Genomic DNA, 535,049 nt, shown 5'->3' on the forward strand with positions numbered 1-535,049 from the left:
CAGGCTTTCCACGTCCTTTTCTGCTGAGCAAAAGCCTCCAAAAGAATCAGAGTTTGCACATTTTCAGAATGTTTCTTTGACTTGGCCAGTTGGATCCAAGACAGGCTCCCACCAGGATGCAGGGCTGGGGGAAGGCTTCATTTCCAAGCCACCTCCAAGAGGAATGATGAGCAGAAGGACCTTCTCTCCCCCCTGCCAGCAGCAATTTGGCTGCTAAAGGCTGTGCAGTGTCAAAAAAAAAAAAAAAAAAAAAAAGTCAGGGAGCAGCTGATGGAAGGGAATTTAACATGAAGTTCCAGACAGCTTCTAGGAAAAGAGATGCAATTTTGGATGGGGAAAGTTGGTTTCAGGTTTAAAAGTTCCTTATCCTGTGCTTAGAGCCTTGAATGCTCAAAGCTATTTTAAATATCTCCCTCTGGCATGGGGGGATTTCTGCTGTGATTCCTCACGTGGATCCAGCCACATTCATTTCCAAATGATGCCCCTATAAAACCCTCATTAAAACCCTTTGGACTCACTTTTTAAGCTTTAGGACCCAGCTCAGCTTTAAACCAGGGGCGAGTTTTAGGCATAGGCAGATCTCACACCACGTCCTGAAAGCCTTTCCTTATGTGCTTGTGGAAGGGGAAAAAGTCCTCCAGAAGGGTCAGTTTTGTTTTCTGGCAGGGAAATACGAGGCTGAAGGTCTGGGGATGCAAAAGGGCAGCACGTGAAAGTCTCAGAGGAGACTCTGCTTCGGAATTTTGGGGGGTGGACAGGGAAGGAGAGGCTGCAGCTTCCCCTGAGAGAGGGAACAGAGGAAAGGGGATGAACAATCCTTAAACACAGCATGGAACATCACCCTCCTCCAGAACACAGGGCAGTTTCACCCTCTCTGCAGGTAAAGTCCCTTTTCCTCCTCCCAGGCTCTCAGGTGAGAAGTACTTGCTGGAAAAACACTTGCCTGAGCCCTCCTGGTCATCCAGACATGGCTCTTTTTTGGGATCACAGGATAACTCCTTCCCACCTGATAGAGAATCACAGAATCCCAGGATGGTTTGGGTTGGAAAGGACCTTAAAGATCATCCAGTTCCACCCCCTGCCATGGGCAGGGACACCTTCCAGTAGCCCAGGTTGCTCCAACCTGGCCTTGGACACTTCCAGGGATCCAGGGGCAGCCACAGCTTCTCTGGGCAGCCTGTGCCAGGGCCTCACCACCCCCCCCAGGGAAGAATTCCTTCCCCCTATCCTATCTATCCCTGCCCTCTGGCAGTGGGAAGCCATTCCCCCTTGTCCTGTCCCTCCATCCCTTGTCCCTAGTCCCTCTCCAGCTCTCCTGGAGCCCCTTTAGGCTCTGGAAGGGGCTCTCAGCTCTCCCTGGAGCCTTCTCAGAGCTGTCAGAGCATTTTGGATGCTGTCTGTCTGTCTGTCTGTCTGCGCGTGGCAGCAAAGCTGGTGGGAGGTAAATCCCCACTGCCCTGCCCTGTGGGATCTGACCAGCCCTGGGAAGGGGAAGGAAGTGTGGAGAGGGACACAGGGACACCCCATTGTTCTGCCCCTTCAATCCTGGGGAATGCAGGACAGACGGGAGGGAGAGCTGGGCTTTCCTGTGTTTGTGCTGGGAATATTTTCACTGGGGTCCTTTTTCCTAATTCCTTCTCCAAGGTCTTTGTGCCTAATAAGTGTAGGGAGGGTGTTGATTGTAAGTGTCCCCTTAGGCATAATTATTGTGCCATAATGGCATTTACAGGGACAACTCACGGAGCTATTTTCTCTTACATCCTCTGGATTTCAACCTCTCTCTCACCTTTTTTTTCCTCCCCAGTCTGCCCCAACAAGCCTCTGCAAGGTCTCCACCCCTGCAGCAGGAGCAGGGTGAGTTTGTGAGCCCTGCAGAGCCCTTTGAGGGGGAATCTGTGGATGTTTGGTGTTACCCAGCAACTAGAAACGAAGATACTGTTTGTCCACCACGTCAGGAAACACGTTGGCTGTTTGCACAATCCCTGTGTTTGCCTTGCCTGTGGTGGTTTAACCAGCAGCCCCACAAGCCTTTCAGGAGATAAGGTGGATGGGGGTAAACAGGAGGAAAATCCCTGCCATGGATTGTTGGGGCAGGTAAATCAGGTCCCAGCCAACCCTCAGCCTTCCCCGATCGCCGCGCTAAAGTCTTTCAGAAAATGGGATGGTTCAAACAGTCATAAAAATAATCAATGGATAAATAAATAAATAAATAGATAAATAAATAAAAGGGCTCATTTTGTCCTGGCACAGTCTGGAAGAGAGAACTGCAAATAAAACACTTTGTGATGTGTCATCAGTCCAAAATCAGCCCTGAGCACATCAACACCCTTAGATCGAGGGACTGGAAGTCATGACAAAGTCAACTGAGGAGACAAACATGCATTTATTTTTCTTTTTTTAACTTTTAGGAGAAATTATTTGGGCAAAGTGATAAAGAGAAGTAGAAGTCCCCACTTGATGTCTTTGTTGCAAACGAGGTGCTCCTTGGTGTGTAACTCCAGGCTGGGTCACATCCATAAAAGCAGAATGTGACCTGAGGTGTTTTGTCAGCTCTGTCACACGAGGTATCTCCTCCTCTCCTTTCCTACAGAGGGACAGAGACTGGGTGTCAAGAGATGAGAAGGTCTGGAGGAGGCAGGAGGAGTCTTTGTGGTGCTGGTGATCCACTGGCAGGGTGAGGAATGTCTGTCTCCATCGAGGTTTCTCAGGATGAAGAGCCCCCCGTGCCCTCCTTTCCCTCTGAAGGATGTTGTTTCCATCTGAAGGACATTTGTCTTATGCAAACAGCTTCTGGAGTGGCCCCACAGCCCTTCAAAGGGCTTGGCTGGACAAATATGGTCTGATCAGTCTGTGCAGAACCCTCTGGATGGAGGTGAGGTGGGAAGTGGTGCAGGACCTGGTGCATTCCCACCCACAGCTGAGCTGCTGCCAAGTCCCATTCCTGCACCCCAAGCTTGTGACCTTTCATTTGCTGGCATTTCCCCCCCCATTCCATACAACACTGGAAGTCATGAAGCCATCCAGAACCTCCAGCTCTCAGCAGGAAGCTCAGGATAAATACAAGTCTGTGGAGAAAAAAAATAGGTGTAGTAAAAACATCCCATTTCGCCTCCCACCTCAACCCACATTACCAAAGGTCCTCAAGTTCTGGAGACATTCAGTTAGTGGAGCAGTAGAATAAAAATCTGGCTGTAAATCTGGGGTAGTGGCTCCCTCCCAGCCCAGCTGAGGGACAGGGAGCTGTCCCCCCATCCAGCTGTGCTCTGCAGCTGGCCTGGCTCCTGGAACATGTGCACTGTGGCCAGTTGGGAGCAGAAACACATCTGGGGCCCTCCTGAGGGCTGGAGGGTCAGGAGATGCAGCCAGACCACTCCAAGCTGTTTATATACCCCATCTTATATGAAAAGAGATGAATTCAGATCACATTGCAGCTCTTCACTCCTGGAAGGGACCATCTCAGCACCACCAAGAATCCTTCTCCTCCCTCTTTGAAAGCCATGAAAGCAGCACCCTCCTCACTTTGTGATGATTCCTGAAGGAAGGTAGTTTAAGGGAGGAAAATCCAGTCCTGAATATGTAATTTGTAGCAAATGAGATCATTTCAGGCCTGCAGCTCCTCTCTCAAAACATGCATTTAGCTGTAGGTGGGAATGTCTCTCCACCCACTGCCAGGCTGTGGTTACACAGCACAGGGGGGAAATGACCTCAAGCTGTGCCAGGGGAGGGTCAGGTTGGATATCAGGAAAAATCACTTCACTGAAAGAGTGGTTAAGCATTGGAACAGGCTGGAAGTGTTCCAGAAAATGAGCAGCTGTGGCACTTCCCAACACGGTTCAATGAGGATGGTGGGATCTGGGAGAATGTTGGACTTGATGATCTTGGGGGTCTTTTCCAACCTTAGTGATTCCATTATTCTAAATGTTTTGGGAGAACTCCAGGACATGTAGCTAAAGCCATTCCTGAAATAATGAGTCACAATTACTGTGTCTGACAGCATTTTCAAGATCCTAGAGAAGATCCACTTAACAAACAAACAAGGATGAAACAGCAAGGAAAGAAATATATTTTTAAACATGATGCAAGATTTCCCTGCTCCTGGGAGAAGGATCTTTACCAAAAATGCTTCTGATACCACCTGACCAGAAGAGTTGGAGAGGATGAGTCTGAAAGGCAAACCTTCCTTGCACCAAAATCAGTTTTGCTGGAGGAGCTCCCATCCCATCCCATCCTGGAAAGCAAATCTCAGCATTCTGCCATGCAAACAGGGCTGCTTTGTTCCCTTCTGCTCCCTGCCCACCCTTTTCCCTTAACTCAAACATTAATCAGAGGCTTTTGGATGAGGCCTTTGTTCTGTGCCTGCACCTCACCAGGCACGGGAAGCTCTGAGCTCAGGGATCACATTCCTGGTGCCAGCAGGGGATGAGCTGTGTTGACAAAGCCCAGCATCGATCCAGCTCCCTCCAGGATGACTTTCACCTGCTCCAGCCACCTTCAGGTGGCTCTGGGGGTGATGTTTGTGTCTAAACACAGCCAGGCCACACACAGTCACACCTTTCCCAGGGCTTCCCTGCTCCAGGGAATACTGAACACCTCCGGTGATCTCTCTCTGTTTCTCCAGGCCGAGGGGAACCTGCCACATTCCTCTCAGAGATTCTTTGCAGGCAGCTGAAATAAAATCCCTTGCAAGCAGCTCTGCCCCAGCCCTGAGCTGGATCCCTGAACAAAGCCTCTCTTATTCAGGAGGCAAAGGGGAACATCAGTTTTCTGATCATCTCCATCCTGGAGTTTGCAGTTCAAAACCTCACTGTCTGAAAATTGTTGCATGAATCCCTTTTCCCCCTCTTTCTAATAAAGCAGCAGCACATTTTCTTCCTGTGACAATATAATTTCCTTCTACACAAGGCTGTTCCAGTGGATTATATTCATTTCATCTGTAAATTGCTTTTTGCTGGGTGAAATAACAGCATCTGCAGTCAGTTGGCCAAGCATCAGTAACCAGGCACAGACTAAAGTCAGAGTGGCATTTTGGGGCATATTTGGCTCCTGAGGGATTGGAAAGAGGAGTCCTCCTTGCAGAACACCACCTGTGCTGCCCAGAATTTGGGGGAGCACCTTCCAGTGCCATCGATTCCCAGGTTCATGGAATATGCTGAGTTGGGAGGCACCCACAAGGATCAGCGAGTCCAGCTCTGAAGTGGATGAGTCAAAGGGCAGAGCTGCCTGTGCTGCCCATCCTGCCCTGGAGCAGCTCAGGATCTGCCTGGCCCAGGAGAGCAAGGACTGTCCCCACCCTGTGGGCAGAGCAGGGCTGGGCAGAGCAGCACCAGAGCATCCCACATTCCTGGGATGGGAGCACAGGCTGCACCCCTGGCTGCAGGGACAGGCCAGTGGCTGGGGATGGGTTTTGCTGGCCTCAGAGATGGAAGGAATTTTGCCTTCATCCCCTGGGCTGCAAAATCCACACTGGGATGCTTCATGGCAGCCCCAGTGGGAAGGAGGCAGCAGCACCCACTCCAAGCAGCTCATCTGGAGATGCCATGGCTGGTAAGGCCCCCCCAAAAATCCCTCCTTAAACCAGGATTGGGAAAGCCCCTCAAGTGTTCGTTTGGGCCCATTTCAGCTCAGCTCAGCACCTCATTCCTGGGCAGAGGGTGGATCCCAGGGCAGGAATGTGCTGCCATCCCAGAGGCTCTCGCAGCTCAGGCACCAGAGAACCTGTTGGTCCCGTCTCACTTCCAGCTTCCTGCTCAGCCAGCTAAGAGCTGATCCCAGGGGGAGGCATCTCAGCCAGCAGCCTCCTCACCTGCTGGAATCATGGGGAGAGCAGAGAATCGTTCAGCCTTTCCTCCTGGGACCACACCTGCCCTGGCTCCTGCTGGTTTCATCCTGAGTCTCCTCTCCTCTTCCTGGCCTCGGAGGCTTTTCCCTGCTCTGAATCTCTCTGAGGTTTCTGCTGCTGTAAACACACCTCTCCATCCTCTTGTTGCCTAAAAGTGGTTGCATTTTCCTGCCAGACACCCCAAACCCCACATGGGGTCAGCAGCCACTCCAGAAATCATCACATCCTCCTACACCATGGTCCATATCCCCTCATTTCCAGGAGATGGGGAGCAAGGGAATCTCCACTCCTGGGGGCAGATTTCCCCTCCTGGTTTGCAGGACAGGTTGGAGAGGCCATGAGATATTTGCTTTGACCATGAGGTAACGTCTGGGGTGGAAAGGTTACAACAAAGATGCTTCCAGGATTTCTGTTCCCGGGAGCAGCAGCCACCCCAAGCTGTGCTTGGCCCCGGAGCTGGAACAGGGAATGCAAATATTATCTTATATAGGGTCAGGAGCTGCTGGGCTTTTAAATGCTGAGCCCATCCAGAGAAAAAAGCCTCCTTGAATAGCTGGGATTCCTTCCACCAGCACAGGGATGAGAGGAATAATATTTGGGGGAGGAACACGCCCCAGTAAGAGTCTGTGTGCTGGGTGGGAAGCAGGGAGCAGCCGGATCTCCCGGCCACAGATGGTTCCCATCAAGATGATTTTTTCCTTGTTAGTCCCAAAACAAGCTTGAGATGTATTTTTATTTCATTGTTAAGGAGAATGAAATTGAAGAAGAAAAGGAACTCTGACATGACCCCCTGTTTTCTGGCCTCATTCCCTGCTTGGCCCCTGCTCTGAGCAAGCACAGAAAATTGAGTTCATGTTAAAGGCTGAGACCAGAAAATCCTGGGGTGGTTCTTCCAGCTCTTCTTGACCTGGAAATGTATCCCATTGGAGCTGTAAGTGGAGGTGAAGATGTAAAGGCAGGATGTGTGTTTGAAGCATCCTCTGGTGTGCTCTGGGCTGCTCATCGAGGGATAGATGATACTCCAGTGTCTGGGGGGTGTCACCAAGGGTGTCCATCACAGAGGACCTGCCTGTGCTGCCACTGCCACCTTTCAAGCCTGCTTTGAGCAGCAGGGATGAACTCCTGAGCTAATCCAGGCCTGAAGCCCCCACGTGTGCTCAGCAGCACCTTGAGCTGAAAAAACCCACCCCAAAATGGTGATACAAACTGCATCAGTGGGAGGACTGGGAATGAATTGTACTCAAAAGACATCCCAAAAGCCCTGCTTTGTGGGATTGCCAGTCATTCCTGCATGGCCTCCCTGACACCTTGGATGCTGTGGTTCCCCAGACTTGCTGTGATGGAGCTACCAAGAGACAGCCCTTGGCACATCCCAGGACAGCTTTCCAAGGAGAGCCAGGGCTTAGGGATGTGACATCTCTCCAGAATGATCAGCTTGGGGCCATCAGCTGGAGGCAAGGCCAGGAAACCCCATGATTAAGGTGTCTTTGCACCCCCAAGGAGCTCTTTTACCCCAGTGGGACCGGCCCCGACACATCTCAGGGAGATCTTCCCCATCCCGGGTTCCCCCATGGCCAGGGCTGTATCTGGTTCACGTCCATCCCACTGGAATGGTCTGGAATGTGTCCATCACCCTTCTCCTCCTCCTCCAGGACCCACTCCAGGTTTCCCTGTGTTTAACCATCCTTTCAGCAGCATCCCTGTACCATTTTTCCTCCACTGGGGGTTTAGCAACTCTTTGTTTTAGAAATCCTCAGACTATTTTAGAGTGGGGGATGCTCTGGGCACGTATGGTGGCCCTGCTAGAAGCCCCACGAGGTGGTGACCTGTCCTTGACAGCTCCGTGGGTCTCCTTAGGAGGAATTTTCTTTCAGATGGATCTCCCTGGGACATTTACACCCCCTGCATGAGGCTGGGCATCCCCCCCCTCCTCTCTGGCAACTCCCTGGAGTGACTCAGGACGTGCAAACACTGACTCATCACAATCTCCCACAAGGGCTGAACTTCCCACATGCTCCAAGACGGGGTGGTGGGAGGAGGGAAACGCTCCATTTCACCTCCCCTGAGCCTCCAGGACACGTCAGAGGGGATTGCAGACACATCAGCAGGGTGGGGAAGCCAGGGCAGGCTGGGACAGCACAAGGATCTTCTCCCGGAGAGGGATGTCCAGAGATAAGGGGATCTGGTCTGGGAGGTGCTGCCCAGCACAGGAATGGATTGGGAGCTGCCCTTCTGGCTGAGGAGCAGGGCCAGGGACAAGCTTGGAAAGAAGGATTTGCAGAGGTGAGGGAGAGGATGGGTAAAGCCAGGGTGGGTTCCTTGTTTGGGGTTTGCAAAGGGGGGCAACACAGGGAAAAGTCAGGGAGCTTGGCTGCCCCAATCCTGGATGGCAGCACAGACATCAGGACAGGATTATTCCACACAACCATCAAAAGAAGTGGTTTGTGCAGCAAACAGCACCTCTGCAAAGGCTGCCAAGCTCTGTGAGCACCCACTGGAAATCCTGCCGGAAAATCATGGAGGAACCGGAATTCCCTCCCCAGGGGTGAGGGGACTGCTCTGCTGGAGAGCTGGGATTTAAAGGGTCATCCACACATGTAACTGGTCATCCTAAAAAAGATCTTCCCTCGTGCCACTGCACATTGTCAGCTGTTCCCTTCCAGACCACAAAGAGGCTTTGGGAAGCACTCCAGGTGCTCCACCCAGAAGATCCCATGGCTCAGGTGTCTTTGCATCCCCAAGGAGTTCTTTTTCCCCAGTGGGACCGACCCTGATACATCTCAGGGAGATGTTCCCCATCCCGGGTTTCCCCATGGCCAGGGCTGTACCTGGTTCATGTCCATCCCACTGGGATGGTCTGGAAGTCCTGGGGTCAGGGAGCAGCTGCAGAGATGTGTCCATCACCCTCCTCCTCCTCCAGGACCCACTCCAGGTTTCCCTGTGTTTAACCATCCTTTCAGCAGCATCCCTGCACCATTTTTCTTCCACTAGGGGTTTAGTAACTTTTTGTTTTAGAAATCCTCAGACTGTTTTAGAGTGAGGGATGCTCTGGGCATGTGGTACAACTGAGTCAAACCCTGTGGCCATGGAGGTTTGATGCCTTGTGGACTCTCTAGTGTCTCATAAAGGATTTGTTCTCACATTCCCAATGACTCTCAGTGGGTTATTTAAAACTTCCCCCTTCCTGCCCAGTGCCACCAGTGCCTTCCCAAAGCCACTGCCCACCAAGAGTGCCTCAAATTGCCTCCAAAAACGAGCTGGGTGGGACAGAGAAGCAGAAAGTGAGGCCTCCTGAGCCTTGTCCTCCCTTCAGAGCAGAAGGGATGTGCAGTGCAGAGCCCAGGCCCAGTGCTGCCCATTAAAGATTACACTCCATCCAGAGCAGGAGGATTGTAGGGGTCAATCCCATTTAAGCCTTTCTATTTAAAGGAATAAACTACCCAGGGAAAAGCAGCCTAAGATTAGAAACTCGCAGGATTTCCTCAAATTCCAGCCCTCAGCCAGGGGTTCAGCCCGGGGTGGGTGGTTTGTGATCCTCCCAGAGCACGAATGCTGCACCCCAGCAAAGTTCAGCCTGGGTTGTGCTGTGCAGCTCCAGCACAGGACCAAAAGAGCTGGCTCAGAGCTGGCTGTCTGGGAGAAGAGACCAACCCCCAGCTGGCAGCACCCTCCTGTCAGGTAGAAATGATTTGTTCAGTGAGGAAAACAAAGGATGAGACATCGCTGTCTGTAAATATGGAGGGAGTGTGGAGAGGGAAGGGGGAGGAAACAACACTGGAGAGAGAAAAATATGATCTTGATACAACTTTAGGCTTGGGTGATGTCTCTGAGCTTCAGAAGGTCCCGTTGATGGCAGCCAGGATCTCCTCTGCCTCCCAGAGTGGGGCCCTGAGGAATGCTCAGGAGCTCAAGGAGGAGCCCAGCAGTGTCTGGGGGAGGATCTGTGCCCTGGTGCCACTGAGAGCTGCACTCACTTCTCCAAATTCCTGTTGAGCCCTAAATGAAGGAGAGAGAGAGAGACTTCTTTTGATGTCCAGCCCTTCCACTCTGGGATGGGGCAGCTCTCCCCAGGATTTGAGACTCCCCTCCTCTCCCAGACACAGATTTGGCAGCTGGAAGGGAGTGGGGACCTCGGGGGCCTCTCAGACACAGCTGCTGCCAGCTGGGCCAGGGACACCTCTGCTCCTGGGCTGGCCCTTCCCCTGGCACTCCTCCCTGCTGCCTCCTGAGGGGTGGCTGAAAGTCTCCAGGTGGAGAGAGGGGCTGGAGCTCTCCCACAGAGGGGATGGGGTGAGATGGAAATTCCTGCCAGGAATGAGTCACACTCCACGTGCTCCCTGTGCCTGGAAAAAGCAGGCAGTGGCCACTGCTCCCATCCTGCTGTGGTGCTGGGGGAGAAGGGCTCACCCATTCCTTTGGGATCACATTTTTTTCCGCCTTGCTTTTTGGGATTCTGGGATTGGTTTTGCCCCAGCATCGCACCAAAGTGCCCGCTGGTGTTTGCACTGTGGGACTGGGGGAAGGGAAGAGGGAAAGGGTGTCTTTGGGGGAGCCAGGCTGGGGTAGGAGTGACTCCAAGTGGGCACCCACGGGGAGCCTCAGCCCCTCCAGCCCCTGGTTCAGGGGTAGGACTGTCCATGGGAGCAGGCTGGGGGTGGGATATGCTGTGCGAAGCACTTCCAGCCTCCAGACATTTCTAACCTAAGCACAGAATTCATGGATGGTTTGGGTTGGAAGGCATCTTAAAGCCCATCCAGTGCCACCCCCTGCCATGGGCAGGGACACCTTCCACTAGCCCAGGTTGCTCCAACCTGGCCCTGGACACTTCCAGGGATCCAGGGGCAGCCACAGCTTCTCTGGGCAACCTGTGCCAGGGCCTCCCCACCCTCCCAGGGGAGAATTTCATCCCAATATCTCATCCAAATCCACCCTCTTTTGGTTTATAGCCACCACCCCTTGTCCTGTCACTGCTCACCCTGGCAGGGAGTGCAGCAGTTGGGACACTGGTGTGGCAGAGATGTGCCCACCCCTCCCAGGGTGCTTTTCCCACACCAGTCATTCCAAACACACCAGTTCACCCTTTTTTTTCCCCCACACGATGAACATCAGTGGAAAATGATTCCTTGGCTGAGTGTGCTGGGCTGGATCAGCTGCCTGGGGTGGCCTCAGCAAATCTCGTGGTCCCACAGCTCCAAATGTGCAGTGCCTGCCTCAGCCTTTCCATTTAGAGGACAGAGGGGGGACTGAGAGGCTGGAAATAAACTGTTGGAAAGCAAAAGGCCACGGGGTTTAAAGGTAGAACAGGGGAAACAGGCTGGGGGAGCAGCGGGTGGGTAGCAGGGATGGATCCTGGCATGGAATGGAGCTGATGGACCATCATTAACTGATTAGTGTTCTGTGCAGAGCTCAGGGAAGGGCTCTGCTGTCCACTGAGCTCTGGGCACCACAGAAGAGCACTGGGGTTCCTTCATTAAGGCAAAACCCCAGCGGGATCAGGACCTGCCTTCCAGGTTTGGGATCAGTGTTGGAGCGCTCGCTGGAAGTGTGGAACCACCTCCCTGCCCCTGCCTGGCCCATCCCTCCAGCCCCTCATCTCTGCACGCCGTGGCACAGGAGCCGAAATCCGGCTCTGGAATCAATCCCAGCTGTCTCCCAGCCAGGGAGCAGCTCTGCCTTTCCCTGGGCCAGCTGCCATGCCATGAGAGAGCAGAGCCTCCCTCCACGGCCAGAGCCGGAGCTGCTGCTCCCCAGGAAGGCAGCCTGGGGACGAGCTGTGCCAGGGAATAACATATGCCTGCGATTCCCCCTCCATTCAGCACATCCCCGCAGGAGGCAGCGTGACCTCGAGGAGGGCAGCGGGAGGCAGCTGGAGATGTGTGCACAGGCACTCAGAGGGCTGCTAAATCACCCCAGACAGGCTGGAAGGATCCTGACAGGCTCTAATTGCCCTGTCCTGGATATATATGGGATAAAAGTGCTTGTTCCAGGGCTGTTAGAGCAGGTCTGAGTGACTCTGCTGGGATTTTCCTGACTGCCAGCCATTGCAGAGTCAGGAGAGGAAAGGATCTGAGCAGGGACTGCTCCTGAGCTTTCATCCCGAGCATGAATGTTCCCTGTCAGATCTGTGGGGGATTTTCGGGTCCATCAGTGGGGTTTGCTGGCATTTGCAGCAGCACTGCTGGGGCTGTCAGCTCCAATCACCCAGGGCACAGCTCAGGGCACAGCTCAGGGCACAGCTCAGGGCTGGCTGGCACTGGGAAATGTTTGGTCTCCATCCAGTTCAGATTGAGTTAATTAAAGAAAATAAAACACTTCCCCACAAGCCAAAGCCCCCCTCCTGGGTGCTGCTGGATGTGAGGCTGCACTTCTGGCTCAGTGGGACACCGTGAGGGTGTCACTGCAAACCCCTCTGATGGCTCCAGCCTTTTGTTTTCCCAGTTGCCAGTGCCCTGTAGGAAGCCAGCCAGCTCTTCCCATCCCTGCTAAAGGCATTGTTTGTTCCTTGGGTTGGGCTGTGCATCCTGGCACACCTGGATGTGCCCCAGAAGCAGAGCTGGCACGTCGTGGCACCTCATGGCACAGTGATGAACAGCTACAGCAAGGGAGGGCATCACATCCCCCTCCTCAGCACAGCCACTGATTTGGAGGCACACAAGGACACCCAGAAGACGCCTGGACCTTGAGTTTTCCACCCAAAAGGATCAACAATCCAGAAGAGGGGAAAATTGTTGCACAGCAGATACTCCCAACACCCTCATCCTGACACCTGGGCTGACCCTGCACATCCCCTGAGCCCCCTGGGACACAGGACATGGGTGGTTCTGTCCCCAGGGACTGGCACAAAGCCTCTGGGGGTTTGATAATGGTCCAGCACCCGGGAAATAAATGAAGTTCCCCTTCAAGGCCAGGTTGGACGGGGCTTGGAGCAACCTGGGCTAGTGGAAGGTGTCCCTGCCTGTGGCAGGGAGTGGGATTGGATGGGGTTTAAGGTCCCTTCCCAGCCAAACCAGCCTGTGACTTTATGGTTCCCTGATTTTCTGTGGCAGAGCTGCTCTCAGTCCCTCCTGTCCCTCTAGTCCTTATGCCAGGATTCTCCTGTGGATCCATTCCCTGCATGGGAAAGAGGCAACAGGTTCAGACAGTCCCCGTGGCAGTTGGGATTTGGGCAGCCTGGGGAACCCTCTTCAGGAGAAAAGGATCCTGCAGGTGCCTCCAAGAGAAGGAGAAGGACTCCCCCTCCCTGCTCCCTGGCGGAATAGCATCCTTTAAACGGGAACCGGGAGAGGCGAAGGATATCCCGGCACCCATCCAGCGCTGTCACAATCTGGGGTCCTCATCACCAGGGAGGGTCGCTGGGGGGGTTAGGGGGAGCCGGTGCTGCAGAGGGGACATGGTGGGGCTGGGGGGGCCCTGTGAGGCTCTGCCCAGTGGGGGCACGGGCAGCAGTGCCAGGGCTTGGGGGGACTCTGTGCATGGGGGGAGCCCTGCCCTGGAATGGGAGCAGGGTCTAAATTAATCCTGCCCTGGGCTAATTTGACCCGTGTGCTCCCACCTCTCCGGAGCTGCTGGATCTCACCCAGCCCGTGCTATTTTTAAATCCATCTCTTCCCGCTGCCTCCCTCTTACTCCGGCGCAGCCCTTTCCACGCCGACACTTTCAGCCCGGGGATGCTCCCAGACATCCTCGTTCTCCCAAGGGTCTCAGCACTGGGGGGCAGAGGGAGCTCACGGACAGCAGCGCCGGGCTCGGACTGGGCTCTGGGGGTTTCTGGCACTTTTTGGAGCCTGGGAAACTTGGCCACAGCCACACACAGCCGGGAGTGTATTCCCAGGGCAGGATTCAGGGCGTGGGATTGGAGCTGGGGCAGGAGAGAGGGGCCCTGGTGGCTGTCAGGGCTGGGGGAGCTTTTTCCCCCTGATCTTTCCCCCCTCCAAGGACACTGATCCTGCTGCCCTGAGGGTGCCAGCAAGGCACACAATTCTCGATTTATCTGGAGCACATGGTGCCAGGATACCCAGAGTTTCTCCTGGATTTATCTTCCCTGACTCCACATCGGCCCTGTGGTGCCCAAATGGTTCCTGCAGGGCTTTTGGGGTGTCTCCCCATCCTGCTGCCAGTGACCCACCTGCCCTTTCAGAGTCCCTTCCCTGCAAGCCCCAGGGCACAACCTGCCCTCAGGAACAAACTTCCTGCCCTCAGGAACAAACTTCCTGCCCTCAAGAAAGCTCCAGACAGCAGCAAATTCCTGGATTTGCGGTGAAACAGTGACAGAGCCCATTGTGGATTCATTCTGCATCCCACATTTGCCTCCAGCACATCCAGTTATTCTGTTAGATGGGACTGGGGAGAAAAATCACAGTTAAATAGTTAATTCCTCAAGACTTGGCATCGCCACAGAGGCTGAAGGTATTTCTGAACTTGGGGTGTGTTTGGAAAATGAAGACAAAAATGGGGGGAACCCAACTAAGTAGTTTGTTCTGACGCCTTTAATTTGTTTCCATTTTCTTTGTCTGAAAATTATATTTGGGGCTACATTAATGTTTCACTTAACGGTGAAACAATAAAAGAATAAGAAACAAAATATTTTCTTCCAATTGAACGTTGTGGATTTCTCTCTTGGATACAAAATTTCCCCCTCCTGACCTGATTTGTCCCAAATGAAAAATGAATTTGATCTCCTGGAGGGACCCTTGGGACAAAAACTCCAAAAGCTGTGCCTTTAAGGTCAGAGAGGGTTTGTGCCTCTTCTCCACCATCAACAGAGCACTGTCTCCATCAGGGAATTCCTCCCACCACGGGCACCTAAGAAACACCTGATGCTTCATTTTGAAAGCCACGGGAGTTGTGGAAGGTCATCCCATGGCAGAGGAAAACCCCATTCCAGCCTGGAGGTGGATTAGCAGCTGGACATCAAGCCTAGAAAGAGGGTCTATATGTGCTCTAACATGACACATGATCCCATGGGCTCCTCCCTGGCCCAAAGAAGAAATCAGGCTGGTTTCCACAATGTCCAAATTCCAGTTTCCCCGTGATTCTGTGTGTCCAGAATCCAGCTCTGCCATTAGAAACTGCAGGCAACAATAACCACAGGTCGATATTCCATATCCAACAGATAACTGAGGTGCTGTGGCCTTGGAAGTTTAGGATTGGAGTGTTCCCCTCTCACTAAACCCTCGATTTGTGTCCTGAACTTGATTTGTGTCCTGAGACCTTGATTTGTGTCCTGTGTCCTCTCTGCTGCTTCTCCACATTCAGGCAGCAAAGGAGCTTGAAATAATTCCCAGCTGGATGGGGCTGAGCCAGATCCATGCAGGACAGGAGGAGGGCAGCTTTGATTCACACTGTGTCCTTCTATCCACGGCATCCCCTGGGTACCAAACCAGGAGTGATCCCAGGGGAATCCAGGTCCTGACGTCAGAGCTGACAGAGTCCAGAGAGCAAATGATTTCCCAGACTGAATCCAGGCTGGTTGTGCAGGGCTGGGAAACCTCCAGCATCCCCCTGAAGGGAATCAGGAGGGAAACAACATTCCCATTCATCCAACCCTCCTGCCCCACCTCTCCTCCACCGCTCAACCACCTCTACACGGAACAAGAGACCTTCTGTGCAAGCCCAAATTCCCCACCCGGGCCTCCTGCAGCGCTGGGAGCAGCCTCAGACCCGGGGGCTGTGCAGGAGATGTTTGATGATGTTTGATGTGCCAAGTGCTGGGCCAGGAGCAGGGGTTGGACAGGATTTTTTAAATATAAACTCCAGCAGCTTTGCCTTTTCACCCTTCAAATGCCCCAGAGACTGACCCTGTTTTCCTGGATGAGAAAGTCTGATTTTCTAAGCTGCTTTGAGCTGGTGCAGGATTTCTGCTTTCCGGGATCATCCATGGCTGAGGGAGGCAGGGATGCCCAGAGCCAGCACAGAGGAGGGTTTGTGCCTCTTCTCCACCATCTCCAGCAGGGAATTCCTCCCACCATGGGCACCTAATGCTTCATTTTGAAAGGCATCCCAAAGGTGCTGCCTTTGGGATATACACAGATAGGCAGCTCCTGCTGCGGGAAGCAAACAACTCCTTCCTGAGAGCAACATTTGGGAATCCACGTTGGAGAAGGGGCGTCCTCGTGGTCCCACCGGTGCAGAAACACAAAGCAAGAGCCTGTCCCCTGGTTTAGGTCAGACTGAGCAGGAGCAGGGAGAGAAGACAAGGATGCCCAGGGCTGCTCTGGGGCTGGGAGGGCCAGGTAGCAGCCTGGCTGGGAGATCCATCTCTGCTGGATGGGATTTGAGCTGGGATAATCCCAGGGGCTCTGCTCCACTTAGGACCGGCTGCACGGAGCAGCTCCACATCCAGGGGCCCTCGGCACATGGTCCAGGGAGGGAGGAGCTGCCTCTGGGACTCCCTGGAAAGTCCTCAGCATCCTTTTGGAGAAGGAAAGCCCCACAGGGCAGTGGGGCAGGATCCTGGCTCTGACTGTGCCCCAAACTTGCTTTCTATGCCTCGGTTTCCCCAACTCCTAAACCAGGACAATCAGTCTTGGCCTAATCCAGAAAATCCTTGGACATGTGCAGCTGCAGATGTGATGTGATGAGTCAGATCCTCCCCTCTGTGACTCAGCTGGTAGATGTTGAGCCCTCCCTCTCCTCTGGAGTAGCTGTGGAGCTTCCCCTGCTCCAGGATCCATATTTTGTGTTCTTGCTGCCACAGAAATCTCCTGAGTGCCGGAATATTCCCACAACTGAACACTCCTGGGAGTTTCTAGATCCATTTGGGAAGAGCAGGAAAAACCTTTCCAGAATAAACACTTTTGTTACAATACAGGGTCACCACAGCATTTTCCTTGGCATATTGTAAATATTTATATGTATTTATGTCTATTTAACACATATGCATGTTTTTAATATATTTACGTGTATTCCTAAAATATGATTATATTTTATAAGTATCCATAAATGCTTGCAACAGCTTGATGTATTTGCTGTGCTTTCAGTGCAGAAAGCAGGAGCTGTGGCTCCTTCTGAAAGGGGAAATAGAGAAAAGTTCACAACATTCCTCCCTGCAAGTTATAGAAGGAAAACTGATGACTTAAGAGTGGCTTTTGCCTCTAAAATTAACATAATTCTCCCTGACACACGAACATGGCTCTGCAACAGCAGCAGCACAACCCCTGGAGCTGGGGCAGGACAGAGACCTGACCCTGGAAAAGCCTTGAATGTGTGGATACAACCCTTTGGCAGCTGGAATTCCATGGCAGTGGCTCCTCCTGGGGCTCCCACGAGCGGCTGTTCCTCTGCAAGAGTGACCAGGGTTGCATCATGTGGGCTGCTTGAATATTCCAGAAATCCTGCCACCTCTCTCCTGCCAGATTTTCGCTGGGAATCTCCACAGTAGCCAGGAAAGACACACTGCAATTTTCTGCTGGCTATTTAACTATGATTTTCTTCCTATTTTAAGCAGGCAGGAGTATCCAGGCTAAGCAGCTTGGATGTGTGGGGACACAGGGAAGATGTCCCTTTTTCATAAGGGTCCTGCGTGGAGAACCAGGATTCTGGGATATGGGAAGCTTCAGACAGAGGGAAACACCTGGTTAAGTGCATTAAAAATCAAATGTGACACACTGAGAAACCACATGAGAAGTGGCATTAAAGTTGCACAAAGCACTAAAAAGCCTGGAAAGGCCAAATTAAGTTAATCTGGGTAACTTTAACTTGAGCTTAGTTTGTGACACAGAGAGACCCTGTGGTCCCCTGGAAACCTGGGAAGGATGAAGCCCCTTCTCCTGCTTGGTTTTAAACTAAAAGAGGAGAGATTTAGACGAGATAGTGGGAAGAAATTATTTCCTCAGAGGATGGGGAGGCCCTGGCCCAGGTTGCCCAGAGAAGCTGTGGCTGCCCCATCCCTGGAAGTGTCCAAGGCCAGGTTGGAGCAACCTGGGCTAGTGGAAGGTGTCCCTGCCCATGGCAGGGGGTGAGACCTGGATGGTTTCAAGGTCCCTCCCATTCCGGGATTCTGGGACTCCTGTTATATCTCTGCCGCCTCTGGAAGAGCAGAGAAGACGCAGAGGCTGCCGGGCCCCTTCCCGAGCATCCCTTCTCTTCCAGCTCCCCGGCACGTGGGCGAGCAGAACCCTTTGTTCCCGCTGGCCCCCTGCCCGGAGCAGGGGTGGGGTGGCCGAGCCCAGCGTGTCTTTCCTGGGATTCATCCCTCCCCTCCTCCTTTCCTGCCTCAAAACTGCCGCATCAACCCCCCTGAGAGCCCCAGCCTTGTCCTGCCCTCAGCCCCCCCATCCCAGCGGCACCACCGGGGGGAGTTTTGGGGCCGGGCTCGGTGGCAGCTTCATTTCCAACGCCCAGGCGGCTCGGGGGGGGCAGCGGGAGGATTTGGGGGCTGCCCGACTCGTGTTACCATGCGGCACAGGCTGAGCCCAGCCCTGCCCGCCCCCGAGCAGCGCTGCGCTGGAAGGAGAGGATTGGCTGGCTGAGGGTCCCTCTCCAAGCCACGGGCGGGTTTAGGGGCGTTTCTTTGCCCTAAACTGGCTCCAGAAGAAGCGGTTTCCTTTTCCATCCCGGTTCCCTCAGAGGATGCTGCGGGGGGAGCACGTGGGGGAGGCAGAGCTCCGACCCTTTGAGTTCCCACATGCTCCTGGGAAACAGGCAGCCGGGAAGAGACGAGGAAGAGCTTTAGGATCGCGGGGGATGCAAACTCGGCTGTTCAGGAGACACCAGAGATTCCCCATCCCAGCTCCACTCCGGGCGTGTCTGAGCAGATCCGCCGCCCCGTTCCCGGGCTTCTCTGCTTCTGTTCTGTGATAAAGGATCAAAACCTGCAATTAGCACATTCCTGGTTCGAGGCTCTGTGCAGCGAGGAGGCTGAAGCTGCAGCCTCCCAAATCCCTGCTGCTCTCCCAGCCTGCCCTGGAGATGGCCCCGGAGTCCGTGGGGCTGACGTGGCTGAGGAACAAACCACTTGCTTTTCCTTTTGGGTAGATCCAGACAAGTCCCAGCACCAGGAGGTAGAAGGGAGGGAGGGGAGTGATTATCACCACTCCAAGGCAGGAAAAGATTGGAAAAGACCTCTGAGGTCATGGAGTCCAACTATAACCTGACACTCCAGCCAGCCTGGAAAGGGTCTCCTGGAGTCCTGACTCCTCTTGGATTGCCATGATCCCAAAAATTAGTGTAGAAAGAGCCTTGTGTGTCATCCCAGCTCCCTGCCCAGGGATGGCAAACTCCTGCCACATCCCTAGGGACTCCATCTCCTCTCCCCATATCCTGGCTCCCAGGAAAGTCTGGGATACAAGGGCTTGCAATCTGACCTGCTCTCACCCTGCTGGACCTGAGGCTGCACAGATGCCATTTTTTCCATCCTAAAGCACCAGAGGAATTCCCCCCCCCCTCCCCTTGCCTCGATATGTTGGCTGGAAACCCTGTGGATTCTGAACTTTTCTCTGGGAGTATTAAACAGGGATTACAACCTGGGATCAAGGGAGTCTCTCTCCTCTGTTCCCTGTGGGAAAGCTGCAGCTGTGCCCCTCCAGTCTGTCCTTCCTTGGTGCATCATGGCACACCTGAGTGATGCCAGGGATGGGCACTTTGCCCCCCTCCCTGGAAATCAGACCTTTTTGCTCTTCCTTTTTCTCCTCTACCACTTCTGTAAGCTGCTCAGTGCTTTTCAGAGGATCCACACGCTGAATTTGCACCTTTAGTGTGGATAAACCCAGGCTGTGACCTCCCAGAAAGCCAGGGGCTGGCATTCCCAGGGGCTGGCATTCCCAGGGGCTGGCATCCTCAGGGGCTGGCATCCCCAGGGGCTGGCATTCCCAGGGGCTGGCATGCCAGGCTGGCACACAGGAGTTTGGCTCAGCACTGCCGCAGAGCAGACAGATCCAGGGGGCACAGGCTTTCAGCTCCACTGCCACCCTTTGTATGCTCAGACAAAGCTGGGCCTTCCCAGCTCCAGCCAAAGCAGGGCCTGGGCTGCAAAACACGGAGGGGGGAAAGGGCTGGGATTGCAGCCTTGCCAGCAAAGCCACTGCTCCGTGATTCCTCCAGACCTGAGGGCCACAGCAGGATGGTGCAGAGGGGAAATTAAAGTGCCAGCCCTGGGCTTGTGCCTGAGCTGAGCCAAGAAGCAGAATCCCCCCAGATCCTTGGAGTGTGGAAATCTGGAGAAGCAGGTCTGGATGGGGAACCCCTCACCCAGCACGGGCTTGGTTTGCCTGGAGGGGAGGACACAGTGTTGGAATGCTGCTGGGAACTCCCCTGAGGCTGGAATCAGCCTCCTGCTGCCATCCCTGGCTTCCATGGCTCCTCCCATGGATCTGGGATGGTAAGAGTGCAAGGGAGGGGATTCTGCCCCTCTGCTCTGCCCTCCTGAGACCCCACCTCGACTGCATCCAGCTCTGGGGTCCTCAGCACAGGAAAGATGTGGAGCTGTTGGAGTGAGTCCAGAGGAGGCCACGGAGATGGGATATTGGGATGAAATTCCTCCCTGGGAGGGTGGAAAGGCCCTGGCACAGGTTGCCCAGAGAAGCTGTGGCTGCCCCATCCCTGGAAGTGTCCAAGGCCAGGTTGGACGGGGCTTGGAGCAACCTGGGCTAGTGGAAGGTGTCCCTGCCCATGGCAGGGGTGGCACTGGATGAGCTTTAAGGTCCCTTCCAACCCAAACCATTCCATGACTCTGTGACCTCAGGCTGGATCCCCTACAGCTGCTTCCAGGCTCCATCCAGCCCCATTTGCTCTGCTCTGGGGAGAGATCTGGCTGAGGAGCACAAGTTCTTCAGCAATTCCAGAGGAATCGGCGCCAGCTCTGCTCCTGGGGCTGCCCTGGGAACCTCCAAGGGTTGAACTGATTCCAGAAGGTTTGAGCTGACCCCGGGAGGGTTTATTTAAGGCTGGGTCACCTCCCCTGCCTGTTCCTGCCCACGAGGTGAGGAAGGTGCCCAGCAGCTGCAGGGCAATATTCCCATCATTGTGTCTCATCCTGAGACAACTCTGTCACCGGGACGGGGGACAGGAAGATTTGGGAATTCTTATCAGGGATTCTGCCAGGCTTGTTGCATCCTCTGCAGCCAGACCAGATGTGTTCCAGGGGGAGGCTGCAAGGAGGAGCAGCATCACCTTTGTGCCCACCGTGATCTGTGCAGGTCTCAGGGGTTTCAGTGCTCCAGGACCTAATCCTGCCACATGCTGTGCTCCCTCCAGGAGATGTTCCACACCGGGATGGCTCCTCAGCTGCTCCTCTGTGCTGGCTCTGGGCATCCCTGCCTTCCCTCAGCCACGGATGATCCTGGAAAGCAGAAATCCTGGGCCAGCTCAAAGCAGCTTAGAAAATCAGACTTCCTCATCCAGGAAAACAGGGTTGGTCTCTGGGGCATTTGAAGGGTGAAAAGGCAAAGCTGCTGGAGTTTATATTTGAAAAGTCCTGTCCAAAGAACACTCAGGGGAAAAAAAAAAAAAGAAAATGCTCTTTTAATAAATAATCAAGTGAATTAGTAAAACACTGCCTTAACTAAGACAAGCCAAACAACCAGGGCAGCACCAATCTGGGTGGGTCGTTTATCCCAGAGCTGGGCGTGAGACTCCCACGATCAGCTGGATTTCACATCACCCCCATCCCAACTGGGGTTGCTGCAACAACGGGATATGTAAATCTCCCTCTGTTTTTTGGGAGGGGAGTGTAGGATCAGACCCCTGTCGCAAAACCTTTGGGTGCTTTATCTAAAAGAGCAGTAAAAGTTATTTAAAATTAGTAGATCCACGCCACCCTAAAGCCCGGGGCTCCCCGGGGAGCAAAACCACGCTCGAAATAACTCCAGACAAAAGGAATCCGAGCCTTGCCCTGCGCAGAACTCGGAGGGAGGAGTTGGGCTGCACTTGGATTCGTGTCTTGGCAGCCGGGGCCGCTCGTTAGAGGAGCAGCGAAGATGGAAAACGGCACCTCCCAGCTCGGCTCCCCCTTCCCAGCCCTCTCCCCATCCCACCCCGGCTCCTACGTGGCACTGTGGGGGCTGGGAGCGCCTGCACAGCCCCATCCCGCTTGGAAAGCCCTGGATAGCGGCAGGAATCTCCCCCGGATCCGCCCGGTTCCCAGAGCTTTTGCCTCGGGGAAAAAAAAAAAAAAGGCTCGCTGTCAAAACGAAGCTGACATTTTGGTAGAATTGACTCGTTTTCTGCACGTTCACATCCTAAAGCAGATTTTTTTGGGGGGTTTTTTTGTGGCTCTTCCAGAGTTGTGTTGTCTGGGCAGTCAGAGACAGCAGGGATAGGTTGAAATATGCACTTAAAAATCAGGCAAAAAATTGAAATACACGCTTAAAAATCAGGCGGAAATGTGAAACACACACTCAGAAACCAGGTAAAAAGTGGAAATCTCTTTCTGCCGGGCTGCCAGTCCCCAGACACAAGGAATGATTTTTAATTCTGCTCCGAATTCCTGTGACTGAGGCAAAGCCATTTCAAAGGCCTGAAGCACAGAGTGTCAGTGGGGTTTGGCGCTGGGAGGCACTGAGAGAGGTGAAGATTAAAAGTTTCAGGGCTTATTTTAAATTTCACTAGGAAGAAAAAAAAAAATGGGAAGTAATTACGCGGAAGGGTTTGAAGGTGGAGCAATGCAGAGCTTGGCAGAGAAAACCAGCTGACAGTGGGAGTTTAAAGGAGCTTTTCTCATTTCTCAGCTGGCTGGTACAGATCAGGAATATTTCACCTCTGGTTTGATATCAGCAAATTGATTTTTTATTTATTTTTTTTTTTACTATGGCAACGTGGTAATAAAGCCAAAATTGTGCTATTAAAACCCATTGGGGTTATTTATGAACACACAAAGCAAAGCAAGACGTTTCAAATGTACATTAGTGAACAAAAATGTGCTGTTTAAGGTATTTCAATGCTCCTTTTGCCACTGGATCCCTTCCTGAAGGGAGCTGATCTCTAACCATCATTGATGTGAGGACAGCAAGACCCTTTGGACTTACTGGCATTAAAGGCAGTTTAATATAGACCTGTTTAAATGCAAAATGCCCAGGGAAGATGTAGCTGGAAATGTGCTCTGTTCAGGTATTTTCCCCCCCACACAAATCACTGAAAAAAAAGATTAAAAAAATATTAAACCAATCCCCCAAAACTGGGAGCCTTCAGGCATCTGCAGTGATGTTCAGCACCCAAAAACAACCCCCTGAGACCCTCTGGCACTATTCCCCTGTAACAGGTTTTGTGCGGGTGACACCTCGTGGATCAGCTCCCGGGAATGGGTGGATGGGACAATATTTTTCCCAGCCAGAAGGAAAAACCCAGGGAGCAGAACAAGCCTCCTGAGATCTGCCCCAGTTTTATCAAAGCCTCATTGCAAACCCCGGGAGAGAAATCATCCCAGAAACACCCGTTTTGTTTTGCTGTTGGGAGTTCTGGGGAGCTGGTCTGGGGGAGACTTTTGTCCAGGAGGGCTCAAAGATCTCCCTTTGTCTGAGGTGTGGAATATTTATTCCTGTGGCATCACCTGGCTGGTTCAGACAGAAGAAAAATGTCAGTTTTTGATGCCACCTTCTAGAATCAGTGGTCTGTGAAGAGGAGTGGAATGAGGTGAGTATCCCACACTAAGGGGCTTGCAGGACAACAACAGGAATATTCAAAGCCAGAAGACAAAATCAGATGCTGTTTTTCTACTAAAGCAACAACTTGTCTTTAGAGGGAAGAGGGAAAACTTGCAGGGCCAAAAACAGGGGCAAAAATGAAATTACAGGGGGCTTAGAAGGAAGGGGAGACATAAACATGTTAATGGAACCATCAGTGAGGTGCTGAATGACTGGGGGGTACCTGGAATACCCCTGTATCCCAGCCTGCCATGAAAACAATCCCATGCTGCTTTAAAACCTGGATGCGAGTTGTATTTAATTCTTGTGACTCAGCGCAGAAACCTCTCCAGGGCACATATTTTGCTGCAAGAACTCTCAGCCACCTGGCACGGGGTGGCAGGAGCATTTAACTCCTTCCACAGGCCTTTGGGGCTGGCAATGTTGGCCTTTCTAAACTGCATTCACTTTGCCAGGCGTGAGGATTTTGCCACTGGGTTGCACCGTGATGAAGGGCAGAGCCCAGGAGAGCAGGGGGAAATTTGGGAATGTGGAAGGGGGGATTTGTAAGGAGTTCACAGCTCCATCAGGCCCAGCTGCTGGGGAAAAGGATGAGTGAGTGCAGGTGGGGAGAGGGATGGAAAAGCAGCCTCTGAGGGATACAGGGATAGGCGGGAGCTCTCCAGGTGCCTCTCCTTTGGCCCTCAGGTCCCTGGGGAGTGAATGCAGGTTGTCTCCACAGAATAATTGAGTCCCAGAATGGTTTGGGCTGGGAGGGGCCTTAATGACTATCCCGTCCCACCCCCTGCCGTGGGCAGGGACACCTTCCACTGGCCCAGGTTGCTCCAGCCTGGCCTTGGACACTTCCAGGGATGGGGCAGCCACAGCTTCTCTGGGCAACCTGTGCCAGGGCCTCCTAACCCTCACAGCCAGGAATTCCTTCCCAATATCCCATCTATCCTTGCCCTCTGGCAGTGGGAAGCCATTCCCTGTGTCCTGTCCCTCCAGCCCTTGTCCCAAGTCCCTCTCCAGCTCTCTTGGAGCCCCTTTAGGCCATGGAAGGGGCTCTCAGCTCTCCCTGGAGCCTCTTCTCTCTCGGGTGTCACCAATGAGAGGGACGTTTCAGAAGGCAGGATGTGGCTTGAGCCAGGGACAGATGTTAAACGTTCAGTGCCTGTCACTGCTCTGCTTGTGGCTGAAGCTCTTTGCATCACCCCTGACTTCGTGGGTGATGACATCCCCCAAAAAAACTATTCAATATACCACCACCTTCAGTGCCAGCAACGATGCAGCTGCAGGAGATGCCAGGGGGAGGGAAATAAGAGGGACCAGAGCCCCGTAAAAACGCAAAAGCACCGTTTTGGCAGGGAATAGCTTCCCAAATCCCTGCTGCGGGGCCTGGACGGGGACGGGCAGGGGCAGAGCAGGGCCGGCGCATCCCCCCCATCCCTGCGGACCCCCCTTCGGCGGCCGCGGGGCCGGCGCTCCCTCGCCATTGGCGGCGGATCGGGAGAGCCGGGACAGATCCTCCCCTTCCTCTCCCTCCCGAGCTTTTTTTGAGAGGGTTTAACCAACTTTCCAGAAGTTTCTCCCCGGCCCCTTATATACCCCCTCCGCCGGCCCGGGAGGTGCACAGGGGAGCCGAGCGAAACCGCGTCCCGACCCCAAAGGTAAGCGGGGGGGACCGGGGGACCCCGGGCTGGCAGGCGGGGATTGCAGCAGGGTGGGGGGGGATTTTTGGGGTCCTGCATCCTCCTGGTTGGCCCCATCGGGGAAAAAAATCGGGAGGAGGGGGGTATTGCATAGGAAAAGGGGGTGCATGGGAGAACGGGGTGCATGGGGGGTAGAGGTTGCACTGGGATGAAGGGGGGATAGTGGAGGGTACAGACTACCCCGTGAGCTGGCTCGGGCTTTTTGAGAGATATAAAATATGTTATAAATTCCCCCCCCCCCCCCCATCATCACCTCCAGTTTGCCAGAGGTGCTTCCAGCGGAGCTGCACCCCTGGTTTGTGCAGCCGGGAGAAACTTTCAGGGCGTGGCAAAAGGGAAGAGGGGGCTAAAGGGAAGCTTTAGTTCGGTGGGATGGTGCTGGAGGAGCGTCCAGCCCCTGCTCCTGCTCAGCCTGGGAGCCTGCGGGACCCTGGGCACCGGCCCAGCCTGGGAAGGAGCGCTCTGCCTGCAGCCTCTGCGCGGGACGGACTAAGCCTGGCCTTGGCCGAGTGTCACATCCCTGCGGTGACACGGGAACGGCCTTTCTTTGTGTGCCTTTGTCCTGCTCGCGGGGCAAACGGGGCGGGCGCCTCTGGCCGTTCATCCCGGGCGCTGGCACCTCCCAGTCCTGCGGGACGGCGGGTGCCCACGGCGGTCCCTGGAATGCCACGGGAGGTCTCTGCGATGCCACGCTGGCACTGGGCGTCCCCCCGGGGCTGGGCTGGGCGAGCAGGAGAGAGGATGTCGCTGGCTGTGCATTCCCCAGATTCCCTCGGTTTTCACCCTGGGTTGTGAATTCCCCAATAATCTCCAAGAATGGGCAAAGTTTCTCTTGTCTTGGCACCGCGGGGCCGCGTCACTGGGCACAGCCCAGAGCTCGGAGCCAAATTTGTCGCCCGTCTCTGAAGTAACGAAGCTTTTTTTTAAGCTGAGGATGAGCCGCCCTTTGCTCACAAGAGAACTACTCCATGTATCTGTTTTCTTTCAGAATGAAAAAGGCAAACGTTGACCTCACTATGAAAGAGTTTCAAGGTATCTTTAGAAATCAAAAAGGGAAATAAAAAGCCGAAGGTTTTAGATGTGCCTGCGCTTTCAAAGCGTGTCAGGGGCAGTTTGGAGCCTGTTGCACGAGTCTTTGCTCTGTAGGTGGCTGGGATGGCTGTTCCCTGTAAGGGAGGGCTTGCTCCCAAGGGGATTTTAGGCTAGGAACCGCCTCCCTCTCCGAGGCCGCGTAATTCCCACTCTGGCAGAGGGTCCCCGGTGCAGCTGCGCACTCTGTGCCCAGGACTGTGCTGCGTGTTTCCTTCCATGTGGAATCCCAGCGGGCCCCTCGCTTCCTGCTCTGGAGCCTTTAACCCTGGAGCTGCTCCTCTGCAGCCCTTCCCTGTGTCCCCACACCAGGAGCTGGTCGGGAGCAGGGTGGGAGGAGAGGAACACCAAGAAAAGAAACTTCGCCGTAACCTTGGGCACGGCACAGCCTGTCCTCGCCCAAAAGCTGAAGGTGGTGGAATTTAAGCCCCGAGGAGCTGCCATCAGGAAGGTTTGCTGAAGCAGCAGGAGGGAGGGAAGGTATGGGGACACGTTATAGCCCTGCAGGCAGGTGGGATGAGCTCCAAAGAGCTTTCAGGCATTTAGGGCTGGGCAGGCTGCAGATTTAGCAAAGCGGGTGGCTCGGAGCCCTTGCTCATCCCCTACATTGGGATGAGATGCTTCTACTCGAGGCGTGAACTCTGGTGTGGAAAATGAGGGTCCACCACCTCCCTCTGCCCTGGGACCTCCCTGGCAGGGCTGTACAGGCAAAACTAAAACCACCAGAGCTGAGCAGGCAATGTTGGATCTTCTCAAAGGACCCCTCTGACTTGGCCTGGTGGAAGCTCATGTGCTCCATCTAGTGCCAAGGAAGCTGAGGACTTGGGGACCAGCTGGTCCAAGAGAGGACAGTCCCTGTTGCTGGTTGTAATACCCCTGGATCAAGGGGCAGCTCTGCTGTGTGGCCCCTGAGCAGCAGAAACATCCTGCTTCCAGCTTTCCCTGACCAGGGCAGAGGTTTCCGTGGGCAGGGACACCTCCCACTGTCCCAGGTTGCTCCAGCTTGGCCTTGGACACTTCCAAGGATGGGGCAGCCACAGCTTCTCTGGGCAACCTGTGCCAGGGCCTCCCCACCCTCCCAGCCAGGAATTCCTTCCCAACATCCCATCTAAACCTGCCTTCTTCCAGTTTAAAGCCATTCCCCCTTGTCCTGTTGGAATCACCTCAGAAATACCTGTTGTTTCCATTTCCTGGCCCCTCTTTCAATCCTTTACAGTGCATGAATAGTAATACAGTCAAAGTCCTTGGTAAGGAAGCTCCCATTCCAAATGCACAGGCTCGGAATAGCTGGTCTCCCGTGGATTCATCGTCGCACAGAGGAAATCCCACTGTGGACTTGGGATTGCTGCAGCCCAAGGGGAGCCTTGGCGCTGTGCCCGTCGCTGGACCCAGGGAGTGGGTTTCTCTGGGATCTCTGAGTGCTCCAGGCAGGGTTGGGATGGTGCTGACGGTGAGTTGTTCTTGCCAGGCAGGCGCTGGGAGCAGCTGGAGCCATGTGGATGGTCCTGGCGCTGGCCCTGTGCGGCCTGGCCGCGGCCGTGCCCTCGGAGGACAGGAAGCTGAGCGACAAGGCCACCACGCTGGCCGAGCGCAGCACCACGCTGGCCTTCAACCTCTACCACGCCATGGCCAAGGACAAGGACATGGAGAACATCCTGCTGTCCCCCGTGGTCGTGGCCTCCTCCCTGGGCCTCGTGTCCCTCGGGGGCAAGGCGGGCACGGCGTCGCAGGCCAAGGCGGTGCTGAGCGCGGACAAGCTGAACGACGAGTACGTGCACAGCGGGCTGTCCGAGCTCCTCAACGACGTCAGCAACAGCACCGCCCGCAACGTCACCTGGAAGATCGGGAGCCGCCTCTACGGCCCCGCCTCCATCAACTTCGCCGACGACTTCGTGAAGAACAGCAAGAAGCACTACAACTACGAGCACTCCAAGATCAACTTCCGCGACAAGAGGAGCGCCCTGAAGTCCATCAACGAGTGGGCGGCGCAGACCACGGATGGGAAACTGCCCGAGGTCACCAAGGACGTGGAGAAGACGGACGGGGCCCTCATTGTCAACGCCATGTTCTTCAAGCGTAAGTTCTGCCTTCGGGTCTTGGTATGAGTGGCCCAAAACCCACCCTGAGCCAACAAAGAACCACAGAAGAAGGGTTTGGGTTGGAAGGGGCCTTAAAGATCATCCAGCAGCCCAAAGGGAAGGTGGGCAAATCCTGGATGCGCTGGAGGCTCTTTGTCAGAGCATGAAATTACCCCCCATTCCCTTTTCTTACTGGATTTCTCTCTCTCCTGCAGCTCACTGGGATGAGAAGTTCCATCATAAGATGGTGGACAACCGTGGGTTCATGGTGACCCGTTCCTACACCGTGGGAGTGCCCATGATGCACCGCACAGGTGAGTGCAAACTTGCCCCACACCAAAACCCACCAGAGTTACACTCGTTGCTGCTCCGTTGCCCAGTTCTCCAACTGCTTCCAAGATTTTCTGGCCCCATGGGAATAAGTCAGAACAAAGCAGGATGTGTTTGTTCTGCAGATTCCATCTCCCTGTGAGCAGAGAATCCGTGTTTACTATTGGCTGTGGGGAACAAATCTTGGCTCATCGCGCCAGTGAGAGTCACAGCCAACTCTTAATAATGCTGGGCCAGTTCCCAAAATGGTCCAGACTCACTTCCCTTGCTGGTCAGGGAAAGGCCAGGGTGAACTCACAAGGTTTATGTAGCTTCGCCTCTGCTCCACATCTCACCATTTCCTCCTCCTGGTTTCCAGGTCTCTACAATTACTATGATGATGAGACAGAGAAGCTCCAGGTGGTGGAGATGCCCCTTGCTCACAAGCTCTCCAGCATGATCTTCATCATGCCAAACCACGTGGAGCCTCTGGAGAGGGTTGAGAAACTGCTGAACAAGGAGCAGCTGAAGACCTGGGCTGGCAAGATGAAGAAGAGATCAGTGGCCATCTCGCTGCCAAAAGTTGTCCTGGAAGTCAGCCATGACCTTCAGGTAAGGGGGGTCCTTAAGGAGAGCAGTTCTTTGGGATAGTGGGGAAGACAGCGGGACGGGTTGTCTGTGCCTGATCCTCCTCCCAGCAGCCGTGGCTGGGAAGGGCTGTGCTGCGTCACCTCCAGGAGGGTCGCTCAGCCCTCTTCTCCTCCTAGAAACACTTGGGTGGCCTGGGCCTGACAGAAGCCATTGACAAGACCAAGGCTGACCTGTCCAAGATCTCTGGCAAGAAGGACCTTTACCTGTCCAACGTGTTCCACGCGGCCGCCCTGGAGTGGGACACAGACGGGAACCCCTACGACGCCGACATCTACGGGCGCGAGGAGATGAGGAACCCCAAGCTGTTCTACGCCGACCACCCCTTCATCTTCATGATCAAGGACACTAAAACCAACTCCATCCTCTTCATCGGCCGGCTCGTGAGGCCCAAGGGTGACAAGATGCGGGATGAGTTGTAGCTGGTTGGTGGTTTTGGTGGGTTTTTTGTTTTCTCCCAGAGCTTTGGTTTGTGTGTGTTTTTAGTGGGCGATTTCGAACAAGGGGCAACACTCTTTTGTATCCTTCTCGAACCATGGGTGCTATTCAGACCAGGGTGCGTTGTGATGAGGAACCAGCAGACACTTTACCTCACCCCCCCAAATCCTTGCTGCACAAACCCACCTCCGGAGAGGATCAGGGGAGCCTGGCACAAGAGGGTCACCGGCAGTGGAAGGGAACTGGCATCCTCAGGGAGATGTCCAGGTTGAAGCCCAGCTCCTCCCTGCACTAGTTATGCCTCCTGCTGCGACCACCTTCCCTCCCAAACACTTCTGTGTCCCTGCCACTTGCTTTTCTCCTGCTTGGATGCCCCGTGGCACCGCTCCAGAGCTGCTCTGGTTGCTTTGGTGTTGTTTCTTGCTTCTCTCCTCTCTCCTCAGTGGTTTGCAGCAGAGCACCGAGGGCCAGCTGTGCAGTCCAGCCCCTCCAGGGCCCTGGGAGCAGAGCAGGGCTGGGACAGCTGGAGAAGGGAGGTTTCATGGAGTTGTGTCCCTCTGTCCTGCCTAACCCAGGCTGGGGGAGTGCTGGATGCTGCACCCACAGCGGGTCATCCTTAGGTAGGACACCAAAGCCAGCTTGGATCAACACTTCCTGGATAGGCCCCAGGGCAGGTTGGACTCCTAGAAAATAAACCTGAGGTCCCTTCAACACTCCACCTCTCTGGGGATCACCCCTGGCATTGAACACCCTGTACCAGGCCCAGAACTCCACATCTCTTGGTGCTCCTGCATCAGCAGGTAGGGCTGGGAGAGTTCCCACTGTGAGGGTGATCCCAGTTCGGAGCAGGGCTGAGCCAAGGCCCTGCTGGCTGGCTTTTCCTTGTTTAAACACAAAGATTGAAAGCTGCTCTTGCCTGACTTCCCAAGGCTCCTCTGCTGCAGCTCCGTGGTGTTTTGGCTCCCTGTTTGCTGGCCTGGGTGAGGGCAGGCTCAACCCCAAACGTATTTATATTATATTTATGGCTGATAATTAGCCTAAAGTGTCACAGTCTGAGCCAGCCTAGACTTGGAGGCTATTCCTGACTTCTTTTTAAGGGATACTGTAATATCCCACCGGCATTCCAGGTAAGCCTGGCCATGACCTCACACACCTCACGTGGCAAATAAGATTATTGGAAGGAGGGAACTCAGTGCATCCCGAGGGCAGTGCCAGTTCTTTGGAAGCACCACGGACCGACCACATGGCTTTGCTTGATTTTTACTTCCCTGCTAATTTCCTTGCTGTCTTAGAAGCCCAGTACTGCATATTCCCAGCTTTCCCCACTGTGGTGGGAGGCAGGAGGCAATCCCAGGGATGCATCCAATGCCCAGGAAGCCTGGACACTTCCCGGTGAGTCAGCACTGACCCCACACGCTGCAGAAGGTTCTGGAGGATGGGGAGGGGGGGTAAGAGGGGTGGGCAAGGCAGGAACACACCGTGGGATGTTGGGAATTATTTGCATCGTGTGGGTGCAGGTGTGTGAGGGCTTTTATTGTCTGGTCTTGTGCCACACAGTGACATAAATGTGTAATTTTGCAATAAAACTTTTTCAATGAATCTCTGGCAGTTTTAAAATAAACTTGGGGAGGTTCCTTGCCATACCTGGACAAAAATTACCCTCAATGCACAGCAACAGGTGAATTCCCATGACAGGACAATCCTGAAGAAAGAACACTTCTAGCAGGTCACCTTTGCACTGCACTGGGAATTTTTTTTGCTCCTGAAACCCCAAGTATCCAACATCTTTGGATCCAACATCCACCCTGGAATAGCAATATTGAAAAGAAATTAAAAGTTTCCCTGAGCTCATCTGACCCCCAGCTCACCTTCCAAGCAACTTTAAATCCTCAGGGATTTCTGTCCTAGGGAAAACATCACCTTGACCATTATGGGATAATTTCCAGCAGACTGGGGTGTTTAAGAATTTAGAGACAATATGCAAAGCTGTGTCACTCTTTATTGCTTCAGCTCTCCCAGCTTTCACACATTTCCTGCTCCTCCAAAGTGACAAAGCTCATCTGTGACCTTTAATATTTCCAGATTTTTTTTCCAAATTCAGGTTTAAAAAAAATCAATAATTAATGTTGGTATTACTTACTACTAAATATTTCAAGCTTTCCACTGAGAGGTGTGCAAAAAAACCTGAGATGAGACTCACTCACACCCTGAGAAGGCACATCTTGTTTCTGCCACACAGCCCAGTTCCTGACACCAGCAGAATTCCAGTTCCTAAATTCCTGTCGAGAAACCTCCTGAAAATGGAAATCTGGCTGTGAAAGCAACAAAGTCTGTGGTACAAGTTTTGTTAAAGCAACAACCAGGCTCTGAATTCCTCAAAATCTAAACATACATCACCTCTTGTGATGGGTCCCTTCCCATTCCTGCCCCAGACTTCCACCAGATATTCCCATCTCATCTGCCCCAGACTTCCACCAGATATTCCCATCTCAAATTACCTGACCCTAAAACGAGCTGCATCTGTTCCTGGAAGGAATAGAGATGATCCTATAATGGGGAAGTCACATCCCAAACATCTTTCCAGTGACAGGGGCCATGGATACACAGAGGTGATAAAAGCATTAAGTAGAATATAATAATAGTTCAACTGAAGCCAGAAAGGTACAAACTACAGCAATTCCCTTGGATATTCCTAAAAAAGCTCCCCCTTCTGGAAAACTCGGGTAAGGCCCTGGAATGGAAGGGAAGAGCCCCCAGTACAGTACTCCAGTTCATGGAATGTTTGTGACTCATGACCCTCTAAACACCAATTGCTGCTCCAGCTCTGCCTAGAAATCAGCATTTTATCCCCACTTTGGATCAGGAGCTGGTGAAGTTCATCCCATAAGGAACAAGCTGGAAGAAATGCAACACAATTCCTTCCACACTAGAAGTGGGAGCAAGGTTTTCCTGGAGCGTATCTTGCACAAAAAGAAAAAGCACCTTCACAAACACTGTCTTTTGTGATTTTATTAAGAGATGTTTTCAGGACAGCCAAGCTTCTGGTTCCACATGGGACAAACCCTACAACAAAGAACAAAACAGAATGAGCTGGTGCCAAACTTCTAACTATTGTCCTACCTCAAAAATGGAACAAACAAACAGGCTCCAAGTTTCCAAATTAAATGGAATTTCTCCCTTCCTGCACTTTGGCCAGTGATCCCACTTTTCCCACTGAGACAGATCTTGCCAGTCAGATTCCTTAAACAGGATTTCAAACTGGGATTATTTCCTTACAAAACCAGCCTACACATTGTGCTTGATGGCTTCCAAGACTATCCCAAACTAGATCCCAGGGAAGGGGGGCTATTTGGGGGGTGTAACACATCCAAGGCACCAAACCCTTCTCAAACATGTATGTCCCAAGTCACTCCAACTGAGACCCAAGATTCCCAAATTTATGCTGCACAAAACTGAACAGGGCACTTGGACAGGGATATTCCCTTTCAGATTCATCATCTCCTCTCCCCTGAAGCTGCTCTGCCACATGCCTTAAACCACATCCTCTTCATCCAGGGCACTGCTCAAACCCAACCCGGCCTGTCTTCCCAGAATCCCAGCTGCCTGACAGCAGTTTCTGGTGGCAGGGCACCTTTCCCACATGGATTCTCCCTCCCCCAAGCCTGCAGGCACTTACCCTCAGGCAGTGGGCACAGGCTGAGGCATGGCTGGCTGCTCTGGTTTGCCCCCTTTCTGCTCTGAGATGGGGGTGGTGGGCAGGATCTCCTCTTTGGGTTCCACGATGCTGACGTGGTCTGGCAGAGGCTTTTTGGGGCCAATCTTTCCACTTGGGTCCCAAGGCAACATAATCTTTACTTTGATTCCCAGTACTCCTGCAGAGAGGGACAGGACAACACATTGACAGGGAGGAGCACCAAGGTCACAAAGTATCTCCTGCCAACACTGTAACACAGCCATGCTATAGCTTAGAAATCTTATTATTGGGAATTTACATCAGCAGTACTATGAGGAATTTAAACACAGGCAAGATCCAAAGTTATCCAACCCCTTGCCTTTCAGCTGTACCCCCAGCTCAGCCTCACCCTGGTTCTAAACTCTGTGCTCTTCCCGGGATAACTCAGCTCGTTTTCCCAGGCAATTCCACCGGGTTTTTTCCATCCCTTCTCAGACAAATGCCTCTAAATCATCCAATGAGCAGGACACCCTGGCCAAGGCAGCCTCAGCACAGCCCCACAGAACATGGCACTGACAGGGCTGCAGTGACACAGGGTCGTCCCTTCTGACTCGTCATCGTATCATCACCGAAGGGAAGGTGGGAAACAGCACTGGCTGAGTTCCATCCCTACACCAGGAATTCTGCAATTAAATACCCCAGAGCCAGTTAAGATGCACAAGTCATTTGTGTTTTACCATGGGGAAGAGCAAGAGGAGGCAGGTTTAGCTGGGAAGACTCGCCAGGGCACAGCTACGGGGGAGAACTGGCTGGCATTCGCCCTTTTTGTAGCATCCACTTTCTCTCTGCCCATCCCGAAGAACCAGGAAAGCCAGGATGCAAACTGCCAACAGCTCTTAATCCCAGTCTTATAAGTGTTTAATTTATAAGTTGATTTCTTACCTACCTCAGAGGCCCCAGGGCTCAAGTGAGAGTATCTGGAAAATCTACGGCCACATTCTCAGCTGGAAACATTCAAACCCCACCACCAGAGAAGTGGATGCCCTGGGATGACCACCCAAAATTCCACTGGCTGCTGAAGGCCCCTTCATTGCCCACTCCCAAAAGCAGTTTGGGAAGGAAGCCCATGGAGCTGGCAGTGGCACTCACCCTGCCGGAGGAGGACGTGACGCACGGCTGTGTCCACGTAGTAGTTCACGGGGTCTCCGCTGTGGATCATCAGGCCATCCACAAACTTCATGGACTTGGCCCTCTGCCCTCGGAGCTTCCCAGACACCACCACCTCACAGCCCTTGGCCCCGCTCTCCATGATGAAGCGCAGGACTCCGTAGCAGGCTCTGCAGGGACAGGGAACAGCCACGCCGTGAGCCCACTGCCCAGATCCACAGGGATCCGGGACCACAATTCCAAGCACTGCCCATCCCGCTTCAACTTCTGCTTGTAAAAAGCCTTCTGAAGGCACAGCTCTGCAGCCAAAGCTCTGTCAGTGCTGGGCAAGGCAGCAAAAGTCTCCACGCCATTTTAGTACTGTGAAGCCCAGCTTGAGTAAACTGTTGTGACTTTGTAAGACTGTGGGGACAGTGACACAGAAACGGCTCCATAGCTGAGGGTGGACAATCCACCCCGTCCCTTCTCAGACAAATGCCTCCAGATCATCCACTGGTGACAGGAGGCTCCTGCTGAAGGCCCTCATGCAGCGTCACAGAACGTGACCCCACAGAGGTACCTCAGGCAGAGCCACCTGCATCTGACTCGTCATCGGCTCATCACCGAAGGGAGCTGGGAGCAGGGCCACTGTCACCTGAGCCCCCGCCTCGCTCCTCCACAAAGGGATAAATGCAAGCTTTAGGGCAGGCAGACAACCTGCAGTCTCATCTACTCCAAGCCTGCAACTTTTATGCCAGAAAGAGGTAATTGCTACGAGAAGTAAGCGTGTAAGCTGCTGCACTCACCGTCGCACGGCCAGACCTCCCAGGAGCTTGTAGCGCAGGGACTCGGCCTGGGCGATGGCACACAGGCCTCTGGTGGCCACCTTCTCTGCATAGAGCTGCGGGGACAGAGAGCTCAGGGCAGGCTGCGGCTGAGGCACCACATCGCACGACCACAGCATGGCTTGGCTTGGGAGGCACCTTAAAGACCCTTTCACTCCACCCCCTGCCATGGGCAGGGACACCTTCCACTAGCCCAGGTTGCTCCAAGCCCTGTCCAACCTGGTCTGGGACACTTCTACTTGAACACGGGAGCTTCATTCTACTCCCTGCCCCATCCTCCACCCCAGGGCAGTCAGTCCCGCCACATTTCCAGGCACAAGTCTCACCCTGGGACACTCCACTCCCAGAATCCCTTGCTGTCTGTCTCCTACTCCTGGCAGGGCTGAGACACTCCATGGGAAGCCAGAGGACTATTCCAACATCCATGGTGCAGTGTTAAAGAGCTGCTGCTCCAAACAGCCCCAAAACAGAAGGGATCACTGGGTTTCCTTTGTTTAACACATCACCCAAGGAAGTCTGCTTAAGGATTAAAACCAAAGCCCTTTGATTCTGAAAAGCTGGGAGAGAGAGATGTATCAAATCCAAGATCTCAAAGAGACCAAGGTCTGACAGTCGAGAAGCAGCAGACATTCCAACGTGGTGTGTGGGGAATAACAAATTCTCTATGTTTAAGCATTTGCTGGAGACAATCAGCAACCTCTCCTGTAAAATGTGATCCAGCAACACTGGCCAAGCAGGAATACATGTGAGCACCACCCCAGAATACACATTCCCCCTCCCTCCCTCCCTGATTTGTTTTAGAGCAGCAGATTTTATGGAATGAAATCACAGCATAGTTTGGGTTGCACAGGACCTTTAAAGGACAACTAGTCCAACCCCTCCAAAATAAGCAGGGAATCATCTCAAACATCAGGAGAAATTACTTTCTATTTTTCAAAGATCCTTCTGCACAGTTTCTTTGTAAGGACAGAAGCATTATAACTTGATAAGGGTAACAGCAATGAAGAAATACACTACGGGTTTAGCCTTCTCACCTCAATATTGGGACAACACTCTCTACAAAATATTTACAGGTGCATTTACAAAGTTTTATCTGCATCCTCCTTGTTGGGAAAGCAGAGAAAAGCAGCTGAAGTGACAGCTTTAAAAATGCCCCAAGTTTTCTGAGTTAAACATTATCCTGTCCTTACAAATCCAACTGCAGCACCCCTTTCCTGCTGCTCCAACCCAGACAGTTTTACCTCAACGCTTCCCTCGGGGAATCCAAACCTCTTCTGCACCACTGCCGTCAGCTCCCGGATCCGGCGCCCCTTCTCCCCCAGGACATTCTGAGTCCTGGGAAAAAACAACGGCACAACTGAGAGAAGTGTCCCCAGGTGAGCCTGGAACCAGCCCAAGGAGTTCCAGACCATCTCAGTTCAGTGAGCGAGCTACACTGCTGGGTCACTAAACATCACTTCAAGGATCTTTTTCCTGTAGCAACATTTCCTACTTCAAGTTTCAGCCCCTGTGAGGCGGCAGCAGCAGCTCAGTTACCTGGTGGCAAGGATGATAATCTCAGTCCTGGTGGGAGTAACCCGGACTTCCACGCCGGAGTATCCATCCTCAGCCAGTTCCCTCGTCAGGAACTCGTTGAGCTCGGCTTTGAAGATCCCGTCAGCCACAAACTGAGACACAAACGGACAAAGTCAAGCTCTTTGTACCCCCAGGACCATCCTGCTGCCTGGCAGTCTCTCCCCCCACGGAGAGAACTTATTCCTGAAGTTCCCAGGGATAATGCACTCCTAGTAGGTGGCTGGTATAGGTCAGAGGTGTCCCTGCCCACGGCAGGGGTGGAATGGGATGATCTTTAAGGTCCCTCCCAAACCAAACCATCCTGGGATTCCTGGAGAACAGCATAGGATCCTCTGACAGGCAGGGTGGGTATAACCCCGGAGTGAACTATCAGTGATCTGTTATATTCCATTCGCTGCTGATTCTCGTGGCCGTTTACATCGGGCTTAGAGCCCATCTAGCCCTGGCTTAGGGCACCCACCGGAGCCTGGCAGGGCGGGAGCACCAACCCCCTCCACAGCCACCCTCCACGTTGGGACCGCAGCTCGCCGCTGCCCCGTGGCAGTGCTTCAATTCGTCCATAGATTAAGGAATTAGCGGGGCTACATCCCTTTCCCAGCCCCACAGGGACCCTCCTGACAGCCCAAAGCTCGCTCCCTCCCTCCCCAGGACAGGCCCCCCGACCCACAGAACCACCAACCCCAAACTCTCCCCACTGAAAAGGGGAAAACAAGCAGGTCCGTGGTGTCCCGGCCCCATCCCGGGCCGTGTGGAAGCGCCCCCTCACACCCCGCCGCCATGTTCCCGCCGGGGCCGCCGCGGCGCATCCGCCGCCATCCCCGCGCATCCGCCGCCATCCTGCCGAACCCGCCGCCGTGCCCCCGCCCCGCCGGCCCCGCGAGCCTCCCCCGGCGCTGCGGCAGCACCCGCGAAGGGTCGGGGCGGGCGCGGCGGCCGCGCTCACCTTGCGCTTACCTTACGCTTCTTGGAGATCTGCACCGCCATCTTGAGCCCGGCCCGGCCGAAAGGGGGGACCGATCCCGCCCCCCGGGCTATATCCGCCCTCCGCTGCACACCATTGGCCGGCCGTGGTCACGTGGGGAAGAGCGGAGGGCGATGGGAATTGTAGTCCTTGCCGCGACGCCATGTTGGGGAGGTGCGCCCGCCCTGCCAGGTTCGGCTGGGCGCGCTAAACCAGGGTTAAACGGGGTCTAAACCCGGTGCGAACGGACACGAGAGTCAGCAGTGAATAGAATAGAATAGAATAGAATAGAATAGAATAGAATACAATACAATACAATACAATACAATACAATATATACTATACTATACTATACTATAATATAATATATAATCACACATCACATAACATCACATAACATCATATATTATCACCCGGGTTTATACCCACTCTGCCCGATCGTTGCTGTCAGAGGATGCTGTGCTGTTACCCAGGAACCACAGGACGCTTTGGGTTGGGAGGGACATTAAAGCTCATCCAGTCCCACCTCTGCCATGGGCACGGACACCTTCCACTAGCCCAGGTTGCTCCAACCTACCCTTGGACACTTCCAGGGATGGGGCAGCCACGGCTTCTCTGGGCAACCTGTGCCAGGGCCTCCCTGCCCTTACAGCCAAGAATTCCTACCCAATATCCCATCTAAACTTATCTTCTTTTAGTTTAAAGTCATTCCCCCTTCTCCTGTCCCAGCAGATTTTTTTTATTGGTTTAGGGGTTTGGGGGGATTACATAAGTAATAATAATGATGATTGGAGTTGATACATGGTAGGAAGTAGGGATTTAAACTACATTTTATCACGGGTGTTACAGTTCACAGTTGGACTTGATCTTAACAGTCTTTTCCAACATGAATGATTCCATGAAAATGCCCACAATGCCAGTGGTTAAATGTGTTTGGGAAGAGGCAGCAAAGGAAGCCCTGCTCTTGCAAAGCTCCCAGGAGGGAGCCAGAAATAAAAGGCGATAAGCCAGGGAATAAGGGCCAAAATATGTTGAAATGAGCTGCTTGGCTTTCTGGAAGGCTCCTCCTGGAAAGATGTGTACCCAGGCAAACAGAATCCCAGAATCACTGAGGCTGGAAAAGCCCTCCCAGCCCATGGATCCCCCCTGTGCCCGATGCCCACCTTGTCCCCCAGCCCAGAGCACTGAGTGCCACGGCCAGGCCTTCCTTGGGCACCTCCAGGAATGGGGACTCCACCACCTCCCTGGGCAGCCCCTTCCAGTGTTTAGCAACACCTTCCATGAAGAAATTCCTCCTCATGTCCACCCTGAGCTTCCCCTGGCACAGCTGGAGGCTATGACCATGCAGGGAATACCAGTATGACCAGTACAACGCACACACCCCCCAGCACAGCCCGTGGGGATCAGTGGGGGCATCAGCCAGAGGATCTCGCTCTTCTCTTTTCCAGGGAAAAGCTTGGTTTGCCACTAGATGTCAGTGGAGACGGTTTCCAGAGCGGGAAAAGCTTCATGTTTCTCCTCTCTCTCTCTCTCTCTCCTCCCTCTTCCCCAGGGATTCATTTGTCCAGGATTTGAAGGATGGCAGAGCAGCCCACGGCCCACTTTGCAAAGACAGGGAGGACCTGTGTCCCCTCACCAAACACCTTCCTCTCACTTCCAATGCATCCAAACATCCTGCTTGTCCCTCAACCAGCTCCCTCTGCTCTCCCTGTCCTGCCCAAGCGTGGCTGTCCCACACAGAACCTCTCCCACCCTCTCCAGCGAGAAGGGACACCACAGGACCCCTGTCCCTCATCCCTGCTCCAGCTGTGCCTGCTGTCCTCTGTTCCCACTCTCTTCCCTCTCTCCTGGGCTGCCAGAACACACTGACACACTCTTCTGTCTTCCTGCTCCCCAAGGCATTATCTATGGACTCCATGTCTCAACAGACACTTCCTCTTGGCCAAAATTAGGAACTACACCTCCATCCATCTCTTCTCAGTCTTCAGGGACTAAGGCTGTGGCCAAGCTGAAGCCAGGTGGACCATGGGTGGATTTGAGGGGCAGTGATGTCCCAGGACTCAGCCTGGGCATTCCATGAGCTCCTGGCACTCTCCTCCACCCACACCCCTGGACACAGTGACACAAAGCCAGCTCGTGTCCAGGTGGCAGAGGAGGAGCTGGTCCCTTCCTAGTGCTGTGGGAACCACCATCAACACTTGATCCAGGCCTGTGTCTGCCACAGATTGGCCTGGGTGTGACACCCTGATCTCTGTCCCCTCCCTGCTTCCAGATCCAACCCCTCAGAGGGACACACGGAGCTTCGCCCTCTGGAAGGGCTGTTGGGCTGCAGGAGATGTGGCAGAGCTGCAGATGCCCAGGATTTACAGCAGGAAAAGGGCTTATGGGAAGATCCTAAAGTCAACGGGCCAGAGATGTCCCTCAACCATCCCTAATCCCTGGGGATGGAGCGGAGCACCAACAAACAACATTTCTCCACTGGACACAGTGTGTGAGTGCACATGTGGCCTTTTCCCAGCACATTCCCAAGATGAACAGGAGAAATCTGAGGAGAGCTTTCCTTTTCCCCCTTCCAGCATGCTGCACTATCCTGTTTTCCCTGGCAGCAAAGAGGCTTAGAGGAGCTTCCCTCTCTCCACCCTCACCCCTGCCACTTCCTCCCCCTTCTCTGGCCCATCCTGCTGTTTCTGGAGCCCGGCTGTCAACCAGCTCCCAGAAAGGATCCAACACAAACACAGACATATTTTGGAGGGGGTTATTTAAAGTCCTGCTCGTTTTCCTGCTCCAGCCTGTGAGCACCAAGGAAAGGGCAGCAAATTGTGGCAGGGAAAGAAGATGGGGCCAGGCAGGAATATGGCACTCAAAAGCTCACAAAGGTGTCCAGTTATCCACCTGGGGATCCCACTGTCCCAGCACTGTGCCACGTTGAGGGGACATCTGACTCCTCACCCCAGGGGAACACCAGAATAACAGATTTGGGAGAAATGTCCAGCAGCTGGGGATGTCTCTGTGCAGGGATTTGAGCCCAAGATCCTATTAACCAGGCTCTCAAATGATTTTCAAGGAAAGACCCTCCCAGCGTGCACAAACCCCACTCTGCTGCTCTCCAAGTGGGGACCACACCACTCGCAGAGCAAACAGCATCATCTCTTTTATTTTTTAGGCTGAGTTTACCCAGGAGGGGCTCAACCAGTGTATTTCTGGATCACGGGAAGACAGGGAAAGGCACAACATGAGGGACGAGCCCGGCCCTGTCATGTGTCGCCTTGTCCATGCCCTAGTAAGGACAAACTATGTGTTGTGTCAGCATTTGAGGGCCAGCATGGAGGAGCAGGGCCAGGCTCAGGCCACCAGCTCCAGCTCCAGTCACGACCCTCTGCCTGGAGGGCACAGAATGGGCACCCCTGACATCCCACCTGCCCCCAGCTGGCATTAAAACCTCCGCTGCATCCCCCACTCTGGCATCTCGGATCTCCCCTTGGAGTTCACAGCCACAGCCGGGCACAAAAGCAGGGATGCACAGGAGGGATGTTCCCCTGGGCATGGCCCTTGGCGGCAGCAGGGAACCCCCTGTGCCCCCAGGGAGGGCCCCTTACAGGTGCCAGGGGGTTAGTGACAGGTTTCCTCGCTGTGGGGGATGCCAGCTTGGAGCAGGTCTGGGAATCGGGAGCTGTCCTGCCTCCCCCCAGCTCCATTCACAGCCCAGACAGGGACATGCTTTATGGCCCTAAAGGCCATTGCACAGGCTCAATTAAGCCTGAATCCCAGGGTTTTCTCCTCAGGAACCTGGCTCCTGTTCAGAGCAGGCAGGAGGGGCTGGCAGCCCTTCACACTGATGGGGCCAGGGCAGCCAGCGGCTTTCCCAGCTGGGTTTTAGGATGCCCAGTGCTTTCTGTGGGCATGGGGAGCAACTGTCCTGCTCGGGGAAGTCTCCAACTGCCTTTGCTGCTGCTGCTTTCACAGGGAAAAATAAGGGAGGTTCTGCAGGCACCAAGGACTGGCTGGATCTGCACAGCCTTGGGGGCATCAAAAATGCCCCTGGACAAATGGGTACAGGGGGAAGCACAGGGTCTCCCCATTCCCACTGTGCCCAGCAGGGGAGCTTTTTTCCTGGGATCTGTGTGGAGCAGGAGATGGAGCTGGCGCCAAAGGAAAGGTTGGCTGCTCCAAAGGATCTGTCTGGCTATAAATCTAAGGCCTGAGGCTGAGAGATGGTCTCTAACAGGGCTTGGGACCAGCTGATCCCCACAGGATGGGCTCCCACAACCCCCTGGGGTTGGGGCAGAGGCTCCTGGACCTGTGGGCTGAGGACCAGTGTGGGGCTCACCAGATCCCAGTCACCTGCAGGCCTGAGGAATGGCAATGAGGAGCTATGGGAGACCCACGTGGTCTCTGCAAGGAGAGAACTGTCTCCAGCACCAAGAAATCCAGTGGTCACCACTGCAGGAATAACCAAACCACATAAAGGAGGAATAAAAATGCATCATTCCCCTGAAGAAGAGTAATCTGAGCACAAACAATCCAAAATGCTTGTTTCCGTCAGTTCTGCTCAGCCAGGACGAGATCCGGGGCACCGGATAGGGCACGAGACCCAACCTTGTGCCTGCAGGATGCTGATGTCACCACATGGCCTCTGAGGGCTCCCAAAACTGGGTCACCACCATGCTCAGAGGGACGGGCTGCCTGTCCCACGTGCCCAAGAGCTGAACCCTCACCCAAAGCTCCTGCTGGCACACCAGGAAACAAGATCAAGGTCAATCCTCCAAGTTAAGTCCATGTTCCACCACCTTTCTGTGCAGGGGCCAGTGCCCCAGAGAAGAAAACCACCCAAATCCCCTTCCCTACAAGCAGTAATTCCATCAGAGGCACCGCAGAGCTAATGAGCTTTCCCAGGGAGTAGCTGTGGAAAATGAAACCCGGGGCAGAGATGGACAAGAAGAGGTAGTTTGCATTAAATGAACAGTAGGTAGTCCAAGCAGAGGAGTGATGGATTGCAAGCCCCAGCTGTAATGCATTTGTAAAGTCTGACTCAGGCAGGATTTTTACAGCAAGAGCCCCAATATTACAGTTTATTGCTGCAGTTGGAGCAGCTGCTGTTGTACAAACCCCCCTCACTGAGTTACTCACCACTCTCTGGCAGCTCTGGAAAACTTCCTGAGAAGTCGTGGAGGCCAAGCCCTGTCCAGTGAGTTCCTTCCCACGTGGAGCAGCCCAAGGAAGTGGTGGGAGATGGAGTGGGAACGTGGCCTGGAGGAGCAGGAGTCAGGGCCACGTTTACAGGCCCTTTGTAAACATTTCACACTCAGGAGGATTTACTGTTTCTTGGCTTGGCAAGAACACGGGGGACTGAGTCCTGCAAACCTTCCAGCAGCAGGGGAAGGTGCCTTTCCAGGCACAGATGGCTTTCAGCTGCCCCAATCCCACCTCCTTCCCAGGAGCAGGATTGAAACTGGGGCAGCAACAGCTATTCCTAAGGAGGAATAGCTGTGCTCCAGTGAAAGGTGGAAAGGTGTGTGTGAATCTCTGGGAGGAGAATTCCTCCCTGGGAGAACACGGTTAAAGCTTGAAAATCAACATCCCTGGGCAAAGTAGAAGCTCTGCACTGGATATTCTCTGGATTTAATCCAGGGATTGCAGCACTCACTGAAGCCCCAGCCAAACTCCATTGTAATCCCAGTTACCTCCATTCCATCTGATAAATTGTTGGCAGCGGTTCAGTGGCTGCTCAACGAACGGGTCCATCACTCCAACACTTCCCTGTGGGCATCTGCCCAGTAAACAAGATTTTGCTTCGCTGCCTGGATTCACTTAAAGGCCTTTAAGCACATTAGTAAATAATTTATACTTCCTTTAAAAACAGGAAATGAAATAAGGGCGCTGGCTGTGCCATTTAGCTGGGAATTGTCGGGCTCGTTATTATTTAATGAACCGAGTGGTTGCTCACAGAGGTCGTTCCAGCAGCTCACACCCTGTCCCTGTGGCTCTGGGAGAGGGATGGAAATTGAAACCTTAATGGGCATTTCCAGAAGAGCACTTTGCCCTGGTGGTGTCACCTGAAACTCAGCAGTTTAAGCAAGTGATTCTTAATCAGTTTTTAAGGAAAAAAAACAGAGGGCAGGAGGAGGCTGCTCTGGCCCCCACACCACATTTTGTGATGATTTATGGGTGCACTGGGATAAGGCTGGGGGCAAAAGCCACTCCCTGCTCTTCCACATACTCCCTGGAATGGCAGTTCATGGTGGAACTGCTCCCATGGCACAGGAGGACGGGACAGGACAAGGGGGAATGGCTTCCCACTGCCAGAGGGAAGAGATAAATGGGATATTAGGAAGGAATTCCTGGCTGGGAGGGTGGGGAGGCCCTGGCACAGGTTGCCCAGAGAAGCTGTGGCTGCCCCATCCCTGCAGAAGAGCTTTTCCTCCACCCATCAAACGTTCCCGAGGGATCCAGAGGCCCAGACATCGCAGTGGGATCTCTGGGTGTCGGACACATCTCTGGTGGGCACACAGGGCTCTGCCCTGCCTCAGAGTTGTTCTCCACACCTCCCTGGGCACGTGGCCATCCCTACAATGGAACTGTCACCTGTTTTCCTGTGGAAAGGGGACAGGGAGGGAAGGGCACAGCCGGAGCTGCAGTGGCTCAGTGGAGGAGAGGACTTCAGAGCCTTGTCTTGTTCCCCACACCACATGCACCTGGGAACAACCAGCTCATCCCGTGCTATTCCCCAACAGGAGTCAAGCTCCCGTTATTCCCAACCCCCAGCAGCCACACCGTGTCACACAGCCCCCTGTCTCTGCTGTTCTCCACTCAAAGCCGCGAAGGGATCAGGAAGAGGAAGGGAAGCAGCGCAGGGTTATAAACACCCCTTCCAGATTCCTTCCCCCAGCCGTGCTTCTGGGAAACGCCAGCTCTGACAGGAAAATCCAGGACACCCTCTGGCATCCCACACTGGCTGGGATGTCACGAGCATGGTCACGAACCCTGCCCAGAGCCGGGCCCAGCGTGTGGCACCGGCGGGCACGGCCCCGGCAGGCGGCCCGGGGTGTCTGTGCCAACTGCTCCCGCTGTTCCCTGAATCCCACTGCTCCCACCGGCATCAGGAGCACGAACAGCAAGTTTGGAGTGCTTTAACCTGCCTCTTTGTCTCCCTCTTTTTAGGGCAGAGCAGCTGGCACAGCTCTGCAGAGCTGCTTCTCCGAGGAGCGCAGGATCCAGAAGGTTCCTCCACCCTCCTTGGTGGCAGTGAGGGAACCCTGGATCACACCATGCTGCTGCTGTAGGTGTTCCAGTCATCCCCTCCCTCACCTGCTGCAGCCTCCATGGGGAGCCCAGCTCAGCCAGCAGCTCCTCCAGCAGCTCCTCCAGCAGCTCCCAGGGCAGGGCTGTGCATCAGGACTGTGCTGCTCTCACACCTGGAATATCCTTATTTTCACACTCCCGTGGGCACGCTGACAAAGCTCTGGATAAAACCACAGCCGGGGTGTAACGAGGCCATCAAACACCACACACTGAGGCTGGTGACACCAAACACCACGCACTGAGGCTGGTGACACCAAACACCACGCACTGAGGCTGGTGACACTAAGTTGGCCACACTCAAACAATTTAACCACCAGTTTGGTCCCCGTAAACGTGGATCCCCCATGCTCAGCACTGTCCCCGTCACTGGGGCAGCACCTGCCAGAGGATAGGAGATCTGTCATGCTGCAGAGTGATGGAGATTGTTGGGTTTCTGTGGGATTTGGAGGGTGGAGGATTTTCCCTCCTCAGGGGGATGAGAGAGGAGCAGTGCCCATCCCAGCCTGGCTGCGACAGGGCGGATGAAAGCAGGACCGATGGTGGAAGATTCCAGGTGGGGAGGGAGAACACACAAGGCTGGAAAGGGACAGAAAATCAGCAGCACTTGCCATATTTCTGAGATGCTGCACTTCTCCTGGAGCTGTGGGTGACACCTCCAGAACAGCTGAAGAGCGCTGGAGGCAAGAACTGGTGAGGGACCTGCTGAGCTGCAACGCTGGGCTCGGCTCAGCTCTCAATGCCCAAACCTTCGATCCCAGAGCTGAGCTCCCAAAATTTCAGCTGGGCCACCTCCCTGTTTGGGCAAAGGGAAGCAAACTCACTTTGCTGTTGGTCCCTGAGCAGCCTGGGATAACCAGCTCCCTGCTTTCCCCTGCTCCCAGCACTTCTCCACCCCCGAGACACAGCGGGAGCACAGCAGGGATAAACCGGCTGCTGGTCCCAGCACAAGGCTATTTTCTAGCACATTAAGCAGAGTCTTCAGCTTGCAAGAGACCCATGAAGAGCGAGAAGACGCCTGACCAGACTGCAAAAGCAGAACTGCAAACTTAACACCTTTTTTTTTTGTCCCTTATCTTTTAAAAATAGCTTCAGAGAGGGGGGGGGAGCTCGGGGCAGCCTGAGCAGCGCGAGTGGTGTTTGCAGTTTCAGCAGAAATATCCCGTGGCCACCATCCATAAAGCTCTGCTTTTCACCTCAAATGAAACCTTCAAGCTGCTTCTGCTTTGCAGAGGCTAATAAAGAAATGAAAAGTCTTTACCAAGCCTGTTTTTTCTGTGGCAATAATAACACCCCTCGCATCCCAGAATTATCTCCATCTACGTCTGGCCAGGACTTCAAATCAATAAATTGTCTCCTCACCCTCGGATTAGCTCAGTCAGGTGCTTTCCAAAGCAGCAGCAGCTCCCTGCTGTGCACTGAGCAGCTCTGCCAGCTGAATTAACACGAGATCCCTCGTTATCCCACAGGAATCCCACTCCAGCATCCCTGGTAATAATTTGCACTGACCTCAACAATACTTTGTGGCAGTCTGGGAATGGGGAATGCTGAGGGTTTCCTTTCCAAGAATATTTACTGCCTGGAATTATTCTCCTCCCAGCCAGGGATGTGGGCTCACTGGATCTCAGGGAAAGGTTCTTCCCCCAGAGGGTGGTGGGGCACTGGACAGGCTCCCCAAAGCAGTGGGCACTTCCAAAGCCCCGGAGCTCCAGGAGCGTTTGGACAACGCTCTTGGGGACAGGGTGGGATTTTGGGGTGTCCTGTGCAGGGCCAGGGGTTGGACTCGATTATCCTTGTGGGATATTCTCTGATTCTGTGAAATGTGGTGTTTCTGTCTGGCTCAGGAATCTTAACCCCTCCAAAATCCCTGTTTATTAAATTTAATATTTGGGTTTGTATTTGGAATTAAATTTGCTTGGGGGAAAAAAAAAAAACAAAACAGGAAAAAAAAAAAAGCCCCAAACCCCCTCACTTGTTTCTCTGGAAAAATAAATTTTAAAAAACCCCAAATTTTTTTGGCAAAACTAGAAGCAGATACTGTGAATCCTGGATGCTGGGACCCAAAAGAGGGTTCCAGTGGTGGGGAAGCCCAAGGAGGCATCAGGGGGTTCCCTGGCTCTGTCTCCATGCCATTCATGGACTGCCAGCTCCACTTGGGCAGTCTGCAGTTGAGATATTCCTTGATCCTGGTGGGAATTATTATCTTCCCTGAAAGAGGAGTCTCCGAGGGGACTCGGGGGTTTGGGAGCCTCAGATCTGTGAGGAGACACCCCCTTCCAGCAGGGTTTGGGAGAACCCTCTCCCAGTGTCCAGGCAGTTTTGCCAAACCACCATTCCCTGAGGAAATCTGCTCCATTAGAAAAAAACATGACATTTTGGTTTCCCTTTCTGCTGCTTCCCAGGGGTTCTTTCCTGCCTCAGCCTCAGCTCTGCTGCCCCAAGATCCTTTCACTGAAGATCCTGGGAAATCCAAGCACTTCCCACTTCCCTCTCTCTTCTAAAGCTCTGCCAAAAGGAGCTTCCCTTTGCAGGGTCCTGCCCTATGGTTTGTCATCTCCCACCATCACACGTGGCCTTCAGTGACAGCCCCTCTTTGTCACTTTTGCAGCCTTTCCTCCTTTTTAAGGAGCAGCAATAATTTCTGCCATCTAATTCCCAAGAAAAATGCCAGTTCTTCTGTTTTAAAACCCAGGGAGCATGAACAGAAGCCCACACTGTGTGGTGGATCAGAGCTCACTTCCCAGAAACCAAGATGCTCTCATGAGGGAGGACGTGGGATTAATAATGGACCATCCCTTTATTTGAATCCTTATTTTAAACGACCAGCATCTCACATCTCTTCAAGCAAGTTTATTCCAGGAGTTAATCTGAGGTTGTTGCTGTTTTCCATCCACACTTGACTCCTCCATCCCTTCCCTCTGCTAAGGAAGAAGGAGGCCTCAGTCTCAGGGAAATTAATTAGTGCAGTAATTTGCCTGGGACACGGAGGTGAAGCCGAATTCGTCCCACTCTGCAGGACTCGGCTGAGTAAAAAAGACAAATAGCTGTGCTGTGGGATTTCAAAAAGCTGCTGTCAGCATTCCCAAAGCAGCCAGACCTGGAAATTCATTCGTCTTTCAATAAACAATGGGAAAAGGAGAGGCAATTAACAGTAGACAAAACTAATTACAGCAGAGCTGGAGCACGGCTCGCAGCAATGAATCTGCATTCAAGGAGAAAAATCTAACCCTAAACCACTCCACCAAAAAAAAAGGGGGGAAATATGGGAGTGGAACGAAGGCAATTGCAAAACAGAAATCCAGAAACCACTTCAGCACAGCACAGACTGGCCTAAAAGATCACCCTTCTGCTGCCAGTGCTCTGCCAACAGGACACAGGAGGATTTGTGCACTGGGGACCCGGAATGAGCTCCCAGCTCCTGGATCCAATGTTTCAATGGAACCATCTCCTCTCCAGGTGGCCCAGTTCACGTTCACCTCACTAAGGCCACAGCCACAGCCAGTTTTGAGTTGCTGGGAAATGCTCCTCCTTCAGCCCGACCTCTTCCTTCCCAGCATCTTCATTTTGCCTCTGGCCACACTGCAAATCCAGAATGCCATAAAAAATCTTCTCCAGCAGCAAAATCCCCCAGTTTGGATTGCAATTGTATATTCCCTGAGCCATTCTCAGCTGTGTTTTGGGAATCCTGGCCTGAACAGCCCCAGCACCACAATCCTTCCCAGAAAACCCTCATGAGAGGACCTGGAAGCTTCTCTACCTGTAGGAATCCACATTCCCAGTGTGGTGGATGGATTAAGCTGCTTGGACGAACTGGGAGTAGCTGGTGGAACCATGTGTGGAGCTCAGCTTGCAGACCCAAGGCTGAACAGCTTCTCCTTCCATAATAAAGCTCTACAAAGCCAAGCTTATCCCTGGCTCCTCACTGCAAAGCCAGGCTTATCACTGTCTCCTGTTCCTCACAGCCATCCCAGCCTGACCCAGGACAACACTCCAGGGATATTTGCACGGTGGCAGGATTTTGGGTGGAATGATGCAAGTGCCTTCTGTAAAGCCCATTTAATGCCTGGGAAGGGGCAGGTTCTGTGGGAGGCAAAGCCTGATCCCCAGAGCTGGATGGAGCACTGGGCCCCATTCCTGCTCCGTGGCCCCTTTGGATACCAGCTGTGAAATCCAGGAGACAGCAAAGGGGCTTTAAACAAAGCAGTGGAAGCACCACAGCTTGACATACTCCAGACAGGCCAATGGGCTGGAAAAACTCACTGCAGCGGGAAAACCTGGAACGGGAAGAGCAGGAGGAATGGGATTGGGCTGCCAATGGACTCAGCAGACCCCACGTGCCTCGTTCCCTGGTGCTGTGGGCTGGATTTGGGATTTGAAAGCCCCCACGAGCCATTCCCAACGTACAGAGCTGCCATTTGTTGTTTGTTGCTATTGGCATGTTATTTCTTCTATTTAGCATGTGTTTTATTCCAAAGTGTTTCTGGGAACAGTAACAAGGCCATGGCTCAGTGTTGCTTTTCCAGGGACCCTTAAGGAGGTTCGGACTGAAGCCTCAATCCTGGAATCCCATTTTGGAGTCTCCGTGACAACCCCGGCCTAAGGTGCAGTTCCACACAGAGGTTCTGTGTGCCATAGAATCATTTGGGCTGGAAAAGCCCTCCAAGAGTGAGTCCAAGCATTCCCCAGCACTGCCAAGGCCACCACTAACCCCTGTCCCCAAGTGCCACATCCACAGGGTTGTCAAACCCCTCCAGGGATGGGGACTGGGCAGCTTCTTCTAATGTCTGACCACCCCTTCCACGAAGAATTTTTCCCCAATATCCAACCTACACCTCACCTGGGGCAACCTGAGGATTCCCCCTGTCCTGGGGATTCTCTTCCACCATTCCCTAAGTTTTCAGCCCGGAGAAGGCTCAGCGGGGGTCTCATCAATCCTTGGGGGATTATCCAAGAGGCAGAGCTGGGCTCTTCCCAGCACTCCCCTGTGCCAGGAGCTGAGAAGATGCATTTGCACTTGAGCAGCCCCATTTCCCCCTCCCCTCCACGCTGGGGATGTTCCTCCCATGTCACACACGTGTTACTCCCGTGTCCACCTCTGGAAAACAATCCCAGGCGTTTTCCTGCCTGCTCCATTCTGGCCCCGCTCTCACTGCAGTGCTTTCATCCCTTGGATGGAACGACCTGCAATGCAGAGGCTGCACTGATCCTTCTGCCAGATCTGGAATCCTCAATCCCCCTGGGGACTGCCTGGAGTAGGAAACCACTTGGCACAGCAAGCACGTCGGCATTTCCCTGCCTGCATTTTTATTGTCTCCTTTGCTGCATCCCTGACTCCCGTCTTCTCTCCTTTTTCCCTTTCTCCAGCCTCTCCCTGTGCCCTGAACTCTCAATATCCCTGAGCTTGGAGAGAGCTGGCCAGGTGTAGGACAGAAGGGAGCAGCACATTCACTCCCATCGCTCCCAGCAATCTTTTTGCTCAACGGAGCTGCAAATGGGAAAAATACAGGGAGACAGAACTCTTCCCACAGCAGCAGCATCTCCCCTCCTTCCTGGGAGGCTCAGGGGAAGGAAAGACTGACTGAGGTGGATTTCCTGCTGCTCCTGCCCCTGCCATGCTGAGATTTGCAGGTTATTAATTTCAGGGAGCTTGCTGGAAAAGCAGGCAGGGAAAAAGTGTCGGCTGTGGAACAGTCAGGCTTGCAAGGAGCAAAAGATGCTTTATTTAGAGAAGAGGTTGGGGGTTTGCTTTTCCTTTTTAATTACTATTACCAGTGAGAGAACCATGTGCTATATGGGAAAGAGAACCCCAAAAAAACCCCAGCACAGTTTGTAGTAAAGGGACATTATGATATTTACCCCCATCCCTTCTGCCCAATCCCAGTCCCATTATCCTTTCCGAAAATCACACAATCCCAGACTGCTTTGGCTTGGAAGGGACCTTAAAATCATCCAGTGCCACCCCCTGCCATGGGCAGGGACACCTTCTACTAGCCCAGGTTGCTCCAACCTGGCCTTGGACACTTCCAGGGATCCAGGGGCAGCCACAGCTTCTCTGGGCAACCTGGGCCAGGGCCTCCCAACCCTCACAGCCAGGAATTCCTTCCCAATATCCCATCTGTATCTACATTGAAAGCCCAAATCTGGGAACCAGAGCCATGAGAGAAACCTCCAGCTCTAACAGGTTGTGCTGTCAACTTCCAGGGATAAACATTTCAGCCTAAGTTCCCCAGATTCCTCCTCTTTAACTATCCCAAGCAGAAAACAGAACCTTTGGAGCGTTTGGTTTTCCTCAGCACCTCTTTTTGCCTCTAAGTGGTCACTCTGTGCTGCCCAAACCGTGTCCAACTTCCAGGGAAACGGCAGCAATGGGAGCTGGAGCTGGGAAAACACTTCAGGGGAAAAGAGGTTTTCGGGGAAAACAGGTTAATGGCTGGAATGTTGTGATCACAGAATGCTCTGTTTTGGGACAGCACAGCTTTTGGGGAAGGGGAAGGAGAAAAAGCAGAGGCCTGTTAAAAACGGAGGGAAGGAAAAGTGGCTCTGCTGGTGGATTTGAGGAGTAACATCATTCCTTAGGATAGTGATGGTGAAAAGAAGCCCAAGCTGAGAGATGCAGGAAGAAAAGGAGAGATGCCACGAGCAAGAAGCTGAAAGGAAAGCACAGAGTGGTCAATGCAGCAAGGCAGGACAAGAATTTGTGAAGGAGCACCATGAATGCACATAAAAAGCAGGAGAAGATGGGAATTCTCAAAGGAAGAGGCTGCAGGAGCTCAGGGGAAAAAAAAAAAGAAAGCTTGTGTGAAGAGTAGAAGATTAAAGATCCAACCCCATCCTGCAGGAATGTCTGGCTGGGCTCAGTCAGGGAAAAGAGTCTTGGCTCCAAAACCAGGGAGGGAATTGGCACATGGAGCTCATGGATAAGCAATATTTGGGAAAGCAGGATGAGCCCAGAACAGAGCTGCTCACCACAGGTGGCTTCCAAGGAAGGAAAATCCCCCAGAGAAGGGATCCTAATCCACAGAGCCATCCTAAAGCTGCAGAGGCTTGGGATGCACTGGGAATACTCCCGGCACAATTAGGCAAATCGAGGCCATTAAGGGACAATCACACTGAAGGGCTGTTATCAATCACTCTCCCTGCTTTCTTTACCCAATTACCCTAATTGCATCAAGGCTATTAAGCAATTATTTTGATAACAGCAGCTTTGTTCTGGCTCTTCGTTTCTGGCACCGTTTTGTTCCTCTTAGATACCACCTTAAACCCAGGTTTAACGCTGGCTTTAAGCAGGTGCACAAGTGTTTTCCCGAGCAGAAAACTCAAATCTCGGTGTAAAAACCCAAACCACAAAAAGCCCACTTCAGAAAACAGTCGAGTTTTATCCCCAGCCCTCAGGTTCTCCCTCAATCCCACCCAAGAAAACGTCGAGTTTTATCCCCATCCTTCAGGTTGTCCCTCAGTCCCCCCCCCAAAAATCTCCACAGCACCTTGGATTTAGTTCCACTTTTTTATTATTCAACTTTTTATACATAATAAATACAAACTTTTTACAGCCAATATAAAGAAAGCAACTGATGCTTTCAGTGTACTGACACTGTACACGATGCGATGGCCGATACATGCCCTGTATGAAGAAATCATAGTTAAAAAGGAGGCATCTTTTTGCATCTTTTTACAGCTTTTCTTCCTTTTTTTTTTTTTTTTTACATTTTTTTTGTAGCTTTTTTCACTTTTGTATTTTAAATAAAATTAGCAGCTCTTACAGAAAATATTTTAAAATACAACTAAAGAGACTTTTAAATAAAACTTTCTGAATTTTTTTTTCCCAAAGTCCGGGTATGAAGGACACAGAAAAAACTGGCCAAAGGAATTAAAAATGAAGGTTTATGGCAACACTTGGTTTTCTTCTGCGTTGTGAAGATCTCAAAATATTTGCAGTTAAATCTTCTTTTTTAAAAACTTTTCTTTTTTAAACTTAAGAATAAGTTTGATAAACACATAAAAAGACCTCAAACAGATCAACAGGACAAGAGGTGCAAAAGAAAGGAAAAAATATGGAAAAAAAGACTTCATTGGACAGTCCCTGATTTCAGAACTGATCCATGAGTTGTTGTCTTCAAACAGCCCCACTCTTGGTTAAGGATCCCACTGGGAAAGGAGACTGGAAAGCACAGATGTCTCAGAGACCCAACTTGGGTTGGGATTTACAGGTATGTGCAAAGTTTATGAAAGAATCTCCTAAGATGAGTTGTTTTTTGTGGGTTTTTTTTCTTTTTTTTTTTTTTTTTTTGTAAATGCAGCCTGAAAAAATAGCCCTTGTTAGTAAACTAAAGGTAGAAAACTCACTGGCTTTGAACAAAAACCCATGAAGACACAAGAGAACCCACAGAAACAGCTCAAAACCCAACCTGGGGATGCCTCTGATCCTCCCTCTGATGGAGATTGCTGACAATAATTCAGCCAGGACCCAGAAAAAACCTGTTCTCAGCCAGTTTTTCCCTCTCCACCTCCGACCTCAGAACCCTTTTCTTTCAAAGCACAGCAAAAGCAAAGCTCCCTTTTTCAGAGATCTCCAGTGGGAAATTTGCAATTCTTCTCCTCTCTGCTTCTCTCCTGAGAGGAACTGGAGAGCAGATCTTGGGCACCAAGGTGGTGTAAAGGCATCACAGGGAGCTCCAGGCTCCCTGGCTTTGGCTGGTTGATGGGATTCACTGGGAAAACACTACAGGACCATCCAATGCAACAACTAAATGCATGTAAATACTCTTAAAATGGAACCTCTAACTCAAGCCAGGTGGTTGGATGACAAAGATATCTGCTAACGTTGGATAATTAAGCACACAGCAATAACTGGGGTAGGAATGACCCAAACACTTTAAAAAAAAAAAAAAACAACAACAACAAACCCAAATCCCCAAAAACCTGCTAAGAAAACAAAAAATAAAGCAGCTCGATTTGCAGATCTAGACAAAACCTCACTTACTTTTCTGGTTTATGCTACGGAACAAGATGTTGCTACTGATTCAGCACCTCCAGAGTAGATCCTCTGGGACTAAAAAGTCCTGTGTAAATAGGAATCCAAGGAGCAGAAGGGTCCAGCTGATGATTCCTGACGAGGGGAATGAACCCCCCCGTGGTCTTTTGCTCCTCCAGGAGCTTCTTTTCCTGTTTCTTCCTTTCTGCAGGGGGGTGAAAGAGGAGCCAGCCTCTCCTTTTGACTTATCTTCCCGTTCCCTTTTTTCATTCCGCGGGATCTGATTTAACACCTGATCAGACAATCCAATGCTACTGGAAGGATCCACAATGTTCAGCACATTCCTATGGCAACAGTAATATACTGTACTAATGCACGGGAGCAAAGGGTGCTATGACTAAGCTGCAGGAAGGAGGCTCATTCCTCAGTCTCCTTGGGAAAAAAACGGAGCATCTTCAGCCAGGAGGAAAAGCCTGCTCCAGGGCAAATCCTCTGCTGGGCTTGCTTTGTGCTAAGAGAGGCCAAAACCGATGGAAAGAAACCAAAAAACAAACAAAAAAAGGCACAAAAATCTTCACGGCCGCGGGAAGGGATCCGCCAAAATCCAACCCTCCCGGTGTCCCGCTCTATTCCAAAGTCTTCTTCATGCAAAGGTGCCTAAAAATGGGAGAGGGACCAAATGCTGGGTTTGGTCTTGATTGTAGCCCTCCTGCTCAGCCCCCCCGGTCACACCAGGGTGATCTCCACGTCCTCGATCTTCTCCGGGGGCCGGCGGTGGTGCTGGGTGGGGGGTGGAGGAGCTGCTCGCACCTGGAACGGCCAAAACCAGCCCGTGACCGCCACGGAACGGGCAAACCCCGGCAGAAAACCAGCAAATCTCAGCAGAAAACCAGCAAATCCCAGCTCTGGCACAGACTAAATGCCACCTTTGGGCTCGTCCCTCAAGCTGACGTGAACAGACAGGGAGGAGGAACCAGCTGGATTCAGCTCCAATGTCCCCAGGGAAGCCACCACAGTTGATTTTCCCCTGCCTGTTCTTCCTGCACCCATGGATAACCCAGGGCGGGAAACTGGAAAACACCTTGGAATTTATACCAAATGCTGAATCTGACGGTGCTTTTCCCTGGAATTTCTGTGGGGTGGGAGCTGCCTGAATGCTTTGTTGCCTCTAAGGGACTTACATTTCATCCATCACTGACCTCGAGACACACCCCTGAAATCTGGGGTTAGTCTCACACTCTGCCACTTCCATCCAGTTCTTTTTGCTCACCTTTAGTGCTACCAGGGTTCTCAGGATGGGATTTTGGAATACAGAGTGACTTGCTATGGAAAATAATGAACTGTGGGGCAATTCCATCCCAAACTGCCCAGTATTGGATATCCTGGATATCTTTAACAGAAATCCTTTGGATCAAGGCATGACACTGCAGTGGTATCTCAAAAAGGCAATAAATTGCAAGGAATCCATGAGGAAAATATAAATCTACAAAGGCTGGATCAGTGAGTTTTACAAGGAAATCAATGTGAAATCAATATTTAAGCCCTGAATGATGCAGTGCTGCCCCTGCCTCCTGTGTGTCCATGGCCAAGGCTAATTCACTGCAATATCCATTGGAATATTCAGAATACATTCCTGGAATATCCAAAAATGCTCTTTTTTTCTGCAACCTCATTCACTGAGAAGGCCAGGAAAAGAGAAACGTTCTGATTTGGTTCAGGACTTCGAAACCCTCCAAGTAAATCCCAGGAGAGGCATTTTGCCATGTTCTAAGTGATTAAATTCTTCCTTTTCTTCTCTGGCAAAATTACTTTTTCCTAAGCAGCAAAGACAACACAAAATACACTGATCTGATCATCAAGAATTTTGAATCCAAACCCCTCAAATCAAAGGGGTTGGAAATAAATATAACTCTAAATCCAAGTAATGCCAGGACAGTGCAGCAAACTGCTGGAAAGCAGGAATTGTACAAAACACAGGATTAAACTCCTCTGGCATTTATTCTTCACCTCTTTTTCCAGCTCTGCTGAGGGGTTTTTACATGTGGCAAGACCAGAAATCGCCTCCCAACGCCCCAAGTTTATCAAGTAACACCTATATTTTATTTTATATCATTACAGCTGGAATTTCCTCCCCAGTGAGAATTCCTGATTCCAAGCCTCGCATGGACACAGAGGTGGGACACGGGAGGGCAGGATAAGGAAGGACAGGCCTGGATGAGCCTCAAGGACATCTCTGAACACGACAGAGGGAACAGACCTTGCCTTGTGCTCCTCCAGGACACTGCTGGTTTATAGGGAATCACTGGATTTGCAGGACCCAGAGAGCCAATCCCCAGGTTCTGTCCCACCCCCCTGGATTTGGATGTTCCCACCCCAAATCCCACTCCGTAACCCCAATAAACCCCCCTCCAGGATCGGGTTTTCACTCACAGGTCGCAGTTTTCCGTAGGAAGTTTCGGCGGGAATCCGCGGCGGTTGGGAGAACCCGGGGCACTCGGATCCGAAGCTGTTTTCTGAGGGAATAAAACCAACCCCTCAGCACAAAGAGGCCCCTCAGCCTGGCTGAATTCACTTCATGAACCTCCTAAGCCCTTGGAAGGGCTGATTTTGCGACTTCACGTGGCAAAAACGCTCCTTTTTTCCCCCCCTCCACCGAAACAGGAACATCCCAAATGAAGCTCTGGCTGAAGTGGTTGTTTTTCCATCCCCCAAAATTCTTACCATTAGTCGATGGAGATCTCGGGAAGAACTGGGAGCCTCTTTTATCCGGGCTGGGATAGGGACTGGTGGGAGGTTGGTCGTACAACGGGAGCGGTGGGAGGATGTTGTTGGGCTTCGGAGTTGGAGAAACCTGTGGGGGAAAAACATCCAAGGGGCTGCAAAAAACCCTTCCCCTGGGAATTTCTTAGGCACATCCCAGTTTTCTGAGCCATCACTGTGCCAACAGCTTCCCTCCAGAGGAAACATGTGGGAAGGAAAGCCAAGATATTGAACAGTGACCCAATTTTTTAAAAATCATAGGTTGCCACCCAGCAGGAATTTCCAGCCTCTCCCAGGTAATTCCGAGGGATTTTTGAAGGTTATTGGAAATAAAAAGGTTGTGTGGCCACAGATCCACAAGAAAGTGTTGGGATTGTAGGCTTTATCCCCTCTCAGCTGCACAAATTTAATTTAAATATTCCTTTTCACAGTCTCAAAATAAAGAATAAAAACACTGGAGAAACAGGGAACATGGAAGTCCAGTTTCTACCACCACAATTCCATGTGGGAATGTGTGTGATTTTCTAATAGAAGGATTACAGAACTCTACTGAAATGGGACATTTTGGCAAAATTTCATGTATTCCAATACTTGGGAGGATCCTGCCCCTCAAAGCTAAGAGGACACAGAAGAAATTTAAGTATAAACCCAAAAAATTTGGGCTGAAAGAGCCTGGAATTCTCTTTTTGTGCCAGGCTGTGTTTGACATCTCAGGCTCTGCCAGAAATCAAGGACTGGGAATTTCCTCCTTTAGTTCCCTTCCCTTCTATCCAAATATTTCCCTTCAGTCACAAATCTGCTCTATTTCCCAAAATACATCCCTTGAGAAATATTAGACTGAGTAAGAAACTCAAATATAAGCACTCAGGGCTTGGGTTTGGTTCTTAAATTGGTCCAGACTTTTTTTCTCAAATTCCTTTTGATCTTTTTTTTTCTTAAATTCCTTCTAATTCTTGTTTTCTTAAATTGCTTAATTTTTTTCTCTTAAACTAGTTCTGTGGGTTTTTTCCTTCAATTGGTTCTGAGGGTTCTTTTTCTCAAATTGGTTCTGTTTTTTTTTCTTAAATTGGTTCTTTTTTTCTCAAATTCCTTCCGATTTTTTTAATTCTTAAATTGCTTCTAATTCTTGTTTTCTTAATTGCTGGATTTTTTTTCCTTAAAGTGATTCTGACTTTTTTTCTTACATTGCTTGATTTTTTTTTCTCTTAACTTACTTCTGATTTTTTCTCTTAAATAACTTCTGATTTTTTTGCTTTTAAATTGCCGATTTTTTTTCCTCAAATTGGTTCTGATTTTTTCCTTAAATTGTTTCTAATTCGTGTTTTCTTAAATAGCTTGATTTTTTTTCTTAAATTGGTTCTGATTTTGTCCTCTTAAGTAGCTTCTGATTTTTTTCTCTTAAGGTGCTTCTGATTTTCTTTTTCTCTAAGTTAGTTCTGGGGTTTTTTTCCTCAAATTGGTTTTGACTGTTTTTCTTAAATTGGTTCTGATTTTTTTTCTCTAAATTGGTTCTGTTTTTTTTTTCTCAAAGTGGTTTTGATTGTTTTTCTTAAATTGGTTCTGATTTTTTTTTCTTAACCTCATTCTTTTTTTCCTCAAATTGCTTCTATTTTTTTTCTTAAATTGCTTCTGATTGTTTTTCTTAAATTGGTTCTGATTTTTTTTCTCTAAATTGTTTTGGGTTTTTTCCCTCAAATTGGTTTTGACTGTTTTTCTTAAATTGATTTTGACTTTTTTTCTCTAAATTGTTTTTTTTTCTCAAAGTGGTTTTGATTGTTTTTCTTAAATTGGTTCTGATTGTTTTTTCTTAACCTGGTTCTTTTTTTCCTCAAATTGCTTCTAATTTTTTTCCTAAAATTGCTTCTATTTTTTTTCTTAAATCAGTTGATTTTTCCCATTTTTTTTCCCAAAGAACTGGCAGAGCTTTCCAACCATTCCAACTCCCCCAGCCAACAAACCCACCTGAATATCCCCAATCCAGGGGGTCTCCCCGTTTTCCGAGGCCGTCAGTTCCTCCACCAGCACTGAGGGGAACACCCCGACTCTGCCGTTGAATTCCCCTTCCCAAAATCCATCGTCATCCTGGTTTTCCTTGTTCAGGATGCGGATAATGGCTCCCTCTGGGAAGGACAGCTCGTCATCCGTCTGCCCCTCGTAGTCATAAAGTGCTTTTACAAAACAGACTGAAGGTGGAAAGGGGAAAAAAAAAACAACAAACAGTGTAATTGGAATAAGCCATGAAAAAAACAGGAATTAAACACAGATTTTTACAGCTGGAATTGAAGGTTTGGAAGTGCTTTTCCAGCCTGAAAGATTATATTGTTGCTGAGACAAATTATTCTGTGTTTCCTTAATTTTAATTCCTGTTAAGCTCAATTTGTGAGGTGAATTATGGAGATTTGACACGAGGGAATTCCTGAGCTGTGCTCACATCCAGGAGGTTGTGGCCAGGTGGGATCAGCCTTTTCTCCCAGGAAATCACTGACAGGACAAGAAGGAAGGGCCTCAAATTGCCCCAGGGGAGGTTCAGGTTGGACATTGGGGAAAATGAATTCCCTGCCCATTGGAATGGGCTGACCTGGGAAGTGTGTGGGGGGGTCACCATCCCTGGAAGTGTTCAAAACATGAGAAATGCCATATAGTTTTGTGGGAACTGTGGGATTTGGTCACAGGTTGGCCCTGATGATCTTGGAGGTCTTTTCCAGCCTTAGTGATCCTGTGATTCTATGGAATCTGAGGAACTCTCCCAGACTGGATATACAGAATATTTTCCAGAAGCAGCTTAACACAGTGTTTATTTTTCACTGGTATTTACCACTGGAGTCTCCATTGAGGCTTCCTGAGACTAAATCCACCTCCGTGGAGTTGTTGGAGGTGTGGGATCGACTGTCCAGCGCCGCCAGGGACTGGAGCATGCTCAGGAGGCTGCTGGAAGTTGGGAATTGCAGGTACTTCTCCGGGACATATCCCACCTGACCCGCCTTATTCCGTGCCTGGAAACCAACCACAGAAGAGATCCTCTGCTTGTGTACAATCCTCTGGAAAGAATCCCAGTATTTCCTCCCATTCCAAGTTTCATTTCTGATGGAATTCATGGAAACAATCCCAGGAAAGTGATACCTTTACCCAGTCTTCCATGTCTCCATCCTCAATGACCTCCAACACCTCGTGCTCCTCTATGGTCAATTCATCCGGTTGGGAAGCCTGAAGGGAGAACAGGAAGGTTGGAAAAGTGGCTTCAGGAGCAGTGGAAAGAACATTTTCACCTCGATTTTTATTTAAAAAAATGGTTTTTAAAACACTGGGAAGTTTTCTGATGGAGATACTTTAAAAAATCCAAATGAGGTGTCTCTTTATTACCACTCACAAGAGCCTTTTTCCCCTCAAGGAGAGATGGAATCCCCCTGAATCCCACCTTGTGAGCTCCCACATTTCTTAGTGGTCTGTGATACAATTTTTCTAACCAATTAAAAAACAATAATCAATCACTGACCTTATAGGAATAAACAACTTTGCAGGTGAGGGGGTAATTTCTGAGGGTGCCCGAAGGACTGGAACTGCTGTCATCAAACACGTCCATGCTGTCCTCAAACTCTTCCCCTTCCTCCTTTTCTGCATCAGCATTGATCTGTTCCAACAAATTGCATTTGTTAATGCCATTAAATTCCAGCTGAGAGGTATCAGTGAGAAAAGAAGAATCAAATCCAGTTGATTCCTATTTTTCAGTTTTTTTCCACTCGTGGAAAGTGGACAAACCCCAACGATTTAATAATATTCAATATATGATCCCTAAATAAGATCAGGAGAAGAGTCACCACAGAATCCCAGGATGGTTTGGGTTGGGAGGGACCTTAAAATCATCCAGTTCCACCTCCTGCCGTGGGCAGGGACACCTTCCACTACCCCAGGTTGCTCCAAACTGGCCTTGGACACTCCCAGAGAATTTATGCCGCTAAAAGCTTCCTGTACCTGTGACCACGAGTTATAAAATAAATCTGCAGTGGTAATATTTCAAGTTGGAAAAAAAAAACAAGCCCCAAAATCAGCACATTCTGCACAACAGATGTGCTGCAGTTTATTAAAAATAATAATAATTAAAAAATCCTTAGAGGAAAAAACCTTGCTATGAAAGTTTAAATAAAACCTGAAAAATGCTGGAAAAATACAAGTTTCTATGAATGTAATTTGGGCAAGGCTGCCATGAGCTGTGCTTTGGCCTCGTGCCTGGGCTGGGTTTTGAATAAACACTTTATCTCATGTGAAAATGATGAATTATCCTGTGAAAATAGTCCTTGGAATGAAAGGCAGCACTGTTCTGCATTTGCCATCTTCCCTTTATTTATTCCTTTTCACGGGAGGGGTGAATTTGGTCCTCCCTGGGAAAAGTGGAAAGCTGAGAAATCAACAGAAAGTTAAGCTGAGCTCAAAAAATCCCTGTGCAGCCTCCCTAAACCAGCCCTCTGCGACACCTTTGCTCTTCTAAGCCTGGACTAGAAGGGCACAAAGATTCATCATTTCTGGACTTCATGAATTTTTATTAAATTTCCTGACTAAATCCTTGCAATTCCACTAATTTCCACTCAAGTGCAGTTTGCCTCCGTTGCTCTGTCAGTGTTTTCATGGACATTGAGATAACCAAAAATTCCTTGTCCTACATGTGGGTAACGCTTGGATTTATTCCCAACCAACTATAAACTGTGGCAAATGGAAGGTTTTCCCTCCTGTCTCTGCCTTTGGCTGTGCCTGGGCTGTGTCCCAGCTGCCATCCATAGGGAACATCATGGAAATTAGTGGATCATGTCTGGAAAGGCTCGTTTGTGCCACACCTGCTCCTGGTTTTCTAACACGAGGAGGGAAAACGGGGTTTAATTTTAACTGTGTGGCTGCTCTGACTTCCTTTTCCATAAAATCATTCGGGAAGTAGGCAAGGGCAAGGAGAGGGAAAACGGGGACACAGAAAACCGAGGGGTTGGTTTGATAAAGCTCATCCTTCTGCAGGGCCTGGGATGAAAAACGGTGTCGGGAAGGAATAAATACGTGAGAAATCAAGGAATAAATAGGAGTGGAACAGGCAGCAAAGCCAGGAATAAATCTAGGTGAGGTGATGAGAAAAATGAGAAAAAAGGTATGGAAATAAATATATAAATATATATATATGTGTATATATAAAAATCCATCTTGTTTTGTTTCATATATACCCATGTCCTGCTTCGGGTCCCAGCAAACAGAGCACAAAGCCCATGGTAACATTATTCCCTCATTATTATTTGTTGGGGGGGCATGCTGTAAAAAACATGGAAAAAACCCCAATCTTCCTTCCCAGGATTCTGCATTTCATCCTTCTATCCTGATGGATATCAGGATAGATATATTCTATATATATTCAATATATATATAGATATATTCTATATATTCTATATATTTTCTATCCTGATGGGTATCAGGATAGATATATTCTATATATATATATAGATATAGAGATATTCTACATATTCTATATATATTCTATATATATATATATATATATTCTATATATTCTACATATATTCTGTCCTGATGGATATCAGGATAGAATATCCTGATGGGATATTAATTCCTTCAGCTCCTTACTGCAGTAGATGAAATAAGGGCACCGGTGCTGCTCCCTGTTTCTTAGCTCTTGAAAAGGAAATATATGGAGAGCTTTGCTGCCCAAATGATGCCATGAAAAGCAGGGGCATAATTTGGGGCATCAAACACTGCCCGCTCCTCGGGGGTGAAGTGAAAGTGCTGCAGTAATTCCTCTAATAATGACAAGCAGCGTAATTTTGGGAGCAGTTCTAAGAATTCCAGATCTGGGCTGTCCCTGTCCAGCCTGCCAAGGTCAACAGAGTGGGTTTTTTCTTTAATCCAGGAGTCCATGGAAGTGTAAAAAGGGAAAATAAGCCTCAGAGCTGAACCTCCCACACTGTGGCAGGACCAGCACGGGCTTAGATCCAACTGCTGCTATGTCCCAGAAGACAGGGAATAAGGAGTTGGGAGCAACCCAACAGGCACAACTGGAAGTTAAAGGAGATGAAGAACAAGAAAAAAAGGGAATAAAACACTGTTTAACACAGCTCTGGAACAAATCCTCATCTATGGTGGCTGGAAAGGATCTGAGGTGAAACTCACTCAGCACTTTGCACACATGCAATTCCTTTGGGATTTGGGAAGGCTGAAGCTTGGATGTGCACACTACAACCTGACTTTCTGACTGTACTAATCCCAGGAATAAAGCCTGTGGAGACAGACAGTGATCACAACCTTCCCTGCAAAGCACCATCACGAGCTGTGTGGAACCTCCGAGGAGAAAAATCCCAGAATCCCAAAGAACGGATCTGGGAAGCGTTTGCAGAAACATCCTAGCATCCTGAAGGAAGCAAAGAGTGGATTTGGGAAGTGTTGGCTGAGATTCCACTCCGTGCTCACTCACTTCTTTGAAATAAAGCTGCCACAGAGGAGAATACCTGTACATCCAAATAATCCCTTCCTTCCAAAGGTTTGCCTCCACCACCAAGGAAACATATGGAGAAACATGGGAATGAGGGAAGAGCATGGAGAAATGTGGGAATGAGGGAAGAGCATGGAAAAACATGGGAATGAGGGAAGAGCATGGAGAAGCATGGGAATGAGGGAAGAGCATGGAGAAGCATGGGAATGAGGGAAGAGCATGGAGAAACATGGGAATGAGGAAAAAGCATGGAAAAATCTGGGAATGAGGGAAAAGCATGGAGAAATGTGGTAATGAGAGAAGAGCAACAAGAAATGTGAGAATGAGGGAAAAGCATGGAGAAACACAGGAATGAGGGAAGATCATGGAGAAACATGGGAATGAGGGAAGAGCACAAAAAAACATGGGAATGAGGGAAGAGCACGCAAAAACATGTGAATGAGGGAAGAGCATGGAGATATGTGGGAATGAGGGAAGAACGCGGAGATACATGGGAATGAGCACAAGCAGCCCCAGCTTCTCTGGGCAACCTGTGCCAGGGCCTCCCCACCCTCCCAGCCAGGAATTTCTTCCCCATATCCCATCTCACCCTGTGCTTTGTCCATGTGAATCCATTCCCCCCTGTCCTGTCCCTCCATCCCTTGTCCACAGTCCCTCTCCAGCTCTCCTGGAGCCCCTTTAGGCCCTGCAAGGGGCTCTCAGCTCTCCCTGGAGCCTTCTCTTCTCCAGGTGAACCCCCCCAGCTCTCCCAGCCTGGCTCCAGCCCTCAGAGCGTCTCCGGTGCCTCTCTGGCCTCTTTCCACCCCACACGAAGTCCGGAGTTGCCGCTGGAGAAGTTCCCCACGTACCAGGTGCGCGGGGCCGTTGCTGGGGGCCGAGGGCAGGCCGGCCCAGCGCTCGCTCTCCAGCTCCTCCATCACCTGGTTCATGGCGCTCCTGAGCCACGTGTCCACCGACACCCCGATCTGCTTGAGCAGCTCCAGCCGGGCCTCGGCCTTCAGCTTCACGATCTGAGGGCACAAACACACCCGTCCTAGTTAGAACAGCTGGGACCAGCTCATCGCTGTGTGGGTGTAACCCAAAACTGGGTATTCTAGAGCCTTCCATGCCATTTCCCAGAAACTGTTATCAATGAACCATTTACACCCTCTGCACATAGAGCCTGGCTCCTCAGGCTATAAAGTGGGTGTTAAGAGGCCTCCTGTCCTCACACCCTTTGTGAAACTCCCCACCCTGAGGGAGGTACTGGGCATTCCTGCCTGAACTGGAGGATATATAATCTTGGGGTCTTGGGACTTTTTTTAACCACTCCTGGGATCCAGAGGAAGACTGCAGACCACCACTCTCAACCAGACTGAGACCACCACTCTCAACCAGACTGCACCAGCACTCTCACCAACAGATTTTCCCCTCTCCTTTTCCTTTGGACTCAGGGGGCTCAAGGAACACCACTCTGTCCATGCCCCAGGGTGCTGGGTTATACATTTGGGTTTTGTGGGTTAAAACCAATCGTTTGTCTGTATAATCGTACTTACTGTATTATTTTATTAAATTGTCATTCTCACTTATAATCTCTCTTCTGAGTTGGGTTCATTTCCCCTGCTGGTTTACCTTTAAACCAGCACAACACCCAAACACAGCCAGGGAATGGTTTTTCTAGGGATGTAAAAGCCTGGCCGGTTCCACAGGTTGGGGTTTTTAAAAGAACATCTCGGAGGTTACATTTCCGTATTCACACACTCAAGTGGATTTTTGAAGGATTTTTGAAGTGCAACAACCCAGAGTTTCTAACATTAAATTAAATTGATTACATTAATTCAAATACTCCAGTGTGCAGCCCCTGTGAGCTGGTGACTAAAACATCAATAAACCCAATGTGATACAAACACACACAAACCCACCAACTCTTTTCCATCAGCACTCGCCAGAGATCCCAGGAAACTTCTTTTGTTATGGAAACAAAGGATGTTAATAAGTCCAAAATTAAATAAATATCCCGCTCCAACAAACAGTTTCGTGGGTTTTGTCTTCAGAACAGCACAAAAATGGGGGTTTTCTGACAGCTGGGCTGACTTCAGCATCCTGGGCACAGACCCATGGCAAAGCACCACCCTGATCCAAATTATTCATCAGCCTGAACAAGAGCAATGGGAAGAGCAGTACGAAGAAATTCAGAATTTCAAAGAACTGAAGGAGAAACCCAGGAATAAATCTGAGCATATTTATGTCCAGTGCAGCTCTATCATCACCCTCCCGCTGCACTTGCTCAGCAGAGCAACAAAAATCAAGTGATTTCCCAAAATTCCTTCAGTGAGTCACTGCTGGAGGAAACAACTGACACAGCCTGGAATTTTTCCTGCATTTCCTTTCACAGCACTGGCCATTTTTAGCAAGGTTTCATGTCCTTTCTCTCCCTTCCAGTCCCTTCCACGGGGATCAGAAGCCCCTTCCTTCAGCATCACTGCCTGTCCTGACACACCAACTTGTCAGCAGCATTGGGAATCCAAGCAAAACCAGGAAAAACAGATGGATCCAGGCAAAAATTAGAGGGAAATTCCCTTTTCAGTAGTGGCTGAAGCACAGCAGACTATGAAAAAATACGTGTACAGTGAATTAAAATGTCAGTTGGTGTCACAATCTTACACAAAATCCTTACTATATAGATAAAAATTTGTGTTGAGCTGGGATGATCCTGGTATTTTCCTTGGTTTTGATCCTGGTACTTTCCTTGGTTTTCACATGTTGCTGTTACAGAATCAGAGAATCATCTCTTTCTACTGAGAAGTCAGAAAATAAATGACTCTAACTATTGCTAAGCTGAACCCCCAAACACGGCTCCATTTTCACTTTAAAACTCTTTGATTCTAAACCTGATTCAAACAGTCAAAGCACTTCTGAGACATTCTTTTTAATTCTGCTCAGAAAAAATGTGATTTTTTTAAAAATTAGGTAAGCTAGAAGAGTAAGATTTATCAAGTCAAATATATCCTCCTGCTGCCTAAAATAAACAAGATGTTCCAAGATCCTTGACTGTGCCTTTAATTCAATTAATTTTAATTTACTCAGCAAATCCAACGGAGTTCCCCCTTCTCTGTTTACACCCAGTAGTTTTAATAGTCAACAAATATTTGCTCCAAACCACAAATGTTTGGAGATTCATTCCACTGCAGACAAACCATAAAAGTTTACCAGCATTAGGTCAGGCCTGCACTTGAAAGCTATTTATGAGCTGAGATTATATTTTTACCTAAATAATTAGACCAGATTTAACAGCTTCCTACCTAGATGAAAAATCAAAATAAAAATACCAGTTATTAGTCTAAAACTTTGCTCTGCTTCTCACACAGGGACATATTTAAACCTGGCTTAGTGTGGCCTTGGCAGTGCTGGGTTGGACTCGATCCTGGAGGGCTTTTCCAACCCCAAGGGCTCTGGGATTCAGGTTTTCAGTGGCAAACTGGCACTACCCCATCCCTGAAAGTGTCCAAGGCCAGGATGGACAAGGTTTGGAACAACTTGGGATAGTGGGAGGTGTCCCTGCCCATGGAAGGGCGTGGAACTGGATGAACTTTAAGGTCTCTCCCAGTCCAAACCAGTCTGGGATTCCATGATCCCGCTTTCTGACAAACCCCAGGTCTGGATTACACTGCAAACCCACACCAGTGAACATCCTTAAAAAAAGCCTTAACCCACTCCCAAAGCCCTGCTCCCTCAAAAACATCCTCTATTTCCATTTTATCCCTTCAATCCCTGCTTTTCCCTCCCGCTGGGACTCCCCTGGCCACACGTGCTGTCCCTCCTGCCCCAGAGCCCTCCCCTGACACACACTCAGAGACCTGAAAAGATTTAAAATCACTCTTTTTCCCAGCAATTCTGAGCATTCCAGGAAGGCAGCTGAGTTTCCAAAGCCCAGGAATGCCGGAATCCAGCCCTGGCTCCCAGCTCTGGGTGCTGCCCAACGTTCACTGTTATTAAACCTCCCTGCAGGACCAACATTTCCCTCTTTCCCAGTGAAATTGCTGGCTACAATTCCCAATCCCCAATTATTATTTCATAATTAAACGCCGGGATGTCTTTACCCTGATTTCAAACCACGAGCCACCCACAAAATTTACCCTTCTGGGGGGTTCCTGCTTCTCTGAGCTGGTTTTTTGCCCTTTGCTGGTGGGAGGTTTGGAGAAGATGAAAGGGGAAAAAAAAAAACAACAACAACCCCAAAGTTTTCAAAAATATAAACACTGTTATCTGTCCCTCACATACCTTTCGTTGCTCTCCATGGAAGAAGGAATAATTTTGTTTATTTACTGTTCCAGCCTTAATTAAGCAAAGGTTTGAGACCCATGGCTTAGACAAGATGAAGATAAGCAACTGCTCTGGAAGCAAAATGAAACCCAGCGAGAAAATCCTCCAGAGCTGTTTGTTCCCTGTTCCCAGGAAAAAACCCAAGTGGTTCTTTTCCATCCCCCAAACACACGGTTTTCAAAGCCTTTTAAAAACGTGTTCGGGTCAAAAGCAAACCCAAAAATCCAGCAAAGCTGATCTAAAGTCACCCCAAATTTTGGTTTAGGATTGTTAAAACCAGTGTTAGATACATTTTCTGGAGAACAGAGTTGCTTTATTTGATCTTTTTATTTGATTTCCAGGGTGCAGAACAACCCCAGTGCCCTGCCCAGGGTTTTTTTTTTTCCTCTTGAAGAATTCAGAATTATTTATTTTACACTTCATGAGTTTGTTCAGATAATTAATTAGGATTACAAGTGGACCTAAACCATCTTCTGTGAGAAATATTTTATTCCACTGGTATATATTTATATATAATTACTTTTTATATTTATATATAGTATATTTATTCCATGTTTTTCTAGTGGCAGGAAGAACATCACAAAATCAGAGAATCTTGGGATCATTTAGTTTGGGATCATGGACTGCCACAACTAAACCCAAGTGGTTGGACACTCATCTGGCAAATTGTTTTAGCCAAGAAGGAAGAAACATGGAAAGGTTTTGGCAAAACATTCTGGGAAGACATTATTTTTATTTTTGTCCCTATTTAGGAACATTTTTAGTTGAAATTTTTAGGCCAATACCTGAAAAGCTATAAAAATGAAAGAATTCTTTTCTTGAAAAGCAATGTAGCATTTCAATTTTGGAATTATTTGCTCAGTGGCAGATAAATGTGACTACGAGTCACTTTTATTTAAAAACAATTCAAATTCCAATTTGGAATGCCATGAATTCCTCCAACCCCAAAGTGAGTCTTATTCCACACAATTCAGAGTCCACTGCTATTCAAATAGGGATGGATGAGGAGTTTAATCCACAAAATTCAACTTTCACTGCCTTGGTGGTGTTTGGGATGGAAAGCCAGCGATGCCAAAACCACCCCAACCAAAAAAAAAATAAAACATAAAAATAAATCCTATCCAACAGACTCACCCAAAATGTGGATCCTGGGGAATGAACTAATAAATGACATTTTCCAACACAACACTGAGTGGGTTTTTTAAGTGGGAGGATGGGCAGGAGGCTCGTGCAGACATTCCAGTGAGTTCATTTATATGCTAAATATCCTGCATGGAGTGAAATCAGACGAGGCAAAGAGGAAATGAAACCCTGACACAGATAAGAGTGAATTCCAAGGTTAAGAAAACAGAGGGGAAGCTGTTCCTGGAGAAGAGTCCACCTGCAGGGACTGGCAGATGGATTTTTCCCAAGCTCAGGCAAATAAAACATTAAAAATCCCTAAAAGGGGAAAGCAGTTGGTGGGGAAGGAGATGGAGAATAGTTGGGAGCAGTGTTGGATGGAAGGAGACAGAATAGATGGGAGCAGTGTTGGATTTGCAGGGTTTAGGAAGTGGAAGGAGATGGAGAATAGATGGGAGCAGTGCTGGATTTGTAAGGTTTAGGAAGTGGAAGGAGATGGAGAATAGTTGGGAACAGTGTTGGATTTGTAGGGTTTAGGAAGTGATTCCCAGGCTACTGGTAATGGGCTGAATGGAAATCATCCCAAATCTGTAAACAGAAAAAGCAATGTATACAAAATGTATGATGCAAACCCTTATTAGCACATTTCTCTGCAGTCCTGAGAATAAATACTGGTTCTGAATACAGTGAAAAATGTTGTGGATGTTCGTAACCAAAAACAGCAGGGAGATTTAAGCTGAGGTTGGACTAGAGACCCCCTCAAAGCCCAGCACCTGGATGACTGTGAAACAGATTACACTGCATTTGAACCCCAGGTTCATGGAACTGAGCTGGATTTTCAGTGGGATTCACCTTTCAAAAGAACTGAATGAAAACAAACCCAAAATCTAGAAAACAAGCCAACCAATATATTTGTAGCCCTACCTAATTCCTGATCCTTTACCAAAAGGAGTCCATTGACTCAAGCCCAACCTGCCCTTGGACACTTCCAGGGATCCAGGGGCAGCCACAGCTTCTCTGGGTAACCTGTGCCAGGGCCTCTCCACCCTTCCAGCCAGGAATTCCTTCCCAATATCCCACCTAAACCTCCTCTCTCTCAATTTAAAACCACTCTCCCTTGTCCCATTAGTGTCTGCTGAGCAAAAAGTCACTCTCCTTTCCTGAAGGTCCTTCCCAACCCACCCCATTCCGTGATTCTGTGTTCCCATTTCATTTCTTTTCCTGAAGCACACAGAATTTGCTTTTCTCCCCCTGTTTGTGAGCAGGGAGTGACACCATCCCTGCAGGTGAATGTTTCAGTGCAGAGCACACACAGCAAAGGCAGGATGAGATGGAACCACGTCTGCTGGAGATGCAGCAGGACCACAGGTAGGGTGTGATTCATAACCCAGGGCCTCAGCCAGCCCAGGAGCTCAGCCAGCAACACAACTGTCAGCACAGCCCAGCAATAAATATCCCAGATGTAAGGCAGAGGGAGAAAACAGCCCTCCAAGCACCACTAAAAATGGCCCTTTTGCCTCTGAACTAATCAAACCCAGCAAACAGCACCTTGATGAGTCTTAACCAAGCCTAATCTGGTCCAAACACTCTCCTGAGACTTGTAGATGAACAACTGATGAGACAAAACATAATGAAGTGCAAACAGGATTAATTGCTGTGGAGGCCCCAAGACCTTTCCTGAGCAAAGGGAGAGCAAATGGGAAACCTCCCACCATCCTGGAGAAAGGAAAGGAGCATTCTAGAAAGCTTCACCTTGTGTTTTCCCTATTTCCACAGCACAGATCAGTGGAGACAGGACATTTTTGTCCCCAGCAGCTGAAAAATAAAGGGATCCAGGCTGTGGAGGAATGGAAAGTTCGATTCCTTCCTTCCTGCTGCCACAAAAATCAAAGCTTAAAACACCCAAGTTCTGGTTCAGTTACCTGAGCTGGATGAGTGAGTGCAAAGGAGCTGCAAGAATGGTTGATTCTCCCAAATTATCAGTTTTTCCAAATTCAATTTCAGTATCAATTCTAAATTTTCTTCACTGATTTCCTTTCCAAATGATGCTTGAATTGTGCTGCCTTCAATCTGAACAAGTATCTTCTGCTCTCAGTGCTTGTCTTTATCCAAGCCCACAGCAGTGGTGGAGTTTCTCTAGATCTAAACTCTCCTAATTAATATCAATTTTACTGCTCTGCCAGTGCCAGAGGTATTATCAGTCATAATCTCACATTATTCCAACAGCTCCTCCAAAAACAAGCCAGCAAGACAATAAAAAAACCCTTCAACAAACCCCAAACTGTCTGTTTTTCAGAAGGAAATGTGTGCTCTGGTTCTCAGTCCCAGTCACATCTGCCCTGTACCAACTGCACAGGAACACTGCTGGAAGTCCTAATTTTCCCCAAACTTTAATCAAGGAGTTTGCTCCACTGAAACATCACAAGGAAAAATACCTCCTTATCCCAGGGAGACAAAAATCAGGGGTAACCCACTGAGGTTTTATGTTCAGGCACCTTTTAAGACAAAAAACTTGGGTTTCTGTAACATCTCTTGATCCTGATCCACTTTTACTTGATTTCTTTGCTGTGCTTCCAAATTTCACCATCACAAACTAAACCTAACACATTTACACCATGAGTTATAAGTATGCTACGGATCCTGAGTTATTCCCAGGGGTTGGATTTTAGTGGATTCAGGGTCTCCAAGGAAGAGGAAAATGAGATGAGCACATCTGTGCCCAAAAACACCCTGGGGAAAGCCCATAAATCCTCCCCAAAAGGTCCTGGCTCAGCTCATCCTGAACCTGCTCTGTCTTCTGGCACCAGAGAGATCTGTCGAGGATATAAAATTCCTCAGGGAAAAACAAGTGGAAATGTCTAGTGATGACCAACCCAGCTTTGCCAGAAGAAAGGCAGAATTTAATCCCAACGTGCCCGTGAATTTATCTTCCCCTTCAGGAATGATGAGGAAAGAAAAGGAGGAAGAGAGTGGATTTGCAAAGGAAAAAACACCAAGGAGCAGAGTAAGAAGCCAAAACAGAACAGGCAGGTTACTCCAGACATCAAAATTCCCATAAAAAGAATAAGCATTTAAAGAGAAGAATACAAAAAAAAAATACCCCAAAAGGAAGATGGGAGAACACCTCTGGGATGAAATAACACTCAGCAAGTGTTTTCCAAGCACTAATGGAACGCACAGATCCTTTAAAAACAAAATAATGACTCTTCCCAAGAGCAGCAGCAGCACCAAGTGCAGGTGGTTAAGGTTTGATTTGAGAAGGTGAGAAGGAACTGGAGAGTGTTCCAGGGGGGAATCCCCTGGGCTGTCCCAGGGTGTGTGGGTTTTACTCCCAAGGAGTAAAACACCTTCCAAAATGTGACCCAGAAAACACTTCTGGCCTTGGCTGGGGGACTTGTTTCCCCCCCCCCTTGATTTATTTCCTGAATTAGAAACATCAACCTGGAACAAAACCTGTGTAATCTCTCTTATTCCACTTTCCCAGTCCTCTTTCTCTGAGGAACAGGAAGTGTGGGAAAATTTGTCTCCTCCTTAATTCCAGTAACTGGCTGTTGACTCCTGCCACCCATCTGGAAACCTTCCAGCCCTCCTCATGATCCTGAAATCCACCTTTTGGAGGCACTGAGCTAAATCAGGGTCTCTTTGCTCTGCTTTACTCACCAGCTGCAGCTCCTTGACCTAAACATGGTGCAGCAGGACAGGGAAAGGACAATTCCCCACCCTCCCTACACCCCAAATACCCAATGGGAACTTCTCCCACAAATATCATTCCCCTCCCTGAACCTCAGCAATTCCAACTTCATCAGCTGCACTTAAACACGCAGCAATGTCTGGTTTTATAGGCTGGAAAGAATCATCAGTGCATTCCCAAAGAAAAGGTTTTAAAGCAAAGCTTAGTTTCTTCTTCTCTGGGATTTTATATGTGTAAAAATCTCTTGTCTAATCACTGGTCTTGAACTCAGGCTTAGAAGAAGTGGGCCTAACAGGGGCTGGGGCTTAAAGAAAAAGCCATTCCTAAGTGGAAGTGAAAAAAAAAGCTCCCTGAATTCACTTACTGGCTTATCTTAAAAAAATAAACAATTTTATATTATAAATAACTGTGGTGGCAATACAGAAAAGTCCCACAAAGTGGGACCTGCCATCCCAAAAACTCAGGGATAACTTCAGGACTTTAAAATATGCAGCAGAAAATCTGGATCAGAGGAGAGAAGTCAGTAAAAATCCCCCAGTCACTGAGTCCCAGACTCAGTCACTTGACATTTGCCCTGAATTCTGCTGTGAAACAGAACTGTTAAATGTAAATCAATATATAAATAAAACAGAATTTGTCAAAAATGAGGAAGGCAAGGAATGGTTTTCAACACACTGGAAAACCAGGAAAATACAGTATTTGGCTGTTATGAGCTGTAACACATCTCTGGGAGAAAATAATTCATGTTTATTTATATAAAACTTCTGCTTCTTGGCACTTTCCTTCCACCCTCTGGCACTTCAGTTCCAAACTGATTTCATTTGGACCTTTCATAATATTTTGATGGGAGAACCTTCTCCTGGGCAACTTCTAATCCTGATTTTATTTCTTGCTGCTGCTGCTGCTCTTATCTTGCATTCTTGTGCTCCCTGCCCTTGCATATTTAATCATTAACTATAACTAATCATTATATATATATATTTATATATACACACACACAGAGAATGAAGTATTTCAGAGCCTGTTGGAAACAATTTACTCAAAATAGGTTTTTAAACAACTTTTTGTTGGGTTTAGGTTTTTGGTTCAGCATATTTAAAAAGGGAGTTTAGTGTTTCTCCCACCAGGAGGAGGAATAATTTCCCCCTGTATTTTCCAACCTCTTCAACTGTAAATCACATTCCTAATTACCTCAGGTACTCTGAGGTATGAGAAGCACTTCACTGAAACAATTAGGTTTGCTCTACAGTTTTAATTAAGCAACCCACTCATCCAAAAAGCAACAGATTAGTTCCTGGTGCCTGAAATAAGAGTTTTCGAATCAATGGCCATGAAAACAGTTCACCTGCACTAACCCAGCACTGGCAGCCAAATAGGGAGCTGGTTTATCTTTTCCTGAGCGTTTCCTAAACCCCCAGCGAGCCTCATAAACCTCTTTAACGTTTTCAAAACACCTCCCAGGAAAGCAGAAAGAGATACAAGGATTATTTCTGATGTTTGCCCGTCAACATTCTGAATTGTTCTATCAAAACCCAACTACAGCAGAAGCACATCAGAAGAAAACACATCAAGACAGAGATATGACTATCACCTCTGCTGGTATTAATTCCTCCGAGCAGAGGGAAACTTGCAGACTCGAGGTTGTTTTTCCTCTTGCTTAAGATAAAGCCCCTAAATATAGAGCTCCTTGACCTTTGCACGAGAGTGGCAAACGCAGCAAGTGCAATCACTCATCATCAGGAGGTGTTTTGAACATCCCTCTTCTGCTCTGGAGCCTGTCATCGAGTTCACTCCACGCTTTGACAAGGATGAAACGATGGAAAAAAACCAGCATCTTAAAATTCCCTGATTTCTGACGCTTCAATTTACAGTCCCACCACCAAAACTAGAAGAGCTGGGACACAAATCTCTCCCAGGGAATTCCCTGCTCACCTCAGCCTTGCGGATGCTCTCTCTGGCTTCGTCTATTTTCTGCTCCAGTTCCGCTCGGCTCTGCTCGGACATCACGGGCCCGTGGCATTCCAGCTCCTCCAGGGTCTGCCAGGAACAGGGAAACACCTGGAGTCAACACCAGCAAAACGCTCCCAGGATAAATATTTATGATGGTTATTATCTACTAGGATAAATATTCCCAACAATTACTGTTCAATTACAGGCAATGGTTCATCACTGGGAAGAAAAAAGGTGATGGACAAGGGAAAACAGCACCTGAGAGCACAGAATTTCACATGGACATTCCACTTAGGGGAAGGTTTCCAGATCTTCACCAAAACATCAGACTGTGGTAGGAACCGACTCATCTATAGGTTGGTAATTCCATATTTGAAAGGGATATGTTGCTGCATATTTATGTCAGGAATGCAGAATCCCAGAGTTTGGGTTGGGAGGGACCTTAAGGATCATCCTGTTCCAACTCCCTCCCATGGGCAGGGACACCTTCCACTAGACCAAGTGTCATAACATTTTTTAGAGATGTCAGAGCATTTTGGACGTTGTTTTTCTGCAGCTGATGCTCCACTTGGGGTGGGAACTGTAGGAATGTTTGGGAAATGAGGCAGAGTATGGTGACAACACAACACACTCCTCCCTGGCTGCCTTTCGGAGGAAAAGCAAAGAACTTTTGTCCTTTTTCTCACTCTAAAACACACCTTTCAAAATATCTGATGCCCCAGTTAGGCTGCCAAACACAGCCACGGGTTCTTCTAAGCCAAATAGATAGAAATAAATTCAACAATACACGATTTTATTCCTTAAGATTAGATTTAAAGTGCACACTAGTCATGGATTTTCCTGGTGTTGAAAAGACTTGTGATCCCCAAATGAACGTGGGTAATAAATACATGAGAGAGTGGAGGTAGGAGAATCCCAGGGAGATAAGAGAACCCCTGAAAGTTTAATTTGAGCAGGAGGAGGGTGGGCACTTGCAGTAAAAAGCAGCAGCTCTGATTTCAGGTTCCCATGGGAAAAACAAAACACAACGACAAAGCCCGAGGAGCTGCAAACCAAGAAAGGCTGGGATGAAAATGGCAGGGAGGGGGGACAGGACAGAAATAATCCCTCGTGCCCCTCCTTCATGCCCCAAATCCCTGTATACAGAGTGTCCCCCACCTACCCTCTGGCTGTGGACGATGTTTTTGTGCTCCCTGGCCACCCTGGTGGCCCATTTCCGAGCCTCCTTGTTCAGACTGTGCTCCTCAGTCGTTCCAGTTTCCGATTCCAGTTGTCGACTCTGGAACAGAAAACAAGGGAATGAGTCCTGACACAGCCCCAGGGGGAAGCTCTGTGGGGAAAATGGTGTTTCCATACAGGAAAACTTTATGTTAATCAGTCTTGTTTCACATGAAACAACGAGGACACGAGCAAAACAACTGTACTGGATTTTGGGATGGGACCAGGCCGTGGAAAATGCAAATCAAAGTTCCCAGGAATTCACAAGAGTTTCAGGAGCATCAGTGTGACACTGGACACAACCACAGCTCTACTGCAATGACAGACAGCCACAGTGAATCCAACAAAAATACAGGCACAGCCATCCACCAAATCCAAGAGATAAAGAATAAATATCCAAGGATTCACCTGATTTCTGAGGTAAAAATCGTTACAGGAAGCAAAGATCACAGAATGGTTGGGGTTGGAAGGGACCTTAAAGCTCATCCAGTCCCATCCCTGCCATGGGCAGGGACACCTCCCACTAGCCCAGGTTGCTCCAACCTGGCCTTGGACACTTCCAGGGATGGGGCAGCCACAGCTTCTCTGGAAAACCTGTGCCAGGGCCTGCCCACCCTCCCAGGGAAGGATTTGTTCCTAAAGATGAAAGGTTCAGTGTGATCCCACGGGCCATTTAGGCTCGTTCTTAGTAATTCTCCCCCTGAAGAAATTCCAGCTGAAGGAAGATGAGTAGTTCTCTCCTGTCTACAGATGGAACAGAACCTGTCTGGAAGTCTGAAGATTTCTCAGTATGTAATGACTGAAATAATTCCCAATCTGTCATTTCCATAACTGCACTACCCAGTGCATTTATCACGGAATCATTTGGGTTGGAAAAGCCCTCCAAGATCATTGAGTCCAACCTTTCCCCAGCACTGCCAAGACCACCACTAACCCATGGCCCCGAGTGCCACATCCACATGGATTTTAAATCCCTCCACGGATGGGGACTCCACCACATCAAAGGAGGGGTTAAGGGGAGGTAGCACCCCCTTGTTGCTCACAGTGACCAAAAAAACCACCCCAGAGGCTTTTCCAACCCATTGGAAGATGTCTAAATATTTGATGTCAAAGCCAGAAACAACCATTCCCATGGAGTTCACCCACTGGAGTGGGACAGAACCACAAAACTCATGTTTGTGGTAGTTTTTGAAGTAGAAGAAGTTGTTGGACAAGGCGTAGGGCAGCCCAGAAGAGGAGAAGGGTTACAAGCATGTGGGTGGCTCTGGAATGAACAGGTAGGAAGGTGAAGCTGCAGGTGAAGATCTCTTCACCCATCCCCTCAATTTAATTACTAAGTTTGCTTTTACCTGCTTTTATTGAGGTGGATTTATAGAATCCCATTCCTTCATTACTGACCTCTTTAATTACCTCTGTTACGTTACTCCACCAGGTCAGAGCAAAACTTGAACAGGACAAACACATGGATTTATTCACATCCCATCCCTGAGATAACACTGGACCTCAGTTTATTCCCAGGTTATTGTACAGCTTCTCCCACAGCTTCCACCTGACTCTCAACAGCCCCAATCCTGAGCAGAATCCTATAAACCACCTCATAAAACATCTCATCAGGAATTTCCAAAGTTCCCATTCATCCTGCTCCTACTCAGCAGCTCATTTTCTTCTCCTAAGCTGGACAAGCCAGTGGAAATGCCCTGTCTGGATACCTGGTTGAGAACAGTTTCAAACCCCTCAGGACCTGGAATGCTCCCTGAATCCATGGCTGGGAGGGACTTGACTTCACCTGACCTGTACAAGAAGCTGCTGCCACTTCAGGAGGCTGTGGAGGAACCTGGAAGCAGCAGAGCATTGGGAGGTGGCTGGCATGGAAAAGCAGGGATTCAAGGATAATCTGGGAAGTCTGAACCCTCAGGGCAAGGGGGACATCAAACAAGGAATGAAAACCCAGCTGGCATTTAAATAGGTGAGAACAAAGGAGCTAAACCAGGTTTATCCTCCAGACATCAAAACCGAAGGGAAGAAGGTGGGGAACTGAAGAATCTGCTCCTGACCTGATTTACTAAATTAAGCTTGTGCTTAAGTGTTTTCAGGACTGGAACTCGGTGGTGGCAACATGGCCAGTGCCTCAATTTAACCTCTTCCAAAAAAGAGGGAAACCAAACCCACTCTCCATGGCCAAGGAATGAGGGAAGAGCCAAAAAATCCCCCAGCTAAACATAGCTGGACATTCTGCTGCTCCCTCCGGGCTTGGATTACACTGAAAACAGTGTTTAGTGCTAAAAATTCAATCAGGAACCCAAGAGAAAGCGCTGGATGGCTCCAGGCAGCTCAAAAGCTGAGAGGCAGCAATGCTGTTGCTTAAATTAACACACGAAATTTAGTCTGCAAACACGTGTCCCTCCTCCAGTTTTGTCTGGAATGTTGTTGCAGGTGCAGAAGTTGCAAACCCAGCCTGTGCTTTTATTTGTCAGTTATATCTGGACATGTGCTGTCTTAAAAGTGAAAAAAAAAAAAAACAACCTTGGTTTTTGAGCCTCAACGTTCTTTATTTTTTTTCTCGATTTTTGAGGCTGAAGCCTAAAAAAAAAACCCACATAAAAATCACTTTGACAGAGGCAAAAAGCAGGAAAAGATTTCTTGCATGCAAAGGGCCAACATAAAACAGGGATAAAAATCAGGCATTTCCTTTAAAGAGGTGAAAACAAGAGGTTTTCATGCCAAGGCTGCAAAGCAACACTTTTGGGAGGAGGGAGGAACACACATGACATTTTTCACACAATTCACAGCTAAAATAAGCAGTTTTAGCAAAATCATGAGCCAAGTTTAGGGCTTGTTTTAGTCTCTTATTGTAGACCTAATTGCATTTAATTTAGCCCAGAGTGAGCTCGGCCTGACTCACATTTTAGGTAATTTCTTTCCCTGAATGGCTGAATTTCTCCTCAGCAAAAATTCCTAATAATTTACAGATTGATAAAATTAAATAATAACTTCATTTTGAATATATATTTAGCTTCAAAAAGGTTATACTTAAAGCCAGTCTGTTCTGGTATTAAAAGATTGATAAAACGATACAATAACTTATTGTTCATATATATTTTGCTTCAAAAAGGTTAAACTTATAACCAATCTGTTCTAGTATTGAAAGATTAATAATATTAAATAAGAACTTATTTTTAAAATGGATTTAGCTTCAAAAAAGTTACATTTAAAATCAGTGTATACTGGTATAAAAAGACTGGTAAAATTAAATAATATCTTTATTTTTTAATACATTTAGCCTCAGAAAAGTTATCCTTTAACCCAGTCTGTTCTGGTATTAAAGAGATCACTCTAAACACAGAAATACAGGCCCTTTTTAAAGTATATTTATGTAATTTATACAAAATTGCCTCACAGAAGCAGCTGAGCAATTCAATATATATTTTGTGTATGACAGTGAGGGGAAATTCATCCTTTTTCTCACAATCCACCCAAGAACTGCCAAATAATGAGGGGGGGGGGGGAACTGCAAAACTTTCCCCTCATCTTCCTGAGGTGTTTTTGTGCAAATTACAGTGGGAAAAAGATTGTTTTCGTGATACAAATCAGTTGGGCCCCAGCTTTTCCTCACGCGCTCCAAGAAAACCTCGGGATCTGGAACATCCAGGGGAAATCAGGGATGAAAAACAGGAAAAAGGCCTCAAAAACAGAGCATCAGCTTTTTGGGGCCGTTCCCCTCCCGCTCCAGGGACACGTTTTATGTCATTTTTTTGGCTCATTTTCTCTCCTGGATGAAGGAAAAAGCAGCTTTTCCAAGCAGGAAACAGAGAAAAGCTGCTGAATTTCCTTTCTCTTTTGCCCTGTTCTTATCTGTGAGCGTGGGGACGGCACGTTTTCCACACCCTGCATTTCCAGGGAATTAATAAATATCCCTTTCCTTCATGGGGGATGCTGGATGATTAAACTGTCCCTGAATTGAGAATCCAGGGAAGGCCAAGTTGTGCTGGTTGTGAAAAGATTCCAAAATACTCTTCCCCGTTTTCCACTTTGCTGTTGGTAAACCCATTTTGGGGGGATTCATTTCTTGACAGGATTAAAAGTGATTAAGAAGAAGAATAAGAATTTCTTCCTAAATATTTTTAAAACAATTTCTTGAAGGGAAAAATGCTTTGGTTTAAACTTTTTTCAAAACTTCCTTCTTTTTTTGCTGTTGGTTTGTGGTTTTTTTTTTTAAACTGGAATTGATGTCCCTCAAAACAAGACACTGAAACAATCTCAATAATTTAATCACGTGAACAACTGTTCAAATTCAAGCTCCAACCAATTTTTTTAATAATGGCAAAGAGCTGATTGATGTCAAATATTTTTGGGTTTCTCTCTGTGGGCACTCAAAAGGGTACATTTCACCCACTGTTAATGGGATGCTGGAGATCAAAAATCCTGAAAATTGATGGAAAACTGTTTCATAGCTTCTTTTCTTAGGAACAGACTTTTGGAGGCTCTGTTGGGATCATTCTGAAAGGAAACTGAGCTGTGGGTGCTGCACCTGACCCAAGGGTTGCACAGAAATCTATTTTCCATCACTTTTTGGAACTGCTCTTCTCTTACAAAGCAAAAGTTTGGGATAGACCCTGAGAAACTAGAATTTACAGCAGAATTCCACATCATTTCCAACATTCTTCCTGCCTACAATACTCAAAATTTCATTCCAGTAACACTGAAATGCTCCAAACTTTGCCCTCAGTCGTGGTGGGTCAGGGATTCAGCCTGAAGAGAGCCCATAAAACTTGGAAAAGGTTAATAGTAAACATTTAATGAGATGTATTCATCACTCTGCTTTGCATTTCTTTCAGTCTTTGGTGTGAAATTTTTTATTTTGTCTTTCTTTCAGCCTTTGGTGTGAAAATTATCATGCACAACCCACAGGAACTAAAAGCCAACTGATCAACTCTGCAGATTATCTGCAAACACGTGGCAAAAGAATGCTTGATAATTGTTCTGCAATTAAATGCTGATTCAACAGAAAATTAAATAAAATCTGACCAATTTCTGACCAAGTCAAAAGCCTGAACAAGAGCCTTCAACCCCTTGTACTTATTGATTAAAAACTGGGAATGTGTAACCTGTTACCCATCCTGTCAGCTGAGCATAATTAGATGGATCAGAAAGAAGTTTAATTTAATTATTTTAGGGAAACTGGCAGCTGGAAGCTCCTAAGGCTGCAGTGCACCGAGGAAATGCAAGAATTCTCCAGCCCAGGTGGGTTGAGCAGGTACAGAAGTCACTGGATGTGAGGGACAGGGACAGTTTTAGACCTGGAGTGAAGCTCCAGCAGCACATGAGTCCCTTGTGAGCCCACACAAGTCAAGGAATCCTGTCATTTTTCATATTGAAGAGTTTAACAGGAGGGAATTACAGCCCTGTTGGACATAGGGATAACCCTCTGGAAAAGGAAGAGAATTAAATTAGCACCAGGGCTGCATTTCATCAGTGCATCCTAATAAGCTCCACTTGTCAGAGCAGCTCCCCCCTCACGGTGGAGCAGGAACCAATTACACCCAGCACTGTCTGGAGCTGTGAAATTTTAATTCATGCCCCCAAAAGCTCAGAATATCAATTACAAGTGCTGTGCAAGCTCGGGAGTGTGAGGCTGCTCCCCGTATTAAAACACCTTTAAACTGACTTTTCCTTCTCACTGCGAACGAAGCTTCCCCCCTCCTTTTCTATATCTATTTTATTAATTTAATTTATATTTATTTTATGGTTCGATAACACATATTCTGCATTCTGTTGCCACCTCCACGTGGATGTAAATTCAGCATATCCCAAGCCACATGCACATGGATAAGGACACAAAGGTACCTCTGCTATGGTCATTCTCATAGCACTGACAGGTGAGGGCTCAATCTCCACCAGCTGAACTGCATTAAAACTCTGGATGCACAGATCCCACAGGGATGAAAACACAGCAGCAAAGGTTAGAAAGGCTGGGAAAGACACTCATTGTATTAAGAACAACTTCAAAGTTTATCAGGGAATATGCAGAGTTGGAAGGGATCATCGAGTCCAACTCCTGGCCCCAAAATCACACCATGGTGCCCCGATTTTTTTATGGGAATATGGACTCTATGCAAAGGAGCTGGAAGGAAAATCAGAATCACACTTTCTTATGAGGGAAATACAAAGGAAACTGTGCCAGAGAAGTTGGTGTGACAGGAAAAATCCCTTTTATGCAGCTGCTAAGAGAGGTCTCAAATTAAATCACCTGAAGTTCAGATCACTGCTGTCCAAATCGGTTCACTAATGAATTCAAGCAAGAAAAAGCTGCACAAGGTTATATTTTTTTAAAGATCCAGACTTCTTTTAAACTGCTATTTCTTAAAATAACATTAGCAATGTTGCTGGGACATCGACAATCCACTTTAATCAAGGGGTTGTTTGGAAATGTGTTTAAATATCCCAATTCACCCAATTTTGATGTCATTGCTTTGGAAGCAACACATACACGAAGAGAATATTTTTGGAGGTTATTTTTGGAATGTAGTGTTTCACCAGTATTCTTTTTGAGTTAATAACTCCTTCTGTGTATCTCTAAGCATTCCTTGAATAATTCAGGTGTGCAGGGACACTTGACTTGGTTACAATATGAATATGATGAGAATCTCCCCAGCAGGGATAAAAAGGCGACAAAATTTAGTAAGAATTAGAGCAAAATTTAGTAATAATTAGGTTGAAAGCAGAGAAACACAGGGGTGTTAGTCACAAAAAGCCAAAAAACATCCTGCTTTTCTGTGGCTGACCCTGAGCCTGTTGGATGCTTTTATCACCAAAAATCCAGCATGAGGTTAAACCAGTCTGGGATATCGGCGAGTAATGTTCTCTCCCACATTTCTAGATAAAATATATCAAAACCAGAGGAATTCTGAAGGTTCTTACAGTGTCACTGTCACTCGGCTGGAACTGGAAAGGCTGAGGTTTGTGGAACACGGAATTCTCCTGCAGGAACAGCTGGAGGTTGTAATCCCGCACCACCTGAGGGAATAAAAACAGGCCTTTGACACTCCTCGTTTTGTCAGTTGAAAAACATCGACAGAGCAAAACCAGCCCTTCAAACAGAGCTAATTGTGCAGCAGAACTCTGAAGGAAATTCAGAACCTCATTCAGAGGACAAGCACCTAAAATACAACTTTAACCTACAAAACGAGGGAAAAAAGCCAACTCTGGAGAAGACACAACGTGGTGTCACTGCCATCAGTATTTCTCCCTCCTCTTCCTGGATAATTTCTTGTGTAATGTTCTTTCTTAGGCTGAAATGTGTTAATTTTACAGAAATTATCAGTTGTGGGAGCTGAAAAGACTATTTGGAGTAATGCACATAAAATCAGTTGCAAACTTCATCTCTCTCTATTAAATTGCTTTCAGAGGAAACTCTCCAAGCCTGTGTTTTGTAAAGCAAAACCACTTCAGCTCCTAAATTTGTTTAATGACACGTTTCAGAAACCATGACACATGTCCCTAAACAAACCTCTCATGTCACAATTTACAGAGATTCACAAAGAAACGCTCAGTGATTGCAGCAAGAAAAAATAGTAGCACTGCTTGAAAGACTCTCCCAGAGCATTCACTGCTTCAATGGGTGGAAATGAATATACGGCAGCATGAAATTATAAATATCTATTACCAAAGTGAGGGTACAAAGTGGATAATAAAGATGGTATTTATCCAGAAATAGCAGCTTTGTGTATGACCTGGGTGGACAATGGGAAATACAGCTTGTCCTCTAATGCAGCGAAGTGTTGCTGAAATACTGAGCTGTAAAAAATTAATCTTCAGTTAAAGAAAGTAAATAGTCCTCCAGGGCCAATAATACATGCAAAGAAGTACATAATTACTGCTCCAGTTTGAGCAGTTGAACACGAACACATTCAGAAGGGAGGAAGACAGACAGGGATCTGCACCAGGAATTCCCAGAAACAGAAATGCAGGAAATACTGAAGAAGGGAACATCTGCAGCTTCAGATGATGCTCAGCACTGATCATAAATATATTTTAATTTAAACAGTTATTCCATTAAACAGTCCTTTTAGAGCCATGTGAACACTGACCAGAGCACACAACTCTGTGCCATGACTAATATATGGAATTATTTTAACTTCAATTAGGAAAAAAACCCCAAAATGTAGTTACTGAGGGCGTGAAAACCTACACAGATATTTTAATGCCCTCAATTTTCACCACAGACCTCAGACTTCCAAGCAACTCAGTTCTTCAAAGAGGAAAACCCATCTTTACAACAGCAATCCTGAGGGATTTTCCCTCAAAGCCACAAGAAATGAGAACAATTGTTATCAGAAGAGGAAAATGTGCAAGCCCAGCAAATTACATGGTGCATTTTGCACAATATATTTGACAACTGATAAAAAGAAACTGAAAAGACTCCAAAGCAACACACTGTTCTTTGGGATTAAACTGCAACTTTCCCAAATAGATTTTTCTGTTGTTCAGAAATTAAATCAATGCAATGTCCTCAGACAGGGTGGGTTTTTTTTAAGTCAATATCAAAACAGACCTGAAATCAAATATATCTTATGTGAAGAAAAGGCACAGTCAGAGATGTGCATGAGGGAAATGATTTACCCTCTGACCAGAAAACTCCCAGAAACGGGATTCAAAACAGCAACTGGAATTTTGGAAAATGCTCCAAGGGAAAAATCAGATGTGCAAGAAAAAGAAATGCAAGAAGTAAGAGACTTGAATAAGACTGTTCAAGTGAAAAGGGAGTTAAATTTCATTTTCATAGAATCCCAGGATGGTTTGGGTTGGAAGGAACCTTAAAGCCCATGCAGTTCCACTCCCTGCCACGGGCAGGGACACCTTCCACTAGCCCAGGTTGCTCCAACCTGGCCTTGGACACTTCCAGGGATCCAGGGGCAGCCACAGCTTCTCTGGGCAACCTGGTCCAGGGCCTCCCCACCCTCCTAGGGAACAATTTCTTCCCAATATCCCACCTAAACTTCCCCTCTTTAATCTCAGTGTTTCCATTCCAGCAGCAGAGGTAACATTTCCAGCACATTCCCCCCGGGAATGACACGGGCCACACTAACCCAAGCACAGTAAAACCCCCAAAGCTCCAACAAATGATGCTGTAACTATGAAAAATCTGCATTTTGGACAGAAAATCTGGTTTTGAGGCCTTTCCCTCCTCAACCTGCATTCCATGAGGTGACAGCCAGTCCCTAAGCCCAGCCCAAAGAGCCATCCCTGGCTCCCTGATACCCAAGGAGGCACTTCTGGGAAGAAAAACTTGTCTCACTCTAAAGCAAATACAACTGAATTCCATCCTGAAGGACGGTTCAGATGGAACAGCCCTAAGGATTTCTCCCAAAGACCTGAAGTGTCTGTTCCAGGCAGAGCTTGGGATCTCGGGAAAACTAACCAGGAACATGTGAAGTGTCCAAAATGCCCAGCAAACATTTCAAACCCTCGCTGTGAGGACAGGCTGGGCTTTATCCCAAATGGCCAAGTGGCAAATTTATTCCACGTTTAACACTCGAGCTGCTTTTGAAACCCACGGGTGGGTTTTGGTTGAGTTTCTCCTCTGGGTTCACCTCTCCCTTTGGAGCTGGTTATTTTAACGGGAACTCGTGCTGGAAAGAAAGGAGAAGCAAAACCCAGGGAAAAGTCTCCCAGTGAACGTATTCAGAGCGAGGCCCAGGTTTTCAGGAGCAATGTAACTCCAGTTTTCCTTCTCTGCATTCCTGAACCACGAGGAGAGAAGCGAATTGGTGCTGAGGAGCCTGTTCAGACCTGCCACTGGGATTCACATTTTTCTTCCTTCTCCAGGCGCTGAAGGAAAGCAGGAACACAAATGTTGCCTCAAACATAGTGTGTGATGTTGTTACTGTGGAAAACAAGCCAGACCTGGAGGCTCCTGGCCTTGCAAAGCCTGGCTTACACAAGCTCAGCACGCACAAATATCCCAGGAAGGGATTCCTAAGCAAAGGAGCTGTCAGGATGTGGCAGTTCAGTTGGATCCAAGTCCCAGCCAGGCAGCACTCCAAGGATTATGAACACAAAGGATGTGATACAACACTGAGAAATTAATTATGAATATGCAGACATGATACAGTATAAAATATTATATTAAATATTAGACAAAAACACAGAAACTATGGATTTAGTTAAAAGATGCCAAGTCTGTATTTTCAGGGAACACATTTGAACCCTGAATGAGGCACCCCAAGGTAAATCATAGCAAGTCTTTTTACAACAGGAGATAAAATGGTATTTTGGTTATTTTTACAGCTGCTGCCAAGTAAATTCAGAGCCAATTTTTCACGCCCTCCCTTTCTGTCTATGAAGGGGTGAGATCACTTGTTTGCAGGTGAGTAAGGAATGTGTTAAATATGTTTTTACTCCACAGGTCTCTGTGTAAACGAGCTGTTTCTGTGCAGGTAAGGTAATAAATAAATAAATAAAGGAATATTATGACTCCACCAAAGCAGCTCCTCTGAGCTCAATGGCAATTATTATTATTATTTTCTTTTTAACCCAGTAGATGAATTATTTAAGCATCAAAATTATCCTGTCTGGTGTCTTTTAACTTAACATCACTCAGGAGAAACCAAAACTAATAATCCTTGGCACGATTTTGGAAGCAAATCTTAAGCCTGGCAACTTTCATAAACTGTAAGGGTTTGGGTACAAAGGATCACTGAGTTCAAACTTACCCTGCTGGAAGTCTCCAGTAAAAACTGGAATGTGTTTTGTACAGCTTGGCACGTCTCTAGTTCAGTCCTGCTGAATGCCATTAAATAATCCTTAAGGTGATCATATATATTTCCATCAAGGGCCTGTGTGAGGGAAAGAATGGAGGAAAATTGAGAAAAGCAGGAAGTGCTGGATATCTGATTTATTAATATTCATCTTTAGACTTTTCAGATGCTCAGACTGTTTTTTTTTAATACATGTACAGGTGTATTTCTCCTGAACGCAGCAGTGACAGCAAAGTTCAAACTCTGCTGTAACCAGAGGTATAAAAATCACATCACACAGAGGAGGTTACAGGTTTAATGTAAGTTTTGTGTTAAATCTGACTTTGAGGTGACTGATGTCATTTAAATATACAACTCTGCACATATTTAGAAACGTATTATATAGATTTTGCAATGGATCATACTTGGTAGATATCCACTTAAACAGTGTATTCATGGCAATGGTGAAAAGGCCATTTCAACAGATTTAACGATGTGTTTCCACAGAAAACTGCCTTTGGTTATTTAAATCCTTTTGAAAAGTCAAGGGGGGGGAAAGAGTTAAATTTTGCAAGACTTAAGGAATAATTTGTGCCCCAGCAAAATCAAGCCCACTGTTTAAAACAAGGGGAACAGACACAATAAATCAGACACAATAAATCAGACACAATAAATCAGACACAAATCCTGGAAGTGTCCAAGGCCAGGTTGGACAGGGTTTGGAGCAACCTGGGATAGTGGGAGGTGTCCCTGCCCACGGCTGGGGTGGAATGAGAGGAGCTTTAAAGTCCCTCCCAACCCAACCCAACCCATTCCATGGTTCTATGGAATCATTCAGAATTTGGGAAGAAGAGAAGAGATTTTTCCTCTGCAGAGAAGTTTCCCCCACTGCCAGCAGAAATTAAAACTCAGCCCAGCCAAACTTTGGTATCCAAAATCCTCTTTATATTATTTCCCTCATCCTCCACCACCAAGGAATTCTCAGCACAGGGGGATTGTTTCCTTACAGACACTAAACCTGCCTCAGATTTCCTCGTGCAAAAAAACCCACGGCCATCAGGAATCCAGGAGAGGCTGTCACCCAAACCAGCAGCAAACTGGGAATTCCTTTCACTCTCACACTGGAGCTGGTTCCCTCAGCCATGTCAAAGGCCGGGCTTGAGGAATCACCAGCCAGGGAAGCTCCTGGAGGCTCCCCGAAAAAAAAGAAGAGCCACCAAAAGGCTGGGAGAGAGCTATGGGATAAGAGCTCCAGGCTCTTAGGAGGGATGGTAGCTCCACTAAATACTCTGTCAACCGGAATTTTTCCAAAAATTCTTATTAGAAGACTGATGGGATAATAGCTGGGATGTTCGACTGATGAAAAACTCGGGAAATTCCCAACAGCAAATCCACAGAAAACCAAGAGCAATGCACAAACACAGGTTCAGCTTGTCTGTCCTGGGGTGGGCACAGCTTTCCTGGAATTCATCCTTTAGGAGACACATCACCAGGACAGCACCAGGATTTTAACACTCCCCGTGCTTTCATCCCTGCAGGGATGAGCCCTGGAGTTCCCACCCCATTCCAAGGACATTCATTCCCACATCAAACACAGGCAGTGCCAACAGCACTTGTGCTCACAGGGAATACAAATGATGGATAAAATTGCCAAGGCTGGGAGAATCCCAGCCTGAAACTCCCCCAGAATGGAACTGCAGACTTTGAGCTGTTCCTAAAGCTTTCCAGCTCAACCTCTGCTAAAAAATGTAAATAAATGATTGAAACTTGGCACAGCAATTCCAAGTGCTCTGTGTTTGCAGAGCAGCTGCGATTTCTGCTGTAAATCAGGATTTCAGAGCTCTTGGAAACATTCTGTGTATCCAGTCTGGGAGATTTCCTCAGATTTCACAGAATCACAGGATCATTAGGCTTGGAAAAGACTTCCAAGGTCATCAGGGCTAAGCTTTGACCAAATCCCACCGTATCCCAAAGCCAGGGCTGGTGACTCCCCCCCTCCCTGCTCAGCCCATTCCAATGCTCAACCAGCCTTTCAGGGAAGAAGTTTTCCCTCATGTCCAACCTGAGCCTCCCCTGGGGTAATTTGAGGCCATTTCCTCTCGTCCTGTCACTGCTCTCCCGGGAGAAAAGGCAGATCCCACCTGGCCACAGCCTCCTGTCAGGGACTGACCTGGATCTGAGCACAGCTCAGGAATTCTTTTGTATCAAATATTATTTTGTACCTCACAGAGCGAGATTAACGTCAACTAAAATTAAGGAAAAACCAAAAGAATTTCACTCAGCGAGAACAGAATCTTTTAGGCTGGAAAAGAACTTTCAAATCATCAATTCCAACTAGAAAACTGTGTATTTAATTCCTATTTTTTCTCAGCTCATTCTAACCACACTGGTTTGGGGATTTTTTCCTTTTCCACCTTCAGCCTGTTCTGTAAAAGCACTTTCTGATCTCTCCCCTCCCTTCATGTCAACCCCAGATGCTCTTTTTATGTTAAATTCCCCAAAGAGGGGTTCATGTCATCGAATTTAAGTCTGGACTTGGACTCTCCTGGTGCTTTTTAGAGGCAAAGGAGAGGAGCTGGTGCTTCTGGGGTGGGATTGCTGCCTTTCCAAGACAGGTGGTTAAAACAGATCAGCTGCAAGGCAGGATGCCAGGGGCCTGTTCCTCTTCACTGAACAGCTCCCCAAAAACTAGCTCAGAAAATTGCTCAGATAGAGCTGGGGGAGATGAATCCCATCCCCACACGTGGTTATTCCCAATTATCCCCTACTGAGCACCAGGAATTAATTCACCTCCAGCCTCACTTTGTGTTCTGAGGAATACAAAAAAAAATAGTAATTTGATTATTCCCCCCACTCCTCTCACAATGATCAAGCTCTGAGAAGCCAAAAAAACCCCCCAATGTGATAAGGAGACATAAAAAAAGATATATAAGGCAGGACATCAAGGAAAATTGTGACAAAACATTAAGGGAGCACCCAAACCTGTCAGTGTGTGATCCTGAGGTACAGCCCTGCTCCTTTCATTCATTAAAAGAGGTTTCAATGGGATAAAGCTCTTAAATACTGATGAGAACTGAAGTTATAAAAGTCAGTGCAGCATCACACAGGCACAAGTAAAGCCAGGCCTAAACAAGCAGCTCCCAGGCCTAAAAAACTCCTCAAGGCACAGGGAATGTGATGTCCCACCAGCCCTGGGGTTTGAGGGCTGGCTGGTTCCTCATTTCCAACCATCACGGATTTAATCCAGTCTATAAAACGGATTTAATCCATTCTGTAAAATTATCACATCAAGCTGGAGGTGGGAATATTAAAACAAAAGCTTTGACTTGCTTGTATGATCTCAATGAACGTGCCCATGGGATTTTGTCATTTCAACCTCGTTTACTTCCCAACTCTCTGACCCAAAGCACTGAACAGGTTTGGACAGGAAAAAAAAGTCTTTCCTAAAATCCCTCATCACAAAACTTGAAGGGGAAACTATGGGGGTGGAAAAAAAAAACCCAATTCCATAAAGCCAACAGCCATTATTCCTCCACAATGGCTTTTGTTCCCTCTCTGCCTCTCAGGAGAGCACTAAATCACTTCCTGAACTATCACAATCCCACTGAAAAACCTGTCTTTTTTGTCAACTTCAAAAGGAAATCAAGGGTTTCTTTTTTAAAAAAAAACAACAAAACAAATCTGGCATCAAAGCCAAGATAATACAAAGTTAAGTGGCACAGAATGACAATTTGCAAGGAGAAAAAAAAGTCAATGTTTTTTAAGAAATCATTTCTTTACAGTGGAACTGTCACATTAAAGGGGTGAAATTCCTTCCCCCCCCCCCCAAGTCCGAGTTTGAGAAGATAAGGCTGAAATTGGAGCTGAGAAGAAGCTGTTAACAAATAAAACCAAATTAAAGTGTATTTTTATACACAAAATAACAAAAAAATACAAGTGTATTTTTATACACAACCAAATTAAAGTGTGTTTTTTGTAAGAAATCCTGTATCTTAAATCCATAAAATTATATATGCAGGGGATGGGACAAGAACATTCTGATTTCAACATCCAAGTCTCACTTAGAACTTTACACAGGAGGAAAATTTCTGTCCCAGTTCAGACCATCATTTTCAGGAGGATTTTCTTCTTATTTCAAGGGATGATATTGAACATTTTTGGAAGTTGGATGTGTTGGCTTTAATCATTCTACACTTTATAAAAATTCCCTCAAAAGCAAGGATGGAAATGAAATTATTTGAGCTATTTTTAGGACATTTGGTTGCCTTTGGGATGCTGTTACTCAACTAAGATGCAAAAGAGATCCCGCATTGAATGTTTTATATTCTTAATTCCAGGTCTCTTCACTAAAACATTGACAGGTCTCAGCCACACTCCATTTCAAAATTACAATTTCAATGTCTTGGAGAAGACAGAGAATGAGTTAAACTGTGTATTTTTTTATTTTAAAAGCAACCAGCAAGACAAAATGGCAAATATTTGTCCCCCAAACAAAGCAGAGCAGAGTTGGACGAAGCCACCAAGGTGAGTTTTCCCTTTTCTCCCATTTATTTCTGAAATAATCCTGGTATTGTCTTGCACAAGAACTGTTAAAAGCAGTGTTGAATAATAATAATAATTTCTGATGAATAATTTTCCAGTTTAAACTCAGCTGTTCAAACTCATCCTCTCTGTAGCCACCAGGTACCAAACCCAGCACTAAGGTAAAAAAAAAAAACAATTAAAGCCACACTTGTGAAGCCATGTGGGTTTCACTGACTAATTAATATCAGTCTCATCTGAATCATCACTGCCCAGGAATAATTGGGTCTTTTCAAACACAGGCAGCTCTATTTTTATGTGTTTTTAAACTGGAATCCCACGTTTGTGATAAACCAACCACCAGACTGGGGCTGGAATGAGATGATCTTTAAGGTCTCTTCCAACCCAATCCATTCTGTGGATCTTTGAAATTAAGTTTGTGTTTAGAAACATCAAATTTTTTTAATCAGATGATGAAACCCAACACTTCATGTGGCTCATTTTGCCTGTGCTGAGCATCAAACCCCTGGACAAATGCTCGGGAAGCTGCCACTGCTTTTCAGGAAACCATGGAGTGATGTGGAAGGCCAGGAATTTCCTTAATGGGTGGAGGGAACACAACAAAATTAGGGCTGATCCTGCAGCCTGAAACCCAAGAGATAAGGGGAAAGAAATGAAGTGAACAAAAATCATTGTGTTTGTGGAGTGATAACTTTTCTGTGGAGTCAATGGGATTGAATCCCAGCAATGGGATATATTTTTTCCTGTGTAGGAATCAAAGCAAAACCCCCAAATTAAAAGGGAGATCTGTATCAGAGATTCCACCCTCTCTCTGTTTTATTACACCCCCTATTTTGTATTTATATTAAAATAATTGATACACATTAACATATTTATATTAAAAATTAAAATTAAATTCTTACACCGCCCTGTTTTTATTTGCATTAGAAACCCTGTTTTATCCATCCCTGATCTGTTCTGCCTTGCAAACCACCTGCAACCCATTAATTTCCATCCCTTATTTTCTGTAACACACTCCCAACTTTTCCTCACTTCACAACCCAACAATAGGAATTCCAGAACAAACACACTGAGTGAAGCTTTCGGAGTGTTTGTGTTTAAAACTCGTGCCTAAAATCCACTAAATAAACTGGGAGATCCCACAAGTCTGGGAATTTTCAGTCGAATGGTTTTGGTCAATGAGGCTCCACCAAGTGCTTTAATTTTTACATGCAGAGAAGATAAAATGAATATAAAAAGGAAAGGTTGGGGTATGGAGAATTATAGATAAATTATCAGGAATTCTGACTATTTAGGCCTCAGTTTTCATCCTTCTGGGGCTGGAGAGGTGAAGAACAGAAGCCTCTTTCTGTATTTCAGCCAACAAGAGCAACAAATCTCCTTTTATGTGACAGTATTTTAAACCTGGTCTGAAACTCCAAGGTCATGAAGCCAACAACTGGGATCAGCTGGACTTGCCAGCTCAGCAGGATCCAGGTCCGGGACACGTCACAGCGTTTCCCAAGGACTTCCCAAGGACGTGAGGACAGGAAGGAAGGGCAGGAAAACCCATCCTTTTCAGTTAGCAGTTACATTCCACAGTGATTTTCCTTTAAAAATGCTGATTCCTGGGAGGAATTTCTCCAGGGCATCCATTTCTCCCCCATACAGAAAAAAAGCTTCTTATTTTCCCTTCACAGCTCTTCCATCTCCCTACGCTTCGTCCCCGCCCAAATCCTTCCTTCTCCAGCAGCATAAAAGGAATTCAGAGCTGGATTTGTCTGGATCTAAATTCCCAACAAAGCCAAGATCAAAGCCCCAGCAGCGTCCCTGAACAACCTGCCTGGAGCAAGAGCTCCAGAAGAGTTTCTCATTCCCTGCAATCCCGGAGGAACAACTGCACAGTGTCTGCTCCCATCGGGGATTTGAAGGCTGAGGGCTCCCTCCAAACTGACGTGGAGCTGCTGCCCATCCTGCCTTTTGCAGGAATAATCCTGGTTTTTCTACCAAGCCAAATGTGGCAGGAGGGAAAGCTGCCAAGGAAAGATGAGGACAAAAACCAACTCCCTTCTCTGGAGCAAAAAGTTCGTGCTGGACTCACTCAGCCTCCCAGGGGAAAGGACCATCTAAGTTTTAGCTCCAGATTGGAAGTCAGAGGGAGAACAGCCACAGTTTGCACCCAAAGCAAAGCAGGGAGAAGCCAAGGCCATAAAATGATCCGTATCCCAGGACAATCTCACACAGCCAAAGCTGCCTGTATTGCTAAGTCTGGTTTAGGGAGAGCCAGATCCAACTTATCCTGGAAGTATCACTAGTTCTGTCTGGGAACATCTGAAACCCGGTGGGATCCATCCAAGTTTAGAGTCCTGAGCACAGGAAGGACGTGGACCTGCCACAGCAGATCCAGAGGAGGCCACGAAGGTGCCAAGAGGTTCTGAATGAAGAAGGTTTTAAGAGGCCCTACAAAAAAGATCCTCAGACTAAATATAAGTCAGACTAAAATACAAGGACCGAGCCCAATTGAACTATTTTTAGGGATTTTTGTAATCCACACACAGGAGTAACATGTTCTTAAAAGGAAACCAGCTCAGAGTGACTTCAATAATTATAGAATCACCAAACAATGCAGGAAGTTATCCCCAAGAATAAAGGGAAAAGCATCACAGGGGCGATGCCAAAGGTAGAGCAGCAGGGAAGATTAATCCAGGCTTCCCAAATTCCACCTGGGAATTCCACGTGCCAAGTGGTCCATTCTCATTTATTCCCAAGGGAATAACACTCCCAACTTATGCCCCCACTCCTTCTAAGCACCAGTGGGCGAAGACAGAGATAATCTGAGTCTGAAGTCTGGAATTAAAAATACTGTGAAAGGTTTTTTTCCCTTTTAAACAGATTCCCCCTAACCCCATCCCAAAGCCTGGCACAGAATCCCCATTCCAAGCAGTTTTCCTCACCAAGGATTGACGGGGTGGTGCCATTTCTTCCAGCAGCTGAGAGGATTTTATAAATCATTTTGTTATTTGATAGGAGACAGTGAGGGTTAAAGTTAAGCTTCTTTTCCAATTCATTCAACCCTGTGAGATTAATGTTCAAACCTTTCAAAACCCACTTAATTTCACAACATTAATGGTCAGATGTTGAAATCACACAGGAAGAGGTGTCCCAAGAATCTGGGATTTCTTGGCTACAAGGCTGCCTTTAATGCTTAGTCTTTGCTATTAAATTAAGACTTTCAGCAAAGTTAATTCATTGAAGGCCCTTTTAAACCTGAAATGGAGCTTTTAGACCCAAGTAAAGAAGGGTCTGTGCTCACTGTGAACACTGAGACACAGAATTCAGCGATTTGTACCTAAAATAGATCATAAAATATGTGTCATAATGTCACATGTTTCCAGTTGCAGCTTTTCACCCCCCCACCTGCCTCCCAAACAAAACCAGACCAGGTGCTTCCTGAGCTTGGTTCTTTCTCCTCCCGAGCTCCAGAGCAGCTCCAAGGCTCCTTTCTGGCAGAAGGAATATTTTGGGAACTGTTCTCATTGTGTTACAGCTTTGAAACGAGATGGTAAAGTTTCATTTCCTGTTCAGAATGAGCAGTTTTATGACGGCTGACAAAAGTCTCCCCAAGTCCTGAACCCTCAACGGTTTCTACATCAAATGTTTCAAAAGAAAAAAAAGTTTTAAAGTTTGCTGTTCCCTTCCTCAATTTGATTTCTCCTGGATTCCTGCTAAGCACCTCCTCCCCCATCTTAACCCTTACACCGCCTTCCCAGTGCCCTCTTCCTAACAGGGATTTGGAATGAGTTTTTTTGGCTTTCCAGTCATTTTCCTTGTTCTGCTGCCTTGCATTCAGCCTAAATCCCTGATCGCTCTCCTCCTCTGCTCTACCCTGGTGAGACCCCCCTGCAGAGCTGCCTCCAGCTCTGGGAACAGCAGCACAAAGACCTGGAGCTGCTGGAGAGAGTCCAGAGGAGGCCCCGGAGATGCTGCCAGGGCTGGAGCCCCTCTGCTCTGGAGCCAGGCTGGGAGAGCTGGGGGGCTTCCCCTGGAGGAGAGAAGACTCCAGGGAGACCTGAGAGCCCCTTGCAGGGCCTAAAGGGGCTCCAGGAGAGCTGGAGAGGGACTGGGGACAAGGGCCTGGAGGGACAGGATACAGGGAATGGCTTCCCACTGCCAGAGGGCAGGGACAGGTGGGATACTGGGAAGGAATTCCTGGCTGTGAGGGTGGGGAGGCCCTGGCACAGGTTGCCCAGAGAAGCTGTGGCTGTCCCATCCCTGGAAGTGTCCAAGGCCAGGCTGGAGCAACCTGGAATAGTGGAAGGTGTCCCTGTTCCATGGAAGTGGATAATCTTTAAGGCCCTTTCCAACCCAACCCATTCTACGATTCTGTGATTATTTATCTTTATTCCTTCCCACGTCATTCCCACTCCCTGCACCACCAACACCAGCCTCCCATTAACTTCCTCACATAAATCCATCCAGGACTTTTTCTGTGTAACCACCTATCCAGGAAATACCTTTCTTGAGCATCTGTAAAATCACACCATGTATTCTTCAGAACCAATCCTTTTCTAAAGTTATTTCTCTGAAAACACCAAAGGAACACTCCCTGCAAAGTCAGCAGCATTAGCAAGAAATACCTTATTTTACCAGGAAAAATGATCATTGTTTTAAGATAATTTAAGATAATTTAAGTTGCCCTGAGTTATAGATCAGAAGTGGCTAAGGCCAGGTTGGATTTGGAGCAACCTGGGATAGTGGAAAGTGTCCCTGCCCATGGCAGGGGGTGGGACTGGATCATCCTTAAGGCCCTTCCCACCCAAACCATTCCATGATGCTCTGACATATATACACCATGGATAGTGGTGGCAATCCCACTTATTAAGGCCAATAAACCTCCCCTGCCTGTGGTTTTGCCCCCAGAAGTTGTTTTATTTCCAGGGAAAGCCACTTGTCACCTCCCTACAAATATTTACTCGCAGCCAGCCAGAAAGCAAATGCTCCCAATTGGAATTAGCACATGTTCCATGGACTTTGAAAGAGCTCAAATAGAGCTCAGGGATCAACTGGGAATGGGACAAATGAGCATTTAAGGAAAAGCCTGAACGAGAGCCCCCAACTGTGTGTTAACGATTCCCTCATTTCCGGGGCTGCACAATCCCAGTTCAAGCAGGGCCTTAGTAAAGGAATTCATTTCCCCAAGGTCTGACGTGCAGGGAATTCCCTGGAAGGGAAAACAATGTGGGATCAGCTGTTGGGAAGCCTTCAGTGAGCATCCTGTGGAACACCGGGATCATGAGTTGGGCAAGGCCTCCCTTCACTGTTCCTCCAGTCTGGAACACTCAGATCATGAGATGGGCAAGTGTCTCCCTTCCCACCTCCTTCATTCCCAGGAATAACACAAGGAAGCCACTCGCACTCCTTAACTGACTGCAAAGGAAAGCTCCTGTGCCCATGTGATGCTGGAGATGATGCCATCCATGGGTGGCTCAGCTGGAATTACAAAATGCTTGTTCTTTCACTTACACCAGTCCCCTCCACGTTTTCAAGGGAGAATTACAGGATCTTGAAAGAACAGTCAGCACTGGATTAATAAAAGAGATTTATGGAAGCTCCAGTGACTTCCAAATTGTTTTGTCCTGGTGCCATTTTTTTGTTGAGGGACAGAATTTCCATTTAAATTTCCACTTCTGTCAAAAGGAATTCCCTGGGTGCTTCTAAATCATCCCAGAAAGCCTAAAACAAAAACGTGGACATAAATCGATTTCTAACAGTGATAATATTATTTCTGCTCGTTCTGGAGGCTACAGAAATGTTCACCCATGGAAATGGTGCTCTTTTATTTATACAGGATACAGCATTCCTGGGATAACATTCCTGAGGCTTTCACCTCATCGACTTACTTCTCACTTCAAACAGAGCCACATGTGGAAAGAGCCTCCCTCACATCCTATTAATTTCAGGGAGTAAAACAAATTATTAACTGAAAGCCACCCAAAATGTTGAGTCATTTTTATAATTACTGCCAGTTTTAGTCGAATCTTATTTGTGCAATTCATGCTGGGAGCCTGAATTTACACTTGTTTTAAATGCTCATGACAAATGTTCAGGAAAAGTGCTGGATGACTGTGCTGAAAACAGAGATATCAACTGAGCTTCACAAAAACTCCTTAACAAAGGAAAAAACAGGGCTCATCAAAACATGAAGGTTCTGGCACTGCTGGGTCATTGCAGTTACTCCAGTTAACAGCAGGAAAAAAAACCCAGAAACCAGAAATCAGGGAATTCCAAGGAGAATCTTTCTAGCAGAAAATGTTATTTTAAGGAATGACAGAATAACTGAGGTTGAAAGGGAGATACTGGTACAACCTCTGCTCAGAGTTGGGACAAATAGTTCAGGTTGCTCAAAGCTGTGTCCAGTTAAGCTCTGACCATCTCCAAGGTATCAGGGAATCCTGGAATATGCTGAGTTGGAAGGGACCCAGGAGGATCATCAATCCTCCCTGAGACACTGCCTGTGTCTGACCACCTTCATGGCAAAGCCTTGTCCTTATATCTAACCAGGGTTTCTTATATTTAACCAGGACTTCTTATATTTTATCAGGAAGGGTTTCTTATATCTAACCAGTGTTTCTTACATTTAATCAGGATTTCTTATATTTTATCAGGAAGGATTTCTTATATTTTATCAGGAAGGATTTCTTATATTTTATCAGGAAGGATTTCTTATATTTTATCAGGAAGGATTTCTTATATTTTATCAGGAAGGATTTCTTATATTTTATCAGGAAGGATCGCTTATATCTAACCAGGGTTTCTTATATTTAACAACCAGGACTTCTTATATTTTATCAGGAAGAATTTCTTATATCTAACCAGGGTTTCTTATATTTTATCAGGAAGGATTTCTTATATCTAACCAGGATTTCTTATATTTTATCAGGAAGGATTTCTTATATCTGACCAGGATTTCTGATATCTAACCAGGATTTATTATATCTAACCAGGATTTCTTATATTTAACCAGGATTTCTTATATCTAACCAAGATTTCTTATATTTTATCAGGATTTCTAATATTTTATCAGGAAGGATTTCTTATATCTGACCAGGATTTCTTATATCTAACCAGGATTTCTTATATTTAACCAGGATTTCTTATATCTAACCAGGATTTCTTATATTTTATCAGGAAGGATTTCTTATATCTGACCAGGATTTCTGATATCTAACCAGGATTTATTATATCTAACCAGGATTTCTTATATTTAATCAGGATTTCTTATATCTAACCAAGATTTCTTATATTTAATCAGGATTTCTTATATTTTATCAGGAAGGATTTCTTCTATCTGACCAGGATTTCTTCTATCTGACCAGGATTTCTTATATCTAACCAGGATTTCTTATATCTAACCAGGAAGGATTTCTTCTCTTTAACCAGGAAGTTTCAACTTCTCCACCTCCTTTTGCCACCACATCCCACAAACCCCAAAGCCTGGCTCAGCCTCCTCCAGCTTGTGAGGGTGGGCACGGCTGCCCCATCCCTGGGAGTGTCCAAGCCTCCATCAGAATCCTTAAAAACAGGCAAGGATGTGGAAAGGCCACAACTCCCCTGGAATTTTAGACCTGTGGAACCAAGAGAGCAATGGTGGAACTTGTGCCACCCACGTGTGAGCAAAGAGCTGCTGCAGGGAAATGATGTAACACTGAGTTTCTATTTCAACCTGCCCTGTCATCACTCTCGGATCAAAAACAAGAGCCAAATTATACAATTGCACTTCCTCATGTCGAGCAAGCTGGAAAGTCCAGAAAAAAGCAGCAAAGGTGACTGAGACAACACAAAAAACCCCTCATGAAACCACAAAGACAAAGCACACCAGCTCTTGACACTGTTCTTCCAAGGCAGCCCTCAAGGACCACACGAGGCAGGAGGTGAAAGAACGGGTTTAAAAAAAGCAGAATTATTATTTTACACCTGCTGCTACTGCTTTATGGAAAATTTGTCAGCAGGCAGAAAAAATTAACAGTTCCCCAGTTCTGGCACAGGTTATCCCATCCCTGGAAGTGTTCAAGGCCAGGTTGGAGCAACCTGGGCTACTGGAAGGTGTCCCTACCCACGGCAGGGTTTTGGAACTGGATGATCTTTAAGGTCCCTCCCAATCCGAACCATTCTGGGATTCCATAAAATTAAGATCACACAGGTTTGCCAACAGTTTGCTGGGGTTTCTTTTTTGTTTTTTGGGGGCTTCTTTGCGTTTTTTTTTCTGTTTTAAATTTTGTAATGATATGATTATCCCCTACAATATCATTCAGGATGGTGAAGGAGTTTTTTAGCTCCAAAGCTGACTGTGTGTTTGGCACGGAGCTCCACGAATTACTCAGCTCCACAAAGTCCTTCTCACACCCCAAGGCAGATTTTTCTTTAAGAGATTTCAACTTTGAAACACGAGCATTCAGATTATGAAAACTTATCAGAGAAACAACATAAAATACTTCATTAAAACATTTTTACACTGTGTCAAAGACCTTGGCAGAGTCCTGAGCTCCTGACTCGTGTGCACCCACCTGCCATGAGCTGTCCCTCCTGTCACCTACAAGAGGGCACAGTTTGAAACCTCAGTTTTGGTTCCTTCTTTTTTTTCCTCTCTTTACATAATCTCAGAACTATTTCAAGTGTCCAGGACACCTGGTTTGTTTGGTTGGGTTTTTTTTTCCCCACATCAATGTTGCCTCATTCTGAGTTGCTTTAGAAAGTCATTCCTTAAGGTGGTTTGTGAGGGGAACTCACAGTGGTGTAATTGGAAAAATTAAGACAGAACTGGTAAAACAGTAATTACCAATAGGATAATTGTAATTATAGGTAAAAGAGGATAGAAACAATTCTCAGTTCTGTTAAAAATGCTGGAAGTATTTTGTGTTTTCTTCCCAGGCATCCCTGTTTGACTTGAGATGGCTTTTGTGCTTACAAACACGGCAGAGCAAATCACTCTTTCTTTTCTGCACAAAAAATAAAGCAGCATATCCTAAACTCTTGAAAATCAGCAGGAGCTGTGTGTCACCAGGAATCCTGCCAGTGAAAATGGCCATTTGTGCCCGTTACAGAAAATGAAATGAGGCCACGGCGTGGGTCTGTGATTTATTTGTCCCAGGAGCAGCATTCCAGAGCCGGATCCAAGGAACAAACCTGGCAGCAGCTTCCTCTTGGGAGCAACCCAAGGTGTCCCCAGCCCAACAACACTTCTGCAAATACCTCGTGCCACCCTAAACCAACACTGTCACTGCAAAACATCCCCAGCCCTCCTTGCTTTTAATGCTTGAACCAACTTTTATTGGATTTTAGTGCTTATAAGCCACGTCTGTCCAGCCAAGGGATGTCAAACACTACCTGTCTGTGTTAATCCAGCTGGCACAGGATGCCAGAACCAACCTCTGACCTTCCAAAAGCACAAAAACCTTCGAGACAAATCACCCAAACTGCCACCTCTGACCAAGTGTCACCAAGTGCCAGCGGGCAGGGGTCAGATGGGATATTTTCACATCAATATATTGATATTTTCCGCCCCCAGAGGATGCAAAAGGAGGCTGATAATGCAGTGATTTGTTGTAATTTCAAATGCAAACGACAGACTTTTCAGCTGCCAGCTCTGATTGCACCACTTGGAAGGAGTTTTTAAAGGGCAAATTATTACAGTTGGAAAATGTCAGTGTGTGAAATGCAACTCCACAAAGTGGGAACGAGCTGATTTTACCATTTCTCTGTAACCCTCTTCATTCTGAGAGACGGGAATAACGTGCATTTAAACAATTCTGGGATGAGACTTAAAAAAAAACCACACAGTGAGCAATCAGATTTGAAGTTTTTAAGTGTGTCGTTTCCTATGACTTCAAGTGGCTGCTCTTGGCTTGACTTGGCCAAACGCCACAGGAATGTTCATCTGCTCTTCCCTAAAAATCAAGAGGGAAACCAGGATATTTAATAATTTTAGTTCATTAATCCCACCCTAAAGTGTTCTGAGGAGACACACATAGGATTAAGGGATAAAAAAAATCCCCAGCCCAAGAGGAAAACACAGGTCTTACTTTACCAAATTCCTTTATCCAAGTGAGTTTTATCCACACGAGGGTGGTTTTTTTTTTTAATTCCTTTATCCAAGTGAGTTCTTCAGAAAACAAAGGGATTAAAAAATCAAGTTGACAGCTTTGTTTTGGGGGCTTAAGTGGTACCAATACTGGACATTATTTCAGGCTCTACCTTCCCTCTCCTTGGAAAAGTCATCGTGGCTGCTGCAAACCGAGGTGGGATTTTGTCCTTTGCTTCCCAGATTTTCCCATTCCCAGCTCCCACGCCCGAATTCCCTTCCTTACCTTCATAATGTTCACTAAGTCTGTTTGATAGTAACGATCTTGGTGTGCATTGGCAGCTGCTAAAGTGAGGAGATAATCATTCCTGGCATGGATGGCCTTGGAATTACACTCGGATCGACGGGCTTTCAACTGCACCAGGAAAGGGAAATGAGAAGACAGGTAGAGGTGAGAAGTTAAACGACAAAACATGTCCATATAAATTAATTAACTGCATGTATTTGTATTAATATAATAAAAATTCGAGGGGATTAACAGCTGCACAGTTTTCTTTATACCATTTATATCACATCACATTATATATTATATTATATGTATAATATAGATATATAAAGGGATTAACAGCTGCACAGTTTTCTTTATACCATTTATATCATATCACATTATATATTATATATATAATATAGATATATAAAGGGATTAACAGCTGCACAGTTTTCTTTATACCATTTATATCACATCACATTATATATTATATTATATGTATAATATAGATATATATAAAGGGATTTCTGATGTATTTTTCCCTCATGCAACTGCAAGTATGGTCCTCAAAGAACAGTTATAACTCTAATTAGAAAAAAAATTTAATTGCAAATCCAATCCTATATTTGTGCTCTGCCCAAAATGTGCTCTTAGCTCATCTCTTATTCCACCAATTTCCCTTCCAAAATATCCATAATTCAAGATAATTTGGCGCCTTTGCCTCATAAAATCAGCAGCAAAACACAAGTTTTTCTTCTACTCACCTTCACACTTGCCTTCTGTAAGCTTATTCTTGACTGGAAAAGACTAAGTTTGGACCTGGAAGAGGAATTAAAAGAAGGAATTATTGTCTTGGACAATATTTCTTCCAAGTACAGGAAATACAGGTCGCTGCATTGTGCTGCAAAATTTTAATTGAAATAACTTTTTACACCCGAATTTTTATTTGTGTGAGTCTGAACAAAGCTTAAAGATGAAGGAAAACCTAAGAAAATATGCTGAGCTATTCACTGCACCCTCTGGAATATTTTGCACAGATTTGGGAACCAAATTTCAATCCATCCCAAAAGGGAAATTGGGTGGTGGCTGCAACTGCAGTCACTGGGGGGGTTGATGGATTTGGAGGCATTTGAACCATGAAAGGAATATTAATGCAAAATCAACAGCAATTATATTCCAGGAAGCTGGAAGAGTGTCCAGGTCCAAACGTGGATTTTTGAAAGCAGAATTGGTCTGATTTTTATATCTGAATCTACGAAGCATAAATTAGAGAAGGACTTTTTCTGCTGTTTCAAGGAGGGTGGTTTAAAAAGCAAATAAGAAAACAAAATCAAGTAAATAGGTCTGTTAATCCAAATAACACTCCAGAATGAATCCATTCCAAAATTCCCAAGCTTGGGTTTTTGGCTGGTTGGTTGGTGTTCCTTTACTTTCTTCAGGTATTACAGGGAATTTTATTGAAGTTCTTTTCATCAACCAACCCTCAGAAAGACAGAAAAAATCTCCAAATTGCATTCCCTGAGAGCAATTCTGAATAACTTCTAAAAATACAAATTTTTTAAAAAATTATAACAAGGGTGAGGCCAAATTCCAAATTGAAAACATGTGGGAGTTGCTTTCCTGGAAATAAGGAAATCAACCTCTTTAGGATGTCAAGGAACAGAAAAACCTCAAAAATTGAGCTTGAAAATAAAAGTAATGTCCTGTTTTCCCCCCTTCCAAATGGGCTGATCCCAGATTTGAGCTGTGTGGAGAGAAAATGAAACCTGGACACTTTAACATCACAAAAAGTGTCACTGGCACAGTGTCCTTTAAAAATGTGGAATTAGAGGAGTTAGTTTAACTCCATTCCTAAAGAAACCAACCCAAAGTTCTAATTCCATATCAGGGTGTGCTTAAATGGCTACAAAAATGTGTGTGTGTATATATATATATATATTTCTTATATATATGTTTATATATATTCTTTTAATATATTTTATATATATTCTTTTATATATTTTATATACATAAAATATTATTATAGACAATATACATATCATATAATATAGTATACATATATAATAGCTTATATTTTATATAATCTATTATATATTCTATCATAAATATCAATAATTATACCTAATACATTATTATATTATATTAGATATAATCTATACTATAATATATATAGTATATTGTAGGACATATAGATGATTATATATAATACTATAATAATAATGAGAAATATGTAAAAGAATACATATAAAATCTATGAAAGAATATATAAAAAAATCTATAAAAGAATATATTAAAATCTATGAAAGAATATAAAAAAATCTATAAAAGAATATATTAAAAATCCATGAAAGAACATATAAAAATCTATAAAAGAATATATAAATCTATAAAGGAATATATATAAAATCTATAAATATATATATAAAATCTATAAAAGAATATATATAAAATCTATAAAATAACATATATAAATATATAAAAGAACATATATAAATATATAAAAGAACATATATAAATATATAAAAGAACATATATAAATATACGAAAGAATATATATTTTTATATCTCTATAAAATTATTATACACAAATGATTTATACTGAATATAATAAATGATCTATAATTACAGATAAACATCTCTTTGTGAAAAGAAAACAAGCCCTATTTTTGCCTGTATTTACTCTGGAAAAAAACCTGGCAGGAAGCTCACTGAAAAGCAAATTTCAAGTGTAAAAACTAATGGAACTGGGCTTTTTAAACCTGCAATTATTTCTACATATGTTATTAGAAAAACATACTTGGCCTCAATATCAGCTTTGTCCCGCACGGCCTGAGCCATCTGTTCAGTCTCAAAATATTTCTTTTTGCCTTTAGCTAAATCTTTCACTGTCTCCTGGAGTTCAGTTTGGATCCTTGTCAGCTGCTCCACGCACTGAAAAAAAGCAGCCAGGAGAGAGAAATTCCATTTTTTTTCTGTCCAAATAACACCATCGTCCTTATTTTACTACTTTTCAGGATTAAAACAGTTTCCAAGTCAATTATTCCCCTCTTTTCAAGCTGATCAGAACATAAACCCACTTTCTTCCTTTCTTTCTGCTGCTGTTTCAAGTGTTCAAAATCAGTGATAACCCACGAATTCAAGCTCTGAAAGCTCTGGATGAGGTAATTACTTGAAATAATTGGGATACAACTGGGAAAAATCCAAAGGCAACCTGCTGGAGGTGATAAAAAAAACCCTGATTAATCTTTCCTTCTATAAAATTTCAAACATGAGAGAAAAGCTGCCACATAAAACACAATGGCAAGGATTATTAATTTTATAGTGTAATTAATTTTAGAGTATTATTACATTATTTTTATATTATTATATATATTATTTGAAGAGCTCTTTTTTTAAAAATAAGGATGTTGAGAGCTTTCCAACAAGTCAGGTTGTCCTCTTAGTGAACACCCCCCCCCAAACAGCTAATCTTCATTACACTAATTATCAATGCACGGAATTGTTAATGCATAAAATTATTAATCCATGTAATTATTAATTCATTAATCCTTTGTGTGCACAACTGAGAAATGAAGGGTAGAAAAATCTGTATATATTGTTCAGCTGACAGAGACCTAAGAGCCTGTGAGAAGGGGGTTTTGCCACATCAGTGGGTATCTGGATCCCTGAAGTCTCCTGGTGGCATCAAAAATTAAAATATCAAATAACCCCAGTTGTTAAAATCGTTTAAGAAGAGTAAAACAATCTGGCTTTTGCATCCCTGGGGAATAAAAAAAACTGTCAGGAGACTGGATGTCATTTTAGTGTAACCTCACAAGTGTTTTACTGACTCGGAACATTAATTTGGAAAAGCTTTTTTGTCTGGATGGAGATCGGGGTAATTATTAATTATTTAATTATTTATTATTATTAATTAATAATTACCAATTGTTTAGTTAATTATTAATCTGTCCATTATTTATCTGTTTGGAAATTCAAAGCAAAGGCTGAATTGTATAAAAAATAAACTGTTTGTGGAGGGAAATTAATGCCACCAAGTGGATAGTTATTCCATGTTGTAGGGAAATTGTGGAATACTTTGAACCAGACAATTGGAATAACTTGTTCTGCTGATTCAAAAGTGCAGGAAAAAAGGAACTTCTATGATTTATATAAAGGTCCCACTTTTACTGCTGACTCAGAAACACTGAACTAACAGCACCTGCAGAAGAATAAAATAAGATTATTTACCCAGTTAAGATGCTATGAAATTGCTCCAGCATTGTTTGGAAAACTTCACAGGAAAATAAAATTCCACAGGACAAGGAAACAACGTTAATAAAGTTAATAAAGTTAATTTTTCCTCAAAAAAACCCTTCCAGGGATGGGGCAGCCACAGTTCTCTGGGCAATCGAGGCCTCCCCACCCTCAGAAATGGCTTTGAAATGCAACAAGCAATTAAATGAATATTCAGCTTATTTGAACACTGTTTCCTCTGCAGGGATGAACAGTTTAATTGGAATATTTCCTTGGGATCCCCTGACAGGAGGTGGCTGTGCAATCCCCACACCTTTCAGATTGCTCAAGTCGTTCCTTCAGGTTTGAGACACATCTTTGCTTAAAATCAGAATTTATCCTGACAAAACCCACTCGGAATTGCCATGCAAACCCAATTTAATATAAGTTCCACAGCACAACGTGAGATTTGCAGAGATTTATTTGACCGACATTTAAAAATGTCTCACATTTTTAAAACCCCCGTTTTCCAAGTAGTTTTAACTCAGGATACTTAAAATTAACTCATTTTGATCCCTCTCCAACAAGCTGGATATTTATTTTTACAAGAGACTGAGAAGCACATACATTATTTTAGGATTTAAAATACTAAAAGATTTCTCATAACCATTTTTTCTCAAATAAAAATGACACCATTTCAAGGATTTCTTGAGCACAAATACCTTTTTCAGCTGCTGTTCCTTGAAGCACCGGACGCTCCTGGCTGGCTCTGAAATTAAGTTTTTATAGTTCTCACAGATATTGAGCCGGGACTGGGCCACCTGCATGGTGCCTTCCAAAAGGGATTTCCACACGGAATACATGCTCCTGGAATAATGGAACACAGACAGGGCGTGGGAAGGAAGAAAGGGAGCTCAGGGAGGAAAATACGGATTCACGGGATCTCCCGAGCTGGAAGGACCCACAAGGGTCACCAAGTCTTGGGCTGGTTTACACAACAGCAGCATTTTGCTTTAAAAACTAAATATAAGCACAATCCTTTATGCTGCTCTAGCAAATATCTTCACTTTTCACAAGAAATTTAACTGAATTTGCCCCAAAAAATAAAACGTTTCCATCCTGTTCCGCTTTCATGATTCCACTTCTTGCCAAACATTTCTGGTTGAATCTGTTGCTTCCACGGGACAGATCCTACAGAACCCAGATGTTGGTGATGTTGGTAAGATCATGATTTTGGACACCTGGCCATCAGGGCCCCAATAATCCACCACAAAAGCTCGGGAGGATGTGGAGGTGGAAGAAGGTGATGGGAGCTCCTCTGGAGTTGGCAGAAGGAAGGATTCCTGGAGCCTCCAGAGCTCCCAGATAGGGAGGGAGGGGTTTGGAGAAGATCCCTGGGCGCTGTGGGTGGACTTGGACAGGTGGGTGGGTGTTATGGGAGCGTTTCATGTACTCTTTAAACTCATAATTCAGTTTATTTCTCCTCAGACGCGCGAGCGGCGTGAGGCTGCTGAAAGGCCCAAACACAAATCTCTCAACGATTTCTCCCTGGTTGAACTTAAAACTTGTCAGAATACAAAGAAGACATTAAAATAAAGCATCTGCAAACCTCTCCCACATCTTTAGGAGGTGCTACTCCAAGGCTTTCAGCACCTGAGTCACGGCTGGTTTCCACCTCTCATGGGAACCAGAGGAAGTTTTGTAAACAACCATCTCTTGCTTTGCCTCCTCCCTCCTGTTAAATGTGATTTTTACAACCAAACTCCTAAATTTAAACCTGTTCCTGCCTTTTCCTCTGAAGAAATCCACATTTATTCCCCTAACCTTAAAGTTATTTGCTAAAATCTATATTCAGGCACAAGCACTGACACCTGAACAGCTGCACAATTACAACTTTGCTGTCCTTTCGTGCTGTTTTGTTTCTCCCATCTTCCTAAACATTCAAGTCATATAAACATTTATTTCAGCCTGATCTCAGGATTTTAATGGAAAACAAAGCAATGCTCTGCTAAAAAGGGGGAAAAAAAATCATTTTAACTCCAGACAAGCGGTGGTTTATTGTTAAGTAAAATAATGCCACAAATTGGGATATCCAACTGGTAAATTACCTATAATCACTTCGTTCATCAGCTTTTATCCCAAGCCAGTCCTTCTTTAAGTACTGACTGGCCAGCTTCTGGATGCTCTGTTAAAAGAAGGAGAAAAAAAAAAAGGTAAAAATCAGAAATAATTAAAATACCATTTTCGCTCTCGTGTCAGACAAATGAAAATGTACATCTGAGGAAGCCATCAATCCACAGCTCCAGTAAAAACAAGGGCAGGATCAGAGGCAGGAATATTGCAAGGCAAAGGGCTCGATTTGTCCCAGCTAAAAGAATCCCAATTTTTATTTTACGAGGGGTTCTCAGAAGCGATGAAATCTCCTTATCTTTGATGAGCCCCAGCTCAGATTCCCAGCTTGGAATCATCCCAGGCTGTTGCTCACAGGATCAGCCCGTTCCTCAGAGGATTCCAGGAGACAAGAGGCTGACAAATGCACTTCATCTTTAATTATTAATGTTAATTGTGCCCTTCAGTCTCTGCCTTTCACTCCGTGGGGCCTCAGAAAACCAATAACAACCTTTTTGAGTTCAAGGTCACAAAGCAGCAAAATTTAACCTGTAACCACACAGGGAGGGGAAACTGCTGGCACAGGTTCCTAATCCCATTTACTCCTTGGAATTGGGTCCCTTCAGTGGGAAAATACGATGTACATCATGGAACTCCTGGAATTCCGCAGTGGGTTTACAGACACTGAGCAGGATTCCCGACTGCTGGGTCACCACAATTCCATGGAATGCTCCAGGCTCCGGGCAGAGCGGCTGGAAAACTGGGAAAGGACAGCCTCAAGTTGTGCCAGGGGAGGTTGAGGTTTGGATATCTGGGAAAAGTCTTTCCCCAAAGAGTCCAGCTCCAGCTGCTCTGAACTGCTCTGGGGACCCAACTTTGGTGTTAAAGATGGGTTTTACCCTAACAGGTCCAATTGCTGGGAGCTCTTACTTCCCATTCCGAGTTTCCACACCTTCCCTGATTTCCACTGCTCTTTTCCCTCAGTTAAGGGTCATTTTCAAGTTCCATCTCCTCATGGAACATGAAATATCTGAACATATTGGTCACACAGTCAGCAATTTTTTTTCACGGTTAAATCTACGCCTGTCACTACAATTTCTCGTGTTTCCTTTTCTTTTTTTGGTCATTTTTCCAAAAAGATGCACAAATTGCATTAGGAAGCTGTTAAAAAAAAAAAAACAAACAGATAAAAGGAAAAATAACATTTCCTTTAACTCTAGCAGAGCAATTTGTGCTGAGGTTCAGAGCTTTATCAGATACCTCCACCTGCTGCTATTTTCATGTTTCCATCCCTTCTGCATTTGACTCCACTGCCTCAAGATGATGAACAAACATCCACAAACACCAAAAAAAGCTCATTGGCAGCTGAGGACAAGCTGTGCCAAAATTAAAGATGCAAAAAAAAAAAAGGCAGAAGAGGGATAAATAAAGCTATTTTTGCTCCTTGCTTCCATGAAGGTGCACAATGATCACGTTTAACAGGTTTGATATAAGGGGATTTAAACACAAAATTGAATTTGTGGAGAGGCAGGAACATCAGTCCGTGCAGAATGTTCCCCTGGAGTCTCCACAGAGACCTCTGAGCAGCTGAAGGGGCTCCCAAAGAGCTGGAGAGGGACTGGGGACAAGGGATGGAGGGACAGGACACAGGGAATGGCTTCCCACTGCCAGAGGGCAGGGTTGGATGGGATAGTGGGAAGGAATTCTTCCCTGGGAGGGTGGGGAGGCCCTGGAATGGATTTCCCAGAGAAGCTGTGGCTGCCCCAGCCCTGGAAGTGTCCAAGGCCAGGTTGGAACAACCTGGAATAGTGGAAGGTGTCCATGCCCATGGCAGGGGGTGGCACTGGATGAGTTTTAAGGTCCCTCCCCACACACAGTATCGCTGTGCTGAAAACCCATAAATACGCCACATTTCTGGGCATTCCAGCTGTTGGCAAACCTGCTCAGCAGATGGAGGGATGGGACATGGAATCGTGTCCATCAATCACCCAAGGAATCCACATGTCCAATGAAATTCTGCTGAACTCAGACCATGGAAAACCAGCCCAGTTTCACTCCAGTTCAAGTCTCCCAGAGCTGCAGTTCCCACTTGCTGTTCCCTATTGCCAGACCTTCCCTCCAGTCTATGGTTTGGGGTTTTCTAATAAAGTCAGTTGGACAGATACTGGGGCAGGAAACAAAAAAAAATATTTGCTGTAACCCTAACAAAAACCAATTCCTGACAGAAAAGAAACATGTCCCAGAGGAAAAGATCAGTCAGAGAAAATAGACAGCTTTTCAAAAGACATATTAATGCCTTTCAAAGCAGCCCTAAGGCTTTTATCTGTAATAATTCTGAGGTGCTGATGACAACCAGGTCCCCCCAAACCTATTATTAATTGCAGAAATCCTGACAGGCACTGGCTGATGCAACCCTGAGTTTTGGGATTATCACCCAGACAAATTCAGTGCTCCGTCTCATTTTGGTGTTTTCAATCTCTTGCATCACACTTTGATCCCTTCCCTTTCTCCCAAGCAGCTTTCTGCCATGATTTTGTTTTCTAAATGGGATTACTCTGTTTTCCAAGTCCTCTTCTGGCAGGCAAACACCTCACAAGGGTTTAATATCTCTCTCTTGACTTGATTTCTCTGGGAGGAATGAGGTTGTTCCTGATTAAACTGATGCCATGGAAGTGCAGACACCAGTTGTACCATTCAACACTTGCAAATTAAGGCTCTCCACGAGCAGCAAGGAAAAGTAATAGTTTTATTATATATAAATTCTTATTTATGTTATATATATATATATTTATATATATTATTTACACTGCTTATGTAAAACAGAGCTTTGCTTTGGTTTACTTTCACTTTTTTTGGTTTTTACTTCCCTGATGGTCTCAGCTGCTTCTCTGAAATCAGTCAGATCTGACCTGACTTCAGCAAGCTCAGGGAGCCTGACTCACTCAAACACAGACCCAAAATTCAGCAGACAACTTTATGGATCCCATGGATGTTTTTCCCTCACAAGAAGAGTAACTTGGAACAGACTTTGTGCTTTTTTGCCAACCTCTTCTCAGCATTTTGCCAGGCAGAAGGGAGCAGAAAACCCGAGTGGTGAGAGGACTCCAGCTCTGGAATACACTTTAGTCTCAGGATTAAACTCTGAGATAGTTATGATTATTTCAAGTCATCTTTTATTCACTAGAGCTGGATTGACTAAAATGTCATGATTTAATGGGAATGAGCCCTGCTCAGCAGGGGCTCCAGGCAGGGATCCCACAGGACGTGACGTGGTCCCATTTCCATGACAAGCTGTGGACAAAACACAATTATTTTGCTCAGAGGGCTTCAGGCAACAACACTGGGACTAAAGAGCTGCTGCAGCACAAATGGAAAGGCAAACAACCCACACAACAGCAGCACAGGGACTTCTCCAGCGGGTCCTGGTGCTTTCCAAAAGGATCAAAACGATTCCAGGACTGTTTATCTGCACTGCCTTTACCAGGGTTCAATGAGAGCTGAACAGGTTTCCCTGGTCCTGCAGCATCAATTGGAAAACTCCCCAGAAACATGTGGAAATCCCCTGTAAAGCTGCACTGCTAATCATGCTGCTTCTCCTTCCTGGACATGGGGTATTCCTTCCTACCACGAGATGATTCCACTTCCAGAAAATCTGGAATTTCATTCTTTCATTCACTACTTCTTCCCAAGCTGTGTCATCCCCCTTTTTTCCCCCTGATACTTAAAGCGTGACAAGAAAACAAAGTGGAAAGCTGAAAAAAATCATCTACAGCAGTTAAATATCACCTTAATTGTCCAAATTCTTTAAATGTCAAAGCCCTTCTCATTAATTTAAGTTAGAACTGTTCCTTCACCAGCAGCATCTTAATTCTCTCCAGAACAAATTGCTCCTGGAGTTTGGTATTTCGTTCTATTAGTCCTTAAAGGGGATTTAAAAAATAAAATAAATCCCCAATATCTGCTTGTTCCACTGGTGGAAACATCTGAAATATCCTACAGAAAGGAAAGGCCAAAGGAACAACAGTCCAGGAACAATCCTAACGAAAGCTTTTCCTTGGGAAAGCTCATGGAGTGTTATCCCAATGCCCAACTCTTTTTAATGTCCATAATATCACTTATTACTATATAAATATTTTTAGCAGGATGTTAGACAGCAGAGAAACATAATTTACAAGTGTTTTTAGTGCTTAATGCAAACATTTGCTGCAGCATCTGAACCAAAATGTCTCAGTTTTAATTTTAACCTGGAAAAGCAAAAAGAGAAGCCAAAAAATGACACCAAACTGGTGTTAAGTGGTTTGTCTTAACACTTTTTCATTTATTGATGCTTTTCTAGGAATTTAAACTAACCTGAAGGAGACAGAACTTAACTCTTCCTCCCTCAGCCCTCCTTTCAAAATTACAGATTTTAAATTGCTACACTAAAGACTTGCTGCCATCTGGACACATTCCAGGTTATTTTTCAGGCCTTTTGTTGAATTACTTGTTCAAAAATGTCTGTGTTGATGTTCTTACTGAACTGCTCAGGGATTATTTCGATGTATGTTTTAGGCAGCTTGAAGTTTTAGGGTTTCTCTTCTTGTGGGCACAGCGATTTTTAGCTCTACAACCTCTGAATAAAAATACATTTCCCAGCTTTCCAAGGCACCAAGGGAAGAAGTCTGAGCAAAATCACCCTGTCTTTGAGTGGGAAATGTGGAAAACTGCTGAAGATTGGTTTTAGCCTTCAAAATACAAGTAGTTCCATGTTTAAAACCACAACTCATGAGGTTCAACTAAATTAAAAGAGGGTCAATTTAGATTGAATACGTTTTTTAGGATGAAGGTGGTAAAACACTGGCACAGGTTGCCCAGAGAAGCTGTGGCTGCCCCATCCCTGGAAGTGTCCAAGGCCAGGCTGGAGCAACCTGGGCTAGTGGGAGGTGTCCCTGCCCATGGCAGGGGGTGGGACTGGATGGGTTTTAAGGTTTCTTCCAACCCAAACCATTCCATGACATTCTCTGGGAAGCCAGAAGGTACAAAACACCATTTGGAAAGATCCCTTTCCTCTAAGCTTTGAGGCACAGACCATCTAAAACTGGTATTAAAAGACTGAGGAGAACCAAGTCACGACTAAACCCCCAGTTTTCTCAATTTCCAAGTCTCATTTCGAGCCCTAATTTAAAGTCAAGCTTTTCAGCACCTTCCCCAGTGCCAAACACCACCCAAATCCCACACTGGGGAGGTGGTGGCAAACAAGAAGCTCTGCCATTCACGCTCCAAAGAGGAACTACCAGACCCTCCAGTCAGACCTGCTGGGAAACAAAGGCCACAAAGGAAACAAAATCCTTCCTCTGTCTCGAACTGTCTGCACAAACCTTCTCTGAGCAAACACTGCCAGGCAAGGAGGAGGTGGGAGACACCCACCACCTCCTCACCAGCATCTTCTCACCCATTAGGAGCAGAAAAAAAGAAGTGTAGCTTCTCAAATTCTCATTTTGCCCATAACTGTCCCCATGAGTTGAGTTTCGCTGAGTGAACCCAGCACATCCCACTTTTGTGTAGCATTAAATCCCACCTTTCCTGGAATTCACACCTTGGGGGGCTGAGGAAACCAGGGCAGAAATATCACCTTCCACAGCATCTCTTGGCTGGAGAACTGTCCAACCACTGCTGCACAGAATGGGAGGATCAAGACAGGATCTCACAGGCAAAGTGTGCACCACGGATTAAAAATCCACGTGAACTAATCCACCGGCCTTGGGGAAGAATTTGCAAGAGAAAAACCCTTCTGTGGAAGAATCTGGAAGAGAAAACCCTTGATATGGAAAAATTTGGAAGAGAAAAACCATTCTGTGAAAGAATTTGGAAGAGAAGAAACTTTTTATGGAAGGATTAAAAATCCATGTGAACTAATCCACCAGCCTTGTGGAAGAAAATTTGGAAGAGAAAAACCTGTCTGTGGAACAATTTGGAAGTGAAAAACCTTTCTGTGGAAGAATCTGGAAGAGAAAAAACCCTTGACATGGAAAAATTTGGAAGAGAAAAACCTTTCTGTGAAAGAATTTGAAAAGAAAAATCTTTCTATGGAAGGATTAAAAATCCATGTGAACTAATCCACTGGCCTTGGGGAAGAATTTGGAAGAGCAAAACCTTTCTGTGGAACAATTTGGAAGAGAAAAACCTTTATAAACCTTTCAGTGCACCAGGCAAAGACCTTCACACGAAGCACTTTCTACCCCACCACAGGAACCACTTTCTGAGACAAGACACTTGTTAAATGAAGTCACAAAAAGGTTCAAGTAGCTTTGTACCCTCCCAAATTTGATGACTCATTTGATAACCCATCAACACAGCTCTCCTGCCCTCCACAGCTTCAACCTGCTATTCTTTTCCTTCTAAAAAGGGAAATGTTTTCTTTACTCACAAAAAAAATAAATTAAAAAAAAAAAAAAAAAAAAAAGAGAGGAGAAAAAAAAGACGTATTTATAATCTAACCAAAGCCTTTTTGGAGGAGACTCGTTAAGCCACACCACTGGCTTATCCTGACTCTTAAGCCAGGTTTGTGAAGGAACCTGAAATTCAAAACTTCTGCTTTCAAACTAGTGTAGAATAGGAGTTCAAAAGGGCTTTTGAAGTGATCTAATGGTTGAGTCAATCCTGAAGTGATTTTCTGGGAAGTGAAAAGATGCTCAGTTCATGCAGATGCCCAGAAAAATTAAGAAATAGAACTGGACAAAAATGAAAACACTGGGATGCTAAAAATGCAGTAAATAGGTCAGACTGGGCCAGATTAAAATATGACATTACAAAATGTATGTATTTTCATACAGAATTACATGAAAGTGTAGAAAGATATGAGAACAATGTAAATTTAAAAGACAGGCCGGAAATGATCCGAAAATGTGATGTTAAAATGAGGTACTGCATCAGTCATCCACAAAGCCAGATTAAACCATAATAAAAACAAGTTCTTAAAAATTACAGGTCCACAGAGCCTGCAGGAAAAGGGATTTTAAGAAAACTTGAAAAACACATCTAATATCAAAATTAGGGTGTTAACTGAGGAAGCTCAATGAAGGAAAATTCCACAGGCCAATTTTACTTCCACTTGAGCACGAGGTTCTAAAACACAAATTCTGGTGAATTCTGGTGAAACACAGAACAAAAGGGAGGTTTGGATTGCATATTAGGGACAATTTCTTCATGGAAAGGGTTGTTAAACATTGGAATGGGTTGGCCAGGGAGGTGGGGGAGTCTCCATCCCTGGAGATGTCCAAGGAAGGACTGGCTGTGGCACTCAGTGCTCTGGGTTGGTGGACAAGGTGGGGATGGGGCACAGGCTGGACTCGATGATCTCTGAAGTCTTTTCCAACCTCAAAGACCCTGCGATTTCATGACTTATTTCTCTAAATTCAGAAGCAAATCGAAGCCAAGAGGCTTCACCACCAATAGCAGCAACAGCACCTCAGCCACCAAAGTGCCTCACGAAGCCGCCCAGCTCCTCCTGGATTGGGAAGGTTGGGGCAGTTTCTACAAAACTGCAGACAAATAATCCCATCCCGGCCCAAGAGATGAAGTTTCCACCCTAAAGGTCCTGTTTGCCACCCTAAAGCTCCTGTTTGCCACCCCAAAGCCCCTGTTTTCCCTCGGGAAAGCCCCTCTCACCACAGGTGAACCGTCCCTCGGGAACTCGCGGCACAGTGAATTCCACAGGCTTTGGCAAAAGGATTTCTGAGCAATCAGGAATAGCGAGGAATACGCAATTTGGGAGCTACCGATGAGTTGGGATGCAGAAATATAGACGTGGCATCTCTTTAGCTCAGGTTAGTTGAGTTTAAGGTAACAAATTAAGATTCTGTGTACACTCCGTGTAACCTCAACAGCTCTACTTTAAATCACCCTGAGCTGGTTCAAAGAGCACTGAAGTGTTAAAAGAGCTCAAAGAGGAGCAGAGAGGAAAGTCTGACTAAAACTGGGCCTGAGAAGTGACCCCTCTGTCTTGTTTCAGACACTAAAACTGTATTTAAGCCCACTAATTCAGGCCCAGAGCCTGGGACTGCTCATCCTCACTGGGGGGACTTTGCACTGACTTATATTAATAAATCATAACATGTGTAGGGGTTTTTTTTTTTTGAAATAATGCCATTCAGGAGGGTTCATTTTTTAAATATTCAGCATTTGGAAAAACACCCTTCTGAATTTGCTTTCCCAAACCAATGAGGCTGCTCCGTGTCATTCCCTGGAAGCATCCTCCAGGTCAGCATTTCCTATTCTGTGGGAACTTCTTAATTAAAGGTTCACATGATTCCAAAGCCCTGGTGCTTTATGGAGCACAAAGCTGGGTGGTTTTCCACCCTAAAACAGCTGGCAGATCACTAAGAAATTGGTTGTGCTTCACTTCCTATTCATTGATCAGTTTATAACAATGGGACTGTTCCTGCTCTGAAGTTTATCACAGTTCTAAAATTAATTCTGCATCTGGCAATTAGTTCCAGAGCTCGTGATATCTTCAGAATATGGAACTGGCAATTAAGGCAGTTTTTGGCATTAGTTGAATTGTGAGGAAAACATGAAAATCTGCCTGAAAACACGATGCCATCTTTTGAATGAACTGGGCCTGTTCTGGTATTTGGGCTGTCTGGTAAAGTTTACACGACCAAATCATTATCACTATTCAGAAATCTCTATTTATTAATTAAATAATTTTAAACATTAATATTTCTTGTCAATTCTGCTCAACACTAACCCCTAAAATCTACTTTTAGCCCTGTTGAAATCTTAACCCCTCTAACAGAACACGATGATAATAAAGCTTGTGCACAGAGAATCTGTTTCTACAGCTTTATATTTATAATTTACGTAGTCTGGGACTCATCAGCAGAGCACCTTGTCCTCTAATATCTCAGAAAACACATATTTGCATGGAAAAGAGACTCCCAAATGCTGCAGTCACACAGTGCAAATGCCACTGGTCCCCCCACCCCACGAGGAGGAATTTAACCTATTAAATGCCATTTTCCACAAGAAACTTTTCCTTGATGCCAGAGCCCATTTAGGTTTGGGGAGTATTTCACACGTTCTCACCAGAAGACAAAGAGCCCTAAAGAACTGCAATTTTCTAAAAGCCAAATGAAGCTGATTCACCTTGGCTGGACAACTGTCAGCTGAACAAACAACCTGGAAATCAGAAAGAAAAAGCAACACCAGCCAAGGAGTTTTGGCATCATGATCCAGTTATGGAAAAACAAAGGCTTAGACTTCCTAAATAAAACAGCTGGATTGATCAGCCAGATGAGAATTTGGGGTCAGTAGACACCAGAGACACTTTTCTTCTGCAGGTTTGCAACTTGCTGCAGGAAAAAGGACTGATGAACTCATCCAGCAGCGGAGAAAAAGAAGAATAAATAATTTTTAAAAAGTAAGTTTCTGGATAAGGGCAATCCCATTTAAGTGTTTTTTTGAGTAATACACATAAAAACTGGTGGGGTTGTGTCCTGCAGGGAAATATGGCAGCAACTGGTAAGCTCAAGAATTTCAGGAGAAACGTGGCCATGGAAAGGTTTTTTTCCAGTCACTTGACAGCTGATCATCAAGTTGATGTGAGCTGATAACCAGAATCACAGGCCTTTAAGAATGAAACAAAACCTCACCTTCCACCTACACAGGCAAGAGATTTTGGAAGAAATTCCCACCAAGAATAAATTCCCAGTATTGTTTCCTTCCCACAGCTCCAAACTCCAGCCTTTATTAAGCATCAGTCAGAGCAACAACCACGGACGACTCGGGACAGCTCAAATTTCTGCCATTTTTCAACAGCAACAGAAGTGTCTTTGATCTTCCTGCTGAGCTGAGCTGAAAAATGACATTCCCAAGGATCTTCAGCCCATGTTCTACTACTCCAGTTCAAGTCTCGCTGCCAAGGCAGCATCAGAGTTCAAAGCATGAGAAATCACCTGTTTGCCTGGAATTGTCAGTGTTCCTTCCCCAGTATGACAGAGCTGAGCCAAGATTTCCCAAGGCTAAATGCAAAATTGGGTTTTACCCTCCTGGGATGAATGTAAACATCAAGCTCAGCAGGCCCAGCTTGCTGCTCCTCCTGTGCTGATGGTGACAAGAAGGGACAGCAGCTTCTCCTGGCACGGCAGCAGCTGGTCTGGAGGAGCAGTGGGGTTGTGCTCATCATCCCCTGTCCCTTGGCACGGAATTATTTAGGCTGGAAAAACCTTTTAAGATCATTGAGTCCAACTGCTCCCCCAGCACTGCCAAGGCCACCACTGACCCATGTCCCCGAGTGCCACATCCACAGGGATTTTAAATCCCTCCAGGGACGGGGACTCCACCTCTGCCCTGGGCAGCTGTGCCAGGGCTGGACAACCCTTTCCACGAAAGGAGTTTTCCCCAATATCCAGCCTGACCATCCCCTGGCACAGCTGGAGGCCATTCCCTCTCCTCCTGTCCCTTGTTCCCTGGGAGCAGAGCCCGACTTCCCCCCAGCTCCCCCCTCCTGTCAGGGGCTTGCAGAGCCAGAGGGTCCCCCCTGAGCCTCCTTTTCTCCAGGCTGAGCCCCCCCAGCTCCCTCAGCTGCTCCTGCTGCTGCAGCCCCTTCCCAGCTCCGTTCCCTTCCCTGGACACGCTCCAGCCCCTCCATGTCCTTCTTGTGAGGAGCCCAAACATTTCCCAGGGCTGGAGGTGCCTCAGCAGTGCCAGCACAGGGGATGGGCACTGCCCTGGTGGAGCCATTAAAACAACTCCATTTTAGGTCCCTGAAAATCCTAAAAATCTTTGGGTATTTTTTCTCCCCAAGTAAACAATGCCCACTTTCTGTGGAGCCACAAAACTTTGCCGTGAGAAGCTCCCAGGTGAACGTTCCACATCAGAACTGCTGTAAATAATTAAACCAGGTCTCAAGGGGATCACTGATCCCAGCATTCCACAAGAAAGGTGGCCCCAAAGCTCACACCCAGCTTTTCCAAAGCAGCAGTGTTTTTTAGGGATCACTGCTTTTATAATTCCCTCGTTTTCCCCTATAAAACTTCCCACCTTCCCGAGACTTCAAATGAACCCTGAGTGGGAGCAGAATGGAATTTCACAACAACATTCCCTCATGCAAAACACATTCCTGAACATCTGCCCTCCTATATCCTATAGGAAAAACCTTTTGGGATGACATCCACATTCCTGCAGCTGCTCTTTAAAAGTATTTCCAGGGCTTTACCGTGGTTTTGTTCTGCCCTTTATAAATCAAACAGCAGCAGAGACAAAATATAAGAAAACACAGACATACAAATGATACCGAATTTTAAGTAAAATATTACTAATCTTAAAGTCTCTTTACTGCTGTTTTATGGGGTAAATTTGCTGTTTCAAGGTATTATTTTTTAAAAAGAAATCTGTGTTTTACACAGGAAGAGCTGGTAGTAATCCTGCTGAGATGGTAAAGGTTGTGTTCACGTTCAAACATCTGGAGCCAAAAAGCCCTTCCACAACCCAGGACACAGGTGCCAAAGCAGGGAAAAACAGTCTATTAGAAAGCAATTTTTCTCTGAAGTTATAAGACAAGCCAACTCTATAAACAGCTGCCAAGAACATCCGAGTGCAACTCAGTTGGACTTTGTTCATATGAAAAAAAAAAAAGAGGAAAAAATTTCCTTCCTGTTCGTTTAAGAAAGAATTTAAAAGGAACAGCTCAGAAAAAAAAAAAAAAAATCAGCAAGGTAATCTCTGCTCAGAAGAAGTGGTACAGAAAATCGAGTGGTGAAAAGCAGCCAGAGGAGAAGGAAAAGAAAAAAAGATTGTCTTTGGGTGCTTAAAATATGGATTTATTTAGGCTCAAGTTTTGCTAAGTATAGGTCCACCCACAGGAGCTATATATACACACATATATATATATATATTTATATAAAAACTCATGGATTTGGTATAATCAGACAAGCAGAAGAAGAGAGAGAAGCAAGTGCCCAGTGCTGGGGGAAAGGAACCATCTGCTCTCTGAGTCAGGGACACAACAGGGAAGGAGTTGGGTTGGCAGCTCCGGATTGGGAAGCATATGGTCCATGTCCTCCTAACTGGGCATCTTCTGCCTTTCCTCAGCTGGTGGCAGAACCTGAGAAGCCCTTGTGAAGTCTGTGTTGAGCTCTGTCCTGAGTTAAAACTAAAATTAAGCCATGGAGAGGCGCAGAGTTCCTGCCTTTGGGGGATTCCAAAGGCAGGAGAAGTGACAAAACCCTCTGTGAGCTTTTGGGATCGGTGCATTCGGGAATTTTCTCTGCTTTCTCAATGGCTCGTGGGCTAATTTTTCATCAGAGATGTGCAGTGTCCTCCTGTTTTCTTCTGATATTTAGATAGAAGGGCTTTTAAGGTTCTGCCACAAACTCAGGAAAGTGAGGAAATGCCCAGTTAAAAGCAAACAGACCACATGCTTCCCAATTCCTGAGTTTGCTTCCGGGTCAAGTCAAAAAAAACAGGAGGAAAAAACCCCACAAGACTGAAATCCTACAAACTATGATTGTTTGGATGGAATCTCTTCAGGCTCTTCTTCTTAAAAAAGCAAAGTTAATATTTTTATTTGTGTACAAACTATTAGTTACAAGACAAGCTCCTGAGCCCGAAGGTTATTCATTTATTGGTAAAATAAATCAGAGATGTCTGAAACGACCACAAATGGAAGATTTCAAAGCAGAAATAGTATTATCCAAAGAGTTCTATTAAGCAAAGTGTGAGTAAGGAGCTCTGGGAGAATTTAAGCGTGAAGGTTGGAAGCTTTTAGGAAAAAAACAATTAAATTTAACATTTTTTGTTGCAAGAGACTGTGCAATGAAGCTCCCCCAAAGGGAGGAGTCCTTGGAAAAAGAGATGAGTTTGATGGCAAAAAGGGAATAAAGAATAAAGGAGGGAAAAATGAATCCACACTGTAATTCTGGGAACTGTGCAGCTCTTCAGAACCAAATTCAAAGCAATACAAAAGCAAATCAGGGGCTAAATCTTGAATAACAGCCTGGTAATAACTGACATAAGCCAAAGAAACAGTTATTAAATGTGGTCATCAAAATGCCTCACAGTTTCTGTGTGTGTATATATATATATATATTTACACACATATAAACAGATAAATCTAAATATATATTTAGATACATATATTTACATTTTCCCATTAAATATTAGTTATTTTAAATGCTGTATTATATTAAGTATTATATTTAATGAAAAATTCCATTATGAATTGTATACATAAAATCGTAGAAGCGAATATTCTATAAGTACAATTCTATGATAAATTTAATAACAAATTGAATAAATTTAATTATATATCTCATAATAACGATAACACTAAATAAATTTAATAATAAGTATAATAATAACTTTAACAATAAAGCTAAGAATAAATAAATTTAATAAATATAAGAATAAATAAATTTAATAAGTCAAATGATAAATCTAATAATAAATAATAAAGAAGAAATAATAAATAATAAAAAGTCACCAAGTTACAAGGAAATTCAACCAAAAAGAATTGAACAATGACAAGATTTGCAAGAAAAAAATTCCTGTTTGTTTCCTGCTTCCCAAAGGCTTTTCTGTCCTGAAGCTCAGAGAGATCTGAGCAAACTCTTCTATTTAGGTAGCAAGACAAAGCATTAATTAATAGATGACAAAGTCATCTGCTCCTGGATTCCCTTCAAAGGAAAATCATTTCTAACCTCGATATTCAGAGCGAGCCCTGAAAGGTTAAACAAAACCCTCCTCAGCCCAAACGCTCCCAACCCTTAAGACAGCGAGCTATAAATTATTAAGTAGCTTGTCTAATTGCTTCATGATGGCATCCAAAGATTCCAGCCCTCCCTGCCCCCAGCCCGGGACGCAATTCCAGCTGGATGCACTTTGAGCACAGCCCATTATTCAGCCGAGTCCTCTCTACTGTTCCAGCGAGGTACCAGAGGTCAGGCTCCGAACGGGAAAACAAAGAGGGAGATTCCCAGCCCCACACAACATCCAGGCTCGCAGCTCCAGCAGCAAGCTGACAGCCGGAAAACCTAGGAAACCCCAGCCAGAAAGGATGGAGAAAGGAATGGGATTGCACAGAGTGAAGGCATAGCTGCAGAACTGCTCCTGTAAATCAGAGCCTTGGGATGGCATTTAGGGAACTCTTCCCTCAGAGAGAGAAAGTGTAAAACGGGAAATCAATTCCCAGTTATTATGGGAGAGAGAGGGGAAAAAAAGGAAAAAACCAGCACGAGATTAAAAAAACATGTGCACTTCATCAGCAAACCCAGATTTTCCTGTTCACTAATTTGTTGGTTTTTAAACACAGTTGAGGCAGAGAAAACACATCTTTGATGGCTCAGTGTTTACAAACTACTGCAGGGGTTGCAAATCAAATAAAATCACTCTTTTTTAAACTGGGTAAGTAACACCATTATCATGTTATCAAATGCAGAAACGAATCATCCGTTCCCACTCTGTGCAAATTTTAAACTGCTGAAGTAGGAAGTCTTGGCTCTAAACTTAATTTACAGATGTTCAATATTTACTCTTCCCTGCCAACCATCTCTCACTGTAATGAAATTCCTTTTCATTCCAGCAAACTGCCTGATTTTAATGTTCTCCCTCGGCAAAAGATCCACAGCAGATCTTCAGGGCTTGTTTTAAACCTGAGGGACGGATCAAGCAGTCCTTCCATGCAGTTTCCAGAGCAAATTCCACAATAATTCCAACACCTGCAGAGCTGATGCTCTGGACACGTAAGTCCACCCATAAATAGTAACATACAACGTTCATCAGGAGCATTCCCAAGGGATTGCTGACTGAGGGAAATACGGGAGCAGCTCTGGATCCATTCAGTCCATGGGATATGTACACCAGGAACGAGAGAGAAGCCAAACAAGGTAGGAAAATGAAACTCCCGTCCTTTATCAACTGCCACCAACCAGCAAATCAGGAATTCCAAGGAACTGCTGAGCACTGAGGGCTCAGAAACCAGTTAAAACAATAATGTTCTAATGTTTAACGAACCTCTTACTTTTAATTGCTCCTGGAAAGAAAAACGCAGGGAAGAATAAAACCACGTCCCTCTGATTCACAATTTACTCGGCCAAAATTTGGCCAGTTGTTTTTTAACACGGGCAAAAGATCCTGGCAGTAAAAGATCCAAGTATGAAAGTAAAATGGGTAATATGGAAACCTATCTTAGGTGTTATTTATGGCCAAAAAAAAACCCCACTCCACCCTCTGGAAGGGTTTGTTTTGCTTTCTCACAATCAAAACTCAGCCTTGGCACACGGAGACGCTCTCGGGGCAAAGGTTGACGTGCAATAAAAACGTGGCACTGGGAGTTTGTCCTTCCCACACTCTGGCTACCAAAAGCCCCAAACCTACACGAAAAAAACACATATCCTCTTTAAAAGCAGAAATTCAAGCGAGCTTTTTACTGCACCTTCAGTCCCGGGGGTACAAGGGATGAAGAATTAAAAGCGAGACTCGCAGTAGTCAATTCTGGGAATGGTGAAGCAGTTTAATAGTGGGGCTGAAGGCCTGGCAGGGGTGGTGTCCTCAGCATCCTTCCCCCCCCTCCCCGAACCCAATTGTTCCCCAAATTGTTTGCCATAGGTGAAATGGACCATTAGAAAACATTAGCCAGCACTTAATTTATCATTTATCCGAGGATGAATGCAAATCATTTGGAGGTTTGGGGATGGGTTTCCCCCCCCCTCCCCTTCCCACACCCCTAATTCATATTCATGAGGATAATTTCACAAAGGCAGTTATAAAACTACGGCAGAGGCAGCCTGAAAATATAGTTGGGCCAGCGCAGAAAGAGGAAATTCTCTCCCCCCCTGAGCCGGGGTGGGGTGTTGAAGGGGGGGGGTTTTCAAACATTTGCTGAACGATGGGGGTTTATAATATTTTAATCGAGTTATTCATGACACGAAAATAACCCTGTGGCAAAGCAGATAACGCGATACAAAAGCTAAGTTCATTTGTTCTGGACAGGTGGCCAGTCTGCAGCTCCGTGCCGGCATCCAAAGCCCGCCCACAATAGCCCTAAAGACGATTATGCAAATGCTCCCCATTCCCTGCTATTTTCCCAGGAATGGGGAGAAGGGCTCCATGTGGAAGAAGCAATTGTTTCCCACTCATGTGGAAAACAAACCCAAGAGAGAAAGAAGGGAGGGAATGTGAACGGGAGACAGCGACACATTCCCTGGCCAGGCTGGGAAGCGGCCGGGATGATCGGGAAGGTGCCGCGGTTTCCAGGCGGGAGCGCGGATATCCCGGGGGTCACACCCGCAGCTCAGAGCCCGGGAAAGGGATTCTTCGACCTGCCTTTTCCCTCGTATTCCTCCCTCCAGGGACAAAGCGGCTGAAAGACGGCAACTCTCAGCTGGGATACAGCGCTGGAAAGGGATGGGATGGGATGCTCGGACAGGAGGAGATGGATTTTGCCTAGATTTTTTTCCCAATCCTATATCTTGGCCACAGAGTAATTAAAAAAAAAAACAAACAAAAACCAACATGAAATCTAAGTCAATGGATTTGCTCCACTTCAGTCCTCCAGTGATTATTAAAGAGATTTTACTAAAAGACACAACATTAACAAAATAATAAAGGGATTTCAATCTTATTCTTAAAAACTACTGGAATGTTTCTTACACTTCAAGCACAGCTCTTCAAAACCCATCCCATTTCCACATCAAAAGCTTCTCACCTCACCCAAATATCAGTTTTCCACCTAAGTGCTCACGTAGATAATTCATCTCTCCTGCTGCTGTCCCACTGAACCCCAGGATTCAAAAAAGACTGGGAATGAACAGGCAAATGAACATGAGCCAACTGAAAAATAAAAATCTTCCTTCTTTCCCCCAAAAAAGACATGGCAATCAGAGCTAGAGGAAGCCTCAAAGTCTGTGAGGATAACTTAGAAGAGCAGTGTTAAGGATAATCTGTATTTTTTAATTTAAAGACCAAAACTTCCTCCGTTTCCCAGGTTTTCTCCCTATTCCAGCCCTAGAATCTGAACTAGTAAAGATAAAAATTTCTATCAGAAGCAGCTTTTAATTCTGTTTACTTTTCAAAGTATAGCTTTTCAGAACTTATTCATTTCTGCTTCTTTATGCTTTGCCTCAACACCACCTAAGCCTTGAGCTGGGTTTCCAAAGGCCACATGCTTTGCCTTCCCAGGTGCTGGAAGTCTGGTTCCAGTTCTGATCACCACCTCCTCTCCCCTGAGATCCTGACAACTGAAAGCCTTCGCCCTGAACTTCCATTCAAAAGAATCCCTTGGGCAGTTTCAAGCGGATTTTAATCAAATCCTCCTTCCATATTATTGGTATTTTTCCTCCTTCCACAGAATTTATAAATTCCATGTGGAGTGCAGGCTCCTGCTCACGTGTTCATCACATGTACACAGCCCTTATCACACCTCCTGTCTGGCTGGAATTACTTTGACACCCAGAATTCCTGTTCTTCCTTTTTCCTCTGCATTTCCAGCAACTCCACCGTCCTCTCTCCCTCTTTCCTGCAGAAAGCTCCTCTGGTATCAGCCTGTTGGCTTCTGGGCATTCTGTAGATCCAAATATCTTTCAACTCCCTCTTTTGTGGGTTTGCTTGTTCTCAATTATCACTCGTCTTTCAGCACCGACAGCTTGGATTCCAGAGCTCCACTTCACACTTCCCTCACCTTGGGATACAACTGATTCCCTGTTTCTCCCCACACACACTCTGAGCGTTCTCGTCCCACCCAGGCATTTCTGTATTTTCATTTTCAACACCAACTATCTGGGCCATCTCCTGAATCTCTTTTTTTCCTTCCCCCCCCCCCCCGCAAGTTCCAACCCTTTCCAGCTCAGCAGCTCATCATTCTTCACCCACCTCCACTCCTTTGTCTTGGCCTCGTAAGCCAAAACTTGATCAGCCATTCCTATAATCTCATTTTTTATGCTGTTCCACAGCTCTTCACCATTCACTTCGGACAAAATTCCACCCCCCAACTCCTTTGTTTGCTTTCCTGTATCTGGCTCTTTTCATCTGTGCTTGTTGTAGATCTTCATCCTTGACACTTTTTTGGTTGCTCTGGGCCCCGCTGGTGCCAACACTCACTGGAGGGAATTCTGTGGGAGAGGAAGCCTTGGACAGCCTCGGGAACATACCCTGATTTACTGCAAACTCCCTCTGGAGTTCCAACTCCTGTCCACTGTCAGGTGCAATTCACTGAGTCTTTGGAGGATGGGGATTATCCTACAACTAGACTTGCTCAGGAAAATAATCAGGTAAAATGGCTAAAACAATACACACATTTCCCATTTTAATTAAGGCATGCCCTGCAGGTCATGGCATTAATTTTGGCATATAAAAATACCTCTAGCAGCTTAATATATGATTGTACATAATTGGATTTTACTAAAAGTTCTGGTCTCCCGTTAAGGAGATTTTATATACTAATTATTGTTGGTCTTTTGTTCCAGGTATACAAAAAAATATGTTGACAGAAGGCCAAAAAGCATTTAGAATTTAAACAAGTGGACAGAGACAATGATGTTTCCTAAAGAGGGAACAAATCCAGGTTTAATAGAGTCCAACCCTCAGTCTTCTGACCTTTTTTCCTATCCAAAATTCCCATAACCATGACCAGAAATCACATCACATGAGTTGCTGCTTCCCTTCTTTGGCACAGAAAACCCATATGATTATTTAGCATATAATTAACATATGTTTGTCAACTCCTTGTTTCACTGCAGGCTCAATATTTTCTGTACAGCTACAGAGATGGTGCCACCACTCATTATTCAAAGGTTTCTCCTGCAAACCAAAGGTGTCCTGGTAAATAAAGATTTTTGGACTCATTACAAGGTGAGTCATGTTTGAGTTTCCAGCTGTCACAGGTAACTGAGTTATTAATTCTTAAAATATTTTTGCTCTTTGCCTGTTATTCAGAGTCGAGGAGAGAAAAAAATCTTTGCCACAAGTCCCAGGGAGAAGAGGGAAAAGAAATTCATTGTAAATAATCAGCTGCTCCTGGGAGACAGAGACACTGCACTGTGCCAAGTCAAATTAATCCCAGACACAAAGATGTGACTAAAGCTTTAAAACTGAGATCAAGCAGGAAAATTAAACAGATCACTTAGAAAAAAAATAAAACTAACTCCATTCAGGACTGTATTTTACCCACTGTGTCTAAAAATCTGAGTTTTTGCAGAGGCAAATGCTTTTCACTGCAATTCCTGGAGCCAAAAACGAGCGAGTGCTGACACAGAGCCTGCAGAATGCAGATGGGCTTTCCCAAGTCTTGTTTTAAGCAAATGCACCAAAATTCTGCTGAGAAAAGCCAATAAAATCTGGTTCTAAAAGATCTGAAACAGAATCAGAAGCGAAGTGAACTGCATTCATATTGAAATCAGCACCGAGAAATAAAAGATTTTAAAAGAACAACTTTTCTTTAGCCCAAATTTGCAGTCTGGTCTCATCTCTCCACTCCAACCTTCCTTTATCAGGTTTTTCATTTTGACTCCTTTATAGAAAACCTGTGGGTTTGAACACAGGACGTCAAGCTCGGCTCTGACGGGACTTAATTAACTTCCCCAGGGCCTGGTCATCAGAAAACATTTAGATATTGTTGCAAATTTACATAGTGCTGGACAAACACAGAAGGAAACAGATTTCCTACCTGGAAGCAACACAAATAAAGCCACCAATAGCCAGGATAACCAGAGTATGGTGTGACCTGGCAGCTGCAGGAATTCACTATCACTGAGGGCAAAATAGGCAAGAGATTGAGAGAAGTGAACTAAAAATCAGAGTTTATACACAAGGGCTCGGTGCTTCAGAGCTTCACAAACAAGGAGTTTAACAAATGGGACAGAAAAACACTTGTGTAGAAGGAAAGCACAGGAATCTGTATCAAGTATTACCCTAAATATTGAAAGGAAGTTTTTGTTCAGCTCATTTCTGTTGCTCTATAAGGGATGTCAGTACTTTGACAACTGAGAAAGGCATTCTGGCAATAATAAAGCAGCAAAAATGAGTGAAAACGTATGTGAAACGTGAAAAAATGATCCCTGAGAAAGACAAGATCTCACTCTTCACCAAATCAGAGCCTAATTTGTTTGGACAAGAGAGACAAAGATAGATTTAGATATTAAAAGCCAATACAGTGCTGGTTAAAGGCAGGGAAGATCTACCCACAGCAGGACTGAAGTCAGAACCCTGTACACTTAAATACAGCAAAAGAAGATTCACTGAAATCATTTACTCCCTCCCTGAGATATTCAACATATGGGCAAGAAAAGCCAGGGATGACCAAAACTGAATGGCCTATGGCAAAGCTTTTAGAAAAATCAAGAATTGGAAAAACAAAGACACCACCGAAATACCCACATAAACCACCTCAGCAGCATCAGATGAGCGATTTAATGAGCCCACACACAAGTAGGGATGATAAAAAAAATGATTTAAAGGAGGGGCAATTCATGGGACTAAACTGCTTCTCACCTTTCAACACCACCATAAACCCTGCAGGATTTTTCTTCATCAAAGTTTGGATCCCATTCTTTTGCTTTCTCTGAAATTTGATCACGGCTCATCCCCAGATTATGAAAAACCCAGGCACAAGGTCACCTTGGCACTGTAGCTGCTCTGTGTAGTTTCATTTTTATTAGTATTTGGGAGTTTATCTGCACATGCAAGCAAATACATCTTGCAGACACTCTGAAAGGCAGCAGTGGCAGCTCTTCATTTTGTTTGTCATTCCCGACTCCCACAGCAGTGAAATTTCTGGGCACCTTGCCATATTATATTTAATTAAAAGCCACCCTGCTTTTGATTCTTTAGTAACTTGGTTACCAGCTCCATCGACCACTTAGGCAGGGAAAGGAATTTAATATAAAACTGCTTTTCTGTTGTGTTTACAGTGGAAGTGCAGCTTGCTTTAAAAACACAGAGAAGTAAAACAGAGGAAAAGTTGAGACAGAAAATCAATGGAGCTTATTAATGCTGTGTAAATGCTATTTATTTTAGTTTATAATTTGGCAAGCCAAACTCCTTTCTTCAGGAAAGAGGTAGTTCTCCCAGAGTACCTCAGTAATTATTTAGTATTAAAATACTAAATAACAGCACCTTGATAATCTGTCAATTCCTGTGCTGAAGCCTGATTTCAAAAACAAGGAACAAGAGGATCTTTGATTTAAAGGGCATCTCCTGGAGCCCTCAAAGAGGGCTGATTAAACACATCCAGTACAAGTACACCGGTGGAAGGTGTTTCTTGGATAACAAAGGCTGGCTGGGAATGCACCAGTTCTCTTAATTTCAAGGCTGGGGTTGCTCTTTTTTTTAAATGGTAGAAAAACATTCCAGTAGCCTCCAGTCATGGTTTTAAACCCCTGACACCATATCGAAAGTGATGATTTGCCTCTCTGATAACCTGAGTGCAGCGGGATTTCTAACCCACAAAACCACCCGTAAAAGACTCAAATGCAGCAGTCAAAGCAATTTGTGATGATTTTCCCCTGAAACTGGTAATGCAGAGTGAATTTTAACAGCAAAAATCTGAGAAAAATAAAGAGAACCAACACAGGTGATACTCCAAGAAGAGCTGGTGCTGTGTTTTCAATCCTATCTCCAAATAAAGGAAATCCAGGCAATATTACATGACAGGGTTGGGGACAACACACAACCAGCAGCTCAGATGTTCTCCTGTCTTTACTGCAAAATGCTTTTTAAAAGTGCTGAACGCTTGCAATTTAAACTTTAAATACTATCAGAAAGATCATAAAACATCCAAAAATCCACAGAATGTATCAGAAAACCAGAATAACAGCAGGGCCTGTTCCTGCACCCCCCAGTGCTGAACACACGCTGATACCATCAGGCCACACTCGTGCTCACACCAGGTCTAAATTCCAGCAGTGCTTCCTCAGCATTTCCTAATCCTGCCATGAATCAGCGAACATTTCACGCTCCTGAGCCTGGATAAACTGGGAGAATAATCAGGGAGAAACTCTGTCAAACGCGACAGTAGAAAGTGGCTGAAAGAGTAAATCTGTTTATTCCTGTTACACACAACACTGGGAGGCTTGGAGCTGGTGGAATTTTACAGCTTGCTTAGTGTAGATGGTTTTCGGGGAGAAAATATCACTGTTCAGTGTAAAGTCGCTTTTGCAAAGCAGAGAGTATTTTATTTTTAGCTATAGTCTGCAACTCAAATTTAGCTACGTTTAATCTCTCAGCTTGGAAGTCGAGCCTCACTTCAGCTCCGTGGCTTATAAAAAGAACACAAATTTTAGGAACTGAAAAAGAATTCGGAAGGTCGTTCTCAACATTTCTCCCTTCCAAGCTCTTCGCCTCATTTCTTAATGCAGGAGACACATGGGGGATAAACCCAAACAGAATATGTAGATAAGTCATATGAACTTGCAGAAACATATAATAAGAGGGTTGGTTTTTTTTTTTAAGAATCAAGAGCTCAGTTTACTCACACAGAGCAAAGAATGGGCTCATCAGCCCCAAAATTCACTTGCCCCTGTCAGTTTTCACCAAATATTCTTATGTGCATATTTACAGCATGTTTTCAAAACCAAAGGCCTACAAACATATACACGGACTCCAAACTTCACTTTTCCCCCCTCAAGTTTCACCAAACACTCTTCTGTGCACATTTACAGCAGGCTTTCAAAACCAAAGGCCTAAAAACAACTACATTGACCCAAAAGTTCCCTTTTCCCCTTTCCATTTTCACTGAATACTGTTGTGTTGATTTACAGCAGGTTTTCAAGACCAGAGGTCTACAAATGAGCTCATCAATCCTGAAAAGTTCACTTTTACCCCCTCAATTTTCACCAAATATTCTGATGTGCATGTTTACGGCATGTTTTCAACACCAAGGGCCTACAAATGGGCCCATCAACCCCAAAGTTCACTTTCCCCCCTCAAGTTTCACCAGATATTGTTATGCATTTATTTACAGTACACTTGCAAAACCAAAGGCCTAAAAACAAGGACACTGACCCCAAAGTTTGCTCCCCCCCCCTCTATTTTCACCACGTATTGTTATTTGAATATTTGTAGCACGTTTTCAAAACCAAAGGTCTAAAAGCACGTACACTGACCCCAAAGTTCATTCTTCCCTGTCAATTTACACCAAATATTGTTATGTGTTTATTTACAGCATGTTTTCAAAACCAAAGGCCTAAAAACATATACACTGACCCCAAAGTTCACTTTTCCCCCCTCAACTTCCACCAAATACTCTTCTGTGCATATTTACAGCATGCTTTCAAAACCAAAGGCCTAAAAACAAGGACACTGACCCAAAAGTTCGCTTCCCCCCTCTATTTTCACCATACATTGTTATAAGAATATTTGTGGCGTGTTTTCAAAACCAAGGGCCTAAAAGTACGTACACTGACCCCAAAGTTCATTTTTCCCTCCTCAAGTTTCAACAAATATTGTTATGTATTTATTTACAGTATGTTTTCAAAACCGAAGGTCTAAAAATGGGCTCATCAACCCCTGAGTTCATTATTGCCCCCTCAAGTTTCACCAGATACTCTTATGTGAATATTTACAGCATGTTTTTTCAAAAACCAAAGGCCTAAAAATGGACTCAACAGCACCGAAGTTCACTCTTCCCCCTTCAATTTTCACCAGATATTTTTGTGTGCATATTTCAAAACCAAAGGCCTAAAAATGGGTGCATTGACCCAAAAGTTCACTTCCCCCCCCCCCTCAGTTTTCACCTAATTCAAAAATGTTAGCATCATTACACCTGGTAACAGTTGTCATTTTGTAGACTTCTCTTAAAAAGGTAGAGAAGATTTGTTGTATCCAGAAGACACTTTTATGAACATGCAGAAAAAATAATCCCACTCACAAATCTCACCCCAACCCACATTTACTTGAGGGTGTTCACAGAGATTCTTTGCTCTATTTTAAGTAACCATAAATTATCAAGAAAATAAAACCAGAAACCCAGCACCAGACAGAAAATATCTTTCAAGACACTGCTATAAATACGAGAAAACTCGTGTGATAGGAAAAATGCAAATTTTTAGCTGGCCTATTTGGACAGACAATCAAAAAGCAAACACAGATGTACTCGGCAGCCTGGACAGGAATAAATTCAGGAGCTCACAGATTTCACATCTCAAAAAAAAAATGTGACCAGCGCTTGCTATTTTTATTTTTTTTTAAATTACCTCTTTATGACTTGTGAAGGTAAAAAAAAAAGCTTTGAGCCACATTTGGACACAATCAAAGCTAAGAAAACCAGTGCTGGGATTTTTTTTTTTTTTTTTCTGAAATCTGTAGGCTTCCTCCTACTCAATTAGTTTCTGTTTGCAAGCAGTATGAAATATGCTTTTATTCTTGTTAAAAAGATGACAAACTACCTTTTAAACCGCAAAGATCAGTGTATTGAGCATACTGCTCAGGAAATGAGCAGCAGTCTCTCTCATGAGCAGTTTCTGCCCAGCAAAAAATACAGAATAATACTGAAAAGTAAGAAAGGGATAGCAGGAATAACTAGAAAATCTCAACACAATTTTGGTGACTGAAAAGAATGTTTTACATTTCTACATTAAAATGCAAATTAACATTATGAATTGTTCCTGCACTATACTTACATTGGATTTTCGGTTTATAATGTCACTAATTTACTCATCAAATCACATTTTAAAATGTTTCCTCAATAGAATAGAGGTTCATTCATTGTTAAATCTATAGAAATCTCCCAGTATAAAGCTTATTGCACGGCCTAATTTGATTTTTCATGGAAAAAACCTGAAAAATGATTATCCACTTCCTCAAGTACACTGGTGTTGCTGATACAATCAATAAACACCACTGAAATAAGATGCAACACTTTCACAGGGGGGTTTAATTTTTATTTCAGTAAACAAGTGGAGCCCATCATCCGTATGGATTAGATACAGGCCGATATATCCATATATTGCTTTACTTTCCAGAATCCAGCTGGACAACATTCTCCCTCCTCTAGAGCACGAAACTGTTCAGATATTGTTAGTTATTCCTTCCAAAACAACGTGTAAGGGAATGACCCAGCTGAGATGAGGTTTCACTGCCACCCAGACCAAAAAATATAACAATAAACCTTTGAGGCAACGGCTGTCACTTGGTGGACTACCAGAAATAACCTCCCAGCATCTAAGAGCTGATGTGAAACTGCTTTTCTGTTCGTGTTGTGCAACATTTCCTTTACATATGGGAAAATCTCTTTGATTTTAAATGAAATCTTATATATTGCTGCACATCTGCAGCTCCAGAGCCTGCAGAAGAACAAGACTTATTTCCCCAAAATGTGCGAGAAACATCCTGCCCATTTCCTCCTATATTTACTGAAGGAGTGAGCCATAGACAGAGCTGCCTGCTTCGCTGGATCACATCCTTCTTTCCTTTCTCCCTCCCTTTTTTGGGAATGTAGGCAGGACTAGCTGGTAAAAGGCCTTTATCTGTGTGAACAAGTCAACTTGTGTGTGTAGGGTCTGACACTGAATAATCATTTGTGGTAGATTCGACTTAAAATATTCTCTGTTGGGTTTTTCTTCTTCGAGCTGTCAACACATCCTGGTTTATCCAGGTCTGAGAGCAAAACTTCCAAGGTTGGAAAGAGGAAGAAGGGAGTATAGTTTCTAGAACACATCTACTGAACCTTTAAAATAATCCTCTAAGATAAACAGCTTCAGTGGCCAAGAAGCTCTGCCCAGTTTACATTATATCCATCTAATAAATTCCCAAATGTCAGGTATGAAAACTGGATCCCTGGGATCAGAATGGAAAAGGATTCCATCTAGAATGGAAAGGATGACAGGCTGCTCCTGCAAAACTACAGTCAAGTACTTTTACGATGTACACATGAATTATGTATTTTAATTTTAATTACTGAACAGTGAATAAAACGAGCTTTACCCTTTTTTTTTAAAAAACATTTAACGAGTGGAGACCTTTCCAATAGTAAAATTAAGGTAACATGATCTGAGAAATGCGAAAAGGAAGAATAACTTCTCAGAAATGTCACTACTTAAAATACAGAGTCACACAAAACCCCAACCACTGTAGTTACTGTGCAGAAGGTGCAATCACACATTTATTTTTTTTAAAAGTCCTGCAGAGGAAAGGAGTAAAAACTCTCACAAATTCCCTCTGTGTGCCCAACATTTGAAAACCAGCTGAACTGCGTGAACTGCAGAAAATGTAATCAGTTGAATTAACCAACTGAACTAAGCAAAGAATGAAATCCTACACATCTTTTTTACTGGGAGGATTATTTTTTTAAGCCATAGTTTTCTTTTTAATTACATCTCAGTAACATTCTCAGGCAAAGCAGTGATTGCTGCTTTTCCCTAATTTCAGTTGTAACAGAGAAGGTTCTTATTAGGTAAAGAAGCAGAGTTATGCTGGAATACAAAGTTTTTTTGAAGTAATGGCTCCAGAAAAAATGCAGATCTAGAGAAAGTGCAAACAGAAGGCAAAAGAAAGTTGAGACATGGATTTTGAGTTGTTTATGGCCTGCTAGAAAATCTGAGGAAGGGATGATAGGTGATGCTCATCTGCCAAATATTTGCCTTCTTACCTAAAAGCTCTGGGGAGTTAAAAATAACCCAAACAAACAGCACCCAACACACATCCAGAGCCATCTCCAGCGGCGTTTGCCAACCAAGATGTATTTCCCTCACTCCCAAGGAACTGGTACCATCCCAAAAGCTGGAAGCAAGGGCAGGAGAAAAACAAGGCATAGCCATTCCCAGGGAACTGGGAAAGCAGAGCCAAGGAGGTGGTTCAGGCAGGACCTGGGCTGTCAAACAGCCATGAGAATGAAAACACATTCTTCCCAAGGGATGTGGCTTGGGAATCAACACGCTCCAAGATTTTCCAAGCTTAAAAGGAACGAGGACCTCACCAACCTCACTGAACTCCAGTTAGCCCAGGAGGTTGGAAGAGGTGACCTCCAGGAATCTCTTCCACCCAAAGAACTCTGAGATGAATATGAGATGCATATGAGGGATGGAAAACTAGGAAATAAAAGTCTTCCTCTTGGATATCCCAGGACAAGACGTAAGAAAAGACACACATGAAAAAGGAACCTCAAAAAGATGCAGAAACGACTCCGCAGGGTATTGGTGGCTCAGAGTTATGACTCAGCTACTCCAAGTTTCCACTGGGTTTATTTTTAAAGCCTTGAGTTGTGACTTCCCTGCCCCCTTAAATCACGGGGAGAAGAAAAGCAGTTCTTGGGAAGGACAGCAGTTTGGATTCAATGTGTCAGAGAAGAGATGAAATGCTGAAATAGTCCAAAAAAATTCCCAACACACACACACAAACTACAGCAGGGATAACTCCTGGATAACTCTACAGGCTGAGAGATCCTGATTTCTCTGGAACTGAAAGGCCAAGCAAAAAGGAGCAGTTCCAAAGAAGAAAGCTTTTCATCTGAAGGCAGAACCACTTCCAAGGATCCGAATTCCAGGCAGTGGATGCTTGGGAGCGCAGTAATCGGAAAGAAAAATAAGGGCTAAAAGCAGCCTAAGAGAAAGTGGTTTGCATCAGTTCAGCAAAACATGGAGTTTCTTCATGAAGGGCTTTCTTTGTAGGAACAACATAAATCTAAGCTTAGCAACCCCTTTATAAGGAACTCGATGTTTTCACTGAAAATAGAAGCTGACAGTCCTCCTCTGTTCTAAGGGAAATATTATTTTAACCGAAAGAATTCCATAAAAAGTGGAGCAGATAGCTTGGCATTTTTAAAAGGCTGCCTTTAAAAATTCTTTTTCAATGGACTTAATATTGCAGTACAGGACATTTTCATTTTTCTTTTAACAGAGCAGCCAGTGAGACAAGACCTAAATCAGATACCTGACTTTTTTCCCCCCCTTGCTCTAAGTGCTGCCATGTGTTTCTTGGAGATGAAAAAGTACACGGAAGACTGAATGCAAAATCTCCATAAAAAGAGAAGGTCAACGATAATATTGTTGGGAATGTCGCTCATGGACCCCCAGCCTTTGTTCCACGGAAAGTATATTATATTAAATGTTAAGGGGACATTTAATATTGAGAATTCTAAAGAGCTTCTTGTTTGGGGGGAAAAAGGGGAACGTGCACCACGAGCTTGAAGTGTGACAAGTGCAGAATGGTACCAATAATCCCATTATAACACCTGATTTGTCAAACTTGTCTCTACAAGTTATTGTAAAATCCACAATAGTGTTCCCAACCGTTTATGAGATGGAGCAGATCCCTCTTTGTGGCCTTCACGGCCACTGATTTCCATGCTTTGTTGGGAAGAATGGCCTGAATAGCTACAGAGCCCTCCACTTCATTTTCTTCCCCCCCTCATGGGTATCCTGGTGCTGTGAACGGGGAATAGAATCCAAAGGTAGCACCAGGCAGGTGTTTCCTTTCTGGAGCCAGTGAGTTGTGGTGATTATGCCCCATCAGGGTTCAAAGGACAGAGCCAGGACATCAATATGCATGATCTGACGTCAGGCAGGGACCGGGAAGGGGATGGATCCTCTCCTAAAACACGGAAAAATCCATCCTGCTGAGATTTCAGGCAAACTAACAGAACAGTCCAGGTTCCAGGTGTGTCTGAAATCACAGGCATCCACACATTCCACACCAAATAGATGAGATTTTTCAGGAACAGGGCAAGGAACAAAAAATCTTGCAGTGGTTACTCATTAAACACTTCTTCGTAACTCAGGTTGAAACACAGGTTTTCCTCTCTCAGTGAATCCAAAACAATAATTGAGAGGACACCAGCAATTATCCAAAAGAAATATCCTAAACTGAGTCATAGAATCACGGAACGGTTTGAGATGGAAGGGACTTTAAAGCTTGTCCAGTTCCACCCCCTGCCATGGGCAGGGACACCTTCCCCTAGCCCAGGTTGCTCCAGCCTGGCCTGGGACATCTCCAGGGATCCAGGGGCAGCCACAGCTTCTCTGGGAAATCCAGTCCAGGGCCTCCCCACCCTCCCAGGGAAGAACTGTTTCCCAATATCCCATCTAATCCTGCCCTCTGGCAGTGGGAAGCCATTCCCTGTATCCTGTCCCTCCAGGCCCTTGTCCCAAGTCCCTGTCCAGCTCTCCTGGAGCCCCTCTAGGCACTGGAAAAAAAAAATAGGTAAAATTGAAAAATTGAAAAAAATAGGAAAAAGAAAGGAAAAATCGGGAAAAAATTCAAAAAATGGGAGAAAGAGGAAAAAAAAAAAAACAGAAAAAAGGAAAAAATAGGGAAAAAATAAAAAGAAAATTAAAAAACCTAATAGAAGTAACTACTAAGAAGCTGCCTGTTGGGTTTTCAGGGCAGACACCTCAAGGATTTTTCCTGAGGTTCCACAGAGGGAAGACCTGGACCACACCTGGACACCTTTTCCCCTCCGAGACTGTTGCCAGGCTGTGTTTGCCAAGCTGCAGCTCTTCATCCACACGGGATTTCAGAATCCACCCAGGGGACTGTTTTCCATGCTGAGGGTTCTACTTCCAGCACCATTCCCAAGTTTCCCAGCTGTTCCTATTCCAAGTGCCCCCCGTCCTGCTCTCGTGGCTAACGCAGCAATAAATCGGTGTATTTGCAAGAGTTCAGTCTGGTTTCTGTCCTATCACAGACTTATATTTGGCTAAAATTCCCCCAATTTCGCTAATCCCTAATTAGGGAAATACTAACACCTTTCCAGTCTCCACAGGATAAAGACAAATCAATTAATGAAAGAAAAATGAGCCACAGCACCAGGGAATAAGACATGGGGGGGGGGAGGGGGGGGAGGAATCTCTTATTTTAACCCTTACAATTTTAATCCACTGCAAAATTGCTAAAAAGGCCACTGAATGTGAAGTGAAACATCCTGTCAGAGTGTGGGTAAAAGAAATAATCAGCTTCTATTTTTGATTTTTAACACTTAGAAAACCAGTATATTCGGGCACTGTAGCCCATAAATGTTGGTTAGATCCATTAAATAAATTATATGTTATATGTATTTATGAAATAAGTGCTTTATAGATGAAGTGTATACACACACACGTTATCTAGACACAAAAACTGCTGTAGGAATGTTGCCATTTTATAGAAAATATCCAGGTACAGATTTCGATGGGTGGAAATAAGTGGGTTTTTCAAGGCTGGTGAGGCAAATGGGTGAAGGTGATCATGTTACATCTGTTTAAATCCACCTTTCTCCTTGTTCCCCCTCTGCTCTGACCCTCTGCCATCACTTTAATCTCATTTTCAGGCTCTTCCTGATCATTGCCATCACTGTACTTCAGTCCCAGCACCCACACAGGGAATGTGGGGGATGGAAACTCCCCTCCCTTTTCTTTTCTCCCCATTTTAAAACGTTTTAAATGTATTAAGTTTCTCACTGCCACAGCAATCAACACCGAGGCCACTCTCTCTGATCCCAGATAAGATAATTGCTTTTCCTGAGCACCCACATCTCCTCAGTGCTAATTTAACCTCCAGAAAACACAGAGAGGAGGAAAAAAATCCTAATAATTATTGCCTTTTTTAAAAAACCCAAACAGAAACTTCTACCTCATTTCAAAGGCAGCAGCTCATGGAATGGACTTTCACACCTTTTTTCCACACTGTCAATGCTTTTAGTTGAAGTTCTACAGTTAAAAACTCATTAACATGCAGGGAAATGAGGAGGTTATTTGTAAATTCCAAGGGGTTGATTGCCTGGAATCACATTTTACTCCGAAACAATGGTAATGAAACATCAAGCAAAGATGACAAGGAAGGTCATCTGTGTGTTCCCAGCACTCAACACCAAGAGGAAAAACTGGTCTCTTCAATAAAAAATATAAAATAATAATATGTACATTGCAGATGGAATTATGATCTCAAAAAAAAAAATCCCCCAACATTTTCCTTATTAACACGCTGGGTAAACCAGTTTTTTTGGTAGGTAGCAGCAAAAGCACACCTTCAATAAGCTGTTCTTTCACCCAAACAAGGATTCTCAGCCTCTGATTCCAGCTCATTAATCACGGAGAACAGCTCGTAATAACAATATAAAATTGCAATTTAAATGCTATTACCAGGCATGTTGTTAGTGGGAAAGGAGAGCTCTTGGTTGGGAGTATTAAGGTGAGCCTTTAATTGTGTATTAAATAATGCAGCACTGAAAATACAAGTGGAAGAGCCAAGCCCAACTGATCCAGAAAAGTGCAGAGCTGCAGGCCCAGGGATATGCTGGATATTCCTCCCATTTATTCCAGCCTCAAAAATCCAGGAAAGAACCCACTGGGGACAGACAATAAGCAACAGAAACTTGGGTGGCAACAGGTACAACAAGGTGAAAACCACTCTGTAAAAGGAACTCCTCGACCAAACAAGACACAGGGAAATTTAAACACAGGTCCTGTAATTCCTCCCATCCATTCACAGCACTTCCCATGTAATTAGGGGGAAGTTCTAAACACTGACCTGGTGTTTCCCTTGCCTTTGGACAGGTTCTCCTGCTCCCAACAAAAGCCCTCTGTGTTTGGGAACTTGGCACCCACGTGCAGGGCACCAAGACACAATTTTGTTGGAAAAAACAGCAAAGCTTGCAGTTCTGGGAAACTTATTTTCCCTGTCTGCCCCTTCCACTCCTTTTAACCTGCCAAAACCAAGAATATTCTAAATTCCTAAAGGCATTTGGCTAGAATCTGTGAAAAGGTTTGGCTGAGAATTTCCAGCTCCCTTTATCGCTGGTTTTAAAGGAATATCCCATTATCGACAAAAGCGACTTCCCACTTCTTTTGAGCCCAACTTGTCACCCCAAAAAAAAGGCTTCACGGGCAGTTTTATTACCACCACCTCCAGAACGGAAAAATCCTTTTAGAGGCCCTGGAAGAACCATCCCACATTGTCCTGGAGCTCCTCAGCAATCCAAGGAAGCGATCCCACAAGCCTTCATTCATCCCAGCAGCCATTCAGTGGCTCTCAAACGATGCAGCTGCATTGCTGGAAAGCTGGGGGGTGGGGGGGGTTTAAATCCAAGGAGCTGAAAGCCTCACTTGTTAAGCCTGAGCCTTCCAAAGCTGAGAACATAATTATTTTTCCAACTTATCACGACTATTCCCTAAATGCAGTGACTGTTGTGCCTCTGCATGTAAAAGACATTCCCGGTGTCTCACTGAGACGTGAATTAAAAGTGAATTTAAATTCTCTCCATCGCTACAAAGAACACCCAATACCTGCTTTGGAGCCCGGTTTCAGGAGGCAGGTATTGATCCTGTCACTGAAAAGTCCCTGTATTTCATCAAATCAAGTTCACCTGCCGATGGAATGGATATATTCCAACGTAAATTCGTGTCCAAAGAAAAACCGGAGCGCCAATAACTTACAGAACGTCGTCAGCGAGTGGATTTCATTCAGCACAAATTTACTTGGATTTACAAAGCATTTTCAGCCGAGTTTGGGGCAGAAAAATCAGCCCTAAAAACCTGCCCTAAAAACCTGCCCATGGCAGACACAGAAATCCTCTTTTCCTGCCGGAAAATCCGGCCCCCGGAACATGTTTGCTCTGTTATTTTGTGGGTGATGCAGCACTAAAAGGATTTTTAACATCCTAAAACTCCCCTTAGACCCAGCCCAGTGCCAGGCTGTGCTCCCCCATTTCCCTCCTGTCACTGCCCCAACACCAATTCCACCATCAGGCACATCTCCAGTTGTATTTATCGGATATTGAGCTCCCCCAGCTCAGATTTTATTCCACCTTTAATCTATTCGAAAATAAATTAATGTCTTTTTAATCTTCAGCTCCAAGAGCCTTTCCTGTAAATTAAACAGGCGGCTGCCCCTTATTAGATGCTTTTTAATTTTGGAACCAGAGAGGAAAAAAAAAAAAATCAATCCTGCCTCTTTTCTCCCCAACAAATCAAAATTCATTCCACTCCCTATCACGAGCAGGAGGCCAAATCTGCTTTTATTTCAGTTGAATGAGAAGCTGCTCCCACTGAGGAATGTGAATGTAAATTTATTTTGGAGCCAGTGTGCCAGAACACATTTCCTCTCCCTCTAATTGACCTGATTTTACTTTTATACTCAGGTTTCACACTGAATTCTGAGAAAACATCACCAAGAGTTGACTGACTTTGTAACAACTGGGGAAAAAAAAATGTTAAAAATGTCTTCTGGGCCCAAGAATTTTGAGTCAAACTGTCCATGGAACCCCAGAATGGGCCCAAGCCCTGCACAGACCAATCTGATTAGGAACTGCAATATTGGAGTTCCTAAGTTTCCAACTTATGGAAAAAATAAATTAAAACACTGTGGAAATTTGCTGATGAACAAATTACCCCAACAGAAAAACAACACAACCATTAAAATGCTTCCAGAACCTACCTGTGCATATTCCTTCTCGATTGCAGCTCTTTTCTGACTGAAGGCTCTGAAAGAGGGGGGAAAAAAAAAAAAAAATCCATTAATACCTAAACCAACCCACCACAAATTCAATTTCCTTCAATTATTTTCTCCAAACTACACAAGAAACTACCAAGCTTCAGGCTATGCCGTGAGCAAAAGGAAAATCTAATTATATTTAAATTAGTTACACAGTAATTCTGGTGGCACATCAATTAAATAAAAATAAAAATCCTCAGGAACATCCTCTAATAAGGAATTCTGGACAGGCTCTTTCTCCTCCATCTCACCATGAGGAATATCCACATTCTGATGGGTGTTACAGGCTCACTTTTCCCAACAGGATGTGAAACAAAAATCTAAAAGCATTGTGATTGTTTAAAATTCTTCCCAGAAGATCTGGCCACATTCCCGCTCCAAGGATTAAACTTCCCAAATCCCCCCCTGCTGTGTAGCTCAGTGGGTACCAAGGGCTGTGACTGACCCATGGAACACCTCAATATGAATAATAAATTATTAAATAATAATAAAAATTACTATTTTGTAAAGTATTCCAAGTATTCCACCTAATATTATAAAACAGTTTCTTTTAGGATCTCCTGTTCCAAAGCCCAGCTTAGGAAACACCCAGAACCCAAAATATCCTTTTAAAAGAATTTGGTTTTTGAGCAAAATGATAAAGAACTACACAAATAACTACAAGGAACAACTGAAATGGGCCATCAGTGTTGAAAAGGTGAAAGAAAACAAGCTGCTGTCTTTGGAACCTAAATCTGGGAACTCTTTCTTCTCCAGTTCCCAGGTAACTGCAATGGAAAACGTGGAATCAGAGGTAAATTTTCAGGATATTCAGTTTACACCCAACCTGGATACGGAACATTTATTTTACCTGAGGTCTTCCCCCACCTCTGAACCAAATTTCACTTAAACTGATGGCATAACAATGCTGGAAGCCTGAGATATCCCTAAAAACCTTCTCCAGGAAAAGTTTTACACCAGGGAACTAAAACAAAATCAGAATCAGATTTACTCCCAAAACTGCCTGAAATCTTGGGACTCGGATCGACCACAAGCTCCGGCACGAAGAGCATGGATTGTACAGCAGCACCTCCTTCAATCAGAAATATTTCACATTTTAAATTTTTGGTTTTTTTAAGTAGGGGGTTTGCAGAAAAAGTGGGCAAGACAGCACATAATTCAATTTACAGTATACCTAAATTTGTGTTGGATCTGTGTTGTGATGAATGAACAAAATGGTTAAGTGCAGGGAATACAAAGCTGGTTTTATCCTAGGGACAGTTTATCCAGGAATCCTTCTACAACAACTATAAATATATCACAAAAGAGGACAAAAATCACAGCCTGGAGTAGCCAAATTTCCCAGGAGAAAACTCTTTTGAGCAGGGGAAAAGAAAAGGCTGACTAATAAGTGCATCGGGGAGCAAATTCCACGTGTGTATATCTTGATTTATCGTGCAAAGCTGGGATGTTCTTTACTGTCATTCAAGATGGAATTTCAAATCTATTCATCTCATGAAACAATTTGGTTTATAAGGCAATGAAATGTTCTCTAACTGGTAAGTTTTTAAGACTGTATTTAAATCACCCAGGTCAATTTAATACAACAGGTGCTCTGAAATATTGAGGGATCTTTTTCTATTTTCCTTGTAAATCAGCATAACAATGTGAAGGAGGAGTCAGGTCAGTGGACAATGAGACTTCAAGGAGTTTTCCAACAGAGAAACAGGAGAAACTAGTGTTTGAATGTCTTGGGCTGGCCATCCTTTGTGAAAAATCAATATATTAACATTAAAATATACATTAGTCATTTATAAAACAGTGTTATATTTGTCCAGTTGTACAAATCTCAAGATGAAAGTCACACCTTGCACAGTAAAACCAGTTAAACCCAGCGACACCCCGAAAATCAGAAAGGGAATTAGGTGCTGTATGAAAATTTAACTCCATGTAGAGCTATGTAAAAATGGAAACAGACACCCCCTGGCCAGGGCTCTTGAATAAAAGAAGGGGTTAAATTTGCATCAGTGAATGTATTTCCATTTAAAGCCGAGAAATTCGACAAGGTTGGAATCACATTTGGAACAAGGTCATGATAAAGGTCCAAAAAACCAAGGGATTAACTGGCAAATTGGTCCAACTCACCCAGCACGAGCAGTTGGGGTTAATACATTTCTTTGGTTATGAACTTTCAGATCAACTGTTTGGCAAATTTTAATGCCATTTGAAAATCCTTCCCATTTCCACGACCACGAAAAGCACCAGAAAAAGTACAAATGAGTGTCTGAAACGTCCAAAAAGAAGGCTGGACTAAAGGAACACACCTTTTTCTGACCTTGACCTGAGAGCCCCCAAGCCCTGTCTAACAAAAGCACAGCTAAAACAACGTGCTCAGCTTTACAAAGCCTGGATTTCCCAGCTCAGCACAACTGGGAGCAGCAGAGTTGACCCTTTCAGTGCCTGGGAGGTGATGAAAGGAGCAGGGGAAAATTAATATTCACACACTGCACGGGGATGGTGACTCCCCAAAAGGCTTTTTAAAATCCTTTTCATAGAGGCTACTGAATCAAAACAGCATTTTCTCTTCGTTTCATAATCAAAACAGCATTTTCTCTTTGCTTTATGAACTGTCAGCAAGTGAAAGCCACGTCAGGTGATGCAGACCCAGGGAGCAGATCCATAAAGCCCTGATACAATGAGAAAAGGAATGGAAAAAAGAAAACAAAAAGGTAAAGGAATAAACCATTTTCCCTTCTTTCACTATCATGAGTTATTAAGGCAATTTCAAAATTTGGTTAAAAGTGAATTCACCCCATCAAAAATTCTTAGTAAAATACTAAAACACGTTGCTACTGGTTGGTGGATTGAGTCACATTTAAACACTCAAAGAGGTGAATCGGGGAATTTTGAAATATCCAAAAATTCCTAGCTTCCCAGAAGGCAGCTCAACGATAATTCCTGACAGTTACAACATATGCCAGTGGAAAATTATGACTTTACAACTTGTACACTTGGGGCACAAATGCTCAGAGTGAAATCATGTCCAAGCTAACACTATCCTGATTCACTGAGATGAAAGTACACACTCACTCCAGAATTTTCCATTAAAAACATGAAAACTGCTCAGGTTGAAGAAAAAATAGAAGGAAAATAAAAAGGGGAGCAACCCCACAAAGCTCCAAAGCCACCATTAGGTATCAAGGTGGAATTGCCACAGCTGGTTTGGTTCCTTTTGTCCAGTGACAAAAATCACTCCTGAAAAATCTCACTGCCACCTCTGTCCCAGGGAAGACGTGCAGGAACACGGGCTGAGTCCCCCCCAAAAATCCCAATCTACCTCTGAAACAAAACCTGCACACGGGAAGTTAAAATCCAGCCTTAAAGATCAATTCCTGCCTCCCTGAACGGGCAGACCTCAGGTGCCTTTTCCACTGATGAGATGGAATTTATTTCTTGGAAGGAAGGCAAACAGATCCCAATGCACGAGCACCAACCCTGCTGGGGAACAACACCCACTTCCAATATTCCTGTCCCCCATGGCACTGCAATTCCCAGCCTGGCTCAAGGCTGGAGTGACCCTGGGCAAGACTTGGCATTTGCCTTTTTTGACCTTCCCGAGGCTGTGCCAGCCCCTGTCACCCAAGGTCACTCTGGACACGGCCCTGCCTCCAGCACATCAACCTGCTCCCCAAATTTAACAATCCTTAACCTGCCCAGAGCTCCATCCCACCATGGCCATGGGGTGTCTGTTTCCATTTTTACATAGCTCTACATGGAGTTAAATTTTCATACAGCACCTAATTCCCTTTCTGATTTTCGGGGTGTCGCTGGGTTTAACTGGTTTTACTGTGCAAGGTGTGACTTTCATCTTGAGATTTGTACAACTGGACAAACATAACACTGTTTTATAAATCACTAACGTGTATTTTAATGTTAATATATTGATTTTTCACGATCCATGCCCTTCCTGGAGTCATGGATCCAGCATGGACCTCTGAGGGACACCCAGAGGTGTCTGAGGGACACATCCAGAGCCAGCTGGACTTTGCAGCACTGCTCCCCACCGCTTCCAACGGGGAAGTCCGGCCAATTTTCCACTCCCTTATCAGACCCCGTGTCCCTGACGGGGCCACAAAGGTGCTCCAGGACACTGTGTCAAAGGTAACACGGACAACGTGTTCTCCCTGCCCACATTCCCAGCTTTCCCAGAAGGCAATCAGGCCCAATTCACCCTTGGCTACTCCAAATCACCTTCTTGCCCCTCCAGGAAATGATTTCTTGGGGAAAAAAACCTTGAAAGAAGCTTTGAAAATGGTTTCTGGGAGGTTTTGCTCCGTAATATTTCCAAGAAGCAAGGGAAAGCCGAGCAGCCTCCTTCCAGCAGAAACAGGTATGGAATTCACCTTTCTCCAGCCATCAGGAAGCTCCCTGATCACCATGAGCTTTCAAAGATGACTGGACCATCTCACTGCCCCTCTGGAGTGTGAATGAGCTCAAACCCTGCAGTGCACCTGCAGACACGTTTGATCCCCGCTCGGCGTGGGTTTGGCTGGGATGGAGTTAATGTTCTGCACAGTGGCTGGGCTGGGATTTGTGCTGGGAACACAAAGTTCAGAGCAGAGATAACTCAGGGATGGTTTGTTATGGCTGAGCAGGGCTTGCCCAGCTCAAAGCCTTCTCTGCTCCTCACACCACAGAACCACAGGCCTGGGTTGGAAGGGACCTTAAAAGATCATTAGTTCCACGCCCTGCCATGGGCAGGGACACCTTCCACTAGCCCAGGGTGCTCCAAGTCCCCTATCCAATCTGGCCTTGGACACTTCCAGGGATGGGGCAGCCACAGATGCTCTGGAAAGCCACTTCCCACCAGTGAGTGGCTGGGAGTGCACAAGAAGTTAAGAGTGGAGACACCCAGGCCAGCTGAGCCCAGCTGACCCAGGGACATCCCAGACCACGAGGCATCATGCTCAGCAATAAGAGCTGGGGGAAGAAGGAAGGGGGAGTGTTTGGAGCGATGGCATTTGTCTTCCCAAGTCACAGAATCATAGGATCACTGAGGCTGGAAAAGCCCTCTCAGCCCACGGAGTGCCCCCTGTGCCCGATGCCCACCTTGTCCCCCAGCCCAGAGCACTGAGTGCCACGGCCAGGCCTTCCTGGGATACCTCTAGGGGTGGGGACTCCACCACCTTCTGGGCAGCCTCTTCCAAGGCCTGACCACCCTTTCCAGCAAGAAATTCCTCCTGATGTCCAACCTGACCCTCCCCTGGCACAGCTGGAGGCCGTTCCCTCTCCTCCTGTCCCTTTTCCCTGGGAGCAGAGCCCGACCCACCCTGGCTCCCCCCCTCCTGTCAGGGAGTTGCAGAGCCAGAAGGTCCCCCCTGAGCCTCCTTTTCTCCAGGCTGAGCCCCCCCAGCTCCCTCAGCTGCTCCTGCTGCTCCAGCCCCTTCCCCAGCTCTGTTCCCTTCCCTGGACACGCTCCAGCCCCTCCATGTCCTTCTCCATTACATCTGATGGATCCTGGCTTTCCTGGGAATGGCTGAGGCCCTGCCTGCCCAGGGGAAGTGAGGAATGAATTCTTTACTTTGCTTTACCTATTCAACTGTTTTTCTCTCAATCCATGAGTTCTCCCCCTCTCACCCATCCGATTCTCCTCCCCATCTCACTGAGAGGGGAATGAGGAAGTCCCAGGGCAAGGCTGAGCTGATGGACTGGGATAACCAGATACTGAATTAAAACACCCTTTGGAATTCCAGCTGCCACTACAAAATAAAAAGAGAAGCAACCCTGAAACACTTGGGAGGAGGGAGGGGGGCCAAAATGTTTCCCCCCCTTGCAGGAAAACAGGATTTCTTAAGGAATGCCAACGTTCTTGTTTGGTTTAATTCAGTACTTTTATCTGGATTCTCCTCCCACTTTCCCCAGTAAGGTGAAAAATGCAGCCCAGTGGATCAATGCACAACGGAACAAGTGCTTTGTTTTTAATTTGAGGACAGGTGTGTCACTAACAAAGGCACAACTGAATCCACAAGTACTTGAGGCAACATAAATCATCCCCGTGGCTCCGCTCAGGGCAGGGGTTGGCAATAAATGCTGAGATAAGATAACACAGCAGCAGCTCCATTCCTAATGAGGGACTCCAGGAACACCATCTAAGCAGATTAATATTCCCTCCCCGTGTCCAGCAGAGACAAAGACAACATACCTGGAGCAGTAATTAATCTACAGAAATTATTCCCCATGACAAGGCTCTCAGGCACTGCCTGTGTCAGGCTCCTCTTTGTGGTTTCCTGTTGACTGAACGTTTTCAAAGAGCTGCATAAAATTCTGAGGGTCTGAAGGGTAAATTATTTTCCAGAAAAACCCTGATTTTATACAAGTTATTTATACCCAGGCTGCAGAAAGCAGAGTAGCAGCCAGAGTGTAACAACCCAGGGTATTCAAATTTGGAATGTGATTTACAGAATCACACAATGGTTGGGGTGGGAAGGGACCTTAAGGATCATCCAGTTCCACCCCCCTGCCTGCTTCCACTAGAGCAGGTTGCCTTGGGCACTTCCAGGGATGGGGCAGCCACAGCTTCTCTGGGAAATCCATTCCAGGGCCTCCCCACCCTCCCAGGGAAGAACCTCCTCCTAAAATCTAACCTAAACCTACTCCTTTTAGTTCAAATCCCTTCCCCCTTGTCACAAAGTACCCACGGCTTCAAATTCCGAGGTTTTTGTAGGTTGGGGAGTTCACACCATTACACAAAACACTGGTTTTCCTTTTTCCAAGCCAAACTCCTCCCAACACATCAAACGCTGCCTGGGATACAGCAAGAGAACCATTCCCACCATTCCCTGCCTGGAGCATCTCAAAAATCCCCCTCAGCTTGGTGATTCCACACTATTATCTGCAGAGAACGGGGTAGTTCTCCATGTTTTTCCAGCTTTCCATAAAGTTCTGACCTGGCATCAGCAGGGAAAAAGGAAAAGCATGAGAAGGAACGACCCCTCTTTCCCTCACACCCACAGCACAGGGCAGGTCCACTTCCAAGGGACATCTACTGCAAAACAGGACAAAAGGATGGTGGGAGTGGGTTAAGTGGCCTTACAGAGGGAATTCTGGCCTCTTAAACAATGGCAATAATACCAGCATTAATGTCTGCATCATGTCTGTGATTCTCTTCCCAGGATATTTCCCTGCCCCTTGAGCCACCTGAACAGATCTGGAGCTGCAAAGCCACCAGGCTAAAGATCTGGAACTCGAATATCCCAGCCAGCACTGGCTGGTTTTGGTGATACTTCTGCAGTTTCAGGGCGTTCCTTTTATTTATAACTTATCCAAAACTCATAAGAGACCAACCCAGTTTTTATCCCAACAAATACTCTGGTTTTCCAACCTCACTTCGTGCCAACACATCCATTCGCTGTAGTTACAGTTCAGAAATAAAGTACCTTTTAACACCTGCTAAATCTCACACTCGTTTAATAAATGCACCTAAAGGAGATGACCTGGAATCCTGGTGCCTCCAATCATTTTCTGGATGGTTGGATTCCATTTAAACATCCCCAGATTTCCACCAGTGCTGACTCTCTAAGCCTTGACTTGCTCTTGCAAAAAGGCAACTGAAGAAATTCTGAAGGAGAAACTCACTTTCACTTCATTTAAGAGCAAAGTCTCCAGTGCCACAAAGCACTTTAAATTCCTTTTCAGCCACTCCAAGAAACAACAACAAAAAAAAAAGAAGTCACGTTACAGCAAATCACAGCCTTGATTTTATGATTTAAAAATAACAACCTCTCCTTTGTTCAATGGTTTGACATCACCTGAACAAAGTGATCTCTTCCTAGAAAGGTGACTGTTTTACATGCACAGTTACCTGCCAGGTTTATGCTACTCCTTTATAAACAAGCAATTCCCCAGCCTTCTTATCAAAGAGCAGAAGTTCTATGGCAGCACTATAATAATATCAGCACTATTACTATTTATTGCCTTTGCTGCTGAAGACTTTGTCCCACCCATTAAATAAACTCTACACTAAGTCACTGTGTTGGACATTTGGTAGCACTGTTCAAACACAGTTCTGCTGCCTGGATTTTGGTCTCCAGTCTAACTTGCCATCTCATATATTAAACAACCATCCATTCCCTTCAGTTTGGAGATGATGTGTGGAATTTTCCCCCCTAAGTCCTGCAGAAATATCTTCATCAAAATTCACATCACAGTATCACCTTGGCTCTTCTTTCCAACGCATCAGTTTAGATAAAGATAAAAGTCCACTTTTATTTCTTTCATATTTCCCAGAGAAGTACATGGAGGTGAGGAGGGAGAGCTGAACTCCTTGACTCAGCCAGCAAAGAGTTCCTTTATGTCCCAAATATTTGTGCTTCAGGAGTAGTGAAGATGTCCTTGCTGAGATCAGCCAAACCTCGAGCTGATCCTCCAGCAGGAAGCATCCCTGGCTTCTCATGCTGCATCCAGGAGCTTCACTGTGGGCAAAATTTCGGCTGGTTCGGCTGGTTTCCCCCCTGCAATGACTGAGGGGGGAAATAAAAATGGGGAGTACTGGACTCCTTTCCCTGTCTCCTCCACTGCCTTGGAAAATGTCCTGCTGCTCCCAAGCCCATTATCCCCCCATTTTTCTCCTCTTCATATCCCTGACCAGCTGTAGATGGAACTGATATTAGGGTTGGACTCAATGATCTTGGAGGTCTTTTCCAACCTAAACAATTCCATGATTTTATTGTATTGTCCTTCAGCAACCAAGCAAAGCTTCCGTATTCCTCCTTTACCTCCCACCTTTTTCAAACCTTGCCCAGTGTCCTTCAGCTTCTTGCTCAGCCTTGCCAAAATTCCTGAGCTCCCCACACAACGGGATGCTTTGCTCCTTAGCTTTCTGGGAGTCTTCCTTAGGAAAACTCGGCTAAAACCACCAATCCAAGCATATTCCAAGCATATTTCCACCTCCTGGCTGGTTCCCAGGAGGTTCTGCCCACCAGCTGCATGAACAAGCTCAATTCTGCTCTCTCCTGACAGGGATCCTCCAGGTCCTGGAGTCAATTTGTGGTCACAGCAGCCCAAGCCCCACTAGCCCGGACAGGATTCCCAAAAGCCAGTTGCCAGCCTTCCTCCCACGGCACGTACGGACAACGTGGAGTCCTGACACCACAAACATCTCAACACAGCACAGATGTGGCCTCAGGGCCAAGACTTTGAACAAGAACACACCAACACGAGGCTGCAAGATCCCACCAGCTGCGCAAGCACAAGCCCCAGGAGAACAAACGCCAAACCAGCCGAAATTTTGCCCACAGTGAAGCTCCTGGATGCAGCATGAGAAGCCAGGGATGCTTCCTGCTGGAGGATCAGCTCGAGGTTTGGCTGATCTCAGCAAGGACATCTTCACTACTCCTGAAGCACAAATATTTGGGACATAAAGGAACTCTTTGCTGGCTGAGTCAAGGAGTTCAGCTCTCCCTCCTCACCTCCATGTACTTCTCTGGGAAATATGAAAGAAATAAAAGTGGACTTTTTGTTTTTTAAACTTGACTTTCACATACATGCCCTGCACTGTCTCTTCTTTAGTCTCACTCTTAAAATACTCAACTCTTCCTCACAAAGTCCTGCAGAAAGGGAGGAAGTGGCAGATCAAACATCCTGTAACACACCGGAGCTCTCCTCTCCTCTATAAATTCCTCACCACGACACATCTCTATTTTCAAACAGTGTTCCCAGAGCAAACACAAGCCCAAATATCCACCCCATCCCTTTTATAGCCAAGTACACACTGATCTCGTGCTGATTCAGCTCCTCCAGGACTTTCTACCACGCTCAGGAGCCCTGCTATCTCCTTTTGCTCCCCACAGGATTTACAGGAACTCACCAACCACGTCCAGCTCAGTATCTTTGTGCTGCAATTAAAAGTTTGTTCCTCCCTCGACTAAAACTCCTGTCTCCCACAGCTCTGCTGCAATTTGTCCCTTGCAATGTTTGCTCTTTCAATTGCCACTTATGCTCTACCAAGATAAACTACACCGGAGGAAAATTCCCCTGAATGTAAAAAGAAGTGTTAGAGCTGAAAATGCTTCAACCCACGTGCAGAATTTAATGATTTAAAGCAGCACGCAGCAAATTATATGGCAAATATTGTCCTTATCAAGGAATCAAAGTTGTGCTTGATATGTCTGGGTCAAAACCAACCTCCTGCCTTTCCTGGTGGATTCACAGCAAGTGTTTTATTCCACTTTTCACATACAATTTTCAGTCTTTAAATCAGCCTCCTGCCATCCTTTCAAGCAATTTTAGGTACTACTGTTCTAACCCTACTCAAAGGAGTAAAATACTATGATTTCCACGCCCAGAGCGAGCAGAGAAACGAGATCCTGCTCTGAAACACAAAACCCGGTCTAACCTTGAATTAGTTGACTTCAGAAGTTCTCACTCACAGAACAGCTCAGGCTGGAAAAGACCTTGAAGATCACTACGCCCTGCTCTTCAAAAATTCAAATTTTACGAGTGGTCCTTCCTCAAAAGCCCTCTTCTATCTTTGTTTGCTCCTGGTAGTTTAACTGACGCACTTAAAATGTGCAACTGCCCCACGCAATGTGTTGGGAAGTCACCACTTTTAGCAGGACGTTAAGAGGTCAGTCACAACTGGGACAGGCCAGGGGTGGAATTTTAGGTGCTCCTTACAAGGTGACGGCTCCCAACACAAGCTTTTAAAACGTGCTCAGCCGAGTTTATTTGATTTTACCCAAAATATTAACACACAGGCAAAATGCTTCAGCGTGACAGGACAAACCCACAACCACACTGGAGATAGCTGGGATTTTTAGCACCACAAGCTCCCAGTTCGTGAGAATTTAAACTCCTTTTTAAGCTATCGAATATGACAAAGCAATTCTCCCCCCCCCCCCCACATTTGCTTTTGTGCTTGGATTTTATTCATCATTTTTAACATCCTAATCCAATTTATCGACGGTAAATTTCATGGCAAACCACGAAACATCTTCGCCTGAGAAGCGACCCCGTGGCGACGCAGCGAGAAAAAAAATTCCAGACAACATTCAGGAGCGAGCAATGTAGTGCCCATAAATCACATTACTGTACAGTTTGGGATTAGGATGAGTTGCCACTGGCAACAGAGCCAAAAAAAAAAAAAAAAAATCAATTCTGTCACTATATATAGAGAATTCTTGTAACCTCAAACGCAGCCAATGCTTTCAGCAATTTGTCTCAGAGAAGTATTAGCAGGGCCAGCATGTGAGCAGAGGAACATGACATCCCCACGCAAAACAAGGCTAAAACAATGGAGTTTTTCCTTCGGCGGAATTAAAACAAGAAAACAAAAAAGGGAGAGCCCAGAAAGCTGCTGGGGAGGGGGTGAACATTCATTCGTTCCCCCTTTTCGAAACACAAATACGGAGATTGGGCTTAAATATATTGCAAACGATCACTAACGAGGGGTTGTTTTAAATGGGAAGCTAAGCAAACACTAGGGAGAGAGACAATTTTGGCCAACACAAAGGTGCTTTTTCTACGGCTCCCCCAGCCCCGATTCATCACATCCAAAGCATTTCCTTTTTAGAGGAAAAACTAGGATCTGGGAATTCAGCTGGAGCGTTCAGAACACAGGGATCTGAGGAGCTCCTTTGATCCCCGTTTGCTGAACAGCAAGAAGCCAAGGCACATTTCAGCAGCCACTTCTTATTTCACATCCAGGAGCTGCCAAATGTTTTGTAGCAGCAACAGCCACCTTGGAGCTCTTCCTTTGCTCAGCTGTCACGTTTTAGGAATCTTGACAGAGCCACCCAGGTGCATTACAATGGCTTTTCTCCTTTCTACTTTTAATACAGGCACTTCATTTTAAAATGACACCCTTCACAAGGTTTCATTGTCAAATTCTGGTTTTTAATGCACCAGACAGGTAATAATAATTACTATAATGGGTTTTTTTTCCCTCAAAGCACAATCCTCTAAGAATACGGTACGTGCACTGTTATTTTTTGAGTTAGTAAAATGTAACAGCTCAGTGAAAATACGCGTCTCGATTTCTAAAATCTGTGTGTAGATACATCAGAATCACTGAGGTTGGAAAAGACCCAGATCTGAGATCAGAGTCCAACCTGTGACCCAACACCACCCCGGCAACCAGACCATGGAAGCCCAAAACAGGTTGATCTTCCCTGAGGGAAAAACACAGCTCAGGTCCTTAACTGGAAACTAAGAATCACTTTGGAAATAAAACTAAACTGGAAATTCATTAGTGAATTTTGGGGAGCAGGAGTACGATGCAGTTAGAGTGGTTTTCCTGAACGAAAAGCTCCAGGAAAACCAGAACAGGGTTGTTAATACAGGTAATCATGGAATCACAGAAAGGTTTGGATTGGAAGGGACCTTAAAGATCATTAATTCCACCCCCTGCCATGGGCAGGGACACCTTCCACCATCCCAGGTTGCTCCAACCTGGCCTTGGACACTTCCAGGGATGGGGCAGCCACAGCTTCTCTGGGCAACCTGGGCCAGGGCCTCTCCATCCTCATAGGGAAGAATTCCTTCCCAATATCCCATCTATCCCTGCCCTCTGGCAGTGGGAAGCCATTTCCTGTGTCCTGTCCCTCCAGGTCCTTGTAAATAGTCTCTCTCCATCTTTCTTGTAGCTCCTTCAGGTCCTGGAAGGCCACAATCAGGTCATCCTGGAGCCTTCTCTTCTCCAGGCTGAGCAATCCCAGCTCTCCCAGCCTTTCCCCTGCCAGTCCAGCAGCAGAGCTGGGTGCAGGGAAGGCCAAAGGCATTCCAAACATCCAGGGAGCTGTGTCAACAAAAGAGGACCCAGCCCTCTTCCAGTAGAGTATGAACTAACCTGCTAAATTTAGAAAGGAAAAAAAAAAATCCAAATTACAAGAGATAAAATTCCAGCAGAGAGACCCATTTGCTCCCTGGAGCATTTGGATGTGTGTGGACTCACTGGAAGAAAGGATTTGGTCTTGGATATTAAGTGGACAGCAGCACTCCACAAGAAGGACTTGGCATTCCAGCCAGCAGAGAACATCAAAGCACCCCCTGCTAAGGAAAACTGAGCTTTTTGGGGAAGATCAAAGCTCAACACGCTCCAAAATCTTGTCCTGGGGTGTCGAAAACACTCCCCTGAACTCCAGAACAAAGCCCACGGTCACATTCCTCCGGCAGCAAACCCTGGCTGCAGGACACACGAGGCCACGGTCACGAGGCCAGATCTCCCCAGGAAATCAGGAATAACAACATCCCCACGCCGCATTCCAAGGAAGAGAAACATACCTTCACTCCTCACGAAGATGAAAAGGAAGGGAGCAACCTCTTACAGGAGAAAAGGGAAAAATCAAAGGACATTTTTATCAGGCTTCAGCAACGCACTGAAGGATGCTCAAACTCTTTATCCAGAAACCCTATTAATTTTTAGTATTGTTTCTTCAGTACCTAATGGCCAAAATGCTACAAACCCAACAGATAAAGAGGGGGTTCAATTCTTCATTAGGGACCAACTCCAGTTACTTTTCCCCAGCTGTTGAAACACCAACTTGAGCCAGTTTTTGCATCCCGGACTCAAAATTCCGCAGAATTCCAAGCAAAGACTTGTGTGATCATGAAGATTATATGATATTATTCACCTCCTCAGCAGAAAAAGCTTCAAATGCTTAGAAAAACCAGAGTATAGGGCCTGCTTTGTTCTCCACACAATGGTAATTAACCACAATCTGCTGGCACATCAATTAATACAAATAAACGCGAACAATTTGAAAGTTTGGGGGGGATTTTTGGCCTCTCTGAACACCATGCACACCGTTCAAGCTCTGCATCTATTTAGCAAGATCAGAAGTTTTTAGGCAGATGCTGCAAAGCTGTGGATCAGGCCCCGCATGCCATCAAGGGCTTCCACACCTTTTACACAGGGGAAAAAACATCACATTCCCAAATCTGCCTCTATTTATAGTGATTGGAGAGACTCAGCAGTTCCCCCATCATCACACCCCTGAGCTTTTAATTTCTGTTTCAAACAAACAGCGTTTGTCTTCACTGAGAGCTCCCAAAGACCTGGAGAGGGACCTGGGACAAGGGATGCAGGGACAGGACAAGAGGGAATGGCTTCCTACTGGAAAAGGGGAGATTTAGATGGGATTTGGGGAAAAAATTCCTCCCCTGTGAGGGTGGCGAGGCCTTGGAATGAATTTCCCACAGGATTCCCCACTCCTGGAAGTGTTCCAGGCCAGCTTGGAGTAACCTGGGCTAGTGGAAGGTGTCCCTGCCCGTGGCAGGGGGTTGGAATGAGACAATCCTTCAGATCCCTTTCAACCCCAAACCACTCCAGGATTCTACAATTCACCCTTATATTCAAAGACATTTAAAATCACTTTGGACGTGAGAACATCTTAGAACATCATCCCCTCCAGAAAAATTGTGGCTTGTCTGGTTTTTTTGCCCCCCCCCCCCCTTCAAAAACGCACAGAGTCAGCAAAAAAAAATCCCTTATTTCTGCTCAGGATTGGATGTTATTTAAACATGCCAACATTTTCTCCACTCACACTGGCTGGCAGCTGGCAGAGAGAAGCAAAAATAACTCTCCTTAGTGGCTTTAGCGTCATAAATCTTCGAAAGTCTTCTGCATGGCTGAGCTCCCCTCCTAAAAATGAGACACCAACGCGTTTTGTCTGTCTCATTAAAGGGATGTTTGCTGCGAAAAAAAGCGCAGGAGGAGAGGGAAGTGTGTGAACAACCTTCCCAGAGCCGCTGGGGATTGGACCTCGCCGTGTTCTCACAGAGAGGAGCACTTAAAATAACTCCAAAGGCTCTCAGGAGGAACATCTCTGAACGTTATGAATGATTTTCAGAGGCTGAGAATAAAACCTACACCCAGGAAGAAAGGCTGGATTTCAACAAGTTTTTATCTTTTTTTTTTGTTTTTTTTTTAGTTCCTTTCAGTCTCTCTCCTCCTCAAGTTTTATTTGGAAATATTGCGTTTATTTCACCAATAAACACAACCCGCCACTTACAACCATTAACTCAAAACTTTCTATCTTCAAATTTTATTTGGAAATGCTGCGTTTGTTTTGCAAATAAACACAACCCAACAATTACAACCATTAATTCAACCCTTTCACTCTCTCTCCCCTCAAGTTTTAATTGGAAATATTGCCTTTATCTCACAAATAAAAACAACCCAACACTCACAAGCATCAGTTAAATACCAACCTCCCCCCAACCTAACATATTCCTACTGTGCATTTGGGAAAAATAGTGTTAAAATTTTTAAATCTACTCCATAAAACAATCAGAAAAACACAACACTGAGCTATTATAGACCAGTTCCGTTTACAGCAAATATTTGCCTGAACTAACTTGAGTTTGAGGATGTTTTGACTTTCTCAACAGCCAATTTTTAGAAGTTTAAATGCAGAACAACTTTTCTCTGGGCTTTCACTCTGCGGTAAGAGATCAAGAAGATTTCAGAAGCTTGACTTTAAGACAAAATAAAGGTTAAAAATCAGATGTGTCTTCATCAGAAAAATAAAATTAACATGGGCAATGTAAAGTAAGAGGTGGGAAAAGGTCACTGGGAGTGGGAGAGGCTGATCTCCAGGAGCAGCAGCCAAGAGAAACACAGTATATTGGACTTTTTCTGGAGAAAACCCACCAAACCAACCTCTCTTTTTACCTCTGCCTCCCCTACAAGGAGTATTTCCACGACACATGATCTGATAATCCCATTTCCCTCAGTTTTAGGAGGAGCACTGAAAACCCACAAGTTTCCAAGATGGAAAGACCAACTGCTCCCTTTGGACTCCAAAGCTGGACTTGATCTAAATGCACCAACTCCTAATGAAATTCCAACAAAGCTCCATCAGGACACTGGTGAGACGAGTCCATAACACAAATCCTGTGTGTTCCTTTAGAGAACCTTCAGGATCCATCCTGAGGGCAGGTTCAACCAGGCTTTAGGAACCCCAAAATACCCACAAATTCCAAATATAACTTAGAGCAAAATAATCAAAGCCACTTCAGACACAACTATTATCACATTCTCCAAGTCCCGCAAACAGAGGCTCTTATTTATTATTATTATTATTATTATTGTGTCTTAGAAGCACCAGCCTGGGACATTCCCTGTGTTAGAGACCATGGACAAGGGTTTATTTTCCACTCCACTCCACAGTTTGGTGTTTGTTTGGGGCACAAACACTGGCATTGCCAAAAATCCGTGTCCCCAGTGTCCCAGCAGGGATTTTGAGCCTGACAAAACCCGTTCTTGTTCTGAGCCAGCCAAAAGCACTCTGGGGAAGGTGTGGTGGTGCAATCCTGCCTCCTGTTCCTCCTCACCACACACCCTCCTCCCCCAGGCCAGGGGGGGAGAATCAGTGCCCTCAGGATGGATCATGGAACAGTCCAGGAGCCAGACTGACACGTCACCAGCTTCCCCAGCACATCCCCATGTCCAAAGCCACTTCCAGAGGGAAGGCAAGGCTGGCACGGAGGGGAGGGGAAGGAAAAACAACGTGTTCAGTGTTGGAATGGAAAGGGAGTGTCTCGAGGTCCCAGGTCACAGCAGGTCTTGCACAAAAATCTTCTAAAAAGGCTGAAAGATGCTAAGAAAAAAAAAAAAAAGCACCGTTGGCAAAGGCAGCAAAACCTGCCAGATCAACCCAAAAAAACAGAGCAAAAGGTGGATATCAGGGAAAGGTTCTTCCCAGAGCACTGGAACAGCCTCCCAGGGAGGTGGTCACCAAGCCTGAGGGAGTTCAAGAAGTGTCTGGACAAGGCTCTCAGGGACATGGTGGGATTTTGGGATGTCCTGGGCAGGAGAAGGGGTTGGACTTGATGATCCTGATGGGTCAAACCCAATTCAGCATTTTCTGAGATAACACTGTAAGAAATCAGGCCAGGATGGACTAATTGTGTCTGGAATGATAGGAATGCTCTTCCTCTTCCCAAATCCTTCAACTCCCCTCACACAGAGTTTTCCGAGTAAGAGCTGGGATTGAAAACACTTGGAGCCTCGAAAGGAAAACCTTCATCCCAAAAGGGATGGGACACAGAAGACAGAAAATCCAAGATGTAGCTTGGGGGTGAACAAGTGGAGCAAAGGAAGAGCTTTCTGTGCCTTTAAAATGATCCTGGGCCATATATCCTAAAATATATATCTACAGATATCTTAGAGATACAGGTGGACTGTCAGCTACACTTCACAATTGCCACCATAAAAACCTGCCCCCAAAGCAACTTTATAGCACTGCATGGCTGGTTTTTTAGAGCTCTGCCAAGTAACACCGTGGTGAAAAATGACAGTGAGCTCCAGGAAAAGCCATGCTGGGCTAAAATTCAGGGGGGAAGGGGGGGGAAATCCAGCCCACACGACTTTCTGCAAGCTCAAGAATTCATTCTTAAAAAGGGGGCATTGAGTCCAAACTGAAAATGCAACTTTTTGCCCTGAGAACCCAAATTCTCTTGTTACTGTCTTGGAAGGCTAAAAATACAAGTCCTTAAAAATCAGACTTCCAGAATTGTTGGAATTGCTTTAATGACCAAAAAGCTCATTCAAATGCAAATCTCAGAGCTAAAAACGGAGAGAAAAAAATTAATTTGCCTTCTGGTGGAAGCAGTGGGTTGTTGGGGTTTCTTAAAAAAACAAACAAAAAAAACCCAAAAAAAGAATCTTCTTTTAACGATTTAACTTTCATCAGTTAAAAGCTACTTGGAAATACTGGAACAAGAGATCCATTAATTTTTGTATGGCAGGGATAAAAAAAACCTCCCCAGTGCCAGGATAGGCCTGAATCATTACACTGTGGCCATGTTTATACTAAAAATCTTTTTTTTTTCCCCCTCAAAACTTGAACTTCCACACCCAGTAGGCAACAGGGTTTTTTTAAAAAGTACATTCCAAGCTTCCCTCAAATAAGTTGCAGTCAAAACATCCCCAGATTTTAATTCCATCAAGAATGTGAGCATCTCATTAAAGGGCTGCCTAATTACAGGGAACGTGCCCAGGCCACAGATTCTGTGGGATCTTTATATGGGATATTATTCAGAAGGAACAGCACCAATTTCCGTGAAAATTTCTGAAATTTCTGCCTATTTAGTGTTATATCAAAGAACTGTGTCCACGATTAATGAGCAGAGCTCAGGAAAAAAAAGACAAAGTACAACATAAACTCACAGTACTCAAAAAGCTCAAGCCAAGAGGAAAGAAATGTTATAAACTCCTAAGAAAATGGAAAGTTTTAAAGAAATAAATATACTAATCAAACAAAGGAAAAGCTCCTCAGGTGTGAGTCAAACCCAGACTAAAATAACGTATTTTTCAGTAGTTTTTCTGATTCTTGTGCTGTTTTCCACTTGCAGAGTTTAGAACCTGCAAGCCCAGAAAAATCACTCAGCTCCTACTTAGATAAAGCCCCAAACACCAAAGGCAGGAATTACATCCTCTGAATGCAGGGAATGACCTTGAAGGAAAAAGGAAGGACACGTTTCCAAGGAGAATAAAGGGGGGAAAAAAAGAGATGGACCTTCCAGAGGGATTTTAAAAAGGGGCCCTTATCAGACCCCCAGAACCAGAGGCAAACAGGCTTTGAGACGGGGTTCAGGAATATCCAAATAAATTGGAGAGACTGGGAAGAACAGGGAGAAAGGGCAGGAAAAGGAAAGCTTTCTCCTGATTTTTCAGCATCCCTTATGGCATCCTAATAAATATGGCTCCAAAGCCCTATAAATCCACGTTATTTTAGTTTCCTTCTCCAGCTGCTCATTTTCTGGGCTGGAGTGAAGCTCTTCCCCAGCACAGGATCCGTTCCATGATCTGCTGGATTAGATTTAAACGGGAATAAAAGTTCCCACTCCAGCCAGAACTCCAATAAACCTTATCAGGAACCTGCCAACACGACAGCACCGTCAAATTCCACGGCGGAGTACAAAGTATATCCGAGAGCAAAAAGCCTCCCTGGAACTCTGCTAAGTGGAGCATAACTCAGAACACAAAATGACATGTTCAAACGAGCAGCAACTGCCTGCTCAGGGATCCAGGTTCATTCACACTTTTACTTTCTTTCTTTAAACCCCCCCGGGCTGCTCGTTTGGGCTTGTTGGGGCAGCACGAGACACACGAGGAGTGCTCCGGCCTCATCCTGCCCATAAAACCACAAATCCTGCCCTGGAATTACTGATCCCGTCCCAAATCTAGTCCTGGTACACCTCAGCAGAGCAGAAGCGACAAAATCCAAGATTTGGAAGGGCTTGGATTGTTTTGGAAGGGCTTGGATTGTTCAGGAAGAGCCACGAGGTCTCCCCACTTGGCAAATAACTCACCTTACAGCTGAACATCAAATCTCAGAAACAAAGGGCTAATTAAAATTCACAGGGGCAGAACTGGGTAAAGAAAGGGGAGGGATGAAGCACCTGGGAGGAAAAAGTACAACTAATTTCTCAAGAAGTTGATAAATTGAAAAGAACTGGCTCGGAGGGCAGAGCTGTGGGGGGAAGGTAGAAAATACCCCCCAAAGAGGAGGAGGGAGGGGAATTAAACAGAGAGTGAGAGCAGCTTTACCAAAAATAAGCAGGACGAATTTACAGGGTACAATAGGCAATATAATGGACAATGGGAAGATATTTTAAATAAGAAAAAGTCAGGAAGAAGAAACCACGAGGACAGAAGAGGCAAAGGAACAGAAGGAAATCTCTGCATGTAGATTTGCATCTGTATCAGGAGCACAGGTAGGTCATGACCCTGGGATTTTGGCAATTCCTTTCATACTATGCATGGAGTTGAAAGCAAAAAGAACCACTAAAACTAAATTCAGGACCCAACAAATAAAAGGACCGTGTTGTTATTCCATCTCAGCCAGAAATCAGGACATTTTTTTACACCTTATTTCCACTTGCTTATAAGGCTGAAGCAACACAGGATCAGCACATCCAGGCAGCCAAAATTACTTCAGATTTAAATCAGGTGGAGTTTCCAGAGCTGGAAATCCCAAAGCAGCAGCTGTGCCTTCCACAGGGGCTTTAGGCTAGGCCTATGATGGTGACTCTAAACCCACGTGAAGCCGGGATGCTGCTGCCCAGCCTTGCTTCCCTCTCCTTCCTCCTCATCCCTCCTCCCTCTCATTCCAGCAGTGGCACAGGATTTACCAAAAGACTTGGAAGAAAAGGCAGGGAAGGTTTGATTTCAGGTGGCTGAGCTCCCTAATCCATTCTGCTGCAGCAGAATCAGCTGAACTTTAGTCCAGACTAAAGTCCAGGCTCTAGAACACATTAGAACAGACACTTCACCACGATTTCATTCTCTCTGGCAAAACACAAATGGGAAGCTTCAAAGAGGACATTTCAGGATACCCAAAGCTGTAAAGGCCTATCAAGTGCTTTGGAAAAGCAGGGCCTAAAATTCAAGGTAAAACAACCATCAGTTCACAAGTGTATAAAGTCTGTAGCATATAAACACCTTAGAGAAACACCAAGTTGAATTAAAAGGTGGATTATACAGAGTTCTTTACGATTCTGTGTTCAGCAGCCCAAGGGCCACTGCAGGCTCTGGCTGTGACTTATTTACTACCCTCAGTCCAATCAGGCAATCCTGAAAGCAATATAAAACACCTGAAAATTGCCAACCCCTCTGATAAATTCAGCCTTTCATAATCCAGCTGGCCCCTGGAATTCCAAACTAATTCATTCCCTGCCTAAAAGCAGCCAGTGGGGACAGAGGGAAGAAGCACCAGAAAAAAAAACCTAAAAGGTTTTCTGGTTCACAGCAACAAAACATGTATTTTTGGGGGGGGAAAACCTCTACCTCCATCACCATGGCAGAATAACAACCTTTTTTATAGTAACACCAGCACAGATGTAGCACATGAAGGGATGTGACAGCCTCAGTCAGCTGCAGCAGATAAACATGTCACGCCTAAAACCCAGCCTGAGATGCTGAAAGCCTCCTGAATCACTCATTCCACAAACTCCCCACTCACTGAGCATGAAGGAACGGAGCCCACAGAGCCAAACTGAGATGACAAACAGAAATGTGCTTTCAAGCCTATTTGCTAAACATCTCAAACACTGTTTTTATGGAGTCTTGTCAAGTCCTGAGATTTCAGCTCTAGTTGCTGCTGAGCTTCCCCAGGGAGACTCAGGAGTTTGTAAGGCTGAAATGCTGATATTTTGGGATATACCAGAGTTTTACAGCGCGTCAGAACTCCCCTAATTCCCAGCCCAGTTTCCCCCAGAACACAGTTTGAGCAATCCTAGGTCTGCTTTCCACAAGCCCAACGTGTTCCCTCTTTTTCCTGCCCTCCAGGACCTGAATCCGGCATTAAACGCTGTCTTATCGGATATATTTTAGATTTAAATATATTTTAAACGCACTAAACTGGTGGGTTTGTCTATGTAGAGCCCTCACAGAGATTAAGGATCTGCAGAGGGGCTGGAGAAAAGGTATTTCCACACAGATACCTCAACCCTGACCAAGAATCCAGCCTGGAATAAATAGTTTGCTCTTCATCCTCTCCAAAATGCTATAATTTAAACCTCCCAACTCCAACCATTTAAAGGAGTGCTCAGTTTTGCATGAAGATATCAAAGCCATTGGAATGGCTGCCAAAAATCATCCCCTAATACACCAGACAATGGGTTTATTCTGCTGGAACTCTGTGATCTTTTCCTTTTATTGCTGCTTTTTAGTTGCATAAAAACCAAACCAAAGTGCTGGAAAAAAAAACGCAATTCAGAGCTTTACATCCTAAATAAACCCTATGGTTTATAAGCATTGTATGGAGCAGTTCTGTGCCAACAAATACAGTCATTCTTTGTAACAAAGTCATATTTTAACCCAAGCCCTGGTTCAGTGTTTCCTGTTGCCACTTCAGTTTCTGGAATTCGGAGGACGAAGTTGTGCCCAAAAGCTTCCAAAGTGCTACAAAATGCCCAAAGTCTTGACAAGCAAACAGCATTCAGCTAAAATTCCCTTTTACTGGATAACAGCAGGGGGCTTTCTAGAAAAATAATCCCTTTTTTCCAGAGGCAGCGAAGATCCTGTGCGTGGTTCCAGCTTTCTGGAATGCTCTGGAATCACAGTGGCCGCCTCTCCTGAACACAGCCCGAAATTCAAGTGCCATTATTAAATCCAAAGTGATATTATTAAAGTGATATCACGACGAGGTTGACACCCAACTTCTCCCAAACATCACCCACTGACCAGCACAGGACGAGGTTCAATTAAATCAATTAAAAGGCCTCTACACCACAAACTTGTCCAGCACATGTTTTTAACCCAAAATCTCTTGTTCTCTCTGGGTTTTTTTTCGCTGATATTTGAACAAATCACTGCCACAACTGAGCTGTCACATCCAATCTCATCACAACAAATGTTTAATCTGTAAATCCACACAGCAACCAGTGCTCAACACAGGCTCCACACATTCAGTGGCCATGGCAGGGAATTCAATATATTAAATACATTAACCTGGTTTCTTTGTCCCTGCCGTTAAAACTCGCAGATTTAATTAACTGCAGCAATTAAATTACATTCGAGAAAATTAAGCCCTGTGCCATCTTTCAGCAGAACACACGCTGAAGGGTTTATAAGCTCCTGAAAACCAGCAAGTGCTACAAAACCTGGCCTAGAGCAGCAGGACCTGGCCTAGATGTTCTAAAAATAAGTTTCCATCTAAGGGGGGAAAATTCCTTGGATCAGCCCGTTCCTTATTACTCAGCATTTGTGACTTAAACAAAATTTTTTATCCAAGGAAACGAACACTGGGACCTTTCCCATAGGAAAAAGTGTTTCCACCCCTAAAAAACAAGGGGGAGAAAGCTCAAGCCATGAAATTCTGATTTATCAGGAGAGGACACTGGGAGAACAGGACAACCAACCTGGCAAAGCCAAACACTTGCATTTTATAGACAAATATAAAGCAGGAAATCTCATTTAAATAATTAACAAGCGGACGACACTATTATTGCTGAATATTTCCCAGCCTGGAAATGGATCCACTGCAAATGGAATGATTAATCCTCCATGTAATTCCAGGTACCCACTGCCACCATGTTTTAGAAGCAAACTTTTAATTTCCAAAGAAACAATCTCGTTAGGGAGAATTAATAATAAACCCCCACACGCTGATGTCGTGGAGATTTTCCCTCTTGTCCCCAACCCAGGCAGAATTTGAAATCATAAATGCAAATATCTTCTTTCTCATTAAAAAATGCAATGTCTCAAAGTGCTGTTCAAAGCTCTCTCTCCCAAGACACAAATCAGCAGTGGCTTGAAAATATCTTAATAATTTTAGCAGCCTTTTACAACCTGTAAATCAAAGTCTGAGTCTATTATAAAAAGAAATAAATTGCTGAAAAGTCCAGGGCTTTTTCTATGTTGTTTGTGACCCTTTTTTTTTTTTTTAACGTTTCCCCCATTGAAGAGAAGAAAAAATGGTTTGCATTGTGTGAGCTCCAGTTATAATTTCCAGCTGTGTCAAAACTTTAACAGCCCAAAAGCAGGAAATCCAAAGAGGAAATTCCATCGTCAGTTCCTGAATTTTGTAACTCCAACGTTCTTCCAAAAACTGGACCTTAAAGGAATTTTGGGAACGCTTTCTGGAGCCTTACCTGATGTCTTCAAGGAGCTCACATTCTGCTTGGTGCTTGGCCTGAAGTTTTGTCATCTGCTCAACCTGAATGTTTTTTAGCTCTTGCGTGACTTTCACCTACAGGAAAAAAAAAACAAACCAAACAAAAACCAAACCACAATTAAATATTTTCTGTATCCCAGTCAGATTTCAACAAGAAAACAAACAATTAACCCCAATCTCTAAGGCTTCAAAAGGTTGGCATTATTTTTTTTAATATGGGTGTAGTTTTCCTTTGGGATCCTGAAGGTAAAATTTCAATACTTTTGGGAACTCCTTGATAACTGGCAGATTGTACCAACGTCTTGGGAAAGATTTTGGAAGGGAACCTCGGAATTGCTGTTATAAAACAAGAGCTCTTGGCATTTAAACCCTCTGGTGATCCCGGGGAATCTGTGGATCAGCCTAAGAAATGATCACCACAATATCTGGAGATATCATGAATTCCTGAGCACAGAAAAGCCAAACAGTTCCTGCAATGGGGGAAGAGGGAGGAAAAATTCCATCTCTCTCTTCTTCACTAGGCAGAAAAAAAGCCCCTTAAATCCCATCAGTTCCTCTATTTTAACTCTGAAAACCACCCCCCAGCAACAAGCACAACCACAACATCACACCAAGACAGGTTTTTCACATGATACCAATAAAAGAAATCACATGTGTGCCCCTGACTTTAAGCAGAAAAAGGGTCTAATTTTAACGGGCGCTTTCAGTGGTTTTGTTTTTATCTGTGTGTGAAAAAATCCTCAAAATAAATAAACACACACAAGACACGTAATGGAAATAACCCGAAATGAAGTAACGCAGGCGAGGAACGACCCACGTGTGAAATAAATAAATAAATAACGGGAATTGAATCGGGTTTGTTTGACAAAAGCAGAGTCCACCCCTAAAACGAGACAGGAACGAGCCAAGGAGAGATTCCCACTGCAGCTGCTGCCAGGGCAGCTCGGGGCACCACAAGGATTTCTGCTCGTCCTCCATTCCCAACCTCTACTGGTAAAATTATCCAGGCCCCCCACCTGGCAAAGCCCCGCGATCTCCTCACTGGGAAACCCCAACGCCACGTCTGGAATCTCAAACGGGGCTGGGAATTACGGCCCAAAGCGCCCAACATCCCCAGCATGGACCACGCACCAATCCCAGCCCCACAGAACTCCTTCTCCAGGTGCCTGCGGAGGAGCGGCGGCTCCATCCCGAGCCCCGCTTTGCTCCAGCTCTTCCCACACACCAGAATAAACACCCCATAAATCACCCCACTCCAGCTCCAGTCTCCCGGATAACAACCTGCCCACCCAGACCAGCCACACTGGAACGGCCTTTTTTCCAAATTTCCATCCCTTCTCCCGTCTCTTCCCACACCGATGTGAGGCACCTCACGCTCCCCTGAGCTCAGGGCCACCCAAGAGCCCCCCCAGTGCCTCCGCAGGTTGTCCCCAGCACGCAGGGGAATGGGGGTGAAAACGCTGGACAATTTGGGCTATCCCTGTTCCCTTGTGCTCCTGACACACACCGGCACGGTCTGCATCCCTGCACCAACTCCGGACGTGACCTTCTTCTCCAAGACACCCAGCCCATCGCTGCTGGCACCAGCGCATCACCCAGACACAGCCGAGCCCCCAAAACCACAGCCGGTGCCACCCCACAACCAGCACAACACACCACCTTCCCCTCCGCAGTCAGCGACCCCCTCCCAGCCCCTCCCGGCTCTGCTTCCCTTGGAGAACCTCCGTGGGGATGCGGGGGGTGGCTCAGATGGGGGTCACCGACCAAGCGTTGCCCCCCTGCACCTCCACCCCGCCCAGCCCTTCCCCATCCATGCCCCGTCCTGCCTCCAGACCTCACCTTCCCGTTCCCAACCCATCCCACCCCACCACCACCCCCGGCCCTCCATCTCCAGCTTCCAACACCCACAGCCACTTCCCAACCCCGATGTCCATCTCCCAACCCCCCCCCCCAGACATTCCCCCATCACCCACCTTGCAGGTCCACCCTCCCCGAGCCCCCACACCCCCCACTGCCCCCCGCACCCCCAATTCCCTCCCAGCGCTCGGCTCTCCCTCTCCCGACCTGCCTCCAGCGCACACGGAGCCCCCCTCCCCACTCCCCACTCCCCGCCGTGCCTTCACACCGCAAACCCACCCCATCCCGCTCTTTCCCCCCCTCCCAAAAATCCCCCCCCCCGACCAGCATCAGGCGCAGCCCCCCTCCCCGGGGCGGGGGTCCCACCTTCCTCGGCGGCGGCTGCATGGTGCTGCGCTGGGTATCCACATCAATTCCCTCCCCCCGGCAGCAGGATGCGGCCCCCGCTGCAGGAGGAGGAGGAGGAGGAGCAGGAGGAGGAGGAGCAGCGGGCAGCGACCGTGTCGCTCCCGGTTCGGGGCGCGTCCCGCCGGGCGGGAGGAGCGGGAGGGAGGGGAAGGAGGGAGGGATGGAGCGGGATGGTGGCGGCGGGGATGGGGGGGATGGGGGCAGGCGAGGCCGCCTCTTCCTCCCGGGCAGCGCAGCAGCGTCGCGGCGCTGGGGAGCGCGGAACGGGAAAGGGAGGCGGCGGCGCAGGGGGGGGGAGAAGGGAGGGGAGAGACTTCGGGAAAAACGGGGGGAATAGGGAAAAAAAGCAAGGGGGAGGGGGGAAATAAACGCCGGGAGCGCCCTCGTGCGGACACGGCCGGGACTGCACCGCCCACGGAGGGACTGCACCGCCCCGGCCGGGATTCACCGCCCACGGAGGGACTGCACCACCCACGGCCCGGACTGCACCGCCCACGGAGGGACTGCACCACCCACGGAGGGACTGCACCGCCCACGGCCCGGACCGCACCGCCCCGGCCGGGATTCACCGCCCACGGCCCGGACCGCACCGCCCCGGCCGGGATTCACCGCCCACGGAGGGACTGCACCGCCCGGGGTCGCTGCCATGGGCTGGAGCGAGGCGGGGGCGGCACAGGGGGGGACATGACACGGGGGACATGACACGGGGGACATGACACGGGGGGGCCGCCAGAGGGCGCGGGGGGACGTGGGGGGGGGTAAAGGGAGAGTAAAAGGGGGATTTGGGGGTGAACGGGGGAGTTTGGGGGTGCTCGGTGGGGTGCGCAGGGGTAGGCGCAGGAGGGGGATGCGCGGGGTGTGCTCGGGGCATGGGTGTGAACGGGGGGGAACGGGGCGTGCAAGGGGGTGCGGCGGTGTGGACAGTGGGGGTGCGGGGGGCGTATAGGGGGTGTACAGGGGCTGTGGACAATGGGGGTGTAGGGGGCGTGTAGGGGATGTGCAGGGGGCATGATCGGTGCGGTGTGTAGGGGCTGCGCAGGGGTGGGAACGGGGGGTGCAGGGGTTTGCGGGGTGTGTGCACAAGGGGGTTGCAGGGGTGTGCTCAGTGGGGTGCGTAAGGGGTGCGCAGGGGCTGCAGGGGAACGGGGAACTGGGGCTGCAGGGGTGTGCATAGGGTGTGCACAATGGGGGTGCAGGGGTTGTGCAGGGGCTCTGCACAATGGGGGTGCAGGGGTTGTGCAGGGGCTCTGCACAATGGGGGTGCAAGGGGTGTGCATAGGGTGTGCACAGTGGGGTGCAGGGGGTGTGCACAATGGGGGTGCAGGGGGTGTGTGGGGATGTGCACAATGGGGGTGCAGGGGGTGTGTGGGGATGTGCAGGGGATGTGATCGGTGGGCTGTGTAAGGGGTGTGCAGGGGTGGGAACGGGGGGTGCACAATGGGGGTGCAGGGGGCGGGGACAGTGGGGGTTCAGGGGGCGTGTAAGGGGTGCGCAGGGGTGTGCACGGGAGGGGGTGCAGGGTTTTGGGCGGGTGTGCACAATGGGGGTGCAGGGGAGTGCATGGGGGGTGCAGGGACGTGCAAAGGGGTTTTCACGGGGTTCACAGGGTCCAGGGTCGTGCTCGGGGGGTGCCCAAGGTGGGCGTAGGGTGTAGGGAGTGCTCGGGAATTTGCAGAGGGGGGTGAACACTGTGCACAGCTCGTGCAAACCCTGCACCCCCCTGTGCACGCCCCCAGCCCTTCCTTTGTGCCCCCCTTGTGCACGGGAGTCTGTGCAGAGAGATTTTGGGGTGAGGGTGCACGCGGGGTACCGAGTGTGCTCCTGGGGGTGCGAGGATGCGCCCAGGAGGGTGCGGGGTGTGCGTGGGGCAGTGAAGGGGGTGCCCGGGAGGGTGTTGGGGGGTGCTCAGGGGCACAGGGCCGTGCACAGGGGGGCACAGGGAGGTGCACAGGGGAGTGCAGTGCTCCAAGGCATGAGCCCACCACGGCATCACGCCCCTGGCTTGGGGTGCGGGACACAGCTCGTGGTACCCGGGGGGGGCCATCACCTTCCCTCCAGCACTCCCGGGCTGCCCAGGCAAAGCAAGAGCTGGGCTTGAGCTCGGGTTCAATTCCGCGAGGGACTGGCACCCCCAGAGCCCGGGCACAGCGGTGCAGCGATCCCGTAGCGCTGGCGCCGTATCCTGGTGCATCCCAGGGCGCACTGGGAGCAGAGCGCCTGGACACGAGCCTTTTGCAGGAGGGCGATTTTAACCAGAGGAAAATCAAACGAAGCCCTGAGAGAGCATTCACAGCCCAGGGGGCACAACTGGTGTCACGTTTTGCTGGGTGTGAACCAAAACCCCCCCCCCGATCCGACGTGACTTTCGGCGTGTTGCCTCCCCCAGAACTGAAGTTCCCGGGCTTTGCTTCTTAGCTCCGCCGCAAGGAAATCTCTGAAATATTAAAGTGCATTTGGCTGCTTCCTTGAAGCAAATTACCAGGGCAGTTTGCAGGCAATTCCCATAATTGCATTTTCCCAAGTGCTCCAGCATTGCTGCTGCTCCTTTATTATTGATGAGCTGCTTTACTCCAGCTCCCGGAAAAATGACCCCTCGCCTTTTAAGATGCTTTAACCATCTTTTAAAAAAAACCCAAAACCTCAAATGCAACTTGAATTCTCCTTTCTCCTCCAGCTATTAGTTTACTTAGTGCTGCTAATTAGTCTAACTCGTTCCCCCCCCAGGAAACTTGGAGTGATTAGTGGGATGTGGTGCATCAGGAGACTCTGGGAAAATGTCTTGCATCTCTTGATTTGGGCTGCACAACCTGCAGAGCCCTGAAGTTGGTCTGCCAAGACCATCCCTGTGCTCAAAAAGTCCATCCAAAGCATTTCCTACAGACCTGCATGTGACTGGGAATGTGCTTTGGGAAGACAGAAGCACCGAGTGTAACCTTTAATATGTTTATTAGCTGATTTGTATAGTTAATATATTAAATTTGATATATATTTATGTATCTCGTTCTAACCCCTGCCACGGGCAGGGCCACCCTTGGCATAATCGTGGAATCATGGAATGGTTTGGGACCTTCAAGCCCCTTCTCCATTATCCTGCAGCAGTTTTCCCACCGTTTGTCTTCCATGAATAATTGTATTTTCTACCCTGACTCGCACAGTGCTGCTCGTTCAACCTGGGTCCTGGAGAATTTCCAGCTGGGATGAGAAATCATAGCTTTCCCACATCTTTATAACCCTTTATAGTCATGATTGAGGGGGGGAAAGACAGGAAATAAAGAAGAGGATCAAAAAGTCAATGGTATAAATGTCTTGAGTGCTGGTTATTTAATCCAAAGCCTTGTTTTCAGGGCATCATTTGAGTTTAAGTTGCACATGCTTTTTAATTTTTTTAAAATTTTAAAAATTATTTTATTTTATATTTTCTGTCAATTTTTATTTATCCAAAATTTATTTTTAAATTTATTATTTTATTTTACTGATGTTTTAATTATTTCACTTATTTTTGTCTTTTTATTATATTTTATTTCCTTATTTTATTTGTTAGTTTATAACTTATTTTTCACTTTATTATTATTTTATTTTATTGACATTTCTATTATTTCATTTTACTTATTTTATCGCTTTATTATATTTTATCTTCTTATTTTATTTGTTATTTAATGTATAGCTTTATTATTTTTATTGGCATTTTATTTTATTTCTGTTATATTTTATCTTCTTATTTTATTTGTTATTTAATGTATCTAGACTGTTTTTAACTTTATTATTATTTTATTTTTATTGAAATTTAAATTATTTCATTTTACTTATTTTATTTAATCTTTTTATTATATATTATCTTCTTAATTTATTCTTATTTAACTTATTCATAATTTATTTCTAACTTTATTATTACATTTTTATTGACATTTTAATTGCTTTATTTTACTTGGGTTTTTATTATATTTTATCTTCTTTTTTTTCTTATTTAACTTATACTTTATTTTTAACTTTATTATTATTATTTTATTTTTATTGACATTTTAATTATTTAATTTTATTTATTTTATTTTATCTTTTTATTCTATATTATTCTATTTGTTGTTTAACTTATAATTTATTTTAACTTTATTATTATTATTTTCACTTTATTGATATTTTAATTACTTCGTTTTATTATATTTTATCTTCTTATTTTATTTGTTATTTAACTTATAATTTATTTTTAACTTTATTTTCTTTTTATTGACATTTTAATTACTTTATTCTACTTATTTTATCTTATTTTATTTGTTATTTAACTTATAATTTATTTTTAACTTTATAATTATTTTCTTCTTATTGGCATTTTAATTACTTTATTTTACTTTTTTGTTGTTGTTTATTTCATTTAATTTCATTTTTTTTATATGAAAGGGTATAGAATACAGTCCCAGAGAGATGCACAACACCCAGGGAACCCCAGCAGGCTGGAAACCCCACAAGCTGCTGGTGACACCCCACAGCTGAAAACAGCAGCGTTTCTCTCATCCTAGAAAAAGAATTGAGCCAGAAAAGCAAAACTCGGGGAGGAACTTGAAGGAACGGAGCTCACTTGATTCCCATCCTCAGGCAAAGGGATCATGTTGGATCCAGGCTCCTCATGGGATCACTGTGCCCCTGATGGGATCGTTGTTCCTCTTTATTCTCCTCATGGGATCATTGTGCCCCTGATGGGATCATTGTTCCTCTTCATTCTCCTGATGGGATCATTGTGCCCCTGATGGGATCATTGTGCCTCTGATGGGATCATGTTTCCTCTTCATTCTCCTGATAGGATCGTTTTTCCTCTGATGGGATCACTGTTCCTCTTCATTCTCTTGATGGGATCATTGTGCCCCTGATGGGATTGTTGTTCCTCTTCACTCTACTGATAGGATCACTGTGCTCCTGATGGGATCATTGTTCCTCTTCATTCTCCTGATGGGATCACTGTGCCCCTGATGGGATCACTGTGCCTCTGGTGGGATTGTTGTTCCTCTTCATTCTCCCAATGGATCATTGTGCCTCTGATGGGATCATAGTGCCCCTGATGGGATCATGTTTCCTCTTCATTCTCCTGATGGATCATTGTGCCTCTGATGGGATCATGTTTCCTCTTCATTCTCCTGATGGATCATTGTGCCCCTAATTGGATGATTGTTCCTTTTCATTCTCCTGATGGGATGATTGTTCCTCTTCGCTCTCCTGATGGATCATTGTGCCCCTGATGGAATCAGTCGTGCCCCTGATGGGATTGTTGTGCCTCTTCATCCTTCCCCTCTGAATTTAATCCCTGCAGGGGTTTAAACCTCTTGAAGCACAAACCCACTTTGTGTCAGAGGGCTCTTGGCTGCCAGGATTCCCAGGATCCGCAGGGAGCAGACCCGGCCTGTTGGGCCCCGCTCCGGGCAGGGATGAATGCACAGGCAGCTCCTGCTCCAGAGCCTTGGCAGGGAAGCGTTTCCAGCAGCAAATCCCAGCCCTTGCTGATCCAGCAGATGCTGCCTGCTGAGCTGGCAGGAGTTTTCCTGGCAGAGGGATTTGCTCACCAATCAAAACCGTGGCGGGAAGGAGCTGCCAAAACAGCAGCTGCTGGGCTGAGGGGGCCTGGGGAGCTTCCTGAGGGAAAGGCAGCTTTTATATGAAATATAGGATCTGGAATTGGAGTAAATACGGGTGTGTAGGAGCGTCATGGAATGCCAGAATAGTTTGGGTGGGAAGGTACCTTAAGGATTATCCTGTTCCACCCCTTGCCATGGGCAGGGACACCTTCCACTATTCCAGGTTGTTCCAGCCTGGCCTTGGACACTTCCAGGGATCCAGGGGCAGCCACAGCTTCTCTGGGCAACCTGTGCCAGGGTCTCCCCAGCCTCACAGGGAAGAATTCCTTCCCAGTATGCCATCTAACCCTGCCCTCTGGCAGTGGGAAGCCATTCCCTGTGTCCTGTCCCTCCAGGCCCTTGTCCCAAGTCCCTCTCTAGTTCTCTTGTATAGTAATATATGGTTTATATTATATATGAATTTTATATGTTTTATATTATATATGAATATGTCTGAGTGTATAAGAATATATTTTATATTAAAATCAAATATATAAGTAATAAAAACTTGATAGATAGATAGACAGGCACAATATAGAATCATAGAATCACTTATATTGGAAACTGCACCTAAGATCTTATACAAATAAGAATAAAAGAATGAAAAAAATTAAAAGGAAAAAAATGAAAGTATAAAAAATAAAAAAGACAGGGCAAAATTATTCCTAATAAGTAGCCATAATGTCCTGGGGGATGGCACATCCTTTCCCTTCCCGACCACTCCAAGGAGCAGGTAAAGGGAGAAATTGAGTTTGGGATTATCTGGTGGCCATGATTTTGTTCTGAGTGTTTCTTCCAGGGCTTCAGATGCCCTGGTGGCACCAAACCGGGTGTTTCCAGCCTCCAGATGTTGTGCTTCCACATGTTTCCAGCTCCTCCAGCCCTGCTCCAATAAGATGGGGCAGGGTTTTTGCAGATGGAGTCATGGAATCACAGACTATCCTGAGCTGGAAGGCTCCCACAGGGATCAAGTCCAGCTCCTGGCCCCTGCACAGGACAGAGTCAGGAATCCCACCACGTGCCCATGTCATCCCTGCATCTGTTGTGGGGGTTCCTTGCACCCCTCACTTCCCGGGGTGCCGTGGAATCCTGGAATGGTGGGTCCTGGGCCTGCCTTGGTTGCTCAAACAGTGATGCCTGAGAGCTTTCCCAGCACAGCTGCTCTTTCCCTGAGATTTCCCTCCAATTAATTCATTGATCTGTGTTTTCTCCTCTTCATTCCTTCTCACGGAAATCCCTGCACATCCACCAGGAGGCAAATACCAGGCTGGGGATGGAGCCTCCAGGCTTTCCCCACGTGGGGGTGCCATGTGGATGGGAATCACACGTGTCCCACAGCCATGGAAAAGGGAAAAGTGACACTGAAGCAACTGGGACTGATCCTTGCTTTTTTGCCGTAAAAAAAGGAGGAAATCTACGGATTGGGAAAAGTAAGATTCATAAAGCAAGTATTCAAAAAGCAAGGAACTATGTGGATGGGGAAAAATAAAGATTCCCAGGGCGTGATGCGTTTTTCCGGATCTGGATAATTCCTCACTGTTTGCATGCCTTGGCATTCCCCAGGGAAAGAAAAATCCCTCTTTGGAGCTTGTCATGGCCTGGTGCAGATTGAGGAAACCTGGAAGCAGCTCTTCAGGAGCCCAGGGGATGGAATCAGGTTAAACTGGGGTGGAACAACCTGCCCTGCAGCCAAGAGGGCTGTGGGGGGATAGAGGTCCAACCGAGCCGGAATTGAGCCCGTCCAGCCCTGCCACGTCTTGCTTGGGCCTGTTCCACCACATTTTGGTGAAGGCTGGTCCACCCACCCAGCTTTGTTCCCCATGCTCTGCTGTCCTGGCCTCTCCCCATTCCTCACTTACAGTGTTTACCATACCTGGAGGGGTGATGCTGGGATTAATTTCCATGAGGACACGTTGAAAGTGCAAATATCTCTGAGCAGGGACGCTCGGCAGGTTCGTGGGGTTTGTTTTCCTCCAAGAATTGGCAGCTTTCCTTCTCCTTTTTCTTGCTGCACGTGACCAGAGTGAACATGAGTGTCATTGGAGTGTCATCTGCACATCTGGAGCAGGACTCGGTCTCTGCCCTCTGTCCCATCCTGGGGTGGGACCAGAACTGTTTCCCAGGCTGTCCAGGTGCTTTCAGTGCTCTCAAGAAGCTGTGACTTCTCTGCTGGTATAAATCAAGCAAGTCCCAGCTCAGCCTCCTCCTGTCACTGGTGTTATCTCCCATCCTGGGAGCTGGAGGGGAAGGGAGGAGCTCAGGGTTCTGTCCAGGGAGGGGTGGGAGTGAATCTGTGGGGCTGCCATGGTCTGGTGTAGGAGTGGGACCCACAAAACAGCCCCACGGGGTGACAGCAAACACTCAGGGGTTGGGGTTTTAATGGAGAGCTGTTCTGCACCAGCAGCACCTCAGCAGGAGGAGGCAGGAGGGCTCTTATGCTGCTGGAGTAGAGCAACCATGGGAAGAATATCCAACAAGGCTCCTGAGGTTTGGGAGTATTTTGACAGCTGCCAAAATGGGCTCGAGCTGTGGTGCCAGGGACGGGTGCAGGGCCTTCTACCAAAAGCCCCCCACATTCACCACCTCCTTGTTCCTGCAGGAGGACAAGGTGGAGGGGACACTCGCTGAACTGGACCTACAATTCCCCACAAGGTGCTGCTGTGTTTCCAGGGCAGATGTCCCAGTTTGGTTTCACCTGGCAAGAACCAGCATTGTGCTCTGGGGCTGCATTCCCAGAGCAAACAGTGGGTGGGAAAACCAGGGCACTCAGCACAAAACTGGTCCTTGCTCTGAATTAAAACATTTCTGTGAGTCCTGTGTTGGACAGGGCTTGGAAAAACCTGGTCTAGTGGAAGGTGTCCCTGCCCATGCAGGGGAGTTGGAAATGGATTATCTTTAAGGTCCCTTCCAACCCAAACCATGCTGGGATTCTGTGATAGAATAGTTTGGGTTGGAAGGGACCTTTAAAAGTCATCAATCCCAACCCTCTGCAGTGAGCAGGGACACCTTCCACTAATCCAGGTTGCTCCAAGTCCCATCCAGTCTGCCCTTGGACACTTCCAGGGGTGGGGCCACCACAGCTTCTCTGGGCAACCTGTGCCAGGGCCTCCCCACCCTCACTGTAAAAAACCTCTTCCTCCTATCTGAGCTAAATCTCCCCTCTTTTAGTTTAAAACCCTCACCCCTTTTCCTATCACAACAGACCCTGCTAAAAGCCTTGTCCCAATCTTTCTTATAGTCCCCACTTAAGTCCTGAAAGCCTTTATGAGAACTTCCCCGCATTTGGGGGTTTCCCACACCTTCCTTGGAAGTGCAAGGTGTTGTCAGACTCAAAAACTCCCCCTCTGGACACGGACCTGATCCCAAAGCAGTGTTTTCCCTGTTTTTCTGGGCACAGTCTCAGTGCCTCCAGCTCTCCTGCTGCAGGAGCAGGTCGGGATGGGACTGTCCCCTCAGTCCAAGGCGTGCATTCCTGCCATAAATTCCGTGTGTGGCGGCTGCTCTCCCCCATTTGTGGTTAATGTGTAACTGGAAACTGGCTGGGGCACATTTCTGGGAGCACAGAATTATCTGTTCCCTGCCAGGGCCATCCCTGCCTGCCCACACCGGGGGTACTTTTATCTGCTGCTGGATGGTATCGTGTGAAGGGCGGCGGATGGGGAGGGCTGGGGGTGTTGGAAAAGTGTCCTGGATCCTCCCATTTGACTCCTGCAAGGTCTCCTCAGAGTCTTCTCCTCAGCATGGAGAAGAGAAGGCTCCAGGGAGACCTCAGAGCCCCTTCCAGTGCCCAAAAAGGCTCCAAAAGAGCAGGAGAGGGACTCTGGACAAAGGGGGAATGGCTTCCCACTGCCAGAGGGCAGGGTAAGATGGGATATTGGGAAGGAATTCTTCCCTGGAAGGGTGGGGAGTACCTGGCAAAGTTTGCCCAGAGAAGCTGTGGCTGCCCCACCCCTGGAAGTGTCCAAGGCCAGGTTTGATGGGGATTGGAACCTAATTAATCATCATAAAAATCATATTCCAGTGGTGGGAGGGACTATTGATCAGGGAATGTACTGAGAGGACAAAGGGTAATGGTTTTAAATTGCCAGAGGGCAGGGTTAGGTGGGATATTGGGAAGGAATTTTTCCCTGGGAGGGTGGGGAGGCCCTGGAATGGATTTCCCAGAGAAGCTGTGGCTGCCCCATCCCTGGAAGTGTTAAAAAATGTGTAAATAAGGCACTTGGAACTTGGTTTAGAGTTGACCATGGCAGTGTTGGGTTAACAGTTGGACTTGATGATCTTACAGGTCATTTCCAACCTTATCAATTTTATGATTCCAAAGACCCTTCCAACCTGAACCATTCTGTGATTCTGTGATCCCTGCAGGGCAGCTGAGGAAAATTCCTCCTTGGACAGAGAGAGTGAATGATCACCTGAAGGGAGATTCTACAGGAACATGTCTGAGAGCAGCTTTGGGGAGCAGGGAACAGGACATAAGGCTGTTGTGTGGCTGGGAGGAGATGTGGGAAGCCCTTATCCCAGCCCAGGGAAAGGCACTGTTGCTTTCTGTAGGTGTTCAGGAAGGACACCAGGCCCCTCCAGCAATGGTTTCCAGAGCAGACAGGAGATGATCAGGAGGGCTGTGGGGAGAGCTGGTGACCCCAGAGAGGAGGGCTGGTGGAGATGTTGTTATCAGAGCACTGCTCTGCCCATGGGCTCGGCTGCACAGGGGCTGTATCAGCCCTCAGCTGCCTGGGCTGGACACACATGGCTCCTTTCCAGTGTTCCCCACTTGGCCACATCCCACTGCACCCCAGTTATCAACACCAGCCACCCCCACCACCCTGGCACTGGGGTTCCCCTGGTGCTTTCACCCCCAGTCACCCTGGCCAGCCTTCGTGTCTCTGGTTCTGCTCTCCTCCTGCAGCCAGGGCAGGCAGGAAGAGGCAGGGTCCTTCCTGGAGACAGGCCCCTTCCCACCCCGAACATTCCCAACCTTGAAGCCCAGGAGGGCTGCTGTTCAGCCAAGGGGAAATGCAGGTCTTGGGGTCTGGATGCAGCCTCCAACCATGGAATCATGGAATGGTTTGGGCTGAGAGGGACATTAAAGCCCATCCAGTCCCACCCCTGCCTTGGGCAGGGACACCTTCCACTAGCCCAGGTTGCTCCAACCTGGCCTTGGACACTTCCAGGGATGGGGCAGCCACAGCTTCTCTGGGCAACCTGTGCCAGGGCCTCCCCATCCTCACTGTCACTATCTGATCCTTTTCCTTTAATGCTTTTAATTTCCTTTAATTCTTCCCCAGGAAGTGGGTGAGGCCCCAACACCAACCATTCCATCCCGTGGCACACAAATGCAGCCTTGCTGAGGTTTTCCTTGCTGGGACAAGTTGTAGGAGGCAAGAGCATCCTCCCATCACTGTTGGTTCCTCCAGGGAAGAGCCTGTCCCTGGGTACCAGTGAAGGAAAGGAAACAGGGATGAAGCTCCAAGAAGCCTCCCTGGGGAACTGTGGCCTTTGTGGACCCGGCTCAGGAGGGAGCACTGGATGCAGACGGGAGGGGAGGACATCAAGATGGGTGAAATCTTGGAGTTCCCCACCCTCTGCCAGGGCAAGGGAGGAAGTGAAAGTGGGCATGGAGCTCCAAGTGTGGCATAACCCAAAATCAGCACTTTTTTCCCCATCCTGTGTGTAGGCCTGGCACGTTCCTGCAAGAGGATGGGGGTGGGACAGACGTGGGTAGAGCTGGGCCCTGGCACACAAAGGGAAACCAATATGAAGAAGTGGTGGGAGCAATGTGCTGATGTGTCTCCAGCTGATTTAATTCCTAGAAACTCCACAAAGAGTTGCATCTGCTTCCCAGAGATGATGCTCCTTGGTCAAACATCTTGTTCTCTAAAGCAAAGTGACCACAAAGTGCCATCCTGAGAGCAGAAGTGGTTTGTCCCTGCTGTAAATGAGCAAAGACCCAGAGATCAGCCCCACTCCTGCCAGATTTTCTCATTCTGCTCCTTCTTTTTGCCAGTGGAATGATGTTGTTTGGAGGGGGAGGCTTTGAGACATGTGGAGAGGTGAAAATCCTAAAATTTCAACCAAAGGGCCCCAGAGATTTTTATTCTCCATGCACTGAGAAAAGACATTCTGGCTGTAATTACCAATCAAAGCATTTTAATAATAATAATTTATTAATAATAAGAAGAAGAAGTAATAATAAGTAATAATAATAAGTAATAATTAATTATTAATAAGTAATCCCCTAATTTACACCCCAATGTAAAAAGAGAGATGTATTGAGTGGGCTGAGTTTTCTGTGAGCACATTTGAGGTGCTGGTTTTAGGCTGAGCAGCTGAAAGCAGCAGTAAAACCTGTGCAAACACTAATCCAGTGCTGATTTCTCATCAGTAGGAAAGGCAGAACAGCCTCACGTTGCTCTCCCAAAGATGAGTTTGTTCAGCCTCAGCAGATTAACACCAACTCCCTGGGAGCAGTAAATTGGGGCACTTGGGGACATGGTTTAGGGTGTTGGGTTAGTGGTTGGATGATCTTAGAGGGCTTTCTCACCCTTAATGATTCTATGATTCTAATAAACCTGGGTTTAGCTGTGCTGGCTGAAAGGCAGCTGGGTTTATACACCACCTGCATAAAAGCAGCCCCTCTCCACTAGGAAAAACTGGGGTTTTCCAGAGATAAATTGATTTTTCTGCTCCTGCTCAGTGAAAGGTTCTTCTTCTCCAGGAAGGGTTGACAGGGAACAGTGGCAAAACCAAAGACCAGGCCAGGGAGTGAGTTTTCACCTCTGAGTCACAGGGGAAACGAAACAGGAATTTCTGTTGGTTTTGAACTCCATGAAATGCTTAATCTGTTCACTTTGCCTGTTCACAAATGCAGATCTGCCATCTGGAAAGTCCCAGAACTCAGAGGCAAAAACATGGGCTTAGTTAAACCTTGTACTGGCCCCTCAGCTTACAGGGAGAAGATGCACATCTGGGAATGTGTGGATTAACAAAGCTCAGGAGAAGGGCTCTGGAGCCAGGCTGGGAGAGCTGGGGGGGGTCCCCTGGAGAAGAGAAGGCTCCAGGGAGAGCTGAGAGTCCCTTGCAGGGCCTAAAGGGGCTCCAGGAGAGCTGGAGAGGGACTGGGGGCAAGGGATGGAGGGACAGAACACAGGGAATGGTATCAAATGGAAAGAGAGAAGGTTTAGGTGGGATACTGGGGAGGATTCTTGGCTGGGAGGGTGGGGAGGCCCTGGCACAGGCTACCCAGAGAAGCTGTGGCTGCCCCTGGATCCCTGGAAGTGTCCAAGGCCAGGTTGGAGCAACCTGGGCTAGTGGAAGGTGTCCCTGCCCATGGAAGGGGGTGGGACTGGATGGTCTTTAATGTCCCCCCCAACCCAAACCATTCCATGATTCCATGATCTGGCCAACATTTGCAGGAGCTGAACTGTGCCATGAAGCCCAGGCTCTCCCAGGTGGGCTCATGGCATCTAAAACGTGCAACACAAGCTTTGCCATCCTTTCTCTCTGCTGCTGCCACCACGGGCACCTTTCTCTGCTGCTGTTTGCTCTCCTGCATGCCCAGACTCCCAGAAATGCCAGGCAGGGCTGGCTGTGGTGTCTGACTCACTGGCTGTGCCACGCTTGGCAGGGCCCAGCTCAGGCTGGGACACGACGGGATCCCGGCAGTGCAGGAATGCCCTGAGCAGCCCCATGCCACGAACACCCAGCTCCTGGCTCTGGGATAGCACCTGGGGGGCTATCTGGGGAGCACCTTGACTTGCTGCAGGCAGGGCTGCCCGAGGACCTGAAGAGGAGCAGGAAAATCTCCATCCTTGCAGACAGTTAAGCCTGTCCTCGACACAGCCTGAGCTCGTTGAAGGTCAGGCTTGGAGCAGAGAGCCCAGATGAGCCCCCAGCCCCAGGTATTCTGTGCTGAAGTCTGGGTTCACTTGGACAAGTTCTCCTGGCAATCAGTCCCCCACAGTGAGGCAGAGAAGCCCCCCAGGACGTGGGGGATGCGTGTTAGTGGTTCCAGGACACCACAACCCCGTGGTTGCATAAGCTGGGATGAACTTTGCAGACACAGAGCATCTCCATGCCCTGGGTGAGATGGACCTGCCAGACAAGGACGGGAAGGAAACACTGCCTGGGGGTGCAGGTTGCCCTGGCCAGGACGTGGGAGTATTTTTTTGTCCCCTGACTTTCCTTTTCCAGTTACAAAAGTCATTTCCCAGGGAAGTCTGTCCCTTGGATCTGATCAATGCTGGTCAGTCCCCTCCTCTGGTCTCACTAAGCCCTAAATGCAGCCCTTTGCCTTGCCCATGTTTTTGTCAGCCCTCTATGATTTCTCCTCATCCCACTCCTCCCCAAAGGCCCTCTCATTCCTCACTGCCATCCTGGGGACACCCAGCTGCATGGGGACCCCAAATGAGGGTGGCATTGGGTGGCACAGGGCCATGACCCTGTCCCCAGAGAGCATCTGGTCATGCAGGTGTTGCCATGTGCTGAGATGGTGCCCACAAGAGCTGAATTTGAGCTGGGAGGCCCTTGTGTCAACAGGCCTTGTGTCAACTGTCAAAACAGTTATTTTCATAACTGAACTACTTTTATTATGTTATGTTTCAGTTAATGTTTTTAAAGTGCAATTCAATTGCCAATAAAGCCTTTAAAAATCTTTATTAAAAAGAAATTATTCTTACAGAATAAAGTCCACTCTAAGTAATAAAACTGCTTTAAATTTAGTTCCAGCTCCTTGCTGAGGTGCCACCTTGTTCCAGGCACTCAGGTTGACATGATATTTGTAACTGCTACACTGCAGTCAATTTTGGGACGGGCAAATCTGGGGAAATCAGGACAGGACAACCCCAAAAGTGGGATCTCCATGAAATTCTGCATAAGGAAGAACTTTACTGTGAAGGTGATGGAGCACTGGAATAGGTTACCCAGGGAGGGTGTGCAGTCCCTCCCTGGGGATATTCCAAAGCCACCTGGACACAATCCTGAGCAACTTACCCTTGGGGATCCTGCTTGACCTAAGGGGGAATGATATAGGAAGTGTTTCCAGGCTGTTGGGACAGGGCTCAGGGACACCATCCTGGGAACCTGGGAAGAGAGCCCTTTGGATAAGGAGCTGGCAGCCCCAAGGCAGCCCCAAGTGCTGGAGAGTGCCCACAAGACCTTGGCACACACCCATGGGGAGCATGAAACTCCTCTCAAATCTAACCACAAACTCCCAATGACTTTTCCTTTCTCTTACCTGATGATGAAACACCCTGAACTCTTCAGGAAGTGAGTGAGAAAGCTTGGAGGAAAAGGGAGGGGAAGGGTTAACCCAGTTTCTGGCTGTTTATCCCACAGACACAATGTCCCCCTGCAGCTGCACTCCTGAGCCCCTCTCCTGCACGGTCCAGGGAGGGCTGGAGGACCAGGGCAAACTCAAGAGCTCTCTCAGGCTCCATCACTCTTGTAACCACCTGCATGATAGAATGGGAATGCTCAGGGAGTTTGGGAGCAGCACCAGCTTGGGGAGCACCTTGACTTGCTGGAGGCAGGGCTGCCCAAGGACCTGAAGAGGAGCAGGAAAATCTCCATCCTTGCAGACAGTTAAGCCTGTCCTCAACACAGCCTGAGCTTGCTGAAGGTCAGGCTTGGAGCAGAGAGCCCAGATGACCCCCCAGCCCCAGGTATTCTGTGCTGAAGTCTGGGCTCACATGGACAAGCTCTCCTGGCAATCAGTCCCCCACAGTGAAGCAGAGAACCCCCCCAGGACCTGCTAACAGGGGTGGAGGGATGGGGGAACAGGACTCTGAGCACCAAGGGACCCCCTGCTCCATCCATGCTCCACCTTCTGCTATCCCAGGTTGCTCCCAGCCCCATCCAACCTGGCTTTGGACACTTCCAGGGATGGGGCAGCCACAGCTTCAGGATGCCCACAAATCCCTCCCCCTGTGGGGACATTCAGAGGTTTCCCTGGACTCCAGGGCTCTGCTGAGCTGGTCAGCATGAGCAAAGAGCCTTGCCCAGAGTTGCCCATCAGCTTTTCCCACTGGTCCAAGCTGTTGCCATCACCCCATAGCCATGGAGGGACAGGGATCATGGAAGCAGGGTGGTGTGGAGGATCAGCACTGTCCCAGGGATTCCCCAGCCCACCCTGTTGGCCCTGGGGGACGCACGAAGAAGCAGAGCATTGTATCCCAAAATAGCTGCCTTGTTCCAAAGGAAAGGTTGGTGCAGTGCCAACCTATAGGGTTCCATGAGAGCAGGAGGGTTTCCTCCTGCTGCAGGAAGGTGAGTGACTCACTCCTATGGAAACTGGAGGCAATCCCTCTCCCTGGTGAGTGTCTATCTGGAGAGAAATCTCCATCCACTTCCCTTCCAAATACCTGCTCCTGAAATTATCTCTGCCTGGCCTTTCCTTATCAGATGATCTGTTTATTCTGACAATCACAAAGCCCTGAGGGCTCTGTCTGTGCCTCCAAGCACATCCCAAGGCTTTGCCATGGTTACCCCATGACTCACTGAAAGGGAGAACTTGGACAGTCCCCTGGAATCACCAGGAAGCACCTGGGAGCACTGGGCTAAGGGAAGGGTCTTCCCTCACAGGAATAGGTAGATCCCAGTGACGCTGAGACGTCTGTTGTTCCTACACGAGCCTGTGGTTCAGTTTAATAACAGTGACCAGCCCGAGGGAGATGGTGGCTTCAGGGTCCAGACCATGTCCAGGGTGTCCTTCAAGCTGCTGCTGAACCCTGATCCCTGCCCAGGCTGCACCAAGTTGGTTGGGACAAACCTTGAAAGGGAGCGAAGCCATCACCTGTTTTCCTTGGGTCCATCTCTCCCTGCAAACCCAGAGCTTTCCCCTTCACTGCAAATGGGCTGGGAAGTCTCTGCTGGTGACCAGCCGTTCACTTTTCAGCCTGGAAAAGGTCAGCTCAGCTCTCCTGATCCAAAAAGACCTGCCTGAATGGCCAAAAGGAAGATCAAGACCTGGCTTGCATGGCATGGGACCCCCTGTATTGAAAGGCCCTTTGGTCTCTAAATGCCTAAGTCAAACACATGTTCATATTAAATCAGCAAAAAATAATAATACACAGGGCAGAGACTGTGGGGAAGAATCATGGAATGGGTTGTGTTGGGAGGGACCTTAGAGATCATCCAGTTCCAACCCCAGCACACCTTCCACTAGCTCAGGTTGCTCCAAGCCTTGTCCAACCTGGCCTTGAGCACTTCCAGGGACGGGGCAGCCACAGCTTCTCTGGGCAACCTGTGCCAGGAACAGAATTAAATGGAAGGATCATCTGTGGGGTCTCCCCATGGATCCCTCTAACACAGGACACTGGTCTTGGCAAAGCTCCCCATGACTCCCCCAGTTTGAGATAGAGACTGGGGCCCAGTGCAGAGGACAAACTGCAGGTCCCACTGTCCTTCCTTGCCCCCCTCTGTGTCACAATCGACTCCCTCTCTTTCCCGGGGGATATTCCCGGGGGATAACGGGATCATCACTTCTCTTCCCCTTCCCTCTCTCCTTGCCTACACACCCTCTGCTCCTTAGGCCCAGCTTATCCTCTCACTTAGAGCTGGCCTAACCAATACCCACTTCATTAAGCACTCGATTACTCTTCACTTGTATTTAACTTGGAAACCCCTTCCTTTTATTCCAGGACTTGTTTGGGCAAAAACCACGCACGGGACCAACTGGAAGAGCTGGTCAAACAAACACTGTCGCCTCCAGAGCTTGTTTTGCAAATCTGGACTTCCCAGGGTAGCTTGGCCAAAAGCTGGAAGTAGGTTTGCAAGGAATTTTGTTTGGCCAGGAGGAATTGGCCTCCGTTTAGCTCAGAATTGCTGATATCTCACCGAGGATGTCAAACCTGCTGCTGGTGGCAAACCCACTCCCAGCCAGGGGATGTCCAGCACTGGGAGCACACACAGAGCACCAGGAGGCTTTTGCTCCATGTCAGTCCCGTCTGTGATGCCAGTCTGAGAGCCTCTGGATTAATCCCTGGAACGTGACCTTTAAATGCTGGGAGTGGTGGGAGAGATATTTTAACTGCGGTGGCAAAGGTCCAACTAAGAAACACCAGCCAGGCCCTAGATAAGAATATTGGCCTCCTGACAATGATTCCAGCTGGGAAGGAGCCTCAGGGCTGGTCTCCCTCCTGGGAGGTGGGTTATGTGGGGTGGACACGGGAAAGAAAGTGCTTCCAACCTCGCTTGCTTAAAACAAATCCACATCCATGCTGGAACACACACCGTCAGCCTGGAGAAATCCGCGGGGATTTCCCACCTTCCTTCCTTGCTCCAGCCCTGGCCAGGGAAATAGGGGTTGGTCACATGGCTCTGCACTCCTGAGGGTGGGTACCATGAGCCCAGTTCGAGTTTAATTGGTGTTTTAAATGAGAAAATGGGGGATATTGCAAAAAGAAAAAATAATCTTGATGTTAGGAGAGGTTTGAAAATGGAGCAGCTGAGTTGTATCCATCCTCTGCAGGGAGGTTTTCCTGCTCAGGGCTGTGGAATCCCTATCCCTGGAGGCATTTAAAAGCTGTGTGGATGTGGCACTTGGGGACATGGTTTAGTGGTGGTAGTTCTGGGGAACTCCATGGTCTTAAAGGTCTTTTCCTGCCTCAATGATTCCACTGTTTTTAGCAGCCCTAATGTTGGTTTGCTGCCAACAGAGTTTGTGTCCATGGGGAAGGTGCTAAAGGATGAGTTGAGTGGAAGAGGGGGCCACCAACCTTCTTCCAAAGGGCAGGAAGCAGGATGGGTCACTCAGGAGGGGTGTTTGGGCATCGTGGAGCTGTGATGGTGCCCTCACCCATCAAATCAGGGGGTGTCCAGTTCGGGGTCTAAAGAGGGACTTGGTGTGATTCTTTCACCCTATTTGGAATATGAATTTAGATGGAATCCCCAGTGGGCTCCATGCATGGGCTGGACTCATTGGGGCTGACAAAACCTCTTGTTTCCTGGGCTGAGCTGGACAAGGAGCACGTGGCACCCACAGGGAGCAGCAGCTTCCCGGGCTCCACACATCCATGTGTGCTCCCAGTGCCGTTCCCTGGGTCGGCTCAGCGGGAATCCCCCTGAGGATGCAAATGTTGTTTTGGAGCAGGAGGGGAAGGAAGTGACTTCAAAAGTGAGCACAAGGCGTTTTTTTTGGAAACAAAGGGATTCCAGGGTGGGACCTGTGCTGGTCCCCGTGGTCTCAGTGCTGGGAGCTGAGAGCAGCAATAATGACCCACAAAACTGCTGTAAAATGGTTTTTCCCCCAGCTTTGCTGGGAATTTGCTCCTGAATCCCTCTGTGGTTCCTGTCTGCCAGTCTTTCATGAGGGATAGGTAAAAAAACATCCCTTGAGCCACTTTCCAGCTGGAAGAATTCCAGTGTGGTGCCAGGCTGTGTTTGCACCTTCAGTCAAGCACTGACCCCCCCAAATTTGGGGGGCAATTGGCCCCCAGGGTCCAGCTGCCCATGCCCACTGTGTCCCACCACGCTGCTCCCAGGGCTCCATGTGTGGTGGGGCCTGTCCTGCACAGCTCTCCAGCAGCTCTGCAAAGAGAGCAATGAGCCTTTTCCAGGAGAGCCTCCCCACCCCGGCACTATTTTAGGCTCGGACCATGAGGTGGATGGGTCTCTGCTGCTGGTTTTAGGAAGGCTTGGTTTCTGGACATGTGTTTACCTGTGTCATTGAACACCAGGATCAGTGCAGAACCTCTTCCAGCAGCACCAGCCATGCTGGGGGAAAGTTCTCTCCTCCTGGACACCTTTTCCAGCACCTCCTGTTCTTGCAACTCACTCAAAGCCTCTTGAGTAAGACCTCGGCTGTTGGGTTTTTTTTTCAATCTCTGTCTTATTTACTATTCTCTAGGCAGTCCCAGAGGGAGGTGCAGAAGAGGAAATGAAATTTGGCAGAAAGCTCAGCATGTCTGCTCGAAGAAAGCCATCAGTGGGGTCAGCAGCAGCAGAGCTGCCCCTGCCAGAGCTGACCCTGAGGGGTTTTGTGGCTTTGCTGTGATCCCCCTTCCCTCCCTGCACGTCTGGGAACCCACAGCACACGTAGGCCAGGCCGATGGGTTAATTTTAACACACTGTGATGTGTTTATTTACAGTCTTCATAGAGGCAACATTGTTGGCCACAACAGGATGCTCCTGTTTCAGGGCCCAGCTGCCTTGCAGTACCTTTGCAAGCACCATCCTGAGGGAGGGGGATGCCCTTGGAGGCTGCAAACACGTCCCAAAAAAACCTGGGTTCTGTAGGACCTGGGAGGAAACGTGAGTGGCTCCTCCATCGCCCTGGTGCTCCGGAGCCCTCCGGAGGAGGGCTGGGGAGCTCAGGGGGGAGGAAACGAAAGCTGGGCTAAAAAAAACCAACCCAACTGCTGGCGGAGGAGAGAAAACACACACCCAGCTGGCCAAAGCCACAGAGCAAAGCCCTCTGTGCACTAAAGCAATGTGGACAAGTGTCACTGTTTGCAGCTGCTTCCAGACAGCACCACGAGCATCAGGTCCCCTCCAAGGGCCTCTTCCCCAAACTGCACCAGCCCCAGGCAGCAAAGGTCCCCTGTGCCCTGTTTGCACCCACCTGGGAGGTCTCCTCGAAGGGATTAGTGGGAAAAGGGTGGGAAGTGCCTCTCTTAGCTCAGCACCCACCCACCAGCATCTCTGGGGTGGCAGGAGGGGATTCATACAGAGCACCGAGGGATGGACAGAGGTACAGCATGAGGAGAAATGGCCTCAAGTTACACCAGGGTAGGCTTAGGTTGGATATTTGGAGACATTTCTTCCCTGAAAGGGTGTCCAGGCATTGGGAACAGGCTGCCCAGGGGAGTGGTGGAATCCCAGCCCCTGGAACTGTGCAAAGAACCTGCAGATGCGGCACTTGGGGGCGTGGGTTAGTGGTGCTGGGTTTACAGTCAGACTCGATCTTAGAGGGCTTTTCCAACCTTATTCCAGCCCCAGCTCCCACCTCCAACTAACCAACCCTATTTTGGAGCTCCTTGGCTGCTGGGAAGGTGCTCCCATGTCTCCAGAGCAGCCAGTGGGTACCAGCCCCACCTGACCCTGTTGGCACCATGAGCAGAGGCTTCATTCTCCAGCTGGGTTGGCTTTTGCTGCCCCTCATATATCCTTCAAAGTTGCTGATGGTCCTGAATCAGGGCGTCCTGGAGGGGAAATGCAGCCACCCTGCGAGGCAGCAAAATCAGAGCTGCTCCCACGGAATGTGCCTCCTGTTCCCATGGGATGTGCCCCCTGCATCACACAGGGCACATTTCTGCCTCCCAGTTAGGTGGCTGGGCATCTTGCCAGCCAAGAGACCACAAGAAGTGATCAAGTCACGTTGGATCAGGGCATCAGTTTTCACTGGCACAGATTTAGATGAACATTCATCCTCTCCTCTCCCACCAGCCAATGCCAGGCAGGTCTGCAGGCTCAACCCGACAAATCTGCAGACATTCCATCCTTTCTTCCACTAAGACTTTAAAAAAACAAGCAGTGAAAAGAGATTTGCTAGATCTCAGCTTGTCTCAAGCCCTTCTGGTGTCTCCCTGCGGGTTTCAGCTGCACCCATGGGTGCAGCACAGCAGGGCTCTGCCGTGGCCACCCAGCTCCTCCCATTCCTGTATCACATTCCTCCCCACTAGTCAACATGGAAATGTTTTGAAAGTGCCTTAGAAACCTGCCCTGCTGCCAAAACAGCTGAAAAATGAAGCTGTGGAGGGAACTGTGGGGCCGCTTTCCAGGTCGGCTCGCACGGGTCTCGCCGCCGTGTTCTGCTGCTGCAGCTGCACAAATCATTCCCTTCTCAATGGGATTTGAAACATCTGCCTCTTCCTTTGGCTTCTTTGAGCCGCTCTGGAGCTGGGAAATGGAGATTTGGGGGCAGGGAGGCTCTTGGTTTGGGTGCCCTGGGTAATAGGTGAGCGTCGCCTGCATGAAGGGCAGGAATCAGGAGGGTGGGTCAGGGTGGGCACCCTTCACCCTCCTCCCATGTGCCTCCTGCCCAAACGAGTGGGAAAAGGTGAGAGAAGGCAAAAGGAGGGAAAGGAAAGGCTTTTCCTTGCAGTGGGCAGTGAGGCTGGGAAGCTGCTGGGACTTCAACCAGGCTTGGAAAAGGTGTGATGGGAAGAGGACTCTCCAGGGGACCACTTTCCTGCTCCAAACAAGCTCTTAGAAAAACATCTCCTCTTGCCTGTGGAAGCATCCAGCAACCAAAGCACTCCGGAGGTCGTGGCCATAATTAATCACCCGTGGAGATGGAAAAGGCGCCTTCCTCTTGTTTTTGAGCCTTTTGGCTTCATCTTGTGGTGGAAGATCTGCGGGTGTTCAGCCCCTGGAGGACCAGGCTGGGGGAGACGGCGCCAGGCAAGGGCTGCTGAGCAGCAGCAACCCCCCCACGGGTCACAAACAAGCCTCTGGAAATCATCCACAGCTCCATCCATCACCCCTGGACATAGTCCCTCCTTTGGAGGGAGCCGGGGTGAAGGATTTGGGGGATGAAACCAAGGTGCTGTGGGCCGGTTAACCCAACCTTTGCCCAAGAAGTGCTTCCCAATCCAGGAGAGCTGGGTTTAACTGGGCACCCAGGGCACTTCACCTCACTCAAGAGCTCTGCCCAGGCATCTCCCCCTGCGCAAGCAACGAGCTCGTCCTTCCTCCTTATCAGCCCCAAATAGCTGCGACGTGATGTATTGTTTTCCCTCCTTAAACAGATTACGTCAGAAGGAGGAAACGGGCATATTTTTTTCCCCTTCTTTTCTGGCATGGATGTCCATCAGCAAGATCTGTGCAGCCACGTTTCCGTGCCAGGCCTTCATATCCTCCTCCTCAGCCGGCTGCTGCTTTCTGCTGCTGAATAATAGATGGCACTGGTGCCCTTCCCCCTCTCCATCGGGGGCTTTGTGGTCCTCTCCCGGTCATAGCCGAGGAGCCCCTCCATGGAATGAGATCCAGCTGGAGCAGGAGGATCTGGCTCCCACCCAGGGCCGCAGATGGGGAATGCAAGGGGGAACCCACGGCCATGGAAAACAATGGGGCTCGTTCTCCAGCCCCAGCCCAGCCAGGGAACCTCCAGCACCCCCCAGATTTGGAGGTTTGTCACCCAGGTGAGTGATCCCCACTGGGGAGGTAGGGTTGGACCTGGCCATCGTCCCTCGGGCAGCAGTCACCCGCAGGGAGAGGGTGGTGGCCCTCCAGAGCTTCCTGCAGCTTCTTGGGAGGCTGTGTTGTGCCAGGACACAGCAGGGACAGACTCCAGAGATGATATGGGGGGTATGACCTCCCAGCTCACACTCACAGAACCCAAACTTGATATATTTCCTAGAAATTTAGGGCAGGCTACAAAGGTGGAGGTGGGGGCCCTCCACAGCTTCCCAAAGCTTCTCGGGAAGCCTTGTCGTGACAGGGATAAATGGAGACAGATCCCAGAGCATCTCCACAGGGTGTTGGGGGGATATGGCAGACACAACCTCCCAGCTAACACCCCCAGCACCCAAACTATTTCCTAGAAATGCAGGGCCCTTGAAGGACTTCTCTTCCACAGGATGGTCCAATACCCCTTATGTTTCTGCAGATGTTTTGCATCCCAGCAGAGGGATTCGGACAGGTCTGCTCCTCCCTGAGGGAGCTGGAGCCCCGTTTGTGGCTGAGCCCAGCCCCCCGCAGTTCCCAGGAGAGCAATAATAAACAAAGCCCTTTGGAACACCCATAAATTGCTGTTCAGGAGTTTGTTTCTGCCTTTTTTCGGTATCGCCGTCCCTGGTCCCGTCCCCGGGGGGGTATTTGGGAGGCGATCATCCCTCTCCAGTGTCAGCCCTTGGAGGACTGACATTCCTGGAGGATGGGGGGTTCCTGCCTTAGCCCGTATCCCGGTCCCGTTCCCGGGGGTCAAGGGAGGAGCGGTCGGTGCCCGGTCCCGCTCCCAGCCCTGATCCCATCCATACTCCCATTCCCGGCAGCGGGAGCGGGGGGCTCCTGCTCTAGCCCTAATCCCGGTCCCATCCATGGTCCCATCCCGGCTCCTGTTCCGATCACAGCCTCTGCGGGGGGTGTCCCGTCCCTGTCCTAGCCCTAATCCCACCGTGTCCCCATCCCGGCAGGAGCACTCCTGTCCCGTCCCGGGGGTGGGGGCGGTCCCAGCACTGGTGGGGGCGGTCCTGGCCCCGGTCCTGCCCCGTTCCCAGTCCTGTTCCCGGCGCCGGGAGGGCGGTGCGGCCCCACCCCCGACCCCGTCCCGGCTCACACGCGGCACCGGCACCGGGACAAGGAGCGGGGCAAGGAGCGGACCGGGCATGGCGCTGCCTCCGCCGCCCTCCTGAGCGGGGCCATCGGCTCCGACCCCGGCACCGACCCCGGCACCGACCCCGGCACCGACCCCCAGCTCGGCATCGCCCGGTGAGCGCGGTGGCAGCGGCCGGGGGGACAGTGGGGGCACAGCGGGGGGATAATGGGACCATGGCGGGACAATGGGATGCGACAGGGAGGGACGGTGGGGGAGCGACCCCCGGGGTCGGGTGGGAGCGGGGACGTGGGTGGGGGACACACGCACAGACGGGTGGGACGCACACATGGGTGGGGGACACGCACACTCACGTACACGCATGGGTGGGACACGGACACACGGACACGCCGACACACGGACACACCGACACACAGACACACCGACACACGGACACACCGACACACGGACACACGGGCACACCGACACACGGACACACCGACACACGGACACACGGACACACCGACACACGGACACACCGACACACGGACACACCGACACACGGACACACCGACACACCGACACACCGACACACGGACACACCGACACACGGACACACCGACACACGGACACACCGACACACGGACACACTGACACACCGACACACGGACACACTGACACACCGACACACGGACACACCGACACACGGACACACCGACACACCGACACACACGCACACATGGGGTGGCACTTGCTGCGGGGTGGGTGCCACGGGTGCCAGAGAGTCCCCACGCACACAAAGTGGGGAGCGGGACACTGCACGGGCAGAGCCGACCCCCATTTCTCCTCACATTCCCACAAACTGCCTGGACTACCACTCAAACTGCCCCAAAAACCCCAAAAATGCCCCCAGGCCGGGGGCTGGGAGCAGCAGCCCGCGCCGAGCCGCTGGCAGGAGCTGCCGAGCCGTGCACTCGAGGAAGCTAGGAAGCTCCTGCTCCCTTTGCTCCTCTTGGCCTGATTCATTTGATTTTTTATGCATTAATTCACGATCATCTCTTTGCCGCTCGGTTTCTCCCCTCCCGGGGGAATTCACTGGCTGTTTATCCGGGATTTCCCGTACACACCTCTGCTCAAAGCCGTGGAGCTCGCTCCCTGCTTGCTCCAACGTGTGTTTTTCCACCTCTTTTCATGCTTGGGTCCCTCTTTAATCTCTTTAAGGGTGTTTTAATTTACACTGGAATGGGTGACGCTCTGATTTCAAACCCTTTGACTCCTTTTAGCAGCTCCTAACCCCCAAAACGCCCTTCTTTCCCCCCAGACACCCTTCTTTCTCAGAGCTGGGCACTGCCTGGCATCACTGCAGGAACAACTTTAAGGGCAAAATGTCAAATTTCTCCTTCTGTTCCAGTTTTCTTATCGGGTTCTTGCAAAACCCATTTGGCAACCCACTGCCTTCCTGTGCACGAGGTGAGGAGCAGCAAACCCTGCTCTTGTGGGGCCACTGACACTGGGGGATGGTGCCCCTGGCTCAAGGTCACTGCTGCCAAAATTGGGCTCTTTTGTACCACCAAATTCCTCTTATTTCTACTCAAGCAAAGGGAACTTCAGCCTCGACGCCTGATGGGTTAAGGAGGAGACCCCTAAATATGCCAAGCCTTGAAGCACGGCCGTGTTTTGGGGTTTAGTGGTTTCTAAAACCCCCAGAAGTATTTTGGACTGTCATGGCACTGAGTGACTTTATCCTGTCTCTGCCCAGTGCGATTTTTATCTCCGGCTCTTGACATGGAGCCAAAGCCATGAATAGTTGGCCGGCACTGGAGCGTGCTGGGGCCACACTGGGCTCCCTCCTCCCTGCTCAGCACCCCTCAGGAAACCAGGCCACAGAGCAAAGACCCTGTGGCTTCCATGGAGGAGAAAATCATCCCCCAAAGTCCACCCCATGGCGGTGCTTTGGCTTCCCGGCGACTGGTGCCGTGGTGGAGCCTGATAATTGTGTTATCCGAGGTCTCTGGTTATCTCCCAGAAGTTTGGGGTTGCCAGAGTGGTTGTGGGGTTACTGGGTGGCTCCCTTGGGCTGGTAGGTCTCCGTGGAAATGTAATTTCTCCCAGATATGGAGCTTGGAGGGGAAAACAGTCACCAAAAAGCAGAGGATTGATGCAAAGTGGTCCCACACTCGACTCCGGGTCCAGCTGTTGCTTCCTTCAGCGAGCACCAGAAAATCATGGAGGGCAAAACCAAAGCCAAATTCCTGGTATAAACACCTCCAGGAAGCCTAAAAGATGCAAGTGTCCCATTTTTCATGTGCAATAAATAAAAAGCAAGGTCTGGGGGCTCAAATAGGATCCTCCCCCTGTCCCATGGGATGCTGCAGCACCTCCTGGGGAGAAGGTGAAATAGGGATGCAGGGGTAAAGCAGGCAAGGAGCATCACCTTTGCCAAAGCAGGAAGGAAGTGTTGATGGAGGGATTAAATATTGACCTGGGTTGATGTTTGCTGCCAGCAGGATCCATCCCCAGAGACCTGCCGTGCTGGGAATCAATGGGATTGATTTCCCAGGGTGGGGACCGAGGCAGAAGGTTTTGGTACCACCTGGGAAGCAAAGGTTGGAAGGGGGATGGATTCAGAGAGGAATTCAGGGAGTTTCTTGGGGGAAAACAGAAATTCCCTGAAAAAATCATTTGTCCCAAAGCAAAACATTTTATTTGACCTATGAACAAAACCATAAAGTCGTTACATCTTTTATCCAAGCTCCCTTTCCTCTTTTGAGCTTGGCTCAAGGTACTGAAAAAACCCTCCAGGAAACCAAAACACTCCCAGAAAAATACTTTTCATGGAGAAAACTAATTCAACTCTGCTGTTTGTCAGCCTGGGGACAGGAGGGGAAACTGAGGCCCATGGCTGCTTCCTGGGGACAGCTCCATTTGTGGAGTGGAGGTGCCCTCCAAAGGTGAGGGAAAGAAGCTCGCATCCTTTGCGAGCTTAATTTGGGAGAAATGAGGGGTTCTGGCTATTTTTGGGGTGGAGGAAGGGGTAGGTCAGACCCCTTGGGGATAAAAGAGGGACATGCCTGAGGCTCCAGGCAGGGAGATGGATAAAGCCCCTGAAGCTGCTTGGGTATCCTGGAAATGGATCCTGGAGGTACCTTGCCTTGGGATCGCTGGGGAGAAGCTCTGGGAAGAGCTGGGGATGGTGGCACTGGGACAGCTGGGGATGGTGGCACTGGGACAGCTGGGGATGGTGGAACTGGGGGAGCTGTGGTGGTGGCACTGGGACAGCAGGGGATGTCTCAGCCCATGCTGGCCGGAGTCAGCACGGAGGAGGAAGGCTCTGAAGGTCAGTGTGGCAGACAGGAGCCCAGGGGAAAGGGCAGATGCCAACCAGGCAGTTTGGGCAGGCTCAGGTTTCAACCTGGTCCCGTCTCTCCTCTCCAACCCGCCGGGCTCGGGGGTGTCCAAACGCGCCGCCGGCTTGTGTTGGGTCGTGGAGGGTTTGACCACAGTCCCAGAGGAGGGAAAAACCATGCCAGGTCGTTTGCTTCCCAGGGTCCGGAGTAGCTCCTTTTTTTTTGATAAGTCCACTAAATGCCTGTAAATTAGGGCAGGGAGAACACCCCCACTCTCCTGGTGTCCCTTGGAAAGGAGGTGGTGGAGATGTGGGAAGTGGGTCTTGGTTTTGACCTCCGGTGGGAAGCGACGGGAGCTGTGGCAGGACAAAGGGCTGCATCTGTGGGGTCCTGCTGGTAAATTAATCCACGTTAATTATTTGGGAAGGTCAATTAAACCTCATCAACCCCCGCCTGTGAAAACGGATCCATCGCAGCTGTCAATTGGTCGGGCTTGGATGTCTTTAGGGACTTTGCTGCTGCTGGCAGGTTCCCCAGGAATGGATGGATGGTGACCACTGGGATGGCACTGGGAATGCTGAAAAATGGGGCAGAAATCAGGATTAAAGCCCTTTACTCTGCAATTCAGTGTCCGGCCCGTGGTCCCTTTCTGCTGGCCCGGGGTGCTGCCCGTGACCTTCTCCAGTGACAGCTCCCTCCTTCCCCATATTGACTCATCCCAATAGCCATGGGAGATACTGTTACAGGGGCATTTTGGGATGCTGACAACACATGCACATGCCTGTGGGGAGATGTACTGCAGGGCATGTGGCCTCCAGGGCACGGATCTGCCCAGGCTCCTCTTATTACCGGGTTCTTCTCCCATTCACTACCAGTTTTCTGGGAAAAAAACCCCCATGTCCCATGGGATTAAACATGCTGGAGAGAGAGGTGGTCCAGGCATTGCAACCAGGTCCTTGGAAAGGGCTGGGAGACAGGATGGAGCAGATGCAGGTGGTTGTCACCTTTGGGGAATGATGGGAGCATTCATCCTGCTTGGCATCCTCAGGGATCGCTGTTGCTTCTGCCCTCCCCTGTCCCTGCCAGGGGCTGGATGTGTCACTGGCAGAGCTGGTGTTCGTGCCATCCAGCCCGTGGGCAGTAAAGGGCAGCTGCCAGTGCCAGCCTTTGTGCCTTCACATGCCTTGGCTGCCCGTGTCCCCTCCGGGTCACCGTGGATGCAGCAGAGCTGGGATTGAGGGGGTGGATGCAGCCACAGGCCCCTCAGACACAGCAGGTTTTGTCCTGAGCATTCTGGGCAAAATGAGGGTGAAAAATGAACAAGAAAGGCTTTTGCATTTCCAGAGGGAAAAGGAGGGAGAGCACGACAGCGGGGACAAGGCTCCATTCAGCCAGAGAGACCCATTTGTGTTGCTCCTTGTCCTGGAGACGGAGATGGGCGACGTGGCACATCCCTGGCTCCTGGCACATCCCTGGCTCCGTGGTGGCAGCCAGAGGAGATTCCCCACCTTGGCTTAGGGAGGGGTTTGAAACACCTTGTATGGTTTTCTACCTCAGGAGCCTGTGGGGAGGTGGCTGGAAAGGGGGCTGAGCTTGTCCCCATCAGTCTGCAGGGATAGAGGGGGTGCAGATGGAAAGGCACAGAGAAACCCCTGCAAGGCTGCAGCCTCTGGAACCCTCCGGAACCCTGTCATCCTTCCCTGCATCTTGTGTGGCTCCTCTCGGCCACGGTGGCCTCTCTGACCCGTTTAATCTCTTGCCATGTCTGTGGGCAACCTCTCTCTGCCTGGCCACAGATTTGCAAAGCTCTGAGGGAAGGCAGGAGTTGTGGAGAAGAGCAGCTGGGAAGTGTTTTGCTGTCTGCCTGAGCGCTGTTAACCCTCTCCTTCCCCAGCCACAGCCCCTCTGCTGAGGGCTCGAGGGAAGCAGGATGGGGCCAGAGATGATCTGAGGGCAGGAAAAGCAAAACCCTGAGGCCAGGACAGAGCAAGATCAGTGCTGGCTCCTCGTGTTCATCACAGAGTGTTCCTAAAGTTAGATTTGGGGTTTTACAGATGTTGCAGATGTACAGGGTGTTAGCATGTGTGTGGTTTCCACTCACATCCCTGGGCAGTGGGGGCCTCAGCCAGTGCTCTTTGTGGTCTGCTGGGAGGGGAAAAGCAGTTAAATGGGGGGAACAGCAGCAGGGATCGTGTCTGTGCCACTTCTGGACAGGTTTGTTCCGGTCTTTGGAACAAGGACTGGAGTGTCCCCTTGTGATGGGCTGGGGGCATCACTTCACACCTCCTCCATCAGCTCAAGGTGCTTTTCAAGGAGTGAGAGATCAACCAGTTTGGCAGCTTCCAGGACACTGTCACTGCCTCCCTCCCTGCAGGATCTGACCTGGGGTAGGGGCAGGAGAGCTCTGGATCCAAACCAAGTCATGAAGTCATTACATCTTTTATCCAAGCTCTCTTTCCTGTTTTAAGCTTGGCTCAAGGTACTGAAAAAACTCTCCAGGAAACCAAAACACCCCCAGAAAAATACTTTTCATGGAGAAAACTAATTCAACTCTGCTGTTTGTCAGCGTGGGGACAGGAGGGGAAACTGTGGCCTGTGGTGTTTCCTGGGGACATCTCCATTTGTGGAGTGGAGGTGCCCTCCAAAGGTGAGGGAAAGAAGAGAAACACGGATCCTTTGCGAGCTTAATTTGGGAGAAATGAGGGGTTCTGGCTATTTTTGGGGTGGAGGAAGGGGTAGGTGCTTGTGTAGGAGAAAGGGCCTGGCCAGGCTGTCCCACAGCACAGTGGCACCAGGTCAGAGCTGAGAGGGCTGGGATTGCTCCTTTCCACCTAAAATCATAGTGAGATTTGGGTCAGGGCTTCTGTCCAACCTTTTCTCCTGGTCCCTGAGCTCCTGCCCTGGATCCATCTCCCTGTGACCCCCCGTTTCCACAGCTTCCCGTAACAGGGCACAGCGCTGGGATCGGGGCGGCCTCTCTTACAGGAAGGGAGGAAATGCATTTTCCTTTGATTCCTGAGTGATGGGCTCACTCAGGGATCGGGTGTCAGCTGGGTCCAGGGCTGTCCCCACACACAAAAGGGCCCTTGTCCCTCCTCACGCAGACACTGCCAGACTCTGTGTGTCTGCAGAGACTCTTTCAAGTCCATTTTCCTCCTCTCAGCTCAGATCATTCCCGTGCAGAAACCATCTGGGATGCTGGAGAAGTGGGTCTCAAGGCCAGCAAGCAGGACCTGGGAGCTGGTCACCATCAGCCCAACACTAACCCTGTTAAAACCACCCTCACCAATAACAGCCAACCCAGGCAAAGCCCCTGTGATGGTGAATCAACCCTTTGGCAAGGTTTGATTACAGATGTGGGGATGTTTCCTCTGCCAGAAGGAGCTGAGGACCTCTGAAATCAGGACCAGTCCCAGGGATTGCTCCTGGAAAAGCACAGCTCCACTTTCTTGCCCTCTCTGCCTGGGGTTTAGTAGGACCCAATTTTCGTGGTGCTCAGCTGAGTCACTCTTCGTGGTTGGTTAAACACATAATGGAGCATCTTTCCTGCTCTGGGATACAGGAATCCAAATTTCTGTGGGAACCTGGTTGGAAAGGTGGACTGGGACATTGAACTGAGCCCGGGATTTGTTGGTGCACCTTAGTTCCACCTCTGTGCTCCAGATGCAAAACGAGGTTAAATAAAGCTCCCTTTTATCTATTTGACCATCAATCCTCCATGGTAAGGACCACCTCAGCTGTGTCAGCACCCAACACCGTGGTCCCTGTGGGCAGGTGATGAGCTGACAGGAGGCACACAGGGCCAGTCTGGAGTCATTGTCACCTGCAGAGATGGCACTGCCAGCTGTGCTTGTGGGTCGCTTGGGGACAGCAGCAGCCAAGCATTGATGGCAACCTTGGTGGGAGGAGAAGGGAAGGGTGTAGGAACAGTAATAATGACCTCCTGGACCTCCTGGCGTGTCACAGCACTGTTGCACTGGGGTGTTCTCATCTAACCCCCCTCACCCAGGGAAGGTCCTTATGGCCTCTTTGCTTTCCCCTCCAGGGCAATGGCGAACCTCACGATCCCTCCAGACTGGACCAGAGTCACCAACAGCTCCTTGGACCCGGGTGGCACAGATGACAACCCCTACAAGTGCATATTTGATGAAGACTTCAAGTACGTCCTGCTGCCCGTCTCCTACGGCATCGTGTGCGTGGTGGGGCTCTTCCTCAACCTGCTGGCCCTCTATGCCTTCATCTTCAGGATCAAGACCTGGAACGCCTCCACCACCTACATGTTCAACCTGGCCATCTCGGACACGCTCTACGTGGTGTCGCTGCCCCTCCTGGTGTACTACTACGCCATGGGAGACAACTGGCCCTTCAGCGTGGGCCTGTGTAAGATAGTCCGCTTCCTGTTCTACACCAACCTCTACTGCAGCATCCTCTTCCTGCTCTGCATCAGCGTCCACCGCTTCCTGGGCATCTGCTACCCGCTGCGCTCGCTGCAGTGGGGGCACGTCCGGCACGCCCGGCGCGTGTCGGTGGCCGTGTGGGCGGTGACCGTGGCCTGCCAGTCGCCCGTGCTCTTCTTCGTCACCACCAGCGCCAAGGGCGACACCATCACCTGCCACGACACCTCCAGCAAGGAGCTCTTCGGCCAGTTCGTCATCTACAGCTCGGTGATGCTGGTGCTGCTCTTCTGCATCCCCTTCCTCGCCATCATCGTGTGCTACTGCCTGATGGCGCGGCGGCTGCTCCAGCCCACGCGCGGCATCTCCCGCCTCTCCCGCTCCAAGAAGAAGTCGGTCAAGATGATCATCATCGTCCTGGTGGTCTTCATCGTCTGCTTCCTCCCTTTCCACGTCACTCGGACTCTGTACTACTCCTTCCGGAGCTGGGACCTGAGCTGCCAGACCCTCAACGCCATCAACCTGGCCTACAAGGTGACCCGGCCCCTGGCCAGCACCAACAGCTGCCTGGACCCCATCCTGTACTTCTTGGCAGGGCAGCGCTTCATGAAGTTCAGGGGGAACAACGTGCTGGGGAAACCCCACAATGAGGTGGCGCTGGGCATCGTGCCCAACAGCCACCTGGGAACCACCAACGACACGGACACGTTATCCAAGGATCTGAAATCCTAGAAAGCCTGGCTCTGCTCCGGCAGCAGGAGGGTTTATCCCGGGGGTGGAGGGTACTCAGGATGCTCTGGGGCCTGAGGCTTTGGGTGTTTGCAGTGCCTGGCCGAGCACCCGCTCCAGTGTGGACCGCATTCAATGTGCTCCTCTGCTTGTTGCTGTTCCAAATGTATATTTTTTTTTCAGGAAGATGAAGCTGTGGTTCCACACACAAACCCTGGATCTCTGCCCCTTCATCCAAATCTGCCCCTCTGTTGGGGCATCTCCCCACCCGTGAGGCTGGGTGACCGAATCTGCTAAAAAAAAAATCACGCCCTGAATGCCTTAAAACATTTCTTCTAAAGCAAAAACGCTGTGTGGGAAAGGTCCCCCCGAGGAATTCCACCTGCCTGTCTCCAGATCTCCTGGCACAGAGGCAGCAGGAGTTTCTCTGTGCCTTGGCAAGGGAGGAAAGGCTTTGGGTCCATGAGGAGCTGTGGTTCTGCTAAACAGGTTCACGAAAATGTCAGGTGCAAATACCACTGGGAGCGGGAAAGGGTCTCCCAGGGCTTTGCATCCCTGAAGAAATGCTCTCCCGGCTTCAAGCCCAGGCACCTGCTGGCAGAGCTGGGAGGGGACTCCTTGTTTCTGTCCAAGGGCTGGCTTCCCATGAACAAGGGTGCTGATGGACCTTCCACCCCACTGGAGTTAACTGGCACCATCAAGCAGATCCCCCGTAGGTTTCTCCAGTGGGACCAACATCTTCCAAAAAACCCATTAGCGCTTCCCAACAGCAACATTCGTCCTTTAAAAGCTTTTAGGAACCTTTCGGACCTTCCTTCCAGCTGCTGGCTTTAATAATCATCTCCAGCTCATTAAAATTTAAGGTGGGCTCTTCATGGCTTGTTTTTAACCCCCTCACTGGTGGCTCGTGTTTCCAGCCAAGGGGCAAAGCCCAGTGTTCATCCCCTTGGTACTGCCACATCCTCATTGCTGCTCAGAGGTGACCTTTAGCAGCTTGGCATGACCCAAAATGCTGCCCAGATGCTGCTGTCTGGTCTCCCCATAATCCCAGTATTCCCAGTGCTCCGCTGGAACCGGTCAGCATATCCCTTACAGACAAGGCAGACCTTCCCTAGGAACTTTGGCAGTGCTAAAGCCTGGCTTGAGGAGCCGCCCCGGTAAGCGTGGTGCTAAGTTTAACCCAAATCCTGTCTGGATTTGGCCTTGCATCCCTCATCAGCCAGGACAGTTCAAAGGAAGAAAACCTTCACAAAACACTTCACCAGGAGGTCCACTTGGTCTTCCCCTCAGTAATTGTTGGGTCGGAGAGCCAAGAGCCCCAGTCCATGGTTTCCTTGCCATGAGGGTGCTGATTCCTCACCCCAAAAATGAAAATTGCTTCGTGGCTGCAGCACTGGACGAGTCACGTTTTGTAAAAGCTATATTTTGGGAGTAGACAAACACATTTGATGTTGGTTTAGACCAAAACCTCAGAACTCTCCTCAGCTTCTCCTATCCCCCTTTCTTGTGAAGTGGTCTGGTGGAGGCAAAGGCACGTCACGGTTCTGTGGGATTGGGGTGACTGGGACGGGTCAGGGTTAACTGGGAGGTTCCTGCGGTCCCACCTCAGAGGAGTCACAGTCCCATGGAGGGGTCTCATCCCACCCAGCACTGCCACAACCACAGGAGGCAAAGGAGGGCTCTGTGTCAGCTCTGAGAACCACCAACAAAGGTAAACGGGACATTTTTAGGGTGGTTCACCCCACACTTGAGTGTCCTTCAGGCTCCGATTGGGTTAAGACACGACTTGCACCATGGCAGCACCTTTTTCCTTGGGGCCTGTGGAGGGAGCTTGGCTTTGTGGGGAGGTCGTGGCGCGGTCGCTGGGGCGAGACAAATCGCTGGGAGAAATGAGGAGAAATGAATTCAAGGGGAGCACTGGACTGGGACAAACGTTACTCCAGGCCAGGTCTGGCCCGGGCTCCTGCTCTCACCCAAAAGCAGCGCGAGCACAGAGTTCCGTGCTCGGAATAATTCAACAAAAACCCGCTCAAAGCTCCAAAAATGGGCCCAAAGTTCCTGCAGTCCCACCTGGAGACCCCACCTTTTGATGCCCAGCTGGCATCAAACCACCCCCCCTCGGGCAACACAGCCAGTCCCGTCAGGGATGTCCTCTGTCATCCTGATCCTGATCCCTGAGTGCCACTGAGCAGTTGGAGAGGTACCAACTGGAAATCTGTGCCTAGAAACATTTTTTTGTTGTCTGTTTGTAAAAGTGCTAACTTATACTAAAAAAAAAAAGAAAAAAGGTGAGTTTTATGACAATGTGACTGTATTTTTATTTTTGTAACATGCAAACACCTCGGATTTCTGATAGTAAATGAGTTTATTTCTATGAGCACTCTCCTGATGTCTCCTCTGATGTGTGCAGAGATGTTTCACTCCACATGCTGAAAGCTCTTGTTCTCAAAGGCTCCTCACCTTCCCCTGCAGACTCCAGGAGGAGGTTTCCTGACCTCACCACAGCCCCCATGAATAAACACATTTTGTTTCCCATTGCAGTTTGTCTTGGTCCCCAGCCTGGGACAAGGCTCAGGACACACTCAACTCCACTGATGAATTTATTGCAAACTGGGATTAATCACCTTGGAATCTGCTCAGCAACGGCCTGAGCAGCTTGAACAGGAACTTCTGTGGGATATGGATGATCTCTGGAATTGTAATTTTATAGAAACCCACTGCTTTGTGCATCCCTGGAAGTGTCCAAGGCCAGGTTGGAGCAACCTGGGCTAGTGGAAGGTATCCCTGCCCGTGGCAGGGGGTGGAACGAGATGAGCTTTAAGGTCTCTCCCAATCCAAACCCCTCTGGTATTCCATGGCTCTGTGATCCTATGAATTCCTCCATTTTCATCCCAAAGCTGATTTCTCCAGCCTTCAAATCGGTTTACACTTGATGTCCCACTGCCCCTGTGGGGTGGGACAGAAGCACTTCACAGTCTCCTGCCCCGGGGGAGAAAGCTCAGCTCTGCTTTCTCTCTTCAAGAGCTTTCTAGCTGCCAAAACAAAAAAAACCTCACGAGCATAAAGACAAAGGAAACGGCCTCAAACCCCAAAATTACTAAATTAGATGTCCCAGAATGGACCTTCTGAAAACCCCCTCTTGATTTTCAGCCCGGAGATCCAGCGTGAATTCCACGGGGATGACGTGAGCAGGTTTAGCTCGTGGGATTTACGGCATCACATCCCAGTCTCTGCTGCGCTGACTCGTGTGAGTCACTCTCAGCCAAGAATGAGAATTAAGGAAGAAAAATATCCATTGTCAGGGAACAGACACCCGAGCCCAAACCACTTCTTGGGAGCATCACGCAGCACCGGGGGCAGGAAGGGAAAGTTAAGAGCACTGATGGTTCCCTGCCAAGGCAATAAATCTGCCACATGGGCTGGAGGGATGACACTCCTCCTAGACCTTCCCAGCATCCCAGAGGAGAGCTTTTCCTTCCTCATCATGCCTTTTAGGAAGCAGATCCTTAATCAGAGTGAGGCAGGCAGTGGGCCATGTGTTACTGTAAAACACTTGCTACATCCACTTCTTTTTCGAGTCCTGGCTCTACTTTAATTCTGGTTTTCCTTCTTGGAGCTTGGTTTTCCAAGGAACAAGTCTGTCTGCCCCTCTGAGTCGTTTCTGATCTGCCTGGCCAGTTTAATAGAGGGGCAAAGTCTCCACCCTGTCGAGCTCCTACGAGTTTCATGGGAAAAATACTTGTGATAGGAAGGAGAAGGAGCCAAAGGAGCCCCCACCCAAGAGCTCAAACTTGATATTAGACACCAGAGAAACCTCCCCCACTTCCCTCATGCCTGTGGTGGCTTGGGAAAGTGTCCATCAGTGCTGAGTGAGGGAAGGTGACAAATGGTGGCCCAGAGCCATCCAGGAGACCAACGTTGTGTTCAAACAGAGGGAGGAGATTCCCAAATCCCACAGACTAATATTACTGCAGAAATTCCCCAAAATGGATGGGCCAAGGCAGCAATTTCTGAGGAGGAAACCACAGCAGTGGGTGCTTGAAATAACACATCAATCACCCGTCTTTGTGAGGAGTTTATTTTTAAGGCTTTCACGGGTTCAATACCAATATTTGCAGGCTCCTTGACAAATAACTGCTCAGGAAAGCCTGGAAGTTTAAAATACCTTCTTTTCTTGTTTATTTAAAATTTCTCCTCAAATACCTGCAGGTTTAAGCCCTGTCTAAGCACCAACATCTTGGAGTGTGTTTTGGGGAGCAGCTGGACTGTCACACTGAATCCCATCTCTTGACTGGGTGGGTCTTGAAGCCCCATTTGATGGGAGAATGGGAAATTCCCCCACCAATTCCTGCTCCTCTGCTTTTGCCACTCACTGTGGAAAGGCAACATGTGACAACCCCATTTCCAGCCCCCTCCAAATCCTGGGGGAGCCCTGAGATGCCCTCAAACCACCGAGCTTGGGAAGAAAGGGATGGGGGGTTCTCAGCTGAGATCCCACCCGGAGGCTTGAGCACTGGGAGACCTTGGAAGGTAGTGGAAGGTGCATGGAAGACCCTGATCCCAGCAGTGCAAAACCCATCCTGTGCTGATTTTTAATTGGGAACCAGTTCAGCTGAAGAGGCTGAACTTGCTGCAAGAGAGTCCTCTGCTGGTGCCGAGGAGATGTGGCGGCAAGGGGTCAATCCAGAGGGAAAATGAACCCCATGGGAGTGCTAAAATTCCCTAGGAAGACCCTGGGAGCACAGCAAGGGATGGGAGAAGAGTCCCAGGAGAGCAGTGGGAGGATTGGGGTCCTTGTCCCTTCCACTACTACCCAGGCACACCCAGACACTCAAGGCAGGGTCCTGATTTTCATCCATGGGGCTTTGCAGGGAATTGGGAAATTTTCTCTTCACTCTGCACTTTCCCTTTTGTGGCCTCTCCTCCTATACCCTGTGGTTTTCATGGCAGAGGAAGAGCCTGGTCACCGTCCCCCACCCTCCCACCCGCTGCTCCAGCTCCTTCCCTTTCCCTGCAGAAAGGTTGGATGCTCATTTAACAGTGTTCCATCCTTTTTCTCAGCTGGGTTGGAAACTGGCTGGACACCGTTGGGAAAGGAGCCCAAGTGTATGGATGGAGGTGGATTCCATTCGGGAAGGATCTTGGCAGGTGCCCTTCCCAACGGGGTTTCCCACCAGGTCTGCGTTTGGAAACAGGTTTGTTGTGGAAGGATGGCCCTGGGCAGGGGCTTCCTGGTCGGGGGGTTCCTTGGGGCTGTGATGCTCTGCAGAGCTCCAGCCAGGGCAGAAAGGCTGCCAGAAGGGGAAGGTGCTCAGGGGATGCCACGTTGGGTTGGCAGAGCTTCTGGTCCTCCTCGGGCAAAGGGTTGGATGAGCTCAGCTTCGGGCCAGGAGGAAGGGACAACGCTGTGGTTTCAGGGAGCAGTTGGGCACCCCAGAGCCTCCTCCTCCAGTGCAGGAGCCACGGCCACAAGGAGAAGATGTATTTCCTGTGGTCCCGGTCTCCAGGGGTACGTGCCCCACCTGAGTGGATCTGGAAGCTTCCATGGGGGGTACAGGAGACAGGATGTAGGAAAGGGATCCATGGAGCCCTTTGATCCAACCCGTGCTCAGAACAGGCTCCCAGCTCAGATCACCTTGGACACGACTCCAGGACACACATCTCAAGGAGGTCCTTGGCTGCGTGGCCCAGAAAGGCCTTCTCCTGTCCTCTGGCCATCAGGAAAGCCCATCTGGCCAGCTGGGAGTTGCCAAGTGACACCAAGTGTCCCCAAACAGCTCCTGCAGCCCCGTGCTCAGCAAGGTGCCGCTGCTCCGATGTCTCCCCCTCCCGCATCCTCCACGGATGAGCTCACGGGGCTGGCACTCAAAATAACCCCGCGGGGGCAGCAGTGGGTGGGCAGCGCTGGCACCGCACACGTCAGCCTTCCCAAATCCATCTGCACACCGCGGCATCCCAGAAACCACGGGGCTTGGCCAGGGAAGCATCTGAAGCCCTGGAGCAGCTCCCCATCTTCTCCTCCTGTGGGATCCTGGCTGGGTGGTCTGGGCTCGGGGACCCCTCTGTGTCCAGCTCCTGGGGGGATGCTCCAGGTGTGGGAGCAACGGCAGTGCTGGGAGGATGGGATTTTCGGGATCAAGCAGCATCCCTGTGGATGATGCCTCCAGGCAGGGCTGTGGGCAGCAGTGAGTGCCCACGTCCCATGATGCCGGTTCCATCTGGTGATTAATACCCCACTGTCCTGAGCCTCATCCCGACTTTCTGAGGTCATTTCCTCGAAATCCATCATTCCATTCCCAGATGTTGCAACCCACCCCTGCATTTCAGCTCCTGGCTGGTGAGACAAGGCTCTTATCACAGCAGCACAAGGCCTGCAGGAAGAGCAACGCTTCCCAACAACCCCTTGAAGCAACAAAATCCTCCCCATCTCCAAAGTGCTCCCGTTTCTTGCCCCAGTCAGCAAAGAACTCCCGGGTTCCGGTTGCAATGGGATGTCAAGTTCGTTTTGCAGCAGCTGTTCTTCCTCCTGGTTGCCCGTAGGTGGAGGAAGAGAGCTTCACCCCTTCGGGTTCCCTCCTTCAGCCTCTGGCTTCAGGAGGTCACCCGGTGGTTTGGGGGTCTCCTCCTCCCTCCCTTGTCCCATCAGACCCTTGGTTTGGGGGGTTAATGCCTGTTCTAGGGAAGCTGTTGGCTGTGGCCTGCACAAGACCCTGTTACCCAAAGCAAACCCCCGGGACAGAGATGGTCCCTCCAGCACCACAGGGACCCCCTGGGGACACTCCGGGGCACATCCAGCCATTTGGGCATCCCAAAAAAAGAGCTGCTTTGGGGGAGTCCCAGTCCAAGCCGTGCCAGTGATGCCGCAGTGATCGACCTGGACACTCGCAGCCCAGGGCTGTGGATCCAACGATGTCCAAGGAGGAGGAGTCATTCCAGGTGAGCACCACGGGGGGGATGGGGAGAAAGATTTACCCCCAGAGAGTTGTTCTGCTGCTCAGAGACTGATCTTAGTTGAGGATGGAGGTATTTTGGAAGGGAATACAAGTGTTGGGAATGGTTGGAGAGGGCTTGGAGCAACCTGGGATAATGGGAGATGTCCCTGCCCATGGCAGGGGTGGGACTGGATGAGCTTTAAGATTCTTCCCAACCCAAACCATCCTGTGATTCCATGGTTTCTATGAATAACTGAACTCCCAGAACATGTCATAATTTTGGGAGATTTTTATTCTTTTCATACAAAATGAAACCAAAGAACTTTTATCCCAAAGTTCGGAATTATCCCCCTTCCCCCTTTTCTGATACTTTTCACTTCAAACCCATGAGTTTTTTTAACCAAAAAAACCCTCCACTCATTCATTTTATTTTTTTTTTTTTTTTATTCTTAAGCAAGAAACCCGAAACAAGGCAAGGGTTAAAATAAACTGACAGAAAGTATTCACTTTGACCTCCCTTTGACTGGAATGGTGTTTTCCTCCCAAATTTTGGGAGGAAAAATGCCTCGTGCCCTGGCCTTGCCGCTGAGGCCGGCTTTGTGGCTTTTGTCTGGTTGTGACTTAATGGGATTATTGTGAAACTGGTGGACATCTACCCTGTGGGGGAGGAGGGATCAGCTGCAGGACTGGAAGAAACCCGATTTCCTCGGAAAAGAGCGAGAGAAAGACTCGGTGGCTTCATTACCCCCCCCCAGATAAAGTGTCACAAAAGGAAGGAGGGATCCAAAAAACCCTCTTCCACTGAGAACAAATGTTTACCCTGCACGGTGCAAACTGACCCCAGGTAATCTCAGGTTTAACCATGTGGTTTAATCCCACCCAAAAGGGCCTCTTTTGTGTTTCTCTCACCCGGAGAAGTCCTGCCCACCGGGGAATTTCCTGAAGGTCCTGGTGGCAGCAGGGACACTTTTTAAAGGTGTTGTGAAACATTTTATATCTAAACATATATTTATGTGTTTTTTTCAGTGTGTTCTTCATTTTTTATATGTGTTTGCATAAGACCCAGTGTCCCATTGCTGGCAGAGGGCACTGGGGGAGGGACAAGGGTAAGGAATGAGGAATGTGACACCTGCTCAGAATCACACCGAGCTTTGGTGGCTGCAGGATTTTGTGAGGCAGAGGTGGGGTTCTAATCCCCAGAAAATTCCCTTGCTTTGGAAACTTTCCCACTTTTATAACCTCCACAGATCACTCTGCACCCTCCAGGTGGAACCCTGGGTAGGTGATGGAGGATCAGTCACAGCAGCTCCATCCAGGGGGTCTCAGATCTTAATCCAGGGACTTGGATAGGTCTTTACAACCACAAGGAGCTTGATTACTGGGTGAGATCTTTGTTTCCCTTGGGGAATTACAGCTCCAGCCCATGTCCCTGTGGAACAGCAAGACAGGGACATCTCATGGGAGGTGCTGGCACCTCCTCAGCACCAATTCAGCAACCTAGCACAACTCATTTTATCCACCACCACAAAGCTCTGCAGCTCTTCTCTGGGACCTTTGCTTCCTGGTAACTCCTTTTTACCTTTTGGGAAGTTGTTCCTCAAAACTTTCCGTAGACACTTGAGTGGGACATGACATGGACCCTTTGGACGTGGCATGGACCTTCTGCAGGAGATTTTCTTTCCTTCCAATGACGTTTTTCAACCTGCTGTTCAGCCCTGGCTGCCCTGGGCCTTTTTTTGAATCAATGCTTTGCATTTGCATCCTCAGCCCACTTCCACTCCCTCTGCAAACATTTCGTCCTGTTCAGCTGCTTAATTCTGAGGAGCTTCCTCATTTCTCTGTCATTTCCCTTTTTTTTTTTTGTTGCAGTAAAATGCTGCAGTAGAAGGAATTTTTTTCCCGCTAAAAATAATTCACAGGAACTGAACTTTCTCTGCTAAATCCAAACTAACCATGGCCAGGCAGGGTTTTGGCTTTGCCAAGTCAAACCCACCCAGATAATGCCCAGGGATGGTCAAACCTGTAAACTGGCCACACATTTTTTGTCTGCAAGGGTGGAGCACACACTCAGGGATAAATCAGGAGGGATTCCAGGAGCTGGGAGCTTTAAAGGCTGTTTCAGAGGTCGACCTGCTGTGGATCCCCACAGTAAAAAGTCCGGAGCCTCTTGGAGCAGAATGGATGGGCTAGTCATGTACCGACTGCCTCAATAAGAGAGAAGAAATGATATTATTTTCAAATATTGCTGCAGAAAATGCCTTTTTCTGGTATATCATGGTCTAGGCCAGAGTCCAGGGGATCTCACCCCCTTCAGCACCTCCCCAGGGTGAAGCTGGTGGACATAGTGGGAGCTTGGGCATCCTGGGGATCCCTCCCTGCCACCCACAAGCTGCTGGGACAACCAGGGTTAGTGGGAATCAAAGGGTGTTTCAGTCAGGAACATGTTTTCCTGGCCATTTCTGCTCTGGGTTTTGCCCAGTAGAGACAGTTTGAGGTCACCCTTAGGGACAGCAGTGTCCCCTGACCACCCTGCTCCAGGGACTGTGCCCCAGCCAGCAGCCTCAGTGACTTCCCAGCCTCAGTCCAATGAGTCTGAGAGAGATATTTGCTCTGGCCATGGGCCAGGACATTTTAACTTCCCAGCCTGAGCCCTGGAGAGTCTCTGCTCAGGCTGTCACAGCACAACCAACACTTTGTCCTGGCTCCACCACCACAGCTTGGCCCCTCAGAGCCCGGTGACAGCACCCTGAGCTCGTGCATGGATCCTACAGGAGAAGAGGAAAAGCTAAGGAAAAGCATCCTCAACTTTTAATGCTGAAAGACCTCCAAAATTCCTTGGTTTGCTGATGCATCTGCCTCCCTCAGCCAAGAAACAGCTTTTTTTTTTTTTCCCCTGGAAAGCTCAAAATCAGTAAATTTATGCCAGGGTGTAAAAGTACTGCCCTTGTGCAGCAGCACCAAAGCCCCTCTTTGTGGGACAAAACTGTTCTGGGGAACAGCAGATGCCCCTGATGTGCTGCCAACCCCCTTTTCCAGGTGGATAATTTCTTGCTTGGCTGAGCACATGCCAGGAGATGAAAATCCCGTGTGGATATCCTGATATTCCTGACCACTCTGCTTCCCATGGAGAACCGAGGTTGGGGACATCTTCTTTGTCCCCTAAATACCATTCCCTGCCTCACTCCTGTTGTCCTGTGTGGCCTGAGGGTTGGAACATAAACCAGAGGGAAAAAACATGGAAATTGCCCAGAGAACAGAGGGAAGGAGGATGGAGAGGGAACAGTTTCTGCTCTCACAGCTCCTCTCCCTGGCTATGGAGCGAGTGCCAGCTGGGAAGCCACAGGGACCACTGGGACACAAAGCCCAGGGCAGGCTGACCTGGTGGGTCACATCTCACCAACCTGTACTCCTCCTCACGGAGGTGAGAAGGGCCTGAAGGGATGTGACTGTGGTTGTGGAATGGCAGAGGCAGGAGGAAACCCTGGCTCCTGGATCCAGAACCAGGGGGAGTGCTCAAGGCCAGATTGGACAAGGCTGGGGGAACCTGGTCTGGTGGGAGGTGGTTGGAATGAGATGATCTCAAAGATCCCATCCAACCCAAAGCATTCCAAGACTCTCTGGAACACACTCCAGGGTGCTGCTCAGTGCCTGTTGCCTTAGAAAAGCCACTGTCAGGCCCCTCAAGAATCTCCTTCGAGAGCACAAGAGCTTCTAAGACATGTTCTATTATTGCATTCCCTCCATTTATCTTCTCATCACGGGGGTTTTCCAGTATTTTCTGGGCATCCTTTGTCCTCGCAGGGGCCAGAAACCTGAAACCTCAGGAACTGGCACTTCCCAGTGTCCCACCAAACCCAGCAGCTCCTCCCCACCCAGTGGATGAACACCCATTGTTAGAGACGTGGCTGAAGCATCAACTCTTCTCTCCAAGATCCTTGGGATTTCTGCTCCATGTTTCATCCCCATTTTTCGCCCTTCTCTGGCACCGTGACCCAAGTGCAAACACCCTGAAGTGCCACGAGAAACGTGGCCACGTTCATGATTGGTTCAAATAATCCAGGAAGAAGATTTGGTGTCCTGGGAAACACCAGGAAGAGGAGCTGAGTTCACTGTCCAGGATCTGCCTAAAATGCTGGTGCTGCTTGGTTACCCCCGGGATTATTTCCCAGCCTCTTTCCCCTCCCTTTCATCCTAGCCTGGAGCCAGGAGAGCTCCACAGAAGAAACCCTTCTTAGGGGAGCGTGAAAGGACAAATATTTGGCTTTGCCTGTGCTGTTTGTGCAGCATTTCCAAGGCACTGGTATTTCCCCAGTGCTCCCACTGTGGCTGCTCGTGGGAGGTCACTGTAATTCAGGGGTAGGCAGGAAAAAGCTCTGCATAATCCCAAGCCTTGTCCCCAAATATTCAGAGATCACTCGTCAATGCCCTTTGGGGCATTAAATATTTGCATTGTCCTTTGAAAACAAGGTTTGGGTGGATGGATAAATGAAGCAGGATCCTTCCTCAGGGAAAGGGAACCAGGCAAATCCTCAGGGATGCTCAGACCTGCTCAGCACAGGATGGAAAGGGCAATGTGGAAATATCGGGGAGGAATTCTTTACTGAGAGGGTGGTGAGACACTGGAACAGCTTGTCCAGGATGGATGCTCCGGCCCTGGAAGTGCTCAAGGCCAGGTTGGATAAGGCCTTGAATCTAGTGGGAGGTGTCCCCACCCATGTCAGGCTGGGACTGATCCTTAAGGTCCCTCTTCCAACCCCTTAACATTCTATGAATCCATGAAATCCAAAGAGGCGGGGAGGGAGGGAAGGACAGAGAGGGGGAAGGAGGAGAGAAATTTAGAATATAGAAATATAGAATCATAAAATCATTATGGTTGGAAAAGACCTCAAAGGTCATCGAGTCCAACCATTAATGCTGGCCCAAGCAGCAGGACCTGGGGCAGGTGACGTCCAAGGATCAAAGGAAAGGCCAAGGAAAGGGAAAAGCCCAGTGCCAGGGTGATCTCCCAAGGGAAACAACCCTTAGCTTGGTGTTGCATCCACGGAGAACTGGAGAGGGGGCCAAAGCCTGGATCCCACAGAGGGAAGGGTGGAACTGTGCTGGTCTCTCCTGCCCACGTGTGGTGTTCAAACTCAACTGATCAGCCAGGGAAATGGAGATGCACATCCAGGGAGAGGGAGATACACATCCAGGGAGATGGAGGAACACAGTCAGGGAGATGGAGAAACACAGCCAGGGAGAGGGAGATGCACAGCCAGGGAGAGGGAGATACACATCCAGGGTGAGGGAGATGCACAGCCAGGCTGGTCATGGAGACCTTCTGCACCCACTGCTCGGAGCAATGACCACTTGCACCCCTCTCCAGGTGAGGACAGGGGAGGTATTCCTGGTGCATAGATGGAATTTTGGCCAGCTGTGCTGCTGGGGTGTCCTCGTGACTCCCTCTAAGGGACCCCTTCCCTCCTGCACTGCTCTTTGCTCCAAGCACCCCAAAATTAGCAGGAGCCAGAGGTGTCTGGGTGCTCAGTGCCAATTCAGCAGGTTCCACATGTCCCTCTGACCTGCTTGGAAAACCATCCAGCCCTGCTGAAGGGACATTTTTACCCTTTCTAACCTCTTGAGAGCCCTCGATCCCAATTCCCACGAGCTCCTGAGTCCTGCCTGGCCCAAGGTGTGAGTTTATAGTTATTTTTAGCTGTGATTTTTCACCTCAGGGATGCAAAGGGCAGCAGAGCAAAGGGATCTGGTTGGAACAGACAGGATTTTGGACAGAATCCCAGAGGGGCAGGTTGTGCCCACGCCCTCAAGGCTGGCACTGTGTGTCCCTCTCCTATCTCTGGAGCAGTCCAGGGTCTCTTGGCCCTGGATGCAGCTCCATGGAGCTGAAACACTTCCACGCTTTGCAGCCAGTGGCTGTTCTTATCTCAGCCCAGCTCCTGTGTCTGTACCAGCCCTTATCTCCCCCCAAACACTCACCCTGTGCTTAGGAACTGGGAGCACTTTTAAACTGGGAGCAGTTTTAAACTGGGAGCAGTTTTAAACTGGGAGAACTTTTAAACTGGGATCATTTTTAAACTGGGGGCACACCCTGCCTGCTGCGTTTGCAGGGTGGCAGGAAGGGGCACTTTGGGGCAGTAAACGTGGGGTTGTACCGATTTTCCCTCTATTTTTTCGCCTTTCCTCTCTGCATTGGAGCTTCCATGATCGGACTGGGAGGCTGGATGCACTGGGAGGGGTGTTAAAGGTGCACTGGGAGGGATGTTAAAGGTATACTGGGAGGTTTTGCTGGAAGAGAGGAGCGAAATGTGGGGCTTGGTGACCCTGTCCCTTTACCCACAGTGGGTGGAATGTTGAGGATGCCCCTGAGGGCACCGAGCCAAGCAGCCCTGGAGGGCAAGCCCAGGCTGGAGCCTGCAGGAATGGGACTGTTTGGGCTAAGGGAGAAGCTGATTAGACCTTCTGAAGGACCTTGCTGAAGGAGTTGGGGTGAGGAGCTGGAGCAAAGGGCCTGGGTTGGACACCCTGCCACACATGGGACCTGCTGGGATCAAGCAGCCCAGTGTCCATTCCAGCTGGGATTTCTGGAGACATAATGATTTCAGGGAATTTGTTGTCACCTGAGACCACCTCCAAGCCATGCTCAGCAATGTTCTTTGGGAATCAGGGGACTGGTGGGACTCTGCACCCCCCAAAACTGCCTGGGACCCCCCAAAGCACCAGGTGGCACTTTGTGCCCAGAGCCCTGTGTCCTTTCCAATCCAAACTATTCTGATTCCATGCAAGTAGGTGCCTCTTCATGCCACAAATCCTTCTCCAGCCTTCACTCAACCACGTAGTTTCTCACCAGCCCAATGTCTCTTGGTTTTTTCCCCAAACCAGATGCCACCTTGGCTTTTTGTGCTCAGCCTTTCACTTCAGGCAAATCTCCCAGATGTTCTGAGCAAACATTCTCCAGAGCAGAACTATTGGAACTGGGACCTAATTCTCTCAAAAGCTTCAAGGCTGAGGTTTTCCACAGCTTTGAGAACATCTTTAAGGTGACAGGGTAAGTCTGGATCCCTCTCCAGGGGGATGGAGGGGGCTCACCCAGCCTGCTCTCAGCAGTTAAATGTCCACCATGGGAGTGTTGGAGGAGTCTAGAGGGTGTTCCCAAAACACAGCCAATGTCATCTCCAGGGGTTCAAGGGGAATTGTCCTCTGGAGGCAGCTGGTTCTCCCCCATGATCTACAGAAGCAGCCTCAAGATTCAGGAATTTTAGAACACATCTGGACACATCAAACCCAAACAAGGCAGCTGGGGTGGGATGATCACCTGATGAGGCTGCTCAGACTCTCTGTCAGGAGGGATGTTGGTGCTTCCCACTGTTGTTCCTCTCCAGCTGAACCTGGGCTGTCTTTCCAAAGCAGACCGAGCCGAGATGTTTCTCCAGGCCCAGCCTCCCCCACCTCCCAGGAGCAAGCACAGCCCTCCCAGTGGTGTGACCGTGTGGCCTTTGCTGTCCTGCAGGAGCACCTGCTCCGGGGGACAGAAGTTCATCCTCCTCAGCCAGAGCTTTTATCTGGGCTGTGATGACAAGCATGTGGTGCTCATCCTTCCGCAGCACATCTGGAGGATGTCTGGGAGTTCGTGGGGAGGGAGGAGGAGGGGGATGAGCTCATGGTGTCCTCGTGAGGCCACACGGATCAAAGGCAGGGGACTGCACTCCTGAAGTGCCCTGTGCTGGGGGGAGAAAGCTTCATGTGAGACCTGGCCAGAGAGTGTTGGTCTTCTGCTGGAGATCAGAAGAGCTGTGTGGTTGGGGGTCAAGAAGAGAGGTTGTCCCTCCTGCTTTGGGCCATGGAATGTTTCCCGGAGGCTTTGGCTCTGTTTCTCTCATCCTGCTGAGATGAGAGTGGATCCATGCAAAGAGGCACCATGGCCCAAGGTGATGGAGGTCTCTTTTTTGTCAGGAATTTTCTGTTGTCTTTGGATTTTTGTCTTGCAAGCAGGACAAATCCCCCTCCTTAGCACGGGGGCGGCACCATCAGAAGGGTTTGTCTCAACCAGGACCTTGGGGAGGTCTCAACCAGGACTTTGGGGAGGTCTCAGCCTCCCTGATCCCCAGCCATGACCCTGGAGAGGGCTCTGGGCAGGCTCTGAGGGATGAAAGAGGTTTGGCTCCCCATTGTCCTTGTATGGGAATCTGGATGGAAGCAAACGTGTAAGGAGCCGGCCAAAAGGAAATGCTCCTCATGACATGTCAAAGCAGATTTTAATAAATGTTTACAAACCTCCCAGCAGCCAAGAGGGGGAATAAAGAGGGAAACAACCATGTAAAAGGACAGGTTTACTATTTAAATCATTCTTGAATCATTCCCGCCCAAAAGAACAATCAGCTCTTACTCATTTTACTCAAAAATAGAGACCTTTGGGAGCCTACAGGACAGGGCTGCATCATCCCTGTGCAGGAGCATGTGCGGGCTGGAAGAGGGACCAGGATGAGGTCCGTGCCACCGTGGTACCCTGGTGCCTCTCAGGGATGAGGTTTATCATCTTTCCAGAGCAAGGATGTTCTGACTCTGCTCTGCCTGAAGGACAAAGGTCCTGAGCAGCAGAGCTGGGGAGAGGAGAAGTTTTTCACCTGCCCCAGCTGCATTTAGGGAGAGACCCACCCGGTGTCTTCTCCAGGACCATGTGGATTTAACAGTGAGCAATTCCCAAAGCCCAGCTGAGGCCTTGTGTGCTTGTCTTGGCACGGGGCCACGGCCTGAGTCACAAAAGGGCTTCGTGTTTGTTTAATGTCCCCATTCCGGCTCTGCTGACTCTCTGAGGGAAGTTAATTCATAAACCCAATCAATGTTAACTGCCTGAGGAGGAGGAGGAGAAACCAGACCCTTTGGCATTGCCACCACACCAGTGAGTGGTTTCCTGTGGCCTGCTGGTGTGAATGCTGGTACTCACTGGTCCTGGGATGATAATGTGACATTCCTAGGTCAATGGGACAATCCTAGGACAACGTGACAATCCCAGGACCTATGTGACAGTCCCAGGACCTGCATGACAGTCCCAGAACCTACGTTGACATCATTGTTTTCTCCAGGCCCTGCACAATACCCACGAAGGCTTTCTGGGAACGTAAGGGAGGGGAACATCCCGCTGGACACATCTGCTTGGAAGGTGCCCAAAGAAGTCAGCACACAGGTCCCAACCCCCTGAGGAGTGACGTGGTGACATCTCTGATACCTGGGAGCTCTCCCATGTTAACACCTGGCAAGTGATGAGGAGGGAGGAGCGGAGCCCTCCTGCCGAAACACGGAGCAAGGAAGAGGGAGAAGAGCCAAAGGAGGAACAAATCCAGGAGCCAACAGGGTGGGAGCCAAGCCCTTGAGCTGTCCTGGTTGTTTGCAGACAGAAAAGCCTTGTGCACACACGAGCACTACAGAGGGAAGTGCTGGGTTTGGAGTCGTACACCACCAGTTGGGGAATGGCCCAAACAACAAATGCTGTGCTGGCTCGTGGGCCACGTGGTACCTCCAAAATCCCAGGGATCGGGGCACTTGGACACTCAGCCAGGAGGAGATCAAGCACATGGGATGCAGCTCAGCCCTTAAGCTGGGCCTGAGCAGAGAGGCACGTTCAGGCGTGCCAGGCTGAGAGGAGAGCGCGAGGTGTGTCCCGCCCCAAGGTCTCGCTTAGCCAAGAGTTGTTTGCACCTGCTCTTGTCCTGGTGGAGAAAACCAGCACTTCCTCTTGTGTCTCTGCTAAAAAACAGATGCCAAAGTGCCTGGGAAATAGAGATTTAATGAGATGCTTAATTGCAGCAGCCTGGTAGCAGCTCATCCCTTGGCCTCTGGAACACGAGGTCCTGTGGAGCTCCGGGAAGTTGTGCTCAGATCCGTGTGCTGCAGGTCCAGAGCCCTCCACAACACATCCTAGAGAGGATCCCATGGCTCTTTCTCCAACCACCCTGCTGAGATGAGCCAGTTTGGACCAAACTCACCCATTGTAGTTGGTCTTGAAGGCGCCACAACAACTTCTCCTCCCTCTCCAGCAGGGATTAGGATCCTTGCAGTCACGTCCTCGCACAGGAGATTCCCTTGAACCTTCCTGGAATCCCAACCAACTTCTCGTCCATCATTCCCATTATTTTCCTGGTTTTATTTTAATCTCCTCCTTGTTATTGTTCAGTTTTCCTTTGAGTGAATTTCTCTGCAAATCTCAGAATAGAAGGTGACATGGGATAATAGCGGGAAGGAAGTGAGAATGCCTAGGATTACTGGATATAGTAAATCAAACCTATTTCACAAGGGTTTTTTTCTGTTTATGCTGGATTTGTCTGGGCGTTTATCCCTAAAGTTTGTGTCAGAGCTGTTGCCACCCTGGTGGGACCAGGGCTCTCCCTTTGACATGCACGGAGAGAGAGTAACCCAGGCCCTGGCAGCTCCTGACCTGAATAAATGGATTTAAAAATAACATCTTGGAGTAGAATAGAATAAAATCAAACCATATTTGCAGGAAATGATAAGAAAAATCCACACTAGAGAGGTGGAAACACTGCAAAAGGTGTTGTGATGATGTCACCCAGTGTTCCTGCCAGCACACGCCAGCTCAAGGGGAACGAGCTGATCTTGTTTCCCATCACATTCCTCTCCTCCCTCCCTGCAGAACTTCCCCACTGCCTTGGTTTTGCAACAAGGGGATGGACCTGCTCAGCCATTTCTGGCTTGGGTAGGTCTCAGGTGTCCTGGAGGACAGGCAGGTTGAGGGCAAGGGGGCCCTGCCTGCTCACCCAGGACATGGGGTCTAACCCTCCATTTGAGGGTCCTGGAGTGTTTTAGAGCTGTTGCCTGGAGGCTGGGCATTCATTTCCTGCTACTGGGCAGACTGAGGCATGGATTGGCGTCATCACAATGACCCAGGAGCCCCCTGGCCCACCCTGTCAGTCCCAGCAGTGATGGGGTCGTGGTTTAACCCCGGATGGGCACAGATCTCCTTGCTCAGGGTGGTCTTACAACCCCTAAGGGTGCACCCGACCTCCATATCCTGCCATCCATATCAGCATCTCCTCAGAATCCAGGAGCTCTGCTGGCACCCAAATATCCCCCTCCCTGCCTGTAGCACCCCAAACCCCCAGCACATGCAAGCCACCGCACCAAGAAAGGTGCAGCAACCGAGCCTGGCTGTGCCCAAACCCAGACAATTGACGGCCAGGACCCCCCAGGATTGTATTTCCCTTGTTATGGTTTCCCCACGGTGTTTGGATGAAGTGTCTGGGCACTGGCTCTGCTCTGAGCTTTGTTTAGAAGGTGCTGCCAAGGTAATTCTGCTCCCAGCACCACATCCCTGCAAAAATCGAGTCCATCCTGGGAAGCTATTCCTGTTTCCCCCCTTATCCTGGGCACTGAGCTGGCCCTGGACCCCTAATTCTTGCTCTTAATGTTGCCCTTAACACAAAGCAAACCCTGAGTGGGCTTTGTTGCAGCTTTAAGCCCTTCCCTGCTTGCACAAAAATGAATGCACAGAGTTTCCTGAGGGATTAGTTGGGGAGAAAAAGATGGGAATCATCCCCATTTGAGGATGGAAGATGTAAAATGGTCCCTCTGTGGGGATGCTCCTGGTAAAACCTCCAGCAAATCATGGTTCAGTCATCTCCCAGCAAGCAGCACAGAATAACCTGCTAACCATAAATCAAGGGGTAATAATATCTGGGATATCTCCAAAATCTTCCTATAAAATATTTCCATCCTATTTGGTTTAGCTGAGTAGAAACCTCAAGCACTGGTGGGGTTTTTTTGTCCATTGTGAATGATGGAAGAGAAAACTGTGTCTAAATTCTGTAATTCTGCTGTTTTACAGAAACCCAAGCGTTTTCTTTGTCATAAGAGAGAGAAGAATTCTTGGAATTTAAAAAATAAATCCCTGGGGACGTGCCTTCCCCTTTCATCCACTTCAAGAGCACGTTGTGATCTTCTGAGACGCAGAATCGAAAGGGAGAAGTGAAGACACGTGAGATGCTCCCCCAGAAAACATCACTGGTGGTGCCAGACATGAAACAGATGGTTTTTTTCCCAAAATAAATGTCCGGCTTGGTCGCCTCTGCAGTGGAAGGAACAGGACACTGTGGTTCAAGTATTTCCTGTGGTGGCCACGTGTGATGGACCCACCTGCAGGAAAAGGAGAAGCAGCCCAAGAGTTGAGCAGATCCCTGAGTGCTCCTGAGAGTTGAAATTCCTGGCAGGTTTTGGTCCCTGTGGGAGATGCCTCATGGCTGGATGTTATTTTGGCTTCTCAAGAGTCCCCGAGGCCTTCACTGGTCCCTTGGCAAGGGGATGGACACCCTGAGCCAACAGCACTGCATTTAATGCTATTAATGAGCAAAAGGAGCAGAGAAAGACTTAAAATTCCCGTTCCAGAAAGGCTCAGACTCATTGCAGGGGCTAAAAATTGCACATCCATCCAGCTGGGTGATCTGAGCCACGTGGCTTGGAAGTCGCGTGCAGAACTCCTGATTCCTTGCAGAACCCAGCGGGAGGCAACAAGGAATCACACCAGGCAGTTTTTAATGCAAAGCTTTGAATTCATGTTGCACAAAACTGCTGGTTCCTGGTGAAATTTTTTCATCTCTGTCCCATCCATAAGACCCAAGTGTTGGGTGCCCACCAGGCGGGGGACAATCTGTGTTCCTGCAGCAGCACATGGTGGCAAGTTGGGACACTTGTGTCTGGCCCTGGTTTATGGTGATGGTTTTCAACCTTAAAAGAGCTGTTTTGTTCCTGTGAGTGTGCCCAGCTGTGTGGTCCCACCGGGATGGTGGGACCCCAAATGCATCTCCATCAGCGTTTCCACCCTTCATCTCTCATTGTAACTGGGATCGATCACTTCCCAGAGAAATGCCTCCAGCTGGAGAATTGCCTCTGGCCCAACAGCCAGGGCAAACAAGCTGTTGAGGAAACAGCAATGAGTTGAGGGAAGTTATTTTAAATCTTTCCTGGGTGGGAAATACCAAAGGTACCTTCGGGCCTGCAAAGATGCCAGATGCGAGTCTCAAAATCTCCCTTCCCAACGTGCTTCACCAGAAGATGGATGAGGTCTCCTACTCCCAACCACCTCCTAAACACCCACCATTTTTGCTGAAGTCATGGATGAAGCTGGAGCCTGGAGCACCACGTGTGCCTGGATCCTTGTGCTCCACACTGCTCCTCTAGGATTCCTGGGCAAAGGAAAGCCAGGAGCGGAAAGCAACCCTGAATCCCTGAGGCACTTCAGGGTGTGCCAGCAGGAGGAGAGGAAAAGGAAAGCCTGTGAAGATCATGGCATTAATCACGTCGGGGAGGAGAGGCTCAGCAGGCCCTTCCTCCCCTGCTGACGTCTGTGGAGCTGCAGGAAAGCAGGTTGGAGAGGAAAATGAGCCAAAAGGTGACTTCTCGAGAAACTCTGGGTCAGCTCCCGCTTGCAGCAAAGCTGAGGCTTTTTCATCTGAATTCCCAACAAACTCAAGGTTTCCTGGAGCTCCCACTGAGTCCTGGCAGAGCGGGTGCATTGGGCTCACAGGCAGCTGCTGGAAACTTCTCACTTCCAGAAGGAAACCTGGACTGGATGGCCAGAAATGTGGGCCTGAGACCCCAGAATTTCATTCCATCTAAAAGCTATTTGTAATGGAAGTGGAGTTATGGTGATGGAGCCTGACCAGTTTCTCCAACTCAGAGGTCCAGCAGCCAGAGAACTTGGCAGCTCCTGCTGAGGCTTTTCCCTCGTTGGCTGCACTGACTGTGGTGCACAGTGACTGCAGCAAGAAGATGGAAGGCACTGTCAGAGCAGAGCTCAGGAGGTGAGACTTCCCCACCAAACACCTTCTCTGCCAAAAATGTAGGGACTCAAAGGTGCTGGGGTAGCAGGGTGAGCATATCCTCAGAGCTGGCTTAAAAAGAGAAAGTTACCATCAAGTGTGGCCTCCTCATAAGCAAGCCCAACCAGATCCACCACCCTGGCAGGCTGGTGTGGTCAGGACATGAGGAATTATCTCCATGTCCATCATAAACAGCTTTTAGATGGCATGAAATTTTTCATGCAGGACATCTCCAGTCTGGAGCCCAAGGCAGGAGGGACCAGCTTTCATCCCTACTTTACACCTCCAAGAGTTTTGTGTCTGTCAAAGGAACGTGGCCCCAAGTCCCAAATGCCTCCCTGACCTTGATCACAGATGCTCCTCTCTGTATCCAAGCATCCTGCTGGAGGCTGGGAACCTGGATCCTGGTGGGAATGTGCACTCCCCCAGGGAACAGCAGGAGCAAAGGCCTCATGCAATCAGTTGCTAATGCAGTTCCTGGCAACGAGCAGCTGGAAGAGCAGAAACCAGGAGGCCAAAGGCTCTCAGGAAGCCCAGTCCAGCCACCATGCCAGGTCTTCTTTGCCAAGGATTAATTCAGCCGGAGACTCCAAGGGGAATCCTTTCCCCAATGATTTTTCCCAACGAACATGTTGTATGGATAAAAAAAGGCATCAAAACAACGCTTTGCTTGCATTCTCTTTTTCAGCCCTGGGTGCTGCCCCTGAATTTGGCTCTCCTGTCCCTGACATTCTGGGGGGATTCCTGTTCATTCCAGATGCTCCAGGGCTGGGTCCAGGTGCTGGGCTCGGCCGAGGCATTTGGGGCTGGCAGGCAGCCAGGAGCCACTCTTTTATTTTCCTTTCTTTAACACTCCCACCAGTATTTACAGTGTCCCCACAGCAGGACAGCCGGCTGCTCACCTTGGGGACCGCCAAGGACACCCACATGCCGGCAGGGAGGAGGCCACCAGCCCCTTTTCACCAGCTTGGAGCTCGTGGGAGGCAGCACTGGAGGTGGGATAAGTGGTTCATCTGAGGCTTGAGTTGTGTCCGTTCTCAGCTGCGTTCCCTGGATGTTTGTGGAAAGTCCTGGGCTCCCCACCACAGGATGCTGGGCTTGTTTGCACAAGGCATGTTTTCTGGGGAAAGACACTTTTCCCCCCGGTTTCCTTCTCCCCGTGGAGGCTGAGGGAGCAGGGAATTTCACCAGGGCACCGAGCCATCGCCAACCCAACCCCACAAGTCTGGGCAGCCCCAGGATGCGGGTGATGGCTCCAGCATGGCTGTGGTTGCAAATATTCCTGGCAGCTCCTGCCAGAGCCCATCTCCCCCTGGCCCCAGTGTCCGGCTTGGCTGTGGGTTCGTGCCAGGATCGATGAAAGCCCACGTTGTCCATTGTAGCGCAGGCGCCAACGGGATCCAGACACCTCATTCCACATCCCCATCCCATCCCAAAACCCCTCGGCTCATATCTGGGTCCTGCTCTGCTGGTGCAATGAGGTGACACCAGGGAGTCTCCACACATGGTGGTCCATCACCCAGGAGATGCTGTTCAGCACCTCCTTCCCTTCCACATCTACCAAGACCCATCACGAGCCCTAAAATGGAGAGCAGGTAATAATCTGCGAGGGTGACACGGCCTTCCAGGGAAAGGAAGGGCCAAGCCCGTCATCCCACATATTCCCGGCATCCCTGGGCTGTTTGTACATCTGCCCTTTCATTCCCAACACGTCCCCCCGGGGTTCCTTGCCTTATTGCTCCTTAATGGCCCTGCGTTTCCTGGTTAATGAGTGCCCGAGCCATCGACCTCTCTGCTCTGGAGCCGGTGCCGCAGGGAGACCCTGTTCCCAGGGCTCCAGCAGCTCCAAGCCTCCAGCCAGGACAATCCAGCTGTCGGCCGGAGCACCCGACGCCTGTAGATCCCACTTTTGGGGTTGTTGGAAGCTTCCCCAAACACCCTCCTCCATACAGATGTTCGCCCACGATGCCCAGCCGGGTGTTTGCCGGGCAGACCCCCCCGTGCAGCTGTCGGGCCCCCAGCCCAGCTGTTCTTCTTCCCCCCCGCCCCAATCCAGCTGTGTCCCTTCCCCAGCCCCCTGCGGGGCCGTCCCGCAGGTGCGGGGCCGGAGCGGGGCGGAGCGGGGCGGCCCCGGGGCGGAGCGGGGCCGGCGGCGGCGGCGGGGCGGCCCCGAGCGAGGAGCGCCGCTGGATCCCCGCGCATCCCGCTCCGGTAAGTGCCGGGAACGGGGCAACGGGGTCAACAGGACCGGGCAGGATGGGCACCCAGCTGGGTCAGGGTGAACCGGACAGGATGGGGATGGACCGGACAGGATGGGGATGGATCGGACAGGATGGGACCCCTACAGGGTCAGACCCAACCGGATAGGATGGGACCCAGCTGGGTCTGAGTGAACTGGGCAGATGGGGACGGACAGGGCAGGATAGGACCGGACAGGGCAGGATGGAACCCTGAAGGGTCAGGGTGAACCCGTTGCCCCGCGCATCCTGCTGCCGGTAAGTGCCGCCTACGGGGGGATCAACAGAACCGGGGCAGGATGGGACCCTAAAAGATTGAGTGAACCGGGCGGGATGGGGCTGGACCGGGCAGGATGGGACCCTAAAAGATTGAGTGAACCGGGCAGGATGGGGCTGGACCGGGCAGAATGGGACCTTAAAGGATTGAGTGAATGGGGCAGGATGGGACTGGACCGGGCAGGATGGGACCTTAAAGGATTGAAGTGAACCGGGCGGGATGGGGTTGGACCGGGCAGGATGGGACCCTAAAGGATTAGAATGAAGCCGCTGCCCCCCAGCGCATCCCGCTGCCGATAAGTGCCGCATATGGGGTGGGGAGACGGGACAAGCCGAACCGGGACAGGATGGGACCGGCGTGGGTCAGAGTGAATCGGGCAGGATGGGGCTGGACAGGGCAGGATGGGACCCTAAAGGATTGAGTGAACCGGGCAGGATGGGGCTGGACCGGGCAGGATGGGACCCTAAAGAGTGTCAGAGTGAACCCGCTGCCACCCAGCACATCCTGCTGCCAGTAAGTGCCAGGAACAGGGGGAATGGGATCAACAGAACCGGGGCAGGATAGGACCCAATTGGCTCAGAGTGAACTGAGCAGGATGGGGCTGGACAGGGCAGGATGGGATCCAACTGGTTCAGAACGAACCAGGCAGGATGGGGCTGGACAAGGCAAGATGGGACTCAACTGTTTCAGGGTGAACTGGTCAGGATGGGGCTGGACAGGACAGGATGGGATCCAACTGGTTCAGAATGAACCGGGCAGGATGGGGCTGGACAAGGCAAGATGGGACCCAACTGTTTCAGAGTGAACTGGGCAGGATGGGGCTGGACAGGACAGGATGAGACCCGAAAGGTTCAGACCAGACTGGGTAGGATGGGTACAAACTGGACAGGATCAGGCCCAGAGGTGTCAGACAGAACTGGGTCAGGATGAGACCCAAGAATCAGGGCTGGATCTGGCGGGGTGAGATCGGGCTGGGCAGGATCAGACCCGAGGGAGTGAGACTGAACCAGTCAGGATGGGACCCAATAGGGCCAAACCAAACTGGACAGGACGGGGCCAAGTAGCCTGGCCTCTGCCTTTATATATATATATATATTTGCACATATATACATCCAGAGATATAAATATATTGTATATATGAGCACGTCTGCACAGATGTGTGTATAGAAGCATAAATGTATTTGTATATATGTGGATGGAGATCTGTATATACAGGAGGGTGAGTCCCTGTGCTCGGAGACACATATTTGTGTATAGAGGGGTGGAAGTTTGTATATATGTGTGTGTGACTGGAGACACATATATTTATATGTATGTACAGAGAAATGCAAGTGTGTGAGGAGCCATATATATGGTTGTCTATGTAGACAGATAAATGTAGAGAGGAGAGGGATGTATATTTACGTATAGGGGTGTATATATTATTCATATAGAAAGGTGTATGTGCTTGTGTAAGTGTTTATGCACATGTGGGTGCATAAATATATGAGCCTTTACGTATATTATGCATGTGTGGGTTTAGACAAACCCAGCCCTGCCAGCTGAGCCCAGGCCAACTTCTTGCACCTTCCCAGTTCCCAGCAGTTCCCATTTCCAGCAGGGAAATGCTGCCCAGTTGCTCAGAGTTGCTCAGAACAACTGGGCTGGTGATTTGTGAGATGGGGCACTAAAGCCTGGAGAGGCAGAGGGGGTCACCCAAGGTGGCACTGTCACTTTGGTGGCAGAGGCACCAGTGGGACCATCCTTGTGTCTCATTCCCGACAGTCCATGTTTAGTACCCAAAAATTCCCAATTTGTCCGCATCATTACACCTCCAGGCTTCCCTAATTGGAGATTTCCCTTAAAACAGCCCAGCCTTGGTCCCCACCAAGGAGTCCTGGGGCAGAGGGGGTATATCCTTGGCCACCTTGGGATCAACCAGGCAATGTTTGGGGACAAGGGTGTGGTGGCTTTGGCCAAGGGAAAACACAGAGGTGGAGCATCCCCCCTTCATCCTCGGAAATCTGCTGAGCTGGAGCTTTCGCTTCCCTCCAGCCCAGCTTTGTCCAGCCCTGCCAGGGAGCCACAAACCGCCCCCCCCCGGTGAGCAGGACAAACCAAAGAGGAAGGTTTCCAAGGCAGGAAAGCCCCTTCCCTTATCCTATTTGAGGACAGCAGCTGCCAGGATATTTTCCCGCTGTATCCAGCTTGCAGAAGCCCCTTCCTATTAACACAGGGTGTTAATTAGAGCTAATTCCATGGGAGAAGGGCTGGCACGCGATGGTAGGAGAGGGACAAAGTCAGGGGAAGCTCGAGGCTGCTGGGGAGCAGCAACAAGGATTATTTTTAATCTCTTCCCCATCTGGCCACAGAACAGTCCCACTTCTCTTTCCCAACCCTTGTTCCTCCTCCACAGACACCTTAAATCCCTGGGATAAGGGTGATCCCATCCTCCAGAGCACCCCAACACCACGGGTACCCCTTTTCCCCCCTAAAAGTCTCATTTCCCACTGGATTTTGCTATCACTGTTGCCTCAGGGCACCAGGACCACAATCCTGTGGATTTGGGAGGCACCAACCCCCTCTCCCCAGGGGCTAGCAAGGATACCTCTGAGGGTTTTTCGAGGTGAGAAAAGGGATTTTTGGGATAATCCACCCGACCTGATGATGAGCTGTGTCCACATGTAGGAGTGTCCATGGAGGGGGGGGTGTAGGGGGCCATGTGATGCCCGCAGCGCCATCCCATGCAGCCCAGTGCCCACCCTGCTGTGCCATGGTGCTCTTCCATGTGGCACACCGCCCACCATGCCATGCCATGTCATGCAGTGCCCACGGTGCCATTCCATGCATCCCAGTGCCATGCCATGCCATGCCCATGGTGCTCTTCCATGCAGGGCAATTCCCACCCTGCCTTGCCGTGCCATGTGACGCCCACAGTGCAAATCCATGTGGCACAGTGCCTGCCTTCCCGTGCCATGCAGTGAGGTGCCCGTGGTGCTGTTCCACGCAGGGTAGTGCCCATCCTGCTGTGCCAGATGATGCCCACAGTGCAAATCCATGTGGCACAGCACCCACCCTACCATGTCATGCCATGCCTATGGTGCCATTCCACGCAGCCCAGTGCCCACCCTGCCATGCCGTGTGATGCCCATGGTGCTGTTCCATGCAGGGCAATTCCCACCCTGCCATGCCATGCCATGCCATGCCATGCAGTGCAGTGCTGTGTGGAGCCCAGGGTGCTGTGCCACGCAGTGCCCACGCTGCCACCCCCGTTCCGTTTCCGTTTCCCCGCAGAACTGCTGTTGGCTGGAAAGGGGAAGCGCTCCTTGCTCCGCAGGGCGAGTGCAGCACCCCAGGGGCACAGACCTGCCCTGTGCCAGGCAGGGCAGCAGGTCCCAGCACCTCGTGGTGCCCACTGGCACCCTGTGGCACCCTGGCAGGTAGGATGCTCTCCCAGGTGCCCCAAAGACCCCTTTGCCGGCCACCTTGTCCCCATGTCCTCGGGGGTGAAGCACACAGGCTGGCAGAGGCTCCTGTGGGTGCTGGGTGGGTGCTGCCCCAACCTGGGGTCCTGAGGAAGGTTTGGGGAGTCCTGGGGGAGGTTTATGGGACCCAGGGGATAGGGAATGCCACAGCCCCACAGAGCTTATTGGCTTGGAGGTGGCAGAGGTGGGTGCTGGGACTGCCCAGAGCTGGGGTGACAATGGGGTGGCAGAGGGGCTCGGCGGGGCACAGTGGGGTTCTGGGGGCTCGGTGGGGTGCCAGAGGGAGTCAGTGGGATGTTGGGGCGCTCAGTAAGGTGCGAGGGGCTCAATGGGGGTGCAGGGGCACTCAGTGGGGTACCGTGGACAGGAGGCATGTGCGGCATCCACAGGCCCAGAACACCCCCAGAACTGTGTCCCCAGCGCTGTCCCCACGCCTGCCCCCATGGCCGGGCTGTGCCGGGCTCCTGGCGGGTGGCATGTCCCGGGATGGGCGGGATGGGCGACGGGCTGTGGGGCTTTGGCACCCCCTGCAGAGGAGCAGGAAGCCGTGCCGGTGGAACGGCACCGCAATTTCCTCTCCTGGAGCGGGGTGAGGGGAGCGTTGGCCTTGTGCAAACCTTCCTAAGGGGTGTAAATGCCACGGAGAGCCGAGCTGAGATGGTGGTGACTGTGGTCACCTCACTGTCCTGTGTGTCACCGGCTCGTGTGTCCCACTCTCTCTCCCTTCACCTTCCTGTTAGACCCCTAAATCCACTCTCGTGGCTTAGAACCATGGAATCACAGCATGGTTTGGGTTGGAAGGGACATTAAAGACCATCTTGTTCCATCCCCTGCCATGGGCAGGGACACCTTCCACTAGCCCAGGTTGATCCAACCTGGCCTTGGACACTCCCAGGGATCCAGGGGCAGCCACAGCTTCTCTGGGCAACCTGTGCCAGGGCCTCCCCGCCCTCCCAGCCAAGAATTCCTTCCCAATATCCCATCTCTCCCTGCCCTCTGGCAGTGGGAAGCCATTCCCTGTGTCCTGTCCCTCCATCCCTTGTCCCCAGTCCCTCTCCAGCTCTCCTGGAGCCCCTTTAGGCCCTGTAAGGGGCTCTCAGGTCTCCCTGGAGCCTTCTCTTCTCCAGGGGAACCCCCCCAGCTCTCCCAGCCTGGCTCCAGAGCAGAGGGGCTCCAGCCCTGGCAGCATCTCCGGGGCCTCCTCTGGACTCTCTCCAGCAGCTCCAGGTCCTTGTGCTGCTGCTCCCAGGGCTGGAGGCAGCTCTGCAGGGGGGTCTCACCTGAGGGGCAGAGGGACAGAATCCCCCCCTTTCCCTGCTGGATCAGCCCAGGGCATGGTAGGTTTCTGGATGCCAGAGCACATGGACAGGGCACGTCCAGCTTCTCCTCCCCCAGCACCCCCAAATCCTCCTCAGGGCTGCTCCCCATCCCCTCATCCCCCAGCCTGGGTGGATACTGGGAGTTGCTCCATCCCACAGAGTCACACACACTGGTGCAGGTTCATCCTGGTGGATGTGACACCACGCAGACGAGTCCCCAGCTGTCCCCTTTGTCACTCCCAGGTGCCGCTGAGGGGCCGCACCAGCAGAGAGGACACTGACGGGGTGGTGCTGCCACCATGGCCAACCTGACGGCCCTGGTGGGCGCCGGGAGGAACTCGTGCACCTTCCATGAGGAGTTCAAGCAGGTGCTGCTGCCCCTGGTGTACTCGGTGGTGTTCGTGGTGGGGCTGCCCCTCAACGCCGTGGTCATCGGGCAGATCTGGGTGGCGCGGAAGGCGCTGAGCCGCTCCATGATCTACATGCTCAACCTGGCCGTGGCAGACCTGCTCTACGTCTGCTCCCTGCCCCTCCTCATCTACAACTACACCCAGAAGGACTATTGGCCTTTCGGGGACTTCACCTGCAAGTTCGTCCGCTTCCAGTTCTACTCCAACCTCCACGGCAGCATCTTCTTCCTCACCTGCATCAGCGTCCAGCGCTACCTGGGCATCTGCCACCCCCTGGCCTCATGGCACAAACGCAAGGGGAAGAAGCTGACTTGGCTGGTGTGTGCCGGGGTGTGGTTCATCGTCGTCGCCCAGTGCCTGCCCACCTTCGTCTTCGCCTCCACAGGCACGCAGCGGAACCGCACGGTGTGCTACGACCTGAGCCCCCCTGACCGCTCGGCCGCCTACTTCCCCTACGGCATCACCCTCACCGTCACCGGCTTCCTGCTGCCCTTCGCCGCCATCCTGGGCTGCTACTGCAGCATGGCCCGCATCCTGTGCCAGAAGGACGAGCTCGTCGGCCTGGCCGTGCACAAGAGGAAGGACAAGGCCGTGCGCATGGTCATCATCGTGGTCATCGTCTTCTGCATCAGCTTCCTGCCCTTCCACCTCACCAAGACCATCTACCTGATGGTCCGCTCCTCCGACGGCGTGCCCTGCCCGGCCCTGCAGGCCTTTGCCATCGCCTACAAGTGCACCAGGCCCTTCGCCAGCATGAACAGCGTCCTGGACCCCATCCTCTTCTACTTCACCCAGCGCAAGTTCCGCGAGAGCACCCGCTACCTCCTGGACAAGGTGAGCTCCAAGTGGCGTCACGACCACTGCGTCACCTACGGCTCGTAGGGGAGGACAGGGCCACCTCAGTGGCACTATTTTGACTTTCGGCTCCATGGCTTCAGCTGGGGACATGCTGGAGGACAGGAGGACGGCGTCTCCCAAGCTTCCAGCACTTTGATCCCATCTCCAGCCCGCAGCGGCGCAGTATTAACCCACCATAGTGTGCTCTCCCTGGCTTGGTTGCTCGGTTGGAGCAGCTCAGCACCGCATTTGGTGGCCAAGCCACCAATGCAACAAAAATCCACTGGATAGCATGGTGGGACCACACTGGACACAGACCCTGGCTCAGGATGAGCTGCTGGGGGACAGCTTCTCCCCCTACTCGAAGAGAAATTCCCTGGTGGGGAGGTGAAAAGGAGACACCCTCTCCCAGGCTGGGGAGGGTTTAGCTCAGCTCATTACCTGTCTGGGACACATGGGCCCGTGTGTTTCTCCAGCTCAAGATCAGTGTTGTGGATGTTTCCTGGACATCCCCAAGCCCCAGTCCCCGGAATGGGGCCACACCAGGAAGAGATGGGGACCCATTGGTACCATTGGTGCTGCCAAATGGTGGCAGAACGTCCCTGGCCAGACTGGGAACTGGGAAAGGGTAACTGGGACACTCAGGCTGGGTTTTCCACCCAAGCCATGACCATGGACTGGGTCAGACACAAGCCAGCAGCTTTGTCACCTGCCAGGGGACCTTCAACATCATCTGAGTCCAGCTCCCTGCTTAGCCCAGCACCCCAAACCTGGCCCATCCTGGTGTCTGTGGTGCCCTGCTGTCACCTCCTAACCAGGACCCACCAAAATCAGAGCCAGCACACCTGGACACAATGGTTGGAGTTGGGAACCCCATGTCACTGAGCTCCTCAGTGTCCTCAGCCATGTCACTGCACGTCCCACTGTTGGTGTGGCCTCTCCCCCGCTCCCACACTGGACTGGGGATTGAGCTTTGCTCCCACAGCCTCTGGATGCTGCTCCCTCCCAGCGAGGAGGGATGGGTGAGGTGACACCCTGCTAATCGCTCTGCCAGTCTCCTTTAACATGTAGGATGTATAGAAGAAGGCTCCCCCTCTCCTCACTGCCTGCACACCCACTGTATGTACATACAGAGAATATACGTGAGCAGGGCGAGGGCTGGGCCCAGCACAGGCTCCACCTGAGCACAGCATATGGATCTATAAGTGTATGTGTGTATATAGAGTATAAATACAGATATCTAGAGAGAGAACTGCGTTTTTCACTGGTTGTCATAATCACATCTGAGTCGATTTAAGCAATCTGCTTCAAATTTCCAGGGATGAACATCCCTCCAGCTTGGCTGCCTATACCTGACCAAGGGCACAACTCCAGCCTCACTTGCTCCCTGCAGGTACCCAGTGTCCTCCTTGGGTACTTGGCCACCCAGGGACCTCCCCAGTATCCAGTGGGGGTGGTCCCAGTGTGTCTCCTTACTGTCACAAGGATGAGGAGGGTGCCCAGAGTGGTCACGGGCTCTTGGATGACGCTCAAAGATCTCAGCATCGCTTGGGCTGGGATGGAGGGGGATCCTGTGCTGCTGTTGGCTCAAACCACCCGGTTTTGTGGGAGCGGTGGCCGTGTCCCGATGGGGAGGACAACGACTTTGGGTTGGGGCACGGGATGCGACGGAGGAGGCAAAGGCAGCTCCGTCCTGCCAAAATCCCCTCCGATGCATTTTTGGGGTCTTGCAGTGCAAAGGCAAGACGCCTGGGGGCTGCGAGAGCGGCGGGGGTGGGACAACCCCGGCCTGGTGTTCCCAGACAAAAGGGAGGGGACAGGGTGGGAGGTGCCCGGCCACGCCACCCGGACCCAGGAGAGGGCGCAAAATATTTAGATTTGGAGAAACACAGTCGGGGCTGTAGGTTCCCAACCGGGTCTGTGGGCACCCACCCGGCATCAGGGAGGGAGGGAAGAAGGAGCCCTGCTCCATCACAGCGGCCCGTGCCTGGATTGCACCCGTGGGATGAGGTGGGAGGACTAGATTTAACCACAATACAGCTCTGAGGGGGAAAAAAATGAAGCAGCTTCCAAAAAGTCTGGTGGTGGCTGCAGAGAACTGGTGGTGGCTGCAGGGACTGCGTGGGCTCAGGCCAGGACATTCAGTGGCCCCAGGATGAGGGTCCTGATATTGGAATCACAATTTTGGGTGCTTTTAAGGATTACTTTGGGTCCAACCACATCCTGCCTGCCCTTGGGATCCTGTCAGCAGTTCTCTTGGAACCAGCAGGCCTAGGAACCAGGGTGATGGGATGATGTCTTAGAGATGAGGGAGGTGCTTCAAATCATCTCCTTTCCTTCTGAGATGCTCAAAAGCAGCTCTGAGGAACAGCTCCTGCAGCACCCAGAGGGGATGAAATACGTGGCTCTGCCCAAAATCCCATCCTGAATGCCAGAAGGGGGGAGATATCATGGGGACATCATCCTTACAGCCAGGAGACACCCAGCCCTGGGGGAACAGGGAAGGAGGGCGGAGGTTGGAAAGGGAAAGCCAGGAAAGGAATATTTGCATCTCATGGCATCACTGGAGGCACTTTGTAGGTCCTGAAAAATGCATTTACAGGGGATATTGGATTTTTTTTTTAATCACCAGCAGGTTTTCTGTGACCCTGAGTCAGAGCCAGCAACATCCTTTGCATGTTCAGGACACTTCACCAGCCCCATCCAGGCTGCCAGGGCCACAGCTCACCCCCCAGTCATCCCAGCCACCTTCAGTTTTCACCTCCCCAGCACTAAATCTGCTGTCTTGGGGGAAAAAAGGGTTATAGGCTGCAAATAGCAAGTGCTGACAAGCGATGCTGAAAACCCACGAGGAAATCTGTTCACGGGGCAGTGATTTGCTGGGAGCTTTGCATGTTGGGAACAAGGTGTTCTGCCTTCCCCAGGACGAGCTGCAAAGCAGGGGCTGGAGAAATCCACTGCAACGGGAAGAATCTCTCCCTGGCACCCACATTTTGGTTTAATTTTCCTGCTTCCCCCTAAAAATAAAAAGCTGAGAAGAGATGGAGGGAATCATGGATGGTTTGGATTGGGAGGGACATTAAAGACCATTTCATTCCAAACCCCCTGCTGTGGGCAGGAACACATTCCACTATTTCAGGTTGCTCCAGCCTGGCCTTGGACACTTCCAGGGATGGGGCAGCCACAGCTTCTCTGGGCAACCTGTGCCAGGGCCTCCCCACCCTCCCAGCCAGGAATTCCTTCCCAACATCCAATTTAAAATCTCCCCTATTTTACTTTCAAGCCTCTTGTCTTATCACTGTATGCCCGTGTAAAAAGTTGCTTCCTTTTATATAAGGGCAGGGGATGAAGGATGCTGGGGAGGGTGGGAATGAAGAATGAAGGGGGGGGGATGAAGAATGCGGGGAGGGGGGGAATGACGCGTGAGGGGTTGAAAGATGCGGGAGGGGGGTGAAATATGGGAAGGAGGGGAAGGATGTGGTGCCGAGCCTGGGAGCGAGAGGGCAGCTCTGCGGCCCCCAATCCCACCGCCCCCTCCAAAAAAAAAAAAAAAAAAAAAACTTAAAAAAAGAAAAATTAAATAAATAACCAACTAAAAGGGATCCAAACTTCAACCCTCCCCCTCAGCGGGAGCAAACCCCGCCTCCGGGGAGGAAAGTTTATTTGAATGCAACAAATAAAAAAGCAGGGGGTGAGGGAGGAGGAAAAGCCAAAAAAAAAAAAAAAAAAAAGGAAAAAGGGGGGGGTGGGGGGTGGGAGAGAGAGAGAGAGCGAGAGAAAACAAAGCGGGAGGGATGCAGCCCGCCGGCTGCCCGGAGGAGGAGCGGGGCCGGGCGGTGCCTGCGGCGGGGCCGGGGCCGGGGCCGGGGCGCGGCGGGGCCGGGGGGCGGGCGGAGGCGGCGGCGGCGGCGGGGGGGCACCGACAATGGCGGAGGGGGGCAGCGGCCGGGGGGTAGCGGCGGCTCGGTGCCTCCTGCCCGCCTCCTCCCCGCCTTCCTCCTCCTCCTCCTCCTCCTCCTCCTCCTTCTTCTTCCCGGGTAGGAAAGTTTCAGCGCCGAGCGCGGAGCAGCAGCCGGGCCGGGCTTTTGGCAGCCTGGCCCCGTCGGTACGGCAGCTTTCGCTTCGCTTCGCCGAGCCCGAGCCCGCGGGCCCGGCTCATGCCGGGGCTCCGCCGCCGTGCCCGGCCGCCCCGCCGCCCCCGCCGCCCCCGCCGCCGCCGGGCCCGGCGCTGAGCGCGGAGCCGCCGCGCTGGCCCAGCGTCCCGGCGATGCGCAAACTCTTCGGGGAGAGCTGCCGGCAGCCGGCCGGGGGCACCGGGAGCGGCGGCGGGAGCGGGACGGGGAGCGGGATGGGGAGCGGCGGCGCGAGCGCCCGCGGGGCTCCCCCGCCGCCCCCGCCCCGCAGCCGCGTCCCGCACCCGGCGCTCCGCTCTCCCCGCGGAGCTCCGCCGGAGCCCGGCCCGCATTCCTGGCATAACTCGGCTCGACCGCAACCACCCTCCTCCTCCCCATCACCCCGCGCCAACGGGGAGGACGAAGCGGCGGCGGCCCGTTCTCCCCGCGCCTCGTCGGGCAGCGAGGGCGAGGGGCAGAGCGGTGCCCACCGGCCCCGCGCCGCTCGGAAGAAGAAGAAGGAGAGCGGTGCCTGGGAGAGCTCGGTGGATGGAGGCGATGCCGAGGCCGAAGGCTGCGCCAGGGTGGTCCCCCGGCACCCCCTGCCCGTGGTGGCCCGTGTCTCCAAGGTGAACATCCTGCCCTTCGCCAGCCCCGGCGGGTCGCGGAGCAGCAGTCGGTATTCCAGCACGGAGACGCTGAAGGAAGAGGAGCAGTTTGGGATGTGTTGGCCCAGCCAAGGGAGGACTCTCCAGGCGGGGTACGGGATCTATCGGTCGCCCAGTTTCGGGACCAGCGATGGCCTGGCCTGGGCACAGCCGGGGGTCCGCGCCCGCCCCAAGCTGCCCCAGGGCATGGCCAAGGCCAAACCGGACCGTGGGAGTGAGAGCCTACAGCAGCCAGGGCCGGAGGGGGAGCGGGCCGAGCACCGCAAGTCCTTGTCCAACCCCGACATTGCCACCGAGACCCTGACACTCCTCAGCTTCCTGAAATCAGACCTCTCAGAGCTGAAGGTGAAGAAGAAAGGGGTGAGGATCAGCCTGGACTCGGGCTCTGACGGATGCTCTGGCACCACCACCCCCTCCCCTGGCGGCTGCGGGGCCGCTCACCCCCCCAACCGCTGGGCACCGGGCGAGCGGCCAACGCTCAAGGACCTCACGGCCACTTTGCGCCGCGCCAAGTCCTTCACCTGCTCCGAAAAATCCGGGACGCGGCGGCTTTTCCTCCAGAGCACCATGAAGCAGAGCTCCTCCGAGCTCCTCCTGGCCACCACCGACAGCCAGGACAGGGTGGCTCCGGATGGGGGGCAGCGGGGGGACGAGGAGGCTCTCCCCATGGTCATCCAGGATCAGTACATCCAGGAGGCGAGGCAGGTCTTCGAGAAGATCAGCAGGATGGGTTCCCAGCAGGATTATGGCTTTGCTGCCGAGCAGAAGGACAGCGGAGGTGTGGAGGGTGCTGAGGGGGTGGCACCGACGGGGACGACAGACACGACCCTTCGGGGACAGGTGGAGAGCGCAGGGTGTTTGAAGGAAGTGCAGTCGGAGGAGAACCTCGCCCGCAGTAAATCCGTGGAGGAGCTGTCGGGTCACGAGTCCAGCGTGACGGACGAGGGCATCGTCACGGAGCCGGAGCCCATGGCAATGCCCTTCCAGGACCTGCACCAAGCTGTGGAGGCCTGGATGCTGCCCAACGCCGGGCTGGCAGCCGGTGACTCCGAAATGCTGCTGCCCGCTCACTCGCCAGTGGTGGTCGAAGACCTTCCAGCTGGCAAAGCCGAGACGCCGAGCACGCCCGGCAGCCTGCGGCGCCGACGGAAGTTCCCATCGGCGGGTGCCAGTGGGATGGAGGGCGGCGGCGAGGGCGGCACCGAGCCCTACCGCTCCCTGAGCGACCCCATGCCCCACCGGCGGCGCTCGGTGGCAGAGGAGGCGAAGAATTTCTCCGTCGACAGCAACCTGCTGGGCTCGCTGAGCGCCAAGGCGGGCGTCCCCCAGCCCGCCGGCAGCGCGGGCAGCGCGGGCAGCGACCTGTCCCTCAGCAGTGATGGCCCACGGGACTACAGCAGCCTCATCCAGACCATCGTGAGCCAGCCTGGCGCCATGGCCAAGCTCGTCGACGAGAAGGGCAACAGCAAGACCATCAAGAAGAAGTCCCTGAGCGACCCCAGCCGCCGCGGGGAGCTGCCGGCCGGTGCCTTTGAGGGGCCCGGCGAGGCCATCAGCGAGCTGGAGCCCAGCATCCCCCCGTCCAGCAGCGAGCCCATCCTCTCACCGGGCGCCAGCCGTGGCTACGGCTTTGACCCCAAACTGGCCGACGTGCTGTCCCCTCGCGTGGCCCGGCGCAGCTCCAAGAAGCGCTCCAACCGCGCGGCCCACCAGGAGAACCAGCCGCCCCCCGCGCCCACCGTCCTCGCCAAGAGCCGCCCGGCCACCAAGCACGTGCGGCACACCAGCGAACCCACCACCTTCGTCCCCATCGCCGTCCCCGAGCCGCTCGTCCCCTCCGGCCACCACGGCCACCTCCCCGCGCCGGCCACCAGCCGCTCCCCCGGGAAAGCCTTCCCGACGCTCCAACCTCCCTCGCTGGAGGATGTCACCAAGCGGTACATGCTGGCCCTCAACTCAGGTGACACGTCCCCCAGCCCCGGGGATGGACCCCGCTCTCCTCCGGCCACCCCAGCGCCCCGGCTGCCCCGCTGCCCACGGCTGCCCGAGGAACACGGCCCCAGGACCAAGCCACAGGTGGTAAGTCCCGCTCCTTCCTACAAACACCTTTATTTCCCAGGATTCGTGACCCCTCCAGAGCACTGGTGGCTTTGGAGACCCGTCACGTGTCCCTTGTTGTGGACAAATTCCCGTGTGTGGATGCGCTGCTGGATGGCCAAGAGCCTTCCCAGCCCTTCCCAGCAGTACCCAGGAGACGAGCTCTTGTTTGTTGGAGCAAACCTCCCTGATAACCCCCTGATTTTTGGATGGGAAGAAGCAGTTTCCAGGTTAAATAGCACCGTATTTTGGTGGTAGGAGGTTTTATAAATATATCTATTAAATGTTTTGCTTATATATAGCATCTTATGATACGTAAGGTCCTGATATATAAGGTCGTGCTCTTGGCCATCCCTGAAATTGCCTTTTCCTTGGCTGCAAAGGCTTCTTCTTGGGATTCCCCATGTTAAACCCCTTATTGAGCAAACCTGCATTTTCCCCCTCAAAAAACCTCCGATCCTTCCCATAGGATCATGGACTTTGCTGTGCTGGTGGGTGGGAAAAAGGGGGAAAAACATTCCTGTGCATGCACCGAATATTTGATGGATGAGTAAAGTTTGATCCTGTCTGGGGGAGAACTGATGTAGTTTGGGGGATGTGAAGGTGCTTTGATCACTCCAAAGTGCAGCCACGTGTTTTGGGATCTTTCCTGGGGTGGGTTTTTGGCACCGCCAGCCCTTTGGCCGTGGTTTGAACACGGGGTTGGGTTCCCATCACTCCGGGTGTTTGTGCCGGGAAGGGCTTGGAAGCATCACCTCCTCCTGAGCACGGCAGTGCCAGCACCCACGGGGCTTTTAATAGCGCTGGGAGAAGCCCAGAAATACCCGTTCCCGCGGAGGATTTGCCGGGAGCTGGCAGGAATGGTGCTGGCAGGGCTCTCTCCCCCTGCTCCATGCCGGTTGGAGACGATGGGCTGGACCATTCCCTTCCAACAGCCAAGGCTGAGGTGCCCAGGGCTGTGTAACCCTTGCTGGCCAGGGCAGAGCCACGTGCAGCAAGGGGGTTTTCTTTGGATACTCCCAAAATCTGGATCCCTGCTGCCTCTTCCCCCAGGATGCTCTGCTGGGGTCTGGCATCCCCGCAGCATCATTCCCTCCAGATGTTCTCCTGGGGTCTGGCATCCCCACAGCATCATTAGTCCAAGATGTTCTCCTGGGATCCAACATCCCTGCAGCACCCTCCCTCCAAAATATTCTTGTGGGATCCATCATTCCTGCAGCATTATTCCCTCAAGATATTCTTGTGGGATCCAGCATCCCTGTAGCATCATTCCCCCAGGATATTCTCCTGGGGTCCAGCATCCCTGGAACATCCTCCCCCCAAAATATTCTTGTGAGATCCAACATTGCCACAGCATCATTCCCCCAGGATATTCTCTTGGGATCCAACATCCCTGCAGCATCTTTCTCCAAGATATCCTCCTGGGGTCCATCATCCCTGCAGCATTATTCCCCCAAAGTATTCTTGTGGGATCCAGCATCCCTGCAGTATCACCCCCCTCTGGGGCCTGCCATCCCCACAGCATCATTCCCCCAGGATTTTCTCTTGGGATCCATTATCCCTGCAGCATTATACCCCCCATGGCATTCTCCAGGGATCTCTGCTCCCCATCCAGCTCCTTCTCCAGCTGTTGTCCCCACTGCCAGACAACAACCATCGGTGGCTCCTGTTTAACACTTCCTTGGGGATGTTTTGGGTGAATTTGGGGTGAGTTTTGCAGCATTTTTCCCGATGTGTCAGTTTGTCCTCTCCAGTCTTGGGGTGGAAAGTGCTGTTGAATAATCAAGAGTTATAATTAAGCAGGGTAACGAGGGGCCTCCTGGGGCTGGGGCTGGTGCCACCTTGGGGACATTGGCAGGTCCCCAAGGCGTGGCAGAGCACCCAGTGGCATTCCTAAATTATTAATGTGTTAGGTTTATATAATACATGGCCTATTTGAATAATTTATAAAGAGATATTTCCTGCTCAGGCAGCTCCCGGGGACGGTACCAACCCTGCGATGGCCCCGTACCAGGGATGTTCTGCTGACCCCACCCCCCCAACCCCAGCTTCATCCCAACTCTGGGAGCATTCCAGGTGGATTTTTACCAGCTGGGAGCCCAGTTTGGCCGAGCATCACCTCGTGTCCATGGGCCACCCCGTGGGAGCAGAGCCTGCTCCTCACCTTGCTTGAACCCTCCGGCCTCGGGGAAGAGGGTGCGAATTTTCCCTTTTAAGGGCAAGGCCACGGCTGTATCTCCAAATCTCTCTCCTGCCCCGGGATTTCTTTGTGCTCCGGCCATAGCCCAGCTGAAACCAGGAGTTTTTTATTTCCCTTTTTGATTTATTGGATAGTGGAGCTGGGATGTTTTATTTCAGGAGGCACCAGCTTGGGCTGGGGGGGCAGAGGGGGGACTGAGTTGCCGTAATTATTAGCGAGAGCACCGAGGACCGGATGTAACTTGGCACCGGGAAGGCTGGCCGGGAACAGGGATTTATGTTCTCCCGGACCAAAGGAGAAGAAATAAGCTCTATTTTTGACTCGTTCGTTTTTTTCTCCTCCCTTACTCAATGGAAAGGGCCAGTCTGGGGAGTCTGGGAGGGGAAATGGTTCATCGCTGCTCGGGAATTTGGGGGTGTGGGATCATCCATCCCACATCGTGGTGGTGATCCTTCGGAACATCCTGGTGCCCATCTCTGTGCTGGGAAGGGATTAATAATGGGGTCTGGTAAGTCTGTGTGGTGATGCTCCCCCAGAGTATTCTCTCCCAAGATCTCACACCCCCAAGATAGTCTCTTGGGGTTGGGTATCCCTGCAGCATCATTCCCTTAAGATATTCCCCTGGGATCCAGCACCCCTGCAGCATGATCCCCTCAGGATATTTTCCCAGCCCCCATGGTTTGGCAGTGGTTTTGGCAGAGGTGAGGGGGGTTCGGCCTCTTGGCACGTCCCGCCCAGAGAGGTAACGTGCTGTTCTCCCTCGGGGGCAGGACTGTTTGTCCTGGGTGCTTTCCAGCTTTTCCATGGAGCTGGAGCAATCCAAGCCATCCTGGGTGCATAGGAGCTCCTTCACCCTGTGCCTGATGATGGACACGAACCTTTTAATTCCCGAGGGGCCGTTGGAGGCACATCCCGCTCCAGCTGCGGGAGGAAATGGTGCTTTCAAGAAAACAAGGAAAAAAAACCCCAAAACTCAAGATAGAGACTTTTTCCTGCCTCCAGCTTCCCATAAAACCACTGGAATGGACAGGACATGCTTGCACACCCCAGCACTGAGCAAGGGTGCGTTTAGGGTGGATTTGGTGCTCAGTGAAGGGATGAGCAGGATGCCAGCCTGGCAATCCCATGGATCTTTCTTTCCCCCCATGGCAGAATCCATCTGGGGATGGAAAATGAGGGATGTTCTCCATCATGGCTTTGTTTGTTGACTTAGCAGCACTTGGATTAAACAGGAAAATATTGATTTAAATATAGCACCTCTCGGGAGCAGGGGAGTCGTGGGAACGTGGCCTCCGGCGCCCCATCTGCCGCCTCCTCCACCTGCTGCTCCCTGAACGGGGTGAGCACACCCCGAAAAACCCATCCGGGATGGAGAGGCACTCCCAGAGGGAAACGTCGGGGTCACATTCCCAGGGACGCTTCTGTAAACCACCCCCTTTGCAGCATCCTCCCTCTGAGCTCGTCCTCAAGGGATGGATCCCTGCATCCATATACTCCTTGGCAAAATCTGACATCTTTGGACCTATTTATCCCTCAGTTTATCCCAGGATAACTTGGACCTGTTTATCCTTGCCCTAAATCTCCACAGAAACCAGGTTTTGGGTCATGGCCGGGAGTCGTCTCGTTTTTCGGTGTTCCTGGAAATCTAGAATTAAAGCTGGAGGGGGGGGGAGGATGGGGATGGTAAATCCCAGCTTTCCTGGTAAATCCTGGTAAATCCTCTCCCAGTTTGCCTGGGATTTGTGCCCCTGGGGCCACTGTGGTCGGCGAAATGCTGGAGTGGGGGGAAACGGAGGCGCCCAGGCAGCCCTGTGGGAGGGAGGTGGGATGCAGGATGGAGCACGGAGAACTCCATCCACGGGATTCCCACATCAGGGAATCCCACTGCCTGTCAGGGGCATGGACTGACCCTGGCACCCAGGAGACGTGGCCAGGGGGGTAAAACAGCCCAAATCCTCTTAATTCTGCCCATTTTTGTCCCTTTCCTCCTCCCATGCCAAAATCCCCTTAATTCTGCCCAATTTTTACTCTTCCCTGGTTCCGAAATCTGCTTAACTCTGCCCAATTTTTACTCTTCCCTGGTGCCAAAATCCCATTAACTCTGCCTATTTTTGCCCCTTCCCTTCCCCACTACCAGGGAGAGATCCCTGATGCTGGGATGTGTGTAGAGGGAGATTCCTGATGCTGGGATGGGCACAGGGATGCACAGGGAGATCCCTGATGTTGGGATGTGTGTACAGGGAGATTCCTGGTGCTGGGATGTGCGTACAGGGATGCACAGGGAGATAGATCCTTGGTGCTGGAATGTACTCAGGGATGCACAGACATCCCTGGTGCTGGAATAGAGGCACAGGGATGCACAGGGAGATCCCTGGTGCTGGGATGTGTGCACAGGGAGATCCCTGGTGCTGGAATATAGACACAGGGATGCACAGGGAGATCCTTGGTGCTGGGATGTACTCAGGGATGCACAGGGAGATCCTTGGTGCTGGAATGTACTCAGGGATGCACAGAGAGATCCCTGGTGCTGGGATGAACACAGAGATGCACAGGGAGTTCCCTGGTGCTGAGATGAACACAGGGATGCACAGGGAGATCCTTCATGCTGGGATGAACTCAGGGATGCACAGGGGGATCCCTGGTGCTGGGAAGGACACAGGGATGCACAGGGAGATCCCTGGTGCTGGAGAAATCCAGGTGCTCTGTGTTGCAGAGGGGCACCCAGGGATGCCCAGGGATGGGATAGGGCTGTACCATCCCCGGCTCTGCATTCCTGGGCAGCCTCCCTGCACCCTGCCTGCATCCATACACAGATGCCTGGGCTTTTCCATGGAAAATCACATGCCTCCAAAGCTCCTGCTGGGAGGAGCTGGCCTTGCTCTCCCATCTGCTCCTGCCAGGAAAGCAGCAGGTCGGCATCTCTGAGATGTGCTTTGTCAGGATCCTCCTGCCAATGTCAGCTGGGATGGGGGCTCAGAGCTTCCCAGGTGTTGCTGCAGCATTAGTCCATCATTGCCAGGGTTGTGGGATCCCTGGAAGGGTTCAAAGCCAGGCTCGATGGGCCTTGGAGAAACCTGGTCTAGTGGAAGGTGTCCCTGCCCATGGCAGGGGATGGAACAGGATGAACTTAAGGTCCATTCCAGTCCAAACTGTTCAGTGATTCTGTGGCTCCCTGATTTAGAACCTCTCCTGGGCATATTCCTGAAGTGGGAGATTCCCCATGGATGCTGATCCCAGTGTGGTGGGAGGTGCTGAGGTCTCCCCTTGCTGTGACTTCGTTGCTGAGCTCCATCCCCTGTGCTGACCAGGCAGGTCCTGATGGGGCAGTTCCCAGAGCTCCAGAGCTGCAGCAGGGACTCCTCAATCCAGGAGGGAGAAGGTGGTGCCATCACACGAAAGGACAGAGCAGAGAGGCAGCACTGGGGTTTGGCTGGTGGAGTTTCCTCTTCTCCCAAGGTGTTCCCTGGAAAGCAGGGAAAGAGAATCCCTCCCTCCCTCCCATCCATCCATCCATCCATCATTCATCCATCTCCACCCACCCACCTCCTCCCATCTCTATCCTTCTCCATCCATGTCCATGCTCCCCTAGCCATCCCTCTCCACCCATTCCCACCACCCATCCAAGACAGCAACCCCCCACACGCCAGACATGATTTTTGGAGTGGCCATGATCCATCTTCCAGGACGTCTCCTCCTGAAGGCATCAAGCCCGGCTTGCACGGACAGAACCCACCAAAACAAGTCCCTTGTCATTCCCACCATGGTACCTCCAGGCCAGGATGTGTCCAGAGGAGAAAAATCAGCCACTTCCACCCCCTCTGCCTCAACGTGGCTCTTTTTAAAGCTCTGAAGGTTGGTCCCAGTGGGGCTGTTTCTCCGGGCTCCCTTGGTTTCCATGGAGAGGATGAGTGAGGAATTTCGAAGGGAATGGCTCCAGTAAATGAACTCTCCTCTAAAAATAGTGTGTTTGCTTTTGGGTCTTTGGGAACTGTGGCCTGGCCAATGGAAGGGAGGAGGAAAATCAGCATCTGGGTAAAACTATTCCAGTAACTCTCTCTCCGGGCAAACTCCCGTCGGAGCCGCTCGGCTTCCGGGGGGGCAGGGGGCTGCTCCCGGCCTGCCCAGCTCCTGCCACCAGGGCAGTGCCTTGGGAGCACCATTCCTGGCTGCAGAGGGGGGTCGTCCCCGAGCCGTGTGTTCCCGTGGGCCTCGTGTGGGGTGTTTGAGTTGGAGCCCTTTCATTTTGGGGGGGTTGGTGGAAGTTGGGTTTGTGTGACCCCCGTGCCCTGTGTTGGCTCAGAGACCTTGGGCATGTCCCTTTTTGGGAGCCATGGGGCGGCCACCACCGCCTTCCACCCCACCATGACATCCAGGACGCCAGTGAACCCCACCAGGACATGGATGTGCTGGGAAAAGGACACCTGTGGTGGTATCCACCACTAGGCTTCCTCTGGAGAAGTCACCAGCCTGATGAGGGTACAGCCACCAGCAAGTCCCCCCTGGAAGAGTCACCATCCCAGTGTGGGGTCAACCACCACCACGCACCCCGTGGAAGAGTCACCATCCCAAAAGGGGGGAACAGCCACCACCAGGTCCCCCCTGGAGAAGCCACCATCCTGGTCTGAGGACACCAGCATCCCTGCACGATTCCTGGGGCTGGAGAAGGTTTCCTTGGTGGTGCCCTGGAGTTGCTATTTGTAACTGCCTGTTCCTGAGCCCTCTGATACTCTCCAAAAAAAACAAGAAGGGAGTTGTTTGCATGGGAAGATTGGCATCTCCGAGCCTGGGATATGGTTTCCTGCTTTTTTTAGCTGGAGTAGCAGCAGACTCGTCGGCCTGCCCTGATTTGGCATCTTTCTCCCTGCATTTTTTTTTTTTTTGGAAGAGTTTCATCCTGACCCCTCGGCAGAAACACCGGCAGGAGCGGTAGGGGACCGACTCCGGTCCTTTGGTCTCTTTTTGGGTTGCCCCAAAGCCCAGTGAGATGGGATGTAGATGGCTCAGAGCCTCAGGGAGCGGAGAGGGAACTCATCCCTCCATCATCCAAACCTGGCTCAGGTCAGTAGATGCTGAACCCCCCCTCCTTCCCTCACCCCTCACCCCGGGGTGTCACTGTGACAATGACAGGGCAGGGGAGGTGTCACCACGTGGTGTGACGTGGGATGTGGGCGTTCCTGGCCAGGGCTGGGCTTCCCCCCCTCCCCAGGGCCCTCCTGCCCCGGTTGCAGCTGTGCTGGATGAGGGGACCCGCCCAGGGGGTGCTGTGGCACTGGGTGTCCGTGGGGCACAGGGGGTGCTGAGGATGAAGGCTGCTGGTTGCTGCTGCCAAGGACATGGATCCAGGCAGGAAGGACAGGAGAAATCCTGGGCAAGGGGCACGGAACGGGATGTTTGGGGCTCCTACCTCCTGGGTGTCCTTCAGCTCCTGGGTGTTTGTGGATCCATGGACAGACTCCTAGTACCTGTTTGATCCTAAGCATCCATCTCTCAGCTCCTGGGTGTCCATCAGCTCCTGGGTGTCCTTCAGCTCCTGGATGTCCTTCAGCTCCTGGGTGGTTATGGATTTCTGGATGCCCATGGAATTCTGGTCCTTGTTGGCTCCTGGGGGCCCATCAGCCCATGGGGGCCTGACATCCTGATGCCTGTTGGATCCTGGGAATCTATCAGCTCCTGCATCCCCGTCCACTCTGGGTGTCCATTGGCTCCTAGGTGCCCGTGGACTCCTGGGCACGTCTTGGATGCTGGGAATCCATCAGTTCTTGGGTGCCCACGGACTCTGGATGTGAGTGTCTGTTGGCTCCTGGGTGTCCAGCACCTCCTTTGTGCATGTTGATTCATGGATGGCCACAGTCTCTGTTGGATCCATCCATCAACTCCTGGATGCCCATGGGATGTCTGTTGGCTTCTGGGTGTCCATGGAATCCTGGATATCTGTTGACTCTCTGGTGCCCAGAAGGTCCTTGATGTTGCCAGATCCTGGTGCCCATCAGCTCCTGGGTGCCCATGGACTCCAGGGAGCTCCTGGGCAACCATCAGCTCCTGAGCATCCCTCCTGAGTGCCCTTTGGGTCCTGGATACCCCTTGGCTTCTGGTGTGCTTGGAATTCTGGGTCCACTTGGAGACCTGGGTGCCCGGTGCCTCCCGGTACCTGTCGGCCCCTGGCCCCATCCCCAGTGGCTCCTGGTGCCCATCACCCCTCTCGTGCCAGGCTGGCACTCTCCTGGGTGTCCCAAGTCTGCCTGCACACCCTCACCAGGATCCACACCCCATTCCACCTGGCACCCAGGGCATGTCCTGTGGAGATGCCAAGGTGTGCCAGCACTGGACACCTTTTTCTCTGGTTTCCTTCTCTCCCCAGAATCCCATCACTGTTGCTTTTGGGGTGCTGTAGGATGCAGGGTGTGGCTTTTGGGGGATCCAGGGGTGCCAGTGAGCCATCCTCTCCCGATGGATGCGAGGCCAATCCCACTGGGAGGCCGTGGAGAAGGAGCAGGGGGAGGGAAGCAGGGCTGGGCTGACCTCAGCATCTGGAAAGCTGCGCTCTTGGCCGTGGCCCTGCTGCCGAAATCCGGAGGCAAAAAAAACCTTCCATATTTGGTGAAAGTTGCTCTGGGCCTCGGCAAAGGCTGGATGGGAACAGGGGGCTGGCAAACCCCCTGCTGTGTCCTGAACCACAGGGACACTGGGTGTTCAGGGGCTCTGCCAGCATGCCAGGTCATGGATGGGGTGGTTAATTTGGGGGGAGCATGGAGAGGGGGGATCCATGGGATGCTGCCAGCAGTGCAGGGAGGATGGCTGGAGATGCACCAGCAAGACCCCAATCCTCATATTTTGGCAGGGTCTCCCCCCAGCACTGGTGGTGCAAACCCCGATTTCAAGTGCAAATCCCATGGGAAGAGCCCCAGGGCACAGTTAGAGGATGAATTTGTGGTGCTTTGGGAAAGGAGCCTCCCACCATGTCCCCTCTCCCCATCCCACCGGCACCGCTCCCCTGGACAGCCTCGGGATGCCTGGCATCCTCCCACCCTGCCCTGCAAAAACTTGCCCCCAACTCCTTTAGGTTTTTTGTTCCTGCTTTTTTCTCACACTTAACAAGCAGAGTTGCAGCCAGGCCTTGTCCTCCTGGGATGAATCACCACGGCCGGGAAGCCAGAGAAGGGAAAACAACGGGATTCTCGTGCAGTCGTTTGGGGCTGAAGCTGCTTTTCCCCTCCTCCTCCTCCTCCTCCTCATCTTCCTCCCCATCCCAGAGGTGGCTGTGCTGCTGGGTTTCTCCATGGGAGCATCCCTGAACAAATCAATGCTCTTCTGTGAGCTGGGAGCCTGGGAAAAACCACGAGCGAGGGAAAAGCAAACATGTCCAGCCCCAGGACTGCGGATAAACATGGGAATATTATTAGTAACCGGAGCGGGGTTGGATCAGAGCTGCTGATTTATGCCCTTATTTCCTTTCAAGAAGTTACTCTTTGGAGAGCTTGGACTTCTCTTACCCGTGGGAGAGCAGCCAGAGGCTGGGAAGGGAGGGGATGCAGTCCTGGATGTGATGCTTGGATGGTCCCTGTGTTCCCATGGGAATGGTTCCCCCTGGACACAGGGCCTGGTGGTCCCGGGGGTGCAGCGTGCTGGTCCCCAGGGATGGGATGAGTGGTGTTCAGGGATGAGGACACTTGGGAGCAGGGAAGGAGGCGGTTGGTGGTCAGGGAGGAGGTAGCATGTCCTGGGAAGGACGTGACCTGTGCTCAGGGATGGAGGTGATTGGTGCCCATGGATGGAGGCGCCTGGTCCCCAGGGATGCGATGAGTGGTGTTCAGGGATGAGGACACTTGGGAGCAGGGAGGGAGGTGGTTGGTGGCCAGGGATGACAGGGATTGATACCCAGGGATGAAGGTGACTGGTGCCCAGGGATGAGATAATTGGCACCCAGGGATGGAGGTGATTGGTGCCCGAGGATGGGATGACTGGTATTTAGGGTGGAAAGTGTCTGGTACCCAGGGATGGAGGTGATTTATGCCCAGGGATGAGGTGACTGGTGCCCAGGGATGGGATAACCGGTATTCAGGGATGAGGTGATTGTGCCTAGGAATGAGATAACTGGCACTCAGGGATATGGATGTGACTGGTGCCCAGGGATGGGATGATGGGTACTCAGGGATGGAGGTGTCTTGCCAGGGACAGAGGTGACTGGCACCAGGGATGGAGGTGGCTGGTGTCCAGGAATGAAGGTAACTGGTGCCCAGGGATAGAGGTGGATGATACCCAGGGATGGCAGTGCCTGGTACCAGGGATGGAGGTGACTGGTACCCAGGGATGGGCTGACATGCCCCGAAAATGAAGTGACTGGTACCCAGGGACTGGGGGGACTGGTACCAGGGATAGCAGTGACTGGACTCCAGGGATGGAGCTGATTGATTAGTACCCAAGGATGCCAGGAATGGCAGTGGCTGGTCCCCAGCAAAAGCAGGTCTTTTCCCTGGTGGCTGCCATCCCTCTATCCATGTGGAATACAGAATGGTGTGGGACATACAGGATAACTTATCCCGAGACAAAGGCTGCTTGGGTTTGCCTTGAAAGCCCTACAAAACCCAATCCAACCTCCTGCTTAAAAAACATCCCAGAAGGATAGAATGGGATTTTTCCCAAGTGGTTCCCTGCCAGAAACTGAGGGACTGAGGAAATATGAGATTGGATTTAACAGCATTGTCCTGCTTTGGATGGTGGTGCCAGCCAGAGGTTTTTCCAGGTTTACCAGCATGTTTTCCATGCTGGGGTGATGCCATTTGTGGTGGAGGCTGGGATGGAGGGAAGCAGGTCCTGTTTTGTTTCCAAGTCTTTTTTTTTTCCCAGGGTTTTGGTAGAAATAGAGCAAAGAGTGTGATAAAATTGTTAAAGTTGGGCATTCACTGTGCCCTGGAGCTGGGGAATGTCCCCAGGGACCAGTGTTTCCCACTATGTCCCAGCTCCCTCTAGTGGGATCCACTCTGGGAACAAGAGAAAGAAAAATCTGCAGAAATTCCAGAATCTGCAGAAATCCCAGTTTCTTTCAAGCTGGGAATGGAGATTTCAAGGAGGTGCCAAGGTTCAGGCTGCTCCCAGCACATCCATCACTACGTGATCCCAGGGAATCTCCCCCCAGCAGTGCAGAGAATCAGGACCTGGCAGCAGGAACAGGCTGTAATGAGGGAAAAACAACTTGTATTTATTTGCTCTTAAAATTTTGGCATGTTTTGGAGGGGTGGGAATAATTTTGCTGGAGGCAGGATTAGCTCCTCCTTCCGCAGCTACGGCAAAGTTGAGCTGGGAAGGCCCTGAGTTGCAAATCCCACTCCCAAACTGGTCTGAAACACTCCAGATTTTTCCTAAATCCAGGTATTTTCGCCCCAGGACACAATATGTCAAGTCCTTTTTTTTAAAATATTTTAAGATGTTTGAAAATTCCTGGGGATGCTCCAGCTCCTCATGGATCACTGTTCCAGGGTGGGGGAAGCAAACTGATGGATTTGCACCCTGAGCTTGATGAAAAAAGAAAATAAGGTGGGAGAGCTCCCATTCTTCTTTAGGAGGCCAAGTGCCAGAGGGAAAAGCTGATGGGAAAACCCTTCTCCAAGCCCCATCCCAGTTTTGGGGTGCCCCCCCACTGCCCAGGGCTGGATCTTCTCCATCTTTGTGCTTTCAGGAGCATCCTTGCCACGCTGGCACAAGCCTTTGGAGCGAAGGATGAGCCCCTTGGCTCCATTCCAAGGGATTGGCAGGCTTTTCCCGGGAGGGTTTGGGTTTTGGGGGAAAGGAAACACTCGGGTTGGGGGGCAAAAAAAAAAAAAAAAAAAGGAAATCTAAAGGTGTTTACAAAGAGCCACAGGGCTAAAAATAGCCGGCTCATATTTTAGACAGCCCTAAAAATAGGCAGCGCTGCTGGAGTGGCCAAACACTCCCAGGAATTTCCTGTGGGCTGCGGGCCGCTGGCAGGGGGGTCCGGGCTCGGGAATGGGCTCGGGAATGGCCGGCACCGCTCTGGCCTTTTCCAGGGGATGGCGGGCCGGCATCCATCGGGCCCCGCGGGGCACGGCGGGATTCAGGGTTCCCTGGGATTAACCCCTCTCCACACATCCTTCTCCCTCGTAGCATCTAAAGGGTGTGACTGGGAGAGGTTTCCGAATCCGTCGGCAGAAAGCTCAGCCTCGCCAGCAGACAGCGGAGAATCCACTGGGAATGCTGGCGTGGATGAAGGGATTGATCCGAGGGCGGTGTTTGGGGAGCGGGAAGGAGCCTCCCGGGATGGAGGGATCCCCCTGCTCGCCCCAGGGATCAGGGATCCCGTGGGAGGGCTGGAGGAGGCGGAGCAGCCGGGACACTGCGGCGACATCGCGGCGTCACCGGCACCGAGGGGACCGGGGGGCGGATCCAGTGGGGCAGGGATTGCAACGGGAATGGGGTTGGGATTGCAACGGGAATGGGGTTGGGATTGCAGCAGGAAATGAGTTGGGATTGCAGCAGGGATGGGGTTGGGATTGCAACGGGAATGGGGTTGGGATTGCAGCAGGTATGGGGTTGGGATTGCAGCAGGCATGGGTTTGGGATTGCAACGGGAATGGGGTTGGGATTGCAGCAGGCATAGGGTTGGGATTGCAGCAGGCATAGGGTTGGGATTGCAGCAGGGATGGGGTTGGGATTGCAGCAGTCATGGGGTTGGGATTGCAGCAGGGATGGGGTTGGGATTGCAACGGGAATGGGGTTGGGATTGCAATGGGAATGGGGTTGGGATTGCAGCAGGCATGGGGTTGGGATTGCAGCAGGGATGGGGTTGGGATTGCAGCAGGCATGGGGTTGGGATTGCAGCAGGCATGGGGTTGGGATTGCAGCAGGCATAGGGTTGGGATTGCAGCAGGGATGGGGTTGGGATTGCAGCAGTCATGGGGTTGGGATTGCAGCAGGCATGGGGTTGGGATTGCAGCAGGGATGGGGTTGGGATTGCAGCAGGGATGGGGTTGGGATTGCAGCAGGGATGGGGTTGGGATTACAGCGGGAATGGGGTTGGGATTGCAGCAGGAAATGAGTTGGGATTGCAGCAGGGATGGGGTTGGGATTGCAACCCAGATGCATCAAGGATTGCAATGCAGTTGGACCCAGGTTTGCATCCCTGGTGAGTCCAGGAATGGGACTGGGATTGCAGGAGGAATGGTGTTGGGATTGCAATCCATATGGATCAGGAATTGCAGTGAAAATGAGCCCAGGACTGCAATGTGGATGGACCCAGGTTTGCATCCCTGGTGGGTCCGGGATTACAACAGGAATGGAGTTGGGATTGCAACAGGGATGGGATTGGAAATACAACCCAGGTGGGGATTACAGCACAAACAGGTCCAAAGGTTCAACCCAGGTGGGTCCAGTTAGTTCTGGGATTGGAACCCAGATGAATCTGGGATTGCAATAGAAATTAGTTTGGGATTGGAACCCAAATAAAACAGGGATTACTACAGGAATGGATCTGGAATTGCATCCCAGAAGAGCCCAGGATTGCATTCCTGGGTTGCAATGCAGATATACCAGGAACTGCAGCGGAGATGGGTTTGGGGTTGCAGCCCTAATAGGTCTGGGACTGGAACTCAGAACAGCCTGGGATTGCAGTCCAGTGGGCCTGGGATTGTGATGCATATGGATCCAAGAAATTGGATCCCAGAAGAGCTCAGGATTGTAACCCAAACAAGCCAGATAGAGCCAGGATTCCAACAGCCATGGATCTGGGATGACCAGGGCACTGCAGTTGCAGGAGCTGCTGCCTTGCGAGCAGCCTCATTACCCGGCTGTAATTAGCTGTCCTGGCTCCCATCATTCTCACTCTGGGTGCTGCAGGTCCCTCCTCCCTGATCCCAGTGCCAGGGAAGCATTAAAGGCTGCTGGAGCTGCCATGACATGCGCTGAGTTGTCCGTTCTCTGCTCCCTCCCTGGGGTGGGATGATCATGATCCTCATTACCAGGAGGAAATTTCCCGGCTGCAATGGAATGGTTGCTGTGGAAACAGGGTGAGCAGCTAATTAGATTTAATTAACAAAGCAGGAGGGGAGTGTTACAAGCACATCTGGGCAGGAGGCATCACTGTCGGTGCTGAGGTGATGGTGGGGTGGAAAGATGGGAATGTGCCTCAGTTTCCCTGTCTGTAAGGTCAGGGAAGAGGGATATGGACAGGGATGGAGACCCCACGGATGCTGAGCGCCCCATCCCAGCAGGATGTACGTTCCTGCTCTCCCTTTTGCCTTTTTTGTTTTAAAAATGAAGGGTTTGGGACTTCCCTGTGTCAGTGCCTCCTTGTTTGCAGGGCTGGAGGCAGGACACAATATCCCAGGGCCTTTTGTAAGCATTTTAAGGTGTTTTCAAATCCCTGGGAATGCTTAAGACCCTCCTGGGTGGGGAAGAGCAAACTGATGGATTTGCAGCCTAATCCTAATTAAAAAAGAAAATAAGGTGGGAGAGTTCCCATCCTTCTTCAGGAGGCCAAGTAGGGTTGCATTTCCAATGCCAGAGGGAAAAACTGGGGTGAAAACCCTTCTCTGAGACCCCCATCCCAGTTTTGGGGTTCTGCAAGGCCAGGGAGGGGGATATTGATGGGCTGGAGATTCCAAGGATGCTGAGCACCCCATCCCAATGAGATCAGGGAGCGGGATATTGGTGGGGATGGAGACCCCAAGGATGCTGAGCCCCCTATCCCAGTTTTGGGGTTCTGCAAGGCCAGGGAGAGGGATGTTGATGGGGATGGAGATCCCAAGGATGCTCCACCCCAGCTTTGGGGTGCTGGAAAGGCCAGGGAGGGAGATATTGATGGGGATGGAGACCCCAAGGATGCTGAGCCCCCATCCCAGTAAGGCCAGGGAGAGGGGATATTGATGGGGATGGAGACCCCAAGGATGCTGAGCCCCCATCCCAGTAAGGTCCTGAAGGGGGATATTGATGGAGACCCCAGGGATGCTGAGCCCCCCATCCCAGCACCATCCGTGCATCCCCCCTTCCCAAGGAAGCATCATCTCCCCCCTCCACCCCAGCATGCTCCTTGGGCACAGCTTTGCCAGGAGCATCCCCGGCAGGATCCGGCCCTGCCCGCATCCGCGCGTGTCTGTGTGGGCACGGCTCTGCCTCCCTCTCCCGATCGCTCCCTCTGCCCGTGCCTCGGTAATTCCCGGGGCCGGGAACCCGGAGCCGCCACGGACGCAGGCGCACACCCCCCCTCCGTCTGCAGGAGGGCTTTTCTACATCCATATCTTTATATATTCCCGTCGATATAAATAGCTCCTCTCTCTCCCCTTTTCCCTGCGCGCCGCATCGCTCCGAGCGGACACCTGGGGGGGAGAGATAGGGAGGAACAGGGATCGTTTCTGTGCATTCCCTGGGCCGCGTGGGCCGGAGCGACCCCCGGGACCCGCATGCTGCAGATGGTGAGGACTCTGGCGCAGTTCACCATCGCGCTGGAGGACATGCGAGACATCGGCGACGGCGTGGACGCCGCCTTCGCCTCCGGCGGGATGAGCGGCGCGGCCGAGGAGCCGCCGGACAAGGGCTGCGCCCCCCGCGGGGGCTCCGAGGTGATGGGAGAGGGGGGCTGGGCAGGGAAGAGTGGGATGGGGGGGATTGGGTGCGGGTGCGTCATGTTGGGCCACGTGTGCACCCGGCAGAACGCGGCACCTGTGGGGTCTGCGCTGCCATTGCCGTGGCAACGGTGCCTCCATCCCCGTCCCCTCCGTCCCCATCCCTTCCATCCTCATCCTTTCCATCCTCATCCCCTCCGTCTCCATCCCCTCCGTCTTCATCCCCTCCATCCTCATCCCTTCCATCCTCATCCCCTCCGTCTCCATCCCCAGCGAGCCGCCTTTGGATTGCGGGAGGGGGGGGTGATCCCACCGGGAGAGGATTGAGGGGGGGATGGAGGCACCGCTGCCACCGCCCCCCGAGTGCTGCTGGTGGGCAATGCCCAGCGGGGGCTGATCCCGGGGCTGAGGAGCATCCCGGGGGAGGCAGGACGAGGGTGGGACGCGGCGGGGGCGTCCCCAGGGAGAGCAGATGGAGGGTGAGGCGTCAGCGGCCCCACGGGGGACGGGCTTTGCTGGGGTAAGGGGTGCAGTGGGGCAAATCCTGCCAGCTCTGCTCTGCTGGGGTGGTGCATTACCCCTCCAGCTTCTGCTCAGCCCAGCGGGAATTTTGCCCTCCTCCTGCCGGGATAATGCTGGTGCTGCAACGGTGGAAAAATCCCCATGCCAACAGTTGGGCCTCATCCTGCTTCTTCCCTCTGCTGCAAACCCCCACGTGTGGTGCTGAGCCTGTTCAGCTCATGGACCTGAGTCTGCCTCAATCCTGAGCTGGGATGGCTCTGGGAAAAGCCAGAGGCTGGGAATTACAGGGGGTGTTGTTGGGGAAACTGAGGCAGAGCCAGGGGGGCAGGTGCTATGTCCCCCTAAACCCCCCCCTCTGGTGGGGCCCTTCAGCCCATGATTACAGCAGATTAACTCAGCAGTGGAAGTGCTGATGGACCTTCAGACTGGGATGCAGTGGGCAGATCTCAGCTGGAGTCCCATGGTTTGGGGAGACACATTCCCAGGGGGGCCTTGGACCCATTACCATCATATTTGGGACAGCAGTTCCCTCTGTGATTGGCTGGCAAACCGTTGTCAGCTTGGTGGGGAAACAGGCCCAGCTCTGTCCTTGAGCCACGAGCAGGACCTGGATCCCTCCTCAGTGCTCCCTGGGCAGTGCCAAGGAGTTGGGGCCTCCATCCACAGTGAGGATGGTTGGGATAAATCTTCCTCCCGTGGCTTCAGAGCAGCTTCACAGCTCAAGGGTCCCTGCACCCAAAAGATTTGGGGTCTCTCAACATCCAGGCTCTCTGGAGATTCTACACATGCAAAAACCTGTGGGGTGTCTGTGCACCCAGGGCACTCAGAGTGTCTCTACATCCAAATCTTTTGGGATATCTCTGCACTCAATGTCTCTTGGAGCATGCAAAACTTTTGAGGTGTCTCAGCACCTAGATCTCTTGGACTTTCTCTGCACTCAAACATTTGGGATGTCTCAACTCCCAGATCCCTTGGACCTTCTCTGCAGTCAAAACTTTTGGGGTGTCTCTGCACTCCACATCTCCAGAGTGTATCCAAACACAGAACTTTTGGGGTATCTCTGCACCTCCAGAGCATCTCTGCATCCAGAGCTTTTGGGCTATCACTGCACCCAGCACCATTTTAGTACTTCCACACCCAAAACTTCTGGGGTATCACTGCACTCAGAGCTTGTGGAGCATCTCACACCCAAACCTTTTGGGGTGTCGCTGCACTCAGAGCCTTTGGAGCATCTCACACCCAAACCTTTTGGGGTGTCTCACACCCTGGGCTCCAGAGCTTTGCACCCCCAGGCTGAGCTGCAGGGGTGTCCCACAACCAAGAAGACCCCGACCCATCTGCTTCCCAAGGCTGTAGGACCATCCCACACACACCACCTCCCCGTGCCCCCCACCACCCCCTGAACCCCTGTGCCATGGGGCCCCAGCCCAGCCCCAGGGTGCCCGGGGTGCCGGGCGGGAGGCGAATTCCTGCAGGTCGGCTCCGAGCGGAGCCCTGGAGAGACGGAGGGCTCCGGGACCGACCCATGTAGGGCTGTGAGCTCCAGGGCGGGCTCCTGACGCGGCCTGGAGGAAACCAGGCGTCTGTGCGCTCCGTGTCATGTACTTCCTAATCCTCCCGGATTCCTCCATCGGGCTGGAGAGGGAGCGGAGTGGAGCTGGATCCAGCCGGGCTCCGCCGGAGTTCAGCCTCCCCGCCGAGCCCCGGTGCTGGCACTGACACCCAGCTCATCCCTGCCCTCCGCCGTGTCACCCCAAAACCCGTCTGTCTGTCTTTCCCCCCGGGCAGGACATGAGGAAACACGTCATCATGACACTGCTGGACACGGAGCAGTCCTACGTGGAGTCCCTGCGCACCTTGATGCAGGTAACAGGGTGGGACACCCCAAACCACGGCACCCCCAGGGTGGGACACCCCAAACCACGGCACCCCCAGGGTGGGACACCCCAAACCACGGCTTGGTGGCACCCGGGGACCCCAAGTTGGACCCCTGGCTGTGGGTGCTCCACCAGCACTGCTGTGGCACAGGGGTGGGTTGGGAAGTGGGGACAGCAGGGCCAAAAGTGAGAGCTGTGCCGAGAATGGGGTGTGGGAGTTCCCTCTGTCCCCCAAATCAAGCCCACATTGTCACCTGGCAGGTCTCATGTTCCCAAGTCTCTTCCTGTGCTTGCCCCCCAAAAGCTCTCCCTCGTGTTGCCCCCCATCTCCTGTTGCTGGCGGTCCTCCCATGGTGGGGGACCCCTTAGGCCCCCATTCCAATGTGCCCCCATTTTCTGCTCCCTGTCATCACCTGCGGACACGGGCCAAGGGTTTTCCACAGGCTGAGCTGGTTCCAAGCCCCTGGAGCAGCCTGGCCTGAGGGTCCACCCCATGTTTGAGATGTTAATGAAGGTGTTTCAGCAGGTTAATGATGGTCAACGCCCTGGGGACAAGTGACCTGGCAGAGGTGTGGGCTGTCCAACCACATCCCTGAGGGTGGGAACACCAAAAAGTCAGAGCTCTGCTCTGCTCCAGACAAGGCAGTGCCTGTAGGACATCTGTCCACGGGGGAATGGGGCACACCATCCCAACATTTTTCCCATAAATCCCTTGCAATGGTGGGCCCAAATATGCTGCAGGAGGGAAGGACCCCCTGAGGCTGCTGCTTGGAAGGACGAGAGGCCCCTGGCTCAGGGGTTTATTTTGGGGGGAGCCGTGCAGGGTTTGGGGTTGGGTGGTGTCCCTGCTGGCCTTGGCATGGACAGAGTCTGTCCCACGCTCTGTGCCACCCTCTGAGGTGGGACATGAGGCTGGTTGGAGGGGACAGCTGTGCTGGGACTCTGCAGTCCCCGGAGCCATGGGGTGTCAATGCCTGAGCTCCTGCCCATGCATCACATCCTGACACAGTCCAGCCAGGGGGTCCTGGCTTTCTGGGAGGGGTCACAGTGCTCCAGATGTCCCCAGCTCCCCGTCTCAGCTTGGATCCTTGACATGGCTTGTGGCACATTGCATGGTGGCTACCAGGGACAAGGACCTGGATTGAGGATCATCTTCCAGCCAAGCCAGGTGGTGCACAGACAAGCCCTGCCTGCTGTCCCTGTGTGCTGAGGTGGAGGCTGTCTCCATGCCCTTCTTCCCCATCTGAGAAGCATGGAATGCGTGGCACAGCCCATCCCAACTCCTGCTGGAGGTGTTGGCCACAGTAGGGCAGGCAAGGGGGGTTAGGAACCTGAGGAAGGATTCGGCCCTTCTGTCTTGGGTCTCCATGAGATATCCAACATTAGCTTAAGGAGCCTGATCCTCGGGGAATGACTCCTCCTTTACCAGCTTGGATGGACATGCTGAGGCTGCTTGAGAAAGGTCCTGTCCTCGCTGCTCAGCTCCGTGGTCCTCCCAGCATCCCAAAGGACACCAGCACTGGTCAGGCTGAGGAGGTGGCAAGGCTTGAGGAGACCTTCCACATCCTGCTGCATTCCTTGCAAATCCATCTCTCCCATTCCAGAGGCTCTGCCCTACAGAGGGAGGAGAGGGGTTTCAGAGCAGAGCCACCCACCAGCCTTGCTGAGGACCTCCTTTCCTTGCTGGCTCGTTGGCCATTGTGTGGTGGTCCAGGGCATGAGCCAGTGGATCCACCCTGCTGGCTCCAGCCCCTCCTGGTCCCAAACACCCTAAATCCCACCGAGAACACACTGGCATTTGGATCCCAGTGCTGCCATGACTCCCCAGCTGGGTCAGGTTCTGCAGCAGATGGAGGTGACCAAGGCTCGTGACAGCAAAGATTTGGAGCCTCTCAAGGCCATGGCACAGCAGCTGCTGCACTGTGGGGCTTCCCTGTGCAGACCTGTCCCTCCCTCCACACTGCCATGGGGATCCCTGGGGTGGGATGGGATGCAGGGAGCCTGGGGTACAAACCCTGCTGGCACCGGGCGCTGTCTGATCCTTTCTGGGGGTGCCACAGCCCAGCAGTCAGGAAGGTTGCGGGAAGGTTGCCATCCATCCCCATATTTACAGGGGCTGAAAAATCCACACTGGGTGAGGTGGGAGGAGAAACCTGCAGGGCCCCCCGATGTGTTTGCTCCCCTTCAGGGTTACATGAAGCCGCTGAAGCAGCCGGAGAACTCCCTGCTCTGTGACCCCTCGCTGGTGGACGAGATCTTCGACCAGATCCCCGAGCTGCTGGAGCACCACGAGCAGTTCCTGGAGCAGATCCACGACTGTGTGCAGAACTGGCACGAGAAGCAGAAAGTGGGCGACCTCCTGGTGCAGTCGGTGGGTCCCGGTGGGGTGGATTCCTCCTAGGCATGGCCCCATGGAGAGCATTCGGAGCAGGAGGCTGGGGAGTGGTTAAAGGACGGGCCTGGGATGGAGCACAGGAGACAATCTCCAGGCCTGTTGTCTGCTTAGCATAATGCCGGGGAGCTGCAGCTCCCGGCTGGATCAGCAGCTCCCGGCTGGATCTGCAGCTCCGTGTCTCTGCCTCGGGAGCAGAAACGTCAGGGCTGAAAAATCGGTGGGCGGACAGCGGGAGAGCCCTCCCTGCGCCAGCCCAGAGCCAGGATTAACCCTTGGGGCAGCTTCCTCCACGCTCTCCCGGCGTGTCCCTGCGGGCTCTATCCCCCTTTTTCCCTTCCCAGTTCTCCAAGGACGTGCTGGTGAACATCTACTCTGCCTACATTGATAACTTCCTCAACGCCAAGGATGCCGTCAGGATCGCCAAGGAAGCCCGGCCGGCGTTCATGAAGTTCCTGGAGGTGGGTCCTGGTTCCTCTCTCCATAGGTGCTGCCCAACATCCAGAGCCAGGCTGCTGGTGGGGCAGGATGGGAATTAAAGGGAATAAACTGGTAAGCTGTGGTCAAACTGGGATTTTTCCCCTCACCTCCTTGGTTTTGTTGCGAAGAGGATGGGTTGGGATGAACCAGAGTCACTCCAGACGGTGTGAAGAGGAGTCGCCAGGAGGCAAAGCGGGTGCTGCTGCAGGTCCTGGGCTGGTGGGATGTTGAGTCCCTGCTGTGTCCCACCCATCTGTGTCCCTCATGGGTGTTTTGCAGCAAAGCATGAGGGAGAACAAGGAGAAGCAGGCCCTGTCCGACCTGATGATCAAGCCAGTGCAGAGGATCCCGCGGTACGAGCTGCTGGTCAAGGTGGGTGCAGGCAGGGGGTGACTGCACTGGGGCTGCTGGGGACGTGCTTCCATGGAATCCCAGCGTGCTTTGGGTTGAAGGGACATCAAAGCTCATCTCATTCCACAGGCAGGGACACTTTCCACTAGCCCAGGTTGCTCCAAGCCCCATCCAGCCCGGCCTCGGACACTTCCAGGGATGAATTTTGGGTGTCTGTGCGAGGTGGTGATGGAGCTGGTGGGCTCTTTAGCGGTGACAGACGCCAGGCTGGCGGTGGCCAAAGCCCAAGGCTTCATTTCTTGGGGCCAGTTTGCACCCCCAGCAGCCGGAGCAGCGCGGGGGGGCTGGGGGATGTTGGTGACACTTGCCCAGGTTGACAGTGTGGCCATGTCCCCACGCAGGACCTGCTGAAGCACACGCCAGAGGACCACCCCGACCACCCCTTCCTCATCGATGCCCAGCGCAACATCAAGCAGGTGGCCGAGAGGATCAACAAGGGCATGAAGAGCGCGGAGGAGGTGGAGAGGAATGCCCGGATCGTGCAGGAGATCGAGTCCCACATCGAAGGGATGGAGGATGTATGTGGCGGGGAGGGGGCTTAGATGGGGTCGGGCTTCCCTTCTCCCCAAAATGCCAACATTTCTGCTCCTTCTGGGCCACATTTCTCTTCCGTGTCCTGCCTTCCCCATCATGGCCTTGGTGGGCTCCTGGAGCTTGGGGAGTGGGGGATACAGGGGTGAAGCCCCCAAGGCTCCCCACCCACGAGCCTCCTTTGTCCCCACAGCTCCAGGCTCCGCTTCGCAGGTTCCTGCGCCAGGAGATGGTCGTGGAAGTGGTAAGAGAGGGGTGGGGCTCCTCCCTCGCCACCAGGGCTGTGGGACCACACACTGGATGCTGGGACTGGGGGTTGTGGGGTAGATAGATAGATGGATGAATGAATGACAGATCAATGGTGACACTATAAATTCCCTAAGTATGAGCGAAGATAAGATGGATTTTGGAGCAGGCAGGGGGCAGGGAGAGCCCCCAGCAGACCTGGTCAATAGGGAGGCTGGAGGTGGAGACCGTGCCTGGTGTTCCTATGGCCCTGGATCCCATTGCACCTGGTCCCCTTTCCCCATCCCAAGGACACAGCTGTTCCCCATGTGATGGTGGTGTGGGACCAGTCCCACCCTGCAGCCTCCCTGTGTCCCAGTGTGGGGAAACTGAGGCAGGGACCTCTCCCAGTGCTGGCAGCAGAGGGGGGTGTGGACACTGACCCCTTGGTGTCTCCCACGACCCCACAGAAGGCGGTGGGTGGGAAGAAGGACCGCTCCTTCTTCCTCTTCTCGGACCTGCTGGTGTGCACCACGTTGAAGCGCAAGTCAGGCTCCCTCCGCCGCAGCTCCATGAGCCTGTGAGTACCACCAGGCTTGGGGGCACCCCTGGGATCGTACCCCCATAGCTGGCCTGGCTTTAGGGTGCTGGAGGAGTGGGTGCAGCTCAGCCATCCCGCCCAACCCCGCAGGTACACGGCGGCCAGCGTGATCGACACCGCCAGCAAGTACAAACTGCTCTGGAAGCTGCCCCTGGAGGACGTGGACATTGTCAAAGGTGTGGCACTGCTGCAGTGTCCCATCCCACCCCAAAACCTATCGCTCACCCCTGGATGATGGGGAGGGAGGAGGGGTTGATGCTGTGCACGTGTCCTCGCACAGGTGCCTCGCAAGCCACCAACAGGGAGAGCATCCAGAAAAGCATCAGCCGCCTGGATGAAGACCTTAGCACGCTGGGGCAAGTCAGCAAGCTGTCAGAGACCCTCAGCTTCCCCCACCAGGTATGGGCACGTGATGCTGTCCCCTGGTTGGACACATTCCCAGGGTGTCCTCAGCCAGAGGGGAGAACCTGTGGAAGGGCCAGTGGCCATGGGTGTCCTCAAAGGACCCAGATGCCACCAGCCCCAAAGCCACTATGGGGTTGGGGCAGCTTCTGAGGGATGGCAAGGGATGTCCAGGGTCAGTGTCACGTGGTGTTCCTGGTGCTGTCCCCTTCCCCAGGGGACCAACTGGGATGCCCTTGGTGGAAAGAACAGCCTGGGGAAGGGCTGGTGGCATCTGTGCTCTTAGAGGGCAGCCTCTGAATTGTAGCAGGGGATGGACAGGGTGGTGGTGGCCCATCCCTGGGAGCTGAAGCGTTGTCCCCATCCCCAGAGCCTGGATGACGTGATCAAGGACCTGATGGCCGCCATCCACCGGGAGCTGTCGGAGAAGCAATCCCTGTCCTTCAGCATGGCCTTCCCCCCCAACAAGGTGGAGCTCAGCACCACCAAGGCCGACGGCACCGAGTCCTTCATCTTCGAGTTCCCCAACCCCGACGCCCGGCTCGGCTTCGAACAGGCCTTCGAGGACGCCAAGAAAAAGCTGGGTAACACCGGGCACAGGGGAGGAGGCCGTGGGTGTGGTGGGCTTGGCATCACTTGGTAGCCCCCCCTTTCCTCCACCGCTTCCTCAGCCCGCAACTTGGTTTTCCCCAGCTTCCAGCAAAAACTGCCTGGACCCGGAGTTCCTCAAAGCCATCCCCATCATGAAGACACGGAGCGGGATGCAGGTACTCAGAGCCTGGGTCCCGCGGGGGCCGGGACGAGGTGGCTCGTTCCCGAGGTCTCATCTCCCGCTCCCTCGCAGTTTTCCTGCGCCTCCCCCAGCCACGGCAGCCCGGAGAGCTCCCACGAGGTGTGGGTTTGCAACAGCGACGGCTACGTGGGGCAGGTGTGCCTGCTCAGCATCCGCAAGGAGCCCACGGTGGAGGCCTGCATCGCCGTGTGCTCCGCCAGGATCCTCTGCATCGCCTCCGTGCCCGGCCTCCAGAGGGCCTGCAGGTAGGCAGGACATCGCCGGCGGGGCCGGGGGGCCGGGGGCGCGGGGCGGTGCTGGAGCTGCCTGTCCCCCCTCCCCCGGTCGCGCAGGGAGCGCTCGGAGCCCCTGGGCAGCCCCTCCTCCGAGGACGCGGCGCCGCAGCCCTGCCTGCACATCTCCATCTCGGGCTCGTCGCTGGAGCTCTCGGAGCCGGTGGACGGCGGCAACAGGGAGCTGGTGCCCTTTGACAGCGACGACACGGACGACGAGTCCTCGCCCAGCCCCTCCGGGACGCTGCAGAGCCAGGCCAGCCACTCCACCATCTCCTCCAGCTTCGGCAGTGAGTCCTCCCCACCCCTCGCTTTGCGCAAAAGCTGCTTTCTCACCCCAAAATTATGGGCCTCTCTGCCTTGCGTTCCTCGGGGAAATCTGCAGGGGGAGGCTTTTGAGCCAAGGAAATCCTGGGAAAAGAGGTGTGGTCCTGGGATGGGTGGCTTTGGGTAAAACCTGCTGGGTTTTGGGGCTCAGCATCACTATGTCCTCTCCTGGGCCTGACATCACGAGGGGACCTGTGATCTCTTCCCCGTGCCTTCGGAGGGTGTGGGGTGCTCCTGGTCTGACCCATTCCCTCCTCCCGCTGCTCCTCCGCAGACGAAGAGATCCCGAGCTGCAAGGAGGCAGCAGTGGAGACGACGAGCTCGGAGGAGGAGCAGGAGCCTGGTTTCATGCCCATCACTGGCACCTACGGGCAGGCCCGGCACGGGGAGAGCCCCACGGACGGGCGGGCCCTGCGCCGCTCCAGCCGCGGCTCCTTCACCCGCGGCAGCCTCGAGGACCTGCTCAGCCTGGACCCCGAAGCCCACCAGAGCTCCATGTGGCTGGGCACCGAGGATGGATGGTATGTCCCCAGGATGGAGGGGGATGCGTGGCTTGGGTGGCCTCCAACCCCTGGTGAGCCCTGGGCTTTGCTCTCCCGCAGCATCCACGTGTACCAGTCCTCAGACAACATCCGGAACAGGAAGAACAGCATGAAGATGCAACACTCTGCCGCTGTCATGTGCATCTTGTGAGCAGGGAAAAGGGGGGTTTTCAGCTCTTGTGGGTGGCCGTGGTGGGGTGGTTTGGGATGGCTGAACAGGTGTTTTCTCTCCCCAGGTACCTGGATAACCAGGTGTTTGTGTCGTTGGCCAACGGAGAGCTTGTCGTGTACCAGCGGGAGGCAGGTGAGGCCGGATCGGGAATGTGAAAAGACACTGCTGGGCATAAATACAGGCCTAAAGTGGTGGCTGGTGGGTGGGTGGGTTGGTGGCTTGGGCAGCCACCTGGGGAGGGGTGCTCAGGGACTGGAGGTACCAAAATTGGAGGTGTACATCGTCCTCCTCCTCCCTGCTTGCCGCTGGCATTCCCTGGGGACATCGCTTCACGTCCCCTATAAGGGAGGACCTGGAGACAGAGATCTCCAGCCACTGCATGCCCACATGCATCGAGCTGGACTTCCCCTGGGGACTCTTTAACCACCCTCCCCTCCCCCCCGCCCTCACAGGCCGCTTCTGGGACCCCCAGAACTCCAAATCCCTGTCGCTGGGCTCTCCGGGGAGCCCCATCGCCAGGATGGTGGCGGTGGCAGGGAAGCTGTGGTGCGGCTGCCAGAACCGCGTCATCGTCCTCAACCCCGCCACGCTGGCACAGGAGGTACCGCGGGGGCGCCGGGGGGTGGCGGGGGCCGTGGGGGGCACCAGCGGCGTCACGGCGCTGTCGCTGTCCCCCCGCAGCACACGCTCCAGGTGGGCCAGGACGGCGGGCGCGGCGTCACCTGCATGGTGAGCGCCGGCACCGGCGTGTGGGTGGCACTCCAGGGCAGCGCCCAGGTCCGGCTGTACCACAGCACCAGCTACGAGCAGCTGGCAGAGGCCGACATCACCCCCCCTGTGCACAAGATGCTCGCAGGTGAGTCCCACTGGTGGACCAGTAACCCAGGGCGTGGGATCGTGGAATTCCAGAGCGGTTTGTGTTGGAAGGGACCGTGAAGGTCATCCAGTTCCACCCCGTTGCCATGGATAGGGACACCTTCCATCAGAAGCCCCACTGGCGAATGGATAATCCCATGTTGAAACAGGGCGGTAATCCCACAGTCATGGAATCACGGAATTTCGGAGTGGTTTGGGTTGGAAGGGACCATGAAGCTCGTCCAGTTCCACTCCCTGCTGTGGGCAGGGACACTTTCCATTACCCCAGGTTGCTCCAAGCACCATCCAACCTTGGATACTTCCAGAAATGGGAGCCAGAGAAGCAGCCACAGCTTCTCTGGGCAACCAGTGCCAGGGCCTCCCCACCCTCACAGCTGAGAATTCCTTCCCAGAATCCCATCTAACCCTGCCCTCTGCCAGTGGGAAGCCATTCCCCCTTGTCCTATCAGGCCAATCTGACAGCACCCCAGGGTGCTTTACACCAGCCAGGGGAGTTGTGGGGTCCCTCCCCACATCCTGTGTGCCACAGATCCCCCTGGGAATGGCGGTCGTGAGCTTCACACCCCGTGCCGGGCGGGATGAGATACTGATTTCTGGGATGCTCCCCAGGCTCGGACGCCATTATCCGGCAGCACAAGGCCGCCTGCCTGCGGATCACGGCGCTCCTGGTGTGCAAGGACCTGCTGTGGATCGGGACGAGCGCCGGCGTGGTGCTCACCCTCTCCGTGTCCCCCAAGGCCGCCCCCACGCTCGTGGGGCTCTCCCAGGGCCACACAGGCCACGTCCGCTTCCTCACGGCCATCGAGCTGCCCGACGGCTTCGACGTCCTCTTCCCGCTGCCCCGGGACACGGGTAGGTGGCCTGGTGACACATTTCCCGGGGCTGTTCCACTGGTGGATAACCAAGAGGAGCCTTGCAATGTTGTTGTCGAAGTCCCCGTTCCGTCACTGCCTTGTTAAAAATCCAGGGGGAAAAGCTGGGAGTGGGAGTTGGGTGCTAAACTTCCCCCCGCCAGCACAAGTGACCTCAAATTTCCCAGGGAGACCTAAATTCCTTTGGGGAGAAGCCACGGGAAAGCTGTGTCACCCAGCCCAGCTCTGAAGCTGGGATGGGATGGGGAGAAGGAGATGGGATGTCGGAGAGTGATTTTGAAGGGAGAGGCAAACATGGGCTGGGGGGAGGGGGTGGGAGGGGCTATTGCACGTGTGAGGAGTTTTTTGGGGGCCGAGATGTGGTGCCTGGGAAAGTGCTGGTGGGAGGATGCTGCTGGCATGCTGGAGGGAGGAAGCTGGAATCATGGAGTAGTCAAATGGTTTGGGTTGGAAGGGGACCTTGAAGGTCATCTAGTTGTTGGAGGGATGATGCTGCTGGGATGATGCTGGGATGATGACTCTGGGAGGATGTTGGTGGGATGATGCTGGGGTGATAACCCTGGGATGATGTTGCTGGGATGATATTGGTGGGGTGATGTTGGGATGATAACTCTGGGACGATGTTGCTGGATGATGACTCTGGGATGATGTTGGTGGGATGATTCTGGGATGATGCTGGTGGAATGACAGTGGCATGACACTGGTGAGATGCTGCTTGGACACTGTTGCTGGGAGGATGTTGGGATGCTGTTGCTGGGATGCTCCTGGGATGAAGCTGCCAGGATGCTGCTGGGATGCTGCTGCCAGGATGATGTTGGGATGATGTTGGGATGCAGCTGTTGGGATGCTGCTGGGATGCTGCTGGGATGATGTTGGAATGCTGCTGGGATGCAGCTGCTGGGATGCAGCTGCCAAGATGATGTTGGGATGCTGCTGGGATGATTTTGGGATGCAGCTGGGATGCAGCTGCCGGGATGCTGCTGCCGTGACACTGCTGGGGACTGGGGGAGCCGCCTGGGGACACCTGACAGGACCCGGGGGTTCTGCATTTGGCAGGGGCCGAGAAGCCGAGCGAGGCAGAGAAACGAGACCCGGCCCGGCCCCGCGGCCCCGCCCTGGGCCTGGCCAAGCCCAAGATGTTGGTGATCAGCGGCGGGGACGGCTACGAGGATTTCCGCCTGACCAGCAGCAGCGAGACCGTGGGGCGGGACGACAGCACCAACCACCTCCTCCTGTGGAGAGCGTGAACAGCCACGGCCCCCCCGGGCCGCCCCGCCCAGGAAGGGGAGCGCTGCCCCCCCTGCGTGCAGAGAGGGGGGTCCCGGCCCCCGTCCCCAGCGCCCCCCCGCCCCGGCACCTCTCATCTCCAACCCGGCTGCTCTCTGTGTGCTCGGGGTTGGGGGGGACGAGCCCTGCTCCCCCCGCCGTCCCCCCGGCCACTACACTGGACTCGGGGTGGGGGGGACACTCACCGCTTGGGGGGCACCCAGGACATTCGGGGGGGAGGGGGGGGGTGCGGGTTGGTGTCCTTGGGATCACGGAGCGTCCCCGGGGCCCGACTGGAGGATGTGCCCGGAACATGCCTTGCTCTCCGGTTTTGTGTGTGCCTGCTTCACGGGGAGGGGGGGCCTGGCCCTGTCACCCCCCCACCCCCGGCCCCCGGGACCCCTGGCCACGCCACGGGACCACCCCAGGGACAATCTGGGCGCCGTGTCCCCCCCGGCCCGGGCCTCCCGCTCCCCCGCCTGCTCCATCGCCAGCACCCAGATAGCTCTGTTTGTTTGTTTGTTTGTTTTAAATATATATATATTATATATATAGAAACATCCTTATTTATTTGGGGCGGTCTGGGGGGTGGGGGGGGGGGCTGGTGCATCCTGACATTGCCGTGGGTCCCTCTGCTCCAGAGTTGAGGGATTCAAACTTCCTGGAGAGCTGGACCCCACTGGTGGAGCTGGATTTTGGGTGTTGGTGGAGGGGGGGAGCTGGTGGAGGGGAAGGGAAAAGGAAATTGGGGGTTCCTCCCCCCCTGTTCTCTGTGATTCCCAATGGGATTTCGCAGCCTGGGCAGTGGGATGAAGGCACTGCTGCATCTCCTGGATGAGGACAAGCATCTTCACATTCCCCACCGAGGGTGGCCCTAAACTGGGTGTGAGGACCCTAAAAATGAGACTTTCTGGACAAACCCTCCCCCATTTCCCCTTTTTTCCTCCCCATTTTCCTGCTTTCACCTCAGGGTCCAGGCGAGACCGGTGCTCCCAGACCGGGACACCCTGTTGTCCCCATGGGAGAGGTGACAACGACGGTGGCAGGGATGAACCGGGTGAGTGAGTGACTGGAATGCTGCTGTCCTACATGGAGCCATCAGGGGGGTGGGGGGGGGGCGTGCTATAAATTGGGATGATAAGGATATTTTGGGAAGGTTGGGACGGGATTTCAATCACGTGGAGGCTCTTTGTCATTAAAGGTCACCCGTGTCAGAGTGAACCCAGCGTAGTCTCGTCCTTCCCTCGGGGTGGGGTGACAGGAACAGGGTGAGGAGCTCCCCCCGCCCACTGGCGTCACCGGGAATGCCACCCACTGGTGCCACGTGGGATGAAGAAACCCTTCCCACTGGTGGGGTGCAGCTGTTCCGTCCTGGATAACCCCAAGGGGGATGTCGGGGGAGGGATCCCTCCCTTGTGCCACAGAGCACTGGGATGTGTCCCACTCCCTGGCTGGACAAACAGGGGACAGCAGGTCCTGGGGAGCACAGGGAGGTGGAGGGATCACCAGACCCAGCTGCGACCGGGGTGTCCCCAGTGTGGGAAAACTGTTCTCTAGGGAAGAGGGTGAGGCCAAGATTCCATGTGCTGTAGGAAAGCTGGGTGCAGCACCCACGGATTGCTTTTTCCCCTCGATTTCCCTGCTTTTTACCCCCAATTTCCCTGCTTCCCCCCCCCGATTTCCCTGCTTTTCCCCCCCGATTTCCCTGCTTCCCCCCCCCGATTTCCCTGCTATTTTCCCCCAATTTCCTTGATTCCCCTCCCCAGTTTCCCCGCTTCCCCCTCTGATTTCCCTCCTTTTCCCCCCCAATTTCTCTGCTTTTTCCCCCCTCCCGATTTCCCTGCTTCCCCTCCCTATTTCCCTGCTTTCCCCCCGCCGATTTCCTTGCTTTTTCCCCCCGATTCTCCTGCTTTCACCCCAAGATCCAGGCGAGCCCAGTGCTCCCAGAGCAGAGCACCCTGTCGTCCCCAAGGGAGAGGTGACAACCACGGGGATGAACCGGGGTGTCCCCAACCCCATAAGGGGACGGAAAAAAAAAAAAATCCTTATTTTTGTTTTTTTTAAAATCCCTTTTGGGAAGGCAAAAATTCCCCCGATCCGATTCCTCGCGTTTTTCCCCCGAAACCCCAAGGAGGGCGGGATAAAGCGCAACGTTCCCAAATTCCCGCAGTTCCCGGGAGGCGGCGCTGCCGCGGCGCTGGGGTAGGGGGCGTGGCGAACGACAAAGGGGCGGGGTGTTGTGTGTGACGTCACGGAAAGGGGCGTGTCCTGCTGTAATTAGCGCGCCCTCGGTTCATTCATAAGGAGGAGGTGCGAGCAACGGGGCGGCCCCGGGGGGAGCCCGGGGGGCTCCGCGGCGGGGCAGGTAAGGGGCACCCCCGGCCCACGGACCCCCCCTCTGCCCAGGGGGGCTCGTCCCGAGCCGGAGGGCTCGGGGTCCTTCGCCTTAACAGGGTTAATTCCCCCTTGGAGCGATCCGGGAATGCGGCTGCTGCAGCTTTGCGTTGTGCGACGGAGCGGGGGGTGCTGGTTTTTGGGTTGCCGGACCCCCCGATTTGCGGTAAAAAAGGGTGGAGGGGTGTTGCCTTGGGTTTGTCGCTGAGCAGGGCATGGGGGGAGCTTGGAGTGGGGGCGGTGGGGACCCCCCGGCGGGGCCGGGAGGCTCCGGCTGCGGCAGCGCCGAAGTAGGTTAAAATAGAGGGTGGAGAGGGGGAAAAGTAGGTTAAGGAAAACTCGGCAGTGGCTGCCTGGGAAGAGGGATAGGGATTGGGAATCGCGGCGGGTCTTTTTTGCTGCCGGGAGCTGGAAAATCCCAGGGCTTGCAGCCAAAAAGCCCTGCGGGAGCCGGGATGCTGCGGTGAGGGGCTGCCCCCCGAAACTGCGCTGGGGTGAGAGGCTGCCCCCCAAAAATTGGGCTGGGATGAGGGGCTGCACCCCAAAAATTGGGCTGGGATGAGGGGCTGCACCCCAAAAATTGGGCTGGGATGAGGGGCTGCACCCCAAAAATTGGGCTGGGATGAGGGGCTGCACCCCAAAATTGGGATGGAACGTGCCGCTGCCCGGGTTTGGCGGGATCCCAGCGCTGCCTCTGGGATCAGTGGATTTTAATGCTGGATATTTGTGGCGGTTCCGCTGTTCCCACAGCTCCGAGGGGGCCCCGGGGGAGGCGACAGCGCCGAGTTTCGCTCCATCTGCCGGACAATCCCCTCCTTGTCCCGCGCTGCCTCCAAGAGCTGCTCCCCGAAGTTTTCCCGAACAGTTGCTCCTTTCTAGCTCCGTTTATCTGCAGGAGCCATCGGCTGAAACCCTGTTCCCGCATAGGGGGGGAAACCCAGGAATCCCAGAGGGCAGCCTTGGATTACAGGCTCTATTAAAGCAGGAATGGGAATAAAAGGCTTCTGTGACCCAGAGGGATTTTGGGGGAGGGTTCCAAAACCTAGTCACCTTTCCTGCTGTGTTTGCATCAATGCACCAACCAGGTGGGGCGTGGGGGTGCTGGAGGTCCTCAAAAAGCAGGTCTGGCCCCGATGGGGTTATTTTTTGGTTTCCTGTGGTTTTTAGAGGGACAAATTATGTTGGATTTAGGAGCTTCAGGGCTTCTCGCTGCTGTGCCAGGGCAGCTGGGCATCCCATGATCCTGCATCCCACATCCCCACCTGGGATGGCCCCTGGAGGCCTCCAAAACCGGGTGATGAGCCCTGGGGTGGCCGTGACTCGGCAAAGCTCCAGTGCCAACCAGGAGCTGGCACCCTTTGATCCTTGTGCCTCCTACATCCCTACTGGTCACCTAAGGGATGTCCTTAATCCCTGGATTAAGCCTGGCCTCAGATCTGCTTTACCTGGGGCCAACCCTCTTCCTGGTGGGGTTTAAATCCCCCTGTGGGCATCCGGAATTCTCAGGGGAGCCGGGATGCTCCGGCAGCCTGGGATGTGCCAGCCTGTGGCATCGTTCCCGAGGTGCTTGAATCCCACAGCCCCAGAGGATTAAAATGCTTCACATTAGGCTTGAACTCAAGTTTTACTAGTGCTGTCTTACAGTTTTTCTCCCTCTGTGCTTGAGGGGCACATCCCAAATGCTGGGGGGATTCCAGAGGTGGGCTGGTTGGCTCCACGCTGGCACCTGATGGGGGGAGGAACTGGAGCACAGAGGATGCTCATTTTGGGCACATCCCAACCCACATCCCATAAATACCTGGCTCAGCGCCCCCAGTACCCCCTCTCATGTTTAATGAGCTGCATCTCAGACCACTAATTAGTACAAACTCGTCAGACAGAGGCTGTACCGAGGCTCCCAAGGACCGTGACGACCGGGGGAGTTTCCATGCGGGCGGCAGGATTTCCATGTGGAGCCTGGATCCGGGTTTGGGTTGTTGGTTGTGTTTTTCCTTCCTTCCCCCATCCCCTGTGCTCTCAGCTTAGATTTTAATTTTATATTTTCTTGTGGGAAACGCCTTTTGTTCCACTCCAGTTTGTGTTTAAATATATATTTATTTCCTTTTTAGTGACTTAATTTCCTTGTGGCAGGTGCACAAGGATTTCCTCCGGAGCAGGGAAAACCTTCCTTTAGTGTCATCTGCTCCTTGCATGGGTGGTGTGACTCCATTGCAGGGGTTGGTCCCTCTCCAGTTTGGGATGGAGTTGGGATCTGACAATGCCAGGCATCCCATAAATCCTCCAATAAAGCTTTTTTGGGGGATGGTGCAGGGATATTTAGGCAGATGCCTTAGAGCATCCTAGTGGGGGGAAATAGGGCCCCCAAATTGCTTCTCCACTGGGATTTTCCCTGGATGATGACCCCCCCCGTGCTCCTCCCCCTTGGGCAGGTGTCCCCTGGTGATGAAGAGGAGCGGGATGCGCTGGTGGCTCGTCACCGTCCTGGGGGTGAGTATGACCTGGTCCATCCATTCCCAGCCCATCCATTCCCATCCCATCCTTGTGCTTCTCTGCCTTTGGCACCTCTGATGCTCAAACACCACCCCACAGCCACAGCAGGGCATCCCAAAACACTTCCCACCTGGAAACTTGCAGCACTTGGGGAGATGCTCAGTTTGGATTGAGGGTTTTTCCCCCCCCCACATGCACACATTCTTCCCGATCCTCTTCTTCATCAAATCTTCTTCCAGGGCAGGGACTGATAAGGAAAGTGGCATCTCTGGGGCCACATTTGCATCCATCATGTGATGGGTTGGCATTTGGGATGGGTTTGTGACCATCATATCATTGATGATGGTTTGCCCCCATCATGTCACCAGTGAAGGGTTTGCATCTGCCATGGTCCAGGGCACAGTTTTGCCTCCACCATGTGGCCTGTGATGGGGTTCATCTCCACCTCATCACCCCTCCTCCTCCCCTGGAGCCACATTCCCACTGGCACAGGCCTTGGAGCAGCGGCAGAGCCGGACCAGCCGGCGCTGAGCTCTTTGCTTCTCCCACAGGTGCTGAGCAGACTCGTGGGGGCCGAGAGCTGGAATTCCCGGGAGCACAGGACACCGGGATGCCCTCTCGGGGAGGAGCCCAGCGGGGTAAGCCGTGCCCCCTGCGGCACATCCACATGGATCATGATCCAGCCGTGGCTCACCCCCCTCTCCCTCACCGCAGGATCCAGGGGGGACGTGCCGAGCTTGTCCCCCCGGCACCTTCTCCCTGGGGGACACACCCTGTGCCTCTCACACCCGGTGCCGGGCCGGGAACAGGATCCTGGTGGCCGCGGGGACAGCGGGAAGTGACAGCCGGTGCGGAGCCTGCCTGCCGGGGTGAGCCCGGGGACGGGACACCGGGAACCCCCGACCCCGCTCCCGGCCGGATCCTGACCCTCCTGCCCTCCCGCCCCGCAGGTTTTACAGCCCCGAAGGGGAGAGGGACCCCCGGGGCCGGTGCCTGCCCTGCGCCGCTGCCCCCCGCAGCACCCCGGGGTGCCCAGGTGGGTGCTGGAGCTGCCGGTGCCACCCGGGTTCGGGGGGGACGGCAGAGCTTGTGTTCGCCCCCGGGACGCCGCAGGATGTGCCCCCCTTGGGATGAGCAGTGATGTCCTGCCGGGATGTGGCAGCTGGGAACGGCTTCTGCTTCTCTGGGCTCCAGCTGCAGCAGGGCTCCTGGGAAAATGGGATTGAATCCCAGGAAAGCCGCTCCCTGAGGCTGATCCGGTGCCTCCCCCCCAGGCCGGCGGCGGGTCCGCAGCCCCGAAACGCCGGGACGGGCCTTGGGAACCAACGGGACACGGGTGACTCCGAGGGGAGAGGAAGAGGAGGAGGCGGCGGCGGCGCAGGCGGCCGTGCTGACCATCGTCCCGGTCTTCTGTGCCATGGGATTGCTGGGAATCCTGGTGTGCAACCTGCTGAAGAAGAAGGGGTACCACTGCACCGCCAGCAAGGAGCCCCAGCCCGGCGGCACCGGTGAGCCTCGGCTGTGCAGTGCCACCGTCCAGCCCCCTCCCGTCCAGCCCCCCCCACATCCAGCCCCTCCAGCCCTCCCACACCCACCTCACCTCAGCCCATCCCTGCGGCTCCTGGTCCTCGTTGTCCCAGGGCATCCTGCTCTTTTCATCCTGCTCTTTTTGGGGTGCTTTATCCCCCATCACCGAGTCCTGTCCCCGCCCCCCGAATTCTGCCCGCAGGTCCCAGCTCCATCTACCAGCTGGAGGACGCCAACGAGGACACCATCGGGGTGCTGGTGCGGCTCATCACTGAGAAGAAAGGTCAGGGGAGGTCCCTGGAGGGGGAAAAGGGGGTGACATGGGCCAAACCCCCGTGACCCCCCTTCCTCGGTGTCTCCCGCCCCCAGAAAACGCGGCGGCACTGGAGGAGCTGCTGAAGGAGCATCGCAGGCAGCAGCTGATGCCACCGAGCTGGGCCCCCCTGCATAAGTAAGACCCCCCTCGGGGCCGCGCTGAGGACCCCCCGTGGTGGGACCAACCCCGTGGTGATGGTGGCATCTCCCCCCTGTCCCCAGGCTGCACCTCCTGCCGCAGTTTGCCCCCTCCTGTCGCCACCAGCAGCACCCGCACACGGTGCAGGGCCCGGCCCCCTGCGCCCGCTGCACACAGAAGTGGCCGGAGGTGCTGCCATCCCCCGGGGCCACCAAGGCCCCCAAGCCCGGCGAGGTGACCATCCTCTCCATCGGCAGGTGAGCAGAGACCCCCTCCAGCAGGGGTGTGTCCCCTCCCCAGGGTGGGACAGGCTGATGTGACGCTCCCCCCGCCCCCGGCAGGTTCCGCGTGTCCCGGATCCCGGAGCTCAGGAGCGAGGCGGGGGCTGAGCCCCTCCGGGGGCCCCTCCCCGGCAGCGGGATGAGACCCCCGTGGCTGAAAAGCACCGACGACCCCCCCGAGGTGAGGGATGAGGTGTGGAGGGAGAGTCAGGGGGAGCCCTTGGAGGGGAAAACTGGGACTTCTGGAGGCTGGAGAGGGGTGCATATACTGTGAAGTGTAATGGGGTGTCATTGGACTAGGGAATTGGATTTCGGAGCTCTCAAACCATAACATGGGGGCATCTGGTGAGGGGTGAGGCTGGAGCAGCCCCATCACCCCCAGGCCTCTTCCAGTAGCTGGGAGGCTTAAAAAAAACACTTTAAAAATTGATCACCCCTTTATTTTCACCTCCCTGCGTTTCAGGTGTGTTGGGGGGGGGGGGGCTGTGGGGTGGGTGCTGATGCCCAGGGGTGCTGCAGGGACACACTTTTGGTGGCCCCCGGGGTGTCCTGCAGCAGCTGGGGACTTGAATACACCCCCGTGTCCCCCTTAATACACCCCTGTCCCCCCTTCATGCTCTGCACCCCCCTAAAAGCAGGTATGCAACAGCACGTTACCATATATTTGCATGTGTGGTCGTGCCCTATACGCGGGCAGAAGGCTGTGCAGGGGGGTATGGCCACTTCTGTATGTGCAGGGACCTCTACAACCCCCCCTACCCCACTCTGGGGACACCAAGGCAGGAGTGAGGGGGTGTCCCACACTGCAGGGTGACACGGGGTGGCACGACCAGGGGGCTGCTGGTGACTCATGGGCAGCTGCTCGGGCTCACGTGTCCCTGAACACGTTCCCCCCCCTTCCCGCCCTGTTCTCCCTCCCTGCTGCCCATGCTAGTGGCCACGTGTGCCTGGCATGGAGGGGGGGTGGGACACAGTCCCATGGAACGCTCCAGGATTGGGACAGAGGAGATTGGAAGCAGGGAAAGGCCCTGGGGGTGCTGGTGGCAGTGGACGGACACGAGCCTGGGTGGTACCCAATGTGTGTGACCCACAGTGTGGCAGCAGGGCCAGGGCACTGCCTGTCCCTGTGCTGGCACTGCTGGGGCACCTCCAGCCCTGGAGGCAGTTCTGGGACCCTCAGACAAGGACTGGAGCGTGTCCAGGGAAGGGAATGGAACTGGGAAGGGACTGGAGCAGCAGGAGCGGCTGAGGGAGCTGGGGGGGCTCAGCCTGGAGAAAAGGAGGCTCAGGGGAGACCTTCTGGCTCTGCAACTCCCTGACAGGAGGGGGGAGCCAGGGGGGGTCAGGCTCTGCTCCCAGGGAAAAGGGACAGGAGAGGAAACGGCCTCCAGTTGTGCCAGGGGAGGGTCAGGTTGGACATCAGGAGGAATTTCTTCCTGGAAAGGGTGGTCAGGCACCGGCAGGGGCTGCCCAGGGAGGTGGTGGAGTCCCCATCCCTGGAGGTGTCCCAGGAAGGCCTGGCCATGGCACTCAGTGCTCTGGGCTGGGGGACAAGGTGGGCATCAGGCACAGGGGGGACTTGGTGATCCCAGAGGGCTTTTCCAACCCCGGTGAACCTGGGATTCCGTGTGTTCACACCCACACACGTGTTCAGCCCCGCACACGTGCACGTGGAGCTCTGTATGTGTGTCCCCCTCACCCGTGGTCCATCCCTTGTCCTCCACAGGTGGCTCCTGGCCCGGGGGTGGCCTCGGGGGGGCAGTGACACCCACACAGACCCCTGGAGGACACAGGGCGTTGTGTGAGGCCAGTCCCACTCAGAGCCACGAGGAGCTGGAGGTGCAGCTCAGCCTCTGCTCCTGCCACCGAGGTGTCCAGTGGCAGCACAGCAAATCCAAGGTCCTGCTCAGGTGGTGGGAAGGATTCCCCGTGCCGAGGTCCAGCGTGGCAGCCTGACGGACACGATCTCTGGGAGCCACGGCACAGCTCCGCTGGGAGCCACTGGATGACGTCCATGGTCACCTCCTGGGTCTCTTGAGCTGAAGCCCCTCCAGGACCACCACAAGCTCCTGATTTCCCTCCATCACCAGCTGCCAGGATAACAACAGTCACTGGATCACGGGATAACTCCCACCTCGCCAACAACCCCACTGGGCATGGATTGCTCTGGGCAAAGCTGGTCTCCTGCCTCCACCCACCCTCTATCTGAAGTCTCCATCAGCCCAGGAGAACACGGTGGGGATGCTCTCCATGAAGGCCACACACTTCACTTCCCACAGGAGCTGTTTCTATAGGATCACATTGGGATCATCGGGACAACCCACCCAAGGTTGGGCTGGAGACCATCAAGCTCCACCATTGCCCCAGCAAAGGGTTCATGGCCCACCCCATTCACTCCCCCCACCACCTCCCTGTGCCAAAAAAAAAAACCACCCCGACCACCAAACCCCATCGGGCTTCTTTTATTTATTTATTTCCTTTTTTTATTATTATTTTTTTTTATTATTGACTTTTTTTTTTTTTGGAAACATTTTCATCGTTCTCGAATGTTCTACATCTGACAGGAAACATCGGACAGTTACAAACTCTTGGCTGGGATCTGTCAGGGAGATCACAAAACCTGATCTTCAGAACCAAAACCAGAACAGAAAACAAACAGGAAAACAACCCCGAATTCCAGATGGACAAACTGAGACTTGGGGGGGGGGCTCTCCAGGGCAGCAGCTCCAGGCCATGTTCCGTCCACACCTTGGAGGCTTGGAAGACGTGGTTACTCTTGGGTTTAAATCCTTTTTCTTTTGGTATTTTTTGGGGGATTTTTTTTTTTTTGTATTTATTTTTGTTTAAAAGATCCAATAATATTTAAAACCGAGCTGGTCTGGAGGTCAACGTGAATTAAAATTAATTACAAAATGAATGACATAAAAAGAGGGGGAGGAGCCCACGTGGGTTTGCTCCGTGCTCTGGGAATGGGAGGGCTTGGATGTGATCCTGGATCCCACTGCCTCATTTTCCCTCCCTCACCATGCTTCCCGATGGATCCCGACCCTACAAATCCCTTCCCTTATCCCAAACCCCTAGGAAAACTCCCCAGCTCCATCCCTTGCAGGAGGACACAGGGAGGCTGCAGATGGCCTTGTTGCATCAAGATTATTCCCTACAAACAGCCCAACAGAGCGTTTCCAAATGGGAATTCCTGCCCTTAGACCACAGATTTTCCTATTCCTGCTTTGCCAACATTCCCACAAATTACTGGAGAATCTACGAGTGCAACACGCCACAAAAATGCCTTTTCCAAGCCTCCCAAGCTCCATAAAAGGGTTTAATTTCTTTTTTCTTTTTTTCCCTATGGGAATGCCAGCACACGGAAGAGAATATCTGAAAGCTGCTCCTGCCTCAGGAGCTCCTGGCAAAGCCAAGGGAAGGTGGGCAGAGGGTCACCACGTTTTGGGAACGACAGTTGGAGGGCCTGAAAATACTGGCAATTAAAAAATAAGCCCAAACTCCCCCAAAAACCCCCTGGATTTATGGGTATCCAGCGGCTCTTATTGCTCTTGTTGGCTGGTTGGATTTTCCTATCAAAAATAAAGCCCCAAATGTGGGTTTTCCACCCCCCTAAAAAAAGCAAGATCCGATTTCACGCCCTCCAGCTGGGAACCACGTCATCCCAAACTCCCTGGGGGAATGCAGGGCATGGCAAACAGGGTGGGAGGGGGCTCTGGAAAGGACCATATTCCGGTGGCTGTGGGAAAACCTGATCCTCTGAACATCCACCATTAAAGCAAACCCCTTAAATTTTAACACTTCAAGGTAATTCCATCCTGGAACTGCAAAAACTGGGTTATTCATTATCCATAAAATCCAGGAGCAAATCCTTGCCTGGAGGGCTCAGCCACTTGGAGGCGTGAAGGGTTTGGGCTCCAAGGCGGGGGGTGTCACCACCAGGACTAATATTCCTATTTTTCCCCCCAAATCTCACACTAGAGCTGGTGTTTTAAAGCCAAGATAAAGGCAGGGATGAGTTAATGGTGGGAACATCGGGGTTGGGAGTTATTTTCCCTCCTCTTTAGCTGGAATTTTAATTTCAGACACTTCCCTGGATGGTTTAACCCCTCCTGCTCTTCCCCACTAATCCCGGGGCGATGGAAAACCCTTTTCCATAATCAACATCAGCAAAACTGAAATATTTGGGAAGCTGGTGGCCCCCCAGCACTGTCCCCACCCAAGGGAGGCTGTGACCTCCCCAGGACCTTCCCTCAAGCCATGGAGAGGAGGAGCCCAAGGAGAGGGCTTGGGATCAAGGGAAGGGCAGGAGCGTCTCCCCACCAGCACAGCCCCACAGAGCCGCCTCGGGAAGGAGCTTCCCAAGCCTGGCACTGCGTGGAGGCCCCAGAGCCAAGTGGTGGCCCCAGAGCCATGTGGTGGCCCTGGAGCCACGTGGTGGCCCAAGCCTAACCCAGCCCTGGGTACCAAAGGTCCTCAGTGAAGCCTCTGGCCCAAGAGGTGCCAAATATTTCCCCTCCCCACACTCGGCTGAGTTAATGAGGATTTCTGCCTGGGAATAACAGGGTGAGGAGCTGCTCTTGATCTACTCAAAGGGGTTCAAACCCAACTGCCCATCTGAGTGGGAACACTGGGTGACCCTCCGTGTTCAACTCCTGGAGCTTCCTCCCCACTTTTAGTGTTCTTTCCTTTCAGGAGAAAGCCCAACAACTCCTTCCCAGCCATGGACCGAAATTTTAGGGGTTGTCCCTAAAGTCCTGAAGAGTGTCTGGGATAGTGGGAGGGTGGTGCCTGCTGGGAAGGGTCCTCTGCACAGCCTGGGCTCTGATCACAAAGCTTGTTGGACCCTTTTCTCCTTCTCCTTTCCTTCCCGAAGTGCAGCCCAAGGGTGCACTTTCCCCAGCCCACAGGGATGTCCCCTTGAGCTTGGGGAGGTCAACCAGAGCTTTGCTCCGGATTTCCATTAAAAATCCAGCAGCACTTCCATTAAAAACCAGCAGAACCAACCAAACAACCCCCCACAGAGGTGCTGCTTCCAACACCCAACCCGACAGAGCAAACAGTGGCTGGAAAAGTCCTCCTGGATCCCTAAGCTTCTTCCTCCCCATCTGGTTCACACTCAAGGAGCTCCAGGAGCTCCTCCCAGTGGCAGCAGAAGCCAAGATGGGAGACATCACCCAAAGCAACAAGAACAGGTCACCTTCTCTTCCAAAAAGCTCTCCAGCCTGACCTCTACACCACCATGGAGGGTCCAGGTGAGCCTCCAGAGCCCTCAGGTCCATCAGGAGACGTGATCCAGGCACGACCAAAGCGGAGCACCCAACACTGACTCAACACCACACACGGGTCAGAAACCCGAGGCAGGCAGTGCCCTGAGGGATTCCCATCCCCAGCTCCAAACCTGACCTCTCCAAAGGCTCTGGATTTGACAGCCTCAAAGTCCAAGGAGCAGGAGAGTTGCCAACAGGGAACACTTTTGGCACATTGAGGGAAAAACCAAAACCCAACCAAGTGTTTTGCCTTGGAAAAGGGAAATAAATAAGCAAAGCCTCATTTCTAAACTGGGTTTAGTGAGAAGGGTTTAAAAATAAACTGGCCACAAGTTGCCTGCAAACACAAACTCCCTCTGCTGCTCTCGAGACAATGTATTGCTCTACTGGGACACCCCAAGGTGGGACATCTTCGTGTCCTTGTGTCCCTGGCTGAGCCAACCCCCCCGAAATCCCCCTGGCGCCCACAGCCTGGTGCGACCTCCGTCCCCCACCCTGCCCCATGTCACCTGGGGATCCCTTCCCTGCTCCCACCTTTGCTTCCCGGGAGGAAGGCGACGTGTTTATTGCTATTGCTTCCTCTCCTCCCACATCTCCCCTGGCAGAGCAGCCAGAATTCCCACCCCTTCCGGCCCTTCTCCACGGTGCTGGTGTTTGTGCTTGGATGGACATTTCTCCTGGAAGTCTCAGAGCCCAAGGTTGAGGGGGCACCTCAACCCTCAAGTTTGCTCTCAGCCCTGCCAGTGACACGGGTGGAGGGTGAAGCCACCCACCTTCCCCTCACCCTGCCTTGAAGACTCGTCTCCATCAACCAGACGCCCTTTTCCCACACCACCATGCTCTGGAGAAGCTCTTCAGACCAACTCCTGGATCTAGACAAGCTCTTTAGACCAACCTTGGACCTGGAGAAGCTCTTCAGAACAAACACTGTACTCAGAGAAGCTCTTCAGGCCAACCTTGGATCTAGAGAAGCTCTTCAGACCAACCCCTGAACTCAGAGCTCTCCAGACCAACCTTGGATTTGGAAAAGCTCTTCAGACCATATCCTGAGCTCTTCAGACCAACCTTGGATCTGAAGAAGCCCTTCAGACCAACCTTTGGACCTGGAGAAGCTCTTCAGACCAACCCTGGGCCATCTCCTTGCCTCCTTCCCCACCTCTCCCCTTCTCCCTCCCGCAGCCCCAGGACGTGGCTGACGGGGAGCACCTCATTTTCCCAAGCTGCTCCCAGGGCACGTGTCCCTTCCCATCAGCCACCATCCATTTTCCCAGTTGGAAGAGCAGCCCAAGGCCCCCACCGGTGACCAGTCCTCGCCCTCCCTACGACAAAAGCGCTACCCACATTTATATCCTCTTACTCCTACAAAAAGAAAGGATGAGTTCAGAATTCCACTGCAGATTTCGAACCTACCACGACAGCTATTCTGGAAGACACCAATTTTGCTCGGAATACGTGACGGAAGATTGAATAATTGATCATCTCCGACTAAAAAAGAAAAAGAAAAACGGGAACAAACCTGCCTGTCTAAATTAAAACCAGCGCTGTGCTTTTCACAGTCCCCCGAACATCAACCACGCTGCAAATCTAGGCTCGGGCAACGACGACGACGACAGAAGAACCCAAAAGAACACGAAGTGGGGGGATCTTTGCACCACTCAGCTGGCAAAGTGAAGATTCTGAGCTTTCCAAGGACCAAAGAGAGAGAACTTTACTATTGCTCGGTGTCAGTCATGTGTGTTACACGATTTATGTGGGAGGGGGACGGGAGGGGAAAATCAAAGAGAGGCAGAAGATTAGAAAAAGCAGCTTTTACAAAAACCACTAAAGGATGCATAAAGTGACCCTTGCACTCGGTTTGTTGAGTTTTGTTCTTGCAAACAGACGAGGTGCTGCGGCCCAGGGGCCGGGGCACCGATGTAAGACTTGTGGAGTTGCATACAATGTTTGATTCCGGATCTGGGAAAGAGAAAACACCCAAAACCAGGGAGTTAGAAGCAAGTTCTGGAAGATCAGGGCTGTTCTCTGCACTCCTGCACCACGTAGAGACAGTCCATATGGAATTTAACCATCCCTGAGGACAATTCCTTGAGCTCAGTGGTGGGATCCAATGCCAAGGATATGAAGATGGGATGCTCCCTGCTAATTGCCCACCAAGGAGAGATTTGGGATAAGCTCAGGGCTGGGTGGGATCTCCGCTGACTCCCAGTGTTCCCATCAACTGCGTTAATTGGACACCATGAACGGGAACAAGCAGCTGGGATTTCTGGGATCCTGGGCATGACAGGGATGTGCAGTAACCCTGGGATTTCTGGGATCCTGGGCATGACAGGGACATGCAGTAACCCCGGGATTTCTGGGATCCTGAGCATCACAGGGACATGCAGGAACCCTGGGATTTCTGGGATCCTGGGCACCACAGGGATGTGCAGCAACTCTGGTGCTCATGGACAGGATGATCTCCGAGATCATCAAGGGAGATCCACTTTTAATAGGGAAAAAACCCATATCCCAGTGATGGGAGGGACTCTGGATAAGGGAATGCAGCGATAGGACAAGGGGGAATGTTTTTAAGCTGCCAGAGGGGATACTGGGAAGAAATTCCTCCCTGTGAGGGTGGTGAGGCCCTGGCACAGGTTGCCCAGAGAAGCCGTGGCTGCCCCGTCCCTGGGAGTGTCCAAGGCCAGGCTGGCTGAGGTCTGGAGGTTAATTTATGCCCAAGGGCAGAGCAGAGGGATCACTCACATGGATTGGCCAGTGGATTACCAGTGTGGAGGTACGTAGCTGTAGGTGGGGGTTCCTTGAGCCCTGTACGTTGGCACGGACACGGGATGTGCTCCGATGGCGGTGTGTTGGGGGGTGGTCAACAAGGTTCCTGCAAGGGAAACACGGATCAAGGAGAGCTCCCTCAGGGAAGTGGTGCCCATCCCAGGGGCAGGAACAGCACCAGCTGCCTCCTTTTAGCTTTTCCATCATCCCAAATATTCTTCTGCCCGTGAGACCTCACTGGAAGGTGTTGGACTTGTGGTTGGGATCAACCAGTGCCATGAGTGGAACAAACACACCTGAAGCTCCAGGGTGTTTTCCATGGTACTTTTGGTCATCGCCTTGTCTTTTTAAGGGTTTTCCTTGTTGGTTTTTTTTTTTCAATTTTCCTTGTCCCTAAAGACCAGCCCAGCTGACCTGCTGACATCGTTTACCCACTGAAGGCACTGGGCTAAACTACAACAGGAGATCTGAAACACCCAAGGATCAAACTCGAAGGGAGAAGGGATGCAAAGGGAGGTGAGAAAAAAACCCCAAGAGCTCTTCCAGGGAAACTTGGGAAGAGCTTTGCCACTCATCTCCCAGGAGTTCTTTTGCTTCCTTTAAACACCCAGAGCCTTGGGATGCAGCAGGATTGATCCTCTCCCAGCCATGAAGGCACTGCCTGGTTTTCAGCCAGAGGAATTTTAAGCTGGAATTTGCACAGTGCCTACATGGGAAGGGAGAACAGCCCTGGACTGCTCTGTTCCCAGAGCAACTGGGTGCTCAAACCAAATTCCTGGTTTCTGGGTAACTCTCTACAAATTAATGGAAATCTAACACATCCCACGTGCATTAATTAATCCACTTCTCAGAGTAAGCGACAGTAAATATCTCCAAGTGGTTCCTGTCACACCCCTGCCTGCTTGGAACAGGGCTTGCATCCCATAATAGGGCCCTATTTCCCAGCCAGTGCAGATGCAAAAGGATGAATGATGCATTTCTTGGCATAATTCAATATACAATAAGAATTGTTAATGAGAGAAATACAGGCTTTGGAAACAAATAAACCCAGCCCACCATGTGCCAGCAATCCAAGGAATCCTGCACACAAAATGTGGAGGAATTGGGAGGGAGAAACCAAGGATAATGTTGAACAAAAACAAGGCCATAAGAGCCCTAAAAAAAGGGAACTTGAGGAGAGAAATCCAACTGTTTGGAGCGGACAAGCCTGGGGATTCCCATGCTTATGGGACAGTCAGAGGAAAGAATTTAAGGCTGGGAATTTTTCATCCGGGATAAGTCTCCTGCGCGGGCTGCCTGGATGCATCCCACCGGGAGATGGAAGTGCGGAGCGTGGAAAGACTTCCCTGCTTACCTGCTGACATGGCCATGGTGGTCCCGGCGACCATTCCCATGGCCACTCCGTTGGTCCTGGGCGCGGCCACTGGAGCGGGATAGATGGCCGACGGGATACTGTTGGGCTGGACCACGGTGGTGTGATGGATGACGTGGGGCTGCGCCGCGTACACTGGCTGGGTGTAATAAGCTCCCTGGTGGAGAAGGAGGGGAGAAAACCCACCGTCATTCCATGTTTTTACAGAGCCTTCCCAACCTAAAAGATCCCGGGATTCAAGCGCTGCCAAAGGGCTGGTGTTTCCCGGGGTGTCTCCCCCGTGACTTGGGAGACCTGGGCAAGGAATGGTGAAGCTGACGCTGTGGATGTGTGGGATGGATGGAGGCAACAGGACTGAGGGGGGATCAGCATCATGGATCAAGGAGTCAATCCATTGGGGACAAACCACCATTTGGTGGGATGAAACAGGGCCTGGACACCAAGACTTTGGCTGCTGGTGTGGAAAAGGAACAAGAGATGGAAGAAAAGGACAAGTGGCTCTTGGATGATCCCGAGGTGCTTGTTTGGGATGTGTATCATCTCCTTGGGTTTCCAACAGGGCTCCAAAATCCAGGCTGCCCAGACTCAGAGACTCTGGAAACAAGGGAATAAAAGGAGCCAACAGAAAAAGCTCCACACCCAAAACAATGAAGGGCCTGAAACATGAGGGACAGAAGGCCATCCCCAGGACACGTAGCTCCAACACTGCTGGAGAAGTTGGTCTTTGGACAGGAAAGAGGAGAGGAAAAGCCAGGGAAGCTGAAGGGCCAGATGGCTCTGGGAAGTTCATGATCTTCAGTGGGAATGGGAATTAAGGTGGTTTTTGGAGGACATCTGGCCTGAACTGCATCCCTGCAGAGGCTCTTGGCCCCAGCACATGGCTGGAGGTGGTGGCCGTGCAGCAGCAGGGAAGGTGGGCCTGGAAATCCCATCCAGGTGCTGAGGGAGGAGCTGCTCCAGGAGGACACGAATCCGGATCATGGCTGGTGCTGGTGAAGGGGACACAGGGGAGGTGGCAGGAGGGTGATGCCAATGACCAGCAGCAAAGGGACCTCGGGGTGACCCAGACTCACCAGGAGCCTTGAGGAAGAGCAGCGTTTGAGAGCTGGGCTGGGTGGGGAGAGCGGGGTGCAGGGATCATCCAGGACTATCCCTAGTAGCCAGTGTGATTCGAGAGGAAAGGTCCCAACTCCCAGCAGGGCTGATCCATGGGGATGTACCCTGACATCCAACAGAGGAGGCAGGAGAGACACCCCACCATCCCGAAGCCCCACTACAAGCTTCTCCACCCCGCATGGGCGTGGGTGCTCAGCCCTGGGAGCCGAGGAGATTCCCACAGGGAGCTTGGAGCTGCGTTGGGATGTGGTGGGGAGGTCCCACCCCCCGGGAGGCCCCACCTACCTGTGTGTACAGGTTCTGCTGGGGGTAGGCACTTCGGATGGGGTACATGGCAGTCTGGTACGGGTTGGGAGACGGCGAGTAGGGAGGAGGAGCGTTGTTACTCTGGGTCGGTGGCACCTTGTAGGGAGTCCCTGCGGTGTATCCTGGAAAAGACAGGAGTAATCCCAGCTTTAGGCTTGGATTTGCAGCGGCAGAGCTGGGCCACACGCACGTGAGGAGCTCGGGGTGCTGGTCATGGAACACTGGCTGCTCCCTGGGCATGGAGGGACACATCAGCATCTACTGATATCCCATGGAGAAGAATTTGCCCAAAGGAGAGGCTGCTCCACCCCTGGAAGTGTCCAAGGCCAGGCTGGACAGGGCTTGGAGCAACCTGGGATAGTAGAAGGTGTCCCTGCCCATCACCAGGGTTTGGAACAAATCCCTTCAAGATCCCACACCATTCCAGGATTCCAGGATTCTGTGACACCCACCAGGGGAAAATGATGTGTGCCTTGAAATATTTCATCCCTTGAAGGCTCCGTGATCCTCACAGGGCAGATTGGAATTGTTCTCTTTCTTCTACTTGGATTTAAGGAAAAGGAAATGCATCCCCTGGTCTTGCCCATTATCCGGAGCATCCAAGTCCCACACAGACTTTATCAAAGGCCTAAAGAAACTTAAACTCATTTTGCAGCATTTGAGAGAGGCTGAGTACGTGGGGAATACTCTAAAATGAAGGATCCTGGCAGGGAAGTGCCATAAAACCTCATGGAAGGTGCAACATCTAAAGGAGGTGTGACCTGCCCCGAGGATGGGATGTCACAGCACCTGAATTCCCAACCTTTAGAGGCTCCATTAATTAAACATTATTGCTTAACTGCTAAATGGGGAAAACCCTCAAGAATACTTCCAAGTTGTGCTTTTTTTTAGATAAACTAAAAAAAATGAAAGCCTTCAGCCTCTTGTTTTTCCATCTAGTGGATTTTTTTTTTCAGTTCTGGATTTGTTTTCTCCAAAAAAGATCTTGGGAGCTACCAGTCCTCAGCACCCTGAGAGGTGCCTGGAGATGGGGACAACAATGAGCCTTTAAGCTCCAGTTTCTGTTAAAATTGCTGATTTCACCAAACAAGATCTAATTTTTTACTAATTACAAACTGGTATTTTTCCAAATATTCACAACTTGGTCAAATTTGGCCTGGTGTGAATTTAGGCACCATGTCCCAGGTCCCCAAAGAATTGTAGGGACATCCCTTTTCCAAGAGAAAGCCTCACAAAGGCTTTTAAAAGGTTCTGCCTTATCAGGGAGCTTATCAGCCCTCCCAGAGGAAACGTTTGTCCTCCTCAGGGATGAGATTCCAAGGCTCCACCTGGAAAAGCCTGTTTGACAGTGATCCCTGAACAGCATCTCCTCCCCCTGCTTCTGCTCAGCCAGAATTTCAGCCCTGTCCCTTGAAAATCAGGCTTTAGTTTGGAATTCTTTCCATTTAAAGGGAGTAGGAAATAATGTCCCTTTGGAGATAAACACCAGGTCGCTCCTGGGGACCAAACAGCTGAGGGAGAGGTTTCACCTTCTCCACTTCCAGGAGAATTCCTCCTCTGGGGGAGCAGCAGGAGGGTCAGTGCTCTCCTTTCTCATGGCTTTAACACATCCATCAAGTCCAGGATGGACCAGGCTTGGAGATACCTGGGCTAGTGGAAGGTGCCCAAGACAGGAAGGTTGGAAGGAGATGGTCTTTAAGATCCCTCCCAACCCAAATAACCCCATTTCTAAATAAACACCCAAAAGGGGCCCAGATCAGGCAATCAAACCCCAGAAAGGAAAGGTGTCTTTACTGAAAGCTGCAGAAGAGGCCTGGTAGGTTCTGTTCTCGGTGCCGGTGTCCACCGGGAGGTGGAAGGTGCCCTCGGTGGCACAGGACGAGGAGGTCTGAGGCCAGGCTTGCTTCATCAGGAGGGTGGCTTGGGTGGAGGCAGAGAAGAGGAGTCACACACAGCAGTGGAGAGACAATTCCCACATTTATGGAATCATTTTGCTACTCTTTCCCTTCCACTCCCACCTTTTACGGACAACAACTGAGCTGAGGGACCTGCAGATCTGTGTCCACCATCCCTCCCCAGATGGTCACCTCTGTCCCTCCAAACCAGCAAGGGCTGCCCTCGGCCTTGTGATTCCCAGCAGGAAAACGGGCTGAGCCTCGGGCACGAGGCATTTTATTCCCAGGAAAAGCCTTGGAGGCACCACCACTGGTCGCTGTGACCGTCCTGTCCCAGTGTTGGGTGGTCCTCAGGAACCCTGGGAAGGCCAGCAGTGGCTTTGGGCAGGTCTCCCTGTGTCCCAGTTTGTGGAAGAGTATGTATGGTGCCAAGGAAAAGAATCCAGAAGAATCTCAAGAGCCAAACCTTGTGGAATTTGAGGAGGGACCAACAGAATTCAGGCAGGACAAAGCTTGGAGCAACCTGGTCTATTGGAAGGTGTCCCTGCCCATGGCAGGGGGTGGAAAGAGATGATCTGGAAGGTCCTTTCCACCCCAAGCCAGTCTGGGATTCTGTGAAACCAGGAGGTTTGTGGGAAGTGAGAGATCCAAGCCCAGTTTCTCCTCCACTCAGGCACTGATCACTTCCTGCTCCAGCCTCACCCTCTCCCAAAGCTTTGGGAGTGACGAAGGATTTCCAAGCTGCCTGGTTTATTTTCCATGGCACACTGCACTCAGCAACATCCCACTGGAGACCCAACTCCAGCCCTGGGACAGAAACACTCCTTCCCTTCTGCTTTTATTCAGGATCAGATTCTTTTTTGCCTCTGGATTTCCCAGAGGTTTTTTAATCTCCGAGACTGACACAATTTATTTGCACTCAGTCCTTCCTCTGAGGTTTTCCCTCTCCACATCAAACCCACCACAAAATCCAGGCAATTTGGGGTGGAGAATCCCACGTTCTGAACATTAAATCATGGATTCTTGGAGAATCCATCACTTAAAGCTGCACAGAAGGCGAACCAAGGAGGCTTCCAGAACACTAATATCTCCTGGTCCTTTGAAGAGCTGCAACTCTCAGGGGTCACAAGCCAGCTATGATTATTTAATATCATTTTAAGGGCCACCTCCAACCAGTGTCTTCTGGATTTGGTTTTGCCTCCCACCTTAAAATAAATAAAATCAAGAGCTTTTATTCCTTATCTGTTTAATCCAGGTGGGAACTGAGCAAACAATGTGAGCTCTGGGTCCCTGCAGAGGACCCTTAGTCATACTGAAATGGGAAAAGAAAATCTATGAACCCTTCCAACCCAACCCATTCCAGGATTTCAGAGCCTCCATCCCGTCCCACAATTCCTGATTTTGGAATACTCTTGTTCTGCAATGCAAGGGCATTGCTGTAAACCGTCCTTCTCCCCTGCATTATTAATAAGTGCAGCTAAAGGCTCCAGGAGGAAAGTGTGTGTCCTACTTTCAGGAAAATAAAAAGAGAAGCCTTGATGAAGGGAGTTAAACCACAACAACCACTGTGGGAAGGCAGAAAGCCTGGGAGGGAACAGGCAGCTTAATGAAGACATTTATTATTTTATTTTTATTGTGTCTCTGCAGCAGTGATTTGAGATGCTCATTTTTACCAACTTAAAAGGCCTTTTTTTGGAAGAACAGTATCCTAGAAAAATCCTAAATAAATGCTGGTTTATTGCAACCAGTAGAGTTTGCAATGCTGGGGGTGTGTCTTGTGTCTCTCCCTCTAAAAACTGTGGAAAAAAGCAACAGGAAAATCACGCAAGGCAGGAACCTGAATTGGAATTGGTAGAATCCCAGAATATCCTGAGCTGGAAGGGACCCACAAGGATCATGGAGTCCAATTCATCCTTTTGCTTGGGAAAGGCTCCTTTGGAATAAACTGGTGAGGAATTTATCCTATTCTGGGGCTCAAACATCAGCAAAAATCCACCAGAAACCTGACACTGGGAGAGGGAAGGGATCAGGGCTGGTTCCAGGTCCCTATTCCTACAGTGCCAATCCCAAGAAGAGTCATAGGATCCTACAATGGTTTGGGTTGGGAGGGATCTTAAGGATCATCCAGTTCCAACCCTGTGCTGTGGGGCGAGGAACACCTTCCACTCCAAGCTCCAGGCCAACATTCCAGAATGCTGCAGGATTTACATCCCTGGCTGAGCAGGGAGGACGTTGCCAGGCTCTGGCAGGACAAGCTACTAATAAATTTATGGGCTTTTTCTTAGTCTGTGGAGCTCTTTTCCCTTTATTCTTCCAGTGGTTTATCCTCCGGGGGAATTTCAGGGTGGCCAGCGCAGGGACAAAACTCATTTCCGAAGGTTTTTAGTGGGAAGAAATGCAGCTAAAGACCTTCCCAGAAGCACACCAACCCAAATAAAACCCAACAGATCCCTGGGAATACCAGGGGAAAACGAGATTTTATAGGGAAGAAAGCAGCTGGTGCTGCCAAAGGGGAAGAAGAATTCCCAGGTTTGGCCCAAGTTTGTGAAGGACAGGAGGAGGCACAGGGACAGACTCTGGCAGTGCCACGGGAAAGACACGGCATGGGAGATCCAGACCCCAAACAGGACACAGTTCCTGCCATTCCTGCAGCTGTGGCATGGAAGGAGAGCAGGACACACATAGAGAAGGGAATCAGTGCCATCAATCTGCTGATATCCCAGTGCTGAGGGCTGCAAAATTCCTGGGATTCGTATCAAGATATAACTCGTAGTTCCAAAGTGCTTTGCAACACAGACAAATATTCCCAAAGGAAGGTGTGAAGTTAATGGCAGAGTTAGGAAGGGAAGACCCCCAACAAAGGCTTCTTCCCAGGAAGGGATTGGCTGACAAGCACATGGAAACTGCTGGAATTCCCTCCTCCACAGAGGGGTTTTACCTGGGGCGTAGCCGGGGCTGCTGGTCGGGTACATGTTGGGGTTGTAGGCCGGGGCAGCCGTGGGATATCCCGTGGGATAACCTGGAATGAGACCAAACAAATCAGGATTTTTATCAATAGGCAGCCAGGATAACACCCCCGGAAAGTAACAAACATGTGTGAGCAGAGAGGGAACGGGCACAGCCGGGAGGGAAAACACGGCTGTATTCCCAGGATGTAGGAAAAACTGGGAATGTCCATGTGACATCATCAATATTTCATCCTTATTCCTGTAGAAAATGAGGGCAATGACCAGAATACAGAAAACAGGGATGTGCACTGGGTTTGGAAGAAAAGCACTGAGGAAACACATGCTCTGAATGTTGAATTCAGCCATGGAAAACCGGCTTGGAAAGGTTTTCCTTGGCTGCACGGCAGCATTGGCAGAGCTCAGCACCCAGCCCAGTGCTCAGCGCTCCCATTATCCAGAGTTTCCTGCTGAAGGGATGCTGTAGGAAAACATGCCAGGCTTGTTTTCACTCCTGGCTGCACAAGTGCCATCCCGGGAGGGCCCCGATTCCCTGCCAGGCCACCTGGAAGGAACGCGCGCGGCAGCTCCGACCCCTCGGAGCCGCGGGAGGGGATTTAATGGGCTCTTTGGAAAAGGCTTCAGTTTTCATCAGCTTCACTTGGATGGGTCATGGAGAGTTCAGGGAGAATCACCTGAGCAGGGCTGGACAGACTCTGAGTGCCCCACACCCAGTGCAGGTGTCTGAGCCAACTCTCACTCCATGGAAGTTCTTGTTCTCTGTGGATTCCACAGACAAAAACCTCCCCACCTTAGGCTGCTCCATTTTTAGAAAATCATGGAATACCCTGAGTGGGAAGGGACCCACAAGGATCATCCAGTCCAGCTCTAGGACACCCCAGCAATCCCCCCCTGTCCCTGAGGGTGTTGTCCAAGGGCTCCTTGAGCTTCGGCAGGTTTGGAACTGCCCAATCTGGGGAGCCTGTTCCATGCCCACCACCCTCCGGGGGAAGAACTTTTCCCTGAGATCCAACCTGACCCTCCCCTGGCACAGCTCCAGGCATCCCTTCAGATCCCATCCCTTGTCATCATTCTGCTTTGGTTTCCTTCCATTTCTTGGAAGTCTTCCCCCTGGAAACAGCAACACCTGGATAACTCCATCCCTTCTCACGTGTTCCTGCACAAATCCCTTGGGCAGACAGAGCAGGACACATTAATCCTCCTTTTCTGGTGGAGAATTTGGCTTTGCTGACCTTGCCACCCCGGTTTGTCCCCTTGGACACCATCCCAGAGCAGAACCAACTCAAGGGTGACAAAGTGACCCTTGGAGAGGCTTCCTTCCCTCAGACACTGCCAAAAAAAGGCTGGAAAGATTTAATTAGCAGTCAATTCATACACCTCTTTTTTTAATATTTTAGAACATTAAAATATTAAAAATACAGCAGGTCTGGCCTCCCCCTTTCCGAGCGTCCACACAATGCCATTGGAATCTCTCCCTCCACGCCCCAAATCTCTTCCACCACGTGCCAATTCCTAAACCCCGTGGCCAAATTCTGAAGTTCACTGGAATAAATCTCAATCACCACTCGTGGCCACTGTAGTGGAATAAATGACTGTGTGTTCTACCCTCTCATTTTCATCAGGGATATGTTTGGCTTCTAAATCAGGTTAATTAAAAATTGCTGGAGTTAATGTTGGCTAAGCAGCAGTTTAACAGAGATTTTTTTTAGGCATGAAACTCCGTTGTTGTCGTACTCAGGAATATCTGAAGCCTTTCAGCAATCACAGAGCTCCTCAGAAGGTTATTTGCAGCCCCAGTGATTGCAGGTGGAACATTAATGATGATCCTCAATCACAAATATCCTGCTCACCCTCCACTTCATTAGAAGAGAATAATTTCTTCTCCAGGACATTCATCATTCCACAGTCTTCCCATTTCCCCCACAATCCCACTTTCCACCCTGACCTGCCTGGCCAGGAGTGTTAAACCAACTCCACTTCACTCCAAGGGTATATTTTCCCTAAAATTCTCCCAGCTTGACACACGGTCCAGTAGAATCCCAGGATAGTTTGGGTGGGAAGGGACCTTAAAGACCCCTTAATTCCACGGGCACAGGTGGTGACGGCTGTCCGTGTACCCTGCTCATCCACGAGGGATGGGATCCAGGTGACAAAACTCATGGAGCACCAAGAGGTTCTCCTGATCTTTGCAGCTGGATAATCCCCCCAGACAAGTTCTGAATCCTCTGATCTTTAATAACAGTCCTTAACTGAGTCTGAACCACGACAAACACAGTCCTGGGTGGCCACGAGTTCCATCCGAGGCACCACCAGCACCTGCTGGCAAATCCAGCAAAAAAACACCTCTAAAAACCACCTCTAAAAAAACCACCTCTGAACCCAGCTCAAAAAACCACCCCTGAAATTTCCAATACTGGGGGGGTTTTAGAAAAATCAGCCTGAAATAAATCTAACCACTCTCAGACCGCAGGAAAACTGTGGCTTTGGGAAAGGTTTTCCAGCCAGACACTTACTGAGACTCCAGGGTTATTTTGGGCAGGTGGAGACAAATGTGTATTCATGGAATTATGGGATCATTGAGGTTGGAAAAGACCTTTAAGGCCATTGAGTCCAACCCAGCACTGCCAAGACCACCGTGTCCCCAAGTGCCACATCCACACCTATTTTAAAACCCTCCGGGTTGGGACTCAATCACCGGTCCTTCTCCTTTTTTGGGGGGTTAAAGGGCAAAGAGAGATGGGGTTTGTTTCTTGGCTCTTCTTCATCCCTCAAATAACCCCAAACAAGCCTCCTCATGGAAGCAAAAGCTGTAGTCCCTCAGGATGATCCACATTCCATGGGTGTCTGGATCCAAGAATCAGGAATGGGCTCAGGAGTGTCTGATTTTCCCCCTGGAAACCCCAGTTCCTCAGACAGGCCCTGCTCCCTTCCTGCCACATCTCGTCACCTTGAATCAAAAATAACAAGCCAGAGGATCAAACCCCCTTGACATGAAAATATCAGGGACAGAAGGAAAATATCCTTTCCTTTCTCCTTGTATGGATTTGCCCCTGAAGGGCCCCTGGCTCTGCTGGGCCTTGTGATGATGCAGAAACAGAAAATGAGGTGAAAACACATCGAACAAAATTGATGAGACTCCTCGCCCAAGAAATCAAAAGTTGTTCTCTGCCTTTATTTTAATTTAATATCATCTCCACAATCAATAGGAGCAAGGAAGCCAGTGTTCATTTGATGTTCTCCCCAGGGAAAACACACAGCTCTGGGAAGAGCTGCTGCAAAAACTCCAACAAACAACCAGGAGCACGTGGGGCTGCAGCAAGGAGGTGTTTTAGAGCTGCCTTTAATTTTTCATGTATGTTTTTCAGATTTCTGGGCTGTTCTCTCCAGCTCTGCTCACCCCTTTCCTTCTTGGTGTCATGCTGCTTTGGATTAATGGCTTTTAGGCTCCCTCTTTTTAGAAGATGAATTGTAAAGGGGTTCAGGAAGTAGATTTTAGAAGAGGGGTTTAAGTGCCTTTGGGGTCAGATCAGGGGTGGAATCCCCATCCCTGATAGTGTTCAAAATCCCTGTGGATGTGGCACTTGGGGGACATAGGTCAGTGGTGGCCTTGGCAGTCCTGGGGGAGTGACTGGATTCAATGATCCTGGAGGACTTTTCCAACCCAAATAATTCCCTTATTCTGTTTTACTAATTCTCCCCTAAACCTCTGCAAACCAGTTTGTTTCTGCTGAGCTTCCAAGCTGCAACAGCCCCAGGAAGATTTCGCCTCAGCCAGATGAAGCCAAAGTATTTTCCCCTGCCAAACACCCTCATGTTCTATTTTAAGCTCATCCACCTCATTCTTTATTGCCCACACCTCAGAAACTCTTCAAAAATAGGATTTATGAACATCTTCTGAGGGTAAAAACACGAGCAACCTCACATCTTCACCTCCGTGCTGCTGGAAATCCGCCACCTTCAGCCCCAGTGGGAATTTATTCCTGCCCAAAGTCACGTGTTGTGACATGAAAAGTGCAAGTTTGGTACTTGAGAAATTACCCCAGAAGTGAGAAATTGGAGAGCAGACACCACGTGGGCTTCCTGGCACAGCTCCAGCAGAGCCAGACTGGCAGCAACGCTCCCGAACGTCGACTGCTGGGAGAGGTGACTCCGGAAAAATATGGGATGGATGGGGGACACAGGGCAAACAGCTGAGGAGATCTGGGAGCTGATCCTGTGTGAGAAACCGGCCTCCAGAGGTGAAGAGCTGCAGCATTTTGGAAATGACTTGTGGCAGAGGTGTCAACAAACCTCCTTATGCCATCCGGAGCCTTTCTCCTCACGCCCCGAGCTCTGGGATTAGGCCATGCATCTCCTTCTGCCTGTTGGGGAGTTGTCCCCAAGGAATATCCCTCAATATCTCTGAACAGCTTCTTACCCAGGGCACTTCCTAGACCTTCCCTGCTCTGTGGGAACTCCGGAAAACATCTCCCTCTGAACCCAAAAGGAATTGCTCTGGATTTATCCCCCCTCAGTTAGGAGTGCAGCTGCTCTGTCGCCCACCTGACACACACCAGGAGTTCCTGCCCCATCACTTGTCCACCCCCTCACACAAACACCACCCACCACCATCAGGCTGCTGTTTTAGGGGTCCCCCTGCCCTGGTGGACACGGGGCTGCCCCAAGGGTAACTTTTCCATGGCCCAGCTCTTAATTCACCAGCCAGAGCCCTTTGTCATCAGTGACTGACACCCCAAGGGCTCTGAGGATGGCACAGGTGTGATGAAATGACTGCACAGCTCATTGTCAGGGTGTTTGGAGATGTTCCTGTCCTGCCAGAACTCGGGTCCAACTGGGTGCCAAACCATCCCAACACATCTCATCCCTTAACTTCACTTATCCCAACACGACTTCGGCCTTGGGCATTTTCAATCTTTTGTACTGAAAGGCCTTTTGGAGCTCAAAATGTACGTTCCCCAAGTCACTGTGTTTTCCAAACCAAATTTAAGTCTAGGAAGAGTCTCCAACTCAGCGGGGCAGAGCTGAAACCCTCCTGGACTGACCCTGGTTTGTTTTATGCTTAACACCCCGAATTATAGGAATCTGAGTTTTGCCACCTCCCAAAAGCACCTACAGCAGGAAGGATGGCAGGACCTTTTCCTTTTTCCCTAATCCCACAGATCCATCCAACAGTGGCACATTTTTGGATGCATTTCCATGTCAATTCTACCCAAACCTCTCTGGGATAAGCTCCAGATGTGCCAGTGCCCTGTGATGCTGGAGGGAGCCCCAGGATTTATTTTCCACCCATCATCCCACGTAACCACAGACATCCCATCACTCCTCCAGCCCACTCCTCTAAATGGATGTAAAAATAGAGGGGAGGCTGAGAAGCAAGGGTGGGACCGTTCTGAAGAGCAACTTAATGGATGGTTGAGAATCCAGCATTTCTGAAGTCTCTGGATAATAAATACATTCATTCCCACAAAAAAGTGCCACCCCCTCATTACTGTTCCAAGCCTCAGCAGCCCAGGAGCAGAGCAGGCAAACGTGTTCACAGACACAGCAGTTGCTTCCAAAAGAGCTTTGCTCTCACATTTAACAACCTCTTTCCAGGAGACCTTTAAACTTGGGTCTTTTTTCACCTGAAAGGTCCTTTATATAAGTGGGAACTTTTCTTGCAAAGTTCATCTTCACATGGTCTGGGATTGCTGCTCCTGCTGCTTCCCAATTTTAAACACTCCTGGCCACACAGAGCAGGGATTCTGACCCTGTACTCACGTTGTCACTGTCCTGGACATGTGTTGTGCCATCTCTATTTCCAAGGCACTCATGGAAATCAGGATGGTTTGGGTTGGAAGGGACCTTAAATCCCATCCAGTCCCACCCCCTGCCATGGGCAGGGACACCTTCCACTGTCCCAGGTCGCTCCGACCTGGCCTTGGACACTTCCAGGGCTGGGGTAGCCACAGCTTCTCTGGGCAACCTGTGCCAGGGCCTCACCATCCTCACAGCCAACAATTCCTTCCCAATATCCCATCTAACCCTGCCCTCTGGCAGTAAGAAGCCATTCCCCCTTGCCCCATCACTCCATGACCTTGTCAGAATTCCCTCTCCATCTCTCTTCCACACCTCCTTCCATCTCCTTCTTTTCCTTCCCTGGGATCACAGCTTGATCCAGAGGGTGGGGAATTCCACTGGTGTGAAATCACAGACCCCCTAAAGGAGTTTTCCTGATGGATCATCCACGTCTTCCATGGCAAGCACAACAAAACCAAGGGCAGGATCTCCACAGGCATCACAGGTAACACACCCTTCCCTCTGAAACCTTCAGTATAAACCCCAAAAATTTGACAAAACCCACAGGAACGGGGCAAAAAAACTATTCTCTTTTTATGTCCTTTTCCTTTATATTGCACAGACTCATTTGAAAGAACTGCTGGATGTCCTGGGAATGGCAGAGGTGCCTTTGGCAGGAAAGGGGATGGAGAGAACCCCTCTGGTGCTGGCTCAGTGTGACATGGGCTGTTTGTGTCCATTCCAGAGGGTCACAGTGCTGACACAATGAGGCCCTGCCTGCCTGCAGGAGATTTTCCCAGCTGGAGGTCAAAGACAAGGGGATGGATGGTGGGGCCTCCCTGCCCAGAGGAGCTGGAGACTCCTGCTTTCTTGGGAATTAGGTAGGGAGAGCAAGGAATTTGCACAGAGCTCTGAGCTCTTACCGGGACCTCGTGGTTACAGGATGCCACAAATCAGCTTGGAGCTGTTGCCTTCACCATGCCAGGGAATTTGGAGACTTTACAAGCCCAAAAAGATCTTAGGAAATACCAGGAGCAGTTTTGGACAATCACTGCCCTCGTTTTCTCTTGCTCAGGGAAAACCTGCTTTCAGCTCATTTTGTTTTAGCTGTCAGACAAAAGAGATGATTCCCATTTCCATCCTTATCCCAGTTCCACCTCAGTTTTACTCCCCACAAAGCTCTCAGGCCCTCCAGCAGCTGTCTGGGGACAGGAGAAGCAAAACTGGGAGCAACTGTCCAAAGCCATTAGAGAGACACTTGATTACTTGGTAAAAAATAAACCACAGTGACAGGACTTGTCAAACTGTCAATCAATGTCACTTCTGGGCCACAGACATGTGTCACATCCTCTCCTGTGCTGGCACAAGTCTCTGTGGGGGAGAAGTTCAGGAAAATGGTTTAATTCATTCCCGATCGACGCTCCCTGCAATTATTTAATTAATTCTGTGTTTGATGACTCCAAAGGAAGAGACTGATGAAATAAAAGGGTTTGTTTCTCCTCAGAAAGTGTCATAAAGAAGCCATTACAGATTTCCTTAAACACTGAACTGTGGCTCAACCTTATCCAATAACGTTTCCCAGCCTGGAAAAATGAAGGGAAATCCCTTTTATTTCAAAATGTTTTCTGGGACAAGTGGCTGTTTCCTGTACAGGAGAGCTTGTTCCTACAGAACTTGTGAGACTGGAGGAGCTAAACATGGACTTGTGCTCAGTGTTGAGTTTTGGGGTGTCAGAGATGCCTCCTCAGACAGGAATTTTCCAGGAAAAGCAGGAAGGGACCTGCCTGGAAAAATGATGGCAAAAAGCTCCTTATTGGTCACAGATTGCTTTTATTTTTATTTACTCAGCCCAACTCAGATGCTGGAATTTAATACCTTAAAACTAGTGGTATTCCAGGTGTGCTGCCAAAGACAAAATCGTGGTTCCTCGTGCCCTGAGCATGATCAAGGATTAATGCAAAAAACCTGCCCAGGAATCAGTCAATTAATCAGTAATCAATGGGCTAATTAAGCACAAACATTGTCATGCTTCCTATCTCTGTGTTTTACACTCCTCTGGCATTGGAAGATTGATTCCAGTCCTGATTCCACCAGAGGCAGTCTTGATTCACACCCTTCAACAAGGTCTCTGGGGACACCAAATTCCCTACTCCAGCTCACTTTAAAAACAGACAATTCCAGAAGGGCCACAACGATGTTGCAAATTAAATCACTGCCCCAAAAGGGCTGATTTTAAGATTGTGAACCCAGGGATTTTCATCTGCGAAGTGAAAAATTCCAAATGAGAAAATATTTAGGGTTGCTGGAAGAGACCAAACTCAGGAAGACTGAGGGTTTAGGGATCACAACATCCTTAGATATTGAATTCTAAAATCCTAATTAACTTCCAATTGTCCATATGGTATTTTGGCCATTTTGGCCTTGGACCAGGGCAGTGAATTGCTCCCAAATCCATTGGCTCCAGCCAAGCAGAGCAGCAGATGGAGCACAGGCAGAGTATTAATAAAACCAGTTTTTGGGTGTTAAAAGGCTTTAATGGGCCTCTCACACATATTAGGGCCAGATTAGATCCAAGTTGTCCTTGGGGGAAGCTGAGAATCCATAATATTTGAACTGGCAAAACTCCACAGCCTGTTTGAAAATAAAATCTAATTCCACCAGCTTGGAAGTGCAAAGGTTCTGTCAGGAGAGATCCCACAAAGATCCCTCATCCCAAGGTTTTGCTTGTTCATTTCCCATTCAAGAGCTGGGATGAGATTCCCTGATTCCCAGACCCTTTGGAAACTCACCAGCTCCTGCTCAACTCCAATTGCATTCTATTCTATGCTATCGAAATCCATTCCATTCCACTCCATCCCATCCCATCCCATCCCATTCTATTCTATTTAATTCCATTCTACTCTGGTTCCAATTCTATTCTATTGTATTTTAATCCATCCCATTCTATTCCATTCTACTCTATTCCATCCCATTCCATTCCAATTCCAATTCCATTCTATTCTGTTCTATTCAAATCCATTACATCTCATTCCATTCCATTTCAATCTATTCCATTCCAATTCCAATTCCAGTCTATTCCATTCCATTCCATGCCATTCCATTCCATCCTATTCTACTGTTACTTTGTTCTGTTCTACCCCATCCCATCCCATCCCATCCCATCCCATCCCATCCCATCCCATCCCATCCCATCCCATCCCATCCCGCCTTTCTCTCCTCCACATCCAACTCCTCATCTCATCCCACCTCATCCAGCACAGCCAAGGTAAACCCCCCTCTGAGCACATCCCCTTCCCACCCAGGATCCATCCACAGAATCCCTGGATCCACCCAAAGCCATTCCCACACGTTTCCCAGATCCTCTGTCACCTACGGCAGATTTTGCTTTGCCAGCCCCAAACCTCCCAAATTCCTGCAGTCCAACACCTCCAAACAGATCTTTTATCACCCATAGGTGCCTCCCCTGCTCCCTAACTCCTGCCCTCCCTTTTCCATAGCCTGGAAGCTGTATCCCACCCTCAGTAAGATCCTGGAATATCCATCTATTAACATCCCTCACCTGTCCAAGTGCAAATCCAAGGCTCTCCACAGCCAGTCCTCCCCCTCCTGAAATGTCTCTTCCCATCACGTTCAACCCTCCCCATTCTACTGGAACGGCAGCATTTTAATCCTGGAATATTAAAGACTCTTCCAAGCAGGCACTTCAAAGGGAAAGGAGCCAATAAGGAACAAACAATTCCAGGTCAGGGGCTTTTCCCTGCTCAGCTCACGAAATAAAAGGTGATTTTTCCTCCCCCCTCGATTCCTGTGTGTGAATTTTAATTGCTTTTTGACATGTGCAGAGTGTAATCTCCTCCCTGTGTTGGTCCAAGGATTAGGGCAGGACCAAGGTAAAGCCAGTTTTGATTAATATGGAAATCAGAAATTACTTCCCAGAGAAACTGGGGACTGTTCCTAATGCTCCTTTATCTGTGGGGAATTACAAATACAAGGAGTAACAAGAGGCAGCTCCCCGAGCCTCCCAACAGCAAAAGATGCTGAAAGATCTCTAAAAATATATTCTAAAAGAAATATGGGATTAATACAGCTAGGAAAAGGGTCGAGCTGAAGACAAAGCGAGTTAAATCCCCACAGAACGGGGAAAATCAGTTTATCTGGGGAAAAAAAGGTGCTGAGACCACGTCATTGCTGAGTTTTACGACAATTTAATGGCTAAATTTGTTCCCAATTCAAAGCTGTTCTTGCTGAACTACAAATATTCCTCAGGACCACTCATCTGAATTTCCAAGACCGAAGGTGGTTTAGAAGGGGTAAAAAAGGTACATCCTGGCAAGCACAAGCCTGAGAAATTCCACTGGAGTTCCCTCTGGAATCAAACACTCTGAGTGAAGAAAGAAGGTTTGAGGGGTAAAAAGTCCATAAAGGAAAGGTTTGAGGTGTAAAAAAATCCATAAAGGGAAGGTTTGATGGGTAAAATCCATCAGAGAAAGTTTGGAGGGGTAAAAAATCCATAAAGAGAAGGTTTGGATGGGGAAAGTCCATAAAGGGAAAGACTGAGGGGTAAAAAATCCATGAAGAGAAGGTTTGGAGGGGTAAAATCCATAAAGGGAAGGTTTGGAGTGGTAAAAAATTCATAAAGTTAAGGTTTGGAGGGACAAAATCCATGCAGGGAAGGTTGGAGGGGTAAAATTCATACAGGAAAGGCTTGAGGGATAAAATCCATACAGGGAAGGTTTGGAGGGATAAAATCCATGCAGGGAAGGTTTGAAGGGATAAAATCCATGCAGGGAAAGTTTGGAGGGGTAAAATCCATACAGGGATTACTTGAGGGGTAAAATCCATGCAGGGAAGGTTTGGAGGGGTAAAAATTCCATAATGGGAAGGTTTGGAGAAATAAAATCCATAAAGGGAAGATCGGAGGGGTAAAATCCATGCAGGGAAGGTTTGAGGGGTAAAAAATTCATAAAGGGAAGGTTTGGAGGGATAAAATCCATGCAGGGAAGGTCTGATGGGTGAAATTCATACAGGAAAGGTTTGAAGGGGTAAAATCCACCAGGGAAGGTTTTGAGGGGTAAAAATCCATCAGGGAAGGTTTGGAGGGGAAAAAAAGTCCATAAAGGGAAGGTTTGGATGGGGTAAAATTCACACAGGGAAGGTTTGGGGAGACAAAATCCCCCTCAGCTGCCCCAGAAAAACCTCCTTTAACACACCAGCTAAATATTGATTCTAAAACATTCCTTTCCTTTTCCCAGCCTCAAATGGCTGCAATAAAAGCCATAAAAGCACCTTGGAGGAAACACTCCTGAGACTCATGTGCTTGTTCATGAACCGAGCGTTCACTGCTGCCCAGGAGGGGTCACGAATCCCAAAAAAAACATAAGGAAAAAAGGAAAGAAAAGTAGGTCAAACAATTCCCATTCGCCGCAAAGGACAAAGAGCTCTGCAGGTTATTTTATTGCCTTATGCAATTGCTCCCAAATATGTGAGGCTTCCTTTTTATCTGATTCAAATCCCACGGGAGTAATCCCTGATTAAATTTTGGGGGTGTGAGATTTCATTAGGTGCCCAATTTGGAGCAGATTGGATAATGAAGTTCCGTTGTCCTTCGGAATTAAGGGGAAAAAAAATTAAAGCCGTGATTTTTTTTATCTCCCTTCCCCCATCCTGGAGATTCTTGTGATCCATGGGAGGCATCCCTGTCTTACAGCTCCAGCTCGGCACACCACCTGGAGACTTCATGGAATGTTTTCCAAAAGATGGTGATTTCTCCCCACAACAAAAAAATCTCCAGGACTAATTCAATGCCACCGTTTTTCTGTTGGAATGGGAAAAACGTTAACGGGCAGCTGAACAATTCCAGGACAAGCCACCAGCTTCCTCCATGGAAAAAGGCTCTATGTTGAGATAAAACAGGAAGTTTGGAGTTTTTAGATGGGATATTGGGAAGGATTCCTGGCTGTGAGGGTGGGGAGGCCCTGGCATAGTTTTCCCAGAGAAGCTGTGGCTGCCCCATCCCTGGAAGTGTCCAAGGCCAGGTTGGAGCAACCTGGGATAGTGGAAGATGGGTGGAATGAGATGAGCTTTAAGGTTCTTTCCAAGCCAAACCAGTCTGTGACTCCATGGCCAAGCTCCACCACATCTTCCCTCAACTTCATCCAAACATTTTCCACATCCAAGTGCTCATCCCAGTCCCCTCCAGACTGTTTATCCCTTGGGCAGTTCCACATGCGCTTTATCCATCTCCCCTTCCCTGCCTATCCTGGATGCTTCCCCTGATCTCCTCCCCCACAGCAATGAACTTCTCCACCCACTTCACTGGATGTCTCAAGTCCAAGGGGCAGGAAATCCAATGACTCCAAGTATTCCAGAGCCAAATGTTGTTCCGACACCGATTTCTTTGCCTGGGTCAGGAGGGCACTTCCCATCACACTTCCATGTCCATGTGCAGGACGAATGGATGACATGGACCTGGAGCAGAACTGCCCCTCTCTGCCATCTCCCAATGGTCACAGGGATGGGGAATGTCCCTGATGTTGGGAAAAAGGGAAACATCCCCCCTGCCTTCCAAAGCAGCCAAAGAGAGAATGCCAGCCCAGTCACACCTCCTTTCCTGGGAATTCAGGAGGCAAATCCTTCTGGAAAGCATAACCAGGCACATGAAGGATGAGAAAGTGATTGGGAACAGCCACGAGGGATTCCTGAAGCAAAAATCCCACCCAACCACTTTGGGAATGTCTTCCCTAACGAGGTGCTGTTTACATCCCTGGGCACGGTCTCTCCAAGGATTAATGGATGGAAGGGTGGAAAACTGGCTGGATCATCAGCCTGGGAGGGTCCCTGGTGGTGGTTTGTAGTCAGGATATCACTCCCAAGGCTTGGGGCACACGAGGTGTGAGGGGAAGGCTGGGTTTGGAGACCTCAATCCCACCTCCATGGGAGGAGGAAATGTGTCCATGTTCTGCCTGGAAGTAACAGCAAAAGCACCATCTGCAAAATTCAACACAATCTGGGGAGAAACCACATCCCCAGGAAGGATGAACTGGGGCCAGAGAGGGGAAGGGAATCTCCTTTCTTGCCTAAATTTGAACCTCGGTTGGATACAGCTCCAACTTGGAAGTTGGCTTTGTTTTGAAGGGCTCAGGGAACAAAGAGCTGCCCAAACTAAATTATTCCAGGACTTAATGTATTACCCAGAGTTTCTTCCATAGAATTATTTAATAATTCCTATTTTATGCTCTTTCTCTTCCTCTCCTGCACTTCAGGAGACAGGATCCTGCTTCTCGTGCCTCCCCTCCCCCAGAACAGTGTGTTTTCGTTCCATATTTGCAATGACAAGCCTGGCTTTATTTATATGAGATAACAGAGGCTATTTTCCACCTGGATTTGGATGCTCAGAGGTGTTGGATTCATTCTGGGCACTGCTCTAAGTGGTGTCAGGGACCTTCTGTTCCCAGCAGTGACACTGGAATGAAGGACGAGGTGGAAGGAGAGCACGGAGTCCATCTGAGTTTGTAACAGGTGACAAATTAGGATGTGGGAATAGCTTTAATCATTCCTGTTGGAGCTCATTTAGCCTTTGTGGCTCTTTTCTGGGGGCATTTCTACACCTCAGCTTAATTAAAAATGTAAATAAATTAATTAAAAAGGTAAATAAGCCAGAGTGCAGGAATTAGACTGAGTGTCAATCACAGCCAGAGCTTCTGTATCCTTTGCTGAGCATTTATGGGAAAAGGCTGTCCTGGAACCAAGGACCCAAAACACCAACACAATTCCCACAGGGAGTTGTTCCACGTGTCCCAAATGTGCCAGAAAATTCCACAAATTGGAGCTTTAAGCCTTGAACAGCAGAATAATTTTGCTCCCTGTCCAAGAACTCTGGAAAATGAACTGGGAATCCTGTAGTCTGGTAGGAAATAAAAAAACAGAGTGGAATGAGGATGTATTTGAATTAATCCTTTGGCAGGGGATAGAGGAATGAGAGGCAAAACACGGGGAGAAGAGTGAAACTCCAAACACGGACCTGCATCCTCATCCCTTCCCGTGGGATCCAGCTCCAAATGTTCCAGACACCCTCCTGTAATCACCGGGCACTTCCATGGAAAGATATCAGCCAGTTTAAATAGGGGGAAAGGCTCTTTGCCTGAGCTGACCCAGGCTCTGTGTCCTGGACACGGTGTTCCCTCTGTATCCCACAGGAATGAGCCGACTGGTGCTGTGATGGCAACGATCCCTTGGCTCATGGAGGATTTAATCCACAGCAGCACCACAACTCTATTAATTTATGGGAGTAAAGCAAACCCAGGACAATTGTTGGATATGGATTAATAAGGAGAAGAGAGTGGGGAAAAAAAAAAACCCTGCCAGGAAAAGAGGAAATGAAAGGGAAATATCACCTGGACAAAGTTGGTAAATAAACAACATGAAAACCAACCAAAGCCACTAGTGATGAGTGTAAAATAACAGATATTGGGGAAAACAAGCCAAAAAAAGTTGGAGAGGGATTTTTGACAAGGATATGGAGTGACAGGACATGAGGGAATGGCTTCCCACTGCCAGAGGGCACGGTTAGGTGGATATTGGGAAGGTACACAATTCCCAACTGGTTTGGGTTGGAAGAGACCTTAAAGCCCATCCAGTTCCACAGGGACCTTCCACTAGCCCAGGTTGTTCCAACTTGGCCTTGGACACTTCCAGGGATGGGGCAGCCACAGCTTTTTTGGGCAACCTGGGCCAGGGCCTCCCCATCCTCACAGCCAAGAATTCCTTCCCAATATCCCATCTCTCCCTGCCCTCTGGCAGTGGGAAGCCATTCCCTGTGTCCTGTCCCTCCATGCCTTGTCCCCAGTCCCTCTCCAGCTCTCCTGGAGCCCCTTTAGGCCCTGCAAGGGACTCTCAGGTGTCACTGGAGCCTTCTCTTCTCCAGGGGAACTCCCCCAGCTCTCCCAGCCTGGCTCCAGAGCAGAGTTCATGGAATTCCTTCTCAGAGCCTGTCACTGCTGCTGGAAAACCCCACATTCATCCCTCACATCCAGGACACTGATTAGCATGGAATACATCCATGATAGAAGGAATTAGGGGATTTCATATCAAAGAGCTTAAACCCAAATCCCAGAGCTCTTGGTGGGACTTAGCACTGGCTTGGGAGGGACCTTAAAGATCTCCCAGTTCCATGGGCAGGGACACCTTCCACTATCCCAGGTTGCTTCAAGCCCCATCCAACCCGGCCTTGGACACTTCCAGGGTCCTGCCATGGGGAGTAGAAGGATCCAGGTGGTCCATGAGCTCCAGGCTGGGAATTTTTAGGCTCTCAGCTCGTCCCACCCTTGATAGGCAGAGGTTTGTAACAACCCAGGAGGGGAAGGGAGGGAACATCTGAGGCACCGGAGGAAGGCTTCCAGCTTTCAAGCAGAGGTCAATAAACAGGGCAGCTTCTCTCTTTCAGGTTTCAAACAGCTTGGCAGGATCCTTTTGGTGCTTGGAAATCAGGAGATGAAGAGATGATGACAAAGAACATGAAAGTGGAGATCTGAGGAGCCTCAGCAGAATCAAAGAGTCCTCCTGAAGCGCCCGCGGTGGCTCAGAGGTTTTAAAAATGCCACAAATCACCTCGTTTAGCTCCTTAAAACTTCAGGGCTCTACTTTCCCTCCAAACTTCCACCTCACCCCGTACCCGACCCTCCAAAGTGCCAAATCACGATTCCAGTTCCTACTCTCACCCTTTATTCCAGCTGGTGTGTCCCAGAAGCAACTCCCGCTGGGTGTTTACGTGACCAACCCCTCTCAGCTTCTTTCATGGAATTTTTCCCTTCCCAGCTCAAGGAATCACTGCTTTTTTTTGCAGGAGAACATTACAAATGCTTGGGGATCATCTCTTGGAATGAGGTCTGTCTTCTGTGACCACGTAGAACCCTCTGGAACTCCAGCACCTGTTTTATAGGAGTGGGATAAAATCAACGTCCATTCGTTTTCCACGGCAGCAAAACCTTGCCTGGAGTAGCATTTCAGTGGCATTTTTAGGCCAAATCCCAACATCCTGATTGTTCCATGAGTATTTTGTCTTCTGGGCATCTTTTTGCAGGTTGATTTTATTTATTTATTATTTTTCAATCAGCACAGACAGCTGGGGGTGTCCAGTTTGGAGAAGAGACCTTAGAGCCCCTTCCAGAGCCTAAAGGGGCTCCAGGAAAGCTGGAGGGGGATTTTGGACAAGGGATGGAGGGACAGGACAAGTGGTCAAGGACACAGCAAAGCCAAGGGAGAGTTAAGATTGAGGATTTTTCCCAGGAATTTTGGGAAGAGGCACTGCAATCACTGCCAGAGCAATCAGCTGGATCTCAGGTGCTGCAGGAGATGCTCTCAAATTGTCTCATTTCCATAGGGAAGAAGGTCAGGAGGGATTAAGGAAGTAAATATATCACCTGATTAGGAGTTCAGGGCGTTCTAAGGACTTAGGCAATGAATATTCAAGCAGGTCTTTGCTTCCCAAAGGTTTAGTCAATAAATGGAATATGTAGAAGTGATCTGGGCACAAAACTAAAGATCCCACCTTGTTCCGGGGTGAAAAGAGACATTTCAGTTTCCCAACTGCCTTTTCCATTTTAATTTCCATACTACCTTTTCCACTTTACCTTGGGAAAATAAAGGTGGAGAAGAAGGAGAAGATCCACAGGCGAGGAAGGGCAAATTGTGACCTCCCAGGTCATCACTCTGGGTGGGTTTTTCCAGAAGCTCAGGGTACTTCCTAATTATTCCTCTTAATTTGGGCAACATTTAGTTCCTGAATATCACCCTGCACTGCTTTAGCCTTGGGATGGACAACAGAGGTGTCCCTGCCCATGGGATGACCTTCAAAGGTCACTTCCAACCCAAACTACTCCACGACTACAATTCTCAGCTGTTCCTCTCCCATCCCAGAAAATTAGCAGCTTTTTATCTCCCCCCTAATTGCCCATTCTTGGAAAACAAAGCACTGTCATGTTCAGCATCCCAAGGCAGGGCTGTGAACGGGAATGTGTTTGGGATGAGCCTCCTTTCCTGTCTCTGCCAGGTGACTCATCCCTCTGAATTTGGGAGGATGTGGAAATCCATTGAAAAAGCGGCAGCAGCTGCAAAAGCTTTGTGTCCACAGATCCTGCAAACTTCGGGGGGGGGGAAACAACAAAATCCCCACAAAAAATAAACCAAAGAACTCAAGAGTGCAGAGCTCAGGATGCTGAATCTTCCCAGGATGCTGAATCTTCCCATCAAAGCCACAAAACTTCCCAAAGAAAACTGTGAGGACAAAAAGGAAGGTTTTGGAATTGTAGGGACTAAAGGGACGAGTTTGGTCTGGGCATTAAGGAGAAAACAGGGCCAGGTTTGGAGGTGCTTCGTTTCCACCCCATTCCCTGCTCTCTCTGTTCCCCTTGTCCTGTCCCTCCATCCCTTGTCCCCAGTCCCTCTCCAGCTCTCCTGGAGCCCCTTTAGGCCCTGCAAGGGACTCTCAGGTGTCACTGGAGCCTTCTCTTCTCCAGGGGAACCCCCCCAGCTCTCCCAGCCTGGCTCCAGAGCAAGAGAAGCTTCATATCCAACATCCCAAATCCTCTGGAAGTCCTGCTCTTTTCAAACCTGGCAACAGAGTCAGGAGAATTTTTTCCAGCAAAACTTCAAAACCTGCCAAAACATTGGAAAACATTCCTTAACTTCTGTCCACTGGACAAGGCTCTGAGCAGCCTGACCCCAAGCTGGACTTGGGGAATTCCAGAAGTCCTTCCCAACTGGAATTATTCAATGACTCTCCTTCAAATTTATGGGGCAAATTCAACTGGAAAAATCTCCTGAGGATTGAACCTTCTGGACATTCCTTTGGACTCCAGTCCCGTTCCAGTGTTGAGGCAAAATGGAGCAGGAAAAACATCCCAAAATACCCCTAAACCTGAGCATGCAGGTTCAAACCTTCTCAAGACAGAACTGAAGCTGGTTTTTCCAACCTCCCCAAAGAAATCCCAACCCTGGGACTACTGGGAAAGGCCAGGTTGGACGGGGCTTGGAGCAACCTGGGATAGTGGAAGGTGCCCCTGCCCATGAGCTTTAAGGTCCTCTCCAACCCAAATTCCATGATTTTATGCAATTTAGCATCTCTCTTCCCTCTTTGTTCCCTTTAATTTTCTCATAAATTAAAGAAATTTTAAAAAATTATGTTGAATTAAATAATTTGTCTTAAACTCCACCAGATTTTCTGGCAGCAAACGGAGTGTTTTGGGAAGAATAAATACTAATTATTATTCCCAAGGGACGGAATTTGGTTTATGTTTTAGGTTTATTTGCCAAATTAAACACAGGCTCATTGTCACAGCCTGGAATGAAGAGGCAGGGAAAGAACTGGGATAAAATGGGGTGATCAGGAACCCGAGCCCTGGGAAAGCTCCTGAAGTAGTTAAGGAATATTGGAGAAGGATTTTCCTAAATCAGGATAACTCCAGACTCTGCCTATTCAACACCCAGCCTGGAAGAAAACCAGACTTATTTGCCCAGGAATCATTTCTTTCCCAAATCATCACAGCTGCAAAGATTCCTCTTTTTTGGTGCTCCATTTTCCTTGTTTTTCCCACACCTGGAATGTTTTCAAAGGATGGGGTGAATTCCCATTCTGGCCATACGTAGTTACCAAAAATGAGATGTTTTGGGGTTCCTCAAAAAGGCTCTTTGAGGTGTCATTTCTGTTGATAAATTTAATTCTGGAAGTGCTGCTCAGCAAGGCTGAAATTCCAGGGTTTTTTTTTTTCCCTGTAGGAAAAGGGATTTCAATGAACCCACGGCCAAATTAATTTCAAGGCCCCAAAGATTTTCTTATTTCAAGAGCAACAAGAGTTAGAGGGGGAAAAAATCATCTGAAGGTCAAACATTCAACATGGAAATACCAAGAAATTCCCGGTTCTGCCGGGAAAACATGTTGGATTGACCGGGAAAACGTGTTGGATTGACAGTGCAGGAAAGGAAGGGCTGGTGTTTAGGAGCTGGATCAGTATATTGGGGATGTGGGATGTGCATAATGCATGGGAACACATGGAGACACCTCCCTATGGAGCCCATGGATTTACAGCAGGAGCAGGAGCAAACTGAGAGATTTCTCTAAAAATAGGGAATAATAAAGGAATCCAACATTGCCAAATCCTGTGGAGCTTGCACTGCTTGCCAACGACATCAGGAGCTCTGCCATCCATCAAATCTCCCTGCTCCAGAGGGTGCCAAGTCCTCCTGCCTGGCCAGAGTGGAGATGGAAATGCAGGATGACATTCCCTGCTTTTTCAAGGTGACCAGCTCTGCATTTCCTTTGGGAAGCTGCCCTGAATGGCTGTGCCAGAAGCTTTAACATCCACATGTGAAAGCTAAATTCCTAAATACACAGGAGTTACACATTCCAAAATTCCTAAACACACGGGAGTCTTCCAAGAGATGACATTCCTGTTTTTCCCTGTGCATGATCAAATTCCCTGTTTTGCAGCAGAAACCATTCCATCTGTCCCAGAAACTCACAGGATTCCTGGTTGTTGCAGCACGTCCCTTTGTTTCTTAAAGGCTTCAGGAAGCAAAGATTTTGGGATAAACTTCCCAGGAGAGGTTTCTTCAAGGTCAAAGCCAGGGCAGATGGATCCGAGCTGGTGCCAGATGGAGAAGCACCTGGACCACCTGGAGTGTCCATTAGGCAAGGAAGCCCCAGGGAATTCCAGGGATGGTTTAACTACTGGTTAATGTAGGAGTTGGAAGGCAAACAGAGGGACAAATCCACGGCAGGTGAGTCAGTGCCTGGCAGGATTTGATCCCGAGCTGGAATTCCCTTCCCTTGCTTCCCACCAGCCACACACCAGTTCCCTTCCAGGCTACGATAGCCAGGACTTTTTTCCCAGGAATTCAGAGGCCTTTCCCAGTTTAGGACACAAAATAGAAGCTCCAGGCATTTCCATCCCGGGGTTTTTTTCCATCCTATCAGTGCTTTGGTTTGGCCATGGAGACTTTAAATTCCTTTTTTTTTACCCCCACAGCCCGTTTTCCCTCCTTTGCTCCCCTCCAGCTGCTCCCTCAAGGTACTCCTGTGGAATTGTCCCCTCGTGGATGTTGGATCCGGGATGAATAAAGATGAGGTGGGAGCAGCTTTCCCATTAATTCCCAACTTTGGTTCTCATGACAACAGGTTACAACTCTCCCCATTGCCATGACAATCTCCTGCAGAATGGTTGAAATGCAGCTTTGAGTTATTTTTAGTTTGCCCTCTATTCCCATGGAGACCAACTTTTTCCTGGAAGTGTTTGATGCTTTGTGCTTGGAGCCTTTAATGAGCCTCATGGAAGTCTGGGAGTCAGGAGAGGCAGAGGAGCTCCGAGGTCACCCCATCCCTCCCTGAGCCCTCACTTTGCCACTGCTTTGTTCTTCCTTTTTTTTATTATTATTATTATTATCTTCTTCTCTTGTGTGATTTGTAACATTTACATTTCCTGGAGTGCTCCAACACTTGGATTCCTGGCACATGATCCAATTTTTTATTGTACTCTTTGCATATGACCCCGTTTTTTATTGTATTCTTTGCACATGCTTCTGTTTTTATTGGATTTTTGGCATTAAATTCTGCCTGAAAAGTTCAGCTCCTGCACAGGCTACCAGGGAAAAAATCCACAAGGGAAAAAACTCTGGAAGAGCCTGAACAGGACATTTAAAGTGACAGTTTTTAGTTGCTGTGGGGACAGACTCTGAGGACTTGTAGACACTCATTGAATCCCATAGAAGAGTTTTTCCCAAGGGCCTGGAGTGCCAGGACAAGGGGGAATGGCTTCCCACTGCCAGAGGACAGGGTTAGATGGGATATTGGGAAGCAATTCTTCCCTGGGAGGGTGGGGAGGGCTGGGATGGAATTCCCAGAGAAGCTGTGGCTGCCACATCCCTGGGAGTGTCCAAGGCCAGGTTGGAACAACCTGGGAGATTGGAAGGTGTCCCTGCCCATGGCAGGGGGAACTGGATGATCTTTAAGGTCCCTTCCCACCCAAACCATGCTGTGATTCCCTGGTTTTCCCTGGGCACCACAAAAGCAGGCTTTTCCCAGATGAAAGGTAACGGGAATTCCTGAGGCTGTTGCCAAATACACTCATCACAAAAACCCCCGGAGCTGGCAATTCCTGCAAGCTCTTCTCACCACCAGCAGGAATTCAGGGGTTGGGAAAGGCCTGGGGAGGGCGAGGGGAAGGGAAGGAAAAAAGCCTGGAACACTAAAGGGCCTTTCAGGCTCATTTATTTGAGCGGTGCCAACCAGGATTTTCTTCCTGCACTCCCAGCCAGGGCTTTGGGATCCCATAAATCATCTCTGGCCACAGAGACATTAAAATTCTCCCCCAGTCCTGCCTGAGATGAAATGAGGCCGAATGGCAGCGAGAGCAGCCGGAGGGAAGGGCAGGAGCAGGAAAAATCAGGATAGAAATGGAGCTGCAGAGAAGCAACACCTGATTTTGGTGTCAGACGAGGCAAAATCTGCCACAAACAGATCTGGAAATGGATGATTTGGAAGGTCTCTTCCAAACCTAACTGTTCTGGGATTCTGTGATTAATAAGCCCAGCTTTGGGAAAGCTGATCCTCAGTAAACTAGAACTAAAATATTGGTATAAAGTCCAGTAGAAAAACAGACTCGGTAATGAACAGATTACAAACCAGGGAAAATAGACTCGGGACTAACAGATCTGGGACAAAGCAGGGAAAATAGACTCAGTTCTAACAGATCTGGGACAAACCAGGGAAAACAGGCTCAGTTCTAACATACCTGGTACAAACCAGGGAAAATGGGCTCTGGACTAACAGAGCTGGGACAAACAAGGGGAAATAGGCTCAGTACTAATAAATCTGTACAAACTAGGGAAAATAGGCTCAGTTCTAACAGATCTGGTATAAAAGGGTGTAGGGGGGAAGGCGGCACATATTAAGGGTGGAGCATCACTGAGGGATTTAGGGATTGCTGGTGGGTCTCTGCTGGGACAAACTGGACATCCAGGGATAGTTCTGGGGAGGGAGGATGGAATTATGGGTGGAGGAATCATGTTAAGGAGCTTTTCCGACCCCTGCAATGCCAAGAGGGCCAATTTGACTTCCTGCATGGAACTTTCTTGCTGTTCAGGAGCAAAGTAAAAGGAACATCCAGGAAAACACATGGAAGCACAGGGAACATGAAGAAAAAGAAGGTTTAAATGATGGAAAACATGGCTAAAACAAAGGAAAATAGGATGGCTCAGAAACACCCTAAAAATGAACAAAACCATCAAAACCCCAGTTTCATTCTGTGATCTAGAGAGACTGAGAAAAAAAAGACAATAAAAAACCCCTTCAGTCACCAATTTTAATCCTGAATCCACATTTTCAAAGCCAAAATCACTGGTTAGAATTTGCTGATGTGCAAGGGAAGGGAAGAGCTTTGGTGGGGCTGGTGCTTAAAACAGAAATAAAAGTAAAACTATGAAAATAAAAATGAAAATTAAAATGAAAATAAAAAACATGTTTCCAAGGTCATCTTTTTGGCTTTTTTCCTCCCACCTACACTTTTTTCTCTTCTGTGCCCTCACCACAGGGACAAAACAAGGGGAGAGGGATGTTTCCCAACGTTTCTCTGGAGCTCCAAACCACTTCGTGAATTATTTGGGGATCACAGAATCACAAAGGCAGGAAAAGATCTGGAAAAGCATCGAGTCCAATCCTTCTCCCAGCACCTTCCAAGGCCACCACTGACCCATGTCCCCAAGTGCCACATCCACAGGGATTTTGAACACTTCCAGAGATGGGGATTCCGCCCCTAATCGAATCCCAAACCCCTCTGCTTCCTTCTCCATCTCAAAAAACCTCTAAATTTGATAGACAGAAGCCAGGCAGTTCATTTTAAATATGGATTTAGCAGAATTTAAGGGAATTTAATGACCTTCATGTTGCAGGTTTTACAGGAATTTCAAAGGATTCACCTTGGACTTTTTAGCATTTTTTTAGCATTTCTGTGATTCCATGATTCTACAAGTTGTTTGGAAGTTTTCCAGTATAGAAATCCCACATTTAAACATAAAAACAAGAGTCTCCACAGGTCACAGCTCATTCATCTCCCATTCCAGGAGGGTTTCCCTGTCTGCTCCACACACAGCAATTAATAAACATGGAGAAATGCCAGAGGGAAAATATTCACTGTATCCACTTCATCCATTTTTAATCCCCCTGAAATCAATTCAATGCCCTGAAAATTCCTGTTTTACACAACTGGTAAGCAATGGATCCCCTAATTAAATATCCCAATCCATGGAAAGGGGGGACATGCAGGAAGATCTTATAAGGAGAGGGAAAAGGAAAGAGGGAGAAGCCCAATCCCACCTGCTTTGGCATCAAAGCCTCACGTTCCTCAGCGCTCTCCAAAAATGTGATCAGGAATACCAAAAAGAACGGGGAAAAAAGGCAAGTTTATCCTCTTTCCACACGGCAGAACTTGGAAAGAGCCAATCTCTATCAAAGCCCAGATTTTCCAAGGAATAACACAGCCCAATTTGAATTTCAAGTTAATAAAAAGGCTGAAATCACGCTTGGAATTCTCTGTGTCCCACAAAGGAGGGTTAAAAGGAGGATTTCTACCAGGGAAGCTGTGGCTGCCACATCCCTGGAAGTGTCCAAGGCCAGGTTGGAGCAACCTGGGAGAGTGGAAGGTGTCCCTGCCCATGGCAGGGGGTGGGATTGGATGAGCTTTAAGGTCTCTTCCCACTCAAACCATCCCGGAATTCCATGAGCATCCCTCCCAGGCTGGGAAGTGCAGCAGGACCGGAGGGATGTCGTGCACTGGAGCGACACAAACTCCCTGGAGATTTCCCAACTGGTTTCACATCTCTGGGCTCCTGGATTTTATTCCCATTTATTATTCAGCAATAAGGAACATGGAGTCAGTCAGGCCCTGAATTCCAGCATCTCATCAGCATATTAATGAGATCCTGGGAGGGAAAGGATCCCAGCGGGAGGGAGAACAAACACCACTGGAATCAAACAAGGAGAGGTTGGATTCCTCATCCCTGATTCCACACCAACAGGCTGATCCATCCACAGCGCTGCTGCCTTCCTGGAGTGGGTGCAGGAAAACAGGAAGGGGAACATTCCAAAGGAAAACCAGGTGGTTCAGCAGCTCAGATTTTGTTGGGGGGGAAGGAATTCTACCAAGCCTTAAATCCAATTAAAAATCAGCCTCAATTCAAACAACAGCTTCCCAATTCTGCCTCTATTTCACCAAATAACTCTGATTTAAAACCTCCTGGTTTAAACTTGATTTTTATTTCCTCTAAAGATCCATCTAAGCCAGCCCACACTTTAAAAATTCTTTAGGAAATCACTGTCCTTCAAGGAAGATCAGACTGGGAAAATGAAAGATATGAATAAAGGGATGGTGCTCCAAGTCCTTGGGTCTGTGCCAAGGATTCCCCACTCTTCCTAACACAAGGATTTCTCAGTTTCCCCAACAGCCAATTTGGCACAAAAACTCTTATTATTTCTCTTGGAATGGATCTCTCTCCCCATCCCCACCCCCCGGGTTTGGAAAACAGCAAAGAAACGAGAATGAGAAGAAAATCAGATTCAAACTGATCCTTTCAGCCAAAAGCAATCACAGAAATAAAAATAATAAATATTAAATACTAGAAAATATTCACATAAAACTAAAAAACCCACATATTCAAGCTGCCAGTCTCCTGATTGCCATCCTTGTTTTCTTTCTGCCTTTATCCCACTGGAGTTTTATTCCACAGCTCTTCCCATAAGTTCTGAGCCCACCCTCAGGAGTTGCCTCTTTTCTGTACAGAGGTTAAAATTTCAATTTTCTCCTCCTCCTTTGCTGTAGAACTTTATATTTCCTGAAATATTCCAACTAATTCAGATTTAAAAGGTTTTTGTTCCCTGGAATATTCCGTACACAAAGGAGCTGAGAGTGTCCGATGTTCACTTCCACAAAAGCACATTCCCAAGCAATTCCACACATCAGGGGGAAGTCAACATGCCCAACAGGCCCCACAAATATAAAGTCTTGACACAACATGACACCCAAGACCTAATTACATCCAAAATGGGAGAAGAAGGAGTTTTCCAAGGCTTGTTTTGGAAGGTGCTCATGAGAGCAAAATCCACGGGGAAAACCACTGAGAAACGGAGTTTTTCCACCTAAATTCTTTCCACATCAGAACCCTTCAGCTGCAGAATTATGGGAAACATCTTGCAGTGCCTTGTTGGAGTATTAAAAATTACATTTTTAGACAACTCAGTTCCAAAGAAGGGCTTTAAACCAGACTCGTTCCTCAACATCAGATGGGCTCAAGCAGAGTGGAACCTGAGAGCAAAGAACTCAGCCAAGAACAGGGTTTAAGTTCCCACCTCCAAGAGCAACTGTACATTCTCCAAACAACAGGAGATCCTGGGGGATCCTCACTTCTCCAGCTGGATTATTCCAGCACATGCATGGGAAGCTCAGCTCAGCTCTGGAGGGAAGTCGAGCCCAGCTGCAGAGCCAAGCCCAGCTCAGCTCCACATACAAAGCTCCCACTGACCCTCCCAGCAACTTCTTGCCTGTTTTGTTTATCCGAAGAAACCCCCTTTTGATTCTTTTCCTTAGGATTTCCAGGGCATCCTCCTATGGATTCAACTCTCCTCACTACTCACTGCACTGACGTCGCTGGAAGGTTTTCCCTGCGAATCCCGTTCCCTGATGGGAACTCTTTCTCCCATCGCTCCTGAGTGACCACCTGCTCCTCCAGTGGGACATGGACACTCGGGAAGGAGCCAGGGAACACCAGTCCTACCTGTGTATGCCATGTTCTTCGGGTTTCCATAGGGAGCCCCCGGTTGGACGGGGCTGTAAACAGGATTCATGGTGGAAGACCAGGAACTCTGGGAACAAAAGAAAAGCAGAGTTGAGATGTTGGCTCCAAACATCCCCCTGTTAGAATTCCAGACACAGAGAGCTGGGAAGGGAAGGCTTTACAACCAGACATCACAACCAGAGAGATATTTAATAATTCAAGGCTTGGATCTCTTCGTTAATTCCCAGAAATTCTCCAGCGCTGTGTGTTCTGCCTACAAATGGAACAGATGGATCTGACACATCCCTGCTCCAGGGGGGCTCAGCATTCATGACCCCACTTCCAGCTGCAACAAAGAGGAGAAGCCACCAGTCAGACAAGGAATCCTCTCCCTTGGAAGAGGGAAAAGTTCTTGGGTGACGAAACCAACCCCAACCGAGCTCCGACCTTTGGGGAATCAGGAGATCAAAGCCCATCTGCAAAGATTTGTGGAGTGGGAAAACCCGGAGGCCAAGGCCTGGCTCCTGGGCAGGGCATCCAGTGCCACCCACCCCTCTCCCAGACAGGGACATGGAATCAAGATCTTCCATGAGCCAGGAGATTCCAAGAGCCCTCGCGTTCCGGTGGAGCCGGGTCAGCTCCTCGGGAGTTTTCTTCAGAGGAAAGCCAAGGAACTTGGGAATGTGTGCCTCCCAAGTGTCAGTTAAGCAAGTGGCTCAGTTAATTATCTTAATGAAGCACATTCTCAGTCGTGATTAAGGGGAAAATCAGTCATTAAGCTCTATTAGGCAGCACATTTGTCTGCACAGTTATCCAGTGACGATCTCACGCCAGACCCAAAACCATCCTGCCTTCCCAGTCCGGGGGGGTTTGTTCCAATGCGCTGTTTTCCAGGTCATAAATAACCCCCTCCTTCCCAACCAAGTGTCTGGTGATGGATGCACAGTTTGGAGGATCATTAACTCCTCCTGCTTTACCTCCAATCATAAACAAGTCCAACGGTGAATGGCAGCACCAACGGACTTGACAACAATTAGTGCTTAATTAATTAGCTGTCCCTCCACCCCCCAGCTGGCACAGGAGGAGCAGTTCTGAAAGCCAAGGAAATCAGGGTTATAAAGCAAAGCCACAGGGACACAGGGATTGCCATCAGTGGCCTCATAGAGTGTTCAGATCACCAGGAAAATCAGCGTAAAACTTTACGTCCGTGGAATGTTTGGGCTCGGGATTGACATTCCAGCAGAAGAGTTTGATGGCCCTTGTCCAAAGTCCCCTTCCCTGGGGAGCCTGTTCCAACATCTATGAATAAAACGAAATAAAATAAAATAAAATAAAATAAAATAATAAACCTGGTATCCCAAATCCAGGAAGTTCCTGAAGTTATTCTCGTTATCCTTTCGAAATAAGGGAATAAAATATTTACAAACAGAGTCCTAATGCGAAATAAATCTATTTTCCAGGGGTTTTAAAGCAGTGACACGGACAGGTGAGTCCTTGTGTCAAGGTGACCTTCCCTTTCCCCTCCCATTGCATTGTCCTTGTGAAAGTAGGATGGAAATGCTTTTGGGAGCCCCTTCGGGAAAAGAGCAGGATTTTCTCTGTGTGCCAAAAAATCCCTCATTTCCCACCAGGCAGCAGAGAACCAACATGAAGAGTGGGAACAAAGAGAGAAGACAAAGCAAAAAAGCAACGTTCCCTCCCTGACCTGTCGGCCCTCAACATTCATGTTATGCAAATCACATGCAAATCACATCCAGCCAAAGTCTCCTTGAACATGAAAAGGCCTCCTGACCTTGCACCGCATCCAAATCCCAATAATTTCCTGACAACTTTTCAGGAAAGTCCTTTGAAGCCTGACTCTCACTTGGGATCCACAAACAGTAATTAAATTAACTCCCATTTCAGCTGCTAAAGGTTCATTCAGGAAGTTCCAGGGCTCTATCCCACCTTTTCCCCAAAAAAGGCTGCTGTGAGCTCAGGAATTTGTAACACAAGGGGGTTCCCCCCCAATTAACAGCTCCTGTTTTAATTACTCTTTTATTTTGGCTACACCAGAACCAAAAGTTGATTGGACACGCCTCACGTGGAATAAAATATTCTATTTGCCATAGAAATAGAACAGGAATTCTAATGGAAAACAAGAATCATGGAATGGTTTGGGTTGGGAGGGACCTTAAAGCTCATCCAGTACCATGGGCAGGGACACTTTCCACTATCCCAGGTTGCTTCAATCTGGCCTGGAAGCAGCTCCCCTGCAAGAAATTCCAGACTGAGGAAAACCCAAGGGTGTTGGCAGAGCTGGTCTTATACTGGCTTGTTTTCTCTTTCCACAGATGGATCCCATGCTGTGAATTCCCAGCTTTTCCTCTGCGGGATAACGGGTTTCACCCCCAGGTGACCCACAAACACATGGATTTCTTCAAAGCTCCCTGTGTGTCCAACTCTGCTCTCAGCAGTTCCCAAACAGCTTCCTTGATATATTCCCTATTAATTCCTTTCACTGCAAGCCTTGCTGATGTTCTCTTTGGAAGTGATCCCTGCTGGAATCTTGTACTCCCGACTGAGCCGCGTCCTCCTCCAGCTGATCATCTCCTTTCCTTTATCTCCACAACCCTAATTCCTTGTGTTTTGCTGGAAAGACCTCCAGGAACACAAGACACTTCTCTCTGCTCCTTTCTTTCCCCAAATGATGGATTGGGAGACTCCGGTTGGCCACTGGGAAAAGCCCTTTGGAGAGGTGGGCACTGCGTTACTGCACCAGGTTCACCAGGGATTTGCTGGATGGAACGGTTTTCCAAGGTTTGGGATATTCCTAACGGCCTCCAGCCAGCAGTTTCCTTCTGGTGGGACACCAGAAACCTTGGAGGGGTGGGAGGGCAGCACTCCCACTTTTCCATTCATGGATATCTCATACTCAGTCAGAGAAATGAGGTTGTGATGCCTCATCACCCTCACAGCCAGGAATTCCTTCCCAATATCCCATCTAACCCTGCCCTCTGGCACTGGGAAGCCATTCCCCCTTGTCTTGCCCCTCCAGCCCCTTGGGAAAAACTCCTTTATGGGATTCAACGAGCGTCTACAAGGACTTGAAGCAGGAATGTGATGAATTCACAAGTTTAGTTTTACTTGGAAAATAAACTCGATATTCCCAGATGATGTTTTGGGAAATACTGGGTGGCACTTTTTTTTTTTCCCTTTACAAAAAAAACAGAGTTCCTGGTTTAATTCAGTTTTAGGAGCTGATTCCAACAGCAAGGAAGAACTAAGGAATTAAATCTATAATAAGCAGGTCAAGGTGTAAGACAGCACCTAGGCCGGATGCTTGTCCTCTGGAAAACCAGTCCTAAGATGTTCCACAACGGCCCAGGGAACAGAGGGAAAGCACAGGGCAGGACCTGGGTGATCCCACAGGAATTGCCAGGCAACAGGAGGGGAAAAAATGTCCCTGATGGCAAGAAAAGGAGGGGAATTGTGAGAGGAGCCACGACCTCTCCGATTCAGAGAGCCTGGGAATACACATCCAGAAAGAACAAGGAAAATGCTTCCCAAGACCCCTCTTTCTTCCTTTAGGTTTGTTTTTTCCCCAATAAAACCTTTTAAAATCAATATAAAATATTCTGGTTATTCCTTTTCAATGAATAATATGTATTGAATCAAATTTAAGTTGATCATTTGATATTGAATTCCTTTAATTAGAGACATGCATTTGAATGGAATGGGGTGGGAATATGGAAGTCAGAGCACAGAGAATGACATCCCATAAATATAATATACATTTCTCCACAGAAATTTCCCAGGGCACAACCATCCCTGCATTACTGGGATCATGCCTTCCCGGTATTCCTCACTGGCATTACTGGGAACATGTTATCCCACCAGTATCCTTCACTGGCATTCCTGGGAATGTGTCTGGAGCTCTCCTTTTTTATTTGATGCCAAATACCTGTTACTGGCTGGAAAGAGAAGGAAAAGTCTGATCCCAAAGGACAGGAATGACATTGTGGAATCCTATCCTTCATTTCCACAAAACACAAGCAAAATATTATTTTTAGGAAAAGGATTTTTCTCCCAGAGGGAGCACTGGAACAGGCTCCCTAAGGAAGTGGCCACTTCCAAAGCTGCCAGAGCTCAAGGAGCACATGGTGAGATTGTTGGGGTGTCCTGGAGCTGGACCTTGATCCTTGTGGGTCCCTCCCAACCCTGGATATCCCTGGATTGTATGATCTGCTGAGGCAGCCGTGTGGGAGCAGAGCAGAATTCCCATCCCTCCATAGCTACATTCCCGAGCTCCTGAGTGACCCAGGACTTGTAATCCCCTTCCACTGGAGCGTGGTGGATACAAACACTAATCCTCCTGATTTGCAATTCCCAGCTGATCCCGAAAATCTTCTGCAGACACTGGATGGGGGAATAGAAAAAGGAGCAGAGACACAACAGCAATGACGAGGCCAAGCCAAAAAACCTCCTCAGCCCCTGACAGCTGGAAAACATCATGGGATCAAAAATCCTGGGATCAATAGGAAAGCCATAAGAACTGAAGAATGCTCCTTGAGGAACTGGATTAGGAAGGAAGATGGAGAAATTCCAGAGGCAGAGGGAATGTAAAAGCAGCAAGTGCATCTTGGAGCCCAAAGCCAGGAGCAGAGGCTGAGTCACAGCAGCTATATTTGGAATAAATCCAGAAGAATCATTCCTAAAATAGGTGAACTAAACCCTAAGAAGGAGAAAAAGGAAATTCCATCCTGAATATAAAGTGAAAAACCTCCTCTTGCAAAGTTCAACGTGGTAAGGAAAGCTCTGGTCTCACCAGCATCCCAAGGGAATGAAACACCGAGGGAGCTGAAGGGGACCTTTGTTAAACATAATCCCGGAATTACAAAAGAGCCACAGGAAAACACGGCTCCATTTCCAGCCTTGTAATCCTGTACTTAACACTCTCTGTCCCTCGGAAAGAAAAACCCAGCCCTGTTTTGTTGGGGTTTGAAGGCTGGTCAGTGTTTACCCACAGACCAAAGCCAGGCTCCAGCTGAACAGCGGGAACGGCAGGAACTCCAGGAGTTCGCTTTCCCAGGGGTGATGAGACTGGGAGAGGATGTGCAGTTCTGGAACGGTTTGGGAACTCTCAGTATTCCCAAAAAGAGGGGGCTCATACCTCCAGCAGCTCTGCCTTGCAGGGGTGGCTTTCTTAGCAGAGCCAGCCCACGTATCATCTCCTGCCAAGTTCCTTCCCTGATGTTCTCCGGGTACATCCCGCTCCGGATCCAGAGCCAACCACCCCATTATGTGGCTGTTAATTAGGGCTCCGTGTCACCCCCTGAGCAATTAAACATCATCTCTTGCTCTGGCTTTGTTAAATTGATGTCTACACCCACATCCCACTTCCCAGGAAAGAGCTGGAAGTTGTGCTGCAGCCGGGCTGGGTTTAGCTCCCCCCGACCAGGATTTTGGGGGGGATCTGCTGGTCCATATCCTATATATCCTACACATATTCCTGATACAGGCTGGAGACTCCACATGGGGTTGTGTAATCTCCTGACAGACCCATCACCCACCAATCCAAAGAAACCGACTTCCAGAGGTTTCAGGTGCATCCAAAGCTGCTCCATATAATTAAACCACCCCAGATTCCTGAACTATGCCATTAATTCTTCACAGGGGAAAACCTATGCCATAAATCAGGAATACAGATCCTGAATACAGTATCTGGTCAGAATTACCCCAGAGGCAGAGCCTTGCTGGGACCCTTCAGAGCTCCAGGCCCATCCCTAAGGATTTGCTGTGGCACCTTTCCAAGTGCTCTTAATATCCCCTGAAAACAGCTTCCCTGGCACGGAATCAGAGGGACCTCTGGGAATCAACTTGGATTCCTCAGGAGATAACACCATATTTTAACCACAGAAACAAAGTCCTTGGTTGTCCTTGACCAAATCATGGATCTTTTTCCATCCCCAGAAAGCAAATGTGATCTGACAGTTCCCTTTTCAAAGGTTACCTGGAACACACAGCTGGGAATTATTCTGGGAGAGGGATTCAACACTGGTCCAACTTCCCCCAAGTTTCCTTCACAATTCCCTCTCCAGCCAAGGGCAGCAAATTGGAATCTGCTCCACATCCCTGTGGGATAATGGCCTAACAGAAGTGGGAATTATTCCCTTATGTTAGGAGAAAACAGCCCTCAACTAGACAAAGACATGGAATTGCTCATTTCCAAGTGTTTCTGGATGAATGGGAAAAGGGGGAAAAAAGATGATCCGGCTCTCCCTGAAATGCATCTGAAATGCATCTCCTACAACTCAAAATCAAACCAATCGCCACCAAAAGCTGCACGTGTTGTTCCTACCTCGGGAATATTGGACATTCCCTGGCTTCTTTGGGATTTTTCCAGTAGCAAGAGCTGTCTTTACCAGGAGGACTCTGAGGACTGAGTCAGCCACGCAGGAATTCTGCAAACAAACAGCACTTCAGGTCTTCCCTGCCAAGGAAAAAAGCTGATTTGGGACAGGGAAAAACTGCCACTGAAGATGTTTCCAAGGACTTGGCTTGGAATGACACGCTCTTGTTTTTCTGACCTCACTTGTCTTGTCAGAACTATTTCTCTGAGCAATATTTTAGAGCCTCCTGTGCCCAAAAAATCCGGATTTTTAAAAAAATCAACATTAGCAGTCGATTCCCACCCAGGATTCAGCTGGAATCCTGCAGACACAAAACCTTCCCAAAACAAAAAGCCGGTTTTTCCCCCTCCAACGAACGATTTTAAGGAATTTTTTTGGCTCTTCAAGTTGTCTTTTTTGTCGGAGGTAAAAGAACAGACACATTTCTTCTTGTGTACAACTTTCCAGGCTTGCCAATTAGCTCTTATTGCCAGATAAAAATGGAATTCCTCGTGTCACAAATGGAACCATCCGCAGTTGGGGTGACAGGGGAAGGGAATTCAAGCATGACCACGCCTTTTCCAATTGCAGGAGAATCCATGGGCTGCTCTGGCTGGAGTGAGACCATCATTTTGACACTTTAATAGGAGAAAATGGGAAATAAATGCACATAAGGAACCTAACTCCAGAATGAGGGAGAACTCTGGGCACAAAGAATGGGTGATTTTGCTCCACTTCCAATTTATCCTCAGTTTTCCCAATGTTTTTGTGGCCACCCTCCTCTTCACTACACAACCACACCACATCCAAGGCTGATCAGGATCCTAATGATTCCCTCATTAGCTGAACTTCCCAGCAGAACACTTCCCAAGAAAGGAAAAGTCAAAGCTTGCCTGAGCAGAAGGAAAATTTCAAAAGAGCAGGAAATTTTTAGCTTTCCCTACTCCCAAAGTCCAGCTTTTTAGGATCCACTCCCGCATGGAAAAGCTGCCCAACATGGGCTCAAGGAAAGGCTGTTCAGTGACTAGAAATAAAGTGGAAAAGTTCAAGGCCACCCGTTCCCAAACTGCATGTGGGACTTCACCCCATTCCCAAATTATCTGCGGGACTTCACCCCATGGAGCAAAGGCTTTGAGGAGGACCCTGTGGGATGAAAAGGAGAAAGAGGGAACCTTCAACCTTGAGGGAGCACGTGGGAAAGTGGGAATAAACTCTCTGGAACGTCCATGTCTAGACAGTGCCAACGTCTTTGTGTTTGGGAAGAGGGATTAGGATGGAAGTCTGGCTGTGCTGCCCCTGGGGGGATATGAAACCAGGAGACACTTTGGGCCCTGCTCCAGGAACCACTTGATCAGGAAGCAAAGGAGGTTTGGGAGAGGGAGAGGGAGGGTTGTGCCGAGCGGTCACAGCAATTAACGGAGCGGGACCGACGGGGAGGAAAAAACCACCGGAATAAAACCCAGGAGAAAGGAATTCTGAGAGCAGGTCAAGGCTCCCGAGGGGATCACCCTTCCAGCTGGAGACTTAACACCACAGACAGGCTTGGAAAAGCTGAGCAGGGAGATTGTGCTGATCCCACGGTGACCCCAGAGCGTCGGGATGCTCAGGCACAAGTCAAAGATTAAAAGGGAATGTTAAACAGGATCAGCACTGGCTGAACTAAGAGGTGCCTTCTCCTTCTTCCCTTCCTTTTCGGGGCTTTAAACTCTTGCCAAGAAGTAAATTTTGCAGAGGTGACAAATTCCCATTAATTTCCAACTGATCCCCCAACAAGAAATCAGGGTTATCTTATGGAAGTCAGTCATTTTATATTAAAGTATATTTAAATGCTATAAATGTATTAAAATACAGCTATATTAAGTATAGATATATAAATACATTGAAATAATATCAGTATGTTGGATATAAATATATTAAAATAGTATAAAATATTAAAATAGTAGAAATATATTAAAATAGTATAAAAATAGTAAGTATAAATATTTAAAAGCAAGGAATTTTCCACAGGGTTGGAAAAAAGTAGCACCTCAAGAGCAAATGCCTTTGGAAAGACAAATCCCCATGGAAGATATTGGTGCACCATCACACACATCCCAAATATTCAGGCTGGTTGTTGAGCCAAGGAACTTCCATGTTTTCCACCATTCCCTCTCGTCTAAGGACCCCAAATCTGATGTCCAGCAGTGGGAAATATGGAGACGTCCATGGGCAGGTGGAGATTGGAATGGTGGAAGAACATTTCCAGGTGGATCATCATCCCACAGTCAGGTGTTCCAACCCCCACTGCCACAGGGAAGGAGGGAAGAGCTGGAAGATCCAGCTGTTGGCTCCTTAATGGCAGGTTGGGATGGAAACCCAATCCAACACCCTTTTTCTGAAGCAGTTAAAGTGATAATACCCAAGAGAAAAGGAGGCTTTACAGAGACAGACAGAAATCTTAATTCCCAAACAAACCAAATTATCCAACTGATACCAGTGGAATTCTTTTTTTCCATTCAAGCATAATTCTGGAAGGTCCAATTAAAAAAACCTGAACACCTTAGAATAGGATTTGCATTTCAATTAATTTCCATTTTCAATTTCAATTAATTTTGTGTGGAGAATCCATGGCCAGAACTGGGGACTACAGGAACTATAATACCCCAAAAAATGTGGGAATTCCAAGCATAAAACACAGCATTCCAAGGTTTGGGGTTTTTTTCCTATTGGTCCGTAGAGGAAAAATCAAAACCTCAGTGGCACCACCAGGCTCTTGGTGCTGCCAAACAACAGGACAATGGGAGGAAACTGGAACACGGGAAGTTCCACCTGAACGTGAGGAAGAACTTCCCTGTGAGGGCGACAGAGCACTTGGAAGAGGCTGCCCAGAGAAGTTTTGCAGTCTCCTTCCCTGGGAATATTCCCAACCCTGAAGTAGCTGCTCTCGGGGATCCTGCTTGAGCAGGGAAGTTGGGCTGGATGACCTTCGGTGGCCCAAATTCTGGGATTCTGGGATTCACACGCCGTTGAAACGTGGCACAACGGGTAAATCCAAGGCTCCCGGAATATTCTCCTTTGTGAGGCTCACAACAAACCCTCTGGACATCGTTCCTGTGAATCCCACCCCACCAAGTTATGGCTTCCACATGCTCAAAAAAGAACATTTAATAACGAAGTCGATTGCTTCGCAATTTTATTGCTTATAATTGGCTCTTGCTCTTCGAAATTCCAATTATCCAATCCAGCCTGAGAAAGGCAGGGATACAGAGCCTCTAACGAGCTTAGGGAAAAATCAAAGGGTGGAATCAAAAGCTGGCTCACACCAACTCTGTTCCCTGTGCACTCAAACGAGACTAATTAAGGCTTTTCATGGCACTTTCCCCCTTTTGGCCCCGTAAATCGGAACACGGAGCTCTTCTGAGGGAACAAAGGAATGTGGGGAAGGTGCAGCTCATTAAGCAAACTCCCAAATTCAAAATGCACTTAATCACAACCAGGTATTTCCAGCAGCACTGTGCTCCAGGAGCCGGATAATCCACAGGGAATATTCGTTCCTCCACACAAACAAGGCTGGCACGGCGGGAAGAGGTGGGAAATTATCCATCTGGGGTTTGTGGGAGAAGGGATGCGGAGCAAACACTGCAGGGAGGAGCTATGGAAAGCGTAGGGAACAGGGGGATGTTCCCCCATAGTGCCATGTCCCATCCCTGGAAGTGTTCCAGGCCACGCTGGAAAAAAGCTTCACTTCAACCCCGGATTTGGAGCATTCCCAGCCCAGGGAAGATCCCACCAAACTGGCACAAATGATCCCGAGACTAAAGATCAGAAATTTTCCATCTGAGTTTGGAATCGTGGAGGAGCAAAAGCGTAAAGTCCAGGCCCAGTTCCAAATTCCACAGTGGGTAAAACCCAGCCTAATGTAAAAGAGCATCACAGAATGTTTACATCAAACCAAACCAGGAGGGAGATAAGAGAGGTATTTTTGGATACATGTGGATTTTACACATACACACACCAGGATTAACTGTTGAATTGCTGGAATTTCTCTTGGGATGTGGGTGAGTGGGACACTTCCTGGGAGTTTAAGCCAATTCCTTCCACCTTCTGATTTCTGAATGAAATCACCATCAGGAGGCTCAACCCCAAATAAAGATCCTGAAAAATTAAATATCTGAAGTGGCTGGTGGAGATTCCAAGCAGGACAATCACAGCCTAGAGAGCAATCCCGATCTCTTTGGAGATGCCAACCAGGAGCTGGTCAGCCAGGTCCCCCAGGCTCCAACAATTCCACTCTTGAGGTCTCCAGGGACCAAACTGGGAGCTCAGACAACCAAAGCTTAAACCTAAATTCCTTAATCTGGAGCTGAACTGGACCAGGAGCCCCCGGACCAGGAGCTTTCTCCTGCAAAGCCACCACTTCCCACGTTCTCACTTGGAAAAACGTCCTGTCCCAGAGATCTCCTACCAGTTCCAATCCCAGTCCCACTTCCTGGGCCTTCTCCCACCTCACCTCCCATCAATCCCACCCATGGGATTGGAGAGACTTTGCCTCTCCCCTTCCACAGCCCTGGATTTCTGGTTCTCACATCCCAAAAAAGCAGCACAACGGGGTCTCCTATTGCTGCCTCAGCTTGGAGATTTGGGGGAAACCAGGCAGGAAAAGGGTCAGGAGCAGCATCAAAGTCCCTTTTTTTTTAATCTTTATCCTTTTTTTCTAGCATGAAAAGGAGAAAAAGGGGAAAGAGGGAGATGGGCAGGGGATCTTTGCTGCTGCTTCAAGGCTGGTACAGGCAAGGACAAAAAGCTTCCCTGAAATCCTTGGCACTTTCTGTCCTGTCTGGGCTGAGATGGGGCGGGAGAGGAAGGAACAGTGTCCAACGAGCAGCCGTGGATTTAGGGCAGGTTTTTCCCAAAGCAGGGCTGAAAAATGATGAAATGCCCTCAGGATAAGGGTCACGGCATGTCCAAATGTTTGATCCCGACACAGCCCAGCGGATCCAGGAGCTGCTGACATTTAAAGTTCATGTTACTGAGCAGCCCAACACAGAAAAGGGGGAAAAACCCCACAGTCAACCCTTGGTTTTCCATATTCCTGCACAAGAACAGCTGGATCAGGTCACTTCAGCCATCCCAGTGTCTTCCATAGCCAGAGGGAAGTGAATCCCTAAGGGAAAACTGAAGGGCAGGCACACAGGGATGTTTTCCAAAGGGATTTCCTGACTATTTCACAGCTCCTGTAGATAAGGTACTTAATTCTTATCTATATTTTTATATAAAAAACATGTTCAGAGGTTTGACCTGCTCAGGGCTCATAATCTGAGCACTAAATCCCAAAATGCAGAGTTTATTCACTTTACAAATCACCACAATAAAATTAAGGCCCAGAGTGTTGGTGCAGCTTCAACTCCTGCGTTTCACGAGCCGGAAATTCCTTATTTTCCAATTCCACCGAACTCCTTTCACAGAAAGAAGGGCCCAAACCAGCTCAAACAGCAACACTTTATAATCCACGGAATCCAAAGCTTTCCTGCCTGGAGGGAGATGGGGAAATGGGGTTGGGAGGAGAATCTAAACCCGACGGACACATCAAAGATGGATTGGTACCTCTGGGAGATGAGCTTCCTTCGGATGGAGATAATCCGGAGGGGAATGTGCCTGGGCAGTGAGTCTTCACAGCATTCCAGAGCTCTGGAGCAGCAACAGGACAGAGAGAAAGAGAAAGAGCCGTGAGGGCTCCGTGGGAAAACCTGTGGGACACAAAACACGGCTCCTTCTAGCACAGGGGGAAGGTGGCTTCCCTGGAGCACAAGGAATGGGGACATGGGAGACAGGCTGGGAGAAAGGGAGGAGTGGGAAGGGATGCCAGAGCTGGAAATAAGTCCAAGGTCTTCCCAGTTTAAGCTTCCATGCAAATCCCTGTTAACCAGCTGTTTGTGAGGATTTGGGAATACGCAGCTTTTAGCCCCAGTTTTACATGTTACTCCCAACCCCACCCCACCCCACCTTCCCAGCTGGAACAAAAGCTCTGGAACTGGAAATGAAATGCCTCTAAAAAACTGGGCTCATGCTGGAAACAACTGGGAGTAACAGGGATCATAGTGGGAGTGGCTAGGATCACACTGGGATCATACTGGGAGCGACTGGGATTACAGTGGGTGTGAACAGAACCTCACTGGGAGCTACTGGGCCTATACTGGGAGCCAACTGGGGACACATTGGGAGCAACTGGGATCAACTGGAAGATACTGGAACCATGCTGGGGGGACTGGGATCACAACTGGGGCAACTGGGACCACGCTTTGGGCTACTGGGAGCAAGTGAGAGAAGCTGGGATCATGCTGGAAGCAATTGGGACTGAGCATGCTGAGGGCAACTGGGATAGACTGGGAGTGCTCATAACCATAACCATACTGGGAGTGACTGGGCTCTGGGAAGCACAGGGTGCAGGAGGGGGAGGGCATTCCCTTCCCAAGCCACTCCACATGTTTTAGGCAACAGAGAGGAGCAGCAAAGCTCCTGTTCCCAAACCAGGACCAGCTCCCCGGAATAACTGTTTATTTTAATCAACCCAGGCCCAAAAGGTTCCCATGAAATATTTTTTTCCTGGTTTCAACCCACTGATCCCAAATTAGTTCACATTCACTCAAAAAAAACCACACCCTGGGGGAGAAACCAGGATGCAGAAAATGCTGGATCCAGTCTAACAAGTGAGACTTTCCTTGGGAGTGCTGATCCATCCCACTTTTCCCTTCAGAATTCCACAAGACCTTTGAAATGAAACCAATGAACTCAAATAGAATCCTTGGACAGAAGTCCAAACCCACCCTAGTGATGTTCCAATCCCCAGACAATCCCAACACTGTTGTTACCACTCAGGGAAAAGGGTCAGGAATATTTCCACCTGTTGCTTCCACAGGTGCATATTCCTACATTCTAATAACAATATTCATTGCTTGGAATTCAATCCTGGTTTCGGGCTTTTTGGCCCTTCAGAATTCAAAGGTACAACCCTGAAATCTCGTCAGGAAAGAGAGGAAAACACAAGGGAATTCCAGCAGAAACCAGGACTCGGCAAATCTCATCCCACCAAGCTCCTCTGTGGCAAGTGAGGTGATGTTCCAAGGTCCAGACAATCCCAACACTGTTGTTGCCCCCCAGGGAAAGGGGGCAGGAATGTTTCCACCTTTTTTCCTACATTCTAATAAGAACATTCATTGCTTGGAATTCAATCCTGGTTTCAGGCTTCTCAGCTCTTCAAAATTCCAAGGCACAACAACCCTAAAATCTCTTCAGGAGAGAGAGAGTGAATTCCAACAGAAATGAGGACTTGACACATCTCATCCCATCAAGCTCCTCGGTGGCAAATGAGTCTCTGAGCACATCCTGTACCCAAAGGAGCCTCAGTGCTCCAGGAGGTACCAAATATAACAGCTCCAGTTTTAATTCCTTCCAGGAATACACCCGCTCCCGCAGCAAGAAGACGTGGGCTGTGGCTTCGCTTCCAACAGCTTCAGAAAACGCAACAAATCCCTCCTTTTGTGGTAAGAACGGAGCAGAAAATAAATTCAACCTCCCCCAGATCTTCCTCCGGCCCTGGATTTGGGGAAAGCACATCCTGCCCACGGGATCAACCATTCCTTTTGCTGCTTTCCCACCTCCAATCCCTCTGCCATTATTGTTTTGTTTCCCAGAGCGGGTTTGATTCCTAAATTTGCTTCAAATCCATATTTTGGGTGGCCAAGGAAGTCAGTGAGCTCTTGCTCATCAAATACCAAAGGTTTGTGTCCAGCAGTGCTGAATTCCTGGAGGGTTTCCAGGATTCAGCAGCAGGACAGGACTCACACAGCCTTTAGTGCTGAGGGCCAGGAATTGGGAAAAATCCTTTAAATTAGGACTAAACCAAAGAAATGGGAGTGTGAAGATGTCTGGAAGGGCAAAGACATCCACTAAAGAATGAGAAAAATAAATTTGTGAGGAGGAATTAACTTGGAAAATTTAGGGGGATGGCACAACAGTGGGAAGTTCTGCTGGCACAACAACGTTCATCAAGAGTGTAAATACCTGGCAGGGAATAAAGGCATGGAAAGAAAGGAAAGTGCAGGGTCATTCCTGGCTGGAAGAGCTTTCCAATCTTTCCTTAAAAAGTGCCTTTGTGTCACCAAGGCTGTGCTGGAGCTGTGCAGGGAATGGGATTAGGGAAGTGATCCGGGATAAAAATAACCTGGTTTGCTACTCCCTGATCTGGTTCACCAGATGGTCTCAGAGAGCCCAGCAATGGGAACAGGGAGCACAGCAGGAGGGCAGATCCCAGGAAAAGGTTTCACACTGAGGGAAGGAAGGACAAGGAGTAGCCAAGAGAATCAGTCGGGAATTCAGGCAGGAATTCAGCCCTGGATCCCCAAATAATGGGATGCTCAGCACAGCAACACTCCCAGGGCTGCTCCATCTCCTGAACTTCCTCCTGCCAAAGACCCATTCCCAGCACTTTTCCTGGCCAAGGGGTGGGAGCAGTTGGGAATCACCAGCAATGGCTTTGGCCAGTCTGGAGAGGGAGGAGTTTTTAAGGAAGAGGGTGAAAAGGGCCACATGTTCCACCAGCACCTTCACACACACCCATCCCAGGAACATATCCATCCAGGAGAACATGCATTCCAGAAAAACACCCATCACAGGAGAACATCCATCCAGGAGAACATCCATCCCAGGAAAAAATCCATCCCAGGAAAATATCCATTCAGGAGAGCATGCATCTAGGAGAACATGCATCCAGGAAAACACCATCCCAGGAGAACATGCATCCAGGAGAACATGTATCCAGGAGAACATGTATCCTGGAAAACATCATCCAGAAAAACATGCATCCCAGGAGAACGTGCATCCAGGAAAACTTCATCCAGAAGAACATGCATCCCAGGAGAACATGCATCCCAGGAGAACATGCATCCCAGGAAAACATGCATCCCAGGAGAAAGTGCATCCAGGAGAACATGCATCCAGGAGAACATGCATCCCAGGAGAACATGCATCCCAGGAGAACATGCATCCAGGAGAATATGCATTCCAGGAGAACATCATCCAGAAGAACATGCATCCCAGAAAACACGCAATCAGGAGAACATGCATCCAGGAAATCAACCATTTCAGGAAAACATCCATCCAGGAGAACATCCATCCCAGGAAAACATGCATCCAGGGAAACTCAGTGTCACAACACACAGTGACTCAACATCCCAAAGTTCCTAAAATCAAAGGGTTTTTTAAGCTCCAGAGGATTAAATGTCCCACAGGACATAAGTGGGAACTCCAGATGAAAAAAAAGAGTGTGGAATTCCTTAAACTGGCGAAGTTTGGCATCATCCTTCCTCCAGGAACATCCCGGACACGTGTCAGGATTCAGCTGCTGGATATCAGCCCGACCACACCTCCCTTTCCCATCAGTCCTCCCATATGCCTAAAATAACTTTCCCGCTCGCAGGGTGCGGGCAGAAGGGCAGGAGGACAGAGCAGGATTAGGAAAAGTGGCAAATCCCATCCACGTTTTCACTTCCTGATTAAAAAGAAACCCAAGTCTAATCCCCTGGAAAACTGGAGGGGTTGGGTTTGGAGCCAAAGAGTGGGAAAAGGACAACTGGGACTGAAATAACAACAGCTCAGCTCTCTGCCACTGTATCTTGGGGCCAGAGAGGATCCAGGACACAGCAGCAGGATGGGTGGATAATTCCTGATAATTCCAGATATTTAAATCACCCGCTCTAATCTGAACTCTAAGAGAGACTCAGGGTGAGATCTGGTTTATTTTGCTATTCAGTTCTAATTAAAAATGAATTGTTTTTATAAGGCCAAGGTTTTCCACCCACCACTGCACCACTCCCACCTCATCTCCCACCATTATATCCCTGGAATCTGCCCATTCCCTCCAACGCTCCCAGTTTGGCTACAAGGTCCACAGAAAATTCCTGTGCTGATCCACAATTAACTAATTAATTGAGTAATTCATATGGATTAAGCAGCAATAAAAATCATTTAAGGTGGGCAGCTGTTTTTCCATAAAGGTGTTCCCAAAATTCCCCATAATTTTTCAAGGCCTTTAATTAACTTTCAATTACAAAGCCACTTTGAAGCAATTAAAAACGAGTTAACATTTCTTTCACTGGGGTGCATTAAGCACTTGTTCAAAAAATTCCCAACCCCTCCTTCCTTTTGGAGTCCTTGGCAATTTCCAGTTTTATTCCCTGGACTCTCTTTGCCACATGAATATCACAGGAGCAATTCCAGTGAAAAACTCCCCAAAATTCAGAGTGATATCAACCAAATTTTAAAGAAGCCTCACACACTCAACCCCTTCCCCTCCCTGAGCACTGCCCGTGGATTATCAAAATTCCTGATAATATTAGAGAAAATTAACAAGCTTTTTTCCATCTTCTGCAAAGGATTTTAATGATTTCCTGTTCCACCCCCCCCCAGTCCCAGCACAGGCCATTCCTAAAGCTAATCCTTATCCACAGGTTTTGTTCCTCCCGATCAGCTCAGGTCACTGAGCAGAAATGGGCCATTATTAATTATCCAGGAAATCCAGAGTGGGGATTTCCTCATTTCCCAAGTTTCTGGTGTCTCCTGGTCCTCCTGAAGTTTCCCACTGCCTCTAATAAACCCATGTGCTCATTCCAAACTCCTCCAGGTTGTCCCAGAGCTCTGCCAACACTCCCCCTAATGTTATCCCACCCCAGACCTCCACATTCCACAAGCTCCTCTGTTTCACTTCCACTGCTGACTCCTACTTGGAGAACAACTTTTCCTTGCACAAAAACACCCCGGACTTTCCTCCAAACAATTCCTAAAAATTCATCTTCCCAGTACTGACCACAAGTGTCCCCCTTTTAGAGACAAGAAATAATCCTCATTCCACAGACCAAGTCTAATCTCTCCAGAATATTCAGGAGCTTCCCACGGAAGCAGCCAAGTTAAATTCCTGAATTCCCTGCAGATGGAAGCAATGGAGGAGCACAGTTCCTCGAGGTGGGTATTTCCAATTTCAGTTGTTATTGGATGTTCTGCAGCTTCTGCAGGGACAATTAACTCCCTTTGGCATCACTTATAGGAATTTCTATGATTTTCCAGTTGAACCCAAGGCTTGTGTGCCCAATAAACTTGGGATACCCTGGTGCCCACCTCTTGAGAAGAGATGGATGCACTGCAAGAGGATTTCCAGCTCCAGAAATTATTCCACAAATAACAAAGACACACAATGTATGTGTCTTGGTGGGTGTTGGGGGGGTTTGGGGGTTTTTTATCTTTATAAGAAAATGAGGTAGGACTTCCCTCACAGAATTCCTGGAGGCAAAGCAAGAATAATCCTGGAGTTACTCCTGGCAGATGTGCTTTCCAACCTGAATCTTTCTGTTGGGGATTCCCACGTTTCCTCAGGGAACAGCTCAGGGTTTGGGGTTGGTTTTGCTCCCCTGCCACAAGTTTTACTCCCAGTTTATCCACGGAGTTTTACAAGGTGCATCCTACCCCACCTTCCAAGCTGTTGAGAAAGATGTTTAATTGGCCTCACCAGAACATTTTTGGGGTGGGACTCTTGGAGTGCCCTGTGCAGGGCCAGGATTTGGACTCCAGGATCCTTGTGGGTCCTAACTCAGGATATTCCATGATTCTATTATTATATCCTACAACAACCAGCTCTCTGCTCACATCAAACCACTGACCAGTTTTCCACCCCAAAATCCACCCCTCCCAAGGCTGTAGAATGTCCTGGAATTTCCTAAATCTAAGGAAGTGACACCCTCTGTGCTCCCATCACCCTCAAAGCTGGACATCTCCCTACCAGGAGCAATTGGGGAACACCATGAGTGGTGTTTGCAACCAAGCCCCTCTGCACAAATGCAAATTCAATTCTGCTGGCACAGCTCAGATCTGAGGCGTGGCAGTGGAAAAATTTGGGGAAGAAGTGATAAAACAAAGGTAAAGAAAATTGTATCCAAGCCCCACCTCCGTGTGCTCTTCCTTGACCTGCTAAAAGCCTCCTGCAATAACCAGCCAAGCACACAGATGGCCCCTCCTGGGGAGGCCATTCACACTCCAAATTGTCCATAAAGAGGGGGAAAAAAAGGATTGGTGCTTTTGATGAAGAGAAAAAAAAAGGACTTGCAAGAATTCCAAGTCCTAAATTTCACTGTATAGCTCAAAACACAAACAGACTTGGTGTTCCTCCACATAAAGGGTTCTGAGAGAAGAGCAGTGGTTTTGTAAGGACCACCATGGGAAGGGCACAAGATCAAAAACCAGGAAAGCGGCTAAAAGCAAGTGGTGTGTCAGGACAACAGCAGAAATCCAGGGAAAATCAGGAAAATCCTGTCAGGAACGATGAGAAAGAAGGATCACTGAGTGACTGTCATTGAGTTATTTGGGACAAATCACCACAGAGCAACATCATCAGCATCTGTCTCTGTTCACAACACGGTCCCTGGGCCACCCTGGCCACCTACAAATCCCAACAAATCCCAGATTAACATGGAGACTCCCAGAATATGCAGAGTAGGCCATAAGAAATTGGACAATGGGGGGGAAAAAATGCCCCCAAAACTTGCCTGCAACCCAGAACAGGGTGAACAAAGAGAGAAGTGTCCCGGAACACCAGTGATTCCTGCTCACCCCTTCATCAGGATCAGCAGTGCTTCCCATGGACATCCAACAGGATTATCCAGCCATGGCCAAACATCTCATCCTTGGCATCCTCAGTGAATGACCTGCTCACACCTTGGTGACACTGGGAGAAAGGAATTGTTGCTCTCCTGAGGATAAATCATTGTCCTTGTCACGATCCCTGTCAGGATGTACAAGAATGAGCTCCAGAAAGTGTAATTTTTAACACTCACATCTCCAAAAAACCTCTTGGCTCAGCTCCAGGAAGGAAGGAGACAGAGAGAACAATCTTGTCTGATGTTTAGTGCTCCAGATAACACAGGAAAATTTCTCCTCCTGCCTCTTCCACAGCCCAGAAATGAGTAATTCCGTGCCAGGAGCTCTCATCCACTTCACAAATCAAGTCACTGAAACCACAGCCTAAAAACTGGGTTTCAAAAAGCCAATTTATTACGATTACTGTGCCCACACAGGAGAGCCCTTGTGTTCCTGCTGCATCAACAACCTCTCCAAAGCCACAGGAAAAGGAAAATCAATACTGGGGAGTTTTTCTCACATCAATTTATCTCCTGCTGAAAAAAAAGGAACACAAACCCACCTCGTTTCCGAGCGTGCCACACGTGACAGATCCCAGGTTTCCTCGGAGCAAGGGGAATAAAACCGGCTTTTGGCTGGTTTTAACCACCCAAGCCCTGCCTTGCTGGACTCAGATTTTGCTTTTGATAAAACCTGAGGGAAAAATTTGAACGAACTCAGGGCAGCCTGAGGAAACTTGGCAGTGGGACACAGAGCCTTTTGTTCCGGATCCTGCGGTGCTGGCGCAGCTCTGGAGCCCATTAGCAGGGAATGGGCCGCTAAATATTCCATGAATCTGGATTTTCAGACATTTCCCAGGCCAGGTTCTGTCACCACAGGTCGTACAAACTGGGATGACAGTTGCTAAATTAAGTATATCCTGCACAGTAGCCTCTGCAAAGCACTCCCAGAGTCCTCATCCAGGAACAAATCCTTGTATTTATATATTTTATACAGTTATTTTTATATATTTTATATATTTTATATCTTTATCTTCATGTATTTAATATATTTGATATATTTATTTTATATATTTATATATTTATATATTTATTATATTTTAAATCTTCATCTTCATATATGTTATATATTTTATGTTTGATACATTTTATATGTTTTATACATTTTATAGATATATTCAATATATTGAGTACATTTATTTACATACTTATTTTTATATACTTATTTTATATATTCTACGTCTTTATCTTCATATAGTTTATATATTTTATATATTAAAAAAATTTTACATATTCATGTTTATATTTTATATATTTATTTTATATGTTTTATGTATTTCTACTCATATATTTATATATTTATATACAAATATATTTTAATATATTTTATCTTTATATTTGTGTATTTTATATCTTTATCTTCATATATTTAATATATTTGATATATTTAATATTTAAATATTTAGTTATATATTTAATATATTTTAATAATTTATGTATTTAATCTATTTAATATGGTTATATATTTAATATAATATATTACATATATTATTTATATAAGTTATAAATATAACTTAATATAGTTATGTGTTTATTTTTATACATATTATCTATTCATTTAAAATATATTTTTATGTATGTCTATATACATCTCCAAAGTATTTTTCCCCCTCCAACTACAACCCCCAAAATTCCACTGCACAAAGCCTTCCAGACTGGTGCTTCCACAGGAATCAAAACAAATCCCAGGACGGCATTCCCTGTTGAGCAGACTAATCTTGTCTCCCTCATTTTCTTTTTCCAGGTCATCAGTTTAACTTCCCTCCCCGGCAGCTCTGGGAGAGCCTCTTAAAGAACTTGGAGCCTTTCACCACCAGAGCCTTCCAACAGATCCCAAACAGGAACAAGTCCTCTCCTAAACCAATGCCACAGCTCTCATCCCCCAGGTGGGGATGACTTCCAAGGATTTCCTTGCACGCATCCCGTCCTAGTTAGACCAGCTGGGACCAGCTCATCATTGTATGGGTGTAACCCAAAACTGTGCATTCTATTTGCCAGAAACTGTTATCAATGAACCATTTACACCCTCTGCACATAGAGCCTGACTCCTCAGGCTATGAGCTGGGTGTTAAGAGGCCTGTGAGACAGGAGAATGCTCTTGTCCTCATGCCCATTGAGGAACCCCCCCCACCCTGAGGGAGGTACTGGGCATTCCTGCCTGAACTGGAGGATAGATAATCTTGGAGTTTTGGGACTTTTTTTAACCACTCCTGGGATCCAGAGAAGACTGCAGATCACCGCTCTCAACCAGACTGAGACCACCACTCTCGACCAGACTGCACCAGCACTCTCACCAACAGATTTTCCCCTCTCCTTTTCCTTTGGACTCAGGGGGCCCAAGGAACACCACTCTGTCCATGCCCCAGGGTGCTGGATTATACATTTGGGTTTTGTGGGTTAAAACCAATTGTTTGTCTGTATAATCGTACTTATTGTATTATTTTATTAAATTGTTATTCTCACTTATAATCTCTCTTCTGAGTTGAGTTCATTTCCCCTGCTGGTTTACCTTTAAACCAGCACACATCCAAAACAAGACAACAAAGCCGGTGAACGTGCTGTTGGGAATGTCCTGGGAGGAGCAGCTGAGGCCTTTGAGCTTGTCTACTGGAGAATTCCTTCCCAATATCCCATCTCTCCCTGCCCTCTGGCAGTGGGAAGCCATTCCCTGTGTCCTGTCCCTCCATCCCTTGTCCCCAGTCCCTCTCCAGCTCTCCTGGAGCCCCTTTAGGCCCTGTAAGGGGCTCTCATCTCTCCCTGGAGCCTTCCCTTCTCCAGGGGAACCCCCCCAGCTCTCCCAGCCTGGCTCCAGAGCAGAGGGGCTCCAGCCCTGGCAGCATCTCCGGGGTCTCCTCTGGACACCCTCCAGCAGCTCCACATCCCTGTGCTGTTGTTCCCCTCACGTACACCGTGAGGGATCCTATGGATCCTATTCCAGCAGGTCCAGGGACCACACACGTGGGTCTTGATCTCTTCAGCACCTCTGTGGTGAATTCCTAGGGGTGGAATTTTGGCAGGAAAATAAGGAAAAGGAACATGACTGGCTCAGTGTGGGGGGAATGAGCTGCCTTAGTCTGTTCTCATCCTAAAAGTGTCTCAGCATCCTGGGTTTGAGGCTGCCCAGCCTGAATTCCCGGGGACTCTTGGGCAACATTAAGGAAATCAGGCAAGTCCATAATTTATGAACGGGAGATGTATTGAATGTGACAGGGAAAACAACGGGAGATTAGGATCCACAGGATGAACATTTGGGACAGCAGCAGAGCATTCCTGGAAGCTGGTTGTGCATCCTTAATGGTGCACAACAAAGGGGAATAAACCTTTAATATGTAACAGAGGGGTTGGTTTTTGAGAATTGATTTTTATGATCCAATTTGTTTGGTTATATTTTAGTCTAAAAAAATAGGGGCTCCTGGAAGAAAACAAAGTTTGATGCTTTATATACATATATATATATATAATATATATATATAATATATATATAATATCCATCATAGCCCTTCCTCTGTCTCTCTGTCCACATGTGACATGGTGATGCCACTCTGAGCATCCTGATCCCTGGGTGGGAACAGAGATCTGAGGGATACTGTCCCTGCTTTCCTGTGTTGTGGAGTTTTAGCCTGTCTTTTAAAATGGAAGAAGGGACTACAATCCATGGAACACACAGGGATTTTATTTAAAAATCCTCCTTTTTTGGGGAGAGTGGTTTAACCATGGAATGGTACATTTCACTCCATTCTCCATAAAATCCAGGTATGGAAGGGTGGCCATGCCCAGACTTGCTGTACATTGATTTTGTTTGCAAAAGCACTGTAATTATACAGTTCTCCTGCCAGTTTGGCACAGGAAGACAAGCGAAATCCCAAGTGGAATGTTTTCCCCATGGAAAGTCTTTCTCCACGGTTTGTTTCTTTCCCTTCCTTAGCTCCAACATCATAATCTGATTGGCAAACCATCTAAAAACTGGATTGCAGAGCTGGTGATGTGAAGTGATTGGCTCCAGAGGAGAGCAGAGGTGGGGGAAACATCCAACATCCTGGATTGTCCTCTTGGAGAGCCTGCCAGGCTGCAGTGACCTGGAATGTGTCCAGCTGTGCTGCCACCAGCAGCTCTTCATCTTTTAACTCCACTGCTGCTCTTTGTGGCAGCTGTTTCATTATCCTGCCAAAGAGAGTTCCAGGAGGGGGGAAAAAATCCTAAAAGAACTGCAAAGGAAGGAGTTGTTTGGAATATTGGGTCTCAATGTAGCTGCTGCTGCTGCTGGCTGGGTCCATTTTTAGCCTGGTTTCCCAAAGAAATGAGGCTCATCCAGCAGGAACATCTGGCTGCTTCCTCGCAGGTTGGGAGAGCACAGCTCAGCTGCAGCCAAATTTGGGCCAAAAATAGGGGTTTGCTCCAAGTTTTGGTGTTTGGGGGTTGGGATATTCGAGTTTTGGTCTCTTTTTGGCCACAGGGAGGGATGATCTTTAAGGTCCCTTCCTTCTCTCACCATTCTGTGATTCCCTGACACGATTCCTTGATTCCCTGATTCCCTGTTTCCCAGAGACACGAGGCACATCCCCATTTGCTCCAGAGTCCCAACCCGGATTTTTTTTGTTTGGAAGCAGGACAAGATCTGTCATTTCAGCAGCACCTCCCCAACACTGGGATCATTGAAGAATTTACTCAGTGACCTTTCAGCTGCAGATAAACAGATCCACTCCTTAAACATTAACTCCTTCAAACCCATATTAATGTAGGATTTTTTTGGGGGGGTGTGTTAAATTATCTTATATTTACCTCCCTGGCAGCTCTTGGGGGGGAAAAACTCCATCTTTTTAAGAGGATTTTCAATTATTTTAATCTGAAGAGCATTATAAACATTTCCCACAGTCCAGGAAGGACAATCTGGTGCTGTTGGGACATTAATCCTGGCAGGAACACAATAGGGTGAAATTGTTACACATGGCCTGGGGGTTATTCCAACACTGGATCAACTGGAATAACGGGGTGGAATTAAAAACTGTAAGATCCTGGTGCCCAAAAAGAGCAACATAAAAAACACAGAAATTAAAAATGAACCTTGTAGAAGCATAAGAAAAATATTTTCTAAACCCCAACCATCCTATTCCACTCAAGAAAAACAATAATCGGCAGGAAAATTCTCTTACTTCCATTTGGACAAGGAAAATTTACTGCGGAGAAGAACCCAGGAGTGGCAAGATGGAAGAGAGGAGAGATAATCTAATAGGGCCTTTTTCTATCTAATTTTTTATGATTCTGCTGAAAAATGACCTGAATAAGTGAAGTTATTTGCCCTTGTCCTCTTTGTTCATATTGGATTTGGTCATGAGGGAAATGCTGCCAAGGAGAGGATGTTTGACTCAATTTACTGCCCTTTGTGATTGCTCCATAAAATATTGGATATGTGATGGAAAAGGTGGTGGGGGCTTGGGGGGGAGAAGGGGGTTTGCCGTGGAAAAAGACGGAACTATTAAAGTAAAAAGTAAAAATGAAGGCAACGAGGAGTGATGGAATTTCCTGTGGAGAATGTTTATCTCTCAGAGGATTATATTTAACCTGGATGTGGGATCATTTTAAAAACCAGCCGTTGAGTATTGACCAAACAGCAGCATTTCAGTTCCAAGTAGGTCACAAATAACACTGGAGTCAGAAGCTCCATCCCTCTGCTGCCCAGACTCCAGGAGTTGAGGTTTCCTTTGAATTCCTAGGATTTATTATCCTGCTACTTTTGGACTCTGGCTGTTAACCCCTCCACTGCTCCCGGTTTTACAGCCATAAGCAGGAAATCCCAACCTGTTCTGCCTGATCTCACACCGTGCTCCAAGGCTCCTTTTTCCATGGAATACACCCCCTGCCCCGACATCTGTGCTGACAAAACCTGGATCACAGACCGTGATCCATAAATAACACGGAATTACAGTCACGAGCACCACCAATCCATTCCTTTGGACTCCAACGACCCCATAATTATGCAGGATCTGTTAAAAGCTGGGAACACGTTCCCTACACGCCCCACTCAAGATTCCAGCCAGAGCTTTTATAGCATCTCTCTCTTCCCGTCCAATCCCGCCCCAAAAACAAGAGTCTGGGAAAACGTGGCCGCGCCGCCTTGGAATAAGCGGCGTCAAAAATTCCAAGCAAATGAGTACCACATGTCTGGGAAGCAGCTCCTTTTCCTGGGCTGATCTTGGAGGCTGAGGGGCTGCCCCTTTCCTGAAGAAAGGACTGCAGAAAGGAAAATATCCCGGTTGCTGCTCTGTAAGCACAAGGATAAGATCCTGAATCCATAAAGGACGCGCAGTGTGTGTTCGGGATAAAATGGGATTCAACAGCTCAGCTTAAATATTCCCATTTCCCAGGAGTTTCCCTAAAAGCTGAATGGGCTCCTAGAGAGTGGGAGTTACTCCCAGAGTGGGAGTTACTCACAGACAGGCATTGGATTTTAGGTTTTTATTGGGGATTCCCTAAATCGCTGCTGCTGCAGAATTCCCCATGGATTTACTATTGTCCTTGGAATGAAAACTGGGAGATAAAGTCAGAGCACAAGCCCTGCCTCACCTCCAGGTTCCTGGAGGTTGGATTTTTGGGGGTCCCTGAAAGGATGTGTCAGACACGAGCAGCAGCAGGCCCAAGAATGACACATGTTATTCCTTAACCTCTTTCCCAGCGAGTTCCTCCTGACCCTTTCCTTTGGATTAAATTACATACACTTACAAAAACTAATTGTCTCACACACATTCCAATTACAAGTCTAATTAGACTTTTCTAACTCTTGCCTGACCGACCTGGTGTGGAATCAAACCAGGTTTTTTGCTTTTATTCCATGTTAAATTGGTCTGAAAGGCGTTTTGCAGCCCTGGAAGTTCAGGAGATAAAACAGAAGGGTCTGGGCAGATAAAAGGCTGAGCCAACAAAGAGCTTTCCAAGCTCATATCTGAAGGATCCATCGGGATTTAATGAGTCTTGGACTGTTCCCTGCCAGGAGAAAGGTCTGTGTTTTCACCATTCTCCTCTCTCCTCTTCATCCTCCTTCCTCTCTTTGGGCATCAAATTTGCCTTGGTGTGAATTGCTGTCTTTACTTGGCTATTAAGTGTTTCCAAAAGACCAAAACAATGCTCCATTCCAAGCTTTGGGATGGTTTCTCATCCAAACAGAGGATTATGTCAGTCCCTCCTGCTCTTGGAACCTGTCAGTCCATTTTACATCACTTTGTTTTTTTGGAGGCTCTGAGCAGTCTATAAAAGTCTCACAGCCACATATTAAGGCAATAATTGCAACCAAACACACACACAGTTCCATTCTGAATGGAATTCAAACAATCTTGACCACTGTGCTCAAAGGAGGGCAATCCATGATCCCACATCCAGTTGGCAGCCAGAAACAAGGAAAACGAGGCTGGTAGTTGGGTTAGTCTTGTCCAAAAACAGCCATTCCTTGAGGAACACCACAGGCTCACATTAGGAGGAATCACAGGATGGTCTGGCTGGGAAGGGACCCTAAAGATTGTTCCACTCTCTGCCATAGGCAGGGACACCTTCCACTAGCCCAGGTTGCTCCAGCCTGGCCTTGGACACTCCCAGGGATCCAGGGGCAGCCACAGCTTCTCTGGACAACCTGTGCCAGGGCCTCCCCACCCTCCCAGACAGGAATTCCTTTCCAATATCTCACATAACTCTGCCCTCTGGCAGTGGGAAACCATTCCCTGTGTCCTGTCCCTCCATCCCTTGTCCCCAGTCCCTCTCCAGCTCTCCTGGAGCACCATCTCAGGCACCCCAGGGAAACGTGCCCAGCATGCTCAGGATCAGCCCAAGGAGCAGATTAAGTCCAGGAAAGTGGGAATCCCATTCCCTCTCTCCCTCTGCTGCAGGAACTATGCCCAAGTAGCACCAGCAATTCCCACCTTCTTCTCTCCCACCATTTCCATCCCTAAGGAATCCCAGTGTGCACTCAGTTCTCTGCTCACAATTCCCACCTCATTCACTCCTAATTAGCACGATGATCTAACGTTTTTTTCTGATCTTAATTGCCACCACACCTGTTACTCCAACCCTGGTTTGGATGTGCACACACACCACAAAAGCTGGAGTCATTACAATTCCTACCCAGCTCCAAAGGAGAGAATTGGCCCCTTGAATTCCCAAAGAACTGCATTAATGACCCTCCTGGAACAACCATGAATGTCAAGTGCTCCCAGGGCAGCTTTTGAAGCCTCTCCATGGAGGAAAGGAGCCATCAGCTGGGACAAATCCAGGCTGGGAACTGCCAGGGGGATGGATCTGCATTTCAAACATTTAGTTCCATAAAACACTCCGAAAGCACAGAAATATGAGGGAGAAAAGGCTGATTCCACAGGACCTGAGGAGTCCAAACAGCCCAGTCCGGGTTCTGCTTCCTACAGGATGTGTCCCACCAGTCTCAGGACAGTATTCCTCATGGGAAGCACACAGAGGCTCTCCCACCTGCATGTGCTAAACAAAATTCCAGGGATGAAGCAGCAGGTGTGGAGCTGCCAAAAGGGGCTGGATCACTGAATGGAGATGGAGCCAAGATCTTTCTGTGAGGATGAGGCAGGGCAGGAAAAGGGAAAGGACCACACAAACCCTTCTAAAATCTAGTCTACAGTGACCAAAACAGGCTGGGAGAGCTGGGGGGGGTCACCTGGAGAAGGGAAGGCTCCAGGGAGAGCTGAGAGCCCCTTGCAGGGCCTAAAGGGGCTCCAGGAGAACTGGAGAGGGACTGGGGACAAGGGATGGAGGGACAGGACACAGGGAGTGGCTTCCCACTGCCAGAGGGCAGGGAGAGATGGGATATTGGGAAGGAATTCCTGGCTGGGAGGGTTGGGAGGCCCTGGCACAGGTTTTCCAGAGAAGCCCCATCCCTGGAAGTGTCCAAGGCCAGGTTGTAGCAACCTGGGCTAGTGGAAGGTGTCCCTGCCCATGGCAGGGGGTGGAACTGGATGATCTTTAAGGTCCTTCCCAACCCAAACCATTCCATGATTCTATGAAACCACCTGTCAATTAAATCCTGCTGCTGACATCCCACACTCCGTTGTTTTGCCCAGGAATCCATCAAATGCAAAGCAGTTCCACGAACACAAACACTTGTGCATCCCACACCGTATCAACGGGAATTCCAGTTTCCAAGGGGACTTTGCCATTAGTTCCTACAACACACCACCACTGAAATGCAGCATCCTCTGTTTCCTGCATAATAAAAAATTAAACAGACTCTAAAATTACTAATTAGATGCCACTGTTTAATTAAGTGTGCAGAGAATGGCCAAAATAAAGGAGTTTGAATTTTAATGAAAGGACAACAGTGTCTGACTGACATTGGAAAGGTTGGACCAACAGTGAGGAGAAATTCCTTTTAGGAAAACAGAAGCCCAAAGAAATAAAAATAGGTTTACAAGCAAATTATTTAAATGAGCAATCTGAGATATTTCACTTAAATGTATCTAAAATCAGCAGTGCAAAAGTAGGTAAATGAAATAACCATCGACCATAGCCCAGGTTGCTCCAAGCCCTGTCCAACCTGGCCTTGGGCACTTCCAGGGATGGAGCAGCCAAAGCTCTCCAGCTTCTTGCCAAGTTTTAAACCAGTATAATCCAGGACTAACTTCCCAAGCAGAGCTTCTAAACATCAAAATTTGGGTTGGTCTGAAAATTCCTGTAAGACTTCCAGGGAAATCTGATGTTTAAGGGGAAAAAATGGGGGGAGGGGGAAAGGAAGAATTTAATTCCTGTGGCTGAACGAACACTGACAATGTGAAGTTTTGGGGTTTTCCCAATCCCACAGGCAATTCTGCTGTGCAGGGATGAATGAAGCAGGTTAATCCCAGTGTGGATACTCAGCACTCCATGGGCTGCAGTTCCATCCATAATTCATGGTGCTGACACGTCTCCCTGCTGCTTGGGAAAGATGAGCAGAGGGAAACATGACACAGGGAAGAGTTTTTTCTTCCTTTTACTCTCATTTCCACCCTCCCAAAAGAAAAAAATGAAGGAGTCTGAAGAAGCAGAAATAGTGACTAATCCCAAAAGTTTAAGAATAAATGTATTGCTCCCACGCAAGGTTGTCCACAGCCACCTGAGCACACTCATAAAAAGCAAGTCTTACATTTAATTGTTAGAAGTTAGGTAGTTTACCTTTGCAGTTATAGGCCTGAAACTGCAGGGAAACATAAATCCCTATAAAATTTATAACAACAGCCAAGATCCTTCTGATGGTTCAAAACTGAATGTTGCCAAACATGGGAGATTTTGGAAATAAGTCTGAAAAACGGGGAGAGTTAACCATAGAAAAGTGAGTGATTTCTGGAATCACAAGATGGTTTGGGGTGGAAGGGACCTTACAGACCATCCATGGGCAGGGACACCTTCCACTAGCCCAGGTTGCTCCAACCTGGCCTTGGATACTTCCAGGGATCCAGAGGCAGCCACAGCTTCTCTGGAAAACCTGTGCCAGGGCCTCCCCACCCTCCCAGCCAGGAATTCCTTCCCAATATCCCATCTAAATCTGTGCTTTGTCCATGTGAATCCATTCCCCCTTGTCCTGTCCCTCCATCCCTTGTCCCCAGTCCCTCTCCAGCTCTCCTGGAGCCCCTTTAGGCCCTGCCAGGGGCTCTCAGCTCTCCCTGGATCCTTCTCTTCTCCAGGTGAACCCCCCCAGCTCTCCCAGCCTGGCTCCAGAGCAGAGGGGCTCCAGCCCTGGCAGCATCTCTGGGGCCTCCTCTGGACTCTCTCCAGCAGCTCCACATCCCTGTGCTGTTGTTCCCAGGGCTGGAGCAGCTCTGCAGGGGGGTCTCTCCTGAGGGGCAGAATCCCCCTTGCTCTGCTGGATCAGCCCAGGGCACGGGGGGGTTTCAGGGCTGGATCACATCCACCTTTTCATTCCCCAGCACCCCCAAATCCTCCACCCAGGGCTGCTCCCCATCCCTCCACCCCCCCAGCCTGTGTTTGTGCCTTTTTCCAGCTGCCTTTCCCTCCTGAGCTAGCCCTGGCACCGCTGGCAGGGCAGAACCAGCGGGGTCATGGCACGAAACACTCCACCAGTGAAGTATCATTTAGTTTGTGTGCAATTAAAACCATTTCATTGTCTCATCAGCTTCCCCGTGATACCCAATTAAGTAATAACACAAGGAAAGGGCTCTTAATTAATGAGGAAAATCCTCTACAAGCCAGACACAGGTGTGTATCTCAAGCAAGGCCTAAAAGAGTTGAACAGATCATTTAATCTTTATTAAAAAAACCCCAAAAAACTCCCCACTCAAATTTGTACCTAATTAACTCAATAGCAGGATTCTCTCTGATTTCTTCCAAGGGGGTTAAATTCCTTGGCAATATTCAACAATCAAGTGGTTTAGGAAAGATTCAAATTAAAGCTGACACTTGGAGGGCAGAGTGATCACAATTTGCACGTTGTTATTCCGGGGTTGGAACAAATGGGTTTAAATCATGTTTCTTCCTGCAATGTTTGCACAAAATCAATCTCCTGTATTGGTATTGAAGGAGCACATTTGGATTTATTCTTATCCCCAGCTCTGCTGTTCGGGTTGAGCTAAATGAAAGCCCAGCACTGTTGGATTAATCAGTGCGACATCTTTTCAAAAAAAAAAAAAAAAAAAGGCACTAAAAAAGGCAGAATATCATCCCAGGATTTTTTCCTTATGCGGTTCTGCAAGTGGGATGGCAAAATTTCACTGCAAAAATGACATTTCCATCGAGGACAGGAGTTTTAGACCCCCATTTCTGCAGCTAAAATCAAGTGGACATATGTTTTTAAATGCATTAAATGCACAGGATCATTCTTTAGGACTGGAAGGAAAATTGTGGAGCCAAAAAGTGGAGCTGTGATGGATGAATTTACTATCCATTTCTCTCCCATCTCTGCTTGGTTTCAGTGACATTGCAACCTGGATCAACTGGAATTGTTCAAGCCACAGTTTTCTGACAGCCAATATAACTCTCAGGAGCTGGACTTGCTGATCCTCATGGATCCCTTCCAATCCAGGATATTCCAGGAACTCTAAACATCCCTGTGTCCCTAAACTCCCCTGCTCATTTCCAGCCTCATTTTTTCCTGAAACGTTGGGAAATTCTCAATTTCTTCCCCTGAACAAGAATCAGGTATGGAAGCAAAGTCCTAAATCCTGACTTGAGGAGCAGGAATTGCAGAAGACATTATATGCAGAGAGTGAGGCACATGGAAATCTGCACTTGCCTTTCTTCCCAGATGCTCAAGCACAGTCACCTCCCTTGGGAGATCAGCCTTCCACCTCTTTTTTCCCTGGATAGCAAAGGAAACCAGCTTTCCAGAAACTCAAATCTTATTCACAGCACAAAACAGGTCTTTGATTTTAAAAAAAAAAATAAAAAAAATCAAAAAACGTTAAAATAAAATTCCAAGTACCTATCCAGGCTACAGGATCCGGTCCAAAGACTTCCACAGCAGATCCCGACAGGAAAGACTGACAAAGAGGACAGAGCTGCCAACCTGCACTTTCATAACCTCCCATGCCAGTTTTTTCCCCTCACAAGGTTCTTCCCTAAGCTCTGAATTTCTTCCTTCAGCTGCTCATTTCCAGCCCTTGGTACAAAGAAGCCACCGAGAGGATTTTTCTCTTTGATCAATCCCGTCCCACTGTTCAGAAAACAGGTTAAAAGCCATTAATGCTGCTTGTGTTATCCGAGCACTTGCTGGGATCTCATCTTTCCTAGGATTTATTTAGCCCTGACTCTCCTGACAATACATCTGAGGTGTTCTTAGATCCCTTCCAAACCAGCCAGAGCAGCACTTGTGGTGGCAGAGCCGGCAGGAACGAGTTTGAAATGCAGACAAAGACTGATCAATGCACGTGGCATTTTTTGTGGAAAGCTCTAGGAATCTGTCTGCCTGTCCCTCAGGGAAGTCTGGCTTCAAGGACCACTTGGAGCCATCCAGGAATACAACACATCACCTGGAGCCTGTGGATTTCAGAGCCTTTGTCTTGCTGCTCAGGAGCCCTCACAGGATTCTTGTTTTACCCACCCTTCGAACTCCGGTTTTTACAGTTTCCTAAATTCTTTTCCAAAGGTTGGGATGGGATCACTCTGGGGAGGAAGGAAGTTTACAGCTGGTGTGCACACAGCAAGTATTCAGGGGGTTCTGTGATCCAATCTAAGGGAACAGATTTATTCCCTAAATAAGACTTTCCCCCTTAACTCCCAACAATACAATTCCATCCCCCTCCAATACAATTCCACGCCTGTCTCCAGCTCTAGTTAATTTGAGTTCTATTCCAAACACCCCTTCCCACAGTGCCATCCTCCACAGGAATTTTCTCCTAGAACCAGGTGATTATTTGAAGGTGAAGGTTGGCCCAGTCAGTAAAAATTAATATTTCGATTCCTCACACAACCTCAGGGTCACAACCACAGGTGACTTCCCACAGTTCTTCCTCCCTGGGAAGAAAACACTGTTCAGGATTCCATCAATTTAAAGGCCAAGAGGGATCAGAGCTCGCCTAAAACTCCCCTCCTGCCTACACTCCCTGTGCGAAGCCAGACTTAGGCGTGTTTTTTCTAGTCCTCAGCCTATTTCTGTGGCTCTTCCCTTCCCCTCCAACTGATCTGGGAGCTATTTCGAGATGCCGAGATGGAAATCAGGAAAGTCACAGGCACCAAACACAGAAAGGAAATCTGTTCTCTTCTAAGTATTTTCTTGCTCAGAAACCTTCAATCCAAAAAAAAAAAACCAAAACAAAAAAAAAAAAAAAAAAAAAAAAAAATGCCTTTTTTGCTACAGCACCAACCCTGGTGTTTACAGCAACCCTTGGAGCATCACTCATGACAAAAGGCCCTCTCCGGCTCTCTTGGAGCCTTTTTAGGCACTGGAATGGGCTCTGAGGTCTCCCTTCTCTACTCCAGGCTCCCAAAATCCTGTTGGATACACTGCTAGTTCATTGCAACCCCTCTAAAACCCATCCTGGTTTCGATAACCTGTTTGTAATAATAATATAACCTGGTTATAATATAAATATAACCTGTTTATAAGGTGATTATTATCATCTTTATTTGATAACATGCTGCCAATTCTCCTAATGACAATATCACTTGGTCCTAAAACGCCTCAGAAGTCCAGTTTGCTGAGATACAAGTGAAAGAACAGCTTCCCTGGATGCATCCCTGGAGGTTTTATCACGGATACTTCTCAGTGCTGCTGCTTAATTTGACAACAGTAATTTAAGCACAGTCAACTGGATTTAATTTCCCAGTGAAGACAAAAAAACCTGGCAACTTATTTAGGCATTATTAACTCAATATTAAGTTGATATTCACTTGACTGGGACTTGCAAATAGATCTGCTCTAATAAGGCTGAGCTCAAGTCACCCCTTTAGTCACTGAGGTTTGGCTGTCTCAGTTCTTTTATAAAACCACTTTTAAGAGATGTTTCTTTGAATTCACTTCCTGGTGTTAATTGGGTTGGTTGTTTTTTTTTCTGTTCCCTACAAATCCAAAATGAACCAAACCAGGAAGAAACCACCAGGGTTAATTATAACCAGGAACAAAATCTCCAGTGCTATTTGTGGCACCAGTGGATTTTTAGCCCCTCTCTACTCAATAAAACAAACACAGAAGGGAACTCTGGAACTACATCCCCATGGATTCAGGTATTTTGGGAAGGTTTAGGATGTGGTGTCCTTGAATCTTTTATGCAGAGTCTCCCAATTTTTGTGGTTTCTTGCTGTATCCAGCTCCTTGAAATGGAGGTAAAATGCCTGAGGGTTTTATAACCTCTCCTGCTACTGCTCATTCCTCCTGTTCCCACTCTGGCAGGAAACATGACTCCCAGAAAACTGCTCCAATTCAAACAGATTTCCGCTCTGGGAACCAGGAATAGACTCTGGATACTCCCCAGTAACCTTAAAATGGATACTCCCATTACATTATTTCAATATAAAAAGATTTGCAGAGGGTGCTGATCTCCATCAGAGCATCTTCGGGAGAACAAATCTGAAATAAATTTAATATCCAGGTTTTTTTCTGCTCCCCCTTTACTCAATGGCAACATCCCTAAAAGTACCACAGGAATCAGCTCCTGGAGTCTACCTTGAGGCAGGGAAAGAAACACTGCCCTGTTTTCTTCTCCCCCAGGCCAGCCCATATTTCTGGATCCCTTCCAGCATCTCAGGATGTGCAGGAACCAAAATTGGATTGTTTTCCCCGGTGTTCTTCCCACTACCTTTTAATAAATAGAAACACCCACAGAAAGCAAGAAATATGAAATAATAATAAAAAGGTAACAATCACAGGGTTTTTCAGGCCAAGTAAAAACTAAAAGCACTGAAGACACAACTTTCTCCAGGTGGCACAGCAGGAAGCAAACTCCAGGAGCCATAAGCCCCTGGGCTTATCTCCATAGCCGGAAAATCCTGATAACACCAAGAAAAACATATTCCCAAATCAATGCCCTCCCTGCCCCAGGAGGGACCTCTGCTGAGGTCCTTTCAGACTGAAAAACAAGATTGGCAAGCAAAGCCCAGCTAATCCTGGCTGCCAGCACATCCCAGGGAACGGGGTCTATAAGATCCAAATCAGGACTTTGGCGGATCAAAGGCACCGGCCTGGACTGGGAACCACAATGAGGAAAACTCTGCAGTCCTGATGTCACAGAGAGACATTTCCATAGGACAGGAATAATTTGGTGCTTCAAAAGGAGAAATTCCACATAGGGAACGTGAAGGAACCCAACCAGGTGACCACCACCAGAGGGACAACATTCCCACTCCTTTGTTCCAAACAAGGGGGGACGTCGCCACTGTGGCATCTTCCAAGGCTTCATTCATCTATGGAATATTTGCCATATTCCAAATGGGAAACCAAGGCACTGCTTATGCAGTTTGGGAATTAGAGGGAAACTGTGGGCATGGAAAGAAGTAAATGCCACGATGGGATCATGGGAATGTGGTTCCTCACCGGCAAAATACAACTCACAGCATAAAAGGCTGGAGAATTGAGAGATCTCCCCTGAATGAAGAAGTTCAGCACAATTCTGGCCCAGATGATGAATTCATCCGCAAAAACTCTCCATGGAAGACAGTGGAATTTGGATGAAATGGTTAAAGCCGGCCACAAACGGTCTAAAAAGATGTGAGGGAAAAAGCCTCCCAAGGGCTGAGCACAAAGAGCCTCAGGCTGTGTGTGGGGAGAAGGAGAAAATACATGGACCACAGGCAGGGAAGAGTATTGGGAAAGCAGGAGAAAGTCAAGGACATCCAGAGGAAAACCTGAGTGGAAGTCACAGAAAAGCTCTGCGTGCACGTGAGCACGTCCTTAGTGCTGGCAGGGAAAGATGACCTTGGAATACGGAGCAAAATGGGCTCCTGCTGCTTTCTCCAGCCTCTGCAAACGTGCCTTGGGCACCAGCATGGATTGCCTCCCAGGAATACCTGGCTGCCATGGATTTCCTCTTCCCACAGGTCAAAAGGAACTGTGCACACTGGGAGCAGCGACGGCGTCAGCTGGAACTAAGCAGTGGAGGAAAGATTTCAGGGATCCTGGAAAAGAGCTCCAAAGGAAAGTCTAAGGAAAGGTTTGGCAATCTTCGCATGCTGGCATGCCAGGCTTTTTCTTCCCACTGGATTGAGGGTGCCAAGAGAAACCTAGAGGAGCTGCCTGTCAAACAGGCAGGAATCTGCTTCCAAGCAAGGCAGCGGCTTTTCCAGGCTCGGGAATAGTCAGGAAATGCTGCCTCAAAATGCCAACACTGCTCACTCCACACTCTATCCACAGCCTCCTGGTGCATCCACAGGTCATTGATCCCAGAGCTACAACAGGAATCCGGCACTAAAAGCAAGAGAAGGCCCCAAAGAAAGGTCGTGGAACTGAACAAGGCTGATGGGAGAATACGTGGATTTGAGTGATGGAACGATATTGCGGGGAAGGGAGAGGCCGGGAACTGCAGAGCCAGCACCTTTCCCAATAATAAGACACCTTCCCAGATGAAACTGCTGATGCATCCAGGAAAGGGATGAGCTAAACACAGGAGAAGGACACTTAGAAGGGGAAACGAGGTTCAAAGTCAGGCAAGAGTGTCCATAAAGAAAATGAAGCTTCTGTTCTATCCGTGGAGTCGGGATAACGAGCAGGAACAAATGGAATCCTGACCGGCAGCAGGAAAAAAGGGAGCACGTGACTGGACTGGAAAATCAGTTCAGATAGGAAAGGGAAGCCATGGCTGCAGCCTATCCCTAAAAAAAAGAGGGGGAAAAAAAAACCACAGAGAAGGCAGAAGGGACACAAAAATCCTCATGCCACAAGGAATTACGGGAGATCGGCTTCCCGAAATCCCAGGTGACAGTTTCTCCCACCGAGTCACTGATTTGGGCCTCATCACGAGCAGTGAAGCTGCAGAAATCACTGGACTCTGGTGAGCCTTGACAGCAGAGAAAAAGAGCAGACATTTAAATCTATCTCAGTAATTGAATCACGACTGTGAAATGGCTGATTGCAATAATTGATTTCTGGGTGACGTTTGTGCTCCCGAGTTCTCATCTCGACGAAACACCAACGTAATCACAGAGTCACTTAGGCTGGAAAAGACCTCTGAGATACCGAGTCCAACTGGGATGAAAACAGGCATCACTTAAGATGCAGATTTTCTACAAATACAGAGGGGAAAAATTAAGGAATTTGCATATAGATGATCCACTTATACTTGCTCCCAAAAGTTTCAAAGTGCCTTTGGGATCAAAAAGGAAACAGCTACAGAGCTTGGAAGAGCTTCTGAAGCAAATCAGAGATTTAACTCCCCTCACAATCAATGGGAAGACACTGGAAAAATTATTTAACAATTTCCAGAAAAGCAATTACAGGATAAAGCAAAAAAGTGGGTGACTGGAGATCAAACTGTGTCAAACCAAAACCGGCTGGTGGCACTCAATAAAGAGGAGAATCACCAGCAAATCCCAGGAGGGGTTGGGTGGGAAGGGACCTTAAGGATCATCCAGTTCCATCCCTTGTGCCAGTTACACATCCTACTATTCCAGGTTGCTCTAACCCAGCCTTGGACACTTCCAGGGATGGGGCAGCCACAGCTTCTCTGGGAAACCTGTGCCAGGGCCTCCCCCTCCCCACAGGGAAGAATTCCTTCCTAAAAGATCCAAGATATTGGAAAAGCTTTGAGCTGAATTGGTTAAGCAGCCACTGGCAGCTTCCTCAGGAGGCTAAGTACCTCCAAAACGAGAAGATATCAAGGAAAAATTAGAAACCAATTTTTCAGGGATGCTCTGGACAAAATGAGGGAAAACTGAGTCAGAACTGATCTGGATTTATAAAGAACAGGAACCAAATTAACGAGAGTTAACTCCATGTCATGGAAAATAGGCCTTGGCAAACAAAGTGATGTCATCCTTCCAGGAGATCCCAAACCAGGGAGAGGAAGGGAAGTGCTGAAATGGAACAGGCAAACTTTTGTTGAGCTTGATTAAAAAAATTCTCACTGGAAATGTCACCAAAACACACGGAACAGATTTGGGGGTGGCGACGAAAAGAGTCAGCCATGGAAAATCACCAGCACCAAAGGGAGCTGGGGTAGAGCCCAGCACCATTCCAGAGGTGAGGACAGTCCTGCAAATCCAGGGAACACAAGCTGAAAGCCACAACCTGAGGCACTGCCAGGCAAGAAACTGCTCAAGGCTCCCAGCACAATGCCATGAGTTCAACCTGCCCACAATAAACACCATTCCATTATGGAATCGAGGGTTCCCTCCTAAGGGAAAAGCTGTTGGGTATCAAAGCTCAGACAAGAAAAGGCCTTTGGAAGCAGTAGTTGGAAATTAATTCAAATTACACCTTGAACACTTCTAGGTTTGGGGCAGCTGCCCCCTCCCTGGGCAACCTGTGCCAATTTTTACCACCCACATTGTTCCTTCTCTCCAAGGTTCTCCCACGGGTGGGGATGTCCCCCCATTCCCTGGAATCCCTCAGGAACCCACCCTGTCCCTGCTGTCTGCCCCAGCAGTCCTGGAAAGCAGAACCATGTGGGGAAGATACTCCTGAGCTGCTCCCCTACATTTGCTTTTCCAAGGGCTTAAATACACGAACAGTAACAAAAAGATAAAAACAAAATATACAAACAAATAATTCTTATAGAAGCATTTTCTTGTCTTGGTTTCACCTCTCCCTGGAAGCACAACAAGAGGTCAGGGTGACACTTAGGAGGGTGTTTAGGTGGCCAAGTGGCCACCTCAGTCTGAACTCAGCACTGGCCACTCCTGTTCCACACCAGCTCCTCCTCCAACAAGCCCAAATCCAAGTGGAAACCTTATTCCAGCTGTCTATTCCACACAACCTCAAAAACAAGTGGAATGCTGTTGGTAAAAGTCTCATTAAAAAAAGAAAAAAAAAGAAGAATATTATTTGTGGAATAAACTACTCCGGAATAAAACGTTCACCACCGCCCTGGGCATCCTGGGGGTTGACTTAAACAACCCCTAGCTCATTGTTTTAAACAACCCCCTAGACCCCCTTGTCCATTATAAAAAAAAAAGCCAGTTGTCATTGCCTGCAAATCCAAGTGCAAAAAACCAACTGGAAAATGAGGGAACTCGGGACTTCCCAGCAGCCCCCAGGACGTGTTTCCTGCATCCCAGTGAGGGGATTGAACTCAGGGAGTCGGAATCTGATGGCAGAGAAAGCCCAAACCCTGGGCTTTGATTTGGGGCAGATAAAGAACCTGATGCTGTAAAAAGAAAAAAAAAAAAAGCACATCTTTTTTATTAAGTTCCACAGCAAATTAGAAGGAAAAACCCTTTTCTGGTCTATTTTAACTTGTGCTGCAGTCGGCAATCTTTATCCATTTTATCCAAGAATTAGACATGCCTAGCAGGCACGATGGCATCTATTACTATTTTTTTTTTTGCCAGTTTAGTACTTTTCCTCTCATAAAATACTCTAAGCTTGTCTCCAATAATCCTCCCAAATCTCTAACCCTTGCTGAGACAAGGGAGGCAAAAATGCTCAGCCTCCAAATACACTCCAGCATTAATCTTTCTATTGAGAAGGTAGGAAAGGCAAGATAAACCCCCTTTTTCTGCTCTCACTTCTCATTTCCCCACCTTCCAGGTTTCCACGTGACTGTTTCAGTCCGGGAGAGGAAGGAAAGACAGGGAGAAGGATGGGAATGTGGGGGTTTTATTCAGCTTTTACAAATCCCACGGGGGTAATTCCCTAAATGTTTTGCTGGGGAGCATCAACAGGCCCAAAGTTTCCTCTCCATGAAAGGCAGAGTCACCTGAAATTCCAGTGCAGTGCTCAGGGTTGCCAGCACATCCTTAGGAAACAAAACTCAGAGGAGCTTTGGGGAAAATTATCCAAGTCCCACTCCCACCCTAAAAAAAAATCCATTCAGCTCCATCAGCCTCAACAGCAGCTCATTCCCTACACAGGGAATGAAAAATAAAGAGCTTCCACGAATTCCAGAAGATCTGCAAATGCTGGATATACCTTAGAAGCCATATCATCCTTACTTCCTCCAAAAATCAGGCTTAAACAAATTTTATTGGGAAGGAATTCCTGGCTGTGAGGGTGGGGAGGCCCTGGTACAAGTTTTCCAGAGAAACTGTGGCTGCCCCATCCTTGGAAGTGTCCAAGGTCAGGTTGGAGCAACCTGGGATGGTGGAAGGTGTCCCTGCCCATGGAAGGAGATGAAACTTTTAAGAGTCAGTATTTTTTAATTCAGGGATTTAACAGGCAAAAAAAACCCACCCCAGACAGGTGGATTTTATTTATTATCACTGAAACAAAAACCTTCACCTGGTCCCTGAGCGACACGAGAATCCAGGAACATCCCACGGGACCGATCCACTGGCACTTGGAACCAGCACAAAAATGCAGTTTAAGTAGTTTGGAAAAATATCATAAAGTAAGGCAAGAAGACTTTTCCCATTCAGTCATTTCGGAATTTCTATGGACTGAACACGAGAACTTACGGATTTTAAGGAGTAAAACTGAGTTGATGAGGAAGATCCCGGTGTGGGCACGTCAGGGAGTTAATGCAGGACCAAGACACAGGAATGCTGCAGCACATGGAGAGACTTTATGGATTGCAGAGGAAACAGAAAGTACAGGGAGCTCTTGTGCTGCGGAAAGGGAAACCAGGGGCCTCTGCAGATACAATCAGGCCCCAAAGGCAGGGCTGGAGATAAATGAGGATCCTGATCCGCACCGAAGGAAAGAGGGAGCAGGGAAAGGAAGATATAAAAGCGGTGTTTCCCTTTTGGCAGCTCATCCACTGCTCCCAGCCTGGGAGCTGGGAATGTGCTCAGAGCTCAGGGGTGGAAACCTTTTTCCCCTCCAGAAAGGTCTGAAATGCCTGTAGCAAAAACACCTGGATTTCAGCAAGGTAGAATTATGTTTACCCACAGCTCTCATGGCAGGTGGGACTTGGTGACATTCCAGCAGGGAATGTCCCACTTCCCCAGAAAGGAGATCCAATTCCACAGTGGTTGCCTTCGAGAATGTCCCAAAACCTGGATTAAACCTTCCCCAAACCTGGATTAAACCTTCCCCAAACCTGGATTAAACCTTCCCCAAACCTGGATTAAACCTTCCCCAAACCTGGATTAAACCTTCCCCAAACCTGGATTAAAGCTTCCCAAAACCTGGATCAAACACCCCCTTCCCGTGCCTGCAGTGGCTGCATTTGCACCTCCGTGTCCAAGCCAAGGTTCCCGAGCTCTTCCAGCAGATTGGATAATTCAATTTAGGCTCAATTTAATTATGGTTTTAATTATGCTTTCAGTGGAGGTACTGAAGGCCTTTCCCAGAGCTGCTGCTCCAAAGTGGTTTTATTTGCCTGAGGAATGTTTGCAGGAGCACCAAGAGCAGCATCACCTGTTTTCCCTGGTTTTCCCTGTTATCCCTGTCATGACTTATGGATCTAAGGGACCAGGAAAACTCAATTGCACAGTGGGGTTTTAAAAATCCCTGGATAGTTCACCTGCTGCAATGCAGACTTCACGTGGAATTTGACAGATGATCAGGAAGGATCTCCACATGTTCCCCCTAAATGTCCATATCCCAGAGTTATTCCACATTAGTTTTGATACAATAAGTATGATTTAAGTTTCTCATTCCAAGGAATATTTCCCACTACTGAACAAATCCCAAACACCTTCGTGGCACACAGTCATTCTGCTTCCAATCCCTTTGTTCCAGAGGAGAATGGATGCGATTCCACCTCTCCAAAAAAAGTGTGTCTTTGCTACCAACCAGGAATTTTAATCAGCTGAAGGATACACCAAAACCCCCCCAGATCTGAGCAATAATATCTGTAACCCTTGCCCCACATTCCTTAAAATAAAGGCCACGTGATTTGGGAAAGATTCCTTCTGAAAATCATCACCATTTCCTCGGGTAAATAAAAAGTTGGGATGCAGAACCAGGTAAGTTGATATTTTCAACTTCCAGAACAAAAGTTAATCAGATTTAATAGATATTTCATGCAAAATGCACATTGCTGAGTGATATAAGTCCTTTGATAACTACACACATCTTACAAAGATAAATCTGCAGAGCATTTGTAGGTTGGTTTTTTTTTTTTTTAATATGCCCCATAAAGGTCAAGAAAATCCAGGAAACAGTTAAAATTTAAAAGCAGAAAGAACTGAAAAAAAAAGAAAAAAAAAGAAAATAAGCATTTGGCCTCTTAGTACTAATTTCCTTTTTCTTTACATTGCTCAACATCCCTCCTCAATTTGAGCCCTAATCAACAACCACTTCACAGCTCACATTTTATGAAATAATGCAGTTGATGCAATCAAGTCCAGCAAAATGTTTCCCTAAAGATGTTTCCATCATTCCCATTCCTTAAAAAAAACAAAACACACACATACACACAATAAAATAAAAAAAGCTCTTCCTCCATCACTATTTTACAGCAAGAATAAACACACCACCGCATCTTAAATCATATTTGGATTAAAACATAAATAGAATCACTTGGGGTTTCTTTCTGGTTGGTACAACATGTCTTTGTCCAGGAGAGGGGGGGGGGGGAAAGAAAAACCCTCAACCTGCTCATTTTTCCACAATTGCCAACATTCAGCACTAAATAAATGGAATTCAGCCTATGGAAACACAAACCATAACCTGAAAGCTCATCAGCATGGGCAGGGGAGGGGGGGAAAAAAATGCCCCCAAAACCCCAACTGGCCCCAAACCTCTTTTTCCTAATGAATATTTATTCTACTTCCATACTTCCAGGCTCCTCTGCTCTCCATAAAGCCCTAAAACCAAGCACCTTTTTGGCATTATCCCCCCCCCCCCCCCCCCCCCCCGACATCGATGGACTTCGCTGCCCTGGAAAAGCCACGACGCCAACAAACAGAGGATTCGAGCCATAAATACCCAACCCCCCCCGCCAACCACCACCTACGAAAAAATAAGGGAAACAACCCACATTTCCCTAAAGACAAGCGGTATTTTACATGGATAGGAGAAATAACGCCGCCTTACATCGCCCGACCTGGTTCTCCCCGCTCTCATTCCTACGGATGCTGCGCCGACATCCCCCCCCCCCCGCTCCCTCTCACCGAACCTTTTAACCGCTTTCAAACCAGCCCGACCATTTTAAAACCTCATTTTGACCATTTCAAAAAAAAACCATTTCGACCGCTTAAAACCCACCGTGACACACCCCCCTCCCCATTCCCCGAAGGGCAGCGGTTTTGGGATGGGGATGGGGATGGGGATGGGGATGGGGATGGGGATGGGGGGGGGGGGGTGGCACCACAACTCCCATCCCGCCGAGTTGCAGGCGGGCTCGCCGGTATTCCTGGATATTCCCTGATATCCCTCCCGCCGTCCCCACGTGCCCCTCGGGATATTTTTTTTTTGGGGGGGGGGGGCGGAGGGAACACCCACAGCCCGGGCATCCCACCCCTGACACGGGAGGGGGGCTCAAAACTGGGGGGGTACAGCCCACTGAGCCCCCCGTGGGGCAAATCCTGACACCAAGGAGGGGGGAACAGCCCAAGGGGGGCAACGGGGTTGGAGGGGGCAACAGGGTTTATGGGGGGCAATAAGATTTAGGGGGGTAACAGGGTTTATGGGGGGCAATAGGATTTGGGGGGGGCAACAGGGTTTATGGGGGGCAATAAGATTTAGGGGGGCAACAGGGTTTATGGGGCGCAACAGGGTTTGGGGGAGGGCAACGGGTTTTATGGGCGGGGGGGGGATACACAACAGGCTCTGGGAGGGACAACAGGCTGGAGGGGGGGAAATGGGGTCTGGGAGGGGGGCAACAGCTCTGGGAGGGGGGACACACACAACAGCCCCTGGGAGGCAAGGGGGGCAACAGCTTTTGGGGAGGGGCAACAGGCTCCGCGCTGGGGGCAGTAACCCCGAGGGACACACAGCCCTGGGGGACACACACAGCCCCGAGGGACACACACACAGCCCCGGGGGGGACACACACAGCCCCGAGGGACACACACACAGCCCCGAGGGACACGGGCTCTGCGGGGGGAGAGACAATCCCGGCGCCGTGTCTGGCCCCCCCCAGGGCTCTGCTCCCCCTTCCCCCGCACCCCGCGGGAAGGGGGGATGCTCCCCATCCTCCTCCCCATCCCCGACGGGGGTCGGGGGGACCCCGCACTCAACACCCTTCCCCGACCCCGCCTCTGTCACCCGGGGGTGTCCCCCCGCCGCTTCCCCTCGTCTCACCTGCGGCTGCTCGGGCGGCGGCGGCCCCTGTGCCGGTACAGCACCTCTCCCTTTCCTCCTCCTCCTCCTCTTCCCGCTGCTCCCGCAGCCGCCAGCCGGGAATGGGAAAGGGGGGAGGGAGGGGGGGGGCAGTACCACCAGCGGGACCGTTACAGCCCTTGCCCCGCGGGGACTACAGCTCCCGGCATGCCCCGCGCGCCGCTGCCGCCGCCGACGGCGGCAGCCCCGCGCGAAGCATGACGGGTAGCGTAGTCCGCGCAGCGGGCGGAGGGAAAGAGACACGGCGGCAGGGCCCGGGCGGGCGCGGGGTGTGTCGGGAACTGTAGTGCGGAGGGCGCGCCGCAAGGCACGGTGGGAGCTGTAGTTCGGTGAGGCATGGCGGGAGTTGTAGTCCGCGGCGGCTGCGCGGAGCGAGAAGGCCGCGGGTCGGGCGGTGCTAAAGGGGGATTCCGCGGGGATCTGGGATCGGACACGGCTCCGGGAGACTCTCCACGGGTCGCCCGGCCAGGCAGGGCTGCGGGACAGCAGTCGGAGGGGAGTGGGGAGCGGCGGGGCCCGGCCTTACCCGCACATCGACACCCCCCCCCCCCCGCGCCGTCGTGGAGGTCTGTCCCCGCCTTCTGACCCCAAAACAGCTCCTCAAAACAGCCCCTCAAATCCCAAACCAGCCCTTCACCCCAAAACTAGCTCCTCAAGACAGCCCCTCATCCTCCAAACCAGTCCCTCACACCCCAAACCCAGCCCCTCAAATCCCAAACTCAGCCCCTCATCCCAAACCACCTTCTCATCCCAAACCAGCCCCCCACCCCGAAACCAGCCCCTGCCCCTGTTTAGAGCAGGGAAAAGGAGTATTTTGGGAAAGAGATGAAGAATTCCCATGGGTCTCCACCCAGGACTGACACGGACAAGACTCTGTCCTTGCATATCTCCCCTTAACCCCTCAAAACTTGCTGCTGTCTGAAGTATTTTGCTTTTTTTTTTTTTTGTGCAGATTCCCACTGGAAACGTTGTTTCCCCAGCAATGGACGTGGAACAGCTCCCTGGGGAATCAGGGAATTGGGCAAGGGTGACAAGGTCCCTCCAGCAGGAATGTGGGACTGAGAGGAATAGCAAGTGTTGGATGTTGCTCCCCAGGTTTGGCTCTGAACTCCCAGAACTTCTGTCCCCAGGAGTCAGGGAGAATCCACAGGGAGACCCCGTTTCCCTGGGATGTGGGAAGAGTTTCAAAATTTCTTTGTTTCCTGCCCAAAATCCTGGAGAACCCAACCAGGCATGAGCCCAGCTGGAGGAAAGACAAACTGGAGGTGCCAAAGTCAGCCTTTTTTATTAAACAGCACCCAATTGCTTTGGAAAATGGGAGAGAATCCCAGATTTGGCTCTCCTGAGCGAGGGGCCGAGTGTGTTCCCCCATGGAATCCTCTCCTTTCTTCCACCACTGGCTGGAAAGAACTTCCTGGCTCTTTGGATCGCCTTTTCCACCCTTATCCTATTTAATGAAGAAGAACCCCACAGTTTACAAAAAAAATTAATAAGCCAGGCCCCCCAAATACCACACCAAGAGGAAAACCGATGGGAAAGCTTGGAGATAAATTTATGCCAAACTGGGCAGCCCAATCCCTGTGAATAGCCCGGGGTAAATCCAAATATCAGTCCCCATCCCTTTCTAAGGGAACTTTTTTTACAGATTCATTGCAGGACAAAACATCCAGCACCTGATTTCCAGATAATGTCCTGGATTTTGGGAATATTCAGCACCTCCAGGATGTTTTGCAGCTGGATAACCAGGTGTGGAGGGACACACCAGGCTGTGGGTGTGCCCTGGCTGATGGGGGGGATCCCAATGTAACTCCTTTGGGATCATCCAGCCCTGCTGGATTAATTTAATTCCTTCTGCAAAGCTGGTGCTGGAGGGAGAGGAGAGGAAAGGGCTTTCTGTGGAAAAAACTGCTGGAATAGAATTTTTTATGTATTGTTTCATATTATTGGGGGGGGTTCATATATATTAAGGGCTGCCATGTACTTAATAAACACCTTTATAAAGCCCAGCCTTGACTGCACCTGACTTGTGTTTGAAGGCAAAGAACAGCAGCTGGACACTGGGAATTCTGCTCCATGAGGTATCCCAGGCCTGTTCCCAGCAGGTGAGTGGAGCTGTAGGAAATGTGCTGTTTCCTTCCCTGGGCAGCTTTTGGGGGAGACTCTGGACTTCCACCACAGGCCTTTCCCGACAGAAGCACATCCCTGTCCACACAGAGATCCTGCCTGCTCCCAGAAATGCCCGTGTGTTTCCCTGGGAATGCCTCTGCTGTCCGGAGCAGGGTGGAGGGTTCCAACAACGTGTAATTCCAGGAGCTTTTCCAGCCCTTTGGGCAGGTGTGACTTGGCCCCATTCGTCTCCAGAGCTCGGGATGGTTTTAATTCCAGCAGAAGGCCTTGATTTTGGCCCTGAGGATTGTTCCCTCCACTTTGGAATTTAACTCAGATGAGCACTCTGGTGCTTAAAATGTTGGGTTGTTCCCAACTTGTGCTTCACGGCAGGAGACGCCTCCTCAGAGCCATTCCCAGCTCCGGAGGAACTGGAGGGAAATCCTGCATTCCCCGAGCATCTCCTCTCCCCATTCCCATTCTGAGTGGGGCAGGAGCCCCCCCCCCCACTCCGTCCATGGCTTTGGGGCTCCCGTTTGGGCTGATCCCCCTCCTGAGGGCACCCACATCCCTGGATGCGCTCCGGCTCCCGAGGAAAAGACGGGATTTGAGGGGATGGGAGGTGCTGGATCCACCACGCGCATCCCCGGTGGCACCGTCCCCGCCGCGCAGGGCAGCGCGCACCGGCTTTTCCGGAATAAACCGCTGGGAAGCGGCACTTTTCCCGCTTGGCCGGCGCTTTGGGATGCTGATCCTGGACTACAGCTCCCGGCGATCCGCGCGGGCGGGAAGGGCCGGGCGGCGGGAGCGGAGCGCAGCGCATCCCGCAGCGGAGATCCAACGCCTCCGCCCGGTGAGGGATGCGCGGGGAGCTCCGCGGGCGCGGGGGGACCGGGGATGGGGATACTTGGGATGGGGATACCCGGGATGGGGATACCCGGGATGGGGATACTTGGGATGGGGATACCCGGGATGGGGATATAGGGGTGGAGGTACCGCGGACGGGGTACCACGGATGGGGATACTGGGGATGGGGAGTACCAGAGATGGGAAGTACCGGGATGGGAATTACCGGAGCGGTGGGAGTGCCAGGGGGTGCCAGTACTGCGGGGTGGGGGTACAGGGGGAAAAGGTGCCAGGGGAGGTGGGATGTGGGCTCCAAGGGGCTGCAAGTAGAGCAGGATGAGGGCGGGATAGGGATGAGAGGGATGGGGAGACCTGGGGGAGGGTACCAGGGGATAGAGGTGTATCCATGGGCTGTGAGCTCCCAGGAGTGTGGGCAGGGAGGGGTGACAGTGCCAGGCTGCAAACTTCCTGGGGATGTGGATACTCAGAGATTCAGGTGTTGGGTAACCCAGAGTTACAGGGGGGGAGCGGGAAAGGGAGGCTGTGCCTTCCTGTGCCCCCAGACCCAGTGGGGATCCAGCCAGGTGGTCCTGGAGGCCATCCCGGAGCACTGAGCTCCCAGCACTGGGATTCCCAGCTGAGTGGTGGATGGGAGGGGAAGGCATGGCCAGGGAACAGCTCTTGCCTGTCCCTGGGGTGCTGGCTCTGCTCAGGGACCTGGGGAGCGATGACTTCATGGCCTTTTTATGGACTAATTTCCACCCAGGCAGGGAAAACAAACAAGTGCAGGTGTCGTTGCCCGTGGAAAGTTACTGGGGCCGTGGGGAGCCACTGCCTGTTTGCATCCACGGCCCGGATTTCTCCACTTACCTCCACGGGCTGATAATCCCTAAATCCCAATGGGATTAGAGGCAGAGAGCAAGGTGGCTGGAGTTCCTCCTCCTGCCTTCGCGACGTTTCCCACATGACGAAATCCCGCGTCTGTCTAACCCCGATTAACCCGCGCGCTGAGCTCATCCCCCGAAAAAACCAGAAGCAACAAGAGTGAATCCCCACCCCACTTCCCTCCCGCAGGCTGGAGGGAGGTGAGAGCCAGGGGGAGAGGCAGGAGCTGCTGTTTTAACCCCGTTATTTTTCCCGTGCCAGCGGATCCGGGACACCCTCGGGCAGCCATGGCGCTGGTGAAGAGCGGTTGGCTTTGGCGGCAGAGTAAGTGCGACCCTTCGGCTTTCCAGGCTGGGAGCCCTCCCTGAAAAAGAACCAGGAGAGGTTTTGAGATGCTGGGAAGAGGCAGGGAGTGGGGGGACACGAGGAGCCCCGACCTGGGCGGTTAATCCACGGCAGGGAGATTGTGGGATTTACGTAAGCGGGGAGAGGGGCTGCTGCCACGGGAACAGACACACGGCTCCGTGTCCGGGGCTGGAGCCCTTCCCGGGCAGCTCCAAGACACCCTGATGGCTTTTTTGGCAGCCCCTTGAAATTCAAAGCCACCTGGTCACGGTGCCCTGGATGCCCGTGCCAGGCACAGGTGTCCAGCGGCTCGCGGGAGCTGGAGGGATCCGGCTGCGAGTCCGGAGGATGGCACAGGGGTCTTGTGAGTGAGTTGGTTGTGTCCCAGTGGGATCACCGGGGTCCTTCACCTCCTCCCCGTGCCACCAGGCTCCATCCTGCGCCGCTGGAAGAGGAACTGGTTTGTGCTGTACCTGGATGGCAGCCTGGTTTACTACCACGATGAGACACAGCGGGACATGGACGGCCGGATCCACATCAAGTACAGCTGCCGGGACGTCCGGATCGGCCGGGAGTGCAAGGGTGAGCCAAGCCCCACATTCCCAACCCCATCCCAGGGCTCTCCAGGTGGCTGTAACCCTTCCAAATCCTGCTCTGCCCATGCACATCCAGGATACCCCAAAATTAACCCGGGCTGCCTCATTCACTCCTTTCCCAAGCCATCCCCCAGGAGATGCTCATTGCATCTTCTCTCCCATTGCTTTTCCATAAGGAAGGAGGGAAGGAAGGAGGGACTCTCCTTCTGGTTTGTGCTTGTTGAAAACATGATCCCACGTTCCTGACTCATCCGTCTCCGTCTCGCACAAACAGGGAGAACAAAGCCCGGCTTGGCTGGGCCCCACAGCCCACGGCTGCTGCACAAAGAGCCTTTCTGGGGCTGGAGCTGCCGTGGGAGCACAATCCCAAAGCTTTGTGTGCTCACCCCAAGGGTCCTGCTGAGCCTGGAAAACAGGGCAAGGCACAGGAGCCTCATGGATTTAAGGTTTTGTTCCTGCTGGAGCTCGTAGTGCAAACCCAGTGAGGAGCGTCTCCCGTTCCTACGAAATTTGAGTGCACTCTGGCAAGTTCAAAGCAGATGCAGCTCGGGCACATTTTTGGCAGTTTCTTGCCCTTCCACATCCTTTCTGCCCTGGGGGTGGAGGTTTCTGCCCACCAGCCCAATCCTCGTGTTCCTTTTAACCTTTAGGATCCCGACAGAGCCCAAATGAATCCCCCAGTGCAGTCATTTAACGCTGCATCCATCAGCTCTTGTGCCAGGGGGATTTGGAGCCCAGGGGCGGACAGGGAGGGTCTTGGGTCTTAGCTGAGATTGATCCCTGCCCTCACATTCCCAGACGTGCAGCCTCCCGAGGGGAGGAGCCGGGAATGCCTCCTGACCGTGGTGCTGCGGGACGGCTCCAAGACCACGCTGTGCGCCGAGAGCCAGGACGACGCCGTGTAAGCTGCCACCCCCTCGGGGCCCTTCTCATCCCGATTATCCCAGCCTGGGAAGAGCCCTGTGCTGCTCCCACCATGTCCCACCCGTGGCTAAACTCCCTCCCACAGCCCCTGTTCCCTCAAACCCACTCACGAGGCAAAAGGCGCAGGAGGAGGTTTGGGTTTCCCGCTGGATAATCCCGAGGCAGAAGCAGCTGTTTTTAAGCAGTCCGTCCCCTGTGGGGTGGGATTTCCTCATGGATCACAAATCCCCTCTTGGCCCGACTGAGGATCCCTGGAAAAGGGTTTCCATTGGTTAATAGGGATAAATAGTGGGAATGTGAAGTCCCCTCTGGCTTTAGGCAAACCCCTGTTTTTAGCACTGCTCCCCTTCTCTCGATTTCTAAAAAAAAAAATTGGAAATAAGGTTAAACATTTATTTTTATAAAACTGGGCTTTTTAATAAAAGCTTTTTTTAACTGTAAAAAATTAAAAGTGGGAAAGCTTCAGCTGAGCTGGGATGGAGGGACAGTTCAGCCATGGCCAAGCTGAGCTTGATTAACTGAGTTTGGCCCCAGTTGGATGGAAATTCTCCCATTACCTGCTTTTCCCCCTAAATTTGGATGCCATATTCCTGCCTGCCCTGGTTTTAGCTGAGCCCATTCCCAGGAACTGCCCTGTGGTGTTTGGCACCTCCTGGCACCTTCCCATCCTCACCTGTTATCCCAGCACTCCTCAACAGGGAATTAGGGATTAGTGCCACATCCAGGTCCCCAGGGGAGGAACAGGGACAATTCCCACCCCCAGCACCCCAAATCCAAGTCCCTCTGTTTTGTTGCAGCGCTTGGAAGATGGCTGTGCTGGAGGCTAAATCCACCCCGGTGAGGCTTCGTGCCCCAGAGCAGGGGCACATCCCACCCTGGGATTTGGGATTTGGGATGGAGGGGGGCAGGTTACCCCAACCCCAGCCCTCACCCAGGGCTGACCCAGAGCTTGGGGGGGCTCCTCGAGACCCCTCATGCACAGGGGGGCACAGGGAGGGAAGTCCCTGGAGCCACAGGGAAGAAGGGGGGAAGTTTTGGATGCCACCACTGGCGGGAGGGGACAGAGCCGAGGGGACCCTGTGCAGTGCAGGGGTGGTGACAGGGCAGAGTTAAGGTGGCAGGGGACACAGGGCTATGGGGACACAGTTAAGGGGAATGGGAGCAGAGCTGAGGTGACCGGGACACACCTAAGGGGAACAGGACTTCACTAAGGGGAATGGGGGCAGAGTTAAGCTGGTAGGACACCACTGACAGGGACACAGCTGAGGTGACAGAAACACCATTAAGAGGAATGGGAGCAGAGTTGAGGTGACAGGGACACAGTTAAAGGGAGTGGGACACCATTAAGGGGAGCGGGGGCAGAGTTGGGGTGGTAGGACACAGTTAAGGTGGTAGGGACACTCTTAAAGGGAATGGGAGCAAAGTTAAAGTGACAGGGACATCAGCAAGGTGACAGGGACACAGGTAAGGTGACAGGGACACTGTTAAGAGGAATGGGGGCAGAGCTGAGTTGGTGGAACACAGTTAAGGTGACAGGAACACAGTTAAGGTGACAGGGACACTGCTAAGGTGACAGGGACACCGCTAAGGTGCCAGGGCAGGGTCAGAGTGAGGGGCAGCAGACCCAGGGTGGCTGAGCAGGGGCAGACGATGCCGATGCTGAGCCCAGGCTGCCCCAGCCCTTCGGCCCCTCCGGATCCCCCAGCAGCAGCACAAGGGTCCCCAAGCGGCCCTGCCCCTGTCCCCCCCGGGGTGACAGGGGGGCACAGCCCCCCGAGCCCCCCTGCTGACCCCCCCTGCCCCAGGTGCACGTGTACGACCCCTACGACGACGACTATTACCAGACGGTGCCGCTGGACTCGCACCAGGCCGCCTACATCAGCTCGGGCCACTACGGCCACCAGTACGGAGGTGGGTGGCCCTGCTGGTGGCACTGGGGGGTGCCGGGAGGGCGGTGCCCCCCTGGCTCACCCCCTTCCTCCCCGTTTTCCCTGGCAGGTCCCGGGGTGACCCACGTCATCGTGCGGGAGGATCCCTACCGCGTGTCCGGGGACCAGATGGCGCTGGGGCTGCTGGCGGGGGCGGCCACCGGCGCCGCCCTGGGCTCCTTCATGTGGATGCCCTGCTGGTTTTAGGAGCCCCCCCAGACTGGGGCACGGCCCCCCTAACCAGGTCGCAGCACCCCCAGCCCAGTTTAACTCACCCCTGGCTTGGAATCTGCCCTGAGCCCCCACCCAAAACCCCGGGGGCAGAGACCCCACACCCACCCTCCCGCCAGCCCCAGCTTCTGCATTGAATAACCCCCCCCATGCTTCAGAGACCCCCTGAAACCCACCCCAGAACTCCACAGCATCCGATTCCCAGCGGGAAAGGGCCTGGGAGCTGCCGGGGCTGTCGGCAGAGGGGGGGTGCAGTTCCTCACCCCGAATCTCTAGAGGGAGCTGGCTGCACAAATACCTGGATTTGGGAGCAAGGGGGAGTTAATTTGGGGGAAGTGGCTGGATTTCTTTTTGGCTGGGTGAGCTCCATGAAGAGGCTTTTTAGGGGCTTTTTCTGGGAGAGGCTCCAGCACTGGAGCAGGAGCTGACACATGGGGCAGCCACAGGGATGCTCAAGAGAGGGGTAAAGGATTAAGGAAGATGAAAACCTTTGCAGGATTCCCACCCCTTTCCAGCACCACACCAGTCCCCTGGGCCCAGCCAAGCTGGAGAAATGGTGCAAAACCCCTAGGAACTGGAGTTAAACCCCTGGGAACTGAGCTGGGAAGAGCCCAGGGAATATCCTAGCCAAGTGGGAGGGACACGCAGCACCCTGATTTTTAGGAGGGGGAGAAGGGCAGCTCTCCCTGGGGACCAGGATCCTTCCTGGCAGCCAAGCTCCCAACTTCTCAGCTGGGATTTGGGATAGAGGGGACACACATGGTCAGGCCTGGGGACAAGCAGCAGCTCCTGGGTTTTTTGGGCAGCACAGGGAATGGCACAGGAAGGGGATGAGGAGCAGCTGCTGAGCATCACCCTTACAACCAAGGTTTTATCCTGGAGACAGCACTGACATTAAACAAATGTAGGAATTACAAACAGACCCCACAGCTGGATAAAGAACCACCAGTGACACCAGCACCCAGCTCTGCCAGTAAAGCCCTGGATCAGCTCATCCCTGCACTGAGGGGGTTTGGGATATCCCCACGCACATCCTCATCCTCTCCTGCCTTCCCTGCCTTCCTCCTGCTGCATCTGCTCCCGGGAAGGGAATAAAAACACAACCCCCTGTGCGGTCTAATAAAGGCAGCGAAAAACCAGCCCTGGCCTGTGGTGAGTGAGGTGGAGGAGGGGCTGCTCAGCCTGGGCCATTCCAGAGGGTGGGAAGGGTTGTGTCCCCCTCAAGAGCTGCACAGCACCAGCTCCCCTGTCTCCTCCTGCACCCCTTTACCTCCCTCCCTTTCCAGCTGGGAGCCCCGAGGGCAGTGGGAAGGCTCCAAAACGCCTCAGCTCCTCACAGGAGCGGGGCTGGAGCATCCCCAGGGATCCCACCCCAGCCTCTGAACATGCCATAAAGACCCCAAAGGGGCACAGAAGGGACAAAGCTGTCCCAAAAATCCTGCTTCTGTGCAGGGGAACCACCATCCTGCACTGGCAGAGCAGCTCCTTTGCATTCTGGATTTGTGGGATGAGGTGTCTCTGCTTGGGAAGGGACCGGTGCAGTGACAGGCACTGCCATCCCTGGGTTAATCCCACCATAAAACACCAGCTCCCAAGGGCAGGAAAGGAGAAGGATACGGCCCCACACACACCCCTGTCTTTTCATCCCTTCTGCCCTCTCCATGTCCAAGCCACTGTCACCTCCTTGGAAGCTGATCTGACACTCACAGCCAGAGGGCAGGGATAGATGGGATATTGGGAAGGAATTCTTGGCTGTGAGGGTGGGGAGGCCCTGGCACAGGTTGCCCAGAGAAGCTGTGGCTGCCCCATCCCTGGAAGTGTCCAAGGCCAGGTTGGACGGGGCTTGGAGCAACCTGGGCTAGTGGGAGGTGTCCCTGCCCATTGTGTCCATCTCCCATCCCTCCCAGAGTTCCAAGGTACTGGGAAGAGCCAGGGATAGCTCAGCTCCAAGGCTGAATTTCTTCTTAATATCTAATTTAAACCCTTCCAACCCAAACCATTCCACAATTCACTAAACGAGGTGCAGAGCAACGTGACCCAGAAATCCTCCCTCCTTCCTAGGCCACATCCAGCTGCTGCCCCAGCTCAGACTCCCAGACTCCCCTTTCCTGTGGTACCTGAACATCCCAGGGCTGATCCCGCTTCTCTCCTGCTGTGCTGGTCTCCCAAAGACCCAGGGGCATGGAGCAATCCATGGGAAGGGCAGTGATGGATCAGCACGTGCCTCCAGCAGCGATTCCAGTGGGATGAGCTGATGGCAGTCAGGCCCTGCACTAGGAAGCTGAACAAAGGAGCAATTAAATGTTTCAAAAATCAATCTGGAAGCACAAACACCAGACCCACAGTCCACAAAACCACCTGGACTGGGCTCTGCTCCACTCAGGAAAGGGGCTTCCCGGGAGCTCATGGTGCTGCCACCGGGCAGGACCAGAGGGAAAAGAAGTGCTGAGGAACAGAAATTAGGGATAAGATGCTCCATTCCCAACTCCAATCCAGACTCACATGACTCCTCTCTCCCAGTAGGGAGAGCTGACGAAGATCCAGACATTGAGCAAAGCTTAGAACAACTCCCAAATTCCTTGGAAACAAGGATGGACACGGCAGGATTCACAGGCCCAAATGTGCCCCTAAACTGCCTGGAAAGATGAATCCCACAATATCCCACAACACAGAAATCAGCTGGGGGCCATGTGACCCTCGCTGGGATCCAAACACACTTCCCTGGAAATCAAGCAGCTCGGGAAATGTCAGGATCGAACCTTGAATTTCCACCCAAGCTCAAATTCCACCCTCAAACTTCCACTCAGATTTCCTCCCGAGCTCAGATAAACACGGGAAAGGCTGGTGCCAAACCACCAGCAGCAATCAATCAATCCCATTTTCTCCCTCGCCTGGAAAATTTGGGAACAGCACCCCGAGGCAGAGCTGTGGGGCAGCAGGAGCATCATCATCCAGCTGCCTTCAGCCCTTCCCTCCTGCTCATCCTCCCGGGAAGGGCAGAGCTGCTCCCAGCACTGCAATTCCACTGAGGTTTCATTCCCGATACACCCGCGCCCGGCATTTACATCCTGCTCCTATAAGAGGATCCCAAATTTCTTATAAAAAGCCACTTTGCTGCCTGCTCAGGATGGTGAAGGGAAAGGTGGTTAAAGGGGCAGGGGGATAAAATAGGTATTTTTGCCAATTGAAGAAAAGTCAATTAAATCAATGAAAGACCCATTGAACCGGTGAAAACGAAGCCCAGCAAGCCTGGAAATCCCAGCTCAGGCAGCGGGAGAACGGCAGGGGAGGAGGGAATGCAGATGGGAGGAGAGGGCCGGCTGTTTGCAGCTGCCTGTGCCGCAGCCTGCCCATCCCATTTATCTTCCTTCCGGAGCTGGGACATGCCCAGCATGGAAAAAGGAGCTGCCGCAGCAGGTCGGGAGAGCCCCCGCGCTCCGCTCTGCCGAGGATTCCGCCGCTGGAAGCACAGCTGCAGCCAGAGGACGGCGCCGGCGGCTGCAGCGGCTCTGCAGACGCTGCCAGGAGGATGCTGTGGATGCTCCAGCCTGGAAAAATCACGGCTGATCCCATCAGCGGGCAAAAAAGCCACAAGCACCGTCCAGGCTGAGCCAGACCCTCCCTGTCGGAGTTTGGAGCAGGGCTGGGAGCAGAGCTCGACCCACCGGGACCAGCACCCTCTGGGAGCCCCCCACCCTTCCCCTGCAGTTTAATCCAGCCCCCCCCTTCAGAAGAGGGAAATTGGGATCTCAGTGTCTGAGGTGGCAGACCCAAGGCTCAATTCCAAAGAGGAATTGGGACTGTCACACTTTGGAGACACCACCCTCTGACATCCCACTTGGCTCCTTCCATCCCAAACCCACTGCCCAGAGAGGAATGTGGGGTTTCCAAAGGCTCCCAGGACCTGGAGGTGCCAAGTACAAGGAAGAGAAATTACCCCGTGACAAAAACCTTCTCCAGTGACTTGTCCCCACATGGCTCTTCCCATATCCCTGAATTCCAGCACATCCCCACAGCTTCCCAATTAGTTGATTCACAGCCCTTCACCAAGTGATTGACGTTGGGATGCTGGCGTTCCCACACCAAATCCAGGGAATTCCCTTCTCTACTGACCAGGGGCTTGGAGCAAGCCGTGTGGAAGATGTCCCTGCCCATGGCAGCAGGTTGGGACTCCCTTCCAAGCCAACCATCCTGTGATTCCATGATTCTCTACTCCAGGAAAGACAAGGATAACTCATCCACGAGCATCTGTTACTGGTACTCACCTCCCCGGCCCCGCCTGCCCAGCTCCAAGGCTTAAGGAGGATCCTCCTCAGGGAAGGTGGGGCTGGTCCACCCGTGTCCCAGGGAAGCTGAGGCCCTTGGAAAGGGAACAGCTGGATGTCAAGAGCGGGAAAGGCCCAGAAAGGCACAGCTGGAAAATGGCAGAGACACCGCGTGGAACCGGAGGAACAGCAAATGCACAACTCCACGTCTTCCCTCTGCAAAGAAACCCCCCAAAAAATTCCTGTTGCCCTTAAAAAACTCCTCCTGCGGCACTTCCAGCCCCCAAATCCGGAGCTGCACCTCCCACCTGTGTTGTGATGGAGAGAAGAGACCCAGAGCTTTCCAATGAGACAGGTATTTATTTAGTTCAAGCGCTAAGGATTTGTTCTGTTGTCGTCGTCGCCATTATCAAACAGAGCTGAGGTACCAGTGACATTCCAACATGAAGAAAACGAACCTTTCCCCCCCCCACCACCCCCTTACACAATTTCTTCAACTACTTTTATCAAGACAAAAGGTGAGGCATGGAAAAGCTGCGTGATGGGGCTGTACAATGAGCAGGGCAGAGCAAGGAGGGGAAAAGAAACAGAGCCGAGACCCTCACCCCAAAAATCACACCAAAGACAGCACTAGAAAGGTCTGTTCCCACAGTTCCCAAGGAGCAAAGGAAAACTAAAACCTGAAACCAGATGGAGAAAAAAAAAAAAAAAAAAACCATAAAGATCATGTTGCTTCTGTGCTCCCTTTGGAAGTGTGTTTTCTCTGGAGAACCGGGATTAGGGCTGTGGGCACGTTAAGCATGGACTAACAGCAAGGACTATCAGAACGTACCTGAGCACACCCAGGGACCTCGTGGGGGAGAAGTGCCAAACCACACCCTCATCCATGTTCCTGCAGCCCCAGGGAGCTGTGGGAATGCTGCTCTCCAGACCTTTGTTTAGCGGGAATCATGGCCAAACCTGCTCTCAAGTCTTGCAGGAAAAGCTGGGAAACCCCCGGGCTCAGCCAGCTCCTTGCAAATCCAGTGCTTAAAGCTTGGGACCACGGGAAGCAGACGGGACTTGGGTCTACCAGAAGCAAGAAAACCAAGGATGTGCTGGTGGGAAACAGCCAACTGAGGACCAGGAGAAGCTGCATGAAGAACCAAAGGAAGAAGAAAGCCAAGGAAGAAGCAGCGGGATGAGGCGTTTCTGCACAGATAAGGACAGTACAACACAGGAAAAGCAGCCAGGTTTCCTTCCCCCAGACAGGTTCTTTTTAAAGAAAGAATGGTCCTTTGTCACATATCATTGATGTTTATTTCAAGACATGCCACGTCAAAAAAACTCCTTTAATGCCTTTAATATTGCATTAGAAAAGCACTTTTACATCTCGTTCTGCCTTAGAGTTATTGTTGTGCAGAGTTGCCAGAAACCCAGGGCAGGGCACGAGCCCCTCAGGAATGAAGAATTCCAACTCTTTTATGCCCGTTTCCTGGTGGGAAGTGGTGGTGAGGACGATTTCCCTTCCTCTCCCCCATTTTAAGTGGCAGGGAAAAGGGCAAGGAGAACCAAGGAGGAGCCTGAATATTCCCTGGCAATTGTCCTTCTAAGCAGCAATCGCAACCCAGACTCAGGAATTCCTTCCCTGCAACTCGGCCAGATCTGCCCAGCAAACAAGGTATTTACAGGTGTGGTTTTTTTATTAACTTACACAGCAACTTCACAATGAACTAGTAAAGATTAAAAGGGTGCACTTCTAGTGTGTTCCATTCTGTGGGTCTCGGGGAGCTACATCCAGCAACACCAGCAAAAGCTCTACAACAGATTCCTCAGCCAAAGGAAAAAAAAAAACCCACAAAATCAGTACTGAACAGAGTAAAAAAAAACAAAAACAAATTAAGCCAAGAAATAAATACCAAAGAAAAAAAAAATGGTTACTTGGAAGCTTAGTTCAATAGAAAACTGAATTGCTACTTGTTTAACCAAACTATACAGCTCTAGTGAACCGAACTAAACCGACTCGGAAGACTGAACATAAAAAAACCCCAAAAAGCTAAAAAATAAAGGCATAAATCTGCATAATCAGAAGTTGGTTTCCATCCTACTCAAGTCCCTCCCTTTCCATCTAAGTTGTCTCAACTAGATTTCTGTAGGATCAAAGTAAACACCCCCTTCCCCCACCGACCTACGCTCTGGAAATGCAGGAGCAATTCCCTCTCTGCTGGGGCAGCCACCTGCTCTTCCCTCTCTCTCCCAAATTTCCAAGGTTTCGATCAGCTTTGGCAGGTTTTAGTGCCAGTCCTGATTTCACTATTTCCCCTTAAAAAAAAAAAAAAAAAAGAAAGGAAAAAGAAAAAGAAGCAAAATGCTTCCTCCTCCAAACACCTGGAACATTCCGTTCCTGTCTCTCAGGCAGGAATAATTCACTTCATCCGTGTTTTCTACTTACAAAGGAAAAAAAAAACGGCTCTTAAAACTCATCTTGCACTCGAAACATTATTTCCCTGTTTCCTGCAAGTGTTTTGCTAATGCACATCCACCCATTCCTCCCCTCCCCAAAAATCCTCCAGAAGCCACTCATCCCGCTCAGAGAGCCCCTCTCCGGATTTCCCAGCACGCTTCCTTGGAAACGTGGAATTCCCAACTCCAGCAGCCTGTGGTGGTGTCAAAGCCCTGCTGGGGTGGGGTTTGGACACCAGGCAGACTCGCTCTGCTCAAGGGAATTAAGAGCCTGGGTTTACTTTGTTGTTGGATTATCAAGGAGAAGCGTTTAGCCCTCGGCATGCGCCGCCTCTGCCCACGATTCCCGCTGTCTACGCATTCCCAGATCCTCAGAGAACTCCAATGGGTCAGATTTGCAAGCCTTCTTCTGCACATAACATCCCATCTAAGTCCAATCCCAAACTTACTCGGTCGCCCTCATTCCAAAGTGCGGTATCATAACATATTAAAAAAGGAACAAATATTAAGAAATTGTACCTATTTTTGTCTCTTTTTTTTTCTTTTTTTTTTCCCCATTTTTTTTAAAGTTATAACTAGGATACGCTGGGATATTTTGGCTTTTTTTTTTTTTTCTTATAAATAATGAAGACACTGACATTTTTCTCTGTGTGTGTGTGTGTGTGTGTGTGCTTGTGAAGCCAATAATCATCTCCACGAGACAGGCAGCGATGAGGAACTGGGATACGTTATCACGGGAAGGGGGAGGTTCAAGCCAATATTCACACTGCAGTCAATGGAGAGGACAGGGAGGGGGAGCAGTGATGTTCTGGAGAAAGGTGGGAGCCACATGGGATTAGCAGGAACAGCCTCCTTCACTGACAGGCTGCTCTTGAGGCTTTTCCAGTTTTATGTCAATCACTGGAAGGAGGGAGTTAAGGCAAACGGGTCTCCAGCTCTGTTTCCCTCACTGGTGTTTTCAGTATTTCCCTGGAATTTCAGCGTTCCCCCGGAATTTCAGTGTTTCCCTGGAATTTCAGTGTTTCCCTGGAAGACTTGGAAAGACCAGCTCCAAAGCAAAGCTGAGATCAAGGTTTCTCACCACACCCTCGTGCCCACGACAAATATGCGGAGAAACAACGTCAGCCCCCAAAGCTGTCTCTGATCAGAGTCTGCTCTTCCCAGCAATCCCAGGGATCTCCTGCTGCAGGAATTAAAGATGTGTGGATACCCTGAAGGGTCTAATCACTGTTTCCACAGAATCACAGAAGCATTTAGGTTGGAGAAGACCTCCAAGACCATCAAGTCCAACCATTCTGCAGCACTGCCCAGGCCACCACTGACCCCTGCTCCCAAGTGCCACATCCACATGGCTGTTAAATCCCTCCAGGAATGGGGACTCCATCCCTGCCCTGGGCAGCTGTGTCTGTCTGACCACCCTTTCAGGGAAAAAACTTTCCCTAATATCCAACTTAAACCTCCTGTGGCACAACCTGAAGTTGTTTCCTCTTATCCTGTCGCTTGTTCAGAGGGAACCAGTCCCAGCCTGGAAACCCCCAGTGTGGAATCAATGCTGGATTCAGTATTCCAGCCCAGAGAGCAGCAGGCACCCAGGAGAACATGGAAGCTCTGGAGGTGGCAGGAGCCTCGAGGAACCCAGGAAGGGACAGCTCACTTCCTTCCCAAACTCCTGCTCCTCTGCTCCACAGGCAACAGGCAAGTACTTCCCTCTGCCTCCCCTGTCCACACTCGGCTCTGGGACAGGCAGGAGAGGGTTGGAATAGTGGGTATCCCATCCCTGGAAGTATCATAAGGCCAGGCCTGTCCAAGGCCAGGTTGGACACCCTGGGCTAGTGGAAAGTGTCCTTGCCCATGGCAGGGGTGGGACTGGATGGGCTTTAAGGTCCCTTCCAAGCCGAACCATCCTGTGATTCCATGATTCCAGAGAGATGGTGTGCTCTGTCAGAAGCCCCAGCAGCACATTCCAGCAAGGCCGTTCCTCCTCAGGCTGTGCACACCCCTAACCCCCCATGTGCCATCCTGAACATTCCCATCCATCCCTGCTCCAGTCAAACCTCTCTGCTCACCCCACCACCAGCCAGCAAAGCCTGAATTCCTCCTCCCAATGCCAGCTGATATCCCACAAGGACACTGCAGAGCTGGCTGCTCTGAACCTGTGACAAGCTGCTCCCTCTGCAGCACTCTGCATCCCAACGGATGCCCTCCAGTTCCAACCTCAAGGAGCCTTTCCCAGGAGGAGCTTTGAATGCTAATCCCCAATCCCAGTGTTTCCCTTATCAGGGAACACAGAGATCACACTGCTGGGACTTCCAGCTTGTCCCCTCAGGGGGGTGAAGCTGGTTTTAGAGAGGTTTGGAGAAAATAAACACGGGAAGGGAAACAAGAGACCAATAATTCAAATATTTGGTCCATCTGGCTGCTCTGAGCTCGCTGGGTATTTAAGTCAGAGATTCTCTGCTAGCTCCATCTCTGAGCACGAGTGGTCTGAGATCCCTGAACTCTCCATGTCCTGCAAAAAAAGCTGATGGAAAATCCACCCCCAATAATCCCGTTCCATTGCTGCTATCTGCAGGCTGCAGGAAGCCAATTCCAAGTGCCCTCATTGCACTTCCATTTAGAGCCTGGTGATCAAACTCCCTGATAGAGCCTGTGCACTCTACCCCCACCTCATTAATAAAGATTGTTGCTCATTAACCTTCTGGGAACCTGCATAACGAGGTTTTGATCAAAGCACAAAGCTGTGCCTCAGCTGTGCCATCCACAGCTTCCCAAATCCTCTTCCCTGCACTCTGATGGAATCTCAGCACCGAGCTCGTCCCCCTCCTACCGTTCCTTCCACGTCCTTCCTCCAAGGCACCATTTCTCCTCCATTTCCCAGCTGCAAAGAAAACCAACAGCCCTGGAAAAGTTCCTGTTCCAAACACACCCACCTGGCCAGGTAAGGGATTCCAGTTCATGCAGAGACCTTTATCCCTTTTCCAGCCCTCATGCCATCAGTTGAGTCCTGTCCTCCCTCACACCACACAGATGCTGCCTGGGCTCCAGCACTGTCACAGGCTGCCCTGGGAGGTTATGAGACCTCCATCCTTGGAGATTTCCTGAGTTTCCCTGGATGTGACCCTGAGAAACTGGCCTAGATTTTGGAATGAGCCTTGCTGTGAGCAGCAGGGTTGGAGAAGGGACCTGCAGAGGATTGTTCTGGGATTCTGTCAGTCAGATCTGCAAGAGCCACAGGGGTTTCCTTTCGGCCTCTTCGCAGCTGTTTTCCCCCACCCCACATCCAAACTGTTCAAGCACCAAGCAAAGAATTCCTCTGGATCTGTCTGCACCTTCCCATACTTCCACCCATACCCCCTCATCCTTCCCCTGCTGCCTCCACCCTCAACACCCCCAAGCCCAACCTCCCACCCCACCAATCCTCTTCCCTCAGTGCTCCAAGCTCGGAGGTTACTTGCCCCTATTCCCCCTGTTTTTGGGATGTCCACAAGCTGGCTGCAGTGGGTTTTCCTCCAGGGAATGCCTGGCACAGCTGCATAAAGGATACTGTCTTCTCTACTTTTGTCTTGTGTGCTTTCCATCCCAGGCAAGGCAGCTGCCACACGTCGGAAAAGCTGCAAGAAACCACACGGGGAACAGATGAAAACAATCCAAACCCCCAGGAAGATACAGTTCAAACAATGACTCCACACATCCCCCAGCACTATTTGCACTGCTCAGCCCAAAACAGCCTGACACCAAATATAACCTTTATTCCTTGGAAACGGCACAGTCTCTGCTGTTACGGAGGCTCCCTGTGATCCAGACAAAGGAATGTGCCCAATCCTAAGCCTCACCTTTTGGTGCCATCGTTATCCCACGTCCACACTCGGGGTCTGAAGCACAAAACAATTTGGCATTTGCCATCCCAAAGCAGTTCCGCCCCTCACTTGAACACCAGCTCCAGTTTCCCAGCAGACTTTGGGTTCAAACTCCCTTCCTAGTTTTATTCCACTTGAAGGAGGGTGAGAGTCCAGATGGAACGGGACTGATTCCCTCTCCTGCATTTCCTATCTGTCCCTGAGGCTCAGCCTTGTAGCTCCCACCACATGGCTTTTCTTCAGCCTACAGATTAATGCACAAGAATTCACTGGAATTCCCTGATCCCAGAACAACCCCTGCCTGGGAACAGCCCAGCTCTGGGCTGTCCCTCAGCTCAGGGTGATCCCTGCCACGTTCAGTTTGTGGGAACCACACAAGGACAGCAATGATCTCTTTTCCACATGCCTGGGGCAAGGACAGGACAGATCAGATGGATGGAAGGACAGATAACAGCTTTACCATCCATCAGGGTTATGAAATGACCACCTAATTGGTTCTTCCCTTGGGAGAACAGCCCTGGCAGAGTCCTGATCCCATCGGGATGCACCCAGCACACACCCAGACAGAAATCCTTTAATATTCCTTAATATTTTTCCCCTATTACAGACAATGTTACTACTCTGTACTTCTGGCTTATCAAGCTCCAGGGCAGCAGCTGCTTCCAAGCCCTCCAGATCCCCATCCCTCAGTGTGTTCCCACCCCGATGGCAGCGCAGGATCTCAGAATGCCTGCTGCTGGGTCTGACGTCAGCCTTGCTGTGTTCCATTATTCCATGTTTTCCTGCCTCTCCTCAAATGACACAAAGCTAAACCACTTATTCCCAGTGACCCACTTTCCACAGAAAACCGAGCCACGCCCCTGCCAGCCTGTTCACATCAGGAATGTGGGTACCTGAGCAGCTTTTGGATCTGTGTCCAAGGCTCTTTACCAGTTTGGCTCCCAAACGGTGCTGGGGAGACATTAAGACAACTGGACAAGACCCCTCCAAGCTCAACGAGACCAAGCCCCCAGGTCTGGCTGGGATCTTTGCAGGGAAGTCTGGCACACACTGGAATGTGGTCCAGGACAAGGACAGGGCTCTGAGAAGTCGATCCTTGATGTCACTCACTGATTTCAGGCCCCACCTCCACAGTAACAAAGCTCAGCACACCCCTCTGTTTCCATGAACCTCTGCCACAATCCAGAACTTTTCGGGCTCCCGGAAAAGTTCTCACAGGGAAATTCTCACAGGCCAACAAGATGGATTCCTCACTGATGGAATCTTAAAGAGCATTTTGACCCAGTCCTTGGCACAGAAGGTTTGGAAGGGTCCAAGGCCAGGCTGAAGCAACCTGGGCTAGTGGAAGGTGTCCCTGCCCGTGGGACTGGATGAGCTTTAACTTCCCTTCCACCCAAACCATTCTGGGATTCCATTTATTCCCTGTACAATACATAGAAAGCAATGAGGGGAATGTATAGAGGGAAAGGGTTGGGGAGTCTAAAAAATCCTCAGCTGAAGGAACCAGCTGGAATTGCTGCATTTAAACCAAGCTGCTGACAGGAAGGCCGTTTAAAACACACTAATCCTTGCTTTACATTAAGACCAGGAATAAAACGATGCTTTTAGCTGCATTTCTTCCCTGAATTATGTGACTAAAAATAGGAATTTGGCAACTAAGAAAATCAACTTTCACTCTTATTAACCTTCTGCCTTATCAGCCACAGCATATGTGGAGAGAAATCCAATTACGGGAACTTCCTGATGATTAGGAAGCTGCCTTCCCACAGGGCCTGACACAGACCCAGGGACTACACACACATAGATATGTTTAAATGTTTGTCACAGGGACTATATACACACAGATATGTTTAAATGTTTCTGTGGGTATAAAAACACACATATTGAGGGGCATTCAGGACTTCTTTTTCCCAAATGCAGCAGCTGAAAGACTAAAAGAGCCACACAAAGGCTCTCTGCAACCTCCTTCCCCATTAAACCATGGGGAAAAACCCTCATCTCTCACTGTTAGTCTCAAGATTTGCCAGACTGTGCCTTTCCTCCCACTGCAGCCAGTAAATCCCCAGGGATCAGGGTCACAAAGGACTGTAGGATAAAGCAGTTTTCCCTGGCACCCTCCTGCAGCAATATGGGAAGGACAGGAAGATCCCTGCCCAGATGGAAAAGCCAGGCAAGAAACCGACGCAAAGCAAACAAAACTCTTTCCTTAATTCTCATTCTCTGCAACTCTGGGAATAATTCTTGGCCATCACACGGACAGAAATCAAGGGAGAGGAGGAGAAAGAGCCCGGGGTGAGTGAGGGGCCACGTCCCTTCAGCTGCTACCATGAGAAAGTTCCTCTGCCAAGGGCCACATCCAGCCTGTGGCTCCTGGAGAGCCAATATGGAATGTGCCAGGTACTGCTGGAAGCAGGAATTCAAGGGCTCTCCCTCCCCTCTCCTTCGACAGGGCAGCAAAACCAACCCTGACACATTCTGGGCATGAAATCCAGGGCCTGACAATGAGATTCCCTGAAACACAGGCTGTGGAGACAGAGCAGGGATCCCAAAGTCTTTTAAAGCCTTTTCAGGGCTGCCAGAATGAATTAAAGGCATTCAACAAAGCAAGTTATCCACTTCTCCATCTGAAGGCCCCTGGGAAGTTTCTATACTGGCAGGCAGGAATTTTACATGGAAGGTAAAAAAAAAAAAACAAACCTCCAAAACGAACAGCTCATATTCCCTAATCCACACGTTCCACTGACAGTATCCAAGCTGTTAATTAATTCCTAAATCTGAACCTGCACCTTAGTGACAAACCAGTGAATCACCAACTACTCCAAAACTCACCTTTACATTAGTATTTAATAGCTAATATCTTAATTTTGACATAAAATTTCATTTCATGTAGTAAAAAATTTCATTTCATGCAGTCAAAAAATAAAAGTTCATTTTATGCAGTCGAAATATAAAGGTTCATTTCATGCAGTCAAAAAAATAAAAGTTTATTTCATGCAGTTAGATAATAAAAGTTCATTTCATGCAGTCAAAAAATAAAAGTTCATTTCATGCAGTCAAAATATAAAATTTCACTTCATGTAGTCAAAAAATAAAATTCCATTTCATGTAGTCAAAACAGAAAATTTCATTTCAGGTAATCAAAAAATAAAATTTCATTTTATGTGGTCAAAATACGACTGTATTTGTACCTAAAATAATTTGACACTTGAATTAAAAATCCTGCATGAAAATTAACTTGGACTGGGATTGTTCTACAGAATTAAAATATCTTCTTAGTTATCAGTTATGGGAAGGTCAGATTTGCACTCAGCTGATTAAAGATCTTATTAAAGGGAGGGGGTCCATTCAGCAGATGTAGCCAAGGGGGATAATTTATTGGTAAATAAATTAGATAAATAAGTTACTAAGTTAAAATAAATTCATACAATTCAGTAGAGAAGCTGCAAGAAAACAGGAACCTCTGCAAGTAGTGGTATTAAGTCTTATCCTCTGAGAATTGTTTCAACCACCACTTCTTAAACTAATAAAAAATGAGAGTTACAAATATTCTGCAGCTTTGAAATCATTGAGAATTCCAATCCATGCCTGCAACAAGGATCAAAACTGAGAGGAAAAATCCATTTTTAGCTCTTTTTGAATAACCACTCGTGTCTTTGCTCTCCAGGGCACACCCCCAGGCCTAAGCACTCATTAAGGACTGCAGCAAAGATCCAAACCTTAATTACCAGCCTGTGTTGTGGCAGGATAATTGTGGAGCCTGGAATGCAGCACTTCCATGGCTGCTAATGCACTGGATCTCAGCACTAACACATCTAATTATTCCATTAGAGAGGGAATAATTTTACTACTTCTACACAAAGTCAAGGGACATTTTAATAACAGCCCCTTCAGTCCTGTCTATCATGGACAAAGGAGTTTATAATCCTATTTTAGCAGCTACTGGGACCATTCTGCACACGAACTGGGCAACTACATGTATAAAATAGAATGTAAGGATACACACACACATGGAATCCCAGGGTGGTTGGGGCTGGAAGGGACCTTAAAGCTCATCTCATTCCACCCCCTGCCATGGACAGGGACACCTTCCACTGGCCCAGGTTGCTCCAACCTGGCCTTGGACACTCCCAGGGATGGGGCAGCCACAGCTACTCTGGGCAACCTGTGCCAGGGCCTCCCCACCCTCCCAGCCAGGAATTCCTTCCCAATATCCCATCATTTCACTGCTTTCCTCATCAAAAGTAGCTCAGCATCTACTAGAAATAAACAGCTTTGGCTCTCCAGGAACATTTGCTCCCATTTCCAGTGCCTCCCAGCAGAGTGGGAATCCCAGTTCACACTCCTTGTGCACTGGCAGCATTTCAAGCCACCAGGCTCCTCCTGGAGTGGTTCATTCCCTGAAAGGGGATCAGGAACAGCCCTCAGACCTGTGTTTCCCCAACTTTTTGGCTCCCTTTCAGTCTAAACCCCAAATCTGGATTACCAGAAATCCAGGAATGGATGATCCTTCACTCACAAAGCTTCTTCCATCACATGGAAAGAAGTCCCAAGGTCAGGGATCCTCCTGAACCTCAGCCAACAACCCAACTCTGAGATGTTCCTTGCTGTGCATGGACTACAAACACATCCCTCTGTCCAAGTTTTCCCAGGGGAAGTCCTGGTCCCACGGGGGTGTTTTGGCAGGAGCCACTCACCTGTTTTACATTGTATCCTGCTTTTGCACTAGTTTCAATGAACATTACATTCAACTCTTTGGCTTTTCTCTCTCCTTCCTCGATGGACACTTGTCTGGGGGAGACAACACAGAGTCAGGAAAAAAAATTAAGATTATTGCAGTTCTGAAAGCATTCAATGTTTTTTTTTCCCTGCATGACAGGTATCACCACTTCAGCTACCAGACAGACTCCCAGGGCACATCTGGCTCCCAGCATTCCCATGGAAAAGCCAACCAGACTCCCCCTAAATCCCCGTCTGAACAATTATCCATCAGTGCCCTTTAACATTCAAAAATGATCATCAAGAACAAACTGTTTTAACCAAGGTCCAAGTGTAACCATCTCACATGGAAGGAATTTTGTCCCCTTTTTTCCTTGGATAGGTGTCCCTCTCATTAATCATCCTGTTAGAGCTAAAACAAGGGGGGAAATTTGGGTTCAAGAGCTGCCAAACAAAAATCATGAGATATCTTAGGGGTTATATATATATTTTTATTTTTATATAATTCTTAATAGGAGGCCATAAATCTGAAGGAAGTGATCTCAAGGAAACAGGGATTTTGATCAAAGCCAGAATCCATAGGTTTGGCTCTGTGGCCCTTTATCATTTGTGTTAATACCATAAACCCAAAATAAGCAGCAAACACAGCAAAAGCTGAAGATGTACAACATCTAATAAAAATAATTCAGCTTGCAAACTTCTGAGAAGCCCTGAGGAGTCTTAAAAGGGAGCAACCATAATTTAGATGGGATTTATATTTGCACCTATCATTTCTTTCTGAGCAGATTTATTAAGAATAAATCCTTGTCATCAGTTTATTCATTTACTGATGCAGGTTGGAGTTAACACTCTGTTTTATCCTGAACAAGTTGGTGGTGGTTTCTCAACTCATTCCCAGCTGGAAAACTTGGTTTAACCAAATTCTGCCGCTGGAAATGCGGTTTAACCACACGAAAGGGGGTTTAAAATCGAGATTTCTCGAGTCAGAACTAAAACAAGCTCGAGCATTTTGGGAGCAAAAACACATTTAAAAACCCCTTCTAAACCAGCAGCAGAGTAAGAAGAGCATTTAAAAGATGAGTTCATGATTCCTCCATACCTTTTATCTGCTAGATCTGTTTTGTTCCCCACCAGCATGATGATGACGTCACTGCCCCGTTCCGTTCTGACGTCATCAATCCATTTTGTTGTTTGTTGGAACGAGTTTACATCTATCAGGGAACAGTGGAGAGGATTATCAGTGCAGGAACCCCTCACAGCCCTAGGAAAAACAGCTGGCATCTGAAATCAAAGCTCCATTTCTGTGGAATTGGGATGAAGACCCAGCAAGTGAAACCCTGAATCTCCCCCACTACAGGATGTGAAAACTTTGGCATTAATTTCAGGTGCTTCATCACAGGGGACTCAAAGCCAGGGAGGGAACTGAGTCTATCTATGATTTTGCCTTTGACAGCATCTAAAATGAGTCTTCTCCCCGTGTTTCAGCTCCTTTATTTATAAAATAAAATATGAACTATTTTCTCTAGAGAATAGGGGTTAATCTGTGCCTTCTGCCCGTGGCTTGTGCTCGTGCAGTTCCATTGCTCCTCCAAAGTCCTCAATCCCAATTATGAATCCCGTACACTTTAATCACCTTTTATTTCCCTAGGCAATCCCAGGGTTTTACAACACACCAGCAGCTCCTGGGGCATTGAACACTCGCCTTCAAAACAACTTCCAAATCACTTGCACAGAACCAGACAGAGAAATTTAACCTTTTCACAGGCATTTTAATTTAATGCTGCATCCTTAAGAGCTGCAAGGGAAGAATTTCAGACTGTGTGGGGCTTGAAAAGTCGAATCCCATGAGGAAAAAGGAGTTGGAGGGAAGCTGCCATGGAGCTCAGTGTTACACAAAGAGCATCTGAGCTGCCAAAGTAGTTTTAGTACTTTAAAAGGGGGGGTTTCTGCAGCAGTTCTTGCAAAATATTGATTTCTTTAATGGCTTTTACTGCAAAGTTATATATTGTGTTAGACAGCCAAGACTTGATCATTTGCCAGTGTCTTAATTCTTCTCTTTACCACTCGGTAATGTGGAATTTGCCAGGTCAGTAAAAAATTTCACCTGTAATTTTAGCTCAAATGGAAGTGGTATTTTTAACAATTAAAGCTTTTCTAGGCAAAGCCCTGACTCCTTCAGTAATCTTCTAGTATTTATAAATCAAAGCACTTCTGCCCTCGTGTAGAATTAGGCCGCTGTTCTCAGCCTGGAATTTAGTTCTCTCCTAAAACACAACTCCTGCTCTTTGTCAGTAAGTTAAGGGGTGTCTGGACTGAGGGGAGGGACAGAAGGAAGAGGGTTGAAAAAAGCACTAATATTTTTAGTTGACAAAAATGTACATACCTTAGTAAGAAATGAGAGAGCAATTGTTAAAGGGGGAGGGCTTGGTGGCAACTTTTATACATTGCAGAGTGTGAGAGTGACAAATTCCAGGGAAAATGGGATGTTAATGCGTGTTCCCCGCCAGCCCATTCCCAGAGTTTTTTGGTGGGAGAGGGTAAATGAAGTGAAGCAAGCCACAGAAAGTCTCCAATTGAGGAATTCAGATATCCATGAAGACCCAAAGTCACAGTGATGTTATGATTAAGAAGCAGATGAAAGGAAGCAGGCAGGCTCGAGGTGACCGGAGTAGGGAAGGGTTAAAATGATGTTACTGTGAGACATTTATACATTACACCAGCAGCAAAACAAGAAAAAAAACCACATTTATTTCCATGCCGGGACGAAGATCAAGCAGATGACATGAGAGGACATGCAAAGCTAAGCTAAAGGATGGAAGGGGCAGAGGATTAGAAATGCAGAATTCCCCCCACTCACTTGTGATATCATAAACAACAACTGCAACAGTGGAGTCACGAATGTAGCTAGGGATCAAGCTCCTGAACCGCTCTTGACCTGCTGTGTCCCACAATTGCAACCGTACCTAACAAAATCAGTCAAACAAGCAAGAAAAATAAGCACAAGGAAGGTCAAACCCCGGTGCAGAAATACCTACTTGTGATATCGTAAACTACTACGGCAGCGGCCGAGTCGCGGATGTAACTGGGAATGAGGCTACGGAAACGCTCCTGCCCCGCGGTATCCCACAGCTGCAACCTGATCTGTGGGCGGGAGAGAGTTAAAAGAGCCAAACTGCCACAAAAATGAGAGAGGAAAGAGGGTTTAGCGTGGGAAAAGGCTGAATAAAGTGAGGGGAAACTCATGCAGGGGCGCTGGCACCTCGCGGTGACGTCTCCCGAGGGATCGGCAGCAGCAAAACTGAGGGGGTGCAAGGAGCTCAGCTTCCCGAAAAATGCTTCCCTGGTGAGCAAAATCACTTGGCTTTCAAGGATCAACAAGAAAACTATGGCTAAATGGTGGAATCACCATCCCTGGAAGCACTCAAAAGGCCTGTGGATCCACCACCATCCACGGAAGGGCTCCAAAGGCCTGTGGATCCACCACCATCCATGGAAGGGCTCCAAAGGCCTGTGGATCCACCACCATCCATGGAAGGGCTCCAAAGGCCTGTGGATCCATCACCATCCATGGAAGGGCTCCAAAGGCCTGTGGATCCACCACCATCCATGGAAGGGCTCCAAAGGCCTGTGGATCCATCACCATCCATGGAAGGGCTCCAAAGGCCTGTGGATCCACCACCATCCATGGAAGGGCTCCAAAGGCCTGTGGATCCACCACCATCCATGGAAGGGCTCCAAAGGCCTGTGGATCCACCACCATCCATGGAAGGGCTCCAAAGGCCTGTGGATCCACCACCATCCATGGAAGGGCTCCAAAGGCCTGTGGATCCATCACCATCCATGGAAGGGCTCCAAAGGCCTGTGGATCCACCACCATCCACGGAAGGGCTCAGAAGGGAAGAACTTCAGACTGTGTAGAGCTTGAAAAGTTGAATTCCTTAAGGATTAACCTTAAGGATTAACCAGATGGACCAACCACCAAGCCCTGGAAGGGCTCCAAAGGCCTGTAGATCCACTACTATCCCTGGAAGGGCTCACAAGCTCTGTGGATGTGGCACTTGGGGGCAGGGGTTAGTGGTGGGCCTGGAAGTGCTGGACTCAATGGAATTAGAGGGATTTTCCAACCTAAATGACTCTATAATTCCATGAACTGTTCCCATGCAGTTCTCCCCACACAGGAGTTTCATGCTCTGCTCTTGTCCTTCCTCAGGACTCACAAAGGCAACCTCCAGTAGCTTGAAGGATGGTTGCTGGTGGAAAAGCTGGAAAACCTGCTCCTGTCAGTTTTCCAAGGAGGATAAAATGCCAGCTATAGCCCTGAACTGCAAGGTACGGTGCCCACAGATGGGGCTGAACGTCTCTTACCATCCAGGTGCTGGAAGAAAAGGCAAGATACACTTAAAAGCAACGTGTGCAGGGGCCAGTTTGGGTTTGGAAAGCACATCCACCCCTCAGGCACCTCCCATGCAATCCCATTTCCTGGAGGTTTATATCCACCATGAGCTCCTGCAGCACTGCACAGCTTTGCTTCTGCAAACAGCTCAGCAGATGAACTTCTTAATTAAGGATCCGAGCTCATTTTAAACCCCAGGTTTGCTTCCAGAGAGGAGTGATGTCATTCCAGGAGCTCGGGCTGCACCAAGCTGAGAGTCAGGGATCATTTAGGGGTCACCACCAGAGCCACCCTCGTTTTAATCAAGGAATATTAACTGGCCACATTTGGCAGTTTAGATTTTATCCTTTTTGTGGCATCAAAACCTGAAGGGGTCTGAATTCCCACTGTTTGCACCCCTCCAATTCTCTGTCTCCTCTCTCTCCTCACATGGGGTGACACTAAAGAGCTGCTGTCAAATGGCCCTCGAGCAGGAACCAAATGGATTCCCGTCTCCCACTGCTGCGTCTCCACTTGTCAGGCTGGAAGCAGCTGGGAGATGAAGGCTCAGGCTGTGCTTCCAAGTGATCTCACAACTGGGGGCTGCCCAAAACAGATGCTGCTCCTCATCCCCACTGTGCAAGGACAACAAAAGCTCACTCACTGTTCGATCCTCCAAGTACATGGTTTTCGATAGGAAGTCGATGCCAATTGTTGCCTGGGAAGAGATGAGAAAACCAAGAGCTCTTAAATCAAATGGCAGGACACCTGCAGGGATTTCCAGGGGAAAATCAGCACCTTGCAGGAAAAACGGGCTGCTTTTCTCACTTACAGCTCCATTCAATGAGCAATTTCTTTAATATCTCCACAACCAGACCAGTTTCTTGAAGCACAAAAGGTTATTAACTTCAATTTATGCATATTGACAGTTTAATCCATACAGTTCTTTAGGAATGACCCAAATTAGTGTCCTCCAACTCAACCAGGGTATGTGGGCACATTGTCTTCTTCCCAGCTGCCAAATACCTTCATGGCTCTTCCCTTTTTTCCCTCAGATTAGGGCAGAAATCTTCAACAACACATGGGCACGTGGACACATGGCCCCTAAAAACTAAAGCTTGGCTCATCTTCACTGCACCCAAACTTCCAGACACCACTGGGAGCTTCCTGTGGGACATCCTGAATAAATGTTTTAAGGCAACTAAAGTGCTATTGAGAGCTGCTTCTTAAATACATGACCTTCATCCCATTTTCCAAGGCTGCAGGGAGGGTAAATCCTTCTTCCCTCCTCTCCTGGAGCCCCTTTAGGCACTGGAAGGGGCTCTGAGGTCTCCCTGGAGCTTTTCTTATCCAGACTGGACAACCCCAGTTCTCCCAGCCTGTCCCACCAGGACACAATCCAGGGAAAGGATTCCAGCACTCCCTGTATCCCAGATTTTTATTAAAACAGCAATTCCACGGCACGTCACGTACGGTGCCAGAGAACAAGGGAAATCATTCCCAGCATGTCCATGGGGGGGGAATCACTCCCAGTAAGACACACACCTCCAGTGGCACAGGTTTATTCCAGTTGTTTGGGTTTCTGACAGTCCAGCACCTTCTTATCAATAAACACAGGGGCAACAGAATTCCTTTATCCAGCAGGGAGCAAAAGGCAACCAATGCCCAGCAGGGATTTTATCAAACACAGCTTTCTGTTTTGAACAGCTGAACACAAAACCCCTCGTTCAAATGACACATTCCAGGAAAATACGTCTGCAAAATGGATCCCGAGCTCAGAATCAGCCCTGAACTCACCTCCAGCTGCACTCAACCACAATCCTGGTTTGGGATCGTTAAACCCTGGCTTTGGAATTCTCTCCGGAATCCTGGGCATCGAAAAATGTGGTTTTGGGTTTGACACCAACACTCACTGTGAGTCTGCCCAAATTACTGGGGTTTTTTATGACTGATTCCTTCTTCCAGATCAAAAATAGGACATATGGCCCCACCTCAGTGATGACATCAGTCAAAGAGAGGTTTTTGGATGAATGGCACTAAAACGACTCCAGTAACACCCAAACCAGACACCCATCAGTGATCCCTAAATTGAATTTTTCTTGTCAACCATTAAGATTTCTTGCTGTGGTTGAAACAAGATCCCTGGGTAGACACCAAGTAACAAAAGAGTGACATTTTTCCTTTTTTTCCTCCCATTCCTCCTCCTCCCAGCCCCCTAAAAAAACCTTCCCATGCCTCAGGGAACAGATTTTTCTCAGTTCAGTGTATCCAGAATGTCACCACCTGTAACCAAGTCATGAAACACGTTCTGCCTGCAAGAGACACACTTTAGAAAACTCAAGTATTTTTACAGCTTCCCACCTTTTCGAGCTCATCCTGAATTCTGGGATCGGGAAACAATGACTGGAACAATCCTGGAATGGACAAAGCTAATTTTCTAATTTTTTTTTCTCCGTTTTTTATGATTTTCTAGCTTGTGACAACTTGTTTTATAAAAGAGCTGGGTACCTGTTAAGTTTTCCCCACACAGGGATTAGATCTGGGATGGTCTGGGAACAAATGGTGGGGAAAAAAAACCATGGAAGACTTAACTATTCCTTGGGTATTCCTGTAGAACCACAGCTCATCCAGCAGAATCCAACCCTGAAGTGCCACTGCAGGTGGTTAAAATTAAGATTTCACAAGTTCAGACTTTAATCAGTGTCCCAACTCCTACGGAATGGCCTCTTCCTGCCACAGAACCCACTTGGACAAGGCAATAATAGGGATTAATTTACCTGGTAGGTGTTGTCAAAGCTGTCATACATGAACCTGGTGATCAAGGAAGTCTTCCCCACTGCAAGAAGGAAAAAAAACATGGATTCAAGGAACAATTCCAGCTGTAAGCACACAATTTAAAAATTATTTACTGTGTCCAATAGATCCAGAGTGTGCAGTGAAACTTCCTGCAAGGAAAAGAGCAGTTATTTGATTTTACAACTGCAAAGTCACTGGGAGACACGTTTTTATTTCCTGTATCATTCCCAAGCATCTGTTTCATCCTTAAATATCGGTGATTTGAGATGAAAATTGAAAGAATTTCTACCAGGTAATTCAAAGACTTGAACTGAACTAAATGAACAAATTTAACAGGTCTGACAACCCTTAAAACTCATTATTATTAACAAAAAGCTCTTCTCATTCATATTTTATGGATAATTTTTTCCTTCTCCAACACCTTCAGCTGGAAGGGATCAACAAGATCCCCCTGGGAAGTGGAGTATCCCAACCTGCCTCACTTCACTTTGTATAAATCCTCTTAACTGCAGGCAGAGAATTCCAGAAGCGACTGGAGTTACTCAAGGATACACCACTTCCCACTGCTTTCTCCCAACCTCCTGGAAGCTGGAATCCCACTGGCAGAGGAGAGGAGCTCAGTGACTTTTGCTGGACACCAAACCCTGCAGGTGCAGGGAAAAGGTAGGAAAAAGGGGCACAGAGGTAGAGCTTGTGTTTTCCAAGCAATTTTCCAGAGATTTTAGTTCTCTGCCAGGGTGCCCAGCAGGAGAACAGGGGGATTAAGCCATGATTAAGGTCCCTTCCTACCCAAACCACCCTGTGAGGATTCTTTGATTTCTGGTGCAGGATTTTTTCACCGAAATCTCTTGGATCACAATTGAGCAGCATTTTAATCCGGAGGGAACCAACTGCCTTTGAGAGAAGAGATTTTCCCAACCCAAAATCTGAATTCCCAGGTAAGTTTCTCACATATTCTGCTCCCCCTCCCCCAAAAGTTCAAAAGCTGCCTCTGCAAAGGGGAAGCAAATACTCCCTTCCGGGAGGAGGTTTTGGGAAGCAGCACATCCCAGATGGGCAGGAATCCTGACTCCCTGGTTATTTGTCCCATAGGTGTGCAGGACAAACAGCCTTGAGCTGCTGTGTTTCATCCCAGATCCAGGGATGATCCTCAGCACAGGGGTGAGCAAATCCAATCCCTTCCCGCTCCAGCACAGGCTGTAAATCCCAGGAATCGATTTGCAGCACCACAAACTGGTTTTCCTCACGTGGCCACTGATGCAAACAGACAAATTCAATTCTTTCCAGCTCCAATCAAAGCCCTGGAATTATTTGCTCTGCTAAGCCACAACCCCTGAAGGACACTGAAGTACTCCAGGCAATTTTTCCCTTTCCAGCTGTACCTGACATGTCTTGGATTGGGTCTATCCCTAAATTACAAACCTGAAAACACCCTGTTTATTCCTGGAGCTTCCCTGCCCTCCCTTCACTCCTTTCCCAGAGAGAAGGGAACAATAAGGTGCTGCTTGGCTTGTTTATATTTAAATATCTGCTCCAACAAACATTTGGACAAAGTGGCTTAATGGACTTGGATCCAAGACATGTCTTTTCCAAACAGACATTCCCACCAGAATGTTGACAGGCACCAGATCCAGTTGGTATTAATACCAACTGCTCACAGCTCTAATTCCATCACTACTGAGGCATCACCATTCCTGCTTTTTAAAAGAACTCAACCAACTCCCTTGAAAAATCCCAGAAAAGGGACTTTTTTCCTTCTTTAAATCCTGGCAGAAGTGAAAGCCCACAATTCCCATTGTACCTATAATTAAAGGGAACAAAAAATCAGGGGCTCCTCTGCTACAAGTTTAGGTTATATAAACAGAAGACTGGTTTATTCCAAGCCTGGAATATTCCCAATGTCAATATTCCCTACTGCCAATGGCACAAACTATTCCCAGCCCTACAAAAAACAGTGGAATGAATCACCTTGGGATTCATATCCCATCCTTTGCCAAAGGGATGTGGATGGATATGCTGGTTATCCTAAGCCATGCTCCTAAAAAACCCTGTCCCAAGGAGCTTGAGCAGGGAATGAAAACAGGGAGAAATCCATGTATAAGTTCTGTTGAGCATCTTTCTCCCACACGGAGCCCTGGGAACCAAAGCCTGGGAATTCTGTGTGTGCTGAGCAGGGAGACATGGATGAGTTTTATTTTATTCCAAATAATCCCGGAAAATGCAGGAGTGACCTCAGGAGGGGAATGAAGCTCCACAGGGAGAAGCAGCACAAGGATAACATGGAGACAAGAAGAAGCAGCTGCTTGAAATACAGATGGGAAACAACTGGATAAGTAATCCAGGGATTCTGCCCAAAGGAAGGGGATAAGACAGGCAAGATTTCAGCTCGGTTTCATTAAGCAGTGGGTTGGTTTTAACCCAGGGAGATAATTTAATCTCTTGGAAAAAATTCCACACACAAGCGTGTCCAGGGCAGAATTAGTCAGCAGAAAGGGCAAAATATTCCTGCTATGCTGCTGGGATAATTAAAAAAAATAAGGATAACATTATTCTTGGAGGGATAAAGGTAAGGGAGGAAATGCTGGGAATGGGGGAAAACCCCAATTCAGGAGCTGAGTAGGAAGCTTTTGGCAAAAAAATGAAAGGCAGTTTGCACAATTCCCACCAAACACCTGAAAGGTGAGGGATAGAAGTGCCCAGGAAAAGGGGTTTCCAGCTGCTTTTCCCTCTGGAGATCAGGATTTAACAGCTAAAATCCAAGTCCAAGCACAGTCCTCCCAGAACAGGCATGAACTTGGAAATGGAGGTTATTGAACTCTGGAATAACCTATTTATTCGAACAGTGGATCCTCCTCCCTTCCTTGGAATGCAGAGTTGTCAGGTGTCATTCCACAGCAGGAATTTACACCCAAGGCATTCAGAATTTTTGGAAGCAGAGGAAAGCCAAGTGATTATCCAAAGGAACCCTTTGTTTCCACACGGCACCTGGATCAATTGTGGACATTTTTCTGTCATTAAAGGGCCGAGCAACAGCTTCAAACTGGCTCCTTCCAACTTTTTATGCAGGAAAAATTCCACATCAAACAGCTCCTCATCCCACAGTTGTGGTTCGGATGTCATTGTTAAAGTGCTTTGATAATAAAATCATGGGATGGGGTGGACTGGAAGGGACCTCAACATCCAGTTCCAACCCCTGCCACGGGCAGGGACACCTCCCGCTATCCCAGGCTGCTCCAACCTGGCCTTGGACACTCCCAGGGATCCAGGGGCAGCCCCACAGCTTCTCTGGGCAACCTGGGCCAGGGCCTCACCACCCTCACAGCCAGGAATTCCTTCCCAATATCCCATCTCTCCCTGCCCTCTGGCAGTGGGAAGCCATTCCCTGTGTCCTGTCCCTCCATCCCTTGTCCCCAGTCCCTCTCCAGCTCTCCTGGAGCCCCTTTAGGCCCTGCAAGGGGCTCTCAGCTCTCCCTGGATCCTTCCCTTCTCCAGGTGAACCCCCCCCAGCTCTCCCAGCCTGGCTCCAGAGCAGAGGGGCTCCAGCCCTGGGAGCAGCTCCTATCATCTAATTATCCATGTACACTCCTGAACGGGAAGGCAACCAGCTCCAACAGGAATGTTTAAGCTTGGATCTGCCTTGCTCCGATGGTTTTCCTCTGGCAGATCAGCTCTAGAGGTCACTGGTGTCCCTCCCCACGTCCTGCTGCTCAGCCCTCGTTAACACACACTAATTATCTGCATTAATTCTGAGGGGCTGCCATGTTTCCATGTGTCCTGGCACAGGGAGAAGTTGATCGTCCCGGTATAGAAAAATAGGGAATTCCTAAAAGGAAAGGTCTGATCCCTGGTTCAGCACAGAAACAAGCAGGTTCCCAAATCTTAACATCCTGCTAAACCAGCAGCTGGATGAGAGGCAGCAACAACCCAAAGAACTGACTTAAAGGATGGAAATTGTGACGTTCCTACCAGCGGAATTGCCATGAACTGAATTCCAAGCCTTCAGCTCCTGGAGTCACTCCGATCGATGCCCTTTGTCTGGGAGTGCTGAGCCCCTGCCTGGCAGGGATTTCAGGAAGGACATCCAGCTGCAAGACGGGATCGATGCTGATCCCGTGGTTCCCGCGGCTTTGATCCGACAGCCGCCACTGGAGAGATTCCAGGGTTGTTCCATGTGGTTCCTGCCGGCCGCCTTGTCCTGCCCCAGGGGTTTGTGTGTCCAACCCCAGCCACAGGAATGCCACTGACTGATGGCGGCTCCGACTCCGGAACGCCGGATCCCACCTAAGGAGGCTCTGGGGAGCAGGGAAGAGACCCATTGGATAACACGGATCATTCCCTGCCAGCACAGGATTAGGAGGACACTCCTTGCCAGAGTCTGCAAAGGAACGGTCAGGAGAGACCCACCCAGGAAAACTGGGATTGTGCCCCTTGGACTGCGTGAGGACTGACAGCCCTTTTCATTTCCTTCGGAATGTTTGCCTCTCTCATACATCTTGGACAAGGATTCCCCTGGAAAAGTCACACTTCAGTCTCAGAGTTCAGACCAGCAATCAGGAAAAAAACCCAAAAACATCTGCAGAGCAAAATAATCTTAAAAGTGATCACCACATCCAGCCTTTCCACTGGAGAGCTGGAAAACTCCACCTCTCCCAGGCTTGGATAACGAAGATCCAACCGGCTTTAATTGATTAATTAATTAGTTAGTTAATTAATTTTTTAAAAATCCCTGAGTTTATCCACAGTGAGGAATTTGGGGACAGCACCCAGTCCATCTCAGAGCAGAGGCAAAAGGCCTCTCCTTGCTCTAATTAAAGGATTTTTTTTCCCCCATGGATTCCACTCCTGCTCTGTTGTCAAACCTCCTTTATCCTGCATTTTTTTTCCTGATGGGAGATGAGATCCCACCAAAGGACCACCTGAGCCAATGCTCTGCATTCTTAAGTTCTCAATAAATTAAAAAAAAAAAAAGAAATAAAATCAAGAAAAAAAAAATAGAAGCAGCAGAAAGCCTGCAAAGGATAAACCTTTGGAAATCCATCCTTGGAGCCCTCTAAATAGTTTTGTTTACAACTAAAATTATGGAGTCTGGCAGAAAAAAAAGGGATATTTTTAATTATGAAAAGTATCACTGCAGATTTCTATAAAAATATATAGAAATACATATATAAAACACAGGTTTGTTTATTTTTTCAGAGCAAAGGGCAGCATTAAATGCCCATTTCTCATCCATTTTCCAAGGCTGGCTTGGCTGGCTGCTGGAATGAGAGGCTGCCTCCATTGATCCCAGGGAATAAGAACATTTTGTCCTGGTAACACTACCAAAATTGTGCAAGTGGCTTTGGTGCCACTTCAGTGGTTCCTGCATTTCACCAGCCAGCAAAGGCTCCTTTATGTCCCAATAAAATGGCTCCAACAGCCTCTTTTAGGAGAATTTATTCCCAGCTCAGCTTATAAATTATATTGTTGTGCTGTTATAAAGATGGGGCTTTTCAAGAAGGAATTTGGGGGTTGATTTAGGGAATTAATGCAGGATATCCCGAGAGTTAAACAAAACCCAGGTGTGGTTTGCATCATGTCTGGAATTAGAGCTGTTCCATCCTTTTCTCCCTTAAATATCTTGTCTTTCATTCCTGCCAGAGGCGACTCACCTTGATTTGAACTGACTCTATTTCTGATATTCCTTCCAAACAGAGCAAACAATGGGACTAAAGCTCCTGGAGAGATCAAACACAGGGAGCGGGCAGCGGAAATTAAAGTGCTGCCAGTGAATCCTTCCGAGGGAGCGAAGCACAGGGAGCACATTTTGGAACACAAAGTCTTCCAGCAGTTTTGTCCTTTCTATTTTAGTCCCATTTTTCCTCTGGCAGAGGAAATTTGCAGCTGGATTTTTCTACACAGGAGCTCTGGGGACGGAAAATATGGATATTTAAGTGTTTCTTTGGACGTTTTGGTCCACGAGGATGCTTCTAAAATGCAAAAAATATAAATAATAGATGCACAGAATCAGTTTGGTTGGGAAAGACCACCAGGATCAAAGTCCAACCATCCCCAAGGGCACCACTAACCCCAAGTGTCACATCCACAGGGCTGTTAAATCCCTCCAGGAACGGGGACCAGGAGCTACCACGGGGCTACAAAAACACACCCACGTGGCAAAAATCAGTCCAAAAATAAGCCAAAGTTCTCCAAGAACTTAGAAACAGAACCTGCTCCAGGGAAAAACAGCCACAGAGATGCTGCTGGCAGCAGTTTGCCCGTGATTTTAGGGGGAAAGAAGGACAGGGAACAGGAAAACCATCTCAGAAAGGGGTTTTTGGCAGTTCATTTGTGCAGTTTTATGGCATCGTCCCTCCAAAAGCACCTCCAGGAAGGCAGAGAGGATCAATAACATCAAACAACTGACCTTGGATGAATCCCTGCCAATCTCTCATTTCTTTTTCAGGTCACCACCACAACAAAGCTTTAATTAAAAGGACTACTGGAAACTGTTTGATACAGCCGTGGATCAATCCCTTTGGCCTCAGGGATTGCCTGGAGCACTCAGCTTGGGAATCATGGGCCTGTCCCCACAAAACACGTGGTAAATTCAGGGACTGGCACTGGAGGATTCCCATATTCCTGCTGCATTCCCACAGCACCTTGGTGAACTACAGGGAAAGGCCTGCTTTGCCTTTCCCAGTTTTCCATTGCCATTTGTCAGCCAGCAGCTGATGAAACAGTAAGAAATAACTAATCCCAGACACCCCCACAGTTACTCCAAGGCTACTTATATTAAAAACAATCAAAATTAACTCCACAGAAGCTTCTGGAAAATGTGAGAGACGTTGGGAAGCCCAATCCTGAAGCACATGGATGCTCCATCCTTGGAAGTGTTGGGCAGGAGCAACCTGGTCTAGTGGAAGGTGTCCCAGCCCAGGATAATCCTCCATGTCCCTTCCAACCCAAACCATCCTGGGATTTCAGGAGTCATATCAACTATTTATTTTTGTCTCATCCCATATTTGACATTCCTGATCCACGAACCAGTGGAACAACCAAACTGGGCTCAGAAACACCCTCTTTCCTCTCAACACAGAGCCCTGATATTTTTAAGGACTGAGAGATCCTGAGCAAAAAGTTGCTTATTTTCCCATGGTGAATTCAATTCCCTTAATCCTTACAGAGATTCCAATCAAACTGGGCTTTCTAAGGTAAACTGAGACAGTTTTATTAGAGCTCAAGGTGCAGAGATTTACTCATTATGACAAATTAACCCAGAATTTTGCTGCTGAGGAAGAAATTCCCACTTTTCTCTGACAATCAGGTGCCTCCAACTTCACCTGGCTCTTTGTGACGGGAGAATTCCCGGGGCAAACCTTTGAAATCCTTCATATCCCAGCAAGTTCCCGAAGCAGCAAGTGTGACATCAGCCTTTTAGCTCAGCAGCTGCTCAAAAAAAAGCTGCATGTATTGAAGTGGAGCAGCCCCTGAGCCAAGGAGAGGAGCCTCAGTGGCTGGTGGGAAGTGCCCATGAATATTTAGGAGTGGCTGGTGCAGAGTAGCAGGAAGGGAAGCAGGAATGGAATGAACTGGGATGATGTAACAGGGAATGACACCTCCCCACAGCAGCTGAGCACACCCAGAGCTGGGGGGGGAATGGCTGGGATGCACTGTAAGAGCAGGGACACAAAGGAAGCAGCACCATTTTCAACTCTGATCCTGCATTTCACCTGCTTTTCCTTGCCTGGACAGAGGGGATCATTTGATTTTCCGACAGATTTACTACTCGACTTGTTATAGCTCTGGAAAAAAACAGTGGAATTTGCAGCTCCTTGAGCCTTTTGTCACTCAGGAGGCAAAGATTTAACCCTGGCCAGCACCAAACGCCCCTTTGTAATGGCTTCTAATTGAAGTTAATAACCCTAATTCCAAACCATGTCCCAAATGATGCAAGTGTCCCACACATTTAGGACCTGGAAGCCCTGCCCTTGTTACTGAGAAGCAATGAGAAATATAATTTAGTTCCAACCCAAGTGACATAAGAGCAAAAAGAGGTTTTAGTTCCAGTCAATCTTTCCAATCCTGGGCAATAACCCACAGAAACAAGAGTTTTCATTCCTGCTCTTTCCCTTCCAGCATTCCCAAAAAGGGCCCAATTACTCCTTTACCTCCACCAAGCAGCAATCAAGCGATTAACACTTCAGTGACTGGCTGTGAAAATGTGTGTGAGCGTGAAAAGCTCATTAATTTTCATTCCTCCAGTGCTGTTTTCCACCACAACTCATCCCAGGCAGGAGGAAATGGAGGTCAAGGCACTTTTGTGACCTAGAAAGTGGTTTTTCCCAGTGCCCAGCAAGGCCTGGAACTACATCCCCCATCCTGGTTTTACATCAAATTTAATACAAGGCAGAGAAATCAGCAGAACCTGAGGATTCACTTCCTCTCTTTTCCAAACCCACCAGCTCGAGGCTGTTCGTGTCTTAAATGTGAAGTTCTAATCCTCAGATTAGCTCCACATCTGGAGAGAGACACTTGGGATTAAATCTCTGCAACGCTGTTGATATCTCAGCCCCCGTACCTGGGAACGCACAGTTAATTAAAGCCATCAAAACACTGCTCTGTTCTTCCTTAAATGAAAAGGGTTTCATTTTATTCCTAATTTCACAGGGTAAATTTTTCCTGATCTAATTCCTGTCATACACCACCTCAGCTTCCTTCAGATTTTTGGCAAAATTTAGACCTTTAAGGATCATCCTGTGCAAACTCCCTCCTGTGGTTTTCATTCACAGGCAGAGCAGCGATTTTTCCCAAAGGATCCCATCTTTTCCCAGCCATGACATGTTAAAAAATCAGCTTTTTCCAGCTGACAGCTGGATGCTGAAGGCCAACTGGATAAAAGGCTGCTGTGCCACTGCTCCAAGCGTTCAGCACCATATGGATGTGTTTGATCCTGTCTCCAGGCATCTTAAAACCAGCAAGAGAAGCAGAGAATTGTCACTTGTATTTAAGGCTTGGCAGGAGCTGAAGGGAAAAGGAAGAGGCAGGAAAATGTATTTTCTATTATCCATTACTTCCTATTATCCATCTTTTTTCTACTACCCATTATTTTCTATTATCCATTATTTTCTACTATCCATCTTGTTTTTTAAGTCAGTGGCCTGTTTGCTTCCTTTAGACATGTCAGAATCCCATTTTTTTTTAGCACTGCACTTTTTCCAGAGGGAGATGCCAGTTAGTTTTAGTTGGTATCTGTATTTCTCAGGGATAAATTAAGCCAGATGTTAGGACTGATTCCAAGGAAGAAGGCACAGCCTGGACACACAAAGCTGGAAAAGGCTCCCCTTTTGCATATATATATATATAAAAATAAAAAATATATATACAATGTATATATATTTTATATATTTTGGGTTTGGAAGGATCAAAGAAATCAATAAAAACTGGTGCAGACTCTTTACAACCTTCATGACAAACTCAGGGCTCTTTCCTACCAAGTAAATCCTAATCAGCACTGGCAGAGTTGATAAAAGTAGAACAATATCCCTGATTATTAATGCACAGGGAAGATTTCCTTTGGGATCCACCCCAAGCCCAAAAATACATGGTGATAAATAGCTTCATTAACTCTTGTGGGGTTTGGCAGTAATTAGCTTTGCTTTCCCTCCCAAAATGGGAAATATAGGAAGGAGCACAATGCAAACAAATCAGGCAGAGCCACCAAGAAATCAAACTCCAACTGAACTCAAAACCACTCAGGTTACAGGCTTTGGAGTTTTTTTTAAACAATTAAGCTTAGACTGTAATTTTTTTCATATAAAAAAACTGGTTGGTTTTTTTACCACAGTGCAGAAAAGAACAAACAAGAGGCAGCCCCTCACTGATGAACAGGAAGGAGCAGATCCATTACATGGAATAATTTGATTATTCTGTTAATAAAGTAAAAAAAAAAAATGGAAAAAATTCACTTTAAAATCTAGGCCTTGTGTTGTAAAGATGAAGCCCCTTGTCTGGTTTTCTGCAGAACCAGAAAGTGTCTCCCACTTCCCACAGCCAAGAAAACCAGGAGCTCTGGCTTGGGGGAAGAGTCTTGGGAATGCTGTGATGGGGTGAAGGAAATGTGCACATAAAACACCTGGAAAACCAGGGAACAGCAGGAGGAGTGATGGAATCTCCCTAATTCCGTGCATGGTGAATGTGGTTTCATTCACGTGAGGAAGAGCAAACCCAAACTAAGGTAACAAGAAGACCAAGAACTCCACAGGTAAGGAAAACAAAAGGAGACTTGGGAATTTTGCCCAAGCCATAGGAGGGAGGGGATAAAACACCCGAAAGAAAGGTCCCAAACAGTTTCAGCTCCTAAAAGGTACCTGAGGACCATCCACAAGTGTCACCAAAACATGGAGAACCCAAAGGACACCACGAGGATCCAACTGTGTCCCAGGAGTCATGGATACGCTCAGGTTTTCATGGATATTAAACTAAAGGCACTCACAGGCCACCCTAACATTTCAGAGCCTCTTATTATTTTCCAGGAATGAAAAAGAAATCCCAACATTTACAGACTCAGGAGGGTATTCCTCCACCACATCCTGAAGATCCTGCTTTCCCTTTTCTCTTACACAGTTTCAAACAAGTTCCCAATTAGGTTTTAAATCTTCTCCAAAAGGACTTTATCTGAACTGCTCACAAAATGCCTCAGAAATGCTTTGGGAGCCTCAGCCAGAAACACTGGTGACACAAAGCAGCACTTCACGAAACTCTCACAGTGCTGGAAAACACTGGGAAGCACATCCCAGGGATCTCCTGCCCAGGGCTGGATGCCCACGGAGCTAAGGAAGAGGAAAGATTTAGCAGTACACAAGTCCACATGACCACAGTCTCGACTCAAAAACTTCTTGGCGCCGAGAGGGGAGGAAGGAGCTCCCAGCTGTGGGAATTCCAGGTGGAGCTGACCAGCAACTCAGCCGGGAAGAAGAGTTTAAGTAAAAATTGGGAGATGTTATTGGGAAGCTCCTCCTGCACCTCAGAAGTGGGTTTGGTTTCCAGCTGATGAACAGCAGCAGGTCCTGCAAAGTCCCCCCTTTTGGGCTCAACTTTAACCACTGAAGTTCATCCAGCACATGGGAAAAAACCACTTAAGCCCAGATTTGGGAGGCAGGAGTTGGAGGATGATGGAATAATAGGAAAGGAAGGAGGAATAATATTAGTTTTTGGCTTGAAGTCCTCATCGTTCCAGTTGGGAATAGGTGCCTGCCCCAGAGCCCGTGTGAGGTACCAGGATCTGCAAGTCTGAGGGTTTACAAGACTCAGTTTAAAAGTCAAAGAATGAATCAATCCTGCGCAATTCCACTGCTAAAACAGGCACTGAACAACACGTGGAAAACAGTTCTACAGGTCCCACTGGAGAAACAGTCAATGGAATTTATATCCTCAGCAGGTCAGTGACTAAAAGTTAATCCAGGCTCCAAAAGGACACCTGGATGCCCAGGAAAAGCTGGTGCAACACAGCTGTGCCCTTCCAGCTGCTATCCCAGTGTCCTCCAGGTGGGAAGGGCTGAGCTGGGCCATAGCCAGGGGTTCAAGGAGTCAGGGGACAGTTATTATTTAGTTCTCACCAAACCAGCCTGTTCAGCTACTGCTCCAACAACCCCAACACCGCCCTGGCTCAACATTTCCTTAAGAACTCCATTTTTGGATAAAATATCCATTTGGGACTGTGGGCTTTGGGTTGGAATTTCAGAACAACTCTCCTTAACTTTGTCCCAGGTTATTCCAACTTTGTCCCAGGTTATTCCAACTTTGTCCCAGGTTATTCCAGCTTTGCTGTGAGCACATGGAGACAAAGAAATGCTCTTGGAGACACCTCATCCCCACCCTCCAGCCCAGGCAGAAACGCAGCTACACAAACACCCTGGGAGCCCAAGCAAAGAATGGATAATTTTCCTTAAATATTCCCACTTCTTTGCATTAATGGTACACAAAATCCAGTGGGAATTTCACTTCCAAGCTGCATCTCCCCCAAAAGGTTTTATCCCTTGGGTTGGGTCGTTTCAAAGAGCTCTTGTGAAGTTCCACCCCTGAGCATTTTGGTGAAGCAACACATTCATTATTGAGCCATTTAATACCCCTGGAATCACCTGGAGCCCAATCAAGGGTTTCAAGGCCAAATCCAGGGATTAAAGCCAAAAGAAGGTGAGTTTGGGTCATTAAATATTTAATCTGCCTTTAATTTTAACTGTGTTTGTTCATTAACTGGGTGGTGCTTTGGTTGGGGTTGGTTTGTTGTTCCATCTGCCCACGGAGCTGTGGCAGGGAGGCTCAGGATGGATATTGGGAAAAGGTTCTCAAGGCCCCAAGGCTGCCAGAGCTCAAGGAATATTTGGAGAACACTCTCAGGGACAGGGTGGGACTGTTGGGGTGAATAAAATACCTTCATTTTAGTTTTCACAACTAAAACAGCATCTTCTGTCCTTCAGGAGAGGCCCCAAATTGAGGGAAAATCAAAGATATCGCTGACCAGCTACATGGATCCTGCTCCTTTAGCACATTTCCATGGAATCTGTTTAGTGAAGCCACTGCAGGTACACCAAGAGGAATTTAAACTCCCTCTGAGTGTTGAATGTTTGAAGGTTACCACGTCCTCACCACTTCCCAATGAAAAAAGGAAAAAAGGAGGAAAACCTCCACTTAGGAGGCAGCCAAATCCCAGAATATCCCAGGATTACTGTTAAAGCTGCCTAATAAAGGGGAAATATTTGAGTAGCTGGAACATCTGCAAAAACATCCAAGAATATCCCAATTCCTGTCACTTGACTTGGAGCAATCCAGCTTTAACCTTCAGCTACTTGTTCGCCCTCAAGTTTGAGCTGTTCTCCTTCCCACTTCACTGGATAGGACCTGGAATGCTGATGGCATGGAGACACTTCATCCCTGGCACTAGAGAGTACCTCACACATTATCTAAAAGAAGGAAAACCAAGTTCATTTATTAAAATTATTTTAAAATATTATTTAAAAAAATTATTACGGAAAAAAATTAGAAATGGGGGTTAAAAAAGACGCCGATATCTGACAGTTATTGGTGATATTTGAGGAACTTTTATGGAAGTCCTTCAAGAAATTTCTAGACTAAGTAGTTGATTTTCTCTTCAAGTAATAAAATCAGAATTTTTCCCCTTGGGAACTATCCAGGCAAAGCAGCTCCAGCAATTGCATCATAAGATTCAAAGGGTTTGACTAATCCAAGGAGAGTCCCTACAGAAAACATTCATTAAATGCTGCAAACAGGACAAGAAGTATTTAAAAACAGCTCAAAAGGGGTTAATTAACTCATTATAGAGGTGTTTTCAGCTACCAAACACTGAGGAGATTCTATTCAGACATGGCAAATGGATCAGGAAGTTGAGAGCCAGGGATAAAAACCTGGAAGAGCTCACCGTGAGCCAAGAGGTTCAAACCTCTGGATTCCTCCACAGGATCAAAATGGGGTTTGTGATAACGTCAAATGAACATTTTAATGGCTGTTCCAGGCACACACGGGAGCTGAGTGATTCACCCTCCACTTGGAACTGCTCCAGTCCACTCAGGGCCAAAACAGAAACACAGGATTGTCTCGTTTGGGAAGATTGAGACTTTTCCTAAGACAGGGATTCCTCTGCTGGAACTACTGAGGAATAGGGAGAAAAACAGTTTTCCTGGGCTAATTCTCATCCTTTCAGATCATAAACAAACCCAGAAGGGCAGGTGAGCTCTTGCCTACCTTGTTTCCTTCAAAAAAATCTAATCCCTGAATTTTGCATCCTTAAGGAAAGAGATTGGGGAAAGCTCACCCTGAACTGGTCAGGCAGTTGGACAAAATGGACATTTTAAGGTCCCTTCCAACTGGAACAGCCTGAAGTCTCTGATAAAATATTCCCATAAATTTAAGCTTCATACTTCCTGCTCAAAGTGCTCATTCAGCAACATTTTCCCACGTTGTTATTCCTGAACACTTAAAATGATTAAGCATCTTCCTCCCTTTCTTGGCTCCAAATCCAGCCCAGGATCTGAGTGGATTTATTTCTGCTTTGTTTGGAACTTCTCTACTCCACTTTAAACCCCTTCCCAGAGGGGTTCCTGCTCCCTACAAGGAAAAGCCAATATTCTCCTGTTCCCTATTCAAAACAGGTGTATTGCAGAAATCTGGGATTCGAGGCCCTCAAAGGAACTGGAGAAGAACCTCAAAGAAGCCTGGAATGAAAGGGCACAGCACAGACCTGGACTTCCAGGAGTATCCAGAAGTTTCTTTGGGTTCTAGAGCTCTCCATCCTCTCCAAAGTACAATCTCTGTCCTCCATTCCCATATAACCTCCCCTGCCCCACGTTAATTAATAAATTAAGGATAATCTAATGAGCTGAAGGCAGATAAGGGGGGGAATAGGGAGGGGAAAGGGGGGAGAAAAAAGAGAGGAGAAAAAAGGTGAGGGAGAAAAAGGGGGCTCCATACAGCTTCTTCCTCAGGGATTCCATGTTATTCCCAGAACCCCCCATGTTCTGGGCAGCACGGGAAGGACCAGGACTTGACCTCTGCTCCTTCCCCACGGGAGGTGCAGAGGACCTTCCACAGGAGCTCCCCCAAACTCCTTCTCCAGGCAGACGCAGGCCAGTGTTCCCTCAGAAGGAAAATCCCAAAACAGTCCTGATTTAAGGCAGCTTGTGAGGGGGGAAAAAAGCACCCAGAGCAGATTCCTCAAGCACAGCTCAGCTCTGGGGATGTGTGACCCGAGCTGACAGGGATGTGTGTGCAGAACACCTGGGGAATGGTGCGAAAATAACGGAGCTGCACATCGACACACACGTGATGCAACCCCACAGCAAGGCAGGAAAACAGCTGGAGAAACCAGAGCACGGGGATATATCAGGCTGTGGACAAGGGCAGCACAGAACCCGGGGTTTCAGGAAATAAAACCAACCACAGTCTGTATTTTTAGCTGCAGAAAATACAAAACCATGGTTTGGTTTCTACCAAACCATGTGGAAACTGAGATTAGCACAGTTTGAGAAACTCTGCTGTCCTCGGACATGTGGCCAAAGCATCCCACAAATCCTTTAGGTTAAGGATTCAAGGAATATCCTGACACCACACTGCCTGTTCCGCCTTCAGGACTCTGCTCCTGAGCTGTGCCAGCTTTTCCTCTTGGGAATTGCCACCAGCACAGGCACTCCTGCTCCACCTGCCCCCCAAATTAAGAACTCCAAGCTCAGCTGATGTTAACCCAGCACAATTCCCAACCTTTCAATGGACAGCCTCCTAAAAACTTCCTAACTGAGACACAGACACTCTTTAGGGAATTTAAGCCAGCTGACAATGAACTTGTCCCTTCCCAAGAGCCTTGGGAAGAGGTCACGGAGCCTGAAGGGTCTGCAGACCCAAGGTTTGATACCCATCAACAATAATTTTAAAAATTAAAAAGTTAAGCCTTTAAAAGACAGAAAATTGGTTCCAAATTGTAAATGCAACAAGTTTGGTTGGTGTTTATTTTATTCTGATCTTTTCTAGAAAAAGGCTGTTCCAAAAAGAATTGTGCAATTCAAGTATGGGGGAAAAAAAAAAAGGAAGTGTTTCTGTGAGAAACTGGGTTTGGAGCATAAAATTCTTTAGAGAAGAATGATCTACACCCCAGCTGGGATCCAATGCCTTGAAATAAACATTCTTCTCCAGCAGAACCTTGAAATAAATATTCTCCTCTGCTATTTTCTAGAAGAAAAATCCCTTCATATAAGAGCTCTAAGGACCAGAGAAGTTCCTATTTAACTCTAATATTTCTTATGACACAGAAAAGATTTGTGGGCAATTCCTCATACAAGTGTGCACAGAAGATAATTTGGGATCTTCAGGCTGCCCTGCCTAAAAAGAAACCAGCTTTAAGTGCACCACAGCTTGGTTCTTGAGTCAGGTGTTTTAGGAAGTAGTTCAGAAGCACCAAATCCAGGGAAAAGCACAGAAACAAAACATCCAAAGATCTCCTATAGGACATTTCTTCCCCTCCTCCACTTCCCAAAAGGTAACACTGGAAAGCCTTTGCTCTTCCTGGGATCTGGAACCAGATCTTTGACCTTCCTGGGACTTTGCCCTTCCTGGGATCTGGAGCCAGGTCTCACAGCTTTGACTCATTCTTAGCTGTGCAAGTCTCCACCAACCATTTGAAGTGAACTTTTAGCATCCCCAAGGCCAAGGAATTTATATTTACCTATAAATTACTCACTGTGACAGCCCAGAGTCCACCAAACCCACAGAGGGAAACCTCTCAGCCCTTTGGATAGTGAGAGGGGGGAAGTATTTTAACCCCAAAGCAGCAGGTGAGACAAGATTGGAAAAGTTGGGGGTTTTTTGTCCCTGGGAAAAGCTCCTTTTCAAGTCTCCTGCTGCACTAGAGCATCCAAATAAAGAGGTCACTTTTGTGGGACACGAGCATTTGATCTGCCTGCTGTTTATGCAGTGTTGGGGGGGGAAAGGCACGTTGTGGTTTAAGAGCAGCTAAAAATAGAAAAAAGTGGAAGAGAATCATGGTCAGGATTGTAGGATGGTGGATAAAAGCCACTCTGGTGAGTGTTCAGGGAAAAAAGACCAAAGATAACTCCACTGGGAAGTCGGAAGCACAGAAAGAAGAGGGCCATAATTATGAGTTGAACAGATGAAGGATTGATATCAAGAGGCAGCTTGGGAAGCTCAGAAGGGATCACAGGAACTGGAAGAGCAAGCCTGTGTACGGCATTCCAAGGTCAGGAAATGAAACAGGGAAGGATTTCCTTGCAATGATCCACCAAACTCCAGCTGTCTCCAGCTGCTGAGGGATTCACCTCCAGCTTTATCCCAACCAGCAGCAGTAGACCCATCCTGGTTTTTAGGCAGGGACAGTGATTTTCCAGCCATTTTGAGAGAGCCGAGGACACAACCCCCAAAAAACTGCTTCAGCAACAAATAAGGGGAAGTGAAAAAATAAACAGGGAATGCAGACAAGGCAAAGGAGGCAGCAAAGCTCCAGCATGGAGAGCTGGACACTGCTGTCCAGGAAAGCCAAAAAGGAAGCCGAACTTCCTTGGAAAGGGAATGTTCCCTCCACTTCCTCCTCCACTGGGTGATTCCATCACCCATCCAGTTCAGATCCCTTCAGTCTGGGATTATTAAATAATTAAATAAAACCCTCCTGTTACTGCCACAGAGGGTTCTCATGGCCATTCCTGTGCCAGCAGAACAGCAATGAGGGAATATTTCCTACTCCCAGAAAAGGCAACATCTCCATTAAACCAAAGGAAGTTGCAGAGAAACACTCCTGCACTCCCATTGATCCAACTGCCTGCCTGTTCCTGGGCAGCTCCAGAGCCTCTGCAGGGCCAAACTCCCACCCTGTGAGCGGGAATTCTCTCTTCCCAACTCCAGCAGCAGCTCCCTACACCCCTTGGCGAAGCTCAGAGTGACAGGGATCCTGTCAATCCGGCATCAGCCACTGCTTGGAGCTTTGCCACCCTCCCAGGGCCCCTCTCCTTTTAGTTCACAGCTATTCCAGCTCTAATTCCCCTTCCCCTTGCGTGGCACAGATCAGGAACGCTGGGAGAATGACCTGGCTGTAACTCAGACCTAGACAGAGGCACGGACAGGAAGCAGGGAATAAACTGCCCTCTGCTTTAATCACAGAAATGCTGGAGTGGGTTGGTTTGGGTTTTTTTCCTGCAGCAGTTGCTGATTTGTTCCTTCTGGAAGCAAATCATTACAAAGTCCCTTAGCGGGACAAATGGCACTTGTGTGGCACAAATGTCACCAGTACAGAGGTTTGAGTGATCCCAACTCAAGGCAAAGAGACCAGCTGAAGGAACATTTTCTCCTCAGCAGGTTTCAAACCTGCCCCTTCCCTCGGTGCAGCTGAAAACAAACCTGCTCCAGCATTTCTCCCCAACCCTTTCCATTCTGGACAAACACGCTTTGGATTTAAAGCAAAGCCTGAATTCTGTGTGTTGGGAACACCTACACAAGTCTGGCTGAGAGAACACCACGAGCCTGTGAAGCTTGGAATAGCTGGGTGGCATCTCCAGGGAATGCTGGCAGCCACTCAAGGCATGGATCCTCTTCCATGAGCCCCAAATCCAAGCATTAAAATGGAAGCAACTGCCATGGGCAAAAATGCCTAAGGAGAAGGAAAAAACTTTGGAGAACATCCTCACTTTGTCAGGTTCTAACCACCATCAGAATTTTTCACGTCAGAATTTGGTGCTTGGCTTTGGAAAAATACTTTGGAAGTCAAACTCCAAGACATCCCAGGATGCATCCCTCAGCTTCCCGCTGGAACTAAACCAGCTGCCATCACCCTGGGCACGCCACAAGTCCAAGGGACTCGGAAAACCAAGCTCTGGCATTCCGGCAGTGCGGACTCATCCCGGTTTTCCAGCAGAAAGGACGCGCTGACAGGGGAACAAAAAAAGGAAAGTTCCACCCTCACTCTAAGAACTCCAATTAAACAAATGCACCATTGTGCTGGACAGCTGAATAAGGACTTCCTTCCCAAGTGGAAGGCTGAATTCCCTTTTCCAGACTCCACAGGAGGCAGCCAGAAGCCAGCAAGGGGCTCCACAACCCGGAGCTCCCGCTGAGGACAAGAACTTATTTACATTTAATTTCACATAATATTTGCTTCCCAGATTATCTTTTTCCTTGTGATGCATTTGGATAAGAGTAAAATAGTACTGAAAACACATTAAAAAAGTCTTTTTTTTTTTCCCAGTTAATATCACTCCAATATTCCAAAACATATTTAGCCCATCGTGGTTTGCACATAAAAGACAAATACCTGCTGTAAAATAATTGATTCAACTGCTCACTGTCCCTGGGCCTTTCAGTATATTAGAGTCAGAAGAGTTTGGGTTATGCTGAGGGGAAAACAAAGAATCCATTTAGCTTTTCAACTCTGTGTTAAGCTCAGTGAATAAACCAAGCAAAAGGGCCTGAAAAATTTTACTTTCACTGCAAGGCCACATTTTGTTTGCCAAGACACTCATTTTTCATTTAGACTACTTCCATAAATAATTTATACTAATGTGTCAAAAATAGAATTGCTTTGATTATATCGCTTAATTTTCAAAACAGTGCTTTTAGAGAATCACAGAATCATCTGGGATGGAGAAGCCCTCTGAGATCATCAAGTCCAACCCTTGTCCCACCTCTGAGGTCTCTTCCCTGCTCCATCCCAGAGATGGGTCAGCATTCCCATATCCTTTCAGAAACATCCATGTATCACAAGGTAACTGGTTTACAGGTAACAGGACTCACAGGTGAATTCTGAGGGGTGACTTGAAAAATCTGAGACAGCCAAATGTGATTCCTTCTGAGCCACAGTCAAAGCATGGAGAGCTTTAGTTGGCTCCTCCTGGAGTGGTTATTTGGGGTTTTATCATCATTAGTGAACACAACAGGTACTTGGATGTGCATGAAGGCAACAAAAAGCCTTTAAACATCTGCACTAAATTACCAGGTAAGGAGAAGGCAGCTATTTCCTCACAAATTCGTTACAGGAGACAGGTTTTTAACCATCAGTGAAGCTGAAAAAAATGGCTCTGATAATTCCCAAGTGCTCCATTGTCTGCTGAGGTGGCCTCGGAGGAGGTTCCTTACCTTTGTTTCTCCATTACTCCCATTTACATTTCCACCAAAACCTTCAGACCTGGGCTTTGCAGAGCATGGATCAAATGCCAGGTACCACCATACCACTCAACAGATTGTGTCACATCAAGGGACAAGATGATCATTTGGTTAAAATCCCAAATTATTTCTCAGTTGCAGACAGAAAAGATACCAGAGCAGAGAAAGGCACAGCTACTGCTCCTTTCCAGAGCAGATGCAGCTCCTTCAGAGGCTTCCACAAATAGCCAGGGATCAAAAGGCACCATGAGAACAGGTACCACAAAACACTGAGGCCTTTTTCTCTGGCAGGCACCGCTGCAGGAAGGGATGGGGGGAAAGAGGAATGGTGGAAAAGAGAAATGGTGGAATTCAAGGTCCTTAGGACAGCGAGGAGGGATCAGACCCCAAGCAGGTTACACTGGGAAAGAACGACAGGCTGGTTTGGGATGGCAGGGACACCTCCCACTAGCCCAGGTTGCTCCAACCTGGCCTTGGACACTTCCAGGGATCCAGAGGCAGCCACAGCTTTTCTGGGCAACCTGGGCCAGGGCCTCCCCACCCTCACAGCCAGGAATTCCTTCCCAATATCCCATCTATCCCTGCCCTCTGGCAGTGGGAAGCCAATTCCCTTTGTCCTGTCCCTCCATCTCTTGTTCCAAGTCCCTCTCCAGCTCTCCCAGAGCCCCTTCAGGCCCTGGAAGGGGCTCTCAGGTCTCCCTGGAGCCTTCTCTTCTCCCAGCAATTCCTGTGGTTCCTCCCAGGCCACTTGTCCCTGCTCCCACCCTCTGTGGACTTTCCTTTTGGCTTTGAGGTTGTCCAGGAGCTCCTGGTTCATCCATGCTGTTCCTCCACCCTGGTGTTTCTGCCTGATTTCCCCTTTGTTGGGATGCATTGCTGATATTCCACATGTACCCAAGAAACCCAAGTTCAATAACCCCTGGAAAATTCACACAGTCCAAATACAACCCCAAATATCCAATGGAAAACCAGCACCAAGAAATTAAACAGGAGGGAAGGGGATGAGTTTTAAACCACCAGTGGGACAAACCAACAGCTCTCTGGAGCTGGTAAGCCGAGAATTCCTTAAAACCAAGGGAGTTTTAAGTTGCACAGGGATGGCAGTCCCTGCAGGACCGTGGGCAGGGTGACACCAGCTTCAGGTTACACTCGAAGCACCCGCAATTCTCCAGCCATCCAGTAAAACACACACTGCTCAGCAGGGCCTGGACCAGCAGTTATGCAACAGCACAGCTCGTTAGTGCTCTCCAAACAGTTATAGTCCATGAGTTATTACACTGCCCCTATCTTTGCGATATTAAAACTCTCAGTTCCTGATTAAAAAATGGTTGTAATTTTCTCCAGGATCTTCCTCAATGCAGAAATGCCACCACAGAGAGAGAGACAAGAGGGACTCCTTTTGGACACACTGGTGCCCTTCACACCTGCTCACCAATGGAAGATGCAGCATAAACTCACGTGATGGGCAAATATTTCTGTTGCATTCAGTTCTGCCCATTCAATCAAAAAAAAAAAAAAAAATCCATTTATGAAGAAGTAGAGGTGTTCCTATGCAATAATTATTAATATTTGAATCTGTATCGTATTTTCTGCAAGCCATCCCAATATAGGTGATGTGTACATTAACTGGTGTGACCCAGAAACCAGAATTCCTCAAACCTGAGGTATTAGGGCTGACAAAACCCACCTGATAAAAGCAGATCAAAGGCAGTAAGAAACACACTTCCCCACACACAATAGCTCCATCTAATCCCCCAGCACAGAGCTCTCCCTGTCTTTTCAGCAAAGATTAGCATATTTAAAACTGCTACACTCTGTATAATCTTCAATCATTGAGGAGAGTAATTCAATTAAGGGGAGTGCTGGGGAAGTTGCTGGTGTAAGTTAAAAAAAATAAGAGATGGAAAGAGAGGAGGAGGAGAAGGTTCTCCTGGCTGGACACGGATGATGTTGCAGGCTCATGATGCATCCCCAGCACATGCGGCAGGGCTGGGCTGGGGAGGGGCTGGGGGACAAACCCTGAGATTTTGGGGAGCAAGGAGCAGGGAAAATCAGCACCTTAGCACACGAAAAAGAACCTGCAGCTAGTGGTGAACAGCAGGAGGAGGCAGGATCACTGCAGTCCATGGGAATACAGCACTGGACTCCCACAACATGGCTGAGGGGAGCGGAGAAAACCAGGCACTGCATCCGCTGTGCAACCCCACTCCAGACAGGAATAAAACACTCCCAAATCTGCCATGGAACGAGGCTGTACCACTGCAGACCCTGGAAGGAATTGCAGTGCAGATTTCCTTAGCCATAGCATTTGTTGGAGAGGCCGTGTACAGCTCTGGCTGCTGAGGCAGCTCACAGCCATGGCAGCCCTTTGTGACATTCCATTTGTCATCCTGGAGCCCTTGGATGCACACAGAGCAGGAGCACTCAGCCTCCCCAGCAGCAGCAGTGGGATACCTCTAATTCTGGCCTTCCAACAGGGCACACAAACCTTCCAGCCAAACAGGGAGCCAATGCACCAACCCAGAGCAACAGTTGTACAAAGATCCCCTCAGAAGCAAAACCTGCTTTTGTAAAACTTTTATTCCTGCAATTCCCTCGCCCTTCCAAACAAAGGTGTGAGCACAGCCCACTCCAACTCCCTTTCTTGCAGCAGCAGAGATTCTTCTGCAATGATTTCCAAACATTATTTGGAATGGGAGCTATGCTCCCTCTGGGCAGGAAAAAAAATAAAAAATGGCAGGGAATGACATCATGGCAGAGACGTCTGAGGAGATTCAATTCAGGAAAAGCCGTGTCTCCAGCACAGACTCATCCATGAGCTCCGTGCTGGAACGTGCCCACGCTGCAGCACCCACGGGATGCAGGGACACACTGAGCACGGAGCAGGCATGGAATCATCCATCCCCAGCATCCCAGACAAAGGCAGGACTGCAGCTGCTGGCCAGGCCCTGGATTCAAATCAGCTCCCACCCATCCCTAAGCCCCGGCCAAGGCAGCAGTCGCAGGGATGAATATCCACTCAGGAGCATCTTGCTCTGCTGTACCCACAGAATCCTTTCTCTCCTCCTTACATTTGATGCCGTGACCAGGAATTATTTAAAACCTCCCAGTACAAACAAAGATGATGAGCTGAGAGGGGAAAAAATTCCTACAGGAAGGAGATATCTGACGTTATGTCTGCTGCAAGAGACAAGAAATGCACGTGTAAAAGAGCTGCTCAGATTTAAGAGCTGCACCAGGTGCCACAACCTTCCATGCAGGAAAAGCTTCGGGATACTGAAGCTCAGAAACACAGGAATACAAGCCAAACATTTTGCAAACGCATTGCTAATATTTAAAATTGCTGTTGTCAAATACCCGGGAAAACAAACAAACAAACAAAAAACCCCACAACAAACCAGCATTTTCTACACATGACCCTCTTCCAAAATCCTCATAAAATGGCTGGCCAAACATCACCTCAGCAAGTACATCAGGTGACTAACCCCCCAAAAAATAATAAATACCCAAGTTGCACCTGTGCTCTCCAAATTCCTGACACGAAAAAGAGCTGTTTCAACCCCAAAACCACAAAATAAAAAAGGATTAAAGGCAGACTAAAGAAACCCACCAATGTATAGGTGAATAATTTCAATGACAGCTTTATCATCAAGCTCATCCACGTGAGTGAGGAAATACCAAGATATAAGTCCTTTCTCCCCCCCAAAAAATAAAAAAAATCCAAGTATTTCATCATCTCTCACACAGAGACCAAAGGTGGCTGAGGGAGCAAATACCCCGCCCTGAGACAGAAATATTCTGCACCTCCTCATTATGTCAAAGATCGCTCAGTATCTCACCAGGATTACACAAAGCAGCTGATAAAGGAGCTTTTTTGCTCTTTTCAGAAAACTCTTCCAAGGGAAAATGTGGAATGCAGTAATGGAGAGAGAGGCCTTCCGCTCAGGAAGGAGGAGACAGCGTTTAGGTTGGGTGGTTTTTTTTTTCATTCCAGAGACAGGCAAGAAAACCTCACTGGCTGAATTAAATATTCAGAGCGTTGCTCTGCCAAGACAGAACTCCATTATGGAAAAACGTTGTATTTACACGGAAAACAGCGAGGATTGAGGCTCCTACCCCCCAAAAACCAGAGGGGCCGGGATCAAATGAATCAGCAACTGTTCCTGAATCAGACAGGCTTTGGGGGGGGTGGGGGTGTTAAACCAGAGCTGAACACCTCAGGCTCCCAGGAGGGTAGGTGGGTGTCAGGGACCCCCAGGACATAGGGTGGATGGGTGCCAGGGAGGATGAGGAGGGTGATACTCTCAGACCCCCAGGAGGCTATGTGGGTGGATCCTCTCAGACCCCCATAGGGGTGGAAGGCAAAGTGAGGAGGGGGATCCTCTCAGACCCCTATGAGAGTATGTGGGTGGACGGGAGTGAAAGGGACCCCCACAAGGGTGGGTGGGTGGGTGTCATGGAGGGTGAGGAGTGGGGTCCCTTTATATCCCCATAAGGGTGGGTGGGTGTCAGGGAGGGTGAGCAGTGGGGTCCCTTTATGTCCCCACAAGGGTGGGTGGGTGTCACGGAGGGTGAGCAGTGGGGTTCCCTCCTGCTCCCCCGAGGTCGGGCGGGTGTCCGAAGGGATCCCCCCCTTTCCCGGCCCGAGGAGGGCGGTGACTCACCGCTCTGCTCGCCCAGGAACACCAGCTTGAATTTCCGCAGCGGGTTCCCGAAGTCCCCGCCCGACGACATGATGGAGGAGCCGCCGCCGCCCCGCGCTCGCTCCGCTCCCCGCGGCGGGACCCGCGACCGCTCCCGCTGCTTTCCGCCCTCCTCCTCCTCGTCGTCCTCCTCCTCGTGCTGCCGCTCCCGGGCGAAGGCTGCGGAGCCCGGTGAGGTGCCGGTGCCGGTGTCTGTGTCTGTGTCTGTGCCGGTGTCGGTGCCGCCGCTCCCCCCCCCGCGCTCCCGGAGCCGCCGCTCCGCCCGCCCCGCGCACGCGCCCTGGGAGCCTCCCGCCCTCACGGAGCGGGAATGGGGCGGGCTGGGAGGGACTTGAGGGATCGGCCCGTTCCAGCCCCCGTGCCGCCGGCAGGGACACCTTTCACCAGACCGGGTTGCTGCAACGTGGCCTTGGACGCTTCCAGGGATGGGGCAGCCACAGTTTTTCTGGGAAAACCATTCCAGCCCCTCCCCACCCTCACAGCCAAGAATTCCTTCCCAGTATCCCATCTAACGCTGTGCTTTGTCCATGTGAATCCATTTCCCTTGTCCTGTCCCTCCATCCCTTGTCCCAAGTCCCCCTCCAGCTCTCCTGGAGCCCCTTTAGGCCCTGGAAGGAGCTCTCAGCTCTCCCCAGACCCTTCTCCAGGTGAACATCCCCAGCGCTCCCAGCCTGTCCCAGAGCAGAGGGAATCCAGCCCTTGGAGCCCTTTTTGGGACAGATCTGGGCCATTTTGGTTGCTGTGGGAGCTCCCACCAGTTCTCCAGCTGCAATAAAACCCCTTTTCACCACGTCACCGAAACAGCCTCGGCATCAGCGCAGCACAAGGATGTGCCCAGCCCACACGGGCTCCGGGGAGGAACCAGCACAGTCCTTCAAACCAAAGGCTTAATCCCAAATGGATACAGATATTCCTCTCAGAGCATCTCCAGAGAGCCTCGCTCCACGATGTCCCCAGCACATCCCTCAGAGAGGGTGACATTCCTGGGAAGGTCAATGATTCCCACTCATCCTTTTGCAGGGGACCCTCCGCCTTGGGGCCAGCTCTCCCTTTATAGGTATTTTTTGCCCATTTCTCCCCATTTTGCCCTCAAGGTTCAGCGCATTAGGAGGTTCCCAGCTGCATCCTGGCCCTTCCTGGTTAAACCTTGGCTTTGGGGTGTCTCCTGTCAGTGCAGCCTTGCTCCCTCCTCTCCCACACTGGTGCAATCCTGTCCTGATTGAGACTCTCTGGCTGGAATGTGAACACAAAATGTGATTTTGGGGGTTTCCTGGGGCTTCACCTGCTGCTTCCACTGAATATCCCACTGAAACAAGAACACGCTGGATGACAGAGCCCCCCGGGGTCTGCAGCTCTTGCCCCATGGTCGTATTCATGTTGGTCCAAATCTCTTGCAATCTACTCAACAAGGTCCAAATAAAGCTCCACAGGGTATTTTCCACCTGGAATCGAGTAGGTTGTCCACCTTTTTTCCCATTTGGGGGATTGTTCTAGAGCCTCTCTGCTCTGATGGTCAGGGAAATGCTTGTTTAATCCCCTGCTTTGAAACCCTTTCTATTTTTGATTGTTTCATTTATACTCCCTTAACGTGATTCACTGCTTCTCCAAGGTGTTGTTTTGCTTTTTTTTTCCAGGCCTTGAACTGCCAGTGAACTAAAAGAGGAAAAAGTGTCTTTAACCAGGTGATTAAATTTGAACAAGTTTTAATGAAGATCTGAGCAGGAGCAAGAGCTCACATCCAGCTCCACACCCAGCACCTGGGAGCACATCCATAGCAGTTGTGTGGCTGCTCTCCTGCACCAAGGGGAATCCAGACTGTCAAAGACCTGCTTTAAATAATTTTAAATACATATATTGTCCTTGTTTATGTGTCAGGGTGGATTCTGGGATCTTTCCTGCAGATCCCATGGAAAACAATGGCTGAAGGCAGAGGAGGAGACACAAAAAACCAGAGGTTTTCTTCCACGGTGTGTTTAAACACTTTTGGATTGTTTTTGTCATGGGACAAGTCTGAAAAGAAGTGGAAACTTCCAGGTGCTGGATCTCAACTCTCCCAGGGCAGCTTTGCTCCTCCAGGTTGCTGCTTGAGGAGGGGCAGGTGCCAGAATTCTGGCTGTGTGGGCACATCCAGCTCCGTGGCAGGGAGAAACCTGCAGTGAGGCAGAAGAGGATGGATGAAACAATCCCTCTCTGCAGCCTGGGAAGCCTTTAAAAAAGTAGGAAAAGCTGCCTGGTGGTTTTTTTAGTGCATTACATAAAAAAGGAAATCATTGAGTCACCTCAGCTTCTCTTTCCAAATGTCACAGAAAGGTTGGGAGGTTGTGCTCCTGCAACAGGGATTCTGCTCCCTGGCTGTGAAACATCCAAAAGGCAAAGAAAGGCACGTTCTAGTTGGAAATAAGGGCCATGTTCCCAACAGGGAGGCTGCTCAGCCACTAGAACAAGCTGCCAAGAGCAGCACTATCTTTGTATCCAGGGAAAATCAAGAGCAGGAGAGATGAGAAAGATGCTGTCATGGAGAGAGGAGTGATCTGCTTCCAGGAGAGGCAGAGGGAATTAAGGGGTGCAGCCCCATTCCATGGGCACCCAGCATTTGAGGGCATGGAATAAGGAGTCATCTTGGATGTGCTCTTAATGGTGGTGCTCATCACAACTTCCCCAAAAAGACAGGCCCAGCCAGTCCCCTCCAGGCACAGCAGCCCCTCCTCAGTTTCCTCTGGGGATTCAAAGTTCCTGGGAGGAGAAGCCCAGGTTTTCTGGAATGGGAGTGCCGGCCTTAACCCAGATCTGGCTCCTTCCTCGAGCATCATTCCCCCTGCCTGGGGCTTGCCAGGTGGGATCAAAGGGCAGGACAACATCCACGTAGGCCCTTCTGTCACGGGCCGGGAGCACCAGGGAAACACACCTTGGAGCTGGGAATCTGTGTCCTTGAGTTGTGGAGGAGGGAGCAAAGGTGAGGTGAGTTCCCTCTGCCCCCTCCACGTTCCCTCCAGGAAACAAAGGCACTAGGAGACTTGCCACGTGGATGAACTCAGATGAACTGGAGGGAGAAAGTCCACCAGGAGCCCTGACAGCTCCAGCCAAGAGCAATTGGAGAGGGAATGAGTCCTCACACAAAATTCCAGCTGATCCACCCAGGAGGAACAGATCTGAGATGGGGGCTCTGGAGCATCGGCCATGGAAGGAGGGGGAAAAGCGGGGCTAGGCAGGAGAGAAGGGAGCAGGGAAGAGCCTGGGAGAAAGGATGGTTTGTGTGGAAGAGGCAGGAGGAGGCAATTTGGCATGGGATGGGTTTTCCTGAGACAACTCCAGGCTGTCCAGGCTTGGGGGGGCTCCAAGGACCGCACAGTGTCCATCTCTTCCCAGGCAGACCCCTGTGCCCTCCTTCTCTCTCGCCGCTGGGAAATCAGGGAGGAGGTCCGTCCCAGCCCAACCTTCCTCCACTCAGGATTTAGTCATTCTAAAGACATAAATAAAGAAATAAAAATAAAGGACGAAGTAAATGGCCGCCGCGACGCCACACTCAAGATGGCCGCCAGACCCACACTCAAGATGGCCTCCCCAGGGGCGGGGTCGGACACCATACTCGACACCGCCACGTGGCCACGCCACACTCAGCATGGCCGCCACGCCACACTCAGCATGGCCGCCGCACCGTGATGGACGCGACGAGAGACCAATCAGCGGCGAGGAGCGGGCGGAAGGCGAGCCGTAGCCGGCGAGACGTGCAGTGATTGGCGTAGGGCGGGGCGCGCTGTGTAGCTGCTGCCGCCAGGCGGCGCTGCCTGGTGTGTGCGGGGACGGAGGGGTGCGGTGTCCGCCATTACCATCTGGACCCCCGCACCCTGCCCGCCGCCTCTCGCAAGGCGCCGGGGCCCCACCAGCACCGCGTGTTGTCCAGAAACTGCCCCCTCTGTGAGGCCTCGGCGGGCGGAACTCGGGGCTGCCCGAAAATTGGAATTGTCGATGGGCGGAACGCGAGGCGGGAGCCGCGGGGCGGGGCGGACCCGGTCTTGGTGTACCAGGGCCCAGTGGGGGAACGGTTTGAGCGACGGACCGACGATAGGATAATGGCGGCGGTGCCGAAGGTACGGGGATCGGGAATGGGAACGGGAATAGAGGACACACAGGGAAGGGATGGGCCTGGGAGCCTGTTCAGTGCCCCATCACCTTTCCCTGATATCCAGCCTAACCCTGCCCTGACACAGCTCCAGCCGTTCCCTGGCTCCTGTCCCTGCTGTAATCTGGGGGTGTTGGTGACAATTCCCTGAGGATCTGCCACTCTCTTTGTGTTTCGGCCATTCCAGGTGCTGTGCTGGGAGAAGGGAGCGATGCTCAGGCAGCTATTTGCCCTTAGCAGGTGAGTGCCTGAAACCAGGGAGTAAAACACAATAACAGGCATTAAAAACACCCCAAAAATGGCCAAAGGAGATTTGCCACATATTTTTCCATGGGTGGAGGAAATCACAGCCTTTAATAATTATCTTGTTTCTTACAGAGCTTTTAATCATTGTCTTGTTTCCTCCAGAGCAGCAACACCCAGAGAAAACCATCTGTGTGCTGCAGGTAAAGTCTGTTGTTAATCCAAATAAATGGAGAATTTGTGTTTCCTTTTAATTTTAGGGGGTTTTTAGCCAATTTTGGGCTGGTTAAATAACCTGAGCTGATGCTCTTCCACTTCCATATGTTCTTTCCTAACATTTTCTTCTTTTTTTGTAACATTTTCCTGGTCTCCCAAACTACCCACAGCCTCTTTTATTCTTTCTTGTTGTTTCCTTGAGAGTTCACCTGAGAAGTGAATATTTTTAATCTCTTCCTTCCTTATTTGTGGCTGCCCACACCGAGCTGTGAGTTGGGGCAGGAATTTGGCTTCCATTTCCAGGTGCTGCTCTCCTGAGTTGCCACAGATCCTACAGATCCCGTCCTGCTCATGGAATTGGGAGGTATAAATACCTGCTCCCACCAGAGGTAGGCAGAAGGAATTATTTTATGAATTCCATGGCTGATAAATCACATCCAGAGGGAATAATGGCATCATTTCCTGCTGCTTCTCTTGGGGAAAAGTGTTGTGTGACGTTCCTGGAGGGACAGGACAAGGGGCATGGATTCACATGGACAAAACACAGGGTTTAGATGGGATATTGGGAAGGAATTCTTCCCTATGAGGGTGGTGAGGGGCTGGGATGAAATTCCCAGAGAAGCTGTGGCTGCCCCATCCCTCGGAGTGCCCAAGGCCAGGTTGGAGCACCCTGGATAGCAGAAGGTTGGGAATGGCACTGGATGAGCTTTAAAATGCCTTCCAACCCAAACCATTCCATGATTCCATGAAGTTCCCCCACTCACAGCCTTCATTTTGTCCAGCACATTCCTGTGGAAATTCCCTTGGGAGGGAGAAATTTCTTCCCCCTGCTGAATTTCACACCTGAATTATTGTGAGCAGGTCCTGTTTTCATGTCACCTTTTGACATTCCCTGGAAAGACAACCACTTTTTGTGGAAGGAGAAAACACCAAGCCAGCTGCCTTGTGGACAGGCTCTGAAAGAAAAAGGAGTTGTACTCCTGCTGTTTCTACTCCCTTTTTTTTTTTTTTTTTTTTTACCTCTGGGAGAAATTAATTTTCTCTGGAAGAAATTAAAAATACGGACGTGTTTTCTCTGGGATATTTTTCCTGTGGTGCTGCCATGCAAGAACTGAGAGCTGAGAAGAGCTGTCAGGATAATGCCATCCCAGTTTTTAGGCAGGGAGAGGGAGCACAGATGGGCTGGGATGTGGCTGACAAACCCCTGTCAGAGGAGAAGCCCCACAGGAAACCCGGCGGGGATTTATTTCCAGCGTCGCTCAAACTCCCTGTTTTATTTTGGAAAACAGACTCCAAAGAAGAAAAAGGACAGAGTGCAGATGAAGGAGATCAATCCTGGCACTGAGTTTGAATATGGAGATGTCAACATCCAGATGACTTCCTATGACATGTGCCTGGTGGAGCACTTTGCCCAGTATGTCCACAGGCTCTGCAACAGGCTCTCCATCAAGGTCAACGAGAGGTAAGGGACACCTTGGAGACCAGGGCACCATCCAGTCCTTCTGATTCCCATGTGGATGTAAATCCAAACCTCTCCTCCACCCCCTGTTCTCTTTCTGTGTTCCTGCAGTTTTGTGTGTTTATTCACGAGGAAGGTTCAAGTGGGCTTGTTCCAGCAAGGAAAAAAATACCTGGCTCCATCTCATTCCTCTGAGGAAAGGCTTTAAGCCTCTGGGTTTAATGTTATTGTTTAAGGCTTTAAATCTGGCTTAAGTATTGCTGACATTTCCTGCTGGTTTTCCTTCATGGTGTTTGATCCAGGCTCTGTGCAGTGAGTGATGTTGGTGATCCAAACTGGAATGAACTTGGGAAAGCCCTTGAGGTGCTGGATGAGCTTCCTGCTGCTTCACTTTGGGAGCAGAGGATGCTTTAGGTAAACACTAGATCCCAAACAGGATTATCCCAACAGCAGCTTGGGATTTAATGCCTGAGGGATGTAAGGAAGCGCCTCAGTGCTGAAGTGCTCCCAAGGAGCTGCAGGCACTGGGAGAAGCCCTGAGTTGCCATGAGGGAATGAAAACAATGGTGGATTCTCCAAAATGTGGATTTTCAGTTCCACCCTCTGAGGTTGGACCTGGTTCAGTGTGTCCAGAAAGGAAGGATTTGCCCTTGGAGTGAAAATTTTAGTGGAAAAGGTGTGCAGAAGGATGTAATTGGTGCTGTGGAAATGGGGATAGGGATGCTGAGGTCTCTGGAATCCTGCTGGGAGCAGGGTCTGCTCCACTGCCCAGTCATATTCCTGTTAAAATTTGAGGGGAGAACAATGTCTTTGGAGTGGTGCTTTGCAGCAGCAGTTTTTAGCTCTGTCCCTGATGACAAAATAAGTCAGAACTGTTGCTTTCCTTCAACTACAAAGAATGTAAAATGTCTCAGGCTGGTGTTTGGAGCCAGTCCAGGTTTTTCCTGGCAGCAGGTGCTCCAAGCTTCTCCTTCATCCCCCTCCCATAAAACCCTGGCCTCTGCCAGTGCTTCCTTTGCAGGACACACTGTTTGCAGAATTAATTCCTCATGGAAAGTTCATCTCCTTGGATGGTTGATCCGTCCCTGTAGAGCACTGGGAACGTCCTTAGGACAGGGAATGTCCTGCCTGTCCTAAGCTCTGCCCTCTGGCTCCCCCAGCTATGCCATGCCCACCAAAACCAACGAGGTGCTGTTCCTGGAAGAGAAAGGATCCAAGATGCAGCTGGATGCAGTCCTTACCACCCACCAGAGGGTTGTCCAGGTAGGAACTGCTGTTTCCTGATATTCCTGTGGTTCTCCTGCAGCACAGGCTCTCCAAACCCCTCCACTGTTGGAGCTGAAAGGTGTAATTTGGGCATAAAGTCTTAATTTGATCTCTTACTGAAAGTTCCCCCCAAAGTGGAAGCAGGAAGAGGTTTCCTGGCTTTATGTAATTTCAGGCACCACATTTATTACCTATTTTCTGCAGAATGCTCCATACAAGAGGTAGAAAAGCCATGTTTAAGGATGGATGATTGGAAAAATTCCATGAAATTTAAAAATACTGTTAGGAACAGCTTCAAAAGACCCCAGAGCCCCTTCCAGGGCCTAAAGGGGCTCCAGGAGAGCTGGAGAGGGACTGGGGACAAGGGATGGAGGGACAGGACAGGGGGGAATGGATTCACGTGGACAAAGCACAGGGTTAGATGGGATATGGGGAAGAAATTCTTCCCTGTGAGGGGGGTGAGGCCCTGGAATGGTTTTCCCAGAGAAGCTGTGGCTGCCCCATCCCTGGAAGTGTCCAAGGCCAGGTTGGAGCAACCTGGGCTAGTGGAAGGTGTCCCTGCCCGTGGCAGGGGGTGGAATGGGATGATGTTTAATGTCCCTTCCAACCCAAACTGTCCTGGGATGGTTGTCCTGGAGCTATGTCATTCCTTCCCTCAGATCAGTGGTTTGAGTTCCACATTTGCTCCAATACTCCTGGAGGTTATCCAGAGTAACCAGCCCGAGGGGGTCCATCTCCTCATCAAACAGGTATGTTTGCATTTCCCAGTGCCCTTCCTTTCAGGAAGCAGAGATGATCCATGTCAGGAATTTCCTTTGAGGATCCAGACCTGGCCCTGAGGCTGCTCCTGCTCTGGGCTTAGGGTATCCAGGATCTCCCAGAGCCAGGCCCTCCCTTCTCCATGAAAACCCACTGCTTCCAATTCCTGAGGAGCACTTCCTTCCCCATTTAGCCTCCTCTAATTGGTGCCACTTCCCAGCCAGTCCCACAGATCCACAGGAGATGGCAGGTTGCAGGTTCCTTTCCTTTGCTGCCACGCATTCCCCGTGAGTCCAAAGGGCATGTTTCACTCCAGCATTGCTCCACCACTTGTCCTGGAATGCCCAGGAGCTTCATGGAACAGTTGGGAGCAAAGCTGAGACAGGAAACCCAAACGCTGTGCCCTGTTTTGATGGAATTCGCTCTGGAGTGGGGGGGTAAACTTGGGTTTTGTGAGAAGCCCAACAGTTTCCCAGCACTAAGTGACTTCCCACTCCCAGGGAATTTCAGCCTTTAGTTTTTCCTGTTAATCCTGATTTCCTTGGATGGTTTTCCCTCCCTCCACAGCACACAGAAGCCGACTTCAAGAGCAGACTGAAGGCTCGGCCAGAGCTGGAAGAGCTGCTGGCACAGATAGGCTGAGTGAGGAAAACTGCTCCATCCAGGGGCTGCTCCAGCCTCCAGAAGGGGATTCCATGAGCACTGTGCTGAGAACTCGGTGAATTGGAAGAATTCCCACTGTTGGTTGTCTCAGTAAAGATGAATAATGTGTTTATACCTGACTGGTTTGTACTGGGAGCAATGGAATTCCACACTATGGAATGTGGCTTTACATTCCTTCAGTTCTTCCTTATTCTTTTATTCCTGTTCTGCTTTTGACAGGTGGGAATTTCTGCAGAAATCTCTGCAGGTGAATAATGCTGTGCTGCAACAATCCCAGGAATTCTGTTCTAAGCAGATTTGGTGGATTCCAAGAGAAAACTATTCCAAACTGGTTTGTTTGGAAGTTTTTTTTCCCTACTTTTTAAGGACCTTCCACTAAACACAGGGAAAGTAACTCATTAACACTCTCCCCCAAACTGGGGCTGTCCAGGTGTTGCTTGTGCTCCTGATCCTCCTGTAATTTTGGGGAACCCAGCACCCACCTTTCTGGGAAACAGCCTGGGAAGTTCCTTCTGGCAAAAGCCAGGGATGTCCTTCCCTTTCCAGCCTCCAAAAGGCAATTTTGCTTTGTTTCTCTTGCCTTATTTGCCAGGAAGTGGTAGACAGAGGAGGATCCTTTTTTCCCCCACTCCTAATTATCCTGGGGCTTCCCTGGAGATAAATCTCATCCCCAAAATCCCATTCGGTGGGACAGGAGGTTATTGGTGCTGGGAAAAGCCTTGGGAAGGACGTGGAGTGGAAATCCATGGCAGGGCTGTTGTGGAGCCAGGGACATTTGGGGCTGGAAATCCACAACCAGGGAATCATTAAGGTTGGAAAAGCCCTCTGGGATCACTGAGTTCACCCTGTGGCCAGTCCCCACCTTGTCCCCAGCCCAAAGCACTGAGTGCCACGTCCAGTCTTTCCTTAAAAACTTTCAGGGATGGGGACTCCACCACCTCCCTGGGCAGCCCCTTCCAATGCCTGATCACCCTTTCCATGAAAAAATTCCTCCTGATGTCCAGCCTGGTGCAGATTGAGGCCACATCCTCCAAACCCCTCTGCCCTTCCCGCTTTGCTGCGGGTACCGATGAAGACGATTAAATTCCCAGATTTAATTTCCCACGTGGATTTCCTGGCACTTGGGTAAAAAAAAAAAAAAATCACGCAAAAAAAGGGGGGTGAAAGGCACAGCTCCCCCATTCCTGGGGGTCCCGAGTGGTGTCACTGTGCAGGGTGTGCCCGGCTCTGTCCCTGTTCCCGCTGGTCCCGCCGGGCCATGCAGGCTCCGAATGCCCGGAGCTGTGTCTGGCAGTGCCGCCAATCCCGGTGCTGTTCCATGCACTCCTGCAGCTCCCGGTGCTGCTCCAGGCAGCCCGTCCGGGCGATCCTGGCATCCAGGGGGTCCTCACCCTCCTCATCCTCCTCCTTCCCCGCTGGCGCACGGCTCCAGGAGTGTCCCGGCTTGGCCATGGGAGAACTGGGAAGGAGGGAGGGAGTAGGGGGTGTTATCTGGGGGGGCATCCTGTGCTCTGTGCACCCCCCAGGAGGGGCTCAGCCCCCCTATAGACACCCAGGACCCCCAAAACGGGCGCTCAGCACCCTCCCCATCGCACCTCACCCCCACCCGTGGGTCCTCAGCATCCTCCCTGACCCCCGCCTACCCACCCACGCCTTACACCCCCAGGGGTGCCCACCCCGCCATGAGTGCCCAGCACCCCCCGTACGTGTGCACCCCCACGCGTGGCTGCTCAGCACCCCCAAAATGGGTGCTCGGCACCTCCTCCACCCACCTCGCCCCTACCCACGGGTGCCCGGCACCTCCTCCGACCCCTCACTCTCCCACAGGTGCCCACTCCCCATAGGTGCGTACCCCCCCAAAGGTGCCCGGCACCTCCTCCCTCGCACCGTACCCGCACCCGCGGAGCTGCCGCTCCCCCCGAGCCGCCGGTGCCGCCTCAGCCCGGCCCGCGCGGCCGGAGGCGGAAGGGGCGGTGTCCCCGCGGCGGGGAAGGTGTCCCCACGGACGGGGCGGTGCCGGTGTCCCCGCGGCGGGGAAGGTGTCCCCAGGGACGGGGCGGTGCCGGTGTCCCCGCGGCAGGGGAGGTGTCCCCGAGGAAGGGGCGGTGTCCCCGAGGAAGGGGCGGTGTCCCCGCGGCGATGGCGGCCCTCCGGATCCAGAGCGACTGGAGCCGCGCGCTCAGGTGCCAGCGGGGCCTGTCCCTGTCCCTGGCCTTGTCCCTGCCCCGGCTCCTGTCCCTGCCCCTGTCCCACTCCCTGTTCGCGGCCCCTGTTCCCTGTCCCGGCTCCTCTCCCTGTTCCCTGCCCTTGTCCCGGCTCCTGTCTCTGTTCCTTGCCCCTGCGCCGGTCCCTGTTCCTGTTCCCTCTCCCCGTTCCCTTCCCCGATCCCTGTTCCCGTTCCCTGTCCCTGTTCCCTGCCCCAGTCCTGGTCCCTGGTCCCGACTCCTGTCCCTGGTCGCGGCCCTAGTCCCGGCCCCTGTCCTTGTCCCTGGTCCCTGTTCTTGTTCCCTGGTCCCTGTTCTTGTTCCCTGGTCCCTGTCCCTGTTCCTGCCCCTGTTCCCTGTCCCGCTCACGGCCGCTCCTTCTCTCCGCAGCAGGGACGAGGGCGAGGCCTGGCTGAGCTGCCGCTGCCCCGGTGAGTGGCCGGGGGGTCCCCCGGGGGTCAGGGGGACACTGGGGGTGACGGGGGGATTGGGGAGCCCTGTGGTGCAGAAAGGGGTGGGGGCAGTTGGGGGGGTCGCTGTGGTTTTAAGAGGGGGTGAAGATTATTGGGATCCCTGGGGGTTAGGAGGGGCTGGGGGAATTTTGTGTCCCTGTGGGTTGGGGGAGGTGGGAGCACTTGGGGACCCTCTGGGTGAGGAGTGGATGCAGGTGGTTGGGGGGGTCTCTGTGGTTTAAGAGGAGGTGGGGTCCTGTCATTAATGGGGTCGTTTTGGGGTCCCTGTGGGTTAGGAGGGGAAAGGGACTATGGGGGGATCCCTCTGAATTAGGAAGGGTTGGTGGTGTTTAGGGTCTGTGTGGGGTAGGAGAGATTGGAGTTGTTTGGGGTCCCTGTGGCTTAGGAAGGGTTGGGGGTGTTTGGGGTCCCTGTGGTCAGGGAGGGTGGGCTAAGGGTCTCTGTGCCTTGGGGGGTCTCTGTGTTGTGGGGTCTCAGGGCTGCCCCTTTTCCCCCAGGGAAGCCCACCCTGTACGGCAGCGTCACCCGCCGCGGGCTCAGTTCCGAGGGCATCCCAGACATAGCAGCCTCCGAGGGATTCCTGGTTCAGGAAGTCACCAAGGTGCCAGGGCTGCGTGTGGGGGGGTGACACGAAGAGGGGACACACTGACAGCCCAAAGCTGTCACCCTGCAGGGTCCTGTCCAGCCATCCTAACCTCCCTCTAGGCACAGCCCTGGGGCTGCTCCAGGACATCCCACAGGGATGGGGCTCTGTGTCCCTTCCCACCTGCATCCTTGGGAGACCAGCCCAGCACTGACCTTTCCATGGGTTTCCAGGCTCTGGGATCCCCCAGCTGGCTCCAGGTCACAGCTCTTCCTCAGCAGGATCAACAGCACCTCTAATTCCTTTTTTTCCCCCTCTCTTTCCTTCCTTAGAAAAGCATCCTCATTTCTTGTCCTCATGAAAATGTGTCCACAAAGTTCCTGGCCCCGTACACAACTTTTTCTAGGATTCATCAGAAAAGTGTGAGTATCCTGTGATGTGGGAGGGGAATCCCTGGGGGTGACTGGGAACTCTTCACAACACATCCCTGACCATGGTGTCCTCGTGCTGGGGGGGGACTAGAGCGTGGATTGGTGTGTGTGGGGTTGGAATGGACATGGAACTGTGATCTTGTAGTGGTTTAGGAAGGGTATTCCCCAATGTAGTGTTCCCAATGGATGGAGAGGAGAATTGGAGGCACAAAAGATCAGGGATTTAGATAAGAACAATGAACAATTTACTGGGAACAGCAGTGGAATAAGGAAACAAACAGAAACAAAAATACCAATTAACTGTACAGGCCAGGGAACAATCCACATGGGAACGCTCACAGTGTGCCACCCAAATATCCCTGGGATCCCTGTAAAATTGAACCCTGTCCTAGGCAAAACCAGGACATTCCCACCCCTTATTGTAACCCATCTGCATCGTGCCCAGATCCTACCCCTCCCAGCTACATCTACACACACAAACATGGGGCTCATTCCCATTTTTTTCACTGGATTTCTGAGCCTTACGAAACCAATCCAGTGCATTCTTTGAGACCTCGCTCTCTTCCAGCACTTTTCTTCGGGAGCTCTTCTAAAGCTCTTCTGCAATGAAAACTCTGACTTTGAGTTTGCTGGAGCTGTTCCATCCAGGCAGCTCAGGGATGTCTTCAGCAAGGATAGCAGGGCTGCGGCAGATGGGGCAGATGCCGCAAAGCCGGGAGACCGCCATTCTGATGCATTCCCTGTGGAATTCATGCCCACATTCCAGTTCACACCTGTCTTTGCCTAGCATCTCATGGCATACTCTGCAGGGATAATAATCACGGTCCTTGAACCAAGGAAAGAACTTAACCCCTGCGAGGCGAGAGAGCTCTTCATCGTACTGGCAGAGACGGGCGGCCAGTCTGTTCACCGTGAGCCGCGCGCTCCATCCGATGGTTGGGAATGTCTTGGAGTAAGGCCATGGAGCGCTTTCTCGGAGCCTGTGCCACGTGTAGAACGTACAGAAGGCTTTCCCCGGATCCAGGGGGAACTCCTCCCTCACAGTCCCCTCGTAGAGCACCTGCAGCACAGCCAATTCCCTCAGGTACTGGACACCTTCCTTCAGGTACCTCCACTTGTTCCTGGGCACAAACAGATCATTCTTGGCAGGACGCCATTCCTTCACGCTGGACAGGAGCCTCTTCCAGAGGCTGAGGGGTTCTGCCGTCTTCCCGATCCCCTTGTCAATGTGCACTTTCCAGGCCAGGCATCCCAGCTGCCTGGCTTCTCTGCCATCCAGTATTATATCCTGTGCCCCGAAGGCCCAGCACCGCGCCAGCCAGGCCAGCACCGACTCGTTCAGCTGGCGCCGGAAATACTTCCGGATATGGCGCAGCCTATCCAGGCATGGGCATTGCAGGCTCAGCGCTGCCCCTGCCTCCTCTTCTTCTGAGGACCCCGTTTCCTCTTCATCCCTCACCAGGGGAACTGATTTGCTCTTGGATTTCTTCAGGGCAGGGGCAACTGCTTCTGGCAGGGGTTCAGCTGCAGTTTGAGTGGCCACTGATTTGCTCTCGGATTTCTTCCCTAGAGCTGGAGTTTGAGTGGCCACGCTGAGAGTTGTTCTCTCTTGCCCCCAGGGGAGCTGCCTGGCATCCAGCAGTGCCCGGTAAGCACTGGCCATGGCCCAGCACAGGGCAATGAGTCGCTCCTCTCTGCAATTGTCACGGCATTTTTCTTTCAAGTATTCTGCCATTTTATCAGGGTCCTGTAGTTCTTCAGGGGTGAACCTCCAAAGCATCGAAGGAAAATAGTCCTCCAAAAGCTGGCCGATTTTCTCCCACCTTCCCTGCCACTCCTGATTACACACCCTGGGGACAAGTGCCGGGAAGGCCCTGCTAAAAAATCCTCTTATCTTTCTAAACACGGTGCGGACCGCGCCTCTAAGCACGTAGGAGACCGTGCCGAGGAAACTCGGCAGACACAGCAAAAGGAGGATGCTTTGCATAACACTGAAAGGCAATTCAAAAGCTCTTGTGTACGTCCTGAAGGAGTAATAGCGGTGGAAAAGCTGGAGAAAATAGCCCTTCCCTGTTCTCCCCTCGGGCTGGGCAGGTTTATTAATGGACTGGTGGACGCAGAGCGTCACGTCACAAATTACTGTCGCAGCGAACAGCACCAAAACGGCGATGAGAACTTTCTTTGCCCTGGGATAGTACTTCAGGACGGGCTCGAGCGGGTGTTTATAATAGGGGCTAAAGAGCATAACGCACAGGTACAGGTGCAGCCACCCTGTATCCATTGCCAGTTCCTAATACGGCCAGTGCTGGGATCCGAATCGTCCCCGACCCGCTGCGGGCAGGTCTGTTCTATCCCAACCCTTCCTGCCCCCGAATTAGGCTGGGGTGGTTTAAGAATGGAATTCCCGAATTCCAGCCGGTGGCTGGAGAGGGGAATTGGAGGCCCAAAAGGCAAAGGAGGGGGGCTGAGATAAGAACAACTCACTGGGAACAGCAATGGATGGAACGAGGAGCGACCACGCGGGATGCGGCCGGGAAGGAGGAAACGCGTTTTCCCGCGTTTCCTGTTTGTCCCGCCCGCGCATGGAGCGGCGGGATCGCATTCCATCCTGGCCTTGCCCCTCCTACCGCCGGAAAAGTTAACCCTGTCGTGACTGGAACCTTCCCTTCCAATGGTCATCCGCGTTTCTTGTTCCTGCCTGGGATTTCACGCTGCAGCGTTTTCTCCCAATGCACGGACTGCGAACGCAATTAAAAAACCGCAGTGCAAATGCAATTACCGGAATCGCAGAATCCTTAAGGTTGGAAAATACGTCCGAGATCATCGAGTCCACCCTGTGCCCGATGCCCACCTTGTCCCCCAGCCCAGAGCACTGAGTGCCACGGCCAGTCCTTCCCTGGACACCTCCAGGGATGGGGACTCCAAACCTCCCTGGGCAGCCCCTGCCAGTGCCTGACCACCCTTTCCAGCAAGAAATTCCTCCTGATGTCCAACCTGACCCTCCCCTGGCACAGCTTGAGGCCGTTCCCTCTCCTCCTGTCCCTTGTTCCCTGGGAGCAGAACCCGACCCACCCTGGCTCCCCCCTTCTGTCAGGGAGTTGCAGAGCCAGAAGGTCCCCCCTGAGCCTCCTTTTCTCCAGGCTGAGCCCCCTCAGCTCCCTCAGCTGCTCCTGCTGCTCCAGCCCCTTCCCAGCTCCGTTCCCTTCCCTGGACACGCTCCAGCCCCTCAGTGTCCAAGCCTATGAGGTCCTTGTTTCAATATTCAGGTGTTATCACCTACAACTGTACAATGATGTACTCAGCACGTCTCCCCCAGTACAGAATTAGTCTCTTGAGCAGAAATAGCTCTATAAAGCTAATTTTTGGTGCTTTTCCCCTCCTGCAGATCACCTGTCTTGACATTTCCAGCGGTGGAGGACTTGGTGTATCCACCAGCACAGATGGGACCATGAAAATCTGGCAGGCTGCCAACGGAGAAATAAGAGTAAGAGCCTCTGAATTTGATGTTTCGTGTTGGGTGGGACATTGCTGAGGTCCTTTGGCCCTGACTTTGGTCAGGCTGTTCACACCCTGGGAAAAATCTGGCTTTCGAATGAAAAGCTGATTGAGATTTCCCATCTTGGAGGCTTTAAGTCAAATCTGTTGGGAAGGGTGTCTTCTCCCAAGGAGAAATGTTGCTCAGCAATCCAGAGTCCCAGGGCGAAAATGGAACGGCTTAGGAATAACAGGGAGGGTGCAGCAGCTGTGGTACAAGCACTGAATTTGTTCTGCAGTAGAGAAGATTATTAAAAAAGAAATTATTAAAGAAGATTATAGATTATTAAAGAAATTGTAAAAGAAGACATTAAAAAGGAAATTTTTAAAAAAATGTTTCTGTGCTGGATTAACCACATCCTGTCTTATCAGCCTGCTCAGTGAAGGTGCTTCTTGTGGAGCTTGACCTTCAGCTCCTTGTTTGGCAGAGGATAAAGACATTTAACCTGTAATTAGAAGCAAATTTAGTGTCCTTTGCTACATAATTAGCTGCTCAAGTGGTAGAGGGAAGCCCAGAGTGTCACCTCTTCACCTCAAATTCAGACAAGCAACACAAACCCCAAGGATTTGAGCTTAATCCTCTTGTCCACGTGGGAATTCCAAGTTTTCCAGTGTCACAGCTCCAAGATTGCTTGGCATGAAGGTGATGACAATGGAACTAGCACACAGTTCTTTGTTTTTCCAGAGACTATTGGAAGGCCATGTGTATGATGTGAATTGTTGCAGGTTTTTCCCATCTGGCCTCGTGGTGCTGAGTGGGGGAATGGATGCCCAGCTAAAGATCTGGTCAGCAGAGGATGCCAGCTGTGTAGTGACATTTAAAGGTCACAAAGGAGGTACAGAGCCTTTGAAATGCTTCATCTCCTGAGTGTGAACTTGCCTTGCACCCCAGGGCTGATGTTCAGTCACCAGTACCTTTTTTAAGCTCCCAGAACTTGAATAGAAAGGTTGGAAATTCTTTGTAGTAGAAGAAACTTGTTTCTCTCTCCAACCTGTTTTTTCTTAATTAATTTAAAAAGAGGGAGGGTGCAATACAGCAGGCTGTTGCTCCAGAGGTGGAGGCACAGAGATTCTGCTCCTCCAGGGCAGTCTCAGCTCTCCAGAGCTCCATCCTGCTTCCAGGAGCTTTGCTGCCTGCTCTGGGAATGCCTCCTGCTTGCTCTCAGGTTATCCTGCTCACCTTCAGTAGCGCCAGGGCCTCTTCCTTTTGGTTTTTGTTTGGTTTTTTCCTTGCCCGGAAAACCATACAGCAGTTTATTATTATGGACTTGCAGCTCCCTGTGCTGGTTAAAGGGAGTAAAGCAGGACAAGAGCAGCTGGGAGGATACTCAAGTAATCTCTGGAAAGAAGATTTGGTTTCCAGGACCCTCCACTGGGAGGGTTTAGGATTTAGGCCCAGTGCTTAGGCAGGCACCTGTTCTGCTCTTGTTTACACCTGGCCCAGAGCACAGTGGCCACGGTCTGCTTGTGGCAGGTGGTTCCTTCCCAAGGGATGGCAACTGGAGCACTTGGGTTATCCTGAGCAAGTCCAAGTGAGGTGTGGATGTGGCATCAGATGCCCAAAACACTGCCCAAAATTATCTGTTCCCTGAGCAACCAACTGCTCTGGGCAGGCTCTGGTTTTCTGTCTCACAAGGTGCCGGGCTTGACTGAGAGATTAATAAACTCCTAAACTTGATTAACTCAAAAACCCATCTTACACTGAACCTGGCATTGTCCTAATGCAATTTGGTGATTGGAACTAGAATGTTTTTGAGGTCCCTTCCAATTCCATAGTCCCTTTGTGTGGATTCAAAAGGCTTTGGCACAGGTGTCCTGTACCCGAACCGTGGCAGTGTTGGGACAGTGCCTTGGCCGTGGCTCTCAGGGTGACTTTATTCCCTGCCTATACCTCCAGCCCAAGCTGCTGCAGTCACTCTGCTTGGCTTATCCTTGTCAAGTTTAATGACTCCTTCTGTAAGGAAAGTGTCAAATTAAATCTCCTGACCATCTGACTGTTCCCTGCTAAAAAGCCACTGTGTCATTTTTCACATCCAGATTTGACTGCCCACAGTAAAATAAAGTAGTTAGGGGATCTTAGCACCTGCACAAGCTGCTCTTTGGGTGTTGCTGTAGTTGCATAACAGGGATGCTGCTTTGGGGATTATCCAGGGATGAACTTGGGAACATTTAAGAGTGCCAGGCCAGGCTGTTTTCTGCCCAAATTAATTTTGTGCAGTGTCAGCTCAGTCTGAAGTGAGGTGTTGCTGATCATTTGATGGATAATGTCTTCCCTTTGTGCCAAGTGGTGGCTCCCACGCTGTAAGGTTTTCTGAGAGCTGCTTCCTTCCACAGGCACGTTTTCCTAGAGGCACAACTTGCCTGTGTGTGACTGGTGTCACTGGGAACAGTGGCTTGGGGCGTTGGGTTCGGCTTGGGAAACGAGGTGCTTTTTTGTGTGTGTCTGAACACGGCCTTTGCTTCCATGCAGGGATTTTGGACACTGCCATTGTGGATCGAGGCAGGAATGTCCTGTCCTGCTCCAGGGATGGCACTGCCCGGCTCTGGGACTGCGGGAAATCCACCTGTCTGGGTGTCATTGCCGACTGTGGCTCCCCCGTGAACGGCATCGCCGTAGGCACTGCCGACGACTCCCTGAACCTGGGCGCGCCCGAAAATCCTCCCAGTAAGGCTCTTCCTCTGAAAATTCCCCTTCACTTCCCTGTCCCAAACTGCTGAGGTTTGTCACCAGGAATCCCTTGGGAAGGGAGCAGAGCACTCCAGTCCTGGGCAGCAGTTGAGCCTTATCGAGCAGTTTGGGGGACTAAACTGAGCTCTGCTCAATTACCGGCCTTCCTGGTGTCTTGGGATCTGGGGGAATGTTGCCCCAAGTTCAGTGGCAGTGATCCAAACTCTCAGGATTTGATCCCATCAGGATCTGTTGCTGGAATGACCTGTTGTCCTTTTGCCAGGTGAGCGTGAGATCGGGACAGAAGGGAAAATCCTGCTGCTGGCCCGGGAGGACAAGAAGCTTCAGGGAGTGGGACTGCAGAGCAGGCAGCCGGTAAGGATCTGGGATTGCCAGAGCATTGAGATGAGGAATTGAGCCAGGATAAACCTAGACAGGTAAAATGGTCAGTGTTATCCCAGCTCCATTTTCCACCGAGGTTCACACTCGGTTCGTTCCCAAATTTCCAGGTGTTCCTCTTTGTGGGATCTGACGCCTTCAACTGCTGCACGTTCCTCTCGAGCACCTATATCCTGGCAGGGACTCAGGATGGGAACATCTACCAGCTGGACGTGAGGAACACAAAGTGAGTGAGTGCCTGGGGCTGCAAGGCTTTAAACAACCAGGGTTTGGTGGGAAAAGAGCTGGATGGAGGGGGCTGGCAGGCAGTGCCACTTCCAAGGGGTGCGTCCTGTGGCGCCAGAAGCTCCAGAGCCTCTGGCAGCCAGTTTTTTCTCTTGGGAAGCACTGGAGAGGTTCCTGCTGCTCAGGTGGGTGATCCAATGGGATGTTCTCTGGAAGGTGCCTCCTAAAAGACTACAGGTTCCAGGCAGATTCCTTAGTTTCCGAAAAGCTTTTCCATCTTGAGCCATGACAAAGGGTCCTCTTGGCATAGCCTTACCTTGCAGATTATTGCTTTTTTAATATCTATGTGATTATTCATTATAATAATATAATTATATATAACATATTAATAATATAACTATATTATAAATAACTATAGTGATATAATATATATTGTGTATATTATATACATAATAGATAGTATATACATAATATTAATTTATATTCTATATATATTCTATATTTTCTTTATATAGAATAATTCTGTATACTATATAATAATTATAATTATTTTTATTACTTTTATTGTTAATTCTATATTATTGTTTATTATATTATTTATAATCAATATTATAGTTATATAATTATTAGTTATGTTAATATACTGTGCGTATTATGTTATATAAACATCTGTATTATTTTATATATCTATACATATATATATATAATCCAAGTACACAATAAATGTAGATAAGTTGAGCAGAAAACTTCTTAACATCAATATCACCCCCCCAGAAAAAAAAGCACAGCCCCTTGCTTTCCTTCACCTGAGAGTCTTTGAAGGATCCTGATCCTCAGTCCAGTGTAGGACTGGAACTGAGCTGTGGAGTTTTATTGGTGTTCCCTGAAGAGAATCATGGAATGGTTTGGGTTGGAAGGGACCTTAAGGCTCATCCCATTCCACCCCTCTGCCATGGGCAGGGACACCTCTCACTATCCCAGGTTGCTCCAAGCCCTGTCCAACCCGGCCTTGGACACTTCTCTCGGCGACAGCTTCTCTGGGAAATAATCCTCATCCCTTGTTTCTGCTCTTTTTTCCAGCGCTCCAATCCAGGTCATCCACAGGTCAGGAGCACCGGTGCTTTCTCTGCTCCCATACCAAGATGGATTCATTGCCAGCCAAGGTAATTCCAGTGCTGTTCTGGGAGAAATCCTGTAGTGGAACCAAGGAACTCTGTGCTCTTTGGGAATTGTCCTCTTGTCCCTTTGCCTTGTGTCCCTCCAAAACGGGGCCTCCAAGGTGCATCTCACCCATTGGAGCCTTTTCCCGCTGGAATTTCTGTCTGCAATTAACTGCTCATCTCCCTAATTGGCTGATGTCCCTCCCTTCCAGGGGATGGCACCTGCTTCATCCTCCAGCAAGACCTGGATTATGTCCTGGATCTCACTGAGGCTGACTGCGACCCCGTGTACAAGGTAAGGAGTACGGAGTGTCCCTGAGGAGAACCTGGAAGAGGGAAAGCTGCCTTTTCCCTCAGCAAGTTCCTTCACACAGTTGACTTTTTGAGCTTATCTTTAGATTTTCCTCCTGAATATTCCCAATGTTTTGCATAAACAAATCCTCTGTGGTATTCCCTGGCTTCATCTCTGTCGTGCAGGAGCAGAACTGTGGAGTTAGAGTGGCTCTGGCAGGGCTGTGTTTCTATAAAAAGTGTGGATTAAGGATTCTGGAAAGATCCTGAGGGAAAAAGTAGGATTTTATGTGGAAGTGTCACTTCCTGTGTAAAAACTGCTTTTTTTCCCCTCTTCCCCAGGTGGCTTCTTGGGAGAAGGAGATTTACACGTGCTGCAGAGATGGGATAGTGAGGAGATACCAGCTTTCTGACCTTTAAGTGTTTGAAGGGACCAAATAGTGAGGAAATGTGTCAAGATGGCTCTTCCAAGCTGATTTTCCTGGGATGCGTATGCACAATTTGAGGCTCTTGTGGTGACAGAGTGTTTTGGTGGCTGATCATATTTCTGCCTTCAACACAACTGGGATCAAATTTTAATGTAGAGATGATGCTGTGTTGCAATGGAGTTGTTTTGGTTGTTTTTTTTCAGTGCTGAAAAAGTGCTGTTTGTAGGGGGGGAAAATAAATAAATGGGAGGTGGGGGGGTGCTGAAAGTGACTGTGTCACAGTATGGAGTGAAATAAAGCGGCTGCTTTGATAACACCGGTGTGGGAAAGGAATTTCCCGAGGAAATTTGGGAGGTTTATAAGAAAAAAAGAGAGGAGGGGAGGGATGGGGGGGTCAGAGTGCGGAAGTGACGGAAGAACTACAACTCCCGTGATGCCCCGCGCGGCGCGAACAGGAAGTGCCGCGTTCGCCATAGCAACGGGACGCCATGGGCGTGGATTACTACGCCTTGTTGGAGCTGGACCGCGGGGCCACCGCCGACGACATCAAGAAGGCGTGAGGGACCCCCGGGAACGGGGGAGTTCTGGGAGCCCGGGGGGGAGCGGTGGGAGCGGGGGCGACCTCGTGGGTGGCTGCACTTGGCCTCCCCGTGTGCCCCACAGCGGGACTGGGGCGGGGGTGAACGGTCTGAGAGGGCTGGGAAGGGCTGGATGTGAGGATGGGGTCTCTGCTGTCCCCTACAGAGAGTCCAGAGGGCTCTGAGGGCTGGAGCCCCTCTGCTCTGGAGCCAGGCTGGGAGAGCTGGGGGGGGGGGTCACCTGGAGAAGAGAAGGATCCAGGGAGAGCTGAGAGCCCCTTGCAGGGCCTAAAGGGGCTCCAGGAGAGCTGGAGAGGGACTGGGGACAAGGGATGGAGGGACAGGACAAGGGGGAATGGATTCACATAGACGAAGTACAGGGTTAGATGGGATAGTGGGAAGGAATTCTTGGCTGGGAGGGTGGGGAGACCCTGGCACAGGCTGCCCAGAGAAGCTGTGGCTGCCCCTGGATCCCTGGAAGTGTCCAAGGCCAGATTGGAGCAACCTGGGCTACTGGAAGGTGTCCCTGCCCACAGCAGGGGTGGGATGAGATGATCCTTAAGGTCCTTCCCAACCTAAGCCATCCCACGATCTGCAGCTATCGGAGGCTGGCCCTGCAGTACCACCCCCTAAAATGCAAGGAGCCCTGGGGGCCATCGAGATTCCGGCAGCTGGCAGAGGCCTACGATGTGCTCAGCGACCGTAAGTGAGGAGGGGGGTTCCCTTCCACAGATTTTAGGGGCAGGAGGGGCTGGAAGTGGGTGTGAATCCCTGGTTCCTGGCACCCCAGGGAGGTGCCACCAGCTGTGTGACCCACAGGTCAGCTGGGAGCTGGCACACGCTCCGACATCCATCCCACCCATTGCTGGGAACCCCCTTATGCCACCTCCACCCAAGCAAATCCCGGATCTCAGGCTGAGGCTCTCCCCCATTCCCAACCCCTCCTTGTTCCCTAAGCCATGAAGAAAGGCATCTACGACAAGTTTGGAGAAGAGGGGCTCAAGGGTGGCATCCCCCTGGAGCTGGCCAGTGACAACCCCTGGAGCGTGGGATACGTGTTCCACAACAACCCCGAGAAAACCTTCAAGGAGTTCTTTGGTGGGGACAACCCCTTTGCAGGTAGGATGGGGGATTCTGAGGCGGGCGGCTCAGACTCCATCCATAGTTGCTGTGATTCCATGCTTGGAGCTTTAAGCTTTCCAGGGATGTTTCCCTGCCCAACTGCTCTGGGATCCCTCTGGTAACTGGAGTTTAGATCCTGACTTCCCCCAGCCGTGGGTGGGATAGAGGGCTGGAGGTGCATGTTCAGGCTGTCAGCTCCTGCGACCTTTCCTGGGAGGATTCCCACCAAAAAGAGGGATTAGGGGGACAAGGCTGCCATAAACATGAGTAAGGCGGAAACACTCCTGGAAAAAAACCACTTCGGGTGGTTCGGGGTCGGAGAAGAAGGGAGACGAAGACCCCTGAGGCCCCCCCCTGGCTCTGACCTGAGGGAGGGGCCATCCCTCTGCTCCCTCCTGCAGAATTCTTTGCCGAGGATGGCTCGGAGGTGCTCCTGCCCTTCGGGGGGCCCCGGGGCCGGGGGGCGCTCCGGCAGGACCCCCCTGTCATCCGGGACCTCTACGTGTCCCTCGAGGATCTGTTCCATGGCTGCACCAAGAAGATCAAGATCTCCCGCAGGGTAGGGCCGTGGAGCTGGATTTTGGGATGGGCTGTCCCCTCTCTCCGTGTGGGATGTTGAGGGATTTGGGGCTGTGCCGCAGGGAGGGATTGGCACCAAACCCAGCAGGAGCTGAACCAGTGTCCTCCTCTCCAGGCTTGGCAAAGGGAATTCAGCATGGGAGGTGATGCAGGAGCTGGTGGGAAGCGAGGGCTGATTTTGGAGGTGGATGGAGAAGGGGGTCGGCATGTTCTGGGCTCCCACAATTCCATTTTCATGCTATGCTGTGCCCTTTGTGCCCTTTGTCTCCTGGATCCAGTCCTGAGTTTCTCCTGCTCTAGGACAAGAGGAAACTGCCTCAGGTTGTGCCAGGGATGGTTTAGATTGGATGTTGGGGAAAATTCCTTCCCTGAAAGGGTGACATGGGAATGGGCTGTGAGCAGTGCTGGAGTCCCCATTCCCAGAGGATGTGTGGATGTGGCACACGGGGACAGGGGTTAGTGGTGGCCTTGGCAGTGCTGGGAATGGTTGGACTCGATGGTCTCAGAGGGCTTTTCCAACCTTAGTGATCCCACAGTTCTGATTTGGACCCACCACGAAGTACAATCCGTCCTTTCCCTGTTCTCTGCTGGCTTGTGCCAGGGGATTGGAGCAGTCCTGACCCTCCCTCTTTGGTATCCTGCCCAGGTGATGAACGAGGATGGCCAAACCAGCACCATCAGGGATAAGATCCTGACCATCGACGTGCAGCCGGGATGGAAGCGCGGCACCAGGATCACCTTTGAGAAGGAAGGAGACCAGGTAAACCCGGGATCCCAGAGTTCTTAGGGCTGGAAGCAACCTCACCCTCCATGGAAAGAAGTTCTCCCGTGACATGAAATTCTGGTTTCCCATTGTTGGGAAACTTGGCAGCACAACCAGTGGAGCAATTCCAGCATTCCTGTGTTCGGAAACACTCTGAGGAGCCGTTCCTGCCTGGATTTTCCTCAGATAAAAAGCAATAATTGGAAGGGGTGGTTTCCTGCCTGGCACTTGGGAAGCGCAGTTTGATTTCCCTTGGCTGAGCAGGAGTCTGAGAAAATATTCCCTTTTTCCTTAAAGAAAGAAAATACCTTTCCCTTCTCCAGCTGAAAGCGGCAGCAAAAGATCAGGAATTTGTGTCAGCTTTCCCTATGTAAAATCATTTCCAGGTTTTCAAGGCCAGGTTGGATGGGGCTTGGAGCAACCTGGTCTAGTAGAAATTGTGGAGGGTCTGTGGAAGGCAGGTGGAATTGGATGAGCTTTATTATCCCTCCCAACCCACCCTGTGATTCCATGATCTATTTATTCCCCTCAATTTTAGGGCCCCAACGTCATTCCAGCTGACATCATCTTTGTTGTCCAAGAGAAGCTTCACTCAAGGTTTAAAAGAGTTGACAACGACCTCATTTATGTCGCCTCAATCCCACTGGGAAAGGTAAAGGGCCGAGGGAAGGGCCAGAGCTCCACCTCTGGCCCCTGGGGCTGCAGGAGCAGCTCCCAGTGCTGCTCTGTGCCCTGTAGGCACTGACTGGATGCACCCTGGATGTGTGGACACTGGATGGGAGGCTGCTCAACATCCCCATCAACGACATTGTGGAGTAAGTGCCGTGGGGAAATGGGGCTTTTCCATGGATCCTGGTGAGCACGGAGGTGAGCGGGCGCTCCGAGGAACCTCCAAAGCCTTTCCCAGCAGTTCTGGGGCTGGAGGAGGAGGATGATGCCCACAGGGGGTGACTCTTCTGGTCTGGGGCCGTTTTTGGGTGGATGGGAGTCAAGAGGGAGAAGAGGGTGGATGGTGGAGCCCGAAAGAGGAGGAAAAGTCTCCGGTTGAACTTGACTTAAGACAACCCTGGGGAGCTCTGCAGGTGGGGCTGGGGGTCCCAATGTTGGGGATCATCCTGGGGCTCCTCTCAGCCCCTTCCTTTGCTTGGCAGCCCCAGGTACTGCAAGGTAGTTCCTGGGGAGGGAATGCCACTGCCCCAGGACCCCCAGCAGAAGGGGGATCTCCTCATCTACTTCAACATCTGCTTCCCCAAGAGCCTCAGCCCCGAGATAAAAACGCTCCTGAAAAACGCCCTCGTGCCTGAGTAACAGTGACCTTCCCCCTCTGCTCCCTGAACTCCTCTGTGCTGCAGCTCAATAAAGTCCATTTCAGTGTTTATTTGGTTTGATTTTCATGTGTAATACAAGCATCGGTCATTACTCTAGGCTGTTCCTCTCCTTCCATGGATGCAGCTCTGGGCTGGGACCAGACTCCCTCTTCCCCTGCTGCTCTGGAGAGAGGATTGTGCCAAGGCTTCTGAGCAAAGGAAAACAATTAACCAAACCAAGGGCAGTGCTCCTGCCCTGGATCCATTCAGCACTACATGTTCTCCAGTGTTTTCATCAGCACTGATCCATCTAAGCAAGGAAAACAATCCCTCTTTCCCCCCTTCTCCCTCACACCTCCCCTAAGGTGATCCTTGATGTTCCAAGGCCCTGGATCTCTCCTGGCTGCTGTTCAGTGTTTGGTTTGGTAATAAAAGCAGTAAGTTAGTAGGAAAGGAGCGAGAAAAGTGGAGACACTCTTATGGCTGTGCCATGAGAGACAGGAGAAACCTCCTGACTGCAGCTTCCAGATCAGGAGCTTGGGATCTCTGTGTCCTCCACAGATGAGGAAAGAGGCTTTTTCCATGACTAAAGGTGGCCTCCTCCTTTGGAGGTGTGGAAAGTGGAATGGACCTTTTGCCAGGAACCCCTGGGGTTTTGGAGTCCTGCAGTTTTTATCCACACGAGCTCTAGGAATCCACCAGCTGGAAAACTGCCTCCATCCAGGCCTCTCTCCTCTTCAGCTGACAGGGTCGAGGAAAGCTGAAAAAGAACCTGAACTGGAGAAAATGTGCCAGAGCAGAAGGAACAGAAGGTGAAAGAGAGAAAACTGGCACATAATTCCTGACAGGAAGCACAGCACTGTGGGAGGAAGCATGAGGAGAATAGATGTGTGATTCCAAAGGGAGTGAAGCACCTGAACTGCTGTAGTTCCAGGGATCTGAACATCTGATTCCAACTGGCAGGTACAGCTACTGGAGGGGAAAGGCCCAGCAGATTGTTTCTGGAATAAAACAAAAATGTTTATTCTCCCAAAATGTGTTTGTATGGGGATGAGAGGAAACACCGGTGCAGGCACTGGAGTGCAGAGAAACAAGGCAGCAGATCCTTGGAAACCCTTCTCACAAGTCTTCAGGCCAGCAGAGGATTGCAGAAAACACAGCCCATAACTGAAAAGAGACAGTCACTGAAAACCAGTCAAAATTCTCAGTGGAAAAAAATAACAGGAAGAAAACAACAGGTATTTTTTTACTCAGTGTCCACACGGTCTACAAGAACTGAAACACTTGAAATGAACCCTTGGCTCCTCTTGGAGGGAGTCAAGAGTTGCGATGTGGAAGCATAATGAGTTGTTTTAGCATTCCAGTAAAAATAATATCAAGCAGCTACTGTTGATATAGTTACAATGACACCAGCTTTCTCCCATTATTATTGTTGTTCACCTCTGTGCCTGTGGCCTGCAGGGGATTTTTTGTTTTGGTTTGTTTTTTTTTTTCCTTCAGGTTGCAGGTAATTCAATGTCCAGGTTCTTCCTCAGGTGATGTGCTGATGGTGGTAGTGGGGGGTTTTGGGACAGCCAGATGCTGCTCCTGCCCACTGCCATCTTTCTGGTCTGCAGAGTTAGAAATATAATGTTACCAGGCCTGGAAAATGCAGGAACATCTATGGTCTGATCTTTGGGGTAGTATATCACCCATGGCTGGAGGAGCAGAGTGTTTGAAAATAAACACACAATCGTGTTTGCTTTTAAAGCACCAGGAACTTCAAGCCCAGCCCAGCCACCCAGGAGACCAAACCTGTACAATTCTATAGTACAAGGCTCTGTGTTTACTACCAGGACACAAATCAGGAAAGATCCCCTTGTTTTCACTCTCTGCTGCTGTGAAAGCTGCATTTTTTTCCTTAATCCCTGAGGGCTTCTGCTTACACGGGATGGCAGAGAAGATCTGTTCTAAATGTTTTATAAACTGAGAGGAAACTTCCCAGATCTCTCAGTGTGGCAAACAGAAGGTTCAGATAAGAAAGTAAAAGACAGAGATGCATTTTGCTTTTCTAACTTACTGTTTAGCTCTGCCAGAAATGTCCAAATGCCATTGTGTTCCTGAATGGAGCTGCTCTGTGGAGCATTGTGTTCTATCACATGGAGCTGCTCTGTTGGTGGAGCTGCTTCACTTTAAACACCTCAGGATAATTTTCCAAGCAGTTTTTTTTCCTCTGGATGGTCTTGTTAGGAGAGGGATCTGGCAGGGGTGTGTTTCTTGTGGTGTTTCACATGGAAGGATTAATTAGTGGACACTAAATCCAGCAGAGGCTTGGACTGGGAGATGCTCCAGCGCTGGGCACAGGGAGAGCTGCTCTTGGAAAACCATGATGCTCCTTCACATCCATGGTTTGAAGAGGGAGATGATGCTGAAGAGGGCAGGACAGTGTCTTAAGGACAGCAAAACATGCCTTATTTCCTTAAAGATTTTTAACCATTCCAACTGTTTGGCTTAGTCAGGGAGCAGAAGTTGGAGTGTTGTCTGTCAATCCATCCCAACCAGGCCTCTCGTTTATTATCCCACTAATATTTCAGCAGAGTGGCACAGGCTCCCAAACCTCTCCATTTCGGTGTCCCTCCAGGCTTTCCCGGGGCCACCAGGAGAGGGCACATCTCCATCAGGGATGTCACTGCTGCTCAGCAGCGCCGAGAAGGATTTTCCAGCTCGCTCCGCTCACTCAGGACTCTGGGTTTTCACCACTTAGTGCTGCGGGGTTTTGCCTTCCTTTCTTCCCCTCTTTTCTCCTCAAGATGAATTTGCAGGTTGGCTGGAAACTCTGCTCTGTTTTGCCACTGGGAAGTAGGAGGTGGATTTGTGGAATAAATTCTCAAAACTGTTAAGGCGGAGCCACAAAGGACCTTGTAGGACTCTCATCTGAGGTTCCTGGGGGGTGATGTGCTCTTATTACTGTGATGCTTTCTATGAAAAAAAAAAACCCAAATCCTAAAAAAAGCAGATTTTTCTGATCTTGAGAGTAGACGGAGACTCACATCTGTCTTTTGTTTCTGGTCTATAGGATGTTACAGAAGTAATAAAACATAACAACCACTCATTGGAGCCTGACTGAGAAGCAAATTTCCCTGATTTGTCAGAAACTAAACCCATTAAACTTATCTTTGCAAAGCAGAGTGAGGTCGAAAACATGAAAACTCGCCTATTTAAAGATTGTATAAATAGACCATAATTCAGTGTTCAGTGGCACTTGTGATACTCCAGAAAAGGAGCCCACAGCCTAAATTTTGACTGGCAAACTGCACACCGTTCAGCACTAGCTAATTAACACTGCTGGTGAATCTCAGACAGCCCCTGAGAGAACCAAAACATCTACCCACTGAAGATCTATTTAAAAACACCCCGGGACACAGTGACTTCACGAAGTGATTCCTGTATGAGCAACAGCGGGCTCTGCATTGTTCACATTTCAATTGTTTTCTGCATTTCTGTTTCAAATCCCCAATTTCGGCGTCCTCCTTCGAGCTGGGAGCATCAAACATCCCGAGGGGAACGCTGGATTTACGGGGAACTCCTGAAAACTGAGGGCTCTGTGACACTCAGGGCTGGTTTCCCTGGCTGTCCTTTAAGCCTCGCCTAAGTAAAGCTCCGCATTATCCAGGCCGGCGGGGCTTTCCTGAGAGCGGCTGATGAGAAAGGAGGGATAAGCTTACAAAGCTTCGTATTTGAGCAGGGATTAACAAGGCTTGGAAGCAATTTGCAAACTCACAAGCTCTCCCTGGCTGCTGCTGCCAGAAGCCTTTTCTTAAAACATCTCCCCCCTCCCCAACCCCAGGCAATACAGGGGGCTGGGGGGCTTAGCTGTGAAAGTCCTTGTTTGCAGGCTGCTGGTAAATCCCAGGCTGTTTATTCCATCTGTCCCGGGCTCTCATTAACCCCCGGGGTGTCATCAAGCCCCTTGCTGGGGACAAACCCATTCCCCGGGGGGCTGGAGCCAGGGCTCAGGGACACCGCTTGCAAACCCCTTTTCTGGTCTGGAGGGGGTTTTGGCTGCACTGTTGGTGAGTCCCAAAGGCTTTATTCAGCAGAATAACCACCCGAAGGCGGTGGGGCCAGACTCCCATCAGGGCACTTCTCCTCGACAAAGCACTGGCCAAGGAGGTTTAAACTGATGGTTGTCTTTGTTATCAGTCCTGAAAAAATCTTGGTGGTGAGTTCTCACTCACCCTTTTGAAGCTCCTGTGGCTCAGCCAGGAGCTTTGAGAGACATTTTAAACATAGTCCATCTTCTGGCCAAACAAGACTCCTTGGCATTTAAGGGAATTTCAAAAACCCAACCTGCTCTGCTGTCCAGGGGTTTTGTGGGCCCTCAGGGACCAGGTGAGCACAGACATCCTGCCTACCAAGAGCTGTGACCTCCTCAGGCCCTTGTCACCAGCACCACTCCTGTCTGGGGGCTGCCTCTGCCCCTGGTGAAGGTCCACACCCCGTTTGGGATGCTGGATGTGCTTCTCAGTGGGGACCCAACTCTTTGCAGGTTTGCAGCATGCACCAGTGACATCCTTCAGACTGTTCTGCCTTTGCAGAGTTACTGGCCCAAGCCAAAGAAACCCCTTGGCACTTGCTGTTGTCAAATCCAGGGGTAAAACACACCTTCTAACAACAGAAGGTTCCACCAAGCCGAGAGGAAAAGCCTTGGAATCAGCAAGGAACGGGCCCACAAATAAATAGGTCAAGGCTCTGTGGGTCTGCCATTCAGGTGAGGCAGTTCCATTTCCACGCTGGCAGGAGGAAAGACCGTTTGAAAAGTTTAGTAAACAACGTGGTGTTTGTAAATCTGATCAGGGAACACAGAAACACACCCCCCTGCCAGGGCTCAGAGCAGAGCAGCAGAGAGCAGTAAGGACAAGTCCGAGATGGGGTTGTTATCTAACCCAGACAGCTCAGGAAACACAAACCCCAAATACCTCATACGACATCAAGAAGGCGTGAGGGACCCCCGGGAACGGGGGAGTTCTGGGAGCCCGGGGGGGAGCGGTGGGAGCGGGGGCGACCTCGTGGGTGGCTGCACTTGGCCTCCCCGTGTGCCCCACAGCGGGACTGGGGCGGGGGTGAACGGTCTGAGAGGGCTGGGAAGGGCTGGATGTGAGGATGGGGTCTCTGCTGTCCCCTACAGAGAGTCCAGAGGGCTCTGAGGGCTGGAGCCCCTCTGCTCTGGAGCCAGGCTGGGAGAGCTGGGGGGGGGTCACCTGGAGAAGAGAAGGATCCAGGGAGAGCTGAGAGCTCCTTCCAGGGCCTAAAGGGGCTCCAGGAGAGCTGGAGAGGGACTGGGGACAAGGGATGGAGGGACAGGACACAGGGAATGGCTTCACATGGACAAAGCACAGGGTTAGATGGGATAGTGGGAAGGAATTCTTGGCTGTGAGGGTGGGGAGACCCTGGCACAGGTTGCCCAGAGAAGCTGTGGCTGCCCCTGGATCCCTGGAAGTGTCCAAGGCCAGATTGGAGCAACCTGGACTAGTGAAAGGTATCCCTGCCCATGGCAGGGGGTGGAATGAGATGAGCTTTAAAGTCCCTTCCAACCCCTTCCAGGCCATTCTGGGATTCTATGATTCCATATTTATTGCCGTGACTGTCTCTGTGCTCCTGGTTGTGAGCAAACTGCAAGACCATCAACAAAAAGTGCCAAAATTTCCAAATATGCTGTGTGAAACTTGAATGGAACTTCCCTAATTTCAGCAGCATGAGCAGTGCAGGGCATTTCTTTACCTCTCTCTGCTTTCTTAGGTTAAGCCACGTGTTTTGCTCCCTTAAACCTGGACGGGTAAGTCTGGTTTTCCACTGGGCCTCATTCCTATTTTCTCAGGCTGATAACTTAGTGCTGTTTGAGGTGTCAGCTCTGTAGCTCTGCTCCTGCTTCCACTGGAATTAGTGGGGATATTGCCAGTGGTGGCAGAGGAAGGAAGATCAAACCCTGAGTCTTTTGCTGAAGTGAACTTTTCACTGCTCACTGATTCAATCACTTCATGCACTCTGGTTTCCAGCACAGCTGTAACTCCCTTCCTTCCTTCCTGGAGAAAAAAAGAAATGAGGACAATCAGAGAATTAGATGCATTACAGATAAATTGGCATCTCCCAGCAAAATAATTGCCTGCTGTCTCTGTACTTGCTGTGGCAAGAAATCTTGGAGAGGAAATGCAGAGGAGCCCGAGGGAATGTGCAGTGGAGTGCCACGTGTCAGTCAGCAGGGACACCAGCACATCCCTTCCTCTGGGATCGTTTGTGTATCACAGCCATCAGGTTCCAGCAGGCTGCTGGAATTTCTCCCAGCTGCAGGAAAAACGCCCTCCCTTTGGATGTTTTCTTAGCAGAAAGGGAGCGTGTTCCACATGTACAGCTTTCAGCTGGATGCTCCCCGGGGGTTAACTCCCTGGCAGGAGGGAACAAGAAGGCAGTTTCCTTCCAGGATGCTCCAGCTTTTGTCTGCAGCAGCTCCAGGGCCTCCCTCTGGAAGTTTAACAGCCAAGGGGTGGTTGCTGCCCAGGAGCCCCCTCAGCAGTGCTCAGGAAAGCTGGTGGCACTGCCTTGTCACGCGGATTTGAGCCACCTAAAGCTGGTCTTTGAACGTGTCCCACGTCCTCCTGTGTGATTTATTGGTTTTTACTGATGGAGACAGGCTTGCCTGGCTGCCTGGTGGTTCCTCTCTCCCTGCAGCAGCTTTTGATGGGCAGTTCAGCCAAGTTTCAGGGAGGGGGAAGAGTCTCTGAGGTAACTGAGGGCTTTGTGAAGCTCAGCATCATGGTGAGGAAATGACAGACAGTGTCCTACCGAGGGAAAAGTGGGCAGAAGGACATTATTATCTGCCCTGGCCCCAGAGGAACCGCAGCACGTGCCAGACCTCCTCTGGGATGGGTGTGATGGGGCACATGGAGCAGCTGGAGCTGCTGCAGCATCAGCAAAGGGAGTGGGGATCAGAGACATCATTCCATAAGAAATCCTGGAGCTTTTACACTTTATGTTTGGTTTTGTGGCCCACAGTCTCCATCCTCCTCTATTCAAACCCAAAGCCCTTTGTTCAGTGCATCAGCACGGCAAGTTAATCTAAAGATTTTTATAAGTCAAGCTGATGGCATCTCAGTTTTCATACTGAAGGAAATTAATATTTTTAGGCTAAAAAAACCCCAAACAAACCCAAACAAAACAGCCACCCAAGCTCTAGAAGTTTCTCTCAAGGAGAACTTGCTTTCATTTCTTCCTCAGGCTCCTGGTTCTGTAGCTGCACAGCCCCTCGTCACAAGGAGCAGCTATACTCTCTGGAAAGGGGGGGGTGGAGGGGAATGATCACCAGTTTTAATGTTTCATATCTGTCTCTCTGGAAAATGTGAGGTTCCTGTTAGAGGCAGCAACTGGTTTAATCAATAAGCTAAATAAACAACACTCATCTGGAAGGAGTTAGCAGCTCCATGGAGCAGAGGTGAGTGAGGAGTCGTGCCTTTCGTGCTGCTGTGGGAGATGAAGTGTCCAGCAGAGGCTTTGGGAGAACTTCCCTGACCCTATTTGCCCATCTAAGCTCCTGCTGAGCATTACTGTGGATCCCAGGAATGGCTCGTGGCTGCTTGTAGCCCACTCTGGAAGCAGGAGCCTCAGCTGGAGACAGCCATGCTGAGGGTGGGATGGCTCTGTTTGTACAGATCCTCCCCATTAACTGCTAAAAGGATCATCAGATAATTCCTACAAGGAGGGAGGGCCCCATCTCCTCACCTGGGATGGAGGCAGCAGGAAGAACCTGCCCTCACATGCTTGAGCAGGCAGAGAAACTTGCTGTGAGGTCTGTGAGGGGTCAGTAACACATGGAAATGTTTCTTTTGGAAAGTGGTGCATTTCTGATGATGAACTTCACAGAGCAAATGTCTAATTGCCAGCTTGACCTCTGGCATGCTTGGCTGACCCAGCAGGGCTGCTGGCACCGTGTGTCCTCACCCCAGGAACACCTTTTCATCCCTTTTACCTGTCCTTGAGCTGCTTAGCTCTAAATCAGGACAGGAATGCACCTCTAGATGTGAAAATTCATGGCTCTGCATAGGACTGCAAATGGCATTGACATCCCACCCTCAAGCCAAGGAACAGAGACAGGAGCAGGGGCAGCCAGAAGTGATGCAGAGCAGAGGATGGCACCTCCAAGAGCCTTTCCTTCAGCAAATCACATCACTAAACCATCCCAGACTGGGCTGCTTTCACTGCTCAGATGTGTGAAGGTACAAAAGGGGAATCTTCATCCCAGACTGGGATGGTTTCATTGCTCAAAGATGTGAAGGTACAAAAGGAGAACCTTTTGCCGGACAAAACCGAACAGCCCTGAGAAGTATCAAAAAAGAGGAGCTCAGTCCTTCTGTTTTATCCTCAAACCAACCTGCTGAGATGAACCCCAGTGACAGAAGGATCTGGCAAATTTATCTCAAAGCAAAGCTTTTGAGCTTTGATGGGTTTTTCTTCTGCCTGGCCCCCATGGTTGGTTATATCAAAGCGAACAGCAAATCTTTCAGCAGCAAAGAAAAAAACTCTTGTTGACTTCAGCTGATTCCTTTCTGTGTCTCCTGAAAACCAGCCTGATGTGTCCCATGACTGCTCATCCCAGGGACACACACAGGGCTGCTATTTTTAGTATAATTTAAACAGAACATTTTTTTTTTTACATTCAATTAATAAATTAAATCTAGTTAACCCAATTTATGTCCTCCAAGAGGAAACAAACCTCCATTTATTCTACAAGTATCAGGGCTGTTTCCCAAATCTTAGATAAAACCTAAAAGGGATTGTCACATTTTACAGTCTCACATTCTCAGCCTCCATAATTTTGTTACTGTCAAAGCAACTTTTCTATCACTATTTTTGAGATTACCTTCACAATAATGGAGGCTTTTCCTCTTCCTCTCTCTTTTTTCCCCCCTGTTTTTTTTGTTTGGCTTGGGTTTTGTTGGTTTCGTTGGGTTTTGTTTTTATTTTGGTTTGGTTTCTTTGTGTTGTTTTTTTGTTGTTGTTGTTTTTCAGGTTTTGGGTTTTTTGTGTTTTTGTTTGTTGGTTTGGTTTGGTTTTGGTTTGGGGGGTTTTTTTGTTTGGTTTGGTTTGGTTTTGTCCATGAATATTCAGATATCCTTCCTGGGCTGTTTTTGTGGTTTGTTTTTGTTGTTGTTGGGTTTTTTAGATTTTTTGTTGTTGTTGTTGTTGGTTGGGTTTTGTTTGGGTTTTGTATAATTTTAGTCCCCATAAATGCACCACATGTGAATGAATGTAAATCTGAGTTAGTAAAACTGTCCACGTAGGTGTCACATTAGCTCCTGCCCTGGGTAGAGGGCTCTCCAAGCATTCAGGTGTAATGCAAAGTCCCTGGAAAAGAATAATTTGAATGAACAAGTAAGTAAAAAAAATTCCTAACAGGTACGTGGATTGCATATCTGGGTATACTTCCATTAAATTTACTAAGTATTTATATTAACCAATTTTTTTTAATCCATGTGAAGCAAATAAATTTATAGGAAAATAACAGGTATTTTGCAGACAAGTTCACCAGAGGGTGATGGGTAAAGACCATTTGCAACTTTAGCTAAAAGTGAATCAGAAAAACATTCTGAACAGAAGGGTCATTGAAAGTCTGCACGTTTGACAAACCTCTCTGCAGCAGGATTTGTTTTGTTTTCAGTTCGTGCTCAGGGGCTGAAAATCAAACACAAATGTCAAAGGTTCACCTAGTTCTTCAGCCTGCTTTTTTGTTTTCTTTTGTTTTTCAAATGCTAAAAAAAAAAAAAAAAAAGACAAAAAGAGAGAGGGAATGGTTGTCAGAAAGGGCTCTGTGAGCACACACAGCCCCTCTCAGTCAGGTATTTTTCTTGCAGACATCTGAAGCTTTTCCTCCTGGTAGGATGTCATTAGCATATAATTAAGGTGCCAGATCTGTGACATTTTCCTGTATGCTTAATGGGGTGAGTCTCTGAGGTTTCTTGGGAGGCTTTTCCCCCCCCAAACCGAGGTCAAACAGTTAACCAGTCATTCCTTTCCTCCTTCTATTTATAAGCCATGCAAGGCACAGGATGTAGTAACATTCTCTTGTGGTTCACCAGAAGGAAAATATTCCAGTTCTCTTTGGAGAAAATCCTCAAAAGGCCCCCAACAGCAGGACTTCATTTATGGCTTTCTGGGGGAACCTCTCAGTGTGTCCTCCCCACCAGGCCCAGCAGCAGAGGAAACCACTGTCTGCTGGTAAAAACCTTCCTCCCTGTCTCTTCTACCACATCTCTCCTTCCTGCCACTCTATATCCTAATGGATTCGAACATTAAAGCTCTTCCTCAAAGCAAACACTGTGCTTTCTCCCAGAACCCATGACCTGGTGTGGGAGAAATCTGAGCCAAGTGTTTGCCCATCCAAAGAAGTGCCAAAATGGGAATGACACCGGCTTTGCAAGGGCACCTGGAATTCTTCCCGTATTAGGGGCCCAGCAGGGCTGTGTCGGTGTCCCGGCCCTTCTCTGAGTGACTCTGAGCCCAGGGGACGTAAACAAAAGAGCCACGCAGGGCTCCATAAAGTCTCCTCATTCCCAGGGTGCCTGGGGATGCTGCCGGGCAATCCATCTGGAAAAGCAATTCCAGCTCCTTCCCCAGCAAAGGAACTCAGGGCTGAGCCCCAGCCCCTCTTCAGCCGCAGACAAAGAGGAGAGAAAAGAGGCTCTCCCAGCCCCAAATACCTTTTCACGGGTGAGGAGGAAACGTCCCCCGGGTTTTGTTTTCCCTTCCAGGATGCCGGTATCCCGTCCTTTTGAAACCTTTGTGTTGGGGCGCCCCGGTCTGCACCTCCACTCAGCACCGCCCGGGGGGCTTTTCTCCAGGAAGAACTGGGGGGAGGAAGGAGCAGAAAACCTCACTGGCTTTTAAAGAGAGACAACAGCCGGGTGCCTCTCGAGATCACAGACCTCAGGCTGCCCAGCGCTTGAAGCTCTCCTGCTCTTTCCCTTCCAAGATGCTCCTTGATGTCCGTGTCCATCCCTCCCTCTTTATTTAAAGCCTGAGGCGTTGCAAACCAGACCAGAGCTGCCAGACAATGTCCTTCTGGCTGGGAATCCGGCACTGTGGCGAGGACACAGAACAGGAATTAGCTGTGTCCAAAGAAGGAGCAATTTGCCTTCATCTGGCGTTTCAATGTCCGTGGCACTTTGGAACCCAACAATGGCAATGCAAACATTTCACTCTTTACCTGCTTCTCATTTGAGTGGGAACATCCAACGTACAGGCTTATTCCAGATATATTCTTATGCTTCCACAACAACAACAACAAAAAAAGGATCTCACCCTTTCTCTCCCTGCCAGGCAAAACATTCAGCTGCCCTCTGCGTGGCTGTTTTCCAACCAACATCCAGCAGCATGCTGAATACAAAACATGGTGGGGCAACATTCAATTAATGCAATTAAGTAAGACACAGACTCGTGTTTCATGCTAATCATTTCCGTAATCCAACAAAAGCCTGCCCCACTTTCATTTTATCTGGAGCTGCCACCAGGTTTCCAGTCTGCTGCACCAGAGCCATCCAAAATGTAGGTCAGGCTTGCCAAGTCCACTTCTGCATGAAACAAGGCATGTTCTGCCCCGGGGGAAGGATCCTCTCCCACTGCCAGAGCACAGCCAGTCTCCTGTGACAATTCCTGATGGCTGAGGGAGGAGAAAAGGAGTGGGAAGTTACACCCCCACGGGGCACTGGCTGTGTTTTGGTGGCATCAGTCCCCAGAGGGTGGCCATCCATCCGTCCATCTCCAAACCCAGGGTCCCTGGCAGTGGGGAAATCAGTAAGAAAGTCTCTGACTTACAAACGTATTTGAGAAATGAAGACAAGAAACAAAGTGAAATAACATATACCAAATAACACTAAATAAAGGGTCTCTGGTGGCACTGCCAGTGCAGAGGCAGTAACTCGACAGCCACATGTGATTTCCCACTGCTGACCACCGAAGGACAAGAACAAACCTTTTGTGGGGCTTCATTCTCCTGTAGATAAATCCAGCATCAGACATTGTGCAAGGGTTCAACGTGTCCCACAGATCACCTGCCAACACATGTTATGACTTGGATGCATCCACAGCAAACTCTACTTCAGGCCAGACCCCTGAGGTGGGAATTCCTGCAGCTGTGCTCCAGGTGGTACTGGAGTTGTTAGGATTTTTCAGTTAGCTGTTAGATCTCTGGGCTGCAAGCCCACGAGGACACCAGCTCCAGGGAATGTGCTGTGAGTCTGACCCAGGTTCTTCCCTGTGTCCTGTGCACTGGGGTGGATAATAAGCTCACTGAACCTGCTCGTTTCAGACAAAATGCTCCTGATTCGGTGAGTCGGCAACGTCAGGATGTTTCCACATCGAGCTTCTGGTGTTGAGCTGGAAAAGCTCTGTGCATCTGCACAGGTTGGGAGAGGCCAGTGTGACAGACAGCTCTGAAGATGGTGCAGAAGGGGAAAAGAATGAAAATAAAGAGGGAAGGGAGTTCAGGGGAAGTCCCAAATGGAACAAGCCACCGACCTGACAGAGTCCGGGTAGCGGGTGACTTCTCCCCTTGTCCCGTGTAGTCTGATGTGACACTGGAGGAAACACGGAGATTTCTTTGCTGCTGGCACTGTTCTGCCTATTCACCACCTCCAGCTTTTGCTCTGGAGTGCTCAGGCTTGTTGAAAGACAACCTGTCCTCCCGTGGTCTCTGCTGCCAAAGCAGGATCCGTGCAGCCAGAGCATTCCTGAGGCAGCTGCTCCAGGGCCTCTGCTGCTGAATCTCCTGGCTGATCATTAAACGAGGATGAAACCCTCTGGGAGCAGTTTCCAAGAATGAGTTGCTGTTAATTAGCAATGCACTTGTCATATGATGTGCAGGGATCATAGAGAAACTTCAGGAAGGCTGAGACTTACTCCAGAAATGGTTCAGGGCTGTATCGGGAACCGAATTATCAGGCAAAATTTTATTAGATCTCTTTAAACTCACCACAAGTTCTTTCAAAAGTTTGTGGAAAAGACATAATTCCATCTGTTGGATCATCCAGAGCAGGTGAATAAAGGCCTGGTGAGCCTTCACAGCCTTCTCTGCATCATTTCTAAGGGGTGGAGCACTGATTGCCAACTTCTCCATGGAAGGTTTTGACTGGCTAGAGGTAACAAACATTCCTAAGAGCTGCTTTCCAGGGAATAACATATCTTGTAGCCCTTTACAGAACACCAGAAATGACCAAAGCTGCTGTGGGTTATCACTGTCCCTGAATACCCTTCACTTCTATGACATTTGAGGCCTTTTTGCAATGGTGAGTCTGACAGGAACATCAGAAGCAAAGCACCCACTGCAGGTGTGGAAGCTGAGCTGCTTCCTTGCCAAAAAACAGCTTTCCCAGAAGTTTGCTGACACCCCAGAATTCCGTAGATGACCACATATGTGTCTCTGTAGGAGTGTGTGCACGCGTGCCTCCAGCGCTGCAATCCTGTGCCTCATAAATCACCGTGGCCCTATAAAACCCAATTACTAATGTGTTTAAAATAAAATATGAATGTATATTTATAACCATGTGTAATATTTTATATAACACTCTGGAACAGATGTCCAGGGAGCAGCAAAATTTTAATTAAGGTTTTTCATTGCTTTTCCTAAGAAGTCCAATCACAGTCTCACTGAAAGACAAGAGTGAGACATTAAAAAAAACCCACACACAGTGACAAATGTTTACATGTATTTTATAACTTATCTGTGGCTCATCCAGTGTAAAAAAAGCCAAGATTATCTGGTATGAGGCTCTTTTCTACATATGTTTCTGTCATGATCAGGCCATGCATAGTGGGAGAAAACCTTCAGTGTCCTGAATTTCTCTCTGTCTTTGTCACATGATTTATCAGCACTTTATAAAGAGGCAGAAATATGTTTTATCTCCAGGTTGATGCTTTTTTAATGATGTTTCTCGTAACTCCAGCTCTGCTGGCTGAGGACCTTACAAGTTCTACTGAATTTACAGAATCACAGAATCATTGAGGTTGGAAGAGACTTCTTAGATCATCAAGTTCAACCTTTGACCTAACACCAACTAAACTTAAGTTTGATTTTTTTCCTTATGTAAACATTAATTTTGCCTGACTAATGTAAGTGGCCTAATTAGAGCCTGTTTCTAAGTAGGTTTAGAATTGCTGGTCATTCTGAGCTACTCCTAAAGCAGCACTGTGTTAAAACATTCTCCTTCATTCAGTTTGTTCAGTATTTTAAATGAAACTTCACAGAAAAAAAACCACTGTGAAATCAGCAGTAAGATGCTCACTCCTGATTCTAATCCCTCTCCCTGGTTATATTTAAGCATTATTAATTATGATTAAGTGCACGATCAGTAGACAGAGCTGTTTTTATGAATTGCATTCAATATTCAGAGAAGGCTGCTGTGACGGGTAGTGATGTGTGAGTAATGGGATGGAAATAATTAACAGGTGGAAAAACACACTGGTACATGAGACACTCTCTGAAAAGGGCACTCAGTTCTTCCTTGGGATCTTACTCATGAAACAACAAAAGGAAACCCACACAGCTGAAGGCTGAACCGCTCCTTTGGAAGTTTTTAATTTCTTCCCTGAGGGAAGCTAAAGAATATTTTTAAAGTAGCTACAGTGCTATAAATCCTGCTTTTTTTGGTCTCAAGCATTTGTTTCTATAGTACATCCCAGAAGACCACCCCCTTTAAGCAGAGCCCAGAGCCCTGAGGGTATGGACAGCATGTCTTCCAGCAGCTTCCTGGTGGGCCCAGAGAGGGCAGAGAGTGTGGCCCTTCCCAGTAAGATGAACAAGCTTTTCTGCAAACTGTTGTTTTTAAGGGGAAACTAAAGTCTTTCTTCATTTTTCCCCCTTTTTTAGCTCCTGCAGTGTTTGCACCTGCTCTATGAATCTGCTTTATGAAACAGGCAACTTTCAGACCTGTCCACAACCGGCTTCCTTTCCAAACTCCCCTCCACTGCTTTCCCTCTGTATTGACCTGGCAAGTCAAGTTTCTGAGACAAGAGTGCCTCTAACTCACTGCACTGCCAAGAGAGCCTATTTCCTAAATAATGACAAGCTGACAAACACCTCCTGAGATGCTGGAGGTGTTGCCCCTTCCAGAGCACTTCCCTCTTTTTTTATAATATCCTTATTGATCCTTCTTTCCCTTAGCACACGTTCTGCTCTGAGAGCTGCAGTCACTCCAGGCTGGCGACGTTTTTGCACCTGGAAATCAGTCCTAGGGCAGGTTTTCAGCCAGTCTGTCACCTCCAAGATGCACAAAGGACACTGTGCAGTCCATCCAAACAGAAACTCCGACTCCTGGTCTGGATTTCCCAGACACACTCGGCATCCTGGCGGGTTATCCGTGCAAACGACTGTTTTTCAGGCAGAGTGATTAGGTCTGACAGTGTGCCAAAAATGAGTGACATCAGACGTCATGAGGGCTGTGAGAGGCACAGGAGCAGCACATCCCTGATGACCAGATGTGTCCACGAGGAATATGTGTGGCCTGGCCTGGTTGTCACCCCAGGCCTCGACGGAATCGTCGGTGCTGACGTGTTTGATGCTTGGAGAGAGAGAGAGAGGTTGATAATTTCTCTGCCAGAAACAGGCCACATTCATTCAGAAGGGGGAAAAAAAAGTGGCATTTTCCCACCCCTAGAAATGGGAATGCTTGAAGAAAGGTGCACTCAACTGGATGGGCATGCAAGCCAGCAGCCACCCACTGTCACCTTGGGGGGAACACCAGGGGATCCATGGAAAAATAGTGTTCTCTGCACTCATTTCTGCGTCTTTCCCTCTGAGCCTTGCTGCTTGTTCCCCTTCCCCATGCAAGACACGACTCCCAGACGTGCTCCCCACATTTGTGTGGCCACAACTTTCCCAGTGCACAACACTTAACGATGCCCAAAAAATCGTAATAAAATATAAATGGAGGGCAGATGGTCTAATAGGACCAAGCTGAATTGGAGGATTAACTAGACCACAATAAAAGCTGTTATTACAGGTTGTCATCATTGGTGAGTTATTTATTAGCTCTAAACAGTGTTCCCTTCAGATACCAAATGTCAAACGTTTTAATATGGAGAAACCAAATCTTCCCCTTCCAGCTGCTCCCGTTCCGTCCTGCCAGCTGTACTGTCTCATCTTCTGAGACCTGCCAAAGAGCCCAGCATTAACATACCTTATTATGCACATTATTTTTCCAAAAGAGGCCAGATGAGGCCAAAGCATTCTGATAATAAGCCCTGCTGTCATTAAACACTATCATGCATGCTAGTGTTGATCCTAAAACCTTTGTGGAATATTAATGAGGGCATCCTTGGCATTTGCTGCGAGTGTTCTGGAGTAAATGAGTTCTGTCCACAGTCTGAAGGGATCTGTGACCATACTGGTCACTTCTGTAACTCAGGGAAAAAAATCTGAGGTGGCTGGTATGCAAAATATTTCCAGTTCTGGGGAGATTTCTTTCTCCTTTAAAAATCACGCAGCTTAAAGGAATATTGGTTTGGGGATTTGATTTGGATCCTCGGCAGTGAAGAAACTGAGGACAAAGGAGGGAATTGCCTGGGGATGATCCAAATGTTTCACCTTCCTTTCTTGAAAACCTTTTTTAAGGTCAACTTGAAATGGAAATGTCATTGTGGAATGAGAAGCAGAAAAAGCCAGTGTGAAAATAGAAGCTGAAACATTTAAAATTCTCTAAAGGTTTTTTTTTTTTTTTCCAACTGAAGCAATGTAAGTTGTGACTAGCTTTGGTTAACCTAGAACTACATTTTTCTGTGATTTTACTGCTTGGGAAAGAAGAGTCACCTGCTTTAAGTGTTCTGACTTTTGAGGGAGAAGTATTTAACATTTATCCCGATGTTATAAAGTTCTTTTGACTGAAAGTTTCATCTATCATTGGAATCTTCTGACTTGTTTTCTTAAGTTATTTATACTTCTAAAATTCAACTGGTTTTCCTTCCCCTGTCCATTTTCTCCAAGTCTTTTGATAGTTTTTATACAGCACGATTTCAACACAGCAGTAACACCAAAAAAAATGGTGGGGGAAAGTGCCATGAGCTCTTGCCAGGTTCTGGTAGTGAAGCATGTTTGGGAAAAAAATCCATTTTTTCTTGCTTTTCCATCTCAGTGTGACTGGCAGGCCTTCTGTCCTTGCCAGTGGTTAATAAAACCAAAAGGAGCAACAAGCAACCTAAAAACTGTTATAAAATATCGATCTCTGCTTCTGTTTCTAATAATGACAACCAACCCACTTGCTGAAAACTATTCAGCTTGGATTCCACGAGCTTCAACATATTTTTAGGATCCAGGCCTCAATACAAAGGCACCCAGAGGAAGCTGGACAATTCCTCTTAACTTAATTCAAAGTTAGCCAAGGAAGATGAGGCCAGAGCAGCCCTCAGAGGTGGCAGTGCTGCACACACCCAGACGCCAGGCTGGTGGAAAGCAGAGCTCTTTTTGTTAATCCAGCCCTTCTGCTCGAAGACAAAACTGGGGTGGGAACACTTTTGGGGCCATTCTGCAGAAGCTGAGCTGGTGGCACCAGGCTTTGTGTCACATGCTGGACAAAAGGCAGGGTAAGAATTTTGCTTCAGTCTAAAAAAACTCCCACCATAAACCAGGCACCTGCTTTTTTTTTTTTTTTTTTTTTAACAGACAAATGGCTCTAGACTAGAACACACCTTACCCATGCACAGCACGTGTGCTATTCCCCAAACGTTTGTGCCAGCTTTCAGAAAAGGATTTGTGAGAACCCCATGTTAAAAAAAAAAAAACCACCAAACCCATGAGCACTTCGGTAACATTTTCTGTCACCAGAAAGAAAGAAATATAGAGTACAGGCCTAAAATCAGAGCCAGAAAAGAGGACCAAAGTATTTTTAGACTGTCTGGGTTCCCAGTCCAAGCAAGGGAATGACTTTAATTAAATTTAGCCAAACCATTCCCTCTGTGGTTGGCTCCAGTCGTAGGTCTCCCATCTTGGAGCAGCCCTTCCCAATTGCACACAGGCAGCTCTGTTTACAGCCTGGGGAAGGATCAAATGGGGAGGGAAGGGGAGGGAAGGGGGAGCAAAGGAAGGCTCCTCTGAGCGATCCTTGCCTCCAGAGGAAGCTTTGTAACTTCACAAGCCAGGGTACAATATGTTCAACATATGTCAGTCTTTCCTCCCAGTAAGAGAGATGAATCACCTGTTTTCCCTAGAAGGGAAATGTTTAAATCCTCTCTGTTCATTAGGAATAGGGAGCAGCTTTCTCATTGTGATGCATATTAGTAACAATCCCAGCAAGGAGAGTAACATATGCAGTTGATGCTTCAGCTTGGCCACTGATGCTGGCAGAAAGGATCTTGAGGAAAGGCCTGTTTTCCATGAATAATGCAAATTGTTTGCAGTTCCAGTAATTCAAGGCTCACCTCATGCTGCATGGGGTCACACTTCCTCCCCACGGGCACTAATGGAGTGGCTGGGAGCCCGCTGCACACTCCAGAGGAGGAACTGTGTCACCTCAGAGAGACAACCTGGCTCAGAAACACACGAAATTAGGGCCTGGAGAGGAGTTAGACAGGCAACACGTCTTCCAGGGGAGTGAGCTTTTAAAAACACCTCCAGTAAAACATGTACGTGTGGAATTCAGTCCACCCCTGTGCAAGAAGGCATTTCAACCCGGTGTAATAGCAACAATTCATGGGCTTAAGTGCTTGCCAAAGGCCAAGTTTCTGTCAGAAACTCCCCAGAATGAAGTGTGGTTTGCAAATCAGGCTGCAGAGTTAAGGAAAACATTGCTGTGTAACCTCAAGAAGAGCGACGGCGGCCCCGCTGTAAATCTGATATTTGCAATTATTTCCACGATGACAACACACACCAGGCAGAGCTGGAACCTATTTGTGCTGAGGACGCTGCAAACAGGGTAAAAACATACTCCTTGTTCCAGAGAATTCCCAAGATGAGCATGAGACAAGCCAGGGAAGGGCAGAGGGAGCCCAAGGAAAATGTAATATAGTGTCAACCTGAAATGATTTGTCTGGTGGAGGGTTTGACTCTTCAGGCAATTTGTTGATTCTAATAAATTGCAGATATTTCAGCCAGCTACACACAGCATTATTCTGTGACAGAGTCAGGGGGGCCTCCAAGCTCATTTTACTGTTTGCTTTGAACCAGCTTCTTTTGAGATTGTCATATAAAGGGGAACATAATTCTTCTCCTGCCTGCCAGGAGCAGAAAGAAGTATTACTTTGAAAAGGCCAAACTGTTCTTACAATCAGCTTTTCTTGGTGTATGAACATGTGGGTTTGTGCAGAGAGCCTTGCTGGTGATGAGGCAAAGGAGAACACCCAGCCCAGGGCAGGTCAGGCCCCTCAGAGAACAGGTTTGTCATTCCCACATTTTTGTGGGAACGAGAGATAAAAACCAGCCAAAAAGCCAATATCCCAGTTTGCTTCTGACCATGGGGCAGGGCAAGAATCAAGGAGGGGGGTGCAAAAGAGAAATTGTTGCTCTAAACTCAGATTGAACTGAAATAGTTCAACAAGAGAAAATCGGGAAAGTATGCCGGGAATAAACGTACGGAAGGATTTATCGGGGAAGCAAGTGGAGCAAACTTCAAAGAAAGGCCCTTGCTTTGTGATTTAAAGTGCGTCTTAGAGTCTCTGATCCCTGGAAGCAGAGATGGTTTCTGGGGAAGGAGCACGTATTCCCAACCCTGTTCCATGCATGCCTTCCCTACACACCTGTGAGCAGGTAAGGTGAGCTGGTGGAGAGTACAGGTGGACTCCGCCTCATCCCAGAAACGTCAGTGGGACAGTTCTTCCCATCACACCTCTTTCAAACACTCAAGTCTGTCCACTTGCCCTCACAGCTCTTCTTTTGTTCATTTAATGATGGATTAGTCAAGGCCTGAGTGCTGATCAGGCTGCAGACTTTCCCCAGCTCTCAAAGTAGAAAAAAAGGGAAGGTAGACACCAGTGGTCAATGAGATTCTGCAGGATCAAGCTCCTACTGATGCCTTTGTGTCAGCAACTTCTTATAATATCTACGACTCATTTAAATCCTTTGTAAAACATGCAGGGGAGTATCTTGTACATAATGCATGACCTAGACTGTTGAAGTATTAGGAACTGTGTTTCAATAGCTCTAAGATCTTAAGAAATCCATAATAATCCATAATAAATCTTTCCCCTGACTAATTCATCTTGTACCTCTGCCTGTCACTGGGACACTCCCCGCTCTGCCTTGGTCTGAATATTGTAGGTGTTAAATTTCTCCCAGCACCTTGAATCCTGTTTAAGGTTTTCCAGCAGCACAGAAATATTCCCAATTGATTTATGCAAAGTAAACATTCTAGCTAGTGTCAGAATAGTCTGGGAGATTATTCTTGTTTTTAAAAATATTTCTTCTTGAAGTTGAAAAGTTTAATTGTAGCCCCAAGCACAAGAGTTGCGGCAAACCCTGAGGCTGAAACTGTGCTGCCTTTGGATCTTGGACAGCCTGTTTCATACACATGTTGTTTTCCTTTGGCCAAGATGGAGAGTTAGGGTTATGCAAGTCTATTTTGGAATTAAATAAAACATGAAATAAAGTAGTTTATGGGCATGTAGGTAAATGCATAGGCAGCACTTCAGATTAATACCTTTATTATCAGCTGGGATATTTAATCCTTGAAGAGTTACCTGGCTGAAAGGTGGAAGAGTCTTTTCAGTGAGGTCTTTCCAGTCACTGGCTGGACAGCATTTAAAGAAGTCGTGGTGCACTTTTCAGTGAGGACATGCCAGCCTCACCCCTCTGGCCTGTATTTCTCCCCTCCATAAAACAGACCCAAAGGCTGAGGGCCCCGAACAGGCAGAGCACATAATGGCAGCTCTGTGTGCCCGCGGGGTCGCTGCCTCCCGCACTCCCAATTTGCACTTCATAAAAGTACCGCAGCCCAGCGGCTCATAAACCCCATTCCAGGGAAATCTGGGGTGGGAGAGAGGTAGGACTCAAGCACCATTGAGCTATTGCCCTCGAGTGGACACTGGATTTGCCACCTGTGCCAGCTCATCAGCCCTGTGTTGGGCACCCACGGCCCCAGTTGGCTCTGAGCCAGGATGGGACAACTCTGGGAAGTGCCTTTGCCAGGCACTAAACCCATGGATGAAAGCCCAGGATCAGATCACTTGCCTGTGCCACAAAGGTGGTCTGCATCTGACCTGCTGCGAAAGGGAAACCAGAACCAATTTTACACCAACCTGCCCAGTCAAGTGGCCTTTCCATGCCACAGGAAACCCTGACACGGAAAAATGAGTTTTCATTCCAGAGCAACAGTCAACCTGGAGTTTCATAACTTCCAGGGAATTTAGGTTGCCTACAGATATTTTCCAAGATTAATTTTGAGTCCATCTGTGTAGCACAATCAACATGGTGCCCGTCTTTTATTACCAAATATATCCATTTAATGCTAAGCTGTTTGTTTAAAAAGCCACAGCTAGACTTTTTTAGACTTCTTCCACCATGTTTCCTCTTCACACAAAATTCATGGCATAATATTTTAAAATTCTGTGTCGTACCCATGTGTGTGAGTCTCATTCATTTCAATGTATAGGGGGTATGGAAAATCAACTGAATTCCCTACAGAAAGTTTCCAGATTTAACATCTTGCTGTCTGCGGAGGTAAATGCACTGGGAACAGAATATCCTGGAATGCACTGCAGGGATGTGGTCTAAGTCCTTACTCAGGCAGAACTGCTGCTGATTGCAGTCAAGAGTCTAACACACAGAAACCACAGTCCCAGAACCGTGCAGGCAGTGCTACAGGAATTATCTGGATTTACTACACGCATTTCCTCAAGCTGATAAAGGGCTCCACTTTCAATCCTGACCCCAAGTGTCAAAATCTTTTGTGTCTCCTAATTCACTTTGTATGTGCACACCAACGTTTTATAGTGCTGTAGCTTCTCCTGCCTGCTATAAATCTCCTTAGAAGGGATCAAGTTATACACACAGAGAATTCACGAAGCGTGTTGAAATCTTGGCCCTGCTAAAAGGAGTGGGAGCCTTGCCTGTGGCTTCTGTAAGTGCAAGATTTTACACACAAACTTTAAAGAACAAGAGGATTTCGCTAGCATTAAAAGTGGTTTTCTTCTCCTTGTTGGCATTTAGAGTTATACAGCACTTTTTGATTATTTCTGTTTTCAAAACCGGATTTTGCCTTGGTTCAACAGGAAGAAAAGGCAGTGCTCTGAAGTGTGAGCTCTGAAGTGTGTTCTCCAAAGAGAACACAGTGCCTGGTCTACTAATGAACTGTAATAATCCTTTTCTTCAAGAGGTGCACTTAGCCCTGAGCCTAATGGGATGCCGATTCAGACAAGAAACACATTCTGGGCAAATTTTGTACATTAGTACACAGTGATACCTACATGTACACACAGACCAGCAAAAAATGGCTTTCCTGTGCCTATCAACTCATTTATCTGACTTGTGGGGCAGCAGAACAGAAATAAGATAAAAGTCATGGTAATTTGGCTTTCCCACAAATTCCTTTCGGTTGCCTCACTGTGTATTTTTGTCCATTTTCCCGTTTTCCATGAGGAGGAATCCTTTGTGTCAGCCCTCACTTTGGGTAGATGTTGAGGTAAGTCCTCAGTCACTAGATGAGGCATCTCTGTCACCTGTGTACAGCTAAGAAACATCCAGGAATATCACTCAACATAACTGATTTCTCCATTAGGCTCATCCTGAATTCCTGTTATATGTCTAAATAATTTTATTTACTCCAGGAATACATCTTCAACAGAAATTCAATTGAATTATCACATCACTGCACCGTCTATCTGGGTACAAAAGTCTCTGACTCAAGTCAGGCTTGCAGATTGAATTAACTGGCTTATCTTGGAGGAGAGGCTGAAATAAGATCAGATCCACATTCTGTGGGGCTCAGGAATCCACTGGCTCCTCTGAGGTGGTAGAGGCAAGCTCAAAGGTCCAGGGTCTCTGGGTCCCTTCCATGTGTCTGGTTTCCCTGAGCTGCACCCCAGAGAAAGGCATCACTCCCTTTTGGGAAGACCTTAAAACAGAAGAGGGGGCTTGGCTGGCTCGGACCTGTGCTGGTTACAGCAGAGCTGAATCCAGCCTGTCCTGTTTCACATGTCCACATTCCACTAAATCCCTTGTTCTGCCACTAAAAATCCCCTGCTGCCAATCCAGACAAGTGCCCTGCAGTCAGTCAGGTTTGTTTTATTGCCAGTCCACCTGCACCTATTGCAGTGGACCAAAAGGAGTATTTCTAACTTCATAAGTGGCCTCAGGAGTAATTTTTTTTTTTTGTAGGCAGTGGCACTATATGGTTCTTTATAGGGCTCCTTTCAAAGAGCTCTTTATAGTCCCCATTCCTCATAAAATTACCAGGCTGGGATGATCTGGATGGATTTTGGAGAAGGTTTTTATCTGCTTCAGGCCCTTTGTGAGAGCAGAACAGCCTTGCTGTGCCAGTGAAAATCGGTCCTTTTTTCCTCCCTGTGGGAGAAGGCTTTCTGTAACAGATAGGACACACATGGACAAAGTGATGTGCTTCCCATTTTATTCCCTTTGTCCTCAAATTAACTCTCACTGAGAGGCCTCAAGTACTTTAAAGGGCAGCCCCGGCAGGGCTGTGACTTCCCCAGGCTGCTCTGAAATTGGAGTCGCTATTCATCAGCCCGTGATCAGCCCGGCCTCAAGGGGGACTTGATTACTTATTGAGTCCTTAAAATAACCCTCTTTATTTGCATTCCCTTTGCCTGCAGAGATCATTCGGGCCCATATGCAGCACTGTTTGGGTTTAAGTTTCCATTTTGTTTTTAAGAACAAGAGGTCTCACATGCCTAAAACGACCTCTTTTCCCCTCCCTTCTCTCATTAAACCAACTGACAACTGACATGTTTAACTCTGTCAATGTTGGGGTTTTTTTTCTTTTTTTTTTTTTTTCCAAAAAAAATCATAAAGTTCACGGCAGGTTTATGTGTGGAAAGACCCTCCTTTCGTCGGAGAGCCAGCTGGACCAAAGCCATATCAAAAACTTCCTGTAAGGAAGGCATAACCAGAAAGGAGGGAGGAGTGCCCTTTCTGCATTAAAAGCCTCTGTGCTCTGCCAGCCTGCTGAGCTGGGCTCTGCAATGTCACAGCTGTCACTGTGGGCTTGAAACCACGTCCACAGGGACATTTCTACGGATGTGGATGGCGAGCAGGGGGCACTGAGAGGTCACATGTCCACCACCACATCTCACAGCAGAGAGCACACGTGTGGTGGTGGGACAGGGCACTCGGGCCCTCCCACTCAACAAATCCCCCCTGCACGTCCTTCCTCTCCCGTGAGAGTGTCTAACAATGATCCTGAACCGAGGATATGAGCCTGGATTTCACCCCTGCTCCAGGGAGCACCGTGTGATGTGCAGCTGCATCCTACCACGAGGCAGTTGTGCTGTGAGCAGGTTTGCTCCAGAGACCACCCCAGCCAGCGGGAGACTTTACAGCAACGTCTACGAGCTTCTAACAAGCCACGGGGTGAAAAGCAGAACTCGTGACCCCATTCTGTGTCTGCACAGAAAAACACACCTCCTTGCCTTTCTCCAGGGGGTAACTCACTGCAGAGCAGGGACAGAGGAGGCCACAGCTTTGTGCAGGACATCCAAACACCGTGTGCTGTCTGGGTCCTCAGGCGCAGTCGTGCCTGAAGCCGAACGCTGGTTTCCAGCCAGCCAAGCACAGAACAAACCCTTCCTTCTGAATGACCTCCTCAGACTGGTATTTGAATCACACTGGGAAAATAATGCCGGTGAAAGTTTGCCAGGGAAGATGAAAATCCGAGTGTGATGTAACGTATGTGCTGACTGGGCTGTTCCTGCCCGAGTTTTCAGGGCAGGTGTTGGCAGCTCAGGGCCTGGGCAGCCTGTGCTGCACGGGCTGGAGGAGCTGCCTTGGCAAGAGCAGCAGCACATGGAGACTACGATTTCCTTGGCTGCCCCTCCGCTGATTTGAGCTCAACACTTGATTATGGCTGTTCTGGCTCTAAGGTGTTATTGTTCCACGATGCTCCCTGTCGCAGCCTATTTTGGACCTCTGTGTGGAGGCTCTCTGTGGAGCATCTGTGCTCTTCCAGCAGGGAGCTGCACTCACCCTGACTCACTTTACAACCCTCATGGCTTGTGAGCAGCAAACGGGGTGGAATCCCAGCTGAGGGTTTGTCCTTGTCTCTCCCAAGGCGAAGAAGGGCAGGGAGTCAGCAGGCCAGCTCCCCTCCAAAGTACAGGTCTGTGCCACCAGGGAGACCCAGAGGTGCTGAAGGCTCTGGTGGCAGCCATCCTTGCTGCCAAATGAAGAGGAGTGAGAGCCCTCTGGTCATCAGGGACAGCACAATAAGTGCTGGCTCAGTGGGTCTGCACAGGACTAAGAGATCCCAGCTCCTTCAAATTGCATCGGGCTGGAATTCAGCAAACAAATAGGACAGGACAAAACATGCACATTTGCAAAGTATTAAGAGGTGTCTTCACTGCAGGACTTGGCTTTGCCTTCACTTTGTTTTCCAGGGCTTTGTTTTCCAGGGCCCCAAAGCTCGGCTGTGGGTTGCTCTTGAGGGTCCAGCTTCCCTGATGTATGAAATGCTAATAATCTTCCAATCAGTTCCTCCAGTTCATGATGCAGCCCCTTTTCCCCTGTTTTTTGCTGTGTAGCTGTACCATCTGGCTGAGGAGGGGGTGCATTTCTACATCAAGACAAACACATGGAGGTTTGCCCTGGACTCTGGTGGGAGTTTCAGCCACCGAACTGCAGAAACCAGTCAAGTCCAGCTCAGCCTCAAGCAGTTGGCTTTCAACTTGCTGACGTTTTGTGGTGATACCACTTCTTCTCCAGATCAGCTTCCAGGGTTGCATTCCTGCTGCTGCTGAAAATGCTATTTCCCCCAAAACTAACAGCAGGGATCAGAAGGGATTTTTTAGCATCCCAACCACGATCCTCAGTTAACTGGAGAAAATCCACCCGTTTAAAAATTCTACTTAAACTCATCTCTTCACATGCCAGGAGTTTTCAAACAAAAGTAGTTATTGTGGATGTGAACCTGTTCCTTCATATCAACTAATTAAACACCACTGAGGCCAAACTAAGTCAAAACTACCTGAAAGCTCTTCTTCCTCCATCTGGAAGACCCAGAATGAGAAATCTGTTCAGATGTCTGAGCGGTGCCTTCCCAGCAATTCCTTTTTTTTTTTTTTTTTGAGGTGGGAGAACAATGCCAATTCAAACTGGAAATTCCTTCTGTGTAAATGAAAGCACTTTACAGGCTTGTTTTGAAACCCACAGCTTCTCAGCATTTCCCACTTCAGCTTGTAACCAATTTACAACTGGAAGGGCTCAGGCTGAAACCCAGGTAATTCAACAAGCAATTAAAAACAACTCAATTCTACAAGTTAAACGACTTGCAAAAGCAGTTACTGTAGCTCCACTGGATAGCGCCTGTAGGTTTTTATGCCCAGGGGAACATCACTGAGGTAATTGCCTTTCCATTTAGAATAAATATGGTTTATTCTTTGCTGCTTAAATTGGTGTTTTTAAAAGAATCATCCCCATTAACATGAAAAAAGAGACTCTGCACTTGAGGCAAAAAAAGCCTGAAAGTGCTTGTTAAACAAGCATCTGCCACTAACATGAACTGCTTTGCAGCTGACTTTCGTGTGGGTTTTTTGCCCCAGTCTAAGCAGAGTTCACCTGCATAATTTCAGGACTCCAGCATCTGACAGTGTCGGAATAAATACCTTACTTTTCATTCACCTGGCTCCTTTGAGCTCCTCTTCGCAATTTTCCACCTAAAGCATCATTCACAACCATGACTAACACTAAGCCATTTTTGTTGCCTGCATATGTTGCCATTTTAGTTTGTGGGGAGAATTTAGTCATTCATAATATTGCTTTGCTTTGAATTAAATCTTTCTGAATGTGCACGCTGAAGTCACCTCTTTCACTTCAAATTATCGAAAGAACAGACTGAAAGAAATACCTACATGTTACCAGGCATGCCCTCCCAAAATGAAATCACAGATAGGAAGGAAGGAATGATGGGAAGCAAGGAGGAAAAAAGGAAGGTGAAGACTTGCTGTCTCTAAAAGAGGAATAGCAAAAAGATGGAAAGAACTCAAAGAGAAGGTAGAAAAAACCCCCACCAGGTGCAGCTTGACTTAGCACTGGGGATGCACTGGAATCTCTTCTGGGGATATTTTTGACCTGAGAGTTCTCAAAAACTTTCTCTGCTGGAGATTCCACAGTCTCCCAAGGCAAGCTGGTCCAGAGCTTTGTCCAAAGCTCATTAGAAAACTTTCCTCACATACAACAGGTATGTAGCTGTCTTGGGTGTTCATATCTATATTAACAGAGCAATATAAAAGCATAAAAATAACACTGAAGAAAATGTATAAGGAAAAGAAAGAGAAAGGAAGGATCAAAGTAGAAAGATATGGAGTCACCACCAGTTGGATCCAGCAAAGAGACTTGGCAGCTGCAATTTTAGTGTCTGATGGTCTTGATGAGTGGCATTGGCTCCAGGAGGGATCCCTGGGGAACCCAGCCCAGGGCAGCCTCCCAGGCTGATAGGGAATGACTGAGAAATAATATCTCACTATCTTGCCCTTCCTTCCTCTGTTTTCGGAGCCGTGGGCAGAGGCTGAGCCCTGGCCTGGAGTTAAACTGACTGAACAGGTCGTGGGAAACTGCTGGACCTGAGAGATAAGGACAGATAAGGTGACAGGAGTCACAGAGAGCTGGATTTTGCAGGTGGTTAGGGAGGTGTTAAGTGAGCAGAGGCCACAAGTCACAGATAACTGGGCAGAAGCACTGGGGAGCCTCTCAGGGAACAGGACCCTGCAAGGCCAACAATTCACATACCCAAGAACACCTTGTAAAGAAAATATTGCCCAGACACCAGTGTCAGAAACACCACATTTGGCACAGAGGTAGCAAACCTGGGCCACGTGAAGAAAAAGTAATTATGGGTGGGTTGCTTATATGGAAGAAGCCTGGGGTGGATAAATGGAGTAAGAAAGCACAGCAAAGCCAGAAGAAGAATTAATAGAGGGAAGATCACAGTAATCTTGGGATCACATTTTCATGCCAGGCAGTCCTGAGCTTGATTACAACTCATGCAGGGCAACATCCCAAACGTGCTGCCCCCATCACACTGCAGAAGCCCAGTCTGTCTCTATGAGCAGGAGGATGGGGAGAAGGAGGGCTGCTTTCCCTGACAAATCCAGGGAACATGCAAAGACAGATCAAACATCCTGGGGTCACCAGGTCCACGCCCGTGCCAAGTCTGATGGCATCACCATCTTCCCAACAACTTCCTCACACTCCTGCAGAGCTTTTATTCTAAACTTGGTGACTTACTTGTGCCTGTTTACAAAATGGCTCCACAGACACAGGAGTGGGAATTAGAGGCCAGGGAAGGCACCTACTGAAGTCAGTGTTGTCACCAAAGCCTCCATCCCACTAAACCTTGGCCCAAGAATAAAAGAAAATGAAGTTACACTATAGCTTTCTCCCAGCCAAGATTCAGACCCTTCTGAGTGAAAAGTTATGTGTTCCTGACTCTCATTTCCTCTCTCTCCTTTTATTCAGACATTTATTTATCATTCAAAACCAGAAACCTGGGGATTCATTTATTCTTTACAGCATGTTTTTCTTTCTTCCAGATCTTCCATGCCACTAGGAAGGAATATCTGTCAGCTACTAATTTCCCCCCCTTCTATTTATATTTGCATTCTTTCTTTCTGTGATAGCTGCTCCACTTCACCCCCTGACATTTTATTAGCTCCAAACGGGAAAGCCTGGCCCCACTGACGTCAAGAGGAGTTCAGCTATTGATTCCACTGAAAATGCAATTTCAAACAGTGACCTGACAGGCTGCACAAACCTGTGCCCAGGCTGTCTGCGTGCAGGGGGCTGTCACCCCCATCACACCTCACTTTCATTTTCCTCTTCTCCATCTCCAGATCCAGCTCAGAAATACTCACAAGAATCAGTAACAGGCTGGAAAGATGTAAGCCTTGATATTAACTATCTGCTTGCACAGTTTCTCTGATGTTGGCTTCAGTTCCCCAGAACTGGGGGTCGTGCTTGGCTGCCAAGTCACTGAGCGACTTCCTCTGTTTAACCAGAATTTATAAGCCTCACTCTTTCCCAGAGTTCATGACTCTTTTGTAAAGTGTTTTATGATACAGTTGTTACAGAATCCACCATCACAGTAACAGCTACAGACAAGGCTGCACTGTGGGCCTGGCCCCGAGCCCGTTCCATTGAGTGGAGGTTTTTCCATCGCTATCAGTACGTCCATACATCAAACTGCCCCACACATCCCACCGCAGTAACAAGGCCCCAGTGTTCGGAGGGACACGTCTGGCCACTGTTTTTCTAGGGAAAAAAACAGAGATCGTGAATATAGCCCCGTGCAGAGGATCCACAAACAGCTTGTGCACCTCTGAGGGCCTTCAAGCACACGTGGAATGGGCTTTCAGAGCATTTCCAGTGGTACCCAGCACAGGAGCCATGCTTAACCATGAATTCACACAGAAACTTCTTTTCTTTCCCTTACATCCATCACTTCCAGAGACTGTCCGTGTGAGATTTAATGTTGACTGCTCAGCATTGAAAGGTGGAGCAGCCCACGGAGTGTGATACATCCTTTTATCCCAGTGTTAGGTCAGCTCAGCTCAAGAAGTCGTGGCCCTGCAGGAGTAAAGTAGAGCTGGGCACTGATCTCCAAAGGGCCCAGCACATCTGCATCCCACAGGTGACTATGCCACAGCTCCAGCAGTTGCCTTCCTGTGCTTCTTGACCCAAGAAATAACTGTATTTCTGCATGGCAGTGCATGTGTGCACTGTTTCCTTTCAGACTGTGTGTGGGGCATTTAATTCAGCAAGGGAAGCACCCCCTGTGCAAGAGAGCATTTGGGACACGGTGCCGTCGGAGGCAATTAAGGAAAAAGCTAAATCAGTAAGTTGTATGACGTGCAGTGATGTCACAATAAAACCCTGGGAGGGATGCTGTAAATCAGCTTTTTGATGTCATATTTTTAAATCTCACGGAATACAGTAATTATCAGAGGAAAGCATAATCTCGGCCTCAGATGTTTGAGATGACTGAGCTGTTCCATGACTGAATCCCAGTGCACTGACAGCGTTCTTGTCCACACAGTTTAAGCTGAACACCTAAAGGTACTCAGATATGACACTGCACTGGAGAGATCTTGTTTTATAGAACAAAATGTTAATACTGCCTCATACAAGCAGAGCTTTTTATCCCATTCCTTTAGGTTCAGATTCATCGTCTGACTTCAGGACGTGACCAATGCCAGATGCTGCAGAACAAGGCAGCAAGGACCATTTTAGAGCATGTTGGATAGCAGGAAATCTTTTTCCCAGGATTAGTTTGAAGTACCAGTTGGCCCCAGTTCTGAAGCATGTGGGGGGAAGAGAAGGGGTGAGGCTGCACTTTCATAAATTCCCCTTAATGTAGATCTGAAATGGTGATTTTTTTGATTCTCACGTGAATGCAGAGCTATTTTCTCTCCTATTAAAAATCATCAAGGAAAAAAATCATTGTGAACCAAAGGTTTTAGGACAATAAAAGGACAGAAAGATCTTCCTGGTGACTGCTGCGACTCAGCTAATACTGAGTGACCAGTGCCCAGTGCTCTGGTCATCTGCTTCCCTAAAGTGCTCCCCCTATAGAAGTGTCTGGTTTTCCAGTATTAACCTGTAAATTCCCTAGGCCTGAGAGAGTTTAGCAATTGCTCTGTTTTATTTGCTGTATTTCTGTTTTTAAAGCAAAGCAGCCTGTATTTCCAAATCCCACTGTAATGGATAAAACCACGAGGAGATTCCCTGGAAGTCCATGTTAACATGCCAAGTCAGTCACAGGGTAATCAGCCAGAACTGTTACTTGTTGAAATCACGTCAACAAAAATAACTCCCCCTTCCCCTTCAGATCATTCCAGCACCTCCACCTTCTCGACAAGGACTTCGAAAGAGAGACCAGCTCCCCCCCTGCCCCTTTCACGCTGAAGGCAGGGAATGAAACACAGATGTGTTAATCGTTGCAAGCCAAGGAATGGTGGAAAACAGCGAGGAAAAGGAGGACAAAGCTGTCCTGCCCCAATCCACGATGCCCTTCCAGGGCAGGACGAGACCCTTGGGCAGCTGGATCTGCTTTCCCTGGTGTAACCACCGCATTCCCTGATTTATGCCAGGGGAGAAGGAGCCTCACTCCTGGGAAGCTTTATCTGCAATTCATTTAGGAAGGAGGCGGGTCCTCCCCTCTGCCCTGATCGAAAACAGGCGCCTCCTGCTAATTGTGCTCCCTAACCCTTGGTGTGCATGAGCAGGGGAAACTCGAGGGGAACAGGGTTCTGAGTTGTCCTTAATTTCCTGCACTTGAAGGTCCATATGGCGGCTGTTTGTCTATATATCTACATATCTGTATATCTCATTCACACTCTTCTTCTTCTCTGTGTACAAACTTGACTTCAGATAAAATACAAGCACCAGGATGTTTTTTCCTGTTCTAATTCTAGGCAAGTGAAAGACAGAAAAAGGTACTTTTTAGCACCTTTTGTTTTTCCCAGAGGCACCTCAAAACCCATTTTTGGGGGTATTTTTAAGAATAAAAAAAAACCCTCTTAAAGCCAAAGAGTTAATATTGCTCATCATTTTTGCCTTTTTTCTTCAAAAGACCCTTTTTGTGATTGGTTCTGTCTCCCAGAAAGTGGCTGTTTTTGTTAAAATATTACAAAGCTGAAGGACAAAGTGGCTGCTTGGGGACACTGCAGGGTGGCCAAGGACACCTGGAGACCCACCAAAGCTGGTCCACTTGGAAACACCTTTAAGGACAGGGAGGTTTTATTGTCCTTGCATTGTGAAAACACCATGACAACCTCTCTGCTTTTTTCCTCTGATTCTCTCCTCTTATTTTTTATTTTTTTTTTTTAATTTAAAAATAACTTTGCTCCAGATCTTTTCTGTCTACGACTTAAAACCTTCAACAAATAGACAACAGGATGAGGACGAGAAATTCCCTCTTCAGTCAGCAGCTCCAGGAGGTTTAATCCTACTAAGTCATCTGTGCTCTGAATACACTAAATAATACCAACCCCAGCAATAAAACTTCCAGGCAGTGTTTCAAGTGTGTGTTTGCAGTTTCAAGGTGTTTGCAGATCTCAGTCCTGGGAACTCTCAAGCAGTCAAATAATTCAAGAGTTATTTGAAAGTCATCACAGGATTTGGAATCCTGATTGTACCTATCTGATTGTACCTATTGAATGTGCTCGAGCAGGAATAGAAATGACTTTTAATTGCAATCAGGTGACTGTACATCCCAAAGTCACTGCAGTATGCTAATGATATGCTAATGTCCCCTGCATCTGCTGCTGCAGGGACACCAAGATGGAGAGGAAGACTTTTTGAGTGGGATGTCAAACACAAAAATGAAACTCTTGGCTTCCCTGAAGGCAGCAGAAATTTGGAATCCGGGTTCTCGCCCAGTCTGCCCACCCTGCCCTACCATGGAGCAGCCAGGCCCTGGGAATTGTGGCCCCTCTGAAGCTTTCCCTTGGATCTCTGCTGAACTGGGGAGATCTCAGATGCAGGAAAGCTCTGCTACAGCCACGGAGGACATTCCACAGCTCCTCTCACAGCCTTTGCTGCAGAGCCTCCTTTAGGATTTTATCCCCCAGGCAGAGCAGTTTTGCAATGCTCATCTCCAGGGGGGAGTCTTTTGGAAAATTGCTGCTTATCAGGTGGCATTTCTGGAAACCAGCAGAACTGGGGGCTCCCTTCCAAGGCTGGCATGGACCACCCCAATGGACAGGGCTTGAATTATTACCTGTGCTCTTTCCAGGCCTGCTAATGCACGTGGAAAAAGGGAGCCTGCCTTTGCTGTTGTGCTTAACTGCGGGGTTATTGATGGGAACTTTAAAACTATTTGTCAGGTGGAGGTTGGGGGCAGAAAAAGGGGCAAGAGATTTAAAGCCAGTCAGCTGGGTGCTGGCCAATCCTGCAGACCAAGGACTGAAAGTGGGTGGTCTTGGGGCAGAGCCAGTGGAAACAGGGCCAGGAGATGGTGTCATCCTTGACTCCGACACGTTCGTACTTTGGGTCTCTAGCAAGGGTTATTTTTTCCCCTTTATTCTGCAGTTCAACACAAACATCTCTCCCCTTTTCTAAGATCTGTGGGATGACGTGTTCCACCTGCCAGGTGCAACATGCCCGAGCAGAAAAACCGCAGCCAGTTCCTAGAAAGAGGGAGCAGAGCAGGAGCAGGCCCAGGAGAAGGCATCACACCTGCCAAGCCACCCGGCTAGGAGGAAACTTGGCATCAGGCTCCCAGAAAGGTGTGTAAAAGAACCTTGAAAATTACAAAATAAAGCAGCGTGGCATCTGTGGGACCTGCCCACACACTGAGCTCTCAAACCTACCTTTAAGTGCTTGCAGGACTGGTGTAAGGTGGGTGTGAGGCTTTGGTATCATCCCCTTAGCTGCCACCAAAGTTTTAAGCAGAGCAGCTTGACATTTTCCTAGCAGTAGGAGGGAATTTTTTAAAATTATTTTTATTTTTTTTAATTTTATTTTATTTTTATGTATTTTTTTTTTTTCAGTAAGGATTGGGTAAGTGCTTATAGGTTTTGCAGCACTTGGGAACTGACTGCAGCTGAGCTGAGCTCTGCCCCCCATGTACATCAGCAGGCCATGGGTTTCCAGGTGTGCCTCCCACTGCTCAGTTTTGCCCAGGGCTGCAAACACATTTTAAAGATTTTAAATTATAACATATAATTATATATATAGACAGGACAAGGGGGAATGGCTTCAAGCTGAAAGAGAGTAGGTTTAGATGGGATATTGGGAAGGAATTCTTGGCTGGGAGGGTGGGGAGGCCCTGGCACAGGTTGCCCAGAGAAGCTGTGGCTGTCCCAGCCCTGGAAGTGTCCAAGGCCAGGTTGGAGCAACCTGGGCTAGTGGAAGGTGTCCCTGCCCATGGCAGGGAGGTTGGAACAAGATGAGCTTTAAGATCCCTTCCAACCCAAACCATTCCATGATTTTATCATAAATGACATTAGATAAAGAGCATTTTGGAAGAAATAACAAAATAACCCCTTCAGCTTGGACAAAACGTGGATTTCTGGACTTGTGAAAGAAAAAAACAACAAAAAGGAAAGAAAGGCATTAAAAACTGCAGGAAGAACTGCCCTCTTTTTGAACCATTTCAGGTCTTAAAGGACTCACTGGGATGTGGGTAAATTTAGTTCTTTTCCTTCTGCTCGAGGAGACTTGACTCCCATCTCCCAACCTCCAGGAAGTTTTATGAATCTTTTCCCCAAATAAATGTATTTTCCCCAAATAAATGTATCAGCCCAGACAGATTCAATGCCACTGATGACTCCAGGAAGACTAAGGGCACGTTTTTCAATGAATTTACTATTTGCCTACATATATATATATATATATATATATATATATACGTAGTTCTGCCCTAGTCTAGCACAGAACCTTCTAAATATCACTCATCCAATGTGCTGAATGTCTATTTTAAAGTTGCTTTCCCACACTCTGAACAGTGAAAACAAGTAAGCCCAACCAAACTGGTGCCTGTGAAGTTGGGTTTTATATGCCTTTCTTTATCCACTGAAGACTTCTAGTGGTACCAGAGAGGTCAGATGCAGACATGTCCTCCTCAGGAGCTCACTTGAAAGGGACCAAAGAGGGCAAGATGTCCTGAGGCCACAAATCATTCAGGCCTCCTCCCTGCAGTTTCTTTTCCCAGTGTGCTGGGAAAGTGTAAAAGCTTTCCCCCTTTTCTATTTTTTGCCCGAGGTTTTTATTTCATTTATAGAGGATGGAGAGGGAGAGGGAAGGCATTTAGCAGTCACACTGCTTTGAGCACCAAACTGTCTCCAAAATGCCTCTCACCAAAATGTGGCACTGATTTACAGGGAACGACAGCTTGACACCACTGCTGGGGACCATAATTTGGGAGAAGTCTTCAAGTGACACCTTCATCTGCCCCTCTGGAAGAGCAAGAGCACAGGGCCACGTCTGCAGAGCAATATATTCAGCCCCTGGGGGCACCAACCAAACAGGAGCCAGAGAAAGGACCCAACATTTACGGGCTCCCAGATAAAAACCAGGGATGTAAACAGAATCTCCTTCAGCAGCAGAGAAAGCAAAGGCCAGGCTGTGTGAAAAGATAGTTTTAGGTGTTGGCAGCTAAATCGGTCTTTAGATGTTGCTGAGGTATTTATAGAGCTTCTGGAAAGGGATTTGAAAAGATGCCACGATTAAACATTTGAACTGGGATAATGTTATGATGAACGATCTTATGGAGTCCCAAACACCTTAAATAGTCACTCTGTGCTCCTAAAACAGAATGTTATGGGCTCTGATCTTGATTTAATGTCCTCAAATGGGGCTTTAAAAACAAATGCAGGACAGAGGAGTCAGGCATTGAGTTTTTATTTCAGAATTCAAAAGCCTAATGAGGTAAGGAAGCTACCAAGAGAACTATAAAAGGAAAGGCAAGAGGTTGAACAGTCAACAGACTTACATAGGAGGTGGCTGCAGATGTGCACGATGCACAACACAGGGCAACTGCTAAACTTGCTATTGAAATGGTAATCAAATCCTTTCAAAATAGAAGCAAGAGAAGAGGGATAATTCCTTTTCCTGTGCTTCATCAGATGGCAGTGGGAGAGCCCAGCAGCTGTAAGGAGGCTGGTGGTGCTCAGCTTCTGTTCTGCCAACGGGGTTTGGATGAGAAGTGCACTTCTTGCCAAAACAGTGGCATTACTGTGGCCCCCAGCACAGATGCAGCTGAACTGGCCTGAAGGGCTGAGGGACTGGTGGTAACAGGTACATTCCCTGGCCCTCTATGAATCCTTCTCTCCCACAGACACGTGCTCACTCTCAAAATGACTGGGTGAATTTTGAGAGAGCGAAGAACCCGAACTGCAAGTGGTGATGGACAGCTAAAACTTGAACATTTTGGCACATCCTCACTTGGCAGTGCTGGAAGAACTGTAACAATTTACATCTCCTGAGAGACTTCATAGACATTCCTCCTTTATTGTGCAGCTATAAATAACGCAGCATTTCCGCTTCAGCTGGTTTTAGAGGTGGGATAGTGGGGCATAGTGAGCAGGAGTCAAATGCAGCAGTGACAGGGAGTGCCGTGCTGAAAAAGCCAGGGACTTTTTCATGGAGAACCTTTTCCCTCATCTCGTTTGCTGGTTTTTCTGACAAATTCAGGACACTGTTCTTCGAAGTGTCTGTCCTGTCCAGTTTTCCTCTCTCCACGATGAAAGCTGGGGGTCAGGCAGGTTTCCCTGCCCTCCAAAGAGCCACTCAGAAAGAGCAAACAAACTGGGGAATCCAAACAATTCCAACAGCAAGGTATGAGAAATCTGTCTTCCCTCAATACACACTCCAAACAAATACCCTGACATCATCCTCATTCACCACACAAAATCTATAGCAAGAGCAAACACCCTCTTCCTTCCTTTTGGTCCAGCTTGAACTCTGCCTAACACAGAAATTAAGCCTAAATTGCCACAGGAGGGATGGTCTGTGTATATTTTCCTCTTCCTGTTCTATAAATAAGCTGAGTTTTGCATCATTGACCATTACACCATCACTGTTTTCCTGAACCTCTTTGACAGACAAGCTCAGTGGGATGTAGCCCTTATTTACAGCAAGTAAATAACAAGCAACAGCAAATAAAAAATGCTGCAAGAGTAATGCCTGAGTTCTCCTGGTTTCTGTGCATGGACTCAGCCTCTGGTTTAGTGTTCCATTCATGGCATTTTTTTACACTATCATCCAGATAAACCAAGCATGCCAACGTGCACATACAAATGTTAAAAGAGTATTTGAAGTTCCTCTAGGATTTTGGAAGCACGGGGAATAAAACTAAATTATCCTAGCACAGTATTATATCCAGTAACGTCCTGAATAATTCCATATGTGGGGTGTCTCAGAAAAGTGAAATCCATCAGTCAAAAGCAATTTTTCCAGTGAAACTGCGAAATAATGTGGAAATAATAAGACATGAGGGCCTTTGACCACTTCTGTGATTTCTTTAAGGGCTCTTTAGTTTGGGGTGGGCTGCTCAGTTATTGTGCTGGCTCTGTTTAACCAGCCAGGAGACTTTCACAAGTGAATTAACACGTCTTTTTGCAAGAGGCTGACATGGCATATTTCCATTTCCCCTTCATATGTCTGTGTTTATATAAACACACATGTATGTGTGCATATATCTGTATCAAACAAATATATCTGTGTCAAACAAATATACCTGTGTCAGAATGAACTGCACTGGGAAATGCCTCCTTGCATGGAGGTTTCAGGGCCTGGCAGGATGTTAATCAAATCTTCAGCACAGCAAGGACAGGATGTGCCCTGAGCTCCTTCCCCCTGGGACAGAGGGACAAAAGGGAACATCTGTGTTTCTTAAGGAATCATTTAAAAGAGAGTCATGTCCAGCTGCAGTCCCAACCTCACCTGAGTGTCCCAGGTTTTGGGAAACTCCTCTGGGGTTTAACCACCAAGTTTTTACGGATAACCCTTAATGTCAGCCACTAATTAGCTGGTGAGTGAAAGCTTTAACCAAGACTGGCTCTGAACATAAGGAAAATAATATTAATCAGGACCATGTTCAGCTGGGGTCGATGGGATGGCTGTGGTGGCCAGAGAAAGGCAGCCCTCATGGCAAGGGGTGGTGGACTGAAATGTTGGCAGTGTCTTAAACACTGTCAAAATCATAATAACCAGATCCTGACATAAGGTCTGCTCCCACTGACTGATCTTTGTGTGGGCTTGCTCTGCAGCTGAACATTTGAACATGACTGTCACCACTGCCCTGTTTCTGTGATGAGAGTTAAGTTGGTGTTAAGGCATTTTCAAAGCAGTAACCAACAGGGTATTTTTAACTGACTTGTGCTTGTAGGAAAAAAATACAGTCGCTTTTATTTAAATACAACCTAAAATTACTCAGCCCACGTTCATAGGGCATGTCAAGTGGGATGTGTGATGCCAACATGTCCTACAAGCACCATGACACAGCTACATATGATGGAGCATCCATTTTACATGAAAATCCCTGTGCTGAGCATGGAGTGAATGGCTTTGCCACACGTGATGCTTAGAGGGGGGAACACCATAAAATCAGCCCTTGAAGAGGCTTCTGACCTCTTTCCTTGCCACACCATGCTGTCCAAAATAACTCTCTTGTGTGCAGCAGTTTGGCATCTCCCTGTCATGAGGGTGACACCTTGGACAACACAGAGACCCTTCCCTTTGGGGCAGGTGAGTGGCCAAGGAGTGGCACAGCAGCCAACCCACTGCCCTTGCTCTGAGGGCTTTGGCAGACAAACAGGGATGCCTGAGCTGCTCCACAGAGAAAACTGCAATTAATAGGAACTCTAAACCCAGGAGAGTGCAGTATCAGAACCCCCCACTTTCATTTATGATATAAAAAACCCCCCAAATAATGAATTATAACAGGCCATTGGAATTACCACCCTTCCTCTCCCAAGGCAAAATTACCATCATAAATAACAAAATCCCAGCTAACACAGAGCAATACTGTGTGCTCCTGTCAAGGGCAGAATTAACAAAGTATTTAATTATGCCTGTATTATCCCTATCCAACTCAGGAGAACGTGAGGATCTGAAGCAGAAATCATAAACAGATTGGAGGAATCAGCCAGAGGCACATGCAGACACAGTGCACCATGGAGGGATTTTTCAGGCTTTGAGGACAGAAGACATTTGGATTTGGAAACACTTGCTGGGAAGGCTGAGACCACAAAGACTTTCCATTCTCTTCCAAGGCAGCCTGGCACTTGTGTGTGGCTGTGCAAGGCCACCAGTTACTGAAACAAGTGTGGTTTACAATCCATACAGTCACTGAAATGATTTTTCCAGCTTCTTTTGTGGCTGTATTATTGCAGTGATCTCTCTGATGCTGGGGTGGATCTGGACCTACTGCATCATCATTTACAAAGCCTGGACAGTCACATTTTGGGTGTATGAGTTCCTGTCTATTAAATGAATGTTGGTGGATAAGGAAAAGGCAGGAGGAGGTGGGGGGAAAGAGGGGTTCAGCCCTTCATGTGCAGAGGAGCCCTGGGTGCTGTGCCTGCAGAGCCTCTGACAAATGGGCTTTGACAAGAGCGAGTGACAAAAGCAAGAGCCGGTGCCTGAATTCTAAGGACTCTCTGCTTTCTCCCCCTGCTTGTTTCAGGAAGGCTGTTGTCAGACAGCTGCCTGATGCAGAGCAGACTGATCTGTTCCCTGTGGGGATCAGGGCAGGATCCAGTTCACGCTGTGGTTGCCTGTCCTCCCCCTGTCACACCCCAGGTTCCTGGTGGCCCTCACCAGCCTCCTGTCTCCCCTCAGTGCCTGTGGGGCATCTCCCACCAGGAGAGCTCCATCAGCAAACAGCCCCTGCCTGATTTCCCCATGGAACCTGGGGAGGGAGAAATTTCCCTCTAAACATCTGTAAAACTAATTTAGACTTTCCCTCCTAACACCCACATAAATGCTCCTTTTTTTTTTTTCTGCAGGGCCTGCAGAAAACAGGCATCACTTCTGGATGAGGAGTAGACAGTTTATCACACTGACCAAAATTATCTCCCTGTTACCCTGCTCTTCTCCATTTGTTTGCTGCAGTATCCTTGGGAGAGCAACCATCCTGATCACAGGTACAGTACTTGGCACAAATTCCTCACTGCTCCTTGAAGAAGTCTTCCAGGCATTCCAGCTACCCACATACCATATTAAAGCAACAAGTTGCTCCCTCACAGGGACAGGCATGCACTGCTCCTGAAATCCTGCTCTCTTCCTTTCCTTCCAAATATCGAAACAAACACAAATTAAAATATAATTTCAGGCTCCTTAACTCTTTCCCACACCTTGTGGGATCTTCCCAGCGAAAAGTGCCAGGATTCCCAAATCCTGGTGACCCTGGTTAGCATCCAAAGGTTGGCCACCCATTCCTGCTCAGGTGAGGACAGGATTAGGCTCAGGGTTGGGAGTGAGCTGTTGGAGAGGGAATACCCAAGGGAGGGCTGGGCTGGGGAGAGAGCTTGGCTGTGAAGCAGATCTATCTGGGATATATCAGCAGGACCTTGTCCAGCAGTTCCATCAGGGCTGCAGCTGAGACAGAAGGCCCAGTGGTGCTTTTGGAAAGGGGCCACCTCAGGAAAGTCTTGGCTGCAAGTCAAAGGCAGACAGCTCAGGTTCAGGTGCTCCTGCAGCACAGCCCAGACCCCACACTGAGCAACTGCTGCAAACCTGGAGCAACTCTGAACCAGTTTGTGTCCTTTTCTTTTTTTTTTTTGTCCGTATGAGGAGAATAACAGAAAATCGCAGTTGAAGGTTATTTTTTGTGTTTAACCTCCTCCCAGTGTCCCAAACATAGATTTGTTCCCTTATCTGGGTTGCAGGGCTGGTTTGAATGCATTTACTCATTGTTTCTCTGGGCCGTGGTTTGGGAGTGAAGTTGTGGGAGCTTTATTATCAAAGACGAGTTCTAAACAATTCTAAGAGCAGCTCGTTCTGCCTCCCTCTTGCTGCTCCCTATCCCTTCCAACAGCTCCTGGGAGAGCTCAGGGGCTGAGTCTGGCCCATGGGAGAGGGTCAGGGGGTCCCAGCACAGCAATACAGCTGGGGACAAGCCTTGCTGGATGGAGAGAGTGCCCAGGGAACCTGGCAAGAAGGGATTTTCCCAGCTGCAGCCTGGGAGATGGCATCTTCCCCATCCCAGTCCCTGGGCTGTGTGAAGAGTATTTCCATACAAGTGGAAGCTCCAGAGAGTCAGGAAAGCTGCTGGGAGAAGTGACTGCTGTGTCCCACCAAATAATTGATTAATACACTCCCTACTTCAGCCTGGCTGCCAGCACCCCTCGTGGGGATGAGTCCCCGGGGCTGAGGGGAGGGAGGGGACTCAGCTCAGCACAGAGAGGGCAGATGTTTGCAGCTGTTTGCAGCTGCTGCAGGGGGGTTTCAGAGAGCCTGCTCTGTCCAGCCACCTGGCATCTCCCATTTTTGGGAGGAATTAATCCTGTGCAGAGCTTCCAGGCTCTCCTGCAAGTCAGACTTAACCTGAAGTCTCAGAGCAGCGCTGACGCACTGAGCTTTTCCTTGGATCACATTACCCTGCTCTCCACTGCTCCCAACATCCCTGCTTGCCCAGGGTGTGCTTTTCACCTAAAAAAAGCAACAGTTCACATTTTGGTGGTTTGGGTTTTCTCTTTTTTGATTTGTTTTGCTTTTCCCATGGCAAAGGAAACCGGTCCCAATCCAGCAAAGCGCACGCCAACCTTAAATTCATGTCTAAACCACATGTTTTTCAGAACTGGGGCTACCACAGACTTTTTCTTAGCAGCCCTACACCAATTAGGAGGATGTAGCAGTCCAGTAGGATCTATCTGACAGACATGCCCTAAGGTTTTAAATTGTCTTGGTCTTTTACACAATTCGAACAAAACCCACAAAGCTGCCATGTGGCTCCTGTAGTTCAGTTATTCTGGGACTGTGTCCTCCAGCACTGAAATATGTGAGACTGAGGAAAAACTTGCCAAGAGTCTGAGAAGTACAAAAAACAGGCGAGGAGAGTCATCAAAACACTTAACACCTCCCGTGAATGCAATTTGCATCCCACTTGCATTGTAGAAGGACCGGGTAATTTCTCACAGTGACAGTCAGATACAAATGAGATGCGTCCCCATTATACACATAAAGAAAAGGAAATAAAGATTAAAATAAAGAATAAAAGCCCTCTTTTGGTGCCTAGTCCCAGCACTACTCTTAGAGATAGCAGGAGCTGCTGAGTTTGTGCCTTTGGAAGCACAGTAGGAAGCACTCGGTGGGATACACATCCAGCCTGGACCCCCGAGGGAACGATGACTCAGAGTAAAACCTCTCCCGTGGCATCCCCGCTGTGTTCCCACCCTGCTCCCCTCCACCGATACAGCAGCTCATCAAGACACCGCAGGCTGCTCCTCCTCAGCATGGAAACTCTGTTCTTCAGGGGAAACCAAATTGCTGTTTTCATCCAAGTGCCAGAATTGAGGCTTGCCCGTGTTTCCCTCACGATCTCCAGCGGGAAACAACGACAGAAAAAGCTGTGCCTGACTCATGCCTTCGGTGATTCACACCTGAGAGCTCCAGCGCTGGGAAGAGCTGAGCAGACACTCAGGGAGAGATGTTATGGGTGGGTTTAGTAGGGTTTGCATTTCTCCCCACACAGCCCCCGTGTCCAGCTGGAGCTCGAATTTTCCTCTCGTTCCCGCAGCCCCAGAAGAGCTGAGCCCGGTCCAGGCATTTGCTCTGCCCTTCACAAGCCCTGCTAAGCCACACTCTGGGGCCAGGGGATCTTGTAAAGCCAAACAGGCCCAGAATGACAAACAAGACAGCAGCATGTCCCCTCAGGAGAGGGGGATGTGGGGTGATTGATGAGCGGAGGGGAAGGGATTGATTGCAAAGAAAGGTTTTATGGCAATCCCCGGCCTAATAAAACTGAAATAGGGCAATTTCTTATTCTGAAATCCGTCAGTGACCTTTGGCAAATCAATTCATCTCTGTCTGTGCCTCGAGTAAATGGGAATAATACAGCCTTGCTGTCTGGAAAACCCTGGGTAATTCTGAGATGAAAGATGCTTTATTGGTACCAGTATCATCCCTCATTGCTATTAGCATGATAACAGATCTATCACCTAGCAACAGAGCAGCAACTCTCCTCGTTCTGCTTGGCCACGGATTCTCCTTGAATTTTGGCTCTCTAGCAATCTGCTTTTCATTTCAAGAGGTTTTACAGCCCATGGCTGTTCTTCCCTTTCCCTGCTGCAGACAAGCACATCTGCCATGTCCCAAGTCCTCCTGCCCCCTTTCCCTCCCCCCTTTTACCTCTTCCCTGGCCCCGGTGTCCACGTGAGTGGTGAGAGTGTCACCATCAGCTGACACAGCAAACAGCATTTGCCTCTCTTAGCTAAGGCATCCCGGCAGAGGTTTTGAACTTTTAAATATATGTACAAACTTAGTACATATGTAACCTTAGAAATGCAACTATTTATCAGATGTGCACAAATTACAGGGGGGGAAATGCGGTAATCGGGAAAATTTATAAAACTTTGCAAAAGCAACCGTTTTCCCAGACATTCCAGGCATCAGTTTTAAGGACAAGGTTGCACATATGTAAATAACACCGACCACTGAGGATCAGGAGTCCTGCCTAGTCCTATGATGCCTTTAGACATGTGACAGGAGCACTCCTTCCCCCCTCAAGTGGTACACAGAGCAACTTAAACCTCTAAAACCAGCATCAGCAACAAGCTGGAGAGAGGATCAAAGGGAAAGATAAGGATAGTAAATGCACTGTCCTGTCTTGTCCAAGAAAAGAAAGCCATTCCTAACACCTCCTTTTTTATCTAAGGCAGTTTTAATATCATTGCTTAGGGGAAGCATTTTACAGCAGAAAAACAGAACCAGAATCTCCAGTGCTTTAGTCTGAGCCAGAACCAGAGTCCAAGGTCAGCCCTGCTGGTTCATCACTGTTCACCTCCCCCTCCCCTGAGTGCAGCAAAACATCACCATCTCCTTCAGCTGGGGATCTGGGATAAAAACACTTTCAGTTATTTTCCTGCTCTCTCTCTTCCCGGAGTTCCCACCTCTCTGATTTGGAGGATGCTGCTCCAAAAAGCCTAAAACAAGGAGACTGCACCAGTTGTGCTTGCGCTGCAAGGTACTTCATCCCAGTGCCCTTTGGGGGTGAGAGACCTGGGAGATTTGGTTTCTCCCCTCGGGAATGACTGCTATAAAGGAGGACTGTCCCTGGGCCATCAGTCTGACACTTCCCAGCAGGACAATGTGCCAGCCTGGGGTGTTGATTGCCCAGCACGCCCCGTGCTGTTCCCTCCCGCGGCTGGAATGGAGGGATTCAATTCCTTTCCAGGAGAAGGGGCAGGAGGGAGCCTGGCTTTCAGATGTTTCTGAGCGACAGTGCTGGGGGAGAAACCCCCCTTTCTGCCTCAGAGGATGCCTGTGAGGAGGAGCACAGACCATGGAGCTGGCACATCCATCATCATTAGACTTCCTTTGGGAGAAAACTCCATTTGGACAGTTGCTTTCTTTTTCCACAGTGTTTGTGCTTTGGAGTGAAGTTTTTTTGTGTGTGTTTCTTTCTTAAAGGTACTCTGGTCTCGTGTGTGGAAAGAAATGATGGTTTTGGTGTCTCAGGTGGCTCTCAGGTTCCATTTCCCCAACTTCAGCTTCCCCCAGCCCCTGCAGGCTGCTGTTCACAGCAGCTCTTGTGAGTCCTGGAAACTTTCTCCCCTTCCTCTGTGTCCCAGAGAAGTGAGAGAGGAAAAAACCAAAGGAAGGAATCTTCCCTGCCTAATTTAATGAGCCCAGTGCAGTGCAGGAGTCAGGGATGTCTGTGCTGGTCAACATCAGCACACACATCCAGTGACCCACCTGATGGGCAACAGAGCAGGAATTAGTTAGATTGGGTCTCATCTCCCTTTCCAGGGCCTTCCATGACTCTCCCTCACTGGGAAAAAAACCTCTCTGGGACACATCTTACAGCCTCACAGTTGCTTGCTCCCTGAAGAATCGTTTATATAATACATGTAGACTCGGGAGAAATATGGAGAAGGTGTGCATGAGGATTTTTAGACCTGAATTTAAAGAAAAAGAATGGAAAAAAAAAGAAAAAGTCCTTGGTGCTTGCTGTGGATTTGAGAAGGATTGAGATGCCAAACTTAACAGCCAGCTGGGAGGAGCTCCTTGCATTTTAAAGGAGGAGGGAGGGGGGCATCACTGCAGGACAAAAAGCACTTGCACGAGCAGAGGGAGTGACTGAGCCTCCCGTGGGGGCGACAAGCAATGGCTCCTCTATCTGCCTGTGTATTTCCATGGAACTTCCAGGAACAATGTGATTTCTGCAACCATTTAATCCCTGTGAGATGTGGCTGAGCTTGGCCAACAGCGCAGAAGTGGCCTGGGCAGACAGACACACACTGAGGGACAGAAAACATTCAGTGATGCTGCAAACCCTTACCTGGTGTGAATCAGCCAACAGACACTCCCCTGTGAGTTGGATATTAATGAGCAATAATATTAATGGATATTAAAATGCATGAGTGCCACCCTAGGTTTACGTGACTAGTTATTAAAAACTCTCGCAGAGTCAGTAGCTCTTTAAGATTCCGAGGGCACGGCAGCCGCTCCGAGGCATCAATTACCTTTCCTTTCAGAGCTCAAACACCCCCACAGAGCTATATCGCGTTTCCAGGTCAGTACCTGGGCCTGAGCAGGGCTGTCACCATGGTGCTGCTGGCACTCAGACACATGGCGACAAGGGGAATTGCCAGCACTTTGCCTTGCTTGTCCCTCACCCCCCCGAGCACAAACCACAGCGGGTTTAAGAAACCGACTTTAAAGATTTCATTTAACGTGCCTGAAAGGCATTTGGGGCGAGGACGGTCAGTGTGAAAGGCCTGTCAGACTTGTTTCCGAGATGTCAGCAAACCTCTCAATAAGCTGAGCCTGAGCTTCTCTAATTGCCAGGTAATCCCATCCTCCCAGCCTGGGATGCACAGGTAACTAATCGGTTCCTAACCTGGCTGTAACTAGGGATTTGGTGTCTTCATCCAAAGGGGATTGCAGGTAACTGAATAAAGATGAGACAGGGCTGCCCGGGGATGACACTGTCCATGCCAGCTGCTCTCCTGGCAACCACAATGCAAGCAGGAGAAAATATCCCGAGGGAAGGATGGGCTGGGGAGAGAAGCAGCTGCCTGGGCACACAGCATTAGGCTCCCCTCTGCAAAGAGAGGAAAAGTGGAGGATAGTTGTTCCATGACATCCTTTCTTCCCTGTAATGTTTGGCCATCCTTAAATCAGGCTCTTAAGATGGTTTTTTTTGGAAGGAGTGTTTTTCCACACTGGTGTGCAGTGCCTGAGGGCAAAGGGAGGTTTTTCCCTCTGGACTGACACTGAGTGTGCAGGCCAGGTGCTTAGGGGGAAATTCCTGAAGCAGAAGAATCCCTGTGACCTGGATCAAGCCCCTGTCACCGGCAGAGATGGAGGGAGTCAGAGCTGGTTTGTCAGAGGAATGGTGGGATTTGGACTGTTTGAAGAGTCTCCTGTCCTTCCCCTAATGGAGGGGTTTAACATCACAGAAAACCCTGTACTCTGTGTAAAGCCCTGGCTCAGGGCTGAGCTCAAAGCCAGGGAAATCAGAGGGAGCTGCAAGTCTGCAGGGTCCCAAGGCAGGTCTGTGGGAGCAGCACATCCTTCCCAGCCCTGGCACAGTCAGGAATGAAATGTGGGATCACAACCCAGGAAAAAAACCTGGGTTGGGGGCGGGGAAGGGAGCATTCTGCTGACACTTAAAGACACGGTAAGTGTGTTACATGCTCTAGTCCCAGCCCCAGGCCATCTGCCAGCCCAGCTCCTCACTCACAGGATGGAGCACAAGCATCTCTCCTGGATCTACCCAGCAGGATGGTGCAGGGGTCAGATGCCAAGTCCTGCAGGAACACGTCTTGGAGCTGAGACTGGCACGTATCTTAGCCATGCAAGTCCTTTCCTGGTGCCTCAGCGCAGGCAAAGGGGGGACTGCACTCAGCTGTAGGCAGTTAAAAGCTTCCTTCTGCAGAGCAGACCTAAATGTGTCATCTTTTCTGCTTGGAAAAGAGAGCACAGCTCTGAGAAGAAGAAAATTCGGAGCATCCACGGGATTTGCCAGATCAAACTGCTCTAAAGCACTGGCGGCTCCTGGAATATCCCATCCCTGCCCCCTCATGGGACCGGGAGGAGAGGGGGGATGACAGCTGTGGCCAAGGAGTGCACGGATTTATGCATCCAACACCCCGTGCATTCAGGAGCCTCGGAGGAGCTGAATCCCCACCAGGCACGCTGGGAAACAGCAGCAGAACAACTGCACCCTGAGGCACCCCAGTCACTGGGAAAGGACGGGGGGGATCACATCCAGGCGCATCCGTGGGTGAAATATGGAAATGCAAGGCGGTAAAAGTAAAAGGGACGTGGTAACACATTGTCCTTGCAAAGCACAGGACAACTTGCTCTGTTCCAGGGCTCTGCTTTGCCCATTTCTGCAGATGGACAGTAAAGGCAGCTGGCACAGCCCCGGAATAATTGCCCCCTTCCATTTTCCAGTAACTTCTTGATAGAACAAATACACTAAAATACCTGTCCACAGGCACCTGGGGGTGCAGTTCTGCGGGACCTGGAACTGGGGGGGGGACTGGCAGTCCCACCCCATCTGTGCTGTTCCCGTCCCCTCCCTGACGCAGGAAAACACGTGGGGGGGCTCAGGGGAGCTGAAAACCAGCCTGGCAAATAAGTCACTTAATTTTCCAGCTCAGTCCCTGCTCGTGAAGTGTTGCAAAAACCAGCCCCGGGGTGGGAGAGGGCAGAACCAGGTCAAGCAGAGCTGGGGGAGGGTGGCGGGCGCCAGAAGAAAGGGATGGGGTGGTCCAGGCACAGCCTTGGTTTTGGGAGGCTCCGGCTGTGGGAGAGCTGCCCCTCCCCTGCCCCTTGTCTTCCCGCGGGTTTCGTTTGCCTGAGTTCATAATCACGGTGGGGACCCTCGGGGAAAGCCGAGCCCGGCTGTCTTTGCTGGGACGGCTCCTGCCGTGCTGCTGCTGTCCGGGGCAGGCAGAGATGGGAGGGAAAAACCCCATTTCTGTCCCACAGCTGTCCCTATGCTGCAAGCACAGGACAACATTCCATCCTTCAGAGGAACAGAAAGAGGGAAGCTATTATTTGGAAATAAAGCCTCTGGCGACCTTTCTTTGTTTTAGATTGAGCCTGTCCTTTCTGGTTGTAGGAGACAGAAGGAACTGGAGGATCTCTACAGGTAAAGGAAGAAGAGTGCTACTAATACAAACATTAATAAATATATTTATGATCTGTACGTCAAAAATGCCGTAATTCTGTTCTTAGATAATAACCAAAAATTTAAAACAAGCGTAGAACCTCACCCTTAATCAATAAACATCTCATTTCTCCTCTCTTGAGCTTTGAGTGCCCTGGGATCAGCAGGCAGGATGCTCCACAAAACTCCAAATCCCACTCCAGGCTCTACCCTGATGCCCTTTGTTCCTAACAACAGCTAATTGCGTGTACCTCAGCAACAGAAAGCATCATACTCCGGGCTTCTTTTGAGATTAAATATTGAAAAGACTCCGGATGTTTTCACCTCCCTCATACAAACATCATCAAGCCATCTCTGAGAGAGGCAGTTAAGGCAATGCAAACACGCCCCACACCGATGTGGGGCTGGGATACAAAAGAGAAAATTGTCCATTTTTGGCCACGGAGGATTAAAAAACCAGGGAAAAGCCATGGAAACCCCAAACTCCTGCACACAGCAATAATGTCCCTGAAGTTCCTGCTCGCTCTGTGATAAGCACGGCACATAATGAGCTTGGGGTGCTTCAAACAGCGAAGTTTAAAGCTGCATTACAAAGGAGCAAATAGAGGGCCAGGTTCCCCTTGGGATGGAGGTTTTTCTCCATCCCATTTTTCCGGGGACTTGCTGACAAACCATTTTCCTGGTGCACTGGGGACTGAAAAGTCTCCTGCAAACCCGACCCAGCCTGTTTCCAGCTGCACACCAAGGGATTTTATTGCAAAGATCAAGTGATGTCAAGTGCAAAAGCAAGAAAGTAATTGTTATTTACTTTTAGGATTTGTAAACCTCTACGCTCAGGAATTTTAATACTCAGCAGCCCATTTACAGGAGAAGTACAAAGACACAAAGACCAACACCTTTAGGAACAGATGCTGATTTCTCTTCCTTCTCCCTGAATAAATTCAACACCTGTTTTTCCAGGCAGAAGAGCTTGAACAAAAACACTTCTACCACTACAGATCCTGAACTGCTGCCCAGCCATCAGTTAGTTTGCAAAACCCTCTTCTAAGTGTTTCACAGCTGCTCCATTAACTCCACTGGGTTCTGCACTCAGAGAGGCCCCGCAGAGGCGCTTCCCTCTCGCACCCAAAGCTCAGCACTGCTCCTTCCCTGATGCACAGTCTGAAGTGTAAAGGGGTATTTTCAGCTCTATCAAACAGGTCTGCTACGGGCTTGGTGCCAAACCTCTGGCAAACACCACAAAAAGAGCTCAGCTGGTTGTGGAGGTCTCTGGATCAGTCGTTCTGGAAACGGATTTGCACAAAGGCAGGAGGAGGAAAAAATGGTACTTACAGGAACAGCTTTGCTCCCTCCCCTCGGGACACGGCAAGGCAGCACTCAGGAGCAATTCAGTGCCATCCTTTTGGATCTCTGCTTCAAGGCAGGAAGAGCTAGACGTTCCTACCAGCCTCCACTGGTCACAGAGGTTGGATAATGCCCAGAGTGGCTGCACAAGCTGCAGAGGGTGGGCAGCAGCCAGGTGCAAAGGATACACCTTGATGGGTGAAGGGACAGGTGCTGCCAATCCTCTCCTCGCCTCACCCTTCTGCTGCTTGTTTTCATGGAATCACACATGATTTGGGTTGGAAGGGACCTTAAAGCTCCAGTTTCCACCCTCCTGCCGTGGGCAGGGACACCTTCCACTACACCAGGTTGCTCCAAGCCCCATCCAACCTGGCCTGGAGGTTTTTTGTGCTGAGATTATCCTTTTTTACACAGTGACCTGGCAAACAAGAGTCAGCAGTCCATGGCAATCTTGTCCAAAAAGTACATGTATTTAATAATGATACCAAATACAGTTTTCCCCCCCTGGAATTTCCACCATGGCATTTCAGGAAGTCCCTTCTGTGGTCACTGCAGTTGGACTGTACAGAACTACTGTCTATGCTGGATACATGGTTATGTTTTAGCAGTGTAGTACTCATATATTCTCTATAAATATAATAAAAGATTTAACATTTGCTTTCATTCTGATTCTTACACATATTTACTGGGTCTTCACAAAAAATACAGGTCTCTTTCCTGCCTCCCCCAACCTTTTTATTGGGTTCCAAATAAACCTGAGTTTGCAATTCAAGTCAGCATCTGCCATCTGTTCAGATACGTGAGTCTGGCACACAAAAAAGGTGGGATTTCAGTGGTCCCTGATCTCAGTGGTCTCTGATTTCAGTGGTCCCTGATCTCAGTGGTCTCTGCTCGCTGCCTTTGCAGCACAGACATGTTCTTAGCACGAAGGAAATGACAATGCTTTGACATTTCTAAATGAAAAGAGCTAAAATGGACCCCCCTGGGATGCACAGGTGCTCTGTACAAACAGAATACAACATTTTTTGATGTGAAAATGAATATGATTATTTCAGGGCTGTCTTTCTCATCCTTTTGGGATGCGGGTTTTGGTGTAAGGCCCGTGTTATGCTGCAAACCAGGAACACATGCTCAGCTGTGGGATCTGCTGGGGACCTCCTCCCCTGCCTCTGCCCCAGCCCCTGAACATCTTACTCATGAAACTGGGAGGAAAACACCTCGAAGAGGGGTAACTCTCACTCTCAGCATTTGCCTGGACACCAAACCAAGGGGGCAACAAAATTGTTTGCAAAAATATGGTTGTAAATAGGGCTAAACCTTCTAATTTATAGGAAATGGGGCTGAAGACAAAAACAGAACCAAAAAAAAATGTTGCCAACCTCTCAGATATATTGTTTACTTAGAAAAACATGACCAGTACACAAGGACATGGTGTCTCTTAAGAAAGTTTATCTTCACTGCTCATGACAACACCCAATTTTTGGTAACCACTGCATTACCAATCCTGGAGTATAAAACAACCTCGGTACAGGTTCATGTGTCCTTTATTAGTCATTTTAATTCACTGCAGTCTCTCAGAGAAGCCTTCAGGTGTGTCCAAAGCTGCCTTGCTGTAATAGGGGCTACTGCAGGTGTGGGCTGGGTTGTTCAAACACAGCCTTCTGCAATCTGGATTTCTGTTTGAAGCATCTTTTTGCAGACTCATCATATGAAAGGAACAGGCCTTTAGTGAGGCGAATTTCCACACCATGACACTTGTTTTTAAATAATCCTCTTTCTTGCGAGTGAGGTGATTAAATCAGTGGGGTTTTTCAGGGAAAAAAAATTACTCTGTTTTTAGCTCCTTTATGTAACCAACAGTAAAATCTGCTTTGACTTCCAACATTCCCACTTCTTCTGAACGTTTAGATCACTTGTGTCTTCATTCAAGCTCAAAGCACCTTCATCTCCTCGGCAGTGCTCGTCAGCGAGCTGACTTTGGACAGAGTACCTGGAGTTTCTCCCCTTGCCCACCCCCTGATCAATGCCTGGAGCAGTGCCACAGGCAGGAGGAGCAGGGACAGTCTTACCACAGATCCTGGATGGGACTGGCATTCCTGGCACCACACAGATCACCTTGAGGAACCAAACCCTCGGCGCCTCCAACCAGCCCTGCTGCAACACCAGGCGAGAGCTGTGAAAATACACACTCACGTGGCTCTTTCAGGACATGTGTTACTGTACAGTCAGGTGCCAAATGCTAATATTTCTTAACAGCACGAGCAGAGCCCTTTTCTTTCAACTTCAATATGCAGGACAATGCCTTCCTTACGAGCAAACCTCTGGTTTCCTGCTGGAGCACTGGGGTGTGTTCCGCAGCGACAGTAACATGCCTGTGGCTTTCCCTTCTTGTTTAAAGTGGAAAAAGGTGAGATCCCAGAGCAGAGCAGAGCAAATCCCAGGATGTCAGGCTAGCACTGGCCACTGACAGCATCTGCTGTGCTGAAGGAGATCTGGGTGGGGCTCATCTGCTGCAGCTGAGGCATCCTGGCCTCCAGTGGCTTCTCGCTGGCCGACTGCATCGTCTGGCTCCTCTTCCTCAGCATCTGTCCGATCCCCATCATGGGGAACCTGCCCCTGCTTTTCACACAGTTGGGGCTGCCCAGGGGGTTGTTGGACACCAGCTGGGTGGGGGACACGGCTTCTTCCTTCGCCGGATACGCTTTTTCCTCGTAGGTGAAAGAGACCTGGGTGGGGTGGACGGGGGACGTGCTCCCTGGGGGGAAAAGCGGGGACAGTGTCCTTTCACTGGAGCTTTTGTAGGGGAAATTCATTGGGGAGCCTAAAATTCTGTACTGGTGAGAGGGGGAAACCTGGTCTATTTGGTCCTCTCTGTCAACTGACTCGAAGGAGTGCACAATGTTGAGGATGAGGGGGGAGTCCTTGGCTCGGCCCCCACTCCGGGCTGGTTCCTGCTGCGGGGGAGATTCCTGCCTCTTGAGGAGCCGAGGGGTCCTGGGGGGCGGCTGCTGGACCTCGAGGTACTCCAGGGAGCTGGAAGTGACACAGCCTGTCTTGGTCGCCAGAGGTTCGTGGAAAGGGCTCACCCCCCCGCTGGAGTCTGCAAAGCAATCGGAGAGGGAACCAGGAGAGCGGGTTGGAGTTACTGGCACTGCCTTCCCTGGCAGGCAGGTCCCACATCCCCTGGGACACACTGCACAGGAGCCTGACATGCACCAGCCACCACAAGCCCTTGGGGACACACACTCAGAACCTCATTGCCTGACTTAGGGACACACTCAGAACCCAAGTCCCTGACCCTCACTTGATACTTACGCTGTTGTTCCATGGGAAATTCATCTGCCACCTCCCTCAAAGGCAGCAGGAGAGCTTAAACTGAGTGGGACAAGGACTTGAAAAGGAAAACCACAGGTGTCTTCAGCTGTTTGTATTAATTATATCCTCTAAGGCCACGCCTGACAAACCTCACGTTTCTCCTCTCTTAGCACAAAACTTTGCCTGGCTCTTACTGGATCTGTGTCCTGTATTCACTGCCATACCTAGAGACACAGTGAGTTAATCTCTGGTGTCTTTCCTTGCATTTTGGAACAGAATCTGCTCTTGGTTTCACACATGTAAATATGGAGTAGCTGCACTGGCCAGATTCAGGCTGTTAAGAGTTGGAACAGATTTGCTGCAACGACTTCAGCAAGAACCTTCCTCTAGCAAGGACCGAAAATAAATGGAACAATCTTTGCAGGATTTGGCCCAGTAAAACAAAGCAGCTTGTGGAGAAGATCTGCTCGGTTTCTACAGGATGCTGGCACTGGCTCAGGCCAAGCATGTTTTGCTGCCTTTATGGAAAGCTGTCCAAGGAGCCTGATTGCCAAGTCCCCCTAATTGAATTAACCAGCAGTTAATCACTGTCTGTGAATTCCCTCAAACCACCTAAAAGGTACCTCAAATAATTTAAGTCTGCCAGCCCTCAGGTCACAGCCACAAATCTCACATGTATTTCCTGTGAAGGGATGGTCTCATCAGGGGTTGAGACCTGAATGGATGAACAAGATGGAATCTCGCACTCAGAGCTGTCTGGCAAAAGCAGACCAAGGTTAATCTGACCAGTCTCTTTCTAAAACCGGTCAAAATTATTTGACCACTTCATTTAAGATGTGTCAAAATATGGTTTCTATAAAAGAAATGCTTTAGCTGAGATCTGAATGATTTTCGGGTTTCAGATCAAAAAAGCAGGGAGAAACCTGAAGAGGAACAAAACCTAATAAGTTGACTTCCCCCTGTGCCTTCCTCCCAAAAAGGGACAACAAATGGGAGCAAAATGGGCTTTTTTTTTTTTTTTTACATTTTTCACAGGAAGTATGTCCCATTTCCGACCAGCTCTCTGTACTCCTGCTACCTTGCAGCAGAGGTGCCTCTGCTGCCACAAAAACACCATTTGGACCTATTTTTTTTTTCAGGTTGACAGCACCAAATGATGAATTATGAAGTCATGAGGACAAGCATGAAACCACCATGAGCCACCACTCTAAATAACCCCCTGACACCACAGCAAATGCTTTACCTCACTCTATTTCCCCACACTGCTCTGTAGTGATCACCCCTTATTTAGTTCCTTATTTAACAACCAGCCACATCCCCTTCCTGCTCCTCAAGGTCTCCCATCCATGTGTGCACTACCAACACTCCCCTTTCCCTCTGCTCCTTTCTCCCACCTCCTCTTGCCAGGAGCTCTCACCCATGCCTCCCACCCTGTGTGATTAATGGTCTCCTCTGGCTGTCACGTTTTTTCCTTTCCCTGCTCATGTTTTTTCCCCTCCTTTTGCTGCCTGAAATGTGCTGAGCTTGCCAGTCCCACCTGCCTTTCCCCCTTCTCCATCATCAGCTGCTGCCCACTGCTTCTCCCAGGGATGCCACTGCTACTGGCACATCCTCAGGGTCAGGGATTCTCCCGTGCTGCTCCTCAGCCCCCTCTGAGGAAAACACATTCTCTGGTAGGAAGAAGCTTGTCTACCAGCTCTGGTTTGTCAGTGATCTGGGGTGGGTGTTGATGCTTTCAAAACACCAGTGTGAGTGCAGATGATTTGGTGTAAAAAAGAAAGCTTTTTTTAAAGCACTGCAGGAACTCTGTCAAACACGAGGAGAAGCAGAAGTGAGGGCTCATGACTGCTGAGCGCTGTTCAGGACGTTTTGCTCCACGTTTGATGACATTACCCAGTCCTTTCCCACACCAGCTCCTGAGCTGACAGCAGTGCAAGCCCATTTTTACTCACAAACACACAACACACACAGGACAGGCTCACTAACGCTCATTAACACTCATTAACATGCTCACAGGGACGAACCCCAGGTGTTTCTGCCACCCACCTTTCTCGGGAGCCCCGGCCTTGGCGCCTTTCCGGTCCTTCAGCAGAGCCTTGGTGTTCTGGATCTGTGAGACAAGACAGGGAGAAGGCTGTCTATAGGAAACTGGACTTTTCTCAGTTTTCTTTGGGGGCTGATGGTGAAGAACCTCCCCTTTCTTTTCTCGTTCTTTGGGTTTTTTGTCCTTTAAGTTGTAAAACAAACAAGAACAGTTGGGTTTATTCAAGGGAAGGTTCAGTGAGGCACAAGCACTCCACTTACCCAAGCTGGATTAAGAACTTCACATTTACAAGGAACTTATCCTGACTACTCAGAATAACTAAATCTTCCACGTCTCATTTTTCTCTGACACGATTTCATGGCTCCCATCTGCTCTGACATCCGGGCAGTGAGAAAGACGGCTTTGGAAAATTAAAGGCAAAGGGAAGTTTTCTCTTCAGAGGACATTTGTCCTCACTGGAGGAAGCAGATACAGGTGTGTGCTCCTCCATATCTGAAATACCCTATTTAAGCACCTAAAAAGGTCTTTGATTTCTCCTTATTCCACTTCCTCTGACATTTAAAAAGGTGAGCTGCTGAGCTTTAAATAAGTTTAAACTCTTTAAATCATTTATTTTCTGTCCAGACAAGATCTGGAGGAATATGGCCCTTGATTTTACAGCATCTCTGCAACTGCACAAGACATGGAGGGGGAGAAAATTCCTGGCCCAAGCCTTCCCTGAGCCCTAACTCCTAATCATGAAGGAGAAGAGCTGAAGGTGGGACTGCAAGAGCACATATCCTAGATAGGTTTGATCTCCAGTCATGACAGAGGAAAAACAGAACCTGGGAGTAGGACTCTGAAGAGGAATCCAATTTTCAAAGCACAGTTTTACAGTGAAAATTCACTGCCTCTTCTTTCCATCACTGGATTCAGCACAACACCCCTTATCTGCCACTGATTTCTGGGGGAGCCAAAAGTCTTATTTCACGTCCAAAAAATCAAGCATCAAATTTGTGGCTTTATTTTGCTACCCCTGAAAAGCTTCCAGGATCTCTTGCCTTTCTGGGACAGAGCAGTGTGGTGCGTTTTGAGATGTCCCTCTCAAAGAAGAGGGGCTTCTGTTTGGGTTGGTCTGGGTTTTTTCCTGTGGTCATAATTCTCATTTAAGCAACATGTTTTGCTGCGTCTTATTAAAAAGTCACTGTGAGTGCAAGTCTTTTTTAAAAAATGCAGGAAAGTTCCTTCCCCCAGTTATGTGTTTCCATCCTTTATCTCCTCCAGTTCCCTTCCCTTTGGCCAGCTAAAGCTAAAGCTGGCTGACCCCTCCACAGCCATGAGCACATCACAGAACTGTTGTCACTCTGCATGACACCTTCATCCACCCGATGCCTTTGGTGCCTTTAGAGGCTGTAAACACCTCTGGCACCAAGCATTTATTCCTGCCTGGCCACGCTGTGCTTGGAGCAACACAGTGTTGGATCAGGCCCAGGCATTGCACAGTCACTCCTGATGAGGATAAAGGAGTAGCAACAGCAATGATGATGATGACATTAATAATAATAATATTGCTGTGTGAATAACCTCCTGCCACAATATAGTCAGTGGCCTTCACCCTGCTGGTGTGTTTTCTCAGTCACCCCACACAATTAAAGCACCCACAGCAAAGAAAACTCACATATCCGGTGTTAGCAGTTAATTAGTTCACGCTGGATGAACACTGCAAATGGTCTCGGAAGTGTTTTTAAAACTATTAACGTTGCTCCTTAATGACCAAGGTTGTGAGGGGGGAAATGACCGAATCCCAAACTCCCAAAGTGCCACACACTATTCTGTTTTAAAAGGGAAGGAAGATTTCATTCGGGGGAGTTACAAAAGTTTGCCTGGCCACGTCGTGCTGCCCCACAATGCAGGACTTGTACCGGTACTTTATACTTGATAGGTTGGGAATTACATCATCCTCTGCTATTTCCTGTCCTGACCTCGACCCTCAAACCTACCCTTAGTCCCAGCAACGGATTTGAAAGACAGATAAAGGGTGTTTGCCTTGGCCATGTCTGAAATGGTGATAGGGTAGTGACACAAGCTCCTAAAAACTGCACATTCCCTGGGTCTGAGCCCCCCAGCTGCCCTGGGGGAGGCAGGTACACCCTGCCTGCTCCCCTGGGTGCTCTGGAAAGACAGCCACTCAACCCCTGAGACCCATCCCACTAAAAGAGAGATGGAAAGAGAGACACAGACTCGTGCCTGCCTCCCTCCTCCCTGTCCATGCTGAGCGCTCCAGTGAAACCAGCCTGCAACAGCCTGGTTCCTTGGCACTGCCAGCAGCTCCCAGCACCCCAAAAAACCCCTAATGGAGAACAGGGGCTTGGCATGACCATTGCCCCCATGCCCCCCGCCTGCCCCAGCTGCTGGCAGCCCCTGCCTGAGGCCAAGTCCTTATTTCACACCCCGGGAGTGAGGTGGATGAAAGAGTCCTCAGCTGGAGCCGCCGCTGACCATCCCTCCCATCCCTCTCCCTGCTATTCCCATGGCAACACACAGCTCTGCTCTTGTGCAGTGCCTGCCAGGGGACCAGTGCCTCCCTGTTCCCACTCTGGCAATGGCAGGGAGGGATAAAGGGACTCTCTCCAGCTCATGAAACTTCCTGAGCTTACAAATCCCCTGCCCCTGAGTGCCAGTGGCACCCACTGATCCCAGTGGCATGAGCTGGGCACTGCCAGGGCTGTGTTCCCACCCACATGAAGGCATTCTAGGGGAGTTTTTACCTTAGATACAAATGGCAGTAGCACCCCAGCACCTGCATTCCCCTCCCTGTGCAGCTCCACCTGTCCTGGTACGTAAGAATCACATAATCCCCTTGAATACAGCTGAAGCAATAGAAAACATTGTACAATAACTGGTTTGGCTTGGAAGGGACCTTAAAGATCATCCAGTGCCACCCCCTGCCATGGGAAGGGACACCTTCCACTAGACCAGGTTGCTCCAAGCCCTGTCCAAGCTGGCCCTGAACACTTCTATCCTCAGCTGTGCCCATGCAGAAAGAGAACAGACTGTGTTATTATTACTGCAGTGTCTGCACTGTGAGTACATCCTGGTGACTATTTCAAGAAAGACATGACACCCCCTCATCCTCTAAATAGCTACCCTGGGAGTAACTCTGAGTGCAGGAGAGGCTTTGGAAGGAGTTTTATCCCTAAGCATGCCCACAAACCAAACTGGGGCCAAATACCAGCACTGCCATTGGTTTCCAGTTATCCTTAGGGAACTCAAACATCGGCTCCAGGCAGGCCCTGCTGCAGCCTCCCCTGCACAGGGTTGGTGCACAGAAGCTGTGAGCTCATTCCTGGATGGCTGGCAGAGCCATCCCTGGCACAGAGAAGTGGCACCAGCAGCAGGAGGAAGCCGGCCCAGGGAGCAGCGAGATGCTCCATGCAGCATCCCGGTACCTGCTTGGTTCCCAGGGAAAGGCTGCTCTGCAACAGCTTGAATAAGCTGTCAGAGCATTGTGAAATATTATATTCATTGAGTCTACCCACTACTGATACATTTTAAATAAGATGGTTTTGATTGATGTAAGAAAAGAGTAAGTACTTTGCCCTGCTATTTCCATGGCTTGCAGCTCAGCTTGTCTTGCAAGAAGTCTTTGTGACAAACAAACCCAGCCACGACACAAATCTGCCCCTGCAATTAGATCATCAATCCAGAGCTGAGGAGCAGCTTTTGAAGCAGGCAGACTCCTCAAGAATGCTGCTCATTGTGTTGGCAGGGAAGACTTGCACAGCTCAGATTACTCTTGTAATTTTAGTGCTTGGCAAAGAATCAGCCAGGGAAGAAAAATCCAGCCATGGTTTAATAAAAAAATACCTTCTCTACTCGCAGGCAGAAAGGCTGGAGACCAGAGTTCTCTGCCCTACACCACCAAGGTCTAAAGACTCAAGGAGAGTCTCAAGAACACTCAGTTTTGATGTTATAACACCAGCAACTTGCACCTCAGAATGAAACTATGGAGCCCTATGATTAAGTTCACATTATTTTGCTGAACAGAGCCTTAAAACCTTTTAATTTCTTCAAAAAAACCTTCAAAGTCACCTTTACACTTCTACTCGAGGGGGTTGCTATTTGTTCCTTTGAAAAGGAATTGAGGGAATTATTTGTCCTGCACAGGAATGACCACGGGTCTTTATTTTTCTCCACAGGTCCACAAATCCATCACCTTGATCACAATCACCAAAGATCCTCAAATTCAATATGTTTTCAAAGCACTTTAATGAGCTTTGATGAGCTTTACCTCATAGGAGTCTTTATTTGCCTTGTATTTTTCTATCTGGTAGAGCTGGTTCTTGTGGAAAACACTGTCCTGGCCTTCGGCCTTCTGTGGAGAGAAAAGCACAGAAAAGTAAAATATGTGGGACAATTAGAGAAAATTAATGTTCAATTATTGCTTAATGTACTGTATCCACTCTTGGCATTCAGTGGAGGAGCATCAACTTACAGAGCTGATGATTTTGGTCCACTACATTTTAAATGCCACTGGTGGCATCATCAAGAAAACATTCTCATGAAAAAAACTGAGAAAGATAAAAAATTAAGAAGCTGTTGCCAATTTGGAAGGCCCAGGACACACTCAGGGGCCAGGAAGGTCAGCAGGAGGTCAGATCACATCAAACTTTCAGCTAAGTTTTCACTTAAAAGCTAAATAAAACCTTAATAAGCTCTTAAGCTTTCTCTTGATCTCCTGAATCAAGTTACATGGTGTTATTGATATCTCAAGCAACAGAACTATGTCGACACAGGGACACAGCACATGACAATCACAGAATCACAATGGACATGTAAGGCTCTGCATGGCAACAGTTTGCTTCCTGCAGGGTAACTGCCCTGCAGGAGGGGATCTCCTATGGAAACAGGGAGACACAAAGTCTATCAGCAATTACCTTTGCAACCTGGGGAATTTTTACTTGGAATAATGTTAATAATTTGGGGAACACTTCCCCTTCGTGCCACAAAATTAGGAAAAAAAAAACCCAACCCAAAACTCGGGTGAAGCCTTGGGTTTCCCAGCAAGCTGGGGAAACTTTCAGGCCTTTTTTCCCCCCTGCTCAGCCACTCGTGCAGAGAACCAGAAAGAAGCAGGGCTCACCCTCAGGCTGGCCAGGTAACGCTCCAGCTTCTTGTTGAGCAGGAAGTAGATGGCGAGCGTGTGGCTGGCCCTGTTGGAGAGCACGGTGTTGATGACATCGCTGTTCTTGTAGCCCAGCTTCTCAGTCATGTGGAGCAGCACACTCTGGCTGAGGTCCTCCAGGTGAATCCTGCATGGGGAGAGAGGCAGAGCACTGAGCTGGAGCCGTCCTGGCATTGGAACCATCCTGGCATTGGAACCATCCTGGCATTGGAACCATCCTGCCGGCGACGGAGCCTCAGAGGCGACGGAGCCTCGAGGGGGGACCAGGCACAGCCTGAAGGGCTCAGGGACGTGGGAGTGATTATCTCTCTCTTCCCATTAAAAGGACAGGCTTTTTGGGAACCACTGGCACTGCAGGAAGCTGTGATAGCTGAACAAACAGGACTCTGCCCACCGTGTCCATCCCCGGTATGAAATGGCACCGTGGTGCTCAGGATGTGCCGTTTGTTACCCTACACCCGACCAGTGAGGACCATCAGGATTATCACAGTATACATCTGGTTTTGAAGGAAAAGAGGTCAAATCCAACCCAGATAGCTCCCTGAAAAGTCCCTCTCCCTGCAATCAAACACCCCTGGCATTCAGCTTCACGCCTTACCTGTCGCACAATATCCGTGCTCTGAGTAAGAGAGGGAATTTCCTGCTGGAAAAGGGAGATGTGCAGGGCTATTGCAGCAGCTCTCAGAGTGGTAACACTGCTGTTATACCCCTGTCAGTTAAAAGCATGCATCCAAGCCATGTTTATGTATCTGCTCTTCTACAGAGTCTGTAACAGGCTCAGCCAAGGCGAGAAATGGAGTGGAAATGGCAAAGCATCATCTCGGTCTAAGTTAAAACCAGATTTTCCAAAGAACACTGCTCCTATTTAGGCCTCTAAGTGTGCTGGCCAGATTCCCAGATGTACCTGTCAATTCCCATCCATCTCCAAAGAAATGCTGGGTTTCACTTGGTTTCTAAAGGATATTCCTTGCTCCTAATATCAAGCCTAGTATCTGGCTAAGGCACGGTGGGGGAGCTTAGGCTGTGGGCATTTTTGCCAGCTGCCTTCCCCCTTCCAAAGGATCACTCCCACCTTTCCCACTCCTGCCCTGTGCACCTGTGCTGTGAGGAATGCCCAGACAGCAGCCTGGGTCTGATCTACAGCACTTAGACAAGATGTAAAACAGCGTTTAACAGAAAAAAAACCCCAGTCTGGAAAATCTCAAATAACTCTTTCCCTTTGTTCCCCTTGCTTATTAACAGTCTTTCTGCCCCAAAGAAAAGCTTGGGGTTGGGTTTTTTTCCAAGTTCAAAAGCAAAACTTATCTTGGCCATTGCACGTTGAGACATCTGTACAGCAAAAGAAATTCAAGCAATTTCCACTTGAAGTGCTCAGCAAAACGGGAAATTTTTGCTTGCCTCCAGGGAATTTCTTTAACAAAAGCAAGCTTATAAAAAGCCTGGGAGAATATTCTCCTGAAAATGCAGTTTTTGCCGTTCTTCCACCTTATCTCCACGTTCTTCCCTTTCCTACCACGTTCCTGTCTTTGCAACAATGGGTGTTATGCTCAGAATAGTGCAAGAACATAACACAGCTTCTACTGTGTTGATTAAGAGGAACTGATTCTTTGCAAATTCAGCAGTGGATTTTTCACACACTGTTTCAACACACCTTATCCATATCTGCACACTAAGGAAAACTTGGAGAAATTCCATCGAAGCTGACTCCAGTGGTACTTCCTGAGGCAAACTCAAAAGGAGTCAGGCCACATATTTAAGTATTTCAAACTTTACAGGTTATTTCCCCCATAAAGCTCCAGTATGACAAAGTCTAGGTAGGTCAAGCTTGGGGCATCGACTAATGAAACTAAAGCAATATTATTACCAAAAAAATGAAGTGAAAGAATCTCTGTGGCTTTTATCCTTTACAGCTTCAAACGAAATCTGGGTTCAGATAGAAGGAGTATCTACTTCCCTCTGAATTTCTGACAAAAGGATGGGAAAATCAGTGCAACGAGAAAGAAAGAAGGGGAGAAGTTGCCCACCTCACTGCACCAATAAGTAAACTCTGGAAGGGACCCACAACCTCATAAAAGCCTGACAACTGCAAGCCAGGAGTTAAAAACAGAGGCATGAAAACACACCTACAAATGCAAAAGAATTGTGAAAGCACATTCAAGCCTTACTTCTGTATTTTTTCCTCTTTTCTGCAGCTAATACTCAAACAGACAGAGAATTAAATTACCCCTCCAGGTCTCTGTTACACTTACATTGACTTAACAGATGCCACATTTAGTGGATTGATTGGGCTCATTATGACAGTGATTTCATTAGCTTAATGACTCATTCAGTTTACACTTGTTTTCCCTTTCTTTACCACACCACGTTCACATGTACCACACTCAGCACAGTCCAATGCACCACAGACACTCACATCTCCTTTTGCTGAACACCACACTGGGCAAATTAACCCAACTGCCCTTCAATTTGCAGCAGGAATGTCAAGAGAAGGGCTCTGCCTGTTTTCATTCCTCGTGAAACAACTCTTTGTGGGGGCCACCTTTACATTCTGTCCCCGTCTGGGCATCGCAGGCCCCACATGTGCCCTCCCCGTTTCAGTGGATGGCCCTGGTGATGCCCCCTGGCATCCAAGCTGCTCAACACCCATCCAACACAGACTTTGAGGGTGCAAAACCTGATTCTCCTCAGGTCAAAGACACAAAGAGGTGGCCTGGCTGGTGAACACCAAATCCTTTTTGGGCGGAGGACAGTGGGTCCCATGTTCAGATAAAAGTCATCACAGCTCCAGGCACACACCACATCTGGTTTGTAACAACTGTGTGTGGGGAGATTATGATCTTCACTGAGGGACTCTCCTCTTACTGAAGTCAGGACAGAAATTTTGGAGCGCTGTCAAATTTTAAACACCAAATTTAGGCTTTAATTTGCTGTCTTTGCCTCAGTGTTGCCTGACCTGCTGCAGGTACTGGGCTGTGCATGAGGCACAGTTGGAGGGCTTTGATAGAGCAAGGAGGTTTTATCTGATCAAACACAGACTTGTATTTCCAAGTGAGTTGCCTGAGGCTCCATTTACAGTCACTGGAGAGGAACTGGTGTCTCCTGGGCACAGAGTCATCCTAAGGCAGAATCAAAGAGAAGGCAGATGAATCGTTATGTAAAGAGTGCCCTTGTTTCTCTGCACTGACTGCAAGGAGAGCCTTGCCTGGCTGGCTCATGTGGCAGCTCTGCACATGTTTAAAGTCAAGCAAGATTATTTCTAACACCAAAGTGGACCATAAGTACCTTTCCTTCTTCTTCTTTTTCCCTGGATGGATGTTTCACTGACCATGAGATTTGTTCTCTTCTTGCATTTACTCATGTATTCAGCAAGGTTCAACATGAACAACAAGGCAAGATCACTTAACTTTGACCTTTCTTTTCACTTAAACCACAGAGCCTCATGGATATAGCACAAACTGGCAGAGCCTCTGTGGGGAAAGTAGCTTAGATTTTACTGAATTACAAGAAGATCAGAAGCTGCCCATCACACATCCCCATTCCCATGTCTGGAGCCAATTAATCTCATGACTTGCATCTCAGACCACCCTGCAAATAATACACTGTATGCCAGCTTCTAATTTAAGGTATTGCTTTTGACCATTCCAAGCAACACTTACTCAATCCTAACAACTTTCATGATGGAGTCACAAAAGCAATCCCAGAAAAAGCACTGGGATGGTGTCACAGGAGTGGAACTGAAGCTCCAGAGCCGTTCACATTTTCACACACGTGATTTACAGACACCCTGGCAGGCTTTCTCCTCCCTTCCAGGCAGTACCTGTTTGGATAGGTGACATTTGGTGGTGCTCTTCCGGGGTAATTCTCGTTGAGCCATCGATTTGCCAGGGCCTGCTGGATGTTTGGTCTCTTTGCGGGGTCTGGCTCCAGCAGAGATCGTAGGAAGTTTATGGCAGCTGTGAAGAAAGCAAGGAAAAACCCCAAACAATAGCTATGCCATCCGCTTTATGACTTACACAGTAGTGCAGTTACTACAGGTGGGTAGCCTGGCCAAGAGTGTACTAAACAGCAATGTTTTCCTTACGGTGTGCTCTGATGTCCTTGGGAAAATGGAAGTACTGATAAGGGATTACTAAGTAAAATAAACAGTGATTTATAGTCACAATGATTTATGGAGTCATAAAGGAGAGGAGAAAAAGAGGGGTTTTGTCTCAGAGCTCGTTTGAAGTTTCGGAGCAGGTGAGACAACACTTGATTTCCTCGTGAGAGCAAGAGGCTGGAGCAAGGTCAGAGAGAAATCACTGTGTTTAAAGCAGGAGGAGATGGACCGGGGGGAGCGGAGGGGAAGGGAAAGGATGCAGAGCTGGGAAGGAAGACGTGGCAAATTTGGCTCCCTTTGACATTATGAGGAGAAATTCTCTCCTGGCTTCCATCCAGCCCACAATCAGTTGCAGAAGGTTTTAGCCCAATTAAAACAGTACAGCAAAATTCATTTTCATTTTGGTTTCGGGTGCTGAACCTTCAGCCTTCAGGGGCATTCGAATACTACTCAACATTTCTGCTATTTTCCTACAACAACAATGTGGCAGGAAAGCAGCAGGAAAAGTCTACATCCAAGTTCATAAACTTGCTGGAAGCTGTTCCCTGCGTGCCCAGGGAGTGCCCCCTCCTCATCCTCCTGGGCACAGAAATCCCCATTACAGCAAACAACAAACCCCTTGTTCTTCCACTTCATCTCCTCTCGCTCCAGTAGCTCCCTTATCTCTGTGTTAGAAACCACACACATCCCATGGGCTCAGAGCAAAACAAATCACCCCTTCCCAAGCCAACACTCCCCTCCTTCATCACCAGCATGCTCAGCCCCCAAATCACCTGATGTCTCCTTAAATGTCTTACTTCACCACCACTCCCACCCCTGCCAACAGGCAGGCTAATTAAATGAAGCTTGTGAAGCACCACAGATAACAGATTCAGACTGGGAGAAACTAATTCTGGAGAGAAGATCCCCCCTGGAGGCTCCCTGGACCCGGGAAACATAGTGGAGATGAGTAACCATGCTGGATTTGGCTGATTTGAGCTGTCAGATGGTACCAGGAGGAGAGAAGCCTTTCCCAGGTCAGCCACACAGCTGTGGGATGAAATTCGTGCCCCAGGGAGCAAACATGAGCAAACATGTTCCCTGTCATGAGTGAAACCAGCTCAGTGTCTCGTTCCCCCTGGGGGGCTGTGCCTGGTTGTAACTGGGTATGCAGGTATGGCCTAAAAATATCTCTGGAGAAAATGCAGCAAGGTCATTCCACAAGCCCCACCTAATGAAATCCTTCCTCCAAACCACGGGCATGAATAAACAACAGCTTTTCTTCTCATCTCCACTTAATTCCTCTGTTCCAGAAGGAAGAACAGGAGCATATGGAAGAGGGAAGGGAAGGAAAGGAATGTGTGCAGGGTGAATACCAACCTCCTGAGTAACTGACCTCTGCTCACCTAAAATCAGTAACCAGGTGGCTGTGTTGTTGAGGAAGCTTAAATGAAAAATGGTTTCCTAAGTGGGAAAAATCAAACAGTAACTCCAAACTTCCCCTGTTGCTACACAGGTTGCTTTGGGTGCTCACGGTCACCCAATACTCTAACTTACACAAAAAAGTGTTTTATTGCTTAGTGATAAGACTGACTATTACATGATGGGTCTGCATGTTCAGTAACTGTGAAAAGAAACATTGAAAGACAATGTACTGAACAAGCCAAACAGACTCCTGCAAAAACTCTTTGTATATGAATTTTATGGAAAAATAAAACCTGATTAAAGCAAAAGGTCCATAAACCCAAGAGGTTAACGACCACTACAATTCACAGAGCAGAGGAGCAGAGTTTCTACCCACTGACCCAAAGCTTAATGGTGGCAGGAACAAATGTCATCTTAAATCAGAGTGTGCCATGTCAGTGAACATGTGAGGCCACTGGCTCAGATCAGGAACTGATGTGTACCTTTGTTCCCAGTGAGGAAAGGTTAACATGCTTAAATCTAGTCCATTAATTTGCCATCATCTCTCCAAGTTCTCACAGGGTAAACAAAATACTGCTTTCCCTGGAGACCAGTGTCCAGTGAGCTCCACAAAAGCTACAGAGAGGCATTGGTGAGAAAATCTCACGGAGGGTGAACGAAACAGTAAAATTAAGCCTGTCAAAAGTAATGTTATCTTTTTTGCTACCAACTGCTTGCCTTCCACAGGCCTTTTGCTGGGTGGTTCAGCCTTGAGTTGTCCCAGTGAAGTCAGTGAAATGTCCCACTTAAAAGAGAATGGGAAGAAAATAGTGATTGGGAGAACAGTCCATTGGTTCAAAGACACTCCACAGCCATCATGTAATTGCTCTTTATTGGTAAAATAATTTACCTCAGCGCAGGAGGTAATTTTTTTGCCAAACTTGGAAAATGTTGACTATGCCATGCAAGTCCCTGAATTCAAAGGTAATTTTGCAAATGATGTGGGACTTGGCATCTAGACAAGTGCAGCAGGAAGCAGCCAGTGTAATCTTTCTTTTAATTTACTCAGTGGGGCTTTAAAGCATGTGCTAGAGCATTAAAACAGCCATTTTGTGCAACTGAATCCTAACGGGAAGTGTCCGGAGTGGAAATTCCAAACACCCTAACTGTGTCAAACAGCCAGCAAAAAGCAACCAAACAAAACCAACACCAACAAAAAACAACCAAACAAAACGAAACAGAAAGCCCCAAACAAACAAAAACCCCAAACAGAAACCTGCAGCATCCCAGCTCACTTGTAAACCCTCCACTTTACAACATGCCACAATATGAACTGCTGGCAGGAAAAGGGTCCTTCATACAGGAGCTGAGTGAACAAGGAACAACAGGTTATGCAGGGATAAAAGCCAGGTGACAAAACACTTCCCTACCCACTTCTTCCACAGGTAAATCTGTGCTTGGAGAACTCACCTCGTGACACGACTCCCAAGGGCTTTCTCTCACACCCTGTAACAATGGTTTCCTTCCTCAGCTGCCCTTTTTGCACTTGCAATCTTTTCATTTTACTGAATGTCCTTTGCAAACAGGCTGCCAGGGAAGGAGACAGAAGCTCTCCACGAACCACCAATTTGGCACACGAAAATAAAACCCAACTGCCAAACAGAGCTCGTTCCAAATGCTGACAGTGGTCTTGCTACAAGCTGAAAAATTATTCTGTTGCCTAGTGACAAAGCTCTGAAGCAGGAATTAATATTCCTAATACTAATACATCAACAATTTTGCATTTTGTGAACACATAAAGGTTGTCCCAGGTCACTGTCCCAAAATAGCTTCTGAGCGCATGTCATTACTACTCCATAATTAATGTGAGGTCATTTGAGGCAGTTTATCACTCAAACCTGGTCATGATAATGCCCAGGAATCTGTTACTCCAAAATAATCTGTTTGTCCATCCATACACTAAAATCTGAGAGTGCAAAACCGACCAACTACTCTACAAAAGCAGTTTCACAGGATCCCACAGGTCTGTCCCTTCTCTCACACTCAGCACAACTCGGTGTTTCTTCAGCTGACACACAGAAGTCAGAGCAAAATGAGTTCTGCTACAGCAACTCCTGCACTTCTTTCGGAGGCTAAAATGAAAGGAAGTGTTTTTCCCAATGAGCACGACACACTGGCAGCAGGAGCCACGATCATTCCATGCAATGTCTCTGGCCAGCTGGATCTGACCAGGTCCCACACACTCCTTTGATTACCTGAAGAGAGCTGGGTGGGAAAAGGGTTCATCTCTTTGTCCACCATCTTCTGGTATAAGGCTCTCAGGCTGAACGGCTCCACGGTAAAGGGCAGCGTTCCAGTCAACATGGCATACATGTTCACCCCACTAGGAGAAAACAGGGAGAGAAGGAAACCAAAGTGATCAGGAACAATGAAAAAAACCTTATTCTTAGTGTTTAGAGACTGTACTTCATCTTTAAGGCCTGACACTATTACGTTATTGATGCCCCACCTCTGGAAATCCTCAAGGTGAGGCTGGATGGGGCTCTGAGCACCCTGATGGAGTTGAAGGTGTCCCTGCAGTGACAATTATAAAGTAGAGAAGTAACTCACATGGACCAAACATCTATTTTGGGCCCGTATTTCTTCCTTGCCAGAAGTTCAGGGGCTGCATATGCTGGGCTCCCACACTGGGTGCTGAAGGGATCAGAATAACCCAGGATGCCTGCACAGTTGCTCAATCCAAAGTCTGTGAAAGGCAGAGAGACAGAGTTATGAAAGACAGACACAGTCAGACCGCCCTAGAACACAAGTGAAAAAGAAAGAACATTTCTTCTTTCCAAAAGCCAAGCAATGGACTGCCCGAGGGGAAAAAAAAAATCATCCACATGCAAAAATTTCATGTAATTGGTTTCTACAAGGTGCTAAATAACCAGAGATTTCCACAAACAATAAAAAAAAGTCTTAGAATATGCACAATCATCAACTTCAGACATAAAGCAACTCCATTTCCCTGGGAACTGGATGGCAACAGCCAGAGTTGAGCTCGGCCCAGGCACTGAGGGGCCACCAAGGGCTGCTGTGGCTTCCACACTGCTGCAGGATGTTATGGAGAGGCCAAGTTTAAGTGGGACTCCCTCAACATTCCCTCTAAATCGTGTCCATGAGCCATCAGATGCAAGGGGGGGATGACAAGCTCCGAGGGGTGGAGAGGCAGCGCTCCAGCTCTGAGATAACAGGGAGGTCCTGGAGCAAGAAGGGGAATGTCTTGACTTGGCTGCCCCCTCCCTGACTTATGCCTTGAATTGTTGCATTTCTGGGAGTATCTGCCACTCTTTTTCTGGCAATAACAACAAGGGACTGGCACAGGCTGGCACCGGAGACCAGAGGGAGCCTCTCAGCAGGAGGAGGCTGAGGCTTCCCAAGTGCTCTCAGGCAGCCCAAGACCAGGCTGGCGCCAGGAAGGGTGTTCCCAAAATCTCCCCTTGTCTGCTCTGCAGGCTGAGCTGGGCTTAGGGAAGGATCTTAAAAATTAAACCACTAAGCAAGGAAAGGAAGGCAGGGTCGCACTGGTGGCAGACGTGGATGGTGGCAACGTGCAGCCAGGGGAGGGCAAACCCACCCTGTCCAAGGGTAGCCATGGTTGGCTTGGGAGAAAGCAATTAGGAGAGCTGGTAGAGAAGGGGAAATCAGCCAGGAATCCTCAAGGTATTAAAGGGTAGACACATAAGCCTTATTCCCTTACAAAACCAGGCAAAAATATAAAAATGCTTAGCAAAAAAAAAAAAAAAAAAAAAAGGCAATTATCAGGCTGCCTGTGTGAGCTGGAGTGCCCAAATGATGGCACAGCACTTTCCACTCGACTGGCTGCATCTCTGAGAGCCAGACAAGCACAGGGAACACAGGAATCACCATATTTCACATGTAAAGAGGCTCAAGGGGGCTTTCCTGGAGAACACTGTCAACACTGAAGGGGGAATCAAGACAATTTCCTTGCCTCTGATGGAACACAATTGTCCCTGGACACTGCTTAATCATCCCTGTTAGATATGTATTATCCCTGGGGCTTTTACAAATACTACCGAGGCTCCATTAACTTAATTAACATATTCATTAGCTGTGGCCCGAGATGAGTTATGTCAACTGTAAAATACATTTAAAGACTCCTAGAAATGATATCTCCACACAGCACCATTGCTGGTCTTTACCCTAGAGTGTTATACCCCCTCCAAATTACTTCTCTATACTATAATGTCTTGCAATCAAAGTACATAAGGGCTGCATTCTGAAATGGTGTAAATCAGCATCTCTTCATCAGTGGCAGTGGAAGTTTTCATTCTCTTCTTTTATAAACACCTTCTCTTCAATTATAAACATCTTATTCACTCCCTACAGCTCATTCATCTGAGCTGCCATACCTTTTTTCCCCCCTAGTGCCTGCTGAAATGCAGAATGTGTGCAAACAAATGCATCTTGAGGACAGGGATTTCATAGCCCTGGAAATGAGAATATTGTTATTAACACTGTGGCAGCACATCGTGAGCACAGTGTGGTTTTTATCGAGGATGAGCTGCTGAGCTTGGTAAGGACAGTGTGACCACCAGCGTTGGTAATTCCACTGCCATTCCTGCCTCTGCCTTGGGCTCCCTTTCAATAAGCCCAGCTAATTACAGAATTCAGATCAAAGGCCACCCTTGGTTTTCCAAAGTAAATATTATGACATGGAAACTCCCCCGCCCCCACTGTTCGTGCTATCGGAGCATCGCGTCGCACGACTCCTCTGCAACGCCTCCGGGAAATCAGCAGTAATCCATGGATATACAGCCATCTCTGGAGCTATGGCAGCCAGAACAGGGAAAGGGCTGTTAGACAGAAGCTCCTCGACAAGCTGGACCAGCAGAGCTGAGTGTCACAGGTGCCCCAGGAGGACACCAAGGACTTCGGGTGGCCTGCGAGTGGCTTTTCACAGCACGGGGTGGGAGATGAGGAGAAGTGAATCATTTCCAACATTCCCAGTCCTGATGTTCTTCAGTCTGATTAACAGACTGCTAAGAATAAGTCCTCTTAAAGGGAACTTTTCTAAGAAGAATATGTAAGAGCACATCATAAACCACCTTGTCACACAGCTAAAAAGAGTAACAAAATCCAGGTGCCATTGAGCAGCTGGGTGAAGAAAGGGACTCGAGGCATTCAGTTCCCACTGAAATGCATGAAAAAGCAGGGGCTTTGAATGTCATCCCCTGGCACCTTTCAAACTTTCATTTCACCTTTTCTTCTCTCTTTATAGTGGGTTTTCTTCATTTCACAGCTATTACAAGAACCAGCGTTGCTGGTGAGATACAGCACGAGCTGGCTGCGGTGTTAAATCTGGTTTTACTTACAGCAGATTTACTACTACCTTTGTTTTGCTACAACATACCCAGTTGGATGGTGGGATTTAATTGCTTTGTTTTAAAATACATACTGTGTGCAATCTGCTTTGCTTAAAAACATCAGGCTGCAGACCTGAGGACAATCTATTTCAACTCCAGCGAGGCCACAGAAGATCAAACCGTCTCTTTTCTCTATTCTTCCCACACCACCCACTGCAGGGAGACCTTTCCATGCAACCAAAGCCAATGAAGCTGCAGGAACAGTTGTGAAGTACATTCTTTTTGGCACAGGAGTTTTAATTGTGCACGTATCATCTGATTAGGTCTTGCTCTGGATGTCAAGTTCACATATTGTTGTGTAACCAAACACCCAATAACAGGGAAGCTGCAGAAGTTCTTTAAATCCATCAGATGCTCACACAGCACTGTTGCAAGCCATCTGGTCTCACTTATCTGCTAAATCAAGATAATGGGTGGTATCCACCATTACTGGTGAATGATTCATGGCAACATCTCAGTCTCCTCTTGACCCATGGCTGAGGTAATGCAGAGTTCTCTCTGCTGTTATTTTCCCAGATTCGGCTGATTTGCTACAGGATAATCACTGAAAGTCAGAGCAGCATTTTCAAAAACCGAATTCTCCCAGTGAAATTTGAATATTTCAGATTTCATCAACCATCCTCCTCTCGTCTGTCTGGAGATGCACGTGCTTTATATGTCAGTGAGTGTCCACTTGACCTGAATGCCAAGTGTTTTTCATCACTTTTCAGTCCACGAAACCTTCTGAAGGAAGTGGGTTGAGTTTTGAAGTCTGCAGCCACAGACTTTGCCGCAGGCAAAAGTGTAGGCATGGAAATAAATATAAACAGATGTTGGGCGCTTATTTTATGAAGGGAAGATTTTCTTTTCAATGCCCACATTAACATTAATGGGAGTTATGCAAGGCAGTGAGAGACTGTACCCACCAATGATTAATCTAAAATGTCTGCACAGCTTGAATGAATCGAGCCCCACGTACAGCTGATACCTAAACACAAACCAAGACTCTATCGCTGATCTTTTTTATTTTTTAACAGCCCTCCAAACCAATTTCACACTGGGTGCTGGAAGCAAATTTAACAAATATAAATATAGGACCGAATTTTGCCAGCTGCTAAAAATGTGCTCAACTCCCACTGACTTCAGAGGAAGCATATGCATACGGGGGCAGGATCCAGCCCTTAGCAAATATGAAATGATCAGGATAATAAAATAAATTACTTCTGTGGTGTCAATTCTTGAATTCTCTACAAAGTTCCCAAGCTGAATATGAAAGCTGTGGTTTAAAGATGCAAGATTATGCCCATACCCAGTTAAAGCTGAATTATTTGGATCATTTTTTTCAGGAGATGCTGTCAGGAACAGCTTGATTGCTATCTATACTCTCCCAGCTCCTCTCTGCAGCAACATTAGCAATTGTCACATGGAGGATTATGAAGTCTCAAAAAACCCTCTCTTTATAAAACTAACAATTTTAATTACTGGAATTGCCAAAGTGGTTTCATACCAATGAGCTTGATATTGTTGTCTTCATCCAGCAACAGATTTTCTATCTTCAAGTCTCTGAAAGAAAGAAAATATTTTGAGTGAGTCTCCAAAATAATGAAGCAGCTTTCCCTCGCTCTCATCAGTGTATTTACAAGGCTCATGTATAATAACTTGCATAATGAAAGCAGCACACACAGTTCCACACTCAAAGCAGAAAGCCCCGTGCACCCTCTCCAGAATTAACAGAGCTTTCACACACGGCTTCACACCTATTCTTCAGGCACAAAAACGACTTTAGAAACATTTAGAAACATTTGTCAGTACATCCTGCAATTAAAGCAGGCTCTTCAGATTTCTCACACACTGAGAAAGTTTGCAGAAACCTCACAAAATGGAAACATTTCAAACACGTGTTTTTGGAATGGGAAGTCACTTTCTCCTTGCTCTTCACAACCAAAGGCCACTGGAAGGAATGAACCTTCCCCTGCAGGGATGTGAGGGGTCAAATGTCTGTCCCTTGCTGTTGCCCACATGGGAGAGAAGAATCAGCCTGCTCTGAGGGTGAAGCATCCAAACTCTTCACAGGGGTGGTCAGCACATGGTACTGGTAAAAACAGAGTCTGTATCTCCGTCACAAGAGTTTTTCCCCCCTTCCAGACATGAAATATTTCTGGGATATCCACAGCAGTGATGCTTCTCCTGGCACACTCCGGAAAAACCTGGCTGATAAAGCCATCAGCTGCAATGATGGGAAGTCAGTGACATCCATGGTATTTTGCCTCTGTGAGGCAAAGGGAGTGATGAAGGATGCCTGTACTCCAGATGAAGATATAAGGCTTAATAAAATAAGACAAGTAAACCAACCAAGCCCAGCTAAGTACTTCCACAAGGAGGGATCTGTGAAGGAAAGAAAAATAGCCATGACCTACTCCAAGCCTTTCCTGATCTGCTCCTCTCCACTGCATTTCATGCTCATGCTGTGTTTCAAATAAAACTGAGGCAGAAGAGGACTCGCAGGTAGGATGACACTCACTTTACCAGCGTGACCACAAGGACCTTCTCCAAACTTAAAACTGAAATCAAGAGAAGCACGTGGAGCTTTGGGTCACACAAGCAAAGAGAAAGACCATTTGGAAGCTCTGAGTATATTAAACATCAGCCAAGAAGACTTTAAAGGCAAGGGAATGGAAAGATGAAAGCTGTAAGTTGAGGAGAAAAGACATGCAGGCAATCAGAGTAACAACTGAGAGACAGGACGACTAGCCAGGAACACAAGACAAGATATTCAAAAAAGCATTCAAGGTTAAAAATATAAAAAAAAAAAAAGGTAAATATTACAGGGCATTTTAAAGCTATTAGAGGAAAAAATAGCAATGTAAATATCAGCCTGGTATAGAGTGCAGCCAGCCCTGGTTAAAGATGTTTACCCATCTGTCTATTCTCAGCAGATTTGCCAGTGAGTGGTAACTGATCTAATAGTCCATATGCCCCACATTTTTTGTCAATCCCAATATGAAAGCACTGTTTTTTGGAGTGACATCGGGAGCCAGGACAGGAGGCTTTTACTCCTTGATACAACCTAAAGAGAAAATTGTATTTATCTTTTACAAAGAGAGGCTTATCTGAGTTGCTCATAAGACTTGTGCTCCAGACCCTTCATTGGCTGTCTTAGTTTGCTTTTATTTTTTAAACCCTTTGTAACACAGGGCCTGAAATTCAGGGCTCCATTTTTGGGACTTTGTCCATTGCAATGAGATCATGTTAACATCCAAACAAAGCAGCAACTCTGGACACTTTCAAGTTCCCTCCTTGAAGTAAATCTGATCTTGTTCCTTGCTGCCACAGCTCCTCAAAAAAAAAACAGGACTAAAGGATTATTTATTTGTTTTCCCCCTTAAGCAAACTTTCAGCATTCATTGCTGAAAAACTTCAAAATACCCTCAGTAATTAAATATGAAAGGACCAAAAAATGTTACCTTTTCCTGAGGGGTTAGTTCCATGATGCTGAGAATGTCTCACTATGGCACAAGTTAGTGAAATCTAGGAATAATGAAGACACTCAAGGCGTTCCCACAGTGTGGAGAATCAGCAGATATTTATGCCTTTGCAGCCTGTGAAGCTGGCAGCAAAGAGGTAACATTCCCTGGGTCTGAAAATACACCATCTTTATGGGATAAGTTCATTTGGGAGTTTGTTGATGGGGCTGATTCATCCCTGGCTTTGCTTAGAGCTTCTCAGACCACTTTGGAAACCTCAACTCCAGTCAGTGCCTGCAGTGAGGAACACAAGTGTACTCCCAAAAGCAGTTTATATTCCATGCCATGGCAGGCAGCAGGCTGCAAATGGAAGTTTTACATTTCACACTTTATTTCTTGTCTGGGGGAGGAAGGATGAGAAGGAAGGTTTTACCAGCAAGCAGCTGCAAAGCAGAAGTTGTTGGCTGCTGTCTCCTGCATCTTATTTTTAATCACAACAGCACCACAAAAAAAAATATCACTCCTTAACTACCAACCCACAAGCCCATTCTGCAGCCCTGTGCAGGAGCCAGAGGTGAGATTTGGGTTCATCATCACATTTATATGTCAATATACATTTCAAAGGGTTTGTTATCAAAATACCACTTATTGAACCCGATTCTTCTGTCAGTAGCATCCCTGAATTCCATGTGTCTGCCTCTGTAAAAGAGGGATTCAGTCTATTGTCTTCACTAAAATGTTTAGTTTGTTTACATCAGAGCACTCCAAGAGAATGCCCCAAGGTAATTTTGAAATCTGACATAACATAGAAAGAGAAACCAGCTCTGCACTTCAAAAGAGGAGTTTGTTCTGTGGTGCAGGATCTGTCATAAATATTTCATCAGCATCTGGCACTTAAAATTAATAGGATGGAAGTTATCAAAGCCAACATGCCAAAGGAGCAGGTACCAGAGCAGGAATCCTGTGCCACCCTGAGCATCTGGATTGTATGGCATCACCTTACTCTGCTCAAAACCTCAGGGCCTTTTTTGTGTCTTCCAAGCTCCTGATCTGCTTTTAATCACCAAATGGCAGTGGAAGGTACAAATATGCTGCCAGGAGGACAGAAAAAAGGGGGAACACAGAAAGCTATCTTTGCCACCAATACATCATTAAATTCCTTTCTTTGACATCCTGACAGTAATTGCACTGAATGGGACTGAGTTTTGTTAAAGTGACTTTAAAAGGGTTGTTGAGAATTTCCTGTGGGATGCAATGGCAAGCACCAAGGCTTTCACTTCGTTTTCTCTGCTGTCCTTATGCTCCCTAAGGGCTTATTGTTCATCCTGCTTTTTGACAGCGTGAAGGGCTGTGTAAACACCCTCTGCCAAGAGAAAGCTTTACCAGATCCTGCCATTTGGGTTTGTTTTCCTCTGTCGGAGGGAAAGATAAATATTCCTACCTGATTCAGAGCTGAGCTTGTTGCAAGTATATTTTTAGCAACCAGCCAACCCTCCTGATAGAGGGAACGAAACACAAATGATTACATGAAATTATATATAGACTTGTGGCATTTTGCTTTCAGCAAGCAGCCAAGGAGTTCTCAGCCCTGGACAGCCCTCACCAAAGATGCAGCTTCTGCACTCAGGAACTTCTTCATCCATCTTAGCACATGAATATTTATAATTTTAAACACATCTGTATGGCCAAACATGAGTTTGGAGGTACTTTTACATCTCTAAATAAAATGAGGTTTCCTAAAGTTCTTTAATTTTAGGCTTTTCGCACATCAGTGCCTCTTAACAGAAGTATTTCCATTGAATTCTGGATCCCTGGACTTGTCCAAAGACCAGAGATCAGAGTGCTTTTCTGCCATGCCAAGACTGCAAGCCATGAAGCTTTCTGAGTAATATTCCTGGAATAATGTAAGCAAATTATATGCAACTTATTTCATCTGGGTGTTTTTTCCATCCTAAGTTATAGAACACGGTAAGTCGTCTCTATTATTCCCTGAATCATGCAGACAAACCTAATGACTTTTTTGCAACAAAACAGCCAGGGAACACTTTTCAGTGTGAAAATGTGAATGGTGAAATCATATGGAGAGACAAACACCAGCCTCGAGTTCTGGCCCAGGTTTGTTCCCCACGCAGCGAATGCAAACACCCACAGATCACCAAGCACATGAAAGTGTTGGTATTTTTACCTGCTTTAAAAATATCAACAACAACACTGCCATTTCATCCAGGGACAGAATGAATCACTGTTTTTTCCCCCCCCACTCTTCAGTAGCCGGCTGAGCGGTCTGTTTTTAGAGCTGCCACAGTCGGAAGCCTGAGATGCTGAAGGACAACTCCCCGGGTAATTATTATTCTTTCTCCCTCTCTTGCTCACAGAGAGCCAGGAGAATAAATCTGGATCATGCCACCAGAGCTTTTCCTGCGTCTCTACACTGCTCTACACGCTTGGTTTGCAGAACAGGTCAAGACATCGAATGGGTTAAGCCAGAGAAAATACTTGCAGATACGTTGCCTGTGATTCTGTCAAATTTTATCAGTTTAGGCAGAATTAGACCTGCTCATTCACCGTGTGGAAGGCTCCCAAGAAGCAGCTCTGTGCTGTGAGCTGAGAACCAGAGTGGATGGAGCGGCTGCCTTTGGGGCAAGGATTAATTCAACGCCACAGGGCTGGGCGGGCAGAGCTCAGCTGCCAGACACAGCAGAGCATGGCAGAGCTCTCAGAGCTGCTTCCTCCCCCTGCTCACTCATATCCCTCACCCTCCAGGCTCTGGGAGCTGCGCTGATGTTCAGAGACAGCAGGGAGGGAAGGGGTGAGGGCCAAACCTGCAGCATCCGCATGGGAACTCGGGCTCCTCGGTCCCCAAAGCCTTGCCTTCCTTCCCACCACACCAGCCTGTTGATTCCAGCCTGTACTTAGGGAACAAGCTATTTTTGTACAAAATGTGGGTTTGAATCCTCTCTGAAAGAGAAAGGAATCAAAGCCAAGCCTACCAACCCCCTTTAAGTGCCTTGGCCACTACAAATTTTTCAGGGAGAGGAACTGCTGCTGCTGAACTCAATCCTGCTGTTAAAAGCTGAACATGTTCATCTGCTCCTGACGTGTTTTCCTCTGCTCATCTCAGAAACTTCGTTTCCTTCATCTCTCTCTCTCAATACCAGACAGCAATTGATCCCTTAAAGCAATAAACAGACTTCCTTCCTTGTCCATGCCCCAAACTGTGGGGTTAATAATTTAAAGAGATCAGCAGTTTTGTGGCTCGTAGACAACCTGCAGAATGGACCTGGTGGCTGCTCAAATATTTATATTACAGTGGTACCTGAAATTTAGCTCGAGATAAGACCTCAGCACTCCTGGGCTCACATGTGCACATAGCACTTTATCCCTGATGGATCACAGGGAATACAGACAAAGACTCCAGACAAAAAAAAGCAGGTTTCAGAGCACGTGGAGTTCCACCAAGCCAGATGCACCCACGCTGCACAGCTCAGCACGCAGCTGGGCACAGCTGGAGGAGCTGCCTGCACAGTGGCCCTGGGCACAGCCCTCCATCCTCCACACAGCCAGCAAAGCCAAGGAAGTGAAGACCCAGATCCTCAAAAGCATTCAGATGTCTGGCTCCTACAACCTGCCTACATAACCTAAGAGGATGGGGCCTACACAACTTGCTCAGCATCATATGGGAACTGTGTGGGAGTCCAGACTTAACACCAGCTGGCCCAAATTTAGAAAGCAGAGCCTCCTTCTTAGCACAGTGCCCTATAAATACACCTAAGAACAGGAGAGGAGATATACTGGCTCGGACCAAAGGTCCATCCAGCCCACCATCCTCCTGTCTCCATAGCAGCCAAGAGCACTAAGTTAAGAAAGGCACCACGTGTGATACCTGCACCTGCACTCTCCCAGCCTCTTCCACTTGCTGCTTGCTCAGGAACTTCAGAGGCAGCTACTCCTGACTCATCAGCCCTCCACAGGCTCCTCTTGGATGAGCCCTGTTTCCCCTGGAGCCCAGATGATCTTCCAACTCCCCACACCGCTGTATTTCCACCAGGGAAACAACAGCCACAACCACCTTCTCAAAGAAACAGCAAAATGATTCACCAGCTCACGCTGGTCCAGAGCTTTGAAGAGGCAAAACAAGTGCTTGCAGGGAAAGGGCCTTTACTTTTGGGATGCACAGGTTATCTCTTTGGACACAGAACCACAGAATATCCTGAGCTGGAAGGAACCCACAAGGATCATCTCCTGGACATGGAGTCAGCAGGTCTCCTGTGTGCCCACTTGAAGCCACACACTTGCTAAGGTGCTTTCTGCAGATACCTTCCCGTGTCTAAAACACAAGCATCTTCACCAGGGAGGGTCTTTAGGGTTACCTGTGGACCACCCCTGCCCGGTGGAGATGTTCCACCGCCAGGATGAGCTGCCGGATGTATTTGCGCGCCTCGTGCTCCTCGAGCCTCTTCTTCTCGTAGATCTTGTGCATCAAGTTGCCCCCAGGGCACAGCTCCATGACAAGGTAGTAGCTGTTTTCGGTCTCCAGGATATCCAGCAGCTGAGCAATGTTTGGGTGGCGGATCATCTGCTGGATCTGCCCTTCCCGTCGCAGGTTCTTGGTGACGTAGGTGTCCTTTTTGGCTCTTTTCTTGTCAATGACTTTCACTGCCACCTAAGGGAAAAAAAAACACAGGGGGTGGGGGGGCTGTTAGCAGTCACATGGGTGATTTATTGCTTTAACCTTGTATAAACAACCTCAAAATAATGAGATTTAAAGGATGTCCATCTCGGCTGACACACCACGGTTTCAAGCACAACTGCACAGGTCAGAGAGAGAGATGTTTTTCCAACCCCACTGACCAGACCTTTCTTTATTTCCTTGTGCAATGACAGTCAAAAATTACAGCAAGGAAACAAGTAACAAAGCAGAGGAAACAATCCCACTATCTACACACAAGCACTTTGCACACCAAACACTGGGCATTTCTTTTAGCTGTTTACTCAGAAAGCCTCCAGGCTGGTGTTTACAGGTTTTAAGTGCCATTTTTAGCTTCTCCTGGCTTTGAATATGCAACTTGAGATGATGTGCTTCCATGACAATTTTCTTAGACTATAGTCAAGCATTAGCTTTGCATGATTAAGCAGGAGAAAAACATACTATGAAAAACAAAATAATTTTGGTAACCACTCTCATGGCACATTTTCCCTCTTTTTCTCTCTCTCTCTCTCTCAAGAGAGCTGGAGAGGGACTTTGGACAAGAGCAAGGGGGAATGGCTTCAGACTGAGAGTGTAAATTCAAATTAGAGATTAGGAAGAAGCTCTTCTCTGTGAGGGTGGTGAGGTCCTGGCACAGGTTGCCCAGAGAAACTGTGGCTGCCCCACCCCTGGAAGTGTCCAAGGGCAGGTTGGAGCAACCTGGTCCAGTGGAAGGTGTTTATAGATAGATATTTATTCATTGAGATTTCTTATTTCAATTGCGTGCTGCAGGTCATCTTCCAGGTCATTTGCACCAGAAAAAAACCTGAACAGCTTTTGCCAGGCTCAGCAACAAAAGGCACCACAAAATCCTCCTCCTGGGCTCCTCATTTCCTCGGAGCTCTGCCTGTTGTCACCCAAGTGACAGCTGTCTGTTCATCAGGATGAGAGGGGGGAAACACTGCCTGGTATTCCTGCAGGATACTGATTTTTACATGATGTGAAGGAGTCTTGTTTGCACGGGTACAGGTCCAGTAAAACAAACAGAAAATGCCACATCTGCCTCCTCAGGGGGAGGCACAAAGATGCTGCACCCAGATCTTTGCTGTCTGCCTGGATTTGGCCTTGGAGGAGTTCCTGCATTACCTTAGCAGTCCTACAATGAGCAGGAATAACAAATATGGGGAAAACTTCAGTTTTATTTACCCTCAACTTAGAGAGAACCCTCTGGGGCTTGGGTTTTATCTCCAGCTTGCACAACATCCCTCCTCACAGCCAACAGACCAACTACTCCCAGCAAACTCTCCTCCCACCCTGGCCAACTACATCCTGACAACCCACAGCACTGCAGCCTGGTGGGTTTTACCATAGGGAGATAGGTTTGGAATAATTTATCTGGCCTCCTTCCCAGCCTGAGAAAGTGCCAAGCACACATCAAGGACATAACAGCTCCCTCTCTGACTGGCCTTACCTTTATTTTTTCTGCAAGCAAAGCAAAGGGTAAATTAGCGAACATTTTGGTTTTCCTGTCCAGAAAAAAAGCCACAAAAAGCACGGTCTGGAAACATGACAACAAAACCAGACCCCAACCCTTTGACACAAAAGCCTTGAATCAAAGTCAAGTTTTATCAGCAGAGGAACTGAAGAGTAAAACTACAGGAATTAGGGCTTCGTAGTCTGTCCTAAGAGCCAGAAGCCAATATTGCTGAGCGTGTTATGAGCTGGATACATTCCTGCTATGGAAAGATCACTCTGATGACAAACCCCTGATAAAGAGATAAGGCTGAACACCACACACAGACAACTGCCTGGGTGAAGCTCGGAGCAGCATCAGGACCACAAACACCTGGAAGCCACACTCCTGACTAGTCATATTAAAGAAAGATCATTTAGTCATCAGATAAAACAGCAGGTAAATCAGAGCTCAACTTCACCATTTTTGAAGCCCTCAGGTGGATTCACCAAGGAAACAGACTTAAATTAGTACATTATTTCATCTAATAAGATGAAACAGAGCACAGAGGCTGGCAAGGGTTATTCTGACAGCAAACCACACAAGTTACTCTGGTGAGGACAGACAACTTCATGGGTTACAGAAACATGAAATACCACACTGTACACTGGCAGCACACCACCATCTCTGCAAAAATAAATAATATTAAAAAAATATTTTCCACGGGGTACAAAACATGGAATGTTAACAATACGGAGCAACAACCTGTTATTCATATTGGTAAGTCACCCCCAATTCATGGATCAAAATTAAAAAAGGCACATTATGACACGTGTCCACATCTGCTGCCCAGGCTGAGTTCAGCTGGTTCAGGGCAACCATGTGAACCCAGAAGACAGAGCCAACTATATGACTACTTGAGGACCTTTTCACCATCACAAAGAATTAACTTTCTATGCCTTAAGGACAAATTTTCTCCTTGATTTTGACAGACACTTGGTCAGGCACCCCACCCATCCCAGCCAACAAGCAAAGCTACTTTCAGACTCACCCCGACTCCGAGCTATCTTTCCCCCTTCAAGACTCTCTGCATCAGGTACAAGAGTCCCCCCAGCACAGCTAACAAAGGTGGAAACCACAGATTTGTTCCAGCAACAGCTTGATCCAGGGATCAAGCTCTGCAGGCAGTTACTCTGGGGCTGACTTAGCTAAATATCCCTGATTTCAAGTTCATCCTGAGTTAGACCGAGGCAACTGAAGACCAAATGTGCCCCGACACATTTAACACACACGGCCTCCTGTGCAGGGTAGACGTGTGTGCATGCACCTGGAAACTTCATTCATGCAGAAGGAAAAAGCATTCAGCAGAGAAAATACTGTAGATGTTGGGTAATCATAAAACAAACACATTCGAGCTCTCACAGCCTACTCAAGACATGCCAGTGATTCAGCTCCGCTCTCCCAAGTTTCAAGTAGGGGCTCTTTGTTTCTGCATCATGCCTATCTCCTGACTCGAATTCTTGGCCAATATTGGCACAGAGATAAAAAAAATAAATGATAAAGCAAGTAATCACTCTGAGTATGTAGCAACAGTGGCTCTTGACATTCAACACTTTGCTTTTCCCTAAACCTCTGCTGTGTAAACAGATAAATGGTTTAGGTTATTCTGTTTTATGAGATACAAAGATGAGTAATAGCCCATATTTTTGGTTCCCGAGTCCTAGAATTACACTGTTGGAATGAATTACTTTCCTGAAGTTTATGGTGTGACACATCATATGAGCAATTGCTGCTTCTCTCGATCGTCGCGCTAAAATAGTTCAGGTTGGGCTAAAGCACCCAGAAGTGGAGGTGAGGCAAGTGCAAGCACCACTCCTTCTCCACAGATCCTCTTGGAGAACCAAGCAGCTACATCACCACCAGCAAACACGGGCACGTGTCATCACCCAAACAGAGGCACGTGTTGGACACACACGGGCAGGGGGAGGATTCCTGCCAGCTCTGCTTTGGGAGCCCTGTGAATCCGCAGCAGGGAGGCGGAGGAGGGTGAAGCTCACTGGCACCAAACTGCACGAAATCACTCACAGCACGGCCCCGAGGGAAAGCAAGAAGGAACAGTTTAAAGGACCAAACGCTGCCAGGAGAAACCCGGGAGCCTTTGGTTGCTGGATCACTGCTGCACCCTGAGAAAACTCATTTTGCATCCCCTCTGTGAGCACTCGTGCCTTGACACATGGAATTGCCACAAAGCAGGGAAGGTGGCTCACACACACCCCAGGCATGTCCCAGCCTGAGGCTGCTTCCTCAGGCTGCTGCTCAGTCCTACCAAGACAGCTTGTTTCTGTGAGCTGACCCTCCATAAATACTCCTCGGTGCTGGAATTCTGCTTTGAAAGCTCCCATTTTTCAACTTCTGCTGTGCTTCAGTAAGAGATTCAAGGCATGGCGTGCCTGCTGTGTGCTGCTGCTGGGAAACCACATGCTGGGTGCCAGGATGAAGCTGAACACAAAACCAGAATACTGCCGGGGCAGGAGGGGAGATCCAAGCTCACCAACACACAAAACTGGTGGAAGGCCAACTGAATTCCTGGGTTTTTTTGGTTGGTTGTTCCCTCCCCAAGATGCAAAGAGCTTTATTCAAGCCATTACTGTAAAAAACATCAATCCCCCTACCTGACTTTCCCTGGTGAATCTCAATCTTTGCCTTGTTGACACATCATGATTCCACCTGAATCAAACCCCAGCGACAACCCCGTGACCAGCAGTGACTCCGGCACTCGGAGCGCCCAGGGGTGAGTTCAGCCTCGGGTTCCTGGTTTGCCAGGTCTCTGCACAGGCTGTCTCTTGGCCTCTGAGACGCCCCTCAGCACTTGCCTTCCTGTTTGCCAGAAAACAGGTTTTCTCAAGGACCCGTTTGAGGAGCCGAGGCCAAGAGGCCCCGAACAATGCTCACGTCACACGCCTGCGATAACAACCAGAGGAACAGCTTCACAGCAGCGGCCCCAGCTTGGCAAATAATGTTAGAACATGTTTAACTTTGCAGGGAACAGAGGATGGCACGTGACCTCGCAGAGCCAGGGTATGACATCTTGGGGACTTTTAAAGAGCTTTCTCCACCTACCCGACCACTCGGATTGTTTCCTTCTGCAAATTCCCTCCTAAGTCCGACTGAGAGGGAGGCAGTTCCTGCTGGCTGCTGCCAAAGGGACCTCTGGCTGAATGGAGAGGAAACTGGTTTGAAAAGGAATCCAGCAGGCGCTGTGGGATTTGGCCAGGAGACCACAGAGCACAAGAGAAGGAACTTCAACTGTCGAAAGGAGTATTCAGCTGTTGGAGGGACAACCACCCAGCCTTTTTTTCTGCCTTTTTTTCCCCTTTTTTTTTTTCCCTGCTAGGGTCTATTTTGGCAGACTTGCTGGAGATGGCACCCTGACCATGCCAAGGAAGTTCAGAGCCACGGGCTACAGGGCACAGCTCAGGGGACAAGCAACAGGAAGGCCTGAGATCTGGACTTGTGCACCTAAACCCACAAACTTTTATTGCTTAGTTTAAGCTTTGCCAGGAGAATGAGACAAAGAGCCAGACCACGGAGATATTTTACAGCCATTAGTACTGCAAGACCATCTCCAGTTTTTTGGGTTTTTTTGTGGTTTTTTTTAATGTGCCCAAGAAGGCAATGAATTGAGTTCCTTTTCTCCCCCACTCCCAGTGATAGCTGTCTGGCATCACTTGCAGCTTGCTTTGAATTTACCACTGTTCTCACCACGAAAATCTGAGCTTCGTTTTCAAAACCAGCTGGTGATTTTGGGTGGCCAACTCAAATCATATTACACAGACCTAACTTTGAAGCCTGCACAATTGTCAGCAGTCCCTTCAAGGGCATCTCAATTTGGGCAACCAACCAGCCAGGCATGTAACAAGTTACTTTTCACAACTGAATCCAAGGGTTGGAAAATGCCAACTTCATTCTCTGGGTAGCGTTTATTCTTTCCTTCAACTGCTACAGCTTAGCAAATTTTACAGTGCAGTAAAGGAACTTATATAGCAAGTACCAGTATCTTAAGGAACAAAGCAGTAAAGAAAAGGATCATCCAAGCAAATGCACACCAGAACTTGACAAACTGTGCCCTTCAGCAAGGACAGAGAGAAATCACAGCTCTTCCCTCAGGACTGTCAGGCACAGGTGACACAAGACAACATGACAGGAACACAAACTTAACTCTCCCCATGAGACTGAACACATTGAAACCATAAAAAAGGTAACATGCTCCATGTTAGGCCTCTGCTAAATTACCTTGCAGCCTGTACCACCCAGTTCTGTGAGACTTTTACATCTGCCTTGTCTGTTTGCCACGAATGGAGCAGGGGGACAGAGGCTGAGTTAAACATGGGCACACAGTGTGAAAAGGATGCTCAGCAGCTACACAGAGAAGTGTTGAGGTTTTATGTTAAACAAGGAATATAATCTCTTGATATATAAAATATATATAATGTAATAGAATAACATATTATAATATAATATTGTAATATATTATATTGTGAAATAACACATAAAATATAATATATATATAATAGTTTGATATATAATATCACTTGAGTGGCAAGATTCAGTCTGTCATAGATTTGTATCTGCTATTTGCAGGACAGCTGAATATACAGGTTTATTTTGGCATTTGCTCTGATATTTAGTAAAACCAGCAATCAGAAAAGGTAGCACTTCTGTTAAGGTATTCTCTTTTCTTCTGAGCCTCTGACAGTGCAAGCCAAGAGTTTTGGGCTTAGCAATACACAAAACCAGCTGTAGAGACAAGTACAGGATAAATGCCTCAGCAGGCAGAAGGCCACTCTCTCTGCTGGCACACCAGACAGTCAGGAAAGCCTGAAATCAGCCCCTGATGAAACAAACTCTTCCAAACCAGAAAGCAGCTCTGAGTACACTCCCTCACATACTTCAGATCCACAGCAGCCTGAACAGAATGAATCAAATGGCCAGGGGATAAAAAGAACATCTTCCCATTCCCTACAGCCTGAAAATGACAGTATCCAGCAGTGCAGAAAGGTATTCAGGAGCACTTGAGATAAGCAAACGATCATAAATCCTCTTGATGCCACAGCCAACTTAAACATAATCCCTACAACCATAAGCAGGATGTATTCGTTAAAGCAAGAAAAGGTATTAATTACACCTGTCCAAGGCACTGGGGACTATTATTAGATTACTGCATCCAGTTCTGGTGCCAGTAATTCCAAAACAATGTTCAAATTTTGGGAAGAGTTATGAAAAGAGTTTCGGAACAGTCTGAGGTCCAGGAACTGTTTGTTGCAGTAGCTGACTGAAGCTCAAAGTATTTAATTAGGAGAATGCCAACGTGAAGTGTCAGGAGGAATCATGCAAACAGACACATCCCAACCTGCCAGTGTCTGTGCCACCTGGAACAGCTGGACCTTTAGAGCTCAGGGACCAGTGGGAGATGGTTTCGGGGCAAGGAGGGTGCCACAATCCTGCCTCCACCCAGCCACCCTGAAAAGAAACCTCCAAACCCCCCATTTTTTCCTTGGCCCTGCATGTCCAAAGCAGCAGGATTTTGTTCAAGGCACGGATGCCACAGGGTCAGAGCACAGCCTGGGAAGCAGGAATACAGAACAGCCCCTTCCCTGGGAAGGAACACATGGCTTGTCTTGAGTGGGTCACGGCGGGGAACTGTCTCGCCTTTGGCAGAAAGAAATCCATTCCAGCAACCCCTCAGTGCTCTCTCGGTCAGCTAATTAATGGGGGAGCTATAACTGCACCCCCGAGGGAGAGGAGCACATTTTTACCTCCCTGGCCTCCAAGGATATCTGCACAAGTCAAGAGAGATTATGCAGAGACTGATGAAAGTAGAGGTGGCAGAAAGCCAGACACAGAGATGCACGAGGATGCACCGAAGAGGTTCCAAAAGAAATACTTAGGAGCTTGTCAAACCAGCCTCCGGGCCAAAGACATCCCCTGCAAGGAGAAAGTGTGTCTCTTGAACCCCTGGACAGATGGGTTTGCCTTGCCACTGACATGGAAAATATCCATCAAGTGTCACTTTGCAGATTCTCAGTGTTTTCCAGAAAAGGGCTTTCTGACCTCCATTCATAAGGTAGGACTGGCATGCCCAGCTCTGCAGAGGAAAGCTCTTTGAACTCAAGGTATGATGAGCCAACAGGGAAGACATTCTTCAGGGCCTGTCACACAGGCACACGGAAAGCAGACGGAAAACCCCTTCAGACCAGCAAGGTCTTCACCTCACATCCATGGAAATCCATGGCTACTCACAAGCACTCCTGGAGGCGGCCAGTGTGGCAACTGCTGGGAACAGGAGGCTCCCTCCACCCAGTAGGACAACTGCTGGGAAGGGGAGGTCCCTTCCACCCAGATGTGTCCCTAACAGGCTGTTGGGGCAAGAGGCAGCCACGGGAGCTGAGGCTTGGAAGGGCACAGACGATGCAAGCGAACCGTGTCCCATCCAGCTGCTTCTGATAAACCACAACTTGCCTTCCCAAGGCTGAAAACTTCTCCTGTCACAGGGAGACGGATGAAGATCTCAGGTTACAAGTGGGGAAGCAGAGGCAGAGGACTGATACCCAATGACACGGCCCCAGCACCAATCCCTACAGGAGAAACCTGGCAGCTAACGTGGCTTCCCGTTTTCCTGATCAGGGACTCGGGATGTGTTTCATATTAAACAGCCCCTGTTTCACATTTTAGTGATCTAATGCAGAACTGGACTTATGGAAGGCTAAGTGTCCCTGATTTAATACCAACAGCAGCTTTCTGACTTTAAGGAAGAGAAAAACCAACAGCCAGAAACCCCAGAGCCACTGCTTTTGAGGCTCAGGTAATACCCTCCTTTGTAGTGATTTAAAACACAGCAGATGAAACATTTACAACTGCTGGGAGCCAAGGAAAACGTGTCTCCAATGAAGTTTATATATATATATATAAATATATATATAAATAATATGTTCTCTCCCTCAGCTCTGTGGACATTATTCACAGAAAATAAATTTATTCTCTGAAAAAAATGTTTCCATGACAATCTTCCACAACAGACAGAGAGCAAAGGAACTTTATTTTATATAACTTAGCTTTTTTTAGTTCTCTTTGTTGCAGTGATTCTCTCACTGTGCCAGTAGCTCTGATCCTGCAAATGAGAAGAAGCCACACCAGGTGTAGCATCAAAGGTGTCTGAACCCAGAGCTCAGCAGGGCAAAGCACTGACAGCAAAGGGGACTTTGGTCAGGGCAGCACCAGCTTCCTGTTAATTTTTTGCAGGTGGTTTCCCTGGGGGACCACGGAAACTCCTCCCAAGGTCTTTCCATGAAGGTGAGGTTTGATCCTGTTCTCTGACAGCACCAAGCACAGATCAGCACACAGGTTATGCAGGGATTCACTGCACCAGCTTAGAAAGGGGGACCTCTGTTGCAGTGTGGGCCCCAGAGCTGTGTTTGTGATGTTGGCCTCTCTCTTACTCCAGAAGAGCCATCCTGTCTCTCTCCATCATCATGACCTCCATCAGCTCACCAAAACCACCCACAGCACCAGGTTCATACCCTCAAGGAGATCAGAGAACCCAGTGGGGAAACACAGCAGGACCTGTTTTAGAGTCACAGATTTGGGAGGTTTGGGTTTTTTTGCTCTTTAGCTTACCAGAAAATAATGGCTGAGCCAATGTGGAGCTGAAGGAAGGCAAAGTGCAGCAGCCCTGCAAGCAGAACAGCACTGCCAGGACAGCCTGAGCCCAGCCAGTTCACTTTGGTGCAGTTGTACCTCGTGCTGCCAGGTGAGCACCAACACTGCAATCCACCTAATTCAGCTTCTGGCTGGTATCTCCCCAGTTCCTGGCTTTGGACAGCTTTAGATGCTTCCCCATAACCTTGAAGAACAGCGCAGTCAGCACATAAACTCTCATCTCATTTTTATGCCACTGTTCATACAACACAACAGCTTGGGTTTGAGGCAGACTGCTACACTTCAGTCACCAGAAGGTTTGTCACACCATCTCACGACTGCTTCCCTGCTGGGGTTATATCCTTGTGAAGAGCAAGTGCTGCTCATTAATACCCTGCATCTTCCCCACTGCAGGCAAACAAACAGCTCAGGAGGGCAGAGGGGCACAGACGTGCTGCATCTGCCAAAACCAAGAGGCTGCAGTGGCGTTCTCCGGGTCACTGGTGTGAGAGGAGACACTGCAATCCTTAATTACCAGGACATTTATGGGTAACACATGCCTACAAGAACAGGCATACAGCTTCACATATCATTAAACACGGTAAAAATACAAAACTTGCAAGAACAAACACACGGACCCAGATGGAAGAACCACACCTGGTATCAATTCAACCTAAACACTCCTTCCACCCTGCATATGCCACTGAAGCTGGGAGTCTGTAGGAAAAGAAGCACATTGCTGACACACACTGTTACCAACATCCTTAAAACTGCTGAATGTAGACTTGAAAGCAGATTATCTCAAGAGGATAAGGAACTGCCACATGTGCATCCATTCAGCTCATCCCAGAACAAGTTGCAAGCCACAGCTGGAAAACATTAAGGCAATCTTCCTGGAAGCCAGACTGCATTAATGAACAGGCTCTCTGGCCTTCCCAAGCTCATTCCTGCTTACACCCAGTGTGCAACACAGGACAGGACGGGGAAGAGTGTGGCTTTACAACCAGTGAATTGGTTATTCTCCAGGTGAACCACGAGCAGTTGAACTGAGCAGGAGGGAGCACGCCAGCAGTTTGGCTTCACTCTGCCTTGTGCCAAACTCCTGCAAGCTCCATAACTTCTCAGGGAATACTAAGCTGACACAGCAACCTATCTCCTGGTCCCACTCCCAGACTAGTCCTCAGTGCTGCCATTGCAACCATGACTCTCCAAATAATTTCCTGGAGCATCACATGTTCACAACATATGTGTAGGTTCAGTACAAATCACGTATCTGCACACACATACCCAAACCTCTGGGAAAAGAACAGTGCCAAAGCTGTGAGAGCAAATGCTGGGCAGCAAGAAAATGGCAAAATTCAGGCTGCAAGAAACACCCTCCTTTTCTTTCCTCGGTGTGTGTAATTAAGAGTGGCACAGCATCCAGGTGCAACAGTTGGCAGCCGTTAATGAAGGTGAACAGCATTCTGGGAAAAAGCCACCCTGTGGATTTGCACAGCTTTTCAAAACAGGATTTTTTTTTTGTTTGTTTGATAGAGATAAATATTTGAAAGTATGTAGAGAAACAGGTAAGGAGAGAACTACTAACTAAACATTTAAGAGTGACAGAACAAACACAGCCAGGAAACTGATGTACAAGTATCACTGGGGGAAGAACATAAATAACAGATCAAATTTCAAATTAAAATCCTGCAGCTTCACCCTCAGAGCCCCTGAAAACAATGAAGGAATTACAGGTCTCTCAGTTTTACCTGCAACCCCACAATACCTGTGGGAGAAAAAAAAAAGGAAAGGCTCAAAGTGAAAGACCAGCAGGCACCTTAGAAACTCAGCTTTTGTTTGCAATGAAGTGACTTGGGGGTTGAAAGGGACACCACACACACATAGAGGGCCCCCAAAACTCAGATCTCTGACAAAGGTAAAAAAACCTAGAACTGTACATGAGTCTGTACCCATTTTCCCAGGTTTTAAGCCAGGACTACTGCTGGATTTTGGGATACACACAGGGCTGACAGCCACAGCCCAGAAGCCCTTAATAGGAAGCCCCCACCAGAGTTGGTTTCCCCTATGCCCCCAAGGGAAGAAGGGTTACCCAGGGCATCAGCAGGGCAACATCTCCCCTACCAACACACCCAAAGGCCTTTGGCGACCAAGTCTCCATTCCCTGAAGTCCCAGTGAATTTATCAAGGCAAAATTAACACTGTGACGCAAAGAGGCATTTCCAGCTCTCTGCAGGGAGACTGCTCTGCCCACCCACCCACCCCAGCTCCTCCAGGGGGCCCAAACACACCTCTTCTTTTTATTTTTTCTTCGCTTTTTAATACAGGAACACATTCTGAATGCGAACTCTTCTGTGAAAAGGCCACTTTTAATATTAATTGCTTTGCCTTCATAGAAGAAACTGGTAAAATTGTATTTTTAGCCACTGCTTCCCACTGTTGCAGAAAGCCACTTGATTAACTGTGACTAAAAATGTACCTTGCTGCATCTTAACAATAGTGCTAAAAAAAGTGATAAACAAAGCTTTCGGTGGATGAGAAATCAAACGATCCAATTCGCCTCAGGGACTCTTTTTTCCTAGTGCCAAAGATTACACCAAAAAGGGAGTTGAGTATAATCTTGGCTCGGGTTTGTTTACAGGAACTTGGGCTCAATATATTGTCAATAGATTGTCACTCCGCAGTGCTGCACAGCTATTGGGATCCACAGGAAATAACATAATAGATAACACAATTACTCATTCTGCTGACAGACCCCCCCTCACCCCACCACAGGGATGGCAGCATACTCTCAGCTGCCTAAGAGTGCAAAAAAATCAGTATATTGCGATATCTGCCTTTGCCTGATTCCCTCTGCCCAGTGACTGACCCTCCTGAGCCATCAGCAGAAGGCTTGGAACAATCCAAGGAAATACTGTGCACAGGCTCCCAAAGTTACCCGAATACAGCTCACTCAGCAGGGCTCCAGAGCCACAATTTAAAGCTAAATTGGCTTGCTCTTCGCAGAGGAACGATGTTTCCTTAGGATTAGCAATAAAGACTGCCTGAGCCAAGCTGACAAATCAGCCCTTTACCCCAAAATGTCAGATTATAGGCTGCGATATTCTATTCAAAAGCCACGGAAAGAGTAATCTGTTCAACATTCCCGTGCGCTCAGCTAAAGTACACTTAATTGCATCAGTTCTGCAAGCCCAGAAAATAATAACATGCCTGGCACTGTGGCAGCACAAACCACAGGCAGCACTGGGAGGGACGTGCTTTAAAGCCCACTGATAAAAACCTTCACGGGGAAGGTTTAAACATCTCACCTCAGCTCACCCCCCTGAGCTGGCGGGAGCTGCCGAGTCCCGTCCCACACAGGTCACTCAAAGGGCATCATCCATCAGCTGCCCCGCTAAAGCAACCAGCGTTTGGCCCACAGAATGTACCGTCCCAGGCTCTCTCCAAGACCCTTTTAGCTTCTAGTAATGTCAGGGTGAGGTAATGGCAGATTTTTGGCACCCACCCCACGCTGCCTCGATTCTGTACAATGCATTGTGTCAGTGCAGTGGATCCAAGCCTAGCTGGGGACTCATTAATCCACGGATTTCATTCCTAAACACACCATTTTCTGAAACAACAATGCACATTAACTCCCGTGGAGTTGCTAAAGGCTGCTGCAAATCAAAACCTGTTTGGGCTCCCCTCGCTAAAGTCAGACATTTCAGTGACCATAAGGGCCCGGGCTCTGCCAGAACAGCTACCAGACATCAGCAGTAAGACTCTACTTCACATTCTTAGGGCAACTTTATTGAATTTAGGCAATGTCCTTGGCTCAACAGTGGCTTTACAACGTAAAAAAATCAGACGTCGATTGGTTCTTTTTTTTCCCTTTCAAAACACATGCAGGCACTAATCCTGGAATAACAGGCTCGTAAAGCATCAGCTTAGAAAAATGCAGCGATCCCACTGATCCAGGGAGCTGTCGGCGGGACACGGCTGTGCTGCCACCCTCTGCTGTGCTGAACTCCACTTGGGACAGCAGTGAGTGCACACTCCTGCTGATCAACTTTCCCTCAGCAAGCGACTGGGAGACTGCACACAGCCAACTTGTGACTCAGGGTATGGAATGGGGGACAGCACCAGCCCTTATGGAGCAAGGGGGGGAATTTTCCCTCCTGGTACAACACAAGTTTAGGGATGGAGGGATGACAGAACTGTCACCTGCAGCTGCTGCTGCCATGTCTCAGACAGCTCCCTTAACTCCAGGCTGACTCCAGTCACCTGATGTCTGGAGGAGGAGGTGTCTGTGCTGAGCATCGCTGTCACTCAGGCTCCGACCTGGCACCGTCAGACCCATCTCCCCAGCACCCTGGCTGCTTTACACCGAGATTTCTCAGAGGCCACAAACACAGCTTAGCAATGGATGTGGCCCTGCATGTACCAGGCTGCTCTGCTGGAGATAAAACATTCCTTATGTACAAGGTCCTGTTCCCACAGAACCTGCTGCCGACAGACAGTCCCCACTCTCACACCGCCTGGCACTTTTGCTCCCAATCCCATTGCTACACCCTTCCAGTCCCAGCCTCCTCTCCTTCCAGCAGGAAGGAGCCCGGGTGAGCAGATGTTTTCCCTCTCTCCCCCATCTCCCTGTCGCCTGTGGTGGGCTCCATGTGGGCAGAGCTGCTGGCAGCTGCAAGGCAGAGCCAGTCTGGGCACGTTTCAGCTGCCTTTGGCTGGGGGCAACGTGGAAGCTCGGCACAGGAACATGCCCAGGGGAGCCCAATGTCCATCAGGGGTGAAATCCCCATGTGGGATGGAAAGCATTCACCCCTCCACTGAGAGGGAGGATCATCACTGAGGGAGGACCTCACCCCAAGCAAATCATTGATAATCCTTATCTTCTACCCGTTATCTCAAATTAAATTTTCTGGGAAGACGGACCTTTGATTAATGAATTTGAAACTATGTGAGTGATCTTTCACCCACTGACAGCAAGAGCTCCCTTTGATGCTCAGGTCAGACACAGCTCTGGGATCATCCTGCCTGTCCAGAGATGGACACGGCAGCTCAGCAGGAAGGAAGCGTGACTCCTCTGAGTTTCTGCTTGTCACCTTGTCACAGTGTGTGTTATTCAAGAGATGGAAGGGGAAAAAAAACCCAACTCTAGCAGCAGGCCCGGGAGCTGAGACAGAGGGGCGTGTGGTGGGTCTTTTTATTTTTTCCCCTCTTAACAGACTGAGATAAATGTAGCAATCCCAAAACGTGGAGGTGGGGAGGACGTGTGTGTGCATGTGCCTTTTATCAACTGGCGGATCATTGGATGTTTCTGTTGCCAAGGAGAAGCACACGCTTGGTAACAGAGGACAGCAACATTTTTTTTTTTGCATTCCTATATGATAACATTCACCAACCTTATCATTTTTCTCAAGATGAGATTCAGAGCTCTATATTAATTCACACTGTGACAAATCTACTGGAATGAAAAAAAAAAAAAAAAGAAGAAGGAAATAACTACCCCAGAATACAAGAATGCAATTGCCAAGGTGCAATCTTGGCAGCAGCACAGTGCCAGGGCTGCTGGAGCTGGAGGGAGTTACATGTGCACAGCCCCACTGGTCCAGGGAGCTTTCAGTAACAACCTGCTTTGGGGATGGGACACTGTCGTCTGTTCAGGGGCTGATACAGGAGAAGCAGCATTCAATAGCTCACAGAATCACTGAGCTGGAAAAGCCCTCCGAGGGCACTGAGTCCAGCCTGTGCCCGATGCCCACCCTGTCCCCCAGCCCAGAGCACTGAGTGCCACATCCAGTCATTGCTCGGACACCTCCAGGGACTCCAAACCTCCCTGGGCAGCCCTGCCAATGTTTAGCAACCCTTTCCATTCCTCCTGATGTCCAACCTGGACCTCCCTGGCACAGCTTGAGGTTATGTCCTCTCATCTTCACTTGTTCCCTGGGAGAAGAGCCTGCCTCCCATTTCACTAAAAACTCCTGTCAGGGAGTTGCAGAGAGCAAGAAGGTCCCCCCTGAGCCTCCCTTCCTCCAGGCTGAGCCCCCCCAGCTGCTCCTACAGGACTTACAAGTTGTGCTGCTAAACAAGAGCAGCACAACTCTTCACGAGGGGACCCCGGGGGGCTTGTCCTTGCTCTGTTTACTGCCCAGCCAAGCTCCTTCTACTCCTTATAACGCTGCGACACGTCCTGACTGATGGGCAAAACCCTCCATGGAAGGGCTCTAAATAACAAACTAAACGCGGAGACTCTGAGCAGACTTTTCTAACCAGCACCCCGGGAAAAACCCACCCGGGGTGCATCCCATCATCAGAGAGATTTGCCGTGCACTGTGCCAGCAACTTGCGACGGCCAGACCGTGCCCCCTCCTGCGGGCACCGCAGCATCTCCCATCGCCCCGGTGCCCGACGAGCACCCGTGTGCATGTACCCACACGTGACATGTCGCGACTGAACTAAACACAGCGACGGGTCCTCAGCAGCACGAGCCTCACCACGGAAAACACATCTCTCACCCAAAAAAACCCAACCCCAAAACCAAACCAACCAACCAAACAAAAAACTAAACAAGCGAGGGGGGGGGGGGTGTGTGGAGAGGGAGAGGGTGTGGAGAGGGAGAAGAAGATAAAATTAAAATTTAAAAATTAAAAAAGAAATAAAAAAAGGAAGACGGGTCAAGGCGAGCGAAGTATATTATTCCAAGGGGAAGGCGAGGTTGCAGGCGCGGGGGGAAGCGCCGGTTCCCGCCGGCAGCGGGAAGTTGGGGGACGGCGCCAAGGAGAGCCCCGGGGGGGCTCCTCCATCCTCCGGGGGCTCCTCCAACCTCCTCCCGGGGGGCTCACCCTCCAAGGAAGCTCCTCCATCCTCCGGAGGGGTCCCTCCGTCCTCCGGGGGCTCACCTTCGGAGAAAGCTCCTCTATTCTCCCAGGGGTGCTCCTCCATCCTCCGGGGGGTCTCCTCCTTCCCAGGGGGCTCCTCCGTGCTCCCCAGGGAGCTCATTGTCCCGGGGGGGGCTCATCCATCCCCCCGTCCGGCAGGGACCCGGCACCCCCACTCCCATCCCCTTCCCCCCCCCCCCCGCATCCCCCCGGAGGGTCTCCCGGGAGGGCGCGGTACCTTCTCTCCGGTGAGCACATGCAGCCCCTCGCGGACCTTGGCGAAGGATCCCTCGCCCAGCTTCCTGCCGATCAGGTAGTTGCCGACCCTCTTGGTGTGCTGGAAGTCGCGGAGCCGCTCCCGGGGCGCCGCCGCGCTCAGCCAGGCGGCCAGGAAGGAGCCCCCGTCCGCCGCCGCCCGCCGCCCCTCCGCGCCCGCCGCCACCGCCGCCGGCTCGCCCAGGAGCCCATCGCCCGCCGCCGCCGGCATGCCCGGCTCTGTCCCTTGTCCCCCGGCCCCTTCCCCTGCCGCTGCCCCCGGCCCGCGGGGCGGTCACCCGAGCTGCTCCGGGCAGAGCGGCGGAGGCTCCGGCGGAGGGGCTGAGGTGCCCCGGGCTGAGTCTGCTGCTCCTGCTGCTGCTGCTGCCGCCCCTCCCTCCTTCCCTCCGTCCGTCCGTCCCTCCTCCTTCTCCGGCTGCTGCTGCCCCGCTGCCCGCGTGGAGGAGGGACCGGGAAAAGGAGAGGGAGGGACCGGCGGAGGGAGAGAGGGAGGGGAAAGGGTCTCTCATTCAGTTTGAATTTTGAGGTAATTTAATGCGCTCGCACGCGGCGGGAGCAGCTGCGACCCAGACCCGGCGCATCTGGGTGTTTGCAAACCCGGCTGCCCCCTCCTCCCCGCCCGCCCCCGGCATCCCAGCGCGGGGCTGCGGAGCATCGCTCTCCCGGGAATTAACCCGGGGCTCCCCGCCCCCAGGAATTAACTCGGGGCTTCCCGCCCCCGGGCACGGCCGTGGTTTCGCTCTGCATGTGGCTCTGCTGCCCGGGAGTATCTTTTGTGTTGCTTTTCCCCACCTCCCTTCCCCGAGCACGTCCGAGTCCTCCTCGGGGAGAGGCGCGACCGCTCCCGCTGCTCCGGCGGCTCCGCTCCGCGTCCTCCCCGCCCGCTTCTCCATCTCCTCCCTCCCGGCTCTCAGCTCCTCTCTCCCGCCGCTGGCTTCGTCTTCCTTCTCCTGTCCTGCTGAGCCGGGATCCCGGCTGAGCACCCTCCCCATCCCGCAGCCTGCATCCCCCAAATGCTCCCCCCGGCAGCGAGGAGGCGACCTGGGCTCCCATCCGCGTCCATGGGACTGTCCTTTCCCGACCGATCTTCCCTTTCCCGACCGATCTTCCCACCTCGTGGGGAGGGAGAAGGAACGAGTACATTGCCATTGTCACCTCGCAGCCCCGTCCCACCCAGCTGGAGGCTGCACTGGCAAACGGCAGCGGAGGAGAGCGAGGATGGGGGATAATCCACGTGTTCAAGTTTTGCCCGCGTGTAGTTGCGTTAGGAAATACTTTGTAATAGAAAAGGAGCCAGGTGCACCCTTAGCAGATGTGAGTTGTGTCAGCAAAACCTTCCCTCGAGACGCAGCTGTACCTGACACCAGCCGGCCTAGGGCTGTGCTCCCATCCCGCCCCAGGCAGAGCCGCTGTTCCCACCAGAGAGCTGGCAAACACACTTCTCTCTGCTTTTTAAGCTCTTCTTTGACTCCCTTAGTTTCCCACTAGCCCCTCCAAAATGTACTCTGGTGGCTCAATACAGCGTGGTTCCAAGGCTGAGAACCCTGGGACTGGCTCCACACCACCGCGCTCAGTGAAATATATGTTTTCAGACGAACTTTCAGACAAAACAGAAATCCAACACTGCTCCAGCAGGCAGAAACTGGAGAAGGGAAAGCTTCAAAGCCCATAAATAATAGTTTGGATTGAAAATTTCCACTCATTGCATGCACTGGATTCACTTACAAGTATTACAGCACACAGCCACCTAAGACAAGAGTGTGCATGTCCTCTGACCAAACACTATCCCAGGAGCAGTTTGGTCCCCTGTGGGAAGGTGTGGGGACACAGGACCATGTCCCACTGCCTGAACTGATGGAACTGGGGTGACTTTGGCATGACACATCCCTAAGAGCTAAACTGGAGCTGCCTCCCTTCCCTTCCCCTGTGCGATGCCATGGCAGCGTGGTTGTGCTGCTGTGCTATGAACGGGGGCTGGGAGGGAACCCAGAATGTTTAAAAGGGCCAGGAAGTTTAGGACAAGTCCCCTCCTGACCTGGCCACCAGAGAAATTGCAGTGTAAGCACACGGTGAGGCAGTGCAGGTGACCTGGTACCTCCCTGTGGCACGCAGATCTCCCCCTCACACAAACTGCCGTGGTCATCAGGCCTTCCTGAGTCAACTGGGACTGGTAAATCTGGTTCCAGCTAGTCCAAATGGTCCCAGAGAGAACTGGATTGAGGTTTCCTAAATCGAAGCTGAAGTGGGAAGGTGCCAGGAGTGTCCCTGTGTTTGCAGGGAAGGTGACCCAGCCCATGCACAGCTCAGGAAAGTGGCAAGGCAGGATCATTCGTGGTCAGTCTGGTCCGTGCCACGGATTCTCCAGTCAGTGTGACATATATGAGGGGTCTAACAACATTGCTGCATGGGAACGAGGGAAAAAGGGGGCAAAACCCCCCCCTCTGTTCTGCAGATAGTTATACTGGAAGAGTAAAAAGTACATATTGTTTTCAAGTTGGAAAGAGGCTGCATCCTGTCTTACTGAAATATATGACTGTGATGAGGGGGTTTGGAAGTGAACCCTTCCCCTGCCCAAAGGAACATTCCTTCGGAGAGACAGGCAGGCAGAGCTCTGTGCCTTTGTTTGGGCTCACAGCTCCTACTCCCCTGACAGAAACACGGGTTTGGCCACTGGGAGGATTAAACAGATGTTAATGGTATGTTTTCCGGTCCAACACCTGAAAATCAGCCTCTTTTAAAAATAAAACTGGCAAGAAACATCCATTGCAGCAAACATTACGAGAGTTCTGAAAGAACCCAGTCAATTTTATTTTTAATTGACTCAACTTGAGGACTTAATGAGTTGACAGTATCCTTTTACCCGCCCTAGACCGCTGCCTTCTCACGATTTCTATCCTGTCCAGCTGTGCCCATCAGGGTGCAGTCTGGATGGAAAGGGGATCAAAGGCTGCATTCATTTCTGTCCGTGCTCTAATTTGAATTTAACTCCAGTGTGCTTTACTTTGAGCTGCAGTCTTTCTAGGTAATGACATTTGCTGATTAACTGTTGAAATTACTAATGAATTAAAGGCAGTGGTCTGTCTTCAGGTTGCAAAAGCTGTAACAACAAGATACTAAAAATAATTTAGAACTCTATTTAAACCCACGAAAGCAAAGAAATGCAGAGTTACCCTGACAGTATTGTCCTTTGCCACCTCCAGCCCTTTAAAATATTGCAGTAAAATGTGTTATTGGCTTTCAGAATGGAGCCCATCAGCAAAACGTTTCACCTTCCCGAGCTGGTGCCTCTTCTGGTGCAGCTGCTGGTGGCATTTAACGTTTACCTGCCACATCAGCAGGTCCATGGTTAACTGCTGACTTCAGTCAGGTCATAGGAGAAAGCCTGACTTAGTGCTGATAGGCTAAAAAAAAGAAAAAATCAGCCTGTTATTGCATATGCTTTCCTTGGTATTTCATCCCGTTTTAAAATAACTGGGGATTTTGCAGGTTTTTATTTTTGTTTTGGGGTTTTTTTGTGTGTTTGTTTTTTGTTTGTTTTATTTGGGGTTTTGTTTTGTTTGGGGGTTTTTTTGTTTGTTTTAGTGGGATTTTGTTGGGGTTTTTAATTTTTTGTGTTTGTTTTTTATAGTTTTATTTTAGTAATATTTGGGTTTCAGATATTACAGGGCTGTTATTTAAAGGAGATTTTTTTGAAGTGAGAACCTATTTGTGTTAGCATAAAAATCTAGATGGGGCTATTCTTAACTTGCAAAAAGAAAGGGGTGTAAAAGGAAGAGGATGCTCTGCCAACGTGAAAATAATTGCAGGACCAGCTCCCATTCTCCTTTTTTATGAGGTTTATTTGTTTAATAGCACAACTCACACAAGTGAGAAGGCAAAGATCTGGTTTTTGATCCCTGCTC

General features: G+C 49.2%; 16 protein-coding genes, 1 long non-coding RNA gene and 2 other non-coding genes across 39 annotated transcripts; 10 read left to right on the plus strand and 9 right to left on the minus strand.

Annotated features, from left to right (window-relative positions):
- The first annotated feature begins 24,919 nt into the window (after positions 1-24,919).
- On the plus strand, positions 24,920-31,267 carry SERPINH1 (serpin family H member 1). Its single transcript, XM_051779518.1, has 5 exons — positions 24,920-25,064; positions 27,664-28,271; positions 28,489-28,587; positions 28,962-29,194; positions 29,350-31,267. Exons 2-5 carry the CDS (start codon positions 27,689-27,691, stop codon positions 29,650-29,652), a joined length of 1,218 nt encoding a protein of 405 aa, XP_051635478.1. The 5' UTR covers positions 24,920-25,064; positions 27,664-27,688; the 3' UTR covers positions 29,653-31,267.
- A 1,395-nt stretch (positions 31,268-32,662) lies between these two features.
- On the minus strand, positions 32,663-37,979 carry RPS3 (ribosomal protein S3). The gene is made up of 7 exons (XM_051779553.1): positions 37,862-37,979; positions 36,869-36,999; positions 36,574-36,667; positions 35,294-35,388; positions 34,491-34,678; positions 33,345-33,540; positions 32,663-32,731 (listed from the first exon to the last, which is right to left on the minus strand). The coding sequence occupies exons 1-6, from the start codon at positions 37,889-37,891 to the stop codon at positions 33,347-33,349; spliced, it is 732 nt and encodes a 243-aa protein (XP_051635513.1). The 5' UTR covers positions 37,892-37,979; the 3' UTR covers positions 32,663-32,731; positions 33,345-33,346.
- On the minus strand, positions 33,828-33,975 carry LOC127468202 (small nucleolar RNA SNORD15). The gene has a single exon (XR_007903451.1). It is a non-coding gene; the product is annotated as a small nucleolar RNA SNORD15 (small nucleolar RNA).
- Positions 34,970-35,116, minus strand: LOC127468203 (small nucleolar RNA SNORD15). Its single transcript, XR_007903452.1, has one exon. It is a non-coding gene; the product is annotated as a small nucleolar RNA SNORD15 (small nucleolar RNA).
- A 14,841-nt stretch (positions 37,980-52,820) lies between the features above and the next one.
- Positions 52,821-167,100, minus strand: FCHSD2 (FCH and double SH3 domains 2). 2 transcript variants are annotated; one of them, XM_051779500.1, is made up of 21 exons: positions 166,773-167,100; positions 164,527-164,624; positions 140,893-140,938; positions 107,577-107,653; positions 106,191-106,335; positions 104,051-104,184; positions 102,018-102,072; positions 101,272-101,400; positions 86,363-86,485; positions 82,569-82,664; positions 81,495-81,566; positions 75,595-75,711; positions 74,415-74,519; positions 64,216-64,377; positions 60,389-60,523; positions 60,016-60,099; positions 59,711-59,888; positions 58,858-59,078; positions 56,857-56,986; positions 56,566-56,648; positions 52,821-54,945 (listed from the first exon to the last, which is right to left on the minus strand). In XM_051779500.1, the coding sequence occupies exons 1-21, from the start codon at positions 166,791-166,793 to the stop codon at positions 54,862-54,864; spliced, it is 2,295 nt and encodes a 764-aa protein (XP_051635460.1). In that variant the 5' UTR covers positions 166,794-167,100; the 3' UTR covers positions 52,821-54,861. The 2 variants fall into 2 exon arrangements, with proteins under 2 accessions (XP_051635460.1, XP_051635461.1); XM_051779501.1 differs by lacking the exon at positions 81,495-81,566 and having other exon boundaries at positions 166,773-167,098.
- LOC127467504 (uncharacterized) lies at positions 62,491-292,439 on the minus strand. Of its 3 annotated transcripts, none has more exons than XM_051779535.1 (2): positions 292,388-292,439; positions 62,491-63,897 (listed from the first exon to the last, which is right to left on the minus strand). In XM_051779535.1, the coding sequence occupies exon 2, from the start codon at positions 63,857-63,859 to the stop codon at positions 62,780-62,782; it is 1,080 nt and encodes a 359-aa protein (XP_051635495.1). In that variant the 5' UTR covers positions 63,860-63,897; positions 292,388-292,439; the 3' UTR covers positions 62,491-62,779. The 3 variants fall into 3 exon arrangements, with proteins under 3 accessions (XP_051635495.1, XP_051635497.1, XP_051635496.1); XM_051779537.1 differs by lacking the exon at positions 292,388-292,439 and having other exon boundaries at positions 62,491-63,625; positions 63,800-64,199; XM_051779536.1 differs by lacking the exon at positions 292,388-292,439 and having other exon boundaries at positions 62,491-63,625; positions 63,771-64,199.
- LOC127467520 (uncharacterized) lies at positions 171,002-177,761 on the plus strand. The gene is made up of 2 exons (XR_007903151.1): positions 171,002-174,363; positions 177,697-177,761. It is a non-coding gene; the product is annotated as an uncharacterized LOC127467520 (long non-coding RNA).
- On the plus strand, positions 190,582-201,448 carry P2RY2 (purinergic receptor P2Y2). The gene is made up of 2 exons (XM_051779538.1): positions 190,582-190,777; positions 197,994-201,448. The coding sequence occupies exon 2, from the start codon at positions 197,998-198,000 to the stop codon at positions 199,072-199,074; it is 1,077 nt and encodes a 358-aa protein (XP_051635498.1). The 5' UTR covers positions 190,582-190,777; positions 197,994-197,997; the 3' UTR covers positions 199,075-201,448.
- Positions 221,877-229,724, plus strand: P2RY6 (pyrimidinergic receptor P2Y6). 2 transcript variants are annotated; one of them, XM_051779540.1, is made up of 2 exons: positions 221,877-222,040; positions 227,370-229,724. In XM_051779540.1, exon 2 carries the CDS (start codon positions 227,426-227,428, stop codon positions 228,416-228,418), a length of 993 nt encoding a protein of 330 aa, XP_051635500.1. In that variant the 5' UTR covers positions 221,877-222,040; positions 227,370-227,425; the 3' UTR covers positions 228,419-229,724. The 2 variants fall into 2 exon arrangements, with proteins under 2 accessions (XP_051635500.1, XP_051635501.1); XM_051779541.1 differs by lacking the exon at positions 221,877-222,040 and adding an exon at positions 225,636-225,762.
- ARHGEF17 (Rho guanine nucleotide exchange factor 17) lies at positions 232,299-264,111 on the plus strand. Of its 2 annotated transcripts, none has more exons than XM_051779476.1 (21): positions 232,299-235,232; positions 253,332-253,409; positions 255,609-255,791; positions 256,157-256,273; positions 256,572-256,664; positions 257,045-257,221; positions 257,428-257,478; positions 257,930-258,039; positions 258,151-258,236; positions 258,341-258,459; positions 258,833-259,046; positions 259,156-259,229; positions 259,307-259,500; positions 259,588-259,817; positions 260,129-260,375; positions 260,457-260,543; positions 260,633-260,700; positions 261,021-261,169; positions 261,250-261,424; positions 262,054-262,296; positions 263,373-264,111. In XM_051779476.1, exons 1-21 carry the CDS (start codon positions 232,299-232,301, stop codon positions 263,561-263,563), a joined length of 5,820 nt encoding a protein of 1,939 aa, XP_051635436.1. In that variant the 3' UTR covers positions 263,564-264,111. The 2 variants fall into 2 exon arrangements, with proteins under 2 accessions (XP_051635436.1, XP_051635437.1); XM_051779477.1 differs by having other exon boundaries at positions 259,729-259,817.
- Positions 265,871-273,184, plus strand: RELT (RELT TNF receptor). Of its 8 annotated transcripts, none has more exons than XM_051779526.1 (11): positions 265,871-265,947; positions 268,406-268,463; positions 269,018-269,104; positions 269,181-269,335; positions 269,417-269,502; positions 269,741-269,974; positions 270,196-270,276; positions 270,363-270,444; positions 270,531-270,704; positions 270,789-270,909; positions 272,455-273,184. In XM_051779526.1, the coding sequence occupies exons 2-11, from the start codon at positions 268,419-268,421 to the stop codon at positions 272,491-272,493; spliced, it is 1,104 nt and encodes a 367-aa protein (XP_051635486.1). In that variant the 5' UTR covers positions 265,871-265,947; positions 268,406-268,418; the 3' UTR covers positions 272,494-273,184. The 8 variants fall into 8 exon arrangements, with proteins under 8 accessions (XP_051635486.1, XP_051635492.1, XP_051635488.1 ...); XM_051779528.1 differs by having other exon boundaries at positions 265,877-265,947; positions 267,853-268,463; XM_051779527.1 differs by having other exon boundaries at positions 265,900-265,947; positions 266,727-268,463.
- FAM168A (family with sequence similarity 168 member A) lies at positions 277,865-355,957 on the minus strand. Of its 4 annotated transcripts, none has more exons than XM_051779548.1 (10): positions 355,818-355,957; positions 323,970-324,053; positions 318,356-318,487; positions 312,016-312,103; positions 286,395-286,475; positions 283,356-283,481; positions 281,541-281,683; positions 280,122-280,296; positions 278,744-278,873; positions 277,865-277,957 (listed from the first exon to the last, which is right to left on the minus strand). In XM_051779548.1, the coding sequence occupies exons 3-9, from the start codon at positions 318,371-318,373 to the stop codon at positions 278,761-278,763; spliced, it is 744 nt and encodes a 247-aa protein (XP_051635508.1). In that variant the 5' UTR covers positions 318,374-318,487; positions 323,970-324,053; positions 355,818-355,957; the 3' UTR covers positions 277,865-277,957; positions 278,744-278,760. The 4 variants fall into 4 exon arrangements, with proteins under 4 accessions (XP_051635508.1, XP_051635509.1, XP_051635510.1 ...); XM_051779549.1 differs by having other exon boundaries at positions 323,970-324,112; positions 355,818-355,948; XM_051779550.1 differs by lacking the exon at positions 318,356-318,487.
- Positions 355,958-358,466: 2,509 nt separating this feature from the next.
- PLEKHB1 (pleckstrin homology domain containing B1) lies at positions 358,467-364,856 on the plus strand. The gene is made up of 7 exons (XM_051779543.1): positions 358,467-358,815; positions 359,955-360,017; positions 360,468-360,620; positions 361,433-361,535; positions 362,356-362,395; positions 363,364-363,469; positions 363,557-364,856. The coding sequence occupies exons 1-7, from the start codon at positions 358,578-358,580 to the stop codon at positions 363,691-363,693; spliced, it is 840 nt and encodes a 279-aa protein (XP_051635503.1). The 5' UTR covers positions 358,467-358,577; the 3' UTR covers positions 363,694-364,856.
- A 6,161-nt stretch (positions 364,857-371,017) lies between these two features.
- Positions 371,018-410,617, minus strand: RAB6A (RAB6A, member RAS oncogene family). Of its 2 annotated transcripts, none has more exons than XM_051779525.1 (8): positions 410,477-410,617; positions 386,147-386,205; positions 384,034-384,087; positions 381,855-381,960; positions 380,097-380,208; positions 378,976-379,069; positions 373,969-374,035; positions 371,018-371,324 (listed from the first exon to the last, which is right to left on the minus strand). In XM_051779525.1, exons 1-8 carry the CDS (start codon positions 410,544-410,546, stop codon positions 371,260-371,262), a joined length of 627 nt encoding a protein of 208 aa, XP_051635485.1. In that variant the 5' UTR covers positions 410,547-410,617; the 3' UTR covers positions 371,018-371,259. The 2 variants fall into 2 exon arrangements, with proteins under 2 accessions (XP_051635485.1, XP_051635484.1); XM_051779524.1 differs by lacking the exon at positions 381,855-381,960 and adding an exon at positions 382,033-382,138.
- A 3,690-nt stretch (positions 410,618-414,307) lies between these two features.
- MRPL48 (mitochondrial ribosomal protein L48) lies at positions 414,308-419,353 on the plus strand. Its single transcript, XM_051779556.1, has 8 exons — positions 414,308-414,603; positions 414,823-414,875; positions 415,044-415,081; positions 415,398-415,483; positions 416,384-416,556; positions 417,714-417,816; positions 418,479-418,568; positions 419,146-419,353. The coding sequence occupies exons 1-8, from the start codon at positions 414,586-414,588 to the stop codon at positions 419,218-419,220; spliced, it is 636 nt and encodes a 211-aa protein (XP_051635516.1). The 5' UTR covers positions 414,308-414,585; the 3' UTR covers positions 419,221-419,353.
- A 962-nt stretch (positions 419,354-420,315) lies between these two features.
- Positions 420,316-421,364, minus strand: LOC127467519 (cytochrome c oxidase assembly factor 4 homolog, mitochondrial). Of its 2 annotated transcripts, none has more exons than XM_051779559.1 (2): positions 421,094-421,364; positions 420,316-420,700 (listed from the first exon to the last, which is right to left on the minus strand). In XM_051779559.1, the coding sequence occupies exon 2, from the start codon at positions 420,691-420,693 to the stop codon at positions 420,445-420,447; it is 249 nt and encodes an 82-aa protein (XP_051635519.1). In that variant the 5' UTR covers positions 420,694-420,700; positions 421,094-421,364; the 3' UTR covers positions 420,316-420,444. The 2 variants fall into 2 exon arrangements, with proteins under 2 accessions (XP_051635519.1, XP_051635518.1); XM_051779558.1 differs by having other exon boundaries at positions 421,140-421,231.
- Positions 421,223-431,958, plus strand: PAAF1 (proteasomal ATPase associated factor 1). Of its 4 annotated transcripts, none has more exons than XM_051779519.1 (13): positions 421,223-421,260; positions 421,327-421,424; positions 421,836-421,876; positions 422,416-422,519; positions 422,834-422,923; positions 426,318-426,416; positions 427,152-427,302; positions 428,937-429,131; positions 429,418-429,509; positions 429,644-429,759; positions 430,839-430,921; positions 431,131-431,213; positions 431,552-431,958. In XM_051779519.1, the coding sequence occupies exons 2-13, from the start codon at positions 421,381-421,383 to the stop codon at positions 431,627-431,629; spliced, it is 1,176 nt and encodes a 391-aa protein (XP_051635479.1). In that variant the 5' UTR covers positions 421,223-421,260; positions 421,327-421,380; the 3' UTR covers positions 431,630-431,958. The 4 variants fall into 4 exon arrangements, with proteins under 4 accessions (XP_051635479.1, XP_051635480.1, XP_051635482.1 ...); XM_051779520.1 differs by having other exon boundaries at positions 421,227-421,260; positions 421,839-421,876; XM_051779522.1 differs by lacking the exons at positions 421,223-421,260; positions 422,416-422,519 and having other exon boundaries at positions 421,342-421,424; positions 431,552-431,957.
- A 114-nt stretch (positions 431,959-432,072) lies between these two features.
- DNAJB13 (DnaJ heat shock protein family (Hsp40) member B13) lies at positions 432,073-436,047 on the plus strand. The gene is made up of 8 exons (XM_051779542.1): positions 432,073-432,193; positions 432,814-432,917; positions 433,173-433,334; positions 433,739-433,896; positions 434,563-434,676; positions 435,218-435,331; positions 435,418-435,494; positions 435,831-436,047. The coding sequence occupies exons 1-8, from the start codon at positions 432,126-432,128 to the stop codon at positions 435,985-435,987; spliced, it is 954 nt and encodes a 317-aa protein (XP_051635502.1). The 5' UTR covers positions 432,073-432,125; the 3' UTR covers positions 435,988-436,047.
- Positions 436,048-485,742: 49,695 nt separating this feature from the next.
- On the minus strand, positions 485,743-531,820 carry HUNK (hormonally up-regulated Neu-associated kinase). Its single transcript, XM_051779505.1, has 10 exons — positions 531,110-531,820; positions 514,538-514,830; positions 508,211-508,266; positions 503,906-504,041; positions 503,551-503,678; positions 499,634-499,769; positions 495,775-495,943; positions 494,923-495,006; positions 490,655-490,718; positions 485,743-488,393 (listed from the first exon to the last, which is right to left on the minus strand). The coding sequence occupies exons 1-10, from the start codon at positions 531,356-531,358 to the stop codon at positions 487,744-487,746; spliced, it is 1,965 nt and encodes a 654-aa protein (XP_051635465.1). The 5' UTR covers positions 531,359-531,820; the 3' UTR covers positions 485,743-487,743.
- Between the last annotated feature and the right edge of the window lie 3,229 nt (positions 531,821-535,049).

Source organism: Manacus candei, unplaced genomic scaffold, assembly GCF_025592945.1.
Source record: "Manacus candei isolate 608988 ecotype Guabito, Panama unplaced genomic scaffold, ASM2559294v1 h1tg000014l, whole genome shotgun sequence".
NCBI lineage: Eukaryota > Metazoa > Chordata > Aves > Passeriformes > Pipridae > Manacus > Manacus candei.

Excerpts from the sequence above, each read along its gene's own strand:
- MRPL48 (XM_051779556.1), top strand. Across the intron at positions 416,557-417,713 it reads TCCATCAAGGTCAACGAGAG|CTATGCCATGCCCACCAAAA; the intron begins GTAAGGGACACC and ends TGGCTCCCCCAG. Across the intron at positions 418,569-419,145 it reads TCCATCTCCTCATCAAACAG|CACACAGAAGCCGACTTCAA; the intron begins GTATGTTTGCAT and ends CTCCCTCCACAG.
- P2RY6 (XM_051779540.1), top strand. The coding sequence starts at position 227,426 with ATGGCCAACCTGACGGCCCTGGTGGGCGCCGGGAGGAACTCGTGCACC.
- LOC127467504 (XM_051779535.1), bottom strand. The coding sequence starts at position 63,859 with ATGTATCTCCGCGTTCTTCCCTCATTCCCACATATCTCCATGCTCTTC.
- DNAJB13 (XM_051779542.1), top strand. The coding sequence starts at position 432,126 with ATGGGCGTGGATTACTACGCCTTGTTGGAGCTGGACCGCGGGGCCACC. Across the intron at positions 432,918-433,172 it reads CTACGATGTGCTCAGCGACC|CCATGAAGAAAGGCATCTAC; the intron begins GTAAGTGAGGAG and ends TTGTTCCCTAAG. Across the intron at positions 433,897-434,562 it reads AGATCAAGATCTCCCGCAGG|GTGATGAACGAGGATGGCCA; the intron begins GTAGGGCCGTGG and ends TATCCTGCCCAG.
- ARHGEF17 (XM_051779476.1), top strand. The coding sequence starts at position 232,299 with ATGGCGGAGGGGGGCAGCGGCCGGGGGGTAGCGGCGGCTCGGTGCCTC. Across the intron at positions 235,233-253,331 it reads CCAGGACCAAGCCACAGGTG|GACATGAGGAAACACGTCAT; the intron begins GTAAGTCCCGCT and ends CCCCCCGGGCAG. Across the intron at positions 261,425-262,053 it reads TGTGCACAAGATGCTCGCAG|GCTCGGACGCCATTATCCGG; the intron begins GTGAGTCCCACT and ends GATGCTCCCCAG.
- LOC127467519 (XM_051779559.1), bottom strand. The coding sequence starts at position 420,693 with ATGGCCAAGCCGGGACACTCCTGGAGCCGTGCGCCAGCGGGGAAGGAG.
- PLEKHB1 (XM_051779543.1), top strand. The coding sequence starts at position 358,578 with ATGGGAGGTGCTGGATCCACCACGCGCATCCCCGGTGGCACCGTCCCC. Across the intron at positions 360,621-361,432 it reads GATCGGCCGGGAGTGCAAGG|ACGTGCAGCCTCCCGAGGGG; the intron begins GTGAGCCAAGCC and ends TCACATTCCCAG. Across the intron at positions 363,470-363,556 it reads CTACGGCCACCAGTACGGAG|GTCCCGGGGTGACCCACGTC; the intron begins GTGGGTGGCCCT and ends TTTCCCTGGCAG.
- FCHSD2 (XM_051779500.1), bottom strand. The coding sequence starts at position 166,793 with ATGCAGCCGCCGCCGAGGAAG. Across the intron at positions 102,073-104,050 it reads AAAGCTGATATTGAGGCCAA|GTCCAAACTTAGTCTTTTCC; the intron begins GTATGTTTTTCT and ends TTCCTCTTCCAG. Across the intron at positions 60,100-60,388 it reads AAGTTGTTTATTCCTATAAG|GCTTCCCAACCGGATGAATT; the intron begins GTCAGTGATTGA and ends TTCTCCCTTCAG.
- PAAF1 (XM_051779519.1), top strand. The coding sequence starts at position 421,381 with ATGGCGGCCCTCCGGATCCAGAGCGACTGGAGCCGCGCGCTCAG. Across the intron at positions 421,425-421,835 it reads GACTGGAGCCGCGCGCTCAG|CAGGGACGAGGGCGAGGCCT; the intron begins GTGCCAGCGGGG and ends TTCTCTCCGCAG. Across the intron at positions 427,303-428,936 it reads ATTTAAAGGTCACAAAGGAG|GGATTTTGGACACTGCCATT; the intron begins GTACAGAGCCTT and ends GCTTCCATGCAG.
- SERPINH1 (XM_051779518.1), top strand. The coding sequence starts at position 27,689 with ATGTGGATGGTCCTGGCGCTGGCCCTGTGCGGCCTGGCCGCGGCCGTG. Across the intron at positions 28,272-28,488 it reads CAACGCCATGTTCTTCAAGC|CTCACTGGGATGAGAAGTTC; the intron begins GTAAGTTCTGCC and ends TCTCTCCTGCAG. Across the intron at positions 29,195-29,349 it reads AAGTCAGCCATGACCTTCAG|AAACACTTGGGTGGCCTGGG; the intron begins GTAAGGGGGGTC and ends TTCTCCTCCTAG.
- P2RY2 (XM_051779538.1), top strand. The coding sequence starts at position 197,998 with ATGGCGAACCTCACGATCCCTCCAGACTGGACCAGAGTCACCAACAGC.
- RPS3 (XM_051779553.1), bottom strand. The coding sequence starts at position 37,891 with ATGGCGGTGCAGATCTCCAAGAAGCGTAAG. Across the intron at positions 36,668-36,868 it reads ATTATCATCCTTGCCACCAG|GACTCAGAATGTCCTGGGGG; the intron begins GTAACTGAGCTG and ends GTTTTTTCCCAG. Across the intron at positions 35,389-36,573 it reads TCCCCGAGGGAAGCGTTGAG|CTCTATGCAGAGAAGGTGGC; the intron begins GTAAAACTGTCT and ends CTGTCCCCGCAG.
- RAB6A (XM_051779525.1), bottom strand. The coding sequence starts at position 410,546 with ATGTCGTCGGGCGGGGACTTCGGGAACCCGCTGCGGAAATTCAAGCTG. Across the intron at positions 380,209-381,854 it reads TGTTGTTTATGATATCACAA|ATGTAAACTCGTTCCAACAA; the intron begins GTGAGTGGGGGG and ends GTTCCCTGATAG. Across the intron at positions 379,070-380,096 it reads ACAGATCTAGCAGATAAAAG|ACAAGTGTCCATCGAGGAAG; the intron begins GTATGGAGGAAT and ends TGTCTCCCCCAG.
- RELT (XM_051779526.1), top strand. The coding sequence starts at position 268,419 with ATGAAGAGGAGCGGGATGCGCTGGTGGCTCGTCACCGTCCTGGGG. Across the intron at positions 269,336-269,416 it reads TGCGGAGCCTGCCTGCCGGG|GTTTTACAGCCCCGAAGGGG; the intron begins GTGAGCCCGGGG and ends CCCGCCCCGCAG. Across the intron at positions 269,975-270,195 it reads GCCCCAGCCCGGCGGCACCG|GTCCCAGCTCCATCTACCAG; the intron begins GTGAGCCTCGGC and ends TTCTGCCCGCAG.
- FAM168A (XM_051779548.1), bottom strand. Across the intron at positions 286,476-312,015 it reads GAAGAACATGGCATACACAG|GTTATCCCACGGGATATCCC; the intron begins GTAGGACTGGTG and ends GTCTCATTCCAG. Across the intron at positions 283,482-286,394 it reads CAGCCCCGGCTACGCCCCAG|CCACCCTCCTGATGAAGCAA; the intron begins GTAAAACCCCTC and ends CCTCCACCCAAG.
- HUNK (XM_051779505.1), bottom strand. The coding sequence starts at position 531,358 with ATGCCGGCGGCGGCGGGCGATGGGCTCCTGGGCGAGCCGGCGGCGGTG. Across the intron at positions 495,007-495,774 it reads GTTACCTGGCCAGCCTGAGG|AAGGCCGAAGGCCAGGACAG; the intron begins GTGAGCCCTGCT and ends TTCTCTCCACAG. Across the intron at positions 490,719-494,922 it reads CAAATAAAGACTCCTATGAG|ATCCAGAACACCAAGGCTCT; the intron begins GTAAAGCTCATC and ends CTTGTCTCACAG.